This window comes from Corvus cornix, chromosome 10 (assembly GCF_000738735.6).
Source record: "Corvus cornix cornix isolate S_Up_H32 chromosome 10, ASM73873v5, whole genome shotgun sequence".
NCBI classification, from domain to species: Eukaryota; Metazoa; Chordata; class Aves; order Passeriformes; family Corvidae; genus Corvus; species Corvus cornix.
Genome location: NC_046340.1, coordinates 9,025,097 through 9,595,208, shown reverse-complemented (window position 1 = coordinate 9,595,208; position 570,112 = coordinate 9,025,097). Strand labels below are relative to the sequence as shown.

Below are 570,112 nucleotides of genomic sequence, written 5' to 3'. Positions count from 1 at the left end.
GGTCACCTCTCACTAAAATGCCATTTCATTCTCAAGCCAAGCCAGCTGGCTTTGGACATAAAGTTCTTTTCTCCTTGCGTGGGCAAACTTTATCGCCTTCCCATCCTTTTTCTCTTGCTGTCACATTACTGCAGAGGTGGCGGTGGCTGATAGCAGAGTGAGAAGCAGTGTTCAAAATGCGTCCAAGATAATAGTGCCTGGTCCTGCAGCCATGTGTTGAATCCATCCACATGATCTCATATAACCTAATCAAATGTCTCCCCTTTCATTATATGAAAGTAAAGATGAACTGAGATTGAGTTCAAGTTTTTGAGTTAAAAGGAAAAGTGCCCAAAGTTCTGGTGTTTGATCCTGCGTTTCATTGGTCTCAGTCACAGTTTCAAAGGGTCCAAGCACATCCTGTGTTTGCAGCTTTGGAAACTTTAATTTCAATTTTGCAAATCCTGTTGCGTTCCTTGCTGGAACGAAGCAAATTTCTTCGTAGAAAGCATGACCCTCTCCCACAGGGCAGAGTAAGAAAAATAGTGTTATTTGGAAGGAAAGCTGAAACTTTGGGATTGTGGGGTTTCTCTTTGTTGTCTTGTGGTTTGTTTGTTTCTTAAGATGCAGGTCCATCTTTAGATTCTAAAATGAAAGGCCTTCAAACTTCTCCATAAAACACTGCTCTAGAAAGTCAATGGAAAGTCTCTTAATTGATTCAAAGATCTGACCTGCACAGCTGCACCATTTGAGCACAATAGGTACAGTTTAACTGGCGTAGAAGCGGCTTAAATCTGTTTTACTACAGTTTAGCCAAGCTGAACTGTTCTAAACTAGGTTAAACCCATCACTGGCGAGGAAGCCAGGCTCTGAATTTGCCATGCCTTAGCTATATCTTCCCCTTGGGTAAAGAGGATGAGGCTACCTCAGATCACCCGGCGTTTCAGGCAGGTATGCATATGGGAACAGCTGACACATAAAGACTCCTTATCCCCGCACTAATTTGTCCGCTTGTCCACAGCCATAGTTACACTTGTTTATATAACAGCAGTTTAAAAGGATACTTTCAGGGGCTGAATCCATGAATGAGTGATCTCATTCAGGTCCTGACGTGCCTGACAACTCACCGCGCATCAGCTGAACCTCGCTAATTGACCGTGTGTGTTTGCTCTTAGCCCATGGCGATCGGCGATGCAAGAAACCCGTTTAGACTTCTCTTTTTCTTGGCCTGAGGTCACGCTGACACATCGAGGCTCACGTTTGCTGCAGGCTAAGGACAGGAATGCTGCCCTTCCCGGGCCACCACTGATATGCGGTGACTCCTTAAGGTGCTGACACCAACAGCATCCCCGAGCTCTTGGTTAAATGGGATAACTGAGAGCATAAATCAGGTGTTAGCTCAGGTCAGTGGAAGTCAGCTAGGGATGGATTTAAAGCAAATTGACCCAAATCACTCCTAGTCCAGAATAAGAGTTGCTACCCAGCACTACTTTAACTAAATCAAGTACAGTTGAACCTAACATATACGGGAAGACTTTCAACTAACCATAAAAACCCAAAAATCTTATGTTCCTTGCCCTAGGGCATGTGCATTCACTTCAAACAAGAAATACAACTGGATGCATAAAGCAAGTGAATCAAATTCACAGCTATCCCTGCAGACAACGATCAGAGGGAGCTGTGGAAGCAGCAGAACCTTCTCTGGCTCTCCTGGCAGGTTTGGGACACTCATTTTGCGTTGTAACCTGCAGAAGGTGAGGGTGAACATTCTGTCTTGTCTCAGAAGTGTGTGCTCTGCCATCACTCAATCACAAGTATGTAACGACCCTAACTCAGCCCTGGTAAAAGTCAATTGTGAACAAACATGAAACAGCTGAGTTTGTTTTCATTTCTTGAGCTTGCTGAAAAGTATTAAGGATCAGAAGATGATACAGAGGCTGAAAAGTAAATCTAGGTTTCATAAATTTTAATAACCAAAGTGTTATTAGTAATTCGATCTAGCAGAAAATTCTCTAATTAATAAAAAGCAAATAAAGCTTGGTTTCCTCAATGGCTTTACCCTTCATCTCCAGAAACTGTTGCTTTCCTAGAAATTAGGGAAGCATAGCTGCGATTAGTCATATAGGGACAATTTTTTTAATCCTTTACCAAAGGGAGATGGACTTGGATGAAGGAATTTGGCCCCCTAGTTCCCATTTCCTGGCTGAGTTATCTCTTCTAAGAAATTCTTTCATGGAGAGTGTCCGTGGGAAACTAGTCTGGATTCTTTTTGTTGTGTGAGATTTTAGAAGACTCTGTTATGGATCAGCATCCCACTAGGGAGGATACAAGATGCATGTGCACTATAAAATGATAGTCTTGCCCCTACAACACGCTACGTAGTCCTGGCAGCAGGCTGTGCTCCAGATTTATTCCTCTGTGGCTGTTGAGAACCAAGGAGTTGTCCTGCAGCCTGTGGGAAAGAAAGCAGTCCTTTCTCATGGTGGTTGCTCAGCCCATTCAAGGTAAAAATACATTGTCCTCCACACTATGGTACTGTGTTGTCAGTGCCCTTTGCCGTGGCACCAGTTTTGTTCCCTGATTTTTCCCCCTCCATACAGCACTGTACTCACACTGCACAGTTGCAGCAGACCACACATTTTGAACACAGGGAAAAAATAAGCATATTATTATCAGGATAATTGAGTGTTGGAAAGAAAGTTGCCTCCAGCACTCTGTCCAGATTAAAATCTCAATCAGCACCATTATCTGGGAAGTATCTGCAGTGACACGTGCATGCTCTGCATCTCAGTCAGCAATCTGGCCCAAGCATTTGCAGAAGCTTTAGCAATTTCTTTAATGACCCTTACAAGTCCTCCATCTATTCAAAAGCTGAAATGCCAGTCTATGTAAGACAAAAACTCCTAAAACAGCAGATTGAAGTACTCCATGTAAATTGAGCAATTTCTGTTAACACATGTCGACTAAACCAGAGCTGCCAATCAGCCAAGCTGCTCCTCTGTGACAACAAACATCTGAGGTACTGGAGCTTGAAGTTAATCGAAGTTATTTATTTTATCATGCAGAACTAAGCCATCAGCCATTGCTCTCACAGACATGGTTTTCATCTTCCCCCTCAACCGAGGTACACATGCTTTCTTCAGAAGAAGATAAATGTTATATACTTAGCCTCAATTTTAACCTTAAAAATTCAGCTATTAGAGTTGATGTTTATTCTGCCTCTAGTACCAAACTATGCAGGCAGGCATAATTTGGGGATCACTGAAAGAAGCAAACCTAAACCACAGCTATTGTTAATTCAAGACCAAGCACTTTTGTGTGTATCAACATGAAGCAACCACGAATACAACGACTGTAGCTAATACTGGTTTTCTCTCACCATGTCAGTGATCTGAAAGGTTCCTTCAGAGGATTATTGTTTGAGAACTGGTCCAATGGAAGAATAAATACGTACAGCAAGCAAAGCCAAGCCATTTTCATAGCACCATTTCTATACCCTACCATCACTTTCTTTCTTTTCTTCTGGTGCACAGTTTTGCTCCTTCATCATCAAGAGTGAAATTATCATTCAGTAACATTTCTCTGACTTTGGACTGATTCCACTGACTGTTGATAGTGGTTGCCTCCAAAGGCCCTGGGGATGCATGTTATCCTGCATGCTCTGTGAGGCTCCTTCTGAACAATGCAGAGCTGATCCCTCTCTCCGTGCCAGCTCCCTCATGAGCCATGCGCTGGGGTAACAGTTCCAACTTCCTTCTGTGTCCTGGAGGTTTTGGCTCCAGCCTTGCTTGTTTGCCATAAGAAGGTTCCAAAATAAGAAGCACATTCATTCCTGCTCCCTTCTCTTCATATGGTTACATTTAGCCTTTCTTTTAGTGCTTTCCTCCCATCACAAGGCTGGGAGTATGCGCTGTCTTACTGCTTATGGAAATCATAATTTATGTACTGTCCCAATGATTTACTCGTATTTGAGCTGCTCTCAACCAATCTGACTTTATAGCCTATAGCTTTAGGTGCAGCTGATTATTTCCCTTTTTCCCCTCATTGTTTTGGTTCGTTAGTTTTAGCACTGCTGACACAAACAGTGCATTTCAAAAGGCATCTTTCCTGTGGGCTCTGTTTACTCGTTAATGTGACTAAGTGTCATCTGAAGTCCCGGGTGACAGCTTGCTTTGCTTTACATTGTGGCATTCCCATATAAGATTTATTGTCTCTGAAGGAAAACAAAGCTACATCTGTAGGAAAGGGAAGAAGAGTCATGGGAAAAGGGGAGTTGCTAGAGTTCTGGCTGTGAGGGGGACTGGGGAACTTGACATTTAGGTTCCTGCACAAGATGTAATTTCCAGCTGAACAGCTCAGGCACTTACACAGCTTCACTTTGGCCCCAGCTGTGCACTAAGTGCAGCCGACATCTCTCTTAAGAGCCCACTCACTGCAACCTGACTTGATGTGACTATTTTGTTTTCAGTAAAAGGCAGGGGGAAAGTTGCTTTAGCAAAGTAGCTGATAGCCCACATGAACTGGATTGGAGCATTTTGTCTGGGCCACTCAGAAGGGAACCAAAGTCATTGGGAAAATAGCAGATGAATCTGACAGCTTGCAAATAAAGTTTTCCTGGAAACGTTGCACACTGAGTTGATGGCTGTGTAGCTTCTGGTACTGAATTATTGGTACAATCCCAGTTCTTTCCAACGAATCGCATTTTCCTCACTTCAGGATTAATCAACATGTCATTTAGATGTACGCTCAGACAATAAGCACTATGATATGGATGTCAAACTATTTTAGGTCAGGCAGTTTTCCATTTTTAGCTTATATATTCTGTTTGAGGACTAATGCCTCAAATTCAGAAAAGGCAAATGTCACAAGATCCGAGCAAAATCCTGATTCCATGAAGGATCAGTCGGAGTTGTGCCATTGACCATGACAGGGCCAGGATTTCACCTGATGGGTCTGTTTTAATTAAAGCTTCTTCCTGTTCAAATTACAGTTCTATCCTCAGTAACTGAGAGTTCCTCAAGTTCCTGCTTTTAAAATGCTTTACTGCATCATGACACTGCCTAGCACACAGTTCTTTGCTGTGGATCCTCAATACCTTTATGCATCATTCTAAGATAACCAAGACTGAATTTCAACTATGTACTTACAAAGAAACATCCCTGTTGTCTTGTACACTGCATCTGTACATATGCACATATATAGGTACACACACACACAGTGCTTCCTGCATTAACATTAAACAGTAATACATGGTGAAATTTCTCATGCAGAGCAGGCTCCAAAACTGAGACAGTAAAAAATTTTAGGAATAAAAAAAAAAATCTGCTAATCCATCTAGATAATATATGCATTTAAAATGGAGAGAGCGTTTCATCTTAGTTCAAATTGGACACATGTAGGTGCCCGTCCACCTTCAGAGCTCAGAATTCAACAGGGACCATCAGGTGTCACATTGTACAGACATTTTCCTGCAGAAACTCACAGAGCCAGTGAGGACAGAATTCAAACCCTCCCTGTCCACAGCGAGTCCCTGCCATCCAAAACAGAAGAGAAACGCTGGGTATGCCTACAACAGGGAGAGCCAACTGGAGGCCCACAGAATTTGGATCCAGCTCCCAAAGCAGTTTTCCTTGGCCAGGAGGAGCTGGCTGGCTCCAAGACCAACCATGTGGTGCTGCTCTTTGTGCTTGGGGCAGGGTGCACAGGGAGTTGTGTCTGCCTGATCTTCCTGGGCTCAGCTAACCTGCCCTACCCGGTAATAAAAATGGATTTCTGAATCTTATACAAGTTGTCTATCCTTGTACCCATGCTTTTCAGCACACAGAGGAAAACTTATTTTGCTCTTGGTCTGAGCTGGCCAAAGCCCTGAGCTCAAGCTAATATCCTGCCTCTCAGCAGGCCACAGTAATTTGGGCATGTAGCACATTAGCTGCAGCTCCACGGCTTCTGGTTCTCTTGGCCAGCAGCCAGAGTAAGCTCGTATTTGCCTTCAAAAGCCCATGTAGACATTGCTTATGAGCCTGGTAGTCAGAAGACCTGTGACAGGAGTGGAAAAATACTGCTCCTGCACAGTGGGAAGCAGGAGTGTAGCTTGTGCTTTACAATCTCTCAGTGTCTTTTCCAAGTCCTGGGGACCTTCACGTCTGAGCACGATAGCCCAGTCTGACCAGTCAGGCCTAAAACTCAGCGAGTTGTGCCTTTGCCAGTGTGTGTTGAACATGCAAATGCCCACGCAGCAGTTCATGAAGTACCTGCCTACTTGAGATTCGATCACTCTCAAAGCCCTGCCTAATTTCTCGCATAAAGTCTCCCTAATCTCTAGGCTATCACTCCATTTTAAACTGCCCCATTGATTTAGTAGCCTCTTTAAAAGGAGCATTAAAATTATTCCCCCTCTGCAGCACTGATCTGGTTCATTAATTACTTCACATTACCAGCATAAAACTTGTAAAGCAAGAGAAAATTGCAGCTGTGACTTGCAACTGCTCTCCCAGTTTCTGATCCCAGGTCTGGGCACTGGCTGTACTGGGCAGTTCCAGCCCCTGCCCTCGATGCTGGCTGCACAAACACACTCAGAGCCTTCCACTGCTCCAAAAATCCTGACAGCACCACTTTGTGGATCAGGGCTCTCTGCACTTCACTCAGGAAACAATGTGAGTGAGAATCAGCTTTTGGGGTCATTTTGGATTCTTCTAACACATCTTCTTTCCTCTTTTCTCAGAGAGGAAGAAACCATGTGGCCCTCTGTCCCCTCTCCTCAGCCATTCAGAATCACTCTCCTCTGTACACAAGGAGTAAAAAGATGTATTTTCTTTTAGAAACCTGCAGATAATACAGATTCAGTGATGGCTCTCCTCATCTGTCAAACATAATGAGCTGGGCAGGAGATAAACATCAGAACTGCATCCCCCTGGATTGTACTTAACTGTCCACAGGGGAGTGGGGTGACAATTCTCCCAGGTGACATCTCTGCCAGGTGACACCTGTCCCAGCTGGCACACTCCAAGTCTGGCCCCAAGGAGCTTCTGTGCTTTGTTGGGAGCAGCAGTGCTGACAGCACCTGAGCCTTAGCCCTGCAGCAAAGAGAACACAGGTATTGAAAACTCCAGTGCCCAGCCTGGCTGCAGGAGCTGAGCCACAGTTCCCCATCCAGCCCATGCATGGGGAATTCTCCCCTCCAGTTGCTGCAGGGAGTCTCAGCAGCAATACCAGCTGTAGGCTGTGCTCCAGGGCTCACCCCTGCCTCCCACTTCAGTGCTCCACGGTCTCCAGCTTCCTCCCTTCTACACCTCACTCTCCAACCCGGGAGTTCGCAGAATAAAGTTGTGTCGACTGACTATTCCTCAGCCTTAGCAGAAAGGGAACAGCAGAGTGATCATCTTCCCAGTGAGTCAGTACTTGCTGGAGGATGCATGACTCACTAGTCCCCACACGGGCTGCCTCCCTCCTCCCCCATCCCTGTGCCTCACCTCCAGCCTCTCCCGTTCCAATCCCACCTTTACAAAAAATCATCTTTATTCATTAGTCCTTCCTGCTGTTACCTTCTTTGCTATGAGAAGCCTGGGGACAGGGAAAATTTAGCAGTACTCCTTCGAAAAAGGTGCTACTCGTTTTCAGCACTGAGGTTGAGGTCTGCTGGCCCCTCTGGACACGCACACAAGCTGTGCAGCCACAAACCTGGCTGCAAAGGGACTTTCCAGGGAAGCCTATTAGAAACAGCAATTCCCTGCTCCAGTGCATCGTTCTGGCATGCAGGCAAGACCCTAGTGTTCTTCAGCTTCCCCTCCTGTCTGCTGTTATGATTTCTCAGGAGTATTTCTCTTAAGAACCCGCTCCACTAAGAAGTTATGAACCCAGATTAAGGAGAAGCAGTAACTGCTGATTGAACCAAGAGGAGAATCAATGAGCCAGTGTTAGAAATCAAGGAACAGAGTGCTTTTCCCCCATCAGTTCCAGTGCAATGCTGTTCACTTCTTGCTTCCTGACTTTTACAGAGGCCTAGTTATTCTCATCCTACCCCACTGAGCTAATTTTCCGCCCAGAAACAAAGTTCTGGCTGCTCAGGATCACAGCAGGAAGGAGTCAGGATTTTATACCACAGAAAGGACATTGGTTGTAATACAGAAATGGGGATGGGAGAAGCTCATGACCTTTAAAAAGGAAAGAAAGCAGAGTTTTCTTTTACCTTTTGGGACCTGTAGAAAATAAAAGCATGGAACTTCTGTAAATACAAGCTCATGGAGTAGTGCTGGGTGCCAGATTTGCAGCACAAACATGCCAAGCATGGACTCCAACCCAAGAAGGGCTGCAGTAGCAGCAGTGAAATCTTTTGCAGCAAATGTCGTGTACATCTGCTGGGTGGAGTGGGCAGAAGAGCCTTTATCCCCTTTGTGGTGGGGTCCTTAATGGATGTGCTGAGCTGCAAAAAGGTCCAGCAAGAGTTCAAGCTCCTGCTCCTGCCTCCAGGTGTGACTGCCATGCAGACAGTGATGAAGGTGATAATTTGCTCAGCTATGAAGGTGATCTCTCCACAGGGAGGGACTTGCCCTGCCTCAGCCCACGCTGTGTTTTCCTAGGAAAAAAAGGCAGCTCAGCATCCCGTACTCTTTGGAACATAATATCTTTTGCTGATAATAATCACACGTTGTCATCATGAAGGGCAAAACTTCATTAGCCAGCCAGGCCTGGTTTCTTTAGAAAATAATCAGAAAACAGCTAAAACCCAAAAGCCCCAGCACATTAATGTGACTTTACAGTGAGATGTTATGACAGCCTGAGCTGGATGGCTCATGCCAGTTCCAGCTCCTACCTTAACACCCGACAGGGCAGACCCTGCTTGTGGGGGACCCATAAAAGGACAAAAGCCACAAAATCCGCTCATCCAACCCCAAAACTGGGCAGTGGTTGCAAAGGGAGGGCATGGAGTGGACAGAGTGATTCAGAGAAAATTCCTCAGCTTTTTAAAACCATCCCTGCTCAATGGAAATGCCAAATGAGTAGCAATTCTGCTTGCTTCTGTCTTGCAGTGAAATCTTTTGCCTGGAGCAGATTGGGATTAGCTCGTTACAGGGCAGCATGTATGACACATCCTGGCCACAGCCTGAGTGAGCAGAGGCTGCTCTCCTCGGGGCAATCCCTGCCTCTCCCTCAATCTTGTACAACTCCACATAAACGGAATAAGGCTTGGTATAAATAACAGTTCTGTCTCCCCTCCTGCTCTCAAATGCAAGCAATTTAAATCAGAAGCCTTTCTTACAGGGAAGAGCAGAAAGCCAGTGTTTTGAAGCCACTTTCTTCTCACTTGTTAACATTAAGCCCAGCCTTCTGCTCTCATAAATAATGCATGTAGCTCTTTTTCCTCAATTACACAGTCGTGTCAGATTCCACACTCTGCCTTCCCAGAGTTACTTTCTGTCTCTTCTGGAGACAGCAAGGCCCACTTGGATGTCTGCAAGAGCCACAGACTCATTAGACTTGAAGAGGATCCTTTCCATCCACCAGTAAAAAGATACACAACACCTTTGTCTTGGAGTTTCGGTAATTATCCCTTGCTGGACTGAAGTGCTGAGGAGAATGTGTTTACAGTAAACAGGTTTTGCCTTCTCCCAGCATTCGTGGTGCAGAGTCTAAGTGCACTCCAGGATGCCAAGATGAGCTGAGCAAAAGGGTCACTGCACAGCTCATGGGCCAGAGTACACGAAGAGGAGAGAGAGGAATTAATGCTCCTGTGGGCCGAGCAGGGAGGCAGAAAAATCATGGGGAATTCAGTTTGTCAGGTGTGTCAAAAATGTGAAAACAAAAGAAAACAACCCCTCTTCTTCTCCTGCCCACCATCTTTTTTGATTAATTTAAACTTGCTGAGATGAGAAGCCAAGATTTCTGCTTTGCTATCAACAGCTTGCTCTCTATAGATACTGACTCATTACTGAGAGGCTGCCTGTCTTTATGCCTTAAACTAGGCAGCCAGAAAATGTTACACTGAAGTATTGCATGTTATAGATTGACAACATTTAAAACCTAGATGGCCAAGCTACTGATATAATTTCCATACTCATTAACCATGACATCTCCAGCTCTCCCCCACAGCATTCTGTCAGATTTAGCCAGACCCAAAACCTGTCTTAGCTGCCAGAAATCATTTCTTTACTCCTCCACGGATTGGCATCGCCTGAATGTGCTCTTCCCCCTCGGAGCAGAAGTTTACAGAAATCCCTTTCCCATTTTCCAGCTGTGCTTCCTGCCTGCCCTGTGCACACACACGCTCTGTGAGCTGTCCACAGCCATGCCCTCACTGGCAAGCTGCCTGCTCACAAGCTGCTCCAACAATTGCCCTCGAGCACGAGCCAGTGCCAAGTCCCCTCTCAGGAGTTCATGCTCCGTGCAAGCTCTAACACAATCCTGCTGGATGGCTTCACCCGCACGCTGACATCGACCTCTTAGGGACCCCAGGTTTGCTGATGGCAACGAGCTGCTGAGTATTTTCCTGGCTAATATTTGCCAGGTTGTATTGTCAGAGCCGTCTCACAGACCAGCAATCTGTCAATAGCAGGGTCGGGCTTACAAATGCAGTGTGACACAGGAATGTAGAGCTCTCGGAGTTCTTGGTAGGAAAGACCGTTTCACACATGATGTGACACTAGAGAGCAAGCACAGCCACAGGGACACAAGGTGGGTGCTGGGCTGGGCCAGGAAACCTTATGTGGGCATTTTGAAAGGGAAGAAGTTTAACTGGTGGGTGTTAAAAGGGTGAGAGGCCGTGTTTCCAAATAACTTATCTTACAAGGAGAGTAACTTTAGCCAGTAACAAATCCTGCCTGTGAGCGGGAAGAGCTTCCCAGGCTCCTGCTGCACACAACCAGGGCAAATGCCAGAGTGTCCGAGGGCAGGTCACCCTCAGTGCTTCACAGCTGAAGCACCATTTGTGTAAAAATTCCATAAAGACTGAGAAAGAAAAGAGAGGAAGAAAAACACCTCTGTGCCACCAGGCTGGGGCATTCACCTGCAAAAGGGCACAACTAAACTCTGGCCCTGGCACCACAAGCATTTGATTAATGCCACCAAGTGCCACAGCATCAACAAGAAAAAAATGTTCTCACCCACCTTGTATCTGTGGGGAGAACAAATCACGTCAGCACAGAGCACAGAGCTCACACGTGCCAGGGGTGAAGCCCTGGCTGTGCTGCCTCACAAGGCATGTTCCCTGCCCCAGGGGAGCAGTGTGCTCCTGGCACCTCTCACGTACACTGATAACTGCTGGCTGTCCCCTCACGGGCTCATCCTAGGTCAAATTACTGTTGCCAGTGTCACTGTGCTCTGCTCATGTCCAGCAGGAAACAAGGGAAAGATGCCTTGCTCTAATTCTAAAGCTGGAAGAATGAAAATATGTGTTCATCTTAAAAATCTCGCTTAAAATATGGAATTGGTCCAAATGCTTCACATTGGAGCAGCTCAGAGGAACAAAGAGAAGTCTTTCCAACAGACTCGGAACCCAGTCAGGAACAATGGGGCTCAGATTTAAAACACAACCCAGAACTGAGTTCTTGCAGTTCCTGGAAAATATGAGTGCTGGACTGATGCATTTTTTCATTCATTATTATTATCTCCCATAGACATTCATCCTGATCTTAACATCTTTATTGTCCACATAGAGCAAGTTTCCTCTCAAACAGAAATGAATGTTCCAGTAAATTTCCTTAGACAAAAATATAGAAATTAAACAAAAAAAAAAGACCCCTTTATAACTTTTTAAAAACCATACACTTCATGTTGTGATTCAAAGTGCTCTTTGTTTCAGTAAGTATAAATACTGAATTTTACAAAGAAAATAAAGCAAAAGTGAGAGGAACAAAACCCTTGTGTCATAGACAGGTTAGGTAACAATTGCAGTGTTAGTTCCAGACTGATTACACCAAGAGGCAAATACTAGGTAAAGTCAGGGTTGTTATTTTGCCTCAAGGACAACAGATCTTTGTCCTGAACCCTGCAGTCAATACCTATAAATATTCTAAGTGTTGTCATAAAATTTTGAAAAACCTCTCTATTGGGGACACAAATATAAGACCTTCTGCTTTAGAATTATAGCAGAGTTCAGTTAGAGGCTACAATTCACTCCTGAGCAGTGTAAGACAATCATTTTGCATGCAATTCAGCTGATGTAAAAGATCTTTTTGTCTGCATCAGTCTTAAATCCTTTTAGCTGAACTCATTAGCACTGGGGACAGAGAGGACCAGTATTATCTTAAAGCCCTCTGCAAGGGAAGTTAAACCTTCTCCCAGAGAGGGAGCCACGGCCACAGAAGTGTCAGGGCAGGGGCTCTGGACACCTTAGAGCCCTCCCTGCCTCATCTTCAAATGAGCCTCAATAAATTAGACCTCCTGCAAAAATGCTGTGTGACCTCTGGAGAGAGAAGCAGTATAAGGCCACATGAACATTTCCTTTTATTATCAGTAAATACTCTTGAATTGGTTGGAATTGTTCCTGCCACTGATATCACTGATCTCTGAATAGATAAACAAGAGCTGATTGATGACTTGTCTGCAAGATCTATTTCAACCACCCCCAGGCAGGATACTTTCCATGCGGGTAATAATAAATCTTACTACTGAATGTCATCAAATGAAAGAAAATTACTGTAAAAATAGGCACAGTTATGTATTTCTTATTATATAATATTAAGGAAGATTTTTCAAAGATTCAAGGAGCTTTCATTTACATGTCTGATTTTTTTGGAATGTAATCCTTTTGCCTACATTTAATATATATTTTTTAGAAGCCTTGTAGAGTCAAGCAATGTAAAGAGACTCCTCAAAATAGCCTGTTGTATAGTCAGGTCTGGAAGGTGAGATTCTCATCATGGCTGAGACTGAATAAGAACAATGATGTCCTTTCTCAACAGATACCAGGGCTGCCTTTTATTAGCACTTTTTATGTGGTATTTTCAGGTATCACTCGCACTATTTTGTTCATTTTATTTGCAAAGGAAGCAAATGGCATCCTTTCTGTCAGTTAACAGAAAAGGTTTGAGGGGAGAACTGTCACTCACTCTTATTGCTCCAAATTATTTTCTAAAAATGATTGTAGAGTTCCAGTGAAAAATTCTCCCTTCGTTATGAGGGCAGCATTGAAAATGCTCCTGCCACATTATTTGTGCCAAGAAATAAAGATCTAAGCAACTTTCTAGGACCTGTTACACACAATAAAGCCAATGCTTTGTACCAGGGTGGCTGTGCTGCAGAGGAAGGAAAATGTGCAAATCCAAACCTCACATTCAAGATGTAAGCATAAGAAAAAGAGCTGTGAAAACAAGATAACAGGTGGTTCACTTACCAAGTGTTGCATTCCACCATCATATTATCTGCACAGTATCAAAAAAAACTCTTTGTCCCCAAAGGCAATAATCCAGACAGAGAAAATGTGGAGATATGAGAAAGGGGCTGGAGAATAGAATTAAATCTGAGGCAACATTTTCCTGCTCTCTCTGTCCTCAGTCTATGGAGGCCAGGGAGAGTTTGGGCTACAGAGCCTGGGGAGATAAGTGACAGTGAAAGAAGCAACCTGAGGGAGAAGCAGCAGCTTGGTAAATTTGTCCTACGTGATCTCTCCTCTATGCAAAATCGACTGCTCCATTCTGGGAGCAATTTGTGCAGAGCAAAGACGGTGAGAAGGAAAAGAGAAGGAAAATGAAGAGAGATGGGAGAGCAATTTGAAGGGAATGTATAAGCTCCTTAGGGATCAGAGAAGTTGTTGGCCAGAAGGATAAGTGGATGGTTCTGTAAAGACTGGGGAAAGCCAGGCAGGAGTTCAAAGGCAGTGGAAGAAGAGTCTGGTACTGCCAAAATTCAACACAACCATGGATCTCATGAATGGAACAGCAACACATTGCACAGTCATTAATTTGGGGGTGTAGAGCCCAATTAATGAGACCGGAGAGCCTTGGTGGAGTGGTCAGAAGCATCCTGGTCTAGATATTCCTATTCTAGACAAGAAAAGCTATGGAAAACTTTGGACCTGCTCAATTGAGAATCAAAACCTACCCTGGGTCTGAGCGTCCAGGCAAACCCAGCAGTATTTCTCCTTCATCAGCCCTGACTAAAGCAAGCTGTGAGGGGATCTCTGCTTTGAGCTCAGGGCTGGGAAACAGAGGAACTTCTCAGAAGCCTTCAGCACGTAAGAAGGAAAGAAATAAGAAAGCCAATAAGAAGGAAAGAAATAAAAGACTTTGATTTATTAGTTTGTTATTCTCCAATCCCAACCATTACAGGACAGGCACTATGTTTATGATGGATTTATTTAGAGAACATTTTCTCCCTGCCCACATAACTGTGCTTCAGACTGAAGCCAAAGCTGTATGGGGAGGGGGATAAAAGACGCAGACACTTTTCAGGACCGTATACAACCCAGTACTTCAAAAGTGCACACAAGGAGATGAGCCAGCAATGAGGAGCTGGCTTGACCTGTAGGAAACTACGTCCAATTTTTCATTGTACCACAAAGTTCCCCTGCAGCTTTGACAGGCCCCCCATTGCAAGGTACAACTGTGAGAAGAGGACAGGAAATTCATAAAGATTCACACAATCTGCCATTTACTCTTCCAACAAGCAATTTCTATGCTCTTGGAAAGGTTTATTTTAAACTCAGCCTGAACAGAATTATTCCCTGACCATCTCCGAGCAGCTCTCCAGCACCTCCGACAAAAACCAGGTTTCCAGGTACCACTGTTACCATTTCACCTGCAGTTCATAGCACATTGACCTCATCTCTAATACACATGTACAGACAAAATCACTGTGCCCACAGGGACCAATTTATTTTTCTATCACCTGTAGCTCCCTTCGGTTTATGCAGGAAGAAGCTGGCAGCCTCTAACAAGGAGTGTTATGAATAGCGTGGTAACGCCTTTCTTCATCCCTGTTAAATTTCTCATTTCATCTTGTGAAGTCAAATCCTGGTTTCTGCAAGGTCCCTAAAACAACCTACATTGATTATAATTGGCTCTGCAGTTGGACTGCATGTACTTTATCTCCAATTTTGCAGATTCATTGCCTACTACTGCTGTCTCCCTACATTTAGATAGTTATCCCACTGCCCTAGAGGTTGTTCTGGCAGCTGGAGGTTGTGACAGTTCTGACACAATACACAGGAGAGGTCCTTTCAGTAGAAAAGTTTCCTCTCAGTCCTATCTGACCAGGAATTACGGCTTTTGCCTTGTCCCTATATATGTAACACCCCCTCTCCCCCATTAGAAGCTGAGCACTCAGACAACTGCCAAACTGCATGGAAAAATCCTGGTGCACAGAAGAGGATCCGGTACCTTTGGGTTGTTTGTGATTTGCATTCTTTGTTACAGAAGCCAGTAAAAACAAGCCAAAATATCAACTTATTACTTCAGTCAGACCATTTGCATACAATTTGAAAGCACAATAATTCTGAATCCACGTCTGAATCCTTATGTTGCTGATGCATAAGGAATAATACAACAGGATAAAATCCAATGAAAAATGAAGCTTTTCAACAGGCAAAGCTAATTCCACTGAGATGGATCAAGTCATGGCTGCTGAGGATTTCAGCATTCAGGCACCTTTGTGAACCCTATGATAAATTTGATCTGTTTTCTCCAAGTAAAATCAAAGCCAAGCAAGCTTCACTGGCACGCAGACTTCTCACATTTTGGCTGCTTCTGTTTGTAATGACCAATGTCCATGGCTCACTGGTCTCAGGACAGATGCTGCTCCCCAGACCTGCACCCTTGGCACTGTGCTGTTCATGAGTAACCGGGGGCACTTCACAGATGGAATAATCCCACTGTGGATCAGGACACTCTTTACGTGTTGCTTCACCATGCTGTGTTGAAACTCCAACTCTCCAGAGTTCCACGGGCTTGCTCCCATGTATTTTATCCTCCTGGTCACAAATGTATCCCAACAGTGCTTCACACAGGTCTCCTGCTGCTAATGCATCCCCTCCCGGCATTATCTAAGTGCTCCTGGTACAAACCCTCTGATAAGCAGCACATCCAGCACTATCAGCAACGCGTTATGAAAGGAATGTCGTGGCAAAGCGCTGCCGAGTCACAAGACAAAAACCACCCCGGTGTTTACAGCAGGGTAGGAAATACCACGTTAAAATAAAAGCACGACAAGGGAAGATTGCACACACACTTTGGGGTGGAAAGAAATCCAAACCACCCCTAAGCCCCTGGTTCCTTTGTCATCGAGTCAGTGCAGTACAGAGAAGATTTGTTTGGAGTGAAAGGCTTTTTGTGAAGCTTTATCTTGGCCTCTAGCACACAGAACTGACAACCCTGAAGTGGCAAAAACCACTTGCCAAGTGCCACATTCAGCGAACAAAGGAACCCAACACCATGCATGGAACAGCAAACTATCAGCTCCCAGGGGGAAGTGTCATTTTCACATCCAGTTTGCTACACCAGAGTGGGAGAGAAGCTCCAACTGTTTTGAATTCATGTGTCAAGTCAATCACAGGAACAGATAATATTGGAGTTATATAAAATTTCGGAAGGAACCCCCACCCACCACCTGTAACACTCACTCGCCACTGTCAGAACAGTTCTGTAACTGAAGACAGCACCAAAGAGAAGTTGTCCTTACGGCTTTCTGCACAGCAGATGATGGGATCATTACAATTTATTCTACATATGAACTGAGAAAGAGAATAAGTGTTTATTTTTATTCCCACCAGAACAGTATCTAAAAGTTTCCACTGGACTCTGACTGTAAGTGCTACTTTCTTGATTTTAGTTTAAAAAGTTTTGCATCTTAACCCAAAAACTTGAATTTCAACAGGAAGGAAGGATGGAAGGATGGAAGGATGGAAGGATGGAAGGATGGAAGGATGGAAGGATGGAAGGAAGGAACTGCCCCACAGATGACTTCAGCCTGTTTTGATGCAAGGCCTCGCTGTCCCACCAAGGGAAACCAAACCAGATCTGGTTTTGTTTCCTCCTTGTACCTTAACCAAGACCTAAAAATGGAGGGATTTCTATTCACCTGCAGAGGTAGCGTTGGTGTCAAAGCTGGGAACTGAGAAGCAAAAAGCCATGTCCAGAGGAGGGTGGCCCCAGGACCTCCACACCAGAGCCAGCGATGGTCTCAGACATTCTGCTGGGCACTGCAATGCAACGAGCTTACTCCTAGCCACACCTAATCCAGCCAAACTGCATTAACAAGAGCTTGGACATGCACTGAGGAGCTGAGTCTCTCCAGCTTTTCTCCCACACAGAATTAGGAGCTTGCATAGGGTAATTTCTGAGCCCAGGCAGAAGAACTTTGTGTGAATAGTACCTAAACGCATTCTCAATGCCACGTGCAGAACCTCAGGCTCCCTGATGCTGCAAGTCTCACCCCTCAACCTTCCCTAGAGCCCTCCTCCCCTCCTTTGTACACACTCAGTGCTAAACCCACAGACTCAAGTTTTACCTTCTGCTGTGTGACAGGACACCAAGGAGGGATCACACCTGCCCTGATTTCCCCATCCACCATTACCCAAATTAAAGCTACACCAGCCCTGTCCTCTTTCACGAGCACTGAGTGAGAGCAAAGGGAGAAAACCACAAGGGGAACAGATGCTGTGGTTTGAAGAACAAGAGAGAGAGAGAAAAAGATATCATTGCTCTCTGAAAGCATCCAGAAATGTTCCCATTCAATTCATTCAGGCCTACACAAGATCAGGGAGAGCACAGGACTACTGTGAGGAAAATCTAGGTCACATATGATCACAGCAGCACAGCTGCCATCATCTCAATGGCCATGTGAAGTGAGGACTGCAGCAAGGACCTCTGCTGAAGAGGGGTTTTTTTTCAGTCCTGTTTTACAATTTCCCCTCATTAAGGTGTATTTGCCGGCAGGGCTGTGAGTACATTGGGTCTTCAATTGGGGTGAAGGATTTAGCTATAAATCCCAAAAATGATTCAGTCAGTGGAATTTCTGTAGGATCATTTAAATAGTTTATAGGCTGCCAGGCAGGATTTTAACCTCCTAACAGTGACAGGAACAGTGTTACTTTCCTGTTCTTTTGAATGCCAACACATTTCTTAGTTCTCTTTGTTTCATTTCTGTTGTGGATACACACTGCTCCCATTTTCATTAGGGAAACAGGAATCTTATGCTGTTTTAAAACACCTGTGAAAACTTCTTGAAATCCTCTCATTCAGTGCTCTCTTTTTGTTAAATACACAGGTCAAACCCTGTGGTCCCTTCTCCCCTTTCAAACAGAAAACTTAAAATAAATGCATGCACACAGAAAAAAAAAAAAAAGGGAAAAAAAAAGAAAGAACTAGGACAGCACAGCCCCAAACCATTATCTTTTTTCTTTATATTTAAGCAGACCCTCCAGCACCTTCTCCTCTCCCCTTTTCTACACCTGAATAAAGCCAGGCAGGATCTAAAGCCCAAATACTGAACACTCCTGCAATTCAGGAGATTAGAGGGAAAGGACAAATGTTCCTGGGTGCCATGAAGTTAAGCCAAGCATCTTGGAGCAGCATTCATTAAGGAGCTGTGCCAAAAGTCCTGGCGCAGGCAGCTGGAGCAGGAGCAGCTGCGGCTGGGGAGCAGAGGAAGTGCTGCACAGCACAAGGCAGGAAAATAATGCACACAGGGAGCCTTTGGTGGAAGTGAGGATGTTACAGATAAAGCTTTAATAAGGATTTGTTCCCCAAAACAAGTAGCCCAGACAGCAGAGCAAAGGAAGTCAAATCACCTAAGTGCACAGGGACTGACTCACACCTATTGTGAGACCTGGCCATTTGTCTCCCATGGTTTTCCAAGCCCGGTGATGCTGCAGCCCTTCCCAAGCCCTGGGACCAGCACAACTGCTTCCAACCTCAGGGAAAAGCAGTGACACTGGGGGCTTAGGGCAAGGACTCCTTTGAGTCATGGCTGCTAATTATGTAACTCAGTATGTGTGGAAAAGAGATATTTTAATGCATGGCAGTTCAAGAGCAAAGGCTCATCTCAGTATCTTAAGTAGTATGTCCTTTACCAGGGACTAGAAGTAATATCTCTGCTATAATATTAAAAAAATCTGACATAAAATCAATCCTGGCTGGAGATCTTGGGTGGCAGCCGACCCTGGCAGCACAGCCCTTCTGCCCTCTGTCAGTCTCTCCCTGTGGAAGTTCAGGGGGGATTCCAGTGGTCCTTCAGATCCATCAGCCTCCCTGAGATTTGGGGGGACTGGGTGAAACCTTAACCTGTTCGTGGCTGCCAGGCTCAGATTTTGCAGCTAGCTGAGGAGTCTGTGTTAGCTGGTTTGAATTCAGAATTCTAATCAGATGAACCAAGTAACTTTCAATCAAATTAGGAGAACAGTAGGGTTTGTTCTTAATCCACAACCATTTAATCTTCCGACTCATTAGTTGTGCACAGGCTCTATGAATATGTATATCTGGAAGGGAAAAAAATGTCTTTGACCTTGATGGGAATAATAACACACATCTCAAGTAGGTGTGAGCTCACCTTCCATCACATTCACTTTATTATGTAGATTCAACAATTCCTATTGCTCTGAATCAGGGTACTGAGAGTTACAGGCAATCCTGCAGCCAATTAGGGTCCTGATGAACCTGGAATGATTAGCACAGTATTTACAGCCAAGCTGCCTCCTACCAATTTGCATGCAAATAAAAATATATCTGTTTCACCAGGCCATTCTAGGTGATATAACCAGGCTCCAACAACTGGGGTGAGGAAGAGAGGAAACACATTCAAAGACAAAAGATTCAGAGCAGGATTTGGTTTAAGATCTTGAATATACTGTTTCAATACATCAGTGTCATTCGTGCAGTCCCTAATGAAAAACTATTCATACCATTAATTTTTTTAAAGAATTTAAATCCACATACAAAAATACTTAGCCACACTATTTCTGGAATGAAGATCTCAGCTATCAGGAACATTTCCTCAGTTTAAGAAATTATTCTATACTGCTAAGAAAAATAAACTCACGGGCAAATTCTCTGAGTTTCATCCGATTTCCCGGTTTATACTTTATTTCTCCTTTTACTGAAATTAATGGGGGAGTTTCCTTTGACTGCAATGGAAGTAGGATTGCAGAAACCCTGTCTTCCTTAGGTCCATTTTGTTCCTCTTGTGTTCCATTACAAACACTCCGAAAACTGACCTTGACACTTGTCCACACTTCCTGCAATGAGAGTGGCAGAACTCATACTGAAGGCGGTGGGAATTAGGCCCAAGTACCTGATGCAATTTGGGCACTACACCTGGAAAATATTTCAATATGAAACATTTGTGAAGCACAGACACTGGCTTGGGCTAAAGACAGTCCTGGGGATCAGGGGCTAGGAAAGAATCTGACTCAAGTATCTAAGTAGGACTCTTGTGCAGCTCTTGCTGGAAGTCTCCCTCTGGAAGCTGTAACAAAGCTGGGGAGGGATCCAAGAAAAGTCATCTCCTGTTCTCTTTCTCACTTGGGTTTTCATCATAGAGAAGACCAGGCTGTCCCATCAGAGCGGTCCAGAGGCAGGAAATGGGACAAACTAAAGAACAGAGCAAGGGAAGGGGCACTAAACCCCAGTCAGGCAAGAAAGAACCCAAGCGGGACCATGGCAGGGGACTGCATCCGGCAACAGCTGTAAGGACGAGAAGCAAAATGTGGATCTCTGCTATGTGAATACCCAGCAAAATCCTGCTAAAACAGGGAGTGCAAGGCAAAGAAGCCGCTGCAGACTGATGGGCAGACTTAAAAGAAGGGCTATATTTACTTTGTGTTCTTCTCCTGTTCAACCATTCTGTTTCTATCTGTTTGCTGTCTCCATTGTTGTTTATTTTAAAAGCCCCCATGGACCAGAAATTCCACACTTGTGATGGAGCCCCTGCAGAAGCAAGTTCTTTCCTCAGCAACAAAGCAAATGCCAGCAGAGAAGGGGCTCCCACTGCAGAGGCAGCGCTGCCCTTAAGTGAACCAGCATCTACACGTGCAAAGCCTTCCCTCCAAGTGGGGAAGACCTTTTAACTTGACTCTGCCCGTATCAAGGGGATTAAGGGTACCATTTAACTCAGCCCAGCTTCTCAGCTAACAGTATCCTTGCACGCACCTCCACTGCTCTTTGGCAGCTCTGTGCAAGTTCACTTGAGCCAGCTCTTAAGGCTTTTATCTTTAAAGCCAATGTAGATAAAAAGTTCAGGAGGCCATGGAGATGCAACCTAAAGCTGCCCCTCTAACGTTGCAGGCTTCAGATGAACGAGGGAGCAGCAACAGCCGGTGCCTCAGTGCTTTCACCGAGGGATCCCAGACAGAGCTGGCCCTGCCGAGCTCGCCCTGCCACGTCTGCAGTAGGATTTGCCCGCCCAGCAGCATCCCAAAACCCCAGCTTCTGAGGAGAATCTGCTCACAAACATCATCTGTTTCCAAAGGATGGCTTGTGCTGGGGTGAAACGAAACAAGTCCAGTTGTTGCGTTTCTTTTTCCCTGTGGAGCAGGTTCAGGCCAAAGAAATTTAACCGCTACTCAGCTGTTTTCTGCTGACATCGCTTGCATTCCTCCCTCTTCTCAAATAACATTTGGAACTCCCTGCCAGATAGTGCAACTTGATATATGCCCTGATGATAGAGGGTGGAGGGGAGGAAAGTACATTGGCTAATATTTTTCCATTACAAATCTAAACGACCCAATCTACAGTTTAATCTGCAATAAAAACAGCAATTTCTGAAAGCTGGGTCACTGACTCGAGGCCAACACTTGTACCCGAAACCTTTACACACAGATCACTTTTAAGGGGTTGTGATAAAATTACTATCAGTGCAATTTCGAAGGTACAGCTTTTGAAGCCACCCAATGGATTTTGAGCCCCAGACTCCTGGATCTGGAGACAAGATGTGACTCTGCTCGGAGCGGTTCAGCTGGCAGCGGTCATGGTGCCAACAGCCTCATTCAACCCCGATGAGATTTTTCCTTCCCAGGTACCTCAGAGATCCTTCAGTATTGAAAACGATGGTTTGCCTTTCATGAACTCAAGTCTCAGTGGCTGCCACCAACGGAGGAAAAAGCCGGCATTTACCACACAAGGGTTTTCCTATACTAATGGCAGGAAATACCACAAATACCAGGATGAAATAAAGATCCACAGCCCCTCCAAATGCCACATGAATTAGCAAGGTAAGGGCTTAGAATTTCTGGTATTTAGATGTCAATGCTCCTCTATGTGTTTGGAAATTCAGGGGTTTATTACCGCCTTTTATCCACAAATATAAATTTGGCTATTTTTGCCTCTTGATCACAACAGCAGTGCTCTCAGAATTAATATATTTCAAAAATATGCAATGGGAATGATATGTCAGGAAAAGAAGAAAACACAGTTTTGGCTGTGCCCCTGCTCTGCAAGAGAGGAAAGAAAAATCCTTTCCTTTCTGTGGGGACTGAACTATGCTGGGATATTTGGTCCATTTACTTTACCAACTCCCTGTGTTTCTCTCCCAGGGCTGGGAGAGCAAAAACATGATGAGAAATTTTACTCCAATGTCAGCTGGCCTGAAGACAAGGAGTACAGAACCCTCTGAGGGAAGGCAGTTCCCCAGAGGCTCACAACTAAGAAGTATTTCAGCTGTAAAAGCTTTGCTCTCCCCATCAGCACAGCCATGGCTACTGGACGTGCAGCTGGAGCTCAGCCCCTGTGAGCTGCACGGACAAGGATGGACAGACAGCCCCTTTCATTCCTCACACCCCAGGATTACTGACCATTTGTCTGGCTGTACATCCTAAAGATGGAGTCTGAACCCTGGTGCAGGCACCAAAAGCATAAATGTCCTCAGGCTAAACAAACCCTTTAGACCACAGCAAGTTTCCACTTTTTCTATTACTTCAAGACTTATCACCTAATCTAAATGATACCACCACCAATCTGATTTATTCTGCGATCACCTCTCACTTGGTCCAGGGGCCAAATACCACTGGAGTGTGACAGAATGTGCCAGCAATGAGTCCTGGGTCCACCCTGTCCCCTTACAGGCCCCTGAGAGCCCCTACTCATGCTGCCAGAGCCTGTTGGCCTAACCTGATACAGACATTGCTTCATTCCAAGCAGTCACTAAAACATCTCTTTGTAAGGGATTTCCAAAGTATATTCATCACAAGGTGTTCTCCAGTCCTTCACCCCTATGGGGACATTCTTGGAACAGCCAAAATTCAGTTCTCTCTACGCCTCAGAGTCAGGATGCAAGTTAGTTGGCTTGGAGCTTGTATGAATAAATCAGCTTTTAGAGGGAATAAAAGAAAAGCGTGACAGAATTTGGTCCTTCTCATTCAAAAGACCTTATCTAGCAGCAGAGGGAGCGAGGAGGGCAGATTCACCTTCAACATGATAATCTCCTGCTAGCTCTACTTACAGCATTCCCAGCTCCTGCCCTTCACTGGATGCTGAGCACGAATGTAGGAATGAATCACTGCTGATCTTGGCAAAATACCAGTCTCCCTCCCTTTGCTCCAGCTTGGAATAATCCCAATTTTCCAAATGGCTTCAGTGAATCCAGGATTTAAGTTCAGCTATTAAAAAGTAGCGGGAACCCATAAATCACAGCTTTATATCAGTGAGCTCTTTGATGCATTTAAAACAATTACTGGGGAATATATGATCTTCCTAAAAATAACTGTTTACGTGAACACCAAGAGAGAAGCTACTGTCAAAACAGAATACATGGACAATCCAATCTCCACCCTCAACCCTGAAGGCAGGCACGAAGACTCTCTTCACTCTATTTTGCTGCTCACAGCTGTATTAGAATGGATAATATGCCGAAATGACACATGCTTATGATGATGTTAGAGCAGCATAAAAATTATGCAGTAAATTAATGTATGCAGCAGATTAATGTATGCAGTAAATTAATATATGCCTGCTTTCAAGGCCAAGAGGATGGAGATCACCAGCCCATAGGAGGTCATTTTTTTCACCCATCATATTGCTCACAATATGGCTTGTAATTATAGACTTTTACACACCAGGCTTGTATCAATGGTGACATTTCATTCCTGCCATGCATATGGACACAGGAGTGCTGGATCAGGCAGAAAGAGCTAATCTAGAAGCAGCTCAAAGAAGAAAGGAGATTAATTCATTCTGCAGTCCACACCTTGCCAGAAATTTTTACCAGCAGAACTTTCCCAGCCTGCAACCCACAACATTGCTCTGCCATATGCAGTTTTCAGCTTCTGCTGTTGTTGTTTTCAGGTTTCCACTAATGCTACTGGTCTGTCACCAGAGCGTGACAGGGTCTGTATATCACACGGATGTGGCTCCCACAACAGCAGAAATGGGAGTTGCCAGCTCTGCTGCACATGTGGTGACAAAATATGACTTGTATTAATTAGGTTTTGGAGCAGAGAACAGGCTTTTATAACAGCTGCCCCACTGAAGAGGTTAGAGCACACCAACAACCGACCAGAGTTAGGACAGGGCAGGAAACCACACACCAGAAGTACATCAGCTCCAGGTCACAGGAAGCACCTGTGGCACCAGATGCTGCTCCTGAATATCTGCAGTGGCAACAGGAACACAGAACCTCTCTGCTCCCATCAGCTCTTTTGCAACAAGACAGGGCCAACACACAACTTCCACCACCGAGGTGACCCCTGTCATTAAACCCACCCAACCTGCACCTCAGCTCTGAAGCCCACCCCATTAGTGGTGGTGTGTGATGCCACAGAGCTGCTCTGGTCAACCTGCAGAGAAAATCCACACTGTCCTGGGGATCCTCCAGGTTGCAAATCCATGCTGGAAGAAAAACCCTACCTCATGGACGCCAGGACCACGGAGACACTCCAGCCTGCAAGGAAGGCTTTTTCCACAATGGTTAGAGCAGGCTGGGACAGGAAGAGGGAGCTCTTCCACTGTCCCCTGCAGAAACCCAAACACAAGGACCTTCCTGAGTTTTGTCCTCTCCTTCCCAGTCTTTTGTCTTTGCTCTTACAGCCCCAGATCCCTTAATCTTCTTTTGCTGCTACTTCCACCACCCCTTCCCCAAGAAACGGCACATTGCTGCCGAGCTGGCAGTGCTGGAATCCAGCGATTTGCACTTCTGAGCCTCCCTGATCCACCTTCCCAAGGCTTGCTCTGTGGTTCTGCTGGCAAGAGGCTACCAGTGAAAACAGGCATAGAAATAACCTGGTGGGGGGCATCCAGCTCCAATTGAACACAAAGCTGGGAGTAGGATTTACTGCACAGAGCATTGAAAATCTTTGGGTTTGGCTTCCTCATGCATCAAACTCTTGACTCTGCTCTGTGTGCACGAGATGAATGTTATTGGTACAACCCACTTAGGAAATCTCTGAAAAAGATTCAGCCACTGCAGCATGATGAGGGAAGATGTCTTGATTTAAGAACACAGACATTACTAGAAAGGGAGAAAAAAAATAAAAGGGTCTCTTACTGTTCTGACATATCAAAAGGAGACTAATGAACCACCAGTTCATAGAACGACCCTGCTCTTCATTTCAGAGCCAGGCTGGCCTTTTGTGTTAAGGACACTGAATAACAAGAGCAAGAACAAACAGAAAGAACCCTTTCCCCCTGCCCAAAGTAAATCCTGAAATGAAATAATTTAAAAACTACACCCTTCTGCCCTACTTTAAGGTCCACATAAGAACAGATGAAAAGTTTTGTTCCATTGGCAAAACTGAATCAAGGCTTTTGATCCTCAAAGATCTCTTAATCGCTTTGCACATTGGTTCTTTTCATTATTTCAAACATACTTGAAGACAGACACTTTCCTCTCTCCCTTTTTTCCTTCTTTTTTTTTTTTTTTTTTTTAAAGACTTCTCTGTGTTTGGGCCATTTCCCAGCCAACTCTGTCAGGATGGCAGACAGCTGTTTGTTCTTTGCTCCCTGTGAGTTTCAACATATACACACGTTGATCTGCATTAGCAAAGTCCAAAAAAGCAGGATCCTTGCCACCAAAAGTGTTCTAGCTCACAACATCCACCTCTTCACCCTTCTGGTGCTTAAGAAAAGTTCCAAGGAAGATTATATGCTTCTGGTTAAAAAAAGAAGGTAGTTGTTGGTGGGATGATTGCTGGGTTTTTTTAAAGCTCGACTCGGAATTGGAGTCTCCGTCGCATCAAACTGAACTTAAATCAAGGTTTCTCAGCAATTTCACGTCTCTGCAATTCTAGGAAGTCAAATCTAGCAACAAACCAGCAATTCTTAAAAAACCACAGGGATAGAATTTACATTAACACAGGGCATCTTAACACCCCTGTGAGATAAGTCCAGACAACTGGAGTCAGAGTTTTCCAACAAATATACATACAGTTACCTTTGGGTTTTTATTAAAGTCTTAATCCTGCTCTTGCACTCACCGCCCAGCTGAATGGGCAGAGACATTTCCCGAAATGAAGACCATTCCCTGCTTGTGCAAGACTTTGCAACGAGTAGGTTCCCAAAAATTAGACAACGAATTATGGACAGGAGAGATGGGAGGTGGAGTGAGAATTGGCCAGCTCACGAGCCATCAAGGGGGATGGATAAGATCAAAAACAAACTCCACCTGGAAAGCTGCATGTAGGCAGCAGAGTAGAGCAAGTTTAATGCGTTCAGAGCCTGAGGCATTGTTTAGCAAGTGGGTGGATGCTTTTTGAGCCAACTTCATCTACCCAAATGGTGTCAGAGCCATTGTAAACTGCCTTGTTAAATTATGGTCACAAAGCAATCCAGAGCTGAGGAGGGCCAGCAACAAAAGGCTGCACAACACAAAACAGGCACATGCCTTGTTGTGCTACAGGAGGCAGGTAATGGCAGCACCTGCTCTGCAGGAAACCTTCATCACCCAGTGCAGGCAACACAACCAGCCTGAGCCCCCCAGGGCTCGGGAGGACACTGTCTCTATGTGATCTGGACTACCTCAGCCAGACTCCTCCATGTTTTCTTGTCACTAACAAGAGGAAGGAGTCTTTCTGCTGGATGTCAAAAGATCTGACTTGGACTTCTTCATGCAACTGTCAAACATAGCAGCCTCCCTCAGCCTCCTCTGTCTTGACTCCTCTCTTTTTTCTCATATATATCCCCTAAAGGCAAGGGAAGTCTGTAAATAAATACGGTACCTAGCCCCACACTGCTTGTACTGATAGCCAAGCTTTCAGATTCAGCCACAGTAAAGCAACATTTAGACCCTGCTCATTTATTCCACTGCACCAAATGAGTCAGATGAAACACAGCTGAGACCACACCAGCCACCATTGGCCCCACAAACCACTTCAGTGGCCTCAAAGAGAGATGAAAACCCCAGATCCCTGCCTGACAAGTGTCCTGCCTGCAGCCCTAGGGGTGTCTGCAGGCAGAGAGCAGTGCCCAGCTCCAGCCCACACAGACCTCATGGGCACTGGACACGTCCACACAGCTGGAGGACAAAGCAACTCCAGGGAGATGAGCTTTCCCCTCATCAATTTTTAGGAGCAAACCACTGCCCATCATAACAAGCATGTTTTCCAGTGTTCACCAGAGTACAAAGCTTGACAAGAGAGGACTAAAAGGAAACCAGGGATTCGAGCCACCTCCTGACCATAATGGGAATGCCAGACATGGGTTGGCAGCTGGAGTGTGGCAAGAGAGAGCTGCTCCGTAGGGCCTCCCTGAGGACACAGCTCCCTCACCTTCACAGCCATGGGGTTTCTCACTGTAGGTGCCTGACATTTTGCAACACCTTCCTGCATCTCAGTCCCACATCTGTCACAAGCCACAGCCAAGTTCTGCACTTCATATGGATTTCTAAATATCATACCTACAGTGTCCTGCTGCTGGCAGGGTAATTTCCAGTTCTGCCCTTCCCAGTGCACGTTGTAACATTAAACTTTATTTTACTTGGCAGCCAGAGCTCACTTTTTAAACAGCTGTGAGCAAAAGACCCCTCAACTGGTGCAAATAAACATGGTTTTATTTTTAATTTGTAAATTAAAACAAACAACTTGTGTTCCAGTCAGTGCAGTCCACATCTATGGATCCATAAAACCCCACACAGAGCAAAGGAGACCTTCTGGCCTCTCCAGTGCTCTGAGAGGCGCCTGGTTTTACCCTTAATATTGCACATTGATAAGGATAGAAAACTTCTGAGGCATCTCTGAGTCCTTTTTGCATAACCCCCTGAAATCTGAGGCCTGCTGTGCAGACTACAGTTTCCACTGAAAAAAATGTCCAACTGAGCAGGAGATAGGAATTAAACCTAGAGCATAGGTTTAGCCTACAGAGAACTGAAACTATGGAGTAGATTTGACTAGATTTTGTCCGTGGTCTTATTTCTCATGGTAAGGGCAGGCTTGTAAAGACCACATTTGGGAACTAACTCCTAGCAGCAGCAATCTGCTGTTTCCCCAGGAACAGCAGGTCTGAATGCCCAGTAAATTTTTATCCTCATTGCTGATGGAAGTAGTTTTATTCCTGAAAAACTTAAACCACTGAAGCCCAGCACTTAAAAGCAAGTTGGTCATACCTCACCCAGCCTGGCTCCCTGGAAACACAGGAGTGACAGAGAGACTGAGGCAATGTCTGCAGGCCTGGCGTCACTGCGCTGCCACTCCACACACAGCTCCAGGAGCAGGAGCAGCAGATGGAGAAGGATTGTTCAAATGGCAGAGCTGGTCCTTCCTTCGGAGACATACGGCTCTAGCAACAGAGGAAAACAACCAGTGAGGAGGTTTGAGGAGAGCAGTTCTGGAACACATGTGAGAAACAAATGCAAGGCTGAGCAGAGGCTCTGGAGCTTTTGCTGTTCCTGGCATGGCACTATGTTGGATACACAGGGTCTTTTTCAAGTAGGACCAAGTTTAAATGAAACACCTGATGAGTGAATATTTCAAACTACATCCTCAAGATAGAGGAGATTGCCAAAAGCCTGGGTCCTGCAGTCTCTGGCACGGCACAAGTCTCTGCCACGAAGTAAAACCCAGAAGGTGAAGATGCATCGAGCATGCACAAGGCTTCCAACCTAGATGTGCCCACACATGCTGCTGTACTACAGAGAGATGCCAAGAGCAGAGCTTTTTGAGTTAGAAAGGCACACAGGCAGGCAATGAAAGAACTTCAGATTTGTGCTAAGTTCCCTTAGCATATAAACTATATCTACTATAAATATACACATGGTTTATTTATATGTAGTAAAGGCAAAAGGGCTCAGAAGCACTTGGCTCAGTTTGAGTTTATGTCCCTCCCACAAGCTTTCTGCAAAGGTTTAGGAAACCTTCTGCTCCTGTCTTCCTCTGGGTTGGGTTGTTACATTTGTAAAATAAAAAAGTCAATCCTTCACCTGTTTCTGGTTCAGATCCACTAGCATCAGCATCGGTATTGATGGAGCAATTCAGATCACTAATTTCTCTGTGAGCTAAACGTTAGTACTAGTGCCACTAGAGCATGGTGAGGGGCTGCTATTCTGCTACTGCTCCTTGAGATTGGTTTGGGTTACTGTTATTGGGGAAAGAAGAGGAAAATCATACTGCAAAATTCACCAGCTCAGGATGTCACGGTATTCTGAAGCTGATCAGTGCAACTGGGTGGGTCAAACAGCTTCACTGTGGAGTTTGGAGATATGAGGCCAGAGTTTTCATTAGTCCCTCCTGTGGATGCTGTAACTTGGAAGATTGTTTCCAGTACCTCTGCCCACCAGCTTTTCCCAATTCAGCCCGTTACTTGTGGGAGATTTGTGCAAGAAGCCAATCTGCTATTCTAATGCAACTCAAAGCCAACTCCTTCAGTGGACAAAATACAGTCAGAGCAAATTTTGTATCTGCTTTCCCAAGGTCCCTTCTCTCAAACAAATAAACAAACAAAAAAAAGTTTATTTTTATAGAGCTTGGCTTAAAAAGCCAGACTTGGAAATGTACTGAGTGGAGCAATTCTCCAGCACCACCCAAAACTAGCCAGCAAAGGAAATCTCGCCAAGGCTGTTAATTTGACGTCTGGGGGGAAACGAAACCTATTGCTGCCATCTGCACAAAGGAAACAGAGGCAAAGCAAACCCCCGCTGTGTGAGCAGAAAGAAAGGTTCAGCATAGCAGAGACAACACAAACCATATGAGACACTTGTTAAACCTCCTCCCTCCTTCTTTTTCCAACACTAAATGCTGCAGGACAATGATCAATCTATTCAATAGAAGCTTCAGACAAGACCCCAGGACCATGAGTGGTGCAGGTCTGTTTTCTAACAGATTCTGGCACATTGAGACCCTGCTCCCTGGTAAATCTTTAAGACAACATGAATAGTTTACATACTCTGAGCCCCACAGATGGTTTGGATCTAAAGACCTTGTGCAGACTGCAGTGGTCATGAAACTCATCCTCACAGGGAGAATTTGGGATGCACCACATTTTTACTGTTGCTTGTACTGCTCAATTTGTGAAGCAGAATAAGTAAGTGAGCTTTTAAAAAATAAAGGTAGTTTGAAAAGAGTTTCATCTACTGTGACGTTTTGGTTCAGCTCATTTCACTCCAAAGATAAGCATGACTCTAGTGTGGGCTATTGCCCAGGTGAAGAAAACCTCTCCCTCAGTAATCCTGCTCTGGTGGGGGTTAATCTGCAATCACCTCTGTCTGTGGACAGGGCCCCTACAGCTGCACCAACATCTTGGGCTGGAAAACTGGCAGGAATACCTTGGTAGTGCACCAGGAGGCTCTGGGAATTTCATTACATTTTCCACTCACCCAGCGTGTCTCCGGAAGGCCATCTACGGAGGAGAACAGAACCAGCGTGTTGCCGCCCAACCCTCTGGAATTTCTCCTTTCACACCCACTGCCTAAGCACAAACACCCTCACCCCAGGCCAGATTCTGATCTTCTTTTATATAGCAAAACCCATAATCTACTAATATCAGCTACAGGCTCTTGCTGCAACATCTACTGACCAGCAATCCCAAGGGGGACAAGTCCTCCCCTCCTGCCTCCAGCAGTGCTTAGCACTGATTCTCCACTGCTTCCAACTGAAGTTACAAGAAAAAAACCACATCCCAGCACTGTGCCTGGAGTAGAGGGACTGGCACCCCCCCTTCCAGGCTGAACAGTGGCTCTGGTACATGTTCAGGCTTGTTGCAGCCTGTCCCTCAAGTGACCCTTGCAGTGGTGCTGTGGCACTCCAGCACTTTTCACTTCAGCTTTGGAAGAAGCTGCAATTCACAGAGCCAGCAGGGGCAAGCGGTGAAGAATTTATCAGCTCTGCAGTTCACTTTGGAGAGGGCACAAAATGCAGCTCAGCTGGATGCATTCATCTCCTCATTTGAGCAGATGTGAGGATATCCAGTGACCTTGTTGAAAACAGACTCACCTGGAGAGATTCAGACATTTGTACTGAAACCAGAGTTCTTCCAGAGAAAAGTTTGCACTTGGGGATTGCAAAATTCTCCTTGCAAGCAAAAAATCCTCCTGCAAATAACAGATCACCAGCAGGGTCTCACACACAGAGACATCTCTGTGCTCACAGGATACACAGAATTTCCATAGGAGCCAGAAAAGAGGAAGAAAAGGTGTAAGACCCGGGAGTCCTGACTCCATGCCTGGTAAAGACCGTTCCCTCCTTACAGGAGGACGTATGTCACTTTTTCAGTATGTTCACAAGACCTAGGGGACAATCAAGCAGACATGCTGCCCCAGGCATCAAAATGTCACTTGGCAAACTAATGAGGGGTTTGGAGTGTCCCCTCCAGATCTGTCCAGGAGAGACGTGGCACCCCCAGGGCTGCGATGCACGAGCAGCCTCAGTGCTGTGCCCCGAGGTGATGGACAGCTGTGGTGTGAGCAAACCTCTCTCAGCAGGACTAACTCCAACTTAAAAATTGAGCTTCTGTTTCAAGTCAGATTTTCCCCTGATGTGCCTCATCCTGCCCAGAGACAAAAATAGAGGAAGTGAGAAAACAGACCTTTATTACCAACTGCAATCTCCACTGCCCAGCAACCAGTTCTACGCTCCCCGTCAGCCTTGCATAAAGACAAAATAATAAAACCAACAGCCCGCACTACCCACAAAATAAAATATAGACAGCATGAGTCTTTATGCAGCTCAGTCACCACGTGTCTGCAAGCAGAGCAGAGGAGAGCTGCAATCCTTGTCCTACACACTGTCTAACCTCTGCTCCAGCTCTGAACGTGCTTCAGGAGGGGACCACAAGCATGTCATTAGGTAAACTGGGTCTCCTGTCTGTCCTGCTGGATAGGATGATCCCTTTCCAGGATTCCTCATTATTTATCTATACATAGTAGACCATTTGTAATTTATTTTTTTCCCTGCTGGAAAGGAAAACAAAAGCCAGTGGATTCAGTGGTGAGGATAATGCAATGGTTCCATCAGGGTTAGGCTGCCAGGCTGTGTGCAGTTGTGGTGGGGAACATGAGGAGGGCTGCAGGCTGCTCCTGGCACTGCCAACCATAATTACCCCTGACCAGATCATGGTTACACCCTGTTCCCTGCAACACTTGGGACTTCCAGACTGAAACACATCTCAGGCAGATACAGGGGCTGTTTCTATCCCTCCTAATGTCCACAGTGAGGCTCCAGGGGTCCCAAGTCCCCACAGGACTGCTTATGCAAACCTGGTATTTAACAAATGATTTGGATGAGCCAAGGTAAATAGGCAATGGGGACACCATGGAAAACAAAGGAGCAGTTTTAGCTGAAGGAGCACATTATGCCTTCACAGTATTTTATGAGGAACACATTAGCCCTGAGAGAAAAGTGTGAGGAGACAAATCTCAAGTCACTATATAAAAGATACATGAACAGCTCCCCAGGCCATCAGAGACACCCACCTTCTCCACATCCATGGACTTTAACGAGAAAGGGCAAAATGTCTTTAACTGTCTCCCATCCCTTCCCATCTCCTACTTCTCCCTACCCTGCAACAGCCTAGGGCAGCACTGCAGTCTCCAGCGCTGCAGTTCCCTGGAGGCAGCCAGGAAGCACTTGGACAAACAGCCACACTGCTGGATCTCAGAACATCCCCGGGGACAGAGCAGCACCTCCCTGCTGGGCACTTCATGTGACACTGGAGCCCCAGAGTCTGGGCTCCGGGGAGCACGTTCAACCTCTGGCATATAACCCTGCAATCCGATCTCCCCTGTTCCCATGTGGGCCATCCCTTCCCGCCCCCCAAGGCTCCCTACCCGGGGCACCAGCTTAACCCACCTGCTCTGAGTGGTTAGCTGGCCAAGTGTGCTCCTCTAACATGGAATTTATCTGCAGTTTCTGGGATGCTGGCACAACCTGCCTGCCTAGAATAGGCAAGGTCAGTAGGATGAGAGCCTTCTGGAGCTGCAGCAATAACAGGCCACAGTCCAGTCAAGCATTAACCCCCAGAACCGCTCCCAAACCCAGCAGCAACAGTCCAGCCAGGAATTTGAAAGGCAGTGAGATGTTCCCACAAACAGGCCAGCCCTTTGGCAGATGGGGGCAGGAGGGCTAGGGCAGCACACAAACACAAGCTCTCATAAGGCCATAAAGAGCTTCTGTTTCCCGACATACTGCAACAGCGGGAAGGCGGAGGCAGGGAAAGCAGCAGTCCCGGGCCACGTGGCAGGTCAAACCACCGCCCAGTTTGCTGGCATCCTCCAAAGTTTAAATATGCTTTGAGCCAGCAGTGAATCATCCCTGGCAGGTAAGAATGATATTAATTTATGACATGCCAAGTGCATGCAGATCTTTTGGTGTCAGTCCAATGGTTTTAGCCTTATTAACACACGGCGACGGCTCAGGTTGCAGCTGTGCACATTAAACTCTGGCAAGTGGCATTTTAAACAATGACAAACTTCAGAACAATCACTCCACACATGGAGCCAGGCCAGGCAAAACTGAAGGGTGGCAGAATAAAGGTCAAGGGGGGAACCTGTTTGTCTGGGAGAGAACAGGTGGCCTGCTTGGGTTGCTGCAGGGTCTTTAAACTGTCTGAAGGACACAGTCAGGGATCATTTTAACCCATTAAGCTGCTTAAGCCTTCCCTTACACTGGTTTGAACTTCGAGAAAGCATTAAATCTTAAACAGCTTAGTAATACATCTTTAGGAAAGCTCTCCCCTGTGCTTATGCATCCAGAGTGCACATGCTGCACTGTGGACAGGCACATCCTTCCCATAACAGCAGGACCCCTCTCGCAACTGAGCCACATCCGAGCAGCTAAAACACAGAAAGCTCTAAAGTAAAGCCCTGCACCAGAGCAGAATGTCACACTGGGACACAGACAACAAGGGGAACATGTCCCCATCACCACTGTGCCACTCAGCAGGTCCAAGGACACTGTCAGAGAGAAAAACATCTCCTCACCAGCTCCTCCCTCACCAGCCTCGCATGGGACATGAGCGAACTGCGGCTGCCAAGACCTTGCGTTGTGCCCATGGAACTCAAACCACATCCAGCAAGGAGGGCTGTGACAGACAGTGACTTCTGAGGATAGCTTCTTACCTTGACACCCAGGCAGAGCAAAGTCAGTCCAAACCATTCCAGCCAGCTGTGCTTGCACCAGAAAATAGGATGATGGAGACATAAAAGATGTTTTCATGGCAGGAAATGTAAATATTCCAAGCCATGTTTCAAAGCTGTACTTCTCAATTTGAAAAACATCAAAATAGATTTTTTTAAAGTGTCAAAAGCCAGATGCTTCAGAATAAAGCAGCAGAATAAGACCTGACATGTAACAATGTTTTCCAATGCAGTGCTTCCAAACCAGTTGTTTTCAGATTTTTTCATTTGCCCCCTCTCCACCCAATCTTATCCTTGCAAGCAGAATTTTTATTTTCCAAACAGGTACTTCCCAAAAGAAAGAATTTTGAGCAATAAATCAGATCTTGTTAAATAAATACTAGAATTTAGCGACAGATGAGATCTCATCCAAAACAGAACAGGATGTAAATTATAAAGAAACAGTTCCCTCAGATTTAAATACCAGGTGTGTGGATATATTTATTCCCAAACGAAATTAATGGAATTAAATTCTTTCGTAACAAGGCACTTTTATTCTGGAATAGGAGCATCCACATATGAAATTAATCAAGAATAGCTAAAGCCACAGTAAGGTCTCAGGCTACTGACTCTTAAGTGAAAACAGTAAATTCATTCAGCCTCTTACAGTTTCTTCCTACATAACACACCAGATCCCCCTGGATAAATGTTCTGTAAGTAAACGACCAGTCCCAGCATGGCTGCAAACGCCTCATGATAATACTTCAATGAGATGGACTGGAATCAATATTTTTCATCTTGGCAGCTCGGGGCCAGTGAGCAGGAGCTGGGCAGGGCTGGCAGCCAGCGCGACACCGGCGCAGCAGGGAGGGCAGCTGGCACAGCACTGACCTGGAAAGACATTTCTAGCTAGTAGGTATCAGTTCCGGCACCATCTGAGCCTCCTGGAGGGAGGTGGGAAAAAGGAGATAATTAAATAGAGGTTTTCAATTTGAACCTTCTCCCAAGTATCTTTATAGGGATCAGACAGAAGTTTGGCTACAGTTTAGACTGAGCTACTGGAGAAATGTGAGTCCCCATGTTTCATAATGGAGGCTTAAGAGACAGGATTAGATACTGCTAGATCTAAAAACCTGATACGACATACTGATTTAATATACATTAATTAATTCAAGTTTGATATCCCTAAGTTCATCTGCAGCCAGAACAGAACACGTATTTGTGATCCAGATAATTGTGCAGAAATGTGATTAGGTGGTTTTGTCTGATGGAGCACAAACCTGTGTCACTGTGCAGGTAACAAACTGCTTTAATATTGGTCATTACAGGACCACAGCAAGGGTCTGTTTTCCAACCAGAGAGTAGAACAACATTTTCTGGTCAGGAGTGAGGACCGAGGGAGGAAACAAGGGCTGTTATTTACAACTATACAGGCAGAGAAACACAAGAGGCATTACACTGTGAAGAGTAATGAGTGTGTCAGAAGTATAAAATCAATCTTAATTCTACAAAGATGTAAGACAACTCCCTATCGGGCAGTTACTCAGTTTTTATAGAAACAAAGATATAGAACAGCAAGGTGTGAATATAATTAATCTTGGTACTTTTAGACATGGGGTTCTCTGCTGCCTGGACAACTGTTTTTCATCCTACTTTAAAAGGAGCACTTACCTGGAATTCATATAGGAGACCTTGCCATCCCTATTCTAAGCCAGGCTTTCTGAAGAAAGTTATAGCTGTTTTTCTTGGTAATTCTTCTCTTCATTATCATCTACATTGATTCAGCTTTTTGCAAAATGAAATTGGAGAGTCAACAGAGACACAGCAAAAGCAAAGGCAGCCAAATTCAAGTCCATGCTCAGACTGCTTTGGAACTTCAGTGCCAGCAAAGCAATCACAGTTATCACAAACTGACCTACAATATTCAGCCTGATTCTTCTAATTGGTTTAACAATAAAAATCAATGGTTAGAACTCTGTAGTATAAAGGAAACGTAGTAAGATTGAAATAATAGCTACAAGTGCAGAATTTTAGGAGTTCAAAGCAGAAAAAAAAACCAGCACAGGGCATATTTGATACAATTAGTTAATATTCATCCCCGAAGAAACACTGGTTATCTTCTTAAATTTATTCTTTCATGAAATCTAGGCAATGTCGTCAGCATCTTCAGACCATACCTGCATTTTATGATGAATTATGAGTTCTCTTTCTCATTCCTAAACAGAATGTTAGTGTTCCCAGTGGACCCTACCTGCACCAAAATGGGATTTAACAATGCATTTTCTTGCTTTCTTAATAAAATAGCTTGATTTGCTGCTACAATAGTGCACTTACAGAACATTCATAGTGCTGATCAATAAACACAGTATTGCATTTTTTATCACAAGAAAGCTTCCTCAACACATCTTGAGAAAAAAAAAAATTAACCCTCCCACTAACTTTGTGAGGTTCACAGCAAATGACAGCAGAACACCTTGGGGTGTCCTGTGCCAGGGCCAAGATTTGAATAATCCTGACAAGTCCCTCCCAGATCAGCATATTCTGTGATTTCATGGCCAGTCCTCATCACGTGACCATAGTCATATTTAGCACCAGGACAGGGCTCCATGAGCGGCAGCTTTCTCTGGCAGAAAGAGCCAGTCAATATTTACATTCCCCATGAACATACAAAAGAGCATCAGGGTACTTGAGAAATTAGCCCTTGATTGCCACTTGGAAGGCATCATCAGAAAGTCAAATCACTTCAGTACTTCCAACAACAGAACGGCTTTCATTCTTGAGACTCCCGATCTCTCACAGATGTGTCAAGGTCTTTTCCTGGGAGCAGGAGATGTCTGAAGGGCATAATGGGTGCTGAAAGAGCCTGATGTGAGGGGTTTATTATTTAAAATGTGAAAAGATAAAAAAAAGCATATGGTCAGCTCTTGCTTTCTTTCTTGCTGAAGCAGCAGACAGAAATCTGATAGTCCTGAGCCAGCTACAGGGAATACTGGTAGGATTCTTCAGTGCAGGACAAAGAGAGTTCTACTGTAATATTAAATGATTGCTGAAGTTGGGGGACACAGATTCAGTGGGTTCAACTCGGCTCTCGAGTTCCCAAAATGTCACCACATCAACAGTCCTACATCTTGGCTTAAAAGTCACAAAACATCCAGTGCCTTTCCAAGTGAGCTCTCAGCTCCTCTCATTTCCTGCATACAATAGCATTATTCAGTCACTGAAGTTTCCACTTAGCCTGCATTTATGCCAAGTACTTTTAATTGCAAAGGAAAAGGATGTTAAGATCTCCCATTTCTTCTTTCTAATTCATAAGGGACACATCAGTGGTTGGTAAAAGTTATAGGTTAAGGGTTGTTCTCCCATTTATTAAGGGACTCACATCCTCCTCCTGCTGCCAGGCAAGCAGAGGTAAGCTACCTCTATTGCAAGGGTAGGAAAAGTTACTTGTAAAATACAAAAAAGGTGAATCACGGTAAACTAACTGCCAAACACGCTTCAGGCAAGTCTGGACAGCACCTAAACCTGCAAGGTTTACAACTGATCTGAGTCACCTCGACCACCACAGGTCTTACTGCAGAATGGTTAGTGAGTATTCACTCAAAACACTTACAGAAATCCAGACAGAATCCAGCTCAAAGAACTCATCACAACATGTAGAGCAGCAGCTTTGACTGAAGCAAAATGCTGCATAGCAAGGACTGGAACAACTGGAAAAACAGATGCTTAATTTCTACTTATTTTTGGCAGCCTTGTTCCTATGATATCTGTTAGATGAGGAAAAAAAGCTGCTGAATGGTGCTTAGTAAGAAATCTATGAACCACAGCCTCATCTGTGGATTATCAGGGTGGCAATACAGCTCTACTGAAACTTATTTTCCTTTTGATCAATCCGTAGAAGGGTCTCAAGCAACGTTCCCATATGGATTTTGTTCCTATTATGCAAGATCTGATGAACTACATTGTCTGAGACAAAGGGATTAAGTGAATTGAAGTGGTGTTTTGGGCTTGGGAGTGTTTTAAGTGTTTTCACCCCACCTCTTCAGCCGTGGGACAAGAGACTTATTAGCTAGTTATCATGCAAATGAACTGAAATGTAAATTAAGTGCTACATTCTAACATAGCTTAATAGTCCCAGGAGCAAGAATTTAGTTAATTTTAATGAACGGTAATTCTATCCAAAAATATAGTTTATTAACAAGCAAATACAATAAATCGCACCACTAACTTTAAATAAACGATCTAGCAAGCTCACCTTCACACTAAGTGACATTTGGTTAATACAGAGCAAGAAAGCAATGCACATGTGCTTTCCACAGACACAGAATGGACTCAGTTGCAAACCAAATTCAAGTTCTAATCCAAAAAAGGGCACATAAAAGCAAAAGCAATGAAGACTTAACATGAACATTGCTATTTCTTTCCACCAGACCTTCGTTCTCTTACAAAATAGGTCTGTAATACAAAAAAGTAATAAAAACTCTGGATTCAATTTATTCAGCCTCTTCCATCACAAGTTAACTGTAACATTTTGCAACAACATGAGCAGTATTAAGAGGGAGGTGAAGTGGCAAAGATGGTTACATTTTGGAATTATGGAAGCACAGCTGCAGACAGAGCAGCAGCTGTGGATTCTGGTGTCGTCTCAGTTTTTGCAAGAAATACAAAGATGGTAACACACATTCTTCCCTCTCATCAATTAAAACTTGACCCAACGCCCACTGACATCAGAGCAGAAGTTCTTCTCTTATCAGTGGTACTCTGGTGGGGGCAAAGGAGCCTTTGAAAACCAGTTGTCCTCTCTAGTGACAGGTTTGTCACTCTCCAGTCTTCAGCTGGGCTGTGATGTCAGTAGAACCTGACACACTGCTACCACACGGGTGTTAGAACAGTCCTGTGCTCCCTTCATGCCAGAAGAAGGGATTCAGCAGAATTCAATCTGCAGGAATTGAAGCCAACTTGGCAATAAACAGCACCGCTCTGCTCAGAGCAACATCTCAACCTCACATCACAACCAAGTAAATAGAAGGTTTGTAATGAACCTTGGTAAGAGCCCAGGAGAAGCATCAAAACAGAAGAATACACATTTCTTTATATTTGACATTGCTCTCTGCACAGGAAAGTGCATTTCTAATCCTCTGAGGGATGATCAGGAAGGCTCCCAAGAACAGTGCTCCAAGTGTAACAGCATCCATGGCAAAACCACTCAAACAGGATTTTTAAACAAAGCCAGAGACTCCTCCATTTCCTTCATGGCAGAACAAAAAGCGACCTCTATATAGGGTTCGAATTTTATTAGCATGGTGCCTGTTATCACAACTTTGACAAAAATCATGCCTGTGATCCCTAATTATTACAGGAGTTAATCTTGGGAAAACTTTATAGCTGTATCAATGGGCTCAAGATTTACTTTATCTCATTCCTCTCCTGCACCTTTCTCTTTATAATGACTAGAAGAAAAACCCCAAAGCTTTTCCTGCTCCCACTGTTAAGATCTGTGACAAAAAATTTTTTTAAATGGCCATTTTTTTCAACTGCTGGAAACTGATTTTTTGTAGTACACAGAAAAAATTACCTCAGTGGGAACTAACCTGACAAACCAGAGCAAGCAATCAAAAATTACCCAGAAATAAACCCACTAAAGAGAAGTCCAAGTGTTGTGGCACCTTGAAAAACCAGTGATGCACAGTTCAATCAGCAACAAGCTCCCTCTCCCCTCTGCAATTTGCATAGCTGGCTCTCATGCTTGCTCGTTATGAAATACTCTTACAGCAGAACAACTTTAGAAAAATTTGGACAAGTGAGAATGGAGTTATTTTAATCTAGAAGAATATCACCCAGAGATATAGATGAATACAAACACTGTTCATATAAAAAACCCCAAAACATCAAATATGAGTTTAAGCTGCATTCTCAGTGTATATATTGGCTTTCCCCTTCTTTGTTTTATAAAAATAGGGTATGACATTTCAGCTTCAATTGCATGTTTAAGTCATTTATTTATTGAACATTCCATTCTTGAAATATCATCTATTAAAGTATTAGATAAGATTCATCCTGCTTATAGAACAGGCTAAATTTCTTCTGAACTGCACTTGGAGATAATAATAAAGAGACTGATACAGACTCAATAAGAAATAATTAGATTATGGGAAGAAGAAAGAAAATAATAAATAAATAATTATAATAATAAAATCAAGCTTCATTCTTCCTATCTGACTCCTAATAAAACAAATGCTAATGTCTTTTAGGTGATCACAACAAGGTTTAACTCCAAAATAGTATTTACAGACTGAATTCAGATATAAACTGTGATTTCAAGTCTACAACTTGCTATAAAAAGAGGACAAAAACTTCCAAGAAAACATCTCCTTCAAAGACAGAGGAAGCCACAGTAAAAATAATACTGAAAATTCCTTATCAGAGTATCGTATAAAAATTAGTATTTGTAACACTACCATAGCTTTTATCATCTATTTTTTAAAAAAAGTGGATTCTGTCCTACACTTGCACATTTCTGATACAGATATAACTGTACATGGGCAATTTACATCTCAGCTCTGAGGTACAGAAGGAAAAAGCTGAAGGTGGATTTTGCTGCCTCAGCAGTGAACCCTGTGGGGCTGCTGGGCCTGCTGGGATTCCAGCATGGAAACAAACCTGGGAGATGACACAGACAGAAATCCAGCAGCACCAAGGCTGCTTGGACATGGCTTTCCCCTACTCCAAAGCAGATTTAATAAATAGGATTTATTTTAGAAAGTTTCACAATTCTTAAACAGTAGATGATACTTGCATTCCTAAAGGATTAAGTTCTACATTTCTTAATGCTAATTCAACTCTCCAAAACCAACCCAATAAAACCAGGAAAGATTTTTACAAGTAACATGCACAACCTAAAAATTCCACCCTCAAAACTGCCTTTTTGGTACTCTTTTAAGCTCTTAAGATACTCTATTTATTGAAGAGATGCCAGGAAGCCTGCAGAGGGAACAAATGCTTCTTTGGCAACAGGAAAACATTTTAATGCCTCCTGCCTTCAAAGTACGCACACCTCACCACAACATATGCTAATATACTACCAAGTAAGTCTCTTTATCTTGCCATTTTTATAACAAACTGTTTCATTCATATCTATTTCAGCTTGTAACTACCTACTGCACAGAGCAGCACACTGTGCTAAATCAACAAGTGGTTTATACCTAAGAAATAGAAAGTAAAAAAACAACAAAAAAATTGTATTAAAAAATATATTCAAAAAAAAGTCAAGAGGGGCTAATCACCTATAAACTGTTTCAGTATAAAATCAAAATGTTAAGTCACGTAGGCATTTTGGGCCTTTTTTCCATCCTTTGTTCTTTATTTAAAATGAACAAGATGTAACAAAAAGAGATTCCCACGAATATGATAGTGAGTGGAAATTTGCACCAAACCTGCCATTAATGTATGAAAACAAATGCCCCAGCCCTTCTGTGCAGATATCCATGTGTGCAAATATACCTGTGCATGGAGATACACACCTGCTCCTGGATTTCCAGCCTTCTCCAAGGCACACAATCCACTGACACACTTGGACAAATCAGCCAAATGCTGTATCTAGAAAAAGATCAAGACCAGCTCTTTGCAGATCTATAGTCTGCAACCGTAAAAATATAATAACTATAAAGATTTTCTATCATATTACTAGTTGGGTTTTTTCCAAGGGAAGTTGAAACTTAGAGTTGTCTTCTTCCTGAAGAACTCAAAGGAACAAAAGGAGACCTATTTCTGAAAATAAAAATCTCAAGCAATAAAAATAAAGAAAACACACCCTCAAACATGCTGGAGCAAGACCCCTTAGTGTAGGCATCACTACCAGCCTTCACTGAAACAGGATCTTCAGTCTCCAGACATATCGCAGTTACTCCAATTAAATCACTGTGGTATTTAATGATACTAGAAAGAAAAACCTGCTTTTAGTATGTGGATTTAAATACCACAGAGAACTGTCAAAGACTTGGTATACAACTGGGATAACTCTGCTGGGGTAAACATTGAGATGAGAGGGAAAAAATAAGGCTGAATTCTATGGAATAGTCACTGGGATCCATCAAAGGTTTCTGCAGGCTTACAGCAATATGCTTGATTCCAGCTGTAGAGGGGAAGAGGATGGGGATGAATAAGTGAAAACTTGTTTGTCATAACTGAACTTCTTTCTCCTGTTAGAGGAATGCAACTGCCTCAAATGATGCAACAGGTCAACCTGAAACCAGGCACATTTGAAAAATACTGGAAATCCTGAAGTCAGAGCTCGTGAATGTGTTTGGTTTGTGTGCTGCCTCAGAGGAGAGAGAAGTTAATACTTTTAAAAGCTCGGTATTTACACTTCTGAGAAGTTCCTGCAGTTCATCCAGATTTGATAGGGCAGGGTTTAAGTGCCTAAAGAGTGTTCCTTACTGGGCACTTCTGCTGCTTTGGCACACGCACACACGGTATTCCAGTACCAATGGGACACAGCATCGAATGCAGCTTTACACTGGCAGCACTCCTGAGGAGGTGGAAATGTTTATCAACTCAGTAGGTCAAAAGTCTGCAGACACTGGGTGGAGCAGCAGTATGCCACAAAACTAACAGTTGTCCTCCTAGGAGAAAAAAAAAAGGGGGGGGGAAACAGTTGTCAGTAAAGATTAAAGCTCTTGGCTCCATCCCACACAATGTGCTGGTCTGTAAAATACAGGATTAGCCCATCTCCACAGTCCAGAAAAAGCACAGGTTCATTTGCTCTCTGTGAGGGCCTGACACCAAGGCAGGAAAATACTGCGGGTGTTCTCTCAAAACCTTCCTGGTTTCTATGCACTGGGTTTAGAGCAGCAGCGTGTGGTTTTTCTCTCTGAGCAGGGTGTGGCTGAGTGTCACAGCCAGCAGGTTTAGCAGCTGACAGGAAAATAGCTGGGCAGCCTCAGCCCTGCTCATGTGTTTCTTAAATTACTGCTTGTAGGCATGAAATGACTGAAGGCCAGTGTCCTCCCTGGTCAGCAGAATGAACAAGCAGATCTTCAGAAAGGATGAGTGACAGGCAGTGATGTCACACCGTGCCACGCGGTACAGCAGGGATGGCACTGTGCAAGTGGGATCCAAGCCTCACAGTGACCCTGCTCCTGGCCCCAGCCTGGCAAGGGCCGACATATCTGCCTTAAAAGTGTTCAGATCTATTCTTCACTAACCCAGAAATCACACTTTACCCAGTGCTCATGACATCTGTGCTTTTTCAGATACAGAAATCCAGTCCAACACTTAACTCCCCTTTCCTCTAAGAGGATACAGAATGCGATACGGAAATCCAGGCAGGAGTTACTGGCATGGATGTGGCATGTGCTAATCAGTGCTGTTCAAACGCCCAGGACTCCTACCCTGTGTGTTTTCATGGTCACTTTAAGCTCTTTAGAACAGAAACCCTGTACGTCACATCTTTCTAAAGCAGCTATCATACCTCCACAATTCCACATAATCTTACCATGTCAAGTGCACGAGCTATAGAGATAAGGATGACAGGCTGCCCTGTTTAGATCTCATTTACTGTGGATTTGCATCAAATGTCAGCTACTTAAGACTGGATTCATTAAAGGCATTTTGCACAACATAGTACATTCTTGCCTAAGGGAAGGAATGATAACTATTTTTGAAACAAGTGAACACCACGCAGAAATAAGTATTTTTAATTATTATATTTTAGAATGTTAATATAGTGTTCTTCCAAAACAGTTCCAAAGTATGTTTTTGTGGAGTCTTAACTTTAATAATTCCTAAAGGTGTCTACTGATATCATCTATCATCCTGTAACTGTAACTTCTACAAAGAGCAGTGCTTAACAATTAATTGTAAAGTAGTCCAAACTGTCACACTGTTGAATTATTTTGGGTAATATATTGATTTAGTGACCAGCAAGTAGTTTTCCATCTTTTTTTAGAAAATGATACTGTTGAATGTTTGAAAGAAGTTCTTTATAGCATGATTATAACATTTTATGCCACTAAGAATATTATGACTGTAATATGGAAGCAAATTATTTCACTCAACATGAAATCCACTGAATTTCAACATATGATTGAAGTGTAACAGAGTGGCAAATTGAAGTGTGCAATCTCTGCAATCAGATCTTTCTAAGAAAGATGGCTTTTCCGAAATAGCATTCATGCAGCCCTCTGGCTGTTGCCCAGATTTGGCATACCTAAGTTTTTCATTTCATAAAGCTGAATTGCTTACAAATCAGATGCTTCTTATGTCACAAACTCACAGCAAAACAGGCTGTGATACAGCTGTGTAAAACAGGTACCATCAACCTGAATCATCCATTAGTTTGTCTCATTAAAGATCTTCCTACTGAAAAGCAGTTTCTTGTTTTTATGGAAGATAGCTATCAAATCAATGGATTTCAGGAGAACAGGAACCAAGTGGTGTTTCAGCATTATATAGACACCAATAAGTAATCTCAAAAACATAACTTTTTAGAGCATGTCTTTTCTGCTCCCCACCTTCAGGTATATGCTTTGTAATTAATAGCTTGACTTTAATTCTCTAACAAGAACCTAACATCACCTTTCTTGCTTAACTCCAAGTAACTTAGCTTTAAACCTCCTTTATTATTTTTCAAACAGTACAAACTGAAATTTCTCAGATGATGCTTTTCCATTGCAGAAAGTGGATTCGTTGATATTATGGCTCATGGAAGGCTACTCAAGACTAGTAGGTATTAGGGAAAGAATCATTGCACAGCAATCACGGCTCACCTTAAAGGTATTACGTATCTTTATCTACATGAGAGCAACATTCCCTAAACCATATCCCCGTTCTGAGTCCCTTCTATGACTGTACTGTCCAGCAGGTCAGGAAGTCTGTGTGGGCTTGTTTGCTTGACTTGTGAATCCTGCAGACACTTTCACAACTGCTACAACCATAAAATGGAAGTATTATTAAAAACATGTATTGCTACAAAATGTATGGTCCTATGCAGAATGCTTCCACAGCATATCTCAAGTTAATTAGTGTGGAAATTAAAACAAGAGTATTTTACTGCAGAACATTTTAATTAAGCTCCAGATTTACAACTTTTCTCCATCTTTGATCCTGAAGCACTTTTTGTTTGGTGGTGGCAATCTGAAGTCAGGGTTGAGACCATCAGGGCAACTACTCGTGTTAGGTACCACTTCCTTTCCAGGGCACAGAAGTGCTGCACTACCACAAACAGGTCAATCCAATCATAACCAAACCCTTTCCTGTCTTACACCAGGCTGAAACAAGCACATCTGAAGACCCTTTTAACAGTCTAACAGCAGTATTTTGGTTGACTCATGAATAAAGTATTTGTCAACTTATACATGCAATCACAGGCCAGGAATTTTGGATATGAAATGCTAAGTTAAAAAAAAAGAAAATCTAAGAATACGCTTTGTTCCATAAGGTGTTTTTCTTCCTAAATGAAACCCCAGTGCAATTTCCTGTATAATTACCCTTGATGCAATCCTGCCATTGGAGTTTCCCTCAAGGGAAAGAGCTTTGGGTAGACAATGGTAAACATAGGCTGGCTGCAGCGGTGGCAATGTCCCAAGGGACAGTGCAGCAATTCCAAGAGGCTTTTGGGTAGTGAGATTGGAGTCAGAAAGTTTACATCTAGAGAAGAAAAGAAACAAAAAAAATATTTATAATAAAATGATTGCACGATAAAGTCAAACAGAACAAGCACGATCCATGAACAATTCAGAAAACAGCTGCCTCACATTCTTAAGGCTTTGTCAAAACAACGAGGTAATACAAATTACCACAATTAGAGCGAGGCACATGGTGCTTTCCATTTCTAAGTTCAAAAAGTTGAAGTTAAATATACAAGTTTACCATCTGTGGGCATAAGTTTAACGGGGCTAAAATACCCAGGTGAAAATATTATAGCTTGAGCAAATATTAAAAAGGATTAAAAGATCATGAAGGATTTTTAGACACAGATAATCTAGACAGATGTTTAGTAACTAATAACAATACAACATTTTGAAAAGGACATTGGTAGTATTTTACTAAAATATTTCAGCAACCAATGCAGCAGGATAGTTAACCTCACTACAAAGCCCAAACTCCACCATCAGCAAAAAGGGATCTTGCGATATTTGGAATTACTTGAAATTCAATCCAGCCCAGCATAATTCTCACAGGTCCAACCAAAGAGACCACTCTAAAAAGATCAATACATTCCTCATCTGTTAAGTGTTCCCTCACCGCCTACAAGATGCCATCATTTTCACCAAAAGAGACTAGGGTCATTTCCCGGGAAAGAGCCATCATTTTCCCAGGCCTGGCCCAAGCCACACAGTGTTTTATAAATTAAACCCCACATGCTAATCTCCATCTAGAAACTGAGAGACAGCCAAGACAGGTGAGTGAGTTTAGGTGCTGAGTAATCAAGACAAGATGCAGTACCTGATAAATGAGTTTTACGGTATCACACTGGTTTCAGCTTTCAAACACTGCAAGGTTGAACCCCAGACACAATGTACCACAACAGCCCCAAGGAGGGGACAAGCAGGACATTTGCGTCAGAAAGAAAAGGTCACACTCTGCAGCCAAGCAAGGATTGAGAAAAAGTAGTCCAGTCACTTCTGCCACTTCCCCAGCAGCCGCCAAGTATTTAACATCACTCTTGAAACTGCAAATTTAGGCAGTGACAGATGAAATCTGCTACTTTAACCATATGTGCCACCTGCTTCCCCAGCACAGCATTATCGTACACCTGTCTGACACAGGCACTGCTCCTGCCTCACTGAAATGGGGGTGTTGCTGGTGGTAATGGCCACCGTCTTTAATAAGGTCACTCAGAATAGGACATATCCCCATATGTGTGTATATGGATATATAAATCCATCCTTTTCAGGTTCTGCATCTTGGCTGAAAATAGGTATAATCCTCACAGCCTTGTATAAAACCATTTACAAACCAGTCCTGAAACTGATTTTGCAATACCACCTTTCCATTCCCAACCAAACTTCACTGGCATCTTCAGGAACCACATTCACACAGTTGGGATTTCAGAAATTACGGTACAAGTCACAAGTGGGTGAGGAAAGACAGACCTCCTTGTACACATTTCCTGGCAAAGCAGTGAGGATTTACTCTAGTGACCAAGGTACAATAGACCCTTTCCATAACCCCTTCTAATCTTCCCACTGGAGCTCTCTACTCTTCCACTTTCTCCTTTGACCTTTAAAGCTGAGAACTCCCAAGATAGCATCAACAGTGGGGAGTCACAACACATCCATATCTGAGAGGATCTGCAGGTTATCATCAGATATTGCTAACTCATGTGATTGCACGATGCAGAACCAGATGAGCCAAGGGCCACTTTAGAGCAGAGAGCCTGAATTGGGGCAGAACTAAAGCAGCTCAGCTGTCACACTGTGCTGAAATGGCTGAGGGCTGCTCGCATTTCTTTTGCCTTATGTATAACAAGTCTGTGAGTTTAGGAGTGTGCTGCCTGGCAAGGAGTTGCATTGTTGGCTGATGCATCTGATCTTGCCTCAGGAACTGTATTTCTCATCTCCTATTTCCATTAAAGAGTTTCTCCTGAAAAAAAAAGGGTCCCTCTTCATACAGGCTTCAAGTAAGAAACCATTTATAAGCACCACTTGACCTTAGAAATAGTCTTTGGAACTCTCATTTTTGATATTGGACATTTTTGTTCTAATGCAGCATTTCAAACATAATTTGATTAAATAAATCTTTTAAAATATGAATCCTTGTCCAAGCCTTTGAAGAACTGTTAGAAATGTTCCTATCACTGCCAGAAAACACTTTCACTCTTTTCTGTAATCTGAAGAATGCAGAAATTTCATACCTTTCAAAAACCTGTAGTAGGTGTTATAGAGGGTCCTCATGGCCAGTTCTTGCAAAGGCAGCACATGATCTGTTTCTGTCCCTATAGATTTCACCTCTGCTGGCAGGAACACAGTTAACTGGCCTGATGAAAAAGAGAGCAGTTTCACCTCTGAAACTTGAATTGGAGAACCACAACTAGAAGGACACAAGACATTTAGAAAGTGGTTAGAAAAAAAAATAATAAAAGTAACTTTATGGGGAAACCCAGATGACCAACCCACAGTAAGCCTGATACTGTTCTGCAGTGCAGCACCCCTCAGGGATTCCTAGCAGAGAGCAGTGCCTGGTGGGGTTGACCTTTAAAGGTCCCTTTCCATACTATTCTATGATTCTGTTTCTACAGATTCCCACCTTCTGTGATGTGCTAGACATGGGACATTTGGCGGAATTACTCATCAAATAACATAAAGAAATGAGAACACAATCCCAAGGGGGTGAACCAAGTATGCTATGTGCCCATTACTTTGCCCAGTGACAATCTCCTTTAGCCTCTGAATGCCATTGTTAGTAAATACTTTACTGAGGGGAGCCATTTCATACCCAACAGTTTGCTTCTCGTGTCTTGTATCAACGAGCTGAAAACAATAATGGATTACTCAACTATAACACATGAGGCAAATTCCAGCCACAAAAAAAAATGTATTTTAAGTGCCACTGGGTGATTCTGTACTACACCTTTCCCCATCCACAGAGCTCCCTTGGAGGGTATGGGGGGGGGAGGTGAAGGAAAAATAAAAACAACAGCCATGCTGTAGTGGGAGGATATCCTAGTAAGTCTGCTAGTCTTGCCCTTCCCAAATCATATATGGAAAGGGAAGGTTATTTGGATCCAAGGAGAGAAACTTAGCTTGTAGTAAAAATAATAACTCTATGTGATCCCTGTTGCAAGTGATCATACCAGAGAGACACGCATAGGAAAATTCTACTAAGAGGTTGGGGAAGTCAACAGGGGAATTGGAATTGTTTATGACAACTGAAATTTGAAGCCAAGAGCAACTTGTTGGGGCCAGTTCTAACAAATGGAACAGAAACACGAATTTGTCAGCCTTCCCAGACATTAGACCTAAAACAGAGGTAACCGCTCTCAACCTTATCAAATGTGAAAGAAATCTCATAGTACTCCTCTGACAACAGAGAATCTCATCTCTTCTGATTAAAGGAGAAATTGCCCAGAGAAACAACCAAGAAAGAGCAGCATTAAACAGAAGTCAATAAGCCTCTTGCTACATATTTAATACTTTCCCACAACCCATTAGTGAGGTTAAAATATAACTGGGAATTCAGAGATCCAATATTCCAATTCCATATCCAATGAGTTAGTTATCACAAGAAGTAAATCCATAATGTTGTATTTTCAAGCTGAATAACCCCTTACCAACCCCACTAAGGAAAAAAAAACATAAACTCACTACAGTCTCTACAGTTCAGAGCTGGGACATTTGGTCTACTTTATGTAAAGGGTGAGGCTATTAATGCCACACACAAAATCCACGGAGGTTAAAATCTGGAATAGAGGATGGTCTAAACAGCTGGGGAAGAAAATGAGCTGCAGAAGAAGCCTGGTGAATAAATAAGTGAGGAAAAAAACGCTGGGACCACCTATTGGCTGACTTCAACAAGACTGACAGATCCCTAACTGGGGACTATGAAATCCAATCTGCAAAAAATAAGATCAAAATTTATTTTGAGTACTGAGATCATCACCTCTCATATAAAAGACTTTTTTCAGTCAGTCTGACTGCAGGATGCCCAGACAGAGATTCAATACTTACACAAGGCAATTTATATTCTATTTTCAGAAATCAAGCTTTATGTTAGTAACAGCAGCTTGTCAGATTTTATTCTCCAGTGGAGGACCAGACAGAGCACTAAAGCCTGATCTTCAACTCTTGCCTGACCCATGAAAACCTTAGCCTGGTTACTAATGCTTTCTTGGAAAGAACACAGAAATTCTTCACATGACCATTATTACACAATTTTAAAGTCTCTCAGCACATTATCAAATAAAACCTTTAGTTTCTTAATAATATGTATGTGCTCTTCCCACACTTAAATTTTTTCTTGAAAATAATCTGTGATGTTTCAAGACAGTTTGACAACAAAGACAAGGATCTGTTTGGTGCAAAAATATTATTTTTCTTACTAAAAATTATATTCTTTTACTATTCATTACTAAGGAAGAAAATAACTTTTCATTCCACAGAAGCATTACAAGAATCGATTTCGTCGCAACACTTGCAACTCCTTTAGTCTCTTCTATACTAGATTTTTAAGACTAGATTCTATAATTCTGTACTAGATGTGTAATATCAGAGATACTAGCAGGTGGTCTCACCAGCACTGTACATGTAAGAACAGCAAAAAGAACTGGTAGGATCTTCACAAAGGTCAGTGCAAAGATAAAATTATTTTAACTGAGTATAAAATGAAAACTTAAAAAAAAAAAAAAGAGACATGGTTGTTGTATAAAACCACCTGAAATAGGCAGGACAGTTGGACCTAACTTGATGGACCATATCCTGCATTATCATTAATGTTTTTGGTAACAATCAATACAATTCTGTTAAATTTAAGGTCAATTTAATGTCTGTCTAACAATTTACAATCAGTTCTGAAAGAAAAAACAGCTAGAATTTATCTCTCCTGAAAACCAAAATTAGTAAAAGCTTGCAAGTCACACAGTTCAGCAGAACTGTAATCCAACTGCAAGTATTTAAATATCACCAACCAGCTGACACGGGAATATTAGAAAAACCTTAAAATGCCAAGACTCAGCATCTCCCATATTGCAGCAGAGTGCAGGCTGTAGAGAGAGAATTTATATTTAATGCAAGATCTGCTGAGAGTGAGCATACCAGAAATTTATAATTAGATGGTAATGGGGACAATCCTCTTCTGATCAGTTTTACACCAGTAAGGCTCCACTCATCAGGGGCGCTGATCCTAATTTATGCCAGTGTCAGGGCAGAAAGAATTAAGCCAGTGTCCTACACAGACCACTTTTTTCTTGCATCCTAACCACAAACATGAGACAGCCGAGGATATTTTTAAAATCCACATGTAAAAATAAACCTGTCAATCCGTAACTCCTAAAAAAATCACTTTAGTTAGTAGGTACCAAGACCTACAAGAAGCTAGTACTGGGATTAAAATGAGTGAAGGAGGTGCACATGACTTCTCAAGATATAGCCACAAGTTACAGAAATGTGATCACTTAGAAACAAAGAGATGCTTCAATATATTAAAAATTATTTTGTTCTTTAGTTCTGGAAACTCCGTGAAGCCTACACTTTTGGCCAACTTTTATATTCAGCTCTAGGCCTTACATTATTATTACAAATTCTTTCAGAGTAACTTCACTGTTATGCCTTAATACTAAAGTAGTCAAAAGTTAGCAATTAACACAGAAGATTTATTACAAAAATAGAAATGTGAGCTGCAGTAATCCCCTCCAAGTAATACCAGCTCTGAATCAATCACAGACACAAAAAAAATAACCAGTTGTATCATAAAGGAGAATTTTTACAAGGACAGGTACACAAGACATCTCAATTAATTCATACCTACCCACTGCAACCAATGACTTTATTATACAGATAAGATGGGAGGCCTTTCAGGTGAATATTGTTATCCACATAAACATACTGGAGCTCTCGAGAACGACCTAAATCTGGGTTTAGAAAACAAAAAAAGTCAAGGAGAGAAGGGATGACATAGTGACAATTACAAGCAAAGCAATTCTCTTTAATTATAAATAAGCTAATCAGACTCAATGTAAGCAAACATAAATTAGTACTTCTCAACTGTAAAATTTTAGCCAATGGTTTTCTTATAGATGAGCTGAAAAGCTGTTTAGAAGCAAGCATTTCAAATTACTGAAACAAAACAAAGCCCCCTTTCAGAAGCCCTGAAAATCCCATTATAAATAATTAAATTTTAACATTGACAAACTCTGAAGTCAGTTTGAAGAAGCAAAGGGACAATTGATTTCAAATCCTCAGTGCATACTTCAAGTTCATAAGGTCAAACCTGCTTTCATTAACTGGTCTCACATCACTGAAATCACAGCTTCTCTATCTTTGGGAAAGTGGGCAAGACAGACACAAGAACGTGCTCTGTCCCCCTCTTTCTCTTCTCCAAGGAGGGATCCTTGCTGGGATTCATTAGCCTTAACCAAATACAAGTGCAGTCATTCAGAAACGAGTCCGTGTGATGCAGTGAATTACAGAGCCCAAGAAAACAGAAAGCATTGAACTGCAGAATGTTAGACATCAAAAGTTGTGGCCGCAATAAATGATCAATACTTCTGGAGGTGTGCTGCTTGCATTATTGCTCTTAAAATATTCATGGCTGGTAGTCAAAAGAAGCAAGCACAGCATGATTAAGTAATGCCTTCATGGACTAGAAATGTATTAAGATACCTCTAGATAGAAGCACATCGGTATGGAACTATTTTATTTTGCTTAGAAAATTAAAAGGGAAAATTCAGATTTCTTGGAAGAATTCTCAGAAATAAGAATTTTGCTTATTTACAAGATCTAGTCAGTGGTAAAACTGTCTGCTATTAAAAGAAGTGAAAAACATACTAATGAGAGACATTTAAAAAGACACCAAACTGAACTAAATAGAATGGTCTGAAAGAGTTTTGGACTAGCAAGAAATCTGATGTGTAGGATCAGCTGGGCAGCCCACCTCATCTATCACTCCCATGCCCTTTGAGCCACTGGGACAGGAAAAGATTTCTGAGTTTAGTGAAAAGGACAAACCAGTAGAACAGTCTGAAAGCCTCTGCCTAGGAGGGGAGAGCTGCAACCCGGACAAACTGCATCATGAAAAAACACAAATAATCTGTGTGCCCCCCACTTGTTAAACTTTCATGAGTACTTCAGAGAGACTAAGATAAACAAACATTTGGCTGCATCAGCCACAGCAAGACCATACTAATATTGACTAATTCTGACTTCCCATCTTTATCAGTTACCTTGGCTGGCAGAAAGATAAGGGTAACTGGAGAAACAGGCACAGCTTCTGTTGCCTTTGTAATCATGGCAAAGAACAGAATAAAAATTAAAACAACTTCCATGATATTTCTATTCAGGAATTCTATTTGGAATACTGATCTCTTCTCATTCCCTACTACAACAATACGTAATACAAACCCTTCTTTATTACTGACTAGCTTTATTATGCACAAGAGCTCTAAACACCACTTAGTCCAGATATTTTGAGTGATCCCTCCCCAAATGTGTGTCCATCTTAAAATATACTGAATGTCTTCAGCTGTCACCCACTTGAATGGCAGCTGTGAGTACCAGAAACCTTGAAAGTTCACGCTGAGGAGTGACACATTATCAAATCTTTGATATAAAGAACAAGTGATGATATCAACAGAAAACGAATAGATTCCTTTTCTAAAATAAGAGTGTTAACAGAGAAAAAATGAGTTTTGGGGTTTTTTTCCTTTTAACACAGGCCCTTGCTTTGCAACAGTCTGTGGAGGTTTCAGGGACCATAATCTGGGCTTTGTTCAAATCAGAGTCACTGGACATCAAGGGACATGTTCAACCATCACATGCTGCTTTGACCCTGTCCCAGAGACATTCCAGTTCAGAGAACTATCTGCTGCATCCATCAAGTGTCCTGCCTCAGGATGGGAGCATAAATGCCTCTGCTGACTGATGGGCACTGCTGGAGATGCTGCTGAGCATCACCTCAATGAGATGATTTATTTGGGCTCAGTATTGCAGGGCTGAAAATAGTTTAGTAAAGTTCTGGGATATTTTTAGATGAAACAAAACCCCATTGTTAGCCTACAATGAATAAAAATACTGCAACACTGTAACACCATAAAATGTTGTAAGGCTGCTGAGGAATCAGCCAATACAAATAAAGCAGGTAGCAGGTGGATGGGACATCTAATGTTCAGAAAATGTTCCCTTGTGTTGCAGAAGCCAGTTAGACTAAAAGCAGCAAAAAACTATGGGTTGCTGGGGTAGCTTGAATGTGCTACCGTTTAACTTATTAATTTAGAGAATGGCAGAAAATTTTTAAAAGAGGCTCATCTTGCTGGTTTCTACACAGATGTATGCAAATGGGCTGAAAATCAGGCAAGTCAAAAAAAGCCCTAAAGCTGTTCTTTTCATATGCACTGAGAGGGGGGAGTGAGGCTGCATCTCATCTCTTCCCTCTGTCTTTATCTTATGCTATGTTTAGATTCTAAGTTCTGAGTTGACTGCATTTCCTAGGTAATTAAAGCAAATTTTTGGATGTTAGACAAAATATCTCAGTAGGAAAAATTGAATTCCCAAAGCCAAATAGCCTGTAACTATAAATGTTCCTTTGATATAGTTTCTTTGCATTAAATAACCAAGCATCTTCTAGACTCCAAAAGACTTTTTCCCAGTTTCAAACGTTATCCATAAAGTTTAAATTTAAATAAATCATCACTTTGAAAGGCTCTTTGTATCCCATCCACATTAATTTTTATGTCTTATATCAGTCAACAAATATTGTTAAAAGTTCTCTGAAAACCATGCTTCTGAAGAACTTTGTGCAGTAAGGAAGCTGCCCATCTCTGAAAAGGCTAAAGCTACAAAGAAGGTTTTCATGTGGCTTTTGCAAGCACTGTACTGTGTCTAAAACATTTCCACTTTCCTCCTTCCAGGCTCCCAGATCAAAGACCTTTCTCCCAGAAATGACCAAATGCCATGAGTCCTGAACAAACCCCAATTCTATTTTTTTTTTCCTCCCTCTTTTTTTTTCTTTTTTTTTTTTTTTTAACCTCAGGGCCCTGGCATATGCATTCCACATGGCTGAAGATGGAACAAAAGCTCTTGTGTGGCTGCACTGATGGTCTTTTAACCATACTGTGAGGGCAAGGACACAAAAGCAGCATATACTGAGGTAGAATAAGACCTTTGTTTACTGTGCACTGATAATTACTAGACACATTTTCTAAAGAAAAAGTGCACATAAACCCTCAAATAAAGTGATATAATACTGAGTATTTGCTGTCATAACATCCCCAGTACGCTTGAGAATTTATGGCCTATTTTAATTATATTTGGACTTTATTACATAAATGATTTTTATTTTTGCAGTGTCATCAGATTCACATTTCTGCAGTGAAATTTGTTTTCAGGCACTGGAGCATTCGCTAATGCTAAAAATTTAAAGTTAATTTTCTGTCAAAAGATAATTTATGTTGTATGTGGATTGATATACAATGATCAGCAGATTTCCCAAGACCATCTACTAAGGGAGCATGAAGTTACCATGACAATAATACAACTGTTCAGGATGCAGCTTCCAGTTCAACTTATAGGTATAATTTCTGGAGTTACTCTTAAAAATTATTTTATGAGGAAGGCCTAAAGGTTGAGATCCATGGTGTCTCATTTCTTTCAGTATAAACTGTAATATAGCTGAAAAATAATTTTTATAAAACACTGGCATATCCAATAATTACGTGTATTCTGCAGAACAAATTACTATTTCTACAGAATAATTCACTATTGTTTACCCATCTGCTTGTTTATCTACCAGTTCTGAAAGTCAGGGAGTGGGATCAGGTATTTCTACTGTATTTTGTACAATTGATTAATAGTGTTACATTGTTTTTCTCGAGACACAAGAGCCTGCAAACTTCAAAGAATGTACAGGGCAAAGAACTACCCAATCCCTGTTCAGCAGTGCTGTGCTGCTGCTGGAATAAACCTTGCACAATCCCTGTTCAAGGATCCTTTCCTTGTTCAATCCAGGAACAGTAAAATACAGATTTCCATTACACTTAACAAGAGGCTCTGCTGGCAGCTACAAGGGACAAACTTGGACAGGCAGAATGGATTCCTTGTTGACATAGTAGATGTCACCCATCATGTGAAATAAATGAAGTAAATAACACTTTAAAAAACATTATGCAATTTGTTTCAAACGTATTTCTTTTAACATGGACACATCTAAGAAAAAAAGAAAAAACCTCAACCATTCTGCCAGGAGATGAATAAATTCTCTGCTTTTCAACATAGCTCCCTAATTGCAAAAACTTGTTTTGACAATATTTGCTTGACTATCACTTGCAAGTATTTCTGCAGTGTTTTTCACCATTATTTAGCATCCTTACTCAGTCATTAACTGGTAAAGTGAAGTTGATGTAAGAATACACACAAAAGACCCCACCAGCCAACATGTGCAGCAAGCAGAAATAATGCTACAATTATGCCTTAACTTCAGCAATACTCCAAGAAAAATATTTTCCCAAGCAACAGAAGATAGATTTAATCTTTTTGCTTTTCAATACACTCTGTCTTCTACTTTATTTCATCACATCTTGACCACTCTGAAGCCTTCTGATTCTTCAGAGGAAGGATTAAACATTTACATTTATACTGTGCTGCTTTTCCTCTGAACTCTAGGATTTATGATTCAGTTTCATATCCACAGATAGCAAATTATCTCCAAATGTTCACCAGTGAGTCACTATTAAGAACTACTGAACAAGGTCAATTGACAGTCTTTGATGTTTCCCGTTATTTTAAAAGTTCCTTTTGAATGTTTTGAATTTGAGTCTAAAAATAAAGAAAAAAGAAGGTGTGTCATTATATTAAGAGATTTATTTCCTCCTTTTGAACTTAAAACACTTTGGCAGATCTATGGCTCATCCAGGTCATGGCTTGCTCACAGATAAGCTACTAGTGCAAAAGTAGCAAAAACTTTTTATCCTTTAAAATTTCCCATCTCATCTTACTGAGTTTTTGCAACATTAAAAGTATTTAACTTCCTCTCTCATAGGAGTTAAAAATATTTGCCAAAATAAGGGAAGGCAATTTGCTTGGTTTAGTACTGTGGAATCTGGATGATGCATCCTGGAACTCGTTTTCTCATTTATATAATGACATATGCTGGGACATAAGTGTAACACTTTGTCTGGAGACATTATTTGCACTTACTTTCCAGTAATATAAACTAAGGTGATAAAAAATTCAGAAAGATCAGTAAGTTCTTTAAAAGCTGAACTGCTAGTACTGAAAAGAATAAGCTAAACCTATACAATGTAATTAATTTAGAAATTTTGATCTCATTTTTAGCCATCTCAATTTCCAGCTTCTTTCCAATGTGATTATCATAACTTAATCTGCACCTAATTAACACCAAACTCTCTATTCTAGAAAAACTATTAATGGTTATTCAGATGGCAGCAGAGATTACCCCGTGGCAGGGCTGAAAAGTGACAAGTTCAGAGAAGAGGATTTGCTTTTCCCTAAGAGAACACAGTGACTGCCCACAACAAACCCCCACACACTGACTGCACCTCCTACTCCTGACCCACCTTCCGCACTTCCAAACTTTCACAGGGTTGAGAAAAAGGCACATCAATTCCTCCCTGGGCTACCACTGTGGAAATTTTGATGGATGCCTATACACAGCACAAACTAAACCTGCACTGGATTATGTGGTACTGACACTCGTAATGCTGAAAAGTAATTTATATGGAGTTACTGGGACTCCACAGCAAGTTTTAAACCCTAGCTGAAGAATCTTAGTTAAATCATCAGATCCAGCAAACAGAAACAGATCATTACCCAAAGTGGTGGAACTCAGATTACACAGTACTATATTTAAGCACATCATTTAAACTTTTTCCCCTCAGTTAGCTAAAAATAAAGCAAATTTGATAGCTTTAAAAAAACCATGAAACCTTAACCTGCATTTTTTTTATTAACATATTTTCCAACAATATGATCCCTGTGACAACTCCATAAAGAGAGTCTGTGGGGACCACCAAAGAAACTCACTTGTTGCATTTTTTTTTTAATTTCTGGGGGCAGCCAGTTTGTTTTGCTGTGTCTGACCCCCCCAGGTGGGGACTCACCGAGGGGCAGGAATGCCAGGCGGTTGCCAGCCATGGAGAGCTCGTTGAGGCAGGGCAGCTGGCACAGGTGGCGGGGCACAGACCACAGGTGGTTCCTGTCTGCAGTCAGGTACTGCAGCGAAAGGCACATGTGCAGCCTCTCGGGTAACGTCATCAGGCGGTTCGTGGAGATGTCCAGAGTCTGCAGCTCCCGCAGGTCTCCAACCTCTGCACAACAGGAGTTAAGAATGATAACTATTTTCACAAATAACATCTCAAAAAAAACCCTCACATAAATTAAAACCAAAATTCATCAGCAGTGCTGCTTTTCTCTTATGATACTGTTCTATCAATCCATGTTGAGAACTGATACTGATATAATCTGCATCATCTTCATACATCAAAAAGATTTGGAATATGAAGATGATGGAAATTTTTAGTATCAGTTAGGAACCTTTATCAGTATGGTCAAGTATGAGATCTTTCAGAGAGCATTCCTGAATTGTGACAATTACTACTATCAAAATATCAAGCATTTTCCTAGTCCTAAATCAGAACGAGGGAAAAAAAAATCCAACCCAAACTAAAATGCAAACAAAAACACATTACAAAGCTTGCTGATATTGAGGGTGTTTTACACAACCCCAAACTCTGGAAAATCAAATGGAATTAATTTTTTTAAACATTGAGGATGAAATGAGTGACTACTTAAGATTCTCTTGCAACAAGAGTTACAAACACGTGCATAGCACTTCTTGCTTAGTGACAGTCTTTCACCCAGCATGCTTGGGAAAAACAGCTCTGTCTTCATCATACAGTTCAGAAGGTCTAGTTTAAATTTGAAAAGAAGTTTCTTAATAACCTATGATATTGTTCTACTGTAGGAAGATATTTCACTAAGTTCTAACCTATAGTTGTAATAATTACAGCATCTAGAGATTTTATTTTTTATTATTTCAAGAATTTTAAATTTTGTGTTTCAAATAGTAGTGTACAATTTTTTAACATAGGTAACAAATTAGATTCTTAAAAGCCTGTAAGACATGATCACACAAGCAGTCTCACTTGTGCAACAGTGTTTTTCCTTGTGTCTGGCCTGTGAAACAGGATGCAGAACTGACTGACAAATACATTCAAAATATATTAAGCAGCTCTGCAGGTGACCTCAGTGTTTATTTAGTTATTCTTTTACAGTTACTCTCAAAACTGGATAACTCTATATATTATTTTCCTCAAACAGGGGAAACCATAACATTTTCCCCAAGTTTTGTTTTGTTTTTAAATACTTCACAGCAATGCAACCAACTCATGAAGTGCTCAGTGCCCCTAAAACTTGCTGCAGTTCTCAGCGTCTTGCAGACCCAAATGTACTTTGGTCTCAGCTGAATGAAACCAGCTCTTACATCTTAGAGCTGCTAAAACAAGATTCACTAGAATGTTCTACACTGAAAACACCAGACAATCCACACAATCCACAATCTGTACAATTTACAGCTCTATCACCCAGATTTTTTACAAAGATATAAATAGGGCAACACTGTTAAACAGAACCTGTTGTGCCCTTAAACACTCTGCAGCAAGAACTAGAAAATTCTGTTCCTTGAGCTCTAAGGTTGCACCTTGTATACTACACACAAAGAAGGAAACAAAACACTAGGTTAACCCAAGCTGTTTTCTACACAATGGGAAAAAGAAGTTCACCTTGGGAAAAACTGCTATAAATGTTACTTTCAAGACCGGAAACATGAAAAGGAAAGAAAAAGAAGTTGTAATTCAGTATTAGAGATTTTCACGTAAGTAATAGTTAAGCAAAATACATGTGCACATTTAGAAGGAGTTTCTGCCCACTGCAAAGAATCCCAGCATTAACTACAATAAAGACTCAACAACACAGTTTATGCATCCTTTCAGAAATATTACTGACAGAAGCAGCTGCTATACACAGATGATCACTCTTAGCTTTGATGTCAACAAGAATAATAAGCTTTACTTGAAAAGGGTTTTTTTTACTACAAGATTGAAAATAAATGACAAAAGCAAAATAATTACTACTAAATAGCACAAGACTACTGTGCAAAAAGAACTGCAGCAGATCTCATGTCGAAAGAGTTTTATATTCATCACAAAGCCATATGCTTGAAAACAGTGACAGGAAAAGAGCCACCTACATTCAGCCAAACCACTGACCACATGCAGTCAACAATAGGCCCAGCTATTTTAATGCACTAACCTTCTTCTCCGCCACTAAAAACAGTTCTCTAGTTCAGTTTAGGTCCAAAATCCCATAAATGTTACGGTTGGCAAAGCTGGCAGAGTTTCAAAGGCATTGCTAGAATGATATGTTTCAAATCTAAGAGGAAATAAAAGTATTCTCACTTTATCCTTCATCCAAAAAACACATACCCAAAACTTCATCCTCTCTACCTTAATCTCCCAATGCATACCAGATGTAAACATCCACTTTCAACATCTAGTGCCACATGTTACACAAACACCCACTGACCCACAATGAAGTTTAAGACTAAGCCAAACAACATAAAGTGCCATCATATTAAAGATATAACCCCCAGACTCCCCACCATAGTGCTCAAAGCTCAGTTTGAAGAACATGCTCAGACATTTACTAATGACACTAAATTGGTTTTCATCTCATTAAAGCAAAGGGAAACAATAAAGGGGAATAACAAAAATATATAAACAGTCCATTAATAAGTTTTTCAAGTTTTTAGTTACTAAATACTATTATCCTTGTTTTTAAAGTCTTGCAGCATAAATACTGCAGGAAACCTTGGCTAACAAACACAATGAAAGACTTGCAAATCTCTCTCTCCTCATCAAACACTAGGATACACCAGAGGTGAACTTTGGAAATTTACAGCAGATCCAGAAAAGAAAATGGCTATTCGCAAACAAAAAGAGCTGACAAAGGGACTTTCAGATTCTCCCAGCACCCCCAAGGGTAAGAAAGAGACAAGCATTACACATCACCATTAGACCATATTGAGGCGTTCCAATTACATTTAAATGAAATTCATAAAAGCGTAATTTACAATTTATATTAGCTCTAGGATTAACACTATCAAAATCAACGTGGCAGAGCACTGAGCTCCATTCCGATATCAGAAGCCAGAAAAAAACCAAACTCCTCGGTAGCTTTGCTAACCCCCAGCTCAGAAGGACACAGATTTATGGAAGCAGAGAGAACCCAAACGTGATGTTCCCATGCTGGTTCATGGACTCAAGTGTTTCATCCGTGTCCATCTGCAGGGACCGCTGCTGGCACATGGAGCTGGGCAATTGCAGGGCCATATGGTCCCAATGTGTTTGCAGTGCACACACGAGGGGCTGACAGACTGGGAATCCAACACTCCCTGACCCCACAGAAACTTCCCTCCTCCAGCCTCTGAGGGGCCGTGCAGTGCCACAGACCCACACAGGCTGTGCTCTAAAGCTGCCAGCCTCGTGGAATTGATTTTACCCCTTTTCTTCCCTGATAACATGCAGATTCAGAAGAGATCACTGCAGCTCCAAAAAGCAGCCTTTGCATCCATTGTAAGAGCTCTCCCTAACTACTTGAAAAAGAGACAAGTGCACTGTCCTCTTGTGTGTTGGAGTTTTCAACAAAAATCTGCCAAACAGATCTGACCCCAACACAGTGAAAAAGAAACATCAGCATACCTTTAATATTTTTCTTTAAAAAAAAGTGAAACCTGCAAAGAATTTCAGGGAATGTCCAAAATTATTGACCTTCTAACAAAACTGTTTGTATAAACATAAGTAGCATCAAGAAAAAAGAAAAAAAAAAATCTCTGATTCAGATGGTTTAAATGCCAGTTTTTAAAATTAATTCCCATGGTTTTACGTGAAGGAAAAAAAAAAATCCCATCTGGAAATAAGCAGCCTATACAACATACAGTAATTGCCAAAAGCAATTCAAACTTCCTTAATCTTTCTAGGGTACAGGCCTCACCAGCTGCATGACCCAAAAATAACTAACAGTTTTTCTTTACATTTCAAGAGTAATCCCACCTTTCCCTGATGGGCCATAAACCAAAATTTCATCCAAAGATATATGAAACACATACACAGTTGGATTTGAGTGTATGGGAGGCATGGGTTTACTTTAAATCTGAGTCCTTATATGCCAGTAAAGTTAAAAAGGGGGACAGGAAAGGGCTACAGACCTACCTGCATGAGAATGCACCTCAAAGCAGGATATTAAGGGAAAGTAGAGAACCTACAAGGAATGGAAAAAGGGACTGATCAGCAAAGAGAGCTGGCACTTAGAGGTCAGGCTGCAGAAGTTAAATGCAAACTGCCAGGAGGCCAGGAAAATGGGAACTCACAGACAAACAAAAGGTTTCTCAACAAGAAATTAAGAGCAAGAAATGAAGAACTGATGTCAACAAGGAGTAGAAATTAGGAGGACAAACCAAATATTAAATTAGCTTTTTGCATCATTTTTTCCTGTAAGAATAATGCTGTGTATGAGGACAGAGACAGAATACCTCATGGGAACAAGGACAAAGCACTGCAAATTACCACATCCATTACTAAAATGAAACGAGGCTGCTTAAAACAATTTGCATCCCAGAATACTGAAGAAAAAAAAGAAGGGTTAAAGGGTTATATATCAAAATTGCAGATCTGGGCACAAGGATTCTCAATGAATAGGACATTTTCTGGGATAGCAGCCTAGGGCTGGAGAAGAAATGTAGAACCTGTGTTCAAAAAAGCCCTGTTAATGTGAGCTCAGTGCTCCTCAGCATCTCAAAACAACTGTTCTAAGGGGAAAGAGCACGCAAGAGTAACCAGTGACTAGAACATAAACAGAAAGCAGAATGAAAATGCAGCCCAGATCTTCTCAAATGTAAATCAAGTCATACTGGTTTATCTTTCTTTGATGAAATTTCTTGGTTAATGGTAACACATGAGTATCACATCTCATGGTAAATTACTAGGATGGAGAAAATATTACTAGTGGTGGTATTCCTCAAAGGGTCTACTTTGTTTAGATGTTCCATTTTCCACCTGGGTAAAAAATAATATTAGGTTTTGGGTTGCTGTTAACCCAAGTATTTAAAGTAGTAGTAACATGGTAGAGAACCAAATTGTCATACAGGAGGAAAAGCAAGAACTTTTAGACTTAAGGGATAGAAATAGAAAGAAAAAGAACAGAAAATCAGCATGATAAGGTGCTGCAAGTCAAGGCTCTGCTTGAAGCAGTTGAAGGAAGAGAGGGACTTGCTATGCTTGTTCACTCCCTAAGGGCAATAAGGCAATTTCTATGTACAGCCACCATTTTGTTAGGAGAAGGGAAGTTTGTTAATATTCCTTTGAACTGCAGGCAATAATGATGGTCTTGCTTTTATCATACAAACCTTTAACAGTCTGCTACCCAAGAGCTCTAACAGGAGGTGATGGATCCTCTCTGTTCCAAGGCTGCAGCTGAGGACTAACAAATCTCTGCTGTTTACCATGGAGTGATGTTTTCCAGCTTGTGGTACCAGAGTGACAATTTCTTATGAACAGTTACAAAATTGAGCACTGTGAGGACTGGCTGTGATTGTGAGCCCAGCCATCCCTCCCATCCCAGGAACTAAAATGAAGGGTGGTTGCTCCAGGAAAGGAATAGAAGGTGCTAAAAGTGCCTACCCTACTTCACCCTTGACATAATGTTTTAATCAACTTCTATGAACCTGAGCAAAAGATGCATTTCCCTATTAGACCTGTAAAACCACGCACTGGTGAGGAAGAAGTGTTTGAAGTCTTCCACATTTAACAAAACTACCTGTCCCACTAGAAAAGAAATCCAAGTCTATACATGCCATGAATTTGAAGTGGATACTATTATCAATTTAAAATTGTAACAGACAGGAAGTGTAAGTTTAAATTGCTGAGAGCTTGATGGAAAAGATCTCCTTTAGATCTGCTCCAGGATGTCTCAGGAGGACTTAAATAGACTTTAAGATGGTTAAAACAAATTAAATAGCCTATTATATATCACATTACATTTACTGTCCTACCACGCAGCTCACATTTCACAGACTATAAAAATTAAATTTCCTAGCACAAATCGACACTTAAGATAGACCTGTGCCATCTTCAAACAAGGAAGTTTGACCATAACTGAAATTGGTATCATTAGATTAAAGGACAATGAAAGAGGCAGGCAAACTGAATCCCATTTACATTTTGACACTGCTGCATGCAGCTCTTTTTCTGTATTGTTGGTGAGAGAGCTTGAAAAACGTTCTGTTTCACAAGTCCAACAGACCCGAAGATGATTTTCCTTATATTTTTCCCATATAGGCTAACATTTGTTTAGTTTTTTAAAGGGGGGGAAAAAAAAATAAAAGAGATACTGGAAGAGATCTTCTGATACTGCAACAACTATTTTATGAAAAACTCACTTTTAAATAAGGTACTGAGTGAATTCAAACCCATAAAAATTCTATGGAAGAAGAAAGCCTCTATCTCAGCTGATCAAACTTCAATCTCTTAATTTCAAAGCAATACTTATGGCTGCATTTCACACAAATATTCTGTCTGCAAAGAACAGGGGAAAAGATTTTTCTGGGGCAGGATAGTCTTTGTGAATGAGCAGTCATGTAACACCCCTCAAAGCTGTTCCCAATTCTTGGTTTCACCTACTTGAGCCATAAACTACATCGACTCTTCTCCAAAACACTTAAGACGCAGACAAAGCCCAAAACCAAGTGAAAAATACATACTTCTACTGAACATACCGAAATAGAATCTTTTTTTCCTCAACCTTGCTAAATGTCACATGCAAACTTAGTACCAATCCTTATTTATTTTGTGCCATCATTCACAAGCAAAGGTGAGAAAAGTGGCTCCATAAAGTCCAACCTTGCTAAACAGTAATTTTAGGTCAGCTAAAAATGGCTGAAAATAGACATCAGGCATGAGAGTCTCATTAAGTCAAACTCTTCTAAAGGTCAGTGGTTCCCCATCTTATACCACAATTAAACTTCAGTTAACACAAATGGCAGCTGTCTGAATGCCATGGGCCCAGCACTCTGTGCTTCCCTCAGCGTACACACACACAGAGCACAGATCCACAGTGGTTATTAGCCTGTATTTCCTCTCAGTGCAGGTCTGGAATTACATTTTTGTCCACAATTTGATGGTTTCAATGAGAACTGTTAGAATAAATCAGACGATAAAAATACCAGAAATTATCATACACGAGAAAAGTGGACAAGGTGGGAGGAAGGGCAAGAGTGACAGGGAGAGAAAAAAATTGTTTATGCACAAAGGTAACTCAAGGCCATGAAACGATCAGGTTTGCTGTTTTCTTGGTTTGGTTTGGGGTTTTTTGTTTGTTTGGTTGGTCTGTTTTTTCAGAAGACAACCTATCCTTTCATTTTGTTCTAGTGTGCTCTGCCTACTTCACTGCCCCACAGCAAGGTACTATTGCTACACAAACAAGCTAGAGATGTGAAATTAATGCATTAATATTACTCTATGGTTTTATTAAATGATAACTCAAATTTTGAATAGAGCAGCCAAAATGAAGTATAGAGAGTCAGAATGGTACTTTATCAAATATATTGCATGAAAAGATCTGCTAGCATTCTACAGGAAAAAGTCACTTATTTAAGGAGTTTTCTTGCTGTTGTCTCTCCTTTGAGGAGCAGCTGTTTTCCTTTTTCTGGGTGATATGAACATAAACAAAAGTGACATGAATAAAGCATGAGACCTGTTATATTTCTCTTGTTTTGTTTATGTCTGACTATCTTTACTGCTGCACATCATCTACCATTCACTGTGCACTAATATCAATACATGGAAATGGGGGGGAAAAAAGCCTTCCAGAAAAACTTTGTGCATAAAAGACAGAGTTGATGATTTGAACTCACGATGCTGGACAGCTGAAGACGGCTACTTGAGTACAACAAACCGGTACCGAAATCAAGGCAAACAAAAGGAGCATCCTAAGGAGAGATTAAGGACAGCTCAGGAAGCCACACAGACAGGGCTAGACCTGACTGTAAATTCTAGGACAGCTTTTTCCTTTCTTCTTCCAAGGAATAACTTGGAAAGAGAGATCAACACAACAGAGTGGCCTCTGACAAGCACAGATTAGTGGCTTCTAACCGGTTACAGCACTGGTGTCTAAATAATCCACACAAAGACCAATCTGTTGTGACTGTTGCTATCAACTGTTTCCAACCAACTCACAACAGACACATCTTTCTTCTTCTTGAGGTTAGTTGGGGTTTTCTTCTTTCACTAAATGCATAACAAAAGCAATAGGTCCAGGTTCAATTTTCGTCTTTCAGTGGAAAGTACTGTTATATCAAGGCGAGTTATGGCTCACTCATTATACTATTGGGAGGCACCACAGAACACCCTTCCCTGAGGGTCAAATTCGGCCTTTATAACAAAAAGATGCAACTACAAATTTGTGTGGGATAAGGAAAAGAATCAAAGGGAGATCTTTAGCTTGGAGCCACGTTTACAGCAGTAGAGTCTCTGTATTTGTTTTTTAAATGAACGCTACTGGATGGGACTGTCTTATCTCAAGTCCTATGAAAATAAGACTTCTTCCAGGCCGCTGGAAGTTACTACAAATTGCAACAGTAATTACTGGGGACGGACTGGCTAAATGTTACAGGAAATATTCCCACTATAATAGACATGAAAACGATAGATTCAGATAGATCCAGCAGCACCAGGAGATTCTCTTGCTCCTCCTCACTGTCCCAGCTGTCTCTGCTGAACTCAGCAGCCCAGAGAATTCACCAGCTGAGGAGACAGGAGCTGCTATAATGACATGGTTACTACTTGAAAAATGGTATGGACCAACTACTAACAGTTTTAAACTGAGATTATCAGTAAAAAAAAAGAGAAGACATCTGACTTCAAGCAACACTAGCTCTGTCCCGATTTTACAAATGCTGAGAGCAACTGCAAGCCTTGTCTTAATCAGTGATAGTTTCTGCTGTTTAGTGTTTCAAATCAGCACAAAGTAGACAAGTAAGGTTTGCAATTACATTCCAACCCCCTCACTCAAGTAATTCTGAATTGCATTCCTTTACCTAGACAAATAAGTAGTCTTAGTTCATAAACCTCTCAAATGTTAAATAATTACCAACTAGAGTACACTTGTACTTGCTTGGCATCAAAGCCTTCCATCTAGAATGACAATTTAATGCAGATTTGGACAATGCTAAGGAAAACACAGGACTTTATTTTAAATAAATACCACTGCAACAACATTAAGTTAACTGAAATACAGGTATCAAACTCTGTGTGTGTGACATGGACCACGGGAAGGTTAATCTCACATCATACCTCGAGTTCTACACATTCTCTTTACAGGCTTTTTCCATTTAGATTTAGTGTCAGTAAATGATGCGTTTTATTTTGCCCCAATTCATTTAATAGAACAGCTGAGTAAAAACAAGGATGTCAATAACAAGTAGTAATTTAACTCTCTCACAATGGTATGCAGAAAACTAAATTATACTTGGTCAATAAGGTCAAAATGTAAATCCATACACTATAAAATTTTTCTATTGCACAGCATTAACAGTTTGTGTTTGTTCCCTCTCAAAGACTGAATAACTCTGTTCTCCAAGCTTCCCTGAGCACTCAATCCTTACTAGTAAATTGCATTTGCTTAATGCACAAGTAAAATCAACTACCTGTTAATATTGCTAATCACTGTACATAGGTTAGGGAGAGCTTAGGGAAAGAAAGGAAAAAAACCAAGGAAACCGAAAAGACAAAAGTACATTCATAGATAACTTTATTTATAAAGACTTTAGAGTTTAACAGGAAAACATGTTAACTTTTAACACCTAATCCTAAAAATACAAAAAAATAAGCCTCAAGAGCTCATTTTTTCCTGTCAATAAATGTTAATTTAGTGCAATCAAAAAAAAACCTCACAAATTTCAAATCAGTAGGAGCTTTTACATTAAAAATTACTAGCAAATTAGTTTAGTTTAGTTATAGTTAACAGATAAACTTATTTTAAAACAATGCCAGTAAAGGCAGTAAACACGGACGTAATCCCCGTGAAAAGCTGGTTTTGCCTGTATGGATTACTTGAGCTTGTCTTAGGACCCTCCCAAAATTAGTCAGTGCAACAAAACAAAGTTAGAGCTCCTTGGCAGTCCAGCACACTGAAATCACTAAGTCCTTCCTGAGGTAAACCTGGAAATGGCAAAGCAGTTACCACCATTTTTTTTTTTCACACATTTACAAACTGATGAAAAATTTCTGAGAAAAAACACCTGCAGTTTAGTATCTGTTCAAAGCTGAGGTTCTCTGAAAGCCTTAACTAAACACCACTGAACAGACTGTTGGTATTAAAGAAGTTCTCATACTACAGAAAGCCCAACACCATCTGTATGGGAAACATCTTTCTCAAAATATCTCTCCACCTCTGAGGTTTGGTCTCCGCCTTATCAATACGTATCTGTCTTCACCCGTGTGAACAGCTATTGGCAAACGTTTACAAGAGACACCCTTAAAACTCCCTTGAAGTTCAGTTTTACTTTTGGGTAACAGCTCTAAACCAAAGACTTTTACAAGTATTTTGAGGAGCATCTGTTTTGAAGTTGCAGAAATGAGGTTCCTATATCTCACATGTGTTTGTGCCAGGCAGTCAGTAAATGCTTTACTATCAGATCCTCAGCAGAAGAATTCAGTGCTGACAGATGAGTTACAAACCAACTTTTCCTGCAATTCCTTTACTTAGGAAGCCGGTCTGATATTAGGCACTATATGACTACTTGAGTTGAGGTTCATTTCTCAGAGTATGCCCTCAGTAACAAGTGATTTCTGTAAGAACAGTCAGAGGGAGAAGACTTACTTAGAAGTCCCGTCCTGCTCCTCTCATGATAGAGACAAGCTGATACACGCATTGCGCAAGGAGGAGAATCCTGACAGCCCCGGGGGTGCTGTTCAGAACCTGACTGCTGCCAGCCCTAACACGGAAAAACCCTGGTATCAAATTCCAACGAAGAGGTTTTGCTGTGCTCTCAGTAGAGGATTCAGCATGTTGAGGGAAGAAGTTTCAAAAGGAGGGGAATGACACCTTAAAAAAAGTTACAGTAACTTACATGAATTTTCTTTTGATGTAGATTTTTTTCCTAAGGTAAGAACAAAGTTAAAAGATCCTAAAGGTTCCTTTTTGGGTTAGGTTGGGTTTTCTCTAAAGCACAAAAGCAAACTGAACCCCTCACATTATCTTTAACATAGATCCAAGTACTTTATCATAATAAACACAACAGTGATTACATGAATTTTCACCAATCCTGATGACAGTTGCACAGTAAAGCAGCCAGTAAAGCAATAAGCCATCACACCTTCTCATCTACCAAGATTATCAGAGATGCCACCATGAATTTTTGGGGTGGGAGGGGATTTGCCGGAGCTATGAACAGAGTAATGACCTTTTAAGCTTCAGAGCCTACTCTGATAACCCATAAAACTAAAGCAACTAGAAATGTTACGTTTTATAGTCTTTATGGATTGCCAGATACATTTATGTAACACTTTCAAACACTCCAAGCAAGAAAACAGAATTACATCCCGGCAAAATGAAATTCCTGGTAGTCTCTTTTTCTACATAGATTAGATTCAACTCCACAGGAATAAGACTAACCAAAAGCAACCAAAGACCCTCCACTTCTTCCTCTCATTTGCTATGCAGACAATAAACTCACATAAAACAAACACCACAAAAGGAATAATGACCAAATTCAAACACATCTGTAGCCACTTCCAGATTGATTTTTTTTCTGTGGTATATAACTGTCACAATGAGTCCTCCCCATAAATTTCAAACCCAAGTTTTCAAACAATTGAAAAGCAAAAAAACAAATAATTCTATTTGACCTTCATTATTTAGGTCTGTGTGCCAGGTCTAATCAGTTCTCATGAGCACATTCCACTTCTTAAAAACCGACTGTAGAAATGCATTTTTCAAACTAAAAGGAACACAACGCATTGTTTTGATGCTACAGCCTGAAGCCCTTTATCTGAGTTTTATCAAACTATACTCTATCACTGATCGAAGCAGCAATGACAACCTAATGTTCTCTAAAGTTATATATATTGCTGTATAAACTTCCCACTTTTGTCTTGTGGCCCCCGGCTCAGCATGACATTGGGGGGACATTCAAAGGTCAGCGAGACTTTCTTTTCGAAGCCTTCAGCTCCCAAATTGCAGCTCTATCCATAGCAGGAGTGGGGAAAGGAATTCCATCAGGGCTCTGTTCCCATATACCCTAAAAACTTCAGGTTGTCATTTCTTCTGTCAGATGTTTGAATGACTATTTGGTATGTTAGTGTATAAACTATCTGTCTGTCTAGCAGCATTTCCACATCACCCTATTACTCATTTTATTGTCAACTCAAGACTGTTTCTCACTAGTATTAAAATCAGTATTTAATCTTAAATTTCTTTCAATTTATTACTTTGCATAAGTAGCTTTTTAAAGCAAAGCTTGGAAGTTACTTGGACATGCAAGTCTTTAAAAAAAAAAAAATCTGTATTTCAACAATTCACTGAGAAATCTCAAATTGAGTTTACTAGAGAATGTTACACAATTTTATGTTTAATGAACTGTGTTGAAATGAATTGTACTTAAGACTCCTTATTTAATAAAAAGGCCTAAGAACATGCAACATTAACTACCACGTTTCTACAGTCATATGAAGACCTCCAACATCTTCAGAGTTTTAAGCTTCACACAAATGGCTGTCAGGATTACTTGAAGCACTCTCAACGTCTTCAAAATTCTTGTCTACCCCCACAAACAAGAGGAAAACCCCAGGAGAAACAAGCCTTACAGTCACTTGAGGAATCAAGCACTGCTGAGCAGAAGAACGAGCCAGGATTTGAGAGGCAGCACCAAGTCTCTGGACAATAGAGAATCCAGTTAAATCTGCTCCCATCCTCTCAGGAATTCGAGAATCATCCAAGTACCCACCATTAGAAGCACCTCCAACTCCTTTATCTCCTATCTGAGAGCCCTCGAGGGGAACAGCTAAAGGGGAAAGCCCATGGCCCAGAGCTCAGCAACAGGCATGTCCCTGCAAGGATTCTGATTTTCAGGAGCACTGCTAAACCAGAAGCTCAAAAGGCTTGGGAGCACTACCAGGAATAATTAGTTTGGCTCTTCCTGCTCCATCCTGGTTTCACCTACACCTCACCAGGTTTCTTAGTAGCTCCTCTTCAAAGGATGGACGGAACGGGCAGTGGCTGGAGGGAGTAATTCTGTGAGTTTGGTGCATGGAAATCTTTCACTATGATCTCACATAGAACAGAAGGGAACAAATGGCAGCACTGGCCCATCCTCAGAATCCAGTTTCAAAATAAAAAACATGGCGATCTAGGATTTGGAATTGAAAATAAAAATATCAGGCAATGGCAAGTCACAGGCAGCTTCACACAGACACAGTGCTATCGTCTACAACCAGGTTTGTTCAACAAACTATTAATAACGTATTTAGTGATCAGAACTCAGGTGGTGTCATTCTGAGATGTCTCTGTCCAGACAGATGACGCCACCATAACTGTAACAAAAATCTGGTGGCCAGAAAGAATTGCCACATAAAAAGAGAACGTTTACAGGTCAGTCTCTGCCCAGATCATACAAAGAATTCCAAGAAAACAAGGATGTCTGAGACACTGATGCACAGCACCCTGCTCCCACACACCCCTGGATCTATTAATGAACTGAGTAATTAAATCAGCATACTGCTCATGTTTAAATACAGTTAAAAATCAGGCACAGATTTTTTTTCAAGTTAAAGCATTACCAAAACTAGAGGCCAAAAAAAAAGTGTGATTGATCCAAAATCATTATAATCTTGCTAAAATGCACAAGAAAGAAGAAAAAAAATCAAAATCAATAGAGTTATGTTACAATTTTGAGTGGCCTTTAAATATTGTAAAACTAGTATTAGAAAACTCAGAACACTTGGTCATTACCTTGTGCTACAATAGGATTTGAGGCTTCCATTTACTGACATGAACCCTCAGTGCCAGGTTGTTTGCGCCTAATATTTTTTTCTGATATGGAAATGACCACAGAAGTTAAAATCTGTTTTATAAAATTGCACGTACTTGAAAATGTAATGCACTGAACCATAACACAATTGATTTTTTTAACTAAACCCATGCTCATTAAAGAAGTGTAATTTCCAAATACTTTTTCCAGTGATTGCTCTAAATTAGAATAGCAAATTTTAAGATGGAATTTTCTAGTCCAATAAGCCTGGTACACAAAGCAATATTTGAATCCGTAATTTAAATGTTACAGTGAGAAACACTGATGGCTTCCTCCAACTGGTTCCCATTAGTTTTCAGATTACTGAATTACAACACATACATACTCAGCACATGCATTTCTGAGGACCTGCTGTGCAGCACCAGAATGAGGAATACCAGGAATACCGCAGGCCATTGTTGAAAGAGATAGTTTTGTTGGATTTTTTGTTTCTTAACGTCATTTCTGCTACAGTTACGGGAAATATTTCAGTTCCAGTGCACCCAATAGACGCCCATCTGGAAGAAGTGTTGGAACAAAAGCCTATATTGAAACAACATTTTTAAGCATAAAATATAGGTCTGGAATTTTTCTGACTATGTTTATACTATTTTTGTTACCAGCATCCAGTGACATTATGAACCTTCTGTGGTACACTAAAAAATCTTGTACGATAGTAACAAAGAGGCTTTTAAAAGCTCCTCAACAGAGGGGGAAGTGGGAAAGAAAATAACACTAAGAAGGGGCAAGTAGACAAAGACAGAACAGTGAGCAGCTCTATGCACAGATGACTCATTCTGACATTCTATACAGGTGAAGGTATACAGGAAAAACTTCAGTTAACGAAAATTTCCAGGAATTTAGTGGAATTCTTTTATCCTCTGTCTTCACTTCCCTCCCCATAAATTTCGAGCACTCAGAAGTACTAGTAGTCCTCCTGAGATTTTAACCCAAACCAAATGTTTGAGCAAGGCAGACTGTTATAAAATCTCAAGCAAGCAACATCCTTTAATTAAATAGGTACCAGTGTGTTTGGATATGCATGGAAGTTAATCCATAAGGAATACCAGCTGTACAATACACTGCCCTGTGCTTTGGTCACCTCTAGGCAGTTCACAAAGTCCAATCCCAGTCATTAACCATCCACGGTGCCATTTTTTTCCTGACTCCTCCCTGCTGTAATTTCATAGGAGAAATTTTTCTTATAAAAATTTCAGTCTTTACAGGCTGCCTGGATAGGGCTGTATTAGAGTTTATACAAAACCAAAACATTTAAAATCTTTTCCTCCTAGAAATCTAATTAATGACTTAGAGATCAGGTATTTTTATTGTGCTTCTGGATTAATACACCATAATTACCAAAGCTTACTAATTCTGATGTGAAAAACGCAATACAGTTACAGGCAAATATGGTTAAGTTTTGCATTGATTTAGGAAAAAATGTAATAATTAATTGTTGTTGAACCCAAGAGGTAATATAAAGCTTAGTGTGCTGACTCTTGGTTTTATAAAACAAACTGAAGCTAGAATTGAATTATTAAGCACACCATATATTTTACAAATCTGTGCAAAGAAAACCTTATTTTTAATAATTAGGCATCAATTCCTCCAAAGAAAACAACATATTATTATAATAATTAACATATTTTTTTTAGAAGGCCATGCTTCTTTAAATAGTCACATACTTCCAGAGTCCAAAGCTCATGTAACCTAATCTGTGTTTTCCTCAAATCCCCACAAGTCCATTTACTTAAAAACACCACGCTCCTGGATGGGTGCCTGGCGTACCAAACCTGTCCCGTCGTGCATATTTTTATACATGTTACTAAATTAGGAAAGCAGAGTGGACTAAGGTTATGCCAACTTGAAAAAAAGAACAGAGTCTGCATTAGTTTGTGCCTTTGCTTTTAAACTCACAACCATTATAAAAAAAAATTTGAACTTTATTAAGTATCAAAGTGATCTGCCCTGATCAGAGACAGTAATAAAAGCAGAAGGGAAATCTGGGGGGAGCAGGTAAGAAGCCAAATTTATTCCCCCTCAATTGAAGCCTCTAAATCAAAATGTGGAATATAATTTTAAAAAAATGAGTTAGGACCACATATTTTCATGCCAGGGTCTAGAGTAAGAACAGAATTATTGGCATGCTGTACCCATCAGTGGAAATCTACTGTGAAAAGAAGGGAGGGAAGAAATCGTGTTTATGTGCCTTTAATTAAGATTTACCAAAATCCCTCATATTGAGCCCTATTCAGAATTCTAAGTTGGGTATTCAGGAAGTCTTTACCAGTTAAATACTGGTATGAATAGTAAATACAGATATTGTACTTTACAGCAACATTTAAAAAAAAGAGAGAAATGAATATGCAGTTTTCATATCTGGAAGTTTCTCCTGCCCCCAATTAGTAAAGCAAATTCCAAAGCAAAGCAGACTGCAATAATCACTCAACATTCCAAGGGTTACTGTATAAATAGACAAAGCAGCAATCAACAATTACAGTTTGATTTACAATTTTAGCAATGACTGAACCCTCCTTGTCATTACACCGAAGTTACATAGGTAAGAGAAAATTATCTAGTATTTATCTATAAAAGTTAGATATTTCAAAATTCATCTTCCTGAGCTCTTCCAGCCTTCTGGAAGCACAAGTTGTTTCAGTTACAAAAAACTCACTGATCTTACCGCTATTAATTTCCTATTAACTCAGAGGGTTATTCATTATGGAGAGATAATTATTAATTTCCTAATAATGGGTGGGAAGACTCAATCCTCCCTAACATTAAATATGATCAGACTCAAAAAGGTGTGGTCTTAACAAATGGAATGGGAACACCCAAGTTCTATTTCTGGCTAACACTGACTCCTGCTGTGGCCTGGAGCAAATCATTTCTGTTAAAAACACTTTTTTTCCACTCTGTAAAATGAGGATAACACTCCCTTATCAGCTTCACAGCATCTTTCTCAAATGCTTTGAAGATAAAGTTTTATAAGCCTACAAATGTATTTTAATGAGTCTTAAACTGACTATATTTCTAAGCCAATTTGCCTTAAAAAGGAAAAGGATTTGAACAGAACTGAAAAGAAGGGTCTCCATGCTGTTAATCTCCCTTAATATTGCTGCAGTTTGCACTTTAAATACACCAAAGGCACATGAATTCATTTTCCTTCAGTCTACCTAAAGGAAGCAAAATGGCAACAAGTGGATGCAAGATGCAGGAGTCCCCAGAGACTACACGTAAATGTGGATGTGCCAAGAAAGCCATACATTCCCTGTCCTGGGGCAGGAACCTGCCCAGGACTGTGGCAGAGACCTGCACCCCTCCAGCAATGGCTGCTCCCTCAGCAGCACTTTCCTCTAACATTCAAACAAACAGCCTCCCACTTTTGGCAACAAATTTGCTATTATTTGTTCACTTCTTTTTTTTTCCTTTGCTTGATCAATGCACTCAACTCTTAAAGTTCCTGAACAACAAACACAAAGGGAACATCGGTCTAGTCCATGTAAAGACAACTGCTGATTTTTTTTTTTCCCCTTCTTAAAGGGAATTTTGCCAAAAGATGGGCTGGGATCATAAACCATACCCTCTTCTTTAATTACTTGCTTTTGCTCTTGACTTGGCAAAACATTAAGCTTTTCATTTCAGTAAATCTATAATTAACTCCAGCATGTGCTGAGTAAACATGACCTCACTTTTAATTAAATCTTAGAACAAGATGCTACAAAACTTGCTGTTTCTAAAGAGAAGTAGCTCTCAAGTAAGGGGCAAAAAACCCATCTAATCCTTGTCAAGTAAGAAACTTAAATCCGAATTTGAGTATAACCCACCCTCTTTTAAGTCATCTGTTCCCCAAACATACATTCCAGCTACAAGATCAAAATGTAAACCTGAAGAGCCACCACTGCACATCAAAAGATTCTGAGGCTAAAGTCAAACCAAATCTAAATGGTAACAGCAGAACAGAGAACCTTGGTTTTGGGACGCCTCAAGAATAATTTTTATAATGCATCTCACTGGATTTTTTTTTTAAACTATGGAGTGAGTAGTTCTTACACAAAGAGAAATAAGATTTCTCAAGAATGAAAGGAGCTGAAATATCATATGCATTATAACCATCAGAAACAAAGGGGAACTTTCTAGTTAGTCATTTATGAGCGAGAAGATTCAGAAAATTTCCTTCTGACAGTACGTCCATATAGAACTAACTCTACAATTCGAAATTAAAATATCAATTCACTGATTAAAAGGAGAAATCTCTGAAAAAATAAAGTTCAGCTACTGTGAAAACAATGTCATGACTAAGTCAAGTTCATATATGAACTAATGTAATAATATGAAATAACCGTCTTTTGTTTATGCTGATTTTTTCCAGTAACATCTTTGGCGTCACACATTTCCAAATGGCCCTCAAGAATTTAGATTATTTAAGTGCTACATTTAAATAGTAGAAAATTTCACAAAACTTACTTCATGTTCAAGAACTGCATTTACCAGAGCCAAATAAATGAACCAAGAAACTGTTAAAGACAGCAGCTACAAGATTTACAATCTGCAGAACAAAACAATGTTGTGCATTTAAATGAAAACATGTACTCAAGAGAACTTTAGAGCATTAAATCTCCTTTTACTTATCTGCAACTGTTTTAATCAGCTCTTCTCTGAAAGGCAAAACCTCTCAGGGATTCTGATTACCCCAGAATGCAGATACTGATGACTCTGTATTAGGCAGAAGCTGGTCTGCTTATAAATCTTATCTAAAGTATATCCAAAATATGACATTAAGAGAATTTCACTAAGTATTTTCTTCCAGCCATTTGCTATTGTATTTCAGTTTCAACATGCTTATTCTGGACAAATTCTTCCCTTTAATTCTCAAAGTTCAGCTGAGTCACCTTTGAGCAGTTCTCACAACAGCTGAAAGGAGGCTGATGGAAGCCCCCTCAGCAGTGGCAGATCAAACACAGAGCCTTGAGGCTAAAGCCCAGGATCTGATCCAAGGGCAGCACCCATTTGGGGAGTGTTTGCTGAGCGCAAAGGAAGGACTATCACACTACCAGAGTGCCACTGCACATAAAGTCCTTCCCCACCTCCAAGGGACACCATTTCCATGCTTCACCTCATGCCCATTTCCCTCCTCATCAGTCCTGTATTGCCTGCTTTCCTCAGGAAGCTAAAGCTTATGCCTCTACACTGGCTGCATGTATTTTATCATTCTCCCCCATCTCCTCTCTTAAAATAATTTTTAAAAAATTCATTGGACAATCATGACCAAACCTGAGAAAAGCAAATTGCTTGTTATTATTAAACTGTCACAGGTTTTATTAAAACAGGTACTTAACAGATTAAAACCCTGCCCATCCCAGTGAAGATAAACCACACTACAGGCTCACCCTCTATCAGAGTCTGAAGAATCTCTACAATCAGACTAGAGGCTTAAATCTAGATCTTAAATGCACACTACTTCAATTGGTTTAAAATTTGATTTCTATAAGGCAAATCTTAAATACTAAAAATTAAGAGCACAACTGTGGAACAAAATCATTAAAAATGCATAATGAATCAACATATGCTATTAATTGCATTGTTTCTTCTAGCTCTTAATCACAATTAAGGAAGACACAACAAAGAATCATTCTTATGAATTAAAATGCAATAGAACAGTGGGGGTGTTCACACATAATAGCAAACATTTACCATCCAACTGTTCTGCAGCTGCAATGAAGATATTTTCTAGCAATTCATTTAGGATATTACTGAGTATCCTCCTAGATATCCATGGAATTTTGAAAAAAACCTGAGGATACTTTTAACACCAGACACTGGCAATGGAGATCCAAGAGGAATGACAAGGCAACGACTCTGAAGTAATTTCCATAAATGACTGTGATCTTAACCCAAAAGCTCTTTTTTAATGCAGATCTTTAATTTCAGCACAAGCTGCACAGGTAGAAGCTAACTTTTATCTTAAATGGTTCCTTATGATAAATTAAGAGCCATTCAGAGCTGTCTTTCCCCAGAAATGCAGGGCAATGTCTGCTGTACAGAAAGCAGTGAACACACAGTAAAATGATGCACTGCAGTGAAATCACATCCCATCCTAGTTCAGCTGAACTTTGCCAGTGTTCCCAACAGAATGCTAGCTGACACTATAATGAAGATTCATGCTACCAGTATAATTAAGGATGAAACAATTCATCAGAATTTATTATTTTTCTCTCCTTTTTCAATTGTTGAACGTAAGTGTTATTTTGAAACTCCTAAGTTTTTTTTTTTTTATATGAAGTCTTTGAAGTCTTCACAATTTTACAGAGAACATCTCAGAAAATATGCTTGGAAGCCCTCTTTGGGAATTGTTTTGTTTAGGAAACACTGAGCGCAGTAGATTAACTCTCCAGTGGGCAAATTATGCAGTGTGAGTGAAAGGCTAATCCTGCTTGGGCTGGTAACACTTGTGTGACATCCCGTCACATTGACAGTGACAGGATTAGCACCAGCAGCAGTAATGGCACAAAGGACACCACCACAAACACACAAAGACCACACACTACTGGATTCTCCAATGCACAAGAAGGCAACACAAGTATTATTTCTAAGCATGCAAACTTTTCATGCACACAAACCTAAACACACGCAGGGACAATGCTCAGGACCAAATTTTGTATAAACTTCAGGAGAAATTTAATGCAGAAAGTCTCAGCTGATACCAGTTCCTAATCAAATGTGGTAGACTCCAAATCAACTCTTCAGTAATGTAAATTATCCTTTTGAAAGTCTTTTTTGGAACCTTTTTAAGTTAATGTGTGAAGTTTTGCAGAAAATGTGTCACTTTCTCTTTGAACAAGTCTTTCTTTCATGGTACAGCACCATAAGGTAAATTATCTTTGAGGAACATAAAGCACACTCAAATCACTCCTTTCTTTTGAATGTAGGACATCTGAAAATTGATGGAAATTTTATTGGCCCTGGGTCATAATGTTTAACAGGTTTATCTAATTTCATTCCAGAGCATTTACATAGTCATATATTTTTTTTTCTTTCTAATCATAACCATCCTTTGACTTTTTTAAGCAGCCTAGAAAAGTGCAAGGAAAGGACAGTGAGATTTCTGCACCCAAAACTTCAAGGAGCATTTGCAATACATTCCTTGAGACTAAACAATATGAACTTACAAACACATGAAGGTCACACTGAGAAATTAGTTAAAATAGAGCCAAAACCTAATCCTGTTAGATTAAGTTAGATCAGTTTTTTGAAATCATAGCCTTAAATTTTTATCATCTCTGCAGATGAGAAAATGCAAATACACCAGAGAAAAATTAAAAACTGAAATAAAAAATAAGTATTTGAAAATCACCATCATCTTCTCTGAACAGATGTAAGGGGGATGGAAGAATAATAATGTTACATCTGCTTATCAAAGTATTTAGAAGACAAAAAAAATCATTCAAAATCTGCCTATGGCCAACTTTTTCTGACTTTGTGTCGCATTTACTTTGAATAAATTTTTCTATTTTATTATAAACTAGCAAGACAAACATTTGTTATCTACTGTCACAATGAGATAGAACTGCCATAGGCAAAGCTACTAGACACGTGTCTTTTTAGAAAATATGAGATTGGGGCTGTTGGGTGAAAAGAAAGGAAGGAAGGACCAGAATCCTTTATATTATGGAAAATTGGAAGAAACATCATTTTATCATAATGACAGTTGTCATTGGCATTTTGTGTCTTCTCAAAGAAGTTCAATATTTTCTTGATATGATGGCAAAAGCTGTTAAATAAATACATTTTTCCCACTTCAGCAGCATTTTTCAGTACTCTGCAAGCACACAGAGCACAGCTTTTTTCTAACTACAGAGCACACTGGGAGGAATACAAACAGCAATCCCTGCAAGTTGCACCACTCAGTAAACCAAGAGCAGATCAGTTGGCAAGTGAAGTTGCAAGGCTGTGTCAGTGCTGTGACCCCTCACACACTGCACTCACCTGCAGGTAAATATTTCAGCTGGTTGTTCGCCAGGCGAAGGTGCCGCAAAGACCTCAGGCGGCCGATCTCTGGACACACAATCTCCAGGGCATTGTCACTTAGGTCCAGAAACTGCAGCTTAACCAAGGAGCCAATGGCTTGTGAAAGAACAGATTAAAACATGAATGTGACCCAAGAGCAACATTAAAATCTTCACAGGACTGTGAGAGGAGAACAAGCCACAGTACCCGCCAGCTGTGTCTGAGCGCATCTCGAGGTGTTAAAGCCGGTCTCACAACTCAATGACATCAACTGTGGAAATGGTGCTCTAGCTAACAAATAGCTCTGCTGGCAGTGAGACAAGGGATAACAAGTACAGTGGTGTACAGAATACTCCCATCTGTAGATTCTCCTCAAGACAATTCTGCTCTGAAACCACTTTCTCCATTCTTGTCCTTTGAGTCTATCCAATTTACATTCAGAAATAGCATAAATTGAACACAAATTCCTCAAGTTGAGCACATAACTCTGCAATTAAGACAAGGAAAAGAAACTAGTACAAGTTCTTGCTCCTTTGGGTTTCAAATCTGTCATGATCTAAACCAGCAGAGTATTCAGTGTGGTAACTGCCTGAAAGCAGCAGACACTCTGGATTTTTGTTTCTGTAGATGAGTGCCATTTAGCCTTTTCACTTTCTGCAATTAGAACTGCAGCAAACAGCATCTAGGTGCATTTGAGAATTCATTAAAAGAATTTAACATAGCATAAACAAGGATATTATCAACTAAAAGCTACACTGGTATATTTTGTATTAAAATCTTAAATGTTTTATGGGAAAATAAAGGAAAAATAGGCCTCTTCAAAAAAGAAAAATGAATATTTTATGATTTCTGCCACTTATCATGAGCTGGTAGATTACTTACCTTCAGGTACAACAACTATGTTATTTGAATGAAGGTACCTGGGGGGAGGAGAAAAAAGCAGAGGACACCACCTGTTACCCTCAAGGACTTCTGCTACATATTCAGTTTGCAAAATAGCCAGTTTCAGACTGAACGAGCACCCTCAAAGCCATTCCTCCCTATGACCACAAAAGCTGTGTAAACTATAAACTGGCAATGGACAGGTACTTAAGTTGCACTTGGATTATTAAATGATTAGCATAAAAATAAAAGAAAATTACATACCACTATGTAAAACAAACTATTCACAGTTACAATAATAATGGGCTTTAGTTTTGAGAGTCATACGGAGGAAAACAAAAAGGGAAAAGAATAAGCAGAGAGAATAACCAAAAATGAATCATTTTGATCACCAGGTTATTTGACACTAAATGCTGGCCAAGGAAAGAAAAAAAACCCACACCCACACAAGTTATACAATTACAAACATTTTCCCCTGCACATAAACTCTCACACCTTTACTGAGAAATAAGCACATGATCTATTCACTGCAAGTGGGTTTTTCAAACTTAAAGTACCTTTTTCAAAAGAAAAAACCAATCTTGCACACGGTTATTTATGCTGCTACAGAGGGTGGCCAGATCTCTCACTAAGAATATTCAGCACCCTCCAATGGAGCACTTCCAGTACTTCTGGTAACATAAACACTGATCATAGATTTTACACATTTCAGATTTCAATCATCATTACTGGAAAAGAACAATTCGATCTTGTAGTAAATAACAGTAACAAAATTTTCCAATATTAACATCCAACTGTAAAGGAATATTGAGTACTCAATGTTCAATTGCTTAGGCACACATGGAATTATTTTCATGGCATGTTTTCTTCCACTGTATTCCAAGAGCGTTTCCTAAAGTAGGAGCCCCTCTTTGCAGGGAGACAGAACAAAGGAAAAGACACATGAACATTTCAACTGCATGGGGCATCTGAACCTTCTCTTTCTTTAAAAATTGTAGTTTGCTAAAAACTTAACAAACATAAGAATAGTATACATGTCTGTAGAAACATAGGATGAGAATTCTCCTACCCATTTCAGCTGCAGCTCCTGAAAACATTCGTGAACTATTTCACTTAAGCTAAAAAAACTGTATTATGAGGAGCTACACCTCATAGCCCAGCATCAGGGGCATGATATATACAAAGAAAAACACATGAGTCAAATAACTAAGGATGTAACTTTTAGGAAAATAAAAATAATTTAAGCTTGTCTCTCAAAATTGAAAGCTACTGTAACAAATTATTCTTTAAATAAATCCTTGTTTTGTGGTCTCTTCTCTGACAACAAAACACCTCTTACTCTCTCATCAAAAATTGACTTGTCCTATGAGAGCTACACAAACACAGCCCATTGTAGCTCTCTCCAGACCACCAGAATGTGTGGGGTAATGGTGAGACACCTGAGCTTGCTGAACACCAAATAATTAGGTTTGACTCCTATAAATCAGTGTTTGTAAGAAATTATTTTAAGCTGTAATTTAAACAGGTTTTCCTAAAAGCACCATCAAATAGCAGAGATTTCCTGATGCCCAGTTGCAAATAATGATATCAAATATAAAAATATTTATTTTATTGCTTCAGAGCACGAAGACTCTCAAGACAGGGGCATGATGAGATAGGATTTGCTCTTGAGCGAGTCAGAGACTGCAGTGACCTACAAACCAGTTGAGTTATACTGTGGCCACAGGCACCAGAAAGGTGAGGTTACAGGGCCAAGATGACAAGATCAGACAGCTGAGGGCATTGGCTCCTCAGATAAACACCTCCTGTGTGGAGCTAGCCATTACATAAACACAATCAATACTCCATCAGTTACTCATCTGAAACTCAGACAAAGAACTTAAAACGGGAAAAGAGGATGTCCCTTTTAACCCCCCACTGCCAATCCTACCACACAAGAAAATCACAACTTTATAAGAAAAGGGGAAGGAAGAAAACATTGTCTCAGGGGCTTAAGTCTTAAATTAATTGTCAAAATAATCCAGTTCATGGGACATCCATTTTTTGGACAAGACTGGATAAACTGCTCTGCCGACAGCAATCACCATTCCATAGTTACCACCTGTACATGCTCACCCCTGCTTCTATTTGACAATCTCTGACTTGGTTCCAAAAACTTATTACTACAATCAGCAGGACTGAGATCATAAAACCCCTGGGAGCTGGGGTGGGAATGAGTAGCCAAGGATGGGCTGGAGGCTGTAACCTGTTACTATGGCTCTGCCACAACCCTCTGACCACTGCACTGGGAGGTTCCAGGGCTTTATCAATGTGACAAGTCCACACAGAATTTAGGGAGTAAGTATTTTTTCCCCGTAGAGGTATAGACACTTGTATAAAGGTTCTTTTCATACAATAAACAAGAAATTAAAAAAAAAATTAAAATGGGACTGAATACACCTACTTTAAAAAAAAAGTCCAATAACAAACAAAAAAAATCACACAAAAAAAAATTACCCTTTCTTGCCCTCCAAGAAAGCCCTTCACACTTAAGGGAAGTTATATGCAAGCAATACATTCTAGATGATTTTAAGATGAGATGGATAAGCATCATAAAAATATATTAGAACTCCTACACAAACTCACAATTCCACGAGGTTTGGAAGCTTCTGTGCAAGGTTTTCTGGCTGAAAGAGAGTTAGAGATTTTTTAGGTTTCAAAACAAAAACCAGACACACATTTATTGTGTGCCCAAGTCATTTTAATCGCTATACTATGACACATCAGCAGGAAAAATGGCAACAAGCGTCTATACAATACTGTTTCCATACCCCCAAAAATCCATCAGGGCAATCTCGGGTGTATCCCAGGTGAGCAATACACTACTGAACAGAACTGCAGCCCAGAAGTGACATTATCATGCCCTCAGCAAAATAGGAGTCAGATTTCTGAGACTGAAAAGATGGGATTACCTAATCTACTTTTGAAAATACATTCAAACAAATTAGTTAGTTGAAGGCAAGAGATTGCTAAGAAGTTGCAGCCTTTACAGACTTAAAGCAGAACAAGAACTACACAAGATGTCTAACCAGAATGTATTGTATAATGCTGCTAAACTGGGAAATGACCTACCATCTTTGTGTAGCTTATCAATTACAACCAAGCCAGAACTGCTGAATCCATCAAACTAAGATTTTCATATTTACATATTAACATGCATATCATTTCCTAAGTGCCAACTGATCCCTAGCTGTAATTCTCTTCCCTGGTGGCATTTATAACCATGAACGCATATTACAAAACTGGCTTCACAAGTTTCAGATGTCATGTTGGAAACTGTACTCAAAATTATTCAAAGTTAAGACAGTTTTATTGCTTAAGAAACCTGCTTAACGTAGATTTGTTTTACTGAAAAAAAGGGATTACAATACTGATATATGCAGAAACTACTGCTTTTTAAAAGCAGCTTGATCACATAATTAAATTCCTGTTAAAGCTAGAAATTTTCATGTAAATAAACATGATGTGTGATAGCTTAAATAGATATATTATCTAAAATATATAACTTTGTGTTCGTAACCTGATGATGGAGGAATATGCTAACCTATGTCATAATAGTCTCACATAGAAAACATGCCCCACGCACGATCTGAGTAAAAAGCCCCGTTTGCTTAACTCGGGAGCAGCAATTTATGGGTCAGGTCAAGAAATGTCGGGTGAGGTCAAGACAGCGCTGCGGTGACGTCAAACCCAAAAGGCGCTCTCGCTGATCTGGGGCTGCCACCTCGCGGCAGCTCCGCCACGGCGCAGTCATGGCCCCGGAGCGGACTTTATCTGGGCAAACATCAAAGCTTCAACTGGGAAAATGTGCTCAAGCACAAAAACAATTCAAGCCTTAACTGAAAAAAAAAAAAAAAAAAAAGTGTGGAAGAAACCAAATTCACTGCCATCCTGCAGGCTTTATTACAATAAGGATGTTAACCTGAACCACAAACCATTGTCACTATTCCACCTGCTGCTCTATCAGAACAGCATCACATTCTGAGGTAGTAAATTAAGAACAATTATCCTCAGTCCTGCTTCTGACAGAGCCAACAAGACAAACACCTATTTCCTTTCAATAGAAGGAGAAACTGAGTACTGGAAAGCTCATGTTATCAAAGATTAACTGAGAAGTGGAAGATTTGATGCTGGGATACAGGTGTGCTGCATGGCTCCTTGATCCATTCATTATGTCACAGCACTCCATCACTTCCACCTTGCCAATGAAGACAAAAATGAAATTATTCTTAGCCAAGGTAAATTCTGTCAGCATAACTATCCCAGACATCTCATAGGAGCCATCTATCAAGGACAGGAGTCACTTGAGAAGAGCAAAGAACAAAAACTGATTTAGTCATTTATTTTCAGAATTCTGAAGGAATGAACCAGTGGGACAAAAGTACCACCTAATTTTAGAGAAATATGGTGCAGGCTTAGTTTTGATGGATGTTAATGATGTTTATGCAATTTGAAGTGTTTATCGATGAGCTATTGCTCATCACCTTGCATCAGAGAAATATAAGGAAGACACATCTTCGTTCAATAATTGTTTTCAACTATTCTCAGATGGGATTTCCACTCCCTGCACTGCCCCCGTGTACCCAACTCACAACAACTTTACTAAAATTAAGAACACTACTTGTCCTACCTGTAGTGGACATCAAAAAACCTCATTATGAAACTCTGCTTTGTAAAAATATCGATGATTTCTGTTTTCCCCAGTTCCTCCTGTTTTTTCCTCTCCAATCTCACAACCTTTTCTCTCATGTTCTCTAAAAGTCCCTCGTTGCTGCTCTCTAAGTTCTCTCCAATTCACCCAGGCTGTCCATGAGTATGAAACCCTCTGCTCCAGCTTGTGCTTTAACAGTATCCAATAATTACTTCCTTCTGCTTTTAATGGAGATTGTGAAACTTTCCATGTTCCAAAAAGACATCTGCCTTTTTTTGTAACATGCTGCTGACTTGATCTATTTTGGTCCACTACAACTTCCAACATCTCTTCTGTGGAACAGATGCTCAGTGAATGACACCCAAATTTGTTTGCCTAGTTCCAACAATAGCGCTGAGCACTTGAATGAGATCCCAACAAGGCACATTATGAGCAAGTTATCCTGATTGCTGTGAATCTAATCATGCTCTGCTTCACACTGTTTGAAAGCAATTTTGTCTAAGTATGACCTACATTTTAACTTTTGTTTCAGTTTCTTTATCCAGGTCTTAACACTTAAATGCAAAACTCTCCTTATTGTTTAATCTTTTGAGCAGCGCAAAGTTTGTGAACCTTACTGCATTAAATAATCACTGAATTTCACAAAGTGTCAAGACAGAGCTGTTTACAGTCTTTGGCTGATTTTATAGCAGTTTTGATTTGGAACTGTGAATCCTATCCTCCCGTTAATTTATTAACACATTATTAAATTACTGCCCAAAACCAGAGTGTTAAAATAATTCTCTGCAGTACATGTCAACTTAAGTGACTCATCCAAGATGCAGAAAAGGCATAAAATCTTCAGAATCCTTTCTGCTTTTGGCCCTTAAAGTGGAATACTGGACTTGTTCTAGGAAACCCTGAAAACTGTACAATTTTGGTGAATTTTAAGTAGTCATGCCCTACAGCTCCTCTACCCTTGCTATTATTTTACCTCTCATACCATGGAAGAGCCCACAAAAAAAAAACCCAACCAACAAATCCAAACCAATCAAGCAACCAAAAATGAAGACTTGGAGACTTGAACCTATTGACAGTGGCAAGTTTTGACTCTATAGAATAGAGTCTTAGCAGCTCAGAACATCTCTCACAGTTATTTAACTACCTCACACTGAATTCTGAGGTCACAACATCCACTCAGGGAGAGAATTTCTTCAGTCCAGGGAAAAATAAGAAGAAATCCCAGAAGAAAATCCCACATTAACTGTGACATTAGCTGACATTAACTGTGTTCTCCATCCTCAGCAGCCCATAGATACAAGTTTTTACTGGCACCTTAACAGCATGTTTGGAATTAGACCCCGGGATTGACATTGCCTTTGAAATTGGGCACACACCAAGGGAAAAGTCATTCAGCCTAATGAAGAAATGTAGAATAGACTGCATAGCATCTACTAACACTTATGAGAGTACAATGTATAGGTTGAAAAAAAACCAACCAACAGAACAACAAGCCTGACAAGAAAACCCCCAGAAGATCTTCAGAGCTTCAAAAGGGTAACCATAAAATGTCATGAACTTCCATTTATTATTCTCTACATTACCCACGCAAATTCAAATACTCATATCTTATAGCTGATGACATCATTCAGGGTCAGATTATCTATCATATTATCATTTTTTTCCTGTTTCAAAAATCAGAATTCCTAAACACGCAGACAGTAAACATTGCAATGAAGAGGTTGTCATACCAATGTGGTCAGGGAATTTCTTTTCATGTAAAGTCTCTCCAAGTACTGCAGCCCCTCATCTTTCAGTAACTCCAGAGGGAAGTGATGGAGATTTCGGTAATTTAAGAACAAGTTCTTGTGCCTTTCCAGCTTTGCCTCAGAGATTGTTTTACACAGTTCTGATGCCATGACTAAGCACCACATCTACTGCATCACATCTTCTGAGAACAGACCCATTTCTAGGAGACAAAAAGAGAAAAAACCCCAGTATTATCGAAGTGCAGTTATGCCTTCTTTTGCAGGAAGAGTCATTACAGATTATCTGATCATTTACCTAAACACTCTTGTTCCCGTTAATACACAAAGTCCCCAGAACATCCACACCATAAGCTATGTTAGAAGCAAGTCTTTGACTATTTTCTGGATCAAACTTTAGTGCATTACAGGACCTGAAATAACAAAATCTTTAGGTACATTTAATGTTTTTAGTTTCATCCATATTCAGTGGGCCTTTCAGCTTATTTTGTCAAAACTGCCACCACAAGAAGAAAAAAAAAAAAAGCAGCCTCTATTAACCATTATTGATGTCCCACATCTGTCCTGTGACATGTGCTAAAAAAAGAATCCACAAATAAGAAAAACACACAATTAATAGAGGATTTTAGTCTCAGATGACTAAAACACACCAATATCTTTTAAATCAATAAGACAAAAGGTAATGAAAGCTTGAAGTGCTTTCCCATATAAAACTAGTGGAATAATTTACCAGTTGGGAGAGAGAATTGGGATGGATAACCAGTAAAGCCATTTAAAAATAATACACTAATATATGAGAAATCTGAAACTTACAGTGAGGAAATTTATAAAGGGTTAAATAAAACAGCAGATTTTCAGCTCGCTCTACTAAAAATAAAACCAGAAAGAACAAAGTGTCAAGCTTTAACTGACAATTTCAAAACCAGAAAACAAAAGCAGGAAGACAAATTAAAAATTAACTCGTATCTGAAACCTGACTTTATTCAACTGTTTTTTCACATATAACCAAAATTCAAGTCAATATTATGCTGTCTAGATTTACACAGCAGCAGCAGCGCTGCATCTTTTTAACTATCTCAGAAAAATGTAATAAACCCAGACTGTTTACTAATTTAAAGTTACCATTTTGCTACAGACTCGTGTATATAAATTAATTCCCATTAACAAAAGGCAAGGACTCAGAACTGCTTCCCACCAATAACTATTTTATTTTAGTTCAATCCCTCATTGAAGGAGAGGTTTTTAATCGTAACAGATATTGGAAGTGAAGGTCCTGAATCAAGAATCCCATCTGATGACAGGCACAAAACTCCAGCTGAAGATTGACAAACCAACCATACATGTAAATCAAACTACTTCATTAGTTTGAGTAATTCCCTTGATTTGCAGATAACAGCTCTTTGCAGTGATCTGTGTCCTTCTGGAGCAATACACATTTGTGGAGTTTTTAACAGTTGCCTTCATTAGCTGTTTTAGGGAACAGGGCACACACACTGCCCCTTGGCACTGCTAACATTAAAGCTCTCTTAGTCCAGAAGATCAAGGAAATTGAAGCCATTACAATTCCCAACTCCACTTCTGTGATCAGCATAAAAATAATTAATGGAAAAGCATTAACATTTTTCATGCGCATAGTCTGAGTATTTATTATTAACTTCTACAATATATGACATCGTAAAGGAAAACTCATCTTTCTCTGAATCTTTTTTAATCAGAAGCTGAGAAATGACGAAACATATGCATAAACATCCAATAGCCTTCCAATTTGTCCAGAAATGGTTTTTAGGTATCCTGCACTTGTGGGCTTCTCTTCAGAGTTTTGACTCCATGTAACAAGTGCACATTTAGCCATGGCACACACGGATACACAGACATCCAACCCCACAGATACAAAGTCCAGTCACAACCTACTTTGGCTCTTACTTCAAAGGAACCTCCTCCTACTCCCTTCCACCACCAGCCAAACTTTTCCTCTCTCAATTATCTTTTTCCAAGGATGAGGCGCAGCCTTACCAAAGAGGAACAGCCACAACCACGGTCTTTAAGGGAGGTAAAAAAGGAGGATGAGGGCTGATAGCACCCAGTGACGATGGCCCTGTGAGGAGCCAGGTCCTTCGGGGAAGAAAAGGGCGAGGAGGAAGGGGCAGGGGGCACGGGGGAGATGGAGGGAACGATGGGAAAGAGAGGTGGGAACGGGAGGAAAGGGAGGGAAACAGGGGCACCGGGCAAGGGGGACACGGGGAAGAGAAGGAGGAACGGGGAGACACGGGGGGAACGGGAGAGACAGGGAAAAACGGGCCCGGCCATAGCGCGCACCCCCTCACGGAGAGGCGCCGTGCCCGGCGGTCCGACGAGCAGAGAGCAGGGGCAAAACACCGAAGACAACCCCCCCACCGTCAGGACCCGATCGCCCTGTCCCTGTCCCCCCCGACGCCTGGCCGGGTCACTGCCACTCACCGGGGCCGCCGCAGCGGGAGCGGCGCCGCCGCCGGCCCAGAGACCCGGGGGCGGGACGGGACGGACCGCGCGAGACCGCGGCCGCCGCGCGGCTCTCGCGAGACACCACCCCACCCCACCGCGGGTAGCAGCCAATCACAAGGCTCCGTCTCTCCCGCCTCCCTCCGCCAGCCAATGGGAGCGCGCCGCCCCTCAGCGCCTCGCCCGTTCCTCGGTGTGGGCTGCGGGCGTTCCCGGTGTTCAGGTGTTCCCGCTGTCCCGGGCCCTGCTGGTGCGGCTCCTTGAGTGTGTGGGCTCCAGTTGCCTCCCCGCGTGTTCACACAGCCCCCGGTGCTAACAAGTGATCCCTGCTTGATCGCTGATAAAGGAGGACATAATTTGCTGATAAAAGCTGTGGTCAGGGACCACCCTCTCAGCTTTGGTGCAGCTGCCGCTGCCTTTTTTTCTGTGTTACGAGCAGAATGGAGACCCTCAGGCGATCTTGCCTGCACCCACAACCTGCCCATCGCGGCCATTTTTTTACCCTTGATAGTTGGCCTTTGGAAACGTTTTGATTTTATGTGTATTCACACACATTAAGGTGACATATAAAGGCTTGTTTGTGTCGTGTCAGTTCTCTGCTGACAGCAAATTCCCTTATACTCACGGTATTTTACATGACCGGGTATTAAAAAGTTGCTTTTTGCTGAAGATAGCTCTACAGCTGGCTAAAAAAGAATCTCAGCTGCAGAAATCCTCTTTCTGGTTTCCACAGACTAATTAACATAAACTGGTCCTAACAAAATTTATACCGCAATTTTGCAGGGTAACCAAGATGAACACCTTGCAGACAACATTTCTTCTTTATATTCACATAACTTTCACTTGAAATAAATCAACATGCAAAAAAGCTTAAGATCTTTTCCCTTGCAGATTCATTTGTCTCTTTTTCAGTTCTAAATAAAGAATAGCAGCCCTTAATGGCTCATTTGTCATTTTCCTGCACTTGAAAAGCAATAATTGATTGTGACAACTACACTTGCTCCATCTTAATTTCCAGTTGCACTGCTTTTGGAGTTGTTTTTTTCAGAAAAAAGTAGATTGCATTTTGTTCAAATAATTTACCCTTCAAAATTCAACATCCTCCATATTTATCATATACTGCATACATTTTTTCTTACTGTGGTTGATAGCACTTGTCTTTTTTTCAACTGATGTTAAATTCCAGGAAGTGGTCTGCTTATAGACCAACATGGTTTTAAAAGGAGTAAATACATCACACTTCTTAATGTCACTTTGGTCTAGCACTATAAATATATGAGAAATTAAAAGTTAAGCATATTTCAGACCAAAGTGGAAGCCAAATATGAGGACTGTTAGCAACGCGTTCCTCAGAGAGAATTCAATGTGTCAAACCAAATGTACTTCTCCAGGATATTGAGTCATTGACAGGACAGAAACTGTGTTTCTGTCTTCTTGGACTGAAATAGAAAAGGAAAGATGAAGCTTTTCTTCCTGGGAGACCTGCTCTTAACAGAGCCAGGATACTTATTGTGTTTATTTACACATGTGTTGTAACAGTTTGGGGTTTTTTGGTTGGAGATTTTTTTGAGAGAGTAACAGGTAGGAGATTAACACTGATATTTTTGAGAGCAATTTTTGTCTCTTCTTTTCTGCTCACACCAACACACATCACTTTTTCTTGTGTCTTTCCCCCTGAAAGGTCACTCGGGATTCTCTTTGTTGTTTTGTGTAGCCTGAATCACACACTCATTCATTCTCTGTTTTTTTCCCCCTTAACCAATGCCATGGCGATCTCTGAAAATTGCTGCTCTCAGATCCGAAAGCTGATCCCCGAAGCTCTGATCCTGCTCAGCACAGGTGTTCAGTCTTGCTGGTGTAGTCACAAGGCTAAAAATGATGAGCAGAGCACGGATATTGGAATCTGATCTTCTGTTGAGGAGAGCATTTGCCTCATGGTTGCCAAGTCATTCTCATCTAACAAGTCAGACTAGTGCAATCTCCCTGCTAAGTAAATTTTACTGTTTCTTTACCCTAATTTAATTCTTATTTTTATACTTCTGAGAGCACAGGGGGCTTGACTTTCCCATTTTGCTAAGAAGGATGGCCAGTCTTACCTGGGCCTACATAAAAAACCTACTAAAACTTGCTTTGAAATGCCAGTTTAAAGTAGATCTATTCAAGTAGTTTTCAGTTGTCAGTGACTTGAAGATCCACCATCATCCAGTGGTTTACTGGAACAAATCCAGTAACTGGAGCAAACAGGCACAGCTTCACTGGTGATGCCTTGTGGGTGCCAAAATCACACAAATCTGATGAAGATAGTGTGAATAAAAAGAGATGATGCTATACCAGATTTATTACACAAGGTAACTAATTGAGACTGACAACTTTGGGAAGACACAATTGGAAATACCTTTGCATAGTAAAGGTTTATGCAAACATTTTCTTTTGTGTTGCCAAGTGAAACGTGAAGAAATTATTTTTATTGAGGTTTTTATGATGAGTTTCCTAGCTTTCAGTGTCACAGACTTACAAGATCCAAAGTGAACTTTGGAATCTGAGTTTGAACACTGTGAGGTTCCGCCTCCCTAATAATCCTTCCTGCATGAGTGTTTTCCACCCAGTGCTGTGGATACCACTTACGTTGAATCATGTGCATTAAATTAGACTTTGTAAGTTTGGAATATGATAAAAATACCCACTTAGCAATTAAAGGTCAGTTTTTAGCAGCAGGAAAATTCAGTGTGATTGATGCACGACAGCGAGAGAGTGTTTCTCCTTTAAGGTCGGGTAATTACTAAGTATTTTTATTCTCTGCTTTTCAGTGTGTTAAGTAGCAGCAGAAAATGGGCTTTCTTGGATGTCACTGTGTTCTGAGAATTACAGTGAGGCAAAAATCCATCAGTAAACACTGAGCTCATGCAGTTATGCTTGGTACAGAGAGGTCCTGTGAGCTGGAGGAATCTTCTAGGCACAAGGAATCAACAGATCAGTCCAGTGATCAATAGATGCAGTTTCAGCTTTCTTTAGTTTCTGGTGTGTACGAGTGTTAGTACAAGTGTGTAAAGCAGTAGTAACCCAGTGGACTGCCTGGTGTATCTCCCAGGTCTCACAGACAGTGAACATATTTTCCGTGCTGAGACTGGAGAAGAATCTGCTTAACACATGCTTGGGACATTTGGAGGGGTCTAGGAGAATGGCAGAGCTCTCCTTTACATGGCAAGATTCCAGCACAGGGGCTGAAGGGTTTGTGCTGTCCTATTGTCTTCTGCTTATCCCTAGAAAATGAACATTGCCTGGAATTTTGAAAGCTCTTATGCAGTTGAATATGCAATTTCATTTTTCTGCTCTTACAGACAGCAAGGGGTGGCTTTCTCCCTCATCAGAGGACTAATAACTTCCATTTCTCTTTGAACAAGAGCCAAGGGCCTTGTGTCATGATCCGGTTCTGCAAACTGAGATTTGAAGAAGCAAACAGAACATTTCCAGTTTGCATCCTTTCTTGTAGAATTTCTAATCTTAATTCTTGTTACCCTTGTTTTCACTTTACAGTCTTACATAAGATCTTTTTCAGTCAATCCAGATTTCATATACATAATGATACAAGATTCAGTTGGTAGAAATGTCAAGAATTTTGGATCTATTCTTTCCACAGGAGGTTTATTTTGCATCATGCATCATTTGTTGGTTTGTCTCTTGTACCAGAAAGAAATAAACTGTCTAAAATGTTCAGTCTTTACTAATGTAGAAAGAATTCATTCTCCAGAAAGTCCTCATTCTTCTTAGGAAGTCTTTTGTAACTTCCAGTTAGTAATTTTGGTTTAGGGACAAAGCTCTCTTATTCGAGTGGAATAAAGTTACAGTGACTCATCACGGTACCGCTAACTTTGATTCCATAAATGTTTTATCTCTGGCTTCTGCAGCAGTACAAAAGTGGGAAGGCAGATGGAGCTCCTGCACACCGAGTGCCAGCATGCCAGTATTTAAGGTTTAGACATCATCCACCTTTAGCTCAAGTCTTTTTATTTTCAGTTTATTCGTTATTGTATTTGTTCAACTCAAACTGACTCCTTTTCCAACAGCACAATAATGCTAATGAAAAACCTAATTTCAAAGGAAGTTATTTGCACTGCCTGGTATGGTTCAAATCAGGATCGCTCAAAATGGAAGCTTTTAAAACAGTTTATTGCTAATTTGGGCTGAACTAATTTTTGAGGGAAATTTCCTGGTAATCACATTGATGATGTTGTGTAATAGATTCGCTAAGAAGCAATGGAAAGCACTGGTCATTTGGACAAGCTGCATTTTGAATGGAACAACCCTAATACAGAATAAGCAAGCAGTGGATTTTGTCCCTGATCATGCAGTTTCTGCTCATTCTAAATTCCCACGGATCTAATTAATCTCAATTGGAAAAAGAACAATGCCTCACTGACTGCCCCAGAAACCAAATTCCTCTGTTAATGTGTTAAGCAAATATAACAATAGGCAGAATCAACATTTCTGCCTCTGCTCCATCAGGAAATCTCAATATGGGATCACTTCAAAGGTAAACAAACCAGCCAGCTCTCCATGGCTTTTCAGTTGTTAGTCCTTTAAAGACTGAAAGGGGCATGTAGCATGTGGAGGCATTTTGTGTTACCTCTTGTTGACAAGATAATCATGGCTTTCAAATTAATTTCAATTACCAAATATTATTTTCCAACTTGCCAACATTGCTGTATGTCACAAATGCATTAACAAATAAATTTTTTTTGTTGTTTGGAATTCACTTTATGAAACTCTTTAAACTGACTGATTTGGTTAAAGTCACTTAAAATATTATCTCCAGTTTTGCTTCATTCAAACCAGTAAGGTAGTAAAACTTAAATAGGAAATTTAGACAGCACATGGACACTTATTAATTTCAGGCAGCAAATAGCAGGAAATGCTCTTTGGTCTATTTTTACGTGTCCTCAATACTATTATTTTTTACTACCGCCCTCGGTTGCCACTGAAGCTCTGTGGTGGTTATTTCTCCATCCTTCTGCCTGCCCCAGAGTTTTCTGTCTTTTCATCTTCACTGCATTTCCCTTCAGTCCAATTGACAGACCTGCTGTGTTCACAATAGTTGTCAAAAGATTCCTGAGTATTTCTACTGATTTGTTGGATCTAATTTGACCAAAAGTTGTTATTAATTTAACTGGAATCAGTAGTTTTAACATTAATCTTTAATTATTCTGAAGTTCCTACTTCCAGATACCAAACCTACTCCAATTCTTTCATCTATGTTTATTGCTGCCTAATGTCATTTTCTTTCTCCTCTTAAGCCATTTATCTTTCTGAGAAGTCCCATGATCTAGTGTTGAAACAAAGTCACATCTTGTAGAAAGACTCCATAGCATCAGCAAAGCTCCACTGTTCCCATAAATTTACTTTACAACTTCAATAAAATATTAAATCCCTATACTCTCACCCACACAGTTTTGTAATTTTAGCACATATAGGCTTGAAATGAAAGTATTTTAGTGACAATACACACAGTTGGAATAACATTTTTATATATTTATGAGATGTTTGTATTTCTCATGGAAAAGTTTCAAGTGAGGTGCCAAATGTCTTGGTTGTGTAAGGTGACCGGTTTTGTAATTTTATTCCGCCATTCATTTCAGAAGGGTGTTAACTCTGTGACCTGTTACATTATGATAGAAATGAGGCAGGTGGTGAGCTATTTTTCATTCCAAGGGAATATAAATAGTGAAGGGGGGCAGGATGGTGTATACACAGCTCTTTGATTTATGCAAGCATATTGTGGAACCTGTTTGAGGGAAGTCAGATATAGAAATCTTCTGTTCCTGAGACCAGTGGGAGATTTGCTTTTAGAGAGCTTGCAGGGTTTCTCCTTTTCATGTCAACCATCCATCTGGTTACAGCTGGGATCTGGCCTTTCCTTTTATTGAACACTGTAGGAATAGCTTAAATGTATGCCAGGATGTTCCACGTGCTGGGGAGACACTCAATAGGCTGCTTCCTCTCAAATGCTGAATTTTTAGTTTTCGAGAGCAAACCAGAAAAGCCAAAGATCTTTCTTTTCTTGTTAACACCCTGTGTTTCCTCTCAGAAATCTTTCATGGGAATTCTTGAGCTCTTTGTACTGAGAGGTCTAAGTCAGGTAACTAAAGATACACTTGGCTGGGGAGCCCTTAGGTAGTCGTCAGGGTTTTGCAGCGGTGACTGCTGAGTGTGGGTACTTTTTTCGGAGTCCACGCCTCCTTCCTGCCTTTGTCACATTTGCACCACAACACTGATAAAGATCTTTCCACTTTATAGCGTCATGGCACAATATTTGTTACCAGCTCCCCTTTTCCTCGGTGTAGGGAGTGTTTGGACAAATGCCTTTGTGTCTGGCAGCAGCTCTGCTCCCAGGGAGCTGTTCCAGGCCATGTCTGTAGTAGGGTAACATCTTCTGTCTGACAAAAGGAGATTATTTAGCCTTCCTTCAGAAGCAAAAATGGAGACTCAGAGTCATTTCTACTGAAACTATTTCACTGAAACTATTTTTCATTTTTCACCAAAGGCATAGGAAAAAGCCATGTGCCTTGTAGACTCTTCTAGAGATTAATACCCCGTAATTCTGGGCCAGTGAAATAATTAGGTCTGTTAAACCCTTTTAATGCTTTTAGCACTGAAGTCGTGGTCAATGAGTTCAAGCTTTTTAAATACACATTATATACTTAGAACAGCTCTCCTCTATGAGTGATGACACCTTCATAGCAGGAACCCAGAGATAACGCATTGCTACAAATTAGACACCCATACTACTATAACTTCATTACAATCCTTAAATTAATGTGTGTTTCTTTCATAAAATAGAAGCCAGCCAACCAACCACATACAAAACACAAAATTTCCCTGCTGCAGAATACATCCCTGTCAGCATTCCAGTGCTGCACTCTGGTCCCATGTTGGGTAGGACTATGGATAGACATCCTTAGCACACTGCTATCAGGAAATTGTTTAATTTTATTAGATGTTTGAAAAACATCTAAAACCAAAGGAGAAATTTATACCAGAGCTGTTTCATGTGGTTTATATTTTTGAAAAATGGGCATTCTCTGTGTATATCCTGTCCATAGGGGTGGCTAATCTGTAATGTCGCTCCTGACAAACGGATCATTCTGGATTTGGATCCAGATAGATGGATAAATAGATAAATGCACCATGCTTTGGCCTGTATGTTTTAAAAAAATCCATCTAAATAGTCTTAATATACCCTTAAATAAGTGGAGAAAGAGAGGAAACTGATATTAGGAAATGGAGAAGTCCACTTCCCTGGAAGATTTATGTGGTACAGTATGCCAGCCTTTAACAGCATGTGTCAAGTTTGCAGAGGTTGATGACAGGGTATGTTCTATTCTGCTGATGAGAGGGCTCAGCTCTCTGTGACTTTGGCCATCCCTGATTCAGAGAAAACCATGGCAGTGAAGCAAATAAATTTTTCTTACTTCCATTTGCAGGTGTTTCCTCCCTCACCTCTTCACCACACATACATGACTTCCAAAGCAATTCCGGGTGAATGGCAAATCCTTTGTGTTTGAAAAACTGTCCTTTTCCTTCAGTTCCTTAGGGGAAGGACTGTACTGAAACTACATGAAACAACTACTAAAGATACTGTTCCTGGCTGAAAGACAAAGCCAAGGATGAATGCACAACAACAGCATGGAATAACAGCAAAGTTAAGTAGATAAAAGCACCACAACATAAGGGCTTAGAAGACTCCCAGTGTTCTGACCTCTGCTGTCATAAAGTCTGAGTTTGTTCAATACCTGATAGGAGAAGAGTCCAAAACCCACAGATGATGAACCATGCAATTCCTTGTTCAGTAGGGACAGAAGTTACGCCATGATATTCAGACACAGTGAGTATTTGTTGTAGGGTGCTCTGTTAATTTAGCTAAAGCATGTTGTCCTGTATGATTTACTCGGATTTTCCAGTTTTATCTTTCCTCCTCAAATTCTACCTGTGGCACAGAACTCAGCAATATGCAAATATTGCAAAAACATTGCAACACATCTGAAAAGCTCATAGTATTTCTCTGTGCTTTTATTTATATAAAGCTAGAATAGGGGAGGATCTTTTTTGCAAAATCAGATACTACTTAGTAAAGCCGAAATTCAGCTCAATATGAACTCTGCAGTTTGTTCCTAATATTGGATTCCACATTATAGTTTTAAGTGCAATAATATGAAATGTCCAAGGGGTCGTACAGACTCTCATCTCAGGAAGCTCAATGAGAGCAAACCCCAGTGAATGTTAGAGCAAGGAAGAAACTAAGCTTGTTTTTAGGAATTGTTATAAAGGAAGAACCAAGGTAGAACAGTAAATGAACTAAGTAAATGATTTAAAACTATTTCTAATATATTTGCTGCAGACAGAGGGTCACTCAAAGATGAAGGTAGGCCCATATTCTTTAACCTCCCTACCTGCACCAGGTAGCCAGGGCAAGCAGATCAGTTAAATGCAATGTGTGTGGAGAAAATAACATTTCCACTCAATGATTTATGCTCGGTATTTCATTGGTCTATAAAAACACTGCTAGCAAAGTAGTTTCATGCATATTTTAAAAAGCTATTTCAAGTGACCAGAGACAGGAAGACCATGAAAGACTTGTGGATAGCAAGTTTATAAGAGGAAAACAAATGGAAGGGAAATAAAATCCCTTTCCAGCAGTACTGTACTTTCCCAACGCATGTGACAGACATAAGGAAACTTCTCACTTCGTTCCTGACACTTAGCAATGTTCCCCACTGTTTTCAGATCCCTTGGACTTTTCTTCTTTCCCATCACTCAGTGAAGAGATAAGTTATCTTCAAAAGGCTTAAAGTCTAGTGAAATTACAGAAATAGAAATAGAAAAGCAAACCTACTCTCATATCTAAGTTTACACAAATACTATTAGTATTTAAGCCAATAAACCATTTAATTTCCCTTGTGCTTCTCTGTATGTGCCTCCTTATTTTGACTTAGCAGTTAGATTATTAGCTTTGCTCTCCCGATTCCCAAAATTCAGAAGAAACACAGGAACAATTTCCAAACAAAAAAATTCTCAGTTTTTGCTGAGCACTGTGGCAGGGAAAAAGCTTTGATTTTGTCAGGATACTACAGGCTTGATTCAGCCCCAAGTTCATGGTGAATTAAACATCTTTGTCCTCTTTTCTCACACCTAATCTTCCATCACAAACTAGAGCTTTCCTGCAAGGCTTTTTTTTTTAAATTGTGGCTGTCCCTTTATCAGGTAGCACCATAATCCTTCAACTTCTGTTGCATTCCAGCAAGTTTGCAGCTCTGGATTCAAACTGGATCACTGCTGGGTCTATATAGCTGCACTGAATCTCCAGTGGGATGACACTGATGAACACTGGACGATGACAAACAATCCAAAGCCAAACTCACCAGTGCAGCTGATGAGGTGAACAACAGTTGATGACTGCGAAACCATATAAATTCCAGCTACAAATTACTAGGCAGCTCTTTTCCCAGCAAACTGCAACTGTACATGTAAATTGTCCACTTAAAAATCTCAAGTGCTTTAATTTCCTGGAGCTATTTACACATCTTGGAGACCACAGGGAGAACTTCCTTAAAAGGGTAAGAAAAGCCACTGCTCTTCTGCAGCCAGAACAGTCCTTACAAACCGATCATCCTTCTGTTCTTGGGCTGACTGAAGAAAGAGCATGAAAAAATTAAGAATATTTTGGAATATCATTCCCAGAGGTGAGAACTTTTTTTTGCAAAGATTTTTATCATCACTTCCAGAAGACAGTCAGTTGTAGATGACATTAAAGAAATGTCCTGATTTTTGTAACATTGCTGATGAGAGGGGATCACACAGGTAAACCAGCTCTCAGACCATTCAGGGCTTTAGAAATTGAAATTGAATTGCCCTGAAGACAAATTGATACAGCACATTAAGGTAGAAGATGTTGGCAACTTAACCAATCCTCATTTCAGTTCATTTAAAGAAGGGCACAGATGTCCATTGATCAAGGCCACTGATCAAGGTTCTCATTTTATGATTATTTCTATTAGACTTTCTAACACTCCAAAAACACCCAGACCACAAACAATCATTTCCCCAAAGTCTTTAGAATAAGGACATTTTCTCCTAGTTCCAAATTTTACAGGCTGTACTGGGTAACTGCTTGTACTGGTTTAGACAGCTGGTATAGCTGCAGAAACAGCTATATCAGAAAAATTCTGTTTTGTTTTTTTTTTTTATTTCAGCTCTGCACAATCAGTTTGGAGAGGGGAAATCTAAGGATTATAGTCTCATTATTTTCTACTGTGTTGGGTGGCAAAATGATAACCTGAGGCAGACTGGCCTTACCAGGGTGGCAGCTGGTGTCAGAGTTTTATAATAACACTTCTCCCCAGCACTGAAAAGCATTCAAGACATTTTCCTTTTGTTTATAGCTCTTCCCATAAATGATATTAATCTGAAGTAGCTTGTGAGGCAAAGAGCACTTCAGTGTAAACCTTCCAAGGGTGATACCAGCAGCAGAGCTGCACACAGGCAGCCTTGTTAGGAATTGTTTCCCTCTTTGCTTTTCAGTGCTTGAGCCACTTCCAGACTGTGTTCTTTAAAGAGCATTTGCACAGAGTCTGCACAAGGCAGGGAGAGTTCTTTAGACTCTGCTGTTCTTCCCCAGGTTGCCATTGTCCCAGGTCAGTACAAGGCTGAATTTCCACAGCAGATTTGGCCCATGGGCATAGTCATTTTGGATTCAGTTCTATTTGCTGCAAACTTTCCCAATTTATATCATCCCTTATGCTATGCTAAACACATTAGGACTTTCCTTAAAAACTATATATAAATTAGGGTATTACAGTTTTTGAGATGATGATCTAAAAAGATTCTTTTTCATGAGAGAAACAGCTGCAATGAATTACTTGTCACTCAATAAAATACACATATTTAAGTCAACAAGAATATAGTGTTTTCACAGGAAGTGCTTATATCATCTCCAAATTAAAACAGCTGAGTGGTTTTAATTCTATGGCAGCTTCACTTTCAGTGCATGTACATCTTGCATGTTTACTTAGAAAAATATTATCCCAAGGTTCAATTCTTGTATTTGCACTCATAATTCAATTATTTGGCCATTTTGTTGAAAAAAAATGAGATCAAGATGTACATTTTTATATTACTGAAGAGATAATAATGTTGTTTTAGCACAGTCCCACTGCCTATCAGCAGGATTTCAGTTCAGTAATGTTCAATGTCCAAATCAGTCAAACTGGATTTAATTCAGACATCTAACTCCCTCAGGCCTGGTTGGAAAATGTCAGCCTAAAATAGCTTGTGCCTGAGTAGAACAAACGAGAAAGGCACTTCTGATGTATGTATTTATATGTCCAAATGTCACAGAGTGCTGGAATAGTGACTGACCCCTTCCTACGGAGCTGAACTGCCAAGCACAGCACTAAGAGAGCTCTCAGGAGCTGCAGGAGTTCCTTCCACTTGCACAGCACCTCCCTAAAATGAGAGAAAGAGCTCCAAGACTTCACCAGGTAGTGAGCAGTGATTATAAGAAAGGTTAAAATAGCTCCCCCTGAGGTACCAGTTACAGGCTGGCCCAAATGCCAAGGCTTTTCAAGGTGAGCTAATGCTCTAAACAAGACTCTGGATCTTGGGTGACTTATGAGTCAAGAACAGAATTTAATGCTCCTCAGTAACATGAACACAGAAAGCAGTAACCATTCCATGACTTGCTTTTGAACAGGACAAAGTTAAATATTTCTCACCTTCATTTTCAGTTAGAAAAATAGGATATCAGAGGTAGATGGACAAGTAAGTTGTGTTTCAGAAAATGAAGCACAGAATTTACAAACACCTTTTTCAAAGAGCAGCTGTTAACTACCTGCTGCCCTTAAACTCTCCTGGAAGGAAGGAAGAAAGAAGGTGATCTGAAAGGTGCTGAAAGATAAATAAAGCATTTAACATTCCAGAGAAAACATAAAATATCAACAATTTTGAGGGCAGAGGGACAGCACAGAGCAGAAAGGAAAAATCCTGAAACCTGTTCTTTCATGGGCAATTACTGAGCAAAACTCCAAAAGAATTTATATGAGAAATTTCTTTGATTCTTTCACTTAACAGAGGGAAATCAGTTACTCTGTGTTTTTTCATCCTGAGGTCATTTTAAAGCAGCATGACAAAAACATTCTAGTAGAAATAAAGAATTCAGCATTATCACCTTGATCTAATGAAATCATTAAATATTCTGAAGTTCTTAAATAAATATTTTTTAACTTGCTCATCCTGTTTATTTATAGATTTATTATTAAAAGCTAAACCCCTGGACTTGCTTTTTTTTCCTTTGCAAGAGGTAGTTTATACTATTTATACTGAAGAACAGCAAATTGCTTTATTTTTCACTGTTATGAAGAGCTACACTGTGTTTCACTCAGATTCCTGGCAGAGCTGCTTGTAAACAACATTTGAATTAGCAACTCAGGTATAAATTTACAATTCAAATAAATTCATATAAAATTCAATTCAAAGTAAAGTTAGGAAATGGATTATTGGAATTAGATTTTTTTTACTATAGGTTGGTTAAAAAAATGCATTTGAGAAAACAGCATCTTTTAGCATTAGAAGATTACTACCTGATATTTAGTTAATTCCCAAAGGATGCTTTTTCATATAAATCAAGAATTGAACTGACTATCTATGTACTCTTTTTTGCCATAGTTTTTCCATACACACTATGTTTCTACTGAGCTTACCATGAACAGCAAGAAAAAAAATACAAAGAAAAGGAGAAACTTTGGCAATAATTTGCTTTTTCCTCACACTGAATTAGAGAGAGCCCTTCCACAGCAGAAAGTTTCAAAATGAGACATTTGCTTTGTCAGCCCCAGTTTGCTTCTCTTGTTTCCTAACAGACACTTTAGCTGCATTTTTCCACATTCTGTATTTTGCAAATATTAGCAGAGAAAATTTAAAGACAAAAACTCTGGCGAATACATTTGGATTACGTTTAAGGATAGTAATGACAGTCCCAAACTGGAATTCAGAAGACAATGGCAAACTCTTCACTCTATTCAACCAGCTTTGGATGAGGCAGTTTTCAAAAGCAAGTTGGCAGAAACACAGGAAACTATTACCTATCCAAGTTAAATCCCAGAAAGCAAACTTTTGGGGGGTTTTGTGGGTTTTTTGTTTGGTTTTGTTTTGATTGTTTGGGTTTTTTTAATGGCTACTCTGTGTTTAAAATGAAGAAATTGAGATGACAACACCTGATGTTGTCCTGCACATCTGGTTTAGGTACTCATGTCCTGCCTTAACTTAGATCATTTAGGATTAGGTCACATGCAGGGATGATTTAGACTTTATAATGAGTAGGATTTATTTTCCGTTTCTTTCATAACAAAAATTGAAGCTAAATAGCTCAAGTAAGAGTTGGCATTCTTTCCTCTCTTCTCTGACCACCAGTGAAGTGTTTCAGCCACTGTTTCTCTCAGTCCTGCTGAAAGAAGGGAATTAGCCCAGCTCCATACAGGGATCTCAGCCCAGAAGCACCCAAGACAGAGGGACACTGGGGAGCGAGGGAGTGGCTGGGAGGGCACACAAATAGATTACACATGAAACCCAAGCAGGTACAACCATTAGCTGGAGAGCTGGCAGTGCTATAAAGATGCTTTTCAGATAGGCATTTTATACCCTGGCACATCTTACTCTGGCTGCCTCTGTAATGAGCCGGGTCCTTCATCTCAGTAACAGGAACTTGGCTCATCCGAGTCATCCACAGAACCAGGGAAGTGCAAAAGCAGGCGGTGAAGATAAATCCCATATTTGTAGCTGCTGCTGACTCTGCTGAAGGATCCAATGCTGGCATCTGCAGGCCGTAACTCTTGGAAAAAGTTATGCTTTTCAGCTCTGCCATCTGATATTAACCTGTGTGTAACTTATTTCCTATTCCATCACCACTTGGGAAGGCTCTGCTGTGGTGAGAGGCAGCTGCTCCTCTCCCAGAGGGACACTGCCATGACTCATGGCATGGTAGCCACCAGCAGACACCAGTCAGAACATTGGTGCACAGGACTGGGCCAGCAGATTCCTGCCAGGGCAGCAGGGAAGGTGTCCATCCACTGGGATGCACGACTCCCAGCCAGCTCTCTGGCTTGAACAGAAATTTAACCATTCCCTGTGTCACTCTGAGCTCATACTGACCTCGTGACTGACCTGCAGAAGCTCAAGGAGCTGCATTTGTCCCCTTCAGGTGTCCTTGATGCAGGAGAGCTGTTGGCAGATCACTGAGGGCAATCTCCTTAGCTGACAGGGCCCATCTGCCAGAGTCTCCTGCGCTCCTGGGAATTTCCCTTCCAACTCATCATGATTTTGTGAATTTGGCTGGTGGCTCACAGCACTGATAATGGGAGGTTCCTCCCCTGCCCTCTTGCCAGCAGCAAGTGTTTTATTTGTGATATCACAAAATATTTGCTCTGTTTCGAGACAAAAGAAGAGGAGATGCCTCTGCTTGCCTTCCAAAAATAAGCTCTGCAATCTTATTCAAGTCCTAAAAGGGAGTTGCTGGGTTCTGTGATGATGTATTTGATCATCTCCTGAAAAAAGTTAATGTCACACTTATTTATTTTAATGGCGTGAGACCAGGGCTCAAGTATGAGCCATTCTTTACTAGTCACACCCTATTAAAACAATTGCTCAAAAACATGCTTTGCCTTTTTCCCCAAGCAGAAAGCTATTTGTGTCAGGATAGGAGGGATCAGTGAGTCATCAATATATTGACTGGATGGCCAGCAACTGCTTTACATGTAACATTGTACTTAAACTTAGCAACTCAGTGGATTGATTGTAATAACAAGCATGTCCTGTCTAAATTTCCAGAAAAGAGAAAACTAATACATTTATCACAGAACCTTATGGCTTTGTTCTGACAGGGAACTAGATCCACCCAGGAATGCTAGCACAGTTTTACTGCCTTTTTTTCCCCTTTAGCATTAATGTACACTTAAAGTGAATTCCCGTGCCTCAGATGAGGTGAATCTATTTTCAGCTACAAGTAAGCAAAGCCATATTTGCGGTCACAAAATATGAACAGCAGATCTCCAATGTAGATTTTATAACACAAGTTTAACTTACTGCCATGCTATTTCATCTTAGTTGAACCACAGTGCAAGACAGTTAGTTAGTTATTACAGAAAACCTGGGTGGTGTTACATTGTTTTAAGGAATTAACATAATGTTTTATATTTTGGTTATTTTCTTTCTTTAAAACAAAGCAATTACCCTGCTAGTCCTTCCCTCTTTGTTAAATTCAGTATGCAAAGTAGCAATCACTTGTTACAAATATTGAAGTAGCTTGATGCATTTTAAGGAAGCGCAGTCTTTATCTTCAAAACAGAAGCATCTACAGCAGTCTAAGATGTTATGGCTCACTTCATTTTTTAAAAGAATACGGAACATTGTAATAATTTGATTTTTTTCCCCCTTTACATTGCTCAGCAGCTGATCTTTTCCTTCTGCAGGAACATTCTACTATTCTACACAATAATGTGCTGTTACTGGTCTAACTGGAAAAGATTTATTAAACTGACCAACTTTTAGAGAAAGATTTTTCAATGAGAATTGTGCAATAACTCATCTGATGCTGAGAAGCAACATCTAACAGAGAGACAGAACTTGCAGAGCCAAGTCCATGCCCCAAAAGTTGCCCAATCCAGAACTCAAAAAAAGCGAGGTTGGTCTCCCAGCATGGGCTGCTTTTGTGGCTGCTGTAACAGCCCATTCTGCTTTGTATCAGCAGCTGCTGGGGTAGTTTCCAGCAGAGCTCTTTGGAAACCATTTCAGTGGAAGTTTTTCCAGATGTAGGTGTGAGCACGCCAAACACTCTGGCTCTTCAGTGTAAAAAGCAAACCAGAAGCTCACCCTGGGGCTTTAGCAGAGAGCAGCTTCAGTCAGTGCCCAGCTCAAAGAACCTGCTCTGAAATGCTGCCATGGGTCCCCAGGGCTCAGTCTGGAGAGTGGCACAAAAATGTGGCAAAGTCTTCCTATCCCTCCTTCTCAAGTTTTTATTTTTCCCCCTCCTGGTATACAAATTTTCTAATAATCTGTATAAAGTTAGAATTATTTCTATTAAGGCTTCAGAAAAATGACTTAATAGCCATAATACAGAAAAAATACTGCTAATTCTGTACATTATATGTAATTATTCTCTCACACAAGGACAGAATAGATTGCCAGCTATCCAATCTACCAAATTATTTACCATGCAATGAGATGGGAGCTAATGGAATAAATAAATTCTGCAAAGGTGCAGCTTACCTAGCATTAAAGCATCTTTATAATGTTGGCAGTTCTTAGGTTATAGGAATTCCAAACTTTAACCCTTCCCCTCTTCAAAGATACAGATGTTTAGCAAAGACTGATGTCAAGGCATGACTTTACAATTACAGGGCTAACTGTATTACTCAGGGTAACACTATTTTTCATATGTATATACCAGTGGAAAACAGATATATTTGAATTTTCTCCATCAGTTTACTCCAGTGAGAGTCTAAGAAATCTGTATCAAAGATTGTACATTGTATTACCTTCACTGCCAAATCTCATTTGGCACCTGCAACAAAAAAAAAAAGGACTGACAGCAACTCAAGAAACCGCTGACATATTCAGAGCGAGGTTTTAATTAGATCCCTTCTTGGCTGAGCATCTTCTTGCATCCTGTTAGAATCTCTATTCCTTTGCACTTCTCTGAGATATTTAGGCATAGGAGTCACACAAATGCCTGACAGAAAAGACAGATGAGTCAAACCGTTGGAAAGTTCCCCAGGCAGCAGCTCAGATTGCTCACTCACTCCCCAGGCTTTTTCCTCCACTAAATGTCAGATGTGTCACCGATTTAGCAGCCACTGCCTGAAGAGATTTGGTTATGTGCCACCATTGCCATCACTGATTTTCTTGGTTAATTACATCAAATAGTGGCAGAGGTGATCATAGAGCATCTCTGTGTTTTCACAGGATGAAGCAATGGCACTAAGTGAAAGTAAAGCCAAAATTAAGAGAAAATTCAACAAATCTAAAGCAACAGTTTCCAATTATGAAGAGAAGTTGTCTTTTTAAAAAGTTGTATTAAATAGCTGGGTCTCTTACAGGCACACTCTGCAAAACTAAAGTGGCAAACAACCTTGAGCTGGTAATAATCAACAGCCTGTACCTCCCTGCCTGTTTCGCAGTGCCACAAAAAGGCTGACAAAGCAAAAGTCAAATAAGATAGACCAATACACTGAAACATCAACCCACCATGAGTCTCCTTCTGACTATTGACCCAAATCACATCATGACAAATATAAAGAAAACAGAAATTTCAGCATGTCAGAAGCATTTTGGTTACAGTGTATTGCTTTTCCTATCAGGCTGATAAAACATGAAGCAAATTCTACCTAGTATTAGGGTTCAGCATCTCTTAACTTTCTCACCTGGAAAAACAATCTGTAGTTTAACCAGCAGGTTTGATTCCAGCAGTAAATTCCTGCCACACCAACTTCACATTGTAATTTGGAAATGGAAATCAAAACCAGTACCAGTGGTTTGTGTACCAATAGCTGGAGATAACATCTTTCAAAAACCAGAGTTTTTCCTAGCTGAAGAAAAACTTTTCTTTGTTCATTAGGCAGGTTGCTTGTTGTTTTGTTGATTGCAGAGATACATCAGAAAAAAAAGTTTTACCTTTGAAAATATTTGTACTAACAAACACCTTTTATTGCCATTTAATTTTAAAACTCTCCTTTTTAGAATTTAATATTGACACATCCCTGTATTTTCAAGTGCATCTTTAAAAAGTTATCACAACTGACAAGTGTGTCAAAACCAGGAAACTGCAATCTTGATGTACTGAAACCAACCCACTGTGAGTCCCATTCCTGCTCAGAGAAACACTTCAATTTTCAGAGAAATCAGATCTTCACCACTGAGAGTTTTAACAATACTGCTTCACTTAATAGAGCCTGAAAACATATTTTTTCTGACCGAGGCCATTTTCAGTGGAAACTATTTTGCTGATCACTTAACCATCTTCAGATTATGCTGTGATTTAGACAGTAGTTTCAGATACTTTCTTCCCTGTTTTGCAAGGTATGGAGAACTGTGTGCATTTTTCTCAGTGTAATAAAAACAGAGGATCTCTTCAGGAAGTCTCACTCTTTCACATAAAAAACTCATTCTGGCCCATTTCTTTAATTAAGAGAAAACTGTGTTATAAGTATGATATTACCATTACAAATCAAGGGTGTGGTTAAAGAGAAAAACGAACTTTACATTGAGAGGTACCATTTAAATATATGTATGTGTGTATATATATACACACAACATTCTTTTTCCATTAAAGGCTTAAATGTGTGTAAAATAGTTTTCTTTGCTAGAAAAGGGTGAAAGTTGAGACTTACCTGGGTCAACTGCCACGATCCAAGGACAACTATGATGCTGACAACTCAGGGAATTCCACCTTCTGTGTTGCTTTATACTCTGCCTCTCCTACTACTCGTGGCGCTCCTGAACCACTGCTGGTCCACACGTGCTGGGTGCAGTTGCAATAAGGAATATGCCATGTTCTGTCATAATTTCTATTATCAACCTGTAAGAGGTGAATCCTTGCTGGAAGAAAAATTAGGTTCATTCTCTGAACCAAAATTAACTCAGCCTGAGAGCAAGGTATTTACAGACTTTAAGTCCTTTCTCTTAGACAATGCAGCCTTAAAATCACCAGACAGGAAGAAAGAGAAACATCTGTGTTGATTTTCATTGTTTAATACTCAAGAGTGAAAAAGTGTAAAATCACAAAGCTTAGACCACCACAAAAACGCAGTTTCATTGCAGATGACCAGAACACAAGCTGCCTGAAGTTTCACACAGCTGACATCAACAAACCCAGGTTCAACATTCTTACCGTCTTTTGAAACACCTGCTGTTCACAAACATGAGCCAGCACAGAGCTCTCGCTATCTCACACATCTTTCTTTATGTTCTATGCTCTATTTGCTTCCTAGACCAGTGGTTTACACATGTGAAAAACAGTGCCCCACTTCTGATCTATATCAGCATAGAAATGCATAGTTTTTACCCCCCAAAATACTAATTATATTTGAAAAGCATTTTGTTTAATCCAAACTCAGCGGTAAAGTTTTTATTTCTATTTAATGAAAAGCGTAATACGAGTAAGCTTCCGAAGTGCACGCTGACTGAGGGTGTGTCACCAATCTGCTCAGCCACAGGATATAATTCTTATGCAGAAAGTGATCACCTAGGGTGAGTTAGTATACCAGGGAGCAGGTTATGTTTGCTCTCATTAGTAATTCATGTACCTACAGCCTCAATTCTGCACATGCAGCCACAGGGCCTGCAGGATGTGACTGTCCACCTAAATACACTTTGTTGTCTGAAGGTAGAATTATCCAAAAGTTATCATTATGTCTAAATGTCTCAGGTTAGTGAGAACTAAGTGGAAAATGGGGTGCTTATATTAAAACCTTTTTAAAACTTAAACCTGTATATGTCAGGCAACTTTGTTTTCACAGCCTTTCTTCATGCAAAGGAACTGTGCCTGAAATGTTAAAATCTTTTTAACGTCATGCTAATGCACATTTCCAGTTCTCTACAATAACCCAGCTTCCAAATAATTGATTAAAATCCTGCTCTTAAATAGAAATAGAGTACACTGAACAAATTTTTCCTCCAGACAATCAAAACAGAAATGTATCTGGGCATAACCTACTGCATCTGACAATGATGTGCAAAGGAATTTCTAAAGAGCTGTTATTGCCTCAGTAGAAACAATACTGATTTTCAATTTTTTTTTTTTAATCCTTTGGCGCTAAGGGCACCTGCATTTTATGAATTATTTGCTCCTCACTGGTTTACTCCCTCATCTAACATTATAATCATCTGAGCAGGTGAGGATAAACGGAACAGTTTTGGCATCACTGTTCCTAAGGAGCACCTCTGTCAAAGATTCCACAAGGTATCAATAAACGGGCTTGACATTGTAAGTAGCTTTTTCTTGGTTGTTAAATACATTTTCTGCAGATATTCTTGTATCTGTTTTACAGAGAATGGTAAGTCTTGAATAAAATTTCAAGAAAACTTACACTCATTTTTTGCCTCTGTTGCTTACTACAGACCTGACTTCTTCCTTCATGCAGTTATTTGATACTTGAAGTACAGAATCTGATTACTGACAGTAAGGCATCTAGCTGGAAAATTCTGGCTTATACATGATTATTAAACACAGAGATGTTGCCACCTTAAAATCATACAGTCAACTAAGGAAACAAAAGTATAGGATAAGAAGTATTACAACAATTAACATCCTATTTATAAATGGAAGCTCAAGATCTTTTCGGAGCATATAGGTATAATTTTGAAAAAAATGTTATCTATTACACAGTGAACAGTATAAATAAGCTTAGATCACATGCCTTTAGTGCTTTTACACAACTCAGTTTCCTATTCATTTTCCAGCTGTTGGCAGAACTTCCAATTTCAAAAAATGATTCCAGACAAAATGAGGAAAACATTCAGAAAATTCTGCAGTGCAGACAAACCTCATGAGTTAATCTCTGGAACATTAATAGCTTTGTATAGTTTCAAACTTAGTAACTAAGGCACACAAGGATTAAACTGTCCCATATCTGAAAGAGCAGGATATGTCAGTCAGCACGGAGCTTCTCCTCAGCTTTGCATTTACATTCATAGTATAAAGCAGCAGTCAGCTTTGAGAAATCTACTTCTGTTAATAGTAAGGAATCTGAAAAGTGACTAGTCATGCCAGACTAAGATAGTCTAACTGGATTCTAATATGGATCAGCACACACAAAACTAGGCTTACATAACCACAGGAAAAAATGTGGGAGTCAGCACCTGCCGGGCTGGTGCTGCTCAGCCACCCGGAGCCAGGTGTGTGCCTGCTCTGCAGAGGTGGGACACAGTGAGCGAGTGAGTGTGTGTTTGTGTGTGTGTGTGTGTGTGTGTGCAGAAACAGCAGCTTCTCACCTCTGTTTGTTACTTCCATACGTGTCCAGTATGGTATTTCTTACCCCAGTGACAATATTTTGGCTGCTATTTTTGCTTCTGCCAGCACTGCCTGGGTCAGTCCAGCCAGTGGTGCTGTGCTGGCTTCCAAGCTGAACTTACAAAGTCACTGATTTATAAAGTGAAATTCTGTCCTTCATTCAACCAATGTGCAATCCAATTGAAATTAGCTTATTTGCAAACGATTTAAGTACAAGGCAATTTTTGCCTGAGGCATGTGTTACATTCAGAGGAAAAAAAAAAGGAAGAAAAAAAAAATTCAAATCTCAGGTTGGGTTTGCAGGGGGAGTGACTGAAAAGGACACCTTGTTTGTAAACAAAGGATTATCTGGGAATGAGCTGACACACAATGATCATTAAGTGTCAGCAAAGTCATTTGTAAAAGTTTCCTTCTAACAGGACACGTATCAGCTAATTTCACTATGTTAGGAAATTAGGCACTATGTAATCATGTTTGACACTTCACACTTACCTTTAGCAATACCTAGTATCAGGTAACCCATAAACTCCAAAGTAAGTTGAGGTTACTAATGTGCACAGCCACTGAATCAGTGGAGTTCTCCTTACCTCAGTGGGAACACTATCCAGTCTACTTTTTAAATTTGTTTTCTTTTTAGAGATATTAAATATACTACTGTCTAACCATAATATTCACTATTTCTCACCTGGAATACTGTGAGAAATTCCTCCCTCAGTATTACCTCTTTCTTTTTTGCACTGCATTCAAGCTATACAAATAATATCACTTTTGTCAATTCTTGCTATGATTACTTTGATCCTACAGGATCATAATTAATTTTATAGCTTTAATAACTGTCTCTTATAATGTATTCATTAGGTATTGCATATGAGTACACAGAAATGGAACTGAAAATCAGCTACTACCACTCATTATTTTCATATTCTGTTAAATTTGTGGTTAGTAGCTTGAGATTTAAATAGAATTGCATAGTAATATTGTAGTAACCAAGTACAATACAGTATTAAGAAAAAAATAGTTTGAAAAGTCCTATTCAAGCACACATTTAATAGTTGATGTGCTATAAAACAAACAAAAAAAAAATAGAATCCTTTTAATTCCCCAGTAGCAAATACCTGCTTCTATGGGTGGAAAAATCTGAAAATATGAGACACAGAACTCTGAGGAAAAAATATTAATAGCATGATCTCTCCCAAAAATAAAATTTCCAATAAAATAAAATGTGCTGAGGCTTAAATTCAATACTTCTCAGTCCACCATTAATAATCTAAATAGTTTGAGTGTTTCCCCATCCCTTTTTTCTCTTAAAAAAAAAGGATAATAAAAAATACGTATAAACAAATTGCTACGTAGGCTTCATCACAGAGTCCTTTCAGAACCACTGTCCATCATTATCATTATCCTCATCATCTTCCTCCTCATGGTCCAGGTAGACAAAAGCGACTTTCTTCCCTTCAGAAGTATCTGAACTTTGGTTGACCGTTCTTTGCAACTGCACAGTTTTATCAAAAAATGACTGTTCCACCACCTTTTCACCCTGATCTTGGGAAAAACTGGAGAGAACATAGCCACTTCTTGTATTTTCATTTCCTGCAAGCTGGTCGCTTTCAACAATGACCTGTGGCTGACCAGTGGAAGGGTCTTGCTTATTGGACACCATCATTGCCACTTGCTGTTCTCCACTCTTCACTGCAGATATTCCACCCAGATTGGAAACATCCATTTGGAAAGTGTAAGCTGTTTCCCTGGAGCCTACTTTAATATGCTTCACAGACCTGCTGCTCTCAGATGACTCTGCTGTTTGTGAAAGATCTTCAACCACTCCAGCAATGGGTCCTGTGAAGATTATTTCCTCAGCTTGAGTTCCTGCAGGACTTACTTTAACGTGCCTGAAAGCTCTTGAGCCTCCTGAAAGTGTCTGGTCTTCCAGTTCAGTGATTTCTGTGTGCTCAGAGACAGGCCCCTGGTAGATGATCTCTTCAGCTGTCATAAAGCCCTGGGGACCCAGCTGGATTTGTCTGACTGAACTTTCTGTCTGTGAGACGTCTCTCGTGCTGCTGACCTCCACTTTACCGGAGATGGGTCCTTCAAAGATAACATGCTCAGTATGAACCTCCTTTGGGCCCAGCCTGAAGTGCCTCATTGATCTGCTGACATCCACAGCCCCTTCAGCCTGGGAAAGGCCATCTGAGCTATTGAGTGCCAGAGAGTCCAAACCCGACCCCTCAAAAGAGACTTCTTCAGTCACTTGTCTTGATCCTACTGTGACACGTCTCGTGGCCCTACTGAAGTCTGTTGAAACCTTCTGAGAAATATTTCCAGAATCAATCTCTTCTACAACTGTAGTAATGGGGCCTGTATAAATGACTTGTTCTGTGGTTTGGATTTCCTTGGGGCCCAGTTTAAAATGCTTCACAGATTGGCTGAATTCTGACAGTCCCTCTTTCTGAACAAGATCTTCTGTAGCACTGAGCTCCAGTGCTTCAGAACCAGGCCCTTCATACAGGACCTGCTCAAACCTCTGGACTTCTACTGGGCCAACCCTGACATGCCTCTGGGACTTGGTCTCATCAGCAGATTGTGATGAGTAAGAGGCTTCTCCATAATCTGCAGTTTCCGAAACCGAACTGTCATAAACAACTCTTTCAGTGGTGTGATAGCCAGTGCCACCACTCCGCCTCATCGTGGATGAGCTGTAGATCTCTTGGTCAGCCAAAGAAGTGTATTTATCACTGTGGGAAGAAACATCTACTTCTATATTGCTCCTATCCAAGCTCTCTTTCTTCAGGGACTGTATTGTTGCCTTCTCTTTCTCGCTTGTGATTACTTCACCAAGCTGATCTACATCAAATTCATCAGTATTAAGGGTCTGGGACAGATTGACTTCAGCAACTATTGTCACCAAGCCCCCCTCCTCCTTCTGATCAACTTTTTTGATATCAAATGCCAAGTTACTAGCATCAACTTTGTTGTCTTTTGTTAATGCAGAGAGCTCCTCTTTCACACTTTCTGGGAGACTGCCCTCCAACTGCTCCAAAGCTTCCTTCAATTGATGTTTAGGGTCCTTCGTTTCCTTGGATAAAAGCCCTTTTATTGAAGCCTGAAATTCATGGGGAATTTTAATTTCTTTTTCAATAATAATGGATTCAACATGGGATCTTTCACCTTCAGGATGCTCTTTTAAAATATGGGCACTTGCTTCCTCCCCTACCACTTTATAGGTTTCTTCTGGAGAGCTCACACCTTCCTCTCTCTTACTTTGTGTGCCTTGCAAAAATTCATCTTGCCAAGAATACTTAATAGTTGATTCTTCTTCAATATGAATTTGCCCATATACTGAGTCATCATCTTTTTCATTAATAATAGGATGATCATCGGGAACAGATACAAAATATTTCTGTTCAATAGGTGAGTCATCTTCCTCGGTTACTTCTTCCACACGAGTGAAGCTCTCATGGCGTGGTTTCTTCTTTTTGACATCTTCATAGGTGAAGGTGATGTTTTGTTCCTCTTCACCGTAACGCCTCTCTCTCTCAGGGAATGAATCCTCCACTTCTTCTACTTGAAAAGGTGTTGAAAAATCAGTCCTTTCATCAGTGGTGTAATCCAGTGGCTCCTCTACAATCTCCACATTCACAGACACATTCTTTCTGCTCTCGCTTCCTTTCAGGCCATGATGTACAATATCCTCTATCTCCTCTTTGGAAGGAGTTCCCTCCACACCCTCTCGAATCACTTTTCTAACATCCTGGTTTGATAGATGTCCTAAGTCGCCTTTATCAGAAATATCTATGTCTTCTTGAACTTGGGACTGCACTGTGAACTCAGTCTTTATTTTCCCTTCGTCTTCTTGTTCTTTCTTATTAAAATAGGTCACTTTGGTGTCTGTTGACATCTGTGAACTAGAAGACTGCGTGAAAGTTTTAAGAATGTCAGTAACAATATTCTCTGCTATGCTTTCAGTTGGCAGAGTTCCCATTTTATGGCTTCCATCCCTAATTTGCTCTTCACCCTCCAGACTGGACTCTGCTTCTGAAATCTTCAATTGGCGAGTTTCAGCAGACTGAGTTACATGGTCATCTGTTTCTCTTCCTATGGAAGTTTTAACTCCTTGTACTCGTATTTCTTTATTTCTCTGGGGTCCTTTGTCAGGAGCAGGCCTTTCAATACTGATTGGTACCTCAATGACTTCTTGGCTTCTTGATTCTGAGGTCATAGTTGCATCTTTTTTGGTTGATTCACTTTTCAAAGTTCTTGCAGTAGAAATATCACTTGCTGTTATCTTCTGGCTAACTCCCTCACGGATGTATTTTTTCTGCTCAGTCTTCCTCCCAAAATCAACACGTTCTTCTACAAAAGATTTCTCGTCTGTTTTCTTTTTCTCATCCTTTGTTTGTTTCTCCAGCTTATCTTTTTCGTTCAGCAGAGATGTCTTCTCTTCAGTTGGTTTGCTTCCTCCTCTTTTGTCTTTTAGTGTGGTCCGAGTTTCAATTATAGTTTCTTCATATTTAGATGGTTTTGCATTGGTAATTAGCTCATAAACTGGAAATCTAGTGAAGCCTGGTTTCATTCTTGTATTTTCAGCATCTGGCTTGTGGTCCTTGTCTGATCTTTCAGCATGTGCTGATTCTTTTGAAAAAGATACTGTGGATGAAGTTGTAATTTCTGTTTTCTTTCTTTCTGGAATCTTCTTTTGCTGCATTTCAGTGCTTCTCCAGCTACTGTAGTCTGGAGTAAATGTTCTTAGTTCTTTGTGGTCTGTTACAATTCTTTCATCCTTTGTGACAGTTGTTGAAGGGCGATACGTTGAACCAAGTAGATCCCTTCCAAAAGTTCTTCCACCCGTTGTTGTGTGTGATCCAGTCTGTGTGGAGTGAGCTGAGTAACGTGCAGAACTGCTCATATTTGTCACTGGCATTCTGTGCCTTGTATCAGTGATCCTGGCAACTGGTGAAGCTTTATTTCTATTTCTTTCTTGATAAGTAGAGTAAATATCAGTGTAGTTATAGGAAGTGTTTATAATATCTGCAGAAAGAACACAGGAGACCAAGCATTAAAATAATGGTTTGTATCTAAAATAGTATTAAATAGAGAGCATGAACTAAGAAAATTTGTACTACATTTTCTGAAAGAAATAATGTCTTCATTTTCAGTGGAGCTTTGTAAAGGCATTCCTGTAGGTTTTGCCTGTTAATTAAGCCTATGCATGAATTAGATTAAAACTGAAAGCAAAGCTTTTTGCTAAGTTGCAGTATCTTGCTAATTTTACCTGTTGTGCACTACTGGGTGTATTGTGGCATTTATTTAGGAATTACACTTCTCATATTTATACTGACGTTCATTTACAACTTCTTATTAAATAATGTATGCTAATATTGTGGGCTGGGTTTTTTGCTTTATTAGCCTAAGTGGCCTGAAGTTTCTCAGTTCCTATTGACATTTAATGGCACACCTGCCACCACATACTAGAAACTGCAAACACAAATACAACCCTTAACAGCCACACAACAAAGCACAACAAGGGACAGAAATAAAGAACCTCTTAGGCTCTACTTATAGAAATTAATACAATGTACCAGGAATGTCTGACAGGAAGACCAGCCAGTACTGGACCACTTACATCTCCCGCTCCTGAAAAGCGACCTCATCTCCCCTGGCTTTTGGTAGTGTTTCCTGTATTATTTCTGTAATTACTCCTGTAATTCCTTCCCTATTCTGTGAATACACCTGAGCATGGTCTGCAGAAGTACTGGCTAGTCCAGATCCAAACTGTGCTGTCCAGACCCAGGCACACTGCTCACAATTTAAGAGCGTAGGCAGATCTGTGTGCGCATTTCAGCCTAGGCCTGAGCCTGTTGAATTTCCTGCTACAGACACAGCCTTCCAATGTCTTCTGGGACTACAGTAATGACCCCAAGTTGTTAAACTCGTGAGTATTATCCAGATTAATTCTGTTACTAATAACAATGGCCACAGCAGTCACAGTGAAGGTCCATCCTATCTAAAACCCTGTTTGCAGGGACCAAGAGTAGATACACAGGGAAGAATATTAGAACAGGGCAAGTAAATAGTGATACTTCCCTCGTATACTCTCACAGCCTCCAGAGATTTGCAGCTCCTAAGATAGAAATGGTATCTTTATGTTTAGTAAGTCTTTGATTTGTCTTTCATTACTCTGCTAAAATATCTCTTTAAACCCACATGAACTTTTTAAACACTCACAATGCCTCAGGATGATGAACTCCATGGTTTCAACTACATGTTCTGTAAAACACTTCTTGCTTTATACTTCAAAACTCTCTTAAGACCTACGGGCATACAAAAGTTCTTTGGAGCTATGGAACATCACTCCCTATGTTCTCCACTCAAGGCATGATTTTATAAGGTATCTCATACAGAAGAGCAATATGTTGATTTAAAATATTAACACTCAAAACTGATTCAATATGCACTTTGCAATACACCCATAAAAACATACTTCAGGAACACTATAACATAATAATAATTTCCAGTTATATTTAATTTAATTCAAAATTTTTTTTTAATATTTGTATTTTACCTTGAGGCAATTTTCCTGCATGCTCTTCTCTCCATATAATCCACGGCTTGCTCTCCCCTTCTAACAAAGCTCTGCAAAACACAAAGGACATTTCATTAAACTACTGGGAAGGATAAGCATAATATTTTACATTTATAAGTCTTAGAAATTGAAACAATGATCCTGCAGTAATCACATTCCACTAGACCAGATTGCTTCAAGCCCCGTCCAATCTGGCCTGGAACACTTCCAGGGATGGGGCAGCCACAGCTTCTCTGGGCAAGATGTTTTATAAAGAAAAGGCAAAAATGAAAAAAGTATTTCCAGCCCTTTCTGTTTCTAACAGAGTAGGAAAGGTGGTGCTGCAGTGTGATATGAGGGAACTGTTACAGCAGGATTTGCAAGTTCTATCCTTTTCAAATTAAAAAGGAAGGAAAGTATGACTTCTACTGTCAAATACAGTGCTGGGAGGAAACTTTACAGTGTTAAATTAACTATTCTTAGTTCCTATTCCATTGGAAATCAGCACAATACATTTCATAGAAAAGGACTAGGAAAATTCTCTGTGACAGAAACTGCTGGGTTTCTTTTACTGACATCTCTGTCTGTCCCTGCTCCTCAGCCCTCCTTTTTGGCAGTGACATTCCAATAGCTCCCAAACTTCCAGGAAGTGCTATTCCAGCAGCCTGGAAATGCTACGTCAGGTTCTTTCTCCGTGCAAGGGAATGTTACAGTCAGCACAGCAACTTGGGTGGGTTTATGTTCACTTCTACCAGCCTGTTACCCATCTCAACATTTCTGGGTTTGGGAATGCCAGATGTTTTGCACTGATAAGACACAGCTGCAACATCAAAGCTGTCAAGAGTAAGGCTGGAGGACTGTGATAGCCAAGGCTTCTGACTCCCTGGGGGAAGAGATGAAAGCCATTTAGGATTGGGGTATAAACACTTCTGCTGGACTTTTATGTCAAAATTAACAAAGCAGATGTTTTAAGCATCACCTGTACATTTCACGCTTCCCAGGACTGATCACTTTGGCGTTAGCAAAGTATCATTAGCAAGGTTTCCTTTGCCATCATGGATTTTTCTAGATCCAGAAGAAAAGCCAGCTTAGAACTAAGTAAAACAGGCTCAGATGGGCATCTTTCCTTCTTTTTTGTGAGTCAAAAAAACCCACAGTAAAAGCAATTTGTCTTTCTCCATGTTAAGAGAAGCTTTATAGGAATTAGATTCCTTCAACACATATGATGTTCCCAAGACCAAACATCTGATCTGATGAAGCCAGTGAGTGGCAAACAAATTGCTCTGACAGACATGGCAGAGAAGCTGGTGGTGACGCTGCAGAAACACATCCAGGAACTGGCAGTGAAAGTGTTAACCATGATGAAAGAAAGCAGGAATGTGGGGAGTTTGACTAAGGATTTCTGGCTGCTGTTAAAACAACAGTTGTTCAGTTGCTGCAGCAACGTATGAGGTCACTAAAAATAAGTTCCAGGAGGTAACTGTATATGGCAAATGGCAGCAGCCCACAGAAAAGTTGGACCTGAAATATTACTACTGAAAGTGAAAGGCAAAGCTTCCTGAAACCTCTGTAAAACTGGACAGTGATTCAGTGTTTTACTGGACACACTTCATAATAGGTATGTCCTCAAGATTATCAGAAAACCAATAAAATGTTAAACTGAGCTTGGCTTAATAAACTGGCACAAGAAAGTGCAGCGTAATGTACTGTGCCAGCAAACTCAGGTTGTGTTTCTCAGCTTGACCATAGCTTGAGTTTATGCAAGTTATTTTGCTTCTCTATTGCTCTGCATCCTTTCCTAATAATAACCTCTTGGTGGTGAGGTCTGCTTTTAAACTTAAACTGCCTGAAGAATTAATTTCAACTGTATGAACTTTTAAGTAGTCACAGTAATAATCAAAAAAAAACATTCCTCCAAGCAGCACTCTTCTAAAAAAAATAACCATGTGAGCTACTTCCTGGAAATCAGGTCCCAAACAATATATACTCCCATTTTGTTAACACTTAATTTAAGTGTTACCAGAAAAAAAATCCAACTGCACCGTTAGCTCATCTCATTATTAATGTCATGTATCTAACAGTAGCAGGGACGTGCTCGTCAGCCTGTGCTGGATGACAACAGAAATAACCAGTCCATGAAAGCAGAAGGAGGAGATAAAGTGTTTGGGGTGGGGAGAGAGAACAAAAGGATGAAGTGCAAATGGTTATTATGGTCATTCAGGACAGCAATGACTTTGCTTTCAATTATAGAAAGCCAGAATCTCAGATGGGGCAGTTGGCCAGCGGGCCCTAAAAATTCATCCTCTCTATTCTGGGTATTTTCTAAGGAGTTACAAAAAAAACCCCCACCTCTCCAGGAAGGGGGGTCAAGGCCATTCCACATCCCTTTTCCATCGCAGGATGGGAGAACAAGGAGTGTGGAACAGCAGGTAACAGCATGTTCAATTCCCTGGGTGTTGAAAACTCAGTGGGTTCTCAAAATAAAACCAATACAAGACTAGGAGCTATTGGATGGTACAAGTTGTGAAGGGGAAATAATGAGACTGACTGAAAAAGCTGTGGTGAGTAGCTCAGAGGACCTTAATGTTGGTGATGATTCTGTGAGAGGAAGGCACAGAAAGGGTCAGAAGTGCTGATGGAAGAACACAACTGGAAAGTCCACCTGGTGAGTGTGTTCAGAGATCCTAACAATGACCACAGAAATAAAAAAGAAAAAAATAGTGTAGCCTTCAGCACTTCAGAATGCAAGGTGGTAACCTGAACAGAACACTTGCATTCACACATTGAAGTGAAATATTCTACCCTACAACAACAACATATTTTAGAGAGGACAGAAAACCTCCTGAACCTATTGGAACAGGCTCTGGGCAGTCTCTGCTATGTGAAGAGAAGTTTCTGCTAGCTACAGAGAGGAATTCTGATCCTAGACAGGTTTTCTAACTCCTTTTAGAATCAAGAGTTTTACAGAGTGACTAATTCACCACTTCTTTCTGGAAATAAAACTTAAGCATAGTCTAAGTTTTGCAAGGTTCCAAGGACAAAACTGTGAGACACTTGATAAATATTTACTTCCAACAGTAAGAAAAGGGTTTAGAAATGAAGATTCCCAGGAGGTGTAATTTCACAAAGCCACATAAGACACATATTTCAGTTCCTGAGTGAATCTCAGCTCCCAGAGCAGGAAGGGTGAGAAGAGTCAAAGAGGAAATACACTTGGACCTTAAGGAAGGGTGTTCCTTGCAACAATGACCCTTCTTCCCAATCCAGGAGCAATGGTGACTAACGGAAAGAACTGACCTTATAACAGAACCATAGGAGTTGTAAAACAAAGAGAAAACACAGGGTGGGAGGTACAAAGAAAGCTCTAAGACCAGCTACGACACCCTTAACCTATAAGGCCAGGAGGAGAGGAAATACCAGGGCCTTCGTGGGAACCTCTCCATGGAAAGTTCAGGATGTTGGACTGAGTGTGAATAGGTGCCTTTTGTTTCCAGTATGCATAAGCGAGGGCATATGCCAGTACCCTCTGTGAAAACCAGCCTGAAGCTGGGCTCCCATGCCCTGTTTTTCACAGGTAAAAAGACCTGGGAGAGGAACAGGATTTGAAAAAGTACATGAATGAGCTGTCCAGAATTGTCCTACTTAACCTGACTGACTGGGTCCCCTCCCACAGCAGGGCTGATAAGAGACACAACAGAAAGAAGGAACTATTCTCTTGAATAAAGGGAGAATAAGAGAAATGAGAATAGGTAAAACTGCATAAATGTAAAAACACGGAACAATCACATTTCAGCTTCTGATATTTTAAAAGAATTTTGTTTGCTGGCATTAGCATGTTTTTTGATCTGTAGCAAAGCCCATTCCCTGTTTTCATCTATACATCATCTTCAGTGGGCAGATGCTCATTTTTTCACTGACATCTGCCTTGCCAAGGCCATCAGTGATACAAGTTGTACTCACTACCATCAGATGAAGAAACCCTACAGATTAAAGAGCTTCTTAACTGGAAGACAAACACAGTGCCAGGTGATGCTGAATTGTTCTCTTCTCAGTAACCAGGGCAGGGAATCCTTAGACAAACCAATAATGCTCAGATAATCAGTGATAAAACTCAGGAGAAATTCCAGAACTTCATGGGTTTGCAAGGTTTTTGAGCAACTGAATATCTGGGCATTATCATTCCTAGTTCTGGATGAATACTAATCATCAAAACAACTCTGATAATTCTGTTATTGTGACAGTGCTAATCCTGTTTTGCAGATGAATAAACTGAGGGAGAAAGTTTAATGACAACAGTCAAAGTCAACAACAGAGCTGGGATTAAATTCAGAAGAATCATGGTTTTTAGCAAAGTTAACAGAATTAACACACACAGATAAGGATCACAACTGGCTACCACTTCCACAGGAATGCTCCAGACACTACTGGCTTTCCAAAGATCACAGGGATCCCACTCCACCAACAAACATCAGGGTACTGTCACGCTTGTCCCATACTGTGATTTCATCTGATCCAGAAACCAGCCTTGGTCTGTGCCTCTTTGCAGACATTCTCAAGGCATCTTGAAGAGACTTTCTGCTCTTTCATGAAGCCAGACATTCTCTGCTCACTACTCTTTATCAAGCTACTCAGAAGTTACTCTTTCAAATTTCTCATATTTTCAATTATGCAGCTAAAATTAAATTTCATATGTATCAGTGGATTGATAGTCTACACACCTCACCCATAATTCAGCTGGTGCTATCTTTATCCGGACTTACTGGTTCACACTCAGGACACAGCATTAATGCTTTAGGACACAGAAGCATATATCATATATAACTGGAAATACCCCTGTCTATTTACACAGGTTGGATATGAATAATGCACCCAATGTAGACAAGGTAATGACAGAGGCAGCCTCCTCAAAAAAAATACAGAGGTAGCCTGACATTACATTTTTGCAAATTATCCCTTTGCTTAATAAGAATTGCACATGTCTGTATTTGAAGATCAATATCTCAATGGAATTTGTTGAAAATATTGTGCTATTTGTAGAAAAAACACATGATCTTTACAATAAGGAAGGATCTTCCTTCAGATCATCAGTTTCGGGTTGTTTAGGATTTTTTTGTTCCAAATCAGTTTTATGCCATGTACACCTTGGTTCTCCACACAGGAGAATTACTCTGGCTTTTCAACCCCACAACTTCTTAGTGGCTAGAGAGATGTACAGTCCTGAAGATTCATAAGCAGAGATGTTGTTTGCTGTTATCTCCCACTTGATCTAAACATGTTTTTCTAACAAATCAAGGATGGAAAAAGCCAGGACTTAATCAAACAGACTTTTCTGCTTTGTTCCCACTATCCTACAACTAAAACAAGGATGGGGAATTCACTGCCTACATCAATGCTGCAGGTGGTCACTAATGAACATATTTAAACAATGAAATGTGCCATGTAAGTTGATGGCAACTACATTACCTCAAGTTTTATTGATTGCAATTTAGGGATATTGTCTCCTCAGCTTGTAACCAAATATTGCCCCAAAAATTCCCATCAATCTGATATCCAGTTGACCAGGACTAATAAGGTTTCTTACATACCACTATATTTGTAACAAGTTAATAGGATTCCTATGGATTATACTGGCTTTAGAGCCTTGAGACTCCCAAAGTCGCTGCCTGTATTTTAAATGCTGGAAAGAGGATGAATGGGGATCCCATATCTATAAAAAGGGATTTAAATTATCCTCTGTCTAGACAATAGAGTGTGACCACAAATCTTACCTGTAGGTTTCAATTTCAAGGATGAGGCCTGCTTTCACCTGCAGGAGTTCTTGGTAGTCCCTCAGGTAATCTGTGATTGACATGGTCAGGAACTGCTTTTCTTCTTCCAGGGCATCAATTATTCTCTGAACAGAAACAAATTATTTTTAGTTTTGAAAGAACATAAAAATCTGTACACTTGAATGCCTTGAAACATAAAATTTGTAGTTAAAAAAATCTGATACAAAAATACGTCAATGTTCTATCACTTCAGAAGAAATCAGCTCTACGACCCCCCCATATAAAATACATTGTTCCTGAAGCAAGTTTTATGCTAAGTTCATTTTATGCCTTACTAAGCTGGTTAAATGTTTCAGAAAACCTATTCAGAGGCCCTGTACAAAATTACTAAGCACACATAGCAAGGAAAATACACTTCTTTATAAATGCGGCTTGAATGTCACTCATTTGGTCATTTTAAGACAAGCTTAAACCACACTTGAAATCAGAAATTCCAGCAACTGCTTTGCCTTGGAAAGCTTTTCAGTATTTCCAGTTCCACAGAGGGGTGGGTCCAAACCAGTTTTGGAATTGGAGCATCTGAAGATATTCACAGTGCCCATAAGGTGAAGGATGAACATCCAGTGCTTCCTTAACTTTCCACAGTATTTGGATACCTGCTTTTAGGTCCACCCAGCTCTGTCCAATTGCTGCTCAGAAGATTGATAAGAGATTGCTCATTTTCATCTCAATAACTAAATATGACCTTATACAATACAACTAAATATATAAAGTTGTGTATATTTACACTAAATGGTATAAGAAAGAAAAGAACAGAGTAAAAAGTGCTTTAATCACTGGTGTTACTTCTCACATGAAGGGTAAATTGTCATTTGTATATATATTTGTATTAAATCTAACCTTGCTAACTAAAATGCTATAGATTTCACTTTGTTCTGGGGGATGGGAAGACAGAAATTAAGTATCAACAAAGGCTCAATTCTGTTTTGTTCACATCACCCTGCACTATGCAGAGACTCTGAAACGTCATTTACAAAGCAAAATCTCATACACATGTACAACACTGAACAGGAATTCACAACAGTGTATTTTTGATTGCATCCTAACAACTGCTTTGCAATCAAACTGGAAAATCAAGGCACTGATAGTCTAATTTTTAAAAATTCAAACTATATCACTTACATGCAGCAAGTGCTCCAGTATTACAGTATGAGCAACAGCATAAAAATGAAGATACAGCAGGGGACTCTGCTGTTAATGCTAGCATGATGTGCTAGGCAGAAGTAAGAACTAAGAATATAAAGTGCTGGTATGTCAAACATTAATAGTTTTGGGTTTTTTTAAGTAAAACTAAAAAGAAAGCTCTTGGAAGGAAGCTGCCTGTATTTGCCTATACATGTGGGTACAGTTCTCTATATAACACATTAATCTTTCTTCATTTGCCTTTGCAGCTCTTGTTAAATTATTACACTGATGTTTTCCTTGACATGACTATCCTTGCCTACAGCCTTCAGTGTACTTCAGATTGCCTTTTTATGGCAGAAGACAAATCATATCTGAAACAGCACCACAAACCACCCAACAGCCTCCTGCAGACCCCAGTGGAGGTACCATCCTATGGCCATGCAGACCTTTAGCAGCTCTGAAGTAACAATCCTGTTCAAGAACAGCACAGACACAAAGGAAAATCCCAAGGTGAGAAGGGAAGAAAAGTACAAGGCCTTGCTTTTAAAAGGAAAAGTCTATCCAGAAAGAATGGCTGGGGTGCAACAGAACCAGGAGTCAACAAAAGATGCAGAAGAAAACCAATCCCTCTAAGAGCTCTGATACAAATATTAAATTATTCAGATGTTTCTTGCCTCCCCAGTTAAATACAGAATAACCTATACATGTGCATGCATTTCTTAAAAAGATTTTTATAATGCTGCAGTCCCAGAAAAATCCATACAGTGTGGGGAGCTCTGAAAGACTGGGGCTGTTCAGACCTATCTAAAAACACAGGAGCTTCAGTCCCTCACACCCAAGTTCTCTAGTCTGGGTTTGAAAAGCCACCTAGATTCTACCCACTGGGTTTGGAGAGCACTGGGAATCCAAGAGTTTGAGTTAATGATTACCATAAGGGGCCACATAACTCAGCCAGCTGTGCAGTAATTCCAAAGGACTTCATTCCAGTGGGAACAGACACTCTATAGACTGGAAGGCAGACAGCCAGTCATCCAGCCCTCCATCACTGATGCTCAAACACAAAGAAGAGGACAACTGGCCTCACGTCCTGTCTCCAAGCATGCCAAAAAGCACATAAACCAATCCATCAAAGTTCAGGAGATTAAAAGCCAACAAACCCATTTTGCAAATGTAACCTGTACTTGGCCAATCTTGTGTTTTCTTCACACAGGACTCTTTTGGAAAGATCTGTTTCCCAGACACATCAACCACATGCCCCCAAATCCCAGTGATGTCCTACTAGGACTAAGTAACAGAATTGAAACTGTTCTCTCACCCTTCATATGTTCCTTTCCAGGCAGCACTGGGAAATTTTAGAAGGACAGTAGAGGGGAAAGAATTTACTTGGGTTGTCCAAGCTGTACCTACTGAGGGAATAAAGAGAGGATTCCAGGCCCCAGCCCTTTCCATCTGGTACTATTTACTGATCCCACAGCTCATTCAGCGGCTCAGCAGGGGAGGAACGCACACTGAACTTGGCTGGCTCGAAACTGGTATACAGAAAAAGGCACATGACATATCAACATTAAATGTTCATTTGACAAGATGTTTTCTCCTTCTCTGGAGCTCCCAACACTGACACAGGAACTGATCCTAAACCCACTCTTATCAGTGAAAAATATCTGCCTTGCTTCAGAGCAGCAGGATGGGCCATGGATGGTTTTACATCCAAATAATACAGGGTTTTCAAATCACCAGCAGTTTTTGCATCAGTATTCTCATAGCACACAGCTAAAATTATGGAAGTAAGAGACCTACTGAGTTCATCCCTTTAACACTCAGGACCAGTGAAAATTTTCCAGTGTATGATTTACTGCTTGCCTGGTTCAGCTACATTACAATTCCAAATACTTATTTCTATTTAACATTGCTGAAAGCTTCACTGAGGATAAGGGCAGTTCAGGAGGCAAAGATGAACATATAAGGCAACTGGATGATATATGGAAAATGTGAATAAATCTAATTACCATTGCAGCTGCAATGAACAATAATAACTTGACTTTAATCTGTACATACATATCATTTCTACATGACACTCTACAATAAATAAGGATGGAATTGATGCTCTTTAAAGAGTAGTTTAAAACCCATGTTGAACATACTTTAACCAGTAAAAGAAATGAGTGAGAAAAAAAAAAGCTTCGATCACAAGAACAAAACCTGAAACAGCTGCTCCTACATATTCTAAAATTTTTCTTCCTGGATATAAGCAAAACATTTTATTTCTTACAGCAGAAGACTGGCAACTGCAAAAAGGCCTTTCTCAAACCCAAACATAAGACCATTCAGAATTAATAAACCTTATGATATCTTTGAATATATATCTAGTAATATTTAATCTCTGGTGATAATGGTCAGACATTTTCAACACTTTTTTCTTCTTCTTGTATTACTAAGATTTGAAACTACTTTTCCTGTAAAATCTAAAAATGCCAAATGTTCATGAGAGTAATAGAGAAGTCTGTGATGTTGGTATCAAAATAATCCATTCTGGAGCATTGCATCAGGACAATTCAAGGGCATCCATTGATTTTGATTATCTGACTTCAGCAACAGATTGCTGTCATCTACAATGGGTTGCTCCAATTGCTCTTCTAAATAAAATTCTTTAAAAATACAACCAGATACAGAGATAACTGGTTTAAAAACACCTTGCTGAGCTGAAAAAGTTAAATAAAAGCCATTTTAACTGGCTTTAGAAGAAAAACTTGGGCATGGATAGCAAGATATACAAAATGCTCCCTTTACTCCATATTTAGATGTTTTCAATTTGAGCAATTATGACTTTCATTATAAATCCCTAGTAAAAATATAGACAGCAAGGACAACGTATTTTGGAAACCAAAGAAAACTTTAAATATAAAATGGAAAAAATGAAGAGGTTTCTTTCTTCTTTACATTTTCACCTGGTTTTGACTGTTGGATAGATTAATGAGAGATTTACATATGACATCTTCTAAAGCTTTGGAAATGTTTATATATGTGATTGGAAGAATGAATTGTCCTGTCAAAAATGGAAAAAAAAAATATTTAAAAGTTAAGAGCCTTTCTGATTCCTTCTTACATACCTAATCTGTCTCAGTTCACAGCATCTGCAAACTATGCAACTTCCAAACAATCTAGCAGAGTACGAAAACCAGACACACACACAGCAACAGGTCCCAGTCCCTTCCAGTTGCCAACATCTCCATAATCTACCAGGGCTGCGGAACACAAAGCTGGACAAAGCACACAGGGTTCAGGCACACACCGAGCTCCAGCAGGGTGTTAATAAAGGGTCTAATAATGAACAAAAGAAATGTTGCCCTCAGGAAATGGATCGATGGGCTGCATGATCTAATATGCGCTCTCCACTCCGAGCTGGATGAGCGGATACTCTGCTGTTCCGGCAGGAGCTGATCCCTTCCCACGGACAGGGGGATTGCACATTACACCAAACATCATCCTGACAGCAAACAAATCCTCAGCTGCCGATGCTGTAACCCTCTGTTTGACAACACCAACATCCACCTCCAACACCTTCTTGCCATTAAAACCACTCAAAGTTTTCTTAACTACACCGGGAACCACAAGCTCTTCCCGAGGCTCAAGGATTGTGTGTAAAACAAGAAGAAATTTCAGATTAGTTCTCTGACTGGGACAGGTCACCCTCAAAGCCTCAGGCTGGAGGGGATGAGCTGAGTCCCACGGCCTCGGGACTCGGTTCATTTGCTCCCAGGGACTGCTCCGTGTCCCAAGCGCTCCTGTCAACCCTGCCAGGAGCCCTGGCAAGCCCGTGCGCCAGCTCCATGCTCTTGGGCACTTGCCCAAGGGCAGGAGCAGGTTGGGAAGGGAGCACCTGTCACCGGGATGATGTCCTCAGGGTCAGGGTCTCCCTTCTGATTCACACCGTTCGCACCCACCTCTCCCCAGACTCCCCGCCCCACACAGAGAAGGGCTCGGCAGCAAAAGGCTCCTGCTGGGCCACCTCCTCTTCCAGCCTGCGGAAAACCCACAGCCAGGAGGCAAAGTGGCAAGCCCTGGACCACGAGTCAGAGGGGCTTTAGCACCGCCCGGAGCAGAGGGAGGAGGAGAGATGGGGAAACTGGGCTCACATCGCGCGATGGACCACAGCTGAAGGGAAAACGCGAGTGGCAGGAGTCTCGGGAGCCCCAAAACAGGCGTCGCGGGGCAGGAAGGCAGCGGGAGAGTCCCGGGACCGGGGGACATGTGCCACCCACCTGGTACTCCTCCAGCTCGGCGCCGTGGCGGTCCTGCAGGGCCAGCAGCTCCTGCTCCAGCCGCTCCCGCAGCGCGCACAGCTCTGGCCCTGGCGGTGGAGATCCTCCAGGTGCTGCCGGCACTGCCGGCTCTCCTCCCGCAGCAGCTCCAGGTTCTCACGGTTGCGCTGCGCCTCCTGCTCCTGCAGCACCTGGATCTGCTCCTGGTAGCGCAGCAGGGTCTCCCGGCAGCTCTGGCTGAGCAGCATCTCGTAGGTCTCCTCCAGCTCCTCCAGGCTCAGCCCGGCCAAGGGGGGCGGCAAGGCTGCCAAGTTCAGCCGCAGCTCCCGCATCTCCACCGCCTCCCGCCGCTGCCGCTCCGCCATATGCCCGTGCTCGGCCTGCAGCTCCAGCAGCAGCTCCTCCAGGGCCACGCACTCGCCCCGCAGCCGCTCCAGCAGCGCCTGCTGCCCGCCAGCTCGGGCTCCAGGCGCCGCCGCATCCCCAGCACCTCCGCGCCCAGCGCCCGCAGCTCCTCCAGCTCCCGCCGCAGCCCGTCCCGCTCCAGCTCCGCTTCCAGCTTCGCCCGGCTCAGCTCCTCCAGCTGCATCCGCAGCCAGGCCAGCTCCTGCTCCGGCACCCGGAGCCCGATCAACTCCTGCTCCCGCAGCTCCGCCAGTTCCCGCGCCAGAAAGCGGTTCTCCTCCTCCAGCTCCCGCACGCGGGTGACGAAGACCCGCAGGCGGGAGTTGAGCTCCTGCAGCTCCCTCTTCTCGTCCCATCCCGCTTCCCAGCGCCGCCACATCTTGCCGGGACCGCGGGGTCGGGGCACAGTAGCCCCGGAGCTGCGGGCGCTGCGCGGGTGCTGCGGGATGTGCGCGGCAGCGGGACGGGCCCCGCCCCTCAGCCCCGGCCCGGCCCCGGGCACGCGGCCCCGCCCCGCTCCGCCCCGCGCCGGTGCGCTGCGGCGCCCCCTGCTGGGCTCCTGGCGGCTCCCGCCAAATTCCTGCGCGGGAATCGGAGCCCGCCTCAGGGAGCAAAGCCCGCCTTAAGGAGCCAAGTCCCGCCCGGGGAGCAAAGCCGGGCTCGGGGAGCAAAGCCTCGTTCAGAGAGCGAAGCCCTACTCAGGGAACAAAGCCGCGCTCGGGAAGCAAAGCCGGGCTCAGGGAACGAAGCCAAGCTCAGGGAGCTGAGTCTCGCTCAGGGAGCAAAGCCAGGCTTGGGAAGTAAAGTCAAGCTCAGGGAGCTGAGTCTCGCTCAGGGAGCAAAGCCAGGCTTGGGAAGTAAAGTCAAGCTCAGGGAGCCAAATCCTGCTCGGAGAACAAAGCTCCGTTTAGTGGGGAGCCAAGCCCCGCTTAGGGAGCTCCCAGCATTACTCTCCTGATCCCCCTTCCTTTGGCATCCTCGTCCTACTCCCGGCTGGGACCGCGATGCTGGGGCTCATCCCGCGCTCCCAGCACAGCCCCGGGCACTTTGCTCCCCACAAGGCATTTCTGGATTTACCGTGTCTGCCATCACCTGCTGCTGTTACCGCACCATGGCTGGCCTTGTGTTTATAGAAAGTGTCGAATGCCACTTCATAACACTATTTTTGAGTGGAACACCTCCAATTTTGACCTCGTGTCACAACTCTTAAACCTTTGCCCAGCAGAAGAACATCTCACCTCAGGGCTGAGGCGCCCACAGCCTGCGTGTCCCTGTGCCCGCTTCTCCCGGCCTCATTTTGCACCATATAAGGGCTGGATCCAGCTGGATCCTTTCATTGACTGCCTGGAACTCAGCGAGGAGGCAGTGAAGCATCACACCCTGTATTATCTACCAAATTAGACAAAAAAGACGAGGAGTGACTCATTTCAGCCTTTCTCATCTCCCCAGGCATTCTTCTCTCCCTCTCCCTCCCTGACACGCACATTTATATTTCACCCAGTGCTGCAGCACTGGGAGTTTTGCAGAGATTTGCTGCTTCACATAAGGCAGCACAGCTCCCACCTCTGTGTTTGCCCCTCAGGACTACTCCCAGCCAAAGCTCTTGCATGGGAAGGACTGGAATTTGGCACAAGCCCCACAAAGCTGGGATCAGGGCACAGATGCACTACACTGACCTGCTCTGGGCACTGCAATCCCTTCGCTGCTCTGTCTCACCCTTCCCAAAGCCTTCCCACAGCGCCACACCTCCCTGCCCTCAGGCCAAATTTTGGCTGCTACTTTGCTCTCTGCTGAGTAAGTTTTCTTCTAATCTCAATAAAGCCTCGAGGACTTGAGCCTAACCAACACAGATAAATCATTGGCTTTGGGCTAAAAGTCAGCCAGTTTAGCCTTGGCAGATTTGCTTTGTCAGAGGTCACTGAGAAGCTGAGATTTACTAAAGGCACTTAACGTTTTCTTGGCTTTGTGGTCAAAGTCAAGTCCCTTGGTGACACTCTAACACCTGCTGTTCTTTTATGAGGGAAACCACTATGCTTCTGGGAAGAGGTACCTTCCTGTGGTTTATGAGGCTTTTTTTTCCTTCTGATGTCACTGTTGTCCTAAAAACCCTGAGCGACACTGATGTCCACACAGAGCAGCACTGCTGCACTGGCTGGAGCCAGGCGGCCGGACTAAACAAACTCCCAGGGGTCCACTGCTGGTGTCCAGCCAAATGTCCAGCTCTCAGTGCCTTGTCATCTCTTACTGACAATTTGACTGCTTTCTTGCTGCAACTGCATTCATAAATTTTTATTATTTCATCATTGAGAACAGTAGATGCTGAATCTCTGCTTTTAACTTTCTTGAAAAAACACCATAAATAAATCTCTCTAGATGTGGGACAGCTTTCCAGGCTGGGGGATCTACTTGTCCATCGACTGTGTATGGTGTCTGGTAATCCTGGGCCTGGATCTGCAATTGAGCAAGGAATTTGTGGACTAGGGCAGGGAATGTGTAAAGGGGCAAAGTTTAGGCAAGTAGTTTCTGAGACAGATCTTGAAGTTTTGTTACTGGGTTCCAGCATTCAGTGGACCATCGAGAATCACCTGATTGGTGCAAATATGTGAACACCTGAAATGCCCAATGAATCACTGCAGTCCTTCTTCCTGAAAATTTTAATGAATTCATTTGCACCTGCAGCAAAAGGGAAAGAAACTTGACCTAATCAACCAATGGTGGGCAAATTAAAAATTGCTAAAGGCTTTTTCTTCCAGTTATTTCTCCTTCTCTGTGGGAAGAAACATGTTGGAGACCTTGATAGAAGGGAAAGTGAAGACCTTCAGCACTTCCAAGGTGGAGGCGTGGAGCATCCCTCTTCTCAAGGTAAGTCCCTGGTGCAAGGGGCCACATCCTGCCCCTAGGAATTAACCTGTAATGCACAGGTAATATTATCAAAGACCTGGGGAGCAGGAATTTACAATCTTCTTTGCCACTTCAGTGACAACTGAGGCAAATTGGGTCTCTGTGTCGCTTCAGCTCCGGTGAAGGTCTTGTGCCTTTGTGAGTCTCCTTGTCAGCATCCTCCAAACTACAAAGTGTCACCCTGGTAACTCTTAATCCTGCCTCAGCACAGCTTGTTCCGCGTGCTCTCTCATCTGTAGAGTTTAAAGGATGAAGCTGTCACTGGGGAAATGTTCTGATTCCGACATTCCTGAGATGGATTGACGCGAAGAAAACAGGGTTCATTAAAATGGTGCAAGATGTTGTGATTGCTATTTATATGGGAGTTTCAAAACAGGTTTTTGTTTACAGATAGTTCCTGCAATTAGATCAGTGGAGGAATATTCCGCTGTGGTGGGTGGGAGGGAGTGTGAAGCGCAGTATTTCCCATCCTCACCTTCTGGCTTTCATGGCCACCCTGCTTTATAACAGAGAAAATAAAGCAAACACCAGCAATTCCTTATTTAGTGAATACCAGCTACATCCCCAATACCAGGAAAAGCTGGACTTCAGGTCTCTGCATCCTCTTTCTGGGGCTCTGCAAAGCCTGGAGACTCTCAAAAACTGGCTGAAATGTCACCAGGGCAGGGAATGATTCTCCATGGGCTGGAACTGAGGCTCCTATCTGCTTCCAGACCAGGGGAATGCCTTGCCACTCCCACAATCCCTGCAGCACCTACACGATCCTTTCTGACTTCATTGGGAGTTTTGCAGTTTATGGATTTATTCTTTTAGGAAGATCAGTTCCCTATACACCATCCTATCATATTTGCACCCCTTTGGATAAATCTTTGTAGAGCTATAACCTGAAAGAAAGAGCGTGTCGCCAGAGGCATCTGTGCATCCCTACCTGCCACAGCCCCCAGAGCAAAGCGCGTCCTCCTGTGACCTTCAGATATTCGAGGCACGAGCAGTGACCTGGTTTTCTTTCTGAAAGGCCTTTGAAAATAGGAACCTTATTTGACTTGGTGCAGAAGGGCCTTTTTTTAGAAATTCCATCGGAAATATTCATTTCAAAGAGTGCAGAGATTCTGATTAAGGCACTTTGTTGGTTCTGTCAAGGTGATTTTCCTTCTCGGTGAGCGGTTTAGTCACTTCTGCCTGCATTTTATTGAGGAGCACTTGCAGAAGCGGTGGCCACCTCTAGATGGTGCATTTTACTCAGGAGAACTTTGTGCCCGGCCCTTTACATAACTTTTGCTCCTTGTCTGGGGTTGCAGACACTCTCCGACCAAACCACACAGATTTTAGTATTTCCTTGTTTTCTTAACTTGAGAACCTGGCTGCAGTAGTGCAAAAATAATAAAAACATATGCCTTAGCTACTTAAAAAAAGGTGTATTATGTGGCACATTTGGTTGGACATGTGAGGTATCTACTATGTGGCATATCTGCTACTTAACTGTTGGCATTCCCTGTCTTCTGGGTTCATTCCTGTGCTAATTAAATTAAAACAGAATCTAATTTTTTTTTTTTAACACAAAACTCTGCTCTTGTACTTGAATGCAAAGAAAGAGGGAAGGAACAAAGATGGGTAAATACCACAGAGATAAAATGATGGTGATGTTGCAATAACTTGCTCCATCTATGGTATTTATGCTTCTTTTCTCTGGACAGCATTTCCCTGCTTGAAGGAACAACACAAGATAATTTAACTGCCCCAGTTTTGGCCACTTTAGAAAAGTCATGAGGAAGACATAGAGAATTAATGTAACTAGTTTGGGGCTGAGGATAAAGGCCATTTGGTTTTGCTGCTTTTTGTTGTGGGTATTTTATTTTATTTTACTTTATTTTATTTTTATTTAATTTATTTCCTTTTACTTTTAAGAAATTGAAAGAGCATGTAGTTGTCTTCAGTGTTCTTAGGCATAGGAATGGTACAGTTAAATTGTCCAGGAGCAGAAAAGACACCAACCTGCTTGCACTGTCCAACTCTACAGAAAGTAAGCAAAATGGAATAAATGATAAAAAACAAATTAGATCAAAAAATCTGCTGGGCTTTCATAAGCTAAGATGTTCTTCATAACACAGGTAAGGAAATTGGTTGTGCCAAATTCAATGGGTCCCAGGTTTTCTCCATGATTTCTAACCTGAAATTGCTGCTTTAGAAGCTTATGAAAAGGCCATGTATGGAATAAACTCTTCCAGTGCATTATGAGTAATATCTACTGCTCCTGTTTTACATCTCAGCCTAGCGACAGAACTTTCTTGTAAATAAGGGTTATTTCCACTAAAAGGCTATTATGAAATTATCTTTGATGCCGAGGCTACAGTCTCAGCTCCCAAGCGTAAAAGAACACTTTAGGATATAAATAGCTTTGTTCCGCCTGCTTAAATACCCTGTTTTCCCCAGGAGCAGCCCGGGGAGGAGCGAGGACGCAACCTGGGCTGCTTGGCTGCTGCGTGCGACATTCCACGCTGCCCCGGCAGCTCCCCGACAAAAGGCCACCGGGCAGGACCCGGGCTTTCATGTGGTTATCGCAGGGTGTTGCTACAGGGTTTCACTGGGCTTTTACGAGGAGATTGCTCCTCCTGATAGCCGAGAGGCCCATAAATGCCATCAGAAGCACCTCTCCCGCCAGCCCCTCTCCAGTTTTGTTTGATGTCACTGGGACTGAGCAGCATCGTGGCTGTTGCTGGGTCCTGATCTAATGTGATGCTCTCCTTCACTGGTTTTCGATGCTGGAGGTGGGAGTTGAGATTCATTCTTACATCGTTTGAGTTTTTTCTTTTTTTTTTTTTTTTTCCGATTTATATCCCCCAGTTTTAGTGTGGATGACGGATACTCCTTGCTGTAACACAGGAGCCATTGGGAAAATATGGCACTTGCAGCCTTCTTGGAGGACACCTCTGTCCCCCTCCCGCTTCTTTTTGGTTTCCTGGTCTTCTTCAACCTCCCACCCTCTGCCAGCGTCTCACTCTTCCCGACCTCCCACTACTTTTGGGTCTCCCATTCACTCTCCTTGGAACCCCAACCCCTCCTGGTCTCCAATTGTTTTGCAAACTCCCACTGCCTCCAGGCCTCCCACTATTTTTTGGCCTCCCACCCATCTTTGGTCCCCTGGTGTCCCACCCTCCCATTCTGGCCTCCCACCCCACTATTCAGCCTCCCACCCACCACCAGCTTCCAACCTCTTTTCTGCATCACAACCCTTCCTAAACTCCCACTTCTCTTTTTGGCCTGACACTCTCATTTTTGGTCTGACACCCCCTTTTACAGCTGGACACTCCTCTTACACCCCTTTTTGAACCTCCCATCATTTTTTAACCTCCCTCCCCTTCTGGGACTGCAGTCCTGTTTTCCTTTTGCTGTCTTTTTCTGCCTGCAACCCTGTTTTTAGCCTGGCACCCTATTTCAGCTGTTTTTCATCCTCTCACCCCTTTTTAGCCTTCTACACTGTTTTGGCCTCCAGCCTCCTCCTCCTGTCCTCCCACCTATGTTTTGGCTGCCCCAGTTTGGGGGTTGGTGAAGGGCAGCACTGCATCTGGGCTATTTTAGATTCTGGAAAACACACCTGAGAGGCTGTTGATCACATTTTTTAACAGCAGGTTGTTTGCAAGGAAACTGCTGAGAGCATTTGCACTTGGAATTTAATCAGTCCCAAAATATTCAGAGGAGCCTCAGCAACAGCGCTGCTCTTCTGCTGTCTGTCAGCCAGGCGTCTGTGCAGGGAGAAGTGGTAGATCTGCTCACACAGATGCACCACCTCTGACTTCAGCTGTATCATCCTGTTTTTCCTGTGTCCCCATGATCTTCTGGCTGTGTGTAACCATCAGCTATAATTCTTGTTTAAGGTTGAAAGCCCATGTACTCCTGGGAGAGGGTGGTAGCTCTGAGGTGGTGGTCCTGCCTCAGCTGGAGCGGTGGCACAGGGACAGGAGAGCCTGGTAAGGGCATCTCACAGAGGTCAGGGTGGTCTCTCATCTCCTCTTAGCCTTGGCAGCTTGAGTTAAACCTTCAAAATGGAAGTTTCCAGCCCATATGTTGATACAACATCTTCCCCAAATTTTCCACACGCCATTCCACCCTCCGTGTCATTCTGGTTGGGAACACACTGGCTGTTTCCACATAGAAAACATGTTTTAAAGCTCTTCATGCACAAGCAAATGCATTTCTCAAGCTGTGCAGTGATTTTCAGTGTTTTATAAAGCAGTGCTAGAACAAGACTTCTCAAATTTATCCCAGTTTTATCTCAGACTTGTCTAAACTTCAAGCAATTGGATTGGCAGGACAAATCTTAGTGCTCCTCCTCCCACGCCCTTGCCCATTTTGATGGTCAGCTAAGGGAGATGAGTTTAATTTGTTATTCCAGTCATACTGACCATTAACCCATTCTCATTTAGGAAAATATTTAATCACAAGCTCAAAAAGCCTTGAAAGGAGTAATTTTTATAAATGATAGTCTGAGCCATTTGTCCTGCTCAAGGCCTTGAGGGTTAACAACAGGAACATCTGCAAGGCAGTTATTGTGGCAATCAATCCCAAAATACAAATAACTCAATAATTTATAACAGACCCCCACCATTAAATTGTACTGTGCTATTTTCATTTATCTCAGTGCTTATTATGGTGTTACACTGATTTTTAATAATCTCTCTGGCCTTTTCATTTGCCTGCTGGTGCTCATCAGATTCAGCTCTGGTTTGGTATTGGAGAGCCTGTGAGCCAGGCTGGATCTACCATTTTAATTATTCCAATTCAGTGGATGAAACAAATCTGAATTAGGAAGTAACATTTAGCCATGTCAGAATGATGAATTCTTGTCATTCAGAGGAACCAATACATGCAGTTATTTTGTCTTTTCAGGGTTCGGAGTTCCAGTCCAAATGTTAATTTTTGCCCCCATTTTCTACCTTATTAAGTCAGTCTCAGAGAAGAAAGTCACCTGGTCCTTACCTCACCTTTGCTAGCACCTCTGAAGCAGCACTTTTTTGGTGCATTCAGAACCAAAACAATGATCACCTGGCTCCTGCTCTGAGATCTTTTATAACACCAAAGCTCTCAACATTCCTGTGCCCTGCACACAGCCTCAGCTCTCTAGTGAAATCTTCCGCTCTGTGGTTGGAGGGTGCAGAACTGGAAACTCAGAAACTCAGCCCTGTGCAGCGGGTGTGAGGATAAGCAGACAGGAAAGAGGCACCAAGATACTGTGATTTTTGGGCACTGATGCAGTTCCTCTACAGCCTGAGGGCATCTGCATCCTTAGTCATGCAGCAGAGGTGGCTTGTGCAGGGAACATGGTTCCTGTATTTCCCTGTGTTGGGGTTCTGTCAGGTTTTCCTCGCTAGACAACATCAAAATGAGACAGGCGTAGGGTAAAAGCCCTGGGACAAACGTGTGATGTGGTGCCAGAGGTTTCACAGGTGACACTTGTTATTTCTGAGTGAGAGCAGAGGCGGTGTTGGGAAGGGCGTTGTGTTGTGCTGGCTGGGGTGAGTTGGGAAAACGAGGTCATTGGGGATGTTGTGCAGCACCAGGAAGGTTTTACAGTTCAGTCGGGTGTGCAGCTCCGCAGCCTTGCCTGGGCTTTTTGGCTCTTACAGATTAAGAAGCTTCATGCAAACTCTCATTTCCCAGAGGATTCAGATCAGGTGCTTGCTCAGGAGGATTCAGTGATTTGGTTTTTAGCCACCTTTCACGAGAGTTATACAAATCCAGTTTTTAGAAGGGAGGTCTTTTCACAGACAGACTTCCTCATACTCTCCCCGGTTTCCATCTCCCAGCAGTCAAGGCTGTGCTCCTGCTCCCTTGGCATTTCGGAGGGGTGGGCTAATCCCCACCGCTGTTCGAGGAGAGGGCTGCGCTTCAGTCCCCATGGAAACAATTTGGAGAGTTTTCCAGCTTGTGTAGCATCGCTGAGCAGTGTTTTGCCTTCCTTTTCATTTCCATCAGGAGGGCGGCAAAGCTTTAACGAATTCATGTTTGAAAAGCACTTTGAGGTGCTTGAAGAAGGCGCTACAGAGGAGCGAAGTGTTATTATCCAGATTAACTGTTTCTGTTTTGCCCTGGAGTCACAGCTGTGAGTGTTGCCTGTGCCCGGTGGAAGCAGCATAAGGGAGTGAGGTCGTCGTGTACCCATGGCCTTCTGGAGAGCTCTTCTGCAGAGTCACCCCGACACCAGTGGAAGGCTGAGCAGAACTTCCACAGCTGCAGTCAGGCAGGGAATACATTCTGGAAAGCTCAATGGCCTGATTTACACAGGCAAAATGGAGGGAATTCATCACAAGAAATGGCTCCACATTTTTCAGGTGCAACAGGAGCGCAGACCAGGCGAGAGCTCACAGCAGGGGAAACTGGGGATCCAGTGCTGCCTTGGATGTGAGGGCCCCCCCAAAGCTCTATTAGGAGACACTATTTATGCTGTTAAAATACTCACATCAGGGGTGTTTATCCACTCCAGGCAGCTGCAGCTAGGCCAGTTCCTGCTCCTGAGTGTGTGAGTGCGGAGCGCTCTGGGACTGCTCCAAGCAGGCTGCACCCCGATGCTGTGGCGGGGTAAAACCACATACTTGTCTGGAACTCAGGAATGTAACAGGCTAGGGCCTAAGGGATTTTACATTTCTATTCCCTACCAAGTACCTCAGCACCTTCCAAGTATCTGATGCACTCCAGACACATCTAAACTCTGCTAAACCCCTCTGTACTTGGGAATCACTGCACAGCTCTGGCCACTTCTGCATCTTTTAACTGGGCTCGTTTCCCCATCCCTCACTCCTCTACCTGCTTCCCATAGGGTGGGTCCCCTGCAAAATCCTCTCCAGTTTCTAGGCACACTGGCCCTCCCAGCTCTGGAAGAGGAGCCTGGGGCTGATGACAAGGATTCCTGAGGATCCTGCCAAGGAGTATTTTGTCTGGGCTGCCTTTTTCCTCCCCTTCTTCAATTCAGGTTTGGTTTTGTCATTTTTGGGGGGGGGGGGGAGGGGGGGTGCTTGGTGGTTGTTTGCATTTTTCTAAATTATTTTTCTAAACCTATTATTTGTAACTTCCTGAAAAACAACATTATTGACAAACACCAGCTGAATCTGCACTGCCTGCCTTGTGAAGGGCACAGTGAGCTGGGACCACGTTACCCCATCTCTGCTCTTAGTTCCAGCAACCATTAAAAAATCCAGTTATAAACTGCTTGTTTTAACATTTAGAACAAACCTTTTTCCATACATGCCCTCTCCAGTTCAGTGTCATCAGCTGAAAACAAACCATACAAAAAAGGGTTTGATTTCCATCTGTCAGGTCCTCACCTGCCAGGCTGCCCAAACCCTTAGAAGGGAAAGGCCATGGGACACACAGAGTGAGTGCAGCCAGAAGGGGCTCTTTCTGTCGCAGCAAGCTTTAGTCAGCTTGAGCCACCCGCGAGTACACCCTCACTTCATTCTCATCTTCCCTGGAAAAGCCCTGTCCCCTTCCGGCTTCTCCCCTTCCTCCTGGCCCTCAGTGGTGCCAGGAGCTCCTGGCCCTCAGGGTGCTGGCTGCTCCCTCTGCCTGACCTGCCTTAGTTCCCCTTCCCCCTTCCATACGTCCTCTCTGCGCTGTTGCTGTGATTCATTAACGCTTCAGAGACATCAATCTGAATGGAAAAAACCCAACCAAGCACCAGGTTGTGCCTCTCTGTACATTTTCTATAGTGACTCACAAGCCTGACCAGGTAACTCCCCTTCCCTCTCACTTAGTCACTCTCTCCCTCCCGGATAGGCTGGTCTGACTCCTCACTTCACTTATTGCTCTGTTTTCTTTGCTCTTCCCTCCCCAGCCCATGCTCTACGTGTGAGCTTGAGGATGGGAAGTTCTCCCTCGCTGACCCGTGGCACACAATGAAGTGCAAAGGAAAACACTGACTGCAGCAACTTTGCCTCTGGAGGGACCATACAGCAGAACTGCCCCCTGGCCCCCCCTTACCCGCTTGGGCTATGCACAAATTACTTTGTCATTGTGGCGAAACAAATAAGGCTTCATTCTCATTACCATCCTGATGGGAGTAAACAAGTTTATTTACACTTGAGCACTGCTGAAGAATAAAGTCATAGAGAAAAGTTCAGGGTAGGTGGCCTGTCTTTGTCATTAGGGCCAGCTTTTACAAAATCACTGCCCACTCGGCCAGACAGGCTGCTATTCAGGCAGGCCCGGGTTAATGAAAGTACGGTGTGTGCTTGTTAAAAGGAGGACTACAACACTTGTAATCATGGGTGGTCACATTTTTATTTAATGATACGTATCTTTCCTTTCTCCAGCCTTCCCTTGTAACCCTTTGCCTCCCACTCCCCTATCCTTCTGCAGTGACTAATTATGAATTACCAACTAAAATCTGATACCAGGGCCACAACCAGCTAAACACATGTAACAAGTGATTTTTATTTTAAAATAATCTTTCCATTAACAGCCCTGGGATTTTGTCAAAGCAAAAAGCCCTCAAAGCATGAGGGGCCCCACATGTGTAATCGCTAAGATAATAATAAAAGGACAACTGCAAACAAACTTTCGGGAAGAAAGGGCTGCGAAACAGAACTGCTTCCTTTCTTTCAAGGCCTTCGTGTGGCCTCGGTGATAAATCTGTTGGGACAAGGATACTTCAAAGCCAGAGGTCGAACTCTGCTCTCATTTGTGCAAGTCTCACAACTCGTGTCAATGGAGTTTCACCCAGGCAGGAGGCTCAGGCCTGCTGTTCTGCTCTCATGAATGCAGTGAAAGGCAAAGCCAGCCATGATGAGGAAAAATACTTACTTATCTATAATATGACCTTACTGAAGTGCTAGGTACAATCAAGCTACACTAAAAACCTCCCAACGTCTCCCAACTTTCCTGCTATTTCTAAAGACTAACAGTCTGAAGTGCTCATGTCTGGGCTGAGGAGCAGTTCAAGCTCAAATATGTTTTTGTGGCATCTCCTGGGTGTATTACGAGCCACACAGAAGGATGTGCTCACACAAAGGCATCACTTACCCAGCATCATCACCTGCCTGTTACAGGCTGTTGCTTCTTTCTGTGGTTGTGGATGGAAAGTTTGTCTGCCTATACCCCACAGTCATTCTTGAACTTCACAGTCATTTTTGACAGAGGAGCAGAGATGTGAAGACACTAAATTTTTCCAATTTTTAGAAAAGCTGCAGCTGTGTGAGAAGCTGATGCTTTGGTAAATGTAAATTCCCACTGTCACTTGGGTATCTTATTCACAGACATTTTCCACTGTAGCTTAGGAATCTAAAAACCCAAATTACAGGCAGTTTTGGGAATGGGGAAGGGTCCCTCCTCAGTCAGACTTTCCATCTGCTGGTCACTCCCATCCACTGAGGACAGGGAGAGCAAAATGCTTAAGACAAAGTGTGGTGCAATGATGTTACTGAGCTACAGCCCATCCCTTGTCTTTAGGAGGTAGGGAAGGACCTTCTCACCATGGTTCATGCCCTACCTCATGTTTCCCTCACTGAGGAGGGGCCAAAATGTCAGTCCCCACATCCCCATCCGAGGCCTGGGGCAGCACTCGAGCGGGAAGAGCTGCCTCTGATACAGAGAGGAGAAGGAGCAACACAAACGTGTCACTGCCTGCCCCAGTGCTCCCAGCACTCCATGGCCCTATTTTAACCTCTGTTTCAAGGCATGTTTATTATTTGAGAGGAAACAGCCTTTTGGCTCTATAAGTTATGATAAGAGGGTGAAGGAAGGACTTCCAAACTTGGGTCAGCCTGAGCCTCAGCCTATTTCAGGTTCATCAAGGAAACCTCAGGTGGCTGAAGGTACAATTCAGTAGTGTTGCCACAAGTCAGTGGGAATTAACTCCAGCAAGGTTCCCATTATGTTCCAAAGAGCTCAGGAACACTGTCAGTGATGAGCATCATCCAGGGTGGAGGTGGTGAGGCTGTGCCTGTGTCCCAGGCAGGACAGGGAAGGAGAGCACTGCTGAGGCTGCAGGTGACAAACAGGGCAGTGTGGCCTCTGGAGTAGTGCAGACTGATATAGGTATGCTGAGATAACAGGCAATGCTGAAACAATGTGCATAACTAATACTCGTGGCTTGAAAATCATCAACCTCCTCAAGTGCTTTGCACATACTAGTGAGCAACCCGTGCAGCACCACTGCTCTCCCCAGTGGGAGGCAAACTGAGATCCAGAGGGTGAAGGATTCCATTCCCTGATGATGTCCCTCAGTCTGGGAGCCCAATATGAGCCCCTTTAAACACAAGGAAATGCTTTAAAAACAGGAGATGAGAACAAGGGGCTTAATGCGGAGTGACAGCAGCTGTGTCTCTGCATTCGCAACGGGTTAATTTGGGTGAAGACATTTCAAAGTGATAACGTGAACCTCTCCCTTTATTTTTTCTGCTTCATGCTCAGAGACGGAAACAAACCCAAGCAGGGAATCAGGAATAGCCAAGCCAAGGCCAGGTTGGATGGGGCTTTGGGCACCCTGGTCTAGTGGAACGTGATCCTGCCCATGGCAGGGGTGTGGAACGAGATGATCTTTAAGGTCCCTCCCATCCCAAACCAGTCTAGAATTCCATGATTCTATGATTCAAAGCCCTCCCCCGAGCTCTGCAGCTACTAAAGGCATCTCTGAGTGTTTTCCTTCACCTTTTCTTTCTTATTCCCTGTCCTTTTCCTTGTCGTTTACAGAAAACTTTACCGGTGGTGCGAGGGTTAATGAACGCTCGCACCTTGCTACAGCAAGGCAAAAACTTATGAGTCTTCATGTCATCATGAAGGTATTGCTGAGCTTACGCTGCATGAAATATCCCAGAACTCCTGCAAACTGTGGGATTTAAATTCACAGGCTATAATTACAGAGTCTCCGGCACCCTCCCACACTTTGCAATGCCTTCACAAGCGGGAGCAGCAGGAACACCTGTCCTGGGCTCCTGTGGGCTTGTAGGTCCTTGCCCACAGCTAGGCAGGGCTTACTCCCTGGCAGGAGGTTCCCAGCAAAGTCTCCTGCCACACTGGGGTGATGGGCTGGGAGTCTGAACTCTCCCGGGTGCGTCTAGGGAACACCCCAAATCAGAGTCAGCATGGTCACGTTTGCAAACAGGTGCTCACAGCCAGGTTAATTCGATGCCATTTCATAGTCAGCTTGATGACAGGCTTAAACACAAGGTTTGGAGTATTTAGAGAAGCAAGGAAAGGAAAACAGCTTTCCTGGGATTGCTGCTTCCCAAGCGAGCCTGGGGAACATCACAGGTGTGAACCCCAGCAAGGCTCCCGAGACCCTTGGGGCTCCCCCAGAGCAGCATCAGCACACCAGATATGGTACTAAACTGGTTCCCAGGGTGGGGATCAGTTCTGGTCATGGATGCTGTGGTGTAAATCAGGTGCACATAGAAGGGGCAGGTTCACTGGGGGGTGAGAGAATAGTTAAATTGGTATAAAATTCCCATTTACCAAAAATGCTGTCCTGAGGTGATCTTAGCCTTTGTTAGGCCGGTACTGCTTGAGGTGGGGATCACCTCCATGCACAGAGCAGCATCTCCTGTGCCCTGGCAGGGATCTGGGTGGTAGACAGAGTCCCAGGGGTTCTGGGGACGGAGCAGAGAGTCCCTCTGAGGTTCCAGGCTGTCTGGTTTGCAGTGTGGATCCACCACAGCCAGAGCAGGTTCCCTCCATGGCGTACAGCAGGGTCTCCTCACAGTGTTGTGGAGCTGGTTGGGAGCTGATGTCATGAGGGCTCTGCCCGGACTGGCACAGGCAGGCTTTGCACAGAGGTGGATCTCTCTGCCTCCAGGGCACTTTTGGAGAGCCTTCCACAGCATCCTCCCCTCCCTGCCCCCCCAGCTAAGCAGCAAGGCAAGGAGGAGAGCTTCCCAGGGCCACCTCAGGAACGTGGCTACAGCCTTACCCAACAAATCCTCCTGCCAAGTGGGTAAATGTAGAGGCTGGAACTGCCAAGGATATCCACAGCCACCAGCCAAAATGCAGCAGCTCTGGTGATGGTGGAGCCTTGGGTTGTGTGGGGACAGGGACACCCCCATTGCGTGGGGTAAGTGCATTCATGCTGAAAAATCTCCTCAGTTCCTTCTCTATCCTTATGTGCTTAATTTTTTTTTATCCTGTGCTGATGCTTATCTCATCCCATAGTGATACGGGAGGGTATTTCTCTCCATAATGAGTTTGAGAATTAATATTGGGTCCTCCTTTGTGGCAGAAGGTGCCTTTAGTGCAGCCTTGCAGCAATTCCTGTCCCTGCATCTGTGTTTGCCTTCCCCCTCCACCCCTTGTCCCCTGCTGCAGCCCATCCTGCCAGGACCCCTACATCTGGGATGAGCCTGTTACTCCTCAACCTTCAGCCCACCTCTGCCCACAGCCATCTGCTCTCCCACCCCCTGGCTGCTCTAGCAACGAGTCTTGGAGCTGCAGGAAGGACCCGTTCAACCCCTCTGACACCCATATGCACAAACATCCTCTGCATCCCAGAGGGGCAGAACTGACGTGGAGCCTCCTCAGTGGGAGCAAGGGTCCTCTGTGGCCTCTGCTCCAGCTTGTCCTGGTGGGACACGTGCTGTGTCATCACAGTGGCTGCTCAGTCTGTGCTGGCGTGACCCTGCCTGCCTGAGCTTTCCACCACTTGTGTCTCTGAGTCCTCTCTGCCCAGATTTGGGCTGACACAGAATACCCCAAACACAACTCTCATTTACTGGCATCCGTTATCACTGGAGCTTATTAGCCCTTAGCAGTTGCTCCTCTGTGGTCTCACTCTGAGGTGGCTGATGCAGAATCTGATAAAGGGCACCTGATATCACTGTGAATAACTGATGTAAACTTAGTAGACAGTCCTGTGACACATCATGTGGGCAAATTAATAAACCCCTTCCCAATAAATTCAGCATATGTCCTATAATCCCAGTTCAAGGGCATCTCTTATGTCAACATTACTAAGTTAGCTACTCTGCTCCCCTGGGAACGCAGCACCGGGACTTTTCTGGTCAGAGGAATTCCCCCTCTTGCTGCTGCAACCACAGAACAGCAGCTCTGGCTGCTGTGGGAGTCAGGTTTGTGCTGGGAGATTGGACAGCTCAGGGATGGAGGACAGGGACCCTGTCAGGGACAGGGGTCTGGTTCCTGCAGGATAAGTGTTGCATTGCTGGGCTAAGACCCCAGCAGCACGTGGGACACCAGAGTCCCCACCTGCCAGTGGGGTGTTCAGGGGAATGGCACCGTTGGGACCAGCATTTCCCACTGGTTTCTCATCCCTATTGCTGAGGTTCCATCCTGCAGAGCTCCCATGCTGCCACCGAGGTGGCTGAGACCCCAATGACCTCAAGTGCTCTGGGGGTTTCCCAACAGGATCCCTGCGTGGCCTGGGTGCTGCTGCTGCAAGACTGTGACCCCAGCCCCACTGGACTGCTCAGGGTCTGCTCTGAGCACCCAGTGCCTCAGCTGTGCTTTTCTGTGGAAATCACATCCAATCCTCTGTGTGCTGGAGCAATGGGCAGCATCCCTCACATGCCGGACATCAGACATGCTCCCCCTTCAAAGAGGGCTTGTTCTGCCCCCAGATTCCCTTTGAGATCAACATACTGTGGCTCCTCAAATGAGCTATGTCAGTGATTACTTTGCCCTTGCCCAAACAAAAAAGGGACCAGAGGGATATGAAAAAGGCAGAAATAGTGTTTTGTTTTTCAGAGTCCTCAGATGATCTGATTGAGGAACCAAAACATTTAAAGGAGGACTCTAACCCATTCACTTGGCTCTGCATTTCTCACAGGACCGAGACATCGTTTGTTACGCTGCTCCAAATCGCCCTCCCATCAGCCAGCAGCTCTCCCGGGAAGCAGCACAACGCGGCATGGGGGCAACCCCACGGGGGCCAAGGGCCACCCACGGAGCCTCCGCCTGCGTCATGCTCGCTCCAGAGGGCTGAGCCCAGCCCTGGGTGTCCCATCTAAGCTCCTTCAGGAGCAGCTCTGAGGTCCAAGGCTCTCTGCAGAGCACCACCATGGTCCCTGCTCAGCCCTCACATCCTCCCCTGTGCTCTGAGATCCTCCCTCAGCCCTGTTTGCTCTCCAGGACCTCCTTCTGTAACCACACCACCCCCAGTAATCCTTCCCTGCACACTCCTCTTGCTCCTCTGCATTGTTCCCCAGTGCATATTTATTTGAAGGGTTTCATTAAATTATCGCACAACATCACTTGGTACACAACTACAAATTAATTTAGTCAGTTTGCATTTGGCTGACCTAATATTCATTATATTCCAGTCAAGTGGATGTGTTTGCTATTTGACGGGTTGTTCCACGATAAGATACGTGGTCCAAAGTACCATACTTAGAACTAGAGGTAATATTTACAGACACTCCATGCAAATACTGCAATTACCTGATTAATTATAGCCCTTCTGTTTGGTTCTGCAGATCAACTCTTATCCCTCCATTCCCCATTGCCATATTTGTCTATAGTATGTGGGAATAGTCTTTAGATCTATACAAAGGAAAACTGGCTGTTTTTTAAAGCCTAAACACTCTGTGGTCACTCCGAGCCCTCCTCTCCCCAGTGCTACGCCCGTCTGCAGTGGTTTGTTGTGGGTGGGATCCATGGAGCATTACCAGTGCTGCATCTTAATAACAATCTCAGTCCAGGAGATTGGAAATTGGAATCTAAACACAGCCCTGAAGAAGGATGAAAAAGGAAGTCAAGAGGGACTTGGAAATAGTGTTAAACATGCGGGAGTGCTGTAACTGCAGCTCTCCTTAACTGCGGGAATAAACACACTCAGACCATGCTCTGGAGATGGACAGACAGACAGATATACAAAGAAGTGTTACTGTTATACAGCACTTTTCATCCTGGGATCAAAAACACTTTAAAAATTCTGTGTAATTGAGCAAAATGCAGCTGCTGCAGTCACCTGTCCCTGCAGCAAACGCAGGGACTGGTCACACCAGCCCAGCACACATTATCAGCTGGTGCATCTGCCCATGGTTTAATTTTTTTTTTTAATTTAAGGTTAATTAGAGGGAAAGATTCAGGCATCAACATTTGGCTTCATTCTTGTCTGACACTGTGTTTTGCCCTTCCAATGTCAATGAAGTAATTCCTGATGGAGTGGAGTCACTCCTCCAGTTTAGGAGGGCCTGGAGATGGGTGTTTTTGGCAACCCAAGCAAAGGCAGAGATGTTTCCTCTGGCTCAGGGGGGCAGATGGGACTACCCCACATTCCGCTGATGTTCTTCATGGGGCAGGCTGGGCAGAGGTGATCACCTTGACCCAGTGGAGGAACCCAAAGCAGAGTAGTGGGATGGAGCTCTGCCCCGAGCAGTGGCCAGTGGCACTTGGCACATCACCATTCCAGTAAAACCCTGTGTAGCTCAAGAGCTGTAACTGCTCTGAGGTCCGACATTCCCTATCCATTCTCCTCAGAGCACAGTGTGACACTGGGGCAGAACAGAGGGGAACTGTGCCCCTGGTTTGGCCACGTTTCCAAATCCCTTTTCTTCATGGGAGAGCCACAGCACCTCTGTCCACTTAAGAAAAAAGGTGATGGGAAGGGCTGGAGGACTGGAAACTGCTCCCAGCTTGATGGCAATGGCACAGGAGTGGGATTTGCTTAGGAGATGTCCACTTGAAAAAAGGAAGCAATGGAAAGGAACACTTGAGCTCAAACTGGCTCCATCACTCGGCTCAGTCTTTTAATTACCTTTGTAGCATCACCTCATCCTCCCTCTGCCACTTCATCATCCCCTTGCCCAACTGGGACTAGGCACCATCAGCCTCTGCTCTTTTTCACCTGCTTGCAGATACAACTTTTTCCCTGCTACCTGTTCCTGTGATCCCTGCCCGGTGCCGGGCTTCCTGCCTCCTGCCAGGAGGTTTCCTAGGGGCTTCCTTTTGTGCTTAAGCACCTTGCAGTCAGGGACCCTACAGCAATGCAGTCTCATTATCTGCCTGCCAAACCCATCAATGAGAGGATCTCCAAGGTGAAATAAAACCATGCATTACAAATGAAATGCTCTGTTGCTCTCCTTTGCCTCCTGCCATCACCGGAGATCTTTGTGGTTAGTCTGCAAGACAGCTCTTCCCTGCTAATTAACATTTAAAAGTCTTCCTCTCTCACCCTGCCACCATGACACAAGGGCTGCTATCACCCAGGTTGTTCCTTGAAATAATTCATCACTTGGGAAACATCAGAGGCTCATTGTAATCCCACAGACCTGGCCTAAAACCAAATATCTCCTCCTGCGTTCCATACTATAGTCTGTGCAAGGACTGGCTTTGGGTGTCAACCAGATTTCATTCTCAGAAAACACCTTTCCCAATTGTGTGTGTCTGATTTTACAAGCAGGATTTTGTTTTTCACACCAGTAAATAGTCTGAGCAAAAAACCACTCTGGTGTGTGTGTGACCTGTGAGAAATCACCAAATATATGCATTTCCACCTCCCTGTTGCAATTCCCCCCTTTTTTTTGTAGCCGGGGAGAGAAACTGCCCTTTACTTTGCATATTTGTAGTGCAAGGGCCTAATTCCTCAAAGCTTGTCCTAAAAATCACATCAAGTATAATCTACCTACATCTGCAGCTCTCATAGAAGGGCACAGGAACCTGGGGGATAAAGGGACTTGCTGAGTCCCCATTTCTGTGGGGCTGTGCTGCTGCTGTCAGGTCGTGGTGTGCATTGCAAAAGGGCCCTCATGCCCCACTGGGCATCAACATCAGAGGCTCACCTTGTCCCCATCCTGGTACAAACCTGCAGAATCAGGGAAAACCCAATCTCTCCAGCTCACCTCCCATATCCTCAGTGCCTCAAACCATGCTGACAGATGCTCCTGTTCTCTCTGTTCATGGACTCTTGCAGCAGCAATGAACTCTGCAGGTCTTAACAGTTCTGGTCCTGCCTCTTTCTTTTCCTTCCAGTGATATTCCCGCTGCCAGATGGAGAACAGATTGGTTTTCAGTGTAACCCAGCCATTACCCACCAACCGCTCCTGCCACGGAGCTGGTTGTGCTCAGGCTTTGTGCAAACACCTCTGAGGCTTTTATCAGCAGACACCAGGGGATTTTGTACTTGGACCTGTGCTTCATTTAGTTAGGGAAAAAACAAGAGTGGATATACACAGCACTGGCTCAGCCTTGGAAGGTAGAGGAAAAGTATTAAATCAATGCCTGTCAATGTCTCTGGCCTAAAGCAGCAATCCCCAAACTCACTTTGCTAAGGGACTATTGACATGACAGCAGGGGTGCTCTGGGGTTTGCTCCAGCCATGCACCTCTGTTGATTTGCCATGGGATGTGATGTGAGGATCTGCAGGCAGGACCACGCATGGGTCTGACAGAGCAGGGTGTCTGTGCCACAGCATGTGCCAAGGGTGGGCAACTGTCACCTCAGGAACAGCCTTGCAAGGAAGCCTCTCTTGTTTTTTATGTTCTTCAGCCTGGTTTTGGTCTTGCAGTGCTGGCCTACAGCAAGAGCCCTTGAAGACTACTGGAAATAATCTCATAAATAGTGCAGTAGCCTCCAGCAACGTCCGCCTGGCTCCCCTCAGGCACAGCAAGCCCCATGGCTGCTTTCATGGGATGTGCTGCTTGGACCAACAACCCTGTCTGAGAAGAAGGATCTTGCATCTACATGTGGTGCACAGGAGCCAAAATCTGGGCTGTCCCACCAGGAGCTGCCTCTTGCTCCCCTTAACACACTGGGAAGCCGGGTTTAATCCAAACCAGCCACACCTGTAAAGATCCTGTTCATGATCTAAGATGTAAAGGGCCAAGCCTTGATCATTACTTGTATCCCTGGAAATGTGAGCCTTGGAGAAAGAGTCACGGTTTTGGGAGCGGATGATGACAGAACGGTAAATTACATAATGTCCCATAAATGGAGCCCATTCGTAGCCCAATTACCCGTCCCAGCAGCCCCATGCAGTTGATTGCAGAATTATATAAAGGGCTTTTCATTAGTCAGAGAGTCACAAAGGGAGCTCTTTCCACGTCCTCCTTAGGATTACTTAACCATCACTCTGGACAAGACCAGCAGAGCATTATTTGGATGTGTCAGAACAATATCCACCAACCTTTCCTCAAGCACGTCCGCTCCACTCAAGCATCATCCCGCAGAGGGTACAGGGACATGGTGGTGTGCTTCAAGACAGGGTTGCCCACACACCGCGTCCTGGGATGGAGGGAGGTCTGCTGTGCCTCTGCCAGGGCAAGACATCTCCAGCTTGGAGCACCTGGAACACTGCTGTGGGCAGAGCAAGGGCAGTGAAACCCATCCTGCACCCAAAAACTGCCCCCCATGCGTTAGCGAGCTGGTGGAGCTCCTCTACTGTCACAGCCAAACAAATGCAGTGGCAGCACTTTGCAGATATCCCTCCCTTGTTCCCACAACCCAGAGATTGACAGGCTTTTCCAATTTCCCCTGACCTGGTGTATATAATAAAGATGCAGAGCACTTGTGACAGCAGCACTGGAATCATGATGCTGTCACCACACTGGAGGATGTGGCCAAGGTAGCAGGTCCTAATCACGTCCTTATCACTGCCTGCTGATGTGACCTTAGAGAAGTTGCCTAATATAGCTTGTCCGCATTTCTCTCTCTCTGTGGCAGAGATAATAACAGTTCCTGGGTGTTGCAGAACTCATTCATTCCCATTTGTTTCTGGTATCTCAGATTATCAAAGAGCAGTCAGGAGGAAGACTGGCAAAGAACGAGCTCTTATTCACTTGTCAGTTAGAAACAGTAACCTATTTTAGACTAAAAAAGGGGAAAAAAATAATCCTGAGAGGTTGTTCCTTGGCTTTTCCTGCCACTCAATTTAAAATCTCCCCCAGTCTCCACCCTGCCATGGCTGGGGTGAAATGTTGACCATTTCACAGAGCACCAAATTGGTGTCTTCCCTCCCCTGGCAGGAATGACAATGCAAACAAAAATAGATAATGCATTTAAAAAATCTCCAGTGGATTGTCATGGCGATAAATAATTGTAGCATGTTGCCATAGTAACTCTGGCTGTAATAAAGAGAGGCCTATCTGCAGCTTAGCTAAATTTAGTTGTTCCAAACTATTAAAAATATTTTCAAATACTCTGGTAACTCTTTTAAACATTTTCTGGGGTTGGAAGCAAGAGTTAATCTTCATTCATGCCTTTGTGTTGTCTCCATATTCCAAATACACTTCATCACTGAAATAATCAATGCCATCCAATTAAAAAGTTGTTAAACTGAGGAAATTGCTGAGGATTTTTCTGTTTCCCACCTTGTCAAGCCTTTTCACCTGGAAATGTAAAACCTGTCCATAGGAGATTCCCATTCTGCCAGGCCTGGCAGGAGCCCAGGATCCAGCCCCAGCATGTACTGGTGGGCAGTGGGAGATGAGAGGGGAAAGAGCTTGTGTATGGGGTTTTTGGGGGGGAAATGGATTTGGGGGCCTCAGCCAGCATGGAGGAGTGCGGGGGTGCTGTGCAAACAGATGGGATCTCTCCAGCCCCAAACTGGGCTTGGTGTAACTTTCCCAGTTACCTGTCTTGTTTAAAACAAAGCCACATCTGATGAGATTTAAACACTGCTCAGATGTCCCAAATCCCTCCTTGCCTCCCTCAGCTCACTGCCTGTTTGCACGGGCAGCTACATCCTGTCTGGAAACCCTTCCTCTGCCAAATGGGCTTTATTTTACTAGAAGGGAGCCTTAGCACCTGTAATTCCTATTTTTTTCAGGCTTTGACACATGCTGGTCTCTTTCAACTGCATCTCTCTGGAAGGAGGAATGGCAACACCCTGCCTGGGATATTAAATTTATTCATTTTCTTGGTGGTGCTACCTTTGGGCTGAAAAATCCCGAGTTCCCCCTCAGCCCCATTGTTCTGCTCCTCCTCAGCGGAAAGGAGCTTCACCACTTGTCCCCAGGGACAGGGTTTCCAGGGTTGCCAGCTCTCAAAGGCACTTACTGGCTGTCTGATTCTGACTCCTTGGCTTCACGTTTCTGAGCGTATCTGGCTCCATGACAGCAAAACTTCCGGAACTGGAGACTTTAATGCGAGCGCTCGATAACCGGCGCTGCGGTTTCCCCAAAAGCCATCGGCAAAGCCACGTGGGACTGAGAGCCACAGCTTGAGGGATGGGGCCTCCTCCCCACCTTCCACTGGGGACCCTCTGCTGCAGCTTTTTGCAGGGTCAGGTTGCTGGAGCTATCTGAGATTTCCTCATTCCTCAGTGAAAAGGTGGTTTCCAGCTGCACTAATGTAGGTTTTTCCTGCAGAGGATGCATTTAAGCCTCATGTCTGACATGTCTGCAGAGCAGCAAGGGAGTCTGTGCCGTGGCCTGGGCTCTGTCCTGCACGTCCTGGCAGCAGATCTCCCTCGTTGTGGTGGGACCTGCTGGGTTGCCCAGGACATCTCTCTGTCCACCCCAGGAAGGTTAAAATCAGCCCCTGCTGTTTTTCTTGGATTTTCTAAGCCACAGAATCATAGAATCCCAGAATGGTTTATGTTGGAAGGGACCTCAAAGCTCATCTCTAATCCCCTGCCACGGGCAGGGACACCTTCCCCTAGACCAGCGTGTTTAAAGCCTCATCCAGCCTGGCCTTGAAACATGTTAGACCCTCTTCCACAAGCAAAGCCATGTTTCTAAAAGGCACTTTGTAGTGCACTAGTATCATGTTCTGTGTCTGAAAAGAAACAAAAGCAAGTCATTCCGTTGTTTTCTTACTGAAAAGAGACTGCAGCCTATGGCTCAAAAACAACACAGCATAAAAACAGGATGAGCAGCTCTGTAGGCAGAAACACTTAAATTCCAAATAACCGCATGATTTAGGAAAAAAGAAACTATGCATGCCTGCTTGCTCCGGTGCAAAAACAGAGGAAAGCATTTGGAGTGCTCTTAACACATCAGTGCTTGTAATTATGGAAGTTTTCCTCCCCGAGTGCACTAAAAATCCACTGAAGTGGAGGAGAGGGCAGGAAATGCAGCCGCCAGCTCAAGGCAGGGAGAAGTGCAGGTGATCACGGTGCTGAACAGCCCCAGAGGTTTGTTCAACCTTTATCTTGGACTTTTAGTAGGACCTTGGGGAAAATCACCTGTCAATGTGCTGCTGCTGCTGCCAAGCTGCAGAACAAGACTAATGCATTTCTCTCTCATCCTTCGGGGTCCCTGAGAGTGTCAGTGCAGCAGGGGTGGTGTGGGCTGGTGCCTTTGTTCACCCAGCCCAGGCTCCAGCCAAGCCTCGGCCACACCGTAAGGGACAGTTAATGACAACTCTTGGGTCCTGTTTTCCCTGGGCTGTGCAACAGCATCGTTTTCCCCATCAGGATCCTGCTGACTTCCTGCTCCAAGCACCCACAGGCTTTGGGGAAATTATTGGGATGTGTGTCTAAGCACTTGTCTGAACTAAAAAATGGCAACATTTGCTGCTGCGTGAAGCAGTCCCGGGGTTGGAGCCTTCACCCCTTGGCAGGTGTTGCTCATTCCCATGTGCCCACAGCCACGGGGAGCTCCCTGGAAGTGCAGGCTCATCCCTCCCAACCTCTGTGTTATCACTTCCCCCTCCTTGTCCTTCCCCTCCTCTCCTCGCGTGCAGTGACACCCCAGCAGCGACATCCCACCTTCCTCGTGGTGCTGCCAGGAGCTCCCAGGGCTGGACCCCAAATCCCTTGTGAGGGAGCAGGAAGGGATGCACTGCCTTTACCGTGGGACAAGGTCAATTTTTAGGAACAAGCCAGAACGCGGCACATGGATGTAAAGGCTCTGCCCTGGGCAGGGCAGGAAAATCTGTTGCTGTGGGAGTCGTTGGGGATGACACAATGGAACCACCTGCAATGTGGGCAAGACAAAGGCTGGCGGCTCCCTCTTCTCAGCCCTGCCCAGCGGGGCTCCCGGTGCCCTCATTTCCATGAAAAACTATGGAGAAGGGAGCATAATCCTGCCTCATTCATGCTCTGTTGTGACTGATATTTTGGATACCAGCTCTAAATTAGATTTTAAAAATAGACCAGTGGTCTTTTTTTTTTTTTTTTTTTTTTTTTCTTTCTTGTTATAAACAGAAATTCTTCTCTCATGGAAACATTTAACCTCAAATGGAACCTCATCTAATTTTTGCTGTGTTTATTATAGCCTGTGAAATAGGAATGAGCATCACTGATAGAACTCCATAGGATTATGGAGCTGCAATGGGGCAGCTGGAAAAGCCTCGGCTGTTTAGATAAAGAACTGAAAGTTTTGATACTATCCTGATCTTTATTTGAGTGATCCCAACCTCTGAGGCAGAGAATATTGGCTCAGAAAGCTCTGGGAATTGTCCCTTCTCGTTGAATTTTATTGTTTCTGACCCTGGTCATGGCTACAATCAGGAAACACAAGTGTCAATGGGAAAAATGCATGGCAGGTTGAAAAGTTCCTAATTTACTTGCAAAAAAACCACCAAAAAAAGCTAATCAAAAATCATTAGGTTTACACTTTTTTTTCAGATTATTAAAAATTTCTGTAATGGAGTGTGTTGGAGTTCATATTTCCCGTTTTGATGCAACTCTAAGTAATATATTTACTATTATATTATATAAATATTTATTTATAATATGATATACTGAATATATGAAGTAGATAATAAATATTCCACATTAAATTGAATGTGGGTCCCTTCCAACTCAGGGTATGCTATGACTCTGTGAATACAGACAACATATAAAATACATAAAACTGCAATGGGAAAATGTTGCCTGATCCTACAGAAAAGTATGATTTTGTTTTCCTTTCATTTGAGTCAGTAGTTTTGACATTATAAATTTAAAATCAAAATAATACTTTAAGCAAATCTTACCAATCCTGCAAACAGTTCCTGAAAACCACTGTGACTTAATCAGGTTGGGGAATTCAAGGATTATCTTTTTGGCTCTGGATCTCCTCAGCTCCTGGGACACTGGCATCACATTTCATAGCTCGGTTTTCCAGACATTATTCTAAGAATCATCGAATCAGGGACTCATGTAGGTTGGAAAAGACCTCTAAGATCTTTAATCCCAATGATCATAATCCTAACCAAGGCTGTTAGTGCTATGTAAGGACAGTACTGAGGTATCAGAAAGGAGGAAAAGAAGTTTTTAAGAAGTTTTTTTAATTTTTAAGACTCTTTAAACTTTGAAGAAATTTTTAAGACTCCTCACTTACATCTACAAATCAGTTTATGCAACTGGGAAAAAAAAGGTGTGTTAACAAAACTGTACAAAGTCTGCCACATATTCCTTTAATTTTTTTTAAGTGGAACAGGCAAAGACTGTGCCATAGGATCAACTCCAATATCCAGAGGCTAGGACAGACCCTGCCACCATGAGAGCCACCACTGCTCCTCCACAACTCATATTTTGGTTACTCCTTGTGCCACGTGTTCCAAATCACTCCGAGTTTTTTACCATAGCCCTGGTCACCCATGGGATAGACACAGAGGGACAGAATCTACCTCCTTTAAAAACAGCCCCAGCACCACTGTGGGGAATGTCCCAGGAGTGGGTGCTGGTTGGAAATTTGGAGGCTGCAAACAGCAAGGAGGTTTTAAAAATAAAGGGGTACAAATTCCAGGGAGTGAATCAGAGAAAATCAGTTTTCCAGTTGGATTGCTGTTAAGAAAACTGCACTTCTGATGCACTCACCCTCCAGTGTTCCTTGCAGTGACTTTACACAAACACAACCCCACTGGGTGCAGCAGTTACACCTGATTTACTCTCGTAGTATGAGGTGGAAATTGGATCCATCTCAAGACAAAGTCTGATGCCCATTTTCAGATAAATTCCTGTTACACTCAGAGGAAAATTAACTTTGTGAACAATCCATGTACAGGATAGATTTTCACAAAGCCTCTGCAGAAGCCTATTGGAAAATGTAATAGGTTTAATTCCACTTACTGGATATTCCCTTAAAAATCCTCAATCGGAAAACCCCGGGATTTTTCTAAAGGAAGAAGAGAAAACACCAAAATATCCTGTTAGTCTGAAAAACAAAAAAAGAATGATCAGTACAGTTCTCTGGTCAATTGACTGGTGCATCCTTTGTAACATGGTTTCACTATAGAAATTGATGGTAGTCCTGGTAAGTTTTACATTAAATCTGTGTTTTAAATAATTCAACTTCTAAAAGAAAATATTAAAGTAAGTTACTATTATTAAAAATGTTTAAATAGTTACAATTAATTCCTCTTCATGAAATGAACAGATAAATATTTCCATTGAAAATGGCAAAACTCTTCTGAAGCATAAATAAAATATTGCAAATAAAAGACCAGTTCTATTGGTTTCTTTCCATTGGAGTTTTCCTACTTTTACATATGGTACTTTTAGGGTAGAAATAATGAAACTTAATTTCAGCAATGCATTAAAAAAAATTAATTTCATTTGTGGGCAAGGTGTTTTAATATGGAAATAACTAAATAAAATTGTGTTGTTTTTTTTTTTCAAGCATGAAAATACAACATTTGAATAATCAAAAAGCTACATATGATGAAAACAGAGATAATTCTGTGGGACATCCTTATTATTAATGTTATTTAATAATTATATTGCTTTTTAGGTGCCCAGCATTTAATTTTTGAGTGGTATGTTCTCTGCTTAGCTAAATAGAGATTAATTTATATTCCACAATAAAATGTTATCTACTATCATGGGGGTTTTTATTGTCTGTTTAAAATCACCCAGAGATGAGAAATCGCTCAGTGTCTCATGTTCATTTAACACAGCATATAATTTAAAGTACATGCAGGGGCTGAGCTCTCTTTGTAGGTTCCCAAATACCCAATACCCATGATTACTTTGAGGTAATAATAATAAAAAATTGCCATTAAGCCATTTGGATGCCAGAATCATCCTGTGAGGGAAATGATTCTACACACCCGTGGGGAGGGGAGCAGCCTTTGGGGTGACACCACCCCTGGTTTCTTCAGGCAGTCTCCAGTCTCTTTTTCCTCTTGGCATCTTGAATCTCCATCCCAATAGTCCCGTATTTTCCTGGATCTCCCCTATGGCGCCTCACAGGCTCAGCAGGACCAAGAAGTCATTGCTGCCTCTCCAGGGAGTGGGGAAGAGCAGCAGAGTTTTCACGTACAGATAGACAGGAAAGGGTTAATGATGAGAAGCATGTGCTTGATCTTCCTGTCCTCAGAGCTAAAAAAAAATTGAAAAGTAAAAAAAGAGGTTTATGAGCAATTACAGAATTGCAGAATTGTTAAGGTTATTTCATCAAGTTTAAGTTCATTAAGTTTATCAAGTCCAACCATGAAACGCTGCTCAGAGCTCTCAGGTCCCCCTGGCTAAACCAGGGAGAGGGTGAGCACGATTTGAGAAGGGGATGAAGACTGCAAGAACAAAATTTAAAGCACCCACATGGTGTGTGACTGGTCTGTGCCCTGTTAAAAATATAAATTTTATTTTGTGAGCATCCCAGGCTGCAGAGGTGAGCAAGGTACCGAGGGGCAGAGTTGAGAGAGCAGCTGAGGGAGTACAGAGCTGGTGTTCAGGAAAAGCTGCCTCCACCCCAACCTCATTCACATCAGAAGACATGCAGAGTGGCTTTGAACATGCCCTGTACCTCCAGGGCTCCTGGAAATTTGCCAGCATTTGTCTTGATGTCAGAAATCGTGAGTGCTACATCATAAAAATAGCAGAATCATTGAATCATTAGAGTCAGAAAAGACCTCCAAATCATCAATTCCAGCCTTCGATCTGATGTAGGAAGCAATCCAGCTAAAGTAAAATGTAAAAAGAGAAAGGTTTTTAGATTTCTTTTTTTCATCAGCCTGATGCAGAAAAATTTAAGAAAGAAACAAACTTTGGGTCACCCCCAGAGACAGCTCCAGATGAAAGGAGATCTGGGCTGTACCGAAGTATAAGCTCTGGCTCATGGTAGCTGTAGGAAAGAGGTGAGGAGGAGCACAGGGAGTGAGCTGCTACCTGCAGCAAGTGATAATCAATGATAAACAGTGTCTTGCTGATCCCCACATTTAATTTGGGAGGATCCCTTACAGGCAGTGGGAGGCTCAGATGCAGAGGGAACCTGCTTTCCAGTGCTGCCAGTACAGTATTCATAAGGCAGTGCTGATGGCCCAGTATTTAAACATTTCATTGATGGTCTTTTAATTAAGAAGGAGAGGGTGGAGGCTGGGCTGCCCCGGGCTCTTCGTCCCAGGCTCTTCCATGGATTTGCCAAGCACTTGAGCATTTGCTGACTTCCCTTATGGGGTTAGGGAAGGTGGAGGCACCGAAAGAGCCTCATTGACTCATTATATTTTTCCAGCCTGGCTTGTTTGTTTTCATTGTGCACACAAGTCCTGTTTACCTGGATCAAAGATGGCAAAATCAACAACAACACTATGCAGACAGGGACTTGCAAAATTCCTACCAAAGGCATGACTGTGCCCAGACCTGCAGCTCCTGCTCTTCCCCCCATCCTCTCTCTTTCTGCCATCACATCGTTTCTGCCTCACCCAGCCCTCACTGAGCCCTGTCTGCCAGGAAGGCCCCCCCCAGCCTCCAGCTGTTTTTCTCAAGAGTGACAAAATGAAATCCAAATTTCCCTGGCAGGACCAGCAGCAGGAGATGGGAAGCAGGAGGTGCACAGGCATTGCAAGCTCCTGATGCCCTGCTCATGGTGTACCTGCTCCTCTCACCCCTCTGGACTCGGCAGCCACCACTGGACTTTCAGCCTTGCAATAACACCTCCTTGTCATGATTTATGGAATGAGGCGGCCACAGGAGTGTATTCCCCACTAAGGGGCTCCCCTGGCAAAGCACACAGCTGGCAGCCTGCCTTCCCTACTTTGGGGTCTGCTCAGCTTTTGGGGATCAGGGAAAAGCAGAAATTAATTAGGGCAGTCCTGAAACTGCAAGCTTACAATTGGTCCCAAGCAAGTTTCTGCACAGCCCCAGAGCACAAACCCTTCACCACCCAGATTAGGATCTTCTGTCTGCTCCAGCCTCTGGAAAGCTTGCTCGTGTACTCCCTGGAGGAGCCATCACAGACAACCAGAGCATGGGGTAACAACAGAATTACAAGTGGAGAGTTGTGCAAAATCCATCTGCAGCTCACGGCTGTGATGCAATGGTGCAGCCTCGAGCAGCTCTTGCACAGGTTTGTGCAGTGGTTGCAATTCCAAGGACCCAACCTTGGGCAACGTGAGCAGCCTAAAGCAGCTCTGCCAGCCCTCAGAGAGAAGACAGAAGGAAAAAAAGTCTTTTTGTAAAAAAAATTCGTTGCTCCCTAGGCTCAATTTTAATTGTTTAAAGGCCAACTAATACTTTAGTCTAGGTTCCCTCTGTCCAGCTGAAACCTGTGGCAGCTTCTCCGTCTGATCACAAGGGTGATTTGTATGGGAAAGGCATTGGGAAAAGTCGTGCTCATGCTAAGGAAGACTTTGTGAAGAGGATGCCCACCTGTGGTCCTGTCTCAAGACTTTACAACTCTGAATAATTCACACCGTATACCTTTCATTTCGTTTCCCCTCAGCATCCCATCTTGGAAGATTTTATCAATAATTCCACATCTCAAAGCAAAACAAAGGGACCAAGGCAGAGGCTGCTGGCATCAGCATCCAGGGAAGAACTCTCCCGCCCCGGAGGAATTGGCTGCAATAAATCGGTATAAGATAAGCAGCACCTCTTTGCAGCGGAGCAGAGCCTGGGTTGTTTGGGTTTTTTGCCTCTCTTCGCTCGGAATGAATGAGTTTCCCGGTGAGGCTCCAGGTTTCCCCCATCAGAGTCCACCCCGCGTCTTGGCGCGAGCCCCCGCCGCATGTAATGGGCAAAGTATGCGGCGCCCCAAAAACCGGAGCGGATCTCGCCCGTGGGATCGGGACCTGGCGGGAGCAGCCGGGAGCAGTCCCGGGGCAGGGAGCCGGGGGAGCCACCCAGGAGCATCCCAACATCCCGGCATCCCGCTCCCGACGGAGCTGCGAGCGCCTCTCGCAGCCCCCCGAGCACCGGCTTGGCCTGCGCTGGTGGTGCCCCCGCACTCGGAGCGCCGGGCAGACACGCTCAGACGCACACACACGCGAGCAAAATGATTTCCATGCTTCCACGGCTCCCATCGGATGTGGGTGGTCCCGGCGCCAGGAATGCGAACGATGGGATTAGCGTAGCACCGCGCTGGGATCCTTCTGGAGGCGACTGACCCCGGAGCATCCCGGCTCCGGCGCGTTTTCCACACGCTTCTGATCAAATTGATTTCTCCCAAAGTAAACATCCTAAAATCACAACAGAGAGGTGTTTTGGGGTTTTTTGCGGCCCCCACACCAACAAAAAAGACGGAAAGAATAAAGCGTGGCGAACCCCCCCCCCCCCGGTGCCTCCCCACGACACAGATTTACATCTCTGAGTCAGATCTCTGCAGCTCCCTGCATATGGTCCGCATGAGATGCAGTTCCTGGCTAGTGACTCACTCAATACCAATAGAAAGGAACCGTTTCAGACGGAGCAAGCAAACATCCCGAATTTTGCCATCTGGGGCTCCGCGGGATGAGGGACGCAGCCCGAGCCGGTCCAGCCCGACCCAGCCTCTCCTGGGATGAGTCAGGAGCGGCTCCGCCTGAGTCCTCTCACAGCTCTTGAAGAGTTTCTTAAAATCGCCTTTCTGCCTGATTTTTGCTGTGGTCAAAACTGATGTCTAAGGCTACAAAAATTGAAAGAGATAAGAAGAATGGGTTTATCTCTTTCTTTGCAGGTTGTTTACTTGGTTCATTCGATATCACTTTGCGGAGAGGGTGTTTGGTTTCAGTGTTTCCACTGTGTGGTCACTCGGGGAGTTTCCTTTTGTTCTTCGTCTGGTTTTTTGGTTTGTTTTTTTTTTTCATAGTGATGTAAAGAGAGTGAGAGGGAAAAGCCTTTTAAATCTGGTGGTTAAAGCCACAAAAACTGGCAGGTGGACTCACAGAAACCAAATCCAATCATGTACTCATGAATAAAATAAGAATTTATTAAATTTCCGGTGGACATTATGCTAGATGAGCTCAGGGTCAGATCTGTGGTGTCAGGTTTGCAGGACAGTTAGACTGCATTTTTTTTTTTTTTTTGGCAGGGGGGGTAGTTTTGAAATTTTTAAGTCACTTTAAATACACACAATTCAACTGTCCTTATAAAAGAAAAATAATCATGGTAGGGAAAATTGCTGAAATCACATCATCTAGAATTTTTCACAAAGATGGTTATCAGAAACCCCACAGAAAATTGTCTCTTGATTTTGTGGGCTGTGCTGGTTCCCTGCACTTTTTCCCTTTGTACACTCAAGAATTCCAAATTCAGAACCTGGAAATAATCCTCTGTAACTGAGCAAACAGACTGAAAAAAAGTCTCAAGAATCCCAGAATTAATTCACGAAGCTGTCTTTAACCTCTTTTTATTTAAAAGAGTAATATGAGATCCAAAGCCATTTAATTAATTGAAAATTGTTACACTTAAGCTTGTAGAAAAGAGGGATCAAAAGGGATGCCACAGCCATTAAATAATCAAATACAATACCATTAAGTAAGTGATTAGTATGTGCAATAAATGGCCAGACTGTGCTAATGAGATCTCCCATATATCCTAAATCGGGTCTGATCCTTTGCACAGGAAAGATCACCTCGTATGTTGATTCTCTGTTGAGGGATGAGAGCATTTCCTTTCCTTTTCCAAGATGTGGAAAACATCTTCTATCCAGCCTCAAGTCCCAGCATTTGCATTCTCAGCTGCCCTTTGTCTAGGAAAGACACCCAGAAAGTTCCTGGGGATTCTGACTGGGAAGAAAATCTGGATCCTTTTTGTCTAAGATAATTCAGGGATGAAGCACTACCATACTGCTGGATGGTGGGCAGGTGATTTCTGTATTCAAGTCCCGAGCCAGTGACTGGTACTGAAGAAACAGAATATCTTCACTCCCCTGATGGCTCTTCCATAGCCATGTGCAGGAAAAGCTGTAGGAATAACAGCTGATGACATAAGCAGGTGTGATAGATTAGGTGAATAAAGGAACATAAAAATAAAAGAGATGAAAAGCACACGGTGATTTTGACCGTAAGATCTTTGGAAGAATTCCTGGCAGTGTTAAGAGGAGGATGCTTCAAACTGTGCCCAGATGAGACAGTCCTGGAACCTCCTCAGACTTGGTTCCATGTGCTTGTACCCCCTGAGCTGCAGCAGCACCTCAGTATGCCTGGCTCCTGTACAGGTTAGTACACCTGTGGAGCCCCAGGACCAGGAAAATGAAGTTTAGAGAGTAGGAGCAAGGACAGAGAAGTGTCTTGGCTAAGGTTGCCAAACAGGTCCAAAATGAGCTTAACAGGAAACCCCAGGACTTCGAAATCCTCCTCTGGAGATGGTTCCTTGGACCACATTGCTTTCACATAAACAGCCCCACAGACAGAGGATAAATGACAATTTTTCGTATAAAAAACCTGGACCCCATGATAACGCAGGCACAGCTGTTATTGGACAGAACCAGTTCTTTTCTGCTCACCAGTAAAAAAGCCCTCAGGAAAAGAGATTTAAAAGCACCCCAACTCCCCTTACAAGTGATTTCCTGATCTTGCCTGCTTACAGTCTGCCACCCTGGCTCTGGAAAAGTTAATCCAGGCTATGCACATTCCTGGGAGTGGATCCCACCAGACAATGTAACACTCTAATTAGTACCAAGGCAACTGTTTACAAGTCTGTTCCAAATGCCTCCCTTGCGTTTGCACCCTCCTACTACACCAGCAATATTTAGTAGAAGCGTCCTAGGTATAACTCTCCTGGGGCTTATTCACATGTCAGTCAGCTCAGCACAAGTACACTGTGAAAACGGATGAAAACAAAAGAGGATGAGTTTTTGCCTTCCTTGGGAAGTAGCGGGTTTGTTGGGAGAAGGTTTTGGATGCATTACTGAATGTTCTCTAGCAGAGGTTGCCAGAAATAGAACAGGAGCCCATCATGGGAAGGGCTGCCCTGAAACCTGAATTTGTTGCCCAGGCCATATTCCCAGTGAATACTCACATCCCTGTCCCACCAGTCCCTTCCTACCGTGGCTGCTTGGTTGTAACACTGCATAAAAGAGGATAGGAAAGCACAGCCACTCTCTCCAATGTTTCCTCTATAGCCACGATGCATCGGCTTTTCTTGCTTTTGGAAGTGGGTTCTACTGAGCTGGGACTGAAATGAAGCAGAAGATGGGATGTCTGAGCTGCTTGAGGGACACTGGGAGTGCTCCTGTCACTGCACATCCCGGCAAGGAGGAGTTGGTGAGAGATGGAGAGACAGGAAAATGCTGCTCTGGGAGGCTCAGGGTGTGATGGATGAGGCTCTGCTGTGGCTGCCTGCAATACTCTCCTTTTCATCCACCTCACACCATATGCTCTTGGCAAAATAGCTGTGATATAAAGGAATCACTTCACTTCCATTGAAATGCAGCTGCATTAGACTACTCAGCTGTAATCAATGGAAGAAAAATACCCAGTGCCTTTTAAGCTGTAAGGGGAATTTACAGAGGCATAATGAAATTATTCAGTATGAATTCAGCTGGGCTGCAAGTATGGGCAAAAGCTTTCCCTTCCAAATCAGAAAGCAAAACTTTATCCAGGAGTTACTTTGGTTTTTGTGATCACCAGAAGGAAAATGACACTAAAAGGTCACGGATATTTCTGAGCTGATATGACTAGGTCTGACTCAGACCAGTGGAAATTACAGGATATTGTCTTGGAGGGCTCTTGTGAGTTAATATAAAGTTTCCTGGAATGATTTACAAATCTGAATTGCACAAAGGGATACAATGAAGGGAAATGGGGAAACTCAGGTTACACAAAGCACTGCAGAACATTTGTGAAAGTCATTTTCTAACAGTCATGAGTAAAGAGTGGATGTCTATGAGTTTCTGGCATTTTGTACACTGCTAAGTACTTATTTACCTTAATATGTAACATTTTGTTACTAAAATAAGTACTTTCACCTCTCAAGTTTGGTTTGGCTGGTTTGTTTTTTTTTTTTAAAGGAGCTTTCTTAAATGTGTTTCCAACTGAACCAGCTTGTGCTTCATTGTCAGGCTGGTGCATTCTTTTAGAGAAGAGGGTTGGATTAGAACTGCAGGGCTCGCCTTGAAAATAAGTTGACCCTCAATCACTTGTTTGGGTAAGGCATGGAATAGCTGAGGAGGTAATGGAGGGCTGGAAGAAAAGCCTGGTTGGTAGAATCTTCAAGGAATAACAGAATAATGATCCTAACATCTGGCTTGCAACTCTAATGCAAATAGCATGACAATAAAACATGTCATTAAGTTTTTACAATGGAATATCCAGGAAGATCATCAGACAGGTGACTTCAATGGATCTCTGATGGGTTATGACAGCTGGGAAGCTCCTCTTACTTGCAGCACAGGGAGAGGTTTGTGAAGAGAACGTGCAGGTGTGGAGGGTTTGCAGCAATCCCAGCCAGAGGGACGAGCAGCGGGAAATGAGTTTACCTCCGTATGGGAAAGGAAGGGAGCAGGGGGTGTTTCTCTCTAGGACCAAAATGTGAGGAGTACAGAGGACATCTAAAGTGACAATTATTGGTTCAGAGTGAATGTGAATAGCAGCTGACAGCCCAGAGGCTGACAGTGATGGGGTAGGATGCCGCCGGTGGGATAGGGCTGGCAGGTAACATAAAGCTGCACCTTTCCCCCAGCATGTCTGCAATTATTTTGTTTAACTTCCCATGGGAGGCCCCTGAAAACTGCTGTTAGGCTGCTACCGGTGAGGTTTCACTGGGAGGAACTGGGCTCATGGAGTTTCTTGTGGCTGAAATGGCCTCAAAAGCTCCTGCTACCTCCTCTGCATTTGGGAAGGTGTATCCCAGCTGTTCACTCAATCTCTACAGAAGACTTGTGTGTGTTTTCTTCTCCTTTTCTAATCACTCGAATTCAATAACAGTCAGATAATAGCTGTAAAATATTAACCTGTTATACAACATGTTCTGTGGCAGTTAGTCCTGGTATGAAGGGAATTTCTTCAGTGTTACACACTGGTGAGAAACACCAGGCTTACAATTAAGAGGAAAAAACGACTGAAAGAATGGAGTAACACAGCTGGATATTCCTCTTTTTATTTAGAAGTAGGCAGCTAACATTGGACTATTCAGGATTCTGGCGTTACTATAGAAAAGCCCTAATTAATATGCATGAAAGTTTTTTCATGGGTTTGTGGTGACAAATTTATATAAGTTTATCTAGAAGATTTCTAAAACTAATAGCATTTGTCGTATGAATATTATACAATTAATGTCTAGCTGAAATACCAGCAGTCTACTATTAATTTTAACATAAGAATGGAAACGTTAACATTATCTGAATTCCAATTAGTGTGGGAAGGAGCAAAATACCATTAATGGGGAGAAAACCTGGTCTCTACTATTCCCTTCTGTCCTGTGCTCACTGCTTAGGTGCTGGGACATGTCTGCTGCCAGGGAGCTGCTTCAAGACACTGGGAAATCAAAATGAAAAAGAGTTTTTGAACAGGATGATCTCAATTTGAAAATGTGATGACATTTGGTGTATCACAGACTTAATTTGTGTTAGCCCTGCATATGTGACAGTTTATTACCAGTACCCAAATTTTACAAAGTGCCAATGCATTGTACAAACACTGTTCCTGTCATTTTCCACTGCTGTTCACACACCTCTTACTGATGGCAAATAAGGGATGCATTGCAGTCACAGTGCTGCTTCTTGCTCAGTCATCCTTCCAAAAAAAAATCTGGGAAAAAGAGTAATTTAACCCCCACTTTTCCTAAGTGCAGGAACATCCCATAAAACCACATGGGCAATGCAAGCTGAGCTTGGTCCTACCCTCCAGTAGTGACCTCAGAAACCTTCTCCAGCTGTTTTTTTGGGGGGGTTGTTTAGTTTTGGGTGTTTCTAGATTGGTTTAGGGGTTTTTTGCGAGTCATTCCACAGGAATGGAATGTCAGGAAAATATTTCAGGCACACCAGCCTGTGATCAGCTGCTAAGGCTTGTGTAGTGCCAGGAGGCTGCTCTAGGCATGATGCTCCTGTGACTCCTATAGAGAGGCAGAGGAAAGTAAAGCCCAAAGGCAAGGCAGTTTTTAACCTTAATTTCCAGCTATTTTCAGAGAGCAGATGGGAAGATGGAGACATGTTCTGTTCTCTGGACCCTCACAAGAATCTGGAGGCTGCAGAAGTGCCAAATGCCAGAGCTGAGAAGAGCATCATCCATGTTGAGTGAGGAGAAGGTTGTAATACAGCTAAAACCTTGATTATTCCCTTGCAGGAACATGGACAAGCTGATTTTGAGGAGTGGTCTCATTGGGGCAGAAGGGAAATAAGTTCTCAAGAATGTTGATTTGTGGAAGAACATTGATTTGATCTGGGGTGTTGGGTACACACTGTGGGATGTGCCACACTGGAGGTGGCCTTGAGTCCTGACTTGGGGTTAAAATGTGGAGGAGAGCTTGTTCTTAGAGAAGAAACCTGGATGGGTGCCACGAGCAAAGAAAACTTATTCTTCCTTTGAAAATGTCTCTTCTACTGCAATGTAGGTCATCCCTAGCAGCAAAAAAGCCAAATTCCCATCTTTGGCTACACCTGCACCACTGCAGAAAGCTCCCCCCCAGCTACACGGACACCACTGCAATCCTGAGCAGCACTGCCCAGCTCCCACTGGAGAGGATGACACTGATCCTGGGGACTGGGAGTGCTGGAAATCACCCTCTGGTGTGTGAGAATTCAGGAGTAGAAGCACTGCTCATTATCTGATGCTAATAGTGTGATTTGAAGAGGCCACTGCTGCATTTGGGCTCTGAAGTTATACAGCACCAGAAGCTACTAAACACATAAAAACATATAATCCTTTAAGACCTTGATTGTCCTTAGTTTACTGTGCCTGCCTGCTCCACAGTGCTGGGCTTTACAAGGGACAATATTACAGCACATGGGATAAAACTCCTGTATCATCACTACAGCCAGAGTGGCTCGTGCTGTGCTCTGTGGGGACATGACCATGTGGAGAAACCAGGAGGTTTCAGTGCTTAAATGCCAGGATTAATACCTGGGATCCAGGAGAAAAAAAAGTGAATATATAGACCTGTTCTTGTTCTTCAGGAGCAATGACCCCCCCCACTGAAAGCTGATATTCTTCAAAGCCTCTTCCTGGGGTGTTTCAGACTTGGTAAAATCAGAAGACGCTTCTCACAGTGATTTATAAAATACTTTTCTCCCCATTCCAGTCTCTGCACAAATATTTTGAGCAAAATCTTTGGTTTGAACTGATGCAGGATGGTGTTTAGGACCATGAGCAGAAAGTTTGAAAGGCTCCTTTATGGACCACATCTTCTGGCATTGCCTGCTCCATCTTTTAACTCAGAAAAGTTACAGCTTTTTTTCCCCATGGCATTTTGTTCATGGTTCTTCTGGCTTTGTTGAAGAAGTTAATATTTCTTTAACATACTTTATCAGTTAAATGGTGTATTTGAGGTGCATGATGCACCAAGTGACACTGCTGAATGACGAAGTCTTGCCCTCTGGTTCCTTGTAGGAAGGTGCTTTGTAGAAATCCCTTTTCCTGCTCCAGGCTCCTTTCTCCTGCTCTCCAAACCTTTGCCATGATTTCCTCTCAACACACTGGGCAGGGATGCAACTTCTATGCATTTGTTCATGGTTCTTGAGACTGTAGAGCTAATGTGTTACACCAGAAATCTGCTCTGAGTGGTCCACCATAAAAGACAATAATCTGTATTAATAGCAATTTAGAAGATCCCACAGTTAATGGTGTTTTGTTTGATTTGTGTGCAATGACTGCTCCTGTGAGTATTTGGAGTGAAGGAAAAGCCACCACCTAGAAAGAAAAAAAAGGGAGAAAATACCTCGAGTCTCCCTGGCACCCCTGCCATGCATCTCTCTCTGATGGAACTGCCCTGCTGCCTCCTCAGGAAAATTCCTGCAGTTTTGCTTGTTGGAAAGTGAAAATAACATTTCATAAACGTCCATGGGCAGATTTCTGCCAGCTAGAAGCCTACAAGAGGATTTTTCAAAGGCATGTTTGACAGTGAGTGTAGTGGGACTAAACGATGGGAAGAACATTTTGACAACTCCACTTAAGCAGGTAAGGATGTGGCCTCGTCTCGGTTATTTCTATCTGGATTGAGAAGGTGGAGAAAGTAGCCAGGCATCCTCCTATCTCACTCAGCAGTTTATCTCGAATTTACATAAACTAATCTATGGCAAACTCCTGTGAGAACAGCCCTCTCTGATAAGATCCTGCCCCTACAATGATGGACATCCCCCTGAAAAATCTGCTCTCACCAGATTTCGCTGACAAATCGGAATCTCATGCCTTAACCCACACATCATTTTGCCTGGAGATTATAATGCTATTTTAATTTTTCTACACTTGCTGTTGCAAATACTACAAAATGCAAATCCTCTGGTATGAAGATACAGTTATGTAAGACCTCATTCAAAGGGTCTTATTTAAGAATGTACTTAAGCATATGTTCAGTTTCAGCGACACATCCTAAAATGTGAGGGTCTTAAAAATGCACCTGAGAGTTTTCCCTCCCCTCTCAGGGATTTAAATAAAGTGTTATCTGATGCTATTTTGCTCTGTAGGATGACTTAGCAGAAAGAGCATTTCTTCAGACAAAATCGCGTTCCTTTTCAGGAGAGATTCTTTCTGAAATTATTTGCATTAGAAGGTTTTTACACTGATGTTTAAAAATCGTTGCATAAGAAATACTGTGTCATAAAGAGAAAAAAAAGACAAAATGAATTCTGCCTTTTAAGCCTCAAATAAAAAGAAAAGGCATATCTTGGACAGACCATCTTTAAACAAGAGGAAGTGTGAGTTCATGAGAACATGTCAGATATTCACACTGGGGCACAATGGCAAAAGCAGCCCTGCAAGACTGGCAGGTATTTTTTTCTCTACAATCTGTTGAAAAGACAGACTGATTCCTTTCCTAGGGACAGCAGAGAAGTGTATTAAGCTTTGGTTCATTCCCAGCATTCAGTGAAGAGAGTTTTTGGGAAAGGTGCCAGATACTATGGACCAAGTTCAGCTCCAGCCTAAGCAGACAGAATTCCCACTGAAATCAATGGGAGCTGCACCTGCTGACTTTGGAGTTGAATATGGCCCAATATGTGGATACTATAAAGGTTCTGTTTCCAAAGTTTCTTCTGGCTTGTTTTATGGGAATGCAGACCTGGCGCCAGGAACGTCAGAAGACCAATAAATTCACTATGGGAACTTCCAGGCAAATGACAACTCTCCTGCACAAAACAAATCCAGAAGCTCACACGATGCTTGAAGGACAAATTGTCAGTGTTCCCCCAGTTCATTTGCATGAATACCAGTTCCAGAAATGCTGTGAGAGAAGAAAATGGGGAGTGTGTGGCTGGGAGAGATATGAGGGGAAATGCTTTGATTGGTTTGTCCAAATTATTTGGATAAATATTTAAATTATCCCAAATGTTTGTTAACTTGCAGGAAAAGTGGTCCTAAGTCACTAAGGAGGGTACATTATATTTATACAAGCTATTTGATGGCTGGTCTCAAGAGCTGCTATTCTACATCTTCCCAATTTGGATGGAATTCTAGCTGTGACTGTCTCCAGGCGCAGAATAAAAGTCCAGACAGGCTAGAGGAGTCCATCCAGAAAAAAAGCAGTAGCTTGAATGTATCCACGTGGCATTGAATACAGAGGAGTTAACAAAGGCATTATGTAAAGGAGCCAGTTTGTCTCTGTTGGGGTTATAATGGGCTGGTAACTGGGATTTAAACAACTGAGATTCAAAGTCCATTTTTTGAGTAATTGCTGTATAATGGAACCAGTCTCCTCACAAAGCACATGTGTTCTTGGCAAGTGGTTTGTAGGTAGTGGAAGCACAGGAAGAGAAAGTTAAAAGCACAACACAAGAAATAATCTTGGAGCCCCTGCATTAAAAAATAGTCAGTTTTAATTCTTTTAAAATTCTAAATAAAACCAGCATTAGATCCACAGCCTGTATTCTGATTTAACCTAAAGTCTGAAAGTGTTTGAAGTTGGTATTTCTAGTCCAAGTTCATTGCCTTGATACACAAACCAAGAATCTTCTATATTTGACTAGTTTATTTAAAAGCAGTAGTTTTCTAAACAAGGTATGGAGAAGGAGACATTTCATTTCACGGGCACTGTGCCCACTCTGAACACTCACATGGGAAAAGGGCAAAGGCAGAGGAAGGGGCTAAAGGCAGCAAGTGCACAGGTGCTGATCTGATGGAAACCCATCTTTCAAAAGAATATTGTGACTTCTTGTATTTGGCATGTCCTGGAAAAAAACTGTTTTAAGCTTCCTTTCCCAAGCTGCTTATGATTAACAACCTTCTTTCCATGTCCTCCATCTCTAGACCAATATTCCTTCTTCTACCACTAAACCCATATGAGTCATCCCTTTTAAAATCCGTGGTGGTCACACAGTGAACTCACACACACACACAGAGCAAATTAGGGGAAAATTGATGTCAAGACCTATCGAGTATGAAGGGCCTTTTAAAACCTACCTTCAGAATGTGCTAATATTTACACATTCCCAAACCACCTGGAAATATGTTCCAACAGCTTTAAAGCGTTTGCAGTACCATTTAGATGTATATGCAGCCATTCAGGGTTGCACATTAATTTACCCTAAAATCCAATATGATCCAATTCATAATTTGATGTCTTTGAAAAAATACCTGCCTAACCCTGGATTTTATAGGAAGTCAAAAATCTCATTTCAGCTAAGAAGGAGTCAGGGGCTTTTTTTCTTCAACAATTTTCAGATTTTTTTTTCTTTTTATGCTGCAGATACAATTTATTAGTCTTAAGGCTGTGCTTTTCCATAATGTTTTCGAAAAAACTTTTTCTTTCTTCTTGTAAATATGAGATAGTTTGGAGTTCCTTAGGTTTGAAGGAGTTTTGATGATAGCATGTTACTGTATTGATGGAAATGTGGATAAATAAAACCATATAATTTTGTATGCATTGTGCTCATATAACGTTTAGGTCCTTTTATTCTGTATAGAACTCTATCAAATATTTGATATAAATGGATATCTACAGTCTATAATTCCATTGTTTAATCCTATTTAATCCTCTATTTACTTTATTTTGGGTTCCATTTACATGTTCTGCCAAACTACAGCAAATAATCTTAACTTTCATATATTCAGCTCCATCTTGAGTCAACTGCAAATGCAGAGACAAACAAGAAATTTATTTTGAAATCTGTCATAAATAAATGATTGTATACCTGAGGTTTAATAAAAACCCCAAACACCGCCCCCCCCCCCCCGCCAAAACAGAAGCACGTTGGGCCCTTTTAATTCTCCTGCAGATAAAAGGGGTGAGCTTAAAGTCACTGGGGTCAATCTGCACCTGTGTTTTCTTCTTCACAGCAGCAATAATTATTCTTACGAATGAACGGTGACATTTAATTGCCTATAAACACATTTTAAGATCTAGTGATGATGTTACTAATCAATTGGAAAATGCAGCAAGTTTCTTCCAGATATTGATATGATTAGAGCACATCCCTCTTGCTGCTGTGGGTCAGCACCACATCATCCATCACATTACAGAATCCTGGAATGGTTTGTGTTGGAAGGGACTTTAAACATCATCTCTTTCCGACCTTTTGCCATGGGCTGTGACACCTTCCACTAGACCAGGTTGCTTCATGTTCCATAGGGTTCATGGACGTCCATATTTAAGTTTAAGATGTGAAAAGCCGAAGTGGTCAATGCAAATATCACATAATATAGTAGGGACAGATCCTTTCTGCACAGTACATGGGGCAAAAATCAGATTCCTCTCCTGGTTAGCTTGGTGGAATTCTTGCTGGTGATGTTAAAGTTCAAATAAAGTTGCTTTGAAAGAGTTAATAATACAAGATTAATAGCTGTTATAAGCACGTTGCAGATATCAGGAGTTAGTGCTATAAAATGTAATAAGCACATCAACAGATGGCCTGGTGGATGGTCATAAGCCACGGTTACAAGCACGTGATTGACCTGTTGGACTCTGCACCAATCTCCACAACCAACTGGCCACGTCTTCCAACACCTCCCAGCCACTCATTAACTCTTTGTAAACTATTTACACACACGCTGTTAACATGTAGCGTGATCTCCTCGCCACTGCCTGCAACAGGAGCAATTACTTGCAACAGTTTATTAATTCAATTAATGGGAGGCAGGTTCTGACAGCCGGAGTGGAGAACCAGCAGGCGCTGGATGCAGCTGTTCCCCGGCACCTCTGGCTCACTCTGCTCACCTTCGAGGTGCCTTTTGTCACTAATTATTCTCACCCAGAAGCACAAGAGGGAACCCAGACACAGGGTTTGGTAGGGAAGGGGTTTGGCCGCTGTGCCACACCACGAAGGCTCAGCGTGGTTGCAGAGTGCATCGACAGCCCTTTAAAACCCTGTCAAAAAGGCACAAACATCAGCATAATTTATCGGTGGCTATTTTAGGCAGGTGCACGGGAACTCTAAATATATGGCATTCACTGCTTGCTGCAGTTGCTATGGATATGATATCTCAGGCCTGTAACTAGGGTTATAAATGCTGTTGTGTGCTTATTATTGTTGTTGTTATTAAAACATGAATTTTATAGTTATTCCTGCTCAGCTGCTGCTCTTAAATCATCCATGTAACTGCTTATTCTTTGTTTGAAGGAAGGATGTGTATAGGAAAGAGGTAATAAACAATACCCTTTCTTCCTTCTGCTTTTTCTTTGCTCCAGAAGGGAACAATCTTCAGCTCCTGTTTGCAGCAGTATTAGGGCCAGGAGAAATAGAAATCACTCAGAGCCAAAGAAATGTCCTTCATGTGAATCTATCTGATTAGCACTCTGATAGTTAAATCTTGCACACATCAAATGTGTCCAATTGGGTTTTTTCCTTCTCTTTGTCTGAAGAGGTTGTTCTCCTGCAGCTGCAGGATTCTGCACAGCCCTCTCAATATTACAGTGAGATGGTCACTTCTACCCAAATCCTGCAGATCTAGGAAAGAGAAGATGGTCAGAGGCCAGAGAGGCTCTACAGAGAGAGGAGTTAATGTCAACCTGCCCACCCAGTGTCCATCTGAGGTGTGCTGTGCTCCTGTCCGTTTGCCAGGATGAGACTGAGCATCCTCCTGCAGTCGGGAGCCTGTGAAGGTCATTGATATAGGGTGCAATTCAGTGCAGAGCAAAAACTGGCAAAAAGTGAAAAACGTGGTAAAAATGGGCAACCCACATTTTGCCTGGCTTGTTACGAGTCTATACAATACAGCTTATAAGGGGAGATTTGGAGGGGAAAAAGAGTGAATTCCAAGGATTTCAGTTTGTCTTTCAGGTGTACAAAACCCACTCACCCAGGCTGTGTAAAAGATGTATCCCTCACCCAGGCATGATTCCCACCTGGAACTCTTACCTACCCACACCTCCCCACAACGAGAACGTTCAGCCTGAAGCAGAGGCTGAACAAAGCGAGCTGGCAGCACCAGCAGCCCCTGGAGCAGAGGAGGTGGCTGCAGTGGGTGCTCTCAGCTGCTGGACCGTGGCAAAGGCCTCACCAGGAGCTGCAGAGACCTTCCAAAAAGCAGCCCCTCAAGCAGACACAGGCAGTGCTCTGTGATGGCTGACCTTTGTCCCCGGGAGCTGACATGGCTGGAGAAGGCAGGAGAATAAATTTCAGCAGTTCCCTTCTGCCGGTAATACAAAATGTTCAGATGCATAAAGGTTATGACAAGCGAGCATCTGGTAAAGAGGTCAGGCTGCCCTGAGCGTGCTGCAGAAGCCAAAATAAAGTCTAGGCAAGCCTATACAGAGTCCGAGCACCGAGGCAGGGGAATGAATGAGGCCTCTTCCTCCCCAGTGGTGGCCCCAGAAAGCAGTGGTGAGGCTGCCGTTAAAACTAAAGTACGGCTGAGTATATTTGCCTTGGGCAGATATATGTTTTGGGAGACCGGGGTCAGTGGCTGTTTTAACCGCGTTGTTTCATCCCCACCGCCACACTTCCTGAGTTTTCCACTTAAGCGGCATTTTAAGCAGGACACAGGTATGCTGGTGGCATTCAGCATCACACTCCAGAGGGTAAAATGTGTGTGTGTGTGTAACCAGGTGTTTCTTTTTGCCCATCTATCTCAAGGGCCACAAACCAGCAGTGGAAAAAGGGGAAGCATGAAACCCAGTGCTGAACGGAGAGGAGGAATGACAGGAGAACCAACAGGACAGAGAAGAATAGCCATCATGTCATGATTTCATCATGAAGCACAGTGTTATGAAAATTAACTTTAATTTGTCCAAACTATAACTTTAATTTTGCACATGGTACAAGTACAGTGTGCTTGAGGTTTTCATTGTCAAAGATATGACCATGGTGTGGTTGTACATGTTGAAAAATCCTGATTTAAATATCTCCACTGAAAATGACAGGAGCCCTCCTGGAGAAAGATGACAACATACAGGAGCCAAATCTGATTGAAAGGGAGCACTGAAGCCGAGCATGTGCATGTGCATGGCTGGCACTGGAAGCTGCTGAACATGGGAAAGCGTGAGGAAAGCTGAACACTGGGCACAGCTCTCCTCTTAAGAAGTTAAGAGAACAGAGCTATGGGCATCTTGGCATTCACAGAAAAAGGGATTCCTCCCACGTACCTCCACAGAATAAAAGGTAACGACAGCCTGGCAGAATCCAGTCAGATAACTACAAATTATGAATTTCACATCAGCAGCTCAGGAGAACGGAGAGCACTGCAAATGCCTCCTGTTCAACAATGTGCTGTTATTACCATATTTTTCAAAAAAACTTTTAAAAAGAACCTGACAGATTGCAGAAACAAACTACGTTACGACACCTATAGGACTGTTTATATGAGACTGGAAGCTCTTTGGAGGCACAGCACATCTTTCTGCTCTCTGCCTGTACCAGTGCAAACCCAGTGCAACGGGCTTGTCCATGACTTACCCTATTTGCCAAAGTAATGAAAGAAAGACTATTTGACAAAAATAAAAGTTCTTTATGACAGCAAAATGATGAACGATAAACATGCAGTTTCCACTTCAGCTCTGCCTTTACACAACAATACGTTAATTGGTAAATAAGACATTACAATTTATGCTGCATCAATGCCATGACACACAGAGAAAGGACACTTGTTCTGCTCTGAACCGGCGTCTGTAGCAGCCACAGCTGTACCCAGCAACAGTAAAAATTTATGGGACATGAAGATCTCTCTGGTTCAATTTGAGGACATGAAAGCCTGTGTGTGGTTGATAAAATCTACAGTAGACACACACATGGCAGTCCAGGATGGTTTCATGTGTAAATGCCTGATTTTCCTGCAGGGAATCTCAGAAGGGTTGTGCTTCCACCCAAATGGGCACAGGCCCGTGCTTTGAGTTATTCTTGAATTATTGACAGAGTCCTGCATAGGTATGCATATGTGGCAATTCTGGCCCTGTTGTAGCCAGTGATGATCTTTCCTTCAATTTCTGTGACACAGAATTGAACCTTTCCATCTTTCCTAAGGGGTATAAGAGCCAACAAGTAACTCAGACAACTGGACCATTCTCACAGGGCAAACGGTACAAGAAAGGACAGAGAAACTACAAGAAGAAAAACATGTACAGTACAAGGTTGTGGGAAATGATGGGGTAGCATCAATGAAGGATATTGTAATATAAGATGTTCAAGAAGAATTTAGGTTTAAATGTAAAAACTTAATTTTGACATTTGCATTAATAATGTGATATTTTCAAATTTCTTAATGTACTTTTTTTTTTTTAAACCCCTAGAATATAGCTAATTCTTGCAGATGTCTGCTTTCTTATACTTCAGCATCATTTTTCCATCTCCCCATGCCAAAGTATTGCAACAAATCTGGGATTACTCAGGACACCCATATGCCGCGCAGCATGGCGACTACGAGCTCCGGCGAAACAGCGGGAACACGGCCCACGTCTTCTGATTCTGAAAAGCCCAAACCTTTTCTGCTTCAACTCATCCCATGTCCCCACCATTTGGGGCTCGGCTGTCCAATGTCATTGAGGGATATGAGCAAACAGCTGAGAAACAGAATGACAATGTTGGAGTGTTGGATGGGGACGATGAGTGCGCAAGGGGAGGGCGTTGAGTGTGGATGGGGACGTGTTCTACTGTGGTTTGTCCCCTGCACTGAGCCAAGCCTTGGCACCCCTGTCCCTCGCTCCTGACCTGCATCCCTGGGAGCAGCGCTCCAGAGTTGGCCCTTGGCCCTGTTCTCAGTGTGAAACTGAGGAGCAGCTTCCATTAAATGCCTTAAATAAATAAACACGCCATGCAAAAATCGCAGATACGGACTTCTCCTTTCTCCTAACCCCATCCCAGCCTTTTTTATATGTTTTATTTTATTTATTTATTTGTTTGTCAGGAACACAGCGGTGTTTCCACTAGCAGTGCTTGCTCGTGGGCTCTCGCACCGCCCCGCAGGATGCTCGCTGCACATCCATCAGGTCTCCTTCTCCCTTTTCCCCGTTAGGGAAGGCCAGGGCAGAGGCAGGAGCGGCGGCGGCCCCGCAACATCCCGGGGTGCAGCATCCTCCCGGTCCCGGTCCCGGTCCCGTCCCGCTCCGCTCCGGGTTTTTCCCGGCGCCCGCTCGCGCTGCTGCCGCCTCCGCGCGCGCCGCCGGCGCCGCCGCCTGGGCGAGGGGAGCCCGCGGCGGGGGGGAGCGGGAGCGCGCGCGCGGGAGGGAAGGGAAGGAGAGGGAAGGGAGGGAAAGGAAAGGAAGGGAAGGGAAGGGAGGAAAGGGAAGAGAGGGAAGGGGAGGGCGGGCGCGAGCCCCGTCCCCGCGCGGCCGCAGAGCGGAGAAGCGGCGGCGGAGCGACGCCGGGCTCTTGTTTACCAGCGCTCACTCTCCGTCGTGCACAGGGAGCCAGCGCGGAGGAGGAGGAGGATAAGGGGGGGGGGGCGGCAGACGCGGCAGCAGAGTGCTGCGAGCCCCGCTGCAAGCCAGCGGCGAATTAATCGGGAGGAGCAGCAGAGCAGCAGACCCTTCCCTCCCCCCCCCTCCCTCCCCGCCCCGTTCCCTCCCCGGAGGAATTACAGACCCTTCGCAACAAGCTCCTGGGCTTTGACCTTCAGCAAACCGGATCGCCTTCCTCGCCCCCCGCAGCCCCCCCTGCTCACACACACACCCCCACACACACACACCTCTCCCGGATCCCCCTCCCCCTGCCTTGGGCTGGGCAGCGCCGGGGGAAGGTTCGCAGCGCGCGCGCACCCAGAGGAGGAGGGAAAAGAGGAGGAAAGGGAGGAAAAAAAAAAGAAAAAAAAAAAAAGGAAAAGGATTTACAAATTCGTTGGGTGGTTTTTGTTGTTGTTGTTGTTGTTGTCGTCGTCCTCCTCCCCCCCGCCCCCGCCGCGATGGCAAGGCGGCTCGGAGGGATGCGAGGAGAGCTGCGGGGGGAGGAGGCGGGGTGCTGAGCGCTCCGCTCGCCCCGCTGCTGCTGCTGCTGCTGCTGCTGCTGCTTTGTGTGTGTGTCCTGGATTCGGCTTTTTTTTTTTTTTTTTTTTTTTTTTTTTTTTTTTTTTTTTGGAGAAGGAGCTTGTGGCAGCCGCGCCGAGGAGAGGAAGAGGAGGAGTAGGGGGGAAGCCTTTTTAATTCATTTTCGATACAAATTCTGCATTTCGAGCCTCTGCAGGCAGCCGGACTCGTGGTGGCGGCGGCGGTGTTGTTGTGGGTGGTGGTTGTGCGTGGGGTGTCCCCTCCACCCTCCCCGGTGGAGCGGGGAGCGGAGCCGCGGGGATCCCGCCGGGGCAGCCCCGTCCCCGCGCGGGGGGACGGCGGAGCTGTTGTTGTTTTGTAATAGGATTGTCTGGGTCGCGCCCCCCCCCCCTTCCCCTCCCTCCGCGGCCCTCCCAGTTTTTGTGTCTCTGTGTGTGTGCGTGTGTGCGGTGTTTGAAAATGGAGGTTGAAGATGCCGACTGCCAGCCCCGATGTGCCTCGTGTTTGCGGCTCCTGTGCACGATGTACCACCGCAGCCAGCGCTGAGGGGAGACGGCGGCGCCCCCGCCCGCCGCCCCGAGCCCGCCCCGCCGCCCCGGAGACAGCGTCGCCCCGGGGCTTCCATGCCTTGTTGTTGTTGCCGTTAATACATCGTGAATATCTGTGTATTTTTGGTGTGGTTGCTCCGGAAGATCAACACCCAGGGACCTCAACAACCCTCCGGTTTGCCGCTCCGAAGGGTCTCGTGTTTTGTTTTTTTTTTTCCTTCATTTCTTGAGGCAACGTGGATTTATTTACCCTGCCCCGCTTCTCCTCCGCCGCTCGTTATTTTTAGAGGACGGGGAGAGGAAAGAAAGCGAACAATTTTGGACTTTTTTTTGTTTTGTTTTGTTTTCGGAAAGGGGGTTTTTGTCCAATTAAAGAAAGAGGAATGAAGTCTGGCGCTGGAGGAGGGTCCCTCGCCGTCGTCTGGGGGTTCCTGCTCGTCTTCGCCGCACTTTGTCTGTGGCCAACAAATGGGGAAAGTGAGTACAGTGCTTGCCGGGGGGGCGGTGAGGGAGCCCCCGAGTGAGGGGCTGCCGGGGAGGGGGCGAGGGCGGCGGCTGTGTTTGGGGGGCGTGAGGGGGTCCCTGTGTTGTGTGTGTGAGGGGGGGGTTCCCTGTGTGTGTGTGTGAGTCCCTCCGTGATCGTACGTGTGTGTGTTTATGTGGGTGTTGTGTGTGTGTGTCGAGGGGTCCCTGTATGAACGTGTGTGAGTGGGTTGGTGGTGCGGGGGGCTCCCTGCGTGTGTTTGGATGCTAGAGAGGCTCCCTGTCTTTGGAGGTGTGTGTGTGAGGGGCTCCCTGTGTGTGTGCGGGGGCTGCCGGGGGTGTTCCCCGTGTGTGTGAGGGGGTTCCCTCTGTGTGTGAGGGGTTCCCTGTGCGAGGGGCTCCCTCGCCGTGTGTGCGTGTGAGGGGCTTCCCTGCGTGTCTGGGGTGTGTGCGAGGGGGCTCCCTGTCCTTGGGGGTGTGGTATGAGGGTCCCTGTGCGTACCCGGGGTCCGTGTGAGGGGCTCCCTGCCCGGGGATGTGAGAGGGGCTCCCGGGGCTCGCGCCGTTTCCCGCCGCGGCGCCGAGCGGGTGTCGCCCCTGCCCGCGGGGCTCTGCGTGTTTTCCTCCTGTTACGCGTCTGCTTCTCGAGCACGTTTAACAACCCGGGGCTGCGCGTCTCCCTCCCTGCCATGCCCGCCTTCCTTCCCCGGGGGCGGCTGCCTGGTTGTACACACGGATCGGCACCGCCGCAGCCCCGAGCTCGGCGGAGGGGGCCGTGCCCCTCCTTTGTGTCCCCCCCGAGCGCGGGGCAGCGCTCAGACGCCGCAGCCAGGGCTGCGAGCTGCGTAGTAAACACTCGCAGACTGGGAAGGACTCCGCTCGCTTTCCCCGCATGGAAGGAGCTTGATCTCTGTCAATATTTAGAGGCTGTATGCAATAACCTGCTATAGTGAGTGAGGAATTCCTGGAAATGAGCGCCTTGCCTTTTATTGCCGCTTTACCGCCGAGGAGGGGTTTCACTCGCTGTGCGCGGGGTGCGGAATTACGGCGGCATCCCGTAATCTAAAGGTCATGGGCTGCCGTTCACTTAAAAAAAAAAAAAAAATCGCACATTGACACTTTACATTTGTGCTAAATAGAAAGATTTGATGGCCGAACGGGCAGCGATCTTAAAGGTGATGCATTTTTCTAAGCGGCCGTGTTGCACCTAGCGCCGAGGTTTGAGCAGCGTGCGAGCCGCTTCCCCGGGAGCACCGGGAGAACGGAGATGGTGGTGCGGGGCCCGGGCCCGTCCTGCCGCGGACCTTCAGCCCATCCCCACGGCCGCCCGCCTCGCTCGGGAACTGCCAGAGCCCCGACTTTGTTTTTGTGCGTTTCCAACCTGTGATTGTGTTGCAGTGCCCGCCCCTCTCGGGCGCAGGGGGAATCGAGGGGGCAGGGAGGGCTGCGCTGCCATTGATTACACTGCAATCATCGCCGGATTAATCCCGGGGCTGATCGGTTTTCTCCTGGTATGTCGGGCTCACGCTGGATTGAGGATCTCTTGCATGAAATTAGCCTTCCCTTGTTTCCTCGAGTATCTCTGTAGACCGGGAGATGGTAAATGTGCCTTGGAGCCCAACCATTTTAAACAGTGCTCCCTCTCCTTCAGCGTCTGCAGAAACAGGGATGTTCCTGTACTGCATCCTGATGCTTTAATTTCTTCCGCCGTGTGTTTTTCAGCACACTCCTGGAGCTGTTGTTGTGTGCCTCTCCCTCTCAGAAAGATACGCGTTGTTGGAGGGAAGGAACGAGGAGATCAAATTTCTCCATTTTAAATGTAAAGGGAAAGAATTTAGGAGGCAGGAAGGCTTTTCTAGAAGTAGTGGTTTCAGACTGAAAAGAAAAGGAAGTTCTTTGGATGCACTGGCGTTGAGGCTAAGTACACAAAAAAAGATAAGTGAGCAAGAAGCACATAGATAGAGCCTGTAATGCATGTTGAGTAGTAATTATATTTTGTTAGGCAGTAAATGCCTGTTAACTCCTTGCAAATTAAGGCCCAGTTTAGGCTTTTGGGCCAGCTAGGGCTGGAGGGCTGCAGTCTTACTTCCATGAGTTGAACTTTCTGGCTAGAGCTGTTTTCAAGAGGGACGATTAATCTTTAAGTTTAAAAACAAAACCTCCGTGCCCTTCTTCAGGGAAGGGCTTACAAAGGATCCAGTAGCGTGGAGAAACAGAACAGGAGGAGGAGGAGGAGATCTGGTGTGTTCTCAAACTGCTAGGATACACATTTAGAATTGTTTTCCTTGTCTTACCTGGTACAAAGTACCTTGAAATAAAAATGCTCACCCAGCTCTGGCAATGAAGTAGTGCAGGAAGAGTATGTTAGGATTTTAGGTTCTAGTCCTCTCAAGTGTTTGTGGTTACCACTTACCTAAAATGAGCATCCCAAATGAAATATCTTCTGAAGAAGATCCAGGCATTTAAATATGGGAAGATATGCTGAAAAACTTGTCTTAGCGGAATACTGCCTCTAATCGATTGTCTTTGTAGTTTGCAGTTTAATAGCCTTTGTTTTCACGAGTTATTGCTGAAAGAATTTTGCTGTTAGGGGGAAAAATGATCTCCAGAGCAGATGTTTTACATCTCTTCATATTCTTCTCTCTCCCCACAATAGTGGAAGGAAGATTAATCTTAATTTTTATTTGTTTTTCATATATACTGTGTCATAGCTAAAAGGCACTTCCATTTTCGGTCAAACAAGCAAGGCATTCCTAAATAGGAATACAAAGGAGTTACAACTGGAGGGGAGAGACCCATCCCTTTAATGCTAAATTATATAAAATGTGTTTGTGGTTATGTGACAGAAACTTCTTTAAAATGCAGGTAGCTTCAGTGGAGAGCTTCTGATTTAGAAAAAGTCATTAAAAAATGCTGAGAATTCCCTGAGATTGTGTTAGAACGGCACAAAAATGGAAATGAGAAGACCTTCCATTAAAAAAGAGTTTGTGGTGGTGTACCCGTGCGTTTGATGTGTAAAGCTACAACTGTTGGAGGCTGTTTGATGCTGGGGGTGGGTTTAACATGAGGAGTAAACATGGTGTTTTCTTCCTTTTCTCCCTTGAGCACGATGGGGTTTTGATTTTCAGCCTTTTGTGTATTTACAGAGGGAATGTCTAGGAGGGAATGGGTTAAACAGTTAGAAGAAAAATAATAGTTTTAGGTGTGATAATACTTCAGATTGATGGATATCTTGATGGGTTTGCTCATGTTAGCACCGAGCTTTTGTTTGTCTGTCCAGGCTGGATGTTGTGTTTCTGATAATGAACAGTAGCTCATGCTGATGCTTAATCTCTCACAGGTTGCTTAGTAAAAGCCCTCATGACCTGCTGAGTGTCGGCGTTACACACACCTCGCTTTTGCATCAGCATTTTCCGGTACGCCCAGTGGTTAGGGAATGTTGGTAACTGGGAGTTGGATAATTCCTGCTGTAATTGAGGTTGTGAATAGAAAATGCCAGAGCCAGTAAGGAATTGGCGTCAGGCGGGTTCAGCAGAAAGGGGAGAGGAGGGAAGTGTGCAGGGAGTGATGGTGCCTGGAGTTCGGGGGGAAGGAGAGTGAGTCCTACTTGGACTTTTTTTTGATTGTGTGGGGTTGGACTTCTGGTTTGCAAAGCAGAACTGGAGCAAAGGCTTGTGTGAGTCAGAAACTGAGAGGGTTAGGAAATGGAAGTGACTTAGCTAATATCAGGCAAAATGTGTTGAGAATGTGAGGAAGCAGAGGGATGGATGGGTGTGGAAAACAAAGGTGTGTTCGAAGTTTCAGTGTTGAACCAACATCTGAGAGGGAAACACTGGGGTTTTTGTGTGTGTGTGAAGTTCTTATGTTCTGAGAAGTGAGGGAAGGAAGGGGCTGCAGAGAGCAAGAAGACAGATCAATTAGTTTGACTTCAGCACAACAGAAGACATGATTTGTTTGGTTTAATGGGGAAATTGCTCAGATTTGATCAACTGCTGTGTTAATTTTTGTGTCAGCTTTTCCCTGACGTGTTGCTCCTCCAAACTAATTCTAGGGTATAGTTAAAGCACACGTCAGTGATGCTGAAATTGTTTTCATCTTGAAAGATACACACAAAATCTAGTGTTAAAGATCATCCATGTGATGAGTTTTGAATCTATCTTCATTGGTAAATAATTCATTTCTATCAGTATGTGTTACCATGGGAAAAGTTGTTTCAAATCCTGTTTAATCTTCTGCTAAACTGGCATTTACTAAGGAAATCTTGGAGGAGAAATTTTTTTAAGCATCTAACATGTAAAATTAAAATCCATTAAGATCCACTATTAGCTTTAAAGGACAATTTCAGTTCATGTTTAACCAATGCTTTTTCTCTTCCCCAGTAATTTTTGTTTTCTTTTTACTCTGAAGAAGATTTTACCAGTGATCACTGGAACGATTATCTCAGTGAGAGCAGAAGAGGCAGTTTTGTTAAATGATTAATTATGTTGTGTGTATATTCCATCTGTGTGAATTGTGAGCTACTGCAAACTTCATTGTAGAGAAGTTTGTTTATGGTCCTGAACTTTGAGAGAGAGAGAGAGAGAGAGAGAAAGGCAATAATATATGCAGGAAACCTGTTTTTCTCACAGTGGATGTTAACTTTGTGATCCCACACAGCAAACAAGTTATCTAGCTCGTCATCTGTAATGGCTCTAAAGTTCATAACTTACAAAATGTGCTGAATTAAATTATTTTTAAGAAGTTAGTGTATTTATCTGAATTATCTGTAGTTAAATTAATAAACTTCATGAGAATTATTGTACTTGAAAAGCTGATGGCAACTTGCTGAAAAATTCCTGAAACTTTGGTTTATGAAATTAAATGCATTCTTACTTGGATTTTAGTGTAGAGCTTTCACATTTGGAAATGCTTTTGGATGTTATCAAGTAGCAGCTGTTTTTTATTTATGTGTGAATGTGTACATAGGAATGGGTAAACTGCAGTTTATTATTGAAAACTATTGTGGATGCTAAATTTTTTAAAAAGCTGCAGTTTAAGTAATTGTCTCGGGAGTCTCATAATTAAAGTTATTGCAGATTTGTAGTTGCAGTTGAATTCGGATCTTCCTGAAAGAGCTGAGCTTTTGAGGTTTCTGGGCTTTGGTGCTAATGGAACGTGCTGCTTTTAAGAGTTTGTGTGCAGAAAGACTTTGGGAATGCAGTGATGTGTTTGAAAGGTAGAAATACTGTTTTAGTATTTTGATCTATTTGACATGTATAATTTTTCTATCACTGTAAATTGTATAGACAGCTTCTTTGTGTAGGTTAGTTGGATTAGTTTTTATGATTTATGAAAGCCACTTTAAAAAGAATAGTTTCACATTTTTTTTTTATTGTACAAAAGCAGAACTCAACAAACAGCAGTTGATGAAGACACATTGGTGGTTGTTAGCCAGCCTGTCTTATGTGTGGTTTTTTTGGGCTGCTTTTTTTCCCTCTTAGCCAAGTCATGACAGGTACAATCTGGACTGATTTCTGGAGTACTATATTTGTCTTTTTTTGTGTCCAGAACTGTCTGAGAGAAACTTTGAGGACCGGCAAACGATCAGCAACACACAGTGTTCATTCATATGTTTCTGTGCTCTGAAACAGAGCTGTACCAAGTCCTCAAACTCAAAGATAGGCTCTGGTTCCTTTAGACAGGACTTGTTAGTTTTGATCGCTAAGTTTGATAATAGTTTGCTTTATTAATTAATTAAGGAGATGCATTCTGGCAAGCCCGGGTGTGTTGTGAAGATTTAACTTGCCCTTATCGCTGAAAGTTTTGCTTTCTAACCTTTGCAAATGCAAAATATGAGCCGTTCCCTTAGGATATCTTGTAGGACACCAATTAACTTCTTCAGTGTTGATATCCTCAAGAAGTTGCTGTTGTGGCACAAGATTGTTTAAAATGTGCTGAAAAGCAAAATTGTTGTTTCTATATTTACAGATTGGTTTGCATATGACTCCTAAGCTTTAATGTAACAGAACTTTATTTATTCATTTGTTTTTGAATATCCAGACCTGTACATTTCTGGTTAGTCTGTTTCTTTCTTGGTAAACTTGATGGTATGAGCAGAAACAAACATCTGTATATTTCAGTATATTCACAGATAATTTTTTCAATGAGATTGTTACCTTTGACCTATCTGAGAGAAGTGATCTCACACCCCAATAAAGTACTAAGATTAGTCCTTTAGAGGACCAAATCCACTAGTAAATAATTGAGTAGAACATCAAATGTACACTTTTGCAGCAGCACAAAGTCATTTTAATAATAACTTAGAGCAATAATTCCTGTTGTCACTGAAGTGCTGACCAGGTTAGGTTTTAAGACTTATATTGTTGTACATGATGCAAATAAATCTTTTAAAGCAGGAAATAGGCAAATGTGCTTTACTGTCATAATTCACAAATTCGGTGTGCGTGTCCTGCTTTTGTGAATACTTGGTTTGTGAAGGTGTATGTTTGGGGCAGGTCCCCTGACTGAATGAGTTTGTTTGCCTGTGTTGCCAGTGAGGCACATGTTGCTGCAATAGCTCTGTGACCGGTCAGGGAATTTTATCTCCAACCCCTTATTGGTGCCATTACATGCTGTAAAGATAGCTCTGTTTACTTGGAAGTGTGAGCATCAACTGATCAAAACACTTTCTCTTAACAGGTGGGCTCTTTTTGGAGTTCTTTGTCGAACATCCCTTCTGCCTGTGCTGGGAGCAGTGCCAGAATGTGACAACATCAGGCAGATGCAGGAAATATTAAGAGTTTTTAATGACAGAGGCAAACTTTACACAAGTGGTTTTCCCCTGCTGTTGAATTGGTGATGGGTCATTCTTACTGACTGTTTCCAGCAGCTTTGTAGTTTTTTTCCTTTAATACGAACAGTTTGCAAATTATTACACTGCTCATTTAAGTGAGCTCCTTACACAATACTGTTCAAATAGCAGAGGGTTTGATTGGAGGCAGGAAAGAAAAAATTTTTGAAGTTCAGAATGCATGAAATGAATACATGCTGAAGTAGTCAAAGATCCCTTGTACTTTATCAGAGAGCAGTCTGCTTGAATGAAAGGTACTGTACCTGCTGTTAAGTTTATAAACTTGGTTTATACAGATTACTTTTTAAATTATTCATGATGCTACGTTACAAGTATATCTGACAGGTTTAAAATAAATGGCTTGATGGTAAGAGGGAGCATGCATAAATTAGAGCTGGGATAATGTGCTCTTTGAAGTATCTCTCCCATTTGTTACTACTGGAATACAGTAGGTAGCTGCAGCTGAGTGTGTGATTCTCAAGTGAGAGTACATCATTATCTTCAAACTGGTGTAGTGGCAATTCTTATGTAAGACAGATGAGACGAAGCGGCAGGGAGGACCAAGGTGCTCGCTTTGTTTTTAGTTAACAGACATTTCTGCTGAACCAGGGAGAGAGAGCATTTATGGGATGAAGAGTTGTAAGCACAGCAGTTGAAAGGGTCTGCTGGTAGCTGTTTGTTGCTAAGGTTAGGGTGGCATTGCTTTGTTTTATTTACTCTTCTCTGTTAGCATTGCTGTGGGTTTGTAAGAGGTGTTTTAGCAAGGTGCTTGTACTTAAAGGGATGCTGTGTCTGATTTGCATATGGATCGTGGTACTCAGCTTGAAAAGTCTTCCTGGGATGTGTGCATGGGAAAACTTTGCAAGAGCCGAGCTGTTGTGTTTGGAGAGGGTTATTGGTGGGGAAAGAGAATTCCAGATCTCTTGGATGCAGAAACAGCTTCCCCAAACACAAATTGACATAGTGCTGATTTTCCTGATTCTGTTGACAGGCACTCATTATATTTGAGAAGCAAGGTCCTGAAGGAATTTATGGGATAGGGGAAAAAACCTCCAGAATGATGTGTGAAAGAGCAGCCATGAAAATGATCACAAGTTTCTCTGAATGTGGAAGGTCTTCTTGTAGACAGGGATAGTTCAAATCTTAAGCCTTAGTCAAAGCAATACAGCATTTTGGAGAAAGATCTGGTGACAGCTTCCCCTGGAAACTGTCTATAACCAACCTTCTACGAGAGAATTGGCTTGTGCTTGCAGGGAAGGGCTTTATCCCTGGATTCACTGGGGCTGGTTTCCTTATTATTTCCATTGGCTTCAGTTTAGAGTCGCCTCCACATTATGACCTTCTACGAGTAGTACTTTTTAGTTTCCTGCTGCTCTTCTCACATCCCCTTGGGTCTGTCTGTGTGAGAGTCGCCTTGAAAGGCTTGGAAAGTGCACTCTGTTCATGTTGGGCAGGGAGCGAGGAGCCAGCCCTGCACGGTAGGAATGGACACGTGTTTGCTCAGCTCAGCTGACCTTAGAGTAACACTTGGCTGAAGTGTGAAGAGTTGAAATGGCAGTGGAAATTCCTTGTTTGTCCTGTCCCCATGCTCTTTTCCAGGACAGAAATCAGTTTTATTGTGGTCTTTTTTGCTCTTTCCTGGGATTTTTGATGTGTAATTAAATTGTTGTCTTCCCTAGTCAAATTTCATGTGTCCCGCTGGGGATTTGGTTTGTTCTCCAAAATACTGTTGGGCTTACATAGCATGGATTGTTCTTTTTAAGCTTTCAGGTGGTTCTACCTTTCTATTAGCTGAGAACCAACTTAAGAGAGACTCAGCAGGGTGATGATACAAACTTAAAGAGTTCAGAGTTCCACTGGGATTAGAAGAGGGAGCCTGCTGGAATTGCCATGGTGCCTGACTTCCACTACTGGATTAGCTGTTGCTTCTTTCTGGTTGTTCTGAACCCCAGCATATGGAAGCAGCTTGTGATGCAGTTAACATCATCTTTCAGTTCATTGTGGCTGAAGCTTTTGTCTTGTTGTTTGTTTGTGAGATGAATGTAAATTTATCGGTTTCTTGCAAGCACCGTGTCTCCTGGGATGTATGGAATGAGTGAATATCCAGCTGTGTTAAGAGATACATGTAAGTCACTTATTGTTACTCTGTGCACTTTGCTTCTCTTCCTCAGACCTGCGAGATGGGAGACTGGGGGAAGCTGCAAACTAGAAGGATGTATGGCCAGTTGTATGTGGAAGAGGATGCAAAAAGTCCAAGGGTCTGTTAGTTCTGTCGCTTGTGCACCTTGGATGTGGAGATGTTTTATTAAGTGATGTTGATATTCCCTGCAGCTCTTCCAGCGGCTATGCCTGTGATGGAGCTGGAGTCTGTGCAGTTGTCCCTGCAGAAAAGAGCAGAAATAAGGTGTAAGAAAAGCACGTTTGTTGTTTCAAACTTGAGACTTGGCTTGGTTAGAGACTGACTTGAGCCTGCCAGGGTCCTGCCTGGGAGTGACTGAAGGCTTGTTTCTTTTTTTGTGTGAGCTCTAATAAAATGTTTATCTTTTTGTCACATTGGAGTAGGCTGACTATGTGGACAAATATTTTCATTGATACTATGTCTCAACAAAAGGCATGACATATGTATTAAATATTTAAATTCTGGTATGAGAGTCTCTTTTAAGATTCAAGTTTAGATATTCTTAGATGGGTTGTGGTTCTGAAGTGGCCAGTGAAGGAACAAAGACCCTTCCAAGTCGGTGCAGTTGTTGTCCTGCAGAAATCAGGCACAGAGAAGTGCAGTGGAGTGTGGGTGGTGGAGGTTCTGGGCTGCAGCAGGGCACACATGAAACACACATCTGTTTGTACACGGGCTGTGCAGCTCTTTGGGTAGTTCATTGTTTAAATAAACATGTTGCATTAGCTGTGAGGCTTCAGTGCCAAATGCCCACTGATGAGATGTATGAGGGTTTTGTTGTTCCCAAGCCGCACTGAGGAACACAACAGTTTTATAATTCAACACGTTTGAGGAAGATTACAAAAAGAATTTGGGGTGGATCGCAATCAGCACTTCAAAAGCAACAGCTTTAGAGTAACTCCGCTACAGCACAGCCTATGGAAAAACACTGTCATCTTAACAGATGCAGTGTTATTTTGGAGATTCCACTGTATAAATACATGGACTGTGGTTAAATTGTGATGGCAACAGATGCAATCTCAGTTCTCAAATCTTTCATCTCTTTAATATTTAAAAATACCCCACAAAGTAAAAAAAAACCCAACCAACATCAAAGCTGAGAATATTCCTTCTCTACATTGCTGGGGCTGTACCTTTTGGGCCCGATATCAGTTTGGGTATGTCAGTGCAGATGAAACTTGGGCAGAGTAAATGTTCATCTCTGTGAGGGAGCTGCAAATGCTGCTACTCACGACTTATTGTACCATTTGCATATGAATGGAATTATTCAGCTGTACTTAAGAAATGTCAGTGAGATTGAAGTCAGAGTTGGTTAACCTGGCAAAAAGATATTTCCAGTATTTTTCATGAAAGAAGGTGATAGTATGTAGACAAGAATTACACATTTCACTGGCTAAGCCAACACCATCTGAGGATTTTCTTGGTGTCTTTGTAGTTGATATCAGTGACTTTATTTTTAAATTTGTCTGTAATACATTGCAGTGTTGAAGAGCAAGAGAGTTGGAATGTGGGAATCAGATGCTGTATCTTAATGCTGCACTGTTGTGTTCACATTTGTTTTTCTTTCCAGATTTTATTTTGTTTAAATACTGATTTGAAAAACATAAATTCAGAGCAAGGGTCTTCTTTTTAATGAAGAACAAATAAAGCATAGCAAGATGTTTTTACTAGTGCATTCACCTTTATCCATCCACTAGTTGGATAGAAAAGCCTCAAGTTAAATACTGTAATTTTAAATACGGGATTTTAAAAGGAACCAGATAATTTGTGTGAGCATTTGTAGTCACGCATGCTAAAATAGGGAGTGATCACATCTCGTGCTTCAGGAGCTGCCAGTATTGAAGGGTTGGGAAGAAATTGTATTCCTCCTCCGGGTGTCTGTATTTCCCTCTCCATTTGTAAAATACAGAAAGTGCTGTGCTTGGGGGGTGTTTAAAGGCTTAGTTTTTGCAGCACGGACGTGACTTGGGATGCTCGTGTGACTCTGTCATCCAGGTGACAGCACTTTCACTGGGAAGCTGCTTCTTGCCAGGCGTTGGATGACTGTACTCTGAACAGAAGTGTGAGGATGGGGGTGTTGGCATCAGCTGACTGATAAGGAGATAGTATATTACACTAAAAATAAACCCAGATCTTCACAGGCAACTGTGAACATTACCTGGTGTCACGTGCAGCTAGAATGAAACAAAAGTTGAGGTGGGTTGAGCGTGGCTTGGCCTCCCTGGGAGGATGTGTTGGGATGTTCTCTGTTTGTTCCATAGGGCTTCTCTCTCTTCAGGAGCAGCTGCTCACAGAAGTGTGCAGCTATTCAGTGTTCATGCTTGTTGCACGTGTGGCCACAGCCCTTGTTCACTGCAGTATCAAAAAACTGCTCTGAGCTCGGGATGACTGTCCCTGCTCCCAGTGTCTCATGACTTGAGTTTTTGTTTAATGCCCTCGCAGCTTCTCCCAGAGCTGGTGACATGGGAAGAGGTGAACCCTGTGTAATGGGGAGAAGGGGAGAGTGGAGGGGCTGAGGATATAATTGTCATGTTTACTGATTTTTGCAGGGGGAGGGAGGAATGCTCCATTTAGGATGTCTGCACGCTCTGGTTGTGTGCATTCCCCTCTGTTCTTCCTCTCCATCAATATTACACCTTCCAGTGGTGTCACACACTCGCCTTGTGGCTCCTTGATGTCTTGGTTGGCTTTGCTGGTGTCAAGCCTGGTGCTCAGAACATGAACGCGTAGTTCGAAGTTCATTTCTTCCTTAGTATGAAGGCCTCAGAGCACTACTAGTATAACATTTTTTTCTTTTATTGAGATGAAGGATTTTCATAGTGACTTACAACAGCAAGGAGGAAGAGCTTGCTCCAAATACCCAGTTTTAATCTCATTTTGCATATTTTTAGTTGGATTTTTTTAATGACTGACAGCTGTTAGAACTGATTCACAAACAAACCTTTTTGAAAGTGCAGACCTCTTTGCTAGTGAATAGCAATGTGTTTCTACAAGTTCATGTAAATAATTAGATGCCTTGGATGCATTGGCTCAGATCTTTAATTTTCACATTTTTAAGTGACAAAATGGCAAATGATGTATTTTCTGGTAGATTACTTCTCATTTGTGTTATTTTTTTATTTGGATGGAAAATGGAATTTTAATTGAAATGCAGAAGATCTGAGTTTTGAGACTTAATTAAAACTCCAAGTGTGAAGGAGAGGCATGATTTAAAAAAAAAAATAAACAGAAAAAATAGTTTGTCATTGTTTCTCAAAAGTTTAGAGTTCACAGATCTTGCCCACTGACTGTTTCACAGGTTTCTATGCAGGAGTCCTTTTTAATTTGGGATTAAGAGCTTGTTGAACCGAACCATTTGAGTAAACTGAAATGAGGCACTGCAGAAGTAGCTGTTGAATCTAAAAGCTCTCTGAGCATTTCATCAAAGGGTGGCTCCAAGAGAGCACTGAACAGCAAATTCACCAGTCCCAACTTTTTTTTGGTGTAAATTATATCTTACTATTTTTATTTTATTTAAATTACAGTAGGCATTTGCCCTAATATATGCTGTTACAATTTCATGTTAGATTTGTAATTAAGTTTATTTTTAGAAGAATGCATTAAAGTGGTTTATATAAAATGATTTTCTATTTTTGTAAATGAAATAATTGTTTTTTATTGACTTTCGATTTCATGCAAATGCGGGGTTTTTTTTTTGGCTTGAAGGTTGTGTAAGCAGAAAGAAATTAATGATTTGAGAGTATTTTCATAATACAAAGAGTAGAGGATTCGTTGTCAGTAGCCAGGGACATTGATAGGCAGAGTTAACTCTTATTTAGACGTTCAAATTGAGTGATGGATGTTAGAGGGTGTGGTCCAGTGGGTTTATATAATAAATTTTCCTATTGATTGTTTTTCCTGGTTGAGTTGGGAAAGGCAGATTGTGAGTGCGTTTGGCATCTGATGCAAGATGGTCAGAATGTCGCAATCCTGAAAATGTCGCAATCCGGGGCAAATCTGATGGACAAGTGAGTGTTAATTGTGAGCAAGCCAGTTTTGTTATTTTTAATTTGGCCTCGCTATCACGTCTCTTCACAGATGAATTTGAAGGCTACAGGGAGTTGAATGATGAGTCACTATTGAGTTAGTAAAATCACAATTGATCTCCATTTCCTGTTGATTCCAAAATTACTGAAGTGTGAAAGCCGAGAGTGACTGATCACTTCTTGGAGGGGAGTTTGAGGATGGAATGTGGAAGTGATTCTCTCTGAAGTAACTCAACGCTGCCCTGGGTTTCAGGACAGGGATGTCTGCAGTGAGAACAGGTGTGTGTGTGATGGTCTGGCCGGCTGAGTTTCCTCCAAGGAATGATAATCCGCACACTAAAATACGCTCACTCTGCAGCAAGGTGGGGGGAAGAGGTGCCTTAAGTGGCTAATGATAGAAGCTGAAGATTAAACTTTTCATTAGTCTGCTTGGTACTGGAGTTCTTTCTGATTGACCTGTGTTTCTGTTGCTTAGCTCAGGCCATTCTCTCCTGAAATCCCCATGCTCCCAGTTCTGTTTGCTGTGGCAGTGCCCTGCTCCTCTGCAGCGAGGCTGCAGCACGAGCTCTGCACAGTGGCAGAGGGGAGGATGCAGGGGCAGTGGTGGGGCGGGACATAGAACATTTTGTGTGTCTGTTGTTGTTTGCACTTACCTTTTGATGAATGGCAAATCGTCTGTCATTCTGCAGCTTTGTTCTTTTCTTGTGATGGAGATGCTCTTTTGACAGATATTAATTAGAAACACTGTGGTAATGCAGAGGTAAGATTTAAAATTTCTTTTTTTCCTTCCTAGAACTTACTGTTAGCAAAACCTTTTTTTTTTTTTGTCTTTTAGATAGAAGCTATTAAGTCACTTTACTAGACTCTGCCCACGTTGCATATGTCAGAGTAAATTCTGCTGAAAGGGGATTTATTGGAAGAAATTAAAGGGAGGGATGTACACTGCTCTGAGTTATATTGGAAGCAAGTATAAAGGAACCTTGAAGTATCACTTCAGGAAGAGAGAACTTCATTTAGTTCCTTGGAGGACCAAGAGGAGGTGGGAGGATGCTACTCTGCTGCCTCCTTCACAAAATTCTGATTTTAAAGAATTTTTCTGAAGGGGTAGTCTCAAAGGGGATGTAACAACCTTCTGTTGTTCTGCCTTACAACTGTTCAGATGGTCTTTGAACCATTGAAACTTGTCCTGGCTGTACTCTCTGATACACTGTGTTAAAACAGAAATAAAGAACTAGGAGAAGGAGAAATACAATTTTGACTTGGAAAACATGTAGAGGTTTTCCCCAATGTTGCCACAATTAGGATTGTAGAAAACTGGGAAGGGAGGGAAAAAGAGATGGCTGATCGTGCTGTCTGAGAATAGCTCAGTTTTCGAATTTGTAAACAAAGCAGGAATAAAATTCCTGCAAGCTTCCTGACAGTCAGGGTGTGCAGTTTTCAGTCAGAGGAGCTGATTCAGTTGGTCTGGCTTCTGCAAGAGAACAACGAGAGGAATAAATTGCTCTGTGAGGGTGTAAAGAACTTTCCTTTCCTCTAGAAAAAGTTGAGCAAACATGGAGCACTGAGTTGCATGGTTGAAATTTCGTGAGGCGTGGAAAGGACACTGGTTTTCAGCAACATATGATGTTTGTTCAGGGTGTTGTGAATTCAGGAGTAAGAGTTGCCACACTTAAAAGACACCTCTCAGTCATACTGAGGTTTAAAGGAGCTGCAAGAAGCTTTATGAGGAGGCATCTTGGCAGTTCTCAATGCTGTCGCTTGCAGAGAATCTTCAACGCTGCGCTTGCAGAGAATCTTCAAATACTTACAGCCACACCTTGATAACTTATATCTTGTCTTGTAGGATCTCTGTTGATGTGCCCCACTACAAGAGCACTTTGTTAGACCAATTAAATGTATAATATTCTTATAATACTTGTGTTTTGGAAAAATCAATATGACCAGTTTCCCTTTGAAATGACAAGAAGCCTGTTGTGCTGACAGAGTAGAACGCATTAGGAAGTGGTGCTTTATATCCTCTCAAGTGTAATGTGCTCTTGTTTTCTCTTAATCAGCAGGATGTTCTCCTGTATGTCAGATGTCTTAGTTGTTTTTGTGATCTCTATCAGAGAAGAGTGAAGGGGGGAAAAATGTCAGAGGAACAGGATAGGTTTAAAAGCTTTATCGCAGAGAAAGCCTGCAGCCCTGCATTTCTGTTTTAGTAAAAGTGGTAATCACCACCTTAGGGTTGGACACTTTGTGTTTATGTTTGTGCTTTAAACAATAAATAAAAGAACAACTTGCCCTTCAGAAGAACATAATGCGTAGCCTACTGAAATACTCTGGAGCATAAGGGATATAATTAACCCTTTTCCCTTCAGCTTGGTTGTGTTTCAGAAGCAAGATGTCTAACACATCTGAAATTGCTTATTTGCCAGTTCACTGAAGTAAGGATTTTTCAAGTTGATTGTCTGAAAATCAGACCTCTTCTTCCTCCCTCCATTGCCTTCTCCTCCTTCCCTATTTTCTGAGCTGCAGTTTCCAAATTCGTAGTAGATCTAGTAGTGGTTGCCTTTTTTTTTTTTAAACTTAAAAGTAGCCATTGAGAAGGAAAGCTTATTTCCCATCACTCTTGCTCAAGGCTATAGAGAATAGATCTTGGAAGTTCAGGCACCTGTCCAGGCTTTTCAGAGGAATTTTTAAGAGATGCTTTTGATGCAGTGGAAGGAAGGGCAAAGACTTGAAAGGACTGACAGCACAACCAGGATTTGGCTCAATGCATGAATGAAATCTCTTCCTGTGATCCTTGAATATTTTGCTTTACTGATCAGGTCTTGGGTAGCACAAATCAATTCTGAACTGTTCCCTCAGATAGTTTTGGTCTGAACTGTTCCCTCAGATAGTTTTGGTATGATTCAGTGAAAGTGGGCTGAAAGGAGACAGAACCTGAAATGCTTCCAACTCTTTTTTTCCCATCTTGACTCTCCTTGAAGTATGTGAATTAGTGTGAGAAAGTGTCTGTAGCTCCCACTGGGTCAAACGGAGGTTGAGATAAAAATACTCATCTCTGTGTGTATTGTAATATTGATCGTAGTGTGGTAAGTAATTCCTTGGCAGCAGGATTGCCAAGTCTGATGTTTTACACTTTTATTTGTAAGTTTTGGTGCAGTCTTGCTCCTGGCTCTGTGCTTAAACCTGCCTTTTGTTCTTTGATGGATATCTGCTTCATTACTTCCTTTTGACCAGCCTTTCCTTTCTGATAAAACATCATCCTTTGGATTGGTTTAGCTGCCCAGAGCTCACTGGCTCTGTTCACAGCTACTCTCTTTTTGTTGTGGCATTTTAATAAATTAACGGTCTCCATGAAGACCCATTCCTGTTTCTCACCTCTCCCAGCATGGGTGTGCACTAGTTCACATCAAAACAAAGATTGCTTCCTGGTCTCTTTCTTTGAATTTCTTTGTTTTCATCTGTTCCATTGTACATGTCTTTACATAGTGTTACCCAACACAGTCATTCCTGTCACTTGGGGACCTCCTTCTTTGGGCACTTACGTTTTCCAAAGCGGACTAGGAAGTTTTCTGTTAAAAGGCCGTGTGGCACTTTCACAGACCTGGAGGCGGTTCGCAAGTTCAGGACTTTCTCTGTGTCCTAAATTGCTGGTTAACTGTGGAGGCAATAAGGAGACTGAGTCCTGGTTTCTGACTCTGAAGCTGAATGAAGCTGGCATGTGGTAAAGCAAAGCGCTGTCGGCTCAGATGTGTTTTCTTAACATGGAACCAACTAGCCTTGCACAAATACCGTGGTTTTCTTTCACAACAGCGGAGCGAGGCCGGCAGAGCTGTCAGACGGGTGAGGCGAGGCCGAGGGCTGTCCGTCACCTCTGCTCCCGCACCAGCTCACCTTCAAGCTGGCAGCTGGAGAGTGTTCGTGTCCAAAGCCTTTTTACCTGTGTTCTTTTCCCTTCTGTTACTTTATGTTTTTCTTTCTCTGACTTGGTTTAAGGCTTTGTGTTTGGATGTGGATGTGACACCGTTAGCCAGCGCAGTTGCGCCACTGAACACCCGTCCCGGCGGCACAGCTTGTGTTGGCAGGAGCTGTTTGGCTGATGGGACTTAATGTTGTTTGGGCAGGCAAATCATAACTACAGGCAGAAGAATGCCTTTTTTGGGGTGGCTGTGTGGCACTGTGAAGATTAGATTCTTCTTTCACCTCACACATTGGCAGCTGGTTTTGCTGTTGATGATGGTGGGGAAGGATGTGGGGTGCTATAATTAGTTGTGGGATTTCAGAGCTTGGTGAAACCTTCCTTGTGTCCGAAGGGAACAGTCTCACCAAAACTTTTTTGAATGTGGTCTGGGTCCAGAGAGAGGTTTGCTTTGGTGCAGTCATGTAGCCTAATTCTAAAGTCTTGTGAGCAGCTTCTGCCTGTGCACCCATTTCCTTCTCATGAGGAGATGTGCAGAATTATATTTTTGGATGGTCCCTCTGTTTGAGAGATGGTGGCTATTGAGCATGAGCTAATATTTTTTTGTCTATCTTGAAGAATGTTAAGTGTCTGTATTGTTGTCATGATAAAAGGGTTTCTGAAGGCAATGAAACTAAAGAATATGTCATTTAGGTTTATGTATTTAGGAGTGTATTACAGGGTTCATGTGGTTTCTCTTGTTTCCCTTTGTCTAGTTCCTCTTTTATTTGTTGCAGTGGATAAAGTTCACTGTTTAATTTTTAATCAAAGTTCTCTAAGGAAAGATTTCTTATCATAGGTTAATTATAAATATATTTTCTATAATAATTTAAATATTAAGTAGTACCCATTTGTTAACTCTTTGCTGAAGAAACACACCTGCTTACAGGCTGAGGTTCCAGGTGTTCTAGTACTAAACCACCTTTTGACAGCAGTTGCCCACGCCACAGTTCCTCCAGGGAGGATATTTTTATTTTAATTCTGTCAGCCAGGTCCTGGCAGTTAAGTTCCATTGCAGTTAAGAAAATTTGAGTCTAAAAACTTTCAGTGTGTCGTGCCCCCCGCCCAAGATGAAAATTGATTTTTAAGAGGATGACATCTTTTAAGATAGCGATCTTTCCAAAAATTGTGCTTGGCAAGAGTCAGTTCAGGTTAAACCTAGAAAAGCATGTTTAGATCCACTTTTTCCTGGTGAATGTAACAAGCTAATTTTAAAAATGACTTTAAAGTTGTGTGTCTAAGTTAAAATCTTGTTTAGTACATCTGTAGATACCCCCTATAAAAAGAAAGCAAAACTTTCACTTGGTCGTTTTTCTCTCCTTGATGTTATACTTCTTTTTGACTCACATTTTTTCTAATTTCTTACTTTATCTTCATGACCAGAACAAATTGTGAAATAGTATCAGGGAGCTAAAGTCGGGTTAAGTGGTTGTTCTTCATCTATGCCTTTAGGTAGCACTGGAGTGTGTATACAAGGTAAAGGGTAAAAACAATGAGCAAGACTGAGCTCTCCATCTTGGGCTTGCCTTGATTTACCTTCTGGAATAAATATATGCTGCTGCAGATCCCAGTGAGGGGAGGTTCCTGAAGTTGGGAGTGTCTAGAGCAGCATCTGGGTTTGATGTTGCTGCTTGATTTGCCTAAGTCCCATCTCCTGTAACTTCCTGCATCCTCTTCACTCCCAAAGTCTTGCAACAGCCTTCTTGCAACACTCTTCCCCCCAGTTTTGGCTGAGAAGGGGGGTGGAGTAGGTAATCCCTGATGAGGAGCTGCTGAATGAAAGGTGCCATGGATTTATTTGTCTTGCCCAGTTGGACCCAGTGCTTTCTCACGGGGGGAATTTGTTAGAAATGCGTCGGGGTAACCCATTGCACCCCAGGCTCTCCAGAAGTACCTAGCAAAGGGTGAACAGTAATTCTCCTGCTTGCTCTGCCATTCCAGTGCTCTTCTGATAAAAGTGGATATTGTGACAGGAATTGCAGTTGCCAAGCAATAGAACTTAGCAGAGCCTGGCTGGTTAAACACCCAAACTGCTCTGCTCACCAGAATTGCAGCATCATGGATCACCCACAGCGCTTCTATGCAGTGTCAAAAAACTCTGTATGAGGTTGGAAATCCCATGTCTCGGGCAGTATGTGAATGTAAAATAGTACGGGCTGAAATCTCACCTTGAATGTAAGTGTGGAAAGCGGCTGGGAGTAAGTCACTGTTGGCCCTTCTCTTTTTACCAAGGTATATATATTTAGGTTTTTTAATTTTATTTTTTATTTTTACTGTTTTACTGTAAGGTTCAATTAATTGTTAATTAGAACATCTGCATAGATACGTTGAAAATCCTATACTCAGGCTTTCCTTGTATTTTCAGATAAATGAAACTCCTGGACTTCCAGCTGTCGACTGTGCCTAAAGAGCTCTAGTTTCCCATGCTTAACCCTGTTTATCTGGTAGCTTCTCACCTGTGTGCATTAAGGGTGCTTTGTCTGAGGAGAGATTCACCTTGCGTGGTATCACAGCGGTGTTTGGTTCTCTTTTTCTGTGGTTATTGTGCTGTGATGCCTCTGAGACAATAAATACCGTGTGAACGCTACCCTTGTGGTATAAAGGACACTTCCCTTGGTTGGGCTGTGTTTGTGATATTAAAAGCGAGTCAGAAGCATCTGATTCACCAGAAAAGTGAGTTCACGTCAGAAGTCCTCCTGGTATAGCTGCTTTGGTTTATATTTGCCTTAAATTGTGTTCTGGTGCAAGTGTTTTTGGTTGATAAGGCCTGAACTACGTTACCTTGTCTCTGGTGCCAGCCCACGTGTTTTACCTTGTATTTGGAGAGGAAGGTTCTTTTTTCAATCTAGTTAGCTCATGGCTGGAAAGCCCCACAGCACCTGCATATATGTAATTTAATACCTTTAAAGCCCTTTTTGAGGATTGCAAGCTGGTCATATTTTAACTGCCTTGAGAAAGCAGGTTACGGCATGACCTTTGCGATTTTTAAGCTCTGTAGCTGCCGTGTGAAGGGAGGAGTGGGAGGGCTCCCTGTTGTGTTAAATGAAGTTTGATAGCATTAACTTTTTCTTCTGTTCAGTTAGATCATTATCTTTTTTTTAGCACTGTTAAATTTCCGTTTTGGAGAAATACAGGACTAATGGAAGTCTTAGTTCAGTTTGTTAAAACAGAAACATCGCTGTGGAAGGCCAGAGAATGTGGGATTTCTGTTTGATTGCTTAAGAGCTGGTTAGCACAGCATAGTAGGGCCCTGTGTTGCATATTGTTAAGAGTAATTGCATCAGACTTGTAATTTTTCCGTGGATCTATGACTCATTATTAAATCCTTTGCTGACCATTATGGATGCAATTGTATGTTATGATACTATTTTGTCAGTTTGCTTCTAATGAAGCATGAATGATCTGGCCTGATTAGCTAGCCATTTTTGGAAAATAGTAATACAAAAAAAATTCCCCAAAAGCTTTTAAAGAGTGACAGGTTTCCTAGATTACTGCAGGGTGGCAACCTGGCAGGCAGCAAAGAGCATGGTAAAGTCTTCCGAAGTGTGAGTTGCTGAGTCCAGCCACATGATGAATTTTCATTCTGGAAGAATTTGGCTGCTTATCCCGGCTACCTAAGTGTATATCCCATAGGTTTCTGTCAGCCAATTGCTGAGTCACTTGGATGTGCAGACAACTGTTTTAAAAACAAATAAATAAAATCATGCGCACAACTATTTTTTTTTAAAGGTGGAAAGAACAGTCCCCAGGAGAGACAATTTTTGCTAAGCTCTATTGTCATCACAGATTGTGAAACATAAATTCAGTGTTATAAACAGCTTGTAATTTCAGTCTTCCATTTTTGCTTTAGCAGGCATTAGACTGAAGTTGCTGGCATTGGGTTTAAACATTATTAACACCGTTAAAAAAATGTTTTACTCTCATCGTTATTGATCATAACATGCCACCTACTCACTTGTACGTTACATGTTTTGTGTAGAATGGCACGTGCTCATTTTGTGGTGCTGTCAGGGAAGTTACAGTGTGGGATAAGAAAGCATGCAGAGGTTTTAAAGTCTGTTGCCTGTGAGGAGAGGGCTCATCTTCAGTGATTTAGGCATTACCTGCGTTCTTGTGCAGGTTTTTTTGTTGTTTGAGGCTTTTCTCACAAGCTGGCAAACTCGACCAGGCTGTGACTCTGCAGTGTTGCAGGGAATTATCCTGGAATTGCATTCAGCTGGTGCTTCTAACAGCTTTCCCTTCCACGTAAATGCACAGGAGCACCTTGCCAGAGGTTTGAGCCTTCAGCTTCAGCCACGGTAAGGTTCAAACAATGGCTTTCAGTGTTTGACACCTACCGGGTGTTGTTAATGGGTGAGGAATTTGCTGGTGAGGTTCATCTTCTAGTTAGCTCTTTGTCTTCTTTTCTTCTTTGGCAGAGAGTTTTACAGGCATTGCTCATAACCTGGGCACTACAGATCAGGGTTGAAAGTTCGGTGCTTGTTTTTCTGGATTTGATAGCTGGGGCTTCTGGACTGGATGTTTTCCTTCCTCCATTCCTGCCCTGTACACCCATGAGGATGAGCAGGAATCCATGCCAACTGAGCCACTGATGTGCTATTTCAGCAGCAGGAGGTAATGGATGTGGCTTCACTGGAACCCCTGAGGGATGTGGTGTATCAGTGTAGTCTTGGTCAGAGAGGATTAATTTGAGGATGACTTGTCATGAGGATGCTTTCACGTGAGCTGGGCTAATTCTAGACCTACATGCTCGGGTGAGCTGTGTAGAGAAGGCATCAATCAGTATTATTAAAGGGATTCAGTTCATCTTGTTGGCTCCATTTTTGCTAAACTGCTGTTCCTGTTGACATTCAAAGTAAAATGTTGGCAGAGAGAAAGCAAGAGAGATGAGGGACAAAAACGTGATTTATTCTGAAATTTTATTTGTGTAAACTTATGGGGAAGTTGGAGGAAGTTCATGGAAAGTAACAATGCCAGGGATATCTTTAGCCAATGACAGCTGAAAATTGCAAGAACAAAAAGGCAGAGACAGTTTGAGTTTGTGATGTGGGTTGTAGCCCTTTTGTGTGTTATTTTTGTGAATGTTTTGGTTTGGTCAGCGTGGTAACACAGTGGCCCTTGGATTTGGAATATATAGTTAGTAGAGTGGCAGAAGAGAAAATTAAAGTAGGATGTGTTTTTTTTTTTTCTAAGAGCTGTGGGAGACAAGGAGAATGTGGAGAAGGGGAATCTAGTTGCTTTTTAAAGTATTTGCACCAAATTTGATTAGCCTCCTGTGACACCACTTTTTCCTTCCAAATCTGGGTGAAAATAACTCTGTAAAAGGTTGATAGGAGTGATGAGTGGCACGAGGTAAATGAATGATAATAGACTATGTTTCTCAGAAATTACAAGCTACGTTGCAATATAATCTTCAATCCCATGAGTGTTTTGAAGATCATAGTGGTCTCGCTTTGTCCTCCAAAGCTTAACTTGTAATTAAATGAAAAAAAAAAACCCCAGGCCCTCCTTCTTGGCCTCAGATATGTTATCAAGAAAGTTCTCAGGACTTACATTCAAGTGGAAACAGTGGGGTTTTGTTTGGGTTTGAGTATTCCCTTTCATGTTTTGAGAGCCAAAGATGGCAGCGTTGTGCTAGTGCTGGAAATACAGAGGTTGAAATTCAATTATGGACTTGCTTAGCAAAATCTAAAATGATTGACATTTCCTGGATTGTGGGGTGCCTTTTATCTATCTCCTCCCCACCCTGAGAGATGTAGCTTCATAAAATCTTGGTAAATGTAAAGAGATTTATGTAGCATATTCAGTGAAGAGAAATAGTTCAGTGGGTAGGGAAGCAGCTTGAATCGTGATGTAGATTTAGTTCCCTCCTTGTTACTGGTTCTGACATCCCAAGAGGTAACACAGAAGCTGGCTTCCCTGGGAAGAGATCTAGTGATTGATGTGACACATACAGGATAGGTGAGCTTAGAGAGTACAGAAATTTTGTGGGAGGTTGTGTAAGTACATTAAAGACACTAAAATATATATCTCATTCATAGTGTCACTACGGAGGCAAAACCAAGAGCTCAGTGGGTGGTGGAATCCTGTGTTAATGTAAAGTGTCATAAGCAATCTCTCCAACCACTGATTTCTGTGAACTCCACATTTAATTTCTTTGCAGAGTATGCAATTAAAGAATCCTGAGACTTCAGTAGTAATTTTTTTTCCCTTACGTCTGCAAATGGTGCAACTGTACTGAAACTTTTCATGGGCTCGCAGGGAAATTGTGGTTGCTAAGCTGTTCCTTCTCAGACTTCCTACCTTTGCCTTCCATGTCATTGAAGCTACAGGAGCAAAGAAGGCTTAGGCCCAGGCCATGGACTGTAGTGACTCTGTTCAGTGATGACTGAATAACACTTAAAAGTTTTTTCTTTAGGGCTTTATGATAGTTTCCTCAAAACATGCACAATTCTTAGGAGTAAGAATGAAAAGAGAGATTAAGGTCAAGTTATATTTTCCCCTGTTTATAGTCTGTATGGGCATCACGTTTTCTGACTGTTCCTTCTGTTTTCACTGATGTGTCCTTCTGTACTCTTCTGAGCAATTACAGTCGTGTAAGAGGCTCCTTTTAAACCTGCTGATTTGCTTTATCCTAAGTTGAGTTCCTTTTTCCTATGATTCAACCTTTTAGTGTCTTCAAGGAATTTTTTTGGAGCCCTAGGGTTTTTCCCAATGTGCCAGACAACCCCTTCATTGAGTCGATCCAGTAGATAGTAAACATGTCAATATGCAGGCCATGATACATTATGCAGATCTAAATCCACCCAGTGCAATAAACATGTTTTGTTGTTGTGAGAGAGGGATGGGAACTCTGGAGATGCTTGCCTGAAAAAGGATGCTGCATGCTGGGAATCTGGGATGAGGGCAGCTGGACTGCAGCCACATTCAGTAGCTGTTTTGGACTCTTTCTTTATAAGGACCTGCCATAGATTAAAACTAAAAAGCACATGATGAAAAGGAAGTGGCTCCATTGGGAATAAATAACAGCACTGTTCAGAAGATGTGCTGATCTCCCAGAAAGACCCACAGCTCTGAGCTGACATTAGTGAGGGGTGATGTGGTCAGGCCTCTTTCATTAGAGCAGTTTGGGAGAGAGCAGTGTTCCCATGCTCAGTAACATCAGCTCTCTGCTGACCAGAGAGCAGCAGTAGCTGTCTGGGGAAGCCGACCTCTCCTTGGAGTGGAGTGTGCTCAGAAAAGCCATTATTGGCAAAGTGAGCTGTGGTGGTGTGAGCAAGCTACTCTCTAAACGTAGAACCAGCCACAATTGTGTTTTTGTATTAAGCCTTGTAGTTCTTTCTTTGTGTGGGAATTCATCCAGCACCGATGGTAACACACTGTGCTTGTTACCAACTGTGCAGAATTTCAGGGTAGATGAGAAGTTGAGCAACCTCATACCCTCCCTTAAAAAAGAACCCTTTGGAACCTTGTAGATCTTGTTTCCCTGGACAGGAAAACAGTATGGATTTAAAACAATTTCTGCACCTTTAGTGCTTTTTTTCAGCAACCAGTGTAAGGGGATGCTCTTTGTAAAACTGAAACACTGAAGGTACCCTCATTTATGATAAACTTTGCATTTCTACTGTGAAATAAAGGAAACAGTTCTCACAGAAGGGAAGTCAGAAGAGGGGAAACAAAGGGAGAGCAGGAAAAAGGTGAGTGTGAGTTGACATTGAGGTTGCTGGTGAGATGCTCATGGCAGGCTGTCTATCCTCATTCTCGTTTCAGAGATGTGACTGCTCACACTGAGCAAGTGTCTGTTGCTAGGGAAAGCCTAACTCAGCTGGAGTAGACCTGTGTTGAAGAGGGTTCAGGATTGTGAAAGGGATGTACTGGATTGACTCGGTGACTCAGAGCTGCCTTGGTGCTGCTTTGTCTGAGACCTTTTGGTGTTGAGAGAGCCAGATAGTGGTGATTGCTCTGTCTTTAACTTCTGGTTATTTGAGAGGATATTGAGACTGTGCAGTGTAATACAGCCTTTTAATGTCATCCAAAAAAGTAAAGGGTCAAAGGCAAGGCTTAAAATGTCGAAAGGCAAGGCTTAAAATGTTTTTTCAAGAAAAACATATGTAGTTACATTTCCTTAGAACTCCTAATGGAGCAACCTGGAGGAATACAAAATTTGTAACTACACCATGATGAAATAACTTCTTGTAGGAAATGAATCCTTCTCTTACTAAAACCAGTGAATGTGTGAGCTGTCAATGCTGCCCCTAACACCTTGGCATTGATAGTGAATTAGCTGTGCTGAATTTATGTCCAGCTGGGATGTGGTGTAGCAAGCAGAAGCTGTAGTGTAGGGTGAATGTTGAACAGAAAGCCTTCTGCTGCTTTGTCTGTGCTAGCATGAGATTTTGCAGAAAGGAGGAAAGTGTTCCTTCCAAACACTGACGGGCAACGTCCAAGTCCTTTTAGGAGTCACCAGTGACCTGAAGTAACTGGTAGATATAAGAAAAGAGTGAGGAGCTGCTGTGTGGAGTAAATGACTTTGTAAATAGATGGTGATGAGATAGCAGGTGTTTCTCAAGGTGACAAGGCAGTTCTCCACGGCAGAATGGTTTTAATGATTCCAGTAAGCTTTGGCAAATCATAGTTAAGGTCGAGAGGAATCTGCTGGATTGCTGCACTCTGTGACACAGCTTGTTTGGAGCCTGCCCAGCCTGTGTCCTCAGCAGTGGTGCAGTGTGTGTGTGTGTGTGTGTTCACAGCCCCAGCTCTGCTCCGTGGTGTCCCAGCCAGAGCACCACTTAGACAGAGACCTGCCAGGAGGCTCTGCCAGATCAAGGAGCATTAATTACTCTCATATGAACCTGTTACGTGCAATCACTTTTCCTGGTAGTTCATTGACCCCATCTCAGTTACATGAGTAGGCGTGGATCTATCCTCTGACTAGGAATGGGCTGCAGGTTGTTTGGGAGACTGCAGTGTGGAGTGGGTATTTCTATTCCCTTTGGAAGTTTACATGCCCTGCAGCTTGCCAATGGGATGCTTCCAGAAAAAAAGAGCACAAGTGGGCTTCTTGTTGAATACCAGGTGGAGCTCAGGACTTCTGGCCTAAAGAGCTCTTTCCAGGGAGGCATTTGTGTTTGTCTAGGTAAAGAGTGCAGTGCTTCTCTTCAGTATTTTACCATATTGGGGAATTATCTTTTAAACAAATAAATACATTTGTCTTTAAAGAACAAATTTCTGACTCTGAATTAGGTACTTGGTTTAGGCTGAGTCTGATAAATGATAGGCAGTTTAAGGAAAGGCTTGGAAATCTGTAGGCAGCTGAATGAAAACAGCATGAATCTGACTATTGGTAATTATCCTGGGCGTTTATAATCTACCCAGAGCTAGTGGGGCAGGGTAATAAACAGCTGTTGCATTTTTATGTTCTGTTAGCGAGCAAAATAAATACATAATAGTTAATTTCCAATTCTGAATTGAACGTGAAACAAAGGCAAGTTATCCTAGTCATATTTAAGAAATTCTCTGAACTGGAATGTCCAAAACTGTTAAATGGAGTATAAGTGCTCTAAAGAGCATTTTCTGTGCACTTCATTGTGTCTGACAGACCAGTTTATATTGTTAGTCCATATACGCTTTCTCTCAAATGGGATCCAAAGAAAACACAGCACAGCCAGATGGAAATTGGAGTTGACTTTGAGCTCTGATTAATTTGTTTTTCATATAATCCTTTTCAGGGCAGCAAGAAAAACGTGAGAAAAAGATGATGTATTGTGGTATAATTAAGTCTGGTGAACAATGTGAACTTAAAAGAAATTTCTTTTAAAAAAGAATCTGCTTTAATGGGAACTGTTTTTTCCAAGTGTCAGGATGGCCTACCATGCTTGTTCTATTTCCCATTTGTGTCTCTGCAGTTCTCATTATATGTGTGAAGTTTTGCAAAGCGTAACTCACTAGATGAACTAATAAGTTCCTAAATCAAAAATGTCAACAGCCACTCATCTGTGATCAGTTTCTAATGTGGGACCCCACTGGACTTCATCCTTTTCCATATTAAGAGGATGATGTTTCATAACTGAGGCAAATGAGTGCATACTTTTGCCATAAAGCTCTAGAAATTTCATTGATTTATAAAAGCATTAAATATCTAAAATTAAGTAACTTTCAAGCTGAAACAAACATAAAACTAAAAGCAATATGACTTTGAAAGCCCAGCCTCAAACAGAGACATGAACAGATATATAATGCTTTAGTTAACGGTTGCTGCCATTTCTCTTACAAATTGTTCTTTGGGGTATTGTAACTCAGCTGTTTTTAAACCCATCACTCTGGAACCTTGCCTGCAAAATGTCAGCGCAAGTGCAAATTTTATTTCTTTAACAAAATAAAGGGCTTGGAGCAGTTAGGCTTTCTAAACTTTTATGGCAGGAAAATAAATTCTGCAACTTTTGCTTTGCCATAGCAGGAGCCATACTGTTCACCTTGGCCTGCCAGGAGGCAGAGATAGAAACCAAAAGGCTTTAATGGGAAACACTCTGTGTGTTCTGACTTGCTTTTCAAAACAAGAGAAGCCCAGTGTCAAGAGTGTAAATACCCTTTGGGCAGAGGGCACAGTCCCTAGGGTGGATGGAGGGATGGTGGCTTTAGAAGATGATTTCTGAAGTTGAAAGCAAGACGTGGGTACCAGCTCATTAAAGGAATTTAATAGAGCTTGAGGTTGTCTTTCCTACAGGTTCAGGGGAGAACCCCTCACTTCTTCTGCACTAACCAGTGCATCTCTTACCAGATCTACTATCTTGGAGTTCTTTAACATTCCCCCTCTTCCATCTGGCTTCTAAAGCTGGGTAGTGCCAACCCATTCACCCTTTTTAATGTCTTCCTGAAGTTCAAGCCTCGACACATGTTCCAGCAGTAGTGACCAATTTTCCTGGAGTCAGTATGTATGAAAATGGGGATTTACTGTCTCACTGCTCATGAGGACCAAGTGTTCCTGGTGGTACATTAGTCTTGGTGTTTATTATTTTTTTTGAAGGTCTAGGGAATGAACTTTCTTGCACATAGCTACTTCAGTGCAGCGAGTCAGATTTAATAGCCTTTGCTTTCAGCTTGAATCTTCACAGAAGGAAGATTAGGTAATAGTTTGTGTAGGAACATCTGTTTCCTAACAGAGTTCTCGCCCTATTTTATTTTTTTATGCTGTCCCTCTAACCAGAAAGTCCTTTAGTCTTTTTAAGACTTAGAAGTCTTTAAGTCCTTGTTGGGTATTAGAGTTGCTGTGGTTTTAGCATGCTCATGCTCTGGATCCTTTGTTAGCTTAAGTTATTAGGCTTAGATAAGTGTTGTGGGATGGAAAGACTGCTTTCTATTGTCAGTGCAATTTCTGAATCTCTGGACAATTTGTCTGGGTTAGAATTTAAGTTTTTTGGCTCCAGTGCTTGTTTAGACCTTTCCCTTATCTGAGGAAAAGATGTTGTTAAAATAATTAAGCCTAGCATGCATTAAAAGAGAACCTTTCCACAAAATTGAATTGCTTGGGGTTTATTTGAGTTTTGGGTTGCTTAAATAAATAGGCATTTTGCTTTGTTTGCTTACAAGCAACTTAGTATCTCTTATGGGGAATCTTTTTTCCATGTTTTCCAAAGAAGACCAGCTCTGAGGGTTTTGAAGAACAGCAGCTCTCTACACTCTGTAGTTCTTTGTTTTGCATCCAAGTGGATTGTGTGTGTCTAAATATTACATTATTAACACACGTCTTCCAGCCCCTTTAACCAGCCATTGTTATTGTGATATGTCTCTAATATGGAAAGACTTAATACATAGATTTATTAGGGGATAATCATTTTGGTCATTGTTTTCTTGAGAGTTCATAGAGTTCAATCTGCTGTTTTCAAGGAAAGATTCTTCACTGTGATGGTGTGTGTTCTTGTAAATAAATTTATCCTGTGTTTCTTAGAACTCAAGAGACTTTTTTATATCTTGGTGCCAAAATTAGTGAAACTTGGTTTACTGGAACATGCAAACAGGAATTCAGTGCTGTAAGTCCAAGCACTTTGTTTTCTTCCCAGTCACAGAGCAGGAAGTGCTTACCAGCTTTCTGTGGATTTAGTGTTATTGCTGACCTACTGCAAGACTAGTATTCCAAGAATTAAAGCTTGTTTGGCATGTGACCCTGGAAAGAAAGAGTGATTTGAGGCCAAAGTTGTAATTTTCTGGGAAGTGCCCTCTTTGTGTGCATGTGTCTTAAGCAGGGTGGGGAGTGAATTAGTAACGTAATGACCAGTGGATCCCTTCTGTGTTACCTGACTGGTCTGAAGTGATGTGGCTCAAGCCCTGCTCTGGGCACACACATCAGGATCTAATTTGAAGCAGGGTGTGCAAATGCATTTGGTTTATCTTTGTATTCCTCAGTGTAGTCGAGCTCTTGTCATCAGCAGTCATAAACCAACATTTCTTTGTGTGCTGCAGAATAGAGAGAGAGCTGCCATCCCATGCTGCTCCTGGTAGTGCTCAGGGTGATAGGTTAAATGAAATGAATATTCCATGTAGGTGTAAATTAAGCACTCTTTTTCTATTTTAACACTGCAACCTAATTAAAAGTTAAAAATTTTATGGCCATCAGAATATCCTTCTTGTGTTCCAGTTTCAAAAGGCTTAGGAATGCCTTATTTACTAACTTTTCTTCCTCCTTTTCCATTTCAGTTTGCGGGCCAAATGTCGACATTCGCAATGATATCCATGAGCTGAAGCGCTTGGAGAACTGCACAGTGATCGAGGGTTTCCTGCAGATCCTGCTCATCTCCAAAGCAGAGGATTACCGCAACTTCCGCTTCCCAAAGCTCACTGTCATCACTGACTATTTGCTGCTGTTCCGTGTGGCAGGCTTGGAAAGCCTCAGTGATCTCTTCCCCAACCTCACAGTCATTCGTGGAAGAAACCTCTTCTACAACTATGCCTTGGTTATCTTTGAAATGACAAATCTTAAAGAGATTGGGCTTCACAACTTGAGGAACATCACCCGCGGGGCCATACGGATCGAGAAGAACTCTGACCTGTGTTACCTCTCCACGGTGGACTGGTCTCTCATCCTAGATGCAGTGTCCAATAACTACATCGTTGGGAATAAACCTCCAAAGGAATGTGGGGACTTGTGTCCAGGAACAATGGAAGAGAAGCCGTTGTGTGAGAAGACATCTATTAACAATGAGTACAACTACCGCTGCTGGACCACCAACCACTGCCAGAAAAGTAAGACTTGAGTAGATATCTTGTTTTTGTTACTTCTTTTGGAAGTAAAGATTTAATTTTGTGGTTTTATTTTAAGCTCTTCAGCAACTGAAACTTTTATTCTAGTTGTTTATAGTTTACATGAGTTACCCAGTTGCCACACAAATAGATTCTTCCCCAATCAGTAAAGGTTCGTCTCACTTAAATTAAAAAACAAAAAAGAGAAACCAACAAATCAACAACTGTGAAACAAAACCCAATGAACTCCCTGAGTTACTTCCCCATGGAAAAGGTGGAAAATATAAGTGTGGAACCAATGCCATTATAACAAAGCTGGAGGCAGCTTTACCTCCCTTGAGGACTTTGGCAGGAGGTGGCCATCGAATGCCGTCTGCTCCTTGCTGAAGTGACATTACGTGTGTGCCAGAGCTGTTGCCTTGCTGAAGCTGTTAACTGGACTTTGTTTTTTGCTTCCCTTGGCATGCACCTCCAGACATTCCTGTAATGGTAAATTCTGTACATAAGGACTTGTTTATTGACATGAATTTTCACAGTGCAGTCTGTAGAGTTGAAGAGTCCATGGATATCTTGACTCCTGATGAAGTTATCTTTGTCTGTTTTGTTCTTATCTGGCAGATTTATGTCTTTCTGGTAGCAAGTATTAGCAAAAACAAAACCTGATCTCTCCTCACTTTTTAAAAATAGAGTAAACAAACACATAGTTTACTCAGGTAACATGATTACATGGCAGGCTTTTTGAGTTCATCCTGTAACTTTACGAAAGCTGAGCCCTGCAGTATCAGTAGGACTTAATTTCAAGCAGTCATCACTGGGAGGAACAGTTCCTAAATTCCACATGCAGTCTTGACCAAAGCTGCTGTAATGATAGGAAACACCACAGTGTGAGAGAAATCAGGACTACATTCAGGTTACCTTCATCTGGGGATGTTTATTCTAAAGTGGCTAGTCAGTTGCTTGTGGAGCCCTCCTGTTCAATTAGAACTGCAATTAAAGTAGCTCGTGGGGCAGTTTCAGTCAACACATGCCAAAAATACCTCTGCAAAAAGGCATTTGGAGTATGTGCTTTTATCAATACTTACAGGAAATAAAGTTCATTTTTTAAACAAAGCAAAGAAACCCCCTCAGCCTGTTACTGGGAGACTTTGTGCTTTGCCCAGGGCGAGGGGAGTGTTGCTATGAGTCCTGCAGGCCAAATTTACGTCTTCATTAACAGAGTGTAACTCTGTTGTCTAGAGAGGGTGACCAGGGTGATTCCTGTGCAACCTCATTGCCCTCAGTGGTTTGAATGGATGTAGCGAGAGTGTATTTAATAAGATATAACAACTTACTTGCTTTTTGTTGTGTGCTCTGCCTATTTGGAGTAGACAAAGGTAATGTGCAAAAAACCTTTTTTTGGCATCTAAGGGACTGTTAAAATAATTTGGATCCCAAATACACATGAGAAAAGATTTGTTTAAATAAAATGAGGTCATAGTTAGACTGCGATAGTAGGACTTTGAAGGCAAGGGTGTAGGTAATGGGGTTGTTTTTCCATATATGCTTTCATCTCCTTTCATGGGAGATTGTGGAGAAGAAAGCAAGTATTGGAAAAGAGCCTTGAAAGGCTTGTTAAGAGCATTACAGTGTGGAAAAACAATTAGGTTTAGAGTATTTTAGGATGCAGAGCATATAAAGAAATTATCAAGTTCTAATCAATAAAAAGAGTGAGAACGTTGGACCTGTTTTAATCTGTTTGTTGTGATAAGCCACTGACTTGAAGTGAGATGACTTTAAATTTGTGGGCCATTCGTCTAAAGAGAAAACAACCCTGAAGTACTCCTGCTCTGAAGAAAAACAAGCGAGGTATAAAAGTGCAGTTGTTCCAAAGGAAGCTTTTTGTCTCCCCTGCTAGATTGCTCGGGCACTTTGGCAATGAACTCCTGATCAGGAGAGGACTCTTGCAGTACAGAATCACACAAGACATGAAAAAGAATAGAAGCAAGGACTTTTCAGTTACTGAGTGTTTCAGTTGGCATTTTCCTACCAGTAGCGATACGACACCTATGTTATTTTCCAGGGAATATTTTTCTAGTGCAGTATCTGATTTAACCCTGACATTCTCCTTGTGCGTCACAGTAATGTTAAACTGAAAATGCTCTCTATCATTCAGGATTTCTTTGTGCCTTTTTATTTTTCTTGCTCTGGCTCTGTGGAGGAGTGTGTATTAAATCTCTCTTGTTCTTGTTTAGGTTTTACGCTGAAAGATCTGAAGTTGGTGGGTAAATGTTGTGTGGGAACACTTGGTACTTTAAGTAGCCTGGCTTCTGTTTAGTTTTGCTGTTGAGTGGAAGTTGTTTTTTTCCTCCTTTTTCTTTCTCACAAAAAAAGGAAGAAGCTTGTGCTTCCTTCAATATAACTTGTGCAGGAACAATGCTGAAGGAGGAGGGAGGGAAGAGTATGCTGTGTCTGACTTAGAATAATCCATGGACATTTCTATAGAAGAGCAAGCTACAAAGAAACTGTAACTTCTGAATTTTTTTGGGTATTTTTAAGGTTCAGCGTAAAGCGTCAGCAGTTCTCCTGCCAGTTTGGTTGCCCTGGTTTCTGTGTAGTGTACATTCCTTTACCTTTGAGTGCCCCAAGGCAGCAGCAATACTAGTTTGCTCTCTTTGGAGCTGCAGCATGTTGTGTTGGGCTTGGCATGCTCTCTTCTCTCTGACTTGCACCTACTTTTATGTTAGTGTATTAAATGCCAGCTGTGCCTCACTGGGGTTGCAGGTTTAGTAGAAGAATCCTTCGAGATAAAAGGAGAGTACTGAAGCTGTTTGTTTCTATCAGTGCTTGTGCTTTGGGGCACAGGTAGAGATGGAAAAGATAAAAACTGAGTGTCCAGACATACAAATAAGACTATGGCCTTCTGTGTTTTTCTTTTTTTCTGGCAGTTGTGACTGCTGGAAAGGTTTATGGAAGCTGCCTCCATCTCCCTCAGAAATTGATGTGAGAACCAGAAAAACTGTTCCTGCTGTACCCCTTGCAAGACTTGTGTCTGATGACACACTTGCTCTGCCTGTCCAGTGATCTGCTCTAAAGAAAACTTTGGTTGTTTTCTATATTCCTTGTGCTGATGACTAACTTTTGAGGTCTGCTGCCTTAGTCACTAGACCTTTCCAAGCCTGCAGAAACCAAATGTAAAGTACACCCTTGAAAGCCTCCCTGAAAGTTCAGGATCCCTTGTCTGCCGTAACCTTTGTGCTCTTTTTCAGGCAAGTCCAGCTAATGCTTCCTAAGACACTTTTGCTATTGCTGGGGCCATAAGAAATGAACTGGGCAAACTATTCGGCAAATAGCAAAACTGGCAGTGATCTGTATATGAGACCTATGGTGCCCTGTTGGGTTTTTTCTCCCTATCTTAATTATTTGTCTTCTTTCCCTCAATTAAACTGGAGATGCTCAGTGTCAAATATTAGCTGAAACTTTTCCTACTCAGAAAAGAGACAAGGATCTGGTTATGGGGGAGACAGGCTGTTAGTGTCTGTGGGGAAAGGGGTGTTGGCTTCAGCTGCTGCTACTGTGGGACAGGATGAGAGCACAGTCTGGGTCCTCCCCTTGTGAGAGAGTGAATTAGAGCTCCCATATTTCCCAAATGGGGTGGAATAGCCATGCTTCCCATAAAAACAATGATGGGGAGTATCGGAAGTGCATGAGGGAGCTTTAAGATTAGAGTTTAGGCATTAAAAAAAGGATGTGTAAGCTGGCATTGTAGAGAGACAGGTTAGGGCTGTAAGCATTAAGCACTTGGTTCAAAAGAGGTGAATTTGACATGAAACAATATTTCATGTAGACCTCACTGCACAATACAACAGGAGAAAACTTTCAGCTTCCAAATGTGTGAAACTGAGGACCACAGAAAAGGCATGTGAGGATTTGGAGGCCGATGAAGCAGATGGCAGCTAAGCACAAAATGTTTTTAATGAAAATGTATCCTTATTCGTTTTTGAATTGGTTTGACAATGGCCCGAAAAGATACGGTGTATGAGGATCAGGAGAGAGAGAATGACAGTGAGTGGGAAGAGTGGTCCATATGTGCCTTCTACTAAAATGTTTAAACATATGGAGACAGTAACATGATGTATTCTCACAAATATTCGGAATCTGCTCCTGTTTGTTTACACGGAGCTCAGAAGATAATGCAGTTGAGTGGTATCATTTGACATGGCTCCATTGACTTGTGCAGTGCTTACAGTGTGCACCAGCTGGGAATCTGCTCCCTGTTGATTCAGCAGAGTAGTGCTGAAGACCATGTGCTGCACTTTTATTCCCCCCCCCTTTTCTCTCCTTGTCTTCCCTTCTCTGAGGAGTATTCACTGTATTCCCCTGTCCTTTAGAAATAGCGAACATACGTGAACTATGTAGGCAGGAAGAGAGTGGAAGAAGGTGGGAGCCAGAGATGCTGAATCAAATTACTTTTTTGCTTTAAATTATGTTTCCATGCTTTTTTCTGAAACACTGAAATATAGTTGATATTACGTGTGTCAGCAGAGGACAACATGTTTTAAGTTTTACTCTTGCAGTAAGCAAATTAGATGTGGTATAATGTTAAGTGAAGCTGGTCTATGTAACACTAATCCTACCTTTGTTGGTTTAAAAAAAAATGAGGTATAAACCTGAGCATATTTTGAAATGGACAGGTTGTTTGTTGGTTGTATTTGCTTGGTATGTAAACTCTCCAGGAAATAAACATCTTCTGAAAGGAATAAACAGACAAAAAAATAATAATTGTAAAAGGCACAGTTGGTGTCACTGAGTTAGAAAAATCTGGAGCATGTTAAAAAAAATTTATTAGTGTTTTCCTTCTGAATGAAGTTTTTTGCTGACTTTCGCTCCCCTCCTGAGAAGTTTGCTCTCCAGCCAGAGGTTTCCTAGAATTTTTATTATGGCTGTGAGAGCATATTTAATTAGTAAGCTGGAATGGCCGCAGAGCAGTTTAGGCCAATCTGCAGTTAATTACTGTAGCAGTGGTTTATATTCTGAGAAAAGGGCTAAAATTAAACAAATGTATACTTGCCATTTTTCTTTGTTCTATTATAAAATGGCATAACCTGGGAAGAATCTTGCAGCCAACGCTAGCCACCAAAAACTTTGTGATAATGTTAAGTACTCATCGTGGCTTCCTAGTTTCTTTTGGCACAAAGGTTTGTAGAGGACTGTTTGTTTTGAGAGGTCTTTAAATTTGGGAGTTTCGTTTTCCAGTATGAAAAGACAATGCAGTGAGCTCAGTCCATCACTTCGCTACGTGTTTCAAAAAAAGGGAAACAATGAACTTTTAAAAATACTCTGAAAAGATTTAGAACTTTTCCCCACATTTTGGAATAAAGAATGAAAAAAAGTTTGAATTTTTTGAAAAGACTCCTTGTCTTTTCTACTTACACTTTCATCTTCTGAAGACATCGCATTTTACACTTGCTTCAACTTGCTTTATCTCTGTCAGTCCAGAGGTGTGTTTATGGTCACCAAGTGATGTGTAGCCACATTTTAATGGCCATCCATGCTGTTGGAGAATTTTTTTTTTTTTTTTTTAGTGTTGTTTGAGATGATGGGAAGGGATAATCTGTGTATTGTGAAATGACACAGTTAATGTCACCATGATTTCAGTGGCACTACAATTCCTTGTAAGTGGTGGGGTGATTAAATATATATGCCCAGTTACTCTGAGTAATATAAACTCTGTTTTACATAGAGATCATTCTAATGGATTTACTTGAATTGTCTTGTGCCAAGAAACTGTTTCATTGTCAGAAAAATGTCCTGTAGAAATGCAGTTGGAGGTCACTGATAGGAAATGGTAATTCCCTGGTTTTCTGGGTTGTGTGTGTGTTCATTCCTCAGTTCGGTTTCTCTGATGCTGTGTGGTAAAGGCTGGGGAAGAAAAGAGTGCCAGTTCTTCCTTACAGGAGAATACAAAAGCATCACCAGATTGCACACTGTGTGCCTGACGACCTTCTAACAGGGAGTGCTTGAAAGGAAGTCCTGGTCTAACCTCACATTATGTGGAAGCTCATGGGAGAAGGGAATGACTGCAGCCCAAGGGGCCGGAGGCTGTGGAGCAGAGGGGGAGAGGGAAGTGATGGCTATGATCACATTCAATGAGGATTTCTAAGATGTTGTTTATTTATTTTGAACTTAAGACAAATAAAAGGAAGTGCTTGAAAACTTCAGTAACATCCTAAATTTACTTTTAGAGGTACTGTGTGTTAGTGATGTTTCAGAAATCTGATAGTCTGGTGCTAGCTAGGGCTGGAAGTGGAATGCTTTTGGTTTTATTTGCAACACTTTGCTGTTCTTAGCAATATGCTTTCATCCTGGAGCAGACTGAGGGTGATGCCTTGTTGAGAGAATTTTTTGGTTTACTTTCCTGTGCAGCAGTGCCACATTAAATCTGCAATTAAATACCCATCTAAACTTGAACCACATCTTTCGTTAACATGCTTAACATGGATTTCCAGGCCCCACTGATACATCTATTAGACAAATGTTTGTTAATAGAATAGACAATTGTATTGGATAGTTAATTAGATGTAATGTAAGGCTTTAATTTTATGATGAATTTGCAAAACAACTGGGAGCTGGGAATAGCTAGCAGTGTTATAGGGAAAATGTCAGGGAAATGTCAAGTGTAAAACTAAAAGAAAGCTGTGTTTTTGCTGTGTTCTTGCAGATGTTGCAGGGACAAGGCAAACTCAGCCTGGCTTAGCATTTTCTGCAGTTCTCTGTGGCTCTTACCCATGCAATGAGTCCAGCTTGGAGTGGGTTGCTAGTTTTCCTAGGGATTTCAGTTTTCACAGGTAATGCTTGTATGGATGTCAGACAAGGGGTGAACTTGAGCTGCAGTCTTCTTATTTTGGTGGGGAGCCCTAAAATGATCTGTCCTTCACCTGTCCAGTTGTCCAATTTTCATGGAATGCATAGAAATACATCTTTTGTGATGATTGATCTGCAATTAAATTTGAAATGGGCTGAAGGGAAACTTAGGCTCAATCCTGCATAGGAATCATGATGTTCTCTAAAAATTTTGAATAGGAGGAACCATTTTCTTATTTTTCCTTTCCTAAACACACATGAATGTAGGAATGAATTGTCCTCAAGCATTTTTGTAAATTGTTTTTATGTGGCAAACAAGTTTTTCAGTGTTTAACAGTCATGAAGCAGCCTTTGTTTAGCTGTCTTTCCCACTAATAGTGGGATTTCCTTCTCAAGTCTGTTTATGACTCTGAGACCTAACTTCTAATAAAAAGATGCGTGGATAATAATATGTTAATACAGATTGTTGAACTGCCTTTTTCTTCTGAGGTGAGCTCAGCCTTGTTCAGTTGTCCACTCTCTTCCTCCCCCTCCTTTTGAGCGTTGGGAATGGAATGTGCATGTGCTATCAGCCAAGCGCTAAAAATTATTTAGCAACAAGTTTGCCCACCATAAAGTGGGGAGGGTCTGAGGTGTCCCAGAGCCTGGCTTTTTAAAGCTGGAAAGCATGTGCCATTCTCTCCTTTTTTTTTTTTTTTTTTTTTTTTTTTTTGGTTTTTTTTTTGGTTTTTTTGTTTACTGTTTCTTGCTGGGCAAAGTGAACATGTAGTTACCTGCCCAAAGCACAGTTCTGTATGCCCAGGCTAATTATTAAATGTATTTGTGTAGCCCTTGACAGTATAGGCGAGAATGAATTCAGCACATGACTCTTGGGAAAGACTGGTGGTTTTTTTGGAATTCGGTTGCTGAGAGGGGTTTGAGGGGCAACTCAGAAGTTCTCAGTTGTTGCTAGTTAAAGCTCAGCTTATGCTCATAGGTGGATCAACACCTTCTACTTTGTATGCCAGTGTAACCCTCCTGATGTGTTTTTCCCTGGTTGCAACATATTGGGTTTATGGGCACTTAACTCTTCCCTCCTTAATAAACAGTGCTCCATAGCTGTCCGGGCTCATCTCTTCCCAGCGCAGTCATCTTCCCCCATTAATGGCTTCTCTAGCTTTTCACTCAATTATGGGGTCAGTTTGTTTTTTTTTTTTTTTTTTCCCCTGGTTGATGTGCGGGGGATATAGATGGATGATTAAAGGTTATAGTTTTGGGAAATGATGCCATTTAGGAAGCATGTTTGAAGTGTTGGGCGCGCAGAGAAAGTCTTTTATATCAACACAGGCCTTGGGAGGAGGAGATGTTTTTCTATGTATAGAAACTTCCCGTATAGGATAGCAAGGGAAGGTTGCAGGGGGGTTGCCTGTCTCTTTAAGTGGGTTTATAATTGGCTAGGAATTTTTGTCAGCTTAGTCACTGCAGCATTCAGCGGATGAGGGAAAAAAACCACAGGCCCCAACCGTTAGGGCCGTGGATAGGCTCTGTCATCCCAAAGGAATGCATGTGAACAAAACACTTTGTGCGGTGCAACCGTTGGCCTAAACAGTATTGCATTCTTAAAGCAGGCTCTGAGTCACATGGAGCAGATGGATTGTTTCACTAAAATGGAAGTTATGTATCACAGAGCGCTCCGATAGAGCTTTCAAGTGTGCTTCCAATAGGTCACGATAGGCGAGGGTGATGGAAGGGTAAAAAAAATCAGCTCCTTCTTGTGTGGTTGAAATAGTTTCTGTGGCGTTGAAAAGGTAAGAAAGTGTTTCACTTTGTTAATTACTGGGCTGGCACACCGGCCTCAAGGTTTTGCCCTAGATTTCAGACCAGCATGGTCTTAATTCTGAGGCACTTTTTTTTCCTGCTGCCCAAACTAATCTGAAGAAACTCCCTGCTTTGAGGGGCACAAGGAGAGGAGAAAAACCCCAAACTAAGCCCCAAACCTATTGGCTCTTCTCCCAATGCAACCAGCTGCTCTGCTCTGCCCCACCCTGACAGCCTTTTGCCCCGAAATATTTCTTGAAGCCGTTCTCTCTAGAGCCCAGAGTATACTGATCAGTGTGGGAGTAGCTCTCTTCTCTGAGGATGCCCTATCCCTTTATTTGGTTTTATCTCTTCCCTTTGAGGGATTTGAAAGGATCTGATAGGAGCGTTTCCAGTCTCCAGCCTTCAAAGTGTGCAGGGGAGGAGCTGTGACTTCTGACTAAACAAATTCAGAGCTGTCAAGTGGGGTGTTTTTTCTATTTTTTTCCCTTCCTGTTTTGTGGGGAATCCTCTTTAAAGAGTGCTCTAGGATTTAGCGGAAAACCCGGCCTCCAGTTGGTCGATATTGACAACTGTTGTCATTTGGCAGGCTGGCACTGGTAGGAGTGCAGCAAGTTTGGAGGTCTTAATCCAGTTATCACGAAGGCAGGTGTTTTGGAATTAGTGCCTCCTCGTGTTGTATTAATTGAATCTTAAATCATTACAGCACAAAGGGGAAACATTGACTAAATTCCCTTCCATCTCTGGAGCTTTCCTCATGAAGTCAGCATATGAATAGGCACTCTTTCTTAGGGAAGCTGGTTTACTTTGAGTGCCTGTGAAGGCTGTTTGGCAGAATCAGAATTGACTGGTCCACGTGAAGCGCTACATGCAGAACTGAAATTGCAGTGAGTCACTGTCTGCTCTGTCTTTTGTGATCTGAGAGTCTGGGATAAAGTACTGCAGTGGGTGTTACAGATAAAACCAGTACGCAAATTCCTAATTCAGAGATGAAGCCTTCTTCCTCTTCTGCTCACTGCAGTTGTTTGTCTGTGTGCATCCATTTCTCTTCTGTAGAAAAGAAATTAAAATAATCAGTAATACCTTGCACCAGGAGATGAAGAGAGTAGTGGCAGGGAAAATAAATACTGCTTCCAGCAAACCAGCTGTAGAGAGATTTTAAATTCAAGGGCTGCTTTAGGATCAAGTGGTTTACAGGAGAATGAATATAAGTAATTGGAATTTATCTTACAGATGAAAAAAATCATAGTCTTCCTAGGCAAAAATTTTATTCTTTTCTACCCTTAGGATGCTTCTTTGAATGGTTAGAGTTATCTGCACCTGTCAGATGATCTTTTTAGGAGAAGAGGTGTGAGAGAGGGCGAGGGCATTTTTGGAGTGGAGAATGCAGTGGAAATATTTCAGCATGTTCCTGGTGACAGTGGGAGGCCCCTGAAGTCTGTGATGATCACAGGTCCCAGTCTCCAGCTTCTTGCCTTGTCTAAAATGAACATTTTGCTCTGTGAACTGGCATTGCTGTTTTAATCATGGCACTGTTTTAATGGTACTCAGGTCAGTGTGCTGTACCTGTCCTGTGCTGTTCATGCTCTGGGTTCTGGATACAGTGTCCATATGCTTTCCAGGAGATAAATTCAACATCATGTGTGTAGTACCTGAAAACCTCAAGCTGTGAAGCTTTCTCGGTTTTCTTGTCTACTTATTAAATATTTATTGAAATGGTAGCTGGCGTGGGATGACGGAGGAGGAAATGTTGTTCAACAACACGGGGCTCACCCATCACCATAAATGGTGCAAAGCTCTGTTTACATTAAGTGTGTTGTAATGGGGTTACTTCAAGGAAATTGCATAGCAAGAAGTAAAAACTTTTGCTTTTCTATGTGTGCTGAGTGGGCTGCATGATCTGACCTGTATGTGAGGGTGCTGTCTGGACAAAGAATGTCATGAGCAAGTGGACAGCTATTTTGCAATGTTATCCTACTCATTCTTCTAGTATCCAGGAGACACTGGAATTGCTGTGAGTAACTGTGCCGTGCCTGGTTAAACACAATGCCCTAAAGAAGGAGTTAAAAAACCCCTAAAGGATGACATCCCCACCCCCAAATCTTATAGCAGAGGGAAGGGAGAGTTTCCTCCCAGCTTGTATTCCCACAACAGCAGCAAGTGTGGCACTAACTTGCCTGGGTTCTCGTGAGCTGTCTTTCTTTTCAAACCTCTGCTTTTCCATCCTCCCTTCCCCATATGTATTTGGGAAACTGGGAGCCTTCTTTTTCTTCCCTTCTCTGTTCTCTGCAGCAGCAGCACAGAAATGATGTGCTTGTCCAGTTCATTCTGCTGCTGCTTGGTAAACTAATGAGCAGAGGCACTGCAGCTGCCAGGAGGAATTCCTTTCCAGCAGTTTTGCGAGAAAAGTCAGCCAGATTAGGGCCTGGTTCAAACTTGATTGTTCAGCATATCTGCTATGCAAACCATTTGGATGAGGGAGAGAGCAACCAGAGTGGCAACCAACTTTGCTTGAGGCAGAAACGAACTGTGGGAACAAGGAGGAGACTGTCTTGTTCTTTATAAACCATAGTCTGCTTAGAGCATTTTGGTGTGCTTGAGTACAGACATATATATGTGTGTGTATATATACATATATATATGTACTTTTTTCTTCTCTGCAATAACACCCCAAGTTAGTGTCTATTCTGGCTTAGAGGAAACAATTATTTCAAAACCTTTCTTAATAGCTTTCTTAATCGCCTTTTGAGCTGCTCTCATGTTTTGCTACTTGGATGTGCCCGCTCGTGCCAGATCGTGCACTGGATCTCACAGTTCTGGAGCACCTACTTAGTTATCTATCTAGGCAGGGAATATTGGGGCACCTCCCAGGTATTTAAAAATAGAAATAAACATCTCATGCTTGCTCTTCCTTCCTTGATTAAATTTATAGGGTTTGTGCTGGGCTTGTTTTCCTTTGTGTGGGTGAGTGGGTGTGTCTTGTGGATGAAAAATTAGTTGCGAGAGAGCTGGAGTCAAAGGAATATGTTTGTACATTAGTTTGGAAGCTGTAAGGTCTTTGGTCATTTTGCTTTCTGGAGTCAGTTTACATGAAGGTTCCACTTTCTATGCTTTTAAGTTTATTCTGGGGGTTTTTTTTGATTCCCAGTGACTGTCTAGTGAAATGCTGCTGCTGTGGGAGGCTGCAGTCCCAGCAGTGAGAGGTGATCTCTTGGGTAACTTGAGCCATTTCCATGAAGCATTTGAAGTATCTGGAGAGAGACTTTGAACTGTATTACCTGGAGCTGCAGGTACAGAAGGTTGATTTTGTCGCCATACTGTTGGAAAGATAGTCTGGAAACAGGAACTTCCTGGGATATGATAGCTGAAATGCAGTAACTGCAGTGGGAACAGAGGAAGAGTCTACAGATGTGATCACACTAATGTGTTCTTGAGTGGAATTAGGTGAAGGAGGTATTCAACTCTGTTAATTTTCCTGTTAAGTGCTTTGTTGGGCTAGTAATTTTTTTTCCCCATTCTTGTGAAGCAGGTGTGGTTTAACCTACCCACATGTTGGAGTAACAAACACTTAGTGTTGTATGTAATACATGGAAAATAAGATTAGCAGAAATAATGAAAACACAGTGTTTGTGCTGCTGCAGATGTGAGAGCTAATGGGACAGCCAGGGGCAAGTGATGAACCAGTAAAACAGGGACCAGGAACTCTGGTTTAGCAAGCCCTTCTCCTCAGAACACAAACATGGATACAAGTTACACTCCGATTGCAAACTTGTTTGTTTGACTTTGCGTCTCTGCTCCCTGAGCCAAGCTGCTTTAATTATACGAGGGAATTGCTTCTCAAAATGACTTCCAGATAAATCATTATCTGTACTTGAATGACTCTTACATCTGTAGCAGTCTTGTCTCCAGGTGAGGAAAGCATTCCTGAGGGTCTGTTCTAAGTGCATTTCCTTTGGAAGGCTTCTACTGGCGTGCTTTAGTCTGTTTCCTCACTGCCTCTAGTGTAGGACTAGGCAAGAAAATAGTAATTGTAGAGAAAAATATTCTGGGCCAGATGGTTTGCTTTGTAGCATGGAGTATAGAGAGCTGCTTTATTTCTTGCATCTTTTACTCGTGCTACTTTGGGCTGTGCCTTGGGTGGAGAAGCTCTGCTAGCTTGAGCCACAGTGGTGCAGGTATCGGCAGCTTCAGGTAAAGCCTAGACTGGGGTGAGTTTTAGAGGCCCGTCCTGATCAAGTGAACTTTGATTAAGGAATCATCTCATGTTCTTACTCTCTGGATATTCTGCCAAAATGGGTTTGCAAACCAGGGCTTCTAAATTAAAGCTGAGTATTTCTCTGTGAGTGCATCACTCCATCCTAAGGCTATATTGATAAAATAAAGCGTCCTCCAATTTATAGGAAGGATTTTTGTATATATCAGCTTTCTGTCACTGATAGAACTGTGCTGCAGCCTTGCCACTGATTTCTTATCTTGTTCCGTATTCCTTATGTCATCAATGTAGTTTTTTTCTATGAAGCAGTGGCATCATATTCTAACATAATGTCTGGATTCTTATTTTAACAATTCACATGCATTATCAACATTTTCTGTGAATGAAAAAGAAAAAAAGGTGAAATTTGGTGATGTCAGTGAGATACCCTGATTGATTAACAGGTTTTATTTCTCTTAAGAAGTGTTCTGGTCCACAGCTCTCTAGTGGGTGGTCTGACAAATCAAATGTAAGGTGCCTGAAACCAGTAGTCCTATTTGAAAATCTAGGCCAGAGGATTTTGCCAAGTGTAAACATTGTCTCATGGTGTGAAAAACAACCAAACAATTTTGGTTCATTAATATAATTTACTTGAAGACAGACAATGCACTTGACATGGCTGTTTATACCCAGTCTTTTATGCCATTCATATATCTGATGGGTTTTTAAATTGGTTGGTTTAGAGCAGGCCAACCAGAAGTGGCTTTTTTAATCCATGGTAGTAATTTCTAGATTCTGCAATTACGCTGGATTTATTTATTTAAGAAGGCACCTTATAATTAATCTTCTAGCTGGCTCTGACAGCAATTTTACTGGGTCTTTCCATTGCTTTTTTTTCTGTTTTTTAAGCCTGGAAGTCAGAGAGCCTTTGATTATTGCAGCTATTTCTGTAGGTAGCTAGAAAAAAATCCCCAGCTTAGCTGTGGAATTGGGTTCCATTCCATTCCTGTTGGAGCCAGTGGTGGGCACTCATGATTTCACTGTGCTTCATGGGAGAAGCTCCAAACCCAGCATTTGCATCTCGATGATCTGCCCTGGAAGCACAGAGAGATGGGAAAGATGCTGCATGTGTGTCCCAGCATGGGGCAATCTCCATTCCTCCCACCTCCCGCATCAGCCTGGTTGGTGACAGAGCAGCACACCTGGGCCGTGTCTGTCTTGTGCTCCATTCACAGAAAGGAGGTGGAAATGCCAGGCTGTTGCCGTGTCTCTTCCTGTGGGTGAATCCCCATGGATTTTGTGGGCTCGAGATCAATTTCACCCCGCATGGATCACGTGGCTCTAATTGGGTTGGTGGAATCTCCACAGTCCTGTGTGTTCCCCAGGGTTTGTTGTTGTCAGACCTCATTTTACCCCCCACACCCTTCATCCTCTTTTGTTAATCCATGAGTTTGGGAATGTCTGAATAGTGTTTATTACTTTTATTGTTTGGGTGGGAAAATGGCCATGGAGTTTTGATTGTTTTATGGCAGGAGAAAGGCCTCGTGGAACCCCAGGCACTTTGTTGTTTTTGTTTTGTTTTTGTTTTTGTTTTTTTTTTTATTTAACCCTAACAAGGAGTGCAGAAAAGTAACCAGTAATTTAATTGTAAGTGAAGAATTTCTTGCTGGTTATAGCCTAGGGACATGTTTTATTTGAATTCAAAAATCAACCAGAAAATAAATTTAATTACTTTCTAATATGTCTTGTTAAAGCATGGATCAGTCTGTGCTGCAAATGAGCTTTGGAGGTTCTGGTGAGAGAGAATGCAGACTACAGTTTTGCTGGTAGATTAAATGCTGGATGTCAGTGCTTTCTCTGATAACAATGTTGTTGAGAGCTGCTCTGGCACACCAGATTTCCCTGAATGCCTGTAGTTAACTCAGGACTTCAGCTTGTTTTGTCATGCTCCATTTGGAAAGTTTGGATTTTAGAAGGGGGAAAATAATGCTGCCTGCTTTTAGTATCTAAAACAAAAGTGTAGAAAGCTGGAGCAGCTGATTTGAAGCGTGTGAAAGAAGCCTTACATATCTTTCTTCAAAGAATAACTTAGTTTTATCTTGTATCTTTCAAAAGCTCAATCATTAGATCATTGGTATCATTAAAATATCAACAGATAAATGATGAATGTCTTGTCTTGCAGTATTTTTATTGAGTTGTTTATTTTAGGTTTGTTCTTTTTTTTAAGATATTTTTCTGCAATATGAAGCCATTTCTCCCAGCATATATGACGTGTATTAAATATATTAATTTTAGGAAGATGCTGAGCAGTGGTTCTTATGCTCTGTGTTTTCCTTTTACTGTGGGCAAAGAGAAAAAAAAATATTTACTGTGTTCTAAGCAGTTTAAATGTTTGTAGACACTTTGTGTCTTTGTCAATTTACATGCTGAACTCTGTTGATAATGATGGGAAACAGTCAGTTGAATGTTTCCTGTATACAGAAATTTACATGGTTAGGGGTTTAAAATTGTTGTGACTACTCCTAGTAAGAGAAGTAAGGTAATTGCTCTCTTTGTAAAATACATTGAAAAATCCTTAAACTGATTTTTTGTTCTCTTTTTCAGTATTTTTAAATCTTCAATTATAATCTCTCACATATCTAAATTTTGAAGGACTTTGTCTGATGCTTTGTGTCTGTGTCTGCCTGTGTTACATGTCTGTGTGGGCAGCTCTTTAAAATGGTTTTGCATTTTAAGGTGTTAGATTTGACTTGGTTTATACCTCTCCCCTATGCTTGTTTTATGGGACAGTCACATAAGTTGTAGTGCTCCATCTGTCCCTCAAGGAGGATAATCTTATTTAACATGAGTATTGTGGTGCACCAGTGTTTGTGAGTGGCTGCAGGTACCTTTTATCTACAACATAAGAATTAATGAACGTCTTGCTTGGAAATCTTGTTAAAGGCATTTTTGTTACTATGTAACCCTCTTTTCTTGCATTTCCCTGGACCAGTGATGTATAGAACTACATATTGCATATTTCAGCTTGCTCCTTCTGGAAAAGAAATTTGTTTGGGTGGGTATGCTGGAGTTGTTTTGGAAGCACATGTAAAGCACATTAAGCAAAACAGACTTAAATTCATCACTTGAGTATAAATATCCAACAGGACAGCTTACAGATTTTTCTTCCAGCTTGCTGCCTAGGGAGTTGAGGTGTTGTAGAAGAAGGAAACGTACACAAGAAGGAATACCCATTTCTCTTTTAATTTTTAAGTTCTTTTTTTTATGTCTCTACTCATATATATATATATATATATATATAGCAAGAACAAAATGCATCGAGTTTTTTTAAAGTAAGGGAAAAACCAGTCTTTTTAGAGAATATTCTGATTATCATATTAATTGTTCTGTCACTACTGATGGAGAAGTAGCTAATAAGAATTAACTATATGAGCTCTGGAAGGCCTGATTTATTTTAAAAGTGTTTTAAAATGCATCTCAGTGAGAGAAGGCAATATTATCTATTAGCAGCTTGAATGAAACACTGAAACTCTAGCTCTTTTAAAAGATTGAAAATAAGTGAAATATTTTATTTTATAATTCATTCATGATTCAGCTCTATTATGAAATTACCTGTTTTACTTAATTGTGTCTGCATTAAGAACAAGACAAATTTCAGACCCTTTTCTCATCTCTAAGCCCAGTCTAGTTAGGCCTAAAAGGAGTGTAAGCACTGTGAACCTAGAACTGTGTAGTCAAGGTGAATGGGAAGGTGAAATCCATTATCTGCTGAAATGCTGGTGCAGGTATGTCTTTGGGAACACGAACTGCTGTGCTGATATTTGCTAAGAAGCCTGCAGTGTGTGTGCATCCTGACACTGCTTTTCCTCCTTGTGAGGGAGAATAGACATTTCAAAAATAACATCTGCCATGACAGCCTGAAAACCCATGTAGATGAACCCTCTTTTTTGAATTTGTAGTTGAAATATCTCACGGATTTTTTTACTTCTGTTTACAGAAGTGTAAAAACTGTTCGTCTCCTTTTAGCATCTTTCTGCAGCCAAGTTTAGTTACAAAGGAATAATGTATATTTGGCCTAGGAAAATAGGTCAGTTCTGTACTTAAGTGTGTGCATAAGTGGTAGTTAGTGGGTAGCCTGTAGAAAGCAAGAGTGACTTTGTTTTGTTTATTGATAAACATGTCAGCCATGGCACGGCCCTGCCTGGCCGTCTGATCTGGCCTCTCTTGAGGCCACTCCAGGCAGCACAAGAAAAGCATCATTGCATGTGAAATGACAAGTGTGGTCAGATTAGTTTGGTCCAGGTATCACTCAGCAATATGTTATGTATAAGGTTTTATTCCATATTTATTTTCATTTTCAAGGAGCAAAACAACACTGATGTATCTTCTTATAGTCAACTCAAGTCACCTGGTATCTAGAACTGTTCTTTTGAGCCTTCTAGGAGCATGACTGTTCTTTGCAACATAGAAGAAATTGGAAAGGTTTTCCTGTAATAAAATAAACCTTTAGCAAGCAGAAATTTTACAAAGAGGAGATTTTGTTTGTTTTAAATGGATCGAGTTTCCTCAGGAATAACTGGTTGGTGGGTAGCAAATACAGAAATTTGAATGTTGTGGTGGGAGAATGTTGGAAAGAAAGAAGTTTATGTCCATTTCTGTGAGTGAACCAAAAGCTCTTCCTGGAGGATCCTTTCTCAGAAGGTAAGGCATGGCTTGGAAAGATAAAGGTCAAGCCAGCTCGAGTGAGAGAGGCTTAGATGTACGCATCCGGGAGAACATCCCGATCCTGAGAAGCTTTGGCTGTGGGATAATGCTATTGGAGGGGCAGGGCGCAAGTTATGCTCATGTATGGGGAAAATAAGATGCAGAACACTTAAATGGCTTGATGAGATGCACGTGCCTAAGAAGGTGGGAGTGGAAGGAGGGTCACGTGCTGCTTGTGTGGTAATCCAGCGAGGAGGTTGTGCCTCACCAGCTTAGTGGCAATAAGGACGTGATGTTCAGTGAGAGTTCCCTCCATGAACTTGCTATGCTATGTGGATTTTTAAACTAAAAGAAGCCCCTTGTGCATTTGTTTTATGTGTAACCACAGTCCACAGACTAACAGGAGATGGTGGCATGGGTTTGTTTTTCTTGCTCTTTTATTCACCTGTTGGATTTGGGGATTTACTGGAGTGTGGATGGATAGTGAGCATTTAATTTGTTGCAGCTAGAAGAAAGATGCAGCAAACTTTAATTCTGAAGAAGCTCAAGCTTTTCAAAGAAATCCTCCTGGGAGTCATCCCTGTGAACTGCATTGACTGAGAAGCATTGACTTGGTCAGGTTATGTTTGTAGCAACAAACCTGTTTTCCAAGCCCCTCGTTACCATTACAAATGTTTGTTTCTAGAGGCCCTTGTCCCTGGGAGTTGGCTGGGGCGCTGTCAGTGCTCTCTGTGCTCTGTTTGGATTCCCCGTAGCTGGGATGTATGGCTGGAGAGCACATGGCTTTTGTGTGGCTCATAATCCTCTGTCTGAGCATCATCCTCCAGCTCAGCGCAGAGAGCGCCGGCGGAAGCCGCAGAGGAGTTCAGCCGGCAGCATTTTTATCAATGCGCTTTTATCAAGTGAATCCAAGCAAGCAGAAGAACAGTGAGATTTTTTGTAGCTCATAGGTGGCAAACAGCTCTGGTTGCTGTGGATGGGGAGTTGGGATTGCTGTTCCTGGGTTGTAGCTTGGGGTTTTCTTCTTGGCTCACACCTATGGACTAAGCTCTTTGTCTAGCCTGCTTTGCCAAAGTCTAGGGCTGGACAGTATTGAACTGTGACCTGCAAAAGTTTACTTAGTAATCTTCCATGTCCCTGTTTTACATGGAAGATTCTCCTGGAAGTGCCCAAGGGAAAAAGAGGTTGGAGGGGCTGGTTGTTGAAAGCAGTCAAGTTGTAGTAAAACTGGGCCAATTTGAGAGTTACTGGCACAGTTACGTGAATTTATTCATTACATTTGGCTTGTTTTGCTTTTTGGATGAGACTTACATGAAAGGAAGACTTGAGATAGTGAGAAAGAAATTACTACTTCAGTTGTTCCTCCTTGCTCTAAAGCAAGTAGGGTGATGTTACCATTACCATGCGCCAGCAACGTGAACGTGGCAAACTTCTTCAGGCAACACTTGCAGAATTGTATGTAAGACAATTAAATTCCCCTAAATTCCCTGCCAAAAATAGTAAACCTTGAAAAATATGCAAAGCATTCCAAAGCTTGTAAGTACCAGCTTGCTGAACTACAAAGTTTCTGCATTTTTAGAGTCCCATTTTAGATGCACTGGACATATTTGTGTTCTCGTGGTGCAGGCTACCCTGGGCTTGCTGCCTTGTCAGATCTGGTACACACAGGAGGATCAGAACTACTCAGTCCTGGAAGGGAGAACTTCAGAGAAAGCTTCAACCTTGGAAGAGCTTGACTGATTGGAATTAAGATTCTATTTTTAATTACCAATGCTGCAGTTTAATACTGGAGACGTTGTTGTGTTCCAAATAGTGGTTTTTACCATGTTCAGTGCAGATCTTCACTGCTTGATTCAGCACTTAGCAAAGGTACTTCTCTAGAATGATGGGAGCTGTGTCAGTAGTTCAGAGTACACAGCTATTTGGTGTTTTCCTTGCTTTTCAATTTGATATTGTCATTGTGGCTTTGTGGACTTAAGTGTGATGCACTGTTAATCACTTTCAGAGCAGCTGCTCCCAAAGTGAGTGAAAACAGGATACTGATTGCAAAGCATGTTGAGTTGTTTTGAACTAAAAAGCACTTAATCAACATTATTTAGATCAGACAATTTTTTATTAAGTATTTGAGCCCTGTGCTACAGGATGATGCTCTGAGACAAGACAGTTTTGCATTAAAAAAAAAGTATTATCCACATCACATAATATTCAACAATTTAATGCTGGAGTGTGCTTTTATGTGAGGATCTTGTTAAAATTCTGCAAGAGATTACCTTTGCATTTTGCCTGATCTGAAACCCTGAAATGCTTGATGTTGAATCTATGAAGTTTGGGGTTTTTTAAATTTAAAAAAGTCATTGCTAATCAAACAAGTAAAAGGACGAAAACTGGCCATGCTTACATGCATTTAAGTAGATGTGTGACGTATTTGGATTTCATATTTGCACAAAACCAATACATTTTTTCAGACAATTAAATATTTTGGAGATTAGTCACACTTAAACTGGCAATTTTTTTGAAGTAACCATAAAAGCATTTACTGAGCTAAAAAAGTCTTTTGTTGCTTCAGCTCTAATCCACATTAATTTTTTATAATTCATCTACCCGTTGTTGCCTTTAAAATTTCTTGTTCTTTGAAATGCACAAATAAGTTTCATCCTTGTATTTGGGAGCAATTTTATTAAAAAAAATTTTAAAAACCCTCACCATTGTTTTTTCAATTTTGCCACACCCACCACAAGATAAATTCCTTAATTTTGTGCTGGGTTGCAGGGTAATCACAGGGAATGGTGCTCCAGCAGCTGCGTGTGTTCAGCTGCTGTTTGTGACCACACCTACGTAAGTCAGCACTGAATGTGGATTTTTGGGATTGTGTTGGAAGTAAGAAAACTTCATGTGGGCATTATCTTTAGCTGTAACGTGCTGAATTACTGAAAGCTGCAAGCCTCTCTTGCTACACACAAATCTACTCTGTAAGTACCAGTACAGTCAGGCACAAGATTAGAAATATTAAAAAAGTAAGGCAAAGCACTTGGAGTTTGTAGGAGTGAAGACGTGTAGTGTTATGTCTCTATTTGGAGAACCATGATCTAATCTTATTTTTAAGTATCAAATGAAGAAGGAAAATAGACTTTCCTTGTGTGCTCAGCATCAGCACCTACAAAGAGATGGCCCTTATTTCCTTTAAAACAAAATAATCTCCATGAAAAAGGCTGATTGGAGGCACTCAGTGGTGATTTATGTTCTTGCTGACATATTTCTTTATTGGTCTAGGTTTGAAACTGAAAGCACTTTAGGCTTGTGGCTGCTGACTTCAGTATCAAGTAAAGGCCATACTTGCATCAGTACCTCCTTGTTGAAGCTGATTTTCCTCTCCATAGCTGGGCAGGAGGACATGAGCTGGTGATTCCCAGCGTGGGGCTTGGATGGGTTTCCCATCTGTTGTGCAGAGTCAGGCTGACACACAAAAAATCCTTCAGCTGTTACCACTGTGAAGAAAACCTTCAGGTGGTGGGGAAATGAAAACCTGTGGAGTCAGAAATAAGTCTTGATGAGTGGGTGGGGTTTTTTCTGTGTGTCTTTGAACTTTTGGGGGAGTTTTTTGGTTGTGTTTTTTCCCCCCTTGGGTCCCAGTTTGAATTCTAGGAATCTCACCTTAAATAGAGCCACAAGGGTTAATGATGATGGGAGAGGAGTGGATGTTCAGAGGGGTGTAGGGTTGGGAGAACCCTGGATGGCTTTTTAGAATGTAAGGATTGTTTGTGGATTGCTGTAGTGGCAATGAAATTGATATTTCGTAGGTATTAAAGGAAAATACCTTGAAGATGCCAGTCATCAATCCCAAGCACAGCTGTGCTTTTTTTTTTTTTATTTTTTATTCCCCCCCTCTCAGTAGCATGGCTGGCTTAATTGCTTCCTTGCCCTGTACCAACCTCTGTGCTGGTACAATTGCTTATGAACTCAAGCAGTGACTGGGAGCAGAGAACTCCATCTGGGTTAAAAATAACTTGGACCCAGAAAATAAACTGTATTTTTAACCTGGATCAAGTTTCCTGGTCCAGAACACTCTGCAGCCCTGCAAACACTTGCAGTGAACACAAGTGCAAAGGTGCTGCACCGGTTCTTGGAGCAACTGGTGCACTGTAAGCCAGGTTTTATGTTTTATCCCAGTTGCAATAAGCTTGGCAAGCAGACATGGGGGGAACCATTTTCAGCTGTATCCCAAGACTGCAGTGGGGGGATGTGTTTTGTGGGTGTTTGGGGCCTTTTTGAGTTCTAAGTATTGTGTTAAAAAACCAGCAGTTTTTTGTTGTTGTTTAACCAATCAGGCATAATTTTCAACAATAATAATAGCTAAAAAACCCTCCATCCATTTAATACTGAAGTGTTTTAGTGGAATGGCCTGGGGAGCATCTGCTATGTGACAGGAGAGAGAAATGGTGAATTCTAGAGGCTCACAAAGTGTAGTTCTGTAGGTTCTGTCCTCCTGGGTACTTGGTGGGGCTCAGCTACAAAGGTAGGATGGTGTTGGGGGCCTGTCATGTGGGGACAGAATGTCATCCATACTTTTAGCGATGTCCAGGGGCTGCCAGGGATCCACGTGGCATTCAGAGAGACCTTTGGTACAAGTGCGTGTCATCCACTTGATGGGATGTGCCAGTTCACTAGTTGTCTGTCTGCTGTCTCCTGTCACCCTCCCTCGGTGGCCTCTTTCTCACATGTCTTCCAATGCCTAGAAAAACATGTACTGAGCCATCTTCTAGTCCCAGCAGTGTCATAGAAACAACCCAGGTCTGTGGGACTTGCTTTTAGCAGGTAAAAATTGGAATATTTCTGAAGCAAAACCATTCCTTTTTTCAATTCTAGCAAAAAGCAAAGCCCTGGGTACCTTCCACTTGGATAGAAATGAAAATGCAGTTGCTAAGGAGTGAGCACATCCTGCCTTTTACGTGTGAAGTTTGCCAGAAGGCTCAGTCTCCTTCTAAATGTGGATCTTAATTTCAGGCTTTTCCTCAGGACAGCAAAAAATTGGGTGTGGGGAGGAGTGTGGGTGCACCCCATGGGCCTGGGGATTTTGATCTTGGCCATGTATCTGGTTGAGATAACTCTGTGTGCCTTGGGTCAGTCTTCTGCCCTCTTGGGACTTCGCTTCTGCCTGAGTATCGTGATGGAGAGCTGGGTGTGGAGAAGTGAGGATCATCTCACAACTGAGCCATCAGTGTTTTGGGAACAATGGATCCATGTATGATGTGGGGTTGGGGGAAAAGTTGGTATGTGGGTTGTTGTTGGTTGTGGTTTGTTTCCATTTTTTTTTAGAATGTGATTTAAAAGTATTAGGAAATGGAGTGAAACCACCTTTTTGTTTGTTTGTTTTTATTTCCTTGCACTTCAGAAAACTCCTCTAGTATGGTGAATCTACTTTATTGAGGGATGTAGCAGCGAGATGCCTTGGTTCCTAATATGGCAGATACTACATCTGCTTCCTGTGTGTTATCAGACGTGTTTTTAGGTCTGAGTTGTAATCTGCAAAGCTCTTGTGGAACTGGCCCTGGTTATTTTAGAGGCCTTTTCAGTCTGTGGCCTAGAATAACACAGTAATCAGGGGCTCCAAGTGGACAGGGTTTAAAGTGATACTATCTGGGGCGATGAGGAGCTTTCCTGGCAGCACTCAGCGTGGAACTCTGTTGTGTGTGATACCAGCCCGAGCCTGGAATTCACTGGTTTTAGGGTGAGACGTGAGAAGATGGGTTTTACAGTAGGCTTATCTGTGCTGGTAGCTAGGAGGATGCTCCAAGTGAGAGACCTTCTAAGAGAGCTTCTCTGTGCCAGTGCCTGAAGATCATGCCTGAAGTTCTTCAGGGTTTTAATTTTGTTGACGTAATGACCATGTTTTTCTATGCCTGATTTTTTTCATTTTGTAAAGAAATATTTTCTATTTTGCTATAGTAAAAGAATACCTCTTTTTTTGCCTGTCATGAGCATAAGTTTAAAGAATTGCTTGTGAGAAATGCTGACTTAATCTTCTAGCTTGAGAGATGTGTGTGATTTTCAGAGATATCCCTATTTCACACTCCCTTTGGATTTTTTTAGGTGAGAAGAAATAAATTCCAATTCCTGAAAATTCTCATGTATAAAAATCCAAACTATTTGTGGATGTCTGCTGCGGAATGAAAATGTGTTGGCTATCGGACGCTAAGATGTTTGACAAAAGACTTCAGAGTGGCAGGAGTGGAGGCAGTGGGGAGAATAATGTTTGTTTGAAGATCAGTGCACCCTGGAGAAGAAATTTATTATGATAGTATCAGAGTAAATAAAGTCCTCCTTTGGTGTAGTTTTGTTTGTGTCTTTCTAATTAGCATGATTCCTTGGGGACTGCTGGAGGTTGACCTGTGCGGGTTTATGATAAGGATGCGTAAGAAATTTTTTTGTGTTTTGTTCTAAGTAAGGAGTTTTTTTGGTTTTTTAAGATGTGTGGGGTTTTTTTTTCCTTTCTCTACAACTGATGGTTGTAACTTTGGTTACGAGTAACAAAGGAGAAAATTTCGTCTTAATCATTCTGTTCTAGTGGGTGGGAATTATCCCAGGTTTAGTGTTCCTGGTACTATGTCTGCCATGAAAAGAGAAAAGGCAGTAAATGCAAGCTCGACTTACGAGTTCTGTTTTCTTTGTTCTGCATTCTGAGGTCAGCATCAGCCACGAGAGAAATGGGACTAATCCCAGACTTTCTCAGTTGTGGCAGGTATTTTATGTTAGGAGAAGCACATTTCATGTCAGGAACTGACTGTAATTGGCATTGCAGATGGAAGGCACTGCACTCAGGTAAATGCTTACTTTTGCTTATGAATAAAGCCAGAATCTGTGAACTCTGGCGATGTTTTGAGGGCATAGCATGTTCAGAAATGTGTGACTTTGTTTTGTGCAGCAGCTTCTTCCCCGTCATTGGCTTCAACTGCTGATCATTGCCTTTCCCTGCTGTGCATGAACCTTGTAATGTCCCCTGGAGTCACCCAGGTCTGAGAAGCTCCTTAGAATGTTGCTGAGGCAGACAACCACAGCCCAAGGTGCTGAGCGGATCTTTGGCACCCAGCTCCCTCTTCCAGGCACAGGGGACATGGGACATTGCTCTGGGGAGTAGGCAGAGCTCCCTGTGTGTCAGGCAGGGAAGGTGGGAGGACACTGGCAAGGCTTTGCCTGCTCTCCTGCAGTACCCAGTGCCACCTGTCACATGCCAGCCAGGGAAGGAGCCTTGCTGCCTGTCCCATGCTCCAGGGCTGCTTGTCCTGCCTGCTGCAGGGCTGCCTTTCTTTCCTCAGCCTGGATTTATAGGGTTAGACTGTGCACCAATTATCTACTGGTGTATTTTTATGAAGAATTGAAGCGAATTGCTTTCCCACTCATGCATTTTTACAGCTAGAGGAGTAGTTTTTCTCATAATTCAATTAGCTATTGATTACTCTGGGCTTCCTTTCCATCTCAGATCGTGCTGCTGCAAAGGTAGAGATGTCCCTGCTCTCCAGCATCCCTGATCTGGTGGCAGGGAGGGGACTCCATCAAGTTCAGTGTTAGAGTGAACTAACAGTGAGATAGCAGAAGCCCTGTGAGACACCAGGGGTACTTCAGCTCCAGTAATCACCACTTCACAAGAAAAGTGTCTCTGGTTAGCAGCAGATCTGTGGTAACACAGGTCACTGTGACGTTCTTTTACCTTGAAGAAAGCAGCGTGGTTAGAGAGCTGTGTAATGTGTGTGTGTATTCTCATGTCCCCATCCCTGGGACTTAGACTGCAGTAAGAAGTTTTCTAAAGTTTCCAGTGTTTTTCTTTTTTACTTATAATAAATGGATAGAAAAAAACCCTGTCATATGGTATTGGCATGATGTACTCTGCTTAGAAAATAGGGTGTTGCAGTTTCCCTAGACAGCAGGATTTAGAGCAGAGACACGTGGAATTTTCTGTCTTGGAGATGAACTTGTTGTATGTGCTGCTCTCAGCTGAAACATCACCATTTTATCTGTGACCTGAACCCATGGTTTGGGTTTTTTTCCTTATTTATAAGAACTGAGCACTGCTTTCTTGCAGGACTGCCATGCCTGTAGTCGACATTGCAGTGGCCCTTTTCTCTCCTGTCCAGAAGTGCACTCAGCATGTGGCGTGTTCTGCTGTGGGACTGCAGGTCAGGCACTGTGCAAATGCCCTAGTGTTGATGGAGAGGCTGTAGAAATACCCATAATGTTGCTGCTGCTCTAATCCTGCCCTTGAAAGCAAGAATGTTGATGGAATCTTGGTCATATTCTTTAGGTCTTGCATTCCTCAGCAAATAACAGGATTTGACTGTAAAATGCCGTTTGGGGTTTGAGTAAGGAAATGCATGAGAGGCCCAAATGCAGTCGGGATGATCGTGGTCTATGCCTTCTGAGCAGGAAGAACAGGATGTGGAGTCAGTTTGTGAGGCTGTACTTCAGCTCTTTGCTAAAAAAGCTTGAGATTTATATTGTCTTTCCTCTGGAAAAGAAACACCCCCCTGTCCTTACTCTTTTCATGCAGAATTAAAGGAGGTAAATCTGGGATTTTTATCTGCTGAGGTAGAGGCTTGGTGTTCTGCAGTGTAATGCTCTCTGTAAGAAATGCACTGAGGCTGATCCTTTCTCCCCTCTGACAGTAATGAGGGGGGTTGACTTGAGGCAGGAAGCATCTTCCCATCCTACTCTGATAATCTAGGCAGCCTGGAAAAGCTTAATCAATGTGGGCTGGTTTACAGTGTTTACTGTGTGCGGCAAAAAAGAACTGCAGCACTTATCACCCCTCCTGCTTTTCCTGTCTCTAGAAGCTTAAAACTGTCACTCCTCAGGAATTCCTCATGCTGCAAATCCCCATTTCTCTGGTCTGCTTGTGTTTCCTAAATGACCCTTATCTGTAGTGACAGGGCTTTAGTGACCAGTCGATGTGGATCTGGGTGGCCACTCTGTCTTATCTTGCCACACTGACTTTATTTTGAGAGCAAATTTTGCCGGTCATAAATGGAAATTACTGCAGTTCTTGCTGACTCTCTGGCAGTTCAAATCCTGCTTTAGAAGCTGGATAAGAGTTTTTAGATAAGAACCCTTAAAAAAAGTAGAAAAGTAAAAAAAGATTTTGGCTTTTGAGACTGTGCCTTTCTGATGGTTGAATGTGGGACTGGTAAACAGCTCCGCCATTACCAGCAATGTAAATTCCAGCATATCCAGTATCCTGTGGTGGCTGTGCTGACTTAAATTATATTAGTCAGTGCAGAGGGCACAGTCAACTGATGCTGGTGTCATTCAGGCAGTTGCCTTTGGTAGCTTTGTTCGCCACTTCCTTTTAATCACACAAAATTCCAAAGGCAACACTTTTTACTTTTTTCTTTTTTTTTTTCAGTTGATTGCTTTAATAGAACAGGTAGAACCAGTGTGGACAAGGTCCATCCTGTAAGGTCAGGCACAGAGGCCGTGGTGTCCTACAGCTGGGTTGGGTGACTTCCCCCATCACTTAGAATAAGAGACCCAGTATTAAGTGGTTTTGAAAATCCAGCAGCAAAGAGCTCATTCTGCTCTCTGACCTACACCAGAATCTTCTGGGGAGGCAGAAGGAAAATGAAGAGCACACCAGTGTGGTTTTGGTGGGGTTTTTTTGTTGGAAAACATCTCTGTTTGAAGGCTCTGGTTGCACAAACTCAAAAGGGAGAGCGAGGCTTTGCCGGCAACTCTTTGTCCCTGTGGATCTTTGGAGTTTTGTACAATTAGTACCGTATCAGTGTCAAACACGTTTGAAATCTCTCCAAGGCTTATAGCTTACGTCGAAGTCACGTCAGTATTTTTCCATGTTAGAAGGATCCCTCTGGTTCAAACGAGATGCACGTGTGAGGACAAAAGCTGCCTGTGCCTGCCAGGCTGTTAGGTCAAGCAGGTAGCAGGAAACTCTGGTCTTCCATGCCCATTGGTTTAATTTTTAGCCCATTGGGGTCCAGATGTGTTGCCTTCCCTTCCCAGCACAGCATAAACATCCAGCATGTCTTCAGAGCACAGAGACTTCCCTTGCTTCCTGGATGACCTTAAAAGGCATCTGTCAAGGATTTTTGGTATTGAAAGACATGGCTTTTTATGAGTAGTTCACCATCCAAGCTTAAAACTCTATATCATGGTCTTCAGGAGAGTCCAGCATGTGCAGTTACTCCATAAATGCCTTTGCAGGCCATACATGGTAGCTCAGGACCCTCCTTAGCATGTGTTGCTGTGTTGTCCTACCAGAATAAAATCTCCTGGAGCATCCTAGTAAGCAGCTGCAGACAGGAAACCTCCATCTCACTGAGGCGAGTGTTACTGGCTCTTGCAGGGACCTCAGTGATACCATTTTTCTCTATCTTAATGAAGCATTACGGTTAGTTTACATAGTGATAAATATAATAATTATTGTAGCGATGGCTGTGTGCCCAAGATGCCTAGAAAGCTGAACATGAAATCTTTTTAATGGCATCATAATGGTCTTTGTAAGTGTTACAGATTTCCTAGTGTTACATATAATAAATAATGCACATTATTTTCTGGTGAACTTATACAGCTCAACAGTGTGTACACACAGAAAAGACTTTATCTTGAGAAATTTCATTATTTCTGTGGCAACTTTTTCTGGTTAGACAGTGCTCTGCATTGGAAATGCACAAGTTAAGCAAACTTATTTCGTTAGGCCAACGTGTGTTTGTGAAACTAGGGGGAGAGGAGATGGAAAAATATCAGGCTTCGGAGAGCAAGTTCTGTGTCTCCTTCTCTTCACTAATACATTTTCGTGCATTAATTTCTGATTTGTAAATAATGCGTTTCACGGATCACCCAGCACTACCCCAGTATGCCTTCCCTCCCTTCTCCCTCTTAAATCTCTCAAAGGAAACAATCTGTAGCCAGTGTGAGATGCTTGTTTGTGGATTCTGCTTCACTTGGCAAACTATGACTCTTTTCACTTTGGGTCCTATTCCTGGCAAGGGTCAACCGTTTAACTACAGAAACCAGTAGGAAGCTGTTGGACCAAGATGCATCAGGCCAGAGAAAAGCTGTTTGTACTTTTTTTTTTTTTGGTTCTTCCGGCAGATTTGAATAAAAAGTATGTGGAAAAGTGTTAGGGCCTTGAATTTTTAATACTGGAGTGTATTCCTTCCTCATATTTAAAATTCTGTGCTAAGAGTGTCTGCACCACAATAATCTGTTGAAGATGAACCATGAATTTTCAGAATTAGTGCTGAATCCTGTATGGCTCCACCTTCCCTTATGCCTAAGGACCAGGGTTTCCAGCAGCTTCACGTTTTTAGGATGCGTGAGTTGAGAGTTAACAGTCAAACTATTAATGCAGAATAGAACAAAATACTGCATCCATGGCAACTACAAATGAGACAGTACTAAAATCAGCGGTTTTTTAAAAATGCCATATTTGTAGTGTTCTGTGAAAAGCAAAATGGGAACAACTAATAAGATGAGAACATATTTCTGTCTGGTGACTTGCAGAGCCATGGTTTATTACTTTGACCAGTCTTGGTAATTTCAGTTATTGCTTGTAGAGAGCTAAGTATCAGAAGCATCTGGCACAGTGGTGTTGTGCAAATACTTGATTAACTTAGTGTTTGTGACCTATTTTTCCTGTGATTTTGATGCTTTGGCAGGAAATAGAATGAAAAAGAGATGAGACAAAAAAGGTGGGTAGTGAATAAAATATATAGCCTTTTCCTTTAGGAATACGCGGTCTGTCTCTCAGAGAAGGGTTTTTTGAAGTCTTCATTCCAGTGAGTTCAAGCAGAAATAAGAAGGGTCTTTTAAAATTCTGGTTTCATTATGAATCTTGTCCAGCAGGGCCTTTCCTGCATATCCAAATTCTTCATTGGCCCTGTGGTTGTCATATTCCAGTACTGCCTTTGAACGGGGGCCTCAGGGTATGTCCCCAGTTGCACCTGTGGCTGAGGAACGAGGCCCACCTGGCATCTCTTCTAGTGTACAGCATTTCCCTTCTGTAGACCCAGTGCAACCTTCTAAGAATGAAGAATTTTGGCATACCTTGGGGAGCTCTCCACAGACTTAAACTCATGGTCTTGGAGGTCCCATGCTCTGGGTACGAGGGGTTTGTTTGCAGGGGGTAATGTATGCAGGGCTCTTTTGCATACTCAAAAAGAAATAGACATATAATATGCACACAAATTTAAATATTCTTATATCATGTGCAAGGTGATTATTCTAGTGAATCTTTTTTATTTTAATTACCCTCTCTCACCCTACAGACTACCAATTTAGGGAGCTGAGCAGTTCCAGACTAGTAGTCATCAATCTTACCTGATGTTACTCTGTTTGAATTGTTGCTTATATTTAATTTCTGTCTTAACCGGAGACTTCTCTGGTCAGCCCACAATGCTCAGATGCTGTTCATTTGCAGTGGCCAGTATGTTGAAATACTGTAGTGGATGTGGAAGTCTCTTGTCTTTTCCAAGGTGACTGGAAGTGCCGGTTGTATATTCAATCACTTTACACTGAGTGCTGCTCCAGACTGTGAGCTCTTTCCTCCTCCATATGACTGTAAATAAATGGGTTTGCTTTGCCCTTTTGGACAACAAGCTGATATGCTGGAAGATGTTGCCAATACCTGTTTTTCCTAATGGCTTAAAAAGCTCATTAAGTCTTGCTTGCTGGAATTGCCAGTGAGCTCCTTCACACCATGGTGTGTGTTCCCTTGTTTCTCTTCTTGGGTCCTGGGCGGCTGCTGGTTGCAAGAGAGAGCCTGACAGTGAGGGTTTGGTGCCTCAGGCTGGAGCGTGGCTAAAAGATGTGCTTTGAGAAGGAGACATGATGTCTCCCTGGCTGTGGAAAGCCAATTACTGTGGGGCTGTGCAGTGTTAGAGTTAACCTTAGCACTGTGGTGAGTGTTGAGGGCAAATGTGCAGCTGTGAAGATGCTTCCTCAGAGCTCGTGTTGGCCCAAGGAATAGGAATAGAGGCGGCCACAGCCCCTAAATCTGCCCTGCTGAAATGCAGGAGCAAGTATGCACAATGATTGGCAGCGCTGGGAAGGGAAACAGGGAGGAAGATGTCCTTTGGTGCAGCAGCGCGCAGAAAGCCGGAGGGGTCTGCTGGCTCAAGCTCAGGGCTGGAGGTTACCTCGTTCAGAGCTCACATTCAGGACAGACAATATACTTCCTCTGACCTCGAGTCAATCACTTAATCTGAGTAATCTTACTTTGTGGTTTGCGTTCCTGTTTAAGGTAGGAGTGATAGTGTTAGCGGCTGCTGCCTGTCTCAGGTGTGCTGGGATTAGCGGGTTAAATTTAGTTAAGACATGTCAGGCAGAAGTAGGACATACGTGTAGCAAAAATGCTGTTGTTATTGAAATACCATCTAGGAGTAATCTTGTAACACTTCCCAAGCACAAGTCTGCTTTGGACAGGGCATTTCAGAGTTTGAACTGTGGAAGGCAGAACAATACTCCAATATTGGAAGCTTCAAAATCATACTGAGGTGGGATTATTATTGTCATGTTGTCTCTTATAACCAGTAAACCATTTTGTTCACATAAAAAATCAGTTATATACAGCAAATGAAGCTGTTACTTTAAGTCTTCCTGCAGCATGTTAAAATGACGATTGTGTTGTGGGGGTCAAGTAGGTGTGCTGGTGAAAAGGATGACAGGTTGCAGCTGAGCTGGAGGAAATTCAAGTTGTCTCAGCTTGTTCTCACTGAGATGGACTGTACGCCCATCTTGGATTACCTCTGCAGCTCCTGCTGTCTGGCACAGATATTGTTTCCCTCCAAAGGCTGTGGAAGTGAGAGTTAACTATCAATGGAAATTTCAGCTGCCTAAATTGGCTACTTCTGAATTGGCTAAGCAAGATAATGAGTTACTTCTCCCTGATGTAATAATTTAATAGCTTATGGGGTGTTTAAAGCCTTTTAAAAAAGTCCTTCTTAGGAAGTAGTATGGAGGGAATTGCCAACTTATTTATTTATTTATTTATTTATTCATTTATTTATTAAATTCCCCTCTCACCCCCCCCTTGGAGAAACCCTAAACCTGCCTTGAGTCTGTAAGAGGGGATTTTGGGGGATTGGGTGGGAGGAGCTGCAGAAGGGGAGGGTATTGGATGGTTTGCTTCTCCCTTGGCTGGAATGGTTGAGATTGAGTAACCAGGGTATCGTCTGGCATATCTGAGGCCAGGGCTAAAGCTTACAAAAGAGCTTAAGTCATTTCAGTAAATGAATTTAGCTGTTGTCCATCTACATCCTGTGCTTGTTGAGACTTTGCTGATTCCCAGCTGTTTTCTATTGCTCCTGTGCCAGCAGTTGCTCCACCTCCTCTGGAGAGCTGGTGGAATAATTGGAGTGCTAACTTCCTCCAGGCAAAGTCAGTCAGGTTTGCCTAAACCTCCCAAGTGATGGGAAGAGCGGGGCTGGCTCAGGCTTCTTCAGTGGATTGGGAATGCTCCTGCAGCTCCTCCATCATCTGTGCACTCGGGGTGGCAATGGCTTCTGCCTTTGCCTTTAACTGCATTTGGAGAAGTGATTTTGATATCCTTGGGAGCCTTTATCTTTTGTATACGCTGGGTTGTGCCGGTTCTAGTGCTGCAGCAGCTTGTTGGAGTAGAGGAGGAGGAGGAGGGAAGCTGTAGGAATGCTTTCTACAAATTGCTCAGATTTCCTGGAGGCAGTAAGGGACAAGAATGCCGTGGTAATGTTTAAATCTATGTGAAGCAGGGCCTTTGCATGTACTCGTAGGAAGACTGTCAATAGTAAAAGAGTAGGAGATTAAACATGTGTTTTTCCTAGAGGGTGCGAATTTCCAGAAAAGAGGAAAGATAGTTGAGGTTTCTGATCTCCTTTTCTATGCTGGCTGTACCATCCAGGTTAAGATTCTCTGTCCCATCATATCTGTAGAGGAGGATGACTGGAGCATTGTAGACAACAGCCCATAATCCCAGTGAGGATTTCTGTAGTCAACTTGGTCCTATAGGATTGGTACAATACAGAATGTATTCAGGCTTCTTTTTCAAAGAGCAGGAAAAGGGTGATCTTTTCCCACAAATTATTTGTTGTGGGCTAAAAAGCCAGTTTTCCCTTTCCGTCATTTTGTCCCTCCGATTCAGTAAAAATCTTGTCGTGGAGGCTTTCTGAAGACAGAATGTTTTTGTTAATTTGGAGGTAGTCAAAGTACATGACAAAATCCCTAGAAAGTTCTTTCAGTGCTCCGATTTTTAACAAACACAGCCTTGGGAAACTCTTAAGTATTTAGAGGATTATGTTATGATTTACGTTGAAACACAGGGAAATGAGAGACAGGGCCGAAACCTGGTCTGCAGCTCTGAATGTTTGGAGGTCTTAAGCTCTCTGTATGTGCCTCTTTTTTTTGCCTGGAGTGAAGTCTCTAAGTCTGCATTCAGTTAGTGTTGGCTGGGTGATAGGGAACATGGAATAGATTTGTCCTGATTGTAACCTGGGAGCCTGGAAATCATTTTAAATTGAGAAAGTGATCCAAATTTGTGCTTTTGTTACTGAAAACAGCCATCCTTGGAGCATCTTCCTATCCATCCGTCTATATCAGTCATGAAATACTACAGGATCTGCTGGGATGAGAGGGGCATAAAGCTAGAAGTATAAGTCAGAAATCTCCTGGAATACTGAATATTTTTCTGAGTATTGGAGGAAAACTTGAGAAAAAATTAAATTTTTAATACTTTTACTCTCTCCAAACAAATCTTCCTCTTCAAACAGCTGTAATTCTAGTAACACAGGTTAAGACTCATGGCACTGATTTCAGTGTAGCTTCTGCCACTCTGTGGACAGAGGAGCTTGTTGTGTGTGGTCTGTCTCCATGTTTTCTTCTCTCCCCTCTCTCTTCCCCTGCTTGTTCTGGAATACTGGGATCCTGCAGTTTTTTCAGTTGTAGTAGTTGCTCAGTGGGAGTGTGAGAACTTGTGATGTAAAGCTCAGTTCTCACTTTCAAATTCCTTAGTAATTGGTACAGGAAAATAGACCACTGCAGAACAGCACTCACTGGCTAGTCAATAAATGTAGTTACAGAACTTCTCAAAATAAGAAAAAAAAAAAAAATCTATAAATGGTATCACTCTCTTCATTCTGGTAGTCTCATTCTTGGGGCACCTCCCAGCTCTGTAAATGTTCTTACTAAATTAAAAAAAAAATGAAAATACTCTTTATTAAGCTTTGACTAAGTAGGGCAAAACTTCAACAAAACTTAACCAGACTTACTGCAAAAAGCCCTTTTAAAATGAAGTGACTGAAATAATTTTAAAAGATTAATAAGCTTGATTAGTTTAATGTGAACTGAACATCTAAAATTAGCAGTGTTTTGCATTGGGTCATGTTCTTGCATATATTTCGCTCTCAGTTATGAAGGTTATGTTTTCTGAACAGGGATTAGGAGTGTGGAACAAGCTATGGATACTTAACTTGGCAAATAAATCTGTCCGCACCTTATTTTCCTTCTGGGAGATTTGCTGGGAGTGAGGTGGTATGAAAGCAAGAAAGGAAGATGTGGAACTTGTGGGGAAGTCACAGACGTTGTCAGATCACCCACCAAAACAGCTTCCTAAGACTGAGCTGCTGCTGGCACTTGTTCCCAGCAGTGCTGTGTAAAAACTGAAATCTCAAAGGGTCTGAGGGGCTGCTGAAGGGGCTGGGGGTTTCAGGTGAAGAGGCGGAGATGGATTTCAGAATGTGTGTCACTGGCTGGGATACGTTTATACAAAGCTGGGGTTCTGGGGCTCAGTGATTCAGGTTTTCCAGCTGCAAACAAAAGGTGTTGCTTTTGGAGGTGAACCCTTCCTCACTGTGATAGTGAGAGCACAAGGAGAGACCGTCAAAGCCGAGATGGTTAATGTTCTACTGCAGGGAATAATCCAGTGGTTTTTATCCAAAGATGCTGTTTCTTCAGAGTTTCTCAGCCAGAGATGCTGTATCTGAAAGCTGTTGGTGTCATGAAGGTGGAAGGAGAGTTGGGATTAAAATTACTTGATGCCTGGTTTGTGCTATAGATAGCTGTGAAATAGCGCAGTTTGTTCGGGGACATCTTTGCTACCTGGAAATAGAAAATAATCCTGGAGGGAAGCTGTGTCCTGCCATGCAAATTTGGTAAATGAAGGAACCTTGTCTGGAATGACAGGTGAACCCACCCAAGTCTGTGTGCTGTCAGAGGTGTGTGATCACAGCCCTGTTGTTACGACGAGCGTTCTCTGCGCTTTTGTGGTTAAAATGAAATCAAAATTGTGGATTGATTGGGGGGATCAAATAAAATTGCATGTTGGATAAACGATCTTTAAACTTGCTTCTAATGATCTGACAGCTCCAATGTACATAGTGTAAAGGGGCTGAGACAAACCCCTCTAAGAATTAAGTATCTGTCTGCCAGTGTGCTGCCAGCAGATCAGCAGTGACATTCTGTGGTTAACTGGGATGCTGAATAATATTTTTCCATCACTGAAACCTACTGTTTCCTTTTGAATTTATGGATGTTCTTTTTCTGGAAAAAGAGTGTTTGCTTTACCTCGTGTTCCTGATAAAGATGTGGAGTTCAAACCAGAACAGTTCATTGAAATTTATTTTTGTAATGAAGTATTAATTTATTTGTCCAGTGGTCAGTTAGCCAGAATCTAAACTTTGAACTGGCACTGGACTGTAAAGCACTTAAAGTACTGTTGTTATAACAGGGTCACTGTCAACTTCGTTTTAGCTCTAAATTTAAGTCCTGTTAATTTTAAGAAAAGAAACAAGGCAGTGGAATGGCCTGATATGAGTAAGAATGTTTTATATTTTAATCAAAAATGGTTAGTTTATGTCCTCATCCCTGGAGGGATTAGCCCCAGCACAGAGCACTGTTCTGGGATGCTTTTGCAACTGGAAGGGGAAACCAGGAAGTGTGACTTTTCAGGGTGGGGAAAGTTTCACTTCACTGAAAGGCAGGAGGAAAAAATAGTCATGAAACAAAGCCACAAAATGCTTTTTAAGTTGATGTCAGTTGTGATGATTGATTAAAAATAGGTAAATAACTACAAACAACAGTTCTTAATCCTAGCATTTATAAATGCAGTATTTTATAGCGATGAGCCTTGTAAATTTTCATTGTCCTAGGATAAAGCATCCATTTGAGATAAGAAAAAAAGTATTCTAGAGAATGATTAATCCAGTACTTGAAAACATGCCTTTCTGCTGAATAACCCCTTGCTTCTAAAAGGATTAAGCATCACAACTCCTCCTTGCTCAGTGGAGTCTGTACCTTAACAGCTGGTGAAGTGAGTTGTTCCAGGTCACAGTCCCTGGCATTGCTTGAAATAGAGGTGGGATGCCAGACTTGCTGTCCTCTGACATAACCACCAGACACGCTCTCCCCGAGTGCATCCTGGAGCTGTGACTGCTCCGAACCTGAGAGCATGAGAGAGCTCTGGAGAAGTAACAACTGAGGTTTCCCCAGCCTTGGTTTTACTTTGTGCACGCACAGAGTATGATCTGAGTGTGAGGAGGCAGTGTGCAATCAGGTGATGGCACTGGAATTACGGGATATCTGCAGAGAACACAGCTGGCATTAAAAGAGTCAGTTTGCTTCATGCAGTGCAGCAGGGTTTTCATTAGAAAAAGGCTGAAAAAAAAGTGAATGTAAACAGTTAAATATTTCTGTTATCATTTTCCTTGACTTTTTCATCTATCAAGCAGGTATCCCTCAAATTCCTTGTGCTCTTGATGAATTACTTGAATAAACATAGACTTTATCAAGGATTTATTCTGGTGTCTGGGTGTCTGGTAGTCTGCCTACTGGTTTTTCTCATCATGGTGTTGCAAACCTTTTTTTCCTCTTTGCTTGCCTAAAACTAAAATCTGCAACTACAGAAATAATTTGCACCATTTGAATAGAAGAAATGGAAAAGCATTTATTTGCAATGCATAGATATGTTTTCCACTGACTCCTAAAGTCAGCCTAGTCTTTAGGCATCAAAGATGCTGCTACCAGAATTTGAATATGTTGCTAAGAGTTAAGGTTAAAGAGTAAATTTTCGTTGCTATATGGACAGCTTGTAACAGAGCTCATGAAAAGCTAATGCACGAGATGAATATAAACCTTTTTTCTTTTTTTTTTTTTTTCCCCCTTACTGAGTGTACAGAAGATTTGCAGTTCATTTTGGGAAAAGGATGCAGTGAGAGGAACAGAGGAGGAGAGATTCAGTTCCAGTTTTAGAGGTTCACAGAAATGCTGGTACTTCAGGCAGCTTGGTAACCCCATGGAGTGCTGCAAGGTGCTGAGGTTCAGAGGCTGGGATGTGGGGATGGTGCAGCTTCCCGGGTAGCTTTTGCATCTGGAGTTTTCCCCAAGAACTGGAGTTTGGTTTGTGGCTGTAACAGAAGCAGATCCTTTGTCACATTTATGGAGCTATGTAATGATCTCAGTGCTTGTCTTCCAGGCTTGTATTACTGAGTTACACTAATTTTGATAGACTGTCCTTTAAATTTCCTCAAATCCCGACACAATGAGCAGCAGTATAGTGTACTGTGATACTGGTTCATTGCCAGGGTAGACCAAAAATGGGTGATTTCTTAAAAAACATACCCAGCTCTCAGCCTGTTTCCATAGCAGAGCTTCTCCCTCTTTTGGAGCATCTTTGTGGCTTCCTCTGGACTTGCTCCAGCAGCTCCATATCTTCCTGATGTTTGGGACCCCAGAGCTGGAGGCAGCACAGCAGGTGGGGTCACACCAGAGCAGAGCAGAGGATGAAAATTCCCTTCCTCAAGCTGCTGGGGATCAGCCCAGAACAGGGTTTTAATATTTTGGTCTTTTCTAAATTTTTTCGTGAATCAGTGATATGTATATACACATCAATAGCAAATCAACCTGAAAATGGGCTTGAATGTTTTAAAAATAAAGGTGTTGATGCAATTACTTAGTGTTTTTCAGGTTTAAAGAGCTGTGCTGCAGGTCTGCTGCCTGCAAAAGGCTGCTGAGATGGTTCACTTGCCTTTGTGCCTTGTTCGCTGGTGTCTTGATTCTACCCAAAACTTGTGTGTGTGAAACCCAGCACTCTGCATTTAGAGCGGTGAGGTCGGTTTGGTTTATTCCCAGAGCCTGCTAAGTGTCTCTGAATGTGTCAGATGCCATCTCAGCCCTTTGCCAGAGCAGCAGTTGGAGCAACAGTTGGCGATGCTTGGAAGCATTACCTGATGGCTTCAGTCATCCCAACGCTGTGTTTTTTGTCAGTGCTGCTGGAGAGGTGAGTGCAGGGTTTGGGTGGCTCAAAAGCTGTGCAGTACCTGAGCAGAGGTTTTGAGTTTCCCTTAAGGCCACAGCAGACTTGTGAAAACCACACAACAGAAAATATTAATGTTTTGTGCGCTTTATTGAAAGCTTTTGCTCGCTATTGGAATAGACTGTGTCTCATGTTACCAAAAGAGATGGAAATAGACTGTAAATGTGATATTTTATTTTTCCCCCTCAAGTTTGATTCCTTTGTATGTTGGCTAAGATTGTTGTCTGTAATCAGTGGCAGGTTTTTGCCTTTGGCCAAATCAGCCTGTTGAGAGGGGATGGAGTGCATCCCACATGGTGAAGCCTCTTTATTGCTCCCTGGAGGGAAGAAGGCTTCAGATCTACCACCTGGACCCCTGCCCCTCGCTGCTTAGACCTCACTTGGCTGCTGGATCTCTGCTGGCAGCCACGGCTGGCCAGGGAAGCCTTTCATTGCTTCCTGGAGTGCTTCCTGAAAAGTCTGTAGGGGCTTAGTGAGATAAACCTGCTCGTTTCCTCTAGGGTTTCCTGATGACTGGTCTGCAGTACAACTTTTCCTGTTTCTAAGGTGGGGGGAAGTTTTTCTTCCCACCACCTGACTGGCCAGTCACAGTTATGGTATATTGGCTTGTCCATCCTTTAGCTGTAGCTCTGTTTTACCTTTCTTGTGTTAGTTTATTGTTTTTTCCTCATCCAGACAGTTCAAAGTGAACTGTTTGAATTCTGCCAAACCTCTGATGGCCATAGGATTACTCAAACATGCTGCAAACTGGGGTCAAACACAGAACTGGTGAGTCCTTTCCTGCCATTGCAAATCAGTGCTGCATGTGGGGAATTTTTGCTGACCTTGAATCTACCTGATAAGCTATTTTGTAGGAGCCATTTCAACTACTGCCATCCAGGGAAGGGTTTGTTTTGTTTGGGTGTTTCCCCCCCCAAAGCAGATTTCTCTCTGGGATCCTTCTCATTGCTAAAAGAGCAGTTGGCATTTGCACTCTTCAGCTTTTAACCTCAGTACTTTTCTAATTGTTGAAACTTACGAATTTTCTGTTGCATTTGGTAGGTTCTCTGATAATTTGTGATCAGAGCTTTCCCCTCAGCTGAGTGAAAACAACTTCGCCTTTGGTGGTCTCATTGCTGCTCTTTGTGTTGCTGACCAGTTCAAAATACAAGTTACTGCATTAATTTAATTTGCAGATTGAATATATTGTGATAATGTATGAGTGTCTGTAGTATATTCTGTATATGTGCAATGTTACATATAAATGAATAACGCATTTGTTCTCTGTAAGTAGTTTGTTCCTGGCTCCTTCAGAAAGGAGATAAAAAAAAAGAGAAAAGAGAAAAAAGTGGATAGATACATGTTTTCTGCTGGGTCTAGTTGCAGTCTGTCATCGCTTTCTTATTGTCTAGTTATCATACAGTCAAGTATTTTAACTGCAACTCCCAACTGATTTATGGTAGTTATTTTTAACACTAAAAATAATTTCTGCTACTTTAAAATAGGCAAATGTAGTCAGGGAACTAAGAATGCAAACGTAAACTTTGTTTTGGGTGGGAGAAGAGCCAGAACTGAGTAGAAGTTAACTTGCAGTGGTGGCTCAGGTTGTAATTAGAGCTAAGAAACTGGAAGTGCTATTAACTGCAATATATTTCACGCTTCTGAATTTCCAGAGCTTTGAGGTGAAGAATAATAAAGTGTAGCATGTGGAAAAAATTTTCAGGACAGTCAAATCTGTTATTTGTGAATAAATCTTAAATTAAAAATAGTGCCACAGCTCACAGCAGTCTAGATGGTAGTTCAAGAATGAACTACCACACCTTGCACTTTAGGAAAAGCAGACCTTTAACTGCATCTTTCGCCTAATTGGCTGCAGGAAATAATGTCAAATTTTAGCTGTTTCAAACTTGATTTGCAGTGCAGGACTGGAAGCTCTGATTGCCAAGCTGCTTTGTTTCCACTTACTGAGAGCAGTTCCTTTTCCATGCCCACCCTTGCACAAGCCTGTGTTAGGAATGCCATCCCTGCAGAACTGGCAGTGGGCTTATGAATCCTTTTAATTTAGGGATCATTGATGGTACAGAGGCAACCTGTGTTTCGCTATGTATGAAATCACACACAGGCAGCGTGTGTGTCATGAGCCAGCAGTGCTGGTACTTTGGATATGGGATCAATGTGTTTCCTACCTGTTAGGCAAGTTACTGATTCCCATCTCTTGTCGTACACAGAAGTGCTCAGAAAGGCTGAGACCTGAGCTTGGGATGGCTTTGGCTTTTGAAAAGCTTGAACACATGGCTGTGCATCTTGAAGCCACTGGTTGCTCTAAACTTGTATTGCTCTGTATTAGTTCCCTCTCCCATGAACAAGTTCTTTCTGTAGCTGAAATGAACAGGTAGTCTGATAGTTTATATTTTCTGGTGGTGAGACCATTTTCTCTGACTTTCTGTAGTTCATACAAGTCCTTACTGGTACGAACTTGTGGCAGAAGAGGAGGGGAAGATGAGTGCTGTAATGGCAGCTTGTCAGTTAAATTAGGTTTTTTCCTAGTAGTATTGTATTCATTTGGGGGGGAACTGAACCTGTTTTTCATAATCTCGGCATGGTGAGGAGCAGCAAAGCCAACAGCTGGGAGTGTCCGCTCAACGGGGACCTGCTGCTGTCAGAAATTGAACTGATAATGATGAGCAGCTCATAGTGTAATTAAGGTCACATTAACTCAAACATCTCCTCCTACCTTAAACACAGAAATCCAGAAAGCCCCTCAAGCAGGAGAGCAGTCAGGAGTCGGTCCTGTTGGGTAGAGGCAGCTCTAAATCCATGTGTTGAAAAACAAAGGGAAGTTCAAAGAAATCAAAGTTCATCATAGAGGAATGTTTGATACAAACATCCTACAGTTTCAGGACAGTTTCCACGTCACATTGCTGCAGATCCTTTCTCAGCATTCCGCCCCTGACACGCACCACTCCGTGCTCTACTGGAGGATTCCTGAGAGTAGTTGGAAAGGTTTTGTTGCTTCCAAAGCTGGAGGAAGGTGATGTATAGGCTGTCATTTAGTCTGTGCTCTGGCGGGGACAGTCAGTGAGTGAGCAAGACTTGGAGATCAGGATGACCAAGGAATGGTCCCAGGGGATGGTTCGTCACAGTCTGCCAGCATCTCATTGTGTTGCAAGGGCAAATGACGAGTTTCTCTCTGAAAATCCTCCTCGTGTAGCCCCTGAGCAGAGGGCTCTCCTGCTTACCGTTCTCTATACAGGGACCCAAGCATAGCTGTAAGGAGTAGCTGTGTGTTTTTCAGTGGATATTAAAATTCAAGAATCCTTTAGAAGAGCAGCCAAGTGGAGTTGAAATGGATTTGTACCCCATAGAGGAATGGTGTGCTTCTGCTGTATTTGCTGTGCGGATTTTAAAGCAAGGGCAAAATGCTAGGAAACGTATGTTTCTAGTGACTTTACAAAAGTATAGAAGTATTGAATGTATGTGAGTAAGTTTGAATAACTCTTTTTTGAAAATGTGTCCTGTCATGAGGTGCTCAGTTCTGAAGCTTGTGTGTTCAGCATGCAGCAGGGAATGACCAGCTGCTCTGAGGAATGAGGCTGGCATGACAGGGCATCAAAGCTTTGTAAGGTGCTTTTCCTCAGTCTAATCAATAATTAAACAAACACCTGGAAATCTGTCTTTCCTCTTTCCCGTTTCTGAAACTAAATTGGCCATCTCAGGAGTGTTTTGAAATCTCGCACACAGAAAACACTTTAAAGTTCTCAGAAAAAGCTGTGGTCTGTGCTTCATTTGCAGTCTCAATTAGTTAGAAAGGAGAGAGACAATGTTGACTGAAAGTCTTTAATGCTTTGGACAACAGGTTTCTGTGATTGTGGGTTTTGTACAATATTTTCTTGCACTTTTGGGAAACATCAACATTCCTTTTGCATAAAGACTGATGAGTGTTGCCTCTAAAACGCTTGTAATGTCTCTCCAGAGTTGCCACTTTCATGTGTACATGGGGCGGATTCCTGCTCCTTGTTACTGGGAATCTGGAAGTGCCTTTCCTGCTCCAGGTGCCCGACTGAGATGTTGGGCTCTGTGCTGCAGCTCTCTGGGTAGAGGTGGTGCTTTGCCGTACCAGAGGATTTTTCGGTGCCCGGGATGTGTTTATCCAAGTAATGCATGCATGTCAATCATCCTGTGTTTATGATTTTTTTATTCCAGGGTGCGGTTGTAGCAGGCTGGCGCTTTCTGTACTCCGAGTCAGGAAAACAAGCAGCAACAACAGGAGGGGTGAAGTAGAGGAAGAGCTGAGCAGACACGGAGTGTGGGATGAGGGAGGGTAGCTCGGTGCCTCCTCCTCCCGTCTTTTTGAGGCCCCGTGTCTGTTTTAAGCTGCTCCAGGCACTGCAGCCTCATCTGAGGGAGCGTGAGGCGCCTGGAAAGGGAAGACGAGAGGGTGGCCTGGTTCTGCCCTTTGAGTTTGTGTGTGTGGGAAGAGGAATGATACGGAGTTTGGCTTTCCACACAGCTTTTAAAACCCATAGCCTCCCCAGGCTTCAACTGAGGATGCTTGTTTGCCTTGAGACCAGAGGTTTTATTGTTGCTTGTATCCCAGAAAGAGGTTTCTCCTGGCTCTATTTAGAGGCAGTGCTGTTTGAGCTGGCTGTGATTGGGAGGAAGGAGGGAGGCAGTAAGTGTTGTGCCCTCTTGTTTTTCTCTTGTACAGGAAGAAAAAAGCTGAGGAGCCTGTCCTCCTCCTCTGAGTCAGCTGTGGTTACCGTTTGCTGAGTAGGCGTGCGTGTTTGGAAGGGAAAAGTATCTTCAAATTAAGTCAGCTAAATACTGTACCCAAATAAGTTTGGGGAGGTTTCCCCGCCTTGGACAGACTCTTGCTAGAGCTGACAGCTTGTAGTAAAACTGGTTTATGATAATTATTAAAACTATTGTGTGCACTGGCTAATTCTTGAGCTAAACAGGAAAACAGGTTCTGTGCCCTGGTGAGGTTTCCATTTTGGTGGCTGTTATTACCACAGCACATTGAGGTGCAAGTCCACGTTAGGAGTAAATATGGCACCAGATTATGATCTCCCTCCTGTAGGTGCATCCAGATCTCGGTAGAGCATCAGGGGTGAACTGTCTGCACATGTACTGTGTGTGTCACATTGGGTGACTTGTGGGCAACGTGGAAAAAGAGGGTCTGGAAGAGGACTTGCTAAAATTAGAAGGTAACTGGGGAGGCAGAAGTGAGCATCTTCCATCTGGTAGAAGAACAAATGAAAGGATATCCAAGGAGTTCCTGTAGGAATCTGACAGCACAAAAAAAGTAATCTGGAAATTGATAGGTAAATGTAATCATGATACGAAGCAGCTCTCTGACAGTATTAGAAAACTACACAGAGAGAGAGGGGAACCCCCACTGTTGTGTTTGGTCTGTCAGTGTCATACACAGCAAAACCATTTTGTGGAGAACCTCAATTAAGAAAAAAAATAACTGATGAATGTTTGTCTTCAGCAAATGCTTTAAGACTATACTGCACTTCAAACTTGTGAATAGTCCTGTTGATGCTGGTTGAGTACTCCAGGGAAGTGAGAACTAACTTAAGTCAGCACTAGATCTTTCCATATGAGAACAAATGTGTGCTCTGTAAGGCGTCCTGCTTCTCTTTCCAGTATCAACTGTGGAAAGTACTGGGACACTCTTGAATTTTTAGCTGAGCCACACAGAGATGGTTTTAGATCAAGTGGTGACACGTGCAGTCCCAATTATCGGTACAGTGCTGAAATATTGGCTGGAGGTGATGAGGAGTGGACTGACAGGTGAGTGAAAAAATGGGAAGTACAAGAATATCAGTTTCCACACAGCAATAAAATGGGTGACCTGGTGCTGAGATAAAATGGAGATAAGTGAAGTTCCTGCTCCAGTGGTGACTCAAGGACTGTGCTCTGGGGTTGGGACACAGGGAGTAGTTGTCCTGGCTTGACTCTTGCATGTGATCTCTCCAGTATTTTGCATGACAGCCTGGCTCCAAGCCATACACCTCCTGATGGTGATTGCTAGTGTAGGGGAAATGTTAATTCTTTACTTTTGTCTCCAATTGCTTTATCCTTGCTAACGTAAATGGTCTGTTCTTGTTTGGTGACAGAGATAGAAACTCACTTGGTCTGCTTGTTTTTGTGTATCTTATCTTTTTTTCCTGCTGGTATGATTTGTACTGGTTATTTTTTGGACAAACTGATCTGAAATAGAACTTAAATGATACTGTGTGTTTTGCCAGCACAACTGAAGTTCTGAGTATACATCCTGTTTGTCAGTTTGTTTTGCTGTTTTGTGAGGACTTTGATCATGGTGAAGTTGCAGGAAAGTACATAATGATGTTTAAGTGGGAGAGGAGTGTATAAAAGCTGTTTTACTAGTCATAAGCCAGTGCTCAGCCTGTGTAAGAGACTTTGAGCTGACACCCCCAGGAAAAAATAGAAAAATATGTGGGCTTTCTGGCTGGCTGCAAAAGTAATGGTTTTGATGTATATTAAGTACTAAGCTGTCTCTACTCTAGAGTTTCTCATTTAAGTTGAACAAGTTAGTTCCGTCACTTAATGTTGTGCTAGGTCTTGGTAGGTTGTTGAGATCTGAGACCAAGTTTCCTCTTTCAAGATATGATCGCTGGCACTTGCAGTTTGTGGCTTCTGGTTTTGTCCCAGAAGCTTTACTTTAGATATAGAGTATTGGGGTGTGTCTTGTGGCTCATGATGTTTGGATACAGGTGACATGGATATTTGTGGACAAAAAGCATATCTCTGCTGCTTGAGGTCATGGAGGATTGAGGTTAAGACAGAGAACACCTAGTTTAGCGTGTCACGTTCGCCATACAAGATGATCTAATTCACAAACAGGAGGAAGAGCTGTGGTTTATAGGCTGCAAAAACAACCAAATGTGTTGTTTATCTGCAAAACTTGATCTGCTTTTGATACAGAACAGCAGGGTGTTGCAGAGCTTTAAAGGATACCATAATCCAAAGTTTGGATTGGGTTTTGGGTTTTTTTTATTGTTTTTATTGAAGGGGCTATTTCCCTTGCTTCTGAAGCTGTCCAGGGACTTTCTATCATCACATAATACCTCTGCAAAACATGTACTTTAAGGGCATAGCCACAAAATTTAAGAGAAATTGAGGAACTTCCTTCCCTCTGGGTTGTTTCCTGGAATGCTGTGCTATGAAGCAGGCTAAGATAACTATATAATGTCTGTGTATGTATTTTATATGTACGTGTACATAAATAAATATAAGTAAGAATGCTCATGGTAGTTAGTCCTTTTGAAATGTGGTCAATGCAGTGGCTCGGTGCATATGGCCTTGTGCATTGGGAATGTGTAACTGTTTGGTGTGTGTCCTGGCCAAACAAAAAGTTCCTTCTAGATGATTTGGGCCAAACAAGCAGCTGAATGGGTGTTGCCCTCTAATTTACCTGTCCTGCAGGAGGCACAGATGATGAACATGAGAGTTTGGTGTTACAGATCTGCTGTAAAAGTTTTCTGTCCTTGCGAGTGCTGTTTTAGTGAAAATGGTTCTACCAGTGTTAATGGAAATGACATCCATAAAAAATTGGTGCTGATGTGTTCCTGTTCTCCTGCAGGGCTTGTGAGTTCAGCTCTTTTTTTGGGAGTAGAAAATCTCCGATGATCACACCTGTGGGGAGCTACATATTCATCAAATGCCAGTGGGAATTTCTCTCCAGAAGTATGCTTTAGACTTAGACAACTTGCAAAATATTTCACAAATAGTTCTGGGGAGAAGTGCCAGCTGTGGTTTGCCTTTGGCTCTGGTAACAGTACCTGTTCTTCAGAAGCCACAACTATGGGTTTAAAAATTGACTTACAGGCTTCACAGATGTGTGACAGGAGGGGATGGAACCTGAGGGGTGCTGTGGGGTGGGAGCAGGGTGGACACCGCCTGCATTTTTTGAGTGCTTTTTGAATCTTAGATGGTTGATGCATGTGTGGAGTAAACTCTCCTTTTGGTAACTGCAGATGTCCAGGTGGGTCAGGTGTGGGAGACTGGAAATTCTCTTTTGAAATGCCTGTGAGATGATGGATCGGTGCTGAGGATCTTGCACCATCTCACAGTATTCTGTGGGGACTTCTATGAAACATTGACATGGAAATATCTGCATCTCTAATCTGTTTGATTCAAGTTTGAGCTTGTGTTAATCCAAGGCCTTTATTTTTTTATTTTATTCTGGTCTAAAGAGAAAACTGTTTTGGTGATAAAAGATGTAGCTGGAATCTTGAGTTAGTTCTGGAAGACCTTTTTTTTTTTCATTACTGTAAATGTGATCCTTCCTTTCTTCCTACCCAGTGTAAAACGAAAAGGACGAGGGCAGGCTGCCTTTTCCTGTTGGTGAGCTGGGCAGATGTCTGCTCCCACTTGCCTGCTGTTTGGGCTGGGGCCCCTCTGGAGGGTTAGCAGAACGGAAGAGAGATGTTATTTGTCATCTTTTACATTGTCAAATTATTCTAATTTTGGAATAAGAAATTGCTTTCTTAAGGGAATTACTTATCTTCTTGGAAAGTTGGCTGTAAAAGTAAGTCTGTTATTAAATGGCTTTGTAAGAAGTGGATTAAACTCCTGGTTTATTGTTTAGCAGGAGAATTGCTCATTGTTCAGCAGGAATTTATGTTTGTTTACCAGGAGAATCAGAAATAAGTAACTCAGACTGATGGTGACAATTTCAGTAAGTTAATTTATTTTCTGATAATGAAATAAGGTCCTTGGTCCCTTGGTCAGGCCTTGGCTTCCTTCACTATCTATCATTAATTATTCTTTTTTTGGGCAGTGCCTAGAAACATTTTTCTTAATATTCTTGCATCTGTGCAAGTCCTGAGCATAACAGGTGGGTTCTTTACCCTCCTTCTGCCTCACTCCTGTGCACATTTTCTTTAATTTTCCTTTTTTTTTTTTTTTTTTTTTTTTTGTGAAAAAGGCATTTTGGAAATTCCCTTTTGTAGCTACAAACAGTAGGATACTGTACAGCCCATGATTTATTAGTACTGATACTGTTATGGCACGTTTGAGTCTTGTTCTACCTAATTAAAATGTTCTGAAGGAATTCTTAGCTGCAAATAACATGAAGACAAAATACAGGGAACACCAGAGTTACCTACATTCACCTAAGCTGGGCATGCAAAGGAAAGCAGTTTCATTGCTTTTAACAAGATTGGGGTGATGATTTCTTCTTGGAATCTTGCCTTACTTGTTTGTTTCTCTATGCACATACATCTGGTTGGATTCCATGATCCCGACGGGTCCCTTGCAGCTCAGCATACTCTGTGATGCCGTGATTCTGTGATGTACAGATTCTTTTCTTAGCAGCCTCCTCCACAGCGGGAGGACAAAGGCGAGCTTTGAGGAGCCTGGCTGGCAGGAGAGGTGCCGAGCGTCTGGAATTGCTCTGCTCCGAGGAGCAGGCACCTCCATCGCGGGGACGGCCGCTGTGCAGCCACTCCTGCTGAACAAGCCTCCCCGAAGTCTTCCTGCCGTCCCCGATTCCAGGCTGAGGGAAATGTTTGAGAGCAGGGAGAGTCGGTGTCTGTGGAGGAGCCGTGAGGCGCTCGCAGGCCGGGCTGCGGGACCGTGCCCTGCGCACGCCGGGCCCGGCTGTGCCGCCAGCCCCAGCAGCCATTTATGAATGAGGCACCAGAAGGGGAGGAGGGACTGCAGCTACAATAGCAGCCTGCGCTGCCTTTCATTCACTCGCTGCCTTTCAGCAATACTATGTCCTATTTTTTTAAAAAACAAGTTACATTCCTTATTTTTTCTCACTGAATCTGCTGTGTGGCTCTCTTCGCTTCCGTGCTGTTGCCTTCCTGCCCCTCTTTGCCTTTCCCCCCTGAAGCCCACCCAGACACTAAAGCTCATGGCTCCTGGTTTTGCATTTTCTCTAAAACAACCCGCCCAGCCACCCCGTTTCCCTTCTGCCCCGTGGGAAGCGTGGGCAGAGCTGCGTCCCCTCCGCGTCCTCGGCTCGGTGCAGCCGTGGTGGCAGCTCCCTGTCCTGCCTCCCAGCCCCTGGCACGGCCCTTGGCACAGGCAGCCTGGTTGGAGGGCCAGGAGACGGGGGACTGTGGCTAGTGCAGAGCTCCGTCTCCTTCCTTCTCCCGGATACTTTAGGTAGCCCATTATTTTCGGCACTTCAGAGCCCTTTGTTGTGACTGCATTGAAGCCGGGTGACAATGGCACCCTTGCTTCCTATTCACCCAAAATGAAGAGACAGGCCATTGTCCTGAGCATAATTGAGCTTCTTTCAAAACAAACCCACAAAGAGACGGGCAACTCAGTTAAAGCTGCTGGTTTGAGCTGTAACAGTGGAGGCAGTTTAGGACTAGAAACCTGATTGCCAACAGTGACCTTTCTAAAGCCAGGGCAGCATTGCTTTTGAATTTAGGGTGTGCAAGTTAAATTTTCTTTTCAAGATACTGACTGTTATTTGCAAGTCATGACATTGCTCATGATACCTCAGAAAACGTCTGCTTCCCAAATTTGATTTATTATTTGCAACCCAAATCAGGTCCATGAGAGATCACAAGTTCCAGCATCAAGAATATGTCCTCAGCTAAGCCAGAAGTTTCAAAAACTATTTAAGCAGCATGGGTCAAGTTTATATTCCCTTGCAGTTTCAACTTGCACGAGTGAAGTTCTGGTGTTAGCACTGGTTCATCCTGTGTTTTGAAGTCTCAAAAATCATTGCCCAGAGAAGTTGTGGCTTCTGCATCCCTGGAAGTGTTCAAGGCTAGGTTGGATGGGGCTTGGAGCAACCTGGTTTAGTGGAAGGTGTCCCTGCCCATCGCAGGGGGTTGAAATAAGATAAGGTTCAAGGTGCCTTCCAACCCAAACTATTCTGGGATTCCATGACAATTACTCATTTCCCACTTCATTCACATGAGTGCATCATTTTTCTGTAATTGGTCTCATCAGAATTTCCAGAAATACCCTATTTGTAAATTAATTTTCCTAGCCTAGATGGGAAGCTTTGCAAGTCACTTCCACTGCTGTGGTCATTACTTGGATGTAGGAGAATTGTCTCAGGGGTGGGGCAGGTGGGTTCATCCTGCTTGTTTCCTGTTAATATTAGGATTCTGAAATAATTTTTAAACTGGGTGGCCACTTTACCTGTGCATTTACATTCCACTCCCCATGTGTGTAGGCGGGCAGAGTTGAGCAGAGCTTTGCTCACCTCCTCAAAGTAAATTCTAGCCAGACTAGCTTGCATTCTGGTGATATCAAAGTAAGCAGTGATGAACTCCTAATGATACAAAATCTGGTTCCCTCAGATCCATCTCCTTTTTAGTGTTGGCGTTAAGGGCCACTTGGTGACTCGTATCCATTAGTGCAGACTCCTCTCTGAAGAAAAGCCCTGAGGGATGAGTAAGCTGAGATGACTTGAGAGACCTGTGGGCTACAGAAGGCTGGCTCACAGCAACTGGAATGAGGCTTCAGGTTGCTGCAAAAGATGTCTGCAGATGATGTTAGTTTTTTGATGACGAGCAATACACAGATAATGGACTACAGTGCATAAATAAGTTTTCCTGTGAAGAGTTAAGTACTCAGGGCAGAGCTTGGGCATAGGAGTTGCATCTTCAAGACCCAGCTGATGGAAGGCTTTTGAGCAGTAGAATCAGGCAGACATGGCTGTTCTTCCACCCAGACTGCACAGTCTTATTTCCATTTGTTTTCCCTGAGAGTCAACCAAACCAACACGTTGTTTCTGTGTGAGTGTAGGCTGCAGACGTGTTTAGTATGACCCCACCAAAGTGGTGCAGAGGCATCTGCAAATTCCTGCTCTTAATGTGTCAGGAAATGTGTTTGGGACAGTTTTAAAGTTTTCTATAAACAAGGAAGATACTGGAATACTTCGGGTATCTTTTCTGGAAGGACCTTGTCAGTCTCTCTCCGCAGTTCTGTATCAATTATTTTGGTAGGATGGTCAACAAAGTACCGACTAAACTATTTTGTGAGGATTGTTGGCTCATCATGTTTAGTTCGGTAGATACCCTTGATCCTGGAACTTGTGATCTCTTGTGGACCTGGCTCATAAAAAAAATCACATTTTGGGAGGTAGAGGGTTTGTGGGTTGTCATCAGTGATACCACTACTTGTAAATTCTTGCCGAGCTATTTTTTTATGTTTGGAAACGTGCAAACCTGTCAGTGTGCCAGTTTTTAGAACTGTGGAAGAAAGTGTAGGAAAGAGCTCATCTTGCACCACATAAGTGAGCTCTTCCTGTGGAGGTTAAGTAAGCGGACTCTGAACTCGGCGGATCAAAGGCAGGCGCACTTCGCAATGAGGAACTTTAGAGGTTTAGCTCCAGGCAACGTTCAGTGGTTGCCCTCCAATTCTGAGCCCTCTGCTAATAAAACTCCTTTCTCCTTCCCTGAGCTTTACCTAGTTGCACATTAGGGACTAGGACTTGGGAAGTGGGGAGGGATGTGTTTGTGGCTTTGCAGTTTCAGACATGTTCTTTGGGGGTTTTATAAGCTATTTAGTGAAACTGAGCTGAAACAAAGAAGGAAAATACCTCTTAGTTTCCTCATATTAATATATTATTAAACAAACAAGCCCATAACAATTGTCAGTTATTTTTAGTGTGTGGAAAATATGTATTATTTTATTTTGTGGTTATCTTTTCTTGAAATTAAATTCATTTGTTGACAATGGTAGGCTGAAAGGAGATGGGGAAATCCCGGATTTTTTAATCTTTATATCTAGCATGAGCTAAGCCTCTATTCTGTGCTTGTTAGGTGATTTCCATTTGAGCAGCTTGAACATAACAAAATTAAAGATTTAAAGTGAGCCCGTGGGGTAAACTGATGGACTGTTCCCATTTTCCGAGAGAAGCCACGTGGAGAGAGCCAAGGCGGGCTGCATGCAGAGTTCTGTGTAGGTACGTGGAGCTGTGACCTTGCTGCAGGTTAAAATCGTGCACAAACAACTGGCTTGGATACACTTTTCAGTTCACACATGTGAGAAGAAACTCTGTCCTCCTGCATCTTGGCTGCATCTGGTTTTAAAACATCCGTGTGATCTCCATGGGAATTGTTTTTCCTGTAGGATACACCCTTACTGCAGTGCTCCAGACCAGTTGGGTGTTTTGAACCCAAAGAACACATTATCTGTATCTCTGCCTGTCTCACTGATTTCTTCCTTGCAGAGCTTTTCTTGCATGACGTAAATTTGCCTTTGCTTATTTATGTCTGGGGCAGAAACTTTTTTATCTGTGGTTCATGAGCAATGGGCTGATAAATAAGGTGATAGATACTGTGATGTTATTACAGATTGTTCTGGGCTCTGGTTGATTCTAAGCTACTGCAGGAATTTTTTTAAACAAATTAAAAAACAAACCCCAACCCCACCACCAAAGCAAAACATTGCCCTTCTGTGTTTTTGTGTGCTGGAATCTTTGCCTTGGAGGTAATTAAAAATATAGCTGTTCTCCTTAGTGCGATTTCTACACAGCTGTACTTTTTACCAAGCATGTCTGTGTGCAGCTGGTTGAACAGAAGAAACACAACAAACACGAGAAATGGCTGGCGTTGTACTTAGGTTTTTAAATATGTGTGTGTTATATATTTATTTAAGAGCAGATCCTGCAGAGCAGCTTGAGTTACACAGAGTAGCCTGGAGAGCTTTTTGAAGTGACCTTGGGAAGGGCAGGTGCAGCTACAGGGTGCAGGTTTGGCTGGTACATCTCTGTCCTCTGGCCATGCAGATGTACAGACTGTGTTGTACTTGCTAAGGGAGGTGCAGTGGGGGGGGGGGGTGGGGGTATTATTTCTTGTGTGTTTTGTTTCTTTTTATTTTATTCAGCTCTTTGTTTTGTTTCTGTTTTTTAGACTACTGCAGCTTGACTCCATGCTCTGTGTCTCCAACAAATAAAAAGATGAGCTTGGATGTAGGTCAGAACTGTAATTCCTTACCATTGGGGGTGACTTGCTTTGAAACTGGCCCTGTCTATGATAACCTTGCAGTTTGTCCTTCTCAAATCATAACTGTGTACTGGGGACTTGACATCTCATGGCCAGAGATGAAAGTCTTTTATCATAATTTGAGCACCCTGACTTCATTGAAAGACTAAACTCCACAAAGCACACTCAGGGGAAGGGTGGTACAAAGTGCCTTGGCAACCTTGGATTGTACAGTTCACATAGTTTTTAGTGTTGTTTTAGGTGTTTGCTCCTGTAAGGTGGTTTCGAAGGAGTCCTGTTTAGAAATAAATGGATTTTGTTTTCAGCAGTTCATGGCAGTTTTGTGTTCCTTGTATGTCTCCTGCCTCCATAGTCTAAGCACATGCAGCTCACAGCTGGCAGCTCTGCCTCTATGTGTGTTGCTATCCCTGCCATGGGGGTGCAAAATACCTTCACATTTCAGTTCTCCAGGTACAGGTTCAGACCTATTCCATTTTTCTTATGTAGTAATTCTGACCTGTGGATTAAGACATGCTTTTTTCTGCTGCCTTTGCTCCCTGCCATTTTTCAGTTAGGTACTGATGTGCCTCCGCCTCTGGAACTGACAACCATGGGGGCCCAGGAATAGAACCTGTGGGTGCCTGACCTCCTCCCTGGTGGAATGGGACAAACAGGTTAGACAGTGTTTGTCAGCACAGCTTTTACCAGGGTGGTGAGGCTGGGAATGTAAAGAAAAATGCAGGATCACCAGCCTTTACCTTAAAGGCAATGCATTGCCTCTGAAAGCCTTGGCTTGTAGCCTGGGAAATTTAAGCAAAACAAAAAAGCAATGATTGTGGTGATAGCAGAGAAGGTTGTTGACCAGCGATATTTTGGTTGCTTGGCAGGACTGGGAGACTGTGTCTGCCGCTTCTCAGAAAACACAGAGCTCTGAAGTGCAGCCTTGGAAAACAACAAAAAACCCAACAAAATCCCCCAAACAACCAGCCCCACCACAGAAGCAAACTTTGTTCAGCCTTGGGTGTTTGCAAGTGCTGTGTTAGTACTGCAGGGCTGACCTGCTGCAGGCTTGCTTCCATGGATTCTGTGTGGGGCAAGGAACTCGGGCTGGTGGCCAGGTCGTGTTCAAAGTCTCTCCTTACTGGGCTGGCCTGCTGAAACAGAGACCAGTAAATACAAAACTAAATGTTATGTGTTGAGCCCTTGATGATGCTACTGTTCATAAATAGGGAACCAAGTAACATGCACGTGGAAGTTGTCTCCTGGTTTCTTCTAATGTACTGGAGTACTGAATGTACCCTATCAAGTTATTACATGCTGCTTTCTTTCCATTGCCATCTGTTATCTCTCTTCTGGTCCTTATCTTTAACTCTGCAAATCCTCTTAGAAATTTCTTGAAAAACTGAGAGGGGAAGCTGACTGTTAGGTAATGCTTTTATTCATAGAGTATTTGTTTTTGTTTGCACCACCCTCTTTATTTCATCCTGGTATCTTTTTATGTATTTTGATGTGCAAGACTAGTGATCTAACTTGTTGATTCCAGTAATATCATGTCATGTAATTTAAGAAAGAAGCACTGGAAATCCTAGGTTCTGTAAGCTTGTCCCTCAAAGTAAAAAATAAATAGTATTAGATGCACCAGCCTTTTCCATCTGACAAACAGCCAGTGTATAAGCAATTTATTTTCATACTCACAGAAGCTTTTCCTTCCCAATCTCAAATTTTAGAAACCCTGAGAGTGAGCTCCTGCTACACATAAAACCTTACGTTTTGTGTTGTTGCAGGGATTTAGTTCAAATTTGGAAGGTCAGTGTGAGTTCCCAAGGATTCTCTTTGTGTGTGATACTGATGCTCCGTGTTTTAAAATTCTCACACTAAAGTCTGCTGATCTAAAGAATAAGGGGAAATAAAAGGGAAATGGGCAATAAGATGCTAATGATGTTTATGACATTTGGGGTGTGAAAGCAAGGAGAGTGTATGTGAGGAGCATTCGGTTATGTATGTGCTTGGATTTTTTTTAGGATAAGAAAACTACTATCTTGAAATGCTGCAAGTCCTTATGGCTGCAGAGCTGCTTTCGAGTATTGAGAAGTTTCAAAACAGGGTAACAGAAGGATTGTTCTGTTTGTGAGGGTGGGAAAGACCTTTCCCCCCTTCTTTCAGTAACTCAGAATCCTTTGGTTTTCTCGCTCTCAAAATGAAGGCAGTCACAAGCGATAGCTGAATATGATACTGTTTGTTCCGTTTATATAAATTTTGCTTTGAGTTGAGTTCTGGCAGCTTTGCTGAGTGGGAAGCTGATATGTTTGGCCTCTGTAATGGCTGTGTGGGCTGTCATTAGGAGGTGTTTTGCAGAAGTTGCTGTATCTTACCTTCTCACTTCGTTATAAAGCTTCAACATGCGATCTGCCCTCTCCCAGCTGGCACTGAATTTGTGGGTCTGAAGTGGTTTTGAAATCCTTGGGTTGCCAGGCTTGCACAGAACGGAGCTCGTGTTGCAGATTGGGTGGGAGCTGCTGCGCTGCCTTTCTGGTTTTGTACCCTGAGTATTTTTACTAGCAAGATACCTGCCTCGCTGTGTAATTATGGAATACTACCTTGCATTACAAAGCAGGGTTTCCACATTCAGATAAGCCTAAACACATGATCCTAACCTAGGATAATACTATATCTTGTTGTTGGAAGTTGGAAGGTGTTTTAGTAAAGCAAAATGGGATGAACTGGGAAAAAACCAATGAGGACCAAGAGGGAAAGATAAAGTTCCCCAGGTGAAACAGCACTACATAAGGGGCTGTGCTTGATTGAGGATGGTGAGAGCCTCCTTGCTTTGTTAAGTAAATAGCTCATCCTACAAGATCACAGAAATAAATTATGCCAAAAAATAAGCTTTTTAAAAGTCAAACTAAAAAAATGAAGTTACAGAGGAAAATCACCTCTTTTTCTGGCAAGTTGTGCATGTGGCTTAATGGCAGACTTCATGGAGACCCTGACACTGGTCGTGTGGATATGTAGGAGACTCTTGTCAGTGCTGTCAAAGACTGCACCACATATAAAGAAGGCAAATGTAGTTCCCAGAAAAACACGGGAGATTACCCTCTAAATTATCTCTGTGTGTGGAGGAATTTTAACTTGCATAGCCATGAAATTATCTTTAGAGTTTAAGCAAACATTCATTGTGGAGCCCTACAAAACATCAAGGCAGAAATGAGAAGAACAGCTAGCAGATAAGCATTGCAAATGCTCAGATACTTATCTGAATCTTTTTGGTTTAGAAATTGGGTTTGGGAATCTTGAGAGAGCCTGTTCTCATGATAAGGTGCCTTGTAAAGCCCGGGCTCCCACTATCAAGAATAGCACAGGTTTAGCCTTTCATTTAGAGGATTGAATCCCAGTGCTGAACCGAAGTTGGGTAAGATGTGCCTCACATCTAAATCTTACAGTTTGGCCCTCAGGATAAAAGTTTTTGGGAGCTATGAAATTTGGTATTAGAAACAAATGTTTTGTTAACTAACTAACTGCTTTTCTTAAAGTTCTCATGTTTTTCATCAATGTGTAAAAAAACAGTAGGAATAGGTATAAATGTCCTTTTCTGGTGCTTGGCTCTGATGATCCACTCAAGGCCTGGATCTCCCAAGCCCTCAGTAAACCAGAATGTAGCTCTACCAGTGATTCACCACTCTCCCAAAATTGTCCATGGTCTGAGCTGAGGGATTTACTGAGCCCAGGCTGGAGATTGTTAGGACAGAGGCTGGATGAAGTCTGTTGTGGAATGAGCTTCTAAAGCAGTTTTGGACTAATTTGATTTATACTCAGGTTTTTCACTCTCTGTAATATATACATGATGTTATTGTGTCTCTCAAATACATTTCCACATGTTCCAACTTCAGTCAGAACCTTCTGTTATCTGAGAAGAGGAAAACACATAACCACTGTAACCCCAGACGAAGCTCTTACAGATATGTATTGTGGAAATGTTAGTTGATGGGTGGTGGCTTAAATCTCTTTGCAAATTATCAGCAATGAGTCTGCAGGTAAGAATAGGTACATATGTGTAGAGAGGTAGGGCAAATACTTCTGACAAAAAAAATAAAGTTGCTTCATTAATTTTATTCTTTTTTACACGCCTTAGTGAAGTTTGGTTGAGTCTCTGTTAGTTTACTTGGTCAGTGCTGATGCCTTGAGGTGGACAGTCAGAGGAGTTGAAGGGGCTCCAAAGTGCAGAAGAGCCAGTGTGGCCCTGCCGGGCTGGGGCTGGCAGAGGTGAAGTCACACAGCTCTGATTTGGGGCAGGGAGGGACACTTCAGCCTTCAGATGTCCAGATGTGTTCTGTGGCTATCGAATGACTTAAAGAAATTCTCCTTTTGTAGAAAAGGAGAACATCGTTGAAATGCACTCTCATGTCTCAAAGCACATTTTTAAAAGCATGACCAGGTAAGGTCAATGATAAGGTGATTTTGCTCCATTAGCTTTTCCCCATTTTCTGTGTGCCTCTTTATGCCTTAGCCTATAGAAAAACAGGCAGTGTCTCCCTCTGTAGATGGACCTTGGAAAGTTTTTTGACCATATATTTTCCTTCTATATTCTGGGTTTTTTTCTGCCAGTTTTACAGCAGGTGCTTTTCATAAATTTGTCATAAATTTGGTTTAATTTCTGTGGCCAGCACATGTCCCTTGTTTTCTGTACACCTGACGTGGTTGGTGTTTTGAAGTGTGGTTCAGATCATTTTACCTGCACTGATGCATTTATTGACGTCTTTTTGCTGCACTTCAAAGACCAAACAAAACAACCTGGTTTATTGCAAACTTGGCACAACTACCCATGCTCTTGCAACTGGCCATGTGTCCTCTGCTTGTTTCTGTTGTAAAGAAGAGTCTATTTGGTCTCACAGCTGACTTCATGCTGTTTTAGTTGGTTTACACAGAATAATATATTAAGTTATATATAAACAGTATATTACAGTAAACAGTTTGGCTTTGGGGAGATGACTGGTACAAGTACAGTCAGCTCTACTAAGGAGAATTAATGCATATTTTGGGCAGGCAGGGTTGGGCACTCCTGTTACTGTGGCTTTTCCCAGCCTGAGTACTTCCTCATGCAGGTGATTAAAAAAAAAAAAAAAAATCTATCTATATATCTATATATATATATAAAATTTTGACTGTGCTTATCTCCAAGGTGGGGCAGGCAGCTTGAATCATCTGTTTGGAAGAAGTGTTTTGCACAGAGCCCAGGACAGGCAAAGCTGTTGCTGGTTTGGGTTCCAGGCTGGCTGCGTCCCTGTGGTGCTGCCTGCCACATGAAAGGCAAGGAGTGCCTGCCATGGCTGGCTGGGGATTGGGGAGCACTGGGGCTCCTTTGATGTTGCCAGGGCAGTTCGTTTTCTAGTTCTGAACGTGAAGGAGGAAGGCGAATCAGTCCGGGAATTACAGTGCTCAGCTTTCCTGACTCAAATGGGCGACTCAAAATACCTTATAGGCAGGAAAGGTCTTCCCATTGTTTTTTTTTCATATCCCCAGCTCAGCTCTGCCCTCAGACAGCTTGACCTGAGACCCAGCGAGAGGCCAGGCTCCTTTGGGAACATTCAATGGGCCAGGGGAGCAGCGTGACCAGTGGGTGCAGCCCATGGCTCTCACTGGTCACCCATGGCTCTCACTGGTCACCCATGGCTCTCACTGGTCACCCATGGCTCTCACTGGTCACTGGCACTCCCAGATCTCTCCCGCAGGGTTCCCTCCTGGGGAAGGAAGAGGTGTTGCTCCATGTGAGGTCTGTGGTAGGGCCAGAGGGGCTTTATAACTTCTGTTTGTTTGCTTTTGCTGCTTGTTTTTGTGTGTGTGTGTAGCAGGAGTCTCCGATGGCCGCTGCTCCCCAGTCCCAGCGACAGCCAGTACGGGAAGGCGAAGGAGTAGGAAGGGAGCAAGGCTGTCGGAGCAGGAGCGAGAGGCCCCAAGCCCTGAAAGCCAGCCTTTGTGTCCCCCCTCCCCCTGGGCCCCGCCTGGGGCAAAACATTACACAATCCAGCTATTGTCTGCTTGGAAAAGTCTACGGCATCCTATTGCAATTATTTATGAAAGGAAATATTTGATGTTTTTGTGGAAGGTGGGTGGGGGAAGCTGAGTTTACCTCTCTTCTTGTTTGGAACTTAGTATTTCTTGCTTTTGTTCTTCCTGTCCAGTTGTTCCAAATTTTTTCTGAGCAGCAGAGAGTGCCCATGCCTGCAGTCTGTGCTGCAGGGAAAAGTCCTGCTGTGAAAACAGCCTCCCCCCACTCCCAATTCTACAGAATTTCATTCAGTGTTATAAATAAAAGATACCCACAAGCTCCTTCTTGGGATTTGGTTCATGTCCTTCACGTTTTGTCTAGTATGTTTTTTATATGTGGCAGCATTTGGAGGTGTTAGATTTTCCTTAGTTTTCCCTGTAAGTGTAGGCGTAGTGAGAGAAGGAAGGAGCTAGGGAGGATCCAGAAGCTGATCCTGATGGAGAGGCTCAAAATAAATGGCATCACTTGAACCTGTTTTTCTCAGCTTGAGCCCTCTCTGCAGGTGACATAGAAGGCATCGGAAGTGTAGTTTCTTGCTAATAAATACAAGCCTTTCCACATTTGCAAAAGAGAACTAAAGTAGAAAATACTAAAAGTAATGAGTAAATGCCCAACAGGCGTAATACCTCACACTTTGTGCCAGTACTGTGCAAAATGAATCTCAGAACCATTTTCTTAAAGGCCAGGTTGTCCCAGGTTGTTTAAATTGATCATGAAAAACTCTGTTTTAGGTGACCAGTGGTTGTTCTAACATGATTTCTGAAAGAAATCTACCTGAGACTGATGATCATTAGTATTATTTCATCAAGGGGGAGCTTGCTTTCTTTTTATCTTTGGGGAGATATTTCACTGGATTTGGGAACTTCCATGCTTGCTGGCTTTGATTCATCTATAGGAACTGTTTCATAATGCCTTGTCTTGCATGTTCTTGCCACTGGCTTGTGATGGAAGAGCTCTCTTGCAGTGGTGACTCTTCCGGTCTTCCTCTTTGGATCATTTTCAGGCTGATACTTCTGGTTGGTTGGTTGAAGGAATGTTAGGAAGGCTCATTGAAGGCTGTGGTGGTTAGGGGGAAAGGTCTGGAAACCTTCCCAGTGTCGTAGCCAAAATCAGAGTGAGGACAACTCAACTTCGTAGTTCTTTGAAAAAATCGTGTTAGACCCGCCAGTGAACATTTTCCTTTTGCCAAAGGAGCTAAAGAAGTGCCATTTCCCTGGAAACTAGGACAGTTTCCCCAGGGCCACTCCTGCTTCAAGGTATGCTCAGGTGCAGTGTTGGGTGCTCTTGCTGAGTTGTATGGAGGAAGAACGTGTGTTCTTGTGAGTGATGAGAATGCACTGCTTTGTGCAAAATGGATTGCTTGGGGGTTTAGAGCATTCTGGAAAGTGTGTGATAAATGAAGAGGTTGTTACATGTCCTGCTTACTGCAGCCTGTTTTGCTGAAGTCAGGGAAAGCTTTCTGAGCCAGAAGTCTCAGTGTGGTGCTCCAAGCATGACCTGCTCCCTTGTGATGGTAACAAAGAGCAGATCTGTCTTCCAGCGGCTCTCTGTGGCTGCTGCGGAAGAGACTGAGCTGTACCTGCGTTGTCCCTGAGCCACGGGGACTTTACCCTGTTAACCCAGATCCACATGCGTTGAGGAGAACAAATTCTGCATTTTCAAGTCTTTTTCCTTCCTGCCGTGCGAGAACTTTGATCGCTGACATCATGGTTGGTGGAAAATACCCCTGTGAAATCCCATATTCCAAACCACACATGGTAAACAAAAGAAAATCTCACTCTGTATTTTCTTAATGTCACCGGTGGTTTTCCCCCATCTTGTTGCTGTCTAGGAGTTGAAGCCAGAAGAGTTTTATAGCATTTTTATTTCATTTGCACATAAAAGCATTCTGTTTCCTTGGGTCTAAAGAAGGCTGAATTACTGTCCTGGTAAAACATACCAAGGAAGGAATGTAATGAATGAGTGTTTTAAGGTTGCTGGTAGGGGGATGGGGGATGCACCACCACAAGGAAGCAGTATATATTAAATTTAAATTAAGATGCAGTCTTAAAAGTAGTTTTGGAGTTTGGGGGGATACGTTTTAAAATAAAACTAAACACATTGACTTAGTGTCCTGAAATACTGATGTTCTCTTAATATAGAAGAAACAGTGGCATTATAAGCTGTAAAAGTGATGTAGGGTAGTGATGCTATATGTGAATTAAGGTAGAACTTGAAGTTATGTTGGCTTGAATTTGTACGGTGGTTTGTGGTACTGCCTGTTGTGCACAAGAAGCTTTTCTCAGTAGGCTGTGTTGGGGTAGCAGTGCAGCCTGTCTGAGGTACACTCCTGCATGGCAAGGTGCCTGTCCATATCCCTGGGAATGGGTCAGAGGATCGGGATTTGCTGGATGGCTATCCTTCAGGGTTGTGCTCTTTCTGTGGGATGGTGTGGGCTGTGGGATGCACACTTCAAACGCATGCTGCTGGGAGTGAGCAGAAAATGCATTTTGTAGATAAACTAGTTTTGAGAGCATGATTGTATTTGTTTAATTGATTTTGTGTAAATTGCTCATAAAACATTTCTAAGTTGCAGGCTCTGTAGGTACTTTTGGATCCATGAGCAGGCAGGTGCAGTACACTGTGTCTGAGCAGTCACTCAAGCTCAGCATTAACTTGGTGTTTTTGTACTTGCTGGAAACGGATCTTTTGCCTGATTGATCTGTGTTTGTGTGCACATGAATAATTCACAGGTATATGCATTTGGATATACACACACACGTCCTGGTGTGTGCTGAACAGAAAACGTATGGGGCAGTAGGTACCCAGAGGCAGAGCAGCCCTTTCTTCAGTTTATTTTCCCAAAGTGTTGTTGTAGACCAGATATATTTTTCTACTCTTGCATGTGCTATAAAATAATATTTTTCGAGATGGGAAAAATATCAAGTTACTTCCATTCTGTGCTTTTACAAAAATCACTTGAGAAATTAACATTCTTGTGTATCAGGTTACAGGCATCCGAGTTCGGGAGGGGCGAGTGTGTAAGGGGAAGCAGGATGTGAGCTAGGAACAAAGGCAGCCTCGTGTTGTGGAGGGGTAAACAGGGATGATGCCGCTTTGTGGTGGATCCCTTATGGGTGTTAACAAAAGTGTGGATACTGTTGATGAGCAGTCTTTGCACTGTTTCCGTACACACTGTTATGTCCATGTGCAATTCCGCCTGTGTGCATGGTGTTGTTAACTCTGCTCTTGCGTTGCATGTGGTTTCCATTTGCCAGTCTCCAGGTCTTTTTCTGCAACAAATTTCTTAAGAATTTTGCTTTAACTCTTGCTGTAAGCCCATGACCCCTGGTTGGCGTCCCAGCACCATCGCCTTTCCCAGCTCCAGAACAACCAGAGAAGCCTGTTCTCCTCTGGTGGTTCTGGAGCCTGAGGTGGGGACAGTGGCTCGGACATGCTGCCTCGCTCCTCTCAGCTCTGAGGAGCTGTGTGAGGTCCGGAGGTCCCTGGAAGGGGGAAGCTGAAATGCAAACATGAAGCTGAATAATAAAATGATGTCACTGGCAGCCAATCCGGAGGGGTGATGTCACATGCCTGGCAGCCCCCGCGCTCCCAGCACCAGCAGCCCCCTCTCGCCACTTGTCCCTTTCTCACCGCCAGGAACTTCTGAGGAGCAAACCTTCTGAAGTTCATTATTGCAGAGTTAAGTGCACGTAAAACACAATTCATCACTCCTGCAGTTCGTGAGATTCTAAAGTTTCCCAAGACTGTAGAGCTGGGTGGGAGCTCTTATAGCTCTTCCATGGAGCACATTACAAGCAGGCAAAGCGATTTTCTTTAGGGTTTTTTTCTTCACAGCACTTGCTGTTCTGCCCTGTGACTGCTGGGTAGGATACGTGTTGGTATGTGTTTGTTACTTTTGATGTGTATTGTACACTATTTTTATTTCCTTATTTATTTTGTGTTATACATTTAGGTCTTAGATTAGCAAATCCCAGAGATAAGCTCTAAATTACTCATGTTGTTTCTGTCTTCTCCTATCCACTTAGCAGAGGCTGTGTTGAGCATCTTGGCGGTTCAAGCTGTTGGAGGCTGTAAGAGCTGTTTATTATTTCTGAGCGAAATTTAATAGGTTTTCAAACCAGAGAGCTGAGGCACCCTTTCTGATATTCAAAACAATGACTGTATCTACAGTTTGAGGTAGATATAAAAGAAATAAATAATTTTACTCTATGAGGTCATTGTTGATGCCAGGAAAGAAAGATATGAGCAAAGAGATCTCAAACAAAAATCTAGTTTTAGAGGATGGACAAGGTCCTCTATTATGCTTTGTAGTACTTCCTTCTTCTATTTTTTTAAATGTTTTTTCTCCAGAAGCAAAAATGGTGAGGAGGAAGGATGTAAGGAGGAAGGAAGGCTGTAAGTTTTGTTACACAGACTTCATCTGCATTTGGGATAAGGAGAAGTTGTGTCAGAGGGCTCTGATGGTTTTAGCTTTTCAACGATAGATATTCATCTTCAGTCCAGGTACTGGAATTTCTTTCCTATTTCAGTCTACACTGGATTATGCATGACATATACAAGAGATGCTTGATCAACTTTAAGGACAGCCATGTGACCCAATCTGGGATTCCTGAAACTATTGCTGGAATGAGAGCCAAGCACGGGGCTTGGGCGAGGTGGTGTTAAGTGTGTTTGGGATCCCTTCTGTGAGGCGTGAGGAGGTAGAAGGAGGTGTGTTGTCTTTATAAACTGAGAAATGGTCAGATTAAAGCAGGTGATTCCTCCTGACCTCGGGCTCCTGAGTTGCAGCTGCTGCAGGCAGGGAGTGAGGCAGAGGAGCAGCCTGCGTGTCCTGTACAAACCGTTCATATCATAACCCAAATTATAGGGTTTTGTTTTCATAGTGCATTGTAAAAGTGATTTAATGTTTTGTAATTGTTTTCTTGGAGGAAAAACCAAGAAATTTATGTGAGCTTCAGTTAAAGATGCAGCTACTGTAATTCATCTCTGAAGGAGCTGGAATACTTTTAAAATGCAATGCAGCAGTCTAAGATAGCTGTATTATTGAGAAACCACACTGGAGCTATAAATCAAAAGGCATCTTTGAATTTATTTTTTTCATTGCCAGGTATATGGAGAACTGTACCATTAGGCCAACTGGAGAAAAGATTTAAGATTTTAGTCCTCGTCGCAGTTTTATTCTTTTCTTGTAAAGAATCCTGCTGTAATGACAAGCATTGACATCAAAATAAGATGCTTTAGAAAAATAATTAAAATAACATGATGCATTTAAGTTCATCTTGGGTGGTTTAGCAGCATTGATGCTGAGCTTAGGAAGGCATTTTCCATATTTTACAGCTATCAGTGTGTTCCAAAACAGCAAAAGAGACTGTAAAATATTCCAGTTGATGAATGCCTGTTGGTGTGGATTCTTGTATGCGCATAGAGATACAGAGTGTGGATTCAATGAAAATGGAATGAGCCAAAGGCATGTGAAGAGTTTCACATGAAATAAGCAGAGGAAGATGCTCCGAGAGGAACCATCACCACTGTGCTGTTCACACATTTCCCATGCTCGTGGTAAACTTGGATTGCTGCCTTAGGGCTTCTGTAACAAGGGAGGTGAAGCCCAAGCAGATCCATATCCCTTTTAAACAGGGAAGTTACAGCTTTCTGTACTGGACAGCCACTTGTTATAGGGCAACTAATTCTTTTTTCAATCTCAGTTTATAGGACATTTTTCATACGTGGTTTCCTAGAGGGGCATTTGTTAGTTGAAAGCAAAGCCTGTAAAACTTAAGTGCTTCCATTAATAGCCTGTTTAATTCTGGAAAAGTCTTATATAGCCGAGTTGAAAACTGATGACTAGACATAAGGATCCTTTTCCTACCGGCAGCTGGGACTCACATCAATTCCTGATGCATTAAAATGGTAAATTTTGTAGTGGAACAAAAACTGAAAATGTTTGTGGGGCTGAGTTTGCCAGCAAAATGATGATAGAATAGGCTATTTGGTAAAGTGTGATATAAAAATGCAGCAGCCTGCACAATCAGTAAGTGTAGGTGTATCCTTGTTCCTTCTGCAGTTGTAAACAGTGCACAGTTGTGACTGTTTGTGGTAATAGAAATAATAACCTGACATAGGAGATTGCTCATCTCTGAAGTAAACCTGATGAAATTGTAATATGCAGAGCTTTTACCAAACTGTTGAAGTTCTTTAATACAGTTTTATGTTCCTATGTTGGATTTGTGAGCCATGTGTATTGGGAAGTGCATCGGCAGTGCTCTAAGTCTGCGTTAAGTTCTAGGCTGGCCTTTTGGGTCCTGTCTCAGGAAATTCTTAACTACTGCTGACGTGTTTTACTTGTGCTGACTTGCTTCATGGCCTGGTTCTCTTCTGGTAGTTCAGTGTGGTGAGTTGTGAAGATTTCCCGCTGTAGCATCAAGGTGGGAGGATGTGGTGATAATTGGTGGTGGTGATGACTCCACTTTTGCCAGATGATTTGGACATTCTTCCCTCTCCACCCTTTGCACTTTGCCTTGAGCAGCCCCTTCTTTGCCAGCAGGATGCTTGGACAGAAGAATGAGGTAGTGGTGACATTTTTCTCCTCTTGAAACCTGGACGGGCATTTAAAAGGCTGGATAAAGGAGCTGGGGGTCAAACTGTAGGCGGTTGGTTAAAAAATGTTGGCTGGCACTACTGGAAGAGTTGAAATCATACAGCTTCCCTTTCCATAAGAGCCTTCTATTGCATGAACTTTAATTTTGTATGTCAGTTATTTGAACAAAGCTTCAGTCTGAGGTTGGACTCGCTTTGAGTAAGCTGATACTAAGTTTAAATTGATAGACAGAGTTACCCAGAGGGCATGGATGTATTTGTGCTCTTTGTTCTCTCCTTCCTCTTTCCCACTTCTCTATTGTTGGTGGCTGAAATGACATTCCTGGAGACATCTCCACGGAGCTGCCCCACCCAAGCTCTCTGTGTCTTACCTGAGTGCTGCAGGGTGGCTCAGCAGCCTCTGAGCCTCAGGTTGTTCTGATTGCTTCCAAACAGTTGGAAAGAGCAGTGAGCAGGATTCTGGTGTTGCACTTTGGGATTCTTGCCTGTAGAGGGATGATGGCTGCTCTAATTCAGTTTGTTTCTCTAGGAAGTAGACTGAAGAACATTGGAGTTATTTCGTCCCAAGAGAGCATCGTCCTAGTTACTCCAGGCTGTTTTGGAACATTTTGTGGCTTTTAAACCTTATAACATGTACCAGTTATAACCTGAAAAGAGGGTGGCTGTATTGGCATTAGTCTATTGGAAATTTTTTCCTGGACATGATCAAGCTGGGACCAAAACCATTTCAAATGGAGAAGAAATGACATCAGGCCATTTACAACCTTAGCATGGCTCAATGAAGCTCAGTGTTGATACTCTGTTTTCACCACCCTTTTTGGTGGAAAAATAGGTGTTTCTTGTTTTAATATGAGCATTTGGTAATTTTGCTCTGTTGAGACTTTTAGCCATTTCATTTCTGACTGCACCTTCGGGAGAAAACAATCACAGCTGATGCCCTTCCTCTACATCCAAATGAATCTTTGAAGTAGTAAGACTAACAAAATAATGTAGAAAACCATTAAACTAGAATAAAAGTTTATGGAAGCAGCTTTTTAATGAACTAAAAAAGCAAGTGAGTGATCTGTACCCAGGATTTTCTAATGCATTTATACATGGGCCTTCATCAGCATGATCTGTCCTGGAACAATGGATTCTCAATCTGGGATGTGAATTCTGGGTATTTTTTGGCATTGGAGCCTGTTGAGTGTGGAGTAAAATATGCTTTTATAACATCAAATGGGAGTGTAGAATCTTGAGGCCAGTTTTGGACTGGAGAGATTCTTGTTTTGCAGAACTGTCTTGTTGTACAGTTTTTAGTAGCAGTACACAGGATGCAGTGGGGCATCAGGAGAGTTTCTTGAATTAGAGGGGTAAATTGTACAATCTAGCTTCCATGTAGAGGTACTCACAGTATACAAGTCCACCTTATTTATACAAATCTACCATGAAAATTTGAAATTCATGAGTGGTCACATGGTGTAGGAGTGGTTTATTTATTTGGAAATAATAACTTCAGATTTCTCTGACATGTGACATCTTATGCCTTAGCTTAGACAGAATCTTTTAATCAAGTTATGAACTGTTGAGGAAAATGAGTTATTAATGGGAACACAAGCAGGTAACACCAGTGTAGTGAGCAGTGGTGGTGAAATGTCTCTCTGGAGAGAAATGTAGCATCTCAAGGTAGAAAAACATTTTTTTAAAGAAGGCACTATTTCAAAGGCTGAGGGTTTTTGAAAACAATTTGGTGCCAAAAGCTTAACCTGTTTTTCATAAACATGGTTGATGGTTGGAGCCAAAATAAACAATTAAGGTCCTTAAATGAACCGAAGTGAGGAATCATAGCTGCCCCAGCAGGCTGCTAAAAATTGTAAGTGCGGCTACGTGTGAGTCAGGGAGGACAGTCAGGAGCAGGACCTGGGGATGGGCTGGGTTTCCCGGTCACTTCTTCCTTGGTGCTGCTTTTCTTGGAGGAGTACAGGAAAGATGTGAGCGAGAAATGGTGGTTGTACCCTAGTCTAGAGACCAAGGTGGCTGTAACTTGACAGAAGAGCAAGGCCATTACAGACTGTGGTGCGTGTGAGCCAGAGGTATTACTGTGCTGAGTATTTTTTATTCATTATCTTTTCTCTCTCTCCTTTTTGCCTCCTGCAGCACCTCTTGCCAAAGGTTTCATTTACGTAGTGCAGTACCTGTGTCACAGGTCAGCCTCTGCCTGGCTGGGCTGACACCCACTAAGCTTTGTTGGAAGATGTCCCCACTTCCCATGGCCTTTGGAGTCGAGCAGCTCTCTGTTGAGGGGTGGATGCCTCTGAGGTGCTGAGGGAACTTGTGCACGTACAGGGGGATCAGGACAGGCAGGAGGAGCTGGACGTGTCTTCACTCTGAGCACTCAGTGGCTGCAAGATGCAATCACAACATGTTATTTTCAGCAGTTTTAAAAGCAACCCTCCCATACCACCTTCCAGAATATTATTATTATTTGAAATTTTGTGGAATGGGTGTAGAGCATGGGAAGGCTCTGGCATCTGTGGGGATCTTAGGCAAGGCTGGCTGTGCTCGTGCTTTGATTTTCTTTTCTAAACCACCTTTATAAAGATCTACAGGAGAAATCTACATGTTTTACTATACTGTAGAATTGCAGATACCTGTTGGGAGATGTACTGGATGGTCTTCAAATGGCTTCAGCTGTCCAAAAAACTTGAACAACTTTTGGAGAGATACGATTGCTAACCATCTAAGCAATTGAATTTAATCTGCTTTTTTACATTTCTGCTTGGGAATTAGTTCCAATCTATTCCAGAAAGTAGAAGCCTGAATTAAGCAAGATCCCTTTCTCATGGACAAATATTCTGATTTTGAGAGACACTGTGTAGTGGCAGCATTTAACTTCACCTGTTTGTTCTTCCTCTGGCAGGTTAGAGAAACTAGCAGGGAGGGTTAAGCTCTAGGAAGCTGTAAAAATACGTTTTTCTCATACGTTCCTTTATAGTCACAAGTATGGAAAGGACATGCAGAGGTGAGGATTATTCACAACCATAAAATGAAATGGAGTTTGAAGTTAATTTTAAATTTACCTGCATAAACAAAGCATGGGTATTACATTTTTTTCCTTCTTTTAACTGTGTCTGTGAGAGAAGTGTCAAACGGTGCATTATTTACGAGCTGTTGCAGATACTGGACTTCTGCATGACATCCTCACCTCATAAATGCCTTGGTGGAGAAAGAAGAATAGCTGGTGTGTCTCATTTTCCAGTCCTCCAACTCCACAGATACCCTGGTTATCTGTGGGACTGTGTGGCAGCCTTTGGCTGTCTGGAGATTTTTGCCAAGTGAACTTGCAGGAAGTACTCAGAGATCAGCTGGATGTGTGCTCAGTTCACTATAAACAAAATATTTGTCCTTAAGCATAAACCAAAAAGGAAATGAAGCAAGGAGATGTTAGTATCCTCCTTAAGGAGTGTAAGTAACGATGTCAGTGTTAATTCTTTAAAAAAAAAAAAGCTCTGCCTGTTAAAATGCTTTTCTGGTGAATGCAGAGTTTTCTCAAAGGCAACAGAATTCCTGTCTCCTACAGAGATACTTGCTGGTTGTTGGAATAGCATGGCTCTGACATTTTTAACATTTCCTCAAATTTAGGAGCTAAGTCACAGCTTCAGGACCTACATATTACTGGAGGAATTGCTGGAAGAGAGCTGGTAAAGCACTCTGGGATGGTGGAACAGGGACACTCCTAAACAGGATTTGAGCAGTGCTGCCCAAGAGCTGCACACTGCCAGTGCCTGGTTCCTGCTCAGCTGCAGGTGGGTCCTGAGCAAGACTAAGTAATTCTGGCCTGATCAACAGGTGGATCCTAGAGGTTCCCTTAGCTAGAGGTGGGCATGTTCTTGGTGTGCTGCAAGTTTGTGTTAAAACTCAAACCTTCAATGTAGTCATTGGAAAGAACCTGTGGCCTTGGACTGGGACTTCAGCTAACATGGGAGCTCTGCTGACATACTTGTAGTGTTGGGTTTTTCTGTGTGTATATTCTTACCAAAAATCAAAAAGATTTTTCTTGTTGAAACCAATAAGAACTCAAATCTGCTTTTGTAAATGTTCCCTGTTGCAATAGCCAAGTGATAGAACCTTTTTTAATAGTTTTAGTGAGAAGTCAGATGTCAGAACTGCTGAGAGCAGTGATTTAGTAAAGTACTTATAACTAAAGGAGAATAAACCTTGATTAGTGGAGATAAATCTCATATACTTAAAGGCACTTGGACAAAGCTTTTAACTAGCTGTTGCATGAGTAAATAATGTGCAGGCAGAAGCTGAAATTAGTATCAGTGTGAATTACATGTTGGGCAGCTTCTGCAGTTAGTGCAGAATCACAAAATATCCTGTTTCTTCTCTTGTCACCCCAAACCAACAGATGTTGCCCTGGTTGCAGGGGTAGAGCCCTGTGAGCAATGGAGGGATATTTGGCAGAGCACAAACAAATTCTTGAAATACTTGAGAACTTCTTTGGAAAGCAGCTTTGAATCTTTGTTATTGCTTTGTTGCAGAAATAAGTGTTAGGCTCCTTAGCAGGCAGAAATGCATCATGAGCCTAATGCTGGACTTTTTGCAGCCATGGCTGTAGTAGGTGGGGATTCTTTTCCCTCTCCAAAGGAAGGGCTTCTCTCTTTGTTTGTGGCTTTTGGCACACATTAGCAAAACATTTGCAGTGCAGTAATGTGTGTTTTTTTCATCTGGAAAGTGGGAAATAAAACATATTTGTTCCTATGTGTGAATACTCTTTCCCCACAAAAAACAATGTTTGCTTTGTAAATCCAGCCTGCTTCTCTCCTCAGAGTGTGAATTCCTGTGATCTGCGTTTCGGGGAGCAGGCACGTGCACTTCCAGGTTATCACTGAAATAAAGGGGGCTCACAGCTCTCCCCTTTATGTTTGCAGGAATAGGTGAGACTTCTTAAAGGAAGGACCCTCGAGTGGTGGTTAAACTGACCTTCTTAGGTCACTTAGGAAATGCCATTCGTGCCAGAGCACATAACCTTCCTCCCCATCTCTTCCCCTGCATAGGAGGGGTTGTGGGATACAAAGCAGCCTAGGAAACGGAATGCACATTCTTCTGTACAAAGGAAGCTCAGAATCTCATGGTATATACATAGGTCTCTCTGTCTTCCCCCTTAAAAATGTTTTTTCTTTACCCTGTAATCAGAGAAATTTTTCCTTATTAATTTTCCTTTGGGTGGAGAGAAAAGGAAAAGATCTATTGTTGGGATGGAAGTTGCTGCCGGGGGCAACAATTGGGCTATTCTTGGGCTGCAATTCTAGTCTGGGGGCTCTGAGGGGTGGTGGAAAAGAGGAAGAGGAATATGAGCAAAACCAAGTATTAACTCTGTAATAAACTCATGTTGTTTACCTGAGCCAGGATAGCCAGAGGTTTGGTCTTGTTTTTTCCTGAAGGCTGATGAAACATGGTGTTATTACCACTGGTGATGCTGCTCTCCCGTGAACATCTGGGAGAGGGGGAAGGAGGGAACTTTTTTTCCCTCCAGCTGAGGACATGCAATTATTTTTCTAAAGCCCAAATCAAAACTGTTAGCTGAAGGCAGAAACAGGCCTCAGGAAATGCTGTTTCTTCTGGCAGCAAGAGACAAAGATCCTTGTTCTTGAGACCAGTCTTTGTATAGTTCAGAACAATAATAATTTTTAAAAAATGTCTGATAAAGAACAAGTACTTATTATCATAATGTGTTAACAGAGCTATAATTAAGATTGTTCTTGTCACTTTTTTTTTTAATATTCTGTCTTCCTTTGGGAGTTCTTAATTGTTGAAAAAAATGAGTGTGTATTTACATTTGGTAAAAAGAGGTTTGGGGACTGAATGTTTTAGAGCAGCCCTGTTTGCTTTTCTGGGCTCTTACCATGAATATGAGAGACAGACACTTTGAGAAAGGAATGAAAAGATCCTGTGGATTAACTCAGGTGTTGCTCAGGCTCCATCCAGAAGAGGAAGCAGCCAATTCACCACTGGCTTCTTAAAGACTTACTGCCTTTCTGATGTTTCTGGATCTCCCCAAATATCCTGGGATTGCTTTGGCATCACTCTCCCCACTCCATTCCTCCCAAGGACATGCTGTCAAGGCTTTTACACCACCAAACTGCCATATATGCTTTTGTTTTAAAACAGAGAGACTCCTTTCAAGGTTAGATAACCTCTTTTATTATTTTAATTACAGCTAGAAATGTTGATCCTTGTTGGTTTTTTTTTATTTTATTACACTGTATTGATCTCTAGTGCTGCCTGCTTCTAAATGCTGGTGCTCCCCTGGACTTCGATCCCTTGATGGAGAAGTCACATGTGCTCCAATGAAGACTTGAATATTCAGTTTTCATTAAAACTGTGATTTCATCATCAGTGAGACATGGGATTTTAATGCTGTTTTCACATGTGGCCCTGCCAGCTCACAGTGCTGGGCAGGGAGGGACCTGGAGGTACCTGAGGTTTGTTCACCTTCAGCTTTGACAGCTGGCTGCCTGCCAGACATAGGGAAGGTTGTCATTAATGCTCTTAATTTTTATGAGCGTTTGAGATTTAAAGTGTTTACTCTATGTTGTCGGTTGTAGAGCCTTTGTATTTAAAATAAATAATCTTGTTTTAAATTAGTGTTTCCTGGAGGAAGCTATCTGGCTATTGTAAAGTGCTCTGTCAACAGAGCTGCATCCTCATACCAGCAGAAGAGGAAGGATCTTGTGTCGATACACAGAGCTTGGGAGAGCTGACACAGAAAAAATTCCCATGGACAGGGCTTTCTGCTTCCTACTTTTTTTGCACAGATGGGTCTCTTTGTTTTTGATTAAACATTAATCAAAAATCAATTTATGACTCCATGTAAGTGGTATTAGATAAGTCTCTGTTTATCCACGGTAAATAAAAACATTGTTCAGACATGAACAAACAACAGTCCTAGTTTGGTTTGAGTTTCTAAGTAGATGGGGATAGAAAATTGTAATTAAAATTGCAGATTTCATAATTGAATGTGTTCTTTTTAAATGAGAACATTTAGTTTAACTGTAGCAGGATAAAAAAACATGATTGAACTAAACATCTGAATGTTTTGCAAAAGAACATGAAAATAGGATTTGAGAGATCCTTCAGTGGAAAAAGGTAATCTTATGGGTGAAGAGGAGACTTCTGAGGAGGTGAGGTGTAACCTTGAGAATATTGGACAATTTGGGCAGCCCACAAGATTTTGGGGTCTGAATACTCTGATTTGCTTCAAAGGCAGAATTAATTTTTGTACATTAATGGTATCTCTGGGTAGTAGAAGGAATGTGGAGGAGCAGTCCAGGTATTCATAGGAATTGAATGTGGGTTTAAGCATTTTACTTGCAATTGCTCTGACAATAACTGGTGGTTTTTAATTATTTTTTTTTTCTTCAGGCTGAAATACTGAAGACAAGTCTTTGTTTTCATGCATGTGTGAATAGTTCTGGGTCTTTGTCATGCTGCTTTGTGCCTTTTCTAGTTTTCTTCCATCCTTTCTGAGCTGAAGGGCTCAGAGTTGCAGTCTGTATTTGAGATGTGAGCAACCTGCACTTTCACAGTGTTAGAATGAATTTTTTTTTTTTTTTTTTTTTTTTTTTTTTTTTTTTTTGTTTAGCATTTCAAAAAAGTATCTGCAATTCACAGTCCTCCCTTGGGTGGGTTTTGGTGAGGTCACCCCTCTGGGACCCAAAGGGAAAGATGCAACTGTTGGAAGGATGAGGAGACGTGTTCTGGGGGGCCTCAGCGCTGCAGCTTCCTGTTACGTGATAGAAAATGCTGGATGGAGCATTTGTTGTGCATGAATGATGTAGTAGTTGGAAAAACTTTTTGGCCAGCTTTGACTTGTTCTGTTTGTTCGTTTTGTTTGCACCCAGAGTGCAGGGAAGAGGATTGAATTAAGCTTTAGCATCCTCTCAGTTATTGGGCCAAATGCCACTACTTTCACTGCCAATACAGCCTACAGAAGATGTGTAGGCATGGAGAGTGTGGGAGTTTCAGAATACACAGCATCTTTTAATTGACACGGGATTTGTAAAGTGCAGCTTGTATAACTGGTGATACCTAATCTTCCTTGTCCCTTCCAAGAGGCACGTTGATGATCCATATGCTTGATGGAGGTGTTGCTTTGTCTACAGGAGATAAGAACTGCATACTTGATCAGAGATGTCTTGCCTTTGATTTGCCTGCAGGCATGCAAATTTAAGCCATAAATTCTGAATATTCTCTTGCCTAAGTGAAGGTTTTATCTTTTAAATTTTTTAAAGTTTTCCTCTTTCCAAGGGAGACTTTCTGCCCCTTTAAAAAGGGGAAAAGGAGGTGTGGGGATGAGGGAGGGACCTGCAGTGTTCCGTGTGAGGTGCATAATGAAAGGTTACACCTTTCAAAGTCAGGTGCTGGGTGTTGCTGGCAACCAGGTGGATTCAGGAAACACTGCTTTGCAGGTATTTTGTTACTTGCCACAGTGTCACTCCTCCCGAGTGACTCGGCATGTCTAACCTTGCCTGATCCTCAGGAACTGTCATCCTGCTTTCCCAAGGTTCCTTGTGGAGGAACCTGTTAGGACAGCGGCTACAGCAGCTTTGGCCCTTGGGAATAGAAGGTGATGGCTCACACAGAGGGTGCTGTAGGGACTCAGGAGAGTGTCTCCAGGAAACAAGAGATACCTGAGTTGTGAACTCATTTAGGTTGGAAAAGACCTTTAAGGTCGTTGAATCCAACCATAAACCGAACACTGCCAAGTCGAGCAAAAGTCAGGCTTAAGCAGCTGAAAGTGAGTTCTCGGAGAATGTATGTCCAACAGAGCAGAGGAAACTGGGAGAGGGAAGAAAGGAGAATGATCCATAAATATTTTATTACTAGGTATAGAAACAAGGTGTGCTGACATCTGTTTTTCTTTCCCAGTGCAGCTGTTACTGTGTAGTGTCTGTGGAAGAGCTTCAGATTTCCTGGTGGCACTGTCCTCCTTAAAAATCAAATCAAGCACACACAAAACCCCCACAACACAGAGGAAGTGTAAACTCTACTAAGCCTACTGACAGTAAGCTAGCTGTTGTTGAGTATTAAGACTACTTTTCACCAGAGCCTCTGCATTCCAGGCTGAGATTCCCTGCACTGGGAGGTTTGGGGCCTCCACTGTGGTCAGTGTGGCAGCCTGGGGCCTTGGGCTTTGTCGGGCAAGATCCTGAAGTTACTTCCTAATTTTAAGCACAGGTAAAGCTGTGAGATTTAATGTAGATTCTTCATAGTCTTCAAGTCAGTTAGGGGTTTTCTTGTCATCACTACATCAGGAATTTAATGGCACAACATGAAAGTGGGTACTGGGTGGATTGCAGTTCCTGCTTACTTTGCAGATGCTTTTACAGCAGGTCTTTTGTCCCTCCTCCTAAGCCCTTCTGTTTTGATTCTCAGCACCCTGACAATCCCCATGTCTCTTCATTTTCTACTGTGTATTTGGACAAAAGAATCAGTAGTGAGGAGCTGGGCACACATCTGAGAGCGTTTTCTCCCTCCCTGCACCACCCCCTTCCTTTTTTTTTTAATACAGAGATCTTGAGTGTGTGAAAGGGTTCAGTTTGGTTATTCTCTGTTTTGAGAAGATGGAAACAAAATGTCAATGATGTTTCATTTGAATTTGTGTTTAATTTAGTGTTTCTTGATGTGTGATATGTAGGCAGTGGTGGTAGGGATGTCTGCATCCAGCTGTGCAAAAATTAGGGAATGCTGTGTTCTAGAGGAGTAAATTGAGGCCAAATTTGTGTTCCCTTATGATGCTCTGTGTTGCTGTTGTCTGTAGAACAGTGAGGTTTTTTTGATTAGTGTAGTTGTGCAGTGACAGCAAGAAGGACAACTTCTCATTGTGATCTGATTTTTAGATTTATTTCAGTTTTTACTTACTGCTGCTGCACTTTTCCCTTTTTTTGCTTTCAACATTTCCTTCAATGCAGGTTGCTTTTAGAACACGATGCTGAGACCGTCGTGTCTAAAATACTCCAAATGTTTTCAGAGCTGGCTGGTTCCAGCCCCAACACACACAACTCTGTGCCTCCCAAAAATAGTCACCTGAAGGGAAAGACAGAGGCTGAAATGGAGCTGCTGAGCCTCGGCCTGCCCTGGGCTGTGCTCGCATTCCTCCGGCAGGGCCTGGGCCTCTTTTGAAAGCAACCTTTCAGCTCATGGAGCTGCATTGTGTAAACATCTTCAGCAATAATTTATTCTCTTGAAAGAGGCCAAACTAATCCCCCCATCCTGGTTAGAGCTGCCTTAGATGTTACTCTGAGCGGCACATTTTCTGTCTTGCAACAAGCGTGACATCACTCGAATATAGCAACAGAATGTGGTCAGATAGCATTTTAAACAAATTTTAAAATCCTCCCCTGTGGGGCGGATTTATTGGGAATGTTGTTCCTTCATCTGTATGTTATCAAGCTAAATACCAAGCCTTGGTTTTGCTAGAATGTTTCTGTATGTGTAGGAAAACCCGCGGCTGATTTGACTGCATTGATATTTTCCTCCCCAGTTTGTTTTCTGTCTTGGAAAAAAGAGTAAGTGTTTGTAAAAGGGGGAGAAAGATATTTATAAAATCTGCCTGGATAGAAAATAAGTCATATTATTTTCTGAGTTTCAGAGCATTCGTGAACATAGTTTGTCGTAAACAAACTCATAAAATCCTCTGGAGAAACAGATGACTTTGATTTCATTTTTTTTTTTCCTCTTATAGGAGCAGCATTCTTAACTTTTGCCTTACATTTTTTTAGCAGAGCCTGAAAAGCTCCATGTTGTTTTTCTCCTGTAATAGCAGTCGCCCCAGCAAGGACATGGCATCTTTGGGGTTTACCTCTGTCTCCAGCCCCTGGGAGGTTGTTTACTACTTTCAGCCTGGAATAACAGGCTAGTCCCAGGGATCCTCTCTGGGGAGCCGGATTATTGGCATCTGCCAAAATACCACTTCTGTGCTGGGCCGGGCGGCGGCGGGATGCTGCCCTGGGGATGCTGGGATGGGGGTGCGGTGACCGTGGGGCAGCGGGATGCTGCATTCCCGTGGGGATGCTGCGGTGGGATGCAGGATGCTGCTGAGCTGCGGGGCAGGCACAGCCCCCGGCACTGTGAGCTGAGCCCATGGCTCCTCTCAGGGCGGGAGGGAAACAGTGAGACCCTTTTCACGAGTGAGGTGTGTTGGAGCCTATATTTGGATGCTGCGCCTCTTCTAAATTTGGTTTTCTTCTCATTAATACAGGAGCTGTTTTAATCTCCCTGTAGGGAAAAACATGGGGTTGCTTTAAGGGTGGGTTATTCTGGGGGTTCTTTCCACCCTTTATGAAAGGCCGAGGTCTGTTTTGGAGGGCTGGAGGCGAGGGAAGGTGGAGGAAGGGGTGGAGGGGAGGGTCTGCTGCTCTGAGCTCCTTTGTGTGGGAGCACCGCGCTCGCCGCTCACCTCCCGCCGGCTGGGGAGGGGACACTGGAATGGGGCAGCTCCTCTGCCTACTAATGAAGGCCCTGGGTCGGACACGGCTGCGGAGAGAAGCAGAGTGGCTCTGCTGTGGGAGGGGAATCCAGATGATGATGTTTCCATCTCCCTTTTCCCCGTCACAGGCAGCCTTGGGGCTTTCTGCAGGGAGGTGCTTGTCCTCCCCGTCTCGGGGGAGTGTGGAGAAGGAAGCGTGGCAGCATCGTGTTAAAATAAGCGGATTTCTACCTTTTGCCGTGACCTGAACCAGGTCTCCCCCGTTGCAGCAGCACGAAGAGCTCGCAGTGGGTGTGATGGAGGAGTAGTGGATGGGAATTACTCGTGTCGGGGCTGCTGGCAACCGTGGAGTGGAGCTGTGCGTGGGAACGGACGGCGAAGGCAGCCAAGCTGCCGTGCTGTCACTCCGTGCTGGGACACGGCCTTGTGCTGGCCCTGTCACACGCCTGGAGACCTTCCCTGGGGTGCCGGAGGTGTTTGTGACCCAGCTCCGTCTGTGGCAGGGTTACAGGGATGTGGATGCCGTGGGTCACATTTTGGCATGGATTGGTCAGGCAGGCCGGAGGGCCTGGTGGTTTGTTCTGCCAGCCGTGTCCCCCTGGCCTGGGCGTCTGCTCACGTCCAGCTTTGGTGCAGTGGCCGGCAGAGCCTCCACATCCATGTGGTTGATGATCCTCACTAATTTCAGGCGTGGCAGCATCCCCGAGTGTGGCTGCATCCTGCCCTTACTTAGGGACATGGTTTAGTGGTGGCCTTGGCATCACTGTGTTAATGCTTGGACTCTATCTCAGGTATCTTTTCCAACATAAACAACTCTGTTCTTTAGGTACCTCTGTGCAGGTCCTGATGGAAATAAAGTTTTAGAGGAGATGTTGATAAATATAAACAATATGAAAGAGATTTAGGCTCCCACAAAATGTGTAAAAGTAAAAGTCCATCAGGTTATTGCAATAAAAGCATAAAGGACTTTGGGTACTAAGCTTAAAAGTCCAGACAACCCAAGGAAATATAACAAAATTGAGTTAGTTGCAGGAATTATTTAATTTTTTCGTAACTCCTGCTATTAATCATTTAAATGACCTGGGATGGAAATTCCAATTATAATAGTTACTTTTTGCAGTATTTCAGGGTACTCTGCACTCCAATAATTTGACCTAGTTTATTGGTGGTTTAATTCCACTCTCATTTTGAGCACTTTATTCTTTACCAGCTTCGTCAGGTCTTCTAAATATTTTACTGTCTGCTCCGTTCCAGAGTCAAATGGGTCAAGCATCAACTTCTGGCTAGAGAAAAACTGTGTAGAAAACCAGTACTAGTGAAATCCCTTAATGGAACAGATGCATTTGACCTGAGAAATTACATGTACGCTCCAAAATTTGCTTCCCTCCTCCTTCTGCAAGAGTATCTATTGAAAGATTTTTCTACTGTAAAAATCCCTTGTCTGTATCCTTAGACCATTCAAGTTTCCAAACCCTGCAGCTAACCACCTTTCTATACATATTTGCTCAAGTAAGGGCTTTTTTTTCCTGCTTTACTCTTCTAGTAGTCTTCCGTAGTGAAGATTAACTTCACAACTAGGATTTGCTTTTCGAAAAACGATGTTTGCCTTTTGTGAAACTTGTATCGAGTTCCTGCTGGAATTATTTGTTCTCTCTGAATTTCATCGTGTTGCAGAAAAGATGCACGTGCTCCAGGGGAAGCAGCAGATTCCGGAGGCAATGTGTGTATGGAGAAATCTTACTTTGTTGTGATAGCTCTCATTTCTAGGGCAGATGTACTTAACTAATTTTTTAAATTAAATTCAAATCATGGGTAGCGTGAGGTGGCAGTTTACCAATGGCTTTTGAAACGTGTTTTTCTGTGAGGAGTGAAATGTGTGGCTTGGAGCAGCAGGCAGGGTATGAAGAGTTCCTTCACATGTTTATCGAGGAGTAAACCTGACAGGTCCTTAGATAAAAGCTGAAGAATTATGTTAGTGTTTATCCCTTTGACTTGTGCTCTAATATATTTTGTAACAGACCTCTTCAAATGTATAGAGTATTGTTCATCTGATAAAATCCTTCTAAGGAATTAGGCCCAACTTGTAACAAGTTAAGTGTAGCAATTAATATTTCTACTGAGTGAATTTTGCAAGCAGTATTAAATCACTGAGGTTAATCTCCTGACTTCTTTCCCAAGCTCTCTTCTGATCAAAGAATTTAGGTATGTAATTTCTTCTTTCATAAGAAAAATGGTTTTCCTGTGCTGTATGGTGCATGTATGTAAAGTGTCACATTCCTGCAGTGATTGTGAAGAGGCACAGTGTTCGTCTGTGGTCATATTTCTGGCTTTCAAAATCAACAGTAAAAGTTTTGCAGAAAAAATTTCCGTTCAATTCTTATCTCTTATTCTTGTGCAAAAGTAGACAGAGCATTTCCGTCCCAGGTGACCATCCTAATTTCCATGGTTTCTAACCCAAACTTTTTTTTACTTTTGAGAAGTCAGGAATGGAGTGCTGCTTTAAAAAAAGTTAAAGAAAAGCTTAAAAATGTTTTCTGCTTTGTGTTACTGAACTGTGTGGGCTGATGGGCTTCCTGTTCCCTTCAGAGCTCAGCAGACTTGGGATTTTGTGAGCTTGGGAATGAGTCCCTTTACCTGTGCAGGCTCCAGGCTGTGATCTGCATCATCAGGTTTGTCGTCTCCTCACTGTGCCAGAAAGGGGAGAAGTCACATCACTCCACAGGCTGATGTTTGTTCCTAGCTGGTGACACAACCCAAGCGAAGCAAATGCAAACTTTGAGAGTACCGGAGTAGCTGCTACCTGTGTCTCTTTGGGTTTCCTGGCCCAGAGCAGGAAGCCACGGTGCCTGGTGCTCCTGAATCACTCACAGGGACCTGGGCTGCTCAGGTGATTTCAAAAACAAAGCCAAATGCCTGAAGTCCATCACCTCAAGATCAGCTCTGAAAAGCATTACGATAAATTATTATTCAGTGCATTCAAAATAAGAGTGAATCTAAAGCCCGTGGGATTTGCTACCTGGATCTCCAGATCAGTGAGATGTCTGTTCAGTGAAAGAAACAACCACCGAGGGGTGATGGATGGGGGATGGCCTTTGCAGCAAATCACAACAGGGTGGGAAGTGAGGGGTGGATGTGAATGACTGATAAGTAACACTTATTATAAGGAGCTTAAAAATAAAGGAATAATCTGAGAGCAGCTACAACGTGCAGGAATTTGGGATGTCTCACTTGTGGCTGTGCTGAAATCTCTATTGCAGCTCTTCTTTTTATATCCTTTGTCCTTTGAAATACCTCGCTGTTAGGGTTGGGCTCTTATTTATTTATTTCTTCCGCTCGGCAGCTGCAGTGCTCAGACTGGGAGGCTGAGGTGCTCACAATGCGCTGCCTGCTGCCAAGAAAGGAGGTATTTGCATTCATTTTCACATTCTTATTCTGAATACAGAAAACAAATAATGCTGCCCCCCCCTCCCCCCCCCAGTCCTACTGAGTCCTGCCTCCCCTAAACTGTAAATACATGTGCAGATACATGATTTGGAGGATTTAGAGGGGGTGTGGTACCATCCACTGGCTTACCAGGCAGGTAATAGGAGTGTCTGTATTCAGCGAACAAAGAAGTCTTACAGTAATCCAGAGTAGCCGTATTTAAAAAAAAAAGTGTAAAAAATATCAGTAATAGGCTTCATAGCAGTTATTTAACAGATTCTAAGCCTAATACTTTATTCACATTACTTTTTCTGAATTATTTTTTTCTCAAAATTGCAAGTTGTTCATACTGATCCTATCAGGAGTAATCTGTGCTCAAAAGGAGGAAATTGTTCCCCTTTTTCGCTCTTAAGTAATTCTGACAACGATGCAAGAAGGAGAAATCAGACATTTGTGTGAGGTGCAGCTTTTGAGGTGCAGAGCTGGGTGTTGGGGTGACACCCATATGGATTGGAGGCTTTCAGGATATGAGGGAGGCCGTGCCTCTCGCTCCCTCTCACTGGCAGTCTTACGACTGGGAAACAAATGGGATCGTAACCTTTCTGAATGTGGCGTTTGGGATGTGCCGACTGGATTATGAAGGCAGCAGTTTAACTAAAGGGACATTATTTAGGGGCGGAGGCTCAGAGAAACCCAGAGATTGAGACTCCAGATTTTTATATTGTGACGTATTGACTAAAACAGATGTAAAAAATAACCCTATTGCCACGACATTTGTTTTTGTGTGTCTGCTCAGGTTTTAACACGCCTCTCGTTATGATTCAGAGCACAGCATAGAAATCCACTGTGCCATCTTTTTTTAATGCATTGAATGATCTGTAATGTGTTTCTTTTGTGGTGAAACCCCACTGCCTCAGCATGAAGAGCATACATGTGTATTTTGTTTAATTCAACATGTTTTCCTCTCTCAGTACTGGAAATAGAACATTTCAGTTCTCCAGTCACCACTGCAGCAAACCAGTGCATTTTGTGCAGTTTGTGTTTGGTTTTTCTTTTCCACCTGAAACATCGGTGTGAAAACTAAGAGGGCTAAAGGGAAAAAGCCAATCTGCTGCTGGTACTTGTTTAAAAATATCAAATAACCTCCAGTGTGGGGTTTTTAACTCACTGTCTTTGTGGTAAGAGTGGTAGAGAAAAAGGCACGTGAAAGCCTGTGACAGCGTAGCCTGTAGCAGCTTTGCAGATTGATTCAGATGTTACATTCAGAGTAGAGATTTTATACACAGTAATGAAATCAAACGGCTTAAAATCATCTTCTATTGATTTTCATGAAGAGAAATCTATACCTGCAGAATCAGACTGAGGTTATGATAAGCTCTGTCTTTAAATTTTTCTTTGTTTTGTGCATGTGAGCTTTTAAAAGAGCTTTTTTTCTGTGCTTTGAATGGCTGCTGCTCCTGCTTCCCTTTAATTTTAAGCCTGGAGTCAAGAGCTGTGTGCTGAATGCTGCGGCGTAGGAACGCTCCATGCACGGGGTGCATGTGCCGAGTTAGGAAGGGATATTTTTATGGATATTTTTATGTGGCTGGGGTTGCTGTGGCGTGGGGGTGGTGGCTGTCCCTGCCCGTGGAGTGGGTCCCGTGGGGCAGCGCCTCGTGATGCTGCTCCAGACTCATAAACAAACCATCACGTGGGTGTGCAGTCCTGCAGAGCGGCGTGCGGGCACGGATAGACAGCCCCAGCATTATCCTTATTGGATTTCCCCGCCGTGCTGGGGCTGATTTGAATGTTTTGGAATGAGTGGTGAATGAAACAACACAAGGCGCTTTTTTTCTCTTCCCTTCTTTTCCTGTTTATATTTTTTTTTTCTTTTCAGTTGTGGGATTTAGGATGCACAAAGAGTCATTGAACCTGTAAGAAGCCTCTGTAATGCAGGTGTTTGCAGTGCATCCTGATCTTCTTTGTTGACAAAAATACATTAACATGAGCAAGCACCACACACTTACTGTCATGTGAGAGGGTGTAGAGGTGCAGATAAAATAATAATTATACTTGAGGATTTAAAGAATTTTTTTCTATGCATCTTTTTTTTCCTATTTAACCAATAGTGTTTTTATTAAAAATGGATTTTTCTGGCGTTTAGTTCCTTAGACCCACTGTGTACCCAGTGGAAGGCACAGCGCTCTGGAATGTGACATGATTCTTCGGACTGGTCTGTTGAGCCTTGTTTGGGAGTGATTAGACTTCAAAAGCATTCAGTTCTAAATGTGATTGTAGCTCAATTATTGAGTCTTTTGATTGGCAGCATGCACATTGTAAATGAGTAGGATGCTGTCCATGAAGCAATATACGCTGCAGGACTTCACTAAGAAAATAACTTGGATCATGAGATTAGACTTAGAGCTGCTGAATACTTCTTAGTTGTGATCTTCATCCTTAGATACAGGGGCTCAGCTGTAATTTGTTGGATGCATGTCAACATTGTTGTTTGATCAAGGTAAACCTGATTTAAATCAACAAATACTAGATTCACAATTGCATCAACTTTGTAGCTTCTGGTTGTTGATAGGGTTCCCAGTAGGCTGTATGGATGTTTGGGAAGTACCAGGCTCATGAGGATACTTTTTTAATGCTTTGTAGGTAATAGCTCCCGAGGTTGCATTTTTAGTAGTCTGGATAGGAGCAAGGCTTGAGGAGTGATGTAAGAGCTCAAGGAGCAGCCTGCCGAGTGTGCAAGCTCCTGAAGGATAATTTAGGCCAGCAGGGGGGCAGGGGAAAAGCTAATGTGGAGCAGGAGATGGCATAGTGAACAGGATGCCGTGTTCATTTATCCAGGGATGAGACAGATGTGAGCAAAGCTGTGCACTGCCGTGCAGGTGAAGTGAAATCTGAGGGAGCGAGAAGCTGGCCAAGGGGCTTGTGGCCTTGTAGAGTTTCTTTTAAGTGTAGCTTGGCAGATTTCAAACTGCATTTTAAAAGATTTTGGTTTCCACAGACATTGCTATTAAGTTATTTGTTCTGAGCCTATTCGGTTTTTGTTACCCATGGCACCAACAGCCACAAAATGCTTTTAAAATTGTCTTTTCTCAGAGACAGCGCTCAGGAACACGTTGACCTGGTACTGTCATTCTCTAAATGATAATTTTAAAGCCAGACACATTTGTTAAACTTAAAAATGCTCCAAACTGTCTATCTCCCAGGTTCAGATGCAGATAGTTTGGACCATGTCCCAAGCTGTGCAGCTGTGGGCAGCTCATGGAGACTTCCGGTTCCATCTTTGTGCCATGGGTGAAATCCTGTCATATCCCCGCTGGTGTGTTGTTAAATCCAACTGTGACTGCAGCCTACTGGAACTGTTGGTGGCTGAGAAAATCCAGTTGTGATTGACACTGGTTGTGTAGTAGAGGTTCCATCAGACATTGGACAGTCAAGTGGGGACCAGAGATAGAAAGATGGGACTCTGTGTGTCTGGAAGTGGCTGAACTCTGTCCATGTGTGTCTGTCCCTCAATGGGAGAAGTCACCATCTCTCTTCAGTGAGCAAGGAAAGAATTAGATTAACTTTTCTCGAGTGACAAATTTGGCAGTGTTATCTCTTAAAAACAATTATTGGCATGAAGTTAATTCAAAGACACTTAATGATGTAAATGTGTAAACTTTCCCAGGTGGCACCATCTTGCATATGTGATTAAAAAACTGAGAATGACAAACCAAAGAAAACAATGTATTTTAAAAAGTGAAATTAATTTGTAAAGCCATTTGGCTTATTAATTAGAAAACCTTCAAAAACCAAAACATTCTTGAGTTAAGACATCTAAGATCTTCGTCTTGGAGAAGATACCTTGTGCACGTTTTCTTTAAAAGAATCCCAAGATTTTGCTTTACATTCTTTACCCTACTGTAGTTTATAATGAGCATTTCAGCTAAATTTTACTGTTAACTGACATGGTGTTGACTTGTCTGGATCAAATAAGCCCTGTGAGGAGCAGCTGAGGGAGCTGAGGGTGTTCAGCATGGATAAAAGGAGGCTCAGGGGTGGCCTTATCGCTCTCTACAACTCGCTGACACGAGGGAGTCGGGCTCTTGTCTCAGGCAGCCAGCAACAGGACAAGGGAAACCACCTCAGGTTGTGCCAGGAGAGGTTCAGGTTGGACATCAGGAAGAATTTCTTCACTGAGACTGGTCAGGCATTGGAAGGGGCTGCCCAGGGAGTTGATGGAGTCCCCATCCCTGAAGGTGTTCCAGAAATGGCTAGACATAGCACTCAGTGCTCTGGTTTAGTTGACAAGGTGGTGGGAGTTGGATTTGATGATCTTGGAGGTCTTTTCCAACCTTTATTTTTTATGATACTGTAATCTGTCATGTGTCACTTTAAAACCTTTGACTCAATACTCTTTGGTCAGACAAGCCTCACTTCTTTCCATGCTGAAGATGGTGACATTTGTTGTCATCCTTTAAAGCCTGCAGAATCTTCACCAGAGTGTCTTTGTCCCAAAAGACCCAAGTCTGATATTGCAAAGGTATTTTACATTTTAGACTAGGCTGTGATCCACTGTTAGAGTGAAATACCAGGGGTTTTGTGGCTACTGACATATTCACTGGTATAATTTTTTACAAATACTCCGAAAGCAAGCTGATTTCTAAAACAATTTTTAAAAGATCATCTGGCTTTTGCTTGGTCTTTTCTTTATTATGTGCTAACTGCCTGACAAGAAAATACTTGAGCCCCAGGTCCTCTGAATAGTGTTCTGTAATCGTGTGCTGAAGTCTGTAATTCAGGGCTGGTTACATTTTAAAAGAAAATTATTATGGTCATGTAGTGTCAGAGGCTTTTGCATATCAAGGCAAACAGCTTCTTGTGTTACTAAATCTTCTGCCTTTTGCTGTAACATGGAGTAACTCATCTTTTTTTTATTGCATTTATCCCCCCAAACCCCGCATCAAAACCAGCCACTTGATTAGATTTCATACTTTGTAAAGCATTTTGAGAACTGCTGATTAAAAAGCACTGTATGAATGTGAAGTATATATTTTTCTGTTACTAAGCATTCATCAAGTTTAATTTGTGGGAACCAAGGCCAAGAAGCTGATGTTGGTAGGAACAAGCTCTTCAAAACCTGGGAAAGGGAGGCAGAAGCTTTGTCAGATGAACTGCTGGTTGAAAAACGCTGCCCAGGAAAGGTATAAATGGATTAAAAGTTTCCTACGTGCGGAAGGACATGATGTGGGGAGGAAGGAGTAATTAGTCAGTTTGGAGATCCTTCTGTAGCAGTTAATCCTCCAGTGGCAGCGTGGCCACCAACGGATGCTGCATCCTTAGGGATGATCTAGGAGAAGCTGCTTTACTTTCTGTCATCACTTTAACGAGCCACGGTGCCTGGATAAAGTGCATCAAATGAATCTGAGAAATATTTAAGCTGAAATAGGTATTAAGGGTAGTAGCTCGCCCAACCCCTTAATTTTTCCTCACGTCATTCCTAATTCATAAAAACAAACCATAGAACAGCCTTGAACTTTGTGCAAAAATCTGTTGCTCTGTAATTTGCAATTTAAATGATTCTTCTCTGTATTTGACTGCAGGCAAGATCAGCTATTCTATTCCCATCCAATTTAATGCTTTTAGTTTTGGGTGTGTGCGTGGGACATCCTGGAATACTAATTATTTTTCTCCCCTCCCTGTTTCTTGTTCCAGAGCCATCAACAAGCAGGATCTGCTGTTTTTGGTAGTTCCCTTTCATTGTTTTTCAGTGAAGGTTCTGTCTGCAAATTTGTTTGTTTGTCTGGGTTTTGTTTGTTTTTTAACCAGTGTGATTTTTAAACTGTGTGTTCTGGGTAGTGTTGGCATAATTTACAGGAAACTTCATTTAATGGGTATGGAAGTTGAGGTTCATATAACTGCAGAGAAGGCAGGGCCTGCCCTGCTTGAAATAGAGACAGATCTATTTGTTGTTTCATGTTGCAGTCGTAAACATTGGAAGAGAAATACCATTTCTAATGATGGAATAGGAAATTGTTTCTCAAATTAAGTGATGGCAATACAGCCCTGTCCCCTTCCAGCTGGCCAGAACCAGCCACTGGTCCCCTTTTATAGTGAGGACCAGCTGGACCAGAGGGGGTACAGAGCTCTCACAACATTTCTCAGCATCAGCACCAAAAGTTTGTGGGGGTGATATGATATTGATAACTGCAGCATGGCCAGAAATACTTTTTTCTTGGCTTGTTTTGTGTACTGTAAATATATACCTGGAGAACTTAGCGAATGGCATGGCTGGTGTGTTCAGAATAGATCCGTACAAGGAGGAGGATGTACCTCTGAATAGTAAAAACACAGTGTAGCATCATGAGGAGGTGGAAGATGGGAAATGTGGTGATGCTTTCACCCCTCTGACCTCTATAACCAAAGATATCTGCAGTTATTGGCTCAAGGAGACCCATAACTGGAAGAAAAGATAATTGCAGTCTTGTTACTACAGTATTATTGGGAAATAAAGCTTAGAATTCAATAAATTTTCAATTTGTTAGGTGTTTGTAGGTGTCCTATAAATGCAATAATTTCTGGGGTAAACAAGGTTGTGGAAAGTTTCATGGTCTGTCTGAAGTCTGCACATTCTGCATGAAGAAGCTGTAAATACTGATATTACTGAATTGTAGAGCTTGTTAGTTTTGGGAACCTGGGTTTTCTCTTGTAACTAATACTAACCCTCTTCAGAATTAATGAAATACTTAGTGGAATTTTAACATTAAAAGAGAATTTCTAAAAGCTGTAGAAAAGGGTCTGTCAAATTATCACATGTTGTGGAAAAACATCATTGCTGTACTGCAGCATAAACATTTTTTAAAATTATGTAATATTATGAAAGTTTTTTTTTTTAAATGGTAATACTAAGTTTTGCTGTATTTAGTTCTTCAAATACCTTTTAATGATTTTTCTCTGTGGTCTAAATGGATGAAAACATAATCCAGATTTAAATCCTTTTCTCATAGTGTAGTGAACTTCAGCTCCTTAGATAAATTTAGATAATTTTTCTTCTTGCTAAGCTGGAGGAGTGTTTAATAGTTCTTAAAAGTTTGTGTAGTGTGGCAAGTGATGGAAAACAATTCTACCAGTAGCATTGCTGTAGAGATGGGGAGAGGTACAGATCATGTTTTCTCTTTGAACATCTGACTCACCAGAGCTGCCTGTTAATCCTGACAGCTTTATTGCAAAGCAAAGAAAGCGGCTGAATAAATTCAAGGGGAAAAAAAATTGTGGCACCACTGCCTACCCACAGCAGAGACAGTGGCCCTGGGATTAAAGGGAAGGAGAGGCAGGTGCTCTTGGTTTGCCTTATGGGAGGATTTAGGTGCTGTCACTCTCTCTCAGCTAGAATATTCTAAGGAAACATTTTGGTAGGGGAAAACATTCTCAGTTCAGTTACACAAAGTTGGCAATACTCACCACTTGCTTTCCTGTTTTGTTGTTGTTTTGGTTTTTTTGGGTTTTTTTTTTTTTTTTTTTTTTTTTTTAGTAGGTATGGAGGCTTAAACTTTGTAAACATAGTCCAGATCTTGCCTTGCTTTTGTATGTGAAGCATTTAGACCCCTGTGTAAATTCTTCTGAACTTACTTTTCTGCAAAGCCTCTTAGGAAGAGTTGTGGGTTTCTCGCTTTTTGTGGGTTTTTTATAGCTCTAGTACTCTGATGAATCAGAGAATCCTAGAATGTCAGGGGTTGGAAGGGACCTTAAAGCCCATCTAGTCCAAAACCCCCTGCATGGGCAGGGACACCTTGTACTGGACCAGGTTACTCAAGGCTTTATCCATCCTGGCCTTGTAATGAATCCATCTCCATGAGCGCTAGACCCTAATCCCAGCCACCAACAACATATTTTGAATTTGAAAAATGTCTCTCTCTGTATGTCCCTCTGCTTTTTGGATAAATACTTACTTATATTGAGCTTATATAGGAACCATGAATTAGAAAAGGCTTTGTGCCCCATAGGTGCCTGGCATGAGTTAAAAATGCGTCAATTATGAGGCACCTCTATCACGACAAAACCTCAGATTTCTTGCTGGGATTTTTGAGCTAGCAAAGTGATTTTGTTCAAAAGATGGCATATGGTTGCATGAGTCTTGGGCATTCATATGGATAAAGAATGTCACCCAACCCAAACTTCATTACAGTATGAAATCCAGTTTTTCCTTATTTTGCTTCATTTTAGATACCTGATAGAGTCTCTTTCCCTGCCAGCCACTGGAGGTCTGTAGTGGGCTGGCATCAGTGAACACACCGAGGTCTCAAGGGGGGTTTGGATAAAATTTGAGGGTTTTGCTTCCTTTGGATTTTGAGAGGCCAATGAGTCTGTCACGCTTGGATTTGCCTGGTGCCTGTGGTGTGTCTGTGCTGTAGGTGACTGAGGAGCTGCTCAGCGAAGCCTTGGAGCGCTGAGATCACTGGGGCGAGTGTGTAGGAATCCCAGAGGGTTTGTGCTGCAGACAGAACATCGATCCCCAGCCCGGTGCCAGCTTGGCGTGTCATTGCCCAGACATGGCCTCTAATACCAGCTTGAAGAAGAACTGCCAAAACCACAGTGCTCAAGGCCTCTCCCTCTGAGTTCGGCCAATGCTCGAACGAAACAGCCCCCAGCTTGTTCCTCCGGGACACAGGCCTGCCTTGTTAGGAAATCGGTGAAGTTTGGGAACCCACAATACCTCACATAGCTCTGTGTACAGTAACGGAGGGTGGAAATAGGGCCATAGGCATGAGCAACCAGACGAGTTATAAATATAGAATACTCTCTCAATTCCAGTTTCGTTAGTCATGGGAGGACAGTGAGAGTTTTATAAACTTATAAGGAATATACAAACAGTTCTGAATTTAAAATAACTCTGTATAATTTTTTTAGTGTGTGAAAAGAATATTCTTTTTTGAGACCATCCATGTAAGTATCTGCTATACACAGCGCGTAAGGATCTGCGTATTTATATGTTCATGTGAATGTGACTTGAGATGACAAAAAAAGGTACCAAGAAGAAAAGCGTAGCTCAAACGTGCCAAACTCAAGCAAAAACAGAGTGGGAAGCAGCGTGCTTCCTACTTTGTGCCAATATCAAAAACACGAATCCACTCTTTTTCTTTAATAAGTGCTGTCTGATGCTGTCTCCAGCTTCAGAGCAGCCAGGCAGTGTCTCTGAGCTGGCTTTGCTGCAGCCTGGAGCCCCTGTCAGATCCAGGGATACAGCTCACCTTGGCTGTCTTTCCTAAAAATAAATAAATAAACCTCTGGTACTCCCTAATCTGATCACAAATCCTTACTACAGGGAAGGATTTAGGAAGTCCGAAGCAATGTCATTGTTTTTTCCCAGTCATGCTAGCAGGAATTCCTCAAAAGCATGTGAAGTGTATCAGCAGAGACAACTCGAGCATCCAAGTCTTAGCTGTGTGTGAGTACATGGCCGGCAGCGCTGTGTGTGCTGTTTGTCCCGTGAGTATATTCTGTGTGTTTGCAGTTTCTGGGGGATGTCACAGTCAAACAGTTTATTTATCAAACTGTTGAAGAACTGAAATAGTTCAGTCTCACAACGGAGGAGGTTTTTAAAGATACTGAGCTAAGTACAGGCAGGACGACACTGTCATCCTTCAGCTGGGTTAGCAGGAAACACTGAGCACTCCCAGCTGCTGCTGTTCCATTCTGCGCTCTTCACTGACCCAAGGCACTTTTTCTCACTGGCTTATGGCTCAGGTGTTTGAGTCCTTTGCTTGGGCTGTCTGGGGATTCAGAGCTGCTGAATTTGCAGCAGTTCACTTGGGGCCTCCTTTGGGTTTGTGGTCATGTCCAGTGCCACAGTCGACTGGGAGCATCCTTGCACTTCCCCAAAGCAGGTTCTGCGGCCCAGCTCCAGCTTTTCTGTCTACACACAGAGCTGGTCAGGAACCCACAAGCAAACAGGCGACTGTTGCAGCAGTTCTGTTGTTTGGAGACCAAACCATGGAGGATGGAGTTAAAAGTTCAGGTCCAGATAGTTCAGGATGATTTACAGACTATGAAAGCAATTTGCATCAAGTCTAAAAAGATAATTCAACATTTTCCCATTTTCCTTGGAAATGCTTCTGTCTATGGTTGTGGTATATGAGAAGAAACTAATTCTAATACACCTTAAAGTCAGCTGTATCCTTCCCACTGCCAGTGTTGCCTGTAAATTTGTTTAAATGAGTTAAGACATGGATAAATGCACAATCTTCCTGTCTGCTTTTAGGTCTTAGAAATTCTGGCACTTTTTGTATTCCCTCTGCGTTTATAATAGAGGAAGATTTAGAAAGAAAAATATATTCCGTGATTATTAAAACCAAGGAGAGAGCTCACCCTTTGATTGTTGTGGATCTCTAGAGCACAATCTTCAGTTGCTGTCAGATTTGCTTACACTCTTGTATTTCTGGAAGTCCTGAAGGAAATACTTAATTTGATCGTTTTAGCATAATTGCCTTAATATTGTTTGGAGCATCGTTGCTGCTGTTGTTAACAGGGTGCCTTTCGGTTGCAATGTACAAATATCATAAGTGATGTTGTACTCCCAGATTTAGTAGTTTGCGATTTAAAACAAAAGCACCAGGTGTCTCTGATAACTTTGCAGACCATCAGCATTCTTGCAACTTGTTCTGCCCTTCCATTATCATCCTCCTCTTTTCTCGGGGTCCTGAACATCTGGATCTTAATCCTGGTTTTAGTGGCCTATCTCACTAACAGGTGAACAGCTTGAAAAGTCTTGCTCTGTAGTAAAACAGTTTGAATGTTCTTGGTCTTTCTGGCTGTTTCCTTGAATTTTCATCTTTCTAATGTTCAGAACTCTACAGGTTTTGTCATTGTCATCTTAGTTGGAGATGAACAAAAACTTTCTAGGTTTGCCCCACTGTGTGTATTATGAACAGTTTTCTGGAAGTTTTTTTTCCCTTTAATTTTAGTGCAATTAGCCCTCGGCTGGAGCAGTGTTGATTCAGCCTCCAAGACGAACATTCTGTATCATTGCTGGTGCCAGAATGGTTGAGCTGTTGATGGGTGTAAGGCATGAATGCAAAGGGCATTCCTGGAATGGAGCAGGAGCTGAATCCCTCGTAACCAGTGACTCTTGTTCGCCCTGGATTAAACTGCCGTGATCCTTCGGCATTAGGACAGCTACATAATTTAGGCCAGTGTGATAATGTTATCAGGCTGTCTTCCTCCTTTAGAATAAATCTGGAATGTGAATAGTAGTCCTCCTCCAGCTGGGCTTTTGCCAGGAGATGGCTGACCAGCACTCCTTGCTTGCAGTATATTAATTAAATCCCGTAAAGCTTATTGCCTTACACTTGCAGCATTTGGAAGACAGGCAGATTAAATCTAGCTTTAAGCAAGAACAAGCAAAACCCCAATATATCGCTCGTAATCTGCAGCAAAAAGACAAATAATTTGCCTCAGAGCTGCAGCTTTGCTTTTCTTATCTGTTACTGCAGAGTTCAGGAACTTCAGTTTTCCCTTTAGGAATGTGGACAAATATGTGACAGTGAGTGGTGAGGGATGGCAGTGGATGGGGAGCAGCTTTCACCACCGCAGGGAGACCCTCATGTTCCTGCCTTCATCCCCACTCTGATCAATGTTACCGTTCTGATTTGCATCTTCCAGTGGGAAATTTCCCTGTCCGTAGAGGAAATGTTTTTGGAACAGTGTGGTACTTATGGTAAAACGTTCCCGACCAGTTTGTTTACCCAGTGTTGAAGATAGAGTGCAACTGACCCAAACTCCCCAGAGATGGTTGTGTATCTGCCTCTGTGGGGTTTGTTTATGTACTGAATTCATACTGGCGTGGAAGGACTAAACGGACTTGTTTTTTTCCTCATTCTCTCGAGTGCCAGCTGCAATGATGCCAGTCTGGGCTGTGCTGGGCAACATAAACTGTTTTGAAAGAGAATGCAATTCATGCTGCCTGGGTTTGTCAATAAATCGTGTTTGTTTTCACCTTCCTGGGCCGTAGTTTTACGCACTTGGGAGCAAATGCACACTACCTGTGCTATCCATGAGTTCCTGTTGACTGTGGGATAAGGTGGTTGTTTTCTTCACTCAGGTTTCCATTTGTTCTCATTTTGGTGTGATGGGAGTTCCTGTAACGCTCCTGGAGCATTTAGCAGGGTTGATTGCTTCATTTGCAGAAACCTGAAGGGATGGGAGTTTTACAGTGCCAAAGAGTGTCCCCAAGTCCTCTAGTCTGAATAAAATGGATCTGGCACACACGTTGTTTTGTATCACAGCTGGGACACCTGGAAGCTGTTTTGGTATAACTTCTAGGGTAAGGAATGAGTGAGAGGTGGCTAAAAGAGGGATGTGTGGGGTCATCAAACTCCAGTGTATCCAGCTGAAATACACTCACTGAATGACGAATATTTCCTCTCTGCCTTTTAGACCTCATTGCATCTGGTGGAATCTGAGAGTCTCCAGGTGCTGGATGGTGCTGGACTTTTCTTAACCTGTCACCCACTCCTTTCTTCCACTTCCTTGGCTTCAGAATCATCTACATGTGCTTCCATCTGAGCAGTTGGCTCCAACTGTTGCACAACTGTGTATTGTTTTTCACCCATAAAATCCTGAGGAAGAGGATGCGAGAAACTATTCTGTGATCAATCTTTCATATGATTAAAAATTGGGCAGTTAGTGGGCTGATAGCTGGTATCAGGCTGGGAAAATCCATTGAGGTTATTTTGAGGTTCTGGATGCTTCATAACACCTACTCCTTCATGAAGGGATAAAGGCATAATACAGCATCTGTGACAAACAGAAATACCGAGAAGCGAGAGACCAAAAAGCTTTGTGTGGAGGCTGACCAGGTGTAGTGGGAAGAAAATAATTCACTGAGCCATTTCAGAATTATTTCAGGATCCTTGGAAAGGTCTCAGGGATAAAAATGGGTTGGTAGCGACTAGGATTTAAAGATGGAAACGCATGACTGGTGAAATGATCTCGAGTCAGACATAGCTTGTGGGCTGTAGACTTAATGCCGTCTTGGTATAAGTTTGTATAGACCTGTCCAAGTATTTTGCTGGTGGACATGACTGTACAATACTGGAGGTTTAAAGAAGGAGGAGATGATCTCTTTTATGTCCTAGATCAGTGCTGGGTTGAACTGAACCTTTGAGATCTGGCAGTTAATGTCAAAAGCTGCCAGACTTCATGCCTTAACTATCAGAGAGTAGTTCAACATGGCAGCATTTTTTGCCTTCAGGATTTTCACTGAATGTGAGATGACCAGTTTTGGAGAAGGGGAAACAGAAAAGACAAAAAATACACCACTGTTGATATGCTGCTAATACCTGTTTCTGTGGTAATATAAAGATTTACACGACTGCTCTGAATGGCCTCTTCAGTGCCTTGGAGATGACTTTTACCCATATTTCTGTGATCAGAACACGCTACTGCATGTATTTAATATGTGTATTTCCTTTTATTCTGTAGTTTTTGATTCCAGCCCTGACGATGAATCACTGGAACTGGATTTTCTGAGTAATGTCTCTCCAGTCTCTCTATTCTCACAGAATATTGGGCAAAAGAAATCGGGTCTTGTATAGGCTGTTTGAGCATTTGAAGTCAGCTGTTTGAAAGGCTGTACCAAAGTTTAGCCCATTAAAATGCAATATTTTTTAAATTCTGTCATCTAGAAGGATTAACATTCCAAAAGTGACCATATTTTTCTGTCTTTGTGGATGAATTTAGACAGCTAATTTTTTCAGTAGTTGGCTAGGAGGAAGCACTCCCTTCCTCCTCTGGTTTCTGCTCAAAACAAGGCACTTTTTTTCTCCCCTATTTTTTTTCTGAAACATTATTTTATCTGAAGGATGCTCTAAAAAGCCGAAAGAATATATTAAAAAAAACCAAAACAACCCAAAGAAGGATCAAATATCTTTTTACAAGGAGAGAAAGAATCTTTAAAAAATATTTATCCCACACTTGGCAACATTTTGCTTGCCCGCATGTGACTGGCACGGTGCCATCCTTGGCCAAGGCCGGCGCCTTCCCTTGCCAGGAGTCTTCCTCCTCTGGCTGCATTTTCACTCCCTGTGACTGATTGTTTATTCACCTGATTTTTCTGCTCCAGCATTGCTGAAGTCATGGCGTCTTGGAGATGATAAGAACACTTTGTCTGTCCAAACTGTACGATAGCCATGATGTCAATGCGGGCTGTTTGCAGCGAGCCCTGGCGTGGTGCACACTTCACATAGCAGGGAGGATTAGATGTCAGACAAACTTACTGCCACCTCCTTAGCCTGAGCCTGTCCAAAAGAGAACTGTCGTAAATACAGGCAGATGATTTGTTTCTTGCTTTTAAAATCTTCTTTCCCCAGAGCTGTGTTTGAGGATTTTCAAACCTTGCTTTGTGTTTGCAGTTCTAGTTTAGCATCTTGGGGGTTTTAATTGAGGATAATGAGTCTCTGAGTCAGATTCTGTTGGGGCTTCTCATGTTTCTGAGATACTTGCATTTAGTTTTAAGGTATCTCCTTGATGTATGTCAGGTCTGAATCTGATTTGTAAATGTAAAACAGGCATCTTGGAATGAAATATTTTGACCTTTTTTTTTTTTTTTTTTTTTGTCGGTGATTATAGTATCTTAATAGTATTTGGAAAATCTCCTAAATTTTTTGTTGACAGGGAAAACTTGTCTGAAGAAATCAGGGAGGAGGTGAATCAGGGATGGATAAAAAAAGTTCTGTTGTTGGTTTTGCTCCAGTAGATTTGATAGGTGGCTACTGGTATTCTTCTGCTGTCTTTCTCTGAAGATCTGATGATCTGACACTACTTTCACTCACTAAATGTAAATGGATGCTGGTCTGTTCAGGCCTCCATCATCTCTTTATTAAACTGCTTAAGGGTCTGCCCTTCTCCATGTCTTGCTTTGACTTCCTTCTCCCATGGCTGCCCTCCAAAGTCTCTGAAATTTTCCATTATTTTGGTATCTCCATGTGATGACAATTAAGCATTTTTTGCCCTTGGGCTTGTCAGCAAGGATTTGTTCAGGGGTTGTTTTTTTTGTATATTGTCATCAGCCTTCATGTTCCAAGGCACTGTTGTACCTGGCTGATAAATTCTGTCCCCAAATGTCAGCCCACTGTTTGCTCGTGTTTGTGTCTCTAATGTTCTTGAAGAATAAAGTCAACAAGTTACTGAGTGTATTGCAGGGCGCTTTTCCTGGCCAAAGTATTTTGGAACCTGCATTTTACATGTTTGGTACAAATCTAAGAGCCCAAGTAGCACAGTTTGGGAGGGTGGGGGGAGGACAGATGGGTCCGGACTGTGAGGTCAGCTGGTGTTGTTTAGTAAGGTTTTTAGAACAGGGATATCTGAGGGAACTGGCATGTAAGGCAGATAAGGCTTTTTTGTTGTTGATAATGTGTCCTACAGACACACACAGAAGTTCTTGTTCTGCCTCTTCAAAGAAACAGGATACCCGTATTGTCTCCAGGCTGAAAACCCTGCCAATGTTAGCAAGAACAAGCAGAAGATAGGACTGAGGAAAAAGCGAGCTTGCTGAGCTTTTAAAAAATTACCTTTATAAAGTTTTCAAGAGTTCATGTTAAAATGGTTGTGATTAAAATATTATAGTTTTGAAAACCTGTTTCACTGATTGCCTTTTTCATGTGAACTTGTGTATCATTCTGTGCTCCAATTTATATTTCTGTAGACCAGAGTCAGCAGATTTACCAGGAGATGCAGGGAATCCTGTTTATATAGCAGATTGCTCATGAATGGCAGAGGCATTAAGGGAATACAGGAGTCTTTCCCAGGAATGAAATAAACTCTGTTTATCCCAATACTTAGTACAGCAGTGCTTGTTTTCCAGCACATTGTTCAGACGAAAACAAAAAATGATGTATTTAATCAATACATCCAGCAATGAACTTCGTGGAGGCATGGGTTGGGAGGGTGTGTGTGTTTTTTTTAGTAGGGCTTTGAACTGGAAATATAGCTACCATGTGAAATCTGAGTTCTGGCACCCACTCAGCACGGCAGTCCATCTGCTAGCAAGGCACACTGATTTATTTTTTTTTTAATCCCTTGGTAGTGCCAGATGCAAGTCCTGTGTACCTTAAGGTGAAAGGTAATTCGTGATGCCTTACTAAGGTGGCAAGTGCGCAGACTTCTGTTGCACTGGTGCAGATTACAGTCAGAAAGAACAGACACCTGTATACGTATTTTCTTTTGGGATAAAGGTTTGGTGTGTATGGTTTGTTTCCTTTTCAAGGAAAAAATCATCCAGCACCTTCAGACAACTCAGTATTTAGCAGTGATTGCCTCTGCATTCCTGCTCTCTGTAGTCTTACAGGCTCTGTTAAAATTTTATCAATTTGGTTTGCATGTGATAGCTGTGATACTTGTGGTACCTGGGCAGGCACCGGCCGTGCTCATGGGGTCCCACCTCCTTGTTCTCATAGTCTTTCCCCTCCATCCATTTAAAAAAGGAGATTAAAATTAATCACAGTGAGTATAGAATCATTTTGATAAGAAATGCAAAATTCTTTGATAGCATTTTGACAAGTCCTTTTCAAGGTGGGCACTACTTAAAGCTATCAGAAAATGGCTCTTTATAATCAAGTCAGTGGAAGATGTCAACATCCTTGATGCAGAGCTATGAGCAGTGGGGGTTTTTGTGGTTTTTGGTTTGTTTGTGGGGGAATTGTTGTTGTTGTTGTTACTGTTGTTATTGCTTAACAGCAGTCTCAAGCATTTTCTCCTGTGTCAGGATGGTGGAGTTCTGCTGAATGGGACTGTGAAAACTGGAAAGCCTGGACCTCCTTATGGGAAGAGGAGGGCACTAAGATTTTAGGGTGTTTAGTCCTGCATTAAAACAACACCATGGCTGCAAACTGGGAGATAAATCATAATGCTGAACTAGTGTGGAGTTTCATCAACTGCTTCCATGGTCATTTTGGGATGTTAACTTCTCTCCTGATTCTCTGCTTTCTGCTGAAATCATTCCATTTAAATGTCTGTGGTGCTCTGTTTGGATCTCTCTGTAGTGGCACCACTGACATCGAGTTTTCTGCTGTTGTTACTGATACAGTGTTTTAGCTAAGTTAGAAAGGGGCAAAGAGTTACTTAATGCAAACCAGATTTGCAATCTGTGTGTTTCCAGAGCCTCTGGCACATGGCTTGTGTGGCTAAAAGGCCATAGAGTGCTGTAATCAAAATGCTGTTGTTACATAAATATAATGCTGCCACTTCTTTTGATCTGGCAGTGGTGAGCTCAGCTGCTGAGGATTCTGCTCTTTGTTCATGTCTTCCAAGCTGAAATGCTTTCACATAAAACGAATGTCTCCATAAATTTGCACCCCATTTTTTTTCTCCCTTTCATATTTTGTTCTCTGAACCCAGAATTTGAGGATAAGGCAGAATTCTGTTATGCTCTTCAGGGGAAAATAGTAGCTCCGTAATTCCTTGGTATTTGATGTGGATGATGATTTGATACTTTATTAAACCGCATTTTGCACACATAAGCAACATTGGGATGCTACACTGGGGTCAGCCCAACCATGTGTGCTGCAGTAGAGCAGTGCTTCCTTCTACAAGTGTAATTAAGTTGTTTTGAAGGAAGCTTGTTTTCTTGCCAATAAAAGACCAATTTGAAGTACAAACAGGAAAGACAAGGAATGCTTAGAAAGACAATAAGTCAGCATGCCAAAAAAAAAATTATCCGTAATACTAGGGCTATGGAATAGGTTCCAGTACTGCCTGTTTCCATTATCCTTATGTTGATCTTGCTTTCAGCAGTTTTCTTTATTACTTACTTGGTTCATGTCATAAATTTGATCTGAGAAAAAGATACTTTTGGGCAACTAAAGCTGAGAAAACCAGAACTTTTTACAGTAGTGGGTTGGGTTGTTTTTCAGAGATGCTCTTGAGTGCAGGGACTGAATTGCTATAGAGTTGCACAGAGCAGGGTTTTTCCTTTAGTGCCACTTACCTCAGCAGCTGTTGCTCATGCTCCCTTGCTTTGTGTCCTTGCAGTGTGCCCCAGCTCATGTGGGAAGAGAGCCTGCACAGACCAAAACGAGTGTTGCCATCCCGAGTGCCTGGGGAGCTGCACGGCGCCCGACAACAACACGGCGTGTGTGGCCTGCCGCAACTACTACTACGAGGGCGTGTGCCTGCCCACCTGCCCCCCCAACACGTACAAGTTTGAGGGCTGGCGCTGCGTCACCAGAGAGTTCTGCTCCAAAGTCCCCGCCACGGACGCCAGCGAATACGAGAAGTTTGTGATTCACAACGACGAGTGCATGGCCGAGTGTCCCTCGGGCTTCATCCGCAACGGGAGCCAAAGGTAAGGCAGCTTCTGTCTGGGTTGTCCTCTTTGGGTTTGCCAGTCCCTGTTCAAGGGCAGATTGGGGTGCAAATTACTTGGGGTAGAAGGGAGGACAGAGGAGGGGGAATTGCAGTGGGGGATTGCGTGGCTTCCTGGTAGAAGCTGACTTGATGAATCTTGATAGACCTTCCATGACGAATCCACCTGATGCGTGTGTGTGGTCCTGTGCAGCATCAGTGGGCTCTGGTTCTTCAGCAGGGCTAGAGGAGGTCATGCAATGCAGAACCAGGTCTTCAAGTAGAGAGTAATAAAATGAAAGTTAAGCCCAAGGCTGGAGTTGACTGATGACCATTATCACACAGAACAAACCATAGGAGTTACCTTGCCTTGCGTATTATTTGCTTTATGTGTGCCTGCATTTTAGACACATGTATTCTTCAGTGTATTTAATTTAATTTCCCTTTCCTCACTATTTCCAGGAGATAACAATGGTGTTTTAGAAGGAAGTAATCATATAGATGGTATGCAGCAGCCAACAATATTATACAGAATAATTTCTTCCAAGATTGTTACTCTCCTCTTGTTATTTAATTCTAACAGTTGGAGCAATGGTTGCTTGTGATTTTTGTCATTTGCCAGTGGTTTAAGCAAGAAGCCTTCATTGCCTACTGACCCTTGGAAGTCATGGAGTTTGAGTGAAGGATAGTCAGTGTGCTAAAATTTGTAGTGCTTCAGTATTATGCTAAAAAGGTGTCTTTGTAGGCTGCTGTGTTTTTTGGAAAGGTGATTGTGGTGATGCAGCAGTTGTGTGTCTGTGTATGTGTGTCATCCATCCGTTCCAGGCACTCTCCAGTTGGCATTTGGATACAAGCAACTTAACACAGCCTTTCCCCAAATCCAGATATTCACCTGAGAAGTGCAGCTTTTGTTATCTCCTGGAGCTTGTAGTAGCAGCAGTTTGAGCCGCTTACGCTGGAGTGCGAGGCCATCCTGTCTTATCTCAGTGTTGTGTTCTCTGCAGAGATTGAAAGGAGCTGTAACTCAAGGCTAGTGAATGTTCTGTTCCCCAGAGGTGCTGTTAACAAATAGTTGCAAATGGAAAGCATTTCCAGCATTCTTTGTACAGTTAGTTGAAGCCTCTTTCTTGTGTCTGCAGCTTTTAGTGGTTTGTGGCATGTTCTAGACCAGGATTTTGAAATAGGAGCTTACTACTAAGAAAAGGAGCTTCTTTCTGTTATGGTTCATGCATGAAAAACTGTTATCAATTTACATGTTTCTTTAAGCCTCAGAGGAAAGTGGGTTCAGTTTCTTTTAAAAAGAATAAATAGTAAGTCCATGTCCATCAGTATTGTCAGTAGAAACCTTTGTCTTTGGATCTGGGTTTGGGATTTTTTCATTTTTATTTTTTTCTCTCTGAAGTGATAAGGTGGAGTAAGTAATCATGAAATACCAAGAAAAGTGCAAGAATAAATTGAAAAATAAAAATTACCTTGAATCAGGAAGGACATTTACCAGGAGGAGTGATCAGAGGGCCTGTGTTGTGCACAGTGTCCAACTTTGAGATGAATGTGTAGGGAATACAACATGGAGCCTTTAAAAACCTGCTGTAGTCAAAGGCTGGTCTACCCTGAGTTCTTGTTGCTTGAGTTTGGCTGCTAAAAATGCTTCTGACTGCCTGTGAGTAGAAGCAGCAGAAATGAGCGTGTGCTTCAGTGTTGCCTCCCAGCTTCTGGCAATCTGGTTTCTCTGAGTTTGGGGCTGTGTCTTGATGTTTCCATCTGTATCACCCATTTTGAACCTGCTTAGACTTCTGGCCTTCCTCTCTGAATTCCTGTTGCCAATTAGTTGTCCTTGCATCAAGATACAACCTTCTGTTTCCTTAAACTTGCTGCTTTAATGCCTCTTAAGCTGTAAGAAGTAGTGACTAATTGACTGCTCACTTTCTCCACATCCCTCCTAACTGTGTGCCCCCACAGTTGTCTTTCTGAGTTAAATGGCCAGAAGCATGGAATTCCCTAATGCTGAGCTTTAAATATTGGTTTAAGGACATGGACACAGACAACTTTATAAGAATGTGAACAGTATTTTCCCATCTCCAGTTCTTGGCTGGCCTGTTTTGTGAGGTTGGTCCTGGATTAGCACGAAACCTCGTTGTACTCTGAGGCTGCCTGCGTAAATGGGAAGGGAGGGGTTTCTGGGTACAATTCAATAAACACACAGTTGCAAGGGCACTGGGTTTTACCTGAGGTTCCTTTGACTTTGGAAGGACCACAGAGCCTTCCAGAAGCTAGCAGACTGTGGGTATGGGTCCGTTCAGTCACTGTAGGAGGTACAATGCTCCAGCCTCTCTGGAGTGCAGCAGGCAAGTATATCCTGAACAAGCATGGCAGCTTTCATTCTAGCCTGGATGATTTGCCTAAGCTTTAGAGGGAAATGTCTTCCAAAATTCAACTCAAAGCAGTCTGTTTACTCAGAGTTGCATATCACTGTCTATTTTCAATATCCCCCTCTTTCCTCACAGCATGTTCTGCAGCCCTTGCGAGGGACCTTGCCCCAAAATTTGTGAGGATGGGAAAACGAAGACCATTGACTCTGTCACATCAGCACAAATGTTGCAGGGATGCACAATTCTCAAGGGAAATCTGCTGATCAACATCCGGCGTGGAAGTAAGTGATCGCCCTCGTTTTTGGAACCCCTGATAAGGCTGCTTTTCACATTTTTCCTTCTGTCGTCAGCATAACGATAAGAACATTAAAAACTCAGCAAACTGTTTGCTTTCCAGGCCCAGAGCAGTGCTCCTGTTTGATTTGGCCCACTGCAGCGCCATCCTGCCCCACACGGGTGGAATAGGTATTCAGCTCCCTGGGAAAGCTGGTATTTTTGTTAGCTTTTTTGGCAGGACAAGGAGCCAGGATTAGGCAGTTAGACAAGCAGTGGTCCCAAAGGAGTAATAAAGGCCCAAAAAGGTGGAAAAGTTGAAAATCCTTGCATTTGGGTAGGTAAATAGCTTGTCACATGGCACTGTAAGACTGCAGATCCTCACTTTTTAAGGCAAGGTGTGGTGTTTTGCTAGAACATGGAATCCAGAGTGCTGAGAACTCGTATAAAGCCTAACACTGTGCTGCTGGATGGTCAGCATTAGTGAGCTGGCCACCTCTGTCACATGTCTTGAACAAGCGCTGGATTAAATTTGTCAGAGCAGTGATTCATCAGCCAGGGAGGTGTTGACAGCTGATGAGCTCTTAAAAGCAGAGTAAAAATTGCTGTTAGTTTTTATTGGACTTGTATGTCCTTATGGAAGGTCCCTTTTGGTTTCATTAATAAGGTTGAAAGATTGAGATCTGTTTGATTCCCTACCTCGTGCTGAATGAAAGTTCCAGGGTTTAGTTACAGCAGCATGTGAATTTTTTTACTTTTGGTCCCACTGCTACAGGTACAATCTTCCCTTATCGGATACGTTCCAGTTACCTGTGGCAAGCGTGAGGGAGTTTTTAAATTTTATTTAAGTATTATTTTAGAGTGCTGAAGAGCATCTGATTATTTGGTATGGGAACCAACCATTGGTATTTGGTCTTCCCAGCCATCTGTTAGGACTTTGGTGTGTTTATGGCAACAAACACGCCCCATAGCAGCTTCTCCCAACTCCTTAAAAACTTCCCCTTGGAACTGCGGCTTAATTAACTTGGCAAGGTGGTGACACCAGGCAATGGGATTGGGCCAGGGGTTGCTGGAGGTAAGGACAGCAAAGCTTGAGCTTGTGAAGGATGGGGTGTTGAAGACCTGTGCAGGGACAGCTCATAGAGGGGAGGCAGTTCTGAAGAGTGGAGCTTCCTCTGCAGTCATTTTAATAATTTCTAATAGAAAATCGGCTTCAGTAAGTTGTGTGGAACGTGCTCCATGGCAGGAGGGCTTGCTTATGCTTTTATCTTTGCTGTTTCATCAACTGGTTCAGTTTTGTAGCCAGAGCTTTTCAGGTCATGGAAAGCAATGCTCTGTGGCCCAGAGCAGACCAGGAACACACCCTTTCCTCTCCATCTTCAGTCTCATTCTCTGTTTTCCACTGGAGCTTTCTGCCTGAGCTTTGCTCCATACCAAAATAACAGTTCCATCTCATGATGTGTACATTTACACAAGGGTCTTTTCATCCCTGCCAGAATGCTGGCTCACCATTTGGTGCTGGCTTTAGAGGTCAATGCCCATGGAAAAATCAGATATTTGAGTATGGAAAAGCAAGACTGGTTTCCCACTGTTACTCTGTGGCTTTTTTTTGCCCTTCAACCATCTGGCTGCACAGGCAACTGTTCCTGGGGGAGGAAAACCAGTGTCTCTCATTTTCAAAAGCAACAAGTACAAACATTTTCTTTTACTGAGCTAATACTGCATTGAGCAGAATATTAGTCAAAGCTGTGAATTCTGTTATGATAATGATTATCTTTTTCTTACTGTAGATAACATTGCCTCAGAACTGGAGAATTTTATGGGTCTGATTGAGACAGTAACGGGGTATGTGAAGATTCGTCATTCCCATGCATTGGTCTCCCTGTCTTTCCTGAAGAACCTGCGATACATTCTGGGAGAGGAGCAGGTGGACGGGTAAGTGTTCAGATATTTGCAGATGCAATTTCACTTTAATACAAAGCTCTGGAATAAGTCTCCTAAAAACCATTCACTTGTCATTTATGGAATCTCCTCTTCCACTAATACGCAGCGTTTTTCTCCTCATGAACACCTCTGCACAGCATTGCTTATTTGCATTACTGCCCAAATCAGCATATTAAATGGAGTATATTACAAGTATTTTATGGTACCCTTGCTGTTGCTTTTCACTTTAGGTTTTTCTAGTAGATTCTTTACATCAATAAAGTGGTTTTGTTTGTTCTTTTTGCTCTATTTGAGAAAAGAGCATCTTCAGAAACAATTGGATTTTCTTGCAGTTCTTTACTGTTGGCTTTTAGCAGAGTTTTATGGAGAAGTCAGCTGAAAGGAAATGCGCATTTTACTGACCAGGGAGTGCAACTGGAAGTGACCCAGCTAATGTTAAACAGTGCAAGTTGCTATTGTTTGCAGCTCCTTGAAATGTTAGCATTACATGGATTATCTACCGAGCACGCAAAAGACCGGTCAGGAAAAGTTGATCCCTTGAAATGTTTGCTGTGGATTATATTGCTTCTATAATTACTCACCATGTGATACTTCTTGCTGTACATAACTTGTGTTTTCCTATGATGGTAAAAGACTGTCAAGGCAAAAGTTTTTATCCCTGCAGAGCATGTGATGCTCAAGTGTGGTGAGGGTCCTTCATCAAACTGTCTTGCTCTTTCTCATCCCAAATCAAGTGGCCATCCCAGTTAAAACCAGTGTTCTGTGGAAGAAATCAGTCGCCCTCCATATTGACAGAACTGTTAAATGAAGAATTTGAGGAATTTGTAGAAGAAAAGGTGGTAGGAGGGTCATTGGAAAGGTTGTTTATGTCTTATTTATTTGCCCTAACTTTATGAAGTTAAAACATGAGGGATTCTTCACAGCCTCCCTCTTTCTCTCAGGCTGGTCTTTGGTCAGCCCTAAATTCTTAAAATTCCACCATCTGACAGAGTGAGTGCAAGGGCAACTCTCCCTCCTGCCCTTGCAGAGCATGCTGTCTGCTCAGGAAGAGCACTGGCTCTGTGGAGAAGCTTGTTTCCACCTGCAAATCCCAGAGGATTGTCAGTGCTGAGCATGGGCTCGTTCAGCTGCTCCCGGCAGGCTGTGCTCTCAGACACTCCAATTATCAATTTGTCTTTGCTTGTCTCCCCTCTTCCCTCAACCTCTTTGAATTTGAGTTTAGGTTTGTGTCTCAGGAAGTAATTATGTTTATGGTACCTTGTCTGTCAGCAAGCAGAGCTGAAATGGGGGGAAACAGGAGATTTATCAGTCAGATTCCCAAACAGAGAAGTAAACAGGTGTAGCTTTGAGGAAGAAAACAGGACTGAGTGGGGAGATAAAACAGATCTATAGTAAAGAGCTGCTTGTGCTAAAATTCCCCTATGTTAGGAAATGACTGCAGTTACATACTAAGGGGCAGGGGCAGCCTCTTTGCTTGGAAAACGTCTGGCATAATTTAGGCATTACCACAGTCTAAATAACATGTCCAAAAATAGTTAGGTGGAAGTAGGCACCTGACAAGGAAGGACTGAGCTTGAACAATTACTTGGGCAGAATTATGAACAACAGGGAGTGGGATCTTAACCTGGGAAGCAGTGTGCTGCTCTTTGTGCCAGCAGTGCCTTGAGGAGGGGTGAGAGGGAGGGTAACTTAAAGCCCATTATGATCGTTGTTCATTACATGACCGACCCCACTGCCACTGTCCTTTTATTTATTGAACTGGACTAACGAAACAGCACTTCAGAACTTCCTTGTTCCTTATTCAGTTGCTGGTGCTTGCCTTGGTTATCACAGAAAGTGGAAAGTTTAAAGGGAATCTACTTTGTTTGTTTTTAGAGTTTTCATTGCCTCTTTTGAAAACCATGTCTGTAGTGAATGTGCTCACACAGCAAGAAAATAATTTCTCCTTGCAAATAGGGAAACTGAGATGGAGATGTGCTAGAGAGGTCTCGGCGCCTGTTGCAGGGTTTTGTTTCCTCGTCTGGTGCTGACTCTTGCAGGCCCCTCCATCCTCTGCTGGGGTCTGTGTGGTCACTGCTGTGTGCATAGATGGTATGTAGGTAGCGCTTCCCAGAGCATCCCAGTTTGGGTACCTGGCAAATGAGCAGTTTGTGGCCCTCAGGAGCAGCCGAGAAGATGGTGACTGAGGAGGAGTTTCAGTTGTGGCACTGGCCTCCTCTGATGTTGTGTTTCAACTTCTGCAGCAAACTGGGGGACAGTCTGTAAAATCAAAACAACCTCCCCCCTGTTTTCTACACCATTTTGAGGCAGAGGCATCAGCTGTCAGGCCTGTTGGAAGGTGTACACAGGATCTCTAGCTGTTGTGTGGTTCCTCACTGAGGAATTTACGGTTTGTTTTCCTGGGGTCATTATTGTCAGGGTGTGGTGAATTCACAGTCGGCAGAAGAGCAGCAAGGCCTGATCTAACCACAGCATTCCAGCAGAGCAGGCACCCTGTGCTGAGGGCATCTGGAGAATGAATGACGCCTTCCAAACCTTTGGTGACACCTGGCTGCAGTGCAGGCTCCCATGCTCCTCAGCTTGGTCCTGGTTTTGGGGGAGTTTCTGTTTCTCAGCTGCCCATGTGTGAGTGAAGTTTGAAAAAGTGAGCTGGGGAGTTTGTATGTGGAGGTGTGAGGCTGAGTTTGTGTGGAGGTTTCAGAAGCTCGTAAGTTTAGCTTTTCAAACCAGAAAGAAAACACTGAACTTTAGTAAGGTGCAGTACTTTCAAATCAATACAGGATTTGGTGATGTCTTTCAAATCCCACAGGCAGTTCAGCATCCTTGTTCTCTCCTGGCAGAATGCATTTAAAGCACAAACATGTCTCTGCTCCCTTGTTAATTGAGCACATTCTTCTCAGCATCTGTGTGAAGTGGTACTAGGTGTATCAACTTCATTAGAAATCAGGTCCTGGGTAGTTAGGGGACAGGTGGAAATATGAGAAACAACTTGTCTTTCACATGGTTCTGAAAATATGCTCTGCATCACAGGAAATGGCAAATCTGTGCAGACTGGAACCAGAATGCACAGTTTTTGTTTCAGGTTGGGTGAGGGAGAAATTAGTGCTAAATTTTAAATGAAGTAATTGAAGGAAAACCATAAATCAGTAGTATAGCAGCTTTTTATGAGCCCTATGGTTTGTCTGCCACATTTCCCTGCAGAAACTCTGTAGTTAGAAGGGTTTGCAGAAAGCCCAGTGTAGCTCTGTTGACAAGGGCTTAGCAGTGCAAGATGGGCTTCACTGTGTTAATAATGGATTTTGTGTTGCTGTAGTTAATGGGGGGGGGGGACTTCCCACCAGAGTGAAATAAATACTGCTGTGACGAGTTGGCTTGATTTAGGTTCATCAGCCACACAGACCTTTATCTCATTTCCCGATGGTGCATTCCTGTCCCTACTATTCCGAAGTGTCAGTGTCCTTGCAGGCGTTGTCTTGCTGCTGATGTAGAGCCTATAATCTTGCTTCTGTAGCATGTGTGTCTTTTCCTTCTGTCCAGTTGAGCAGTACCGGGAATTTCTTCATAATATTTAATAGGCCTTTTGCACAGAACTTTTATACAGTATCTGTGGAAATAAAGGATGTGCATGTTATTCCAGGGCTGTGCTTAGGGAGTGGGCTCGGCACAGCTGCCTGTGTTTAGTTCTGTGCTCTGAAGTGTGGATCCTGTGCAGTCAGTACAACTGTTTGCTGTTGGGTTTCGATGTACAGGTGCAACTGTTCTTGGCACAATGTAGGAAATCTTTATTGGGCCAAGAGGTAAACTAAGAGAGGCTAGGAAACCTCTCTGTGCAAACTCTTAGAGCTGCTTTTGTAAACATAAGCAAGAGTTGTGCTGATGACTGTGTTTTATTGTCAGAACTCCAGAAGCCTTTTCCTTCCATGACGTATCTAAGGTTACTGCTTCCCATTTGCCACCAAATGGAAAATCCAATGTAGAGACCTGCTGTTCAGAGGATATGAATTTATATTCCTCATAGCAGCTCCTATACAATTACTAGAACATGTTAGAGTGGGCTGTAGACGGTGTGGTGTCACCCTTGGAATCCTTTGTCACACTCATTTCCCTGCCCCCTAAACATTCATTGCTTCATGGGAGAGAAGAAAGCCCTTTGCTGAACACCAATTTAAAGTAAGAGGGAACAGCACAGTATTTTAAAGTTTTCTTTTATTAAGGTATTCTTCACTGGAATGGGCTGTGAATTAAAACAAGTATTTTCTTCTTCAAAAACTTCCTTGTAGGAATTATTCCTTCTATGTGCTCGACAACCACAATCTTCAGCAGCTGTGGGACTGGAACCATCATAACTTGACAATCAGTGAGGGGAAAATGTACTTTGCATTTAATCCTAAACTGTGTGTTTCTGAGATTTACCGTATGGAGGAAGTTTCAGGAACCAAGGGACGACAGAGCAAAGGAGATATAAATCCAAGGAACAATGGGGAGAGAGCCTCTTGTAAGTAAACAAACAAAAAAAATCTCAATGCCAGCTGCACAGGAGGGTATCACAAGAACAAACCCAACATGCTGACATGTTGCTGACTATTGCAATATTTAGAATTTAGGATTTGCAGGAGGCTTTCAGCCCTTCTGCTTGTTCAGGCTTTAAACTGTAGCTGTGGAGGTAGCTTTGCATGGGTGGAAAATGATGTGGTTACACTGTCCCTATCTCATCTGTAAAACCCACTTGTAGAAGATGACTGCTTCCCAAATCCCCTGTTTTGTGACAGCAGCAGCAGATAACAATAGGAGCATACCTGGGAAATGAGAAATGAAATCCAGTAGTTTGGTGTATCCAACAAGGAGCAATTTCTCAGTCTCCTTTGTAACTGTGCATCATTATAGGTGTTTTCCTCTCTCAGATACTTACTTTTTCTTGATACTGAGGATGCTGCTGAATAACAATTTCCTAGACACCAAAACAAACTGTTTCTGTTACGTTCAGCTTCTTTTAAGCTTCTGCCAAATATTGTACCTGGTTGCTAGAAATAGTAGTTGTAAACTTAGTTTTCTCTGCTTTGTTTTTGAAGTATTTGCTTTTGAATTGAGAACACTTTTTAATGTTCTGCAGTATTCCTAAGCCTGAGTGTCTCTGCATTTAATTTTGGACTCTGCAATGGTCAGAGTTACTGGAAAGTCCTCTCTTGGCTTTGGTGGTCTGCCCATCAGGTCTCCAGGTGTAACAGCACGTTTAAAAGCAATTTCTCATCTAGGAATTAAGAACGCCTACGAGTTTCACCTCAAAGCCTTAAAACTGACAATGCATTTTTCCCTTGGTTGGTTTGTGGTGTTTTTGGAACTGAGTAAATTTAAATGGATCTTGTGTATAAGTCAAGCCCCCTTGTTGTGGATGGTGTTTACAAAACTAGGACACGTAGTCTGCTGAATGTCTCTTTAGGCATGATGCAGACGCGCAGATGGCCCAGATCCTTGTTGTAAGCACCCTCCATTCTTTGCACATTCAATAGAGCAAAGCCTTGCAGTCCTGGAGGAGTTACAGACACACAGCCAGGCCTTACTACCACTGAGTCCAGTGCCAGCCGCTGCCTGCTTTTTTAAGAAACCAGTACAGAAAGCTTTCTGACTCTGAGAAGAGCAAAAGAATCAACAAAAGCTCAACTGCCTTTGCAAAGATAGCACCAACAGTGCCAGTGTACACGAGGGTGAAAACCTCTTTATTTTCAGAGCTTCTATGGAACATTAGAAACTAGCTCGCAGTTGACAGAACACAATTTCTTCATCCAAGAATTAAGTTTTTAAAATGCTATTTTGTTTTGGGTTGGAAAGCTCAGTGATTTGGTAGTGGGAAGCCATTCATTTCAAAGCTGTGGGCTTCCATCCAGCTCTGTTCAGAAGAGTAGCTGGAAGTTGCTGCCATCAAATGGTTGTGCTGTATATGAACTGAGCTTTGGAGTTCTTGGTCCAGCCTCTGATGAATAGGAATGTAAACTCCTTTGTCTTTTCCATGTTGTTCACTCTCCAGGAAAAACAAATGGTAGTTGTCAAAAGTTGTCCTGGAGAGTGAGCACACAGAGGCCGGTGACTGCTCCACGCGTGCTTTGGAGGCAGATGATGAATTTAGTGCTTCCTAACGAGTCCTGTGGATAAACAGCGCTTCCATTCCTCGCTCAGGGAGAGTCTGAAGTAGTTTTCAAGAGCTTTCTGATGATGCATTAAAAGAAAATCTGCTTCAAAAAAATTAATAACAAGTAGCTCAAGCATATTTTAAACTGATTGCCAAGGTCACTGCTTACCCTTAAGCACTCAAATGTAGTAGGAGGAAAGAGGAAGCTCTGCAGAGACAAAGGCTGTTGGTATTCTGTGGTGTCATAGGTGTTACTGGAACGGCTCATTAGCTAAAACTGATACCTAAGAAACAAAAAACACTGACAGGTGATGTGATGCCAACTCCTGCATGTCCTATCCTTTTGTATTGCAGGTGAAAGCAAAATTCTGCATTTTGTTTCCAACATGACGCTCAAGAATCGGATTAAACTGACATGGGAGCGGTATCGCCCTCCAGATTACAGAGACCTCATTAGCTTCACTGTTTACTACAAAGAGGCGTAAGTAGATGTCGTCAGAGGTTAATCAGGGCAGTCCAAGGGAGGGCAGACAGTTCTGTTCCTAGTGCTGGATGGCTCATTCAGTCTGTGTATTTCACCCTCAAGTCCTGCTTTTGTTCTAATTCTTTTCTTGGTGGAGCACAAGTCTCCTTTAAAAAGAGGATTGGTTTGAGTCCTACAAATGGATTGCAAATCCATCAGGAAGTTTTAAATTTGAAAAAAGAGAAAGGTGGATGTCTTGGCTCTTCTCAGGGGTCTGATTTGGAGCTCTTCCTAAGTCATCATGTTGACTGAGATATTTTCCTTCTTTAGTCAAAGTACTGACTAGAGAGCATCACAGGTCAGGAGTTTGCCCTGTCATCTTGACGACTTGTCTGCTCAGGGTTTGGGGTTATTTAGACTATCCAGCTTTGGTCATTTTCTGCATTAGTATGTCTTGATAATAGAGGATAGTGGGGCAGTTACTGGAGAAATCCAGATTACTTGGAAGATGCCTCTGCCTTTGCACATCCTTGTAACGGTCAGTTTAAAGTAATTAAAGAACCAGATGAGCACAAAAATAACTCTCCAAGCAGTCTTGGAGGTGTAAAAGGGAGGTTTGGAATGCTGGTAATGATACATGGAGCAAAGATGTGACACATGGAAGCACAAATGGTTTGTGTCCAGCATCACTTGAAAAAGAATATCGTTGTGATGTTCTACAATGAAGCCAATGTTGGCAAGTCTGCAGATATTAATAACAAGAGTTTGTATGCTCTTGCACCAGTGTTACAACTTCTGAAAAGTAGAACTCTTTGACTATATAAATGTGTTTGTATTGTGTGGAAATAAAGGGGTAAAAAGCCCATTGGACTGGTCAGGGCCAGTCTTGGAACTTTGGGTTCTTCATGGTAAAAAACATGGCCACTCTCAATAACTGTTTTGAGTTTCTTCTGTTTAGTATACGTTTATTTAAAGTCTAAGTATGTCTGAAGCATTTCAGTGCCTGTTTTGGGTAAAAAAAAAACCCAGATAAATATAGTGTTTTCTCGGAGAATGTTGCTTTTGCTCATGACTAAAACTGAACTCTGAATTTTGTACTGCTTGGAAATACAGATTTTTTTTTTTCTGGTTTATTCTGCTGTGGAAAGCAAGTAAGCTTTATTTGTTTCATTGGGCAACTTTGAAGTGAGACACTCTCATACCTATATGACAATATTTGGAAGAAAATAAATATTTGTGCTTTTTTCTTTGAATATTTCAGACCATTCAAAAATGTGACAGAGTATGATGGGCAAGATGCGTGTGGCTCCAATAGCTGGAACATGGTTGATGTTGACCTGCCCCCGAACAAAGAGAACAATCCTGGAATTCTGCTGCAGGGATTGAAACCTTGGACTCAATATGCCATTTATGTCAAGGCTGTTACCCTCACAATGATGGAAAACCATCATATTCATGGAGCAAAAAGTGAAATTATATATATTCGAACCAATGCTGCAGGTGAGACGCTGGGCTCTGGGGTGAGAGGGTGATAATGCTGCAGGTGTGATTAGTGTATTATTGTGCAAGTTCTGTTGATGTGCATAGTGCTAGCAGTTTCAGTAATTATGTAAGCAGCATTAAAATTTGAATTAAAACTCTGGTTTTGCAGATATTACTTTCATTAGGAGCTATTGGAGCTTCTTGGAATTAGAATTTTAGGCTTTGTTCCATTAGTGAAGGTGAATTTTAAGTACAACTTTGGGTGGGACTGTACATGGTTGCAGTTGAACCCCTATGTTAGTGGGGCATAAGTGGAAAATCCTTTCTTTGAAATAAGAGGGTGTTTTTCCTTGCAGTAGAGAAATGCATTAGGATTCACTCAAAAGCTTGCATGGAAATACATCATAGAGTGCTCTAGATTTAAATACCTTTCTTTTTTCTTTGTTTTTCCTTCTCTAGTGCCATCCATTCCCCTGGATGTTATTTCAGCATCCAACTCCTCATCCCAACTGATTGTGAAATGGAATCCTCCCTCTTTTCCCAACGGGAACCTCTCCTACTACATCGTGCGCTGGCAGCAGCAGCCTCAGGACAGTTACTTGTACAGACACAATTACTGCTCCAAAGGTAGGAGAACTAAATGCTCTTGTGTTGAAATGCTTGGGACTCTGCCTGCCAGGGCACTTCACTGGCAAGAGCTAAGTAGCAGCAAGTAGAGGGAATGGGAATGGGTAAACATGGATTGTTGCTGGATTCATGACTGGAGAGAAGAGAAACCAGCTCTGTTCTTTTCTTTCAAGATAAAGTCCCAATTCGAAGATATGCTGATGGGACCATTGATACAGAAGAAGCCACTGAACCCACCAAGCCAGAGGGCTGTGGGGGAGAAAAAGGACCTTGTTGTGCTTGTCCCAAGACAGAGGCAGAAAAGCAAGCGGAGAAGGAGGAAGCAGAGTACCGGAAAGTGTTTGAGAACTTCCTCCACAACTCCATTTTTGTCCCCAGGTAATGGATTTTAGACACTTCTTTGGAAGTAGGGCTGATAATTCCATTTTTTAACACTTCCTACAACTAAGATTTCCTGGATGTGAAAGCACACATAGAAACACTAAACATTACCTTTCCTTTCCTGTGAGACAATCCACAGCCTTACTTTGCAGTTTCTCTTATTTGCCAATTTTCATGTCTTTCTTTCAATTCTAGCCCATAGTAAGGGTTCTTACCAGTATTGATCAAGGATTTCAGTGATGGTTTCTTTTCAGACTCAAGAGTCACTTAAGGAGCTCATTGTCTATAAGGGTTTCGGAGATGAGCAACCTGAGGCAGACAAAGGGTTTCAGATGTGATTTTTCTCTAAATAACCATTTAAGTGCTTGTGTTCCTAATCTGAAGATTTATCTTGGAAATTAAGGGCACAGTCACCTCACAGAATTGAAACTGGTCTTCTTTTCTCACCGCACTAATTGCAAAGGGCCTGTTTGTTTCCTGGGTCATTGCTGCAGAGAAGTATTAAATATTTCCACTCTCCCATGATAAACACCTGCTTACATGTTAAGTGGAATTGTAATGATTCTGTGCTGCAACACAGAGTAGATACTACTGAATTAATTGGTGATTTTGATCCTTGAGTTTCCAATTTATCCTTCAGGTAAGCTGTTGTTACTTTGGGTAATTGGGTGCTGGGGCAGGGCACACAGTGTACAGCTGTTGTGTTACAGTCTTTAATACGCTGTCAGATCTCAGCGGTGCACCCTGTCTCATTCTTTCTCCTGGCAGGGGAAGTCCATGGTCAAATCCTGTGTTTGAGAACTCTAAAAAGTGTGGCATTGCTGCTCATTGATGCTGGTTCATATCATTCTCCATTTTGATTTTTTTGACCTTTATTCAAGGATGTGTTGAAGGGACTTGTTGGGGTTGAGACTTTGATATTTGCAATGCTTCTTAGCTTTATCCAAAAATGAGGAACTAAATGCTGCCTCTCTTGAGAGATGTGGAGTATCTTACCTGAGCTGTTAGGGTCACACTGAGCATTTGTGCAGTGTTTCCCCAGTGATGGTGAGAACCAGCAGCCAGGATCAGGTACAGGGAAGTTACAGACTCCATGTCTGATCATGATGTAATTCCTGAGCCATGGGAAATCTTAAGATCTGATTTTGGACTTCATGAAATAGCACAGCAAAGAGTTTTGAAAGCCACGTGTCAAGTCTAAACTACTTGAAAGTCTGTTGCAAAGGAGTTTTTTCTATTTCCCCAAACATTTGTAATTTAAAATGCGTTTTCTTCTCACAAATTTTCTTGCAGTCCTGCCCCCTTCCAAGAAAACTCATAGGACCTTGAACTCAGTAACAAATAAGCCAGTTCACAGAGAACTTCCTGAAAGCTTGTCCTTTTCTCTTAAATTACTGCCATTAGGGTGTTTTGTAACAGCAGGGGCAGATAAGGGACAATGCTCAGCAACAGTTGCATAGCCAAGCAACTTTTAAGAGACTGTATGTCAGGGAAATTAAAGTTTACGAGCTGGTGAGACGTCTCCATGGGACAAATCTAAGCAGCTTATTACTTGATGTTGATTTTTTTTCTTCCTTTCCCAAGGGAGAAGTTAATTAATGTGTTAATGCAAGCCTCAATAGTAGTATTTGTTTCCAGTGTTCTACCTGTCTCCAGGTTATTATGAAAGAGTTGCAGCATGTAATACAGCATGAAAGTATTTGACTGGGTGGTTTTAAGATTAAGAAGTCTGTTGATCTAATCTCCTGTGCAACTTCTGGATGACCCCATGTGTATTAGTGCCATGGTGGATTTCAAAAACAGGACTCTGCTTAGTCTTGAAGAGACACTCACAACCAGAGGAGAATAAGTTTATTCTTCAAGGTTTTTGTTTCTCTAATGAGCAGGATGGGACAGGCTCTGTGTGTAGTCTGAGCAGTAACATTAAAATTGCCATGACGTAGGAGAACAGTGAGCTTTGCTGTTAATAGCCCAAGTTTTTAAAATCTTTTTGATTTGATTTGATTTGATTTTTTATAGTGTTATTTTTAATTTTTCTCTTGCATTTCTTTTCCTTCCTCTCCCTCAATGGAATAGATGATTTTTCAAGTTTTTATCTCTAGAGTTTTCCTTATTTCCTTGGATGCTTGTTTTTTGCCTTTATCTCTGCGTTTCATGAATGCAGGAAGCCTCTTGACCAAAAAGCACTGTTATCAAATCTCATGATGTTTTAATTACATTTGCCGTGTGGTTATCCTGTAGCTCTTTTCTCTTCCTGACACAACTGTAGTTTTCACCAACAAGTTTTGTGTTCCACTTTTTCCCCAAAGACAAGGTAGGGCTGTACTCCCCCCCACCCCCAGATATCACCAAAGAATTGAAGCTCCATGCATCCCATAAAAACAGTGATAAAGTCAGGCCTTTTGGGTCTTGCATTGGCACATGCTTTTGTGGATGATTGAAAATGAACTTTTTATTTTCACTGCTTCAACCACGGAATCTGTGCAAATGTTCGTCGGTTCAGGGCTAGGCATCCAATGTTTTACTGATGAAAAGTTTGTTCTTTCCACTGAGCTACAGCAGTAAATCAATACTCATCCTAAGCAGGGTGAATAGGTTTAGTAAATTCCATAGATACCAGTGTAGACGAGGCACAAATGCTTATATCTCCTATGAAATTGCCTTAACCGACGAGATACTCACTTGCGTGTTGCTTAAAACAATTTGTTGCTAACTTAGGAAATTCTTTCTTGCCTGTTTATTTCTGTGACGTGGTTTACGTGGTGGTTAGAGTGTCAAAACGACTACTCACCATGTAGTAAAGGGATTTTGGAAATTTTTGTAGTGAACTCCTAAAGAAAAAAATTCATCCAACCTCTGCCAGAAGGTTTCAAAACTGAGTGAGCCTGTTCTTGGCTCTCTCTGCAGCGTGCTGCTCTGTGGCTGTGTGTACTCAGATGATATATTTGACAGTGAATTAAGTTCTCCTGTTGAGTCATCTTTCCTCCTGTTGTGTGTTCGAGGGAGGCCTCATTTGCCTGGTTTGTAACTTGCTCTCTGCTAGGGCTGTTGGACTTCATGTCCCTGGTACCTGTTGCACTGGCCAGGTGCTCCATGGGCATTGGTGAAGTCATTTCAGGGATAGGACTCAAGCCTAAATTGGTTTTGTAAGGTAACTCTTCTTACATTCTCCTTTACCTCCCCTGGGGCGTTGCTTTCCAAGCGTGAGCATTCCTGCAGCCCTTGGAGACAGAAGAGCAGGAGCAGTAAAGCCACACTGCCTGTAGTAGTTGGTGGTCCTATGCAGAACAGCCTCGGATCTGGGACAGGACCACGGGACAGGCACAGCATGTGGCTGTAGGGTGTTGGTTACCTGATCCACATGGTCCTAAGAGTATCTTGATCCTTGTCCTGTCGCTCGGGGCTGTCCACTACAGCAGTTCCCCGGGCTTGAGAAAGCAATGGTGTGGCTGTAAATCCTCAACTTTTCAACTCTGCTTAAATTTCACCCAGATGCCTGTAAGGCAGAGCTGTTCATTGAACTTTTGGCTCTACACAATATTAGTGCTGAATTTTCTCACATAGGAGGATTGTTCCTTTGCAGAGCTTTTGTGTGGGTGAGAGAAGTAGAGATACATAGATGACCACCCGAGTGGTGGTGAACATTCATGGCCTTCAGCCTGCCTTCCAAGGTTTCTCCTCTCAGTGCAATACATTCTCATTTCATCACAACTGCAAAGCTAACTCTCAGTAGGCTCAGCTTCCTTTGCTAATCCAGCAAACTTCAAAACAGTTTTTCCCCACCTAACCTTTTCAACCCTTAGCATCTGATTTTTATTTTAAGCATCAACATTACTGTCATGAAACACAAATCCATGATGCTTACTGAGTAACAGTGGAGCCATTTTTTGCTGTTTGGTTTATTGTGTGAGGTCAGAAGTTTGCACATTCATCTTGGGGCGCAGTGTGAGCTTCAGAGTTTTGGTTGGTTCCCGACCAAAAGAGAGAGAAATGAGATGCACTGACATGTAGCAGGTTCAGATTAAGGGAAAGTTTTCCTCTTGTTTTGCAGTTTTATTTATTTAGCTTTTTTATTAGTTGTTGCCTGTTTTGCTGGGTTGTTTGGCACAGTCTTCCCGAAGCTAGAGAAGTGGGTTTTCTCTGAAGAACCCTTTTCTGTACCTGTGTCTGCTCCTCAGGCCCGACCGGAAGCGGAGGGACGTGTTCCGAATCGCCAATGCCACCTTGGCCACTCGCAACAGGAACGTGACGGGGACCGACCACTTCACCAATGCCTCTGACGCAGAGGAGAGTGAGGTGGAATATCCCTTCTTTGAGACCAAGGTGGATGGCAAGGAGAGAACTGTGATCTCCCATCTCCAGCCTTTCACTCTTTACCGCATCGATATTCACAGCTGCAACCACGAGGCTGACACGCTCGGCTGCAGCGCATCCAACTTCGTGTTTGCCAGAACCATGCCTTCAGGTATGCTCACACAGGGCTCCAGCCCTGCCTTTACTGGGCAGAGATCAAGCTCAGGGGGGACAAGCTCTCCCAAACCAGTTAGAATTACACTGGGGTATAGTAAAAAAAATTCTATGCAGTAGGATAAATTGGAACTACATAGATTTTTTTCTTTCAAGTCCTTGACTGGTGTGTTGTGTGTACTGAGTGATGTGTTTGAGCCTGTGCTGGGAGCTGGAGAAAGGGAGAAGTTGACTGCAGGATAATTAGGAGAGACTTTGTTTCCCAGCAATAGAAGTGAGACCCCCAGACATGGTGGGCTGAAAGGTTTTGTTCCTCGGCTCTGTGTGCTGAATAGAGCCACAGCAACGTTTCTCTGCTAATGTTTGGTTTTGCTGCGTTCACTCGGAACTGTTTGCAGATGTTGGAGTTCTGCTGGTGGGAATGTTTGCCAAATGTTTCTTCTGTCACAGAACGACCATGCATTTGTCCAGCCTGGGAACAGGAGGAATACTGTCTTCCTTTTGTGCCCAATTCCTGGCCTCTAGACTACTTCAAATAGGAAGCATTGAATGCTGTACTTGTCTTTGGGACTTCTGCGGATTGTACTTTTGAGAAGAATAGAGATGATTTTAGTGTAAGCTCATATGCATCCAGCAATGAGCTTCTGACTCCAGCAGATGTCTGGGGATATTGGATGCAGAATGGTAGCAATTTTGTTTTGTTTCTGGAAGGGAAGGCTATCATAATCCAGATCCAGCTGTGTCAGTAAAAAAAAGCAAAAACTATTGCTTTCTCAAGGAAAGAAGGAAGTCTGTGAGATCAGGGAAAAGGAAAGAAGTTTTCCCGGATTTTTAACACATGCCTCTGGAAATTAAAGGCTATAAACAATCCTGTGTTCTTCTGTGTCTTTGAGAAGGTGGTCTTTTTTCAGCCCAGACTGACACAGGCTTCACATTCCTGTTAAGTTTTGAATAAGCCACATAAAATTATTAGGAACTATATAAGGATAAAGCAGTTCCTGAATTGCCAATGACACGCTGTTTTAAATGGGGACAGATCTCCTGTGACTTTTTTAAGAAGGGGCTGTCAGTGGGGCAGATGTTGTGTGTTTACAGCTGTTTGCAGCCATTTGGTGGGAGTAGCTCCCTGCACTGTTTTGGTGTTGGGGAGAGTTGGGAAGGAAGAATTTGGTGCTCATAAACAGGGGGTTTTTGGCACACAGAGCCCATGCCTGGTGGAGCTGTATGCTCTGCACTGGTTTTCTGGGAACCAGTAGTTCAGACTGAGCTAATCTCCAGCAGGCCTTGGCCAATGGAGTTTGTTCCCTGGATTTGAGTGGCCCTTGCTGCAGAGCTTCTGCACCTGAAGAATATAATGAATCTTCCATTTTCCTCAACTCTTGCCTCAAGTTCCTGTTTCAGTCATAGTGTTCTTCTCACATCACCTGTAAATATTTTACAGAGGGAGCAGATAACATTCCAGGAACGGTATCATGGGAAGCAAAAGAGGAAAATACCGTCTACCTGAAGTGGTTGGAGCCTACAAATCCAAATGGGCTGATCCTGATGTATGAAATCAAATATGGGCAGCACGGCGAGGTGAGGATTTGACACTACTGCTCATAACTCTTCATTTATACACAAAAAAGGATCTTTCTTAACATGCTTCTGCGCAGTGCAACACAAACAGAAATTGTGGTTTCAGACACCCAGCACCTGCCAGCATGTCATTACCTTATTTCCTTTATTTTGAGTTCTTAAATTTCACATACCTCCTTCTGGTGTTTGAAGTAAAACTGATCAGGTGGGGCTTTTAGTTATAAAAATGAGCTTGTCCTGCAGCTATATTGCTTTCTTCAGAATGTGAAGACATTAACATGTGTTAATTGCTTTTTTCTTCTAGGAGAAGCGGGAATGTGTTTCCAGACAGGAATACAAGAAGCTTGGAGGAGCTAAACTAACTCACCTGAACCCTGGAAACTATTCTGCCAGAGTTCAGGCCACTTCCTTAGCTGGGAATGGGTCCTGGACTGAGCCCATCTCTTTCTACGTGCAGCCCAAATGTAAGACAAATGTTTGTTGTCTGTGTTGAATTGGGGGATTATTGTCTTTTTAATAATTCCTGATGTTCATGTGACTGGGTGTCTGAGGTCCTTGCCTGTGCTCTGAACACTCCTCTTTCTGATGGTTCTTTGAGAACTCTTTTCTGGTCCATTTTTTTGGCAAGTGTTGACAGCCAGGAGGGGTATCTGAGGTGTGGTCCTTTCCTTGCAGCTTTGGGTATCTGTGAGAGGTGCAGCCAGGTGTGGGTGTGGAGAACACCCTGCTGTGGCTTCCTGGGATGTGCAGCTATGTTGGGAATGTGATGTTAGCCATAACAACATGGAGCTGGCGTGTATGAAACCGGTGGCAACAAGGCAAACCTGCTTTAAAAATTGCAAAATAATAGGAGAAACAAATCATTTGTGTAGATTTTTGGCTGGCAGGTTGACCTGTTCTGAGTGACATTTGATGAAAAAAATGTCCTGATTAAAGGGTGATGCTGGTCCTGACAATGGGAGTCATTTATATTTTGGAAGAACATGACCACAGAAACCCTCTTCAAGAAATTCTGTATCTAGTTGTAGAGCAGATATATCCCCAGAAAACTGCAACTCCATCTTTTATCCCTTTTTGGTTTCCTCGTTGCTGAACTTTGAACAATTTGAAGGAAAGAGCAGTGCATGTATGTTCTGACTGTAAGCAGCTGCAAGGTGAACAAAAGGTGGAAAAAAAGGTGAATGTGCAAGTGAACAATTGGGTATTGTTCACTGAGGAATGCAGGTCCTTTAAGCATAACTTGTGAAAACAAAACCCAGACAGACACTGTTCTGTACAAAATTAATGCCTTTCAGTGTCTGCTTTCTTGTTTCACTCATCTGCAGTCAGGGAGGGTTTCCGAGTGTATTTTTCCACATCAGACAAGAAAATGAGAACTTTGATTTCTTCCCTGTATGGAAATACACTGAGTGGGTTTTGAATGTTTCTTTGTTAACAGAGGTTTTATAGAAACCCTGATACAATTGTTTTCTTGTTGGTTGCAGCAGCAAACTATGGAAACTTCCTGCACTTGGTAATTGTGCTCCCTATTGCTCTGCTGCTCATCCTTGGGGGATTGCTGGTAATGCTCTATGTCTTTAACAAAAAGAGGTGAGTTCTATGTGCTGGTGCCTAAGCCTGCAGGAGGGGAATTGTTTATTTTCAAATCTGCACCCATGGAGCAAGTTAGAAACTAAAAAGAGAAATGGCATTCAGAGGAGTCGAGAGGCTGAAGTAGATTCTGCCTTGGTGTGGAAAAGGAGGTGGTTTAGAGTTACCAGCATCTGGCTGCTGCTGCTGGAGATGTGAAGAGGCTTTTTATTGCAGTATCATGTTTGAATGGGAAGAGGAAGGCTTGTGAGGAACATATCAGTGGGGCAGTGATGGCACACACCGGACTTTTATAATCAGAAGATTTGGCTGAAATACGGGTCAATATAAATCAAGAAAACTTAGTTCCATTTAGGTTACTCTGATTTTTTTTCAAATTCTAGAGGGTTTTTTGAAGACTTTACATCCACTTAAAAAATTATATCCTATCCTGGCCAAGAGCAGTCATTGGGACTGTTCTGTTAATTTGTTTTCCTCAGTTTTGGTTTTTTTGTAACTAGTGATTTTTTTTTTTTATCTCATTGAAATACATAACGAGAACTTAATGGCAGTACAAATGTTCAGTCTTGCAACTTTCTAGTTATGGAGGTTTTTTTATTAGTCTCTCATTAATTATGCTCATTGAGTATCCCATGATTTCCAGCTCTAATTCACTGGTAGCACTGCACACAGTGGTACCAGTTCTGCTCAAGCTCTCCAGAAAGGACTTTGTCTCTGGTGATTACAATACCTGCTTTGCCTTCCTGAGGCTCTCCTACATGAAATTCCTGAAAATTTTTCCTTCTTCAAACTGTTGTTTTAGCACAAGAATGTTTGTGAGCCTGTCTCCTGCAAAATCTCTCAAGGTGCATTTATTATGTTTCTTGTTCTGAAAATCATCCCAGTAAAACTGGGAGATGTGGTTTTAAATAAAAAAATAGAACCACTTAGGAAATAGTTGAATGGAATCCCCCATTAAAAAGAGTCTTGTCTTTTGCTAAAAAACATCTCTCCCACAGCAGAGCTGATGATGGTAAAGTGCATTCTCAGCCACACGTCTCCTGGTTGTATAAAAATATAGCTGCCTTTCTTAAAAACAAGTTTACCCAGCAGCTAAAAGTACCTTGTGTTTACATTTTCCTGGTGCTGATTTGGTAGAGTCCAGAATTCCTGGGAAGCTATTTTGGACTGTGTTCCCATTGAGTATGTGAGGTAGATAAGATTTCAGTTTGTCCCCTTTGTCTGAAAAACTCCACATATAGTAAATAATATTCTGTGTTTGAACAAGCAGTGGAAAAGTTGTAGAAGAGATGGTCTGAAATATACTCAGATTTAAAGATTAAAGAAATCAAACTCAATGTTTCCACAGGAACAGTGACAGACTGGGCAATGGAGTACTTTATGCTTCTGTGAACCCCGAGTACTTCAGTGCCTCAGACGGTGAGTGTAACCTTCTACTTGTGTGCTCCTACTGTCATGTGTTCTGTTGGTGTCTGACTTTGGAAAGGTCTGAAACTCTAAAAGGCATGTTGTAAAACCACTTCCTCTGTTTTATTAGCACATCCCTGGAATCCACAATTGCTAATATGTAAATGCCACTTGTCTATTGAAACCAGGGAGTTTTTGAATTGTTTTCCTGTCGTTTTATCTACCTGAGTCTAATTCAAATTCACTAGTTTCACTTTCAGATTGTCACCTACTTTTCCAGTGATGTTTTCGCTGGAATGAAGGAAGAATGAATGAATTTGTGGTCTTTCATATTTGCCATCTTAAGCTCTGTTTTGCCCTGTTGAAACAAACTCATTACTTGAAGAAATCAGAACATCAGACAAATTTCCTTGAGGTCCCAGTTTTTCTGTTTATGGGTTAGGTTGGTGCTGCTGTTGTAGAATTCTTGCTGGAATAGTGTTTCCAGAAGCCCCCAGGAGACCAGTGGGTTTACCCAGAGTGGCAGCAGACTATTTTACTGTTATTTTTTATAGCAACACCACTAGGGTTAAAGGTCTGTCAGTGTTCATGCTATAATCCTCTATTTTCATCCTGTCATTTCACCCATGCAGAGCATGTGACACAACTGTCCCCTCCTTTGGTGACTGGCAGGCAGCAGCATCAGTGAGTACTTGGATGTCTTCTTGCCTGAGGCAGTCCTGCCTCCTGGCAGTCACCTTCTGAGAGCTCTCTTCTGCCTAAGATCAAAGACCTGCAGCAGCAGCAAGTTCTGCCTTTGCTGGTGCAACGGTGTGTGTGCAAGGGATCAGAATAGTACCATGCAAAGAGCTGCTGGATCAGAGTCTGCTTGTCATAAAATCAGTCTGTTAATAGAGAATACAGCAGACACTAAACTGATGCAGATGATCGAGTGTGTTTGATGCTGTCTGGGAGAATTAGGAGAGCAAGCATTCCAAGAAAAGATTTAACCTAAAGCATTGATTTGAGCTTCTTCTCACCCTGGTTTTGTGCTTTGAGGTTCCTTATTTCTATCCCAGTATGTTAGTACTGTAGTGAGGCTGCTTTAAGTCCATGTACACCTTTCTTGCAGATTTATTTGTATGCCATCGTTCCCCTTCCTCTGTATGGGAAAGACCCTGGACTGTTCGCACATGTGGTGCAAGGTCTCAGCATTCTGTGTAGGGTTTGAACACTAAAATTGTAGGGGCAGTTGCTGTTGTGGAGCAGGGAGTGATCACAGTAGGGGCAGCAGTGGAACATCACGGCCTGTTCTCTCTCCCCTCAGTGTATGTTCCAGATGAATGGGAGGTGCCCCGGGAGAAGATCACCATGTGTCGGGAGCTTGGGCAAGGCTCCTTTGGAATGGTGTACGAGGGAATAGCCAAGGGAGTGGTGAAGGATGAGCCAGAGACCAGGGTGGCCATCAAGACAGTCAATGAGTCCGCGAGCATGCGCGAGAGGATTGAGTTCCTGAATGAGGCCTCGGTGATGAAGGAGTTCAACTGTCACCATGTGGTGAGTCCTGAAGATGTGACGAGGCTGTGACTCATCCAGCCTTGGTGCTTACTGACGTGAGGCTGCTCTGGGCATGTCTGCCCTGAAGTGGGAATTTGGCTTTTTAGCTTCAACTCTGTGCAGCTTTGTAATATTATCGTGAAACCCCAGTCAGAAAGTGGAACCAAATCTACATTCAGACCTTTCCCACAGGTTCCCACAGGGCTACCTATCAACATGAAAAAATGATAATTAGCTGTACTTGTACTGAACATTTGTTTTTCCTCTGCCAGGTTCGGCTGCTTGGTGTTGTTTCTCAGGGCCAGCCTACGCTGGTTATCATGGAGCTGATGACACGTGGCGACCTCAAAAGTTACCTGAGATCATTGAGGCCAGACACAGAGGTGAGTCATGAGTTGCTGGATGTTTGTTTCTTCAGTTTGAATCATCTTGAACAAGACAGCCTCACGTTAGAAGCAGCAGGCAATTAGCCTTTCCTGCCCTTCTCCTTCAGTCTAAGGACAAAACATGAGCTATTGTGTGATCTCCAGCAGCTCTTTCATGAGGCAGTGCAGAGTGCCACATGGGATAGGTTCCTTCTTGTGTCACTGAGTCCTCTTTTCCAGATTTACATTAGATCTCTTGTCTGATCTACTTTCTCATCAAGATGTTACAGAAATTGGCTGGTTTAAGAACATGTGTTAGGATAATTGTTTCATGTTGTGTGTCCTGCCCATTGCCCCTGCTGGAAAGTAAATATCTGTTATCTTAGCTCCTGTGCAAAGTGTCATGCATAGGCCATCAGTCTAACAGCTAGAATTGTCACACATGATACAGGGTCTGAAGGATAAAGATGACACACAGGTCACTTGCCACTGAAATCACAGCAGCCTATGCAGAAAATGAGCTCAGCAGCTTTTGCCCTTGATCTAGAAATTCCGATGTGGATAAATTAAAGGAGCAGAACATGAGGACAGTATGTGCACAAGAGAATGAACGTGGTCTGTTAATTTTTTTGATCTTCATCTTTCTCAGAACAACCCTGGGCAGGCTCCCCCGACCCTGAAGAAGATGATCCAGATGGCGGGAGAGATCGCCGACGGCATGGCCTATCTCAATGCCAACAAGTTCGTACACAGGGACCTCGCCGCCAGGAACTGCATGGTGGCTGAGGACTTCACAGTCAAAATTGGAGGTGGGCTGCCCTGACTCTTACACAGGTCATAGAATCATCCTGGAAAATCAGTGTCTTAGAAGGCTTTTAATTTACTTTTTTTTTTTTTTTTTAACTGAGCTCTAGTTTAAATGTCTGCAGAATGAAATATGTTCCTTGTGAAGACTTGCAGTGATTTAAGACCTGTGAGAAGTTAACACTGAGTTAACCTCTGGAATACCTCTGCTTGCTGTTGTTCCAGTGAGGCAATAGTATAGCATGCGGATTTAAAAAGAGCTGGTGAGGCAGTGATTTAGGTGCAGGTACTGCAGACGTCTGGGTGGATGGTGTAGTTACCACTGGTGTGTCATTCACATCTCTGTTAATGGACAAAAATAATTCTACCTTCTGTTTATTGATTCAAGAATGAGAATTTTAGGATTATTTTAAATCATAATCTGAGTTGGAAGTGGAATGACTTCAGCTGGGTGCTTTCCAGTCTAAGCTGGAGTTCTGCTTCCCAGACAGCTGAATGGCTTTTCTTCTGCTCTGCTGTTAGATCACCAATTTTTTTTTCCTTTTACCATCCCTCCAAAATAGTGTCAGCTGAGTTTTTTCAGTCTTCTCTCCAGAGAGTGTGATTTTAAGCTGTTGGCTGTTTTTGAGTTGTGCATATTAAAATAACGTGTATAGCAACAGCCTTCTGCTGTAGGAAACTAATTCTTTTTCTCTGAGCTTAACTCAGCTATTTTGATAATTTGTGTAAGTAATCCTGTCATTTGGGAGAAAGAAAAAATGATTTCATTTTGAGTCAGTTAATTAGGAAATAAGATCTTTTGGGGATTTTGTGTATTTTCTGCAGGTTCGTGGGAAGTCAGCCTAAATCCTTCCCATTCCAGTTTTCTCCTCCTGCCTCCATCAGCTTGTTTTACAATTCTTTAAACTGAAGATATGGTGCATTTCTTCCCTTTAACATGTTCATGGTTACCCCAGAAGCATTTCGTAAATGTGCTGCATTGCTCTTGTTTATGTACCAGCATTAAAAATCCCCTCATGCAGAAACAGTTTAGGAGCATCTTGGCTGGAACACGCCAACTCAGACTGTTCAGATCTCAGAGGAAGAGCTTTATGCCACACTACCCTGTGCTCACTGCGTGTCTGTTTCTTATTTGCATTACATTTTGAAAGAATCTTCCGTTCAGCCGGGATAAAGTCACCCTGGTGTGTGGGAGTGATGGAAGAGCTGCACAGATGGGCTTTTTAGTCATAATCGCTGAGGGTACCGGTGTCCCTGGTACGCAGGGAACGTTGTGCTTGGTCACTCACCACAGACTGGTGATAACCGAGAGAGCTGGGGGAGTTCTGTACATGTTTCCTGGGGGGAAAAAAGGGGCAGTTACAGGTCTGTGTTGGTAAAATGGATTTTGCCCTCTGTGTCATCAGACAGCATTTAATATCAGTCAGAGGTCTGATGATCCCTGATTTATTAACTTTTTGGTTGGTATCTGAGATACTGTAACTGGTTTCAATAGACAAGTGTGAGACCCAGCAGTTCTGTCTCAGGCTGATTGTACAGAAAAAAACACTGGAATAAATTTGAGTTACAGTCAAGGGGATGAACATTTTTAAATGCAAGTCTTGAAAATGCTTACAAATTTACAGCTAAGCATGGATATAACCGGAAGTATGTCTTTAATATTTGTGTGTGTTAATCGCAAATGAGCAGCGTAATCCTCTGTAGCGCCTGAAACAGAATATTGTACAGAAACTGGGAATTACCTTTGGAAATAGGAAAAAGAAAACCAAGGGAAATATTTCTTTCAACATGTGAGATTCTTCAGTTAAACACAATAGTTGTAAGTACTAAAGGAGTTTCTTACACTCCTTAAAAAAACAAAAGAAAATCACTGAATTTGGGGAACAATTCGTGAATTATATGACCTTCAGAAGACTCATCTTACTGCAAAGCTTGAGCATAAACGCTGTAACTTTTCACATTCCTATATTTAAACCATTCAGTCTTGTCAGTGGCACAGTCTGTTGGTGGTGTTGGGAGGGAAGGTCACCAGCCCTGAGGCAGCAGCTGAATTGTCTGCAAAGTCAAGTGTCACGGGAACACAGTGCAGACTCCTCACACCCGAGTGTGATTCTCTGGCTTGTAGGAAGGGGAAATGTTCATCATTTTCTCACACAAATTCAAGGTATTTCTACCTTCTAGATTTCGGCATGACGAGAGATATCTATGAGACAGATTATTACCGGAAAGGAGGGAAGGGTTTGCTGCCTGTCCGCTGGATGTCCCCGGAATCACTGAAAGATGGAGTCTTCACAACACACTCCGACGTCTGGTAACAAAAAAGGGCTCTGAAAAACTGCTTTAACCCCCTTCTTCCTAGCCTCTCTTCTTGTCTTAGTAGACTTAATTAAGTATACTGCTTCTCCTGCCCATTCAGAGGTAACCCTCTTGTTCCACAAGTTCATGTTTCAGCAAGAACTCTTGAGATTAAATTTTGCTCTCAGGGAGAGCAGAATTAAATGGATTTCCAAAACTGGAGGTGGCAGCATGTTTCCTGCTGTTAGTTGTAAAATCAGTTGTGCAGTGAAAAACATTACCTTCACCTGGAAGAGCAAATTGTCATTTTTTAAATTGCCCTCCTTCAAGAAAAGCATTACAAGTTGCCAGGAATATGGACAGGTTCTTAGTGCTGACCTCCTTTTCCATCAAAACCTTCTGTGTAAATGACTCCACTTTCCCCCAGATGAGTTGTGTACTCTTGCAGGCTTTTTTGGGGAGTTCTCCCTTGTGCATATCCCTCTCCATTTGGAGCTTCGTTTGCTTGTTTTATATACTGCAAGATGTAGAAATAGGGTTTTCTTTCAAAGCACACTGCATGCTTGCTGTATCTGTGCAGTTATTAATAGAGGCATGTACTTGGGAGAAGTAATCCCCTGGAACAATTCTGCACACACCCCCCAGCTTTTGGAGATAGGTAAGGAGGACTTGGCAGAAGATGGTTGTGTACTGGCAAAACCTCTTCTCTTTATGGTTTCTCGGCCTTCCTAACAAGATGTTTTTACTGCTGATCTGTTAAAGAATTGGCAGCTGATTGCCTCCAAATGTCTAGAAGTCAGTAGGAATGGTGTTTGAGGAGTAAACTGCATTTTCCTTGAGCAGGTTGAGGAGTTTGGAGTCAGTGGTCTGTAGTTCACAGCACCAGCTCTGAACGAAAAGTTCCTAAGAGGAATTCAAGTGAAAAAGCAGAGCACCAGAATGATGCTTAAATTTTATTTTACATATGGCTAGTAACTTACTTTTGAATCCAGTAACCCTCAGACTTGGAAGCAGATGAAAAGAGCCATGTTGAGTTGAAGGGAAGCCCTGTATCAGCCATTTATCTGATGGAACAGTGCAGGCATGCTTTTGGCAGTCCCCCCAGTAAAAGAATTTTGGGACTTGTAATGGCTTCACAAAGCAGACAGAAATTTGGGCTGTGTCACTAGAAAATCTGCAGATGCAGAACTGACCAAGCCTGGAGTGAAGAGCTGGCAGAGCTGTCTGTTCTTACCACACAACAGGAATTTTCAGGTTCAGCCGTTGCCTCCAAAGGGTTCGGCCGCAGATCAGGGTGAGCAGTGGGGATGTCCCATGTGTGTTCCACACCTGCTTTCCTTTAGCCTGGGACTGTTAATGTGATGTTACTCTTCAAACATAACTCAAATTCCAAACAAAAACCCCCCAGGTGTGATGCCAAATCAAGCGTCAGAAGTAAATTAGCGCTGTAGTTGTTGCAGGAAGGACATAAGCGCTTCCCTAAAAAGGAAGAGAGGAGGTTTAGATGGGATATTAGGAAGAAATTCTTCCTTGTGAGGGTGGTGAGGCCCCAGCACAGGTTGCCCAGAGAAGCTGTGGCTGCCCCTGAATCCCTGGAAGTGTCCAAGGCCAGGTTGGATGGGGTTTGGAGCAACCTGGGATAGTGGAAGGGGTCCCTGCCCATGGCAGGAGGTGGAACAAGATAAGCTTTAAGGTCCCTTCCCGCCCAAACCATCCTGGGATTCCGTGATTTGGCATTCGTTGGTCTGTCAGTCCAAAGCAGGATTGTGCAAACAATATTGCAGTTCATCAGTGGGACAGTCTGACTGAATATCCTGGCCTGGAAAGTAGTTTACTGGTTACAGGATTGGAAAGTTGAAGAGGAGGAGCAGTAAAATCTTGACAGATTTTTACTTGAAAGCATAGAGGAAAAAAATTGCTTTATGGAGAGGAGGCCCACAGTACTCGTGGGTATTTCAGAGAGTTTCTCCTTGGGATGGTTTGGCATCTTAATTGTTAGGAGTGATTTACTCTGAAATTTGGTTCACAGGGGTGTACTTGTCTGGAGGCACAAAAAAATGGGCTCAACATGAGAAATTTGCTGTTTGTTTAGAACATGTATCCACAGCGACAGAGAAATTTCAATCTAAATTCCAAATGTAGTGGAGCTTGACTTAGCACTGTCATGAAATACTGTCTATTTACTTGATCTGCTTATGGCTAAAAGGATCATTCCTTCTCAGTGACTTTTACTACAGGCACTATACATTGGAGGTCTCTTCATGCCAGGAAAAACTTCTTCAATCCTTCTATTGGTTCAGATTTGAAGTTGCTCAGTGTAAACTGTGGAGCTTAGCTGTTTTGGGGGCCGTTTATTTGCATCAAACAGTAAACAAAAGGGTTTTCATGCCTTTCTGGGCAGATACTGTGACGTGTAGTTCGATGTTCTTCGAGATCGGTTTCAGAAGCCAAGATGTCAAAAAGACAAAACCCTGTCGAGTGGTTAGAGTCTAGGATTTATAAGCTGTAAGGTGAAATGGCAACTGCAAGAAGAGCATCTGGAGGTTTGAAGGGTGGAGCTTTATTTTAGCAACTCATTCTTTTATTGCTTTTCAGGCTGAAGAATGAGGTAATTAGACGGGGCTGGGTTTTTTTGTAGTTAGGGAAGGAGGACATTTTAAAATTAATGTAATACTGTTCAGGGTGAGGGTGGATTTCTATAAATAAATCCTCAGCATCTTGCATTCTTTCAGGGCTGGTAGTTGCCTGGAAGGAGCAACCTGAGTTTATTTGTTAGGATAATCTGATGAATAGGTGTGCAAGACTTGTCCTCGTTATCCCTGCGGTGATCAAAGAAGCTTCAAAGGCACCCAAATGTTGAGTTGACCCCCTGTCCCTCCCTCCCCTGAAAGGAAAACAATTGCAAGGCAGTTTGTGGCTTCTGGCTCCAGATGCAAACCAGTTTAGATCCCAGGGATAGCTGAAAGATAAAACCACTCGGCCATAACCAGCTAATGACACTGGACTCCTGTTTTCATAACAGCCCCCCGGTGGAACTGCATGTTTTTCACTCAGCTTGACTCAGCATTTTACCACACAAGTCAGACAGCATTGAGATTTTCCTTCTTTGCCCAGCAGCTCTAAAAGTAGATGACTCTTCTGTGCAGGGCAGACAATTTGAGCTGTGTCTGCTCAATAAACTAATTTTAAATTGAGATATTTTTAGAAAGTGTCAATACTTACATCCAAGCTACCCAATTATGTAACTATGCTTATCTTCCTTTGCCCGTAATCAATTCCTATTATTACACAAACTGCTTTTTTCACTAACACTGTCCTTTGTAGTTATCTGGAAGGAGCTGGAAGCTCTGTTTCAAGAACATAGTTACATGCATGTTTCAAAGGGGTAACTTGAGTTTTTCTCACCTGAGCCCTTTTCTCACCAGAGTAGGTGTGCTTGAAGTCAGCAGTCTCTTGAGGGAGGTGATGTGACTGTCACCACAGGCACTTTTTTTGAGCAACTGGAATTCTTTGTTAAAAGAAAATACCCATGGACACCCACTACTCAGCATCTTGTAAGAAATACACCCTTGTAAAGATGGCTAGGACCCCTAAAAATGTGATCTTCCCTGCAGGTCCTTCGGAGTGGTGCTGTGGGAGATCGCAACGCTGGCGGAGCAGCCATACCAGGGCATGACCAACGAGCAGGTGCTGCGCTTCGTCATGGAAGGGGGGCTGCTGGAAAAGCCAGACAATTGTCCTGACATGCTGTAAGTGCCACCACTGCCCTGTGGGCACAGCTTGTGCTTCCTGACCCCTGCAGTGTCTGCTCTTCCCACCTACCACAGGAGGGGCTGTTAGAGAGTGACAGTCGTGGGAGGGGCTGCTCAAACAGTCTCTGTCAATCCAGTATTTTATGGTAGTGAGACATTCTAGAAAACAACTTTGCTTGTGGCCAGAATCTCACCTTGGGCTATCTGTCTCCTAATAAGCAAACAAAACCCAAGCTTTGTGCTACTGAATAAAATTAGACTTAATAAAAACCCGTAAGTGGCACTTGCTACAGCAGGAGGCTCTGTGCCTAAATCATGTCTCTCCTGCTTAAAGTAATTCTGTTGAGCATAAAGCGAAAAAAGAGCAGGGGACAAGCTGAAATGTGTGTAAACACTGGAATTCAACTTCATAGTTCAGCATACAGATAAATTAAAGTATCTGAAGCTGGGTTGGATGTGCTGTTTCAGTCAAAGCACTCATCCCATTGGGATAAATAAATCCCCCCTGCTAACAGTTTCCTTCCCTGCAAGCACAGGGAGAGGTTTCCACAGAAAAACCTCTCCCTTACCCCAGGATCGACCCAAAGCCTCACAGCAGCAGAGGGTGTGCAGTGCAGCAGCTTCAGTTTTTAGCTTTACATTGCTGAAATACTTCTGCTGGCCTTTGTGTACAGCAGTTTCAGTTGTTCAGACTTTATTGCTTTGATATACTTCCCAAACTGACTTTTGGGAAGGAAATACTGTGTCTTGCAGTTATTGAAATTTGTTGGAGGCCCACAGAAGGGATACAATCACTTAAGGGCCTCAGCTGCTTGGGATTCTTAGGAAAATAGCTTTTTTGGCTGGAGCCTGGCTGTGGTTTCAGATGACAGGCAGTGTTGTTTTGTTGTTTGAGGGGGGTGGGTGGTATATGCGGGGGGAGGTGTAGCTGCCATGTGATTCCTTGGTTTCACATTCCTTCCCTTTTGGGATGCTGTGGAGAATTCCTGGCAGTCGGATTGAGTGGACATTGTTTAACATGGTCAGAGCTGTGTAATGGGGATGGGCACAAATGGGGAAGAACGGGGATGTGGCGGGTTCAGCTCCCTGAGTTCACAGGAAAAAAGTACCTCTGCAGTGAGAAAAAACTCACTGGGGAGAGATCCAGCATTAGAATTCCCATTAACCTGGGGCCTGTGTGATATGGGCAGGGGTGGGAGGGGAGTCAGGCCAGAAGTTCTCTCTGCTGCAGCCCACCCAGTTCTCCTTCCTCCCCCTCCTCAGGGAATCTCCTGTGCTCCAGGGCTGTTGCTACTGGATGAATTCACTTCCAAGGTCCAGGCTTGTGAGCGGGGAGACCTTGGTTAAAGTCTGGCAGAGCAAATCTTTGCACCAGTGTGTAACAGCCAAGGCCGTTCTTGTGCTGCTCCTCATGGAGAAGCTGTTCACACGTTGGTTCTGCCCAGCAGGATTCAGCATGACAGTGCAGAGGTGCAGAATAAAAAAACTCTGCATTTGAACTGTGCTGCTTTGCTCTGTCAGAAAAATGAGGCTGAACTCAGACCTAAGGCACATCCACTTTAGTAGTGATTTTTTGGTTTGCTTTTTTTCAGTGATAAAGTTGAGTATAAAACATCCTGGCTTTATCCCAAATGTAAAAAAAAAAGAATGTATTGACCTTGCTGTGACTTGCTTTTGCTCCCTTTCAGCTTGTTTTGTCTTTGTTGTAGTACAGACACCCAAATCTGCTGAAATTCAAATAGGCAGTTGTAGGAATAACAGTAGGGAGTTCCAGGAATAACCTTCACCTTTGTTCCCTGCACATGCACTTGGCCATTAAAAAACCTCTTATGTTCTTGTGGTGCTTTATTCTTTGCACGTTTTCACTTCTTTCTCTGCGCAGGATGCTGAGACAGTGCTGTGCCACCCTTGGTGACCTCCCCTCTGCTCCCAGTCCTCACTCACACACTGTAGCTGCTGGCAGGATCAGAGAGCTGGTCTGTAGGCACAGGTCCTCTCCAGGGCCCAGTAACCTCAGCCGGGGACCTACAGGAAAACTAGGACATGGGCAGAAGAGTGTTTCTAACAGTTTCCAAGAGCCCTGAATTTGCATATGGATCTTACCCTGCATCCCAGCATGTTCCAGGCCAGTGCTTTCTCCAGTGCTTTATGAAACCCTTTGTAAACCAAGGGATCCTCTTTTTTGTGGAGATTGTGAAAAGATTTTGTTTAAAGACAGGGTCTTTGGCATATCTGTGCTAGTGAGAGGTATTTTTTAGGCAGCACAAATTCTTGCTGGTGGACACTGGTCTGTGATATTTTGGTATTGGTTCCCAGTATTAACTCAAGATGTCCCAAAAGCAAAGCCCCGCACCAGGGAGGTCACTTGGGCTTGGTGCTGCCTGGAAGCAGGTGAGAAGGGGAGCTCTGTCCTCCTGTGTCTCATGTGGTAGCTACAAATGCACAGGGACTTTGTTCTTGAAATTAGTTTGACTTGGAAGCAACTGAAATTCTGGTCAGAATATCAGTGGACCTGTCTGTGGAGAGAGGGGAGTGTGCTGATGGAGAGAAGCCTCCAGAACAGGTGGAGGAGGTAACTGCTGTGGGGAAGTGTAGATGAGAACAGAGAGAAGAATCCTGCTGTCACCAAATTGGCTATTTTTAGCCATGCGGGTGATGTGATGTTGACACAGCCCTGCACCCTCCAGCCATGGAGCAGGAGCTCCCCTCAGAACCTTGTGTTCCCCCCCAAAAATTCTGCATGGTGCAGGTGGGCTGGGACACTGTGTCTCCATCCCTGCTGTGCTGGTCGTGCTCGTCAGTGCCTGTGCTCCCCTGACCCTGGTAGCAGTGGGTCAGTAGCTTTTAGCTGGAGCTGCAGAAGTTCTGTTCTGCAGCGTGGCTGTGTCGGATGCTTGGGCAAAGGGGGATTTTACAGGGGGTTGTCCTGTGGCTGGGAGGTGGTGAATCCCTGTGAAAGGGCAAAGCACAAAGGGGAGGGTATTTCTGGAGGCTCTTTACTCTAGCACAGGGTGAAACAAGCCTCAGTTGTGTTTATGCTACACCCTCTTGGCATAGTTCGCGTGGCTTTGCAGACAGAACCATGCAGTAAGACAGATGGTTCAGTAAGGCGGTGCCAGGAGAAGCTTTGCTGTTTTTCTCCTCTTCCTGTGCACTCAGTGATGTTTTTATGTCCTCCCATTGTTATGGCATCGCTCATCAGGTGACGGCTGCGTGGCACCAAGCTTTGGTACAGCTGAAGCTCTCAGACAGTGTGTTCCCATGGGGCTTTTAAAAGTTGTGGAGGCTGGAATTCCACTCTGTTTTTGAAGCAGGATTGCTTCCCCCACATGCATTGTAGACTATTTACGCAGTGCTGATTTCCCTTTGTTCCTGCTTAGAACCCGGGGTCTGCTCTGCAGAGGCACTGGCAGCACATGGCACCACCAGGGGAGGAGAGGTCCTTTTGCTTTTCCCCACCAAATCAAGTGTATTGCAAAGCACAAATGGAATGCAGCTTCTATAGGAACTTTCCATTTTCTGTTTTTTTTATTGTCTCGGTGCAAAACAGAACTCAATTTCTGCTCAGTTCCTTGAGCAAAAGATGCACAGAGGGATGCTAGCTATTCCCCTCTCCCATGATGCTGCCTCCAGCTCCCTGGAGCTCGCTTGCCAGCAGTCAGGAACGTACTTCATAAATCTGCTCAGGTTGTATTAACAGCCTGTAAATTCCTCCATTGTCTATTGGAAAGGTTTTTATTTTGTTTAAGATAATGTAAACAAGGTCTGTGAACACACAGAGTTAAAAAGGAAAAAAAATCCTTTTATGGGAACTCTGTAGGGTTTTTAAATCTGGAATGGCTTAAAAGAAACATCACATGTCCTTGTTTGTGCTGATGTCACATGCATTACTCCGCTGCTTGTGGTATCTCCTTAGCATTGCCCTTAGGCCTCGGGGCACAGCGCCAGCAAATATCCAGAGTTCCTGGCTGCAGCCAAGCTTCTATTCAGGGACGCAGCAGTCAGCTGGAAGGGAAACAGCAATGAAGTAACAGAAATGGATTTTATATATTTATGTCTCAAGCTTTCCTCCCTGCTTGTGGGTGAGGGTACGGTGCAGTTTTATAGTCTGGCTCCGCTTTTGCTCTGAAAGGCTTTTTACAGACTCAAAAACAAGCAGGAGTTGGGCAGTGTTTACGTGTCTACGTGCGGTTACAATGCAGCATTGAGTACCCGGGGAGTTCTCCCAGCACAGACTGGTTTTGCCAGCTCTTGTTGGGTGTCACAAGGCCATGCTCAGGTGGCTGACGTTTGTTCACGCGGAGCAGTGCCAGTGGAGCTCTGGCAGGGATAGTGGGCACTTTAGATGCACTTCAGTGAAGATTGCTTTGGGTTTGGTTGAAGCACTCAGCAGTGTTTGCAGCCCAAACACAGCCACTTCCCCTCTCTGCTGGTTTATGTCAGCTGAGAACACAGTGGAGGTGCAACAGTATTTCCCAATTTCCTGAGTTTCTGGAGAGGGGCTTTCTTTGCTGGAGTTTTGCTTCAGGCCAGGGTTCCCGAACTCTCTCCAGACCCACCATGGGCTGCAGAGCACAGGGTTTTCCAGCTCAGTGTCAGTCCTGTTGGAAGGTTTGTTCTAGAGCAGGGACATTACTCTAGGATGGACTTCGGTCATATTCAAAAAGAGTGATATTTTTTTTTTAGTTTGTTTTTGTCTTTTAAACTTAAAAATAAAATAAAATCTTTCCACGCTGATGCAGAGATCTGGTAAACTGAGGGAACAAAGCAGTGAGAGCTAATGAAAAGATCAAATAGAATTGCTCATTTGAGCTCTGAAAGTCTGTGGAAGTTGGAAATATGGTATTGTTGTTGTCTAGAATTAAAGCTTAAAGCTTAAGTGACCTGGCTTAAGGGAAGGCTCCTTGGCAGAGGTGGGAAATAAACCCTGGCAAGCCAAGGGGGTCTGACTGGAGCTGCAGGTCCCAATGCTGGCAGGTGAGTCAGAGACATGAAGGATTCTCCAATGCATCACCTTAACTGAGGGATTTCTTGGCTTTATTTTATTTTTAGATCCATTCTTACTCTAGCAGAGAGTAGTAGTTTTGGCCAGCAGTGACTTCCTCCACACAGCGTGTTCCTCTGAGCACTGTGTACACAGAGGATTGGCTCGAAGAATTAATGCTAATCTTTCTTTTCTTACTTAAATTTGTCCTATTACTGCACTGTGTTAACAGAAGACATCCCTATTCCACCTTCACAGACGGTGAAATCCTTTCTTGTGTTATGTTTAAAGCTCAGGGCAATCTCCTGGGAATATCCAATTTTGCTGTGTCATGAAAATGCTGTTTTCATTATGTCTGTATTACTGTTTCATTTTGTGGTTTTGTTTTGCCAGCATGGGACATTGTACAGATCTAATCATGGATGTGCTTAAACAGATGATCTCACACTCCGTAAAATATTAATGCATCCCTGGCTGTAAATGAAAACAACCTAATTTTAAAATAAAAAGATTAGAGAATGTCTTTGAGATTGGCAAATGTCCACTGGGGATTACAGTTAATGTAATTTTCTTCTTTCAGGGGAAAAAGGCAGTGCTTTACCTTGTGTGTGTTTCCTATTTTAATTTTTTTTCAAGCCAGTATTGATGGGGTGGGATGAGTTGTTTGAAAAAGATACTCCAAGAGGCGCAATCATGTAACTTACGGCTGAGTAAGCACAGGGTAATTCAGAGGAAAAAGAGAAATACCAAGTTGGAATAGAAGTATGAAATAGTTCTGAATGTCAGGAACCTGTAAGACACGAGATGTGGGCAGGTGTGTGGGAGGGAGCGGAAAAAGTGAGCTAGGAGGTATAGGAGTAAATGGGTGATGAGAAGGAAGGTGGAAATGTGACACAGGCATTCACAGAATGTTTTGAGTTGGAGGGGGCCCACCAGGATCATCAAGTCCAACTCTTAAGTAAATTGCGTGTTATGGGTATTGAACCCACAACCCTGAGGATCTCAGCCTGTGAAAGTTCTGTCACTTTGGCTTCCAAGGGAGTGGAATGATTCTCTAAAGCGCGTGGTCCAACTCAATCCTGGCTCTAAAACACCTCAGTAAATGTTTTTCCTGTGTGTTCCCTGCCCAGGTTTGAACTGATGCGCATGTGCTGGCAGTACAACCCGAAGATGAGACCCTCCTTCCTGGAAATCATCGGTAGCATCAAAGATGAGCTGGATCCAGCCTTCAAAGAGGTCTCCTTCTTCTACAGTGAAGAGAACAAGCCTCCGGACACAGAGGAACTTGACCTGGAGACTGAAAACATGGAGAGCATTCCTTTAGACCCCTCCTCCACCCTCCAACCCACTGACAAGCACTCAGGACACAAGGCCGAGAACGGCCCCGGCGTGGTGGTCCTTCGGGCCAGCTTTGAGGAGCGACAGCCGTACGCGCACATGAACGGGGGCCGCAAGAACGAGAGGGCCCTGCCGCTGCCCCAGTCCTCGGCCTGCTGATCCTCGGAGCCAGAGCCTCACAGAAACAAAACACACACAAACACAGGCATTGGGGGAAGAAAGAAAGAAAATCACAATATATTCAAAAGCCTACTGTACCTCAGTGGATCTTCAGAACTGCCATAGCTGCACTTGGGAGAACCCTTTTTTCAGTAAACAAGTTACCGTATTTTTCTTTTTTTTCAATATGCAAGCAGATGTTTGTTTCAGTCAAGGACTCCAGTCATGGGGCACACAGTTGGCCTTTTAAAACTCTTAATGTTAACACTTAATAGCAACAGAAAACTTGAGATCTGATGTCTCTCTCTCTCCTCTCTCCTCTCTCTTCTTTCTCTTTCTTTCTGTCTCTCTTCTTGCTTCATAATGGGAAACATATCTGCGTGCAAGTTCAACCGTACAGCACTTTCATCAGATCAAAGATATCGCAGGCCAGGTGGTTCCCGGTACCCCTGCAAGCACCTGCCTAACACTGTAGGTCTTTATAAAAAATACCACAAACAAACAAAAAAAACCCCCCACAAAAAACCCCCATAACTAAAAAAGACTGGATTTTTAATGTTGTTCTTTAATCTTTTTAGGAACATGTAAAAGAATAAAAAAGGGCCATCATTCGTCCAAGGCTGTTACCATTTTCAACGCTGCCAAATTTTGCCAAAAAAAATGAACTCTTTGTTTTTTGTTTTCATTTGTTTTTTTGGTTTCTTTTTTTTTTTTTTTTTTTTTTGTAGAAATGGAAGGAGCACAGTAATCAACTGCTCTGTTCAAAACAGATCCTGACCAATATGTTCTATTCAGTCATGCACTGGTATTTAAAAAAAAAAACCTAAAAAACTCAAATTGTCTAGATCTTTTTTCAAAACTGGACAAAATGTGATGATTTTTTTTTCTTGTGATGGAGAAGATAAAAGGGATGGGGTAAAAAACCAGCCCTCCCTCCACCCCTGTCCCCATCCCAGTGAATTCTGGACAAACCTGGCAGTGGTGAGCTAAACAAATGTACATTTCATACAAAAAATGTCAACCGCCCGCCAAAAGTGAGTTACGAAAAACCTGAGAATAAGCGGCCGAGATCTCCATCGTTGCAGCCTGCCTTCCTTCACAGGCTTGCAAGGAAAAAACACCTAGAAACATAAATTGGAGAAGACAAAAAAAAGCAGTAACCGGATTCAAGTATATGATGCTTTGTTGACCTTTTCTCTTTATTATTAAGACTTCTCGAAGGGTCTTGCAGTTCTATGTTAGACCATGGATCATTTGCATACACATTGTCTTTTGTGTCACTTTTATAACTTTTTTACGGTTCAGATACTCATCTATATGTCTGTACAGAAAAAAGCTGCTATTTTTTTTGTTCTTTATCTTTGTGGATTTAATCTATGAAAACCTTCAGGTCTGCCCTCCTTCCCTTCCCTTCCACTTCAACAAATTTTCTTATGCTTTGTACTATAGTGTGTAACTTTTACTTCCTCCTTCCCAGTAACTGATACCTTTCATATGATTTGCCATGAACTGTTTAATGCCTTTTTATAAATACATTTCCTCCTCTTTTTTTTTTACCCCCCCCTCCCCCCCCCCCATTAGTTGTTTTACATCATCTTGGCTGTGTGGGCTACAGGGCTTTGGAGGGGGACAAGGAGAAAGAAGGGACACCCCGCATGGGAACACTCTGGCAGTGCTGTGGTGTGGTGTTTTTAAGCCCCAGTTTTCCTTCCTTCCCACTAACCTCTGCCCAGACAGCACGCGAGTCTCTTACAGTGCAAGGCGTGATACAAACTCAGGTCAGAAACAAAAGGTTAACTATTTAGTACATTCTTGTTCAGTGTTTATATTCATTGTTGTACAAGGGTCCTACCCCTCCTGCCCTCCCCGCTTGTTCTGGTCGTGGCACACATTCACCCACCCATTCCCACACAGACACACAACCGTACATGTATTCTTTTTAAATTATTAGTTGGGTACAACAGCAGACATTAGGCTTTTGGGTCACTGATCCTTAAAAAGACTCTTTTAACCCTTCCACCCTCTGAACAAGAGCTGTGCCAGGTGCAGCTGGCGATGCCAGGCATTCCTAGGGTGGCCATCGATCACCTGGCTCCAGCCAACCCCAGCTCTTCACCTTCCTGATGGGGAAGCCCTTGTGGAGAAAAGCCCTCCTGGAGGGCACCTGGGCTGCACTTCACACCTCTGGTGAAGAAAACCACCCCCAACCAAAGGGAAGCCCCCGTGCTGTTTCCGTGGGTCTGGTGGGAAGCTGGGAGCTGGGGCCGGTGGCTTGGCAGGCAAACAGTGAAGCGTTGGCAGCTATGGAAACCTGTACAAGTCCAAGCTTGTGGCTTAAATCATAGACCAAACCTCAGAACAAAAGAACGAGTGAGCTTGTTTGTTCAGTTGCAGAAGCCTTGGTGAGAGGGGAAGGAGGGGCCATCAGGAAGTCGACACCCAAGGAGTCGTACCAGTTGCTCATCTTACCTTAGTTCCAGTCTAGGCCTTTGTTTAGCACTGATCCAACCAAACGATGGCAGGAAGAGGTGGTTCTGGGATGGAAATGTTTAAATCTTTTGAGTAAGAACAATGAATTAAAATATACTGATTGCTAGTTTTGACTGGAGATTTTTAAAAGTTTGTAGTGCTTTTTGCTTGTGTAGTTTAGGTCCCATTATCTTCTCTTGCCTCTGTCCCATAGTTATTTCTCCCTTTTGAAAATGAAAAAGACAAAAAAGTTAATTAAGAAGGTATTCTATGTAGGATTTTTTATTTATTTTTGTGATATCAGTTTAAATCACTGTAGAGATGCCCCATAATGAATTTAAATACTGAGATAAGGGTTTTAGAGTATGACAGGGGGACAGTTTTTGATTTTTTTTTTCAAACATTTATCTACCTCACTCTTATTTTTTTATATGTGTGTATATAAAAAAAATACATCTCACATTTCTCAGCAGCCAATAAATGCCGTTGATACTGGTAACCTCTCACTCCATATACCACATGCTCTAGGTTCTGGAGGGGAAGAGTCACTGCCTGTCACAGAGGGTCACCTCAGAATATTTGCCTCAATTCCAAGGGGTTTCTCCCAATTTTTTCAGATTTGTTGTTGTGAGGAGAAATCCAAGAGTTGTCTGACTTAGGGTGACCATTCTTTAAGGAAACACAGAGGCTTTCTAATGTGCTGTCACAGCAGCCCTTGGGTCAGCAGCAAAATGCTGCATGTTTGGATGAGTGGAAACGCAGCTGACCTGATATGGGAACTTCAAATTGTGAGTATTTCCTGAAATCTGTTACAGAAAGCAAATGTTTACAATGTTTGAAGGTCTAGAAGAAATACTAAAGGGAATGGTCTTTCTGTTTGTCCTGTAGAATGGGCTAAGTCATTCCTGCCAGTTCTTGCTCAGATGTCACAAGCATCAGAAAGATACTTGGCTGAATCAGAACACAAAAATAAATTGGCTCATACATGATGGCATTGCTTTCTTGACCAAAACCTGTCACAGGCTGCCGATGATAATGCTACATCAAATTTACAGCTTTGGTCTTTGCTGCTTCTGTTTGATGAGAGCACTGATTTTTTTTTTTTTTTTTCCTTCAAAACTAACATTGAACTGATTTCTTTTAATGTGCCAGTAAAAAGTCAGTTCCCTTTTCTTCCCCTGTTTATACGCATTGTAGCTGTGGATTCTGATGGACCAGCCATCAAATTTTAATTGCCCTCTGACGGCGTGTAACTGGTTTACAAGCACACAGGACTAACAGGAGCTTGCCATCAACTTGATGTATAATGTTTCCTTTTTTCCAGCTCTGGCAGCTGTTTGTGCAGGTGTTGGTTGTGGTATCTGAGTAATGTGGTGCTTGGCTACTTGGAGTTGTACGCGGCCTCTTGGACACACAGCACTGTGGTTAATTACTACAGTTTGTCTTTGGAGGGAGCATTTCTCCCTAGTCCTGAGAAACCAGCAAAATTGGAAGTTTTCACTAGATTGGTTTTGTTTTCCATGTTTGATGATGTTCCAGTGACCTTTGGGTGCAGTGGCTGTTCCCCTTCCTTGCACATATTGATTACCACAACTGGAGATCCTCAGATCTTTCAGCTGGCTAGGAGGGTTTTGTTAAAACTGTCCAAGTTACTGGTTTGTAGAATTGTACATAGGTGGTTTTACAATGCATTAGGAAGAAACACTAATGACGTAGCATCACGAGAAGCATTTCAAAAAACACTTCAGTAGAAGACAGCCACGAGGCCTCGCATCCGTGTGCGTGATGGCAGTCAGCTCTCCTGGACCAAACCACCTTCATGATACCATTGCGTTCTGTGTTTGCAATTCAAGCTTAATTCCTTTTTTCGTTCTGTTTGTTTCCATAGCTTTTTTTGTTGTGTTTTGTGCATTTTGAATAGCTTTATTCACATGGGTTTTCATGCAGACTTCCCTTGGACAGTAAATCGAGTTGTTTGTGCATGTGAACAACTGAGAATTAATGTTGGCTTGATAGAGTCATAATATGGTTTGTAATGTTGTTCTTCCCTGAGACCACTGGCTTGTCTGGTATGGAAAATTTATTTAGAACTTCAGCTATGTTTGAATAAAGTTAAAGTAATCCAGTTTGTTTATAAATTAAACACAAAAGCCCACCCAGCTCTGAAAACCAGCATTTTGACGAATGGCACCATGATGTTTCAATGCAGTGGGATAACGAGTTGGCGTTGCCAAGGGGAGCAGGCGGCTGGGATTGCAGGGCTCGGCTCCGGGTCACTCCTCACTGGCATTTCAGAGTGCCCGTGGCAGAGGAGGTGGTTTGGTTGCAAGGGAACACGATTCCTGTGCAAACACAGCTGTGGCACTAAATCAGGTGCTCCTTGGGGGGATGATAAACCAGAGGCAGCAGCTGAGCGCGGTGCAAAGTGTGGAGCCACCCTGTATTACGCCCCTGCTCCTCCTAGCTGGTGCCAAGTACTGTGTGGTTCCAGGTGTGGCCGCACTGATGCTCCTCTTGGTTTTTTAAAGGAAAGAAAGCCCAGTTTGCCCAGGACAACTGGTGACCAGAGGGAGCTGCTGTCAGGCCCTCTGGGAGCTGCTGAGGGGTGTTCGGTACAATCCAAGTCTAAGTGAACACTCCTATTATTGGTGTAACTCCATACATATATATCTATATATACATATATATATCTGCATATGTATATCTATAATATAGATATATATATTTAAACCCTTTTCATTCCATTAGTACAAGTAACACTTGTTTCCTGTTATTTTGTTTGTCACCCGTGTATTCAATCACTGGGCTGAACAACAGTGGAGGAAGGTGCAAGGGATCCACTCCTTACTAACCAGTGATAAAGCCAGATATTGCAACTTAACCCGTGAGTAGATGTGCAGACAAGGATTGAAGAATGGTGTGTAGAAACAACACAAGTGGCCAGGGGTGCTGAAGATACAGAACTCAAGTAGGCAGGAGGGCTTCGAAGGACACCTCGGTTCAGAACTGGTTGCTCAGAGGTGCTGAACAGCCTCTGACATGGAGCAGCCGGGTCAGTCAGCATGGAGGAGTTTGTGGGGAGACACCTGAAAACAAAGGATGCAGCAATGGGGATTTACAGAGACACAGGGCTTGGCAGAAGTTTGAGGTAGTATCCTGAGCTTAATCTGTGGGACAGCATCAGCGCTCAGGTGTCACAATTCTCATCGTTGGTACTTGTGAATAAATCTCTGGACTTTGCAGCTGGAGCGGTAAATTCCTTACCAGAAACGTGACAGTGGTTGGTCATCGGCCTGTGCGGATCTGTCTCACCTACAGTCGGCCTGTTTTGCAAGTACCTTAGGACTTCACTAGTTTGTGTGTGTGCATATGCGTGTGTGCTCATATATTTTTTTTGGGTATGCGTTCCGTTGATTAGTAACCATTAATTAGCATTTTCAATAGGGCTTTAAGTCCAGTAGATTACGGGTAGTCAGTTGACAAAGATCTGGTTTACAAGAACTAATTAAATGTTTCATTGCATTTTGTAAGTACATAGAATAATTTTATAAAATGTTTGTAGTTTATAAATGCCTAAAATATAATTTAAAGGCACTTTTCTGTGTCTGTGTGTGGGTGTGTCTGTCTGTGATCAGTTTTTCCATGGTACCAGTTACTAGTTAGCTTTACAATATGCCAAAAAGGAATTGCTGACTTGTCCAATTCATGGCTTGTCCCTCTCCCCCGTCCCGCCCAAGCTTTGTGACCCAGTATACAGCGAGTGAGAAAAGGAGTTGGGAAAATGTTCTGTATCTTCAGTATCCTGGTCTTCCAGAGCCCTCTGGTTGGGGTGGGATCATCTTACCTGGTCATTTCACTTCACTGTCTAGGGCAGTTACCTTCATGGATTACAAGAACCTCACTGGTCAGGGAAACAGAGCAGGGTTTGCTGCTCCCCAGGCTCTCTGGGGCCGCTCAGCACCTGTGCCACGGGGGCCTTGTGCTTTGAAGGATGCGACTGCATAAGGGAAAGAGGGAAGATGGTTTTCGTAACTGCTATTAAAGAACTCTTTGCAAATTTCTTATCTCTTTAAATGTTTGTATGCGGCCTCTAAAGCTGTTGAGTACCATTGGAAGCTTTGTTGAAATGAGCAAGGCAGGGTCCCTATTTATTGTTATTTAAGAATATTGAAGATCCAACCCCTCTGCTATGGACAGGGACACCTTTCACTTCTTCTGTTTTCTGAACCAGTGAGGTTTGAGATGAAAGGATTGGCCAGAGTTTGTCTACCTCTGGGACAAAAGCAAAACTAGAAAGTGCTAAGGAATGGATGCAGTTGCAAATACATTTTCCAATTTTTCTTGTTTAAATTTTTTTAAGATAAAATTAAACAATAACATGGCCAATTTATTACATAAAAAGACTTGCTGTGTATAAATTATTCCTAAAGAAATTCCTGTGTTTATATTAAAATGAATCAGTAGATTAAAAAATTTCAAAATGTTTTTGTATATTCTGTTGTAAGAATTTATTCCTGTTACTGCGATATACTCGGGATTCTTTACATTATGAAAAGAAGAAACTTTGTCTATTTTGAATGGCTGAAGCTAAGGCTCCTTTAGTTTCTCTTACTCTGCTTTTTTCTAGTAGTTTCAGTACTACATGATTTAAGTTAAATAAAAGAATTCTGTATGCATTTGCCTGTTTGTGATTTTGTTGCTCCTTATGCAAAGCAAGCACAGGTTAGAAAACTCAGAGTAAAGCTGCTCTGGTTTTCCTCTGCCCTTTCTGGCTGCATTTAATTGAGCTGCTCTCAAAAGGGGTCAGTACTGCCATTGTTTGGTTGAAATCAAAAGCATTTTCATCCAGAGACACCGAGCTTTTGGATCCTTTCTGGCTGAGATTTCAGCAGTTTTGCACAAAGCGGTTCCTGTGAATAAGGTGAGCATTGTTAGTTACTTATTTACCTGCACAGCAATCCCCATGTGAGGCATTCAGCCAGACAGCACCTGGTTATCAGCTTTCTGTAACACTGGAAAAGACAGGCAAGAAAATCAGCCTTATCTTGGTGTTGCCAGATCCTCAGACTTTGTCTTCAATGTGTTGACTGAAGCAAGGCTCGATGGTGGCCCAAAGCCCCATCAGCTGCCTGTGCTGTTGTGTTTGTCTCTTGTCCTTTTTACTGATGGTGCTTGAGGAACAGGCTTTTGTTTCCCTCAAGAAATCCCAGGTGTCCAGATTAAGCTGCTGCTGTGCTGTTCTTCTGACTGATTTCATCTTCTCCTTGTGTTCTGGCAGCAGGATTACAGAGAGTGTGGACGTTCTCTGTGTGCTAAAGGGCAGTGCTGTGACCCTCTGTGGTACCCAGCACTTCTGTATGGTGCTGTTTGGGATGTGGAGGAGCCTGATCCCATGTTTTACAATGTGGGATCTCCTTTGGTTCCCATTCTGTAGCTACCATCACATGCCCTGACCCTTCCCACAGTGCAGTGCTTCAGGATTGCCTCTCTTGGGACAGGTTAGCTGTTGGATGTGCCTTTGGGCTGTGCTCTGTGGAAGGGCTATGGTGTTTTCTTGGGACAGGCACTGAGAACTTGGGGAAAGTGGTGGTTTTGGGTTGAAACCCATTACCAAGAGCATTATAGATCCAGCTGGATTCCAGTTTTCTCTGTACTCTGAAGTCACTCTGGGTCAGAGCCCATTGCTGATGTGGAAAGTGGCATCTACAGCAGGCCAGTAAAAGAGAATTGTAAAACTTCACATACCAGAATCCCCAAGTGTGTTTTGGTGTCTCCCATACCCATGTTTTTTGTGGGCTGAACTCTCTGGACTCAGACAGGGGCTGAGGGGGATCTCTGTTAACATCCATTCTGTGCTGAATCCTTAGAGCTGTGAACATCCATCTGGGGTCAGCAAGTCTTTATTAATGTCTTCCTAACCAACAGAACCAGAATTAAGCATGTAAAAGGTTGTCAATTCAGTTTCACACTTTCTGAAATCTGAACAACTTTATTGTTAGCAATATGAACTGCCAATCATTTGGGTTTTTTCCCTCAAGCCTCTTCTAAGAGATGCAAACGGTTGGTTGGGTTTTGCAAGGAAATTTCACTGAAAATAACATGGGCTATAAAATCCTTTGTGTGGGGGTTTTTAATAATCTTTAGATCTGTTTCATTTCAGAGGTAAGGAATTACATTCTAAGAAATCATTATTTTTTTCTTACATGATCCATCTCTCTTTGTTCCACACACTGTTCCAACATTGCTAAGATAATGGTCTGTAATGCTTTTCCTAGAAATTCTGCTGTTACCGATTCAGATAATGGAGGGACATGGATGAAAGCAGCTCTTCCATTGCCATTATACAGAGAAGTGTAGTAGGTGTAATCACAGATGTACCTGCAATATTAAGAACAAAACAAAACAAGAAACCTAAATTAAGGGCTCAGTAAACTTTGATTAAATTTAAATATTCTAAGTAGCCAAACCAGATCTGGTTTATGAAATTATTAAGAACATATTTGCTTAGTGAATAAAGGAAATGCTGAAATAAACCAAGTTTGTGAAACAAATGTTGCTTATCTGATGGTTTGGTTTCTCAGACACCCACCCACAAAGAACTTTAAATAAAAAAAAATATCACAAGACAGGCATTCTTGTGGGGTGGGAAGGGTAACACACCCTGCTGGAAACTACAGCCATGTAACACAGTTTATGCCTAAGTCATAAAATCTCCCTGTCTGAAGGGGTTTTTTCTTATCATTCTACCTCTTAAAATGCAGGTGCAAATCCTGAATTTAAGGGCTAAGACTAGCTGCTTCTTATTTAAAATAAAATAAAAATTTCGATTTTGTTTTCCTTTCCAATGAAGATTAGCATAGTAGAAAATTGCTTCAAGTTCTACTGGAACACATAATGAAATCACAGACCTGGTTCTAACAGTACCTGTAATTGCTGTTCTCCTGTGTATCTATTTACATTTTGTATCCCTCCCAGTTGAGAAAAATAGATTAAGATCTGCTACTAGTCGGTGTTGCTTTCAGACTCTCTTAATAGCTGAGGTTTACTGGGGTTGTTCATCATAGGGTGTGCTGTGTTGGAACTTGTTTTGTTTGGAATTTACAAATCTATGGAAAAATATTTACTGGCTGTAGTTTTTCATGACGGCTGCTTTACATAAAATTTAAATTCATCCCAGTCTCATACTTGTGCCTCTGAAGACTTTGCTTCAGAGTGATTTTGGTTGGACAGAAGGTCAGGGCAAAGATTCCCCAAGGTTAAATGAGTGGATTGAGCTGTTTCTGTGAGCCCCTGATACACGATCTTTACCTTCCCGCGTCTCTGGACAGGATGATATCAATCCCTTCCACTGAGATGTTTTTCCAGAGAGTCTTCATATTAATTATAGATTCAATCTTTTCTGGGCCATCTAGCACGCAGCAGGCACCTTCTGGGTGAAAACCACAAGCATCCCTCTCCTGGTAGCCTTTGTTCTTCCCACACTGCTCCAGGATGATGAGCGCTGTGGCGGATGAAGCCAGCCCAACGTGAACTGTAAGCTGGTTTTTCCCACCAGAGTGAGTAACAGGAAATTTAAAATGAGATCTGTTTTTTAAAAACATGTGATGCAAAAGGGCCAAGCATTATGTGAATTACTGGCTTCAAGGTGGAGAGTCTTGCTCATGTCTAAAGAAAACTTCGATAAGGGATTATAAATGAGAACCAAATTAGGCTGTAGCTTTTGTTGTGTCTAGTCAGAGCTGCAGCACCTTTTTTGCAGTTTATGGTAGATTTTTTCTTTGCCTTTGTTCAGCATCAGTTATGCTGTTTAAATAGCATGGGGTTAAACCAGCATACTAATTAGTGTGTGCTCCAAATTTCAGCTTGGAACCCTGATCACAGTTTCAATAGTCACTTTCCAGAGTTGTTTGATGTTTTGCAATACTCTCTTAGATTTTTTCATTGTATTCAGGGGAGGGGAGGAAATTGTGTAACATTGTCATTACCCACCAGTGGCTGAAGAGTTGTCCATATCTTGCAGACTTGCTCCTTGGCTTTTTGGTAAACCACTGGCAGCTGCATGATCTGGAGATTGATGTTTTCACCAAGGCCTCTCTTGGACAGCTCCTGTGTTTACAAAAAAGCTACTGAGGACTTGAAGGAGCATTGGATTTCTGACTGTGATAAAGAAACTGGGCTGATTCAACTGAGAAAACACCTGAAAGAGCTACACCTAAGCCCATGGTTCCTGAACATTGGTCTGCAATGAAATTTGTTTTGTGGTTGATCCCTCTCTTTTAACTGGAAGAGACTAAAATGTACTAAACAGTTTCCTAATGTCACGTCCGTTCGTGTGGAGCCATTGTTGTGTTTTCCAAAGAGATGCTCAGTCTCCAGTGGGTGGGAGGGTTATTGCTTAGGGACTGGTCCCTGGGGAACCATGAGACAGCGTTTCTCAGAAAAGCTCCACACATGAAAGCATTTGCTGTAGGTGAGAGCTGTTTCTCTGAAAGATCTGGTAGAAAAAGTGCACTGCCAAGAGACAAAAACAATGAGAATTCACGTTAAGCATGACTTTTTCACTCCAGGGACATGAGATCTGCTGGCTTGACCAGGTTCAGGTAACCTATGCTGAAGGTCACTGTCAATATGAGGAAGTCGCATTTAGAATGAGTTTAATCTAATTTTTTGGTCTAGAATGTTTCTCTAGTAAAAGGAAATGTCACTGAGATGTTACTTCTCTGTCAATTATGTACAGTTGAATTTCCACACAGGACCAATTCTCCCTAAGAAAACAATTATGCCCAGAATTGAGGTGAATGGAACACAGGCACCCTTCAAAGTAGCAGGTTGGCCAGGTGGTTGGAAGATGGTCTGGAGAATAAATGTCCCATGGAAGTGACTTGAAATGATTTTGTCAGTGGAACAGGGCTAACAAACAAGGCATTGGCCTCAGTAGAAGGTAAGCAGCTGCAGTGGCAGGATGCAGAAGGAATTCATCTGAGGTGGAAAGCTTTGTCCCAGAAGAGGAAAATGGTGGTTGAAAATCTGTGTTCCATTTGAGTAAGCTGCTACCAAAGGATGGTACACATGAAGTTTTTTAGGGGGAGCAGGCAAATGTGGAGGTGTCTGATTAGCCCAAGAAACCTGTAACTGTATTCAGTGTCATTGTCTTCTCAGGTTCTCATTTCTCACTCAGGATAGCCCTGCAGATGAGGCCCACAGTTCTGGGAAATTTGCCCTTCAACACTCGCTTCCTATATAAACTGTTCCAATTTTCTTGTCAGCGGAAGCATTGATTAGCTGTGCTCAATAAACTATTTGACACAAGCAAGGAAACAATGCCTGCAGGGAAGTAAACACATTTGGAGAACAGTGCCAGCCTTTTTTCCTGTGGGCGCTGACAGTCTTTGAGAGCCCATTGCATCATCTCGCTGAAGAATGCTGTACTGTGCCTGAGCCTCCACACAAGAAAACCCCAGCTGGTTCACAATTAGCATTTTCTTTTCCAAAGCATTTTTAATTTTTACATTTAATGAGATTCCTTCTTTTCAACTGTGAGGCTTAGAGGACTTGACTACCCCTAACTTTGGTGCAGAACATGGAGACCCAAAGCCAGCTGTAATGCTGTTCTCCTCTCGTGCTCTCTGGGTCAAGACATTCTGTTGTCACCAGTTGTCATGGCTGAAACACACAGAAATACTTTTGTGCAGGACAAAACTGAAGCTGGCCAATAGCAAAGGGCTGAGAACTGGTGTCAAAGGAAGATGGTTCTCTATGTCTGAAGCAATTTCAGTGTGTTGTCAATAATGTGTATTACTGTGTTGTCTAAAACTCCCAGCCATGGGCTTACACCCTGATAGACCAGATGCTGTGTAAACATGGAGCAAAATAAAAAAGGTTGTTCCTTGTCTCAGCTTTAACCAGAACCAATTTTGCATTTAAGGTGGGAGACTGAAAATGGTTAGAGAAGGGTAACTGCACCTGGAAACTAGAGCTCACACTGGTGAGTAGGTTCAGTACACAAGTGCCTGTCTTTTGTAGTTGAAACAGGAAAGGAAATTTCAAAGGAGGAGAAAAGTTTTGGAGGACTGTTTTGTGGGAAAAGTGGTTCAAAAGAATACATGAAGATTCTTTTTTAGGAAGTTCTTCTAGAAAGGAGAAGAAATCCAGCATTATCAGCTGCTGACCTTGAGCTGTTGGTGAGCTCTGGTCATAGTCCTGGTCCACTGGTGTTCCAGCCCAAAGAGAAGTGATTTGCACAGCACTGTGCTCAGGTTGGTGCTGGGTATCTCACTGCATGTTGGAAACAGCTTGAGCATCTAGAAAACTCCAGAAAATATCACTGATTTTGCCTGAGTTCTCACTGATTTGGGTTGCTGGGAAGCCAGCTGTGTGTGTTAATTTTGTGAACTGCTTGTGTTGGTGCAGAAAGGAAACCAGAAGTTTTCAGTTGCCCCAGCCAGACTGCAAGCACATTGCAAACAAAGGTGTTTTGTGTGGCTGGTTCGTGGGGTTTTGTTTGTGTGTTTGGTTCAGGCTTTTTGTTGTTTTGGGTTGGTTTTTTTCTAACCCTGTAGATACCTTCTTAAAGCTTTCAAGAAAGTTCCAAAACATAAATGAAAGCACTAAATAGGAATGTCTTAGTTTCACAGATGATGAAACTAAAGCAGAGAGGGAGAGAGACAGATTAAATGACAGATTTCCAAAGACCACATGGTCAGTGGCAGGATAAAAAGCTGCACTGGGAGATCTGATCCTCATCTCCTGATAGCAGACACAGTTCCCAGAAGCAGTTGGAAATGTGACCTGTTCTTTGCACTAACAGTTTAATTACTATGAATGTTGTCACTCAATTTATATTTGTGCCCTATTAACTGGGGACTTTGACCTTGATGGTGGACTGCCCTGATAGGTTATTTTGCTGCCAAGCTGCAGACAGGACCTTCTGGAGGAGACACGGAAACACGGCTGGATCAAGGGTTATTAGGTGGGACAATCAATCTGTAGTATGGAATAAATAAATCAGGGGATCTGGGATTCTGAAGGTCCCATGTGGTGCTGCAGCACTAACACACTGTGCTAACTCAGTGTGATCTGTCAGCAAATGCAGAGTAAATACCTGGTGGTGTTTTCTTTTAGTGAGAATGTCCTGCACTTCCAGAGTTAAAAGTGTTGCTGGCAGAGCTTTCGTGCATATTTTAAGAGGGTATTTCAGGTGAATGAAGTTATGAGAACCATGAAAAACTTAGTGAGACAGGTTTCTAAAAGACAAGCTGTCTTTCTAGTGCTAGACAACCATGTTGGGCCATGTGATGGTGTCTGGAAGAGCTCTGAAGCTTTTCTCCATGACCCTGAATTGACAGGTTTGCCTGTACTTTCAGATCCATTTGATCCCCTTTTCCCTGAACACTTGAGGAGTACCTGCTGAGAAGCAAAAATTCCATGGATGATGAATGCAATGCTGATGAAGGCCTTGTGTGAGAGTCTTGTGCTGTGATGAGAAATTGGGTCCATGCAAAAACAATGGGGTATTCCTCATGTTGTTGGAAAATTATATCTTCATATTATAAAAGAGGCAATTCAGGACAAATACTCTTTTTAAACCAGCAGATATAGAGATTTGCAGAGTTTTACCAAGATTTATCACTGGATTTAGGAGGGCTTCAAGGAAAATTGGCTTATTCACCAAAAAGGTAGTAGTAGTAGTAAACAGTTAATTTTTAAGAGAAACAATATTTTCCTGAGTGTCCAGTAAGAACATAGAAGGGATGTGGCTATTGGAATGGGCTGTGTGCTCACTGGATCAATCTCTGATCCTTCCCACAGCAAGAAGAGAGGTTCAGGAGAACAGTTGATCCCATCAGCAACATCTTGTGGAGGAGCTGGTAACAGGGATTTTAAGGAAGCAGTTGTGCGTAAGAGCAAGTATTGCTCACAGAAGGGCAGCCTTTGCTCTTTGGCAAAGGATCCATTTCAAAAGCACGAAGAGTGAGGCTATGCTTTGGAATTAGGAGACTGGAACTGTTAAATGTATTTTTACAGGATTTCAGATGCTTTTGAGGACCCTTCTGGGATGTGAACTTTTAAGACTGCATATATCAGCATTACATCATCACTGAGGGTGCTGTGGTATCCAGGCTTTTGATAAGCACCTACTTCATTTTGGGGTAATAATGAGGATAGTTCTGGGTAATCCTACAAAGGCATTAAGCCTGATCAGTCATATTTAGTAGGTCTGTTCTGGCTGCTCAGCAGGTTTCCGAGGATGAATCTGAGTGCACACTTGCGTGGTTCACAGCAAAGAGGGTTTTGGCAGGAGGGTTTTATGTCACTCCAGTGATCCACACAGATACCCCAAGCCAAGACAGGATTACTTCCAGATGTAAATACTAAATTTTGCTATCTTTAATATATGTGCATAAGCTTCCCAAAGATCATATGGCTACTCCTATGAATGAGGCCAATGGAACAATACTATGAGATTGCTATTTAGTGTGGAGAAGCCTATCAAAATTCAAAGTACTTCCAGATTTGCAGCAGATTTCTCTGAATTGCCTGAATTAACCACCTTTGCCAGGGAATAGGAAACCAAAACAGCATCCCCAGTCAGAATACAAATTAATTCCACATAGAGGGTGCCACATCAGAGGGAAATGGATTTGTTCTCCTCCATACACAAGGACTGACATCTGTTTTGTTATGGAATGCTGTGGCCCTTGTTATGTAACTCCCTGGCGTAGCCAGCTCATGGCATTGTTACAGAAAACTCATCCCATCGGTGCATTCTCGCTTGAGGCTGTTTTGCTTGCAGATAAAGAACATGCTCTCTTTTCAGTCAGAAGAGGATGATCTTGCACCCAAAATTAGAACCAATAGGAATCAGGAAATAATGAGCAAGAACGCTGTCAACTGACAAATATTTATGGTTTAGGGCACATGTCACGCTGGAGTTAAGATAATTTATGTGTCTCCTGTCATGACTGGGGTGTGGAAAGGTATCACAGAAGTATTTTTGTTTCTTGTTAGCCTACAGGGATAACATCCCTTATGACTTGGAGGGGGCAATAGATTTATTCTACCAAACGCCAAGCTGCACTCAGCATTCTTCACCCTACAAAGCTAGGATAGAAAAGATGTATGTGTTGGTGGAATTGCTGTAGCTTTGGTCTTTGGAAAAACATACCGGCTCCTTGTTTTACTTGGCTTGAGTGCACTTCGTTTTCAAAACAGATATTCAGTAGCTGTTACCAAAATTTGTACTATGGTTATAGTCCTGTAGGGCCATCACCTTTCTATCATTACTAACACTTTCCTATAGCTGCCTTTCTCATTTCAGTGTCCAAAAAGAATTTAAAAAATGTATGGACTTGTTTCAGTCTTCATAATAGAACACAGTCCCTTTGGTTTGTTTTACCAGTATTATCTGTCATTTCTTGCACATTTTGGACCAACGCTCCAATTCAATTTTACTACTTTGACTGTTTCCCCACTAGTTTCAGATTTCATTCTGTAACCTTCTTTCTACCTTGGGATTGCTAAAAACTTATGTGGAAGATCCTCTCACAATAACACTGTTCATAGGTACCTTATGAGAGTAACTGGACTCCAGGAAAGGCCATTTTCTATGACAGGGAGAATGAATCAGTTGATGCTGAGAGCCAGGTATCCAAACCTTGTCTTTGTATCCCCCAGCTAATTTTGTTCTAATACACAGATTTAGGAAACAAGCAGGAATTTTCCAGACAGCATTTGAGACTCGTTACTGCTAGTCAAGGTGTGTGGAGGGAAAAAACCTCAGAATGACCTTGTTTTCAGTGTGACTGTAGACTTCACTGTCATTTGAAAGTGGAAGCGAAAGCCGAAATGTGAACTCACACTTAGAACTGGCACAGTTTAGGTTCTGTGTTCCTGAAGCAGGCAGTGAGAACCCAATAGGCTACATGTGTGTGAGAAGGAAACCACCTCACACAGGATAAAATGAACTGTGGTGGGAGAGATGATTGGTTTACTGAAGACAGACACAACCTGTGGCATATGTAATAGTTGTAGAGAAGGCACCCTGGGTAAAATTCTGTTTAATGAGTCAATTTAAGGGAATGGAAAGCCTAAAACCAGTTTGTGTTGAGATCCCTAAAAAATAAAGCCTCCCTCCTTTTTTTTTAAAATGCTTACCTTCACTGCTTCCCAGCTAGAATTGAGCAGGTATTGTCTGAAGGGACCAAAACCTGAAAAGAAAGAAAGAAAGGTGGTTTTAACCTGTGCTTACTCTGCTATTGCAGATTGGGTGCTGATATGTCTGCACACATGTATTTGTTCTTTATCTTCCTATTTTTGGTTATGGAGGTTGAGTTTTTTAGATAGGATTTAGCCTTTATAACACTTAAGGGAATAGTATTTTCATTTTGTATCTTCACTGATAGAAGAACTAATCCTGCAATCTTCATTCATGTCAAGGCTTTCTTATGAGAGAGCCTTAACTAAAGCTGGTAAATGTAGTGGAACCAATAGGACAGATCATGTAAATGATGGTTTTGGGGAAGGATCATCATCCATAGAAATACCACTATTAAAAGTTATGGTTTTAAATACTCCCAGGTCACAGTTAATGTATCATTCTTATTGTTAAAGCTCATGAAGATGAAGATAAGCATATTTAATGAAAATGTTTGAAATAGCAATATTTATTTAATTTGTAATTTATTTGAATCCCAAGTAATGAAAACTTAGAGTTTTCTATCAGGGAAAGTGTGCTTTTTTGTGATGCTGGGAAAAATCTTATTTCACTTTTTCCCCCAGGAAAAGAGAGGAGAAAAGGGGAAAGAACACTTTGACTCTGAAGTATTACATTCAATTTTATGCATCCTTTTTTGTGAAAGATTTTTTTTTTTTTTAAATAAAAAGGAAAGAAAACTAATTTTGAGCAGATGGGCATTTTGTCATTAAAATGTTTGATGGAGAACTCCCACTATCTTTATTAATCTCAATTACTGTTCTCAATCCAGACTGTTGCCAAGTCCTAGATACTGGGTGTCAGGAAAATGAGTTTGTGAAATGGTTTTAATGCTAAAACTCTTAAATATTTAAAATCCTTAAATGGACAAATAAATACTTGACAGCATATGATTGCTATTTTGCACAGTGAAAGCTACTTGTATGTGGAGACAATTAAGCCTAAATGCAGGCTTGTGACAGCTTAATTAGCGCTAGACTTTAAGAATTTCTTAATTTGTTAATACTTATTTCATAACTGCTCCATCTTTTCTCTTTAATGTTATGAAAAGCACGATGGTACTAATATTTTTGACAATGTTTTCTCCAGATTTGAGTTTCTACTATGGGGAGGGAAGAAAGAAAATGGTGCTCATTTCACATTTACAGGGAACATAAAACCCCATTAGTCCCACTCTGCTTTGAGAGCAACATTAGGGTGGCACCTGCTCCATTTTGGAGCTGTAGTTGTACAAGTTTCTGTACCTGTGTGTGCAGAACTGCAGAATTATAATGAAGTTATTAGGTAGCTCACAATGAAACACGTGTGTCAGTGGTGGCCCTAAGAAACTACTGCTTAGGATAAATTGTTCTATGAAAAATGACTAAATATATGAGAGTTTTACTGCAATACCTGCAGCAATGTGGAGAGGTAACTGGCTGAATGTTATTGGGCACCATATAATTAACTGGGCTCCCTGCCAGCAGGTTTATATTCTGAGCAGGTGAAAATGTGACAGAGACATGCTGTGATAATCTCTGTAGTAGATTAAAGATGCACTTGTGTCTTAACTAGTCTAAAACTTTTTGACCAAGTAGATTTCTGGACATAAATGGTGATCTAAAGGGAGAAAAAACTAACAGGGTGCTAAGAAGTGTTCCCAACAAGGGTATGTGCCATAAATATCATAGGAGAGAACCAGACTGTCGGCCTTTTAGGAGGTTAGCAAATACCTCATGCCCTCCCTCTCCTGCACTCCCATCCAGCTCATCTGCAGTTATGTCTGGAACAAGCCAGACTAGTTCTGCCCATCTTGCAGCTATTTAAAAAAAAAAAAAAAGTGTTTAATTGAAAACAGCAAGATGCAAATCTCTTTGATGTAGCTTCACCCTCGTTCCTATGTCCTCAGATGACCTGCAGTGGAAAATTATCCAGCAACTCACATGTCAAGATATGTGTGATGATTGCCCTTAGATGAGCCAGTGGCAACAAGAGGAACAGCAAGCAGCTGCATTCCTTAGGAGCTTTAACCTTTTAAAGCTCAGCACTCTCTGAGCTGGTGGTTCTGCCTCTGTGATGCTGTAGTAGTTGGAGCCAGCAAGAGAAACTCCAAATTTGGTCCCTTGTGCTGCATGTTCAGGCATGTTCCTTTGGTATATTTAAATGGAATGGTTTAGTTTAGCAGTGATGAGGCAGCATCTTCTGATTAAAACTCCCTTACCTTGCCATGAAACTGAGCCCCTGAAAGTTGCCATGTGCTGCTCTAATTCTGGACACTGACTGTATGACATTGTGATGCAACCTGGTTTTCTTGCTTCAGAGCTTCTTTTGGGTAAGCTTTATCTAATAGTAGCCTACGCTGCCTTGAGCTATGTGGTTTGGATCAGAGAGAATGTCAACAAAGATTAAAACATGGAGAGAATGAACAACAAACCAAACTGGATGGCAGTAAAAAGGGCAGACTGCAGTCTGTTTCCTCTGACATGCATCTGATTTTTCTTAGGAAGGCAAAGCAAGTTATTTTCCATTTGGAAATGTTAGTATGACCATTTGCTACTGTTTTTCCCTCCAGGAAATTGTTTATGACAAAGATCAAGCATGCGTGCATACCATCTCTGGCTCAAAGAATAAAATAAAAATCTTACCGGTCACCACCACAGTGTTGGAATCTGAATCCATGAAATCTATGCTCCAGAAGGTGGAATCTTCTTGTCTTTCAGTTCCAAACAGTATTATAATTCAGGTATCTGTGGCAAACATCATTTGGAGCACCTTTTTTCTTCCAACTGTGATGAGTCTGGCTTCACATGACAGGGATGATTTGTGACTCATGTAACTTTTAAAGCAAAAATTATTACGCCTCTATTAAAGATAGAAGTCTGACTGACTGGCTGACTGGGACTGCCCTGAATTCTTTCCTTTCCCAGGCATGGAGTATTTAGGAAGAAGAGGAAAAGCCTAAAGAAATTTCTTGCAAAATATCCAGCAATATTTTTCATCACTTGTTTATGTGCAAGTAAACAGAAAATTCATTGAATCAGTTTTATTATATTTCTGTGGGTATTCTGGTTTTAGCAGTTGGAATTCACTTCAATGGTGAGGAATGACAACTACAAAAACCTATCTGTCCATTTCCACTGTTCTTGGACTTTTTGTTACTAACTTAAACTCAGGGGTAACTTTGCTGTTCCTCTTCACAGCACTTACCTGATTTACTACTCTTGATCTTTATCTCCGGCTTGTTATGAAAGAGTCCAAGCACTGTACACTTTTAAAACCAAACACCAATAGGAAAATGTGTGTATTTGCTAAACCAAAACATTTACTCAGTAATATTCTTTAACAGGCAACATGTTAGAAAATCTCACTCCAACTTGCAAGGTCAGAGGAACTCTAGAAGCTGGGTTATAGCTTGCTGAAACTGGTGAGTTTAAGAGCTGATCTGTCTTCATTAAAGTGGAGCCTGAGAGCCAGTGGGGGGGGGCCTGAAATCAAAACATATGCACATTGTCACTGCCCAAAACAAAAGCATATGCAAGTTCTCTTGGGAATTATAACTATGTGGGCAGAGGGTTTCACTGGGTCTTGTTTTGAGTAGGAAGTGTATGTGTGTGTGTGAGAGAGAGAGAGAGGGAGGGAAGGAGAGAGGGAGGGGAGAAATAAGCTAAGAATAGAAAGCCACTATATTATCTCAGGAGAGCTCGTAATTGTGAGACCTTAGGGGGGAAAAAAAATCTCTGAAGAAATCCCTTGGGTTGGGTGGTGGCTGAATGAGGTTTGGAGCTATGACCTGTGTCTGTCATTTAAAGAGTCCTGTGCTGAGACACAAAAAAAATGTGTGGATTCTCTTTATTTAAAAGACTCTGACTCCACCATCCATTTCTTTCCCCGACTAACACAACTTGCAGAATTAACTTTTGCTGGCTGCTGGGGGCTGAGGAGCTTCTAATACAAGAAGCAGAGCTTTCTGCAGCTTTAAATAAGGTGAAATCTGCCACTGGTAGCACTGAATTACTTTTAAAATCCTACAGTACTTCATACTCCTATGTCAAGATTTTTATCCATTAATTTTTCTGCTTGACCAGTCATTAAAACACTTCCTATGATTCTGAACAGGGCAATGACATACCAGTCTTCTCATAGTTATTTTTGATTTGTGCTGGATTTTTTTTTTTTTTTTTTAAAGCTAAGTACAGGGTGGTCTAATGAACAAAGCAGTTGTAAGGAATAAAGCAAGATTTAAGGCCTATAGTTGCTTAATTAATTTCCTGAATGAGAAACTGTGTTTTCTTTGGGACATGATAGCTGCTTTATACATATATATATATGAAGGCTATTGCTTGACTGCTGTAAAGTATTAGGTATTTCATTAGATATTCTTCCAAAGGGGAGATGTAAGTCTATTAGTTCCATGCATTTTGAAACAACTGATATGATCTGTTTGGAACGTAGTACTAGTTCTTAAAGTTTTTACAGCTGGCAAAAGGGAGTAGAAAAAAAATACAGAGTAGCAAAGATTAATTCGCTAAGCCTTTATGAAGAAGCTGATAGAATTTTGGAGGGGGGAAGTATTGTCTTTAGTAGTTAAGTTAGTCCCTTTTCATCAGCAGAGGTTTGTTGAATTGGAAGTAAAGATTCTTTTCAGTGTTGGTAAATGCTTGTGCAAGTGTGGGAGGAATGCCAGTGGTTTAAATAAACCAGGAATTTGACAGAGACCACTGAAATTAATTTTTGCACTGATTTAATTGATTGATCATGTTCCCAAGCTTTGTGTGTGTGGTAGTATACTTGGAGGAATAATGCATTTATTGCAGCTGTGCCACACAGCTCAAAAAAGAATTGAAAATTTTGAATTAGGCATTAGTTCTACTCAGAAATTATTCAGAAATGAAACCTTTTCTTTCTTCTAACATTTCTACAGCTGAAGTTGAAGCTACCCTTGAAATTTTTGTTAAAGCATGACTGTAGCTTTAATATTAGCACTCCCATGTGTATCTGTTCCCAAAACAATGGATTTGAGGGTCACTGGATATTTGAGGTCTGCACAAATTAATCTCCCCATCCATAATTAAGAATCCAAGCCCTTGCTCTCTGAAGGCAAGTCACAGACACAGCTGACTCAGCTAAACACTGGTTGTTTTTCTTCTTGCTACACACAGATGTGATTGGCACGGCACTCACTGAGAAGTAAAGAAGAAATGGAAGTAACTCAACTATGAAAATCCTGGTTATCACCTTGAATATTTTTCTGCTCAACTGTCTGATACTTTCAAAAATTATTTGAACTGCTGAGTAAGAGAAAAATATATTTTCTGCAAATGCATTCTGACCACACTGCAGAGCTGCCAGCATGCTGCTTGAGTAGCTTTTTAGTAGATGGCAAGAAGAAAAGAATATGGCCCTTCATTTAGAAACAGCTCTTTAATTTTTATCTCTTTTATTATTACTTATACATATTTCTTTTATTTCTTATTATTGGCAGGCACTGACCAGTGTTTTAAACTGTTAAGTGGAAGTGTTCAATATATTCCAATTTTTATCTCAGCTATTCAACACTTAATGAGAGAAGGGAGAAATCAAGCTGTTATGCTATTCAACACTAAACTATAATGGGACTTTAAATAGAAATTTCAAGATCTAACACTCTATATTTCTTTTTCATTCTAATAAAAATAAATGATCCTCAGGAAAGACTGAAGCTGGTTTCTATGTACATGGAAAGCAATGTCATAAAAAGAGAGGAGATAAACATTTTATCATAAAGCTCACTGTTCCCTGTGGAACGGGGCCTCTTCTATAACAAAATCCATAGAAATGGTAAATGGACAAATATAATGGCAAAGGACTTAGCAGGGCACATGCAACCCATGACCAACAGGTTGCTTTTTTCAGGTGTTATTACCTGCACAAAGAAACTCTGCAAGCAGGATACACACAATTTAAGTAATTCTTTATCAGCTAATATGCAAAATAGATAGCTAAAACTAATGGATTACTGGGCTGAACAGCAACATGATTACCACTGCTGATAAGAAAATGGATGAGTATTAGCTGGCCAGGAAGTTTCTAATAGGCTGGGGAAAGTCAGTCTCTGACATTTATCGATATGGGCTGATGCTCAGCATCACTGAGTTAACACCATGTTTTCTGCCTTTTTTTTTTTTTCTCCTGTACCTTTTCCTTGAATCTTTCACCAGATAACCACTGCCATCCCCCCAATAGCACTTGTGTGACTTCAGCTTCCCATCTTTCCTGCTACATCAAACTAGACTTTGGACCGCAGCAGGGCCAAACCTCTGGGCTGTGGGTGACACAGGGAGAGCTGGAAGGTACAAAGCTTCAAGGGATCATGAGCATGTGCTGAAATCCATTACTGAGAGTCTGTAAGGTGTGGTGATGTGACATCTGCTCTTTGGAGTGTCAGTGTATGGGCTGAAATTGCTTTGGCCTGTACAGAAAAAACAAACCAAACCAACGAATTTACTTTACTGTGTGTTTTAAAGCATTTGAAAGGAGGAGAAATGCCAAGTTGTTTTTGGTCACTGTGCTGACAGGCAATGGAGTTCCTAATGAGTTGGGTCTCCAGGCCACAGCAGTGTACCTGGCTACTCCGAGTGCAAAGATGAGTTTATTTCTTTGCAAACATACTGTTATTTCCATGTATTTTAGACCTCTATGACTTTGATACTTGTATCTATTATTGCGAATATAATTGAGTGACCGTACTATGGGGGTATGAAGGCTGCCCTGGGTCACCTCCTGAATTCTACTTTTAATTTTGGCAGCTGTGTATTGGTTTTAGCCCCTATGCCTCAGTTTTATGGTTTGTGTAATGAACAGCAGGCAGCTGCTTAAGTTTTCCAAAAGCCTCTTTCAGATTGACAGTGGTCACTGAAGAATGCTATAAAAATGTCATTTTTGTACTTATTTTTCCTCGTAACCATTCTGCTTCATGCCACCCGCGTTAAAGCAAACAGGCGTCAGGTTTATGGTTTGTCATCCTGTACCTTTTAAATAAATAATTTGGGATTTGTGTCGGAGTTTTGTGAGTTCAGATGCAGCGGGGGCTGGCCCTCGCCCAAGGCCCTGCTTTGCTGGCGGGGGCTGAGGGCATTCCTTGAGCCTGCAGCCGGCCTCGCCGGGCTCGCCAGCCTCCCTCGCTTCCCCGGGCACGGCCCCCGCTGCTCCCCGCCCTTCGCCGTCCTCCAGCGTCCTCCGGCCCCTGAGCCGCCATCCCGGGCCCGGCCCGCCCTCAGGGCTGCCCGCGCCGCCCCGCAGGAAGTGATGGCGGTCGAGGGAGGAGGAAGAGCCGCCGCGGGTAAGAGGGAGGAGGCGGCTCGGGGTGGCCACGGGTGGCCGAAACGCCGCAAAACACTCGGAGCTTTGGAGGGAACCTGTGCCCGGTCGTCTGCGGCCGTGCCCCGGCGAGCCCGGGCCCCTCAGGGCCGCGCTCCCGGCAGTGCCTGAGGGAGGCGGGCAGCCCGACTCCTGCGCACAGGCTCAGCCAGAGCAGGTGCTGCAGGGTTTATTTTCCCATTTCCCAGCGTACCGGTCACTTTTCCAGGTGTTCGGCTAGTCCAAGCCCGCCCAGAGACAGCCGGCCTGGTGATTCCTGTCCGCTGTGGTTCGGCAGGTGATGCTGGGGAGAGGCTGATCTCCAAACCCCTGTCTGCAGTGTGTGTTTGGGGTCTCAGCACAAGCGGATGAGTCAAGACTTCAGTAGATCTCAAGTACTCAGCTATTAAAGAACATTGGAAACACTGCATAAAAATACCCATTTTCAAAGGCACCATCGGCAGTTACCCAAACTGAGCAAAAACCACGGTTTAGCAAAAGCAGCAGGGTTTAACAGGGACAAAAGGAGCAGTAAACATGTTGGTTCTTGTCCACACCAAAATAACTAGTTGGACTATTTTCATGTTGAGATGATATATAAAAGGCTTTATAACTGCAGAGTATTGTACAAAGTATGTTATACGAGTATATTATTATATACATAAAGTATATAGTACCCTTCCTTTAAAAAGTATTCAGTAAACCTTTTCTTTGCTGTTGACAAGGTGACTGTAGAACAAGAAGCACATGGAAATACAGGATGAACTTCTTTGTGAAACAGCTCATCTCCGCTCATCTCCTTTCAGCAGGAGTTGATTTGCTGTTGTTTCTGGCAGTGGGTGAAGAGGTGCTCTGCCCAGCAGAACTCAGCCCTTCAGTACCTGGTGGACTGCTTTGAAATGAACAAACATTGTGTCAGTTCCCAAATGGCCAAGCTCCCAGTGCTTGGTAAAGGACATGATTTTAGCATAGGTGGGACTTCTGCACATGCTCCACCATGGATTTCCATGGGAGTCTGGCATGTGCAGTGTTCTGGGTTTGTGTTTAACTAGGAGGAGTTCCAAGAATCTCCGTTCACTCACTTGTTTGGATAAGGACCCATTGCATCACCTCAGTTAGCTTTTGCACTGCTTTCCTTCCTGCTCTGTTTTTATACTCTTCTTTCTTAATTTGTCACGCTAGCAGGTAAATGGAGAGAAAGTGAATTTATCTTCTGAAACACATTTTAAGTTGCTGCCATTTATCTAAAGCACCTACTTCATCCCCTTCAGTAAAATAATGATGTTGTTCATTAGTTCCTCTAGCTGCTCATGGCTAAATGCACTGCAGTCAGATTGCTCTATTTTTCCCCTCCTATCAACCACTTACGGAAGTCAAACATTTGTAATAATGCTATTTTTTCTTTTTTTTTTGAAGACTCTCAATTCTACTGATGTTCTTAAATATCTCTAGATGACTAGAACTTGGTTTTTCATGTCCAAGGAGCATTGTGGTGTTGGGCAGTTCAACTGATGCCTACGTTTTTCCCTGACTTTTTCATCACCCTCAGATTGAATGTTCAGAATAGTTGTTCTTCCATCCCCTTCCTCTTTTGGGACAGCTGATGTTGTTTTTAGGTATTGTCTGAGTTTTGGCGTAGTTATTTAGTTGGAGAGATCTATGTTTAAAATAATTATGGGGCAGTTGGCAATAAGCAAGCTGAGTATGCAGTACACTTTAAGAGCACATAGAGTCAGCCATTAGCTCTTGTGCAAATGCTGCTTTCCAGTTCATGTTGTGCTGTAATTGAGATGCTATAACTCAGTCTTGAGGGCTGTTCCTATAACTGTTTCTCACAGGGAAAGATTGTTTACACGTCAGGTTTCTAAGCCTCTTTACAGGTCCTAGGCAAACCTTGCTGTTGAGAAGCAGGCCAGCTGTTGACCTAGAACTTGTGGTTCTTGTTTTAACTTCAGCCTTCTTGCAAATTCATTTTGATTATAGAACACCTTGAAAGTCAGATTTGTCTGTGTTAACCACCTAACAGAAACAGTGAGCAACCATGTATATACAGCTCTGGAGCCTGAGAAATAGTTACTGGATGAGAAACCTGTATATCTAGTTTGGCAATTGCATTAATGAAGCCTTAAATTTCCATCTGTCTCTCTAGGAAGATGGAAATCTCCCTGCCCTCCATGAAATCCGTGTTAATCAGTTTATAGGAAGGAGGTAAACAGCCTGGAAGGTGGAACCACAAAATTCAGGTAGAGTATAGGCACTATCAGGAATGTGGCCTCTGCATCTAGAAAAGCTTCTCAGAGCTCTAAGATGAGGGTGATTAACAACCTAACTCCTACACTGGAACTAAAATATCATATAGAACAGGTAGAATTTTACTCAGACTGTGTATATATGCAAGGGGTAAGGGCTGTCATAGCATTGCCACAGCTAAGGCAAGTTGTTGAAACCTTGCTTTCTTTAACCTAAATATGTAGTTACAGTCTAGAAAGAAAAGAAATAAGGAAACAAAATCCTAAATAACTCCCTCAAAGGAAAACTACAGCCCAAACCCCAGCAAACAAACCAGAGTCCCTTAACATAGTAGCATTTCAGTGAACACACTCCTTCCCTTGAGGGAAAGTTTGGGAAAACAAACAGCACAGGAGAAAGTCTAGCCAGTTTCAGTTTGCAAGTAGGAGGTGTGCAGGCATTATGGCTGAGAGTGTGTTATAGGAACCTACGTGATGAGGCTGGTATGTATTTGCCACATTGTGTAAAGGTCGCATACTGAGAGACTTCCAAACGCCTCGCCTGGCAATTCCCAGCTCTGGCATGTTGTCTTTGCAAAATGATTGGCAGACCCCCAAGTCGCACATATCTGAAGGAAACTGTGTCCTGCTCAGTTACCCAGAGGTCTGGGGATGCTTAAAAACGTTGTGTTTGTAACCTTTGAAACTGCTGTCTGGTGGCTGGGCTTTATAGTATTACTGACAACAGATGGTAAATGGCTCCGCTGATGTAATTCTTGCTGGTGTTTCATTCCTGTGAAGTTGCACAGTTTCAAAATCTCAGAAAGTGCCTCCATATTTTTCCTGCATAATGATTTCAAGCCAAACTAAATAAAAACATTTTCTGTTATTCAGATTCCCATGGTGTCATGTGACATTGTGGTAACTGCCTTGCAGCAGTTTCAGATAAGTGCACGTTTGGTAGCAATTTTAAGGCCTGTGTCCTTTAAGTAATGCTTATTAGTACGTAACAGATGTCGTTTAGAAACATTATGCCTTTTAATAGGCTCTGCTTTTAGCCTACGTGTTCCCATTCCAGGCAGACTGTGGATCAGGCAGGCTTGGAGGTATGCTGTCATTTATGCAAAGCCTAAGTCAATTTTCTGCTCTGAAGTCGAGCCATGTGTTTCTCCTTGTTTCTTCCATTCTGGTCATAGCTGCTTTGCTGTGTTTTTCCCACTAGTCATATCTTTGGCTGATTGTCAAGCAATTGCAATCAAAACCTTTTGCATTTTTAACCACCAGCAGTGGTTTCTTTTGTCCTTACAGAAGAGCCTGTGTAAACTGAATTTGAACATGCTCAGCCTCCCTGTCAAGAGCACAGCAAGCACAGAGTTAGCCCTCTGTTGCCAGCCTGTCTTTTCCTTATCTGGTTTTTCCTCCTCCCAAAAGGAGAAAAAGGGAAAAGCAGAGCCATGCTGGTTTTGGAGCACCTTCAAAGACAAGTAGAATAGCTGACACAATGGCACAGAGAAGCAAGAGAGATGTTTCCGTATTTCCTCCACTACTGGCAGCTGTTTATTAAAGCAAGTTCTGAGACTGCCTTGTGATAGCTGGTGCAGGTGACATATTAATTTGCAGCCGTGTAATAAATTTAGCAAAGTGGAAATTACTGGGGGAAAGGATATTTTTTTGTTGTTTCTTTCGTTCCCCCCTCCTCCCAATCCAAATTAATTGCTTTTTTTTGAGATTATTCTGGCTGTGCAAATTGCTCCTTGCAAGTAATTTGGAGAAAGGCTGCTGGGCTTTCTTAGGCAGACATGCTCTCTGCTGGTGGGAGCAGTAGGCCTGTCACATGTAAAGCATTTTCAACTCAAATTATGTGGTATTTGAAGCTGGTATCTCTGAAAATCCAGACAGTTGTCTCAGATTTTCATCACTACTTCTTTTTTTGGGGGAATACTGTCCTTTCTGATAGCAAAGCAGACATGGTGCTGTAGTTCGTATGAGGTGATGTTAAGGGCTGTGTGTGATGTGACTTTAGGTTTCTCACACTTCCTTTGGATGATGGTAGTAATGGGGAAATGTATTTGATGTGGTACTTAAATCCTAGCCCTGGTGCCAGGTTGTAACAGTGTGTGTTTCAGTAATAAGTTTTAATTACTTAAATACAGCCGTTTTCTGAGAGTGTCCTGTCAGTCTGTCTGGCTTCTCCCCATGGGATGAATTCACCTCTGTGCTAGACCATTTGTCATACTCAGTTGTCATTTCCTGCCATTTCACTATTCCTTGTTTATCACGATGGGAATAATTGTTTTCCTCCTTTCCCTTAAGTTACAGGTTGACTTTGGACCAATGCATCCTCCTTTCTACCTTCCATCTTGGTAAAGGATTGAATTGCCACAGTCTACATTTGCACTTGTGCTTCATAAAAGCTCTACTACTGTTCACAGACTCTTTCCTGTCATTCTCCTTTCAAATCAGCCTCTTTCCAGTTGTTCTGGAAAACTTGTATATTTTATTTTGTTTAGGGGATAGACAAATAATTAAGTTGACAAATTTTGATTTTTTTTTGCTGCCAAATGCAAGAAAAGACAAGTTTGAAGCCAGAGAAGCTGTGGCTGCCCCATCCCTGGAAGTGTCCAAGGCCAGTTTGGAACAGGGCTTGGAGCAACCTGGGATAGTGGAAGGTGTGCCTGTCCATGGCAGGGAATTGATGATCTTTAAGGTCCCTTCACACCTGAACCATTTTATGATTCCAAAATCCATATCTCTGCCTGAAAAGTCAAAGTTAGATTGTTCCTGGGACACTTCTGCCCATTTCTTGATTGTATGAAAACCAGTATTTATTAAGAACTTGATGCTGATGTTCACAAGTTCAGAGGTATTAGCAGCAATCCCACTGAATTGATAGAATTTCCTTGGAAAACCTGATGTGAATATGAACCTTAAAGCCTTAATTAATGACAATCCTAAATCTCCCTTTTCTCCAGCATTGTATTTTTTCCCTGAATTATTCTGTAAGCTGCCTCTTTCTTTTTACATCTAAGCTCTGTGAAAAACAAAGTTAAATGTGCAGAAGTATGAATTCTGATATGTCATAGCTACAGCTGGTAGCACTTCCATGGTTTAACAGTATGGTGCAGTTTTTGTTTGTAAAGTCTGTTTCTGTGCTGTAATACCTCAGCTTTTTTCAATTACATTAGGTTAAAACTTTTTGCTAGACATGCCAGTCCAGATGTGCATTGTGTGTGTAATAGGACAGGGGTAGCCTGTTTACACAGATGTATTTCAGTTTATTTGTACTATGAGTTGGATGTGGCTTTATATTTGTAAGTGTAACACTGCTAAAGATCCATCTGAGGAAAAATAGATAAAGTTGAAACCTATTTGATGGAACTTCCATTATGGGAGTAGTGCAGGTTAAAGTGGAGGAAATATCCCTTCAATATGCACTCACCATTTTGTGACTTCCCTCAATATACACTTGCTTTTTGAGCCTTCAAAACATTTTAATTAATGTGGTTTCAGCTAAGTATTTTTATTTAAAAAAGCTAAATAATTAAATCAATTATTTAATTTCCTTGTCTGTTTTTTTTTTTTTCCATTTCAAAAATTGTGGATTACCTTAAGTTTTGGAAAATGAATAACATGTGTATTGTAGACCTGGTAATAGAAGATTCTGAAGGCCTTCAGAGCTCATGGAAGTGTGTGAAAATGGAAGGTGTTTGACATTTTTTAGAGCCTTTTCTCATCTACAGCCAACTAAATATATGCGTATACCTAAAGCTTTTTTCTTCTCTTTTTTGAAATCAGTAGTAAAAATATGTTTGTGGGAACAGCATAGCTAGCAGGATAGCAGCCTGTGTTTGGAATACCTAACATTTGGTCTGCCCTCCATTTGAGTGACAAAATTTGTAGCAATGACATGTATAGCTGAACTCATCTAATTAATCAAACAGGTTTCTTGATTGGGAGTGGTATTAGGATTATTTTTTCCCCTCTGCCTTCAGTTATGGATTCCACAGTTGAAGATTATTTACAGAGAGAAACTTTTATTTAGTTTGTCTCCTGAAGCCCTTTTTGCCATTTGGGTTGTGATGGAATAGTGATATATGAATGGAATTTTGGGATTGAAACATACAAACCTGTTAGTGCCAATGCAACTTTTGCATCCTGAATATTCCAAGAGTTCTTGTTCTGTTAGTAATGAGGGAAAGCAGTGCAGTGGAAGGACACTGTTTTCATGGATGATGTGCAGCACGTGGTGCAGAGCTGCCTTGCTGTGCTGGACAGATACCGCACCCTGGCATTTACCCGCTGGCTCCGCTGCCACCACATGTTGTTATGATACTGCAGTTTCACTTACACCAGAATTTGGGTTTTTGACATGTATTTGCTCAATTAAATTCAGGATGTGAGAGTCAGGTTCTGCGTGTACTCCCGGGAGTGTGCCAAAGACCTCTTCCTTCCTTTGAAAGGTTAAACAAATATGGTTGTCTAACGATAACCACATGCCTGGAGTTGTTCAGGCTCATGGGAAGGGAAAGAGAAGAGTTGATGTGAAGCCCTGCTGTTTATCACAGAGCTCCTGCTCCTGTGAGAGGGTGAGGGACAGCACTTCAATCATGTGTGTGTGGTTTAGAAGGGCAAAAAAAATAGTTATTCAATAGACACTGTCCTGGCTGTGCTTCCGTAGTATGACAGTGACAGTCCGCGGGAGAACTGAGAACAATTTATGTTATGTGACTTCTCAGTCTTTTTACATCGTGGCTTCAGAGGCACTGATAAGGAAAACATCACACCCTTCTGAAGTGGTAGATAAGATGTACACTTAACTGATAAGAAACCAGTCAGAAGATGCAGTGATTTGTTAGGGGCCACACCTGTGTTAAGAATAAATCATAGGAGTTCTAGTCTCAGTTGCATGGTTTAGTTACAACAACACTCCCTCCTATATATTGACATGATATACTGTCATTTTGTTTTGGTGCATGTTCGTCTCATATTGAAAAGTGGGTTTTGATTTTAAAAGAAAAAAAAGGAAGATACTTCTTGGACAAAACCCTTCAGAATATCATCAGAAACACTTAAAACCTGCTGAAGTTGTTTTTTTTGTGGTTGTGTTTTTTTGTTTTTGTGAAATATATTAACATTAAAATAAAGCCAATAAACAAAGCCAGTGCTGCTATTGCAAGCATTAGAAATGGCAAAACTGAATTAAAAAAAAGAAACTTGAAAATTGGAGATGTTAAGTCCTTTTTATCTCTCTTGTTCCTACAGCACTAGAAATTGGAGGTATTTTTCATATTTTTACATGTAAAATTATGCACAAATTTGCCCAAATGTACAAAATCCAGATACAAATCCTGTGGTGACTGATGGCTCTTCTGTAAACATACAGTTCTTAATGGATGCATGTAGTATCCTTCTCTGTGTTTGTAGAACATTAAAAAGTAGTTGTAGGATAAATGATTAATTCACTTCAGACATAACACTTTTCATGCTTCATCTACAGCGAGGTTGATGTATTTTGCTTTACAATCTGGCTGCATTCTAAATGCCCTTACAAATCTCTGAAATGGGCATTTCAACAAGTCTGACTTTCCTGGGAGGACCAGCAATACCTCAATGCATCTTAATCAAGACAGTGGTGTGTCTAGTCTGAAACAAAACTGCATCACCAACTTTGTTGGCTTAAGGGAACAGTATTAATTAGCTACACGTGAATGTAGGAATAGAAGATTCTTAACAATGAAAGCAAATATCCCCCATCCCTGGAAGTGTTCGAGGCCAGGTTGGACAGGGCTTGGAGCAACGTGGGATAATGGAAGGTATCCCTGCCCATGGCAGGGGGTTGGAATGAGATGCTCTTTACAGTCACTTTCTACCCAAACCATGCCATGGTTCTAGGAAATAGCTCTTGTTTAGTAAATTGTGTATTGGCTTCATGGTCAAAAATAACTTTTCAATGAAGCTTCAGAATATCTGATTAGATGGAAGTATCTCCTTTACCTTTGGACATTACAACAGTCTGTAGTTTCACTTCTGGAATTTCACATATGACTGTATGCACCATGTGTTTTCTGTTGTATTGAGAATAAATTCTTTTGCCCATGGAAAAATATTTCCTGCTTACTTTACCTGATAGAATGAAATTCTTGCTGAATCTGTAATGATGGGGGTCTGTCTCTAATTCACAAAAATTAATTCTAGTTTAGGGTAGAATACTGTCTCCCATTTTGTGATTGCATTTATCTACCTGATGCAGAACATATGTGTGCTGATGAGATATCTGGATTCCCACATAGTGACCTTTGTGGGTCCTAAGTGAAGTAAAATTTGTGTGACTTTTACCTTTCGAGGAGTATATTTGTCCACTTGATGAAACCCCCATGAAATCCAGTTCTCTCTTCTGGAGGAGACAAGGGGTGCAATAGCAGTGGGAGTAGAAAAATATGAGCTTAGGGGTCTACACTGAAGCAGGGGCCTTGGTTTATTCCTTTTTGTCAGAGTTAGACAATGTTTTAGGCTGAGGTTCTGGAAGGTAGGATCTCCTAAAGATGACTGAGCTGTATGGGCAGTGCCTGCTGGTATTTATAGCTGGTTTTAGCTGTAGCTTTTCACTTTAAAAAAATCAGATTCTTAGTGCAAATTGATGACAGATCACCAGAGTGAGAGGAGATGTACTTGCACATCCTCACTTGAGAATGTGGCCCAGACTGCTCCATGGAAACAAAAGAGAGAAGCAGATGCGCTGCTAGTTTTTGCTTTAAAATCTATTCTGTATGCCTGAAATGGAAATGTGCTCATTGGGTTTCTCATTTATTTGTCTCTGGATAAGTTTTTCCCTGTGGAATTGCAAAGCTTCCATGTCCTTTGCCCTGAATGCCCGTGCCCTGCAGAAGACAAAGGCTGGTACCTGTCTGTCCTGCCACTGCTGCTCCACCATCCACCTCGATGGTGCCTTGACCTTGTTTAGCAGCTTTGGCTGTTTAAGATGTCAGCCCCAATGTCAGGAATCCCTCTAGTGCAGGAGGCCTCCCGTTCTAAATTTACTCTCCTGGTTTATGGTCCCTCCTCTGTGGCTACAGCAGGAGGCCCCTTTTGTGACTCGGGTAACCCTTTGAGCACAGAGCCCCTCACAGGAGCTGCTGGCAGGGTCCTGGCAGACTGGCTGCCACCACGTGCTCTTTTGTTGCTGCTAGGTAAGATCAAATTCAAATAAAATCCTGTAATTCCAATTAGGTCAAAATTGGAACTTCATAATTTTGATATCCCAAGATGCTGATTGGGCCTCAGACTGAAGCACTCCTGGGAGAACAGCACTGCTTTTATTTTAAAGCAAAGTTAGGTTATTTTGCATTTGATTTAGCAACCTTTATAATATCCTGTTAGCCAGTGGTAATTAATTGATTTAGTTGAGTGCCTAATAACAATAGTTACGGACTTTGAGGGGTTTTTTTCTTGTGTCTGTATACAAAAGAAGTGTAAAAGGGACATATACAGCTGGGCAAATGTTATTTTGTCACTTTGTACTTGGAAAAACTTGGAAATACATCAGTTAACATAAAAAGAAATCCAGACAACTGATTTTTCCCCTGCCTATGGCAGCTGAGCAGTATGAGTGGTATGTGCATGCGTGTGCACATTTTGGGGAGGTGTTCACAAAAGCCAGCCCTAGCACCACTGACTTCTTGAGGCCATTCCAGAGTACCCTAAAGTGACACTTCTGTTCCATATTGTTCCTAAAGGAACCTCGCTCTCTCTACCCCCTTGACATTTTTTTTCTTCATGAAAAATTTTTGGATTTTGCTTTTGTTGGAATATGTGCTCTTACCTCACTTGGGCCTTTTCAGTGTATTGCACAGGAAAGACATGTTCACTGGAAATCTAAAAGTATTTCTTAGAGGAAGAGAGTAGTTTTGTGCAAAGCTGTATTGATGGAAAGTTGATCAGAAGTTTTCTCTAGTGCCTCATTATCTAATCTGTGACTTTATTTCGTCCTTCAAGTGGGCCTTGTTACCTTAGAGTACAAGCTTATTATGTAGCAGAAAGTTAATTGCTTGTTCAGTGAGGAGAAAACACGACTGTGCTGTTAAGTTGCATTGGCTGCACTGTGGCAGGACGGAGCCTTGTAAGCAGCACCTCATGAACAGTATTTATTAGCTTAGCAAATATTTTTCTTTGTGCTAAACTCAAGTCTTACATGCTGCTCTTTTGTAAAGGATTAATTTACTAGTAAATTTACTTTTGTGAATTACCAAACTTTTGAATAATAATCTTTAATTTCTCTCCTGACATAACTTCTTTGCTTCGATGGTGTTTAAGTACTGCCTGGGATTTTATACTGTGACTCGACTTGCCAGTGTTGCAAAGCTCTTTTCTCTCCCATTTTGTCACATATGAACATGCTATGAAACCCATTTACAGAGCAGCTTCTCTTCAGCATTCTGAGTACACAGCTTTGCTGCCAAGCCTCAGGATGGAAGCTGGTTGCCTGCAAAGGGCAGGAAAATAGTGTTTAAAGCATTTTAAGCATTTTAATTTTCTTATCATTTTGCTGAGGAATCAGATACTGATCACTGCTGGAAGTAGAATGGTGGGACCATGGGTGAATAGTCTGACCTGCTAATACAAATCCCATGCTCCTACTTTTATGTGGAAAGGTATCATTTTCAATATGTATATAGGTACCTGTATGATTCATAGTTTGTTAATCTTAGTATAGACAGGTCTTGCACCGGTCCTTTTAAGACTCTTCATTGACTCAGCCATTTACTTTACTATCAGTGCAGTTATTTCACGTTTAACTTACCACGGGAGCTGCCATGTGAGACCAAACCATGATTAAAAATGTAGGATTCAGAGCTAAGATACCAGCTACAGCTGTGTGGTAGAAGATTTGGTCCTTAGTTAGGGGCTTACAAGAGTTGCAGGTGTAGCTTGATTGAAAGCCCCTTAAATTGAAGCTATTGACTTCCTGTGATAGAAGAGTTGTAGGATATTGTTTGGGCTGTTAACACATTTTCTGTTGTGTTCTTGGGCTGGTGCTGAGCCACCAGAGAGTCTGGTTTGTTATATCAGGAGGAGGTTATTGCTTCTTGAGGAACACCAAGTTGAACTTTGCATTTAGGTAACAAGCATCAGATATATGTAATTTTTGTTTGCATGCAGTTAACAAATACCCTCCAGCACTGAGTCGCCTTGATTCAAAGTTAAGTTGCATAAAAGATGATGTTACTATTTTAGAAAGTCTTTTGTAGGTAAATTTTTTATATTATTTCATTGTTGTGAAAATGCCCATCTGATGTTACTCAAAAAAGAGAAGGAAAAAGTTAATGACAAACAACAGATCGTAGACTGACCCAAAAAGGGGCTGTCTTCCAAGAAAGAATGGAAGCTTTGGAATTCTTTCCTTGTTATGTTTCTGGACAGTGCTAAACTCAGGCTGTATTTTGAAGAATTTTTTTTTCTCTTCCAGCTGTAAAGCAATTTACTTACGCCTAGAGAAATTTGAGACTGTGCTTGTTGAATTCAAAGGAGACAAGTGTGATTTGGTGCTGTCATGGTTCTGCTTTGTAAAATTGCATGTCAAGAGGTAAATAACATATAGATAAATAGCATACAGATAGGTTTTTATGAGCCTTACTATTTTAGACTAGGATTATACAGAAGGCTCTAATGAGATCATTAAGGCCCAGCCACGCCAAGCAGCTGCCGGGGAAACTGAGGTTTTAAGACTTATGTTTCTTAGTTAATTTAAAAAGTAAAAGTATCTTGTGTTTTTTTTTAATCACAGGTCAGCTTTACTTGGTTGATACAGTAGCAGGAGATCCAGAGGCTCTGCAAGCAGATGCTGAAACATACTATGAAAAACTCGTGAAGAAATCATTGTCCACTCCTGATGTTTTTTCCATCCCGGGAGGAGGAGAGGTAGTAGGCTGATGTTTCTCGTGCTGCAAGTTAGATATTTGCAAATTAATTGATGGGTTGTGCTCATGGTCTGTTAATAGGGGTAAACTGGTGTGGCTGGATTGCAGATCTCTTAAAATAATCCTGCATTATTTCAAATAGTTTGCATGCTGTAAATGAGAGATAAACTTAAATCCCAAATCTAAAACCCTCTGAGTGTGGAAGAGGGTTTGAAGCACTTTGATGAACTTTGTGTCTTGACCTGCCTCCGTACAGGACTGAATCAAAAGTGAATTTTATAGATTTATGCCATGGTGCTGCTCTGTACTCTGCCTCTACTGTGCAGTTTACACAGGCATTGTGACAACAGTCTATCTTTTGTTTCCATTCTTTCCAATACTTATATTGGTAATTTTGAGTGTGGATTTCTCCCAAAGGAATTCTGTTCCTAAGACACCTGGGTGGAATAGAGATGGCTGAACAGGCCTATTAAAATTTTTTACTTCAGTCAACCTATGAAACCTTTAATTCTTAGCACTTTGTAGATCATAAAAGGTGTGCTGAGGTACCTGTTATTGTACTATCAAAGCAGAAATTGGATTAGTTAAAATGAATGTTTAGAATACGGTAGCCTTTCTGCAATTTAGGAAAATAATGTGCAGTAGTTTCTAGAAAAATGCTCTTCCAGGTGGATTCAACTTCGGCTTTGAGCTGGGAATGTAACTGGGTTTAAATACTCTTTTAATGCCCTCTAGTGGAGCCTGTAGGGTTAAATACAAACAGACTGAACATGCAGAGATCCCCCAGTTTAGGCCTTCTGTGTCCTTACCTTTCATGCCTGGTTGTACTTTCAGAGGTTCATTTGCTGTTCCAGTAGAAGGGAGGAGAGGTTAAAATCCCAGGCAGTGCTGAGTGTATTCCTGCAATAGCCACTCACACTGAGATCAGTTAAAGGTGGACTACTGGCTTTTGATTCACAACTGTCTTGATTTTGTGGCTTGTCACCAGCCCTTAAATATATCACATGACTGATTTGAGTCTCATAGCAACACATTTCTCTTTGCCTTCATTTAATTCAGGTCTAATCTAATCTGCAGTCAGCCAGCCAGTCAAGGGCATAAGTAATGGTAGTGTTCTTGCTGTATTGCCTTTTTCCTTATGCTCTATAATAAATAGCTCAAAGAATGGTGATGTTTTGTAATTAAAAATAATTTAAATGTAATAAAGCAAAACTCCTATTCCCAGTGAACATCCCAGCTAACAATCTCTGTTACATACCTATAACCTGAAGGACAGGGGTTAGGTGTTTGGATAATGGCTGCATTACCAAGCATTCTTTCCCCTTCTGCATCTGAATTAAAGCAGGTTTCAAGTGGCAGGACAGGCAACAGTGAATAATTATTTCACAGGAGTTAAGTGGCTGTCATCCCACTTGCTGGGGTCACAGAACTTCTTTTTGGTATGGCTTGGTCAAGCACCCAGCACACAAATAGCAAGGATTACTGCGAGTCAGGATGGAAGCCTGTTGGCAGTGGCCACGCACAAAGCTATGCTTGGCTCGTGCTGCTCTTGTTAACACCTGTGAAAGTGCACATTACCTTATCAAACAAAATAACAATCGTGGCACTATTGGAAGTAGTCCTGGCTTTTTCATTATGGAAATGTTCCCAGGTGCCATTATGACATCGATGCTGTTATGTTTGAAGCATGCAAAGAACGACTGAATCCCCAGAACAGACTGAGATTTAGGCAAGCTCATGAATACAGATTTCAAGCAGTTTTCAAGGTTTTCTTTCCTGGAGTCCAGTGTTTGCATAGATGCTTCCAGGATTCTGGCAGTCATCAACTAGTGAACACTGGTTCACTGGTTTCAGCTTAGAGTTGTTATCCTGAATAATCCATATTCATATTTCTTCCATGTACCAAGAAATATTAAATGTAACACGTGACTGATTTGAGTTTCTTAGCAAACTGACAAATGGGTGCAATTAGAGAGAGAGGCACACCCACACATACACAATGGACCGGATTTTGGAAAGTACAGTACATACTGTGCTAAGTCATGCACGCTCTTTGCCTGTACCTAAACTTACATGACAGCATTTGCAATATTCATATGGAAATCGTCATTTCCATGCATATAGAGCTGTTGGAGCACAGTAATTTTGTGTTTGTGTGTCATATCATTTAGAAGTTTAGTCTAAGAGCAAAAGCTTGAGAGCTGCATTTTGATTTTAGCTTTGCCTTCAACTCAACCACCTTGTGCCAATTATCTACCCTTGCTATGCCTCAAAGATAAACTGCCCAGGCACTGCCCTAATGCTTTGATACTCCCTGTACCCTGAGGCTTAATTCATTGTTTGCAAAACACCACAAGTCCTCAGCTGGAGGATGCTGTAAGAAGTGCAAGTTGTATTTGTTTTCATTTGATGTGTCTGGTCTTTCATAACACCATTTGTCTGCGTGTGACAGTGTTCAAAGCTAGGTTATGTACTAACCAGGGCAAGTCAGCCTTAAGGTCTTCACTAGCTTCAGTAGCTTGATTTCTTTTAAATTAACTTTCCTTATGGCTAATATTAGAATATTATGTATATTTTGGTGCCTTGAAGTTAAGGATTGAGAGGGTGTTGTGCTAAGCTTGTACCATGCATGTCAGTAAAGCATGTCAATAAAACATGTCATAAGTGCATCTGATACATGAAGTACTTCTTGTGAGCTCTGCAGTACAAAGAGCTACAGGGCTTGTTTGTTTTCTAGGTTAAACTTGAAGATTCCTGTGTGTGTTTTGTCCCTCTCTACCGAAATAATCCTGCTTGCAAACTGTTGCTGTTAACTGATCCAAAGGATAAGGAGACAGGTTAGAATTGGTCAAAATATTTTGAAATTTGAGTAGTTGTAATTTCTTAACCTTTAAGATGGCCTGCTTGTTTATGTATTTAAATATTCTGGGTTTTGTTTTGGATATGAAGTGGTTTCAGTTTATCTATTAAGGATTTGTGTCAGTGGGCTGCTGATTAGATGGAAGAATTGACAATCAGGGCTTTTAAATTCTATGCATAAATTTTCTGCTGGTAGCTGAAAAATCACCTTGGCTAAATCTGTTATTCTTTCTGGCTTTATTCGACAGGATAATATTTTTTCTATTACAGAATGATGTAAAATTTAACACATTATAGTTTGGATAGAATCCTGAAATCCTTAAAAAATGAAATACAGGTATGAAATTGTATTGCTTCTTACTGATTCTTATTCATATTCTTTTTTTTACTTTATGACTTTTTTTTCAGCCCTAGGTTTAATTGCCTTTTATTTCCAGTACTGGTGTGTGAGGGTTATCTGCTGGTGTGTAGATTAAATGAGGAGTCTTGGTGTTGTGAAGCAATGGGCTGTAGAATTTTTGGAGTATCTACAATGAGGACATGAACTTTTGCATTGACTCACTGTGTCACTTAGGAAATACAGAACACATGAAACCTCTTAAGCTTCCAGCTTCCAAATGTGGCAGCAAACTGATGACATCTGTCATTAAGAGTGTACTTTTTTAAAAGGATAAGCTATAAAGTATGCCTGAAAGGCTTTAATAGTCAGTATTCTTAATAGTACAGCAAAGGCAAAGCAAAATTCTTGGTTCAGTTCTGAAGTGTGTCAGGTAATGATCTTGCACTCCTAGAACAGGTTCTGTTAGTGTAAGTGTTCATTGTTCAGTCCTACCCTGTAACCAGGAAATTTCTTCAGAAGAACAAAAAGCAGATTAAAATCACCTGTGGTTAGAGGTGAACTCTGCAGTTTTCCAGCTCCTTCTACGTCGGATTTCAGTTGGACCTTTGCTAATGGGCTGTGATTCACAGTAGAAGGTAGGAGACCTTTCCAAGTTCCAAGGGTAGTCAAAAGACTTTCTGGTCCCTCTAAAACTATTGATGTAGAATTACTTTCCTGACACTAATTTATATATTCCATTAATGTTTTTCCAAAGAGAGGTAGTCACTGGTGTGATAAAGGAGAGAAGCATCTACACCAGATCCTCTTAGTGCAGTTGTGCTCACCTCCTGACTCATGTTCAAAGGAACGGAGCTGAAAACAGCATTGAGTTAGCTTAGGTTGCACAAGAGGAATTTGGATCTGTAACTACAAAGCAGAAATAAAGAATTATTAAATAGATGCAGGTGAAAGTGCATTTAGCACAGCTCTTCAGTTAAATGATCTCACAGTATTAGGAACAAGAAGTATTAATGAGATATGTGCACACAAGAAAAAATGATTTCTCACAGGAACAAGTCAAACAAGTCCAATTGGAGCCTTAATTACATGATAGCTATCTTCATTAAAAACAAACCTAGCAGAATAAACACCTTATTATATTATAAACAGCAGCCTGACTGACTGCTGTGACCCCCCCCTTGCAAAATTTCAGCTTAAGTTACCAGTCCAGAGTCAGAGGAACAGAGAAATCAGGAAGTCTGGTTATTTAAATAAGGCCTACATCACCTGGCCTTTGATACTTCCTTCCAAAAGTATGATTTAAAGGATTTTACTGGAAGTTCTTTGTTTCTGTATTTTATATACTATAAACATGTGACCAGTCTTCCTGCACACATCAGATTTGACTGATGCGACTTTTTTTCTTTAGATGAGTTTTAATAAGTTTTCGTTAGTTCTTTAAAGCCTGCTGGGGTGTGTGTGCATACCTGTACACATGGATGTATACATTTGAAGTATTTTGTCCTAAAATTTTTCCCACAGCTCAGCAGATTTGGATTTGAGTCTTAGGGTGGCAGACTCTGCTAATGTGGCAGCTCCACCTGTAGGTTTGCTCACCTACATGACCTTTTGTTCTGACCAATGAACAGATCAAATTGATTCAAAACCCAATTCCTTCAGAGACAGGCAATATATTTTAACTTAGTCTTTGTTACTTTAAGAACATTTTACTTTACGGGCAGAAAATGAAAACATTTAACAAGTTACATAACTTTCTTTTCCTCACTTGAGTTTTACACTTTTCTTGTGAAACAAGTTTCATCCAGATGGACGAGGGAAACAATCTTGCTGTAGTTGATCTCTTCTTTTTCCCTACCTGTCCACTGCATTTTAGTTTTTTTCCCCAGCCGGGGAGCTCTTAGAAGCAAATTTCCTGCTTGTCCCCACATACTGTGCTTCAGTTTGATGGCATTTAACTATTGAAAATTGGTTTGAAGAGGGGTGGATTCCACCACTGAGATTTATTTCTGATCATCGTGATAAGGTGGGTTGTCCAGAAGCAATGTGTACCTTGTAGTTTGAAATGATCTGCATATTTCAAAGAGAAAATGGGTATGGCAGCTTTTCTGTAGGACTTGGTCTTGGTTGGAAGCATTTTTAATTTATTTTTGATGGGCTAAGTGTTGTGTTCTGTTAGTATATCTGTACAGATATTTTTATGAGAATGTAAATTGCATTGTAAGGGCTTACGGAGCATAACATGGGTGATTAACGTCTTTATAACACTGAATAAACATACCTTATTATGGCATTTTCTCTATGTTGCATATAATAATTCACAATAACTGTGAGATGCCTTGGAACATTTATCACAAGACATTTGCAACAAATCACTGAGTGAAGCTTTGACTTATAGAAGAAAATTGTAACTGGTTGCAGGAAAGATCTACCTAGGTACTTGAATGGCTGCCATTCCAGCAGGAATCTGCCTGCCTCCCAAGCCTTAATGTATATTTTTTTTGGATAAAATTCCTAGAAAAGACTGAGAAATGCTCTTATTCCATTTTAAAGATGGGGAACTTGGGGACCCAGCTAGTCAGGGTATGTCAGTGCTGCAGAATGCAGTTCAGTGTGGGATTTCTGAGCTTGCTCCAGTATCAGAGTATTTCCATAGTGGAAGTCTTGCAAAAGCAACCTCTTTAAGCATGTCATCAATCTGAAATAGTGACAGAATTAAAGATGACTTTACAGAATATACCCCTTCTTTATCTTAGATATGTATTAAACAAACTCTAATTACATCTCATATGTAACATCACCTTTATTTGGTTTGTGACTGAGGGATGTGTTTCAGCAATTTAGATAAGGCAGGGGAAAAAGAGGGGCCAAGCTTGGATGTTGCTTTATTTTTTCTTCTTTGCTTTGTGTGTAGAGTCCTGATGTGCACATTTCATTTAAATAGTTGCACACCAGTGTGGGAACATTTGGCCAGCATAGCCTAGGAAGTAAAAATATAATCTAGGCCTGAGTTGGGAAGGGATCCATGTTTGCCCAGCAAAAGTAGACATTTCATAATCACAATTGCATTACGCTTGGTGCCTAATTCATCTCAGTCCTGGATTCCAAACACCTGTGTGCTGTGGAATCCTGTGCTCCACTGCCTGTCAGCTTCTTGCAACACTCTGTTTGTCTGACTGCAGGTGATGAAAGTACTGAGGTTTAGCAAGCTGGTGCTTACAGGGCAAACCACCCACTTGAGCATGTATAAACCTCATTAACTGTGACCTGAAATGCATTTCACCTGGTCTTGCAACTACAAGATCAAGCACATCAAGTCTTGCAGTTGCAAGGTCATTGTAGTCACACACATTGTGATTCACAGGGTTCCGTGATGTGTGTTGGCAATAACTCCATCTCTTATGATCAGGTCAACTTAACTGAATGTCTTGGAAAGAACAGCAAGACTGGGAAGGGAGAGAGAAGGAACATGTGGTCTCACAAATCATGTTTGCATTTGAAATAGTGTTCCTCAAAGTTGATTATAGAATGAAAATGAGAATATGGGGAAGCATGGACGGATTTAACTGCGGACCAGATGTTGACTTGAAAAATGATAACAAAAAGCAAAGTACATATGTTTGTGTGAAATCTGGAGAAATGTTTTTCCTTCAAGGAAGGCATCCATATAGATAAGTTTGCTCAAATAATGCGATGTGACAGTTGCTATGTCAACTAGTGTTCCCTTCCACACATTTAAATTATTGAATAGCACAGTAAATGTTCTATAAAAGCAACTCCTTCCAACATGGTTATGCATCTTCCTATTTTCCTCAAAGCTTTTAAAAACTTTTCTGGCCTTTACTATGTGTCTTGTATGTCTGAACTGTGTGCCAAACCTCACTGCAGCTCTTATTAAAGTCAGCATTTGGCCCACTATGTCCCCTTTGTGTGACTCAGCTCCCTTTGTAGCTGCATGTTTCATGGATGTGTAATGGAGCAGTGGCTGCTGCATTTGAAAGCAGAGGGAAGGGTTTGAGGGAACAGATTGAATCCATCACAGAAAGAGTATGAAACTCCCATGCAAGTAAGTGCATAATATTTAATGAATTGAGTCTGGTGCTATAAACAGGCATCTGCCCTTGCGTGCAATACTTCTTCCTTGTTAACCCAGCACTCAAAGTGTAATGCTGCCTGGCACATGCTTTAATAATTTATTGGGAATATAAGTTAGCTAAGCGGAATCTCCAGCCTTAAAGCCAGCAGGAGTGATAGAGTCTGAAGCAAAAAGGGAAATTAGCCTGTGTGCATCAGTGACATTTGTATAACCTGAGGCTAAAACAGGTGAATGATCAATCCTGTCCTTAAAGTAATTTTGTTTCCTCGTGTGTGAATTTGTTTCTAACACAGAGATGGTTTTGAACTTTCTTACATTTGTCTCTAGCTGGGTAGTTTAGAGCCAGTTGTTGTAGCACTCTCTTAGGACTCAAAACATGTGAACTCTGTGCTGTTCTTTGCAACATTCTTCCTGTATTATATTTTGTTTTATCTTTCTATATAAAAATAGACATGGTAGCTGCCCTATTTGAAAATATTAAAGATACTGGTGTTCTTGAGCAATCCTGAAGTCGTGGCCATGTACTTTAGGTTAATGTCACCACTGTACAGACACTAAAAGTTCTTTTGGCTGAAATATTTGCTGTTTGATGTGTTTGTGGTCATAAATGATCAGATTTCTGTGTTTATTCCAAAACCTCATCTAAACCCTTAAAATTTATTCTCTATCCTTTGAAATGACCCCATGTCAAAACTTTTCTTTCTGAACAAGGCTTGGAAGTAATTTCAGTGTCACTGTTGCTGCTTCAAGTCTTTTCCTTGTAAATCTATTGGCAGGCAATGAATTCTGGAGATGAACATGTAGGAGTAGGGTTTAAATACTTGTTCCTGCATATGTGAAAAATTGAGGAAGATAGGAAGAAGTGGGGTGCAAGTTTTGCATCACACCTACATGAGGACTTGACTTACGTGGGTTGCTGATACACTTTGCCCTGAAGCAGAAGTGTATCTTATTATGTGTGTCTATGTCTGTCTTTTGTTGATAGAAACTTCTCTGTGTACATTTGAACCTTGGAGAATATCTGTCCATCCTGAGATTTAGGAGTTTGTACTCTAGAGGTACCCATAGATAGAAATTCAATCACAGAGAGAGCTGAAAAGCTGTTTGATAACGCAGATAGGAGAATTTTTGTGTTTGACTTGCATGAGTGCAAATATGTGCACTCAAATATATGCAAATATGTGTGTGGGGGCAGGGGATAGCTTGAAAGAAACTTGAAAACTGTAATCTTTATCCAGGTAGCTCCTCTGTCCCAAATGCCACTCACACCTACTCTGCTACTGAACTTACTATTACGCAGGAAGTGCTTTATTCATATGGAATACAGGCTGTCACACAAAAGTCACATCAATTCCTGAGAAAAATTACCTTCACTTGATGCCTCGTGCAGTACTGAAAATTGGATATCAAGGGACGTGGAGGTGAAATTGGAATACAACTGTTGTTCTGCTGTGAGACAGCAGAACAGACTGGAGTCAGCTGGAGGGAGAAGTAGATCTGAGGCTGCCTGTGGAAAAAATTCAGAACCTACTTTCTATTTGAGGGTAACGTGTTCTCCTGTTTTTGTTTTTGCAGTTTTGGCAGTTTATTTGAGCCAGCGTTGGTGGCCTGTGGAAGATGTTGTGAAGACAGCTGATCCTTCTAGAGATGGGCTCATTTTGGTGAGGATGCTATTTTGAACAGTTGCCTTTACCCTGGATCTTCCCAGCCAGAACAATGATATGTAATTGTGTCTGGTCTCCTGCAGCTCCTGCTCTGTAACCTGTGGGCCCAAGTGCTTCATGTCTCCATTACACAGTGACATCCACATTAGCCCTCTCTAAACAATTTTGTGCATGCAGTTTATGATTCATCTGTGGGATTTATTTTCTTTTGGTTTTTAGTTTACCCTCACTGCCTACTAAGGGAATAATCATAAATTCAATTACTACATTAGCAATAATTTCTCGCATTAACTGTCTGGTGGGAGGTGTTACTAGCCTTTGGAACAATGTCTTATCTAGCTAGTTATGATTTTTTTTCCCTTGGATAATGTTTATATTGTGTTCATTTTATGAAATGGTTGCTATTTAGTGGTTTCTATATCGGTAATTCTTTTTCCAAATAAATTATTTTGGTAAGATAGAACTACTTTTTCATAACTTGGAAGATTTGGGTAGCCTGGAGTCTGTTTGCAGCTAAGAAGTCAGATGCCTGCTGCATGTGAGCTTTCTGCTGCCATGAGGTTATTACATCAGTTTTATTTCCTACCAAATCCTCTGTATCTTTGGTCCTTAATGATTCCATTTCTTTATCATCTTTTCCTGTCACACATAGAGTTTAATTATTTGCAGAATGAAGTAGGCTTTTTATGGGTAACTGAACTGGAGGGATTTTGAGATACCAATCCTTGCAAGATAGAACTTGGAGCAGGAACACAGGCCTGCAGGCTTTCAAGCATCTCTGTATCAACAGAGAATGAGAATAATGTCTGAAAATAGAATTCTTGTCCCCTCTAGCTCATTGCTAAAAGGTAAATTGCCATTATTTGTGGAAACTCTAATTTATTTTTCGGCATTCATGTGATGCTTATTGGCACCAGTTTTTACCTTGGTGGCCAGTATGATCTTGTTCCTTTATATTCCTCCATCTCCCTCTCCTGTCTGTTGTCTCCTAAGAAGCCCAGCGCAGACTAATTGTTTGTTACACTTAGATTATAGCTGGTTGGGACAGACTATCTTCTGGCTTGTATAGTGTCTATCTCAGTAAGGTCCTGGCCCACTAAATTCTTTGATGCTGTGGCAACACAGGTAATAGAGAAGAGGTGACCAGGCCCACACAGTGAATCCTATCTTCATTTCACTTTTGAGTAGGATTAGATTGCCTTGATCCTGGTTCCAAATCTGTGCCTAGTTCACTGTGACTGCAATCAAGATACTTGTGCTGTTTTAGAATTCCTCTCTGTGACAACAGGAGATATGTCAAGCTTTATAAATAGTTAATAAATTATTCTGTGCCTGCTGGATACAGGGTGAAACACTAGGAGAAACTGTTTTTGTTATTCTAGCTGAACCAATTCAGGAGGTATTTTCCCCAAATTAAGTGTACATGTTTCATGACCTCCTCCTTCCTTTTGATTTTGAAACCATTTATGAAAATACTATTCTCGGCCTCATTTTTCTTTGGTCTGTTTTTGTTTGTTCTCTAAGGTCCAGACAGTTGGAGAAAGGATTGTCCTCTTTGTTCTGAACTGCATTATTTTTGGAATGCTGGAAGGGAGTTCAGCTAATGATGCATTCTTTCTACCTCACTCTGCCACCGAGTGTGCCAAGATACTCTGGAGAAACGGCGAGGCTGCTGCCTTTTACTCGATCAAGATGAAAGGTAAGGTCATTTTAGAGACACATTTCCACTGGTTCCTAATAGCTAGAAATGTAATCCTTTTGTTTATCTTTCAGTATAAATAATCCTGGCTCTCATTTACATTTTTATATGAAATCTCCCTCAGAATTAATCTGGGGAACAAACCTTCCCAGAATTTGGAAGCCATCCATGTTACTTTCATTTAAACATGATAGTTCCAAACCCTATTCTGATGTGAGGTACTGGCTTACTCCAATAAAATGTGCTTTAATGCCGCCAAGGAGGAGGTTGTATATCTAGGAAAAAAGAATGTAGGGCCTATCCACAGGATGGAGGCCAGCATCCTGGAAAGAATGATACCTGAAAAAGGAGTGCAGTTCCCAGTGGAAAGACATATTGGGAGTTGGTGGTGGCAAGAAGAGGAAGGATCCTTGGATATGTAAGGAGCAGTGGCTGTTTTGTGTAGAGGAAGGTGTGCACGAGATCAGTCCTGGAATGCTTTGTGCAGTTGTGGTACTCCCAGTTTAAAAGATGATGTTTAATTGATTTTATAATTAATTGATTAACTAGCATAGAAAAGAAACAAAATGTATTTTAATTCTTTAGGGGTACTTGATTAGCTTTAGTAAAGGTCTTTCATTAAACACAGAGATTGTATTAATGCAAATAATTGCTGTTAACCAGTCTGGAGTGGAAGAGCTTAATTGGAATAACTCCAGGTGTGCGGTTGAGCCTGTGTCCCATGCAGGAGCTGGTTACCAGTCTGTGTTTAAGATACCAGCAGCTTAAACATAGAGAAGGTGAAATCTTTGAAAGTAAAATATTCTTCAGGTCAGCACTCAATAGCCATCCATCCAAACTGGGAGAATAAGAAACAGCTTGAGAGATGGGTTGTTTTGGATTCTAGAGGACAGTCTGAAGGTGCCTTCTCTGCTGCAGTACCAAAGGTCAGCAACAATGAGGTGTTCTCCTCCTTGGGATGGAAAAATCCTAATACACACAGAGGTGTAGCTTGTACAGCAGCGTGTTGGTGCTGCTGCACCATTAGTGATGAATCAGGACTCAGCCTATGATCAAGGAGCTTTGTCTGTATCTCTGATTATGCTGATGAACTGGTTTGTAATGTCAAACGCATAGTACATTTTCCTTTAAGTCCATAAATATTCCTGAGCAAAGCTTTTGGAAAGAAACACTTGTAGGGGCTGTAATGATTCATGCTTCAGTAAAATAAATGTGCACAGTAGTCTGTCATGGGTGGAGTATTAGCCAAGTTGAAACTGTTTCTGAGTAAGTTGAGAGTCACAGTTTGGTTTTAAACCAGGTCCACAAAAAACAGAAATCCTTCAAGTCCAGCTTTGTCAGCATTTGCCTCTTCTTGCCAGTGTTTTTTTTCTCTGGGCAGCTATATTTGTTAGTTTTTGGCCTGTGTCACAAATTACCGTAGGCTTTTGCCAAAGCCTTTTCGGGAAGCTTGAAACGGATTGTTTTTGCTGCTTTTTTGCTATTTGATGTACGCATTTAGAAAATAATTCCTCTTTCTGAAGTTCTGTGATTTCAATTTCATACCAGCCGTGCTGTGGCTGGTCCTATTCTCTCTACTTTTTAGAAGAGCCGTGGATTTATTAGGCCCAAAACAGACTAAGATAAATATCTTCACTTAGAAGTTGTATTTCACATGGTTGTTTTGGGTATTTTCATAATTTATTTTTAAAATCATAATGTAAGTTCTTATTCCTTTTGCTGTCCTGGTCAGAACATTTAGTAGAGGCAGCTTTAACTACAGGACTTTATATTGTGCTGGACATCTGCTGCAGCTTCTGGTCCTAGAAAAAAATTATTTTCCTTTGTGTTCACCATGTGATTGTGATTCCCTTTATTTCCATGCTCTGCAATTACCTGAGCATTCTTTCCAGTTTTATTTTCTTCAGTGGGTAATTGAGATTCTCATATTGATGTTGTATTCAACTGTATTTCTCATCTGTGAATTTTCCATTATCTACAGCATGACAAAAACCATGCTTCAGTGAAGCCAAATAAGCCAGAAAAGGTCCGTGGAGCATGGCTCTTTCAAACATAAGTCTTCTGGGTGAATCACAGAAGTGGTGACCAAGGAACAGAGAGTCTGTTCTATCTTTGCCACATATTTAATGTGTCGTTACACAAACTAAATTTTCAGTGGACTTCAGTGATTCCAATTAACTATCTTGGCAATATTGTAAAGTCATTTCCATTTGCCAGTTCCTAGGTGGCCTGTACAAAGCAAACTTGGTCGTTTTGGTCCAGTTCCATGCTTCCATCTATCTTATGACCATCCTTAACTGGATCTCTTTTAGTAGTCCAGTTAAGGAGGGACAGATGGTCTCAAGCACCCGCCTTGCTCAGAGATCCAGTAACTACTGCAAGTCAAGGTTTTGAGACAATTTGACTGCTTCTGGCACTGGCCACCCTGCACCTGTTGCGTAGATAAACACAAGACTCATTCTTCAAGGCTATCACTTTCTGTGACCATTAGACACCTTTAATAAAGCAAAATTTATTCATGACTACACAGATCATCAACTTGGCCTCTCTGGAATGTGCCTATTCCTGTCCAATGACAGGCATGCAGCATTTACCACTGGGTATACTAAAGATTGATGAGATGTACTAAGCCACTAACGAGGCTGATAAGACACTTTGTCACGTGCCAAGATAAATGTCTCCAATTTTGTCTATGTCAGCGGCTTCCATATCAGACAGCTGAGCAGTTAGACCTCACTAAATGGAGCTACTTAAAGGTACAATAGGAAATGACAGTTCGCTCTTCCCGTGCCTTTCTCTGCAGGCAGCAACCTGAAAATGAAATATTTTGCAGAAAGCCTTCATATAGATACTTGGGGTTTGGGATCTGTTTTATATTATTGGAAGTATTTATTTTGTGCTCTGTGTGAAAACCTCAGAAGGAATGTGTTTTGTTTTGTGATGTAGGATTAATTACCACGGCTACTGACACTTGTTTCTTGTGCAGTGAGACCATGTAATTCTCTGAAAGTTTTTCTTTTTTTGTTTACTTAGGACTAGTAATTACTGAAAATGGACTTTTACCACCTTCACATAAATGCCAGGAGAATGTAGAAGATTCATGATGCAAATCAATCAATAAGGAAGTTGGAGCAGGCAATGAGCCAGGAGTGTCTTAGTGCTTTTAAGAACAAACCAGAACAAAATCTATTTTTATAGACCTCTTTTTTTTTTTTTTCCCCCCTACTGTTATGTATTACTGTCTCTGTAACACATATGAGCTGCCCAGCTGCAGACCAAGCTGTCTGTGTATGAAAATCAAAAGAGTCGGATTATTGAAGCTTGTCCCCTCCCTCCTGACAAATCACAGTAGTAAAAGCGTGGAGTGATGCAAATCAAACCAGCCTTAACCAAATTGAGTCCTCTGAGAAGGCTGTAAAACATACAGGTGTATCAGGAATAGATGTATTGTTGGCTTCTCATTCATTCTTTAGAGATGCCCCATCAGTCACAGTTTGGGAACACCTGACTGCAAAAACTCTTATGCTGACATGGAGTAGGCAAAAAGCAACTCTGGCTCAATCTCTGATTTTTTTTTTTTTTTTTTTTCCTACACCAGAGCCTTAGAGATGGTCTTTGGAAGTTGGCTTCCTGAGCTAAAATTCATTTCACATCTTTCTTCATATAAGCCTTTGGAAATTTCTTTTGATACTTGTGGCTGAGATGCTCTTCTCTAGAAACAGATCCTTAAAAAGATAACAGGATTTATTTTTCCATTGATTACATACATTTCTTTTAGGAAAAAAAAAAAATCGGCATTGAAGTTAACCTGACAGACAATTAGCTGAAATCTTGTTGTATAATTGCTTTGTCTCCCTCTGTTTGCTAGCAGTAATATTTTTAATGTGCATTTCTGCAGCAGATTGAAGGTTTTGGCTGTAATGAAAATGAAATGACTACATACCAGTCCAGACATGAATTCATTTAATTTTATTGAAGCCAGAACCTTTGTTCCTCTTCTCACATACAAACTCACACAATGGGTTGACCTTGGGTTCTGCTCTGCAGAAATATTCCCCACCCTTTACACAAGCACTCAGCCTGCTCGAGGCCTGTCCAAACATGTATGTGCCAAGCCAACTTGTTCAGCAGGGGAATAGTCAGTGTGCACAACCTTGTTTTGTTTGGGTCTGTTGGATGTGGGGACGGGATTGTTTTTTTTTTTCTGGTTTGTGGCTCTTTGGGAATGCTAATGGCTGTCTGCTTTCCTGCCCTTGTAATATCTGTTTGCCATTTTGCTGGCTCCTAAGTTGATCATTTGGCGCTCGTGACCTAACCAAGGAGATCAAAGGCTTTCTAAGGGCAGACTGCATGAATGCTTCCCTCTCCATCACCAATGTCCTTATTTTCCCTGTCTCCTCCCTCACCTCAAAACTTTGTGTGTTCCAACAATGAAACAAACCTCTCAGCCAAATGTGTGAGAGCCCGGTGGTCACCTCCGGGCCACCATTAGCATTTGATGGGAAACAGGGACAAAGTGGCCTTTGTTCCAAAGGTTGGTTGGTTTGTTTGTTTATTTTATTTCAAATGCCTGTGGGCTGTGACTCTCCTGATGTGTTTCCCAGGGACAAGGTGAAGAATGGCTTCATGGATTCTTTATTTATAGCGCCTTTAGACATGACAAGTTTTTGTCATCTTCTCAACACAAAATTAGGAGCTCAGACATAAATCACTCAGCTCCTGGGATTGCTGCACAGAACTCTCATCAGGATTTGTAGGAGACAGACTATATGAGATAATAATAACTTAAAAGAACACTTGCAACATGCAGGAATTCTTAAAGACTTCATGAGGAAAAGTTTGTCCCTTAGAACATACGGTGCAACTCTGCAACAATTTGACATCTCTGTTGGGTTGGCAGCTAACAAGGGGACCCGGGATGTACTCAATTTTTTGGCTCATGGCAGAAAGAGTAACTACCCTTCATGTGTTACAAGTATTGAAAGGTTATAAACACCACCACAACCCACCCTTTTCCAACAATGTGCTGGAAGATGTGTTTGAAGTTAAGCATGTACTTTGATTAAGCAGGAGTGAACCAAGCTTAATCAAGATGTAAATGGATGGTTATGTAGCTACATACTCTTATTGTATGGCTCAGTCTGTGTGGATTCTTGCTAAATGACAAGCCTACAACCTTGAAAAATCAGGATCTAGAATTAAAAGTAGTCATGTATGCTGTGCTTAATTGGCATCCTGGAAAGGAGGGTGACAGAAGTCATGCCTGTCCAGTATCGACAAAAGATGCTGGACACCAACTGAAGGAACAGAAATAGACCCCAGTTTGAGACAGTGGGAATGTGACAAAGAAAAAATGGATCTGTTAAGTAAAAGTCTTATGTTGGAATTTCGGAACAGCCATTCAATAGGAGATTGGTGAAACTGTGAAATGGGTCTTAGTGAAGTGATGAAAGCTCGCGTCTCGAAGCGCTGGAAACTAGCCTGAGTCAGGTCCTCTAGGAAGCAGTAAGAAAGAAACCCAAGAAGGTCTTGTTGAGCTCTAAGCAACAAAGTATGAAAATGTAACCATTTTCTGTTATAAAGGCCTGGCTATCCATTTGTATTTAACCTGCCCTGTACTCAGAAGCAGCATAAAATCTTCATAAATATTTTCAAAAAATTAAAATAAATCAGTGAGATTTTTCTGTGGGGACCTTATCCTATGTGTAGGTGGTTGATGAACTGATTCATTCATTTCAGGACTGACTGCTTATGCTGTAAAGTAGTTTGAAGTTCTGTTTTCATGGTATTCTGCAGTGAATGGAAGTGCAGCAATAGGACCCCAGGTTGGTTAGGATGAACATCAAAATTTTGGATGCTGAATGTCTGTTCTTAATAAATTTTCTCTTGACTCCAGTTTGAGTTTACTGTTTGTGATTTCAAAATAAATCCCTTGGTTGTGTGTTTTGGGGTTTTTTTGGACAATTTTCACTGAGAACTAGTTTTATTAGTTTGGAGGCTTATACCTGAGTCTGTATTTTGTCCACATGTAGAGCATTATGACCCTGTCATTTCAGTCAACTGACTTAAAGTGCTTGTTAGCAAGGACCGTCCTTGAGTGGAGCCCCTGGTTTAACAATGATAGTGGTAGTTGAAGTGATGGACTAGAAGCACCTACATGTGTGATAAATTATCACTCAGTAGAAACTGAGTGACTTACAAAGGAGCTCTTGCAGTGCTTTCTTGAAATGCACCACTCAGTTCTTTATTTAAAGGAATATACTGACATTACAGTCAGAATATTTATATCTCTTTGGTTATAGACCATTTACATCTTTTCAGTGAGCTTTCCTGTATACATTGCCTGTGTACCAAGATGGTGTGACTATGAAGAATCAGAGTCTGGAAAATACTCTGGTAAGACCTGTCAGCCATATGTTAGGTAGGTCCTTGCCATTTCATGGCACAAATCATTCTCCTGGAAAGTGTTTTACTGTCTATGCAAATACACTTCAGCTGGGATCATCCTCACAGCCTGTGGAAAGGTACCAGGGCAGTGTGTGTGGCTGAAATCACACAGCAGTTAGTGCAGCAATACTTATTTTGTTTGCAAATTGATGTATTTTTCCCTATCTGTTTTCAGGGAGCTTGTGTGATGGTACAACCAGTCAGTGTTACCTGTTGCCAGTTTTGGATACTATATTCGTCCGGAGAAAGTACAGAAGAGGTGGCCTAGGGATGAAAATGTTGCATGATTTCTGTCAGTCTTTCCTGGCTGAGGATGCCTTGGGGATCAGCTGCCCTATTTCTGCTGCCATGTATCAAGGTAAACAGTTTGATGTGGACACGTTAGGTAAGGGTCATGTATAATGCATAATTTTCAATATGGTCTTGGTAAGATTGTCTTCACTGTGTAAGAGTTCAGTGCCCTTGTCTGAACTGAACCGTTGTTAGCCTGAAACTGGTTACTTTTCCAGAGACATCTAGAATTTCCTGTGGAAAGGTAGGCTAATATTTATGTAAGACAATGTGAAGCACAAAACTCATGGTGTCTGTTTGACATTTTGTGTTTCTTGAACTGTCCTCTCTTAAAACTATGTCATTGCCCTAGACAGGGACTTAGACATTTTATTTGACACCAGAGGCAAAAGAATCATAAGATCTTGTGAAGCCCACACTATGCACATAATGCTTTGGTAGATACTGCATTTTTAAGAAATTACATTTAATAAGCCAAATACCTGGTCTCTACTCAGTCATCCAGTTACATCAGTACTTGTATTGTATCAACTGTCTTTGAACATTTGTCACTTTTAAAAGATCACAAAGTAGTCATATATCTTCTCTGTCTTCAGGTGAAAGCTCTAGTTTTGTTAATAAAATTCACAGAAAATATCTGTGCTCACGTTATTCATAAAATTGTCTTCTTTAGAAAAGTATTTTTTTCTGAGATTGTTCTCTGTGTGGTGCAGTCTTCACCATCATTTTTGAGATGTTTTGATTGACTTACAGCTTTCCAGCTATTTCCTAATAAATGTCAACAAAATTTTGGCCACATCTCTTCTTTCTCTTGGTTATTATGTGCCATTGAATGTGTACAAAGGCACCGAGCAGGTACTGCTGCTTCTAAATTCAGGAGGGAATAGTATTGACAGCATTCCTTCTCTTCTCCCAGTAATATCCATTTTTCCTTTTGTAGATGTCAGGGCTTTAGACACCCTGGATGAGAAAGCTGCATTTCTTATGTGTTAACACTAGCAATATGGGAAGACTGTGCTTTTGTCTCAATTAAGTTTAGAGCTAATAGTGAGTAAATTTGACTTGCATCATGTTTTAATTAGGTTTTCTTTTATAAAAATAACCAATACTGTAAGTTAAATTTTGAGCTAATGGAAGTTACTGTCTGTTTTTAATTTCATTGGAACCACGTTTTCATACTTTTACAAATGAATGTAGCCTTTTACTCTAAATATCTGTACTGAAATCTCTGAAGCTGTGGACAGTTTATTTAACATGGACATGGTATTTAAGCTGCTGTAGAGGCCTAAAAGGAAGTAAAAAGCTGTTTAGCAGATACCTGGATTCTGGTATATATGTTAGTTTTAGTAGCTTTTATTGGAATGTTTAATTTAGTCTGGATATCCTTGGATAAAATTAATGTCCACGATCTGCTCATTACTGTGAGGCAAACATTTACATACCCGAATTAGGGTTTTTCTTTTGACTTCCCATTGTTAAACTCAACTGAATGTTGAAGATAAATTACCCAGTTCATGTATGATGAACTACAGTGGACAGAGTAAGACAGTAATTTTGTTGTTTACAGATTGCTATCTTAGTGTAGTTGATGCAACTGATAGGATGGCGGTTAAGGGAAGTTCTAAAATCCCTTTTAAATCTTTTGAACTGTTTGTTCTACAGCATGTGCCTTCTCTTGACACTGCACACTCCTAAGGATACCACTAAACAGAACGTACTTCAGTTTGATTACATAAGCAGACCTAGATTAGATTGTTTATCCAAATGTTATGGATGGTCAGTGTGTACTGACAGTGATATGAATCTGTGGCAATATGACTGTTAAAGGTGATTGTACATGTCACAGGTGTCCTGTAATTTTTTCTGTTGGTTCTTCCCATTTCTTTTCTTCCACATCTGAAAAAGTAAATGAACTTAGCAATGGGGCATAGGGTAACAGTAGTGAAAAGGAGGGTGGTTTTGGCCCAAAACCAAGCTGAAGCAGAACTTTTCTTTATAAATAGAAATTAGAGTAGCATTCTGAATGGTTAAAGCTGGAAGATAGAGGAACACCTTTTCTTTCAGAGCAGTGAGGGTAAAAAACCCCACACTGCTGTTAGTTTGAAACCTGCTGAGTGTCTGGATATTGTTCTGTGCTGCAGTGCCAGATGAAAGTGCTCAGCAAATAATTTCAAGTCCTTTATTTCTGTACTCACAAGGAAATAATCTAGACTGAAGCAGATGGACAGGATTCACTCATGACTGTTTAGGCAATTCCACGTAGCCTTTTACGAAAAGTCCCAGCTGAAACAAAGAGGAGGAAGATGAGAGGGGAGAAGAAAGATTTCCAAAGGAACTAATGAAAGTAGGTCTGAGAGAGTTTCTGGGGTAGAACATGCTCCCTCTTCCACTGTACTTTTCGCTCATTCATACTTTTCCCCCTTGTTTTTTCCTATTCAGTTTGCCAGAAATTCCTGCAGGCTCATCTTGAGGAGCAGAAGCGGCTATGGGAGGTGGAAGCACCAGGAGATTGGAGCCAGCGAGTGAATATCTGGTTAAAAATTCAGATGGAGTCACCCCCTTCCAGAAGTGAGTTAAAACAGTGTGAACTTGTCTGTTACAGTTCTATAAAGATAAGAAATGTAATCAAGTGTTAGGTAGTGATCATGGAGAGGTGGTGTCTCTGTTGTTTGTACATGGAGAAACTCCTGAGTGTGCAGTCCAGTTCCCTCATCTTTTCACAGTAAACAGGACAATTCTTAGAAGTTATGAGGTAATGAAATGGAACCACAGAGCATCTGAGAGATCCTGAACAAAGCACAGCCTTGTCATAAAGTGGCTGTAACTCCTGTTGCAGTGCACTTAGAGCAGGGTAGAAGTTAGCCCAAAAAATTCCTGTTGCACAACACATTGTCTGGGTTACAGACAGGGGTTTGGTTCTCTGAAATTGTTACAAAGAAGAAATTTGTATGGCCAATGGGCAGTGTGTTTAATTACCTTCAGTTGCTGCCAATACCGTTCTTGGATGGAAACACAAAGGTTTTCATTATGGGTTTTGGAAGATTCCATGTACTATCCTGCAGGGTAAATCTTTTTTGCTGGGAGCATATTCTGCCTACTTCACAAAAGATAGCAACAGAGTAGGGAAACCTTTTGACAGTTCATATGGGGATCTTGTTGATGTAATCTGTTCAGCTGGTTGGAGGACCCAGACAGGCCCCTCTGCTGCATGCACATAAGCTGTGATAAGCACTAGGTTCCAAAAGAAGGGCACACATTGTCTCTTTCTGGAAGTGCAGCAAGGAGTGCTCCAGAGCAAATTGCTCCCATGCCTTCCCACATCCATCCTGCTCTGTTTTGGCTCGGGAGCCTTCTGTTGAGACACCGCGTTTCATCTTGTCTGCAGCACCCACAGGAGAGTTAAGTCAGACTTTAGCCCTAGGCTGGGTTCCTCTGAAGCCATTATATCTGTGTTCCTCATGCTTTAAACCAGCAAAACCTGGTGTTGCTCTTGCCTTTAATCTTGCTAAGTGAAGTTTATTAATGGCAACTGAACAGAACTATGATCAGATCAAAACCCTGCCGATCCTGGGGGAGAGGACGCTTTCTTTTTTCTTTCTTCTTTTTGCCATCTTCTAGAAAAACAAACAAACAGATGAATGACCCAAAGAATGGGGAAGTATCCTTCCACCAGAATTGCTGTCAGTGAAAAATAAACATGAGGCTGGGGAACTGCCTTGATTGCAGCTTTCCACTACCTAAAGGGGGACAGTAAGAAAGATGGAGATAAAGTTTTTAGCTGGACCAGTTGCAACAGGACAAGGGATAATGATTTTAAACTAGAAGAAGATAGATTTAGGCTAGATATAAGGAAAAAAAAATTTACTGTGAGGGTGTTGAGGCCCTGGTACAGGTTGCCCAGAGAAGCTGTGGCAGCCCCATCCCTGGAAGTGTCTAGGTCCAGGTTGGAAGGGGCTTGGAGCACCCTGGTCTTGTTGAAGATGTCTCTGCTCATTGCTGGGGGTTGGATTAGATGACTTTTAAAGGTCTCTTCCAATCCAAATTATTGTATGATTCCATGATTCTATCTTTAGGGGGTCTCTTGGGAACAAGGGCTTCATTCTGCCTTTCTCTGTTATGCAGAAAGCAAAACACAATGTAATTCAATATTGTCAGCTCCAATCAGGATCTATGGCAACAACTGTGAAAACAGACAAGTCTTATTCTGCTCTGATTCTGCTCTGATTTCTTAGATTCCTGTTGACATTTGCAATGCTGTGTTTTGGAACAAAATTACTGAGAAGAAAAATTGAGTATTTTGCTCATATTATGTACCTTTTTTCCCACACCAGTACTCAGTATTGAATACCATTAATGTTCTTGTAAGAATTCTACAGTCATAAATATTCCAAAACAGGTTTCTGTAATCCTGAGGTCAGAATTTTCAATTTTGCAAGGTTGTGTGGCTGCATCTAGTGGCAGTTCATATAAACTGCAGCACTTTGTTTGCTGCAGCTGATACTTCAATTTGGATGTGCACAGATACATAGGCATGCATGCACACATTTCTATCTGCACATATACATATATCTATAAAAATAAAGCTTTTTAGCATGTGACACATAGCTGCAATCATTCATTTTGAATTAATTCTTATTGTTTGAAAAACGTAGGTGATTTAGTTTCAGCAAATAGCCTCAGTAACAAGAACATGGTGACATTTCTCTTCTGGGGCTGGTTGGAGGAGCAGAAATCATTTCACATGGTTTGGTTGTGGTTGCTAAATCTACCAGGCAGTGAACTAAGCTGTTTTGAAGTATTTTAGTAATATACATAAAGCATGTAAATGTGAAGCTAATGCAAAACCAAGCAGACTGAGAAGAATTAAAATAAATTTCAAATGATTGCTTATAAACCTTTATCTGAGTTGGTCGGAATACCTGTATTTTCTGAAAAGGAGAAAGGGATATGGATTTTCTAGGTGTAAAAGGTGAATGAATTATCTATTTATCAGAGCTTTCAAGACCCACAGACGTTTTGTTTCTAGTATAGTTTGTTCACCTTTGTTTTTTGTGGTAGTGTTGTGGGGCACTCTGGTTTGGTTAATTAACAAAAACAAGGCCAGAGGGATTGAAGGTAGCAGTCAGGTGGCTTTTTTTTTTTTTTTTTTTTTTTTTAATGGAAATAGCCATGGAAGTATGATAATGTTTTTTTTCCTTTTTAATAATCTCTTTCTGGGATGAAATATTCACCTCATTTATCCAGAGGCTGAAGTGGGCTCTTGTATGGAGAAGACTCCAACCGGTAAACCCAGACAATCAGATATGGACCAGATGAATAAGGTACAGTGAGTAATATGCCATTTCATGACTTTGTTTTTCATTGGTGGCTTTTTACTTTTTTGGTAAAGTAGAGAGGTTTAAATATGAAAGATTTCCACAGGTGTGTTTTACTACTGACTCATGTATCTATGTAGGTAGTCACAGCTATATTTTATATATATATGTACATACACACATATAAATGATATTTATAGTTGATTTATATAGCTGTAATAGTTTGAGAGGCTAAAGAATGCAGAATGGTTTTCACTAAATACTTTAGTTTCATCCTTACTGAGATAAGGGAACTGTAACCAAGCAGGTATATAAATTCCAAGGTTTGCATATGGAATGGCATTTTGAACTCCACTGTGGTCCTTCCTGTGCAGGGGCTTGAGTGTGACTTAAGAATGAATAAGGCAAACTCTTTATGGTCTTAATTATGTTATCTCACTGCTGAGCTGCAGATCTGACTGTGCTTAGCTTTTTGCAGGACCGAGGCCTAAAACAGGCGGTGAGGTTTGAATGAAGCCTAAGCCATGTATCTGAAAAAACAAATCACAGGAATGAAGCTTTTTCAAGTAATAATGAAAAAGGAGAGACGAGTGGAAGCAAAACAAAGAGCTGCAGGGGTTGTTTCCCCAGCACATTTCGGTTGCCGCACAATTAAATCAGTTTGTTTCCTTCAGCCCTGAGCGTCCCGGGGGAGCTGTGATGGCTCCGGCCCCTGTGGTGCACGCTCTTGTTCTGTGCTGTGACCATGGCTTCAGAGCCCACCCAGCCAGATCAAGGCTTTCTGTGCTCCCAGTTTTCCTTATGCTGACACTTCTGGGAAGGCAGGCAGAGTAGCAGGAATGAAGCTGTTCTATACAAACAATGCAGCTGAGTTTCTTGCCTTGCATGGTTATGGTGGTCGACAGAGGCATTTGATAATAGGATCAAGTCACAGTTTATCTTGTTTGTGTATAATTTGCTGTTCCTTCTGTCTTGGCTCTAATTTCAGGGTATTGAATGCTTTCCTGGGGTTGGGAAAGTGGCAGGCGTTGCCACAGAGAAAAAAGATGACACAACAGCAGCAAGAACTCTGAACTCACAAGGTCCTGAAGAGGAGGGCTTGGAACAAGGTGCAGGCAGCGCTCAGCAAAATAAAGGACTCAGGAAAAGACCAGGTCCTGGAGACTTAGCTGGAGACAAGGCCACCAAACAATTTAAAGCTACACCATAATTGCTATTTCAAAAATTAGCAAAATTCAGTATGATCTTAAAAATTGTAATTGATTGTTCTTGATTTGTAACACTGGAGAAATTTCTTCAGGTAAGATGAAAATTTTTGCAGCGCATGCTCTCCATTTTATGTTTTGTTTTAAATAAAGCTTTTATTTACTAAATGTCCTTTCCTTTTTCTTTTCACCAAGCAATTAAGTAGTAGCTGAGCCTAGTTATTTCCCTGCTCTGAAAAGATTTTATTGGATTGCATGAGGTGTCCAAAGGGGAATAATTGGAGGGCTTGTAGGTACTGATGTAAAAAGATATTTCTATGGAAACCACATCCTGCATTATGGAAGAAAGATACCACAACACACGTTGGTATCAGAATGACAGTTGTAACCTTCCTTTCAGAGTGAACAATTGATCCTCAATTGCTTTCATTTGAGCTTTTCTAGCAGAAAAATCTGCCTTAAACCCTGTGGTGGACAGGATGGCACACAAAGGCCATTCATGCAGAAAAAGTTTGGTGCAGAGAAGAAGAGTGAACAAGCTACAGGCATTAAACTGCCTTTCAGTTCAGGCACTGTGATAATTCTGTGTGCAAGCTCAGGTTGTAGAACTTCATGTAGATTCCATATTGCATGTTTTATTTCCTGTAGGCTCTTTTCTAATGTTTTGCATTCAATTAACTTGGAAATATAGCATATTTCACTAGATTACTCATGTTGTGGCTTAGTAAAGAAATTTTGCTCTTTTACCACAGGCTGGTTCTGTGTTAGAATATTTTAATTTTTTTTTAGTGGGGAATTTCAAAAGCCTGAATGTTGTGTTACTGAATTACAGGTGAAACTGGTAAGATCTAGTCCAGTGGAAGAGAAGGCTTTGCAAAGAGGTGAACAGCAGGAGGGTCTTGATAATCCTGAACAGATCCAGTAGCCTGTAATTCTTAAGTGGCTGCCTCAGAGCAAGGAGAGGTAGTTGTTTCTTTCCAGAAACTAATCCAGTATTACCAGGGAGACAGTTCTGTAGGCAGGCATTGTAGGTACACTGTAGGGATGTATATTTTTCTCCCTGTACAGCATAATTGCTCACACATAGCCCCATCGCCCTGTTTTTGTTTAAGGTTGTGATTTAATGTAGCATTTATTCATGTATCCAAGTAACTCCTTCCCCGTTGAGCTGCTCTGTAAACCATATGCCTGAGATACAGTGAAATCAGACCTTCCTAAGCATCTCTTAAAAGAAAAATAAAAGAAATGCTATAATTGGAACTTACAAGTTTTTGCCAAGAGAATTAAAACACTGGATTGTGTGCCAGCCTTTATCACGTTGCTATGGTTCTCTTGTCACAAAGAAAGTGCATTTAGGACTAACTTCAAAGTCAGTTGATCTTAAGGTTGTTGGAAAGTCACCAAGAGCGTGCTGTAAAGACTGCTAGAAACTCTGTGTCCTCCTGTGCAGCAGCCTATATTGTTAAATGTATGGTTAAATACATACCTTTTTCTTTAAAAAAAAAATACTGTATTTGTGAGGAGTTGCAATACCAGTTGCTTTGAACTATGTTAGAAAATGATTATATCTCTGCTCATGAGAGCTGGTCTGGAGTTGCAGTAGCCTGGCAAGCTGGCCTCATGTCCAGTTTGCACATTATATTATAGTGGCAGATTAAGGAAAACTGGGGTTGTTCCAGCAAGTGAGAAACATTGAGAATTTTAATCTGAATTAGGTCTTTCAACAAAATTTTATCCAAGAAGGCCCCAAGAAACTCTCTGTGAATTTGTATTAGAATAAAGGAGATATATAAGGTACTGTCTACAATGGGAAAATGACTAATTAGATTACATTCATTCTATATCTGGAGACACTTTGAGTTAGAGGATAAAACCATCAATTTTTCAAAATCCCCCGAATGAATTTCTGTTTTACCTATTACCAGTGATCCACAGCTACATTAACAGCCACTTTACTGGCTGTTCTCACAGAAACGTTGCTTCTTTCCTCTGTGTATGAATCTCCTTCCTTGATTTTGTTTAGGTTTTTGTTTTCTAAGTATCTCTTTGTGTTCTAAGTATCAAAAAGTCTCATGATGACAACTGGGCATCTCACAGAGGTAAGTAAAGGTGCGTTTGCTGAGGTTGTGGTGGCAGGTGCTTGGTACTCTCTAATCAAACAAAGATCATCCTCCTCATCAAAACTTGTGACAGAGCCAGGAATTCTGAGGTCCTACTTAAGTGTACTGAAATCCAGGGCTGCAGGTTCCATGAGGACAGAGGCTTGCTCCATGTTATTTCTGACTTACAGAACAATTAGTCTGAATATTGATTTAGGTTGTTTTTGTCGTTGTTGTTTTGGGGTTTGGGTTTTTTTTTTTTTTGTTGTTGTTTTTTTTTGTTGTTGTTGATGTTATATTGGTGCTTTAAGGTATCTGATTAATGCAGAGGCTTGGACCTGCAACTCATTCTTAGCAGTCTGAAGCTCTGCTTAATGAGATGAGAAGAATCCTAAGAAGGTCTGAAGCAGAAACAAATCCAGTATTTTCACTGTCTTAATAGAACGGAGTGGGAAAAATACACCCAACAGCACAAACATATTTTTTTCTCTCAGTGGAAGTTCTGTTCTTTAAAAGAAATCTGCATTTACTTAAGGATAGGATGCTTTCAGAGTGCTGAAAAAGGTTGGCAAAGGCTCGAAAGAGCATTCCAGTTCTTGGAGGGAAGTTTTCAAAACCTCGGATTTAATCTCTTTCTGAATCTACACTTTGGTTGTGATGAGACACAGTGATGTTTCTGCTTAGGAGACAAGGAGGTGAGAGTGTGTCTGTGTGAGAGGGGTGGCAGATCTGCTGAGAGGGAGTTTGTACCTATGGTTCTTACAAGCAGAGACACTTAAGTCTGGCCTGCAAGTAAGATGTTAGACATAAAGATTAGTGTTAGCAGTTATCTGGTGGGTGTGTGCCAACTGAAAAAAGGATTTGATTTGCTCTCAAGACAAATAAACATATGGATTTTAAGACTAGAAATTTCATTACATTAATCTGTCATGATGTTTCACATAATGTAAGCCAGACAATTTCGTGCATGGTTGCTGTGTCAAAAAATCATTGGTTTTGCTTGAAACAGCCCATTTTTTAGAGGGATTGTTTTGCTTTGGCAGTTTTTGATTTTCAGATGTTGGGCAGTGGGAAATCTGCCACATTTGTTGGCAAGTTGTTCTAAAGTTTTGTCTTTACAAGTACATCCAGTTTCTTTAGTCTGAATTAATTTTGTTTCAGTCTCCTGTGATGGATTTTGCTTTTCTGTTTAACACTGAGCTGTGCCTCTGGTACTCTCAAGACACTTTTAATGTGGGGATGGAGACTTGTGGTCCGTCTTGACATCAGTGAAGAGCACTGGTATTTGAATCTGCCTCTCTGAGGCAGCTTTTCCTGACCTTGCTGCATTCTTCTTGTCCTTTCAGATAGATTTTCAATTTTTCAAATTCCTCTTAGGAACCGAAACATCATCAGAGCCCCTGTTCTGGTCCCAGTCACGCTGAGCAATGCGGGGCTGCCGTGACCTGTGGTTGTAAATCATGACAGGATTCTCTTCTGCTTGTGGATGACCATGCACTGTAAAACTCAACTGACCTGTTTTGATGTGTGTGATGTCTGCGCTGAAAATGCAGCCTTTGCAGCGTCACCTGTCTCAGTACCACGAGATGGCACCATTACCCTATTACAAAGTTACCATTGCATTGGTAACTTTGTCGTCATCTCTTGGGGCTGGGGACTGTGCCCGCGGTTTAAATGCATCCCTGGTTAGCTTGACTTCCTCGGGAAGGAGGATGAGGGTGTGGTAAAGCTTGTCTTGTGTTTGTCATTCAGGCTCATTTATCTGTGGAGTTTGTCTCCAGTGGGCTCCAGGATGATTTTTTTCAAATATTTGTGAAGTCAAGGTGAGGTCAGAGTAGCACAAAATGCAGATTGCACCCAGATTTTGCCCTTTTGTACTCGTCTCTTCAGGAACCCTGCATGTGACTTTCTGTCTTGTATCTCATTGTTTCCCAGCAGATGATTCTGGCTCTGTTGTGCAAAGTTTTTAGATGTTTGGGAATAGAAATTAACACTCAATACCCACTTTTTACTTGTATGACTTGATTCTGAGAAGTGAGCTATCCAAAAGTCTGCCTAATAAGTAGGTGCCAAAGTAGAACAGAATCAGGGATGTTCAGATTCACGTTTTAGTGTCCTTTCCTATGGATGAAAAAGGGAGGGAACAATGTAAACTTCATCTGCCTGGATACTTCCTAACATTTGCATATTAAGGATGTTGCAGAAAAAGGGGAAAGTAATGTGTCCAAATTGAATTCTGCTTTGTCAATTTTGTTGCTCAACTGCATAAACAAAGAATGCATCCAGCTGTAGTTCATTGTTTGGTACTGACTTAGGCCTTCTTTTATGTATTTCTTGTTACAGATGAGCACGCAATAAAATTTAAGTACATGGGAAACAAAATTAGGAGCTTGTAATTGGCCTGCTTTGGAATTTGTTTCCTCTTGCAGTCCAGCTTGATGGTGAAGTCCCAGTTTAATCTCCTCTATTTGCATTAGACTTTATTGACGTTTTCTGTTTTGAAGGTTGTTGGGTTTTGGGGTTTTTTTTGGTGGTGGTGGTTTTTTAAGAAGTCTTGTGGTTTTAATTTAAACTGAAGGCTCCATTTTTGGAAGATCAATAAACTCCATCTGGAAGAATTCTTTTCTCCCAGCCACCTGACACTTAGATGAAGTAGAACTTTTTTTTTTTTTTTTTTTTTCTTTTGCATTCTCAGGGAGGAGATCAGAGGTTGCATTCACCATGATGAGTGCATTTGGGGATGTCAGTATTCATTCACCAACATTGGATTTGTAAATTAATAGCTCAGCCTCTCTGGACTGTGGTATGTTAAAGGTCAGTGACCACGAGAGGAGAAACACTTCAGAGCTGTGTGTGCCCTCTGGTCAGCACAGTGGCCTTGGCTTAATGGCTTTAATTTCATGCTGCTTTTAAAAGATACAGATGTGCAGCATTCCTTCAGTCCTCCTACCTGGAACCAGTAATCCTGTCCCAGCTTTCTGCAAGGAGTGGGGAGGGAGAAGAGAAAAACCCTTCCTAAAAGGATTAGTCGAACTGACTAATTTTGTGAGTTTCTCTTTGCTTGGCGTGTCCTCTCTCATCAAAGCCTTTGATAAGTATCTTAACCAAGATGCATTTTGGTAAATGCTGTCTTCAAGCCTCACGATATAAAAGAGCCTTCTGATTCCCCCGCCCTCTCCAGATCTTGGGGCTGGTTCAATCTTTTTTAAAGCTATTTCTCTTGTGCTGCATGCAGAGCCCATCTGCTGTAATACAGACTGAAATGCTGCTTTTATCCTTGTTTGCGTAGAAGGTTGATGGGTAAATCAATTGGAGTGAAAGACACATTGTCCCTCTTTGCTCTATGTCACAAGCACAAATATCTTCCTTTTAAAGTGTCTCTTGGTAGAAGGCAAAGCCTTTGGCACAAGCCACCTCTGCTAGTTTGACCCCTTTTGTGCATCTGGGATGGAGGAGCAGCTCTGAGAAGCACAGAACAAAACCAGCAAAATAGCAAGAGAAAAGGTCAAGAAGGGGTCTTGCTCCCTGTAGACATCAGAAGTTTCTGCAAGATGATATTTAGCATGTCCTGCCTGAACAGTTAAGGCATCAAAGACACGAGCACTTCGATAGGTAATATCCTCATGAGTTGTCAGATAGATTGCAAAGCACGTTGCTCTGCCATGCTGGGGATGGGAGGGAGGGACCTTATGTCTTTCTAGTCGTTGAGGTAACTGAGAGCTTCAGAGAGCCTTTGCTTCCACAGATGGATATTCCATGCTGTGCTCTGTCCTTGCCTGGCTTTTGACTTACAGGCCTAAGCTCACAGAGTGATGCTGTGGGCCTACAGAGGATGGGGAAGGCAGGTTTCTACCAAAGACAGAGCTGACATCAGTTCCCAGCAATAGAAGTGCTTGATTTTTGCCTCTGTATTTTTGCCTGGTTGCAGCCTTGCAGTGACTTACTCCCAGGCCAGTCAGTCTCTTTGATGCAGTGTAATTACAGTGACAGAGATGATTCCAGCAATGGGATCTGAAGGGGAGGTAACACATACTTGGATAGTTCACCTCTCAACATAGCAGGGTCAGGACAGCCAATATTGCCTGTCCTAGTCAAGGGAAAAGGTCATTGGTATTAGAAATCCAGGAGGCAGACAGTATCCTACTGCTCAGGACCTGGAAATGCAGGGAAATACAAGCCTTGCAGCTTTGAAGCTGGATTATTCCCTATATTTGTGGCAGTGGATTGGTGTAACTCTGATCAGAAAGAATCCTCTCTGCCAAATCCCATGGGTGAGCCCCTTGTTTCATCTGCAATTTTTGCTGCTCAGGCACAGGTCTGTCCCTTCCCTCTTGTATCCTGCTCAGGAGTAACAGGGATCCTCAGAGCAGGCTGCTCTCCCTCACAGAACCCTGCCAGCATCTGCAGTCGATTCATAATGACTTACCCAGGATTCACTTGTTTATTTTTTAGGACATGGACTGACAGCTTTTATATCTAATGCCTGAAAAAAAGAAAGAAAACAAGCACAGAAGAGAACCCAGCTGATACAGGGAGAAATTATACAGTGCCAGATCGGCTAAAGTCTTTTCCTGAATGCTGGAACTCATCCAGGGTGAAAGTCACTGTGTTGCTGCTTTCTGATGCTGACCTTGCTTGTTCAGCAGCTGTACCAGGGCACATCAGTCCTGACTGCTTGATCACAGCCTCTGGGTAGTGTGGGCCCCACTGTGTCCTGGCAGTGGATGTTCCTGGGAGCGAGCATCCCACACCGTGCACCACTGCCAAGGGAGCAATTTGAACCCAGGGATGCTCAGGCTACAATTAGTGGCCAGCTAGTAGCACCACTTGTTGAGAAATACCAGTTGAATCTGTGGCTTCTTGTGCTGAGGAGTGAACTGATTGGGAGGGAAAATTAGCCGGGATGTATTTTAATTGTATTTATTAAATTCCTTTAAAGCTTCCAAGTCATTTGCAAAGGCGCGGGTGAGAGCTTCAGTGAGATGGCAGGTTAAGGAAGAGAATGAGATTGTTGGCTCAGAGAAAAGGGGGTGAAGAATTACAGTGCCTTTGTGTAAGTAAGTCTCTTTCTGCATCAAACTGTGGTTTTTGACCTTCCTAATTAATGTTGTTGTTGTTTTCTTCTTGCTGCAGTGCAAGCAGTCCCAGCCTGACCTGTTGGTTCACAAGATAAAAGAGGTTAACTCATCAGAATGGAGATCCCCTCTATTGGCTTATCCAAATCTTTGCTAAAAGTGTGATATACATGAACACAAATAGAAAAATTCATCCAAGAATTATGTGTGTGGGAGTTTAAAGGAGGGAGTGAAAAAAGGAAAAAAGTCCGTGTTGCTTTGAGGTTATTTTAAAAACTGAAACTGAATAGGTCAATACCCCTTAAGCTTTTTTGGTCTTTAATTCTCTTAATGGTATGGCAGAAATCGTTAATTGTATTATTAAAAAAGCTTTGAAGACTGTATTAATGTAATGTGACCTCGGATCAGTCAAGATCACATTTTCATTATGATTAAAAGATTCCTTGTCCTGAAACATTGATCTCATCTCCAGCTGGCTGTGTCAGCCAGAGAGGGGCTGGCTGCATGGCAGGGCAGTAGATGGCAATATTGCATTTCATTCTGCGGCTGCTCTGGGAGAAGTGCTCACCTCAGAAAGGGGCCATGAACTTTTCCCCTCAGCTTCCAAGAGCACGTTTGCACTTACAGACTGTATTAAGTATTCCAGAAGGGAAATAACTCAAAATTCCATTTTGAACCCAAATTTCTTTAGTGACTGATGTCAAGTGCCTGAGCTACAAACTGCAGGACCCAACCAGTCCTGATCCTGCTTGTCAGCTCTGAAAAATGGGCATTTGCATGTTAGGGATTATCAGCAGTCTGTCCTGTGGCAGGGATTCAGTGAGGCAGTATCCGACCCCTGGAAGTCACATCTCCTGGTTGGCTACTGTTGTTTGTCTAGGTTTTTGGTGTATTTTCAACCTTTTAAATTTTTTCTCTTTTTTTTGTGATTCTTCCTCCTTTTTGGTGAATTTTGCACCTTTTCAGTGAATTTTTCACCTTTGCATTGAGGGACTGAAAGCTGAATCAACTCGTTTAGTTTATATCATAACTGGGGAAGGCCAGAGAGGTTTGTAGCTCACATGTATTCCTTTCAGCTGTAATATTTGGCCAGACCTTCTAGCGGGTCCTGGCAAGGAAAAGAAGAGCCATTTAGCAAAGAGCCAGGATTGAGGAGGGTGTGTGTTACAGGGTCTTACACACACTGGCTGTGCCGTGCCCTAATGTGCTGCACTGCTGAGTAGGCAGAGAAGGATTTCAGAACGTGGCAGCTCCAAGGTACAGTGTGTGTAAAGTGCTACTCCTTCCCTGTCCCGTGGGTATGTGCCGTGTGTCTTCACAGTCCTGTGAGGTACCAAGGTAATTGCCTTAAAACTCCTCACCACGCAAGGTGTTGCATGATGCTGGCGCTCACACCGAGTGATGGGAAGCAGAGGGGTGTGCTGGCTGGTGTTAAAGCCTCAGTGCTGGTGACTTTTCTGTAAATAACTGCTGTCTGCTGTAATTGGTCATATCACAGCCCATGGTGATCTTTTGTATTATTGCTGGCCACTGGAAAACTCCCGGAGGCATAAAATAGATACCAGGAAGTTCCTGTACCCAGCACTGCGTTTCCCCATACAGCACAACAGGCTAGAGCAGAAACAGTGTTTATCAGGAGCTGATGAAGAATTTTCTGCAGCAGGAAGGATGAAAAAAAAAAAAAAAAGAGATTGCACCTCTAAAATGATAGCAGCAGGTCATCTCTCCTGCAGGATATTGCTGGGTCTGTTGGAAAGAGAAAATCTTTGTAGGGTTTCTAGCGTGGAACCGAATGGGTATTATTTGTCTGCAACTTAGGGGTATTTTTCAGCTCTCCATAAAATAACAGTGTCTTGCAAGAGATTGAAAACTAGAGAAAAATGTCAGTAGTTGACTTGTAGTGTGTGCGTGTGTGTGTTTATAATGTGTAGTGTGTTCTATCCCGAAGACCAGGAATGCTCTGTGCCACCCTCCCTTAAATTCAGCCAGCTGTATTTGACGTGAGGCACAACACTGAGGTGAAGCTGCCCAGCATCAGGAATTGATGTTTTTATTAAGGGAGAGCAGGAAATGATTTGAGTGGAAAGGGTTGAATTGCCAAGCTCAGCAGTGAGCAGTTGCAATAGCAAGTGGCTCTAAGGCCATCAGGCGAGTGTGGGTTGTGTGTTCTGCACTCTCACTTAATTTCCACCTCTGTCCTAATCTGCATTTGTCCCTCAACAACAGTGTGGTACCATGCATGCATTTACAGAATTCATGCTTCACTGGCCTAACAAAAACTTTGCTCATGTCAACAAAGAGTTTATTAGAACTGAAATCTTTCCAGCATTACACAGAAGCTGGCATGGAGAACAGGACTGTGGAGGGACTTGTCAACAGCCTCTCAATTGACTTTTGCTGACTGATATTTCAAGACTAGATGCTATTGTAGGGCATTTAATGTAAGAAAGGATTGTTGTGAGGTCTTAGCTTCTGTCATGGTTGTTTGCTATTGGTGGGAGCTCTTTGGTTCCAGCAGTTTGGTTCTTTGTGATGTGGAAGAAGCATTGAAAGTCCACATAGCTTTGGGTCAGAAATGTATTTTCCTTGAAGATATGCCAAGAAAGTGTCAATGTGACAGAAGCAGAGCAAAAAGTCTACAGGGAAGGGAACAGCAGGATGCCTTCTGTGGCTTCAGGCAGCTCCACCAAGCGAGTCTTGGGGCCTGGCTTGAAAGCAAGATGTATTGCTTGCTCTAAGACGGTGTTGCTGATAGAAAAGTCTCAGTTATTCTGTTTGGATACTGAAGTCTCCAAAGCAATGAGGAATCACCCTTGTGCACCAGAGCACTCCAGTAACATCAGGCTAAGCTAGGACTTACACACCTGATGCTCTTCAGCCTCACTGTCAGCCCTGCTGTGTGACAGTATCTGTTTTTGTGGGTGAAAATGCATACTCAGAGCCTGATTCAGACCACTTGATCATGCTTAAGTTTCCTTGGTTTCCCTTCTTCCAGCCATGATCTCCTAACTCTAGAGGGTCATCTCAGCTGTTCATTGTTCTCATTCCTGCATTTATGTCAGGTACCTTCATAAGCAGCCTGCATGTGGTCTGTGTGTATGTATTGGTCTTAAAATATTGCATTATCAATTTAATGGCTAAAAAGTAAAACAAAATAGAAAAATTACAGAGGCAATTGGCAATTGATAGAATACTCTGGAAATACTGGAGGAAAATCATTAGTGATATCTGAAAACTCAGATGGAGGATTTCAGATGGTTGCCTTCATTTGAATAATACATGGATAGGAATTCAGCACTGAGACTCCTCAAACTAAAAGTGAACAATTCTTAGTGAAGACAACACCCATTCAGAAACAGCAAAGCAAACTGTAAGAAGGAAAGCTCTGGGAGTGTGAAATCTCAGCTAAAAACAACACTGCAGTCAAGGAAATGAGCACGTCTGGCTCCTTGAGTCCCAGCAGTGATCCTGAGTGACCATTTTGTACTGGGGAAAGACACAGTGAAACAAAGAGTTACGCCTGGAGGAGACTCTGGTCTGCAAACTGCACTACAAAAGCTTTTCTTGCCACCTGCTTTTGAGACTGTGCACCGGGAAAGAGCCCCTCCAGCCCAGTATTCTGAAGTCAAACTGGTGCTTTCCACACTGCTCTCTGCACCTCTGGCACCTTGCAGAAAGATAAAGGTAAGCTGGTGAGACACCTTGTGCCTCTTTCTCTTATTCTAGGAGTTATTTCACCTTCAGATGACTAGTTCTCACTACAAGGAACTAAATTCAGGAGGGACGGGGAGCTTTAGTCCTTCAGATTGCTGGTGTGGAGTTAGATTTTTGTTTCACTAACAGATTTTTTTTTTGTTTGCTCCAAGTCTTCAGGTTCCAGAGAAAAATATGAACAAACCCCTCTGACACTAGTTTTCACCATGACAGTAATTTGAGTAGAAACAGCTTTGCTAGCAAATAAATAAATAAATATTACATGAAAAGCTTTGGATGGAGCTGCCATGTTCATTCTTGTTTCTAAAGCCCCCACAGGCCATGTCACATGTGTGGGTCATGGGGTCTATTGATTATGTGTCAGACCCTTAGGTGTCAGTAATCAATAACACTAACCTGCAGAAAACGCAGCAGAGGTTTGCTAAACCAACTCTTCACATTGTTCTTTTTCTTGTATTTAAGTTTTCTGTGCCTCACTAGCAGTAACAGAATTCATAGCAGCAAAGGCAGGGCAGACAAAAACCTCATTTGGCTGCCAACTCATTTGCTGTCCGTTTTCATCTGGTTTTGCATGGCTCTTGGTGAGAAGGCAGGATGAGGAGGGGCAAGACAGGAAAGGGTATTTCCAATTGAATGGCTTCTGAGAAGTAGAAATGAAAGTGATTGAGTCGGGAGGACCTAAACATTTTGACCCTGACAGCTTATTAATATTTAACAAGGTGCCAGATTTTTCTTTGACACTGGAAATTGTTGCGACTGTCTGTCTCCAGCAAACTGAGTCTGCTTTCTCAGTCCACCATATCTAATGTACCTGCTTCCAGCCATGACTAGTCCTTACTCACAAATGCTTTCCTTTATTTGCTATTTCTGAGAATAAAGAAGGTAGCTTGGCAGATTAAGTTGTGAATTTTTTTTCGTTCAAACTTCATATTTCTGTATGTTCTCAATGGGTCACTGAGCAGACTGTGGTTTTCTTGTGTTGATTGTGGCTTTTAGAATCATTCCTCAAATAACTTTTAACAAAACATTTATTTGTCTTTTTCGTTTGCAGATTGCTTGTGAGCTGTTCACTGTGACAGTTACATCTTTTAAATGTAAGCAGCTCTGATGAGATAAATACAACAATTTGGAATTCAGATTCTTACTTTTATTTGTATTAATGCAATTTTTCAGGATGGTTTATGAAATGGGGATCCTGTTGGGGGTGGGAGAAAAGTCTACGCCATAAAGATAATGCAGCATTGAACAAGCAATACTCAATAGAGCAGATGAAGAGTAGATGGAAAAAAAAAAAGTTTATGTATTATTTAGGTGGTCTGCATCCCCATTCTTTTGGTGCCTGTCTCTGTCTCTCTGCATTGTCTAGGTGGATTAGCTGCCTAATGTGGATGTGCAAACCTGAATGACTTTGCCAAGGTCACACAGAATGTCCATGACAGAGCTGGATATTGAATTGGTCTTTTTTTTTTTTTTTTTTAAAAAGACTTTAAAACATCCATAAGCATTTATTGTTCTCCACTCCCAATTAAATAAAAAAATCCCTTTGCTTAACAGGTAGCTTAGTGTCAAATTGAGAGAGGGGATCCCCAGATCAGAGAGCTGCTTGGTTTGGCTTTAGGAATTTCCAGTCAAGACTGTGAGTTCTCAATGCTATTTTTGTGAATCCCCCACAACATGGGTGTAAACTTTGAGATCTCAATAAGTGTTTGGGGTTTTGTCTTGGAGATGTTTGTCTGTCTACTTTGGTAATGTTTTCATTGCACCCCAAGATTGATGTCAAGGAACTTCTGTCTTTTTGGCTTGTTTGAAGAGTAGTCCAGAATATATTTTAAAATTTTATTTTATTTTTTATTGCTCCAGCTGCTCTGTTAAGTCTGATTCTGATAATTCATCTGTTCTCCTTAATAGATCTAGGCAAACATTTGGTGATTTGAGTTTACAATGTGTATTTATGCCTTGCCATTGGGGAATCAGCTTCCATTTTTGCATTTAGAAAGTTTTAAAATGAAACCTGAAAATATTTTCCCTCTCTTTACAATGTTTAAATTGCAAAGCACCCTGTTGCTGCCTTGAGCTTTCTGCATTGGGCATAATCAGTTATTTCCATTATAATCCCCTTACAACTGTGCTCAATTACCCACTTGGGCTGTGAGTTGCCAAGTGTTTGCCTACTTGCAGAGGATAAAACCCTTTTTGAAAAAAAATGGGTAAAAAGTGAATGCCAGGGTGGAGGTAAACCTGGAAGGAAAGACTACCAGGGGAGGGGGAATGCTTGGAGTTGAGAACAGAGGCATTGGAGGAGAGAGAAGAAACATGGTAAATGCTGAAAAGGCAGAGAATCATGACAGGAAAAAAAAAAATTTTAGAAGAAGGAATATGAAAACAATGTGATTCGGTGGATGAGGTCTGGTCTAGCAGATGGAGGAAGAGATTTATGCCCAGCTTTGCACATGAACTTCTGGGTGACCGTGGACCATCTGTATAACCTGCTTGTCCTCAGCTTCACCCTCTATAAAATGGGTCCTGTAGTGCTCACCCTCCTCTGAGGTGTGTGGATGGGAAGGACTAGACAAGAGCTACAATAGCACTGGGTATCCTGATTTATTGCTTTTCCTTTGCTAAGCCAGCATTTAGCCAATGGCACTCTGCTCTTTCACGTGCAGGAGAACTAGAAACCTAAAGAAAGAAAACCACACTGCTCCTCAGCTCTGTTTCGGGAAAGGAGGGAGGCTTTTAATTATTTAAGCATCTCCTTTTCATGTTGCTTCTGGTTTTTGAATCATTATCATTATAGTTTTTAAGGTTATAGGCTCTACATAAATCATTTAAATAATAAATAAGTCATATCATTAAGTAATACACTGGTATTATTTATGGCTGTAGGGAGAGGGTAAGAATACTGTGGATAAGATTGTGTTTAAAATGAAGAGAAGCTTTTGTGAGGCTCATTTCAAACATTGCCTTTTGGAATTACGGCATTTGCTTTTGGAAATTGTCCTGGGAGGTGGATTTGGATGTCCCATCCCTGGAAGTGTTCAAGGCCAGGTTGGATGGGGCCCTGAGCAAACTGATATAGTAAGTGGCATCCCTGCCCGTGGCAGAGGGTTGGAACTAGGTTATCTTTAAGGTCCCTTCCAACCCTAATAATTCTGTGATTCTATGACTTGCTCTGAAAGAATTAGCACCAAATTGTCTGTCTCAAATCCTCTTTTCCTCAGTAAAACCAGAACCAGTCATTTGAAACTGGAATTTATTTATTTATTTATTTATTTAGAATACGTAAACAAAGTTAGGAAGGTGTCACTTGAAAATCTTATTTCTGAAGTGAAAAATCAATTTAATTTTTAATATATTGTAGTTAAGAGAGTGTTCTACTTTACTTTTGCTCTGAATTTTTGTTCATCTGTTTATTTCTCCTTGGCTGAATTTTCCACACAATTTGAGTCTTGAAAGAAAAAAAATTGTCCCAGCTATTCTTCCTTGTGGCTCATCATTGCCAAGTGGCCGGGAATACATCAGTTCTGTAATTTGGTAAAAATAAGCAGGACAGTTGTGGAAGAATTATCAGTGGGTGATGAGAAGGATAATTTTAATAATAATCATGTTTCTGTGCAGAGTGATAAGACTTACCTTCCCCTGAGGAGTATAGTTTGTCACTGGCATGTCCTACCTTAAGGATTTATAAACACAATTTCCTGGTCTCTGCTTTTGAATTACCTAGTTGGACCTGGCTGCAATGGGATGGAAAAACTGAAGTTTCTTTTGCCCTGGGGCAGGATCCACCCAACTCTTTGCCAGTGAGAAACGCCATCGAGTCTGCAATGACCAACGCTGGAAACTTGCTGCTGTCCTTGGTGCACATCCCCAGCTGGGACAACTCCCTGCACTGAAAGGCAGAGGTTCAGTGCACGAAAGCAGTAAGTGCCTTTAGCCAGCACTTTCTGATCCCTCACCCAGCCCCACCCATCACTGATGCAGCTTTCTTCTGTTTGTTCTAAATTTGCTTTAATTTTCCTTTAAATAATTTTTAAGTGTGACTTTTTCAGTACAAGACTGGGAACTATGACTAATTAAAAAATCATTACATGATTAAACTCAATTAACTTCAAATAACCCTTGAAATTTGCTTAATGTCAGCCCTTGGCCCTGCTTGAACCAATAAATATTGCTCACCTTTTGTAATGGGGATGAAAAGAGGTGGCTGCAGAGCAGAACTGTTTGGAGTCAGGGAACAGCCTTACAGAACTGGGTTAAACTGGTCCCACAGAGTTGAATGCTGCCACACCGAGAAGAGGGACAGAGTCTTCTGCTCCTAACCGGGATATTATTTCCCCCAATATTTTTCTCTCAAGTAATAAAGCTTTGAAAATTCCGTTCGGCCCTTCCATTCAATGGTCCCAATCTGCTTTGCAAATGTTAATAAGGGTTAAACCTCACAAAACCGCCAAGGCATGGGAAAGTACTGTCATCCTCATTTAGACAAGGGATACCAAGGCACAGATGAGTGAAGTGAATCAAGGATCAGTGGCAGGAACAAAATCCTAAGAGTTCTGATGTCCTATTTTATATTTTAGCTGAAGCTGTTTCTTGCATGATGCTGCAGGTTTCATGCAGCTATATGAGAGGAGGGGCCTTTTTTCTCAATTAGCTGCCACATCTGGTCAGTGGGGATTTTTGCTGTGGGTTTGTTTGTTTGTTTGATTTTCACCTTACGAAGCCATCTCTGCATCCAGTCTGTCTTACAGCTAGATCCTGGCAAGAGAGCTGGCAAGAGTGTGCAGAAGAATCCCAGCAGCTATATTTCTGTGCTGAGTTCCTGCAAGGACAGGAGGGGATGTCATTATTGCTGCTGTTCCTGGCACTCTGCTCTGACTGGGAAAAGGGAGCGGCAGTTGCGCTGTTCTCACGGAAGGTAGTTGGGGGATGATGGATAGAATTTTTCCAAAAGGTAATTAGATGGGCATGGTAACTAGACAGTCATAAAGATGCCTGATCATCTACTCAGAAATGTCCCCTGTATGGTGTGCTGGCCATGAAATCCTCTCCAAAGTTTATTGACTTCAAGCCCTTCACCTTGAAAAAAATCTCAGCGTACTTGCTGAGTCCTGCCTGAAAATGGATTTAGACGGTCTTGAGGAAAAGATTTCACTTTCCCCCTCCCTTTCTTTTTTTTTCCCCTTTTTGGTTTTTTTTTTCCCTGGAGACAGCACATACTTCTGCAGCTGCTGTTGAAATAACAGTATTTGGGAGCAGGCTTTTAAGGAAGCAGGAGAACAGTTGATTCATTCACCTATATGCAATAAAGCAGTGTATTTGGTCTTCAGAGTTTTTGACACTGAATTTTTTTGGCATTTATGATGAATGTAAGTGGATCATTGGTGTGGACTGTTATCAGAATCTCCTTTTTCTTTTGATTGCTGGAGTTCATGTAGCTCTTGATAGACTCTTGAATGATATCATATGAGGTCTGAACCCATTTATTAAACAATAGAAATAGTGAGAGAGTCAGGATGTAAACAGTCATCCCTAGACATGAGCGTTTATATTCTCACTTGCTGTTTGAGTCTGGTTTCATGCCTGGGAGTGCCCTCAGGTCATCATTGAGCAGCTTGTTCGACTCTGACTTCTGAATGATGAATGTCTCCACTTAAATTACAGATCACTGCCCTGTAACAAAGATCAGCACAATTATTGGCCTCTGCAGGGGCACCAAAGGGTGACTGGGCAGTGGTGGAGGGCTTCACCTGCTACAGCACTGCTCTTTCCCTGGCAGTAAATGGGAATTTGTCAAGCCTGTTTTGTGGGGTGTGTGGTGGGGAAATTTGGCTCAGCTCTTGACGTTCTGTCTTCTTACTACAGACAGCGTTTTCCTGTCTGTGGTACTGCCCGTCAGATTAGTTAGGGTCAAAAGCTGAGTACTTGGGGTTTTGACCTTTGAGTGAACTTTACAAAAAACAGAGGCAGGGAAATCAGTTCTGTAGTGCTCTGTCCAGTCCTTGAGGATGGATTTGAACATCAAAGGATGGGTAGTTCAGAAAGACAGAGACGTAGTTGTGTTCTTGAAATCAGAAGTGTGTGTAAATTCCCCTCACCTCTTTGGGGGAAAAATGCCCCCCATGGGTCTAGCTCACGTTTGCTGTTTGTGTTGTGTTGTTCCTTTTGCCATGAAAAGTGCTAATAAAAACCATTTAAGAGAAACAAGTGTGGGTCCAAGATGGCTTGGAAGTGAGGGGACCATTATATTTCATTACTTCCATTAAAACTTCCAAAAAAGTTTCTGGACTTGAACTAGTTTGGGAATGTCTGTCCCCCTATTTAGATAAACAAAGACCTGGTTATCATAGCAGATTGTCTGTTTGTGGCTTACCTACTGTGGGCTAAGTGAAGTCCTGTTTCCCCTCAAAGATGAGCCAGTGCAGCACAAGCAGCGATGGTGGGTGTGCAGTGGAAGTTTGGGCTGTTCTGGAATGTGCTGCAGCCACTGCGGAGTTGAGGCAAAGGTTTGGCTGTAATTCCCTGCCAGCAGCCTGTGGACCCCCCTGGGCTGGTCAGATGAGAGCCCATTGCAGTGGTAATACTTCCCTGCTGCCCCTGACAGATTGATTTTGACCCTTAACTTCCCCTTCCACCTGCTAATTATTCGGTCACGTTCCCTCCCAAAGCCCTTTTCACCTGGCAGTGGCCTGGTTTTGTCATTCTCCAGTTCTGCTGTTGCCCTCTCCACCTCTTGGCTATTTGTTCTTAAAACTCTCCCCTCCTCACTACCTTCCTCCCCTTACTGGTCATCCAAGGGTCATCATTAATATCCAAAAAATATTTGTATATTTTGCTACCCAATTTTTTTTAGATTTTGCTGATGCCCAGCAATCTAGTCTCTAATGCCTCCTGGTTGATAGGGGAGGGGGTGTGAAAATCAAGGTTTTCCCTTTTAATTTGTGCTTTGTCACTGCTGGTTTGACCTTTAATCAGGTGTCTGGCTGTTGTTTGCTTGCTGATGGTTGTTACAGAATGGCCCCTTGTAAATATATACAGAAAGGGCAGGAGAGTAACTGGAGATTGTAACCACTCTTTTATTTTCTGGGAGCCTATTAAAGATGGTTTCAAGTTTATCCATCCGTCTCTTTGTCAAGCTGCCTCCTGTGTCCATCCACTTGTGCATTTATTTAGGAGTATATTAGATACCGTATCATCCTCGAGGATGGTAACAGTGTGTTTCAGAATAAAGCCAGAGATACAAAGTGCACTGAACCCATTATAAAAAAATAAAAGGGCTTTCCTTGATGGCATTTAGCTCAATAAACACAGTTTGTCAGAGATATCTTTATCTCCTTACATGTAAGCGATTAAATGTTGGTAAAAATAGCTTCAGAAATAAAACATGAAGAGAGCTTCTGGCAAAGCCCTGTCCAGTTTAATTCATACATTAAATATTTGCTAGTAGGGTCAAAAGCTGAATGCTTAGATATTTTGCCCTTTGAATGAACCTAGCTAAAATAAAGACAAGGAAATCGGTTCTACAGAAGCTATCTCCAGAACACCAGGATCAATTTAAACATCAAAGGATGGAGAGATCATACAGACAGTCAGCCATATTATTCTGCACAATTAATGCTCAGAGAGGTGTTTCCTGAATTCAGAATGTTGTGCAGGGAAGATAATGTGAAAATTTCAGATTTTTAATTATGTAAAAGACAGTCATTTATCCTTCTCTCCTGAAAACCAGAGCAGTTTATTTTGCATTAATGAATGTAGAAAACATCCCCCAGCCCGAATCTCTGTGTTGATGCAATCTTTTCCCAGTCAAATTAGCATTTATATTTCTAAAGGTAATTTTTAGACAACACAATAAATACAGGATATGCTGGGAATCTCCCGGTGGATACAGTGGTGCTCGCGCAGCATTTCCAATGCAAATTGGCTGAAGATTACATAATGGTCAGCTCTGCTGATTTGGGGCAGCGATGAGTAGGGAGGGGCGAGGGGATTTCTGGGTCAAGCTTTGGGCTTCTCAGCCCTGCAAACTCCTTGTGGCTTGGTAGGAATGCCTCGCTTCATCTGGGATTAGCTACAGAGCACACAGGCTGTCATGGAGGGCACAACCTCTCCTGGCTTTAGATTTGGCAGCAGGATCTGTGTCTCAGACCTCTAGGTTCAAAATGCACCATCACTATGTGGTGTAGGGTTACGTTCTGGAAGGGTTGCTCCGGATCGGAGCTTATTTATTCTGGGGTTGAGCTCTTTGAGATGAGCTCTCTTGGTTGGAGCATGGTGTTGATAATGCCAAGGTGTTGTGGGTTCTCGCCCTGTAGGGGCTGTTCACTGAAAAATTGATCTCCTTGATCCCTGTGCTTCCTTTCCAACTCAAAATATTTTGTGATTCTTTGATTCTGAGGTCCTGAGGAGAAGGGAGAGAGCAACAGCTAATTGCTCTGAGCAATTAGAGCTGAAATTTGCCTGAAGTTTGATCTATGTCTGCACAGCTCCACATAGGCTGCGAGTCATGCTTGTGATTTATGTTTCAATAGTGGCTTTAATCTGGTTTATTAATTTCTGTAAATGCCCTATTTTAACAAGATATTGACCATGTTTTCTGTATTGATTTTTGTAGTTCAGAATCATCATTTTAATGTTAGGATTTTTTGACGGTAAGTAAACTAACTTGAACTTTCTTTACACACCTAAATAAGTGTCTTCATTTTGGTTACACGATTTCAAGAGCTGCTGTGCTATTAAAGATTACACCATGACTTACTAAGTTGCCTCACATAAGTATCAGTCTTGGAAATCTTAGCCATGACTATTTTCTCATTCTGTGTGTCCAAAGTCCTTCTGTTTTTTTAAGTAGAGTACTGAATTCCACTGTGTGGATTTTATCATCCCATTGAGTTTGGATGGTAAATGATATTAGGAATGGATTGAAATAAATAAAATAAGACCCAAGGTATTTATCCATTGAAGTAAAGGAAAATTTTATCATTTATTTCCACTGGGTCTATCAGAGAAATTCAGTGAGGTGATGAAGTATTTGCTTAGTTTGGCTCATGTGGCAGGCAATGGGGTGAGTTCAGCAGCAGAGCTGTGCTGTGTGTAATTAACATCACAGAGCTGGAGGTTCTGCATGTGAAAATCCAGGCTATTGTCAGTTGTGGTTTCCTTGCCAACCATATCTCAGCTCTCCCACTTCTGTAGTTGTCTCTATGATGCTTTGTGCAGTATTATTACCCCTCACCTAATGCTGGAGCTGGATGGAGCTGCAAAATCTAGCTATTATTCTTTCCATTTGAAATACTTTATTATGAAAATAAAAATAAAATTTAAGATGTTTTCACTTCCCAAGTAATTCTGTTCCGGAAATATTAAAATAAGCAGACTTGACATTGGGAATGTTTCAAAAATACATATTTTTTTTGGCAAGTGCTTGTAGCTAATGAATTTGCATTCATAAATGTAAGCATTTATAGGAAGATTGTGATTAAAGCATTAAAATTGACTCCTCTGCCAGACTGTAGGTCATAGAGCTTGAATTTCATGTTTTGAAAATTTCATACTTGGAATGAGCTGCTTGCCAGCAAATTACAGGCCAAGACTTACTTCCAAGAATTACTTTCTGGTGCAGCTCAAATAATGAATATATGTTTGTGTCTGTGGAATGGGAGGAAGCTGATTTCACTACTGGTGTCTTTCATTGCACATTATTTGGGCAAAAGGCCATAGAAAAAGCTTTCTTCAATTTCTTCTTGGTTCTTTTTGACTTGTCCCCAGAAGATACTGATCTGGCTGGATCTGCAGCTGTGGGCAGGGTTCATTGGTTCTCAACAATTTTTTGCATGTTCTTGGCAGTGTTTTCTGAATTGGAATTACCTGTTCAAAGGGCCAGTAAGAGCTGCAAGGAGCATCAGAGCAAACGTGCTGCTCCTCTGTGCTTAAGGTGTACGCAAGGCCTCACTCCTGCTCTGTCCTTGAGGAGACAATTGTTTGCATTGTTTCTGTATTATTTTGATATAATGTATAGATTGGGAGGTAAATCTTGTTTCTTCTTTCTCAAGGTCGCTTTGCACATGGAAGACCTCTCTAATCCAATTTATAGCATTCACAGAATCACTGAGGTTGGAAAAGACCTCCAAGAGCATCGAGTCCAACCTGTGGCTGATCCTCACCTTGTCATCCAGACCAGAGCACTGAGTGTCATGTCCAGGCCTTCCTTGGATACCTCCAGGAATGGGGACTCCAGCACTGCCCTGGGCAGTCTGTTCCAATGCTTAACAACCCTTTCCATGAAGAAATTCTTCCTGAAAGTTTCCTGCATGATCCCCTAGGGATGAGTAGAATATGTCAGTGTTCCTCTTTCAAGGTAATGTGGTACCATACCACAAGTGTGGTGCAGTTGCACCTTAAAGTTCAAGGAAAAGAGAGCACCACTCTCATGAAATCAGAGATCCTCTGTGCTCTTCTGATTCCTTCACAATCCCTGGATAAGACAGGGGTTTTGGCAAGCTTTTGAAGCCAGGTTGGTTCCTGGATGGTGGTGCAGTGGATCGTCATGGGGGTGCAGAGGACACAGGGTAGTGTTGTCCTGGGTGTACAGGGGCAAGGAGGGAGAGTTTGGGGTACCTTAGGCTGGTCTTGCTGCCAAAAGCAATGTATTGTCAAACTATGGCCTAATTTTACTTACCTAGGGTGTGTTTAAAGAGGGATTGGCATCAGGAACAGGCCATTAAGCAATTGAAACTCTAATAGAAAAACATAACCTTATCACAGATTTTTTTAAAAAACCCTCGGAAAATAGCTCAAATATAAGGTTAATTGGAGCCAGAAATGTCAAACTAATGTAGCAATTTACCCTGGGAGACTGCCCTGGCCTTTGAGTATAGCAATAGTACAGACTACTGAGTAGGATAGTGAAGAAATATAATAGGATTTTATGTAGTCCCCTGTCATATTAAACGTTCTTTGCAATTAATTTCTTGTTGCAATGTTATTTTCACTGACCTATTTTTTTTTTGACCTCCTACAATCTTTAAGCTACCAAAGTAGGGCATACGGGAATTCACATTTCCTTAAAAAAAAAAAAAATCTTAACTCAAACCACTATCAGTATATACACTGCAGTGTAGACTAATATTAACTCAGAGCAGTATAAAAATGTCATTGGCTCATTCTAGAATAGCCTTTAGTACTGAGCTGTACTGATCCATTCAAGAAAACGCTGCTTTTGAACAGCTCGTTCAGAAACAAGTGGGAGTTTTCTTGGACTGAGAGTTTGAGGATGTCTGCCCAGTGAATGAAACACGATAGGTGGTCCTTCTTTTCCTCCTTCTGGTTCCTGGCTCTGTTCCTTCTACAGTATAACTGGATGTCAGACCAAGATAGCTGGGTATTGTGATCTGGTCTGATTAATTCAAAACTGCTGGATGCAAAATTAACAATGATAAAGTTCAAAAGTTGTGGAATAGCCAGGGAAACCTGGTGGATTCCAGCTGCTCTGACTCTAACTGAATCCCTTTCCACCTGGGCTGGATACGTAATCCATTTTCATTTTTTAATCAAACATCACTGAAGTGATTTGCTCTCTATATTTTTATACAAACTTCCACAGTTTACTACAGAAATAGCTGTATTTCTCTGGAGTTCTGATGTTTCCTGACAGCATCTCTTTGTCTGAAGGTGTGAGTGGGTAGGATAGTCAAATCCCAAAATAGATCATTCCAGGAGAGCGTGAAATCTCCATCACAAAGACAGGTGTCTGCTAGAAACAATCAGGTGGTTTGGAGGGAAAGGAAGTGACATGATCTCCAGAAGTCCCTTTCACTCCTACTTGTCTCTCATCCTAAAAGATGGAAAGTGCTACCCCATGAGAGGGTACCTGGTGTCCACGTTTGCAGTTGAGGAGCTCAAAAGAGACAGAACAGTACAGGTAAGAAAACTTTCTGATCTTGAGTAAGAACTCTTAACATAAGGCCAAGTGTTTTCCAAGCAAGTGTCCTTAATATTTTTCCTTCTGGTAGTAAGGTTTTTTTATTTTTAAAGTGGAGCTGGAACCAAGCATCATTGAATCAAAGAAGGCAGCATTAATCAAAGCACATCAAAGACGTTCCTCATCAGTTGCCTGGAGCAACAGAATCTACAGTGTGTAATCTTTCTTTTGCTAAGTTGGAGAAATTCAGAGAAGAGAATTGTCTGTTTGCTCTCAGATGAACACAGAAATAGTATTTTCAAGGTTTCTTGAATATTTCAGTGATTTGGTCCCTTCAGCCATCATAATTTGTGAATCCCAGGCTTAGATTTCCCAGGAGTGTTTTTCATACGAAAATCAATCAAACAAGATTTTAAAACTAAATATGTTGTAAGTTGCCTCTCCCAACAAAGTTACAGGAAGTGCTTTCCTCCCTCACATTGTCTCCTTCTGTTCTCTCTCTCTAGGTCATGGCAATGGTACCCCATGGGCCCTTGTTGCCTCACTGCAGATGCATTTTCCTCGTAGTTTCATAGTACCTAGAAGGAGCAAGCAGCTCAGCTGGATAAAACCACATCATTTCCTGTTCAAGTAAGAAATCTTGCCCTTAGTTCAATCTTTTCTGGTGTTCCCTGATACAGAAATTATGGCTGCTTCTATTTACTGCCTCTTTCCAGAAGATCCAGTTGTTACCTAAAAACACGTGGATACTGAGTACAATGAAGTGATTCTTAGGCATGGAAAGGCCTAAATTTTAGATCTGAGTTACACTTACCTGAGCAGTTGATAAAACACACACTAGAAGAACCTCTTGGTCCATCCTGAGGACTTTGGATGCAGCACTGGTAGATACCCAGACCTTTCATGTGGATTGCACTGCCAGAAATAAAATCCAGCAATGTGAGAGCATGATCAACCTGCAGAATCACCGAGGTCAGAGCTGTGGTTTTATGGTTTTCGTTGTGCACTTCCTTACTAATGAGTCCCAGGGCATTTTGCAGAATGTGAGCCCATGGGCTGAGTCCTGTTCCCTGGCTGGGACACACTGGCATTTCAGTGCCAGCGACACTTTGCTCTGGTTGTTACAGGAGGAAGTGAAGAACAGAAGTTTCCCATCTGAAACTACAGGGGGAAATTTAGTGTGTTAGAATGTAATTATCCAAACTGGAGCACGGCCAGGATCCTGGAGTTAATAATACCCTCTGCTCTTGCAAAAAGTGTCATAGGTGCTTTAATGACTGCTAGTGGTCAGCAGGCTTCACATCACGTGTCCAAGACTGATATTAAACAGATCAGAAGTGTGGGTATTTCAGTCTGTCATGTAACACAAATATTTCTGGATGGCCTGTGGCTGCAGCCTTCAGGCTGAGCAGGGAATTAAGTTAAGCAGCCAGGAAGGAGACATTAGTCTTAATGAAAATGATCCCATTAAGGGCAAATGACATGCTATTGGTGAAGAACAACTGAGATGTTCCCTGAAGTGCCCCTAAGGTAGTTTTGGGTACACCAAATCACCAGCCATCTTCAGTGACCATGAGCACCATGGAAGTTTGGAGGAATGGAATAAGAAGAGGTTTTACAGCATCCTTTGTATAATAGGGTCATTGCCTGTGGAAATCTGTAGTATGAATTTACCCTGATTTCTGTAATAGTGGGAGCTATGTGCAAATGAGTTGGGAAGTGGGTGTAAGTGGCAAGATTACCTTGTGCTAATTAGCCTGGCATTGACGAGCTGTACAAAGCCTGGGAACTTCCACAGCAGGAAAGAGAGTACATCACAGAGAATCCCTTTCGTCACAACTGACTTGTGCCATGGGACTTCAATTAAAAACCAGACCAGGCCACTTTTAATCGCTTTAATGAGAAATTAGTTTTTTTAAAAAGATAATATTTTTTTAATTGTCTGTCTACTTCTAACAGTGCAGCCCATTGTGATGGGAGATGAGGTGCTAATTATCTGTCTTGGCAGCTTTTTCTGAGCACAAGGTTTGTTATTCTATGGTGCACCTGGCACCACAGGCTCTGGTCCTTGGGATCAGTGGGCATTACTGCCAGCTGTAATAAAGAGCAGGAGGCCAATGATCCTGTATGCTGTTAAAATGAAGAAAGACTTGCACAGTTCTCCCCCTTAGTACATCCCAGTACATTGGTACTTACACCATAACAGTATTGTCTCAGGGAATATAAGTCTGTGACAGGATATTGCTACTTTAACCACCTGAACTGCCTTTTAGTTCCAGTTTCAACTCAGTGTCAAAAATATTACCCCTGTTTAAGATTAATTTGTGACAAAATGTCATATTAATACAGCTATATTTCCCAGGGGATAAATATGGCCTTTTGCAGAGCAGCCATGGCTGAGTGCTATATAGGACTACAGAGAATTATCAACAGGCTTTTGCTTTAGCAAATGTCATGCTACCAGAAGAATGGTGCAGTTTGTGGGTAAGTATAGTCTATGAACTATTTTATTGTAAGAGGGAGGTTATGATATTTTCTTCCTATTAATCCATATCTCATCCCTAATTATATTAGCACCTCTCAGTGACACCTGATTAAGGATATGAGGGGAAAACTGTCAGTCACCTATAACTCCATCAGCATTGGATCATGTTTACTCTTGGCATCTTTGCTATTTTGATGTTTGCCTCGAGGTTTGTGTATCATTGGTAGAATTACTCCAGATTTACACCAACGGGTGTGCAATCACAGCTGACCTCTATGTGATGCTGAGGAGTTTTCTTGTAAGGAGCTAAATCCAGCACCAGTTGCAAGCAACTGTAATTCCAATGAAACCAATAACATCTGCACCTGCATGTGCTAAGGCTGACTTTGAAACAGTTTATCAGGTATTTTATTTGTACTGAAGTAGAATAAACTTTGCATTTCATTGCACCTTCGGTACCTGTAGTATGCTTGGATATGTCTGAGCTATTGAAACCAAACTTCTTAACAGCCCTCAGATGTAAAGAAAAGGAAGATGAAAAAAAGTCCTAAAACTAATCTCTTGCCTCACAGCATTCCTCCAAGATGACTCAGAAAATGACAAGGGAACCAGACTGCAAATTAGGCTCTAGTGCTTGTTGAAGACATTTGCCACCGGTTAAAATGAGTTATTGAAACAGTAAAGCTGAGGACTTCAGAGAAACTTTGATTGACAACAATAATTACAGTTATTCTTGTTCTTCTAAGAAATACCGTGCAGGCTAGGCATAATAAATGTATGAAAATGATATTCAAAATCTGAGCAAAAGTAGATGCAGGTCCAAACAGTTTAAATGTCTTCTGTACAAATTTCTGTGCATTTTTATGTGTTAAAAGCAGCAGTAGTTACCAGGCAAGTGTGTAAATTTGCTTTACATGAGTAGTGAGCTAATCATTGAATGTTTCCTAGAGAAGCCTCTGTGAATACAGTCTGCCTTGCACCCAAATCAAATTGTGTGGCAGCAGGTTCAGGCTGGGGGTTCTGCAGAGCAAATGCAGTTCATGGGGCACTTCCACCTATCCTTGTATCCTGTCTTTGGAGGAGATGCCTAATGATTGTTTGAACCACATCCAGATGCTGCCAGAGTGGTCAAATGATGTCTTTGGTAGCCAAGGACAACCCTGTGCTCAGCCTGAACTTCCACAATGCTCCTCACAGGCAGAGAGGAGATGGAGTTGACGTGTGGACTTCTGTATCCGCACACAGCTTGGTGCCTTGGGTGGGGAACCACTCCAAAGACCTAAAACTAGGAGCATTTAGTTTTGGCTAACCAGGCCTACTCTCATCTGACAGGTGTGTGTTACCAAGATCAGGCTCTTCTAGACTGTGCTTTAGGACTGGGCTGGGCACAAAAGGGTTGGGAGTACTCAAGTTTTAGGTGCCCTTTTTTACATGTCTGTGTTGTCTAATGCCACGATGGACTAACACATGAAAATATAAAATAATGAATTTTTTGTAGCTAGTAACCTGTGTTTTCATCTCCCTAACTTGATATTTGCCCTGCATTTCCTTCTCCTGCTGCTGCAGTTATGATTGTTACCAAAAGACCCTGTACCCTTCCCACCCCTCTCACACAGTGAGGTCAAGCTCGTAGCTGTGCTCTGCTAGCAGGTGATTCCAATTGCTTCAGTAGATGTTTCTGCTGTGAGAAAATCACTTTCCCTCTCCCCTGTCCAGATCAGGGAGCTGGATTCATTTTATAACACCAGGCAAAGTGTGGAAGAAGGCAGTGCTGTAGCTGACCCTTCTTACAAGGCCACAGCAGTGCCAAGAAAGTGACTGGAGACCAGGGGCTGGTTTCTTGAGCCTGGTAGATCACATTGCCGGGAGTTCATCAGCAGGGTTAGCATTCACAAGGAAAGGGAAAATAAGAAGTTAGTCAATCCACAAGTGCCAAGAAAGAGTTAAATTAATGGAGGAAAAGGAAAAAAAAATCTTCTTAATGCTGGAGAATGATTCTGCTGGCTTACTTATCAGGTTCATGCTGAGCCCAGTCGTAATTGGAATGTACCCTTTGTAAAGTTTATTGGGTCCTGGGGCAGCTTGTTACTGAACCGGTCAATTAATCTATTTTTTTTTTAATGAGTTAGGGGATTTCCTTTTGTGGAAAATCACCAGGAAACCTGACCAAATGCCCACAGCTTGGGGAAAGAGTGGCCTTAACATATAGAAAACCCTTCCTCCACAATTAGGAGAGGAAATAGACACCTCCCCTTATGGGCAGCATACTTGACCAATCCAGGGACAAAATAGATAGGATTTCACCATTGACTTGCAGGTTGTCGTGGGAGGATCACCATGAAACAAGATTACTTGAATGCAGCTTGGTGTTGAAGGAAATAAAACTGTTGAGTCTCCCTGCTGAGAGACAAATGATTTCCATTTAAAAACCTGTTTGTTCCATGCTGTAACTCCCAATGTAGCAATAATTAATGATATCAGAAGGTTACGAAAGACATTCTGTTGTGCTTGCTCTGTTCTAGGCATGAAATTGGATTAACATGAAGATAAACTTAGACTTTAAATCTGTTGAGGAAATCAGTAATTATGTCAAAATTCACAAATACTAATCTGTTTAAGTGTGGCAAGATACTGTTCATCTATCAGCAAAACATCCTGCCTTGTCAGAATTCTGCCGAAAGGTTAATTTCTTAAAATACTTGGATTTTCAATGGCAGAATATTGTGGAGATGCAGCTTGTTGAATAAACACAACCAATCTTACCTCTGGAAACATGGTTATTTCTGTTTCAGTGGCATCAGCCAGTGTCCTCTCATGAGGAAGAATCAATTTGCAAGGTATTGAGTAAGTCCTTGGGCTCTGCGGAGGAGAGGTGACCACCCATGAAAACAACTGACATGAAAAGAACGCAAGGTATGGCAGTGCATACTTATTAAAAGCATATCTTTGCTGGAAATGAGCACATGGGAACACTGTTGGCTTTAGGGATAAGCAATGGGGATGGTTACAAAGGCTCTGAAATTAATTTAGGTAGAAATTTACCGTGTGGTTGGAAGGGGAAGGGACTGCATAGCTTAACCTTCTCAAATATTTCATGAGTCCAATGCTGGCCCTGATGCTGCCCATAGCTATTTTTAGACAGCTGCTGTAAAACCACGGAGGTGACAGAGTTGTGTCAATGTGTGCAGTGATTCAGTCTGCAAAGGAACCTGCTCAGGTGTAGCTTTGTGGCTACTGATACTCCTGGGGTGGAAGCTGGGCTTGATAGGCCTACTGAAGTTGCAGTCACACCTTCCCAATGCAATTTAGATCTACCCTGAGGGAGCACATTAGCTTTGAGTGCCCATTTAATTAAGTAGCTTTGTAGTACAATTGTATTAGAAATGGAAAAAATAACCTTCAGTGCTAGATTCCCTTCTCAGTGGGAATGCAGGTAGTGAGCACTTGTATAAAATCTATTAGGAATAGTCCTCAATACCATCTACCATGAAACGTGCATCCAAAACCACTTGAGACTTAGAAATCTGTCTAGTGCAAGAAAATTACAGTAGTTTCTTTCTTTCTTCATTCTTTTAAAAATGCAGGGAAAAAGAAAAGTATTTCAAATCAGGAAGATGTTCGGGAGGCTGGGAAAGCTGTCTGTAGGCATGTGCTGTTGGGGCAGCACAGAGGTGGTGTAGTTCAAAAGGCTGGCAAGTCTCTCAGTAAAATGTTACTTCACTTTTAGTGCACAGTACTGGCAAAAAGAGAGGCTGTTTGTAGCATTAAGTGTGTAGCATGTGAGAAAGGTGAGTTTGGCAGCTGCTGAATGTTAGGAAAATTTAAGCTGAGGACTATCAGGTAACTTCAGTATTTTGCTGAATGGGTTTTAGAGAAGAAAACTGGATTTTTTTTCCCTTAGGTAAAAAAAAAAGAAATGATTTTACAAATAATAATCTTTTTAAGGAGAGTGGCTGTATTTGAGCTGTGATGCAGGCACAGGCAGTTCCTGTTCAGCAGGTCTGGTCTTTGCATCTGCTGGATCCACGGACAGAATGTGGCTTTTCCATTTCCTGGCTGGAGGAGTCAAACCAACACACCCCATGCTGTGGCCTTACTAGTGAGTTGGGTATTTCTGCCCATGTCGTGTCTTGGCTGATGTCATACAAGTGCTGTGTGACTGGAAGGACAAGGCAGCCCAGGATTAACCTTGGGTGACAATTACAAAACACTTCCTGCTCCTGTTGACTTCAGTGATAGCTACAAAATATTTGTGTATGGGAATTTTTAAAGTCTCTAACATTTCTAAAGTATCCAGACTGGTTTTTAAGAAATACTGTGATGACCAAGTCAAACATAAAGATACTGCTTCGTTATTTTTAATGTTATTATATACTACTTCTCTTTACCAATTTCTTTTTCATTTTTTCCCATGCCTCTAACTCTTTTCTTTATCATAGGCTGCTTGCATGGGCTCAGCCATAAAATCATCTCTTTAGGAAAGAAACATCCTTCTATTTATTGTGTCTGTTTTTTATGATGACTTTTACTTTGAATTTATTTTATTTAACAATACTCTACTTCTTTCCTTTCAGTACATTATAACTACTCCTTCCTGTGTCATTTGGAACTGGCCAAAGTTGGCAGATTTCAAATTTCTTTTTGCTCTTTGAAACGTGCCATTTCTTTCTCCTTCAGCGATAATGGGCATTGTGTTTCCTTAGAAATATTTTTGGGGGCCTATTATTCCTCAACCACTTCAGTTGGCAAACTGAAGGCTTGGAAACAAATTAGCTTGGATGGCAGCCCAAGCTGTCAAAATGAGCCTTCCATTCATTACTGAATCATCCACCTCCTGCATTTAGATCTTCAGCCCCACTTTTCCAGTCAGCTTCTCAGTAGAGTTCTTGGAATTCTTTTTTCTGTCACTTTTGAACTAAACTCCTCCAGTCTACTTCATTTACGACCACACAGCAAAGCTACTTCCCCATTATCTGAAAGTAGTGAACTCGTAATGCCAGTATAGAGGGCAGAGCTGGTCATCGTTTTTGGTAGAAGACATTAGAATTATATTTTTCTCTCATATTATTCCTGTATGAGTTACCTGAGGCCGAGGCCTTGATCATTTTGTCAGGCAAGAAATTCCAGGTAGAAAAAGTAATTCCTACATGGGTGTCATTAAAATTGTGTTATTAGCCTTGCTCTGAAATGATCTAGAGATGAGGTAGGAAGGTCTTGTATCACTTATGGCCTTCAAATATTCTTCCCCACTTCTTTTTGGGGTTTGGGGTTTCTTTGTGTGGTTTTTCTTCTGCTTTGTTTTTCTGCTCCCCTGTCTTTGTCAACATTTTCTCAGAGGAATAAATCTCTCAGAAATATTTTGTAGCACCTTTTCCCTCTTCTCACTTGGTGTTAACATGGACTTTGTTAAGGGAATTTTCAGAACAAAATGTTTTGGTTTGGGGCATGAATTTTTTTCGCCCCACCATTGTAGTAAACTTTTTTTGTGTTTCTATTTAAAGGAGTATTTTTTAAAATAGAAAAACTATTCTGATTGTTAATGAAAGGTAGTTAAAACAAGTTAACAAGTTTGGCGGTTCCAGTATGACCTGGGAATAAGTTGAACTGTGTTGGGGAATTTGTGGAGGAGAGTAGTATCCAGGCAGAGGCATACCCTTGGCACTCCTTCTGTGGGGTAGATGAGAAGATCTGGTGTAGAGACCAGGAGGCTTCAGACTTCTGCTGAAAATTCCTTTAAAAAATCCATGAAGTTACCCTTGGTTCTACAGTACAATTCTATCTGACTGAAATCCAACAGAATGAAGGGAAAGGAGGCAAGTTGCTTGGCCAAAGCCCATACTCTTGGCAGGTACAATGTTAATATTAGAGGCTCTGGAGAAATTTCTCTGGCAATGCAGATGTTGGGATGGGGTGTCCAGGAAGAAACAAGTATCAAACCTTGTAAATTTTTAGGAGATAAAGTTAGAAAAAATGCATATATATATTCACCACAGAAAGGGAACTTTAGTCTTTCATTCATTGAGGCTGGTCCAAAAAAGGTGTTTAGATTTTTTTCATGGGAAAGGTCACAATTTTATTTCTTATTTCTCTCTAGAATCACATGTGTCCCTCCAGTCTGAATATAGACCAGCACAACTTGGGACTTGGACAACAAAAGCCTTGGACCACAAGGACTTCAGATACCTGGAAAAACATGGGGAGAGCATGGGGCCAGCTGCTAGGCTGTGTAAATCTAGAAGATACCTATTCCCTACTACCTTGTTTTGGTCTCAAGTAATGTTTTGCTGCTCTGGAGCTGCACTCTCTATTCAGTCACTTCCTAATCTTCCTAAGCCCAGGTTGGGCTAGTAACCCCAGCAACTCTGGTTTTGTTGTGGTTGTCAGCAGGGAAGTGAAGAATAAGCTGGAAAGCTGTTTTTTAGATTCAAGTTCAGTTGTAAATAACTGCTGCTGTACACAAAGAGTCACATAATAATGGCATGGGATGAACTGAATATTGCACAAAGTGTGAATAAGCCTTGATTTTTTCAAATAATAGAACTGTTTATTTATAGTAAAAGCAGATCATGAAGAAACAGGATACCCACAGGCCCCTCTCTCACTGTCAATAGTAGCAGAGTTATCCATAGACAAGGCCTGAAACAGGTACAGCATAAAGGCAGCAAGAGCTTGAGGTTCTGTGATTCTGCCATTAGGTGAAAACAAGTGCATTCAGCAGCAAATTGATAGGGAAAAGACCAGCCCAGCAGAGGTTTTCTGTGGTGTATCCTATAAACTGAGGTCATTTTCTAAGCCATTTTCTACTCTCCCCACATAAAGATGGATACTTGCACAATGGTGAGTTAGCAGAGAAAATTTGTTTGCCGTTGCACTTCTTGTGATGCAACTTTCTCTTTTTTTCCTTAACCAGCTTCTCTGAGATTCTGACACAATTATAGTTCTGTTGCAAAAATTAGGAAAATACTGAAAAATCTATAGGATTGTTCTTCTAAGCAGGTAAGTCTATTTCCCTCTTTTGTCATGCAGGAATGTTGCCTCCCAAATTAAATACGCATTTAGCATAAATACACTGTGGTGATTATTGCAATTCAGGGACTAACGATTTCCTTTTTCTCCAGCTTTCCTGCTATGCAGTTGGTTGTGTTTCCACACTTATGGTGGTGAATTAACTCCCTGTGGATAATACAGCTTCACTTGCGGCAGATGTCAAGACTCTTAATCAGAATTTAAGTAGCTTCAATTACATTTACTTAATTCACTTTGGAAGTGAAGTAAGTTAAATTGAATTAGGCCGACTTTAATTCTGAATGAGTATGTCCACACAGATATTCAATGCATTTCAGCTAATCTGTTCTAAAAATTAATTCAGGTTCTGTTTGCAAGAACTCTCTAAGGTACAGACATAGAGCCTGTGGGTGCTGGAGATAAGGAGTAGGGAGGGACAGACAATGCTCGGTATGAAAGGCATGGTTGAGGACATTTGGGTGCAATAAGTGCAATTCCATAGCAAACAAGGAATGTTTTTAGCCACAGCACACAAAAGCTTGGATCTTTTTGTGCCTGGTTAGAATGAAATGTACTCAGAGAGCAGCTGCCCCATGCTTGGGTTTGCTCTATGGGATGCAACTGCAATCAGGGTGGTTGAAATTATAATATATAGACAGACAGCATGGTAAATGGAACCAAAAATGTATCTGTTTCTTTATCTGTTGGCAACAGTGGCCAACTGCAGAGCTTCTGAGGAGGATAAAACTAATGTGCACTAATCCCTGGTGCATTCCCCTGGTAGAAGTTAGCAGGGGTTCAAGATTTCCTGAGTCAGAAATGGAGTTTTAGAGCAATTATTAATTGTTCATAATGGATTTTTCCCATGAATTGCTGAGCACTTTAGCACTTTACTAAAACAGAAATGTTTACTATTTCCTGTATGGTTTCTGTCAGTTGTATTACGTACCTATGATTTGTAGAGACCAGTTCTGGGATTAACTCTGCAGGTACGTGGCCAGTGTGACTATTTTGTCTAAATCAACAACAAAATAAATAATGGCCTTATAAAGCTTGCATAGTTATGATCCACCCATGTCTGGAACAAGCACGCAGTCCTGATCATCCTCTCTCAAAAAGGATATGATAGAAAAAGAGGAGATACAGAGGAGGGCAACAAGGATGTGTGAAGTTCTAAAATGGGTTTCCTGGAAGAGACTAATAAAATAGGGCAGTCAGATTTGGAAGAGAGACAAGTAATACAGGTGTGTGTAAAGTCATAAATGGCATGGGAAAAATTAACTGGAGATGACTATCCCCCATTATAACGCAAGACTAAAGGGAGTTTTAAGGCAGCTACTTTAGACCAGAACAAATAGAACTGCTTTTTCACACAGTGCATAATTCAGTTGTGGAACTTATTGCTGACAGATATAGATTCAAGAAGCAATTAGACAAATTCGTGGAAAATAGGTCCAGCAGGGGCTATTAAGCATGCTGATGCAGATGCAACCTCTGGCTCAGGAAATCCCCATATGGCAGATTGCCAGAAGCTGGAAGGTGCAAGAAGCATCACTCTAGGCCTGATGTGTTTCTCTGGTCTTTCTCTGAGTAACCACTTTGGGTTGCTGCTTAGTGTGGGTTTCAGGCCTCCATGGAAGTTTGTGCCTCTTAGGCTTTTATTTATCCCTTCTTGGGCATTGCTTGTATTCCATGTATTACATTGTTTAATTCCCTCTCTTTACAGAGTTGTGTTATAATTTGGATGTTTGATTGTTGGCAATAGTTGAATGGTGCAGTATGAAGCATAAAGGGTCAGCCTGCTGTCCTGACAGTACAGTAATCCAAAAGCCTCCATGGCAAAACCCACAAGTTCCACATCCCCATCCCTGCCCACATGGATGAATGGGAAAGATTAGCAGTTCAGTGCTTACAGGAAGATATGCAATTGATGGTCTGGCAGAAAAAGGGAGGGAGTGAATTCCAGAGTACCTACCTCCATCCTTTTAAACCACTTTAAGATTAACAGTCACTGGTGGGACTGTGCAGCCTGCCTAGCACCGTTATAAAGAAAGGTGCTGCATTTGTAGACTGGACTTTCCTCTCGTAATTTCCAGTTGTAGGAATTCATCTGTAGAGGCTGAGTTCAGGCAGAGAGACTGGTTTGTTGGAATCATGCCCCTGAAATGGAGAACAGCAGGGAAGAGGCCCCTGCCACAGCTGTGTGATAGGAACAAGCAACACCAGGTACAGTCCTGGAGATACAGAGCCAGCTCCTGCCTCAGCACTAATTTCTTGCATAATATTGAGCAAATCCTCTTTTCTTCCAAAAAACTGGTTCCCAAGGGTGAATATACCTCTATATTCAGCTGCAGAAAGACCACAGCTTCATCCCTTTGTCTGCCTTTTCATTCCTCTTGGGTTTGGGCTTCACAGATCTCCACAAACCCACCAACTATAGATCAATGTATCTGATACTCTTATTAATGCTGTATTCAGGTTCCAATTCTATGCTGAATGATACCCCACTGCTTCTGGGGGAAACTCTTTGTCTTTTTCCTTCTGTGACTAAGAAATGGCTCACGGTGCATTGAGCTCATAGATTCTCTTTGATTGTGAGTGTAACCTTTCAGCGTGAGGCTGCTGGTGCAAGTGAAATCAAAAAGCCTTTGTGCAAGTGTCTTAACAAGCCAGTGGTGTGATGGTGTAAGCTCTCACCTGGCTCCCAGTCAGCCTGAGCTTGACCAGGTTCTTAAGCCTGCTAAAAGGTGGTTTCAGGCATATTGGGCTTTCTGAATACTTGCTACAAAATAATTAAAGCATTGGTTTTGCACTCCCAGAGAGTTTGTCCCTAACACTGCCTAAATGAATCACACGCTGTTTTTCTTAACCCAAATGGGATAGATTTGAAGTCACACTGTGATAACTCCTGAGTACAATAAATAGAAAAATATAAGGCAACCCCTTTTCTCATCACGGCCTCCTAAAGGGAAAAACCATGAGTGCTCAAGTGACTTTGCAGAATGAAAACTGTTGATGCCCAGGCCCTGCTCTGAGTGAGGGAGAATAAGAAAATCTACATCCAGGATAAACAAAAGTGAGCTACCTGCTATAGATGAACCTATTCCTCAGGGGGGAACTCACCACTTTACACCTCTAATGCCTATATGCCTTCGCTCTGAATGCTTTCAGCATTTGCATTTTTGTCATCTAAAAGCTGCTGCTCTGAGTTCTGTGGCTATGTCTACATAGCACTAAGGGAGAATGAAAAGCTCTTCTGTGACTGTAAAAGTACCTAAATCAATCAATAAATATTGGTTTAAATGAGTGTTAGGTGCTACACAAGCAGTATTGATGTGAACTGAGGAGGAAAAGAGAAGCCCTGAGAGATGCAGGTCTGTTCCCCCAGGAGGTGTCCAAGTGTACTGATTTTCCTGTACTTTTAGCTTCTATAGTGAAAATAAACACCTAAATTCCTTTGAACAGCTGAACTTCTATTACTTTAATAGGAAGAGGTGCTAGTACCTGTATGAGGCTGCTGCTAGAAGTGCATTAATAAGTTAAAATTTTTTTAGCTAATCTTCCTGTTTGTCAGGTTTAAAACAAAGGTAGTGAGGGTCAGTGACTTTCCAGAGATCTCACACTGGAATTGTTGTAGGACTCTAGTAAGAACCCAGGCCCATCAGTTCTGAGGTCCGAGCACCATGTGCTGTTTGTTTTCAGGCTGGCTGTTGATTTGAAATGCAATATTTACCAACAACTTGGCAATGTTAATGGGGCATCTTGCAGGACACTGAGCCATGTAACAGAAGTCTGTAATGTCTCCTGCCCAGTTCAAATGAATTCAGCTGCTGCACTGTGGAGGATTTTCTATCCACAGGTGAACCCTGTGAGATTCCAAAGGGAGATACTGAGAAAAGGGAAGGAAGGCTGCCAGGCTCTTCTGCAGTGTAGGAGGGAAAAGGAGCAGATACTTGCAGTGCACATACAGGAGCAAAGGTGCATGTTAGGTTAATTATTAGGGCCAAAAATATATTGTCTGTGCTGCCTTGGAAAAAATGGGAGGGGGAGGAGATGTGGGAAAACAGCTTGGCTGTCATGGGCACTGTGGCACAGTGGAAAGGAGGCCTGGGTGCCAGGGTGAGATGGAGAAGGCCACCAGTAAAGAGTTTCCACTTCTGAGGCTCTGTTCTCAACTGTTCAGCTGCTTTGCACGTTGCAAAAATAATAATTATTGTTTTTCAGAAGCCTATCCATCAGCTGATGCTTCAGCTGCCTCTCGAGATTAGAATATAAACCAAATTGGGCTGCTGCTTTCAATAAGGAGATTTTTAATCTGTTTTGGAGCAACTGCATGACACTGAAGTCATTCTAAGGTTAAGTGGGAAGGAGTTCCGGGAAATGGAGGTTGCAGGAGAATTATTTGTACAAACAGTGTCTTTCTTCAAATGCAACCAGTCTGAGGGTTATGCCTGTGCTTATTAAGGCAGAACAGTATGAAAAGAGTTTGAAGATTGGAAGCTGATCTTAGTGCCTGCCCATTAAATGCCTGAGACGTGAGAACCAACTTTTTAAACTCTAGTTTTATGATCATCAAGTCTGTGACAGGTCAGTGTTTAGCCTATTATCTTATCAGCTAGTGGCTACATATTCATTGGAGAGAGATGAGCTGTCCATTATATGTATTTTGTACTTTTATGATGAAAGATAATTTGTGTAAAAGCATCCAAAGTGTAGGCATTTTGGGATGCTTTTAACATATCAAAAGAATCTGATCTGTATCTGTCTTTTTCCTCTAGCCAAATTACTCACCAGGAATACTGATTCTTTTATTTCCTTTCCATTCATTTTCCATGCAGTCTGTGTTAAAAAAAAATGATTTTATTTGATTTATTTTATTTTTATATAAGGGTTGCAGAACAGGAAGTGGAGGGTAAGACAAAAACCAAAACCACAGAAATAAGGGCTTTTTAGATTGTCTTTAAAAAAATTATTCTAATTATTTATTGCATCAAATATTGGTATAGAGGGAACATTTTTCTGCTCCCTCTATAAATTTTCCCCTAGTGTTCCCTCATATTTCCCAGATCGGGAAAATTTAAAGGAGCGAAACAATTTGGAAGAGACTGGCTTCTTTATAAACCTCTGCTTTGTTGTCAGGCTATTTTGAATGAATTCATCTTAGCATGTATCTCCAATTTTCCAATAGAGAAGGTGCTTCTCTGGCTGCCAGATTGGAAGCTTGGATGCAGTGTTAAGTAGCCAAGTGAGTTAGGTCCTGGGGTTGAAAAATCTCCTTTTTCTGGAGATTTTTGGTGAAGCAGAATAGTTTGGAATGATGTTCAGTCTTCTGAATCATGTGGGGTTGTGGAGCTATGCCACAAAAAATTCTTTGACCAGAAAAAGATATTATTTGACTGGGAAGTTGTCTTCCCCTGTTCCTTCTTTTCCATATGTGGAAATACATGGTTGCCATGGAGTTGTAGCAGGCTGGTCTACTCATTTTGCAAGTCTCTCAAAGTTTTAACCCTTTTAAATTTGCCAATCTGCCCCTTTTTTCTTCTTGGACAGGAACTCTTGGGTTTAAGTCTTTGACAGCTCTCTTGCTTTTTGTTTATGTTTATGTTTTTTTTTTTTGTTTGTTTGTTTTGAGATAAATTTCATAGATGTATTTCCAAGGGAACCGTGGATACCCAGGGCTCTGAAGACCGGAGATTAAAATCAGCCTGTAAAAGATCTAGAAAAGCACATCAGCCTGGTTATGATTATTTCAATGGTTATTGTGTTTACTTTCAGATGTGTTAGAGAGCGTATACAATGTGTCTAATATGTTGTCTTCAGGAATATATCATAGGAATGGCTGATGGCTTTATGTAGCAAGGGAATTCCTAGCTGTGAGCTTGAAGTGTTTCTTTATGCTCAGGGTCTTTTCTTTGTGTTTAAGAAAATGCTTCACACTCTTATAGCACCTTTTGCTCCTAAGGGCTTTGCTCCTGATCAGTCAGGATGAAGAGTAACTGCTTGATTTAAGCCAGAGATTCATGGTAGTGTAAATCCACGGTGAGATCAGTCTCTGGCTCAAGTAGATGAGGTTCCCCAACAAGCTTCTGCTGCAGTCTGCAGCAGCTGGCCAGGGAAAAGAAGTATCTCAGTGGAAAAAGGAGAATAATAAACCTCTTCTACTCTGGGTCCTTCCCCCCTCCTTTCCCTCTGATTTGAGGTGACAGTCACAGTGTTCTTCCCTCAGTCTCATCTTCCCATCATGTCACTTCTCTTGGTTTCTGGTTTCCCCTGCTCCTTTCTGCATTTTTTGACATTTGCCTTTGCAACTCAATTTCCTGGTCCCTTCTCAAGTTTATCTCCTCCCAAAGCCATGGAGCTGTGCCGCTCAGACTGCTCCCTGACTGAGCTCACACTTGCCCTTCCTCAATGTGCCTGCAGACAGGGCCCATTCCATAGCTCCTCCTAAGATTTTTTTAACTCCCTGTAGCCCTTTTCTTGTTGAATCCGATCTCTTACTCACTGGCCTTATGGGTTTGTGTGAGGTTTGGGTCTGGCTTCTCCAGTCATTACCCTCTTTCAGAGGGCCATCCATCAGAACCCTTAACCAGCTCTCCTTATTCCAATCAGGAGGAAAGGTGTTCCTATCACTCCGTAAGTGCTTGCTTTACATGTAAAAGTGCATGTCTGCATTTTGCCTTCAGTAAATAGTGCTGCATTTTTAATGAGCTTGTCCCTAAGTAACAGATTGTGCCGCCAAATGCTTTAAATTTCTGTCTTTTCAGATTCTAAAATAAGTTTTTGCTGACTTTTTGTTGGTAATGGCTGAAGGGGATGGTTTTCAAAATATGCATGGCTGGCACCAGCTGAAGATTACTTTTTATTTTCCTCATGCTGAGTGTGCTGGCTCTTTTCTCTCATTTATCCCAGGGAAGCTTGTTTAAATGTCCCTTGCATACTGTAATTGAATCCGCTGTGGGAACTCAAGCTTGTACCATCTTTCTCTGGGCCTCTGGAACTTCCTGGGGGTGAAAAATCTTCATTTAATGATGAACTCTGCAGTCTGAAGCCTCGTGTGAGAGACTACCCAAGGAGTAAGACAGGAAATGTGCCACTATGTTCCGTTTTAATTCAAGAGGTAAATGAGGGCACCGTGGGTCATGGCCATAGGTGTCAGCTCCAGGCTGAAAGGCTCAGCTCCTTGGCTCAGCAGTTTGAACAGCAGCCTGTGTGGAGCCTCTGCCTAGAGCTTGTTCTGAACTGAGAATTCAGTGTGAAGAGAAACATGTTCTTGCTCTTGAGTTTCTGAAAGAGATTTGGCAGTGTGAAATCCCAAGGCTGCAATGGTGCCTTTGGAATTGAACTCAGAATTAGTGAGCTAAATCTATTCAAATGTTTGTTTGTGGGGCTGACTTTCCAGCTGATGTTGCTCAACACAATTTAATAAAGCCAGTTATCCTTCATGGATGTCAACAAAGCCTTATCAGCTTCTGCTTTTTAAGAATCCAACCCCACAATGCTTATAGATATTTCATTTTAAGTACTATAATATGGGAAAATGGTTTAAGGTTTTGTTTTGAAACAGGGAGCTCAAATAGTTTTGGGTGAAATATAAGAAACAGATCTTAGGGAGGTGGTGCACAGTTGTTAACACTTGTATAACCCTGTTAGGCCCAAAAGGTGCGAGGCCTGAGAAGAACAGCTTGTCACCTGAAGCCAGTGTGAGCATGAGGCTGGGATGTAACTAAAGGAAGCAGAAAAGTGTAGCATTAATTTTAGTTTCATGGCGATAATGGTTATTTTGATGTTGCAAAGTGAGGAGGAACTAAACTTACTCATAGACATGAGAGATATGGATCTGACCTGGTAGAGAACTGTAGCCTGATCAGGTTTCTGGCATATACAAAAAACTCTGGTATGACACTGGAAGAAAATGATGAACAAATTGTCTTCTGGGAGAGCTGAGGAGGGCCAGGATGAAAGGGAAAAGAGGGGGCAGTGGAAAGAGTCAAAAGAAAAGAAGTTGTGCAAGGTGCTGAATGTGAAAACAATAAACTTTGATGTGATGAACATTGGCTGGGAAGCAGAAGGATCTGAGGATGGCAGAGAAGGTAGGTGACTGGATAAATGGACTGGAGGGGATGAGGGCAGAAGCCTGGAGGGGAGAAAGCTTCAGTGAGATGAGGAGAGAGATGACTCAGCCTTGGCTGAAAGGCTTCAGCATTGTAAATTGGGCAGGAGGATTTAATGGCAGCTTTGACGCCTGGGAGAAGAGGGAGGAAGAGCTGAAAATGCCCCTAAGAATTTCGATCTGTAAGAAGAACATCGCCACTGGCAATGTGGAAAAGAAGGAGAAAACGCAATAACCCCCCAAGGCTGACAGTTCAGAGGCTGAAATTCTGAGCACACACGAGGAGTTTGGGGGCAGCAGGCACCGACTGCCCCATGAAGCCCCTCTGAAGCTGGTGCAGTGTGTGGGTGAGGAGCAGATTTTCCTTCAGTGGGACAGGGCGGGTCACACTGGTGTCAGGTCACTGTGCCAGCCACAGAGCTCACTAGGGAGGTGGAAGGAGGTATTTTAAGGCTAAATGGATTCCCACTCCCAAAGCAAAAGGGGATGTCAGGGAAATAATGTGGCTCCCTGTGATAGCAATTTACTGTGCACCTGCAGTATTGTTCTCATGCATTGTCCTCATCTCCTTCAGGACTCTGCCCTGGAGCTCTCTCTGGCCTGGCTGACACTCCCTGCTCCATGTGGAAGCAGGCTGCTGCCTTCCAGGGCTGGACCTGGCTGTGGGGAAGGTGTGCCAAGGCACTGCCTTTCCTCCAGTGTGTGACACTGCAGTCTCTTGAGTGCCTCCCTCCCTTTCTCTTCACCCCGGACATCTGGTCCTGGTTTTAAAGCTCCAAACCTGATTTGGTACTTTGAGGGAGATCCTCATCCCCGTCGTGTTGTGGGTGCTGGCAGCGTGCACGTAGAAGGACATTCACTGTCAGGCCTTGGGGACTGTGCTTCCCTTCTGGCACCACTCAGAGTTTTTTTCTTCTGGGTACACCACAAACACCATAATTTTCTTGTTTATTTTTTCTTTTTTGTTAAGCATTTATATGGCTTTTCTTAGGCCACATGTGGTGCATAGAATAGAACTTCAGCTGTGAGAAGGAGACTAAGGTTCATCTTAGGACCCTGAACTTTGTGTGCCTTTTTGGTGTGGATTTCCCAGGCTGTGACAGTAACAAACCTATAGATCCCTTTTCCCTGCTCTTTCACCAGATCTGGTGTGTTTTCTCTGGTTCACATAGACCAGAGGCTGCCCCTCTCCTTCTTCCAATGTGCACCTGGCCCTGCCCACCCTGCACCTCTGCAGGGCACTAATTTTTGGTGCAGCTGTTGTCAGTCTGGGTGTTTTACGCTCAAAACTTTGAGGCCCACAATGTGTCAAAATGCCTTCAAAAAACTTGGCTAAATGGCTTTATAGATGCAAGAGAATGAAATGGTAAATGTTAATATGGCTATGGTGAAAATGTGAGTGTTCAGGGATGCTGAAGGATGGCATTTCCCTGTGTGAGCTTCTCCCACTCCTTTCTTCTTTTCTAAGAATGCCCAGTTTTTTCAACAAGCCACTTTCAAGTATGCAGACAGTGCAAGATCCTGAGTTAAATTTATCCTTTCCACAACTCCACTGACTTCAATAGAGTTGCACCAACACTTGTCCCATCTTTTGTAGCTGATTAATTTATGTTCATTTTACTTCTCTGGTGCCAGTGAAAGAATTTAATAGACTCTTATTGTTCCCTGCAGATTCCCCCCTTCTGTGCAGAGAGGCATCAAGCTCTTCTGTGGGTTGGCATTGTTGTTCTTTCTTTTTTTGATTTCCTTCATGGAACAGAAAGAGATTACACCAGGGGAGCTAACTGTGCACTTGGCTCTCCAGGGAATTCAATACATGCCTGCAATTAACCTGCATTGAACTGGCCATTGGATGTTGCTATTCCTCCACAATAAACACAGATGGGAGGCAGTTTTGACTGAGTATTTGTATACTGCAGGTTGGCACAGCTCAAGTTAAAATAAATACAATTTCCAGACGCTTCAGATCCCTGCCTCTCCTTTCTGCTTTTTTTTTTTGTTTGTTTGTTTGACAGAGGAGAGGAAAACTCTGAATAGTATAAAAAAACCCCTTCTTGTTTGTCCCCCAAAATAAATATTTCACCTAAAAGCTGAATTTATTTCAGATCTCAGCCCCATCAGTCTGTCAGGGAGACAGTGAAAGGGGAGAAAAAATTTAATCAGGATTTAGCAGGGAAAGTAATTCAGTGGGAGGGAAAGTACAGTTTGGATTGCACTTAATATCACAAGCTCTCATCTTGCTGGTGCTTGGAACATTGTACAGCTTTACTCCTCTCATGGGCAGCTTGAGTTCTGAGGATTAAAATAAGATGCTGAAGGTTTGTGGGCGAAAATACATCTTTATGTGTTTCTCAGCCTAGAAGTGAATATGTTCTAACAGAAACAGTTTTTTCTTTACTTGTTTGGGGAGGGAAGGCTGTGGGTTGGAATGAGCACCTCATTAGCTATTAATTATTTTCCTCATTCACAAAACCAAGAGATTTCCTCCATTGCCAAAAATGGGTTGTCTGTGGGAAAACCTGAGTTCTGGGAAGATTTAAAAAAAAAAAAAAAAAAGTAAGCAAAACAAAGCACAATTGCTTAGTTTAAAGACATTGAGCTAAGCATATAAAAAATCTGCCACCAGGGTCAGACTTGATGCCATGTGTATTTTATTTTTTTTCATTAAAGGAGTGCAGATTTTGAGCCCAAGCTATTATTTCAGGTGACTTGAGGCCCTCCGGGGGCAGCAGTGAAATGGAAAAGAGCACGGCAGCCTGCTCTTGGAACTGATGCTCACTGAATCTGAAAGGTCATGTCATGTTTTCTGGCAATTGACTCAATGGGTTTGGATTCTACAACATAAGGTCGGGCCGTTTTCACTCAGCACATGTTTACTGGGGAATGTGCCTTCCAGTTGTTTTCACATTGACCTTATTACCCTGCCACACTGATGAGCCTGGCACAAAACCTACTTCTTGTATTGCTGTGTGCACCACGTTCCCTCTACCCTTCCTGCCCTCCAACATTGTTGCTTTGGGCTGCAGATGAAGGATTTGGTGTCTGCAGTTCCCCTCACTTCCCATGCCTCTGTTACAACACAGATGTGCAGAAGCCCCTTGACTGCACACTTTGGAGGAGTAAGAGGGTACAATGGGATTGCCTGGTGTTTGGTTCCCAGGTTTTGCAATAGGAAAGATGTGGAGGAGAGGAGACACAGTCTCTGTGCAGGAGGGTTTACAGCATCTGAGGTAACATCCCTTCCAGTGCTCCTGCAGGGGATGCTGGCCACAAGCTGGACAGACACTGGCAGGGCAGGACTCACAGCCTGGGACTGGGATGGGCTCTACGCTGAGCAATGCTAAAAGGGATGGAGGCAGCAATTCTCTCCCTCATGGCAAATCTGCTCCTTCATGCAAATAGACTGGCCAAGCTTTACAGGGATAAATAAAATACTGCTGCTATTTCTGCAAGCGCATTGGCAGCTCTCTCTCCTTGCAGCCGCACAAGTTCTTGTGCTGAGAACACAATATGCGTCTCTGCCACCTTTTCAGGCTTAAAAAAGTGTTTTGGGCTTCTGTCAATTTTAGGAGTTATAAATTAAAGACAAGGAGTTTATTATTACTTGGAACGCTCCCATGTTTTAAGCAGTTTGAGACAAAAAGGAGATGAGGCATTTGAAAAATGTTGGTAGAAGGAAGGAAATAAGCCCACGAGTGCTTTCTTCTGTGAATGCATTGCTTAACCTTGTCCTGCCACCCGGTTGTCAACCCTGGCTGCCCCAAGAAGGAAAAATGTTGTAGTGCTTTGTCATTGTTTGGATATTGCTCTTTCAGTAAGGTCAGAGCACACTTGCAGCAAATCCACAAGTCAGAGAGCGAGGCATGCTGTGATGTTACATGGGAGTGTCAGGACCTTGAGAGATGAGAGGTTTGGTTCTGGCTTGGACTTTGCTGTCTGAGCATGGCACCGACAGGTTATTTTTGGAGACAGCTTTGTAGTCTGCAGCTCAGGAACGCTGGTGTAAGACCTAGGATCAGTTATTACCCTGGGCATCTTTCTGTCGATAAAATGAGAGCCTGCCTTGAGAGAGGCTTCAAGAGTGGCTGTTACAGTCACCAGGATGAGGGCAGTGTCAGTGGTCTTTGCCACTGACCAGCTTGATTTTAAACCAGAAAATGTCCTAGTCATTTTTTGCCATCAGGATAGCTTTTTTCTGTGTGTTACACTTTAGGAGGGACGTTGCTGGAGAACAGGGAAGGAGGCATCCTGGATGCTGTGGGCTGACTGGGTACCTAATGCAGCTATGTCCTGTGTCACATGCTGTGTGCTGGTGTTTCAGTATCTTCTCAGGGTGCAAAGCACCATGCAGACACACCCAGTGTAGCACTGGAACAGGAACATCCAGCTGTGTCAGACTCTTGATGTGTTCCAGGTCCATGCACAGGCTAAAGGGGTGGGAATTGCTGAGGAGGAGGAGGGTTAACACATTAACTTAGCTCAGAAGGTGCTGATCATGCTGAGGTGACACACCAGCCTGTTTGGCACTGGCTTCCTTCCCACAAAACCAGTGGCAGTGTAGAGAAGCCTGTAATGGCAGGTTGTTGCCAAAGTGTCGCCCAGAATGTGGCTGCTCATACACTTTTTAGAACCTTAATTTTTGCAGGACATGCAGGCTCACCTGATTCTGCAAGTCCATCTTGGGTAAACCACTGCCTGACTTAAACCCTGAAGTGGAACTTTCTTGAACCAAATCCTGGCTTTTGTCTTTTATGAAGTGAGCCCTGTGCACTGAAAAGCATGGACTGGGCAAGCAGAGCAGCCCTAGAAAATACTTCTAAAATTGTATTTGCTAAAGTCTGGAAATTAGTATTCATCTCAGCAAGAGGACCAAGGCAAGGCTTGTGACAAACACATGCCCATTTTAAACAGGAATAAAAGAGTCAGTGTAAAATTCCCTTGTTTTACAGTCATATCCATTATACTATTTGCTGTGACTCCTATAGTTCGAATCTATTTTCCCACCAATTTTGTAGTGCTGCATACACATTCACTGAGTGGAAGCCATTTTAGTGGATCAGCCTGCTGATTTCACAAGAGCCTAAAGGGTAAAACTCCTTGGAAGTGTTCATAACTCAAGTAGTTTGTCTTGGTAGGAAAAATCCAGTTTAAATGGTGCAATAGCCTTTCTTAGCTAAGATTGCAAATGCCCTGTGGCTGGCTGTTCTGTTCTCACTTTAGGTGACGGCTGTGGATTAAGAGCCTGAGGCTTTGGCTAACATCTATAGGCAAGGCAATGCATCCCCAGGGTCTAATTCAAGGAAAGTTGTGCAGGTGTCATAATTAGCAGTTTCCTGTTAAAGCTCCACAAATAAGCTCTAATCCTCAAGGCACTAGTCTCCAAAACCCCTTGCAGGTTTGTTTTCAGACCAAGTAATATTCATATGTAACCTTTTTTTTTTTAATTGCCCAAGCTGCACATTTAACTACCCTGGGCCCACTGGCTTAGATTTTGCCGAAAATCAGATGTGAACAGGGATTAATGGTTCCAGTTGCTCACACTACCAAGCCACCATGCCGAGTGCAACCTGCCCTTAAATGAGGCCGAGGTGTACAATAGTTGAGTCAGAACAGAATGGAGGACTTTGGTTTCCTCTGTTATCCCTCCTCGCCCTTCAAGGCCAATAAACATGTCATAAAGGGAGGAAAAAGTGTGAAAAGTTAGGAAGCAAAACACAACCCTTAATGGTCTCTAAATATGCTGCAGCCACCTCCAAGTGAAAGTTGAGGTACCAGAATTTTTAGCACTTGGAGAAAAGCCTGCCTCCCCCCTCCCAACCACAACGGAGCAGGGACTCCCAACACAAGTGTTCCTGGATAGAATAACGTTAGGAATGTGTGCACATGTGTGTGTGTGCACATCTGCAGCCAGGGAAAAGAGAGGGAGGAGTGTGTTAATTGCAGTGTGAGCACATGTCAGGCAACGAAGGGAAAGTTTCTCAGATCCCATGATCAGCAGGGCATCTGAGGACTTTAATGTTTTTCACAGTACAATAAAACTACCAGTGCCAGCTGGAGTCTCCAGCCAAGCTGTGTGCCTTGGAGCTTAGATGTTTCACATCACTGAAGGCTACATAATACTTTCAGCTGGCATTGCATTCCGTTTGATATGTCTGGGGACGGAGATAGTTAGTTAAATAATCACATCGGCTGATGTGGTAGCTCAAACAATGGGCCCTTCCCCCTCTCTCCAAACACGTTTTGGGAATATTAATTTGGAAGAGGGGCACCAAAGTTTTTCATCTCTGTTTTCTTGATCTGTTTCTTTTTTTGTTTAGCCTCTAAGTGTTGACAGGTTGTGATGATGTTACTTCTCTTAGTGTGAATTTTTGTGAGACAAAAAGAAGGATCCGGTCAGGTTTTTCAAACAGATGAGAGATCAGTCAGAGAGAAATGAGAACTTCGAGGCTTGTTTGTTCTGAAGTGGAGAATTTAGCCTCAGTACTGGATAGTGTGGGTTCAGGGGGTTGACTAGGAAACCATTTAAAATAAATTCAGTATGTGCAATTTTTTCAAGTTGCAAGTAAAAAACCCCAGAAGTTATAAACATGCAAAGTGCATGACAAAAGAACCGTAATTTTACTAATTAAATGTAAATAAAATATCCTTGGTCTTTGAAAGTCCCTTTAAACCATGAAAGCAGCACTGGAGTATTTATGGAAATATCTACCTGGTGGTGGGACTCTTGATGGGTTTTGGTCATGCTATTGGTTAGGTGATCATAAGCCAAGCAGAGATGGAGAGAGAGCTGCTGCAGGGGCTGTGACTAATCATTACAAATAGTTCTCTAGTATTTTATTTTCTAGAGCCTTTGTTGAAGTTTGAGATATGTTTTCCAGTTTTTCAAATATGCAAGATGATAATTCTAGAGACAGATACATGGGTCTGTAGTTTTGGTGTATGGAACTAGAGGTGATGGATAACTTTGCTTTCAGAAGTACCAAACTACTTTATCATCTGTATTAGTGGGATTGTCTAGTTGTGTCTTTCCTTTCTTCTAGAATTTTCATATGGGGATTTTGTAGAACCTTGACAACCTAGACAGATGACATAAAAGAAGCTATCTAGCTTGGTGTGTTCTTGAACTTGCTTTCTATTTAGTTCTTTGATGTCTCCAGACTTCAGTGTTGCTGCAACATAAGTTGTAAGTGTGCATTTTTCCCTGACATAGAACTTTCTTGAAAACTTTTGTCAAGGTGATTAAACCTGTTGTCTTGACCTCACTTTGTTGTATACAGTGCTCTGTGAGTGCAAGTAACCAATGAAAATCCATTGCAATCTCTAAACTGATGTTCTGCAAACAGTTCTACACCTTCCTGTTTCTTTTCTGTGCAGGAAATCATTTTTATACAAATACAAATCACTGCTATAAAACTGTGAAACACTAAGACTATTGACACTGCCTGTAAATTATTAGATTAGAAGGCCAGTTCCTCTTTGCTTCCTATATAATCAGTGGAGAAACGTGAACTTGTTTTTAATATCAGGTCTCGAATCACTCTTTGGGGAAGCCTGCGTCTATCCACTGTTAGGTAATGGTCTCCCAGGTGAGACCCCTACAGTCATGTTAAATTTAGGTGGTGTGCATTCAGTTCTACCTATCCCCTCCACATCTGCCTGAAGAGACTGAAGCATTTATCTGATTACAAGGAGGATTCTGTGAAGAAAACTAGGGGTTTCACTGAAGTGTTGAAGTTGTTAACCTCTCACAGTGTCTGCTCACTGCCTGCATGGCCGAGTGTGCCCTGTCCCACTGAAGCCACCTTTGCACATGCAGTCACAAGCTCTCTTGAGTTGTAAGGCATGACATGATATTTAAGAACAGCATTAAGAGTTATGCATGAAAGACAGGATACTCGTTATTTCCTGGCAGCCCTTCAAGCCTTGACCTCGTTCCAGGAAGAAAGCAACCTGTGAAAACATCAGCTCCTGTCAGCAATCGCAGCTCAGAGAGAGCAGCACGTGCTCCATATGCTGGAGGAGTTGTGAAAATCCATAGAGCAGCATGTGCTTGTGCTTACAAAGCAGCTGTCCCTCCACCTCCACGCTGATGGCAGTGCGACTGCTCACTCAATACTCTCCAGCTCCTCGGTGCGGGCGCTGGTAGTGCCACAGCGGGAAAGATGGGTGGAGCTTCCTACCCCCGGGTTTTCAGCAGGCATGTGTACCATCAACAGCCTTCTGGATCAAGGTAAATATTCAAGGGATCAATTCCCTCATTCATCTTACTCCTGGAAGTTACTGATACCAAAGGACTGCAGCGGGAAAGGAGCTGATGAGGTGGTGCTGAATCACACAGGTCTGAACAAAGGACCTGGGATTGTCTCAGTTCACCCTCGATATCTGTCTGGAACTGGGAACATCTTCTCCTTCAGACTTCAGCAGCTTGTCACATGAGGCTGTATTATGTCCAGTTAGGTCACTCTGGAACGCTATCAGATGCTCTTTATATTTTTGCACTGACTGATTTAAAGGGTCAGTCAATGAAATCAATGGCAATGAATATGGGACAGCAAAAAAGAAATGTTTTCTCACTCAGCACAGGAACTTGCTGTCATAGGAGGTTAAAGAAGCAAATGCTGTGGGTGGATATCAAGACCTGAACCGTTTAGTGAGATTGCTGATCTTCGGATAAAGTTACTCATACAGAAGTATCTCTAACTCTTCTGTTCTGCTGTTGCTTCTTGGCTTTTTTTTAATTGTTTTTGTATTGTGTAGCAATACAATACATCTTGTATATGTTAAGAATAATTTATTTTGTTCTGAAACTTGAGGAATAGGTTACTCTGAAAGGCAGGTCAGTGGTCTTCATGGCCCCCAGAGCATGAACTGGTGTGAATGTGATGTGCTGGCCCAAAACCTACTGGTTCCTTAATGTAAGAACATTTTTCCCCCCTCCATGATCTACACTAAACATCCCCTTCTCTGTCTCTGCATTACTGAAAAATTCAAAAAGGTGCCTTTGGATAATCAGTGCACAGTGCTTCTCTTGCAGCTACTAGGTATGAACAATAAGCCATTTTCCCTGAGTTCCATAATGAAAATGCCCTTTTGAATTCCTAAATACTTGAAAATATGTGCTGTGTTGAGGAACTGTTGTCAAGTTTGAGTTATTCAGTACCTCTCTGCATCTCCTTTAGGTTTTTCAAAGTTTGTGAAGCCATTGTGATAGACTGGAAGACTGTCCTGCCCTGACCTAGATGCTGTTTTGCTCCAGGCTCAGTGTGTCCCTTGTTATTAATCTTATCATAGGAAGCCTTGAATAACCTGACTGGAGTCTCTCAGTGATGAGCAGTACCAGGTTATGAACCATTTTGGTCATGAACCCTTGTACACAGAACTACCCTGGGATTGTTGGCTTTGACTCTGTGTATGTGCAGAATTACAAGACCCACAGTTTCTGCCTTCTGGATCTACAGGGAAAAATCTTAAGTTTAGCAGAGAATTCTACCTTTTTTGGTTTTTTTTCTGCTACTGGATCATCTTCTAGCTTGCAAACAAGGTCTTTTATTAGAAACAATACTTCCTGGGACTTCAGAATTTCTTCTCCCTAAAATTCATGTGTTGCTACATAAGCATTCTTCCCCTATGCAGTTCTGTCCTGAGGCATTCCTTGTTACTAGCTACCCTTCAAAGAGCTCTTAATTTCAGAGAATAATTAACTCATCTCCCAGGTAATTTTTATTTTGCTTAAGCCTCCTTCTCATGCTTGAATACTACTAATCTACTCAAAGTTGCTGAAATCCCCTTTGAAGTCCTTAATTATATCAGTGTGTGACCTCTTCTTACATTACAAGCATTGAGGTTGCTATAAGAGGCAAAAGTGAGAAGAAGAGCAGTCTTCATCTGATCCCTGTCCTTGATAAGCACAGGCTCTGACATTTTGGGCTGTCAGGAGACAGAGGTACCACTTAACAGTGAGAACAATGGAAGCTCTTTGCAATCAGGTGATATGCTACATACTGGGAAAAATGCACTGGCAGGCTGCAGATCTGGAGTCACTGATGGAGGTGGGTAAATTCTGAATCTCTGGATTGGATCTCTCTTCCCAGTCCTGGCCCAGCCTCCCTCTGAAGTCGTGTAAAGTCTTTGTGTTCAGAATGCCTTTGGTGGAGTTCCTCAGGTTTGTTTTCTGTTACTCAAAGAACAACCTCCTTTTGCTTGTTCAAACGCATCTTTCACAGGCTTTATCTCATGGCTTCTCGTTTTTACATTGGAAGAGATACTGAACAATCCATTTCTGTCCAAGCCCTTCAGACCACCCATGATTTTATAGACTCCTAAAATAAATTCCTTGTCATCTCTTTTTGATGCTGGAGTCCTAAAGAGTTTGTATGATCCTTCCTCATATAGGTTTTCCCTACTGTCTCCCTGAATCTTTTCCAATTCCTTTTCTGACATGAGTTATCCTCATTGGAGAAAAGTGGGATTAGAATCTGGATTTTCTTGTTGTGGGTTTTGATTCTAAGGATATGTGATAGCCACCTCTAATATCTTCATGCCTACATTTGTGTTCTGAGGAGTGCACTGTGTTGGTGGTGAGGGATAGCCCTCATTAGGTTATTTTTCATCAGTTTTTAGGAAACAGAGCCAACCCAAAGGAGGATGAAGGCAAAAGCTCCAATGACATCCTGATCAAAAATCCTTGCAAATGAGAGGATGTTTTTTAAATTGGTATACACTAATGACCTTAGCAGCTTTAATCTCTGAGCCAGTTTTACAAGCAATCCTTTTGAATGGTTTCAGCAGGACCTGCTGACCAGGGACCATCTGCAGTGTAGATGTGCGATGCACTGGGTAAACTCAGTTTGTTTTCTGAAGTCTTGTGTCAGCCATCTGCAACCATTTATCTTGGTTCCATCCCTCTGCATGCAAAACACTGTAAAAATGCAAAAACCTACAACTGGCACAGTGTAATTTTTATGCTGCCAGCACATCCCAGAATGTGGACATAGTGCCCTAAGGTGGTTTTTTTTTCTATGGGAGACTTCATTCCACAGCAACCAAAACACGGCTGGATCCCAAAAAACATTGTAAGTATTAAAAGACTCTGGCCTGTCTGCTACTAATGGAATCTCCAGCTCTTATGCTACTTGTTAAAACCCTTGAGCTAATAAAGCACTCATCCAAACTCTGACTTTGGGCTGACAAATGCATAAAATCATCCAAACCCGATCGAACTCAGTTTAAAGATTGAATTCTGGGGCAATTAAAAAGATAAATAGCTGAAACTTGAAAATAAAGACATAGCCTAAGGTAATGTTCACATTTTAAAACTTATTTGAAACCCTCAAAGTTTTCACGGTAAAGACAATTTTTAGCTTTACTACCAGCACTGGAAGTTAAATCTCACTGTAACTTGCCTGAATGAGATGAGTTGCATACTGGCACCTCTTGTATAAGTTTAACAAGAAACACTGGCATTAAGGACCAGTAAAACCTGGGGTTGTTTCCATTAATAACCTTCACTGCTTAAGTGAGACCAATAAGGAAAAAGGGGCTTCAAAAATAGAAGTCATTGGATGGACCATTGATACTGTCTTTTCTCTGCTTCTGAATCTGTGGGAGTACAAAATGTTATTACAGTTTTCAGATTTACATGAACAAACAATGATCAAAACCGCTGCCTGCACTTCTAATCAGCCACTGGGCTTACAAAAGGAATCTCTGACTCTTTTGTCACAGCTGAATTTTTTTCCAGTCTCAGTTGTGTTTGGGAAAAAACCACAGATTGGTGATTTAGGCTGCTCTGTGAGCCAGCTAATCTTGACTCTTCTAGATTCTTTTCAGTGCTAGCTGGGTAATACTTGCATTGAGTTACAGCAGCCTCTTGTAAACCCTTTTCCACTTCACTGGTGTGGAAGTGTTTCAGGTTCCTCAAACATCCTTCAGCCTCAGGGTCAGACAGGGAAAGGCATCGGCTGTTTCATGTGTGATAAATGCTCTAAACATTTTGCTAAAATGATTGAGGCCAAAGTCCCAAAAACACTGTATTCATTTGTCCTTTTCAGTCTGTCCTGCTCATGAATCTCCTTTTTCAGAGCCCCACTCGCATTATGTCACCAGTCTGGCTCTAAGTTGCTTGGCTATTCCCTCCCTGTTGGCTCATATTTGCCTCTTCTGAAGTGAATTTGCCTCTTTTGAAGTGCCCCCCCCTACCCCATAGCCTTGTGTTTCCACTGCATCACTTTCCTGACTTGCCTGGCCACCCTTGCTGGGACAGCTGCACCGTATCTTTATTTCTGACCCCAAAAACCTGGGGAAGATGAGGCTGCTCCATGACAATACTGGTACAAACCTATTTCTGTAGAAATAACAACAGTAATAAAGTAATGTGTTCTCTGCAGAGACTTTGCCAGACGTAATGTTGTGACTGGCTATTTATCAGAGCTGTAGGCTATTTATCTGTGATGTTATCCATGCTTTTTTTTTTTTTTTTTTTTCAGGAAAAAGACATTTCTGTTAAAGCTTTCTTTTATTAAAACCCAAATCTCCACAGAGCTCTTCCACTTCCAACATGGGAAATTTTTACCCAGTCCTAATTTTTCTTTATCTAGTTCTGTAGACTTTATTTACCTGGTAGCATTTGTTGCCATGTGTGATTTTTCAATTCAAATTATAATTAAAGCACTTTGGAGACTTGGAGTAGACTCCTACCTTTGCCAGAAATTGCGTGCTCTCAGTTCTTGACCTTGAAATGAGGGACAGAAAGAATTCCTGTGTCATTTTGTGAGATTAGAGGATGATTTTTCAAGGCTTTTCAACTCCCATACCTCATGATATGTGTGTGGGGCCAAATTTAACAGAATTTCTGTTGTTGGTACTTCTCTGTGCTGTGGTAACCTGAGAAATACTTCAATAAGGTAGGACAGGGTGTGCTTCCAGTAAAGGGTGAAAGTGAAGATGGCCCTTACCTTTCCTTGAGACTGTTCCATTCATTATTGTTGATGAGCTTTTCAGAGTCAAGATTCTCACAATCTTCTTTCAGAGATGGGGACAAAAGTTGGTGACAGAAGATGGCAATGGGTTGCATGGCCCCTGGTAGTGCAAGAGGTTTGGCATCCCAGTTGAGTTTATAGTATTTATTTCACTGCAAAATGGTTTCATGGCAAGCAGTTTCTTACTGTCAAAGGTACTTTCCATCCACGTCATAAATTACAATGAGCTTTGACAAGTCCTTCATATTTGGTTTCCTCTCTCCTCGCCCCAATGTGTTGGAAAAATGGCTTGATGGATATTTTGAAAGTTGACAGGCCAGTGGATCTTTCTGAACTAAAGTACATTCTGGGTTTAGTGGCATCACAGAAACCAAGGGGGAGAAAAGGGAATAAAATGACATATTATTCAAGGATTTTTTTTCTACAGCAACAAACTGTGAACTTTTAAATATTATCTTTGAAGAGAGGAGAAATCTGGGTTTAAAACCACAGTTCTGATAACATCAGTGAAGCTCTGTTAAAAACATAACCTGTTGTGGGTTTATAAATATTTTTGTTTTATGACACTTTCATTTTGTACATATTTTGTGTATTTAAAGCAGTGAGATTCTTATTAATTGATTTTTTAACTCTTCTTTCTCTGTTGCATTAGAATATTTTCCAGTAGTGTATGCTTACTAACTCTGAGTATTCAGAAATTGAGATTAAGCTGTGATTTCAGTTTTCTAATCACTGTTCTTCTTGTGTTTTTTTTTTTAATTTCATTTTTCAAATGTATAATTTATTTGGTTCATTGTTGTACATCAGGAAGATGCCCGAGCTCTTGATTATCTTCTTTTCATCAAACCAGAGCACATGTTCTTCATAAGAATCTCTGCTTTAATGTCATTAAAATTGCATTTTCCCCTTAGAAAAGGTTTTCTTAAAGTTATAATTTCTTTTGACATGAATTTAATGCATTAACATCACTTCTATTAATGTAGCTGGATGCAACATATAATAAAATCCAGTGAGGTCAATGCCTAGCAAAGAATTTTGCGAGAAAAGGCATTTGAAATGTGATGTTTGAAAGTATGTATTTATTTCCTTATCAGTGGTTCTAACAACAGTTTGGCCCAGCTGACAAGCTGGAGTAGACTCCTCAATTTAAACCTTAGTTCTAGTATCTTTTGGTCTTCATTCAGCTTCAGATGCCTTCCTGCTGAAGGCAACAGCCTCCAGAAATGGGGCTTTTAGTAAGACCATGAATCAGGGCAAGGGGAATCCTCAGCATTTACTGGGCATTTCACCCAAGCAGAATCTGCATAGGAACATCAGGGTGTGCCCCATGATCCAGGGTGATAATGGTAGTAGTTCTTTAGAGGAAAGCAGCATGTCTTTCCTGGGAATTCACAGGCCAGGACATATCCCTATGGTTTTGAGCACGGAATTTTGGTCAAGACACCAGCATTGTCCCCTGTGCTTTTTGAAGAGTGTTGTGCCCTCTTTAGTATCCATCTGGATGAGCAGGAGAAATCCAGACTGGACAAGTGTTAATTTGTCATTTGAAGGGGGTCATTTCCTCATCATAATGCTGACACACACAGAGCCTTCTGGAGCTCGGTTTAGCTGGGGGAAGGAGTTACCAGTCAGCAGTATCAAAACTTTATTTCCAGATTTTCTTTCTTTGGTTCTTAATTCCTAGCTAAAAAGGTTCCTAATTAGACATTCCTAATGTGTGGAAATGCCAGTATGAAACATTACTGAGGTGAAAGGAGAAACTTCTCCTGAAGTTGGTGTACTGGGTTATTGGCAGATGGAGAACAGAATCCAGGCCCTGATATGTGCCTGCTGGGAATCCATCCTGTGCTGTGCTTTGCCACTCTTTTGCTTTGTAAATCTAAATAGGGGCTTTTCTTGGGTTTTAATTTCTTGATTTTGTTTGTTGCCTTGGCACTGCAGCTTACATGACTGGACAGCTTTCACAAAGTCCCTTGCGAAGTCTCAGCCTGGTGAGGTGCTAATTAAATGGAAGTTGTTATTGAAGTGGGAGGGGGAGTGAGAGTTCAGGGCTACCTTGTTTATATACTCGTTTAGCTGATGACCTCAGTTAAACTAAACAGGAAAGTTTCAAATACTTGTGAAATCACAAAACTTCTGTTAACGCCTATTAGATATTTCTCAAAGCTTTATTGATTCAGTTAGGATGCATCCTCAAATGTCAGGGATGGATCTTAGGTAAGATCTCCTCCATCTCCAGGAGTGTGTAAAAACAATAGCAGCTCCAAGGTCTTGGGTATAAAGCCAGTCCTTCCTCCCTTCAGCACAGTGACAAATTTCACCAAAACTGTCCTCATCTTAGCTTTTCTCTTTTGTAGCTGCTTTGTTTCGTGCTGCTGTTACCATTCTGCACAATCAAAAGGGCCTTGTGACTGCCTGCTATTGAGAGCCAGCTGAAATTCTAAGGTCCAAGGAAGCTATTCAACAAATTTATCTATTCATATCTCTAATCTTCTAACAATTCTGGGAATCATATTTCACATTGACCTGTACATCTTACTTTATATAATCATTTAAGGTCACTTAGAATGCATCACTAAATGTAATGCTCTTAAAATGGTAATTGCAGTCAAAAAAGGGTTATTTGTTTTGAGTCATGAAAGGAGAGACACAACCACTTTTATTCACCTGGTGCTTTGTAAACAAAGCTTTACCCTTGGGGTAGTCAACGTAATGTCTTTAGATGAAGATCACAACTTGTTAGGTGATAAGAGAATCAAGTAAACACCCAGTACTCTGAAAGCTTTACATAAAGGACTTATGTGTGGTTTTTTGAAATTACTGTGTTTGTTAAAATTGGGTGTACAGCTTAGTGCAAAAGCAGGTGGAGTAAGAAGAGTAACTTTGTAAACTGCTCATGGGGCATAAATTTATCTTCCGCTGAAGAAAAAAAAAAGAAAAATGGTAAACGGATTACTTTGGGTCTTAGTTTTGAATTTGCTTTGAATTCTGGAGGAACTTTGGCAGTTGTTGGATTCATTTTTGCCATGCTACATATAAAAAAAATCCAACAATTTAGTATTTGGCTCTTTATCTCAGCAGTATTAGGAGCACTGAATCTGTAACAACCCTAAGCTTGGCTGAGCTAGCTTTGCTACATAAAGATTGGAAAAGGTGAGGTAGCCCTTTTCTGAAATTGGAACAAGGAGACATGGAGACACAGTCAGAAATCAGAGACAGGAACCCAGAGCAGGGTCAGGACAGGGGCCTGAACAGTCGCAGATCTCTCAGTTTCTCCTGAAGTGGAAGAAGCTTCATGAAGTCTGCTTCCTCCTGTCTGACTTGCTCCTCTGCCTGGGTTATGCATCCCAGAGGTGGTGGTGGCTATGGCCTCAATGATGAGACAGAAGGGGCTTCACTTGTTGTGGTCTCTTAGCTGGAGACAGTGGTTTGACCATTTGTAAATAAATCTTCAGTGTTGCTGCCTGAGAAGGGCCTCTACCTTTTATCTGTATCATCTAAGAACTAAGGAGTTTTATTCTGGCATGTTAGAAAAATCAGTGTAGGCAATAAGTTGGAATGGCACAGTCACAGCATGTCATGTCAAAAGCCATGAACAAAAGTCAGATGGAATTTGGGAGTTCACTTTGAATCTGCCACAGTTACCAGAGTTTGGGTCTTGCTTTCCGATGTTTCCTGCTCCCTCCAGGACCTGCACCTTTCCATCATCTTGTCTTCTTAGTGATAGATATTGCATTTGCACAAGGGAAAAAGCCCACTACATTATAGAGAGAGAAGGCCCAGTATAGTTTTTTTCCTCAACACTGTTTTCAGGACCTGAAATCTGGTAGATACAGGGGCCCAGAGCTGTTACATGAGGACAGGATCGATTCAGTCAATCAGAGGGAAAACCTACTGTCAGGCTCCCAGACCTTTAACCTGCTCCTCAGAATTATTAGAACTCCCAAATCTCTTTGCAGGCCTTTTCTATTAGACAGATATTCCCATGTTTTGATTTTTTTGCTCCAGAAGTAATTTTTTTTATAATTACCTTCATTGAACTGCACTTACCATCTGTGAAGTGAGAGGCACTTAAATGATTTATTAGCCTGAGTTCCTAAAATGTGCTGAACAGCATGGGATTGATCTTGGCTAGTGACAACCACAGGATACATGACAATGGGTAGGTGGCCAGTGTTTGATGGAGCATCGTGCTGTGCTGTGGATCTTGCTCTGTGGGAGTGTGTTGGCTCCCTTCCAGATGTACAGGAGATCGATAAAAGGCAGGTGTGCCTTGGCTCAGAAATACAAAGAAATATCTTGAAGCACAGTTCTCCTCCTGAAAAAAAATCATAGGGCACTGTACCTCTTGTTTCTGAGGTAACTCCCCCATAAAAGGCTCTATAAAACTTTTGGCCGCAAAGAAAACCTTTCTGGAGTAAAAAAATGGATTTGGATTCATTCTTGTCTGTGTGCTGACTGAAATCCTGAAGGCTGATTTTGGTCCTTACTCTGTTTCTTCTCTTGCAGGTAGCGTCCATGGAACATAAGAGGCTTTCACAGGCTTTCCTTTACCCTGTACTAGGTGGTTAATGCTCAGTGGGGTTTGGCAGAGGTAGCACAGTGTGGAGCACAAAGTGGATCTAGCTATGAACATCACTGGCAGGCAGTGAAAGGCTGTAGGTGTAAGCACTGCTTAGGAGGGGAGTGTAGTTCCTAGCGAAGCAGGACACGGGAAGGAGGAAAGCAAAACCCTATCTCTGGTAATAGGCAGGGGCTCCTGACTTACATCTCCAGCTGCAATCTCATCTGAGCAGAGGCTGTGAGACCCTGCTACTCGCTGAGCTTCCCCTTGTAGCAGAGACCACAACTTCTGCTGACCTCAGAACTCAGCAGGAGCTGAGGTGAAGCAGCTCCAGCCCTTCACAGGGATGAGATGCCACCAAGCAGCTGATCTCACAGATGCAAGTGACTGCAGGTGAGCCAGGGCCTGCTCTGTGCAGATTGCCTGGAGGATCTTCACAGGAACATTGGCAAGGAAGAGGAAGTTGCAAAGCTGACTTCAGTGGTGAGTTCCTGCTGGGGGTTAAGCATCTGCCGTCCCCTTCGCTCAACACAAACTGACAGAGTGAAAAATCCAGTACAGACACTGTGTTAATCTTTCTCTTCCCCACCCAGTTTAACATATGCAGAGAAACACAGGACTGAGCTTAGAAAGAATAACGAAAGGGATGTGTTGGTTTAGTTCAAGCCATGGAATAGCTTGGACCAACACTATGATTTAACAAAAGGGTTCCAGATCTGGCTGTGTGTTGCAGTAGTAAACAGAAGCTGTCCTGTGGCTGGCAGCTGGCAGAGAGGATGACATGTGGGGCTCTCTGAGGACAGACTGCAGGAGCAGACAGCTCGGTGGCTGAAATGATGTAAGTTGACAGGGATCAGCTACAAAGCCATCCCACAGCGTTTCTGTACCCCCCCCACTCCCCTGCCATGTTGGGCAATACAGCCCATGCGTGGTGTCCTGCCTGGCAGGGCAGGCACTAGTACAGGGAGGGCACAGAGCTAAATCAGGCAGCAAATGAGCCAGGAGAGGAAAAGGAGGTGTGAGAACGTGTTGGCAGACTGGATGGAGAAGATGGGGTTGGTGGGGAGTTATCACTGTGCCTTGGGCTCAGCTTTACATTTGCAAGGTGGTTAAAGGCCTGGAGGTGAGTAGGAGGAAAGCCTCACCATGGGAAGTTGTGCAGTGTGTTGGGTCTGATCCCAGCTCCTGAAATTTCTGGGATTTAGCTGCCATTCAGAGCTGCACAAACTGGCATAGCTGTTACTATGTTTGTGCTCTGTACTTAGATGATATTAATCCAGGTTTTGGAATCTGAGCAACCACATCTACCTAGAGACAGGGCATTCCTCTGTCCTCTAGTGATTGTTCTTAGAAGCTCAGTTGCACCACTTTAATCAATATACAACTTCACCAGCCAGACAGTAGGTGTTGATGAAATTATCCCTCCACTTTTCTCACAGTTATCTTTCCTAAAGTGAAGGTTCTCTTGTTTTGCACTACCTGCACTGTAGCTGTTTTTCCTCTATTCTGAAATGCCCTGAACTTGGAGTTAGTTCAAACTTAGCTCTGTGTTTATGAGGGTCAGGAGAGGTCAGACTTGGTTACCTTAAGGAAGCACAAAAAGAGTACAGGGAAAAGGAAACCTCAGGTAATGCTCCTCTTTGCTGGCTGATCCATCCATATGCCCTAAAGAGCGGCATGTGGCCAAACGGAGTTGGTGAGAAGCAGAGACAGATGGCAACATGTGATCTGGAAGGAACACAGGGTTTTACACCCAGTCAGAGATGCTAAACCAGAGCCCTGAATACTCACGATTCTTGTGGTGTAGTTGACATAATCGGATTCATTATCCAAATATCAAGATTTAGGCTGGCCTCTACTCCAAGGATTAATTTTGGTTTTGTCTTTATTTTGAATCTGGCCTTCTGCCATAAAGTGTTATTCCTTTGGACCTCCAAATGAATGAGCAGGTCCAGTTAGAGTGGACAAACAGCCCAGAGGAGCCAAGTGGTGAAAAAGACAGATCTTTGCAGGTGGCAGCTGGGGGCTGCATTGAAAACTTTAAAGGATCTTTCAGCTGAAACTCAGGTCTTGTCCCTTTCATTTTACAGATGCTCCCCTGGCCCCTTCTGGCCCTACAGCCTGGACTGCAGGAGCTGATGTACCAGTGGAGATGTGTTTGCTGGAGAAATTGTTACCGAGCCATGGTTTCCTGAGTGACACAATCCATCCCATTCCTGGGAGAGTGATGGGCACACTGTTTACTGCAGCTGGGCCCTTCCTTCCCCTGAGCTGGGTCAGCACCAAGCTCAGGTGAGAGGTGCAGGAGGCTTAGCAGACCCTTCCCGAGTTCAGCAGGCTCCATGCTGGCCAGGGGTGAGCAGGGAGGCAGCTCAGCTGCCAGCTTTATTCAGGTTTCCCTCGTGCTGCTTGCTGTCCTTGGATTCAGAGGGCTTGGGAGTTCAAGGAAGGAAAAAAAAAAAAACAAACGAAGTGAAAAATGGCTGAAGAAAGAGAGCAAAATATTTTTAAAGCTCTGCAACATCAACTCGTGAGTGCTGAATCTGCAGGGCACAACCCAGTGTGAGCTGTCTTTGGGAGGATGGCTCACTTATGCTTAATAATTAAAGGAGTGATCCTTTCCTACTTGCTGCACTAAAGATGAGTGAGGTTTTATCTGTGCCCTGCTAACAGGGCCAGTGACATGTTCATAATGCTGTAGCACATTTCTCTGCACATGCAGAAGAGAGGGCTCGTGGAAAAGGGCCAGAACCACTTAGATCATTTTACCAGGGACACACCAGAGACCAGGAAACACCATCAAGGAGTTGTGTTTCCAGTGTGTAGCACCCCATGTTGTGACATTCTGGTTTACCCCCACCTCCCCCGTTACTTCTGATGACACAAAAAATCATTGTTGTCTTTAGATATGAAAATCAGTTTAACTCAAGCGAGGGCCAAACTGCTGTCAGTGAATTCACATATATGTTTCAATTTAGTTTTGTCACCCTATGAGTAGGAAAACTGCAGCTCTAGGTGAGGTGGAGTCAGGATTATAAACTTTATTTGTGGTATGAAACAAAATTGGATTTCCACAGGTACAGGTAGTGTTGGGTTTTATCCCCCTCCTCTTTAAAGTGCAATCGGGCTTCTCTATATTGGTTTTAAATAATTCTGCTTTGCAAAGCAGGAGGACTCAAGAAATTTCAGAAATAATGCATGCAAAAGCAAGCTTTCATGCTGCTGCTGTCTGTTGGATTCTGCAGCATCCTGGTGTGATGTGTGCGTGTGTGTGTCCATGTGCTTTTTTTGTACTCGCCTGCATATACACACACACCCTCTCTCTCTGTATGAATTGATTATGTTACCCAAATACCTCCTAGGGAACTCACTCTCTTTCTGTGGCTCTGGTACAATTTGTTCTTGAAATTACTCTAGGAATTGTGCAATCCTGTGTTAAACACCCCCACCCTGGCACTGATACAGATTGAAAGCTGATAGGCATTAAGGAGTAGCATTTAAGCAATTGTTTTTCTACTCTCAGATTATTTTCTCCTGATAATTCATTTCTCAGGAGTGATCTAGATCCTTTCTTGTGCCAGGAGGAGGAACTGGATGACCCCACGTGGGGGCCACCTTAAAACCTGTGAATCTGTAATTTTAAACACAGAAACAGAGGTGTTCCAGCAAAGGTGTTCCAGGTCCTCAGTTCCACCCTTCACACACAGGCCAGTGTCAGCTCGTGGTGCAGCTGCCATGGCTGCTTATCACAGATCCATCACAGGTTAACACAGGTTCTGCAGTACCCCAGAGGAACTAGCCAGGGTCAGCATGGCCCAAATTGATGGGACTGCTGGACAAATGGGATGCAGAAACTATTGAGTCAAAGTGGAGAAGCTCCTCAAAAGAACAGTTTTTCTTGTCAGCATGGAGAGAGAGGTGTAAAGACAAGGCTGTGCAGAGGTGAGAACTTGTAAACTCTCAGTTCTCCATGTCAGTCACCATTTCAAGTGTTGCTTCCTCATCTCCTGGGGCAGGACACCTGCTGATGTTAACCTTTCAGTAATACACTGCCCACCTTTGTATGTTAACTTCTTACCTATTGTATTATTTCTGTTTTATGGAATTAATATATTTCCCCAACTGCCAGTCTCTTCTCCTTGGAGAACACTTGGATTTAGCCTTTGTTCTCCTGATGGCATAGGAACTGTGTTGCATTCAGCAGTGACAACCCATGCATGCTGAACATGACCCAAATGCTAGTTAGAGGTGGCAGCATCTCCCAGAGGAGGTACTGAGTGCACCCAGGCACAAACCCTGCTTTTGTGCCTTAATGCTGCTGCCAGAACGCTGCTGATGCATCTAGCATGGAACAAATATTAGCCATTGGGCATTTCTCCCAGAATGTCTTCTCTTGTGCATAGAGAAAATCACCCTATATTTATCTCATTTGTGCACAAATGGAGTGGGTGGTATGTGGGCAGAGTATTTCAGGTTGTCCTCTGTCCTCCAAATTTCTGAAATACACATTTAGCTGATGTCCTCACCTAATGAAGGCATTCTAGATTTCTCAATTATTAGATTTCTGGCATTTTGTTTCATTGTTTTGGTTCCCATAGTACTTTGCACAAATGGCACCTACTCTGTTTTCTGTCCTTCTGTCCTTCTGTCTGACTTGTTCTGTTCCCTGCTGTGTCCTCTACATGAGGATGCATCATTCCATGGCTTTGTCCTCAAGGAAGCACTGGCCAAAGCTGTTTGTGCCTCTGCACTTCTTTGCTTCCCTCCGCTCCCCAGTGTAAAAGCCTACTCACAACCTTCCTGCTTTTAACTGCCTATAAGACTTTTGGGCAATGCAGCAGAGACATCTGTCCTTCGGGCATGGGCCTCTCCCTTGCAGAAGTGTCCCCAGTTCCTGACAAATCTGCTCTTTCAACCTTCTTCTCAGCCAGGTATTAAACTGTGGCTTTTTTGCCTCTCTTTCCAGTCCTGCACAGAGTTATTGGGAGTGTTTTCAGAGAACACTCATTGTCTCCAGTTTCCTTTTCCCAGAGCTTAAATTTTGCTTCCAGAATCTCTTTCCTGCCTTTCTGTACATAATTGGTGCCAATATGGACAAGGCTTTTCTGCAGTAGCTCCTGGAAGCCAGTTCAGACTCCATGAGATCTGCTGCCTTAGCCTTGGCAGTCAAGTCCCTGTGTCACCCCCCCCAGAGTCACAGCCCCACCTGCCTCTCTTCTGATGGTAGGACTCAGCTGCAAGCCTGGACTGTGGTTTTACAGAGGAGCCTTCTGTCTGACTGTGGAAGGGGCTGGGTTCCAGGTGTTTGCTCTTGCTTGGCATTCCCTGTTGTGTTGGCTCTTGTGTCTCCCAGACATGGGCCCTGCTCAATGTTGTGCATTTAAGTCTCAAGCCTGAAGAGCCCAATGCCTGAGTCACTTTCTTGAGTGCTGGCCCGACTGATTTGAAACCAGAATCGACATTTGGAGTGATTCCCTGATTGCCTTTGGCAGAAGGCTTTGGATAAGCAGGCCATCCACTGTATATTCTGACTCCTGGAGTAGCTCTTACCAGGTTGTTCTCCGAGTAGAAACCTGCAGCAGATGGGCACCTGGATCTCATGGACAGGCTCCACCTCGCCTGCTCCTGGGAGATGTCACAACCTCGCCTCATCAGCCCTGTGTGATTGATGCCTGACATCTCCTGTTGCAGGATGTGCAGCGGGGCTGTGACCTGAGTGTGGGGATGTGTCCAAGGCAGTCTGGCACTCTGGTAGTCACTGGTTTGCTGCAGGATTTGGTTTTCCAGATATGTGCTGTTTTGACATTTCTGACAATGTCCCATTGGGATGTATGGATTGTTGATTTTTATAATGAGCTGACCTGTAGTCAGACACACCTAAAGCAGAGGATCCACTTAATCTAAACTCCAAGGTAGAATTTATGGTCTTCTCTAGTTTGCAGTCAAGGTGTGCAGGGTCCTCTACTTTCTGTGACAAATCTATGTCAGTGTGCAACTGCTGCCTTTTGTATTTTTCTTCCCTTTTTATCTGTATTCTGTTCTCTTCCTCCAAGCTGCAGACTATGCACAGAGTCCCTTGCAGAATCCTACCAGCCTTGAAGGCTCATTTGAATTCAGCACACCCCATTGTCCTGCTGAGTGTTCTATCAATGTGCCAACTCTGCCGTATTAACCCAGGAGCAGGGGAAACTGCAAGTCAGTCAATCCTTGGGCTACAACAGGTTTATTTTATTTAATGAATTTTGAGTCATTTTATGGTAGAACTGGGCTGCAATTCCAGCTGAGCCCTTTGTAGCCTGCACATTCCTCTCTGCTGCACACCTCTGGGGTGTGCAGCCAAAAATGTAAATTAATGAAGACAAAGAGGAGAGATGTTCCTGACATGGCTATTCTTCTCTCTTGTTAGGGCACTGATGCTCAGGCAATACTGGAAGAAGCTGCAATATTATCACTTTACTCATCAGAATAACCTTAGTCTTTTTCTTGGGGAGATCTGTGGCAAGTAGCTGTTGACCATCTTATAATTTTCTAGAATTTCTGTCTCTCAATAAAATCCCCATTTCCTGCAGTACTTTGGTATGCAGTATTGTAAATTATGTCATGAGATATTTTTTTCCTTCTAGACATATCTAAAACAACAAAGGTACTTTGATGGAAAAATAAGTCAAGAAACAATGAGTCAAAATCAGAGAGGTGCACAACTGGCATATGCCTGTGATGACTGTGGCCTAAGCTAATTTCTCTTTTAACTTTGCTGTGTTTCTCTGTCTCATGTAATCATAAATAAGTTAAGTACTTTGCAATCTGTGGAATGTGTTTTTTCACATGACCACCATCTGGGCTGCTATTTCTCTGCCCTGTTGTACCTCTCTGTTTGGGTTACTGATAGTTGTCTGTCTGGTACTGTTTGATTTTAGCTTTCTCCCTTAGTTCCTCAACAAGTTACAAGTAGACACTTTCCCTAATTTTATCCTCGAGGTTTACACGTCTCTTAGCCCTAACAAATGTATCTGAATTCCGCAGTTTATTCCTGTCAATACACTGTGTTTCACTGTTAACAAGTGTTTGTCTACAGGAGGAGATATCAGTCAGGAATAACTCTGAGTTATCACTCCATGGAAGCTCCTTTGCCCTTTGGAAATGGATGCAGAGTATTTGTACTGTTATTTCAGAATCTGTGTCTTTTCAGGGAGTCTTCAGACATCCTTAATTTTTCTCCCTCCTATCTGAACTCAGTGCCCTGTGTTGAACAAGCCTTAATTTCAAACCTTCATCAAACCTGCTTTCTCTTTCAGCTGAGATTTTTTCCAGGTGCAGTGGTACCTGAGGTATGGTGGAGATCCACCTGTGAGACTGGTTGTGTGTTAAGGGCTTCCTGAAGTTAATGGAAACCACTCCAAGACTCCAAGGACAATTGGGGCAATCCCTGAGAACACTGAACCAAGCAATTACCAGATGTATTCCAGGCTGCCACTTCCTTAACCCTTCTTTTATTCTATTCCTCATCCCGGTATAATATCAGAATATCTTTTTTTTTTTTTACTCTGAGCAGCATGTTCCTTTTGTGGCTTTTATGATTCTGAGAAGAGAACAGGTAATTTTGAACACTGAGTCACTCTCTTACGCCTAACTACAAGGTTTCTTCCCCCCCAGCTGAGGATAGGGAGTTCTGAAGCTTCCTGTGGCCTTGGTTCTTGGTTTGGTGTGTGTGAGTGTGATGTGCTGCTCCACTTGGCGTGCTCTGCTTGTGGGTAGTTTGATAAGTGATAATCATGGCCTGCAAGGAATGCCAGCCCTGTTGTTGATGCCACTCCAGCTCATGTCTTCATTTTTTCTGGAATTTTATCAGCTACTAGTGGACTTCCTGGCCTTCCCTGCTTAAAATAGGCAGTTGTCCCTTCAACTCTTTTGTGTAGGTGAAAGGAGTAGGACAAGGTTTTAAAAGTAAATGTTTATGTTTAGTTTACTTATTAAATCTCAGGCAATGTTTTCTTCATTCCATTATCTGGGGAAAGAGATGTGTTATCACAGGCTGTTGGAAGCCTGCCCGTGGATTTAAGTAGAATGTCAGAACTCAAAGTGGTCTGAGATGTCCTTATAGATGAGGGAAAAGACAGAAAAGGTAGCAGCTAAAAGCACAGAGGAAGCAGAAATGCCAGAGAAGCATCTGTAAGCCCTGACTTCCTTCCAGCAGTGTGAATCTGCTTATCTCAGTTACCCATCCAAGTGAAAATACTTGCATTAATTTTTGTTACAAGAAAGGCTGAAGCTGTAAGACTCCACGATCACAGTAATAGCCAATTTGGCAACATCCTGACCACTGCTCTCCAGCTCTTTCCCCTTCTCCTGTGAGCTTTTGGTACCTCTGTACCCCTACCCTTATACTAATTCTTCCCATTCCCATTTACCCTTTGCCTTTCAGCTACTGGCACCTCACTAATTCAACTTTTGCTAGTCCAGGATGTTCTTTCAGGGAAGGGATGGGAACCTTATGAGCCTGGAGAGATGAGGTTTTACTGCACATCCCTGAAAGGCAGACATGGAGATTTTGTGCTAGACTTGCCCCGCTGGATTACATGGGGCCCCTAAATCTTCAGGCACCTGAACTGACTGTGGTTTGAAGTTTTGTGAACATTTTGTGGTCATCTCAGTAAGACCCAATTAAACTTGTCTTATGTTATATAATGCTGTGTTATGCTTGTGACCCTACTGGGAAGACCTGGAGGGTTTGTCTGCAGTGTAGTTTTGCCCCTGCTCCATGAAAGTCCAGTGTCCATGGTTACTGGGGACAGTAACGGATAAGAAGGAAGATTCAAGGCTATTTCTTCTCCCTGTGATCAGAAATGCAGCTCCCAGCCCAAAGGGAACTGTGCAGAAAATCTGCGGCAGGAATGATTGTCAGAAGATGTGTGACAGTGTTCACTCACAGCATTTGTCACTGTGCAGCGATTCAGTGACCTTCACTTGCCTTGATTTGGGTGTGCTCAGTGCTCATCCAGACTCAAACAGAAAGCCAAGCTTAGGAGGTGCCATGTGTCTGTCCCCTCCTGGCTGTGTTCTAGAGCTCCTGGGTTTCCAGACTGGAGTTAGAAAGCTGTAGAAATAAGTAGCCTTTGGAGGATGATGCTGGTTTAATATCCTGTTCAACAGCAGGTCTCTTTAGTTGCTTAGAGACACCTGGGCTCTGTAGGAAGTAGAGTCAAACCTGTTCGCTCAGCTCTCTGTTTTACCTTTCTGCACTAACATTCTTCAGGGTTTTAAAAATTCATTAAAACTTTTGTGTGCCAATTAGCAATAGGAGCAGATTGCTCTCACAAGTGGGGAAACAGAAGACATAGGAAGGAGTGTTCAAGGCTGGGCTGGACGGGGCTTTGAGCACCCTGGTCTAGTGGAAGGTGTGGAATAAGGGTGGAACAAGATGAACTTTAAGGTCCCTTCTAACCGAAACCAGTCTGTGATACTATGATTAAGCTCAACAGCTTTAGCTTCTTGGGTACTTCTCTATTGTCCTGCTGTGGTATCAAGTACAGCACAGCTGGAACAGGCTCCGGGACGTATTTCATCATCTGACTGAAATAAACAGGGCTCCAGGAGCGTCAGTGGGAGGATGCCAGGTTAGCCCAGCTGGGAAGCTGCTCACCGCCCTCGGACTCAGGCTAATCTGCGCGGCTGTAGGTAACACTAGAGGTCACTCTGTGACCAGGGATGGAGCCTGCTGGCGTTTGGGGGCCTTGGGAAGGTCAGCGGCTGCTAATCCGTATAAATTGCTGAACTACAAGCAAAATTTGTAGCTCATTATGAAGCACTTTGATGCGGCATCGCTTCTATCCTAACTTCAGATGCCAATCTCCTACAGGGAACAACCCCCTCCCTTCAGAGGTGTGTTCATGTGAGCACCCAGGACAGGGCTGGGGTTTTAGCACAGTTTGGGGACATTTCTGCTGTGCTGGGCTGGGCAGGGTCCCCCACAGCACCTTTCTTTCTTACAGTGGCTGTACCTGCCTTGCTCCTCTGCCGGCTGTCAGCTGTCTGATCAGCAGCGTCAGGAATTCATTTGGCTGATGCTGCCTGGCAAGCCTGGAGGTAAAGATGGATTTAACACAGTCACTAGACAGCTGTGTGCTAAACTCACTGGCTGTGGAACCTATAACGAAAGGATTTAATTTTATTCCCTAATAATCCCTTTTCTCTCAAACAGGTCAGACTAGAGAGGCTACTGCTACTGCTACTGCCGCAGCTTTCAGCCTCCCTGGTGGTGTTACTGGTTTCAGGGCTGGTCAGTCAGGCAAGACATCTCATCTTGGGGAAAAGTTTTCCTTTTAGTATTATTTTATTGATCTCATTTACTTGGGACACTCAAATAAAATTTTCAGTTCCCTGAAATACCTCTTTAGAAGTTATCCTGAGTGAAGGATTTCAGTGATTTCTTCTCCTACCCCTGAAGAGACTGACAATTTTGGGTCAGCTGAACCTATTTGCAAGTTGGTTGCATAGTTAGCAATTAATTCTGGTTGAAAAGTAAGGAATTAAAAATAATTTAAGAAATAATATTAATTTTTTCCATTGCAAAATATGCCTCATTTCGACCAATAAATAAAGCAAGTTCTCACCCTTCCCCCAGTCTCTGAAGGGATCAAAGGTGAAACACCTGATATGAGACTGAACAAAATATTTTACTTGACCTAAAGCATTTTTGGGACGTTTATTTTTTCACTTTGGCCATAAAAAGCAAAGCTGGTTATTTGCAGAGCTTTATTTGCAAGCCTTCTCTTAGCTCCTGTGGAGGCCAGGTGTCTGCTGGCAGGGGAGGGAATATGCCCCATATCCCTTTTTCTCCATGGAATGCACCATTAATGACCCAATTTTGCTGGAGGTTTCTAGTGCTCCTACCAGGGTTTCGTGGCATGGGGAGGCTTTGCACTTCCCCCATTAGGGCAGGTACCTGTTTGTGGCTGGATTCCATGGCAGTGCAAAAATCTCACAAATCTAGTCAGAAATAATTGGGATAACAGGGACTCCTTAGTCTTCGTTCACTCGAGGGTCACAGGACGTCAGATTTGACTTTGCTATTGAAGTCAGCTAATGTACTGGAAATGCCTTCATTTTCCCCCTCTGGAGGCATGGGTTCAAATCTGCCATAAATTACAAGTGACACAGGTTCAGTGGTCTTAATTAAATCCCACGAGGTTATTTTTGTGTGTCAACACTCCCCTTCTCCTCCCTTCTGCAGTGTTTGGAGCAGCTGAAGGGCAGGGAGGACTCCAGCACTGCAGGTGGAAGTTCTGGGTGTGGTGTTCAAGTGCTGGAGTTGGCTCTGGGCTGGGGTACAGCCAGACCCTGACTGCGCCTGGTATCAATCTCCATTGAACTTGTGATGTAGTGGATATTCTTCGTAGATTTAAAGCATTCAATTCTGTGCAGGATCGTTATTCCTTGTAGGGAGATAACTGGCTACAGAGGATTTCTGTTATCCACAGCATCTCTCCAGCCTGGAATTCATTGATTTCCGATCTACTTTGTAAAGGTGCAGAATAGGGGTGATCAATGCTACAGTGCTGATGTGAATAAAGTGTGTCCCCTAATCTGCATTATCAACAGCCCACTTCTGATATCCTGAGCTGACCTGGTCATGACTGTCTCTTACACAGATAAATACTCTGGCTGTTTCTAACTTACCTTGAAAGCCTTTGGAATTGGAAGGAATCAGATCCAGTGCAGCTTTTCCAGGGAGTGTCTAGGCTGATTCAAACCTCTTTTAAGCTAATGCTTTTGTAAAGGCACTGTATGTTGCTAACATTTCTCTTAGCTTGGATTTAAATTAAAAGCTTTAATTGGTCTCCTGATTCTCCTAGAAGCATGTTTAAAAAAAGAAATAAGAAAAAGAAAGCTAGGGAAAAAACCCAAGCCCCAAAACATGCCATTTAGAGAAGAACTGTTTAGAGAGCAGGTTTTTATTTAATAAACAGTGATCAATTGAATTGATTAACCATGAACACATTACAGCAGAGTTTGTTGCTGCTGCTGATAATTGCAGTTCACGTGCATGAGAATATTAAATGGCTGTTTGCAGGATCATTTTCATGCTCTTCTCATTTAACAGAATGGAGAAAACAACAACTGTTGACAGTGATTTTGGTTAGGACTGGAGCGTTGCAGACTGTGCCCTCAGGATGCCTGTGCAATAACTCTATCAATTGTGGCCATTTACTCTGCACTTCCAGACATTTCTGCAAACCTTGCAGCTGTTTTTTTACTAATTCGCTTGGTAATTAGATCTTATCATGCTGGCTCCATGGCTTTACATAAACTGTAAGCATTTGGAGCTGCCATGTGAGACATTTTAGAGTTGTCTGTGTTATTTCGCGCTGCTCTGCAAAGACCAAGGTGCTCTCAAAATGCAGTAGAGACAGGGAAGCAGTTTTAACAAATGAGTTCCTGCTGATTTGAGAAGGTTTCCATAGATGATAAGAGTTCTTTCACTTAAATTAACAACTGGAAGCCAAGTGGCAGTGATCGATTCATCCTGCTGGATTCTGAGAACAAACTGGAATCTCTGCTTGTACCCTTTCTTTCTCCCTCTAGTACAAATCTTTGTTTTCAGGAGGAATTGGGGGCTTCAGTAAAAGTGTTTTCCTATTTTAGATATCCCACTGATGTTAAGGAGAGGAAAGTCATGGTCCTGTGAGCTCAGGGTCAGGAGTTGGTATCAGTCATGCCCAAATAATATGAATGGAAAAACATGAGCCCTTTTGTGGCAGCAGGTCACCTTGGAATGGCATTATGCAGTGGTACGATTTGGGAACTGAGGATGTAGGTGCCACTGCTGGTAGAACAGCCTGACTGACACAGACCTGCAGATCTCAGAGGAGAAGGTGCTCTGCCAGAGGTCAAACATCAGAGCATCTGATGATCTTCCCATACCAAAAGGAGAAGATTTATCATTCCTGTGCAAATGAATGATTTGCAGTGAAACAGTTTTGTTCCATGGCTAAAGTCATTAGGGCCTCTAAGCTCTTTTCCAGTTTGATCTCTGCACTGTGGTGAAATTGTAGAACACGTGTCTTTGTGACGTGTGTATGCTGGTGGGTCCAGCCACACCAAACCCTGGGGCAATGGAGAGGGGGAAGAAATACTTCAGAAAGGAGGTGCAAGGCATCTGAGAGCCTGATGCCGAGCTCACTGTGTGAAGAAACTCTTCTTGTCAGCCCAGTGCTAACATGGCTAAACAGTGATAAATCTCCGGTGGTGGCTGGGGTCACATGGTAGCCTCCTGGCACTGGTCCCACTGTACTCAGCTCCTGGTCCAGTGTAGAACAGGTGCCACACCAAAGAGTGTCACACGTGCCCCTGGTGACACTCTGAACTCAAAAACTTTCTATTTTCGGATCACATATTTGTTCTGATGGTTCTGTGCCATGCCAGGGAGAGGAAGAAGATGGTTTAGGTTCAGGGGTGCTGTTTGCTGTCTCTAGGTCACTTCAGCCACAATCTGGTTTTCTGGTTGCACTCTGTGTGCTTTGTACTTCCATTGGGCAGACAAGCCAGGCTGGGCATGCTGCAGAGAAGCATCCTTGCTCTTAGGAGTTGAGAGAGGTGCTTGTAATATCAGTGCAGGTCCCATAAATGGCAACTTTGCAAGGTTTGCATCTCTACAATTCCACCTAGTTAGGAATGAAACTTGGTTAACAGGACCCCAAAGAGAGTTTGAATGTAACAGATGTCAGTGTACCATGCAACTCTTCAGCTATTTTTGTGTTTAAACAAATCATTAAAATTTTTTGCAAGAAAATCTCATGAAGTATGCAAAAATATTATGGGGAGAGGCAGCTTTTCCAGATGGGCTTTGGTGCTTGTGTCTGTCAGGTGATACTGGCAGATGTCACCATAAAGGTACTTTTGGCACTTGTAAAAGTAGTGGTAGTAATGCAATAGCTGTGAAGGCCTAAGGAAGGATGTGAGGCAATGTCTATAGGGAGAAGGGACATATTTAACTGGGTAACTGATATACCTGGGGAAAAACCATGAACTTTTGGGGACAGGAGCCCAACTTTCTGGAAGTTTTCTTGAGTTCTGAAAAGAGACAGCTCAAGGGCTATACAGGTTTAGGTGTGGGGTGTTTTTGCTGGTTTTTTTTTTGTTTGTTGTTTGTTTTGTTTTGTTTTGTTTTTTTCTCAAGCAGAACTCCTGTACTCTGTCCTTAAATTGGTGCTTAAAAATTAGTGCTCCAGTGGAGCTGATCTCTTCAGACTGATAAAGATTTCTGGGGCACAGTGGAAGACTGCCTTTGGAACGCCTAGGGCTGGTCCCCTCTGAGGAACTTTTCCCTCATTCCCATCTTGTCATGAAGGATACTAGTAAAAATGGCAGAGGTGTTCCATTAGAATCATTAGAAAAGTCTGCAGAGGTGATCTTTTCTCCTTCAGAACTTCATAAAAGTTGCTGTAACATGTTTTATGCAGTATCGTCATCTCTGTGAAATCATGGCAATAACTTAGTTTGTACTTGTGCCAAAAATGATACTATGGGCCTTTGGGTGAATTCACTGAATTTACACTGTAAAGTGTAATATTTTCAGAAACAGACAAATTTGGACCAAGTGAATGTGCTCTGCTTACAGTTGTGTTACAGACCTTGGCCTCTGCCAGCAGCCCATGCAGTAATGCCCAGTATATGTGCATTTCTATCACCTTCAGCCCCAGTGCAGTAGAAATCTAAAGTTTAGTTTGAAATCTTTAAATTAGCACTACATACCTCACAAATAAATCCTCCAAGTCACTAATGGCTGATGTGCCCATAAATTTGAGGGATGGTGGTGAAGCAGGCACTGCAGGTAGATGGATCTCAGGATACCTGAATGGTGACAGCAGCATATGCCACTTGGATTTTAATAATAGCAGCAATAATAACAACAGTAGTATCTTTATAAGCATAGATATATAATTTAAATAAGTGGACTCAAACATGTGGGGTATATATCTGTTCTGCAGAGCACAGAGATACTTATTGTGGCTCTGGACAAATGATGATGTGGTCAGACCTGCATGACAAATTAATTGCCCCAGGAAGTAAATGCTTTAATTTGGGGGTAACTCTATGCTGTGTAGATATCTTGGGTCTTTTGAAGGGACCTGGGAACTCAGTCTGTGGCAGGACACATCCCTGTGGATGTGGTTCTGGGGTCCAAGCCTGGCTCTTTAATCAGGCTCACATCTCCCCTTTGCGGCAGTGCCGGTGGCCGTGGGGAGGGTGCTCGTTTCTCCATTATGTGGGAACATGTGCAGAGAGAATTTACTCCTCAGATTCTGAAAGCTCTGTGTGAACTTCAGTATAACGGTGCCAATTTTAATCAAAGAAATGTACTGTGGATGTCACCTGCATTTTTATCCAGTTCTCTTTGACAGAAATAGAATTCAGAGTCCTGCTAGCGACAGAAAGGGCAGAAAAGCCCACTCCTGGGCTCATTTTGCTTGCTGTTATTCTGCTACCATAATTACCTCTAAACATAATTATGGGCAAGACAAATGACATTTTTAGCTTTGGTCTTTAAAGACAAGAGTTAATTTCAGGCTTTGACCAGAACTATGTTAATTAGCCTCTACTCACTCTCTTTGTATGGAATTACATCACCCAGGACTTAGCATAGGTTGTCTTTCCTGTATCTTTGAGTAATGAAAGGACACGGCATGGCAACCAAATCAAGGGCTGCTGCATTAACAAGGCCACTTTTCTGCCCATTTATCATCTATTAAAGGTGCACTAGTTTGTAAAGTAACACCACCTTCAGCAGGGCCGCCAAGAACAGCTCCTCATTTATTTTCTGCATGGTTTAAGTTGGAGTTAGACCCACCTTGTAGCTCAGAGGTGACAGCCAGTAAGAAAAAGTACACTAATTGAGACATCTCAAGGGAGAAATAGAAGAAAACTGAAAAGGTAATTAGAATGAGAGGGTTTCAAGCTGGGTAAGTAAAATCGAATGGAGGTGCATATTAGGGGCTGTTACAGATGGGAAAGAAAGTACTTGGAGAATAAAAAAAGAAAAATGAATATTAGAGAACAGAGCACCCTTTTCACACATGAAGAATAGAGGATAGAGATAAAAAATGTAACAGTGGAGATACAGGCTGGGGAAAAAAACCCTCCAGAAGTATGAAGGACATATTTAAATGTAAGAGAGAAAGAATAGGGAAAAATAATAGAGCAGATCAATTACTAGTGCTGTAGCCAAGGAAGGAGAAACTGTCAAATGAATATTTCTGGAGCTGTGGAAAAGTCTCCTTCCTTTGTGGGCGATGTAGTGTTTGTTTGGTCTGTGTGGGAGGAGTTTCTTTTGGGGGTAACTCAGTATTTGAATTTGCTGCAGTGTCAGTAGCTCAAATGGAGTGTCGGGGTGAATGCCTGCTTGGGCAGAATTGGGTTAATAAGATGTTATTTGGCAGAGTTTGTAGCTGATACCAGACCTTCTTCCGCCCCACACAGGGAAGCAGTCCCTCATGCAGATGCACACCCAAACCAAAGCAGTCACATTTTTTGGTTAAGAGTGGAAGATGACCATTGCTTCCCATTAAGGTCACAGATGGTTAGACAGGATTTCTCCTTTTACCCCCTCTGGGGGCAGGAGGCTGGAAGTGAAGGACATCTTCATTGGGATGTAGAGAAGTTGGAGCATGGCTTCCTCTGGCTGCAAGGCAGGAATCATGAAATCACAGAATAGTTTGAGTTGTAAGAGACCTTAAAGATCATCTTGTTCCACTCCCTGCCATGGGCAGGGACACCTTCCACTATCCCAGGCTGCTCCAAGCCCTCTCCAAGCTGGTCTTGGACACTTCAAGGGATGGGACAGGCACAGCTTCTCTGGGCAACCTGTGCCAGGGCCTCACTAGGCTCACAGGGTAGAAGTTTATCTTAATAGCTAATTTAAATCCACTATCTTTCAGTCTGAAGGAATCTAAATCTTTCCCCTTTCAGGGAGATGGGACCCCAGAGCCAGGACCAGGTGACTTATTAACCCTAAAAACCCCATGGTCTCAGTATCCAGTGGGCCAAAGTGCAGCTCTGTATCCCAAGGAAGTGCTGCACAGAGGTAACTCTAACCAAGAAAATCGTGCTTGCACCCTCAAGTTAGGGAGTCAGGGGAAGTCAGCAGGAGTTGTGTGTCTGGGTCTCTTGGTGAGACTGGACCAGCAGTGTTTGTCCTCATTAGAAATTGTTTGTACAATGTCAGATATTCTGGCAGATACATCTTTGGGGTGTCCTGTGCAGGGCCAGGAGCTGGACTTGATGATTCTCATGGGTCCCTTCCAACTCAGGATATTCTGTGATTCATTTAAGGCTGTTTATAGTTACTAAGTTGTATCCTTGAAATTAATATCCACTCACTGTGGAAATGGAATTTTCTGAGCCAAGTACAGTGTTTGTGGTTTTAATTGATGGTCTCACTAGAGTGTTTTTCCTACGCATTGTCTGTTTGATTATTTTTTTATAAGCTGCACTGATAAAAATGTCAGAAAAGGTTTTGTTGTTTCATAAAATTTGTATTGGATTCTGCTTAAAATTTGGAAAACTTTAAAGCTGTTAATAATGCTCTGGCTTTTTTTAGTGACTGAAAATTTTGAACATTTGAGCAAAACCTATTTTCATATTTCCATTTTCTTTTGTTTTGTATTTAAGAAAATCAGCCTAGAAACTTAAAAAAGTCTGATTACATTTCAGAGCCTGATTCTGTTCTTCCTGAGAAATTAAATAAGAGCTTTTGAAAATTTGCTAAACTGAAAGAAGAAAAAACACCCCAAAATTAAAAAAGTAAAGCCTTCAGATATTTCAAAGAGCAAAGGTATCAGAAATTTAAAACAAAACAGAAAACCAGTCCATGAAGTTAGACATACTCTGGCTATTTCCCATTATTATAAAAGCCATTTGTGTGGCAGGAATGTTCATGGACTGTCAGGATTGCAGTATTTGGTACTGGATGCTGCCTGAAGAAAGGAAAATAAGTAGATCTTTGCCTCAGAGTGATTACCCGAGTTATGGAAATGCTGTGGCCATGTACTTCCAGGATAACAAATGATTCTGTTCTTTTCTTTCAGCCAGCCTTCTGCAGAAGGAAATGGTGGCAAGTTCAGTGGGAAACGGCAGAGCTCTCAGTCCCAGAGTTTCAAAGATCACAAACTCCCTTTAAGGACTTGAGAAACAAAGAAAACCCTGTGACAGAGAATATTCTTCCTCATTCATCATTTGAAATCCTGCCTCTAAAAGTGTTAAGAACAAGTTATTTTCAATATGAGTTAGCCCCAGGGGATTTGATAAAAGGCACTTTTCTTTTCCAGCTGGCTAATCAAAAGTGGGCTGCAGAAGACTTTAGTGACTTGGAAGGCAGTTCTGAGACTCCCCCAGACTCAGCAAACTTTCCTGATCCAAGGAACCAAAAAACAAAGATGTGTCACAGGCCTGACTGAATATGGGAGCTGAGAAGACAGAGCTCATTCATCAGAAAGCCTGGAAATCTCCTGGGGAAAGGTGAAAAACAAATTAATACCTCATCTGCAAGCTCCTATAGGTTCTCCAGTACTGAACTGTTCCAAGTAAGTAAAACAACTTTCATGTTTGAGAGACATTTGTCTCGCTTCCACTCCAGAAAGTGTTACACAGAGTTTTCTCGAAAAGAGAGCCAGTGCGGACTTAGTCTGTCTTTCTTAGGCAGAGCCTGTCCTTCCAGTGCTAAATGAGCATTTACCAGAGCCTTCTTCTGAGGTTGGTGCTAAACATTTGGGATTTGCAAAGTTGGCTTTCCTTTCTTGGAAGGAAAGGCAGACCTCTTTTGTCACATCCCTTAAAAATGTCCTGTTCCTTGTGGACATCTCCTCCTGACACCAGCTGGGGATCCACTTACAGCAAGAAGATGGATAGCTCTGAGGAAAGGCCAGCAGGCACCAGTGACTGGCTTCCAAATCAAGGAGTCCTAAATGTAGAAATTTTTTTCTCTCATGTCAACAATGTTGTTATTTGCTTCCTCATGCTGCACTAGGGTGGTCCCTTAGGCTTGTGTCCAGTCAGTGGGACTGGGATGAATGAGATTCATTTGAACATATTTTGATTTCCTCCAGTATTGGTTCATGCAATCAAATCACTAACACCACTGTAGATGGCCATGGACATATATATATATATATACATTCGAATTAGCTGTTTTATTGACAAAGATCAACTAATGTGATTCCATCTTCAAGCATCGTTGCTTGGTTACACTCACAAAAAATCTGAATTGGAGCAACATGTGTCCGAATAGACGCAAAGTATTTCAAGGTTCACTTACAGTCCAATTTAGATTTAATAATCAGGGAGTTGCTAAATGAACTTCCCTGTTCTCAGAGCAGACAACTGTCTGGCAGGGACTGTGACCCTGTCACCAACCTGTCCCTGGTAACGTTTGCTTTGTGTGGAATTTGTGAGCCACAATCCTCAAAGTAGCTCCTTTTTCCATCTGTCTCTTGTTATCTGTGTTTCTTCTAGGGAATTTCATCAATTATTTCCTAATACTTGAGTTCTGCTTTTTGTTTGGGTTTTATTTCTTATGTACAATCATGTACGGTATGTATGTAAAATATGTCTATGTTTGTGTATTTATTTTCTCCATGCTGGGCTGTTACTGTCTCTGTCATGTCCAGACCTAGGCAGACAAATGAGATGAACAAATGGAAACCAGTGTCATTAAATGCCTGCAAAAGCTTCACCCAAATGTTGTTAACAGGTGGAGAGAACAGATAACATGTGCCCTCTCTGACTTCACTGCTGGAGGGGGACACACGCAATAGGGTTTGATGCCCTTCAGCAGATAATCTTGTGATTTCTCATCTCATCAAAAAACCTGTCTGGCTTTGAATTTCTGCTTGCCCTTTTGAAAAGTGTAGCTTAAACATCATCATTAATTGGGCTTTACAGTCCGATAATAATTACTAATATTTGGCACCACTGCCTGTCAGCCTGTTTATCCCCAGAAACCTGACTGCCTTAGAGGTTCTGCCTCTCTTTTCTTCTTTTTTTTTTTCTTTAAACAGTGGGAAAAGCCTCTGAATAATTCATCAAGAACCTTTAACATTATGAAAAATATAATCAGCTGGCAGTGCTGAGATATCTGATTTCTACAGGACGCTAACTCAAGTATTACAAGTGACTGCAGGATTGATGCCAGAGCGCAGTAGGTGTGGATACACAGAGTCCTCTTTGTTCGAGGCAGTCTCAGCCCTTGTGGAGAGCTCAGAGAAGGCTGGGTGTTCCTCACCATGCCTACCTAGTGCCAATTAATAATTTAAATCCATTAATCGGTTAGGCTGAACACTTAGTGTTGCTTGACTCACTACCACCAAGTGGAGGGGGTTTTCTGGGTTAAATAAAAGATCTTAAAATTTTGTCTTCTTGCGAGGGAGCTGGGAGCGCCTCAGCTTCCTTCGTGAGAGGCTTCAGTTTTTATTTGGGAGATGGGGGTGGGTGTTACTATGCCAAAAGTGCTTAAGTAAACAGTAATATCCATACATCATAAGTAGATGTCTGAGAATATTAGCTGTTTATTTCCCTGACATACTCTGAGGAGTCTGTGGGGGGCTCTTGCAGGAGTCAGGACCTCGATGTAATATACAAGCTTTGATTCTGATATTTCCCTTGATAACTGTGCTCTACCATATTGGGGTCGGAAGTCAGCAAAGGTTCATTGGCTGTTGTAATGCTCACTGTCACCAGTAATAAGTACAAAGGACTTGCTTTAAAAGCTGGCTTATAAAACTTTAAGGAAACTTGGATTGCTTAAGTGAACTTCCAAGGCTCTTCAGGGGCCAAGTGCACTTTGGTTGTCTACTTATATTAATTTCACAGAGTTTAAAGGGTCAAGCAATGCAGTTGGTGATGCTTATTAATTTATGAAACATAGAATCTTGCACTATCTCGCTTTGACCACTTTCGCTCTCCTTTTAGAAAATTTAATATACATTAAAGCTTGCTAGACAGGGACGCCCTAAAGGATTAAGCCCAAAGTTCACAGCTGGACTAAAAGGTTCAAAGACGTTGTATCTGCAACACTGATTTGATTCCAAGTGACGTTCAAACAACAGAACCAAATTGTAGATGTTTGAATGTGTAAGGAAACAGCAATTAGAGGAATACCACAGAACAGCAAAGGATTAGGATTTATTTCCCTTAAAATGGTAAAACTGATTACAGCCTTGTTCTTTCTTTCATGGGGGATGTGTTTGATCACATCAGCTTTTGGGGTCAGTGGTTGTCAAGAGCGTATTTTGGTGTTACAATACAGCTTGCCAAGCTCTGAAGTTTCATGCAGACCTAGTAACTTTACAGAATATATTTGATTGCTGTGGCAATCTGAACTGAGTTCTGGGTAGGAAAATATTAGCCAGAACGGAAGAAGGAAAGGAGGAATGGATAACTCCTGGAGTAACAGGGATAGGATTTAGGAATATGATGTAATCCTATCCAGGGGTATTTCTGCATTCTGTTTACTTGCCTTTGAATTGCTTTGGTGTCCTGTCCAGGGGAGATAATCCAGAAGCCATTCACACCCAGGCTGCAAATTTGATTCTGTTTTCAGGTGACAAAGGGAACGTGATTGCAAAACTACTGGGAAAATTGGAACCCAAATTAGCCCTGATGGTTAGTCTGTGGGGTATCCTTTTGCAATCAACAAGAGGGAGAAGAGAATGAAAGACAGGGAAATGAAGAGTGTCCCACTGTACAGAAGATGAGTTTATTTACCCAGTTTGTAAAGGGGGAAGCAAATTTTATATTATGCCAGGTCTGATTCCTGAGGCCCTAAGGAACCTTGAGGAAGCAGTTATACTTCACTGGAAATTTGCTGTTGCAAAGAGAGACTCTAAACCCTGTAAGGGAGTCCCAGTGGCGAAGAGTGTTTACATTGCAGCTGGGCCCAAAGAGCCTCAGATAAGATTGTGGGGCCCTGTGGAGCATCACATGCTGGGAGATTCTGTGGCTGGAGATGATTCATAGCTTTTATGGGCGAAAAAGGACAAAAATGTGGGGGAGCAAAACAGCCAGGAAGAATTTTGTGTGATCTGTGGCACTTCATTTCCAGCCAGAGAACAGAACTCACATGTCCAGGACTTTAGCAGCCTTACCCTTGTATTTTAAACCCTTTAAACAGAGAGAACAATGCAGAAAATCCCAGAGGACACATGAGAAAGGGGGTTGTACCTAATCCCTTTATCATTTCTTTGCATTTACTTGCTAACAAAATATATTTTTCTTTAGAATGGCCTCTGAAATTTTATACTACGGGGTATTTGGTTTAAAATGTTCTGTAACCTTCCTTTTTTTAAATTGATCAGATCAGCCTTGAACACTCAAAGAAAAATCTGCCTGCTCTGAATATTGCCTGAGGATTTAGAAAGGTCTTTCTTGGAAACAGAAGAACAAGATGAAACAATTATCTGTAAAGCATGGTAAGAGAGAAAAAGAATAAAGGAATGAGTTATGTTTGACTTGTCTTCTTCCAAGAGACAGGGTTTTTTGGTTTTTAGAGTAGACTTTAGATGTGGGAGATTTGCAGTGTCTTGCAAGAACAAGTTTCAAAACACAAGCAGTTTTCCTCCTGCTCTGGTAACTTGTAGACCAAAGAAAGTCTTTGTTTTGGCAACCTGGTTTGCAGTCAGACTGTATTATTTGCTGCTTCAGTTGTAGGAGAAACTTTCCTAATGACAGCTGTCAATCAAATAAATGTTATCTTCCACCTGAGCAGAAGCAACACTAAAATTTCAACTGTGTTATTAATAAACAAGGAGGCAATGGATGTGAGAGCAGTGGACACCCTATGATCACTTACTCTGAAGGGATGATTGTCAGTCACACCTTGATGGCATCTGCTTGCAGATATAATGAAGAAAGATTATCATTGCTGTAAGTGACTGCAGTGACTCTGGTCAGCAAATAAAAAAGACATCGTCGAAGTGATCAGCCCTGCCTCCCAGGTGCTGACACTGTTAAGTGATATCTCAGTGGGATTTGGGTCCTCAATTAGGTAACTGCAGTTGAAAACCAGAAAAAAAAAGACCCTTCTTAATAATTAATTTCATGCCATTCTCTGCACTTCTAAACTGAAAACTCAGTCATGACCAAAGTCAGATTATTTGTGCACTGATGAGTTAGAGAAGAAACAGTGAAAGACCTTTAAAGCAAAGACCTTGGTTTAGTAATGGCACTGCAAAATGTTGGCAATATATGAGTTTCTCCAGAGCTGATTTTGGATCCTGATGGGGTAAAGGAAGAATGAGCCATTTCCTGTGTCCTTTGGAAATGTAGAAATAAAATATTCTTTTAGTATTCCAGCTCTTCCTGGGGTGCTAGCTGCTGTTGGGAATTGTGCACAATCCAGAATCCTTCTGTGTCTGTACTTACCTTAATTTGTAGCTTCAGTTAAAGGTGTGTGAAAGGAGCTTGCGTGTATGGCCCCATCTGCATAGAAATGTACAAATGTGAATAATAAAATGGATCAGCCCAGTCCTGATAGAACTCAGCCAAAGTAAGAAGTGAGGAGACTTCAAGACCTGCTTCTCTTTTATAGATCCAACCAAGCATCCCAAAGGCTGCCTTGTTTATCTGCCAGTGACCCCTGGTTCTCCTGAGAAGGGTACTTCAGTATCGGAGTAGTTTTCCAAGACTTAAAAAGCAGACTGAAAAATATAAAAGGTGCAAGGGAAGTTTCTGACTTTTAAATCCTTTTACCATCCCCAAATTTCTGTTGTGGTCACACATGATGCAATACAGCGTTAATAAATACACCTGCTCTTACATCAGGCAAGTGTAAAACTTCTAGGTTTTGCTTTGGATTTCTTGCCTTCCCATATTCCATCTCAGTCCAGAACAAAGGACTAAACCCTGCTAAAACAATTAATCCCTAGGGACTGGAAGCTATTGTCTCTAGTGCACAGATAAAAGTCAGTCATATCAGCTGCAGATGAAATCACAGATGAAATCTTGCTAATTAATTGCATGAACTTTGTTTCTGCCTGGTTTGAGATTCTCTCAGCCATGCAGAAAGATCTGGGCACCCATACTGTACACCTCAACGGGGCTGTTGATTTTCCTAGGAAGACTAACAATTTTTTGTGCCTAAAATAGCCCTGCAATTACTTCTGCTCACATGGTTTTGCTCTTACAAAATGGTTTCTGAAAACTGGTTTTGTTCACACGTGATTGAAAAGATGCCCTCCGTTGTTCTGCCAAGTTAGGCACTGATTCAGGTTTACGACCATATCATTAATATTTTAGTACTGCATCAGTAACTGGTTGCTATTAATATGTAGTGAAACAGTGATATAAAAAAGGAGATGTTCCCAATCATTTGGCAGAATTTGCATTACAGCTGGATGAAATTTATAACACATCTTCTGCAACCTACCAGTCTGAACTCCTGTTATTAATTTCTGCTGTGTTTATTTCTCCTTTATGTTCACTTTGGGTGATATTCTATCAAGTTTCCTGGCAAGCACCACAGTGGATATAGCTAATTTCAGCTGACTGCAGGGGAAGGACTTTGTAGAAAGTGAATTTTGAATTAGCAGTAGTATTTGCAGCAAAAATCTCCCCCTGAGAAGCCTATTCCCCTCGGTCTGGCGTCAGCAGCACTTAAGTGCATATGAATGGCCCTATTGACTTCAGGTAGGCAGCTGTTTAATTACCTTCCTGAATCAAGGCCAGCACCAGGAAACAAGCTCCCTGCACAGACCTGGGCGCCTCGTCTCCCGAATGCCGGACTTCTGAGTGTGACCCACGGACTGTTTGACTTGGTAATTTGGCAAATCCTTTCCAGTCGAGAATAAATATGAGGAAACCATCATTTGACGCACCGAGAGGTGAAATTTGTGCAGCGTATTTTTCATGACGAGGCAGCTATTGCCCGGATTTATTCAGCCTGCTTGGCTCTTCCTGTTCAACAGTCCCAGCAATCACATTTTTTTCCCCCCACGTTTTATTTAGGAACTGTGAGATGACAGGTCTCTTGCCTCTCTACCAGGAAGGCGGTGCGCTGCACGCAGCATGCTGCACACAGGAGCAGGAGGATAAAGAATGACATGCTACTCTCTAAGCTACAACTATTTTTTTTTTTCCAGCTCGCATCTGCTCCTGTCCCTCTTCTGTTCTCAGATCACTCTTCAGCTTCCCTTAGGAATCCAGCTGTGTCATCACATTGTGTGGCATCCTAATATTTCATACTAAGCTGTAAGCCAATTAGGAATGACTACTTACCATGCTGAATCATAGGAAGAGAAAAGGATAATGTGTCCTTCATATAACGAACCTCCTCGTTTTTGGCAAGACAGATCACCTACACGTTATATTTATAAGCCCTGTGGCTTTTCACTCTACCCAATTAGGGTGCAGCCTCGTCTCACACTGCTGCAATATTTTAACGGACTTATTTACAGATGGATGCTTATTGAAAATGCTGACCTGCTACCATTGTACCTCATGGCACCTTTCATCTTCAGAGACTGAAACACTGGACAAAACTTGATGTTGTAATCACCTTTAACAGGATGAGAACATGAGCGCAGCAAAATATAAATACCTTGTCCTGAGTTCCTAAATGAACTGGTGACCCTGCATGAGGGTATAACATCACATGCTACACAGGGTTCAGGGAGATGTTGATTTAAGTCAAACTGTAAAATAAAGCCTGTTAACGTCTAAAAGGAAGAAGAACCATTGATGTGTATTTGGGAAATGCATGAAGTGTTTAGTAATGAGCATCAAAGATATTAAAATATATTTCCCATGCTGAAGTAATTAATGGGCTATTATGCCAGGTGTCTAAGCTACTCAAGGGTCTGGGATAAATTGTGTTCCAGCAGAAAATGCAAAGTATGATTTAAGTGGAATGATGTTAGTTGTAGTGGAGCCTTTAGGATGCCCCCTTTCCTCCAACTGGTGTTTCTTTTTCCTAAGCTGCTTAAGGAGCTATTGGTAGTATTTATTGTCCAGGAAGAGAGGTACTCCTTTAAATTTGTCTTTGGACCCTGGCAGTGTTACAAACTGAAGACTCTGGTGACCTGTGCCTGGTACCTGCCATCCTTCAAACCTTGTCTAGCCTTGTTAGTCCTCACTGCAAAGCCAGCAGGGCAGCAGAGAAGCCAGTTAACCCTCCCTCAGGTGACAGATTTTGTGTGCAGTCATGGCAGTGATTGCAGCCATGTAAGAGTGCTGGCTGTGGATACCTCCAGGGAGAAAGGACAGCCTTGGATTTGGCTCCCCAAACTGCATTTCCCAGACCAAGTCCAGGCATTTTTGTTGCCTCTGCTGCTAGGAGAGGTTATAGCTAAACAAAATGTGGGAGACACTGATTTCAGACTTCTTCAGTGATGTCCAGCCATACCCTGCTAGGGTTCAATTTCTTCCTTACTGTTCACATCCCCTTGTTTTTACCCCCCAAATACCTCTGGGACAAACAAGTTCTCCCATAACCTGCCAGGACAGAGCAGTGGTGAGTCACAACATATGGGGCTGAAAGCACAGAGCCAGGCAGCGGTAGGGGATCAGGAAGATCCCTTTGCTTTCCAGGGTAACTAATCCCACCTGTGCTGAGGCCATTGGAGGGCTCAGATCTATGTGGTGAGCTCTTATGGTAAGGTAGAGCTGGGGCTGTTGCAGTATAAGAGCTTCTGCAAGTAGAGGATGAAGATTTATGATATTTTTCTTGCTAAGAGAAATTCTGAGTAAGTTGAAGTTAGTTCTGCTGTAAAGGTTTTGTGCTTTATCTGGAATAATGCTTGTTTTATAAACATGGGGGTTTAGAAACCTCTTGGCCTTCAAGAGAAAATTGCCTGTTTAGGAGCTGTACTTTTGTATTGTTATTCAAAAATGTCTCAGTTAATCATTGCTAAAGGCCTTGCCAGCCTGTGTTGCAGATTCCTTTTTTTTTTTTTTAAAATGCAGCATGTATATAATTTATATTGTTCCTCTCTACATAGATAAGGACTCATCTCAAATGTCAGGGTGGGGGAGGAAAAGATACATGACCCAGAGGGCAAAAATATTGAATGCACTGGTGTTGGACTTGACATTCCCGTAGTATTCCCTGTGATAACATCCATCTCAAGGAACCCTCCTGGTATAAATAGAGAACTCCTATGCTTAATATATATTTCCAAAGGAATTTCATAGTAATTGCGCATTAAATGATGTCCACTTATCGTAAAATATTACTATTTTTATTAAAAATTATAAATGGGCTTTAGCAGAACAGAATATACCAGATCCACACCACCATCTGTATTAGTCTTTATGTTACAATTGTCATTGACCAGCTTTACTGTCTTATTTTTAGATGGTTCATAATTTCCCTAGCTGATCAAATGAAGATTTGTGAGCAAAGAAAGGCACTGGCTGAATTATGTAATGCCATTGATTTTTATTCTCCTTGTTTCACAGAACATGCTTAAAAATCTGTCTCTGTGATGGGCTGTCAGCACCTGGAGGAGCTGGTGTGGCTGGAACATATGGGCTGTGCTGAAATCTCACCTTGTGGAGAAAGAGATGCCAGAGCTGGCCTTGGGATAAACCTGCTGGATGCCCAGGTACGACCCGGGCAGACAGGATATGGGGGTCTTTGCCCAGTGCAGGGGCTGCCGTGAACCATTACAAACCTGTTGGCAAAGGAATGAGTGACCTGAGAGCTGCCCAAAGGGAATGGGGCTCACTGTTTTGCAGCCAAAGAAGTGCCTGTATGGGGAAGCCGTGTCTCATTCAGCAGCATTTAAACCCGAGAAATGATGGCAGATATTTCATCTGTGGAGGTGTTCAAGGCCAGGTTGGATGGGGCTTGGAGTAACCTGGTCTGGTTGAAGGTGTCCCTGCCCATGGCAGGAGGGCTCGATCTAGGAGATGATCTTCAAGGTCCTTTCCAACCCAATCAGTTTATGATTCTATAAAATATTGGTATTTCCCTTCTCTACAGATAGTGGCTCTTGCACAGGGTACCAAAGCACCCACCCACGCAGCCTCTCCTCATTGTGACTTTCAAAGCTTTTAAAGTTTGAAGAACAAAACCAAAGTAAATGTCATGAGGGTTTGGTTCAGTTTGTGAGGAATGTTGTTTATTTCACCTTGCTACTTCGTGTCATTTGGGGAGGCTTGCACATTACAAATTCCTGAAAAACTGGTTAACTGTAAAATGGTTTCTAAGATTGAACAGAGTAAGGTTTGAAAATTGAAAACTGATATTTATTTGCAAAATTTGACCCAAATATATTAATTTTAGCCTTCCCAAGTCTATAAAAGAGGTGATTAGGTGTTCATAGCAGAAATGATCTTACAGAACATTGCTACTCTATTTTATTGTCATTAAACTACAAATAATGAGCCACTAAGAAGGAGGAGGGAAACTGTGAATAGAAATTATGGCAAAATTCATTATTTCTGTGTTTGTTCTTGAGGCTTGAAAGAAATGACAGGTGTGGGCTAGAAATACAGCTCTTTCTATCCTTCAATCAAGTCCGGTGTAGTAGCATTTACCTTTTACATGTATGTTTTATTGGATTTTGGTGCATTATGTAGTTCAGATTAGTATTTTGGCTTTTTAATTATCAGGGCTTCACCATGGCCTGTTTGTCTCTGCTGCTGATCTCTGCATTATCTGTAGAACACAGTCCATGGGAAGAATGCCTAAAACCTTTTAAAAAGCATTAAATGTTCTTTACCATGAAAAAGGGAACAAACCCTCTCATACCAATACATGAGTTTCTGGGAACTTTCTAGAATTCTCTCACAGCTAAAAAGGGGAAATGCCAATGTCCAGTTGAAGTGAAAGAAGGTATTTTCTGACCATGGGAATAAGGAGAGTTACAAATGCAGCCCTATCTTTGCCCTTATTGTTTATTAATGCAGTCAGTGCTCACACAGCCCCTGCTTCTCCTGCTGAAAGACTTAACTGGCCTGTGTGTTCTGGTTTGTATATGAAGTGACAGGAATTACACAGTCTCACTCCACAGACCAAACTTTTCACACAGCTCAGATAGAAATGAGCCCCTGGGGACTCAGGATGCTGCCAGTGCTCTGTGAGACTCTGTGATGGCAAAGCCAGCTATCAGTTGTTAATCCCAACACATCATAGGAGACACTTTCTATCTCCTCCTGTAATGTTAATGCAGCTGGAATTCCATAAATCAAATCTCTGCAGTAAAAAGGTTAATAAGTTTACACTATATAATTGAAAGCCATATTGGTGATTAAAAGGATTTTATATATCAGTTTTCTGGGTCACCAACTAATTATTTTTGGTGGCCTGTAATAAAACATGGCACCATAGGCAGATAGAGGCTGTAATCACATAATATATGAAAAAAAGCATTCACATTTATTTGAGATGGGGTTGTGTACACCAGCTTGTGGAATAGCCTTTGAGGTATCTCTCTCCTAGTTTGGAGAAAATGGGAAAACTGCACACTCCATGTAGTTGGTGAGGTTCATCCCAAGTTATTGGATTGAGTTTTGAGGTCTGGCACTCTCTCTCCAGAGCTAAGCCCAAGGGAACCAACTGTCACCTGTGATGGAAAGGTTCTGCCAAGGCACTGGGGATCAGATTGCTATTATAATTCATTTTAATGCATTCTGCACATACTAATCATTTATTGGAACAGGATCTTCTGTAATAGGGACATGACTAGCAAGAGACAGAGACGATTGATCATCCTTGCCCAGAAAGGATAGTTAAAAAAACAAACAAACCCCCCTCCCTTCTGTACAAGGGGCAGGTGTGTGCACATGTATCAGGGATTGGGTATTCAGTGTGGAGATGGAGAAAAATTGAACCCGAAGCTTATGTTGAAATCTCTCCAGTAAAAAGGAAATCTTCTGTACAAGGGGCAGGTGTGTGCACGGGCATTGTGTATTCAGTGTGGAGAGGGAGAAATTCTGAACTCAAAACTTGAATTTGAATTTCTACTCTATCAGGCTGAAATGCCCTTTTTGGAGCCAGAAATCTGGCTGCAGACATTTCAAACTCATGCCTCTGTTCTGCAGGTTGTATGCTTTTAGTGTATTTCTGATTGCATCAAGAAGCAGCTGAGGGCAGGGTGGGGTGTGCACGTGGATTTGGTGGGGGGTGTTTGCACAAATAATTCACAGGTTACTTCTGTAGTCTCTGGGACCTCCTGTGGTCCTGTGTGAGGTGACACAACCACAGCCCTCGTTATGGTTAAACAACCCACTGCTGGTCTCTGTTTTGCCTGGTGAGCAAAGGGTAAACAGCACAATATGCCATTGTCAGGGCAGGATCCGAGATGTGACCAAAACCAAATGACCTGATGTTCAAATCCCTCCTGGACAAGGCTTGCAGAACCACTCTGGGGAGCAAGACCTTCTGTGACACCTCTTTCTGTAATATATTTTAGATCTTCTAGCTGCAGCTGTTTAATTGGCAAATCATTAACTCTTAGATGCCCATTGCATAAAATCAGTGCCATGACATATTATACTGTAACAAGTAAAGGTTCAAGTCCTCTGCCACTAAAATAGTTTGCTTATCATCTCCTATATCTAAATAGGAGCTTTTCTGCACTGAAAAGAACATATTTTTATTCAAATTAAGTTCTTAAAGTGTTTCCCAGCAGCATAGCTACAGGGTGTGATACTCAGTTTTAAACACAGGCTGGGGAGGTTAAAAGTGGAATGGCACTTGGGTGAGTAATGGCCTGTGAGTCAGCTGCTAAACTTGACTTGACAACCTCCATGTCGCCACCAAGTCAGAAGTCATTTGTGTGACATTTTTGAGGGTAAAGAAGTAAAAAATAAGCTGGTAGTTTCCACTGGTAGAAGGCCATATCTGGGCCTTCTGAACAAAGACTGAGAAGGGGGCAAGTTAAGCTGCAATAGTGCAAATGAGGAAAGAGTGAAAATATAAATTCCATCCACAATTATAGGTGGATATCTAGACAACTGTAGATAATTCAAATACCTCAGGTGTGCCCCTGTGAAGTTCAAAGGAAAAGCAATGTGATTAAAGGGTCTGACTGCTGGAGGGGCTGTCCTGACTGATGCTGAGCAGGCCTCCCTCCCAGGGCTCTTTGCAGCTGTAACTTGGTTAGGTTTGCTTTGGCCAATTTGGGGCTAAGAAAGCCAAATAACACTTCTGCAATCTGCTGCTGTTATGGGCTGGAACAGCAGAACTACTCGCCTTGCTGTCACTTTGTTCAGCCTCTCTCTTTAGAGAGATTTTTGTCACCGGATTGGTAATATCAGGAAGTTGTTATTTTTTCACACATTATCAGCAGCAGAAAGTGCACGGTCCTGTTTCAGCCTCCAGGTGCTTACAGACATCTTTGTTAAAATTGACAGAGTGAGAACCGAATGGAAAGAGATGACGAGATGACCTTGACACAGCCTAGTGCTAAGGGAGTACATAGGAAGAGAGGGATCTCATGGCCATCCTGGGAAAGAACTGCCTCTGACACAGTCTGGTTCTTCTGAATAATAAAATTACAATATCTAGAGGGAAATAACATATCCTGTTTGATAGCATTGATAGCGATAACAAAAAGGAATTTGAACATCCTCTCTGTTTAGTTCACTCCTCGTGACATGTATGGAATGGTGCCCTCTGGATGGAGCTTCTGTCTGATGTATTTTAGGTAGCATAGGCAAGGAAGGGAGGATCCCAACAACTATTCTGTATCTGACCTAGAACAAGAGGTCAGGACCACAATATGGCCTCTAGTACTCCTTGTCACTGAAATCCTTTCACTTCACGCCTTATTGCATAAGTTCAATATACTTTTGGGCTAAAGCTCTCCTGAGCACTTAGCTCTCTAAACTCCCTACTCAGCAGGTGGCTTATTTAAATGTGGCTGTCAGCTTGGCCAGTGGCCAAAAGCAAATGGCTCGATGCATGAACCACAGTGTTTGGGTTTAATCCTGTTCTCGTTCCTGCCAGCACAATCCTCCTGGCTCTGGTGGGGTTGTGTGGCGTACAAGTGAGTGCAATATAGGGCTGTCTGCTCAACTGTTTGTCAAATAAATCTATGGCCAGTCACTTGCATTATGTCAGCTAAACATTTGCCTGGCACTTTCGCGTCTGCGAGCCAAGGAGGAATTCTGGGTTGTTTGAAATGAAAACCATCATTGTCAACTCTCACTTAACCAACAAGCATGTCTTCTGTCACATGTAAGTAACTTATTTTGCAGCCCACAGTCTCGAAGAGGAAATATAAAGTTTTTCTAAACATCCAGTACAAATGGGGATATTAGCTACTTAATTGATTCTTCGAAATTTGGGTCTTATGACCGAGCAGGCGAGATGGAGGGAGAGGGGAAACACATGGTTTAAATTAAATGTATGGAAAATAACTGCCAAATGATAAAAATGTATCTTAAAAGTAAGCAAACCTGTTTTCCCTCTGCCTCTCCACTAAATGTGTCAGGAAAGGGCCTTTACAACTAGGTGGTAATTAGACAGGAAAAAGCAATGCTGTCAGAGCAGTCAATCTATCACATCCTATACTGACTAAATGTTACTAGCAATTAAACAAGTTAGTAGGGGAAAAACTTGACAAGCAAGTTTTATCACAGAATCATCTTGGTAGCAAAGTATGTGGGTGCTCTTATTAGATTCCCCTGTGCAACCCCCAAAGATTTAAAATCCAGCCCCAGGAATGCACGTTCAGACCAAAGAGACTATTTTCTTTCCCAGACTACCCAGGCGCATGGAAGATTAGAATGCTAAAAATAAAACAACCTTTCCCACCTCCCCCTTCCTCTCCCCTCCAAAGTCAAATCTGTCCAGGTTGACTGCTCCATTAAATTCAAGAACAAAAAGTTATAAATTGAACATAGGGAGAGCAGTGCCTTTTCTTAAAGTGATGTTTCCTCGCCTTAATGGATTTAGCTATGGCAGGGAGTCAGAGAGAAGCTGTCTTAACTAAATCTTTGACTGATTATGCATTTTTTTTCTATTCATACAAGATAGATTCATCATTCCAATTTGTCAAGCTGGCGAAGTTCCAATTAATTACACCAGGAAAAGCTCAAGCTGCATTAGGCCTCTGTCAGGCCTAATCTAGTGCTTCATTTACTGGAGCCCCAAATGAAGAGATATCAGAGGTGTTGTTCCTCTTGGTACTTAATTTGATGAATGCCCTAGCAGCACGATCGGTGGCAGAGGTGTGTATGTGTGTGTCTCTTCATCAGCCACCACTGCTGAAGTCGTCATGCTTTCTCTACTAATTTGAGGGCTCATCTGTATACTGGATGTTTTTTGGAAGGTCTATTCTTCATCGATATGCCAAAAGGTTTCTTCTGTGTGTGCATGTGTCTGGGTGCCTTTCCAGATCTGCTGGACCCGATTCTGAGCTTAGCGGTGCGATCAGCCAGGACTTAAAGCCTTGTATGTAAATGTAAAGCAATAGCAGTTAGATTGGATGCTGCAAAGGGTTGTAAATTTTGACATCCCTGTTGCATGTTTGCAGAGGAAGCATGGCTTCGCACATTGCTCATAAGAAAGTCAGGGTTATCATCCATGTCCACTGTAAAGAAGTGTTCAAAATGCTTGAGTAACCTGAATCATTTGTTTGCTAAATGGATTTGAATCTTTGATATAAATATATATGTGCTGTATCAACATAGCAAAGGAGTTATATGCAGGTACAGATAAACTCTGACACCACACTGGTGGGTTACTATTGACTATATACATCCTATCCTAATTCTTAAATATTTTACAGTAAAGACACTATGGACCAAGAACATATGTTTCTTTTCTGCGGCACTTTACGTACGAATTATTCAGCATAAGGTGCCAGAATGCCAATATGTTTAGCTTACTTTTGGCTTTTAACCACTGCTGTGATTAAAGATGTAACTGCAGCAGTGCTGTCACTTTGCACGTAGGTTTAGGTGTCTCAGAAAGGAGGAGGCATTAGCCAAGAGTAAAGTAGCTGTGTACTTTGGCTGAGTAAAATGCTAAAAGTCTTCATTTGCCAGCAGTTCCCATGCTGGGTTTCTGAGTTTATTTTCCACTGACTGTATTTGAGGGACTGGTGTGTGCAACGATGATTTTTAATGGCAGCTATCGGACATGCATATGGTGCTCAGCAGGAGCCTGTATTCAGAGCAACCAAGGAGAGAATTGATGCACTGATGGCTGTACAATGACAACTCTGGAGACAGTTTGGACCTCAACTGGTGCTCATTTTTGGAAGCAGAGTCTTTGTATCTGTTAATACATCAAATTTGCATCTGCCATTAGTGTGTCAAAATGAGATAAGCAGAGTTGTATAGCAACAGGGATAACACCCTAAATCTTGTGTCAGGTGAGATTTTTGTAAGCATTTCTCTTTTGCTTCTGGACAAAATCAAATAAAGACATTTAAATCCCTGTGGGAAATGTTGAAGGGAGAGACAGACTGCGGTTGTAATGATCTCTTTTCATTCTGCACAAGAAGGCTTTTGCTGGACTTATACATTTGAGGTTGGTTCTTAAATGTTCTGCTTAAAAAGTCACTGAGGACCAAAACCATATGTTTCTTTTCTACAGTACCTTATGTATGAATTATTCAGCATAAGGTGCCAGAATGCCAATATGTTTAGCTTACTTCTGGTTTTTAGCCTTATGTTTTGTGTTAAGCAGGTTGTTTAAACTCACCTGTTGAACTTGAAATGACTAAAAGCCTTCGTGTAGTCTGGGCGAGACAACAGTGAGCTCTTGTAGTTTCCAAGGCTCTGGGCTGGGCCCTTGGTTATTGTATTTGTACCCAAATGCCGTAGGCTGACTTGGCTTTGCACCTGGCAGTTCCTTTACATTTGCTGGTATTTGTCTCTGGTTTACAAGCCTGCTGGGGTATTTTGTAAGTGGTTTCAATGTATATTAATGCCAGTAGGTACCTGAGGCTGTCCAGAGCTGTCAAGAGCAATGTACCCGCTCTAGGTAGAGATTGTCTTGACTGGCTGTTTTTCGTATGCACCACTGAGATGGTGTTGTTCTCTCTGTCCTTTAGAGAAATGAGAAATGCTTGTTTGTCCTTCTGCTGAGGAGGCACAAGGTTGGAGGCTCAGTGGATGTGTCCATGGGCTGTCTTTCCCTCTCATTGTGTGCTGATTTACCTCAGGGCTAAGCAGAAATATGTCCCTGGAGCTGCATTGGACTTGTGCTGTTACAAATTAAAAGTAACGAAAGGGATTGTACATAACATGCTATCAAAGATCATATTCACCTGTGCTCTCCTTCCTCTGGCACCAAAATGAGGTTCATTCACTGCTAAAATCCCACTTAACCTTTGAAAATATAGCCTATACAGTGCAATCATCTCACTCGGTGGCTTGAAGACTCTGATGACTCCTGAGTCATTTAGACAAGACAGAAGTGATCTCTTATGGACACAAGAACCTGAAAAGGCCATAATCCAACAGAAATTTCCTTCTGCAAGGACGTGACCCATAAAGCTAAAACTGTTCTTTCTTGAGTTCTCAGTGAATTTTTGTCTGCATCCAACACGGAATGCAAACTCTGCAGTAGTTTGGGTCATCACATGAGCATCTATCTCTGAGGAATGATTACAGATGATGAGTTATTACCTTTAAATAAGGGGTAATTAATGCTTCCCACTCTGACTTTAATGAAAGGATTTCCTGATGGAGGCAAGGGGGAAACACAAGGAATATATTGTATCAGTAATGCCCCTTTGGGAGTTGTTGGCACAGTCTATGGTTAATAATTTGGAGTAACAAATAAATGTGGGTAACTTGTGATATATGTATGGAAAAAGAGGTGTCAAATTATTCATTATGAATTATTCTGCCACTTCTAATAATAACCCAGCTGTTGAGAAGGAAACGAAAGCTAGATCTGTCAGTGTAGACAGACCCTCTTGCAGTAATTCTATCTCTTTCAAATGGAAAAATACAAACTTCCTCTGAGATCAGAAAATTAGATAAGACAAAAAGAATGGGATCCCTGCTCCAAATTAATTTTTTTTAGCCTAATGCACACTAATGGATAATAAAAATGGTTGATTAACGAACAACCGGCACACCAACCAGCTGAAAAAACACATTTTGGCAGTCAGCACTTGCAAAATCCATAGGTTAAAGACAAATTCAACCTCTGTCACTGCTCTCGATATGGGCAGGTACTCTTACCCAGGCAGCACTGTTTTCATGAAGAAAGGCCAGACTCTGTGTGAGCATGTAGTACATGTGTGTATGCGTGTAGATATTGCCAGCTATACCTTTGGGCAGATTTTGGGACACTGTTTACATGTAATACCTGAAGAAACCTGATTGTGTAGCAAACCAGTATCTGGCAACAAGGGAGAAAATCTGGGACTCGAGAGAGATCAGTTCCCAGGCACATCCACAAGTTGCTATATGACTTCAGATGGGTTCTTGTTCCCTCCTTGAGCTTTTTCTCTTCCCCTTCTCAAAGCAGGGGGTGAAACATCTCCCCTTAGTAGTTACAAGCTGCTTTCCTCCTTTCAGATAATGATAGGTATAGATTGTGCCTTTTAAAAGAGGATGGTGCAATTAATTCCTTTGTATCAACCCCAATGCCATTTGTGAGGAATGATGTGTTGGGCCACCAAAGGTGAAAGTGAGTGGAGTCTCTGGATTTGGCGAGTGAGTCTCTCTCCGAATTTGGTAATTTGGTCCCAGTCTCAAGGCACTAAAGGAGATTTTGCTCAGCTTTTCTAACTCTGAAGACACAGTTAGCACAGTCTGAGCCAAAGCCATCAATCTGAAACCATGTGAGTTGAAGGAAAATAATTAGAAGATTTTTGTGGGGCTTTGTTATATTTGAATATATTGCCTTTAAACATGTGGAGGAAAAAAATCTCTGATATGTGATGCTTGGTCAGGTTTAACACTCTCATGCCAGAGGGTCAGAAAACGTTAATACTGCTTTACTGATGAACCCTTTTCTAAAATATTAATAAACTCACCTGGCAGCCTGTATGTCATCCCTGCTTTGCATCTTGCACACTGTGCTCACGTCTGATTAAAACATGAGCTGTCCAGGGCAGGACCCGTGTGTTCAGTGCTGGCTTGCTTACTGGTGCTATTATAAATAATTAAGATAATTATAGATTATGCTAGTGTTTATGGCAACTGACTGCTTTGGGTCGGCTTCTCTGAGGACTCCTGTCATCAATGAAAATTTTGCAAATGGAAGGGTTTGCAGACTCTGGTGCCAAAGATGGATTACCTGGAAGCTTTCAGAGCTATAAACAATGCACATTCCATTTGCCTCTCCATCCTGTATGGAAATGATCAGAAACTGTAATTTTGTAGTGCAAGTAAATGGGTGAGAGGCATCAACAGTGAGTAAGACACAGGCATTGTCTTTTCTGATGCCAAATCCCCGAATATTAAGCGTTTGCCAAAGGCGTTTCAGAGATAGGTTTCCTATCCTCATCAATAATTTAAAACATTCCCAAGTCTCCTCTGCGTAGCTCAGAATAAGAGCTGAAGGCACGGATGTCAGAAGGCAGAGTGACTCCCAATTAGTCAGGTAGAGTGCTTTCTTGTTGACTCAGCCAGGCCAAGGGTAGCTATAAAATCCAGGCTTAAGTCCTCATAGATTCCTTAATAGTTTTTCTCCTTTAAATCTGGGGTAATTTGTGGGAGAGGAGTGGGCAGTCCACTGGGGTGCTCATTAGTGCCACAGAAAAAGCACTGGGGCGGGCGGGTAAGTTGGTGGATGAAACTGCTGACAGAAGATGGGTTGGGGAATCAGCACCATATTGTACCTGAGCAAGACCTAGAGAGTGGGGGCAGCTTTTAGAACCTGCTGGGAACCATGGCATGACTTGTGGGCATTACCAGCCAAGGAGAGTGTGCAGTGATGCCTTCTAAACTGGGACTTGGTGTTTGAAAGCACTGCCATTAGGATTGTTGTATCTATGGGGAGTTTTGAGGAAGTGATGGTGTTTTGTCCTTGCATACAAGGGTGGGTCCTGTTAGAATGTTTTGGTGTCATGCAGAAAATTGCTTGTGGGCCCCTAAAACTGGGCCGTGTGAAGGGGTTGCCCTGAATCAGCCAATTTGCAGCAGCTCTCCAGCTGTGTCTATCTGGATGTGTCTTAAAACTCTGGAGTGTCCTATCTGACCATGTTAAACGTGTTTATTTACTACACAGCTTATTGTGCACTAAACTCATCCACATGGCAGGCAATTTTCTAGTGCTTAGGCCACTATTTGACCCAGCTGCCATGGAGAAGGCTGTATTAAGTCCAGCTGATCAGGGCTGTCTCCACAGTGGAACAGGAAATTAGTCTCTATAGCTATGTGACTCTGTCAGCTTTTTTACGCATTTCACACAACTCATTTCCTACAATGTGCAGCTTTTTCTTACCATTTTTTTCCCCTGCTGTGAGTAACATTATTTTGATATTGCATTCCCCAATGTGGCATTCAAATCCTAAGCTGACACTAATTATGTATTATTGTTTTTTATTTTTTAAAAATTTTCTCCTCACATTACTGACTGCACCTGTTTATGCCTTAGAGTCTCTAACTGCATGTGATTCCATCCAAAACATGCTGGTTCCTTGCACTTGGTTTGGAATTGTGTTTTGCAGCACACTTCTACACTTAATTGCAGCTTTGCAGTGCTTGTCTGGCCCAGTGGCAGTGCTTGACTGAATCTTTCCTCCACTGAAAAAATGTGGATTTCTCAAAGCTGTACCTTTTACTGTTGAGATCAGATTTTTAAATAGCTGGCTACTAAGAAAAAAATTACAGATGCCTTGAAGATAGACATTTTAGAGATTAGAGGAGCTCTGGAAAGCTGCAGGTAAAGAGAGAATGAAGAGTATGGGGTTGCAGGGAAGTGGGGATTTGTTTCTCTCTGTAGGCTCATGTTGCAGCACTGACTTCAGCCATCATGCAGGTATTATCGCCCAGGCCTTGAGTTCTTATTAAATCTTTATTATATCTTTATAAAACTGGGGTTCTCATTCCAGGAGGAAAAGATCTTCAGCTCTGCAACTTGGATTTTCAAGGAGTGGGGTGTTCTTAGTGATGCAAGAAGTGAAACAGTGTCCAACATGTGGATTGAGTTGTCTGTGTAGGCAAAGCCTACAAGCTCCAAGCTCATGGCAAAGGCAAGGTAGTTCAGTCATCTAAGATTAAAACTCCAAGTATTAGATGCTCCAGGTCTTATCCCCTGTTTCTGTTAAGATGACAGAATTTCATCAGTGGCAAAATATGGTTTGATGTTCAATCCCTTTGTCCTGCATTTTAAACTCCTGTGAAGCTGTATGATCCTTGGCAGGGCCAAATTCTCACATAAATTGCACTGCTTTGGGTCTAAGACAACCCATCTACATTGCAAGGATTTTATCCCTGCTGTTCCCTGCTGTAGAATGCACACGTGCCTGTGCTTTATGCTTTGGATTTTACTGATCAGGTGGCTGGAGAGCTGGTAATATGCTACTGGGCCGGTGGCTTAATGCAGGAATTACTGGAAGCAGCAATCTTGGAGTGCTTTTTATGAGGATAACAAGGCTTTTGCAGACATAAAAAGCAGGAGAAATGCTTATTAGTTATGGGGAAGGTGAAAGGCTTAGAAAACTGATTAGTGTAGCAGTGTGGTCAGATTGAAATGAAAGCTCAGTGGCATAATCGTTAATTGGGTGCTTACTTACCTACTAATTTGAGCTTGGATGTCAGCAGTACTGCACTTCATCTCAAACCAGAGGTCAGGCTTTAATGCTACATCATAAATTACGTAAAGGCACAACACTAACAATTAGATAATTATGGAGACCCATGCTGTTGCAATTTAACTGGGCAAGTTCAGGGCAATCATGACAGGAATAGTGCTTAACCCTGAATCTGCTGCCTTTCTTTCAACCTGACAGCCAAATATATGTGGCTGAGGAGGTACCCAGCTGTCTGGCAGCCCACAGGTTAAAAGCATCTTCCCCTATTAGTCAGATTCATCAGATGGCCCAGGCGAACTCTGAGGCAATATTGCAAAAACATTAATTATGGTTCAGAAAAAAAAGCCTGTGTTTCAGTCTGCAGGAGATTCTGGGCTGGGCACAGCAGTCAGAACAGTTTTTGTGTTCAAGGCACTGTTGTGGTTTTTCATTTGTTTCTAAGCCAAGCCTATGTATATGTTTGGTTTGTTTGCTTTGCTTAAATAAACCACCAAGCCAAAAATAAGTTTACCTGCAGGGACCTCTTTCCATACATCCATACGGCACAGGACAGACCCGCCAAACCGCCCATTTCCCGCACTGGAGCCATTCCACTGCCCACAGCTTGTGTCTGCCCAGTGCTGCTTTCTGGGGCAGAAGTAGCACTGTAGAGCAGAGATAAGGCCACTGCAGAAGGGTGGCTTTTTCCCAGCTGTTTTCCTGCTCCAACCCTGCTGGAAGGCACTTTTCCTACCTGCAGCCTCTGGTGACTCTTGCCTGTCATTCCCCAGAGCTTTTAGCATGGATCCTCTTGCTGCCCATGATGGTTTTAATGGGGAGAGAGTTCAATCAATGCTGGACATTTGAACATTCAATCCACAGGAAAGATATTGGAGATCAGGGGGGAAAACACCAGTCAGGTGGATTGAAAAGTGATTGACAACAGGATGAAATTAATAACGTGGGGATCTTGGGTTGCTTGGCCATTTGGCCATGTGGTTTTAGACATAAGCAATGTACCCTCATTGAGAAATATGTAATGAATAGTGGGGTCTTAGAAGACTACAGGCTTTAGTGGATTTAGGCCTGGGACATTTTTTAGTGCTGTCCTTTTACTTTTGCTCCCAATCCTTCTAGTAATCAGGTAAATTTCTGACATCATGATATTTTATTACACCTGTAAACATTAGGGTTTTTTTCTGTGCTTGGCCATGTCTGAGTAAAATCTGTGAATAAAAAAAATTAGAACTGCCCACTGCTGCTATTTTGGCACTGTTTTCCTTATTCAGGATATTTTTTATAATCAACAGAAAAAATGTCCTTTGAGGAAATATCTCCTATTAATAGGAATGGTGTCTTATGGTGTACTGTGCAATGTTGTATGCTGACATTTTCATTTTTGGGTTGAGGGACTGTGTGCTTTAGCTTTAGCCATGTTTTGCTTTAGCCTTGGTAGGTAAAATTCCTTCAGGTGCTAAGTGTGTTATAAAAGTGCTAGAAAACCCTTAGCAGTGGCACATTGCTTTGAAAAATAATGTTATAACCTTTATATATGTGCTGCAATATAGCATGGTCAAGTAATGACACATCTGGTTACCTATTATTAAGGGTTGAGTTATGGTATGCTTTTTGTTTTAATTAGTTTGCGATAAACAAAAACTCAGGGGCTGTTCTGCTCTGGTAATTCTCATTTTTCCTGCAGCCTTCCCTGCCCTTATGGGTTTATTAGTGTAGAAAAAAGTGGAATGTTGTACTTGCAATGTCTAGACTGCTATGGTAGACCAAGCAGGAGGCTTGGTCTGAACCAATTGTCCATCATGCAGTGCTGGGGGCTCTGGGTAGGTCAATGTTACATTTAATTTGGCAGCTAGAGGCTGTGTCCACACCCACATTCCCTACCAGCCCTGCAGGATAGGCTTTGTGGGCCGGGTTATCCGCTTTTGGGGGGATATGGGAAGGGAAGATGGACTCATTTGCTCTTGCAGCCTGAGAACTGGATTTTTTAAAATTCTTTTTTCCCTATTGATACTTTTTAAAGGGGAAGACACAGCTGAATTCTATCATGGTTGGGCTACAGCTGGCTGTGTGAGTCTGAGAGCTGAATGTGGATGTTACTGGGCTCAGTCCTGCAGTGACCAGGAGGGATTTTCTGGCCTTTGGAAAGAGAAGTCTCTGTGTGGAGTTATCAGCCCTCCCTCCAAGCAGTAAAATCAATCCCATTCTTTGGCTGCCATCCTCCCAGCTCTGCCCAAGGGAGAGCCAGGCCAACGGGTGTTGGGAATGGCCATGTTACACAGGGTCACACTGGGTCTGAATCCAGGCTTTAAAAAGCCTTTAATGGGTTGGAAATGATCTTTAGTGCAGGGGACATGCAGGAGCAGCCTCGCAGGCATGCTGACAGTTTTTCCCTCCTAACAAACATGACACTGCTCTCCTGCAGTGTTGGAGGGTGTTTATTGCAGCCCATCTATTGCAGTGGCACGAGTCCTTCTCCAAAGGGGCCGATGCCTTGGGTCTGTAACAATCTGATCAGCCTTTCAGACCATGACATAAAAATACCAGCAGTTCCTCCTTGCAGGCTTTACTAGCAAAAACCTAGCAAAGAAAATATTTATTTTATAAATAAACCCTCTTTTGGGAGTTGCAAAGGAAAACTTTGTCCTTAAGATGGTGCAGATCCAGAGGAGCTGCTCTGTCTGCACGTGTATCTCCTGTGGGCAGCTCTTCACAGCTGGCTCCAGGACACAGCCTCCAGGTCAGAGCTTGCCCAGACAGCCAGGGACAAACCTCTGCCAACCCTAGAAACTTCACTGCAGTATTTGGTCTTTCTCTGGAAGCTGTAGCTGCTGGCTGGAAGAGAAGGAACTAGACTTGGAGCTCTCATTTTAAAAGCACAGGTTTCTGGAGCCAAGAAGGAAAGCTGAGCAGCATAAAGCAAGTGTGCCCTCAAGGTTCAGGAAGCAGAAGGTAAATGAAAGGCACCTGCAGTGATTTCTTTTAGAAGGATCACTTGATGTTTCACCTTTTCCTGTGGCTTCCTGACTCTAGTGTCAGGACTTTTGCATCCTTGGGACTGGTGCCAGCATTCACAGAGCAAAGAGCAGAGGCTGGTGCTGTGGTTCACTTATCTGGGCAAGATCCCAGGCAAATGTGACAGTGAAGTGCTGTGCCTGAAGCAAATCAAATGTTTGCACTGTGGATTAAAGGCACAGTGTTGATGAAGCACTTAATGCTCACTATCTTGGTGCACCACAGCACTGGTGCCCATTCATGGGCTTGATTCTTTACCAGCCATTAAAAATCCTGGCCATGCTTTAGTTATATCCCTTCCCTCTCACAGAAAATATCCATAAAGATAACTTTCATCGGCCTGTTTGTCTTCAAAACCATGGGCCATTCCCACTGTACTGTCTTGATGCTGATTGCCATGGGATTTATTGCTAGTGGATTGGGAATTGGGTAGAGCTGAAGAACACCTGAACTGTACAGCTGGCCAGGCAAATTGTGTAATCTCTGCATATTGGGAATAAAACTACAGGTCCAGTTTACTCAGTATCTGCACAGACCTGAAAGCTGCACGTAAAAGAGCCTCCATAAGAGTGCAGTAACCCTGGCTAAACTCCTCCTGTGGTACAGGGTCAGTTCCTGGGACTCTGCAAAGCCTCACCCAGTGTCTCAGAAGTACATTCAAGACCAGTGGACTGGTTTAACTTACACAAAATCTTGGTACTTTAGAGCAATTTCTTGGTTGATATAAAGCTCTGTTTTATGTGGACATCCTCTCTCTTATTGGATATTTGCTTACAATCAAATCTGAATCTCCAACTGCCTTTGCCTTCAAAAAGCTGAAAATAATGTTTTCTTGCAGAACGAAATTCTGTATCGTGCATAAAGCAGAGATGTACCACTGTACACCAGTGTGTGACTTAAATGTGCACTGGTTTTTCCAAGTGAGCTTCCAGTAAGTAAATCCCATCACTTACAGGTGCAATGCTGCATGCACTGAAATTGAAGTTACCTTTAAGGACCTTGGCACCATGAAGCTTTTCCATGGTTGCAATCAGTAACAGCAGTACTGTTGCTAACAGTGCTGCTGCTCCATCTGTGACAGAGGGAGCGGGGAATTTAAACTGGACTTTGGTGCCCAAATGCAGTAACTGCATGGCCTGGGAGAACAAATTCTGTGTTTTGGTGGTACACCTGCCTCTGAATCAAAAATCTCTTGACTGGTCTGGCCAGGCTGAGACTGGAAGTCAAGCAACATCATCATGTGGGGCTTGATTTCACTTCTTGGTGATAAAAAAATTAAGAATTCTAATTGCATTAACGCTTATTTTTGATACAAATGGCAAAACAGTTCAGCAAAGCAGAATCTTTACAGCTGAGAGATTGAGTAACAAGGGGAAGAAAATGTCAATGCAAGTTAAAGCAAATTTAATAAAGCAAATAAAAACAATATACTGACACTGAAATATAATCTTAACGCTCTGACTGCATCTAACTGAAGCCAGGAAATTCTCAGCTAAGTGTTCCCTCAGCCCTCTTAAATCAGCCCAGTTTGCTTAGGCATTGTTGCACATAAGCGCCTTTATGAGCCGGCCCCAAAACACTGGATGATAATAGGAGCACTAAGAAGATATTTATTTTGTCATCTGTGTGTTTGGATATATCTCTGATGGATGTATCAGCCCTGATTCTGCAAACCATTGGAAAACCAGCTGCACTGTCAGTTTGTGCTCACAGGGTTTGCAGAATCAAGGTCACTGCGCTCCAGGAAAAGTGCAATCCATAAGGTGGGACTGAAGGCACCACAGTGTTACTGAGGTGCCTTTGTAGATCCTCTAATGCTGCTTTTCACAGATACTGGAGAATTGATCTTCACAAAATCTATACATTGAGGAACCTCCCTTTGCCAGATGAGAGGCTGAGCTCCTGAGAGGTTGTGATTTACCAGCAGAAAAAGTAGTGTGGCAGTGCCAAGACTTGATTGTACACTCCCAGTGCCTCCACTGGGTGTTTTCTCTCTGAGATGCCCTACTCATGGACTGGAAAAGATTAAAAGGCTCAAAACTTGAGGCATCTGCACTGCCCTGCAGGTGCGGTGTAATTTGGTGGATTTTAGATAGAGCTGAAAGGGGGCTCACCATTTGGTTTTGGGAACTGAGGGCCTCCAGAGCCAGAATTGCCTGGAGTCCTACTTGAATTGGAGACTTAGGATGAGGGCTGGGTCAGGATGGAGCTGCTGCACACATGTGCTTTGGAGCTAGGAAAGGACACTGAGATGGGTGATGAGCATTTTAAGAAGCATGGCTTACTCCATAGCAATCTTTTTTTCCCTAAAAAAATTATCAAAGAAAATGCTGGCCTGGAAAAGGGCAATAAAGATTGCCACCTGCGTCTTTTCTCCATCTTTTACCAGAAATCTGGCCCTTAAAATATATTTAGAGTTCTGGATCTTTATTTTTTGTGCAAAATAAAAAGGTCCTTCTCCCACAAGTAATCCTGTGAAAGTCTTTAGAGTCTGCTTGAGTCGTTAGGTCTGCAGGTCTTCTGGGTGAGATAATATAAGCAATGGTTCATGCCAAGTGCTTGGGTTTTTGTTCCCCCACCTCTTAGGAGTCAGACCAGCCAAATTTGAACTTCCTGATACTGTTTGCAGTTGATTAAGAAAACACAGATATCAGCCAAATCTATGCCTTGTTTGTTCTTCTCACTTATGTTCAGAAAATGCACCTAATATTTCTCTTTTAGAAGCAGAAACAGATTTCTTGCCCAGATTTGCCTTGTTGCTGGATTTCGTGTCCAAGAAGCTTTGACCTGCCTCTGCCTCTCAAGTCCTCATTGCTAGTCCTGACCATCTCTTTATTGAAGAACCTTCACAGTCCATATCCATCCTGCTTATCACTCTTACTCAGTACTGACAAATCTATGCCCACTTCTGACAGGCCACAACTAATTGATTTCCTACCAGCCAAGTTTTCTAGCAAACACTTCTGCAGTATCTGGCCTTACGAGTTCCCCCTGGGCTCAGGGAAAGGTGGGAAATATCTTCAAAAGTAGGTATTTTTGTAATATTTAAACACTGTCTCCTCTCTTGTTTTACCCCTAAAAGCCTGTGAAAGACAGAGTGGCAGTGACATGGTACCGATCTAAATTTCTTAATTGCTTTTCTTTTTTTCTATTTCTCACGCTCAGCCTGTGAGATCTGTGGGACTGGGGCTGACATGTTGTGCAGGCCCCAGAATACTGAGATCTTAATCTGTGCTTAGGGATCCCAGAATGTGTGGCAGTACATGTATTAAACAGTCTCCTCTGCTTGCGTGCAGGAAAATCCAGTAAACCCATCTGGACAGAGCTCAGCCCTGCTTTTTAATTCCTTGCTGGTGGCCCACACTGTCCATGATGGGCTGCTTTGGGAAGGTTCTGAGTGTTCCTCCTGCTTCCCAGTGATGTGGGGAGGGTACGGCTGCCGTGCTGAAAGGGTCAGATGCAAAAATAAATATCAGCACCTTTCTCACTCCTGTAGTCTCAGAATCAGAAGCTATTTTCTTTCCTAAAACCCCATTTATTCACTGTAGTAATCCAGGGCCTGACTATTCTTAGCTTTTACCTTTCTGTGTCTACAGGACCACAGGGCTGGGCCAAATCACAGCATAGCCCCAGCTGTCAGTCATTTTAATAATTATTATTAACCCCCTGCTGATGCTTTTCCACATGAAAGCATAAGGTTCTTTGGCACTTTTCTTACTTTTCTTTAAAAGATGGAAGGTGGAATAACAAAGTTCTTAATTAGCTGAGCTGATGTTGAAAAGCTCAGTGTCAGATTTCCAGGTCAGTGTTTGATGGAGGAATGATAGTGGGAAGTGATGCATCGACATTGATTAAAGAGCAGTGATGAAGCAAGATAAAATTGACATTTAATTCTTCCCAGCTAAAGAAATGTGACTGACAATACTTAAAGGTGAACAGTCTTATTTCTTGAATCAACAATGCAACCTGTAAAAACATCCGTCACAGCAGTCTTTTCTTAATTACTAACATCTAATTAGCCCCAAATCACTGTAGTGTGCTGATTACACTAAAAGGTGCCTGCCACTCTTTCTATTTTGGGTATAGCTGAGAAGGGCAAAGGATGCGAAATTAACTGGCACTTCCAATTGTTTCATCTGGAGACCTTGCAAAGAGTCCTCCCTCAGCTTTTCCCTCTGTTCTCCATTCTTTAGTCAAACAGAACAGTAATCCCAGATGAGTGCTGGATGCTGACTGGGGACAGCTCACTGGAAGCACCAGGAACCCCCAAGAGGGGTGTGAGGACACTGCAAAAAGCCAAGTTGCTGCCTTCCCTGCTGTTAATAATGGGAAGGGATTAATATTTTATAGAACTAAACATGTTATTGTTGGCTTTTCTTTTTTTTTCATGTAGTGCACTTCGAAGCTTCTTTAAAGTAGCAATTTAATGTTTCCTCACTTTAGCATAAGACCAACCCAGCCTCCTTTCTTCAAGTTGACAAAGGGCTTTTGATGATCTTTTCCCATCCCTTAGCTTTTTTCCCTTGAAAGAAACAAGAGGAGTAACAAATACAAATCCCCCAATACCTTATTTTCTGCAAGGGCTCTGGAGTGCCGCTGATGCCTCCGTGAGCGTGTTCATGTTGCAGAAAACAGCGTTCAGGTGCTAAGGCTTGAGGCAGCAGTTAATGCTCATTTTCGAGCTCTGATTGAGTTGAAATACTGCTTGTTGCACCAAGGTGACGAGGACAGGAGGTAAAATCCCAGAGAAGTAGCATCCTTTTATCAGTAGATGGTAGTATAACAACGTGGAAGGAGTGTAGCTGCTCTAGGGTTGTCCCAAGATCCAAGCTGTTGTACTCGAATCTTAAGTGAAAAGCAAGACAAAGAGAGGCAGAGGATAAGTTCAGGCTCCTGTTATGTTCTACTTTTCACCAAATAGTAGTTTACAGCAGAAGGAATTAATGTGTGTTTTTATTCATGATTTATGCATGGTTTATCTAGAGCAGTGTGAATAATTGATTATTTTTGTTCTCTGGCAGTGCAAAAAAATTAAAATAAATATTTTCTTTTTAAGCAAAATAAAAAAAAGTTAGGAAATCAAATAGTGAAAGGGAAGGAGCAGACTCTTTTGTGTCAAAATAAATATTTTATTTTTTCTCCAAAACAACTGTTTTGTTCTATAAATGCTGTGCTTTGAAGGATGGTTTGAATCATTTAACATAAAGGAAATTGCCAAGCGAAACAGTTGTAGTTCAGTTCTGGCTTGTACATATCAATATAACTGTTTTAAAACATTATTTGCTTTCCTGTCTCTAAGGCAAAGAATTTGGTGAAACTGGGACCAGCTTCCCAGAAGATGGTGCTGCCAAAACTGAAATTATCATGAGGATGTTTCAACCAAGGCCGTCACCATTCAGGCTCTTGGTTTGGCCATGAATTTTCTCCTATGAAAATACAAATAAACTAGAATAAACCTGCAGAGGGGCCTTCTCCCTCTGTAAGCTCACATTTGCAAAGCCTTTTAGTTTTTTTTGTTTTTAATTAAAAGCAGACTTTTCCTGTATGTGAGCTCAGGGATCCCAGGGGCCGGATTCACAATGCAAATGCACTTAGGCTAAAGAGATCCGTATTGATTTGTGCTAGCAGAGGATCTGGCCCAGTAGGAGCAAACTCTGCTTTTCAAGGTAGTATTGAATTTGTATGTGTTGAATTCTGTGCTTTGGAATTAAAATCAAGGATTTGATAGCAAAAAAAAAAGAGAAAAGGAGGGATTTGTAGAGATATGGAATCCACTGTTTCCACTCTCCATGTCGTCTTATTAGCAAAAGAGCCGTGGTAGGGGTGATGTTGATGAAGATAAAGGGCTTTTTGGTTACAACTGGGTTCTAATCCAAACCCTAATCTATGTATGTGCTAATGGTTGACAAATGGCAGTTCTAAGGGGGAATAGGATCCATGAGAATTTTAGATTTCAAGCACATTCTGACTGGGTCTGTAGTTCATTGCGGAGCGATGCTGGTTTTTTTCATCAACATTTTTTTCTCCCTTTCTTTCTTAAATTCTTTACTGCTAAAAATACATTAGAAATATTATCTATTAACTATTTTAAGTCCACTCTAATAAACGGACCAGTGAATTAAAAGCAATAGTACAGTGTAAATGTATGAATACTCTGGCAGGCAGAATGTGACCTGTGGAGGGCTGAGAATTTGTCATTCTATTAAAGCTGCACTTTCTTAAAGTCTATGCAGTGGGGCCTGTAATTTCAGAGCAGGAGCCTCTTTCCATAGTGTCCAGGGCTGGGGATGCCGTGGCCAAAAAGAGAAAGGGGAGGTCTTGAGGGTTCTCTGGTGAGGAGGTGGCTTTTTGTGGTGAACCTGGACTTGCAGCCACAGGGCTGTCCCTGCACTGCCACAGCAGCATTTTACTTTGTCTTGTATTACAGAGCAGTTTGTGTTGGAAGGACCTTAGAGATTTGGTGAACATAGCTGAAATGTGGCTAATTCTGCTGTGATAGGTTGGGATGTAACAACAAATGGTCCTTTCTCCTTGGTTACTTTGTGAGTTGAGGTTATTGTGTGTGTATGAGGTGTGTGTAAATATGTGTATGTAAATATGATCCCATATTTACATACTTAGTGTCACTGAAAGACACCCTGTGAGGAAAGCTCTGTACAAGCTCCCATTGCATTTATTTTGCCAAATCCTCCCTTGTGCTCTCCCCTCACTCACTCTGACTTCCCCCGGCCTGTGCCAAGGGTTTGCTGCCAGACCCATGATGGGACTGCAGGAGCTCTGGAGAGCTGGAGGGGGAGACAGGGCTGGTCTTTCCCCTGCATCTTTCTCCATGCCCAAGAGGAGCTGTTTAGTGTTTCACATAGAGCTGCTGGCCTTGGAAACAAATCCTGCAGAGCCATGGTGGAGCAGCGGCTCAGTGCAGGGAAGGGGCCTGGGAAACTGTGGCTGAGCGAGTTTAGCACTTTAGGCTGCATGTGACAGAATCTATTAAAGTGCAGCTCTACACAGAGCATGTGTACACAGGAAGTATTTCAGAATACTGGAGTGCATAAAAAACGTCATTGTCTGGTACATGCAGTACTTTATGGGGACACACAGGCTGTGTACAGTAACTCATCTGCAAATGCATCCTGGCTGTGCCACACAAAAAGCTGTGACAGGAAACTTTCTCTTCATGTATTTCCATCTAAAGGCACAACACACAGGTGAAGGGTTTGCTGCAATATGTGAACAAGTGCTCTGGCAAGTATTATGTTAATAATTTGCTAAATCAATTGTTTTTATATCTTAAACAAAAAGTTAGTTAAAAACTATCCAGGTAAAACAAAAGCATACCAAACTTCCTGGTCACAGCCAAACTGTCCCAACTTACAGTAGACTGGATGTTAGCTTGTGTTATTGATACCCCAACCACAGCTTCATCTGGGTAGAGATGTGTGATGCACTTAAAATGAGAACCCCAGGAGATGGATGAGGTTTATGTCTGGGTGGGATGGTTTATGTCTCTCTGAATGGAGAGATCAGCCTTGTGCAGGAAGAATGGTGCAACTGAAGAAAAAGACTCTGAGTAATTTTCAGTGGCTCTGATTAAGGTGACTGATGCTGCCACTCCTGAGTGCCTGTTGTTTGTATCTGGTGCTAGAAGGCCAACTGCAGGAACATGGAATGTCTTGTTCCAAGGATTAAATCAGCTCAGCAGGAACTTCCCTGTTCCTTTCCAAAGAGTGAACATGTGTGTGTGCACATCTGGGGTGTGTGTGCACATCTGGGACTGACAAACACAACCTGGCAAACCTGTGCTGGGAAACCAGAGCCTGATGGCTGCTTGCAGGAGCTCAGGTGCAGGAGGTGCAATAAATCCTTCTTCTTGTTCAGGTAGGGAACCTTCAGATGACAGGATGCCTAAAACAATTCAGTTCTGATGTCTCCATCCTATTCCAGTAAAACCAACTGTCCAGTCCTATGTAAGATGAACTTTTCCCAGAGAAACTGGACAAAAGGTGTGTGTGCCTCTGGATATTCCAGACAGGAGAGCAACCAAACTTTGTGTCTGAGGCTGAGAAAGTGTTTTGTAATGGCATGTGAGAGCTTGGTCATCTCCAGGGAAGCTGGGTTTCGTGCACAAGGTGCCAGGGCATGAGCAGGGCAGCAACACTGTGCTGGGAATATATAAAAATGCAGTTCCCAGCAGGGATGGATGGTTGTGGTGTGAATGGGACAGGTTGAGAGCAATGGGATCTCCTCAGCAGGGGGGCTCTGTGCTGAGCTATTTCAGCCTCAGCATGGGTTTGCCAGTTAATTTAACAGAAGTTGCTGTTGGAGTGCTTTGGAGCAGGTGAGAAGTAGTGCGGGCTTTTACAGCACAGAAGTCAGCAACGATAAAACTGATAAAACCGGACGCTGTGGAGGAGGGAGAGGAGATGAGAGACACATGGACCTTCCACAACCTGTGTGAGGGAGACAAGATTGCCCTGTTCTCAGCAGTCTCCCCTCAGCTCAGGTCTTGGGAAAATAACAGAAGGAAACACACCAGGAAGAAGTAAGTCTGAGGTGACCTGTAGTATTTGCTGAGCTGGATTCTTTTTGTCTTTGCTGGAGTAAAGAGAAGATGTCCACATCAGGAGGCCCTGAATTCCCAGGCCTGATGGGCTCTGGCAGGATGTTTTGCTGAGGGGAAGAAAGAAAGAGTGAGAGAGAGGGCTCCTGGTTTTTACTTGTGCAGGTGCAGAGCAGAGCTTTTCCAGAGATGTGGATCTCCTTGCAAAGAGAAGGGGTACTGAAACTCAACAGGAGTTTGCATTTCCTTCACTCCTGAGCTCGTCCCACTCAAACTGCAGGAGTTTGTGCAGCTCTTTGCTGCACTCACTGGCTACAGTAATACAAAGAGATTGCTCAGGTGTATCCAAACCCAAGCTTCCATCTGCAACTGGCATCTTTGATACTGGGATCATTATGCACCTACACAGAGCATAGGCAAAGCTGAGTGCCAGCTCAAATCCAGGGCAAAATTCCTGTCATGCAGGTGGGTGCTGAAAAACAGGACTGACTTGTGTGTAAGCTGCCTTCAGTAACAGAAAGTCTGGGATGAAAGTGTTTTACAGGCTTCCCTGTCTCACTGAAGTCTTGACTGAGAACATAAAACTGTGTAGACAGAAGTTGTTTAACATCACTTTTAAATACAGTCGAATTAGTAATTTTCTCTGTAATTTTTCCAGCTGTTTATGTGTAAGTCACGTCTGGAGAGCACTTTCTATGCTCTCCAAATCAGGAGTTAAGTTATACTGCTGAACTAGCTATATATAATGAAGTATTTTCATTTCCATCATAAGGACTACACATTTTCATTCTGATAATCACTAGAACATAAAAGTGTGGCATGTTTATGCAAAGTCTGATACTGGGTCTGATTTGCTATTGTTCTTGAGTATCTGATGGTGTGTGTGGTGTTTTAGCCCAGCAACCTGAGCAACTACTACTTGAGAGCTATTCATCAATAACCTGTAACTGATTGCATCAATAACAAGATCAGGTATCACAAGACTTACCTAAATTCTCCTCCTCCCTGCAGTCATCTCTTCCCCTTATGGAGGCAGTCCCTAACTCCAGGGATAGGATTCTTTCCGTCTGGGGTGGGATTCCTCCTCTGGTGGAATTCCACAGCTTGAACAAGTCATGAGGAATCCTGTTCTAGTCTTCTGAGAGAAAAAGGCACTTCTAAGGTGTTATTAATCTCATCCAAAAATAGCCAAAGGACAGAGATGAATTGCAGTCTAGGAGCGCTTATTTTGGTCCTGCTGACTCCCTTAGATGTAGCATTCACAATATCTAAATACAGACGTGGTGAATTTGATCCTTGGTGTCATTCTGTTAGATCTGAGGTAAAGACTGTAGCAGTTGATGGAAATACTCTCATGGAGGTGTAGTTAGACACTGCATTGATCTTACTCCCGATCCCTTACTGTGCATTTTAATTTGAGCCAATGCTGCCTCCCCTTTCAAGAGGTGGAGAGAAAACACAGTCAATTACACCATGAAAGCCACGGAACTCCTTCAGTGATCCAAACTGACTGGGAAGTTACGTTTGAAACCATTCACCCATTCCATTAAAAAAATACCAGGGAGCGTGCATCCCTCTGAAATAATGATGGTCAGAATAAACTGTCTGAAAGTATCTCGCCTACTCCACACCATTTAATCAGGAAGCAGTGAGTGGAACTGGCCTAACATTTACAAAGGGAGAACTGACACAATGCATATTTGAACACCATGAGAAATAGCATCACCGGGGACAGAGAGTAAGTTTAGTTAATAATGAATGGCACATCCTATAAAATACCATTACACAGTGTTCAAGGCCCAAGAATGATGACATAATTATTAGGAGACTGGGAGATTAAGATATAATTTAAAAAAACATGACAGGGGAGGGTGTAATTGGGGAGACAAAATACACAGGAAGTTTGTAATTTACATGTCAAAATACCTTTTTCATGTTTTGATTGGATTGGACGCCGCCTTTCCACTTCATTTATCTTGGCTTCAATTAGAGGCAGGAGGAATGACATCTCATGTTCATATTCTTGACACACACTGCTCATAGAGACTTTCTAATTCTAACAGACAGTGAGGGGAAAAGGGAAACTCGATTCTGCCTCCGTCATGGACTTCTTAGTTAACCTCTAATTTGTTTCTAAATGAGGCTGTCACTGTGGTTCAAATGAATATGTGCTTAGGAGTTGGGGTGTGTGTTTGGGTATTTGCTTGTAGACCGGGCTTTGCACGTGGCATGGCTGGTTGGACCCAAAAGCTGCTTTTCTGGGGGAAAAAACCAGAAGCTAAGAACATTTTACCCCCCAAAGAAGAGCTTTCCTGTGTGAACGGTGCAGACTGTTTTTTATCGTAACAGCCATATTCACAGTGTGCTTGTAATCATACAGAGCCATCTCCAAAGCAGAGGATGTGAGTTGTGATTTTCCCCTTTGGCAGAATTTTTGCTCTTTTTATTTTCTGTCTGTCTCTTTTATCTGGTGTTGCCATGTGTTTCCCAATTGGCTCTGAAGTCTGCTTCCATTTTTTACAGGAACTGTGCTCTGTTTTACACCCATTCCCACCCAGACGCATACACTAGAAATGTCAAAGGTGTGTTTGAGATAAAGCCATATGTTTCATCAGTGCTGAAGTATCTGCTCACCTGAAGGCATGTACTGAAGTCTTTCCTCTCTTGGCAGCTGTAATTACCCTTTTAATTCTTCTTGTGCTTCATCTCAAAATCAGAGTTTTAGGTTTCTCCAAAGGCTGTTGATTTTGGTTTCTTTTCTTTGTAGAGATTTACACAATCTGAGGTGTGGAAAGAGGGCAAAAGTTTTCCCCTCTATAGGACTTCTGACCTCTAAAACTGGGGCCCTTTAAAGCATCTTGAAATGTCCAGCTGCAATCAGAGGTATTCAAAATTGTCAGTCACTTTTGAAATCATGGGAAGTAAGTTTCAGGTTTGTCAGTAAGTCTATTCATTGGATTTCCTTATAAAGCAAAATTGCTCCTGGAAATGCTAATCAGGAAATACCAGAGGAAGAGTAGTCCTTGAGAGATCTCCTCTGAGAGGGACTTTGACTCACCAGACAGAGACAGATATTAGAGCAGCTGTATATGAGGTCTCTGCATTTTCTATGTGTGTCCTGAGCTCTGTCAGAACCTCCAGGAGTGACATGAAACTGGCTGAAGTGGGCAGTGCTGCTGTTGCTAATGCTATTACGTTTTTGGTATTTAAGCCACCTGCAGCCATGCTGGGGTCATTCACCATAAGGCTCCCTCCAATTCTGGCAGGAGCTCACTACTGTCAAATACACTCAAGTCTGGCTTCAACTGCAAGGTTAAAAAAAAAAAAAAAAAGAATTAAAATAGGCTATGAGATAAACAGCTGGCTTAGGAAACACAGGTTGGGTCAGAGCGATCACTCATCCAGCCTGAGTGTCTTAAACTGCCCCCAGAAGCTCTTGTCCAGAAGCAGTGTGTGACTCCAGCCTTTCTGCAGCCGTTTCCCTTCATACGCCTCCAGTATCTGTAATCATTGGATTAAGGATGTTAGAGGGTACATTCCTGCCTATGCCTTTGCTGGACCTGTTGTCCATGAGTTTCTCTAATCCCTTTAAACACTGCAGATACCCTCTGTGTTCACAACCTCCCGTGGCAGCAAGTTCCACAAGTTCACTGCCAGGATTGCTTCTCACAGTTTTGCAAACTGCTTTTGAGCAGAGTGGCCCAAGATGCATTACATGCTCTACTGACCACACCTAGAGAGGCTGCACTGAATGTCTTTGGAATAGAATACTTTGTGGCTTTTGAATCTGTAGTAATTTGAGTCAGAGAAATAGCTCATCCTCTGTAGTGTCAAGGATAACACTCTCTGATTCCCTCAGTGTGCATTCTTCGTGATATTAAACATGCAGGTAGGCTGTAGGAAGTCAGTGGGACTGTGTGTAAAGTTACTAAGGTACACATTTGATACTTGAAGAATTGTCTAACTTTTTCTGTAAGAATTGTACCCCTAGCATTGACTCTGCTGTCCCAGTTCCCTAACAAGCAAAGTAAGCAAATAAGAAATATTATTACTAACCCCACCCTGAAATAGCTTTGGCTGTCAGGCCGAATGTTGGTATGGTACAGGAAGATGCCTCAGATGTTCCACAGTTCAACAGAAACTTTGGTAGGTTGTGGAATTTACATGAACAGGTTTCAGATCACTAATGAACACACGAGTGGGTAAACACCAGGTACAGCTGCAGAAATAACTCATGGAGTAGATAAAGCACCAAATCTGTTTTCAACTCACATTAGCTAAGTTGTCCGAACTCTGAACAACTTCACTCTGTCCTTTTAATAAAACTAAGGTTCTGGATTTATGGAATAGAATATTTTTAGCTGTGTCATGGGTTCAATCTCTATCCAGTGTACAGTGTGCCCATCTGAAGGTCTCTGGGCAGTAAACAGACTTTCAGTCTCTCTGCAGCTGCACAAATTTTACACATTGGCAACTCATGTTCTAATATGCAATACCTGGAATCAACAAAGCTAAAAATTACTGCTTCATGAGTTATTCACGTGCACCCATCCCATTTCTGCTTAACACTGACATACACAGCAACCCCATTCAATGTGAGTACTTCTGTGGTTGATTTTGATTTTTCCTGTGTCTCTGATGGTGTTTGAGAGACCAGTATAGCCTTATGTTGACTGTTCTAATAAGAATTACACTAAAGAGGAGAGAGCTGGCAATAGACTATCCTTGGGGGATGCAGAGTTTACTATGAAGAGGCTTTTGGCAACAAAAATGTATTTGCCACAGTGTTGTGTGACCCACTTTGAGCAGAGATAGATTGATCATCCAGAAAAAGCCCTGGAATAGCTGAAAGAGGGAACGTGCAATAGAAATCGGTATGTCTTTATTTCAGTATTCATCATGACAAGGACAAAATGGAAAATACAGGCCAAGGGCCTGAACTGAACTCTGTGGTACCCCAAAGACTCAGGCTAGCACACACTGCATACATCATTAAGCCACTGGCAACAACACACTGAAGCCCTGCCCAAGTTTCAATTCTTACACTTGAAATAGTCTCAGCTCTCACCAGACAAATTAATATTTAATGCGTAAGTGCACGCTGTAATATTCCCAACTGTGCAGTCTAATATTAACAGCTATTTCATAAACCAACAAGGCCCATTCAATTGGTGACCATTTAAACTGTAGCACGCCATTAAACTGTAAAAGCAGCCATGAAAACATGATTGAGATATGTGTTTGTTGGTCCATTGCTAAAAATGGGATTGTAACCAGTACAAAAAGTCAGTGAATAGTTCTATCCAGAATAAAGGGAGCCATGAAGTATACTCCTTCTTGGAGCTGCAGTTTGGTTATTAGGGCAAAGTAGATCCTGTCCATAAGAATATATAGATTTTAATAACCTTAAATGAATCCATGAGAATGTGTGGCACTCTGTATACAGAGTCCCTTTGCTTCCCTATGGATGTGTCTGCAGAGTCCCTCTGTTGCTGTGCTAATTCCGCAAGGGCTACAGGAGTCATGGATATTTAATTCATGAGTGAAGTGGGAAGACAACTTCACCCCTGTCTTTAGAAAGCCAGTGGAGCTCTGCTTTATCTTGATTCTTCTCATGCTTCCATTCTGAAAAATATACTGGTAAATTGGAGAGGAGGCAGGAAAGAGATGCCGGGGAAAATGCTTTGCCATGAGATACTCTCAATCTTTTTACTCATCAAAAATAAGATTGAGGGATGACTTGTCTTCAGTGTTAAGTGCCTCCACAGCAGGAAAAAACTATTTTGTAAGAGGTTCTTTAATCTATCTGTGAAGTTATAACAAGAATCAGTGTTTGGATGCTGAAGTGAAATGACTCAGGCATGTGTTTATCTCAACAAGGGTAAATAAGCAGTGACAAGTTAATGGTTAATAGTGATGTTTTTCCCCTTGTCTCCATATCAAGACAAGAAGCTTTTCTGAAAAACATGCTTATTCTTTGGTGTTTTCCTGTTAGGGATGGAAGAGAGGAGCCCTGTGCATTATACAAGCCTAAGTAGTCATTCTCCTTTCTCTTTTGTAGTCCAGGGTTTCAAGTGAGTTAAACCTGAGTTCAGAAAAGAATGTGGAATTTGGTGTTGAAGGTATTGAAACACATTTGAAGACTTTAGCCTAAGCAATAAAAGTCTTTCAAAAATATCATTAAGCAAATGATGCCATATGAAGTGCCTTCAGATGGCTGATTTTTAATTTTAATAATGAGGGGAAAGTGGACTGAAATTGGGTAGAATGGCAGGGTGAGACCAAGAACCACAAGAAGTGTGATGTTAAAGGTGAAGTGTGACGTTAAAAGTGCAGAAGTGGAGAGATCTGGTGGTCACAGCCATGAAAAAAAAGGCAGGTCTGTTCCAGCATCATCACACTAACATTTTTGGGGCCTTATTAACACGGGAATGAATGAGTGCTGGGAAACCTGGACATTGCAGGCATCCTACTTCTGTATTGTCAATGTTTTCTGACTTCATCAGCTTCTAAACATTCTTTAACTGCATAAACCCACTATTGTGGTACTCTCAAATCTGTGACAGCTCATTGTGCATTTCATTATGTGGACAGTCATTACATCTTTGCAAATCCCCACCTTTGCTGCTCTGGTGTTCTTGATTTCCCCATTTTGCACGGACTGAATGAGCTGAAGGCAAGACCTCGGGGTCTGTGTGTGCTAGCATTTGTAATGGAGAGCCATGTACCCTCCATCTCATAGGCAAGGGGACAAAAGGTCATCTGAGCTGCACTTCAGCATTTCATTACCATGTGGTTTTTTGCCTGACACTGAATTTTAGCATTTTCATATAGTTGCCTTTTGTTTATATTCTTTTTTTCCAAATCCACCCCTCTTCACAAATAAAACAAGTTTCTTGTGAAGTAGCAGACTAATTAAAAGGGCCCTAAAATCTTTCCTCAAATATTCTCCTTCATTTAAATATGTATTTTAAAGCCTGCAGGAGCTCAGACTGTGGTTTACTACATGAATGATTGAACCTGCTGTTTTTGGAGGTAGGAACAACCTGTTGATAGATGACTTGCAAGTGACAGGTTGTAGTCAAATGTGACCCAGGCCAGAAGTGACCAAAACCTGGTGAAGTTTGATGTCTAATCTGAAATGACCTGTTTGTCTCATTGGAAGAGGGAGAAGTTATCCAAACCAGAAAAACCAGCACTGCAGATGGTACCAGCTGTCAGTCTGTGTTGGCAATCACATTAGAGAGGGCAAGAACCTGAGCAAAGCTTCTCAGGGAGAGAATTGCAGCTGTTTGTCTGGTTGCCTGCTTGTCTGGTGGAGAAAACAAAAATCAGTTTTGTGGGGAAAAAACAAAGTTCAAGAATGTTCAAAACTTATGCATTGCATACTTCAAAAAAAAGTTAATTTTTGTCTGGCCTGATTTTCAGTTCCTGTTTTTTCTCCCCTGTACACTGGGCCCCCTTTTTATTTTTTTAATTTTCTGCTCTATTTTAATTCTGAACTAAGGAAGGAGAGAGTAAAAGGAGGAAAATGATTTCTGTGGAACAAGGCTCTGTGTATTGTAACTACTTAGTGCAGCTACAGTAGGACAGGAGGATAGTGAAGAGTTTTGTAAACTTTCTTCATGCTGTGAATTAATCTGTTCCCTTCTGGAAACTCCTCCTTAGAGGAATCCCATTGGCAGCTTTGTCACCCTTTGTGGAGAACACTGAACTGCCTTAGTGTACCTTGACACCAGCCACAGGGACAACTGAGAGTCAGCTCATAGAAATCAACTCATTTGACCTGAGATCTGAAACAGTCGAGGAGCCTCTGGGTGGACTGGAGTGTTGAAAATACAGGGGTCACATTCCTCTTCATTCAGCCTCAGTCAAAGCAAATTACAGTGATTCAGTAGAGGAAAAAGACCTATGGACCAGTCCTTGCTAGGATGAAGGAATGTTATTTCACTCCATGATGGAGCTGAAATGGTGGTGATATCACCAGCTGGAAACAGCCCAGATTTTCATATCACTATGACAAGTAGGAAGAGAGATGCCTCAGGTAAAGCAAACAGTGAGTAAGATGTCTCTTCAAATCGGAGAAGGCAGCTCAGGGGATCTTTTGTTGGAGGATCATGTAGAGGAGCAGCTGAGAGGCATCATCCAGTCTGTGGAGAGATGGGAGCACCTCTGGGCTGCCAGACTTGTCTGTGCTCCCAGACTGGATGCAGAGGCCAAGAGGAGCCATGCATCACTCCCTTGGCCTTCCAGCCCTATCTGCACTTTGCTTTCCACTGAACTGAAGAAATGTGGGTACGTGAATATCAGAAGCTGTAACACATCCTGGCCAGGAGCCCTCAGCGGCTGAGTGGGGCCTGGAGCCCTACAACAAGCTGCAGAGTGCTCACTGCTCGCCTTGGAGATCACCAGAACACTTTGATCTGTCCCTGTTTTGCAGGTGGATGATCACAGGCAGTTCACTTCATCTCCCCTTGCTTTGACTTCCACACCTGTAAAGAGCAGGCAAGGATTTTCCCTCCTTGTAGAAAATACTGGATAATCTCCTTCCAAAAAGTGCAAAGTAATAAGTAGAATATTAGTAATATCCTGGTTATCCTACAAAATATTACCAAAAAGTATTTTCTGTTTCTTTTTGGCATTGCCTGGGTTAATTCCAAGCTGTCAGTCTGTTCCCTGGGAGATGCTCTTTTGTAGACTTCATAATATTGCTGCAATGAAAGTATTGTGTTTTCGTATGGGATTATTATTGGCTTGGAAAAAACCAACACGAAATGATTTCTCTGGGTTTTCTAGCAGGAATCCCAGTTATTCTCTTCTGCTGCATTACACAAATATGCAACATGTGATGCTACCCAGCGATGGGAGACAGTAGCCTTATAAATAAATGCAAATGATGAAGATGGGGGATGTTCTGCAGCACTAAAAGCTGTGCCTGTAGAGGCATTGGTATTAGTAGGAATGGCTGGCTTTATTTTCACCTGTATATGAGAGCGACACTGGAATTTTTAAAGTATCTAAGACAAAAGCGGGATGATTTTCAGGGAGTTTGTTATCTTTAGTAGTCACATGTGAAAATCTGGCTTTGAGTTTTAAACTTGCAGTTTTGGGGGACTGTGTTTTTTATGGGCTAAGGAGAATATTCCCTTTCCTTGGCAGTTGAAGCTTTTCCCTGTTCCTTGGTTACGTCACTGTGCTGAGCCAGACCCCGGTGTGCAGTCAATTATACACTCATGCTGCTTTCAGATTCACTTACCCAGCGATGATGACTGTGAGCAAAATCCATCAGAGAGTTATTATCTCCAAAGAAAAAGCTTCAAATGTTCAGGCATCTAATCTGCCCCTGAAAATCAGTACCTGTTCTCGAAAACACAAGACCTCAAATGACTTATTATTTTGGATGCCTGAAGGCTGGAAACACTTTTGAAACCTTTTCTGTGGCTTAACAATTCAAGGTTGTCTCGGGTCTGTTGGCCAGAATTAGGCAGTGCAAGAGGCACGATGTATTACCTGTGGTACAGAAGGTCACCTAGATCATGTTATAATTACATGAACCTCTTCATTGTGCGCCGTGAAACCCACAGTAACACTAGATAATGGTCTAGGCATCATGGTAATTGGCTGGATAAAATGAGTGTTTTAAGCAGTGAGTCTCCAGCTATCCCAGTATTTATGACATGCACACAATTAGCAAATGTGCTTCTTCATTCTTCTGGCGATTGCAGCCACAGTTTTAAATCTGGTCTTGTAATTTTTCTTATGCTTTCACAACTTGGGGTATCCAGGCTTAGGCTGCTTTTCTGTGCCTATTTTTCCTTCTTGCCTGAAGCATTTATTTGTTCATGTCACAGTTTAAAAGCAGTTAAATCTAGTCATGGTGGTCCATATTGCAGCACTAAATACACAGTGTGGCTGCTTTTGTAGCACCATGGCCAAACATTTGGTGTTTATTCCAAGGGTAACTTCTATCTTGGATTAGTCTGAGAAACTGTAACAAATGTAAAGCTCTTGATGAACTAATCAGTTTATCTTTGGTCCTGGTGCAGTATTTTTTAATCATAGGTGATAAGCTTAGAGGTGTTTCCTTGCCATAGTTCCCAGGGGTCTTGGAAGTTGCTGGGTCATTGAGTTCAGCTGCCATGCAAGAAAAATGTCTGAAAGCTTGCATCAGGTTGGAGCTACTCACCCAGGCTTCACTTATTGACAGAGGAGTGAGAGGGATGGGGCTGTCTGGAGGCGTGTTAAGTTATTTGGGATGAATTGCCATGGACAGGCTGTTCAGCTGAGCTAAAGTGAGAGGAATCCCATCTATTGTGGAGAAAGTTCAGGAGAGTATCTTCACCTGCCTCCCCACTCTGCAGGCCAGAATACATCTCCCAGCACCTTCTAACAAAATACTGAGCAGCAGGGAGTGTCTCTCCTGTGTGGCAGGAAAGATTGCTGGAGGAGCCAAGCTTTGTGGGTCCTGTATTCCTGCAAAGTTGGGGAGTTTTGAAAAGTACATTTTCAGGCTGCTCAAGGAGTGGATTGTGTCCATATTTTAAAAGAATCCAAACCCTCTCAACAGTACTTGCCAGATTAACCTGAGAAAAGAGCCTCTCTTGACCACCCCCCAAATAATCCAATTTCTCTTGATGCAATTTCCAAGGACAAGACTCAGGAGCTTGACTAGCCTCAGATGGCCACCTTTCAGAACAACTGCTGCTTTGTTATGGTTTATGAAATGATTGGGAAAAAGCTTGCCCAGAAATATGGCTTCCCTTCTGTGATCCTGTTATGGTGTAACCTTTTAAAGCCAGAACATCTTAACCTGAGAATATTAGAGAAAGTCCTACAAATTAGAAAGATTTACTGCACAGGTAAGTTCTTTTTTTAATTTTTTTATTTTATTTTTTTTTTAAGTGACAGAGCAATTAATATCCTAATGAAATAAAGGCTCAGTCATTTATCATCCCCCTTAAAAAGGGGTTGGCCTTTTGGGACACCTTCCTGTGGCCATTGTAGTGAAGGAGGATTCTGTACCTCCTGCATCATCTTTGTACCAGTGCAAATGACTGTGCAAGTCCAGCCTTACAGCAAAGCTAAAACAAGCCAAGCTGAATCTGTGCCACTTCCCATCAGCTCAGGATTTCTTGCTGCTGGGCTGCCCATGCTGACGTGCCTGTCCTCCTCCACACACTAATGCCCTCTGGAGCACTCCTTGGAAAGTGGCAGTCAATACAGTGAGCAGGGCTCTGACCATCCTTCCTTGCAGGACTCCACAGCACCTACTGGGACTCGATGACAATCCTTTTAGAAATCAGGACAAGATGGCACAAAACAGGGACATCTGGCAGGTTCAGCAGAATGGATCAACTGCAGATTCCCCTGTTGGTGAACTTGGCCAGCAAGCCATTTCAGCAGATGTTTGTCCTTAGGCATTGAATGCTTTCTGGATGCTTCTTCCCTCTGCCTCTCAGGAGCGAATGCCAGCACAATGGAAATTCACATAAGCTCACTGACCAACATTAGGAACTGTTGACCTGATGATGAGCTTCAGTATGTAAACTGGATTCCTTGAAAGAACAGAAGCTAATGCCTCCTCTGGGGAGTTATAATGAAGAAATGCAGAGTATAAGGAGCATTTGGGTGGTGTTTGTCAGGAGTGGTTAGGTACACTTCATCTTCCCTGATGCCTGTGATTTGAATGCTGTATTGACTCTGCTCCATATACTTTCAAGCAGGTATATTAAAAATGCAAGAGGAACTGCATTTTGAGGGGGGGGGGGGAGAGAAAGAAAATAATTATTGTTACACATTGGAGCATATTAATGAATACATTAATAATTGATCCACTGTTATGTTTTCCCCTAATAGTCATCAAAATCTGTATAAACCTGCACTACAATACATAACATCTCATTACAACGTTTGCTCAAAAAATCAATGCATATCTAAGTTATTTGTGTCAAAACTCATTTATTTCCACAATAACATGGACTGTCAAACCTTGACATCCTGTTAATAACATCCAGTGCATTTGCATATTATTCAAATATTTCCTTTTATGAAATGGGGGACTTTTACTTACACCGTCCTACTTGCAGTGCTTTGTATATTTGCACATTAGCTCAATTCACACAGTTATAGAAGGGTTACCTGTGGCAACTAATTATACTGCACTTTATGCATATTAATGAGCCTGGTGAGCAGCCATCCTCTGTTCTATGTTGAGATGAGGGGGGGAAAAAAATAACCATGTAAGTGGGAGACCTATTACAGGCAAAATGCAGGCGAGTGGAAGACAGATATTTTATAATGTTTTCTCTTTGATGCCCACAGCCTTTTAGAGCAGACTAACCTGAGTGGGGAAAAATACCTCACAGCAGTCCCAGCAGCTTTGAGGTCAGATGTGAAAAATATTACTCTTTTTTGTTTCTTGATTTCTTTCCTGGTTTTTTTTTCTTTCACTTTTCTTCTCTCTCTCTCTTCCCCCTCTGCTGCTGCCTTCAGTTTCTGGATTGTGTCTTTGAAAGGTGCTGAGCGCTGCTCTTACCCAGGACTGAGAGCAGCACCTCACTCGATCAGCCTTTTAAGGTGTAGCCTAAAGCAACCATCTGCCCTCTGATGAAGTCATCCTGAAAAAGGCCTTTTCCCCTGCACAGATGAGAGGGATACGTTTTATTTTGAAGGAGCATTTCAGCAGCAGGAGCGGAGACCCAGCTGGAGGCTGCTTGAGCGATTCCTGTGACCAGGTGTCACAAGGACAATGGGAAGAGTTGGCAGCCCCACTGCAGTACAGGGAAGGGCCACATCCTGCGCATGCAAATGCAGACAGAGAGAGATAAAGCTTTGCCCCTGCTGTGAAAGTGGGCAGTCTGGCAGCCCGGGGGTCTGGCAGAGGGCAAAAACCATCACAGGGGTGTGTCCAAGCGTTCCTCAGCCAAAGTCTGGGCTGTGCTGCCTTCCTGGGGTGTTCCTTGGGATCATCTCCACCTCCTTGAAAAAAAGAGAAAAGCTCTGGCATTATCACAATGGAAGACAGAAAGGGAAGATTTGATTTTATGCAGCAGCAGATGTCTCCTAAGCAGTAATCACAGTGTCAGATAGAAGAACTAATCATATTTCAGTAGCTTGTTCAGATCTCTGATTAAAATTCAGTGATACCATTCCTGGATCCTAAAATGCAACAGTCATCAGAAACAAAAAAGAATGTCTCATAATTAATGCAATTAAAAGAGCCCTTTCCTTTCTCTTTTTTTCCTCAGTAAGCCGTACTGACCTTACCAGAGATTAAAACCACTCTCCTCAGGACTGAAACCTGACTCAGTGTGGCAGAAAGAAACCCCAGCTCCTTATACCCATCGCCAGGCTGGGAGTCCATGGGGTCTTGTGCACTTGGAAAATAAATAGTCTTGGTTGCTTGTGCCTTTCAGAAGGGGGGAGAAGGCAGATGGAGCTGTGCATCCAGCCTCCCTGATTTTCTGCTGCAGACAGTGCTGTCAGGGATATGGTTATTTACAGGACTGGCACTTAGCACCCCAATCTGCCCTTCCTAGGACGAGCCAAATCTCTGGATACTGAATTTTTTCACAGTCAGGCCCTGTGCCTCCTGCCATGCAAATCAGCCAGAATTTGCTGAGTAATCCTGTCGTGAGCCAGAGCAGGACCCGTAGTTTGGGTGTCAATGGAATGCTGGGGAGACCCATGGATGGTGCTGGGTATCCCTGGGGCAATTCCCTGGCCATCAGCTGGCCTGGGCAGGATTTGAATCAAGATACAAAGGGTGAGGAATGAAATCAGACAGTGCTATTTTATACTGATTGTGATTTCATGTCTGATAATGAGAGAGTTTTCACAGGGAAAATATTTTCAGTGAGGATTTATTTGGCTTTGGATATGAACTATCTTTGATGAAAATCAGAATGAAAATTATTTAAATGATACACATTAAAAATAAATATAAAATAGACAAACACTTTATCCCAGCTGAATGTAGGATAATATTTTTTGTAGAAAAACAGCTTTATCAATTTTGAGGTTGAGGACTTGGGGAGAGGGCCCAGCAACAAAGAGGATGTTTGATCCTCCTTTCCCTATTTTTACCAGCTGGAATGACAATGCCCACTTCATTTAAATCAGGACTATAAAAATTCCTTTTTACTTTACAATGGCACTTGAGGACTTCTGTGGACTCTATATGGTTTAATTTAGCGTCTTGGGTAGGTGGAAAGCTCCATTTGGTTGTTGTTATGAGAGCTTTGCTCTAGTGGTTCTCAGAGTAATTATTTTGTGCCGTATCCCACACCAGCTCTGAGAAAAGGAGTATGAGTGAAAGGCTATTTAAGAAGTACAAGCATTTATTTTATTCCAGAGCTTCTGAACTCCGAATTGCTACTATTAGGTGTTAAAAAAAAATACTCTGGTACTTCACTAGAAAAGCTGACAACCTGCTGTCTTATTAACATAACTCTAACATGTCTGAGAGATCCAGTGCAGCAGATTGATTGTGTTCATGTCTCAGCCTCAGCACTGATGATGATACGCTGGTAAATATATCAATGCATCACCAGCTTCGGGCACAGAGTCTTTCTGTGACATTTTCTGAATGAGGCATGAGAATGGGAATGGTTCGTGCCTCTACTCTCCTCAAGCGGTGAAGTCGAGCAGGTTGCACTGTTTGGCAGAAGAGCACCTGTCAGTGATGATTAACTGTGGGGTCTCAGTAGTGTCTGTGTTGTAGAGGTGTCACTCAGACAAGCAACACAATGGGCTGATCTGCAGATCCCCAGAATCAGAAAATGTCAATTTGTGATGACTGTGTTCTTCCTGAAGGAACAGTAAGTGAATCATGCCGAAGCCTGGCTTCACTGGTTCTGTTCCTGGTGGAGTGGAGCGTGACAGGCCAGAAGAGGAAAGTGGGTAATTATTGCCTTGGTGAGGAGCATGGCTACAATCAAAAATACCTGTTTGATTCCTTTACTTTATAGATTTTCTACATGACTAGACAAGTCATGTAGGTTTTTTATGTGAACCTAGGTATAAAATGATAATAACAGTGCTTGCTTTCTTCTGTTCTTTATCTACCGAATCACATCTAGCACGAGGGAGCTCTGAGCACAACTGACCTCTCTATGTGCTAAAACAATGAACTGGATAGATACAGAAATGGCAGCACTATGGGCTATTCTGCATAGGCTATTACCAAAAAAGATAACTCAAGAATGAACATTTTGGTTGGCCAAGACTTTATAGAATCACAGAATGGTTTGGGTAAGAAGGGACTGTAGAGATCATCTAGTTCACCTCCCAACCATGGGCAGAGATGCCACCCACTAGATCAGGGTGCTCAGAGCCCCACCCCACCTGGCCTTGAACACTTCTAGGGATTGGGCATCAGTTCCATGGAAGTGACACAGGACTTGACTCTGAACTGTCAGGTTTGAAGTCCCAAGGGACTTTGTAACCAGGTACAAGGCAGGAAGTGGCAGGCAGTGGCCTGGAGAGCCCTAGAGCAGGGATCCCATTTCATTTTTTGTTTGAGACAGTTGAAATATTCCACTAAGGTCATCAATTCTTTGGATAGCCATGCTCAGGAAATGAATCATGGCTGTTCATACAGGTTAATCTAAGGCAGCTAAATAAATGCCAAATTTGTAAGGCCAGTTTCTTTAGCATCATGATATAACTGAAGTAGAAAGCTCCCCCACGGCACCAGGTTTTTCTTGTTTGTCTTCAAGAACAGCATTTTCCTCCACTGGCTCTCAGAGCACTGTGGGAGACCAGGCTTTTTCACCTTTGCATCAGTGCTAGCAGATGTGAACTCCTCAGAGATTTTGGGATGATGGGTAGCTGTGGTTGATGTCGTAGCAAATTCTTGGGGCAGGTTCACCCCAAGAGGCAGGCAGTGAAGTAGCAGGCATCCTCACCACTGTAGGAAGGCAGAGCTCAAATGAAATTTAAACATTATTTTAGCTTTGAATTTCTTTTTAAACAGCAGCTAATACCTCTCTGTGTCAATGACAGTGGGAGAGGAAGTAAACTCCCTGAGAAATGTGGTAATCCAGACAGGAAATTAAAGACAGACTAGACAGAGGGATCATTCGAGGAGTCCACGTGTGGTCTGGTCTGGCAACAGCTCATGTGTCCTTGAAGGAGCTCCCTCTCTGCTTAGGCCTGTGCTGCCAAGGACACATTGGTGCTGCAGACTTGATGAAATCCTTGGCTTCTTGGGGAGCCAAGGGCTTCTGCAAACAGCACCACTGCAACCCTGACACTTACGGGATTTTATTGCCCTCCATAGCAATTCTTTCCTAATGTCAAACTGAGCTGCTGTATCTTACAGGAAAGGACCTAAACAATGATGTATTCAGGCTGATGGGACTGGATTAACCCATTAATAAATAGGAGGTGAAGAGAGCAATCTTGTTGAACGTAATGTATGCTAATGATGTGACCTGGCTAATGGAGCCCTTTTCTATATTCTGTCATTGCACACATCAATTATGCAGCCTCAATTATCATCCTGTTTTTGTATCATGTGGCTGAGAAATGAGACTTAATAGAGATGTTTTACTCAGTAAAATGCCTGATTAGGTTATGAAAGCAGAAACTCAAGGAAGAGAAGGAAAAGAAAAAACCTTTGTTACATTATATCCTGATTTAATTAGCCAAAAGATATTATTCTTTGTAAGGGCTTTGAAGTTGTAGAAATATTGCTGCAGCCTCAGCAGCAGAGATGACTAACTGCCTTAATACCTACAGCAAATACCCTGACATAGCACTTGCAGACAGACAGATCTTAGCTAAACACTGCAAATCAGGCCAAGATCTCCATGTGGTTGAGATTCCCAATGAATGGGAAAAGAAGAGAGGGACTTCTGAGAGTCACAGCTCCAGTTACATCTGGGAGGGGAATGACAGCAAGCCCATGCTACTGGTGGCATCTCGATGCATGTGGTACATTTCAGGGTGTGTGGTAGCTTTTGGTAGCAGTTCTCAGATAAATGTTCCTGTCTCTTTGCTGGGTGGTCCTGTCCCTTGCTCTTTTTCTTTGTTTTTTAGATGTGGATTACACTGAGTTTCTGTAAGTTTTACTGTTTTGGGGATTTTGTGCTCCTACTGCAAGCCTGGTAATGGGGATTCATGGGGTTCATTGAATCTGTCAGGTTCTTCCTTGTTGCCTTAGGATGGTTTCAGGTATTTCTTGTGCTTCTGACACGGCTCAATGGATAGTCAGCCCTGCAGGACAGGAGAGGGCCTCGGAGACAACCCAGTGTGTGATGAGAAGTTACCAGAGGGCAAAAAAAAGGAAACCCGCACACTTTTTTTGCACTAGCTGAATCCATGCAGGAAGTTGTGACCCTTGGCTTGTGCTTGCAAGACAAAACCTGTAGTTTTTGACAAGGTGGGAAAAAATGTAGTGGAGAAAGACCTAAGCAGTGGGATGAAGGTGACTGAGTTAAGTAATCTCTGCAGTACTTAAGGCAGATCCAGACTCCATTGCCTTCAGCAGTGTGGTGACTTTGCACCAGGGAGAGATCTGTCCCTTTCAGACCTGTCTGAAGACAACTCTTTGAGTTTTCATCCACGACAGCAGAAGCATGACTGTAAACTCCACGTTTTATTTAATTTGAGGCATAACCAGCCAGCTAGATCCCTGACAAAAATCACAGGTCTGATTCACACAGGTTTTGACTGAAGTGCAGTGGCACAGAAAGCTGGTGCAAAGCAAGGGTGAATCAGGTCCTTGGCGTGTGTGAGCTGTTAGTTCTTTCCATCCCTCAGGGTTTCGCCTGCCATGGCAAGGAATGATGTCACGCTCATTGCAAACATGATTGGAATGACAAAACACCCAGGGTGCAACATTTACTCATCTGTTCTTGGCCAGTCCATCTTCTAGTCTCAGTAAATAATTTGGGAGATTTGGGGGAAATGAACACCTGGGCCCCTTGTTCCAGCTGTAGCTGTGCCTCCACTTTTGGGTGTGTGGCTGGAGAAGCACCTTCATGGCCTTACTCCAAGAACTGAGTTTGCAGCTGAAGCTGCTCTTCTTCACTGTGATGTTGGTTCCAAAAATGGTCGATATTGACCTAAGCTTTGAAATGCTGCCTCTGCAGCAGCCAAATAAAATAGTGATAATACTGTCACAGGTGCCAGCAGCTACAGAACTCAGCATTAAATTTCCTTTTATCATATGCTTTGTGGATGGTTTAGCCATCTTCTGATGCCCTGTTCATCCCCTGTGCTGTGCATCTAATGTGGTCTAATGTGCACAAGAGGTGGCTCCGGCGAGCAGGAGTCGAGTACATTACGTGGTTGAAATTGGTCAGGTCACTTGCTGTCTGTTAAAGGAATGGTGTTTAAAGATTAGGGATTATAGAAAAATGGATTTCATTGATTTTTTTTTTTTTTTAAATATACCTTTGAACATTTCCAGCACTGGTGAGTTAACTTTGTGCAGAAAAGAGATGTGTGAATCTAAATAGGCTGTAAGAATTTCACATTTGAAAGCAAAATAAAAAAATCAAGGTTTTTGCATTAAGAAAGCTCTTGCTAGGAGCAGTGAGGTGGATCGATTTTTTTCTCCTGCAGATTTTTGAGTGATGACATTTAAATAGTAGAAATTGAGTTTTAATTCCTATACCCCCTTCTTGCCCCCGTACACTCCTCACAAGCTTTATGCAAACTTCAATTTGAATCTGTGTGCCTCTGTGGACAGGAATGGGGTTGTGCTTTTGAAGTGTGTGCTTCATTATTGCTTTGTGTACTTTCCTGTTAACTTCCATGCAGAATCCAGCTTATCCTTGCTTGATCCTTCGTGCATCTCAAATGCAACACAAACTGCTTGGCTGCATGTGTTTCCTGACCTCCTTTTCATTTCTGTACAATGTCCATATGATCTATCATAGCTTTGAAAATTCAACTGCAGGGTAGAGATTTCTTTGCCAGAATTGATCCTTCCCTTTTCCTCAGAAACCATCAGATAAAGGAATACTCGTGACAAATAAGCATGAGAAAGATCACCGCATTAGAAATCTTTTGCTTTGTGCTGTGCTAGCTGTGTGTAATTTGAATGGGTCCACAGTTACTTGTCTTTCACCTTTGGGGTAATTATTTGCTTGTGAGTGACGAAGATTCTTGATCCCATTTTGACCTGCAGAACTTGTGATAAGGAAAGATTTGCCTTCAGGCTTCAGTCCACAAAAGCCTGATATTCCTTTTTTTCCCCATCACATTATATTCGTTGCAGAAGCTGTGTGAGATGAGAAGTTCGTTATAGCTTTAGGGTCATCACTGAATGACTTCATCCAGTGGCCTTCCAGCACTTCCACAAGGGGATTCATATCATCCCTATTATAATACTCTTGTATACATTGTTTTAATTTCTATATTCTTTTCATCTAGCTACAGAAGGAAGAATGTTTTACAGCTCTTAATGTAATCTTAGCCTTGAAGCTTGTGAGTTAGAAAAAACTTCATTATGCCCAGGGCAGGGGTGGGAGAATTGAGGAGTAAAGAAAGGAAAGTGTTTGCTAATTCTCACTCTGTGAGTGACTTAGTGATGAATAAAATCAGGGGTAATACGGCTGCAAGCAGTTCTTTCGTGCAGTGTTTTGCTGTGTGATGATATCATTTTTGTTTCACTAAGAGTTGTTCTGTGCCTCTTGGCTGGAAGAGGTTGGGTTTTGCTAAACTTGGACAATTTGGAATTTTCTGATAAAAATGAAAATTTACCAAGTATTTAGAAGGAAATAAAAATGTTGTGGTACTTAAATGAAGTTAAGAAGAACTGCAATTCAGGCACAGTATTCTCCCATTCCCTTCCCTGTGGGGACCTGCTGCAATAACACACTGCAGTGAGAAATGCCTCCTAATTCTGAGGTGATGGTTAAAGCTGTGTGTTCACCAGACGGCATCGCTTACAGGCAGAGCCCCGGCGTCCAAACAAAACTGCCCCAAGTGTCACCATCAGTGCTTTGCCACAGCGCTGCCTCTGTCAGGAGGGGACGTTTAAAATTCAGCCCATGCACTTTCCATTCCAGAGAGTTTTGTGGGCTGCACAAGAAGGGTTATTGATAGTTTATCCAAATGTTTTTTGACAGACCCTTTCACACATCCCTCCTAGGTGGCACAGCATGCAGGGCTGCCTTTTATCACTGTTGGTTGGATGTTACCCAAGGCGGCTGTTCTGCCCTTGTTCATCACAAAATGATCCATAAAGCAAATTGGGATATCTAAATGCACCAGGCTGTTCACAGATCCCACAGCAATTATTTTGGAGTGTTGCATGTAGAAATGTTTGCCAGAGGTGGAAAGCAAGTTGTACTTGCTCTCTGCAAGTAGTGGCTGTCTCAGTCTACTCTCACTTGCTCAAGGAGAAGGATGGTGTTGGCAAGCCATCCAGCACTAAGTAGAAGACATATTTGGAGCTGAAATATTAAGTGCAGCCCAGCACGGATGGTCCAAATTTGAAGTTGAACTAAAGGACAAAATAATCTCTTTCAGCCTTGCTGTTTGCACATTCGTCAGCCTTTGTCAGCCGACATAAGGGCTGCTGGGCTGGAGCCCCTTTGGCCGCTGGTTATCATTCAGTGATGGGGATATGCTGAACCCCCTGTCACTGACTGATGATTCAGGGCTTGGATATCAAGCTGACATCTTCTTTTTTCTTCTTACACTGTGGAATTATCCCAGTGACCAGCCAGCTTTCTGCAGACCATAGCCAAGAAATACTCGTCCCACAGGGGATCTATAGGTTGCAGTCTGGGAACTGGGGATTAGGACTCTGAATGCCAAACCAGATGGATATATGTGCATACAACGTGTGCTCAGATATGTTTATAGCGTGTGTTTCCGTGTTTTTGTGCATGTGTTGCATGTAGAGATGGTGATTTGGTACGTCACTCCTGAGCAATGGGGGTGATGATGATCTCTGTGTCAGGGCCTGACACACGTGCACATGTGGGCACAGTGAATGCGCTCTCTTTGTGCCTGTCTGTGTGAAATTTGGACCTCTGCTTTCCAGTGTGATTATCAGATCATTCCTTTGCTGAACTGGTTGCTCTGATTAGAGGTGGCTTAAAAAAGGAAAGTGAAGTGAGCAGGTGGCAGGCATAAATACACAGCTGTGCATTATTGCTGATTTTATTGCTACTTTATAACGCTGTCCACGGTTATTTTACAACAATTTTCCCTATTGGTGACATTGCTGTAAATCTCACTGTAAAATGGCCCTAAATGTGCAATGAATTCTGTTAAGCAAAATGGAGAAACTTAGAGAATCACTCTTTTGTAATGAAAAGAGAGACAGGGAGAGAGATGCATCTGGGGGAAGAGCCGAAAGCTGTGGGGAAAGAATTAGGGGACCAAAAGGCTTGTTACATAAGGAGGTTAAATCTCCTCGTGTGGTGCTTTAAGAGCATCGTGAAAAAAGCAATGGCTCGTCAGACCCACTAGATGGAGATGGCAAGAAGCGTTTCCTCCATGATGATATTCCTGTAGCTGCCTGCTTGTACTTTGCTGGCATATTGCATGGCTTTTACTTACAGTATCTTAAGCCTGTCCTTAAAGCAATTAAAAGATTTCTCCAGAGTCATATTTGGCATGTGCGGGCTATATCCAGGCTTTTAGCACTGGCTAATTTGCCTGGCCTAGTTTTGTATATGTTGCCATTTATATTCATGGTCAGTATCTATTGTAGTTACAGGCTTTTTCATATAAAAGCCACCTCATTCTTTTCTTAATTTTATTGAGAATTAATACAGCTTCTTGTATGTCAGCAGGATGAGGCTAGAGAATTGGAAATATTTTTCCTTCTGAAAATCAATATCTCATTGGCTTTATCAATCATTAACTTGCAAACTTTTTTTCTTCAGTGCCTACAAAGTCTTTTGGGGTTGAATCCTCTGCCTAGGACTGTCTGAAATAGAAAGTCCTTCTCCTTTTAGAAGTCCAGCACCAGTGCTTGCCCCTAAGTCCAAGGGAAATCTTAAAAATATCCTGTCATGAAAAATGTCAGAGTGTTTGGAATGTTTTTCTTGGTGATACATTCACCTGCTTCTTCTGAAAGTTGATTGTTATCAGAAGGTGAAGCCAAAAGTTTAGAAATGTATCAAACCTAGAAATGTTGGGATTGAGGGAAAAACAAAGAGTATTTCTGGAACATAATATCTCTCAAGGAAAAGGCCATGGGATGCCCAGGGATGCTCTGTGCCACATGGCTCCACTATGGTCACAGCTGGAGGCTCTCAGCTCCTGTGAGCTACTGCTGTTTCAGATGCTCAGCCTTCCCACAGAGGTCCTGGAAGCTCAGCTTTGCTAGCAAAGCCTGAAGAAAACAAGGATTCCCATCTCATAGTGCCATTGGAATCCATGCCCATGGACCCACTGCAATGTGTTGGAAGTTTACAAGAAATTTCTGACAAAATGTTGGGGCTCAGCCGAGGAGGATCTTCACTGACATGGTGTGTTGCCTGACAATTTCTGACCAATTGCTTTGGGCAACAATTTAATGAATACCAGAAAGTCAAGAAGCATCTTCTGTGTTGGGAGCTGACTGTCCTCATTGTGCTCAGGAGGTAGAACACCCTTTGCTGTTTTTTCTGAGAATCTCTTTATTGAGGTTTAGCTAACAGAGCTCCCTGTGTGACCAGGACAGGCTGAGAGCCCACAGCTCAGCAGCTGTGGCCAGCTGTGTGATGGATGGAGAAGCACAGAGCTGCTGCAGTTCATTCGCCCTTGAGTCCATGACCATCTCTTGAGCACTGGGCTGGATCACAGTCCCCTTCAGCTGGGCAATAATGTGTATTCCTGTGTTGTACCTGCTCTGGTGCTTGTAAACACTTGATAGTTGAGCAGAGAAAGCATGTTTGGACATGGCCATGAGTATTGCACAGGTCATGCAATAGCACCCCACAGGGCTGTACTCGAGCCACTGAAGTTGTGAATCTCCATGCAGTTTTTGCACCTGAAACATTTACTCCAACCTCTTGCAACCCCCAAAGGTTGCTGCTCCAGAGCAGCACTTTTTCTTTCGTTCTTTGCTTTTCTTTCATCCCAGTTGTCTCTCACTGTGTGGGGCAGAGATATGCACTCAGGTTTCTGCACCCTCCATTTGGGAATGTGTCTCCCAAGGCTCGATGTGCTCCACACCTGCAGCTCCCAGGCTTTGCAGGAAAGAACCTAAGACACTTGTTAAGCTGTTTATTTAGTGTTGCTGTCACTGTTCATTCTTCAAAGGAGTGAGATCAGAACCCACTTCAGCAGACCCTTCTCTCTCCACAACCACCTGCATGAATCACTTCCGAGCCTGTCAAATGTCAGCAGTGTGAATGGGAGTTGTAACATTTGGTGGGGCTGCTCTTGTAGAGGAGCTTTTCCATGTACAGGCTTTGGCTCCCAAACAAGATTAATGAGATTTTTTAGGAGGTGATGATATACAGGATGCCAGAGCAAATGCTCTAATGGTCTGCTGTGGGCTTCAACACTTGAACTGCACAGGGGAGAGAAGCAGTGCAAGTGTCACTCTACTAGTAGGGACTATTGTCGCTGTTGGGTGGGAGATTTGTCCTGCCAATGAATAGGAAACATCCATTAGAAGAAAATGGGTCTTGATTAGGTGGAGTTGCCTGTGGGCTTGAATTGATTCTGTGCTGTGGTGAAGGCAGGTACCACTCCTGAGTGACCAGCACTTTGTCAGGCTGTCTCATTGGCTACGGCTCTGGGCAATTGCCCTGGTCACTTGTCCCTAAAACTGCCTCGGGAGGCTCTCTGCAGTTAGCAATCTGTTTTAATCCCCAGAGAGATTATTTACTCTCATACTTCTGCTCTTGCAGCTGAGGCTGTGCCTGGCCTTCATTCCAGAGCTGCCCAAGGGCTCTCTGTAACAGCTGCCTTGTTGGAGGTGAATTTTCAGCTGTGCCAGAGGAGACTTGCAAAGAAGTTTGTGTTGCACTTAGTTGTGCTGCTTGGTTCCAGCAGTGCTATTTGTCCCACAAGACCACAAATGCACAAATCACTTACAAATGTATAAAAGCCCCCAAACCACTGAGCACCAAGTAAAAACATTCTTTTACAAGCCACTGATTGCTCCAAGGGTCTCTCTGGTATTGAAAACCCACCATTTGTTGGCCTGTTGTAAGCAAATTCACAAACTACCTCTCTCAGGTGGCAAGGGGAGTTTGATTCCAAATCTAAGTGTTGTCGCCAAGTGCATGTTAGAGCAGTGGAAAATAAGAATTTGTTTAAAAGGGGATTACACTTTCCAACTCAAAAACATGTAGTGTTTTTCAAACTGATTGCGGGTCTGTTTCTTCCTCTGGAGAGGACAAATGTGTTTTCTGGCTATAAACTGAAGTGGAAGGAAATTGGAGTAAGGGTTTTTTGATGGCATTTGAATAATATCTTTAGAAAGCCCCCAGATAGGTGGCAGATATGTCCTTGCAAGGGATGGTCAGGGCTGACTGGCTCTGCAAAATCCTGCTTTCCCACTGGGAACCTCAGCCCACTGTCTGGCATGGAGGACAGGCCAGGGGCTCCACACAGCAGCTGATTTTTCTGTGATAAGTGTGGGTACTCATAATTACAGAAATTAAGTTTGTATAAGAGGTGCAGGGTAGCAAAAGGTGGATTGCTCAGCTTATTTTATCTGTGTGAAGTCATGTACCAAATATGAATCTAATCCTTCAGAATGCCATATTCTTGTTTACTAATATTTTATGCCTTTTATTTCTCTAGTAGAAATGATTTCTCACTGTGAGCATCCTTGCCCCCATGGTGAAGCTGTGCTCCCAGTTCCCAGCTCAGCAAAGCAGTGAGGGTGGAGAGGGAAAGGAATGATCAGACAGGATTAGGATGAGGAGTTGCCATGTGATGAGAGCAGACTAGAGAATTTCTCCTGTGTTTAAATAAGTGGAAGTACTCCAATGGAAAGAGTTTGGGATGGCTGGTGTTATGTACAGCAGAAAGTTGGAGGGTGGAAAATATCTTACTGAGGGCATGGAGAGCATCTCTCCTCTGTAAGGAAAGTGACAGGGAACTTGTGTTTGGTGGCCTCTGCCAGAGGAAAGGCTTTGAAATGGAAATCTGCAGATCAGCCTGACCTCCCAAAGTGGCACAAACAAACAGCATTTTGGTCCCTTTCATATGTGGTGGCAGCTTTCTGTGCTGGGGGAACACAACCCTGGCCATCTTCAGCATCCCCGCGTGTGATAGACATGGGTAAGGTGTTCATTGAAGGACCTGTCTTTTGCATGTTGTACACCCATGTATCTATTTCAGGGTAGAGCAGCTTCATTTAAACTGCCTGGAAAGATTAAATTATATTATTCTCTTAACATGACAAGAGGGTGACAGACTCCTGTTTCACTGCAGAATGGTACACAGCGAAGCGGAACTGGGAACATGTTCCTCTCCCGGCCGGGGAGGAGCGAATCGATCGGAGAGCCCTGTAGTGCATTAGAAGGATGAGAAAGCAGGGATTAATTTCAACAGCCTGATGTAAAACACGAGCATCCCCTCCTTGAGCTAAATCACAAAGAGGGGTTCTGGGCCTGTCAGGTGTCACAGTGCAGGCAGTGCAGGGGACTCTGCGGTGCTGAGGGGGATGGAAGAGCGGCAGAGGAACAGCTTTAGGTGTTTTAATCTTCGTTTTGTTGTCAGCTTCTGACCTCTCAGCAAATAAGCGCAACTTTGCGTAGACAGAACTAAATAATCCATCTTATTTTCTGGATGGGAGCAATAACAGTCCCTTGTTTCAGGACTAGCTGAGGGAACTAACAGAATTTTGCTTCTTGCTGTCTTTTGGCAGACCTGCATTGGTAAATTTTGATTTTGATGAAAGTCTTGCAATGATCATTTCTGTGCCTCCTTTTCTTGTTAGCAAACCATCATTTCCCTACCTTACAAGAATGTTTGACAGTTCATGCATTAAAGACTGTGGAATGCTCAAATTTTGAGGTAATTCGTACAGGTGACTTAGACACATCTTTAAAATCACTCCAGGAATTGTCATTCCAACACTGCCCTGGACAGTCTGTTCCAGTGCTTGACAACCCTTTTTGTGGAGAAATTTTTCCTAATATCCAATCTAAACCTCCCCTGGCACAACTTGAGGCCACTTCCTTTTCTTCCATCCTTCTTTATCTGGAAGAAGAGGCCAATCCCCACCAGGCTACAATTTTCTTTCAGGGAGTTGCAAAGGGTGATAAGGTCTGCCCTGAGCCTCTTTTTCTCAAGGCTAAACAAGCCCTTCCCCATCTCTGTTGCTCTTCTCTGGACAACCTCCAGCACCCCCATGTCTTTCTTGCAGTGAGGGCCCCAAAACTGAGCACGGGATTCCTGGGCTCTTTCCTCTCTGCTGTGCTGTATTTTCAACAGGTACCTGCTAAGTTAGTGAGAAGTCTCCAGCTCCTCCTGTTTGCTGCCCACACTGCCTGCACTGGTATAGATGCACTTCAACTGGGCTATTGATCTCATCACCTTTTTTGGGGGGGAGAAAGGCTTAACTCCTATGGGACCATTCTCAGGCAGGTCTGTGGTTTCTAACACATCAATAACCCTTGTGTCCTTGCTGCCACTGTTACCAAAGCTCTGGGAGAAATTAATATTTGGCTTGAAAATCTGTTCTCCTCAGTTTTAGCAGGACCTTTAAGCCTTTCAAGCTTTGCTCTAACAACATAACAAAGTCCTTCCAGTGCAAGTTTTCACATGTGCTGAGGAAATATTTATTCTACTGTGAAGAAACTGTGGAGCTGTGCTGATGGCTTAAGCTCCTGAAGGCATCCATACAGTGGGAAAATCAGGCCCTAAGTTATCTCTGACAGTAAATCCTGCAGATTCTCACAGCTTATATCAGAGGTTCTGTAGATCTTCTTATATCCCCTGTTGCTCACTGCTTACAGTTCTTTAAGGAACAGGAACACCAGTGGCTGGCTCAAACACAGTGACTTTGATGTTGGAATAAACTCTTGCTCAACACTGAAGGGAGCCAGTTGCTCCGGGATGCTCTCTCAATTAGATGTTTGATTTGCTCTCAGGAGGAGGAGGAAGAGGGATTTTTCCTTGCTGCTTCTTTCATACCCAGCTTTAAACAGTTTCCTGGGAACACCAGCCCTCTGTATGCTTCCTCCCAGGTGAACGCATCGGGGTCTGACTGTTTGGGACAACAACTGCAAGCTTGCAGAGCTTGGAGCATGAAGTATTTAGGAATAATGAGACCTCTTTCTGTATTTCCTTACTCAAGGTCCCTTCATGACATCAGGGGAATTCTCCTTTAAAACCTGACATCCCAACATTGCTTAGCCACTGCTGGCTTGACTAAGCAGCTACCATGGGTACATGTGAAAGCCAGTTTGTTTCGGGAGGTTGAATTCCTAAATACTCGAATCACACACCCAAGTGCTTACACAAAGCATTAGTTATGCTTAGTTCACTAACAAGATTTACGTGTGCACTGTGCTAAAGGCAGGGAGACCAAACTCTGCCACCAGTACCACTCTGACAGCAGTGGTGTGCGCTCAAGGTCAGGTACCGGGGATTTGTCACAAAGACTTGACAAGTTTAACAATACATCAGGTAGATTTACTCTCACTCTGAGCTTAATGTTCCTCATTCTCTTATGTTCTAGAAATGCTCCTCTGGCGAGGCCTGGAGGCTGGGAAGCTGCCTTAGAGGTGTAATGGGACTCACTTGTGGCCATCATCAAATTGAAAATTGTTCCTTTGAATATTGTCTGCAGCCTTTAGGATTCAGACTGCAAGACTAATGCTGCCAAGGTGTTCTTCTTGGTAGAGAAAAATGTCCCTCTTGATATTCAGCAGTTTCTTTATGGGGTTGTTTGGTCTCTAGACATGAGAGAATCCCGGCAATTTTGATCATTTGAAGAGAATGAGTAATGCGTGGTGCTTAGTACAGTGTGTCGCTCTTCACATCACTGATTATGCTTTATTTTCTATTGTGTTGAATGGAGTGATTCTATTATGGACTATCATTTTCTCTTTTTACTGTGGTTTATTTCAAGGATTCCTGCTGGAGCCCTATCTACAGAACATTTCTAGATTACAATTGACTATCTAAGACTGTTTCAGGAATACTTAATGGGCCAGCTCAAATTAGCCAGTCTGAAGAAGTGAATGTTGGCCTTGAGAGCTCTCCGAACACGTGCCATTATGCAAGCAAAGGGAAAAGGGAAAAGGCTGTCTGTCAAAGTTTCAGTAGGTGTCAGTGTGGATTTTAAGCTGAATGCTCAGCCTGACTATTTAAGTTCCTTTCTTTGTGAATTTACCATGGTCCTGTTCCCGGTTACCAGCCCTTGGTTCAATTTAACCTCCTCTTTCCACACCCCTTTCTTGATCAAAGATTGCTGGTGATAGGTGATCACTAACTTAGATAACAGAGCCAGGACTCAGACGGTGACTGGTCATAAGTCTCCACAAACCCATGACCCAAATATCCTGCTGGTGTAGCTGGGGGCTGTAAGAGACACACATCTGGGTGAGGCACAGGCTTCACATCCATCCTGGTTCGACCTTCAAAGTCCTTATCTGGCAGGAATTGCTAACCCTGCATGAGAAGATCAAAAGAGCTCATCTCATTCAGCCCATCAGCATTTGGGCCTGACTCTGGCTGCTGTCAGGAGCACATCAAAGATAAACATGAGAACAAAAAGGCAAATAATGGCCAAGAAGAAGGGTGGGCTGCCAGTAAGAAGCCATCTCATCCTTCAGGAATGATATTTTGTAACAACCTTCAGAGAGAACATTGGGATGGGTTAGAGCAAACACTGACCAAGGTAAAAGGCAGCAAGTGGTCAGTTTATGGCAGATTATTCCACATGCTGGGCAGTGTTTCAGCATGTTTTTCCTCTGATCATTATAAAAATATTGAGGAATAATTTTGTTTTTCCTCCACATGGTTTTATTTTTTCATCTGAGACATGATTGTTTGTAAGTCACAGCTGAAAGTGCACTGAGCATTCAGGGTCTGGGAGAGAAAAATGTCAAAGCCTTTCTCAGCTATTTTTTAGGTGGTCTTATTTGAGTGGCATTTATCAAGTACAGAGCACTAGAAAACCAATATCCCTTCCAGTGCAATGCAGACGTGCTCAAGAAAAGAGGACAGCAAGTTCAGAAAGTGAAGTGCATCCTGGCCAAGGCTCTTGATATTAAAGTTTCTGAGCCCTGCAGAAGAGTGTGGGTGGGGCTGGGGGACCAACAAAGTCCAACAAGGTCCTGCCCACCATGAGAGTGAATCCAACCCACAGCCTGGGGATGTGTTTCCCTCTCCTCTCTGCTGCCCAGAGCTGTTGTGCCTTTCACTGGTGCCTCTTGCTCCATAGATGGTGGATTTCAGCATTGGTTTTGGCACTGGATCCCCTCTTTGGGGAAGAGCATAACTAGCTATTTCAGTAATGGTGTGAAGCAAAGCTTTTTTGTTTATTTGTTTGCTTGCTTAAATGAAGAAGGAGTTAAGTGCATGCTTAAGTGATTTCCTGGTGGAGGATCCAAGTTGCAATTTTGTGATAGTAATTAAGAGGCCATTAGCAACAGAAAATTAAAAAGGGAAAGGGTAGGCCATATTTTACAGCAGCCTAGAGAAGAATGTGAGTGCCCCTCTTACTGTTAAAATACTCCAGTGCTTTCCCTGGTCATGCTTTCTTTTGGAAACAGCACTTCACAGCGAGGCCTCAGTGTGTGTACCTGTAAAATCTCTGGTGAGTTTGATGTTGGCACTTCTCTGAAGATGTGTTCCTCCAACACAAGCCTGAGTCACTAACAGACAGCTCAGAGGAAAGGCTGGGCTCCAGGAACAAACAGAGCTTTCGTCTCCTCTCTTTCAGGGCTTTGGATGGCAAAAAGGAGTGTAACCTGGCTGTTCAGTGTGTTTCTGTGCCGTGTTCAAAAGTCTGATGTGGAGAAGGCCAGGAGCTGTAATCGGTATTGAGTTAATTCCTGCCTTCATCCTCGCTGCCTTGCAAACTTCAAAGCAGCAAAGCTCCTCTCTTTACACCTACGAGCATAATTTCCAGAGCTGAGCAGGGTAATTTTCACATGCAAATTCAAGAGGCGAGCCGGCCTTATCTGAGAAGGTGGACACGCTGCTTAATGGGACAACAGCACCTCCTTGTCTTCCCTGAAGGAGAGCAAGGCAGCAGAAATAAGACTTCCTTTTGCTGTTGTTTTAGGGGAAAATACCACCTTGTGCTTTGTTTTTATGCTTTGAATTGTGTTGAATGCTGGAAAAATAGAATGCAGTTTGCCATCTAGAGCTTTAATATTACATATTTCATAAGCTATCAGAAGCATAAAGCAGGAATTGGAAAAGATACAGGTCAGCTTTACAATTCCCCTCATTCTCAGGCATTTGAAATACACAGATTTGTGGATATTAATCTTAACATTATTGATGTACTGGGAAAACAGGGAGCAAATTTATGGTATGTACAGTCCTCACTGTTGGTTTTTGTCATATTCTCTTTGGGACAGTAATTTCTGTCATTTGTTATTTCAAAAGCTGCCTCCTTGGTCTTGAATTTTGGAGGGTTTTTTTTCATTGACTCTAACAGCAGAATTATTGGGAAGTTATTCAAACTAGAGAGGAGTGAGTGTCAGGGGACCAGGCAGGACAATAACTGATGTGATGATTTAGGCAGGTCACTTTCCTATTGCTGCCAACACATCTAAGAAATTGATCTCAGGGTTTGTGTCGCTCAGCTTCTGAAAACACCTGTAGCTTGTGGGTTTTTGTTTTGTTTTTTTTTTTTTTTTTGGAGCAGTTCCACAAAGCCTGCTGTGGTTTTTCAGTGCAGAAATGTGACTCTCATACTTCCTTTTCTTGATTCTGTCTCTAGCTGAGCTGTCTGTTGGTGGCACATTGAACAGGTGTCCATTGACTCTGCAGAATAAGCCTGGGTGCAGGATGCTGTGCATAAACATACAAACAGCTAAAGCTCACAAGGACTTGGGCAGTTTGATTTTCACTGCAGAGATTCTCCACATCAGTTTCCTGTGTGGGTTGTCAGGTGTGTGTGCTCAGGAAAACACCCCAGTGCAGGATGTTTTTGGGTGAGTGCAGCACTTTTCACTGAATTGACCATTTCTGAGGCTCACTGTCCTCAAACAGGATGCAGGGAGGGGTGTTCCCTGATTCAGGCACACAGGCCAGTGTGGGTTGCCTGCCACCTCTCTGCACCCCACCATGTCTCACCCAGCTGTCTGTGAGAGACACCCCTGATGACCTCTGCAGAAACCGAGGACTTAATTGTTAATTGCTATGAACTCTATGTCTGATTGAAATCAGCCTTTATTAAATTAAATAAGCTCCATCTGTCAATAGAGTGTGTGCCCTTCCACTGGAGACAGAGAAAGCAATTCAAAGGAGCATCTTTCAGATGATATTCCTGTTTCAGTTAAGGTGCAGAATAGAGAAATGGCTCAGTCCTTAAAGTCTAAGCCAGGTCTCCTCTCTCTAATGAATCAAACCCAGCCCTACCAGCTGTGTGAAATGGGAATAAAAATCCATTCAGTGGAGTGAACCTTGATGGTCTGGGTCTCACTCTTCAGTGTTGATAATAAATGAGAGCCAGGAACTGGCCTGGAATCATACTATGGGTGCAATAGACTTGCAGTTTCATTCTCATTCTTCTTTTTAAGATTTAAGTTGGGATGACATTTTTCCTGGTGTTTTCAGGTTTTCTTGTGGGAATCTTAGTTTGAAGACAGACATGATCTGGCTGGATGCTTTACTCCCATGGTTTTTTTCAGCTTTTTCATGCCCCTCAGATCCCAAAGTCAATGAGGTACAGAGGATTTGACATTTGTTTTTGCACGTATGCACCTCCCTTCCCACTTGATGAAGCTTTTGACTCACCCTTTGATATGCAACAACCAAAATGATGCAGAATTGAGGTCTAAGTATGGAGAAACCTTGGTAAAATAAAACCTAAGAAAGGAAGCTTAGCAGAATTACAACAGAGCTGATAAGATAATGATGCCTGTGCTCCAAATCTCTTTTCCCTTCCTCAAAGAGCCTCTTGGGGTATTTGGACTCTGGGTCTGAAAGGGTTGTTTGTCATCATTTATAAATCAGCCCAGATGACTTGCTGATATGAGTGACCCCTGGGCAGCTTTCTGATAGACCTGATATGCTAAAAACCTTTGAACAGTAAAAAGAGAGCTCTGGAGAAGAAGAGGCATCTCTGGGTAGTGATCTGTCACCTACATTCAATCACCTGCCTTTCTGTGGCAGTGGGAAAGCAATGTGGAAACTTTGTAATGCAATATCCACAAAAGTGCGATGTGGTACCTGGGGCAGTCCATGGTCATGAGAGACCCTGTGGCCTTTGGTGGACCTCTGTGGAGGAAGAAGACAAAAATCACAACCGTGCACAAATACCTCTTTTAATTGTTTGTCTTGGTTGTCAGGTCTATATTCCAACTTAGTGGATTCAAAGCTTCAATTATGTGTGTAAAATATCCTGCCTAAGATGTCCATCTCTGTTTTAAATTTTTCTCAGCCTCACCGAAATTTTGCTGATCGGGATAATTCAGCAGTTTCCCAGGGCTCTGAGGGAAGGCTTGGGTGTAGGGAGAGTGATCGCCCAGAGAAGCTGTGGCTGTCCCATCCCTGAAGTGTCCAAGACCAGGTTGGACGGGGCTTGGAGCAACCTGGGATAGTGGAAGGGGTCACTGCCCATGGGAGGGGGTGGAACAAGATGGTCTGTAAGCTCCCTTCCAACCCAACCCAATCTATGATTCTATAAGGAACCAAAAGCAGTGAGGTTTAGGGAGAAAATGGGGAACGAAGCTTAGTTTTCTTTGAGCCAGGCTTGACCAGCAGCTGGATAGATGGGAAAACCATATTTCTGAAGAGTTTGGAAAGGTACTTTATCCCAAGGAGGCTTTTGGATGTTTGCTTGCGATTACAGTTGTTTTAGCAAAGTGAACAGAATTTATTCTTTGGATTTTCATTTCCATGCTCAGAGTTTAGAGTTGCAGGTACCACCTGTTAACACTATGCAAACAAAATATAATTGACTCCCGCAGGAATCCCTCTGAAAGGCAGCACCTTGGGATTAAAGTTGCAGAGCCATCTATCTAAAATGATGTGGCAGATTTAATTAACGTGTCTAAAAATACACAGGCTGCAATCAAGCTTTTGCTTCTGCCTGTGTCTGTTCCCTGAAGGGGAATGCACATAATTTTCAAAATCTTGGGTTCTGTCAGCCACCTGTGAGTTGAATTTATTGATGCATGAGATTATCATAAAATTAATTTGGACACTGCTGAATTATGAGGTTGAAAACAGGTTGAGAAGTAGCTGCTCACCCAGTTTAAGCAATATGCTGTCAATAATGTTCTTTCAAGCCCATATGTAGAGCATTACCAGACAGCTCTAGTTACACACTGTAAGTGTGTAGAGATTGGATGCATACAGCCCCTCGTGGCAGGGAAAGAGCTCTGTAGTGTGGTTCTGGGAATCATTTGGAATGACTTGAATCTGAGTGGCAGATAGCTACAGACATCAAATGCATTTTGCTTCTTGCTGCTCAGGAGACAGATCTTTGCTACAGAGTCAGAGAGTGGCACAGCACCAAAGCTGAGGAGCCTTCAGTCAGATTGTCTGTCTGTCTGACTGACTGTCCATCACTTGGGGTTTCAGGCTTTGTAGCCACTTTTTAACTAAAATAATCTGTTTTTGTTGAAGCTGTAGTGGGCAGTGAGGAAATGCAGTCTGCTAAGACTGCAGTGAAGATGTTAAGGGAAAGAACAAACAATATTTGTTACAGTGCTAATGCGGTCTGCTTAGGAGTTGTTCCCCTCTCGTGCTGTCAGGTTTCGGCATAGCTTTTTGTCAGCCCTTTACAGAGGTCCCTTTAGCTTTTAGGGTGCAACAGAGGGCCTGGAGTTAGATGCCCATGGTTTGGCTGAATTAATGGCTTCGCTCACAAGCCAAGATGGGTGATTTCAGGTGAGATTTCTCTCTGGTAGATCTCAAGTGAGTTCAGTGACACTCTGTCTAACCTAACCAGTGGTAATACTCCTGGGAACTGAAATAATACTCTTAATCCAGAAACTGTTGAAACATGTGCATGGAAATGGAGTGGGGAAAAAGAGTGCAAACAGTGGGCGCTGACATCCTTGGTCAAATTTTAAAGATCCTCTGTGGTGCTGCCTACACAGTCCCATGGGACAGGATGTAGTGCTGCTGAGAAGGAGCTTACAGGAGTTCAGGGTATGGAGCTTCTAACTCAGGCTCTTTGCAGAGCCAAGGAGGTATTTCCTGACATGTTTAATTCATATTTCAAGGTTATGTGACAGTCGAGAGATTGAAAAAAACATTTTAGAGTAGCTGAAAATTGGGGATCTGCTGGAGCCCAGTGGCTGTGACTCTTGGAAGCAGGGCTGTAGTGCACAGACCTTACATTTCAGCCTGGTTGTGATGGCTGCCTCACTGCCTGCTGATTATCTGCCCTCGTTAGCACAGCAATGTCACAGGCTGTCAGTGTCCTGGTAGCTCGAGTGGCCTCCCCAGCCATTTTTATAACTACACTTCAGGTAACAGAGGTGGGTGCCAAGGTGACTGTTCAGCTTTAAAGCCCAGTAAGATAAGGTGCTTGAGAAAGCTTTAAATAAAAGCTAGCCTGTGACAATCCCTTGACAAATCACCCATTTGTGAACTTTTACTTCCTTAATCTCCTCATCAGACAGGCTAAAGAAAGTCCAAGGGTAAAAGAGAACTAGTCTAATTTAGACCATCAATGTCATCCCCATTAACTGCTGGGGCTGTTTGGAAAGGCCTTCTGCATGTGGGATAGCATGTGTCAGAGGGCTGGAACTCCTTCAAAATGGAGTTAAAATCAAAATTAAAAACTTTAAAATATTTCCTTCTGATAAAGGGGTGATCAGAGAACTGTTGTGTGATGAAAATGTAAATTCATGTCTCTGCCACTGGATTCTTTGCCATCAGCAGAGGCCTGTGCTAAATTTTGAAAGTACATTTACACCTCTGTCATTGCCAACAATTGTTTTGTTCTGTGTTTGGGATCTCAGTGGGATTTCACAAGTATTTTAGGGTGCCTGCAATTATGTGAATTAATCTAATGAAGTCTGGTGAGGAGCTGCCATCCCCATTACAAGAGCAGGGCTGTGCAGTCGGTGTTGTGAGGCTTAATGACTTTGCACAATGTTAAATTGTGCATCCTCTTGGAGAGAGGGTTTTGGCTCTTTTTCAAGATCTATAAATACTCTGGAAGTTGGCCTGGTTTCTTGGGGAGGACTGTGGCCACGGTGCAGGCTGGGCGTGTGCACACGTGTGCTCTGCAGGGAGCTCCTCCCCGGTACAGAGCCTGCAGTCAGCCAGGCACTGCGAACCGCCACGGCGAGAAACATCCCCGGGCAGGATGGTTTTATTTACTTTTTCACCTTTCAGATTGCCTTACAAAAATGTCAGGTGGCCATTACATAGCTCATCTGTCCCCTAGCAGGTGTCCTTCCCTCAGGTGGGGAGGAAAATGTTCAGACCGGGGTTGGATGTAAGCAAGCTGTGTCTTTCAGAGAAGGACTGGGGATGTAAAGATGAGGAAAACAGCCAGGATTGTGACTAACAGGGTGAGCTGTGAGATGTAACAGCCCTGTGTCACTGAATCTGCCTGGGGGCATGCACAAAGGACACATGGGGCTGTGACTCTCTGCAGGGTGATGTGATAAGACAGAAAAAACCCTTGTGTGCAGGATTTACCTACTGCAGTTCTGAGGGAAAGAAAATATTACTGCAGCTTCCAGGAAATGCACTTTATTAATTTATTTTGCTGCTTTTTCCCCACGAGCAGGGGACTGAGAGCAAGCACACAGCTGATGGCTGGGTACCACCAGCCGGGCACCCATCCATGGCTGTGGGTCAGTCTGCAGCAGCAGGAGGCACTGGGAAGCACACGAGGGCAATCACCAGCTCCCATAAATAAGTTCTGAAAATTATTTTTACAGCAGACTCTGAACAAGTCTTTTGGACTCCAAAGTAAATGCTGCTTCTGGAACTTCCCAGTGGATTTTTATTAGAGCTGGCTGAGGCTGGAGGAAACAGCCCCTCTGACGTCAGAGGTTTTATATCAGGCTGTTTCCATTTTTATACTGTGCTCCTCTGGGCATTTAAGGCATTTCCGCTACAAAGCAGATCCGCCTGGAACTGCTTCATTCCTTTTTGCTCCGATTTACAGCAGATAAAAGTTCTTGCCTGTTGCAAATTACTAGAATGCATTTCAGTCTAATTTCAGGTATTGTTGGGGGTTTATGTCAGTGGATATTTAGCTCTTTGGAGCACAAACCTTGGGCAGAGCAGGTTGCTGAGTTGCTGAGCCTGGTCTGTTGCTGGGGATGCATGACCACGCTCCCTGTCCCTGTGTGTCGTAAAACGTGTGGTGCTGCATCTGCTGGCTCCCAGCCAGGGGGTTGAGGCTGTTTAGCTGTGGCCAGACTTGTTGCATGTGTTCTCCATTCATCACAAGCCATGCCTGGGCTTGGCAAGGGCTGCCTTGGCCACGGGCAGCAGCTCTGCCAGGTGAGCCATTAGCGGCTGGGCTCGGCTGGAGTTTCCTTCCCGCAGGCCTGGAGCATGGTTCAGCCACGCTGAGCGGCAAAGGCGCAGCAGTGGGGACGGTCTGACACGCAAATCAGAAGTGTCACCTCATTTAGCCAACGACTCTTGGCTGAGAAAGAGCCTGGACTTGTGCTCGAACCTGCAGGAGACCAGATGGCTAATGTGGTCATCAGCCATTGTGCTGTAATCCCACATCCAAACTTGGCTTTCCATGGGAGCAGGAGTGAAATGTAGAGTGTTAAATACAAAGCAAAGCAGAACCACTCCAGTATAACCTGCAGTGATGGGAATCCAGGGCTGCTTTTAAGCAGCAGGGTTCTTAATTCCAGGCATTTTCTATCTGGTTTTATTTCCCAAACCCTGCATTATCTTGTGTTGTGGTTTAATCCAGAACATCTTGTTAGGAGAAACATTATTTCCCTTCGGCAATTTCTCTTCTCTTCCTCAACTCTCCCACATTTTTTAAGCTCGCAGTGCAGAGGTTAAAATTTATACTTGTTGGACCTCTGTCTGCCTTTATTTCCCCCCCTTTCCTAATGCTTTAACTCATCATGTTCAAATAGCACTAATTAAATTTGTTCTCGCTTAAAATGCAGTCCTGCCTTCAGCAGGCAAAATTACACCTGGACTTTTCTGAACTGGTCTGACCTTGGCAGTATTTCAGCAGAAATCAGGGCGCTGCTGAGTGGCTGGGATAGGGTTGGTGTCCATAGCTCAGAGTCAGGCCCCTGATTATTTGAGTTACAGTCAGTGCTCCTGTCTGTCAGGGTTTGCTGGCTCACATGGGTGAGGTTATGTGAGCACAACTACATCTCTGGTCTGGCTCAGCTCAGGCTCAACATCAGCTCAGTCAGCCAGGACAGTGAATTGCTGGGAGCATTTGAATCCTCTGCACTGCTCTGCTGATTTGGAAAAGGTGCATTAGCCCAGGAGTAGTGTCCAGCCCACATGAGAAAGTCTATGGAAGTGACTGAGAGAGGACATGGTCACAGCTGGCAGCCAGGGTCCCTGTACCATGCTTTTTGGTGTCAGGCTTGTCCCACCCTTTCAGTACCCACACCATGCGAAATTGCAGGCAGGTTCCTGTGCAAGCCTTTGCCTGATGTGTACAGGACAGTGGGGGTCACTTCCTGGATCAGTGTCTCGTGTGGATGTCTGCTTGGGAGGAGGTGCTTTCCCAGCCACCTGAATTCAACATGTGATTCCAGCTGGCTGGGGCACTTTTTCTCATGAGCTGTCCTGGACTCCTGAGCTTCTGTGCACAGCTGTCTTTCAGAAGTGGCTGGATTTAATGATATGGGATTTCTTTTTTCCTCCTGCCAGAGGTTTTGGTATCAACCATTGCATTCCTTTCCAGAGAAGAACCAGAGACTCTGCAAACTCCCCATGAGACTTTGCTGTTGCAATCGCCCCATGATGGAGAAGCAATCTCAAATGCTGAGATAGATATGGAGATAGTAAATAGTTTTGAGAATTCCTTGGAATAAAAGATACATATCCTATATAAAAGTAATAGAACTAATTATTTTTATTGCTAGGACTGTGCTATTCTACTTCTCTTGGGATAGGAGACTTGCTAAGACCCAGGAAAAACTGCTACTGCCTCTGTGCCTGCCTCAGATTCCTGCTGCACAGATAAATACCATGGGAAAGCACTTGTAATACAAACACTTGTTTATAGGCAGACATTTAATTATCATATTACAGAATTCTGGAGACCAGCTGCCACATGAGATTTCTGGCTGGGACACTGAACATAAAATTAAAACAGTGTCACATGCCCATGGAGCTGAAAACCTCGGCATAGTATTTGTACATTCCCGTTCTCTGTAAAGAGCTTCCTGGATGATATTTCTGTGCAGATTATTCACGAGGAGTTGGAGTGCTGTAAGCCTGATGACGTCTTTGTGACTAGATCAGAGAGCAAATATTGTGATCTTTTCAGCATCGGCTCCCCTTGAGTGATTAAATTTCTTCTCTGAGGAATCTAGGTCATTTGCCAGGACCAGGGCACTGGGCATCTATGGAAAGGAAAGCTAAACTGGATTGTTTTTGTGCTTTTGAATCCAAAGTTTTATTGATAGTACTGAATCCTTTGGGAAAATGCACGATAGTCTCAGTGCAATATGGAAAATAGTGCTACATGTAAATCCTCTGTGTAAAGGAAAGCGTGGAAGCTCCTTCTAATCCTCATACGGTTTGCAAGATTGAATCATTTTCTCAGGCAAGTAAGGATTGTATTTGTGAGTAAAAGTGTTCAGGGCTGTGTTTTCTCTCCTCATTCCTCTCTACTTTTTCCTGCACCCACCATGACTGCCTGCTGAGTCGCGTTGCTGTCTCCAGTACTCCGTGTGCTCCAAGCACTTGTTCCCTTCTTTTCCTGCCAGTTCAGTTTAGTCCCAGTGTGCAGGTTGAGATGTGCTTCCAGCAAGGGCTCACTAATCATGGGGAAACTCACCAAGAGTGACTTGGGAACTTCCAAATGTGCCAGATTTCTGAAGCAGTCAGTCATTATTTGTCCTCTTTTGGTGTTCACATGTGACAGTGGCTACAGCAGCGAGGTGCTCGGGTTTCTAAAATAGTGGCACTGGAAAACACAGTGATGGCAGCAAAGAAATTCCTTCCCTACAGGTAGAACCAGAAGGAGAAATCTGCTGGTTTCCTGGTCTGTTTCAGTGTGAGTTGTCAGGAAATCAGCCTACGACAACTTCCTACTCCAATAACAGGAGATGAATTGGCAGAAATGTTTCACTAATGTATTTTTGGAACACAAAATCCCATTTATCCTGTAGCGAAAGTGTTTTAAATGCCATCTGAAAATTTCAAAGTGGCACTGCCTTGCCACCGTGTTGTGCTATGGGATGGGTAAGAGTCAGTAGCTCCAGGTCAGCACACGTGCCTCCCTCAGGATCTGCCATCCTTTTTTACTCCTCACCTCTGTCCTGTCACTGGGTCTGGTCTTTGCCTACGAAGCCATAAACAAACTGGAATGCTGTTCTGTTCCACGTGATAAACCCATAGCTGTGGGGCTCCCAGGAGCAGATATGGAGGTTTATAACATGGCAGGTTTTTGGGGCTGCGGCTTACGAGCCAGTGCTGCTGAGTGAAACCTGGAGCTATCTGGGCTTGTGCACTGCTGCTCAAAAGTCATGCAAGACATAAAATGTGCTGTAACCTTCCAGCACTGGCTCAGGGCTTCTCAGCAGTGTTGGTGAAATGTGGTCACAGCCACGCAGCCTGGATGAGAGCCCCAGAGAGCTGCTCTGCTGAGAAGCTTCTGCTTCTGCTAAGCAGTGTCTCCTCTCTGAAAACAAGTCCTGTTTTAATATGCCTCTGTCTTGTCTGGTGCCAGGAAGCAGGAAGAGGAAGGTTGCTTTTGACTTTGTTGATACCTTGTGGTAGTAGAACTGGTCTCCTTTTTAAATTTAGCATGTGTAAAGCAGTCCATTACCAGGGTCAGTGGCCATCCTGGGCAGTGGTCTTCATGTCCACTGAGGGCTGGATCAGTATTTAGGCTGAAAATGAGGCTTTACCAAGCTGCTTGCCTTGTACTGCAATGCCTGAGCTTACCAGAGACCTGAGCACATCCAAGTGCAAATACTGAAAGTGGAAAAAAGAACGGGGGAAGGAGGGTCCCAAAGCATAGGGGAGGGGCTGTGTTGTTTGTTGATTGTAGTTTTTGTAACATTCTCCCCCTTTTATCCTGAGGTCATGAAATGTTTTTATTCCAGCAGTGTCATAGTGTGAAGAAACACAAAACCACAGAGTCCTGTTGCAATATAATGTGTTGGTGGAAATCATGTGAATGTTTTGAAAGACCATAAGTTTCTTCACAGATCCTACTGATTAGTGTGTCTGAACTGTAACTCAGAGCTCTGGGCATCTGCCCTGTGTTGCCACACTGGATATGATGAAAAATGACCCATCATCCACCAGAACACAATTCATTCTGTGACGCACTGGGAAAGTGTCTTGGGATTTTCAGGAAAATACTTTAGAGATGGGGGAGAGGGAAGGAAGATAAATAAAAGTAGAAAATACCCTGTTTATCAGTTGCAGGACTGGTGACAGGCTTCCAGCTTGGAAAAAGTAGTCCAGGGGCAGTTTTCACAGCTGCTCTTTGGTGACCTTAGAGTTGCAGTAATGCTGACACACACCTTGGCACAGCAGAAAACTCTGCATTAGAAGCAGAAACCTCATTTCCACTGTGCTGCCCAGGGAAGCTTGAAGGCTCTGTGAGTGTCTTACACAGATGGGGTGAAGAGAAGGGACAAGGGATGTGGCTTCACAGACTGTATCAGGAGGATGATGTGCAGTCTGTGGAGGAGTGTTGCCATTGCCATTCCTGCTGGAAGCAGGAGCTCCAGAAAGAGCTGAGTGTCCCTGGGGCAGCTGGTGAGATTGGACCTGCAGGTTCCCCAGGGACAGTCCCTCCTGTGTCTTTGATCTGCTTTATTTGAGAAGAGAAAGAGCCAGTGTTGGTGTTTCTGGGATGCTGTCTGAGCTCAGGTGGCTGTGTCTCGGTGGGCTTGGAAAGGAGGGGATTCACACTGTGCTGCTGTGGATGTCTTACATGTCCTAGCTCTTTCCAGGAGTGAAAACTTCAGATTTTCCAGAAGTCAGGCTTTTACTTGCACTGACTTAGATATTTGTCTTGCTGGGGCTGGCGAAGATACTGCCCAGAAAATAATTTCTGGGAAGTGACATCATAGATGGGCCTTGTGAGAAGGAAATGCCTTTTTTCCAAGAATCATCCCTGGTTCCCGTTTTGCTTTGTCACTGCTGTGGGCACTGTATGAGCTTGTGTGAAATCCCTGAAGTCCCCGGGCTTGCAGGAACCACGAGGGCTGGTGGCCACTGGAGCTACCGGCCATGTGTCCAAGAGCACGGCTGGGACCAGCCACACACAGGCACTACTGTGAATGAATGGGCATCCTCAACATGTGAGGTTGATGTAAGCACTTGTGGCTTTCTACATCTGTGAGTCTCACTGTGGGGTATGGTGCAATTCTTCTTCCATTTTTTAATGTTTTTATTTTTTAAATTTTTTTTTTCACGAAGTCTTGAGTTGCTGCAGCCTCACAAATGAGATCATTAAGGAGAACTATTTGATACCACTACCAAGTGGCATAGGACTGGGGCTTCAAATTTTTCTTCCAGGAGAATTTCATAAAATTGCTCAAAGTCAAAGGCTCATTTTTAATTTAACACTTTATTTAACAGAGAAGTTGTTATGTTTTCTCTCTTTTAACAGATATACAGAATAATTAAAACTGCTAAGGAGAATTTAAGACATAATTAAGGATTTCTTTAGGGTTATATCTGATAAATTTATACTATTCAGAAATATTCTACAAAAGATTATATTGTTAAATTATATCTAAATTCCTAACAACTTTTGCACTAAGCAAAAGTATTATTTCAACATTTCACGTATTTTCAAAAAATATCATCTCAGTATTTTCAGCCAGTCGGAAAAGGCTCTGCACTGAACCCCATCAAAGCTGGGAGTCTTGCAGTTCCTTATGCTGCTCTGTCAGGTCCTTATGATTTCATCTGACTGCATTTAATAATGATAATATTCAGTGTTAATGACTTGGGAAGTGTTTCTTGTTTTCCAAAGGTGTGTTTGGCACTTGGGGGGATTAATCCTGCCGGGATCACTCTCTAAACTCTGTGAGACCAAACCAGACTCCTGGACCTCTTTGCTTTGCGCAGAGCTGTGAAATTTCAGCCTGTGAAATATTCGTGTCTTCTCAGCTGGCCTGTGTGACTCTGAAAGCATTAACACGGCAGTTAAGGGATATTTAAACTACCTGAGGGTTCAGGTGGCTGCAGAAGTGAAACCCCTGTGGGTCACCCCTCCCTGCGCTCCCCCACGCTGGCAGCACACAGCCCATCGCGATGGAAATGCAAACAAGGGCTGTCAGGATATTTCTGCTCAAAGGTCACTGGTAAATGACAGACACTTAAATGTTGTTTTGTCTCTGTTCCACAGGCTGGAAAATAATAGGATTGAATTTTGATCAAGAGCTCTGTTTTATTCCCTCCAGTCATCAGCTTCGTGGTGTTCCAGGCACTAAGATGAAGCGTAACTGATGGTACAGGGAGGAGAGCTTTGATGGTCCATTCGTTTTTTGGATTATTTTGGAGTTCAGCTGTTTATATACAGTGAGCACTGCTGTCTTTGTGACTTAGTCTGTTTTTTTTCTGATGCTTTCCAACCTGAGGCTGCTGCCCCCAGGCTGGCTGGTTGCTGTGCCGCCCCAGTGACACCCCAGCTCCCTGGGTGCCCCAGTGCTGGCAGCTGGGGCAGAACAACACACAGCCAGTGAACATCTGGGTTCTCTGATCATTTGATACAAGGGCCCAGCAAAGCCCTTCTGCAGGGAGGCAGTGTCCGTTCCAACAGAGAGCCATGGGGGATCATCGCCCCTCTGGGATGGGGAGAGGAGTCTCCTGGCCAGCAGGATTGGGAGCAGAATCATGTTAGCTGTGGGTTGAACATGTGGGAATGTGATCTTGACATGCAGAATTGCAAGGTCCTTACTATTATGTTTTAAATATTTAAAATTAGTATTTTCTGAACACTTATGCAGCACAGTGTCCAGCTCCAGAAGCTGAAGAGAGCAATGGAGTGCCATGTCTGGGGGTAATTAAAGGCTGCTGCTCTCAATCCTCGTTCAGCCGTGTGCCCTTTGCTCAATGTGCCTCAGTGGATGGAGACTTCACCCTGTGTTTGAGCATTGTTTGGTCATTTCATTTCATTTCTAATAGTCTTTCCGCTTCCATTATATCCCCATAATAATTCCTGTTTGGAGGACAGTGCAGTAAGTGACTTCTCCCTAATCTGATTTCTGATTCTTAGTGGCCTGGATAGACCAGCATTAGTTTGCTATTTCAATCTGATCCATCAGAGTCCTCTGCTGTACAGGGTTGCTCTTCTATATCACGTAGGTGGCAAAACCACAGTTTGATGCAGCTGGTCTCCAATGCAGAGCCAAGCAGGTCATGTGTGTGAGGAGCAGAGAGGATTATCAGCCTCCCGCTGTGCCATACCCAGAGCAGGGGCTGAGCACAGAGGTCTGGTGTTGGCCAGAGCTGCTGGGGAGAGAAGGGGCCTCTGTAGGCTGAGAACAGGGTGTGTGATGCAATGCAATGGTAACTTTATATATCACATTAATACTTTGTTTTTGGGATGCTGGAGAGGTTCATTTGACCCCTTTGTCACCCCAGTTCTGCAAATAATGGATTGTTTCGGAGTGTAACTGGAAATAAGAAATCCCCCTGAAATTATTGGTTTAATGTGTCTGATGGAAGCTGCAGTTCAGTCAGTCACCAATCATAGCTGAACAAGGTGATCAGTGTCAAGGTGGGGATTGGCATGGGCTTTGGGATGGAAGGTCATTCCACACTCCTTTATGAAGTGCCAGACTATTCCTTGCTGCCCAAACCCTTACTGATGGATTCTACACTGCAAAGAGAAAAAGCAGAAAGGAGGGAGGTACAGTGGCCTTTTCCTGAATTAAGGGACCCGAGTATGGTGGAAAGAAGCCACATCTGCCATTGCACTGGGAAATCCTTTCTGGGAATTGGGCGAGGTTGGTAATGCCTTGGGGATATGCCAGACTTGTGGGCTCCCTGGAAAGATGCAGTCAGACATAGTCATGACCACCCACCCACCTTTGCTCCAGAGCACCTGGCTCAGGAAAAGCATAACAGGGAAAATCACTGACAGGGTAATGAGGAGAGGGTCAGGGTGGGAAGAGCTTCGGGACCAGTGATTGCTGAATTCTGGAAAAGGACTGCGTAAGTCTTACGGAGTTTGAATGTGTTCCTGACTATTTTGGGGTTTCCCTTTCTCACGGCACCCTGTCAGACATGTTCATAGCTCAAACCCAATGAGATTTCTTTACTTGGCATTGTGAGGCTGCATGTCCAAACCCAATCTGAAATTCCACCATCCTCCCTCGCTCTGTCCACCAGCCCCAACCTGCAGGAGAGCACAGGATCCTCCTCCCACCTCTCAGACTGTGGTTAGCAGGGCAGGAAGATGAAGAAAACAGCCTGATTTTTCCCACAGGTCAGCATGTGACCAAGGTGATGTTTTGTTTTTTTGCCAGCAAGTAACAGGGACATGGTTGAGCTGATTTTTCAAGGGCTGCAATTCTCAAAGGCCTCTTGCTGCTTTGCAAACTCTTTTGCAAAATCCCAAAGCTTTGGAAACTGCTGGATATGATTGCACAAATCTCGGAGCAGCATGTGCCAAAGTCAGTCATTCTGCTGCCTGTTTAGATAAACTGAACAGCAACTGTGCCTGCCCCCCAGGCAGAGGTGTCAGTGGGAAAAGGTGCACACTGGGCAGGGTGGATTTTCCCATGAACTGTTGACTGTCTCTGTCATGCACCACCATCTCTGGTGCATGTCTGCTGTGACTTTTTGTCATGGCTTAGCCCCAGCTGACAATGCAGCTGCTTGCTCATGCTCTTCCCAGTGGGGAGGAGCATCAGAAAGAAAAGTGAAACTTGTGGGTTGAGATAAGAACTGTTTATTAATTGAAATAAAATGTAATATATATTAATACTAATTAGAATAATAGTAAGGAAAAGGAGAGAGAGAGGAGTAAAACCCAAGAGAAACAAGTGATGCCCAATACAACTGATCACCATGTGCTGAGCGATGCCCAGCCTGCCCTCATGTAACCCCCAGCCCACTCCCCCCAGTTTATATGGTGAACATGACATTCTCTGGTAGGGAATATCCCTCTGGCCAGTTCAGGTCAGTTCTCCTGTGTGCTTCCCCCCTGGTTTTTGTGTACCTGCTTGCTGGAAGAGCATGGGAAACTGAACGTCCTTGATTTGGAGTAAGCATGTGTAAGTAACAACTAAAACATCAAGGTGTTAAAAACATTATTCTCATGCTAAATCCAAAACACAGCACTGTACAGCTAATAATAGGAAAATAACTCTATCCCAGCTGAAACTAGGACACCTTTGAGGTTGACTGAGCTTAGCATGGGGCTAAAACTACCAATGTGAAAAATATTCCTATGAATTGCATCCTGTTGCTCTGGTGGGAGCCTGACTTAGGTCTGATTGTGCTGAGGGGTCTTTCCAGCAGAGTCAGGACTAAGTTGGTTTAAGTCACAAGCTTTCTGAGTACCTCCTTCACTGAGGTTTTCTCCAGCTTGGCAGCTCCCAGTGTTCCTGAAATGTGCCTGATGTAGGCACAGGGTGAAATGGTTCCTTGACTACACAGAAACTATTGCAGCTCCTGGTCTGTCCCCTGTCATCTCTGGTGTTAGAGAGCAAGGCAGGGATTTAGGAGTCCACTGACTCCTGAATCCCCCAGGAAAACTGCTCTGATATGTACAGATTGTAGGCTGACTGTAGGACTGATGGATATGTATTATGGGGATTACTGAGGTGCTTATCGAGTGTTTGGAGATTTTGGTATAAAGGCTTAAATTTTTTATTCTTATAAAGGGATTGAGTGTTTGAAGCTAAAAGTGGAAGTATCTGCTATCTGAAATAAACAACTGTGAGGTCAGTAAAAGTGGTAGCAGGTTGTGTGCTCAGTGAATTCAGCACAAAAAGCAGGATGTAGCAAAGACTGATTGGTCAGTAGTGTTTGGAGAGTTTTCCAGGACAGGCTTATTGGAAGTACAGAGTGATTGGTAACTACAGCTTTGACTCTGCCTGGTGGGAAATGTTTTCACATGCTGATTGTGGAAACAGAGGTGAGTTACCCTCTGTTCTTTCCAGATCACATTGAATCCAGCCCCAGTGACACCAGGCCTGGTTCTGAACCCATGAGGCTGAATTCCAGACAGATGTTAAAATCTTTGTCCCTTTTTTGTGCCTGTCCCTGACACCAAAAGTTTTGGAGTAGAGTGAAAATGTGCATGAATCTTGTGGTGCTCACTAGGTCTAGAGCCAAGGTCTAAGCAGGAGGCATTCCCCCATCCTATCCAGCTTTTCTTCCCCAAAACTCCTGTATCTGTTGCCTCCAGTCAGAGGTAATAAGAAGAGTATCCAGTATCCTACAAAGCAGCTTGGTCTTACATCTGTTCTCCATTTCCAAACCTTTGCCTCTGTTGTTCTACTTATGGGTGGAGCACAAAAATAATTACCTAAATGAACCAGGCACCAAAACACCGTAAGTGATCATGTACTCCAACGGATAACAATGATTAGGTCACCCTCCTTGCTTATCTCAGGTTCCCACCCTTAAAATAAGGGCAGCAATATTTTTGCTTTTAAAAGAGCAGGATTAACTTGTTCATGTCTGAAGTATTAATCGCTGTTATTATTATTACTCACATGGATGGCAGGGAAGCACCTAATGAATTCTCGTAATGCTACAATAGGCCGTGGCTGCTATTGGCATGACTAACCTGGGATAAATTTACTGGGCTGTCTGTTTATCCTAAAGCAAACTGCACCACGTACTTGTGGTCCCTCACCAACAGATCACTGTGGCCACACGGTCCTTATGGTGCTGATGGTTTTGTGCTGCACCTCCATCCTTTCCAAAGACAGCAGCCTGGCTCAATCAGTACAGTATCCCAGATATGCCTCTTCAAACAGGAGCTGCCCAGGGTGTTTCCTTGCTGCTCAGTGGTGGCAGGGTCTCTCCAGAGCCATTCCTTCCCTTCTGCTTTAAAAGACAGAGAGAAGCAGCTCAGACTTCCAGCTGTGGATTTTGGATGCTTTCCATAGAGCGAGTCCTTTGGCTATCTGAGAATAGATGTGGAAAAGTAAATTCCTTCCAAGTGTGTCCTTGATTGAGACTAAATGTTTTTCACCCTTTTTTCTTCATAGTGTTTCTAATTACATTCCTTAATAATCTGCCAGAAGTGACCTGGGCTGTGTGGGGTGATAGAATGGGATGCCACATGTGTGTATTTGGGTTGGTAGGAGTGGGACTTGTCTCTGCTGTTGGCTCTTGGGCAGGTGTGACACCATTTACCCCCTTCACAGTGATCACTTGGGGAAGGAGCAGAATTCCAAGTGAGCTGTCCTGCCCAGGAGCTCTGCCCAATACTCCACAGGGCTGTGCAAGCCACACACCCCTTTCTGGTTAGGGTTACCTCTTCCCGGCTGCTGCTGGCCCAGGGCCCACACCATCACCACAGATGTTTCTGGTGCTCACCTCTCCCTTCTCCCAGTGAATTTTCAGCCTAAGGCCAACTCTGGAAGTTGACTGTGGGGTGTGTTGTGTCACTCCCTGCACAGCTCATGACTCAGCAGTTGTACAAGTTTCGTACCTGTCAAGGACATGCCAGAAACCACAAATGTTCCTAAGCCAGCAACACCAAAAGCATCTGGGAGTTTCCACTCAGCTGAAGACAACAACGTCTGCAGTAGATTTTCTTGCAAATTGGTTTCATTTCATTGCCAAGAGATGAGAGCAGGAAAAGGAAGGCAAGGGATGAGGGCAGGAAAGCCAGCATCTGGATTTCCAGAGCCTGGAAAGCCCGAGATCATCAAAAAAACAAGTGACACATTACTGTGCACTGCAGTCTGTTGAAAGGGAACAAAAACACTCCTGGAAGCAAGGCCATGAAACCATTAAGTATTTTAGGAAAATCTCAGGCTGTGAGATCAATTAAAAGAAAACACTGCTGAGGTGCAAGAGAGCAAAATGCAAACATCTCTGCAGGTGTCAGCCTGAAAATATCATTATTCAAACAAGCACTGGCACTGGGGCAGCCCTGTAGCATGCAAGCCATGTCCTGGTGACAGACACTGGGCAGGAGGGCTGCCCTGCTGCCCATGCAATGGTGGGTCGCCCAAGAAGGGGAACCTCCTGGCATCCCACAATGCCTCCCACAGCCCTGCCAGAGAGTCAGGAACAGGTGCCAGCCATGCCAGGATTTCTTCCCACTCAGCACAGCAGAGGCTGGGGCACAGCCTTGATGGTTTCATTCTGTTGGCTCACAGGAACCAAGCTGGCAAGGAGAGCTGTGACAGCAAGAGCACAGCAAGCCCTGTTCCCTGCCTTCCTCTGCCACCCCCTACCCTGTGCAGGGATTTTAAGGTCCATGTGGTTTAGGTGTGAGGGGGAAGGGAAGGGTTGAACAGTTGAGGTCTGGCAGTAGAATAGCCTGTCTTTGCTCAGGGATTGGAGTTGTGATGCAGCCAAGATAACAGTGATTGGCATGCCCTTGTCTGGGAAGAAGGGAGTAGTTAGGGTGCAGTTGAAGGAGTGGGAGGAATCACTACCTGCTTAGGCCTGTGGGTGATGGCTTATGTCTGGGAAAAGTGGCACCACTGTAAATGGATGGAGAGCGTGGGTGGGGGGGAGAAAGAGGGGATGGTAAACAACCGAGCCTGGTCCATCCTGGATTTCCATCTTGCATTAAATTAAAACATGCCAAGGCTGATGTTGTTGAACTTCATGTCAGGCTGTTCTCTCTTCTGGTTTTCCCTTCCCAAAGGAAAATTTCCCAGCAGCATGTGTTTAACAGTGAGTGTTGCAGGCAGAGATGGGGATCCGCTTGAACTGTGCAGTGTTGTAGGCATGGGAATCCTCTCTCAACAGCCTTGAAGTCATTTTCTCAACGTACCTGCATCCCAAGTGTGTGCCAGATCTCCATAACGGCAGTCTGGCTGGGATCAAACAGGCGGCTTAAAGACAGGAGATGCAAGTGATTGTCATGATTGCTGGGTGAAGCCTATCTGAGCAGAAGTGGGAGGCTGGATTCTCATGGAAATTCTCTGCTTTGGACAGGCATGAGGTGGGGGTTGGAGTGGGGCTGAAGGAGGATTCAGCCTGTGATGTGCCAAATGTATCGGGGGTGACAGAACAGCTCAGCTGAGCATGGGGGCAAAATATCTGGGCATGGCTTGAGCAGGACTGAGCTCTGCCAGTGCTTGGTGTGGATTGCAGAAAGCTGCATTTGATAAATGACTTTAAACATAAATTCAGTGCAAGAGGGAAGGATGGTGCTCTTAGCACTGCTGGGGCTTTCCAACCACAAGATGTACAACCAGCAGATCCCCTCCCTCTGCCCGTGTCCCCATCCCGGTGTGCTGTGTTTGATAGTCAAGTGTTTCACTGCTTGGTTTGAGCTTCTGCCTGGAAAAAATACATCCGTGGCACCTAAGAGCTATTTATAGCAGGAGTTCTCAGAAGACAGTGTGACAACTTCAGGAAACAAGGAATTGCCAAATCATCCTGCAGAGGGAAGCAAATTAACCCCTCGCCACACACACAGCCGTGGGAGCCACGCATGCCCAGAGCCCCAAATCATGGTAAGAATTGGTACCAAGTGACATCATGAAGGAAATACTGCTAAGAATCAACAAAGACAGCTTAAGATTCCTGCACAAAATGCTTTATGGGCAAGAGCCTATGAGCTTTTTGTCCTTCTGTCAAGTCCCATGGAAACAAACCCTGAGGACATGATGAGTTGGTTCTCCAGTGCCATGGCAGACACGGTGTCTGGGAAGATGCCTCCACTACAGAAATAGTGATCCCTGCTAGTCCTCAAACTGCTCTTGGCTTTGCTGCACACCTTAAAAAAAAGATGTACTGAAGAAGGCAACATCTCTCTAGTGTGAGCAGTGACAGATACCTGTACAGCTTGTTCCAATCAGGTAGATGCAATTTTGCATCAAATGTTGTTTCCCCTTTCGTAACTCCCCGACAGCAGATGATTCTCCCCTGTCAGGCGCAGGTGGGCAGAGGTCTGCAGGAAAACCCAGGCTTTTCCTCCCTCTGCCTGGTTGGCCATTGCAACAGGGTGACCTTGACCCTTTCTGGGTGAAGGGAGTTCAGTGTATAATTGAGCACTGAACACAAATCCATGGAAAACAACAACAATAACAACAAAACCCCAAGGCAGACATTACCTAACTTCAGTGTGGAGCAGTGTCCTGTCCAGTGTGTCATCCTGCCTCCTTCCTTGTACTTCTCTGTAAACACCATTTACGTGTGTGTTTATACAATCCATATGTTCCCTGCAGTTCTGGGATCCCTTCACTTGTTCCACCCACTGGACTAGTTGTAACAGGCACTAAATTATGGAGGTTTTGTTGCTTGCTTAGTTTATACACCTGCAATTTCCTGGTTTATATGTCCAGAGGTTTCAGTCTTTAATTTAATATTATTCATAGATTTTATTGAGTGTTAGTTCACTTTGTAAAGCACCTTAATGGGCAGTGTCTGTTTAATTATATATGGCAAAGCCTACAGGAACAAAGGAAAATTGACACAATTTGTTACAGCTGGTTTACAAAGATTCCCTGAGGTGACTGAGCATCACTTTTCCTTTTTACTGTACTTCACACATTTCCCAATTCATGTCAGTTCAGTTCTCATCTAACCTCTCCCTCTGCAGCAGCCTCAGTGTGGCTGCCCCTTCTCCTTGCAGCCCTGAGCCCAAACCCAGCATCTTATCAGCTGTTTGAGGCAGGAGGAAGGACACTGACATAGTCCTGTGGGTTGTTTTTTTCCAGTTGCTACTGGAAATGTGCAAAATGCTGATCACATCTATTGTGGAAATGACCAAGAAGCATTTTTCTACAAGTAAATGATGGTTGAATGAATTGGTTAAAGTATCTCCTTTATGCAGCAAAAGCTGCCACAGGCACTGAGATGGTCTCTGCCCCTGTGGAGGTCCCTATCACAGGCTGTCTGGATGGCGTGTGAGGCGCAGCTCTGGTTTGTATTGCTGGAATATGTTTGAGCATCAGCTCCACCGTCTTCTGGATGCAGCATTAATTAAACAGAATGGCCCTGCTCCAGGCCCCAGTGGACAAGCATCCACATGGCAGCTGTGAGCCTTGTCAGCAGCAAGAGATTAAGGAATTAATTGGCAGGGTTAATCTTCATGTCAGGGTTGGAAATGAATTGTTAATTTGTTTGGATGAGTGTAAAGTCCTCTCGCAGCGATGGCAGGTGGGATCACATGAGGGAAAGCCTGTGAAGCTGCCCTTCCTGGGGACCTTTCTATTTAACACCTCTGCAAACAGACATCTCCAGTTCTTTGCCCCGAAGTGTGAGACTCCCGGGTGGGGTCGGAGGAGCTGGTTGTGTCACTCATGTCCTCGCAGGTGACAGCACAGCTGCTCCAGGCTGTGACATGGGAGAAGGTCTGGCTGCAGCTTGGGAGGGTCCCTTTGAATTCCAGCCTTTCTGATCTTGCTCCCTTGTGTGAAGCAGGTCTGACTTGTTGCATGGCAGGTACTGGGTGAGGCCAACCTGCTCTGAGGGAGGGAGAGATGTGCTCACACCGAAATGCCACTTTTGGGGCACACCATACAAAACTTGATTGGTCTGTGTGGACACTAAATTCTCTCAGACACTTCCTTGCTCCTCCAGGACACTATAGTAGGAGAATCTGTCAGGTCAGTTAATGCTTTTCCCTTTCTGCTCTCATTTTACACTAAGGACAGAAGAATATTTTTTCTTAGTATCTTTCTAATTTATTAAGGCTAATGCATTGGTCACATCACATTAAAACATAGGAGAAAAGCACTTCAGGCCTTAAATTATTTAAACGAAATTGTAACTTTTGCCACTTGTGCTCCCTTTTGTGCATTGATTAGTCTAATTAGTTCAGCAATAAGAATCACTTTCTCCTCATGCTGGGGTCTGATATGTTGTGACCAACGCAACCTGATTATACACATGACATCAAATAGGACTGGCCTATGCAGAGACCTGGAATCTTTCTGAGTGTGCAACAATCCTGTTGAAGATCTTGCAGTCAAAATCCTACCCTTTTGCCCATGCTTCTGTTCTCACCTCTGTCACTGCCTCATTTATGGGGAGGCTGATGCTGTTCCAAGGTGCTGTGAAATAATGAGAGTTTTCATTGCCAAAAATTGGCTGGGTTTAGCCTACTTGTTCCAACTTTCACCTTGTCTTTCATTTTCTCCTCACCCTATGGGGCAGCCAGGTGGCTGAATGTAAGCCAGACTAAGGATTTCCTCTTTTCTTTTGAAGGGATGGGTGTTTGGAGATTAATCAGTAGTACAGCTGAATCTCCTCTATGTAACTAAGAAGGCCCACAGCACATTGCTGGCATGAGCAGCTGCTCCAGTGAAGTCCCATTTGAGTTGCCATTTTCCATTCCACATAAAGCCACTCTTCACAGTTTTTTGACTTAAAATTGTTATTAGTCACTTGTCCTAAAATGTCAATAATGCAGTGATATTCTAGCAGAGCTTTTCTGTACTGTCATTTCCTATTAATTGCTTAGAAATAATGACAATGTAATTTGGAACAAAACTGTCACCTTGTCTATGCCATATATAAAATTTTAATACTAAAAGTGGACTGGGTTCACCCTAGACCTAATTAGTTCTTTGGAGAATTTACTTTGTGCAGCAGCCTGTACTGTCCATATTGATGTTAACATATTATGTAATCAGCTTTAGAAAAGGCAGCAGTCTGAAGGCTGGGTTCTGTGTCCCTATGCTAAGTCACTACCCTGAGGAGAGCACTGAAAATCAGCAGAATTTAACTAGAAAATGAAGCACAAATGGCTGGGTTTTGTAAGGGGTTGTAGAACAACTGATTATCTTCAAATCACCATTGTTTGCAAACTGTGCTTTCCAAACATGTTTTTACTGCTATATATATAGCAGAGATTTTACAAAATGAGTTAAGATGTTCCCTTTTGCTGTCCAAATTGGGTGGTGAAGTCATGGAACATGCTATTTTGATAATTTGGACCATGCCCCAGGAGTTGATTAAATGATCTCTCTTGCTCTGTACATAAACTGTGCGTTTCCATGCAAGCATCAGAAGGGTCAGAGCTGCAAACACGAGCCTGCAGGATCTGCTCTATCTCTGCCTGGCTTTTTACTACCTGTTTAAACACTAAACATATTTTAATAGACAATTACAGCATGTTCACAGAAATACTCCCCTATAAAACCAAACAGTGGATGAAGTAGAATTGCTACTGTGAACTTTGTGGTAAGATATTTAAGTATCATTTAGTGAGAGAGATTTTTTAAAATCTAAGACCAGTATGAGGTTTTACATTTTCCTTTTAATCAATCATGACCACTCTGCATGTTCTGGTGCTTGAATAGGCTATCAAGGTACAAGGAAGAAATTCCTCCCTGGCACAGGTTGCCCAGAGCAGCTGTGGCTGCCTCATCCCTGGAAGTGTCCAAGGCCAGGTTGGACAGGGCGTGGAGCAACCTGGAATAGGGGAAGGTGTCCCTGCCCATGGCAGGGGGTGGAATGAGCTGAGCTTTAAGGTCCCTCCCCACCCAAACCACTCTGTGATTCCACGATCCTGAACAGCATCTTCACCTCGACTTTCCAAGGAGAAATTTCCCATCTTCCCTCAAAAGTGGAAACAGGAAGAAGAAATCAACCATTTGTTTTTCCTCAAATCCTTGGGAGGCAGGACCTTGATGGAGATTTATCATCTCACTCCTGGCACAGGTGAGCAGGGTCGGTACAGTTTGTCACCTCTTTCCCCATGCTAGCAGTGTCTCTGCTTAAGTCATTCTGCACTCTGGTTATAAGGTTGTTCTGATGTATTTATCTTTAGTTTGTTGCTCTGATCTTGTCTAAAGGAAACAATGAAATATCCTCTAAGATTAATATATGAGATGAGAAATCCAATTAGAACTCACATCCTTCCATCTTTATGGGTAAGAGCCCCTATTACATAATACATACAGGTGGGAGTAGGCCCTTTTTGATCAATTTGTTCCAGCTCTTGGTTATGAACAGTTCAGGGAACTAAAACAGTGACAGATGAAGGCCTAATTCCCAGATCCGAGAGGAATTAGAGATCTGTAGGGTAGAATTCAGGTATTTCCTGACATAGCACCAAACCAGAGATGAACAGCACACTGTAGATTTGACATTTTTATTAACAAAGAGCCCATGGGGCTCATTCATTAGTACAAAATACAATCATGTTCCTGTATGTTAAACAGCTTTTTTTATTTTGTCTCTTTTAAACTGTTTCACAGTTATCAAAACAAAGCCCCTGCATATTGAACTTATTATTGTGCAAACAGTAATTATTTTTAAGGATCAATTTCTGCACTAAGCCAAGTGCCAGAGAGCAGAACTTAATCTTGTTTTCACCCCTCCTTTGAAGGGCCATGTGTGCTTCCTAAGAAACACGTAATAGTTGACTTTTTTTTGCAGCAAACAATCTAAGGCCACAGTTTATCTGCAAAGAATAAAAAACAACTGAAAGATTTTTTGGGGGAGGGGGAAAGCACATCTTTACCCTTCATACTGTTGTTTGCTTGACCATGATTACACCAGGTAGCACACATCACCTATCAGGTATTACAGTCCAAAAAAGCACCTAACATTCTTTAAGCTAAGATTTTAAATTATTAACATGCAAGTTAATACACAACCACATTACTTTTCAAGTAACTATAATGGTATCTGTTTAAGGAAAAGATGCTTGTTCCCTTTCCAGATGATGTGAATGAAAATCCTGCATCGATTGTATGGGCAGGCCCTCACTCAAATAAAAAGGCATGAGAGCTGCATCTTGAGACTTAAATACTCATTTTTAGAATGTCCTTTCTAAATCATGCACTCAAATTTTGGTTTAAGCTGCATTTGCTATAGAAGACTAAATACTAAATGTTGCAAATGAAAGGAGTAACTGCAGTTTGGAAACGTGAATCTCCACTAGTCTGTCTTTCACACTGATGCCAGTGATTTGAGGTGAAGTGCTAGAAATTAGACAATGTAAGGGAGTCATACTAAAAGAAGACTAAAAATATATATCTGTGTATGCCTGTAGAAAAATCCCTGCTTCTTAAGTGAAGACAGATTTGGTAAAAAACCATTTAGACTTTCTTTAAACTGCAGTTATTGATGAAATGAAGGAAACTCAAATCACTATTTTTGTAGGTATCAGAAAGTACACTGTTTTACCACATAAAGCACCGGGTTTTAACCCCAAACCCTTCTGTAAGACATAGGGAGTATTTCTAGTAGTCCGAAATCCCCTGTAGTTCAAAGACAGGACTGTAAACGTGCATGTTGAAATGCTGTTTTCTGCTCCTGTAAGTGATCTGTTGGTGATTGTTTACTTATCCCATTGATGGCTGGCAGGAAGCAAACATTCTACTTTAAATGAAGGCAGCACAAGGGCAAGTAAATGCTGTGCCTTCAGTCTTAGCAGCAACGAACTCTCACTATTCTAAATGACCTGAGGAAGAAAACATTAAAATATTGCACCAAAACAAAATTAAACAACAAAAACAAACAAGGAAACACACCAACAAATATAGTATGGATAGCAAATGACTAGTGCAGCCCCTGACAATAGATCTTTAGACAAAAATGCAGGAGTAATGAAAAGCTTTGTGCCATTACCAGAGGACTTTGCTCCCCTGGTATCTGCTTTCACTTCAGTTATAAGCTATGTCTATTCTGGGTATATATACACCTCTCCCTACACCTCTTATCTCATTCACTAACCACAGAAACCATTTAGGGTCCCTTTTAGAACCTTGAAGTATACTGGAGCTTTAACAAGACTTTTTTTGGTCTCAAATCTGACCGTAAGTAAATATCCAAAACAGAGGTAGGCTTATAAAGGCTTTTGAATAAATAAATATTGTCCATTTTGCTAAGTATACCTGCTGCTGGCAAAAGGTTTTTCCCTTGCCATGCTTCCCCTTATCATGCTATCCATAGGCTTAAGATGCAGAAGAAGAACTCACAGTAGAAGAGGTTAGAATAATTCCCTTAAGAAATCCCTTGAAAGAAAGCATAGTGCATAAGCTTGTCTCTAAGTTCACTGTTCTGTTTCATACTTGCGTCTTGCATTCATGAAATGGTTGCCTTCATAATATTGTGTAATGGCCATCCTGTCATCCAGGGTGTCTTCAGGATCATGATGAATGAGGAAATAGTACCACTTGGCAGTCGTGAGAAGGGCAGGTTCCCATCAAATATGAAGTTAAGACTTCACTCCATGTTTCAGTAGTGTTCCTTTTTTGAATGCAGACAGTGCAAAGCTGAAGCCCCTTGAACACTGGAATCTTTTGGAAATGTTTTCTTACCCCACATTCTGTTCT

At 42.4% G+C, this 570,112-nt stretch overlaps 6 protein-coding genes and 1 long non-coding RNA gene across 15 annotated transcripts in view; 3 read left to right on the top strand and 4 right to left on the bottom strand.

The window, feature by feature from the left end:
* Positions 1 to 38,510: 38,510 nt before the first annotated feature.
* On the bottom strand, positions 38,511 to 90,036 carry LRRC28 (leucine rich repeat containing 28). Of its 7 annotated transcripts, none has more exons than XM_010391001.4 (10): positions 89,935 to 90,036; positions 87,463 to 87,680; positions 83,668 to 83,708; positions 81,043 to 81,080; positions 80,140 to 80,277; positions 58,136 to 58,342; positions 51,832 to 51,934; positions 48,224 to 48,399; positions 45,855 to 46,014; positions 38,511 to 42,989 (listed from the first exon to the last, which is right to left on the bottom strand). In XM_010391001.4, the coding sequence occupies exons 2-10, from the start codon at positions 87,643 to 87,645 to the stop codon at positions 42,917 to 42,919; spliced, it is 1,119 nt and encodes a 372-aa protein (XP_010389303.1). In that variant the 5' UTR covers positions 87,646 to 87,680; positions 89,935 to 90,036; the 3' UTR covers positions 38,511 to 42,916. The 7 variants fall into 7 exon arrangements, with proteins under 7 accessions (XP_010389303.1, XP_019136339.1, XP_019136341.1 ...); XM_019280794.3 differs by lacking the exon at positions 89,935 to 90,036 and adding an exon at positions 87,776 to 87,871; XM_019280796.3 differs by lacking the exons at positions 81,043 to 81,080; positions 89,935 to 90,036 and having other exon boundaries at positions 87,463 to 87,498.
* Positions 90,037 to 108,724: 18,688 nt separating this feature from the next.
* Positions 108,725 to 129,649, bottom strand: SYNM (synemin). Its single transcript, XM_010391257.4, is given in 6 exon segments — positions 108,725 to 116,029; positions 117,564 to 117,634; positions 123,332 to 123,456; positions 128,776 to 128,861; positions 128,864 to 129,217; positions 129,220 to 129,649. Coding segments are annotated over 6 exon segments (4,629 nt in total). The 5' UTR covers positions 129,560 to 129,649; the 3' UTR covers positions 108,725 to 112,376.
* Positions 129,650 to 177,613: 47,964 nt separating this feature from the next.
* Positions 177,614 to 351,421, top strand: IGF1R (insulin like growth factor 1 receptor). Of its 2 annotated transcripts, none has more exons than XM_039557369.1 (21): positions 177,614 to 178,542; positions 208,215 to 208,760; positions 306,027 to 306,339; positions 308,843 to 308,988; positions 310,771 to 310,915; positions 315,205 to 315,419; positions 317,403 to 317,529; positions 318,773 to 319,011; positions 319,453 to 319,620; positions 319,794 to 319,998; positions 324,180 to 324,466; positions 325,910 to 326,046; positions 326,351 to 326,510; positions 327,534 to 327,636; positions 328,985 to 329,055; positions 330,350 to 330,579; positions 330,852 to 330,962; positions 331,594 to 331,753; positions 333,930 to 334,059; positions 337,658 to 337,792; positions 343,910 to 351,421. In XM_039557369.1, the coding sequence occupies exons 1-21, from the start codon at positions 178,449 to 178,451 to the stop codon at positions 344,274 to 344,276; spliced, it is 4,089 nt and encodes a 1,362-aa protein (XP_039413303.1). In that variant the 5' UTR covers positions 177,614 to 178,448; the 3' UTR covers positions 344,277 to 351,421. The 2 variants fall into 2 exon arrangements, with proteins under 2 accessions (XP_039413303.1, XP_039413302.1); XM_039557368.1 differs by having other exon boundaries at positions 177,615 to 178,542; positions 327,531 to 327,636.
* Positions 351,422 to 352,701: 1,280 nt separating this feature from the next.
* Positions 352,702 to 366,105, bottom strand: PGPEP1L (pyroglutamyl-peptidase I like). Its single transcript, XM_019280717.3, has 6 exons — positions 364,144 to 366,105; positions 363,582 to 363,733; positions 360,900 to 360,952; positions 354,735 to 354,851; positions 354,054 to 354,283; positions 352,702 to 353,123 (listed from the first exon to the last, which is right to left on the bottom strand). Exons 2-6 carry the CDS (start codon positions 363,613 to 363,615, stop codon positions 352,934 to 352,936), a joined length of 624 nt encoding a protein of 207 aa, XP_019136262.2. The 5' UTR covers positions 363,616 to 363,733; positions 364,144 to 366,105; the 3' UTR covers positions 352,702 to 352,933.
* Positions 366,106 to 367,972: 1,867 nt separating this feature from the next.
* On the top strand, positions 367,973 to 404,494 carry LOC104683911 (protein FAM169B). Of its 2 annotated transcripts, none has more exons than XM_010391003.4 (9): positions 367,973 to 368,254; positions 380,281 to 380,414; positions 383,151 to 383,250; positions 389,281 to 389,366; positions 390,894 to 391,068; positions 397,691 to 397,873; positions 400,246 to 400,374; positions 403,051 to 403,127; positions 404,110 to 404,494. In XM_010391003.4, the coding sequence occupies exons 1-9, from the start codon at positions 368,221 to 368,223 to the stop codon at positions 404,329 to 404,331; spliced, it is 1,140 nt and encodes a 379-aa protein (XP_010389305.1). In that variant the 5' UTR covers positions 367,973 to 368,220; the 3' UTR covers positions 404,332 to 404,494. The 2 variants fall into 2 exon arrangements, with proteins under 2 accessions (XP_010389305.1, XP_019136257.1); XM_019280712.3 differs by lacking the exon at positions 367,973 to 368,254 and adding an exon at positions 379,943 to 380,079.
* Positions 404,495 to 480,230: 75,736 nt separating this feature from the next.
* On the top strand, positions 480,231 to 489,856 carry LOC104683913. Its single transcript, XR_750866.3, has 3 exons — positions 480,231 to 480,847; positions 484,616 to 484,729; positions 489,714 to 489,856. It is a non-coding gene; the product is annotated as an uncharacterized LOC104683913 (long non-coding RNA).
* Positions 489,857 to 567,905: 78,049 nt separating this feature from the next.
* ARRDC4 (arrestin domain containing 4) overlaps positions 567,906 to 570,112 on the bottom strand; it is a 10,315-nt gene continuing 8,108 nt past the window's right edge. Inside the window, 1 exon segment of the mRNA XM_039557789.1 lies at positions 567,906 to 570,112. This exon segment is cut by the window's right edge and continues 484 nt beyond it. The gene's annotated coding sequence lies outside the window, so the exon portion shown is untranslated.

What these genes read in the sequence shown, in the direction of transcription:
- PGPEP1L (XM_019280717.3), bottom strand. Translation starts at nt 363,615, where the DNA reads ATGGATTCAGATTCCAACACTGTGGTGGTGACCG. An exon ending in GGACAACTCTTCAGCCACTG is followed by an intron (nt 354,284 to 354,734) that starts GTGGGTAATGAC and finishes GGGAAAAACCAG; the next exon opens with CTTACAGTTCACGTTGGGCT. An exon ending in CTGTCCAGAGACGCGGGAAG is followed by an intron (nt 353,124 to 354,053) that starts GTAAAGATCGTG and finishes TTAATATTGCAG; the next exon opens with GTACATCTGTGATTACACCT.
- LRRC28 (XM_010391001.4), bottom strand. Translation starts at nt 87,645, where the DNA reads ATGTGGTGCTTAGTCATGGCATCAGAACTGTGTAAAACAATCTCTGAG. An exon ending in GAAATTCCCTGACCACATTG is followed by an intron (nt 83,709 to 87,462) that starts GTATGACAACCT and finishes ACTCTCTTTCAG; the next exon opens with CCAGAAAACCTTGCACAGAA. An exon ending in ATGGCAGGATTGCATCAAGG is followed by an intron (nt 42,990 to 45,854) that starts GTAATTATACAG and finishes TTTTTCTCCTAG; the next exon opens with GAGGACAACTGTTAGTTTTG.
- LOC104683911 (XM_010391003.4), top strand. Translation starts at nt 368,221, where the DNA reads ATGGCGGTCGAGGGAGGAGGAAGAGCCGCCGCGG. An exon ending in TTACTCGATCAAGATGAAAG is followed by an intron (nt 391,069 to 397,690) that starts GTAAGGTCATTT and finishes ATCTGTTTTCAG; the next exon opens with GGAGCTTGTGTGATGGTACA. An exon ending in ATATGGACCAGATGAATAAG is followed by an intron (nt 403,128 to 404,109) that starts GTACAGTGAGTA and finishes CTCTAATTTCAG; the next exon opens with GGTATTGAATGCTTTCCTGG.
- IGF1R (XM_039557368.1), top strand. Translation starts at nt 178,449, where the DNA reads ATGAAGTCTGGCGCTGGAGGAGGGTCCCTCGCCGTCGTCTGGGGGTTC. An exon ending in TGCCAGAACCATGCCTTCAG is followed by an intron (nt 324,467 to 325,909) that starts GTATGCTCACAC and finishes AATATTTTACAG; the next exon opens with AGGGAGCAGATAACATTCCA. An exon ending in GTACTTCAGTGCCTCAGACG is followed by an intron (nt 329,056 to 330,349) that starts GTGAGTGTAACC and finishes CTCTCCCCTCAG; the next exon opens with TGTATGTTCCAGATGAATGG.